Source organism: Venturia canescens, chromosome 8 (genome assembly GCF_019457755.1).
Source record: "Venturia canescens isolate UGA chromosome 8, ASM1945775v1, whole genome shotgun sequence".
Taxonomy (NCBI): Eukaryota; Metazoa; Arthropoda; class Insecta; order Hymenoptera; family Ichneumonidae; genus Venturia; species Venturia canescens.
Genome location: NC_057428.1, coordinates 5020503 through 5587870, shown reverse-complemented (window position 1 = coordinate 5587870; position 567368 = coordinate 5020503). Strand labels below are relative to the sequence as shown.

General features: G+C 38.5%; 5 protein-coding genes and 1 long non-coding RNA gene across 11 annotated transcripts; 3 read left to right on the top strand and 3 right to left on the bottom strand.

Moving 5' to 3' along the window:
• Positions 1-486: 486 nt before the first annotated feature.
• Positions 487-7395, top strand: Tsr1 (Tsr1 ribosome assembly factor). 2 transcript variants are annotated; one of them, XM_043426660.1, is made up of 9 exons: positions 487-778; positions 2674-2944; positions 3255-3501; positions 3652-3846; positions 4854-5253; positions 5384-5602; positions 5698-6308; positions 6401-6608; positions 6738-7395. In XM_043426660.1, exons 1-9 carry the CDS (start codon positions 667-669, stop codon positions 6893-6895), a joined length of 2421 nt encoding a protein of 806 aa, XP_043282595.1. In that variant the 5' UTR covers positions 487-666; the 3' UTR covers positions 6896-7395. The 2 variants fall into 2 exon arrangements, with proteins under 2 accessions (XP_043282595.1, XP_043282596.1); XM_043426661.1 differs by lacking the exon at positions 487-778 and adding an exon at positions 907-925.
• On the bottom strand, positions 7396-13429 carry Bre1 (E3 ubiquitin-protein ligase Bre1). 5 transcript variants are annotated; one of them, XR_006261838.1, is made up of 10 exons: positions 13159-13429; positions 12747-12940; positions 12445-12631; positions 12179-12367; positions 10308-11631; positions 9595-9748; positions 9381-9509; positions 8507-8909; positions 7768-8234; positions 7396-7489 (listed from the first exon to the last, which is right to left on the bottom strand). XR_006261838.1 is itself a non-coding variant. In XM_043426656.1 (9 exons), exons 2-9 carry the CDS (start codon positions 12897-12899, stop codon positions 7858-7860), a joined length of 2916 nt encoding a protein of 971 aa, XP_043282591.1. In that variant the 5' UTR covers positions 12900-12940; positions 13159-13429; the 3' UTR covers positions 7396-7857. The 5 variants fall into 5 exon arrangements, 4 of the variants coding, with proteins under 4 accessions (XP_043282591.1, XP_043282593.1, XP_043282592.1 ...); XM_043426656.1 differs by having other exon boundaries at positions 7396-8234; XM_043426658.1 differs by having other exon boundaries at positions 7396-8234; positions 8507-8891.
• Positions 13430-23174: 9745 nt separating this feature from the next.
• LOC122414714 (protein ALP1-like) lies at positions 23175-24335 on the top strand. The gene is made up of 3 exons (XM_043426264.1): positions 23175-23318; positions 23407-23620; positions 23704-24335. Exons 1-3 carry the CDS (start codon positions 23176-23178, stop codon positions 24283-24285), a joined length of 939 nt encoding a protein of 312 aa, XP_043282199.1. The 5' UTR covers position 23175; the 3' UTR covers positions 24286-24335.
• A 75347-nt stretch (positions 24336-99682) lies between these two features.
• Positions 99683-105255, bottom strand: LOC122414914 (uncharacterized). Its single transcript, XM_043426582.1, has 3 exons — positions 104270-105255; positions 104109-104178; positions 99683-99791 (listed from the first exon to the last, which is right to left on the bottom strand). Exons 1-3 carry the CDS (start codon positions 104868-104870, stop codon positions 99683-99685), a joined length of 780 nt encoding a protein of 259 aa, XP_043282517.1. The 5' UTR covers positions 104871-105255.
• A 60170-nt stretch (positions 105256-165425) lies between these two features.
• Positions 165426-509633, top strand: Tektin-C (Tektin C). Its single transcript, XM_043425772.1, has 7 exons — positions 165426-165487; positions 165563-165689; positions 184552-184842; positions 229023-229295; positions 330987-331209; positions 508938-509156; positions 509247-509633. The coding sequence occupies exons 2-7, from the start codon at positions 165604-165606 to the stop codon at positions 509382-509384; spliced, it is 1230 nt and encodes a 409-aa protein (XP_043281707.1). The 5' UTR covers positions 165426-165487; positions 165563-165603; the 3' UTR covers positions 509385-509633.
• LOC122414475 (uncharacterized) lies at positions 222548-223796 on the bottom strand. Its single transcript, XR_006261767.1, has 3 exons — positions 223504-223796; positions 222919-223331; positions 222548-222648 (listed from the first exon to the last, which is right to left on the bottom strand). It is a non-coding gene; the product is annotated as an uncharacterized lncRNA (long non-coding RNA).
• Positions 509634-567368: the final 57735 nt, after the last annotated feature.

Here is a 567368-nt window from a genome sequence, read left to right as displayed (position 1 = left end):
TGTTTGGGCAGTTGTACGATACGTCATCTTGACATTAGAGGTTATGATCCTCAAAGTGTTGATGCATGCGGAGTGTAATTTATGAATGAAAATAATTAGTTAAAAGTGGAAGGAGTCAATTATCAATGACGCGATTAATTCGTGTTTATTATTATTTTTAAACACGAATTAATAATGATGGTGATAATCACCTCATTGTTTACACTCCGCATGAAACAACACTTTGGAGACCATAACCTGACGTCAAAACGACGTGCAGCAGCTGCTACGATAACGAGTCTCGGGTGGCCCAGGTGTGCGTATTTCGATTCATTGAGAACACCCCTGCCACCGAGACTGTAATTTCTGAATTATCGACGAAAAAGCTTATTGCGACATCTGTGCCTTGTTTCTACAACTATCTTACCCCATTTTTTTCGGCTAGTGACTTTGGCCGACCGGAAATAGTGACGGCGGCCATTTTCGGCCAATCTAGTCCCTACCCCCTCTCTCGGCTTGTGTTGGTATCGTACTTGTGCCAAGTGCCAACACGTGTTTCTACGCAAAGGTGAAAGGAATGCGAAAAGTTTGTTGTGTGAATCGATACCTTTGAGACAGTTTTATCAGGGTCCATAATTACGTGTGGCTTATCAATTTCATTTAAAAAAACTTGTGAAACTGGTCAAAATGGGTACCACGGGACAAGAAGCTCATCGTCCGGGTGTTTTTAAACAGACGAATAAGACTCACAAAACCGGACGTCATCGTAGTAAGGGTTCCATTAACGATCTTGCAAAAGGTATATCACTGAACGTCATAAAATTGCACAGTTGTAATTTTGTAATGAAGGTGATCTAGCTGTCAGCAACGTTAAGCGTGAATGCGAGACATAACCAAAAAGAATATAAGTTATTCTCGACATATCAAACGTGCTTAAGAAAAATGTGTAAATATTTTTTTATCGACCGTGAGATCACCTTCATCTAGTGAAATTCAATTGGTTATTGTTTGAGATTGCATTCAACTAATCTGTTCTAAATCAATTATATGTTGCAAAACTAGAGATCCCCTGTGTTGGGATGATGGAATGGTTTCTCCTTTGTTTTGTTACTCTCAATCTTGAATAGCTTGATCAACCTGGCAAATTAATTTGTTGTATATGGCCCGCTGTTGTGGTATTTATTAGTTAAATGTTGGAGCCACAAAAAAAAATACAAAATTTGATTTAAATTGAAATTACGAGTTGTTGGGACCATTTTAATTTTGTCAAGAGTAATAATATTGAATTAATTTTATGTTATAACTTAATTTTAATTCATTTCTATTATATTATAACCAAATATAAATGCATTTTCCTTCAACTTGATAGTCAAAAGCATTGAAAGACCGAAATTAAATGAGCTACATAGAAATTCATGACATTAATACTGTGGTACGACATCACATGCAATGGCGATTAAAATATTTATTGACTTTAAATAAAGATTTGTTAAATAAAAATTTACCTCTTGCAGCATGAATATGGAAGCGACATTGAATTGCAACTCGCATTCTAATTCACCGAATTGAATAAAAATTTTAATTCTGTATAATTTCTTTTATGTCTAGAGAAAATTTTAATTCATAATTTTTATTTTGTGCATAATTTTACATAATTGTGAATAATTTAAATTTCTAATGGAAATTGCATAGAATTAAAATTCAAACGAATTAAAATTTAGAACATAAATTTATTTAATTAACCCAAATTTTTATTGAGGCATTAAATTGTGAACATACTTTGGATTCTAGAATAAAAATCTATCTTTCGAATTCATTTAAATATTAAGTTAACAAATTTTTTCTTGAGTACTCATCTTATTTAAAATTATTATTCATCATCAATATTTTGTTGATATATTATCTACATGATAATTTATATGATAAGTTAATATAATAGTTATTAAGTACCATGTGCCATAGATTTGAGAGTTTACCTAGAGGAATAGTAGATCTACAGGTAAATATTTAGAAAACGGCCCTCCTTACTTTTGATTTTAACCATATTGGAAAATGTTATACCAGACATTGTCCTGAGTAATTTGTTGTATAATTGTATAGGGCATTCTAGAGATATAAGCAGATATAATAGTTTTAGAGATATAAAGTTTTTGTTTAGAAATGCTAGGAAGTTCATTTGATTAGTGAAACATCTGATCTTTCCAGCACTGCACACTGGGAAGATGAAATTTTAGGTCATAAACCTAAGTGTACAGATTTGCAGGGTTGGGATGTTTGCAATTTTAATCTCAATAATTGTACATAATTTCAAGTAATTTACTTTTTGTTTTGAATTTTCAGAAAATTTGTCTACAGATACTTTGGTAACAGTGATTACAGTGACCAAAAGTCACTAAGTACATGATTTATGTGTATGCGTGTGCATTAGATACTTAATGTATGTCAATCCCCACACCATTTCCTGAATATTTACCTTAACTTGTAATATAAAAGTAGGATAAGACAGAGTAATGTTTCAGGGATCAAAATCTTTGGAATATTACTTATTATAACACTTGAATGTTAGCATTAGACACTCAACTCTTGCATTTTCAAACAATCTGGAATTTAAGGTGCAGAGTACATGAAATAGGCGTTCTTTATTTTTAAACAAATTGGTATTTCAAATGCTAACAAGCTTGATTTTTTTATCAGGAAAAGTGAGCATCAAAACTTTAACAAAAAAAGCACAAAAGGATCTTGGCAAAGATGCAAGACGTCTCCGGTCCATGCAGCTTAGGCAGAGAAAGCGAGAAAATTTACTCACCTACAAGCGAAAACTTACTGGTCCTCATTCCGCTCCAATACTTGTCACAATAATTCCTCTACAGGAGGATCTCGACACCCACTCAATCGTCTCTATCATAAAGCATGTTGATGACACAGCTGAAGCAGCTGTTAGTCCTTGTGGGATTACTCATATGTGGTATATATATATATATATATATATACATTATATATATAGATCTTCGGTAATCGTTTCGAATCGTGATTCCAACTTGAAATGGTGGCAATTTTTCTATAACGCATCTTATGGATCAATGCTACAAAATATTCTTTCCACTGTAATATTTGATATTATATTATTACTAATTGTCACGATGCAATGTAAAAAAAAAATTGGAACAATTTTGAGGTGGAGCCCTGATTGAAAACAATTATTATATTTTAAATTATTTTTTCATACATAATTACATAGAGAAATAATTCGAGATTACATTCAAATTTCTAATTAGTGTGCCAAAATTGAAGAAACGATTCTCCCTAATGGTACCAGCACCAGGAAATATTATGGCAATGTTGGATGCTATTAGAGTATCAACGACTGTCCTTTTTGTAATCTCGGCCACTGGAAGATCAAAATCATCTCTGCAAAGCTGTATTATAGATCATCAGGGCGAGGAAATTCTGAGGCAATGTCTTGCTCAAGGATTAACGAATTATATTGTAGCTCTTGTAAATCTAGACGATGTTCCAATCAAGGTTTGATAATCTTATAACCCTACTTCAGAATTAATATTGTGCTCATTCTTTGAAATTACAAATGGGATTCTTTTTGCCCTTGTATCAAATGTGATCATCTGATTTTTAAATGATTGAACCACTGTCAATGATCTGTTAACTAAATAACAGAATCGCCATGAGACCAATCTACGTGCTCAAGAGTCAATATCCAGTTGGTTGCCGAAGGAAAAAATAATGCTGTTGGACGATTCTGCAGATTCTGCATTAAATTTACTTCGCCGTGTGGCATTTCAGAAGCAGAAAATCGTCGATTACAAGAAAAATCGACCACATTTATTGGCCAACAGTATAAAATATAATAGTGTAAGTTTTTGTTTCAATGCAGTGCATGACTAAGATAGTTGTAAAGTTACAAGTGTTAATATTTCCATATTATTTGGCAGAGCAGACTAGAAAAAAATGAGCCCATTTTTTCTCCATGAGTTGAAGAGTTTTTTAAATATAATTGGACGAATAGTTGGGAACAATTCACCTACTGAAAGTTTCAGATGGTTTAGACGATTTATCAGTCATCTCGGTAATAGAAATCATGTTAAAAATCTTTTTGAGCAAATGGCTTCTTGAGATAAATAATATTCACGCGTTTTTTTAAAACAAAGAACAGACACATCAAGCATCTTCGAGAATAATATGTATGAGCTTTTCTGTGCACTCGCGTAACTGATAGAGTACCTCAACAGTGTACCATTATTAACTAGGGATTTATTTTTCGGTTTTTCAATCTCCCTCGCTCTATCTCAGAATTCATCTTGCCTCATAGTAATCGGATCAGTGCTAAGTATTGAACATATTTTTAAGCAAAAGTTAATGTATCAATTTTAAATTTATTGAAGGTAGTCCAACTCTGGCTTATCAACTTAAAGCTGATAAAACATCGATACTTTTAAAAAGCAATCTGTTCTTTTTCAACCAATTTCGATGCGCTACGTCTCATTTTGTTCTTTGAGTAATCTTCTACGAATTCATTTCGTCGTTTTTTTCCGAAACTTGTTGATGAGGATATTAATGGAATTTTTATTCATTAATAAAGAACTCGGGGAAGAAATGACTTGGTGAATTCGTAGAAGAATCTTTAAAGGAACGAAGCAAGACGTAGTAATGTATGAAAATAAAAGACAAATTTGACATTTCTGAGTTGAAGAATTTGCAAATTGGATGCTGTTGACACTTCTCAGGTTCGAGATATGCTGTATTCCAAATCAAGGGTCAATTTTCTATTTGTACATTCAACTATGCATCAATATATTTTGAAAATCTAATACTCATTTAATTAGTTTGCGCTCTAAGTAGTGTTTTTTTTTCTTTTTTAGAGTGAACACAATGCCGGGATTCTAGAAGTAACCGGTTATTTACGAGGCCGGCCGCTGTCCGTCAATAGTCTTATATACATTCCCGGTTTCGGTGAATATCAAATGTCACGAATTGATGAAATAACCGATCCATATCCTCTGCATCAAGGCTGCACCAGAAATTCTACGGAAGACATGACGATGAACGAAGATGTACGAATAATTGGGATAGCTGATCCGAGCAAGCAGGAAAGTTTGCAGAATCAGAATATACCAGACCCCATGGACGCTGAACAAACGTGGCCGACGGGGGAAGACATTGCAGAAGCAGAGTCTGAACGTAAAGCTAGCAAAATTGTAAAACTCGTACCAAAAGGAACATCGGAGTACCAAGCAGCTTGGATTCCCGATGAAGATGCCAGTTAGTACACGCAATTCATACGAGATTTATAACTATATAATTCATAGGAAACTTAATTTGCCAATATTGTTGCTAAGATTTCTAAAAATAAAAAAAAAATAACAATAAAAAACAAAGATTTTTCATACAGTTCCGAATGATAATTACCCATTAGAGGAGCACGAGGATTGTGATATGCTTGGGATTGAGGACATCGAATCCGGGGTTGACAGTACTGAAAGCAATGCAGGTAGCAACGATGATGAAGAATTCCAGAGTGTTACGGTATCGGAGGCAACGCAAAATATGCAAAGTTACGATGAGCAAATAGATCTTCATGAAGAAAGTCGAGCAATGGAAAATATAAAAAGTAGTATTTGAATTCTTTTTCTGAGTGGAGAACTTTCCACCACCACCATTTCCCCTCTTTTCTACATTGAAAATGAACAATTTTTTCTATCTCAGAGGCGAAGTTGGACGCTAAATTTCCCGATGAAGTTGATACACCACACGACATGTCAGCTAAAATCCGCTTTCAAAAGTATCGAGGATTGGAATCTTTCAGAACCAGCCCCTGGGATCCAAAAGAAAATCTACCGTTTGATTACGCGAAAATTTATCAATTTGAGAATTTCGATTGTACACGTCGTCGTATTTACCGTGAGATTGAACTTCAGGAAGAGTTGAACGTTACCGCTCCGCCCGGATGTTATGTCACAATTCATGTGAAAGGCGTTAATCAAGAGCTTTTCGATGCCTATCAAAAGACAGAAAATTTTCCACTTACAATTTTTGGACTCCTGCCGAACGAGCAAAAAATGTCTCTCGTAAATATTACATTGACACGGATTGGGAACGTTTCTAAGCCGATTAAATCTAAGGAAAGGCTCGTCTTTCAATGTGGTTTTCGAAGATTTACTGCATGTCCAATTTTCAGTCAACATACTAATGGCTCGAAACACAAATACGAAAGATATTTTCAGCCCAACTCCACGGTTGTTGCAAGCTTATACGCACCAATTACGTTTCCACCTTGTCCGGTGATATGTTATATCGAGAACACAAATGGTCTTTTGGTACTACGCTTAACTTTGAATTTACTCTTATTCTCTCTACCACATCGTTTAATGGTACATAATTACATTTTAATGGTTAATCAAATTTACAGGAATTGATTGCAACTGGTAATCTATTGTCCGTGAACCCTGACAGAATAATAGTCAAACGTGCTGTTCTCAGTGGACACCCCTTCAAAGTTCATAAACGTTCGGCTGTTGTACGTTTCATGTTTTACAATCGAGAGGATGTAATGTGGTTCAAACCGGTTCAATTGCGGACAAAATATGGCCGTCGGGGTCATATCAAGGAGCCCCTCGGTGAGTCTCAAACGTAATATTATCATTAATGAGGCGTTATTTATATTGAGCCTCCGTTTATGAGATCAACATGCCAGAACACTTCATAATTTATGTTAAGCATACAAAATGTTTTTTTTCTCAAACCAGGTACACATGGATATATGAAGTGCGTTTTCGATGGTCAGCTGAAGTCCCAGGATACAATACTGTTGAATCTTTTCAAAAGAGTTTTTCCCAAATGGACTTACGAACCTTTATTATTTACCAAAATGGCCACCGACGGTAATAAGTTTAATATCGAGTAAAATATTGAGAAAAAAAACTCATTATGTTTTACCACAATAAAAATTTAGTTTAAATAAAAATAAAAGTGCGTACAATCCAAAAAGTTTTTTCTTTTATTAACTGTTTATAGTTTCGGTTCGCTTATTTTTCATTATGCATTAACGGTCTCTAGTACCGTATTCAATATTGTCTGCGTAGATTTTTATTTGTTTCTATTTGTGTAAAAAGTAATATTGTTTATTCATTTGAAGTGAATCCAGTTATTCGTAACGTTCGTAACTGAATTTCACTCGGAGCATTTTTTTCTCCAAAAAAACGACTGATTTTTCTTGCGGAAAAGACAAAAAATATTTACCCCTTTTATACTTGATTATTCTGTATTTTTTCTTCATAATTTCTCTCAGTCTTCCTCATCACATACAACAGTCAGCAGATTTGTATATAGTATCTGCAAACGAAAAGAAATGCTCGTACCATCGAATAACTCATTCGGTGAAATAAACGGTATGATCAAGTTCAATTGACTTTGGAATTATTTATTCCTTCTGCCTCCTCTTGATAGACATTTATTTTTTGCTATTTATATTTAAGGTTTACGTTGAAGTCATGCGCGCCTGTAAATAAAGTTGCAAAAATTGTTAACATTTATATTGAAAGTTATTTGAATATACGGTCATTATAGATATTGTAATTGGGCCTTATTCTTTTGAAATTTCTAGAATACGCACTGACCAATATTCGCGATGTGTTATAAAATCTTTGTTTACGAAAAAATTGGGTACCAAAACTTGAAAACTGAGCATGAGAGGTTACATACATGGCTGTCATCTTCTTCACAATGTTTCTATTTCTTAAAGTATACAATTGTTTATCGACGAAAAAAAAAACGTACCGCCGGCTTGGGATTATGTCTACGAGGACGAAATGACATGATTATCAGGGGCCACGTAACATTATAATTATTGGTGATGGTTTTATTCTTTCATGTTGAGAGGTAGAGACGGTGATAGTCGTTCGCACCAAAAGCACAATTGCACTTTGGACATTTTCTTTGACGCGTCTCATAACGCGTACGCAAGCAATCCCAGCAGAAGACGTGAAAACACTTTGTTAGAACAGCATCTTTTCGTTTAACTTTACAAGATGCGCATGTTAACGTTTCTTTATATTCTCGTAACTCCTCAGCCATTACTTCGTCTAGAGTTTCTGCAAGCTCGATTTTTTTCATTCTCTCGACTTTGCGACGCAACTGTGCAATTTCTTCCTGAAGTCTTTTTGTTTTGTATGCTTCAGCTTCAAGCGAGCTTGTTTTTTCTGCCACAACTTGTTGAGCTTCCTTCATTTGCGAATGATACTTTTCTGTAATTATAGTCAGATTAATAAATTATTTGATATTTTATTTTCATCATGAAAATTTAAAGCATAATTCGAGACATCGTGCTCAAGATTAGTCATGTATAATTAAATTACCAAAATACAATTATATAAATTTTCATTTGCTACTTGAAATCATAAAAATAACTTAAAAATTCATACGATTTTTTGCTTCATGCTGGATTTGGGTCTCATTGAACTAAAGACACTTGACTTACTGATGAGAGAAGAAAAAAAAATGTAAAACCCATTAATACCTAAATGAAGTTTAAGATCAGCGGCTGATTGTGCGCTTTCGATGGCTTTTCGTTTGTGCATCTCCATTGCTTGTTGTCGAAGAGCAAGCTCTTTTTCCACTGTGGCTAATGAGTTTTGAAGCAGACGTTCTTTTTCCTCGAGTTTACGAACAACAACATTGGCCGCCTCGACTTGGGTAGTAAGCGTTGTAACCTGCTCCTTGAGAACGTCCTTTTCTTCTCTGGCTAGTTTGTGTAATTGGTTGCTTTTTATTCGCTCAGTCATGAGCTTGAAATTAGCATCGTCCTTTTCCCGCAATTGCTGTATAAGTCTAGAATTTTGTTCTTGCATATCCTCAAAGGCCTGACCAGTGACCTCCATTTCGTTTAGAAGAGCCTCCTCTTCCTGCAGCCAGACACAATTCTGTTTAGGGTTACACCACCGTTCGTTCACACATACAAGCGGTTATAAATAAATAATACTGGGTGCTCGCACTCCCACAAAATTGAACCCGTCAATCGAAATGAAAAAGATATCGAAACGCAACAGCATGGGTCTTCTCTTTTTTTTGGACATAAAAAATAGTTTCGTAGAGTCATAACCGAGCTGCAGGCGGCGGTGGGGGTTATTGGCCTGGATCCACCAATGCAAATGTATAAAATCAATTATTTTTTTGCTTTAATTATATCATCGTATTATTCGTCATGCATGCAGAAGACTCATTATTATCATTGACATAGATACAAATAAAGTATACCTATAATGAAATGAAAAAAATGAACAAATATTTTTTACATATTTTTGGCACCGCACTGTTCTTTCAGCATGAAAGATACATATAGTTTGAAGCGGAAGAAAGGTGGGCCAAGCGATAAATGAGATATTCGATGGTACCTGTTTCTGTGAAGCGACCTGCCGTTGCAGGGTGTAAGCTTGTTCCTCCAATTTTTTAATTTTTATCTGTGCATCTTCGTCCGCTAATTTTTTTCGCTCTTCGCGTTTACTCTCCTGGAAGTCGAACATCTTTTGACAATTGCAATATTTGTTACCATTAATTGTGGGCGATATTACTGGAATGGGTATTCTACGCTGACGGCCATAAACTTACCTGAATCTTTTTAATTTGCTGACGAAGCTCGTCGACTTCGGCGCGTGTCTTTCTTTCGGCTGCCATCAGTTGAACCTTGTCTCGCTGTTCTTTTCCAACACCTTTGTACATGTCAAGTAATAACTTCATCTCTTTCATCTCGTTTACGGCTTTTCTGGGAGAATCATCAAAACCACGAGGTAAGCAAATTATGTTATTATCTTTTCGAAGTGTCGATATTTGGCTCTGCTCTGAAAGAGTAGGGCCAATGAACAATACAGTGTTCCTCTTATATAAAGTTCATGAGCGACACATGAAAATGCAGTTTTATCATCACCAATTTCTACGATAAAGATTGGTTCTCTATGACACTGAATGTAACTCGCGTCTTGTCGTAGATTTCAAGTCAAACTCTGATTATAAAGTTGATTTGTTTGCTTTTTCACAACTAGTTTTTAACAAATTGCGAAAGGAAAGAAGATAGTAGAAAATGATAATTATCCTCAAGAGATCTCAAAAACGGTAGATTTTAATGAAACTTGCGTAAGCGCAGGATGAATCATAATGTTTGATGTATAATTCATTTTGCAAAATTCATTCCAACGATTTGGAAAAAATCTTGAGGTTCATGTCATTATACATTATAATGTATTTATTATGATGTAATTATAATTAAAAAACGGTAATTAAGAAATTAGCGTATGTTTCAGTAGCACAGTAGGTAGTAAACTTACTTTAATTGAGCTTTAAGATCACGCACTATTTCGGATTCAACAACTTTTGTTTCTTTGGTCCTGTGAACCGGATCTCTGTGTTCCGATTTGATAGGTTCCTTTTTTACATCCTTCTCTCTCTTAATATCCTTTTCTTTTTTAAGAAGTGGCGATGCCAATGTCAGAGAGTCTGGAGTTCCCTTACAGCCTTCAGCGGTATCACCAACTTCAATTGTTTCAACCTCCTCGTCAATTCCAGCTTCGCGCTTTATTGCGATCCCAGTCTCCTCCTTGATTTGCATTGAGCCTGGAAGTAAATTCAAAGCATCCTCTTCTTTTCCACTGCTGTCCGAGTTATTGCCTTCTTTGCTCTCTTGCGAATTTTGCTGGCCAAGCTTTGCGGTCAATTCTTCGATTTCTTTCTTTTGTTTTGGTATTTCAACCGAAGCTTCTTTATACTTTCGCTTGTAACGATGTACTTCTCCCTTTAACTGTTGGTTGTGATTTTGCAGAGACGTTATAAGGTGTCTCATTTCACGATTAATGGGACCAGTTTGCTCATTTGCCGCTAAATTTTGCTCGAATTCGATCCTAAGCATTTCATATTCCTTCCGCAATTGAGCCAGGACGTCCTCTAGTTGAATACATTCACTGCGAAGTTTTTTTTGAGCCATCAATTCTTCGCTTTCCATCATCTCGATATGACGTAAATGAGCATTTTTGCTTGATTGTAATTGTTGGCGCGCATCGTCCAGTTGAGTTTTTAATTGCATCGACTCGTTGTACAATACAGAAAATTGTGACTGTAAACACTTGTACTCCGTAGTCTCGACAATTACAGATTCTGGAAGTTGACGGATATCCATTTTCAGTTTCTCGACCTCCTTGAGAGCGTCACGATGCTGCTGATGCAGCTTATCCAATTCGTGTAATCGATTATTTGCCAATTCTCTTGATTCTTCCAGTTCCCTTTGCAAGTCATCGAGTTTCGTTTGCGATACGCTCGATGCTACAAGTGTACTCGGCTTATTCGAGCCTTTTTCATCAGTACCGTGAAACTGTTGAAATGCTTTTAATTTCTCAATAGCCTCTCCTAAATGATGTTCCAGTTTGTCATTTCTCGCCCGTACTTTATTCAATTCGTATTGTAAATCGTCAACTTGGTTCCTCAGTTCTGCAGCCAACGTATCCTTCCCGGTCATTGTATCTTGAAGCTCGGACATCTTCAATGATATTGTATGATACTTCTCGTGCAGCTGTATATTTATCGCTTGTAAGTTTCGATTTTCCATTTGTATCTCGGCATTCGCTTTCCTCACTACGTCGTCTACTTTCGGACCGTCGTCTGCAACATTTATTTACTAATAAGTTTTTTTCAAAAAAGCCTTTACACCAGTTCTCCGTTTGATTTAAGAAATTCCATTGGAACAGTGCATTTTTTGAATCATTTTTCCGTTGGATAAGAAATGTAAACTCATGCTGTTGCGAGTAGACCGTTGTTTTCACGTGACTACGTATTCTTTATATGAAATACAACCCATCTTGGAGGCCCAAACTTTCAAAATGGAGGATTTTTGAGCTCAGCGAGTAGAAAATTAGGCTCTTACGTTAACAAAACGTATCGACTGTCATTATTAGTTCATTTAACATATTTGAGAAAATGAACGCAAGTATTGAAACTATGGCCACATCATAGGTTATTTTGATTTGATGATCTATCATCTATTATGCAGAAAGTACTTCTCAATGGACTATTGAATAGTAACAAAGGTAGCCTGACTGAAAGCCCCATGTTCAAGGACATAACATTAATTGATGATGATTCTAGATTAATTGTTCTTCCATCAAGAATATAAGAATTTTTCAAGATAAAGATATTAATTCGAGATTACCTCCCTCAAACTCTCCTTTAAGTGCAAGGGTAATTTTTTCATTTCTCTGAGAAAGCCGATCAAATGCCTGTACAACTTTGGATACCGCTCTTTTGGAGACTTGTACACGGTTGGCTAGTTTGTCATCGAGTTCTTCCTTGTCCCAAGAGGACAGTTGCATGAGAAAGGAAGTAGTTGCTTCAGATTCGTCTGGAACAGTGGCAAAATACATGTTGTTATTAAGTTAGTCAGCATTACCTTCCAAGAGTATACTTTTCTCAGCATACTTTTGTTCTCAGATTCATCAGCTGTTTCAGCATCAAATCGCTGAAGCAAGACTCTAATGTCTTCGTTCAGTTGATTCCAATATCTATTAACAACATTTAGAACAGCATCATCTTGAGTCTGTCTTTTCTCCAATTGTTCAATACGCTGCCGTAATTCTGTTTCCATTCTCATACGTTGTTCAAGTCTCTGGAATTGTAGATACAACAGAAGTTTAAAAGTTCAACTAACCAAATGTCAAAAGCATTAATGAGTAAAAAAAAACAAGCTTAAATTATCAGGATGTTCTGGTAGTTATGTATACCTGTTGGAGTTTTTTGTTTTGAAATTGTAGAACCTTCATATCCATCTCTTCAAGCGTCGATATTGGTCCAATGAGAATAGGCTCGAATTGCACCTTCTTTATCGGCGGCTGAGAGGTTGAGTCTCCGCCATCCGCAGCTGCACGCTTCGACATTTTGGCCAATTAAGCACAATCCAAAGCTTCTTTTGTTTAATCTGAAAAATAAAAGAGGAGCATAAAAAGTCACATATACATACATTTGTATAAAATCGTTCATGATGAGGAAAAATCAATCGTGGCAAGCTCTGCTTCTTGTTAACAAGATATTCTATATTTTTGAATACTTTTATGTTGACTTTGATTTACACTGTTTTATATGAAATTTAATTTGAATCGTTTAGAGCTGATAAGGAATAATCGGAAAGTCTCGTACGTGTCGTGAACAAACTCTCCTTCCCTGTTGTTTCTCTTCTCCGTCGTTTCACGAAGACTCCAGTTTTTCACCTCATATTGTGAGATAACCCATTGAAAATCTATCGATTAAATTGATTAAAGTCGTTGGCCTGCAGGTTTCAACATTTTACCGTCAAATTAATTGATTTATTAAATAGATTGTTGATAACGAGATAAAAAATGATGATACTGGAACAAAGTGGACGCCATTGATACACCTCGGTGACGTCAGTGACGTGCGACATGCACATACCATATAGCATACACAACATAGACGATCCAGTGAAACCGAAGGCTTGTTAAGACGTTGTGGAGAAGGGAGATTACGATCGTTGCGCCCTCGCTCTTACCGCTAGCGACACTTTGCGGTATTATTCAAATTCTTATTTAAAATTTAGAGTAATTATATAGGTTTTTTTTTGGACAATGGGCCTTTTGGACAGGAATATCTCAGGGAAAAAAATATGGACAAATACATTGATGCATGATCGCTTGTTTCCACATGATACCACAAAAAATGTGAAAGAAAAATTCCGAACCGTACTAAAAGTTATTTTAAGCCGTAAAAAAAAAAAACATACGCCACTCGAATACATCACAATCAAATAGGACCTCGCTTGAAAACATTTCAAAAATCGATGCCTCATCCTCCCAATTCTATTCTAACAGAGGAACAACTGAATGAATTGAAAAAGTTTCCATTTAATTATAATTTACGTGCAGTATTAAAGTTTATTATATTCATCCAAAGCCAAGTGGCTTTGAATAGTGGCTTTGAAGATCATTTGGAATATTAATTCCTATGGAACGAATTAGAAATTCAAATAGGAAAATGGAGTATTTCCACAAGATTTAACTGGAGAAAAAAAAATATCAAAACCAACAGACTTGTTTATTTTTCAATACATATACATTGCATTCTAAAATCAGAAATTCAGATGCCATCAAAAAAATCAGTCACCAATGATTTGATGTAGCATTTTTTGAAATCCACATTAACATGATGATCAAACATAGGAAGTGATTATACTTAGTTAGTGCAGATGTCAATGTACAAAATTTATAAAAGTTTCAAGGTATCTACTGCGGTTTAATTATCTACATTTTGATACTAACAGATAAAGCACCACTGACTCTTCAAATCCATTATGACTAAATTAAGGAGGGTGGATAGTGACGATACAATGTTGCCATGCTAAACCATGTTAAATACATTAAAAATTTCAAAATGATAAGAATTTAATAAAATTTGGTGCACATATTCTTTAGTGATAATTTTGAAAATACAAATTTTTTAAGATTTTTTCTTGTGTACAGTTATCGAGTAATTGATCACTAAAGTTCACATGTATAAGCATAGTGTTTCCATATATATAGGTATACATTCCGGGCATAAGAAATCTGCTTTAATGCGTAATTGCTCAATAACTAAGCAGAAGAAAATTTTGAAAAAAATTGTGTCTTCGCACTTCATGTTGAAGAACATTATCACCAAATTTGATCAATTTCTTATCATTTTGACGAATGTAGCCACTCTCCTTAAAAAAGGAAAGCAAATAAGACAGCGCACTCAAAAGCCAATAGAATTCATTGTTTGATGTATCTGTGCAAGTGGTTTCGAACATATCAATTTTAGAATTATTCAGAAATGAAGACTTCAGTAATGAATTTCTTAGTTCATATATTACAGTCAGAACCAAAAAATGAACTGATCGGCACACATGCCGCTTCACAGGCGTAATAAGTTTACAAGGACTTGCTGCATACCAGTAATATGAAATTTGATACTTTTGTAAAAAAAGCATTCAAAAACTTCCTAAAACAAGTTTTCAAAAATTATTGTCATATTAGGGGGGAAACCGTTGAAGACTGAAGACACAACACATGTTGGGTCCTGCAAAATGCAGTAATTTTCTATGTTTTATTAATAAATCTTGGTATGGATTCACTGTAAACTGAATGTAAAAAACGGGACTAGAGGGTACAGTCAGACCAAAGAAGGAAAAAATGACAATCCGTATGAAAATGAATATATAGAATTAGAAATATTTTCATGATAAAAGATTTCAGGTATTTATTTTGATTCTTTATTTATATACAAACATTGGGCATGATTTGCTTGAATAATTATGAGACATAATTTTTGCTTAAAAAGAAAATTTGGGGTTATAGGTTAATAAACGGATTTTTTCCGCAACTGAGTAACATTTAAATCATTTTCATTCGCGTATAATTTTTACATATGAATCCAATGCTTATCACTTATTCCACTAATCTTCCAAATTACTTCAAAAACACTGTTTTATAACGTCTTTATGATCGCGCACTTTATCGTTGGAACGTCAAGGTATCTTGTCTTGAGGTATACATTCGATTTATATATGAATTGCACGATTTGAAAGATGTGATTTGAACTGAACATTTCCCATTCTCTAATGGCCGTTTTCTCCGACGTGGTTCAAACTCAGTTCAATTTTTTTCATATAGCTTCGAGATAGGTTGATCTGAGTTTAAACTCAGATTAATGTTGGAGAAAACGGGCATAAAGGTTAACGTGAAGCCTCAAGTTGTTGGGTCGCTACCATTAGTGAAGTGAGACGGGACGTTAGACCTCTTGGCTAGACCATTCGCCAAGAAGATTGCCCGCGGTTTTAGTTTTTGTTTGCGGCGATACCGCTTGTCGCTGCCCTCAAAGAGACTGTGGGCTCCCGAAGCTTCTCATCACCGCCACTACGCGGTAAATCCTTCGAGACAGTTTCTCGTATAGGCCAGGAAACGGAGCTCTAAATTCCTCAGACTGTGATTCTTTTCTTATCTGAAAGCCGTCAGTGCCATCACACGCGTAATGGTCCCCCAAACTTAACTGAATAATTGTGGACAAAAAATTTCATTCTTATTATTTGTTATCAACAAATTAGTGAAAGAAAACGCATTTTTTTGGTTTTTCGTTTATAAAACGAAAACCAATGGAGCTATGAGAAAGCAATCAATAGACGAAATGTAGAGAACAAAAATGCGAAGAGAATGAGCCCCGAAACGACCCGATCGATTAACAATTGACGGAGAAAATTTAAGAAAACATTAAAAAGTAGCGTTTTTTCAAAAATTTCTACGGTCGCTAATCTTAAAGATGGATCATTTTTTTTTGTACGATTGTAGGTTTCGATAGACACTTCCTTTGTGAAAAATCCAGGCCCTGTCGGATAATTAGTTTATTAGTTATAACACTCAGAAGTTGAGAGGGTCATTTTTTCGGCAAGGCTGATCGCCTGGAGGTCGTCCAATTTCAATTTATTAAACCGATTTTGAAAGAAGTGTTCAGCTACCTACGTATATCTTCGTTTTTCATCCAAATGGTGAAAAACGGGTGCGAAGAGGAGCGAAAACGGCCGAGCGCGTGAAAGTGGTCGAGTGGTGGGGGTTGAACAGTAGTCGCGGGGAGCGCGTATATATAGTAATAGAAGCGCGCTCGGCGCAAGCCATGCAAACTCACATTGGGTTATCTCAGCAACTATATGAGCTATTTCAACATATTTTTTTTCATTCCGGGGTAGCTGGACCTGCGGAAATTGATTCTGCACTCAGAATTCGTAGAAAATGACTGGAACAATGTTAATTTGGTAAATGAGGATAAAATGCTGTGGCATAAGTGTAATTTCAAAAGGCGAACAGCTCCTCTATTAAGAAACATATGAATAATTTTTATTTCACAAAGTTCATGGAAAAACACTTTAATTACCATAAATCAAAAGCAGTTTCTCAATAACGAAAGGAACAAATCGAGAATTATAGACATGATTTGTACATCGTTGCAAGCCGCTGGTTTTCGAACGATAATTGCTCCCGAAAACGCGGATAGGTTTATAGTTGTCACTGCAGTAGAAAATGCTCGTGTACATCCCGAAAAAACATTCATTATTGTAGGTGAAGATGTCGACTTGCTCGTTATCTTTTCGCAGCTGACAAAAAATCTTAAAAATATTTATTTTTGCAAAAAAAAACAAAGGTTTAAAACCTGATGATTTTTATAGTAGTGACAGTTTTAAGCATAAAAAATTGCAGTCAATAGTTGCTTTTTTACATGCATTCTGCGGATGCGATACTACATCTTGTTTTTTCAAAATGGGAAAAAATAAATTAATCGATTCGTTCGATCATGATAAATTAGTATCTTTAGCTTCAATTTTTTATGACAACAACGCCAACTGCGACATGATAGCTCGCAATGCATCTGAGCTAATCCGAGGAATGTATGCGAACGAAGCTGAAAGGAAATTGATATAAAACTCTAACTCCTTCACGTTAAACGCTTTGCGGTATTTGAATTTAAGCAAAGTCAGAGTGAAGAAACAATTCGCTCTTGAGACCTTACCGCCAACGGAAGGAGTGGCTAAACAGCACGCCTTTAGAGTTTTTTATCAACTTCAGCTGTGGTTAGGGAACGCAGATGTGATAGCAACAGACTGGGGGTGGAAAGTGAGGAACAACCGATTAATACCGATAGGGAGTACCGATCCTCCTATTCCCAAGCAGTTGCTCGATCACATTTCGTGTTCCTGCAGTAAAAAAGGGTGCATAGATGCTTCGTGTAGCTGTAGAAAATATGGTCTGCAATGCACAAATCTCTGTGCACACTGTATGACTGTCATATGTCACAATTTGGAGGCACAATATCAGCAAGAACAGTCAGACAATGAAAGCGAAATGGAGGATGATGATTTAATTGAAATTGAAAGTAGCATCCCCGGTGGAAGTACGAATGAATTTGTCAACGAATCGGAGGTTCCAAAATCCGCTAAAAGAATAAAACTCCAATAATTACTGTTTCCAATCTGCGTTTCGTAATATTAATAATGAGCATTTTGATTACTTTTATCTGCAGAAAAACTGTAAAATAAGTTTGTTAAATGTGTTCTTAATAAACGAGCTCGGACTTTGCAAAGTTCGATGACAAGATACTTCAATAAATACCATTTCCAGTCTGCCTTTTGTAATATTTATAATAAGTGTTATTACTATTATATATATACAAAAACTGAAAAATAAAAATTATTCATGTGTTTCTTAATAGAAAAGCTGTTCGCCTTTTAAAATTACACTTATCCCATAGCATTTTATCCTCATTTACTAAATTAACATTGTTCCAGTCATTTTCTACGAATTCTGAGTGCAGAATCAATTTCCACAGGTCCAGCTACCCCGGAATGAAAAAAAAATATGTTGAAATAGCTCATATAGTTGCTGAGATAACCCAATGTGAGTTTGCATGGCTTGCGCCGAGCGCGCTTCTATTACTATATATACGCGCTCCCCGCGACTACTGTTCAACCCCCACCACTCGACCACTTTCACGCGCTCGGCCGTTTTCGCTCCTCTTCGCACCCGTTTTTCACCATTTGGATGAAAAACGAAGATATACGTAGGTAGCTGAACACTTCTTTCAAAATCGGTTTAATAAATTGAAATTGGACGACCTCCAGGCGATCAGCCTTGCCGAAAAAATGACCCTCTCAACTTCTGAGTGTTATAACTAATAAATTAATTATCCGACAGGGCCTGGATTTTTCACAAAGGAAGTGTCTATCGAAACCTACAATCGTACAAAAAAAAATGATCCATCTTTAAAATTAGCGACCATAGAAATTTTTGAAAAAACGCTACTTTTTAATGTTTTCTTAAATTTTCTCCGTCAATTGTTAATCGATCGGGTCGTTTCGGGGCTCATTCTCTTCGCATTTTTGTTCTCTACATTTCGTCTATTGATTGCTTTCTCATAGCTCCATTGGTTTTCGTTTTATAAACGAAAAACCAAAAAAATGCGTTTTCTTTCACTAATTTGTTGATAACAAATAATAAGAACGAAATTTTTTGTCCACAATTATTCAGTTAAGTTTGGGGGACCATTACGCGTGTGATGGCTCTGACGGCTTTCAGATAAGAAAAGAATCACAGCCAAACCCCCCCTTTCCTGGCCTAGTAAGCGGATGGTTAGGCCTGCGTTTCAATGTATACTATTGGAAACAATTAAAGGAACAAGAAATTTCCGACAATGTTTTCCCAATATTTGAAAGGCTGTATCTCAGTCAAAAATAGTCATATCACGATAAATAAAGAAGCATTTTTAAGCTTTGTTCTTCGACTTTGAAAATATCCGGTCATTTTTTACTCACAAATTGCGGATACTGAGGAATTTCATGAAATATCTCGAGAGGAAAAATCTGCAAGTTTTTTATTTTTTTCCCGAGTGTGCACAGTCTTGAAAAAATTTTTGCAATCCAAATCAATATTAGCATCGGGTAGCTTGTTCATTGACCTTCAATTTCATTTTTTAGAAGTCTCCGTACGATTTTTTATTCCGGAGATATTGATGGATGAATAAAAAAAGACATTTTCGTATTGAATCATTGATATCTCAGCGAAAAATCATCGCACAGTAATTCCAAGGACGGTTTTGGAAACTTCAATGAGCGCACTATAAAATGCGTACCCTATTCACGAAGAAATTTCTATTGTTCTATTATCAATATTCATTTGAAAAAAAAGTAAAAAAATGGTTTTTACAGCAGTTCAGAAAATCGACTGCAAATTTACGAATATCAATGAAATCACTCATGTGAAGCATCATTTTTACAGCTCGAGTATTCACAATAACTCTACCAATTTGCAAGTTGATTGGGCGAACCGTTTTTCTGCCCCGAGAGATTAAAGTTTTGCAAAAAATTAAAGGAACACGATTACTGGGCCTCAAATGACACAAGCATTATTAAAATGAAAAAGACGACTTTTCGTTGACTTTTCCTAAAACTTGTGACGTGACATTTTGCCCCGCCACTCGTACGAATCGTGTCGACCAGTGGATCGGGTTTACGGCCCATTTTCCATGACTTTTCGACTCGTCGGGTGTTTGTCGGAGCCGGACTCATTTTGCGTAATTATTGTACTAAGCTAGAAAACCGCCTACATTACCGATTTGAGAGATTTTAGTTAATTTTAGCTACCTGTTACCTACGTGGCAGGAAGAGAGAAAATTTCGTTGTCTATTTTGAATTTAACCTGACGTTTATTTACAGAGAATTTCGTTGTCTATTTTGAGTTAATTTGACGTTTGTTTACAGTATAAATTTCATTGTCGTTCTGGGATATTTGGTGTCGCCTTCGCGGCTGGGCATCGCGAACCATCTTTTATTGAGACGAGGCTTTGCTGTTGCTCGACCCGATCTCGTTCGCGAGAAACACCCTCCCACACCGTCTTCGAGTTACGAGTATCATTCTCGACCAGCGGACGGCTGAGAGGACACGCTGGCATAGGCCATTCGTTGAACGCCGCCCGTGCCTCTCCCGCTGTAGTAACCGAGAGTTACACCGTCCGCTACACCGTAAATTCGGGTGCCACGGTCCGTGCGATACGGCGCCTCGTCAGGTGGGATTCGGGGGAGTTTTCTGGAGCCAAGGTGCTGTTTTGCCTGGTGGTTTTTGTCGTGGGCCCACCATGACTTCTAGACGTCCGAAGTCATGAGGGAGGCCTCCCCTCGGTCTTCCAGAGCTGCCCGCCGGATCCCCAAGAGGAAAGGCATTCGAATCACGGTAATCAAGTCGGGAGGAGTGTTTCGAATGGACGGGAGAGGTGAGAGCAACAGGGAGGCAAATTATCGACGTGTCGCGCTTCGTAATTTGAATTCCCACGAAAGCGTGAACTACGAGCCTGTGCTCTAGTTCACGCCTAGCGTGAGCGCTGCGGTTCGTGGGCCTAGTGGTGGGGATGGCGCCGAATATTGAGGACCACTCGTTAGCACAAGGAGTCTAGTTCCGATCACCTCACCGGCGAGTCAGAAGTCCGAGCCTGCAGTCATCTATAGGGCTCTTTTGTCTTTTCTTCGTGTGCGACGAGTGATCTCCTCGGTAAGTCCGCTACTCTTTCTCCCCGAATCCTTTGGTCGAATTGAGCGTATTGTTTCGGAATTTAGTTCCGGTTTTCTTTGAGTTTTGTTGCCTGGTGGCATTTTTCTTTGAGGGAGGCATGTGTGACGAAGTGGTGAGCGAGATTGCGGCCGCCACTTCCCATGCCCCACTTTTTTTTGTGTAGTTTAGTTAGACGCTCAACTCTATCAGAGAATTCGCTCTTAATTGGTTCAATGCATTATTATCTGATTTCGTAAATTATTTGAATGGTTAGTCTTTCGAGTTTTGATAAAGCGCTGAATATATCGCGCAGTAACGTTCGTTTTCTCTTTTGTCTCTCTCTCCCTGCACGTGCCGAGAACTCTAGCGAGCGCGCTAGCCGCGCGATGTTTTCGTTGTATCTCTCTCGGTCTCATTGTCGCGTTCGGAAGGTACGGCGGTTAACCCGGACCTTATTTTTCAGTATTTTTCTTTCGTTTCTTTTGTATTGCGCATTCTTTCGAGTATCCGATTGTATTATTTCCTGTCTCGCGATCGACGCATTTTCTGTTACCTCTCTTGCGATATTCTATTGTAAATTACGTTATTCTCCGTCGTCGATCGTAATTTCGCCTATCTTATGCCTTTCGCGTTGCGTCATGGATTGTTTCGAATCGCGGACTCTTACGTCTCGTGATTTCTGTCGCCGTGTGGTAGGTTAGCTCGCGGATGAATTATTGGGTAGGAAATTACCAGGTGTCGATTATCTTTTGCCTTTGCGCTACCTACGACACCCGCGTAATCTACCTGGAATTGTCTCACCGTGATCACTTTGTTGCCTACCCTGCCGTGGTGATCAAGGTGTTACAATTTCCATCATAGCAGTTACCTATTACCTATTGCCTGTAGTTACCTTTCAGACTCGGGTAGGTCGTTTGCGACGTTTAGTTACCTGCTTGTAAATAGGGCCAATGCGACGGCGAATTAAAATTATCATTCTTTCGAGTATTCTTCTGTTCCGTTTGAATGGCGAATCCGAATCATTGTCTCCCGAAATATTATTCTGTTTAACAATTAATTGGCGATCTCACATTTTTCTCTTGTATAATTTGTTTCTCCGTGCAAACTGTTAATAAATGGCGCATATTGTTTCGAATGTTGTATTTTGTTGTTGGCTAGTTCTTTTGTGTTTCGTGATTGCTACTTTGCCCCAAGGATCCCCCCCTCTACCTTTCTGTATCTCAGATGAGCTGAGTAGTCGGACCGTCCTCGGTCACTCGTTTCCCTCGCGCCTCCTACACTCTAATTTTGTATTGCGTTACCATCACGAGAATCGACAAAAATCAAGTCGAATAATTCGACGGTACTTCGTACCTGGCGCCCAGTCTATTCTCGTAGCCGGAGAGTGGCGCGAGACGAGGTGAGTGAGCCGAGAAGGGACTGGATCGTACCCTTGCGGGGAAATCTACGTTACAAACTTCACATCAAATATCGCCGAAATTTAAAAAACAAAGAAAGAAAAAAACCAAAATTTCCGAAAAACTTCTCCTTATTTAACCCGAAAAATCGGGATCTCCTTATTCTTAACTCGTCGAGTGCGTTCGAAAACTCCACACGGCCTCTCTGGCCGGTGGACACATGTGACATCTTTGGTGGGGTTCGTGGGGTTGGTATCAACAAAAGTTTTCGAACGCTACCGTAGAGTGCGTGGTTATAGGTAAATATTTTCGAACATCGTCGTGTGTGCTACGTGATTTCAAAGGACGTATCGTTTTTGAATCAGCCATCGGTCAGCTTTTATACGCGTTTAAACGAAATCGGTATCAGTGAAAATTCATTCAAACAAAAAAAGATTAAATAAAAACTTTGAGAAATGAGTGATTCAAGTGAGGTTTATCGTCAAAAATGTATGCTGGCAATGGCCCTAGTTGCCTCTGATCATTTATTGCAAGAGGTTATGTCAGACAGTAGTAGTGATAGTGATTCTGACTTTGATATGATATCATACGAAATGCGATTACGAGTACGAGGTCGTCGACGTAAGATACCACGTGTGGAAGGTTATGTATCGAATACGCTACCCTTGATGAACACCAACGAATTTCGTCAACATTTCCGGATGACTCCAATGACTTTTGAAAGTCTGGAAGTGCGTTTGAGTCCGGAAATATTTGTAACAAACGACACGGGTCGACCTATGGTGCCTGCAAGAATCCAATTATTGTCAGTTTTATGGCTGCTAGCTACGCCCGATTCATACCGGTAAGGAAGATATATTTGTTTTTAATTAATGCAGTCCACAAAAATTGAGCAACTAATAAACATATTATTGACCATTTTATTTCTGCAGCTCTGTTGCTGATCGATTTGGGATGGGTAAATCATCGTTAAGCAACTGTTTCGTACGTGTCATCAAGGCTCTAAACAACATTGCTGGTGACATTATTATTTGGCCAACAGGTGATACGCTTCAGACAATAAAAGAAAAGTTTCGAGAAACTGGTGGTTTACCTGATGTTATAGGTGCAATTGATGGCACTGATATTGAAGTTAAAGGTCCGAAAGTAAGTAAAATGATAAAGCAACAATGATAATAATAAAATGAAATATTTCTATTTACTAGCTAAATATTGTTGGATCTTCGCAGGAAAATAAACAGTACTACATCAATAGAAAAAAGAGGTTCAGCATTACTTCGCAAGCTGTTTCGGATTCCCAGCTGAGGTTCACAGATTGTTATGCCGGTTTTGCAGGCTCCGTCGGTGATCTACGAATTTTTAGAAATTCAGATCTATGGCATGCAGTTCGAGAAAATAGACGAGCTTTTTTTCCTGATCAAGAATACATCATTGCAGATAAAGCATATCATCCTGTTATGGCCTGGTGCATTCCACCTTATCGTAACATAGGAAATTTGACACTAGCTCAGCAACGATTCAATCAGACTATATCTAAAATGAGACAGGCAATTGAACGGTCTTTTGCTCTACTGAAGGGCCGATGGAGACGACTACAGTACTTGGATATGAACAGAGATGATCTAATTCCCTTCACTATAATAGCATGTTGTGTGCTGCACAATATATGTCTCGATGGTGTAGATGATGTCGACGACTTTATCAATGAAGGCCAAGAGAATGTGCCCAATGATCGCATTATTCAGGAAAACGTCCCTAACGATGCGGAGAGTGAAGCAAAACGCAATTATTTAGTTACGCTTGTGACATAACTTGTACTTGAAGTACTACTTTTTCCTTATTGACTTAAAACGAGCTTGATTTGCCAGACTACCTTCATATATATATTAGAGCCAAGTATTAGTTCTAGATATGAGATCACATGTGTATATTAGGGTGGCCCTTAATATGGGTAAAAAAAAAAATTGATCGCGCCGCCCCCCAAAACGGTTCCAAATGATAAAAAAAAAATCTACGCAAAGCCGTAGCTATGTCCGGTAAGAGGAAGACGTGCCTGTAAGCATGAACTTGGTTTTAAATATCAATTTTTCTGCATGATTTAGTAATTTTTAAAAATGTTGTATTTCAGTGAAAAATGGTCACATCGAGGTCTAAAAAAACGCATTTTGAAGCTTCAAGTTTCCAATTTCAAGATCTTATGACGAAAAAAATGCAGAGCTACATGTTGTGCGCAATTTTGAGAAAAAGTGCGAGAATAAAACAGCAAATTTTTATGCTTTTTTATCAATTCCATAAGCGTAGATTTATTTTTTTCAACTAAGCCATGGTATGGACCGGATAGCTGGTTTATTAGGCTTCAATTTTCTTTTTTTAAAACTTGGGTAGGACCATTTTTTGCTGAGATGTTGAACTTTGAATGAAAAACTCTTTTGTCTTTGATCGACGATATCTCAGCAACCAATGGTCGCACAGGAAATTCAAGGGCAGTTCTGAAAATTGGAATGATGTCCTACAAGGTTCCGTTGCAATCTTGAAGATCCATTTTTTATTCCATCCTTGTCGTGAATTTAAAAAAATAGGAAAAAAAAGGTAATTTATGGTTTTTCAGAAGCTCTCAATGTTGGAAGCCTTAACAATCAATTTTCATCAAAAACTTTCGGAATTTTTTTTTGTATATTTCAACCTTATTTATGGGAAAAATGTAGAAAAAACTTGGAAATTTTTCATTTTTCATTTTTGTCATGATCATGACTCGTTTAACGTAAAAAACGTGACCCTCAAATTTGATTAATGTTTGATCGGTTGCAACGAAGAAACGATTGGTTAGATCGAAATGTAACTTCGGCAGGGTTTTTGGGGGTATATTCAGCTGTAAATGGCATACTCAACATCAGTCATTTCATGATTATTTGAAATTTGGCTATTGACTTTCTGAAAAACCATAAATTACCTTTTTTTTCCTATTTTTTTAAATTCACGACAAGGATGGAATAAAAAATGGATCTTCAAGATTGCAACGGAACCTTGTAGGACATCATTCCAATTTTCAGAACTGCCCTTGAATTTCCTGTGCGACCATTGGTTGCTGAGATATCGTCGATCAAAGACAAAAGAGTTTTTCATTCAAAGTTCAACATCTCAGCAAAAAATGGTCCTACCTAAGTTTTAAAAAAAGAAAATTGAAGCCTAATAAACCAGCTATCCGGTCCATACCATGGCTTAGTTGAAAAAAATAAATCTACGCTTATGGAATTGATAAAAAAGCATAAAAATTTGCTGTTTTATTCTCGCACTTTTTCTCAAAATTGCGCACAACATGTAGCTCTGCATTTTTTTCGTCATAAGATCTTGAAATTGGAAACTTGAAGCTTCAAAATGCGTTTTTTTAGACCTCGATGTGACCATTTTTCACTGAAATACAACATTTTTAAAAATTACTAAATCATGCAGAAAAATTGATATTTAAAACCAAGTTCATGCTTACAGGCACGTCTTCCTCTTACCGGACATAGCTACGGCTTTGCGTAGATTTTTTTTTTATCATTTGGAACCGTTTTGGGGGGCGGCGCGATCAATTTTTTTTTTCACCCATATTAAGGACCACCCTAGTGTATATATATATATAAGGTATAATTATGTAATATTTAAATATTTCGATGATTCAATAAAACAACTTTTATATGAATGTCGCTTAGTTTTTATTAACATGGACAAATAACATGTTCATAGAAAATTCCCGTCATGAATCACTTTCACTAACGATGAGTTTAACAAGTATATTCAACCTTATTTTAAAAGTTGAATAAATAGTTCTTTTCAAGTTTTGTAACAAAAAACTAATAACACAAATAAAATCACACTTTCTTGTATCACAGATATCGTAGATATTGTAACAAAGGTAAAATTATTCACTCAGAACGTAGATTTCGAGATAAAAATATTTCTTAATTAACAACAATGAATACTGCTAGTACATGAAATCGAATTTGAAGAATGAAATGAAATGCACATTTTTGAGAAAAACATACCGATTATGCTATTCGGTTGAAACAGCCACTTACATAATAATGCAGTGAAACTGTGTTTAAATATAAATGAAATTATATTTCAATTTATAATTTATCTAGCAATTTTGACATGAACTTTTCGTAAATATCGATGGCCCTTTCTTTTTTTTCCATATTTTCTCGATGCCTCTTTTCTCGTGCTTCTTCTTTTTTCTGGGCTTCAGCCTGATTAGCCAATGCCCAAGCTTCGATTTCACGCGACATTCTCGTTTTTTTTCTGGCAGGTTCAACTTTAGAGTCGGTTTTGACTTCCTCATCTCCACTGTCACTGCTTCCATTTGCTTCCATGAAGTTTTTTCCTAATTGCGCAGTAGGATTCTGACTTTGAAGTACTGTTGATCGTGTTTTTAGGCTTGATGCGATAGCAACAGGTTTGACATTTGGTTTTGTGCTGAGCACTTCTTCCATTTCATCGAAAAACTTACAAGTTTTTGGTTGTACACCGGTTTGTGCATTGTGATCTTTTGTTGATGTGTAATTTCTTCTTAAATCTTTAAATTTGTTTTCACATTGTACAGAGCTGAATTCCCACGAAGGATTAATTTTTTGTAAACTCTCAGCGATCATTCGCCACAATTCAGAATTTTTTATTGCAGCACTTTTGAAGAGTGATTCGTGATCTTGCCGCATTTTAATTAAAGCTTTGACAGCATTTTCATCTTTCCACTTTATCGTGACCTGCTGTGACTTCACAGCTGACGTTGCTGGTAAAGTAGCGGAATTTCCCTTATTCGCTCGAAAATTAGGTGACGCCTCCATAGATACTGCTGCAAATAAAGTTCAAAGCAAAGTTATAATTAAATAAGCAAAGTATTTTTTGAGATTTCCATTTCAATATTTTTACAATACAAATTACAATTTATACATTCCGCATTACAAAATATATTCGTACCAGGACTATGATCTGGAATAGTTGCATCGGGTATACCAAAAAACTGGCGAACTTCCTCACTATCACTGGCAATGTAAAACGTATTATCTGTAAACATATTTATCAAATGAATTACAATAATCGACGAAGAATAATCGATCATTGAACGAAATCTAACCTAAATACTTACCTGTGGTGTCGACGATATGAAAATTTCCTTCCTCATCCCTTTGAGGCTCACCATCATCATTGATTAAAAGACGGTGGCGGTCGACGATTAGACCCGACATTTTCACTCAATATATTTTTTATTGAATAATTTTATTTTAAGAAACTTCTGCACAAACCGGTTAATTTACGCGCGTTTTGTGATTTCCCACCACTTTTCCACTAAACCACACGGCTGAAAAGGGAGTGGAGAAAAGTCACACAGGTGCACCACTGAGTGGAGTTTTCGAACGATCGTCTATTCTCACACAGTGTGCCACCTAGGTGTTTTCGAACGAACTGCATGTGGCACGATACACACGGGTGGTGTTTTCGAACGCACTCCAGGAAGCGTGCATCCCCTCTGAGCTACCAGTAGTTCGAGGAGAGTCGTCTAGTATCATTTTTGTCTCTTTTCGGGAGCGCCTTGTCAAACATGTTTCTCTCGTCGTTCAAATTCTCATGGAGTAGACTTAAGCTTTTTTTAACTCCTGACTGCCCGCAGGGCCAAAAAGACGGTATAGATACAATGCATGCACTTGTACGCGTAAACTGTTTTAAGTTTATAACCCGAGCTAGCATAAAAACAGATGATAATCTCTTAATAATTGCAGAATCATTCGAGAAACCTTTGTTGCTCTGTGACGTTTGCTGGAAAATTTTTCTGAATAAGTGAGGGATTAGGGCTAAAAGTGTACACGAATGAATTCCACAAGAACCTTAATTCATTCACTGTACTTGGCTACGTTAAAAAATGATCTAATTTTTTTTATTTCCAAAATTCAAAATTCCTACAGGAAACGTAATTCATACACTGTATATGTTACAATAGATCTCATATTTTTTCACAGTTAAACATTTTTTTAAATTTATTTATTGAAAATGCGAATATAGAAAATCATTTAAAACAACGGTCACGACCTTTTAATACTTGGCGTGCCTTTTTTACTTTTTGAAGTTTTAATATTTACTGATTTCACTTCTTTTTGCGAAGCGTGACAACTATATAGGAATCGTATTTCATTCACTGTATTTGTCAACTTCAGAAAACGATCTCATTTTTTTTTATATTTTGAAGTTTTTTATTGATAATGCAAATATAGAAAATTATTGGAAACTACGGTCGCGACCTTTTAATAATTGGCGTTCTTTTTTTACTTTGTCAATTATTTTTTTTTTCTGTATTCACTTATTTTTTAGAGGCGTGACAATATTTACTTAAGAAAAAAAATACATTCCTCGTCTTCGACGAAAATTTTTAAAACGATTTGTTTCAAGTTGAGTGCTTTTCTCTATGTGCCAAAAGCAATCGACACAGCCAATTTTTCTATGTAGACGGACGAAAACTGTGCGGTTATGTTCACGTGAGTTGAAACCTTTTACAAGCAATAATGGTGACGATTTTGATTATCCAGTCAGCAAATCGAATTTTCCAATGAAAGATTGGGAAATTCCTATGCCATGGGATGATATTTTCATTTTCTATTCCTTTTTTTGAAAAGCTCCACTTGTTTACTTGGAAAAATGATTTTTGAAACTATCTTCTTTTCATTCATGGATTCCATGTTGACATGGATACTGTCAATGGTTTGCAATGTCCAAGGAGATGTTTACATGGTATTCAATGTCTAAGACCACAGCTTTATGGTTATTGGTGTCCAGTGATATTTTTTCATGGTCTTCTGTAACGTCTGAACCTGCCTCGTCAATGCAAACTATTAAATCGCAGATCTAGATATCGATAACTATGAGGAAATATATCGTAAACCATTGCACCGTTTACCTAAATATCAGGAAATATAAAATTGTCGAATATATATTGAAAAATACGAAGGCATCCACCTAGACATCGAAAACCCTATAGTCGCCAAACTAGACATCGTAAACTATAGAGCCGACGACCTAGATATCGAAAAGCTTAGAAAAACTCACCACACTATCGGAAACTATGGAGCCATTGACTTTCATATCGGGAACCATTGACAAATTCACCTTAACATCGGAAACTATGGAGCTATCGACCGGGATAGTGAAAACTATGAAGTTGTCAATCTTGTCCACGAAAATAATGGGAAAACATACCTGGACATTGAAAACTACGGAGCCGTTGATCTAGACCTCGAAAAGCATGAAGAAACATACCAGGGCGACGAAAGCCATGGATAAATATACCTAGCCATCGAAAACCATGGAGCTGTCGACGTAGACATCGAAAACAATGGAACCGTCGACCTAGACCATGAAAACCATGGAGAACCATAACCAAACATCGAAAACTATGGAATTGTTGACCTAGCATCAAACGCCATGACGGAATATACCTGGACCACGAAAACCATGAAGGAACATACGTAGACATTTAAAACTATGAAGAAATATACCTGGACATCCAAAACCATGGAGGAATATACCTAGACATTGAAAAATATGTAGACACATACCTAGACATCGAAAAGTATGGAGTCATCGACCTAGATCACGGAAATGATGAAGAAATATACCTAGAGAACAAAAACCATGGAAACTCAGACCTAGCCATCGAAAACTGTGGAACCATCAACTTAGACCACGAAAACCATGGAGAAACATACCCAGACATCGAAAACCATGGAGGAATATACCTGAACCACGAAAACCATAATGAAACATGCCTAGACATTGAAAACCATGGAGGAATATACCTGGACGACGAAAAACATGGAGGAATATACCTGGACCACGAAAACCATGAAGGAACATGGTTTTCGTGGTCCTTCATACTTGGTCATTGAAAACTGTGGAGCCGTCGACCTCGACTGCGAAAACCATGAAGAAACATACCTAGACCACGAAAACCATGGAAGAATCTACGTAGACCACGAAAACTATAGAAAAACATATCCATACATCGAAAACCATGGAGGAATATACCTGGACCACGAAAACCATGTAGGAACATATCCAGACATCGAAAACCATGAAGGAATATACCTATACATCAAAACCCATGGAGGAATTATCCTAGACCACGAAAACCATGAAGAAACATGCCTAGACATTGAAAACCATGGAGGAATATACCTAGACATCGAAACCCATGGAGGAATTATCCTAGACCACGAAAACCCGAGAAAAACATACCTGGACATCGAAAACTGTGGAGCCGTCGACCTCGACTGCGAAAGCCATGAAGAAACATACCTAGACCACGAAAACCATGGAGGAGTCTACCTAGACCACGAAAACCATGGAGGAATCTACCTAGTCCACGAAAACCATGGAGAAACATATCCAGACATCGAAGACTCTGGAGGAATATACCTGAACCACGAAAACTATGGAAGAATCTACCTAGACCACGAAAACCATGGAGCAATGTACCTAGACCACGAAAACCATGGAGAAACATATCCATACATCGAAAACCATGGAGGAATATACCTGGACCACGAAAACCATGAAGGAACATGTCCAGACATTCAAAACCATGAAGGAATATACCTAGACATCAAAACCCATGGAGGAATTATCCTAGACCACGAAAACCATGGAGAAAGATACCTGGACATCGAAAACTGTGGAGCCGTCGACCTCGACTACGAACACCATGAAGAAACATACCTAGACCACGAAAACCATGGAGGAATCTACCTACACCGAGACAACCATGGAGGAATATACCTGAATGACGAAAACCATGAAGGAACATGCCTAGACAGTGAAAACCATGAAAAAACGTACCTAGACCACGAAAACCATGGAGGATTGTACCTAGACCACGAAAACCATGGAGAAACATATCCATACATCGAAAACCATGGAGGAATATACCTGGACCACGAAAATCATGAAGGAACACGTCTAGACATTGAAAACCATGAAGGAATATACCTAGACATCAAAACCCATGGAGAAATTATCCTAGACCACGGAAATCATGGAGAAACATATCTACACATCGAAAACTGTGGAACCGTCGACCTCGACCGCGAAAACCATGAAGAGACATACTTAGACCACGAAAACCATGGAGAAATATACCTTAGACATCAAGAACTATGGAGAAATACACCTGGACATTAAAAACTATGGAGAAATACACCTGCACATCAGAAACCATAGAGAAATATACCTAGACATCGAAACCCACAGAGGAATTATCTTAGACCACGAAAACCCGAGAGAAACTACCTGGACATCGAAAACTGTAGAGCCGTCGACCTCGACTGCGAAAACCATGAAGGAATCTACTTAGACCACGAAAACCATGGAAAAACATATCCATACATCGAAAACCACGGAGGAATATACCTGGACCACGAAAACCACGGAGGAATATACCTGGACCACGAAAACCATGAAGAAACATGACTAGACATTGAAAACCATGGAGGAATATACCTAGACAGCAAAACCTGTGGAGCCGTCAACCTCGATCGCGAAAACCATGGAGTAATATATCTGGACATAAAAAACTATGGGGTCGTCCACCTAGAAATCGAAATTCGCGATAGAATGTACCTAAACCTAGTCCTCCAAAACCCATGATCTATCGCCCTAGACATCCTCGAAAAATCCAGCGGCGTCGACCAGAATTTTATATTTTTTTATTTTTATTATTTATTATTTAATGTTATTCGTATTATTCAATTTTTTTGTTTTATTATATTATTATCATTTTATATTATATATTGTATAATATAATATATATATTATATTATATATTATACAATTATATACATATTTTATGCGCAAACCAGGAGCTGGTATTGCCCCCGCTGTGCGCCCATTCTCTGTCTCTCTCGCTCGGCGATGCAGAAGGAGAGGGGGTTGCCGCGTTCAGCGTAGTGCGTGACGTAGAGTGTGACAAAAGTAAGAAATCGTGCAAAGGACGTAAGTCCAAATGTAAACAAGCGTAACTTACGCCCCTCTGTCTCTAAGAAAATGAAAATCCCGAAATGATGGATTTTAAATCACTAACGTTACATATCTCAGGATCTACTGGACGGATTTACTTGCAACAAAGACCAATGGAAAGAGAAAAATCGAAAAAAAATCGTCACAAATTTTCAAGTTCTTTTATGAAATGGTTTATTTGTGAGAGCCATTTGAAAATTCTGTGACGTCATAAAACCGGCATATTCGCGTATATAAGAGTAGCGGCAGGGCTCGCGCTGGCTTTTCTTTTGCGCTGCAGTTTTTCCTTTTAATACTTGGCGTCGAGCCGCTACCGCGTCTCTTGATGAATTGAAAAAGTTACCACTTGAGTTACGTGCAGCACTAAAATTTATGATATCAATCGAAGGACAAGTAATTTATGAGTAACTCCAAATTTCAACATTATGGAATTGTTCTAAGAAGCTTTTAAATCCAAAAAAATCACATGCAAGCTAGTCATTTCTTACTCTATGGTGGCAAAGACTTATAAGAAAATCGATTCTTTTCAGTCTTTCAGGAGCTTCTGATATTATTCACAATATTCGACGTCGATTGGATCGATACAAATTATGTTTAAATATGAGTTAAAAGTACTTGTCCGGCCCGTCCGGTCCCTATTCATTCAAATAAAAATCAATCATAAAAAAACGAAATTGTACGGCAGAATCCGGTTAAAAATTTATTGACATGCGATTTACTATTAGTTTAATGTTCTTAATAATAGTATAGGATAGTTATACCGAATGAAATTCGTTCGCTGGAAAAAGTGAGAAGTAAAAATTGCCGTCATTCCAATACCAACTGGGGAGTTATTTTTGGAAGCTTGAACATATTTAATGTGCAAAATGTTTTTTATTTATCGATGCACAATAACATCCCTTGTATAGTACAGGACAATTCGTTTCCATTCTTATTCAATTAGTGCAATTAAGGGAATATTACTTGAAGATAACTCTCTAAATACGCTCTGCATGAATATTTGTGCTCGATCAGTTCTAGAGAAGCCCTGATTTTTATTTGAATAAACAATTTTAATGGAAAGTGATGAGCCGGACAAGTACGTTTAAGACGTATTTGAACATAATTTGTACCGATCCAATCGAAGTTGAATGTTGTGAATAATACCAGGGGATCCTGAAAATCGGAGGGGAATCGATTCTTTAAAGTGTGTAACTTGTTGAAGTAACGAATGACTTTCATGTGAATTTTTAATGATTTCATTTCCATTAATTTTTTAGTAATTTTAATAAAACGTTGTGAGCCCGACAAGGATTCTCAACGCTCATTTGTCGCCGGAGATTATATTTCGAATAACTGATAAATACTTGACCTCGAATTGATATAATACATTTTAGTACAGCACGTAACTTCCGTTATGACTTTTGTTTCATCAACTTTTTTCTTGAAAATAATTATCATGAGTTTCAATTAAAGTTTCCGATTTGTTCAATAAATATTCCAAATTATCAATAAAAACTTGGCCTCTAATTGATATCATACATTTTTATACTGCATGTAACTTGGATAGTACATTTTTCAATTTGTTCAATATTTATGAATTTTTTGAAAATTTTTATTTTTCTTTACAGAATTTTTTTTGATGGTTTTTTATTGTTGTATTTTTTTGAACTTTTCAATTTTTCGTTTATTATTTCTATAGAATTTTTTTCCTGGTTCTGAATCTTTTTTCTATGTCATCCAGAAACAAGAGACCATCAATGTACTTGTCCCAACCTTTTTTTCCCAAGGGGAAGTTTATGGTTTGATATCACGCCTTTTTTCTCAAAAGTTCCTCATTTATGTTATGACGGTTATAGGATTTTAGTTTAAATTTCTATGAATTATTTGCTTAGTACATTTTTATAGATTCCATTCTCATACGAACATTTTTTTATGGGATAATCTTTTTCATGAAATTATCAGCAAATAAGGGACCATCAATGTACTTTTCACAACCTTATTTTCCCTGGGTATGATGTTCGGCTTATAAAGTTGGTTTCCACCATAGAAAACCAATTTTTCGTAAAAATTGTAGTGAAAATATTTCGTCACAAGTCTGCCCTTGAACTATGACGATTTTTTCTCTTATACTGTAATATGTTATGCCTATTAGGAACTCAACAGCATGGAGGAATCCGGGATGAGGCCCGAGAAATTAATTTCGGTTTATAATGTTGGTTTCCACGTAAACGACCAATTTTTCTTCAAAATTGTACTGAAAATATTTAGACACTGGTTTGGTCTTGGATTTTGGTGATTTTTCTCCTTGTCTTCTAATATGTTTTGTCTACTGGGAACCCAAGAGCATGAAGAAATGCATGTTGTGGTCCGTAATATGATTTTCGGCCTATAACGTTGATTTCCACGAAATAAGATCTATTTTTCGTTAAAATTGTACTGGAAATATTTCGTCACAGGTCTGTCTTTGGACTTTGGCGATTTTTTTCCTTGTACTCTAATATGTTTCGTCTATTTGGAACCCAAGAGCATGGAGAAAAGTGTGTTGGGGTCCGAGATATGATTTTCGGCTTATAACGTTGGTTTCCACGAAAAACAACAAATTTCTCGTCAACAATGTACAGAAAATATTCCGTCACAGGTCTGTCCATGGAGTTCGGCTATTTTTTTCTTCTACTCTAATTTGCTATGCTTATTGGGAACCCAAGAGAATGGTAGAAAGCGGGTTGGGGGCCGAGATATGATTTTCGGCTTATAACGTTGGTTTCCACGAAAAAGGACCTATTTTTCGTCAAAATTGTACTGGAAATATTTCGGCACTGGTTTCTTCTTCCACGTTGGTGATTTTCCCCCTTATCTTCTATTATGTTATGTGTAATAGGAACCCAAGAGAGTGAAGAAATGCGTCTCGTGAGCTGTAATATGATTTTCGGCTTATAACGTTGGTTTCCGCGACAAAAGATCTATTTTTCGTCAAAATTGTACTGAAAATATTTCGTCACCTGTCTGTCCTTGGCCTTTGGCGATTTTTTCCAAGTCTTCATACCAAGAAAGAACTGATGTAAAGATTTCCTTAATAGAACAGATTTTATTTATCCCTTTTCTTCAAAATTCAAATGAAAGATAGATCAAATTCAAGACATGAAAAATCCAACAGATTTGCCCACTTTAAATGTCGTATTTGCATTCTGAATCTAGAGATTTCATTTCATCCAAAACGTGCCCTCAATGAAATATATTTCCAAAGTTTGCAAGTGGCCGCTGAGGTCCAATTATCCACAGTTTGATAGTTGCTGAAAAAACGTACCCGAAAACTTCTAACATTTATTATGCCAGAACTCAAAGCAGCAAAAAAAACTAAGCGAACTTTATTCAACAAAGCAACAGAATTCAAAGACGTTTAAGGTACCTGCATTGGTTTTGGAGGAAAACCATTTCAGGACAATTCAGAAATGAATTTAGAAATTCGGAAACTCACAATGGAGTAGAAAAAGGAAAATTGATGTAACTAGAAAAGCGGAAGACTTTTGTGATGAATTTTCTAGATTACCTGATACGGTTGGAGTAAATGATTTGAATGATTGGCACACATGCTGCAACACAGAAATATCAAAGTTTGGATGTATTCGCTGTATATCAGTCATACAAACTTCAATACTATTTGAAAAGGAACACTTAAAAACTTACCGAACCAAGTTCCATTACATATTACCATAATCAAAGATAACGGGTGATCCGTCGCATGTATATATATCCACAGAAATTTCAGAGTTCGCAGGTATCTGCTGCGGTTCAATGTATCTGCGCAATGAGCTTCGAAGACAGCAATTTCAATTCTATTCATAAATGAGCAACTGAAGACTTTTATAATCAATTTTTTACTTCATATAGATGTTACAGTTACAGTCAAAATGTAAAATGAATGGCACAGTATTTAAATTGTATAGTTTGCAGATTTTTGCAGTATTTCAATGATCCGAATCTACAGCATTATAATGAGAAGTTGTCAAAAGTCATGATGTTGCATTAAAATGACATAGCGCACATTGCGTTCAGCAATTCTGTAAGTTTCTGGGGATGTTGGTAGGCATCATATTTGATCGCATCCAAAACTGAGCAACAGTAGACTTATCGGAATGAATTTTTTTTATAATAATTCCATATTTGTAGTTTGCAAAGTGGAAATACTCAACATACATGTCATTCTATAAGTTTTGTTATCAAAATTTGTGTTTGCATACCGCATTCCTAAGATACGACTTTTCATATCATTAGCAAAAAAAGCATCCAAAGGCTTTCTGGAAAAGTTTCCAAATTTATCACTCGACAGACCTAATGGGAAAAGAATAACTACACATTATACCAAGACCAGATTTTTTTTTGAAAATCTGATTTACAAAATGTGCAATTCAAGATCATGATTAGAAACCTCTCGAATCATGTTACCACAATCATCATGAAGGAGTAGAAAATCATAGAACACATATTAGGGAACGAATTAATAATATGAATCGATCCGCTGCAAAACTGATGGCGTGAAAACAAGGATCGGAGAGAGCAGAGCCAAACTGAATATCAAGCAAAATATGGGGATGTTTAAAAATAATGATGACACAAGAAATAAATTAGAAAACATTTATTCAAGTAAAGTTTCTAATATCATTCTAACAATTCCGTGTGTTTTTGTTCTATTTATTCGTATGTATAACCTATTTACACATGATATATAAGCACGCCAGTGACGATATATTCGCACTGGAGAATATTTCTCGTAATCTGGTTTAATTGAAGGATTATTTCAGTCAACACTTATTTCCAATCGAACGAAATAATGAAATCTTGAAAAGTTTCGTTGACATATGCATCGCGCATTTTTTATATTCTTTTTCACACACACATCACAGACTACATTTACGCGGCCGATTTGATACCGGTTTAATATATCACAAATAACAAAATAAATAGTAATATGCACTTCTTTAGATGACGAAAATTATTTTTTTATTGATCCCGCACGCACTTCGTAATGTCGAAACTCTGTTCATACGATCAAAAACTGACACATGGTTTGTACATATATATATGTATATGGGTCGAATTTATGACTGCCGTTACCAGCTGTGCTGCGCCGTGTGCTACGTTCTGAAGTTAACGTCAGATTTCCAATCATCAACAACTAATTTCAACAACCAATCACAACGTCTAAAAATGGATGTCGTCAGATCCAACGAATCAGAAACTCGAGAGCATCAAAGTGCCTTTGATGGTGTTTATAAATACAGACGCATATATTCTTGAATGTGTTGGTAACTTCTGCATAATCTTGAGCCCGTGCAAAGTTTTTTCTCAGCAATCACAACACCGATTATGCTGATTTAGGGCAGAATCGAAAGAGAATTACTCAACTGGCTTAAACTTCAATTTTCAAGTTGCTAAATGGCCCCTAAGCTTCGTAATTCAATAAAATCACATGCCAATTTTACCCCACCACGGCGAATCGTTTTATTCAGAGAAAGTATAGTCTCGGCGAGAGTCTCGGGCCAGCAGACGACAGGGCTGTCAATGTACTTGTCCCGAGACTCTACCGAGTCTCTTGATATTTATCGAACAAATTGGAATTAATGAAATTCATGATAATTATTTTCAAGAAAAAAGTTAATGAAACAAAAGTCATAACGAAAGTTAAGTGCAGTACTAAAATGTATTATATCAATTCGAGGTCAAGTATTTATCAGTTATTCGAAATATAATCTCCGGTGACAAATGAGCGTTGAGAATCCTTGTCGGGCTCACAACGTTTTATCAAAATTACTAAAAAATTAATGGAAATAAAATCATTAAAAATTCACATGAAAGTCATTCGTTACTTCAACAAGGTACACACTTTAAAGAATCGATTCCCCTCCGACTTTCAGGATCCCCTGGTATTATTCACAACATTCAACTTCGATTGGATCGGTACAAATTATGTTCAAATACGTCTTAAACGTACTTGTCCGGCCTATCACTTTTTATTCAAATTGCTCATTCGAAAACAAACCAGGACTGTTCTATAATGACAAATATAATAAAATGGATAGAAATAAAAATAAGATCTCCAATTAATTTGAACTTGATTGTTCGCAAGTTCGTATAGCAATATCCACTTCTCATTTTCTTCAGTGAACCAATGAAAATGAGAAATAATCAGGCGCATTACTAGAAATTTTCGAACCTACTCAGCCATGCAATGTTTTTTTTCTATAATCACGTACACATTTTGATAAATATCACTCTAGTCGAGTACGACACGTGGATTCCTGGAATTTGGAGAAAAATGATTTTGTTGTGAATTATGACTCCATATAATATAAATCGATTAATCAACTTCATCTTTCATTTTCGTTTCATTTTGACAAGAGCGATTCGAAGGAAAATTATTTACTCGGAAATTACTGTTCCTTAATATTAACACATGCATTAACTTCGTTTTTGATTTGTTTTCGAATGAGCAATTTGAATAAAAAGTGATGGGCCGGACAAGTACGTTTAAGATGTATTTGAACATAATTTGTACCGATCCAATCGAAGTTGAATGTTGTGAATAATACCAGGGGATCCTGAAAGTCGGAGGGGAATCGATTCTTTAAAGTGTGTACCTTGTTGAAGTAACGAATGACTTTCATGTGAATTTTTAATGATTTTATTTCCATTCATTTTTTAGTAATTTTGATAAAACGTTGTGAGCCCGACAAGGATTCTCAACGCTCATTTGTCGCCGGAGATTATATTTCGAATAACTGATAAATACTTGACCTCGAATTGATATAATACATTTTAGTACTGCACGTAACTTCCGTTATGACTTTTGTTTCATTAACTTTTTTCTTGAAAATAATTATCATGAATTTCATTAAAGTTTCCAATTTGTTCGATAAATATTCCAAAATATCAATAAAAACTTGGCTTCCAATTGATATCATACATTTTTATACTACATGTAACTTGGATAGTACATTTTTCAATGTCTTCAATATTTATGAATTTTTTTGAAATTTTTTTATTTTTCTTTACAGAATTTTTTCGATTGTTTTTTATTTTTGTTGAATTTTTTTGAACTTTTCAATTTTTCGTTTATTATTTTTATAGAATTTTTTTCCTGGTTCTAAATCTTTCTTCTATGTCATCCAGAAACAAGAGACCATCAATGTACTTGTCCCAACCTTTTTTTCCCTAGGTCGTTTTATTCAGAGATAATATAGTCTCGGCGAGAGCCTCGGGCCAGCAGACGACAGGGCTGTCAATGTACTTGTCCCGAGACTCTGCCGAGTCTCTTGATTACGGATTTGTATTTTTTCTAAATATAATGTTTTTTCATGATTTGTGAAAGCTTTTCTCAATTGTTTTCTTGAAATTATTTACAGTTGGTTTCGTAATTTTTTTTACATATCATGATGTTTTTAATTTTTTTCATTCGTCATCCGATGTACTCGTCACTTTTGCATTTATTTGACAACGTATTTGACAACCTTTAGTAATGAATTGCTCATTTGAAGCAAGTTTCGAGAGAATAGATCGAACAACATTACAGACACACTCCAGTCATCATTCAGAATCTGTACACAAACTGGAACTTGTCAGACTATGACAAAATGGGTGGGGATCAAATGTTGGAATGACTAAAATTTCGAACAGCTAAAATCTCGAATTTATAAACTTCGAATGATAATATGGAGACGGATAGATTCGACTAGAGCTTTGAATGCCGAAAATAAATAAAGCAGAAACTGCAAGGTTCGAAGAACGTTTACATCGAAAATAGAATGTAACAATCGCCCATAGGACGATGATTAAAATATCGATTTTTCGAAAATTCGTCACATCACTCTTTCGATTCATAAATTACTACAGTCAGCGATACTGTGAAAATTCACAATTTTGAAAATATAATAACGAAATACGAAATATTACTGAGGTCGAAATACTGAAACACCAAAAAGTTGAACAGTCAAAATAGCGAAACGTTAGAAAGTCGATCGATCAAAATAAAGAAATGCAGCGGAGCTCCAAATACACGCGCCTCACTCACTCACTTACTCAGACCGGTGATCTCCCGTTTTAAACATCGCCATTTTGACTTTCGCATTTTCGAGCCATCGATATTCTGCATATCCAAGTTTTATAGGCTCGAAAAATTCACTTTCGACTTTTTGCTACTCTATATTCTGGTCTGTCTGTAAAACAATTACTGTCCATTTTGAATTCGAAAATATGAACTTTTGACATTCGGATGGTCTGTTAAAATTGCATTCGAAATGAAAACTATCGAAATATATATTTTCGGGTAAATATGAATTCAAAGAAGGAATTTTTGATTAAACGCGCAATCTGCTGAATAGTTGATCGGGAATAAGAATTTCGAATAACTTATTTTTCTCCAAACTGATATCACAACTTTTAAAATTTCGAAATATCGACCGTTCTATAATTCAGTTATTCGACATATTGAACCCCACCCGACAAAATCTTATGGTTAAAATGTTTCTTTGTGAACAACAATAATTTATTCATTTCCAAGAAATGCTGAAGGATAAATCTCTTTGAAAAATTATTCTGAAACGCTCCAGTCATTGCTCAGAATCATTGAATGAACTCGAACTCGTACGAGTACGACAGCATCTTATAGTTGATGTTTCTTTTTATTAACAATAGTAATGTTATTAGTTTCCTAGAACGCTGAAGGCTAGAACTCTTTGGAAAAATGTACAGAAACACTCTAGTCATCATTCAGAACTATTGACTAAACTGGAACTCGTACAAGTACAACAGCATCACATTGTTGAAGTTTCCTTTTATCAATAATGGAAATGTAGTAAATGTCACGAAATCCTAAAGGCTTCGAACTCTTCGAAAAGTTATACAGAAACGCTCCAGTCATCATTCAGAGTCTGTACACGAACTGGAACTCGTCAGACTACGACAGAATCTTATGCATGGTTAAAGTGTTTTTTCTTCAATAACAATAACATATTTATTTTCACGAAATGCTGAAGGCTAGAACTCTTCAAAAAAGTTAATCTGATACGCTCCAGTCATTGTTCAGAACCATTCAATGAACTGAACCTCGTTAGAGTACGACAGAATCTCAGGGACGAAGTTTCCTCTTTTCACAATAATATTTTATTCAATTTCACAAAATGCTAAATGCTAGAGCTCTCCGAAAAGTTATACAGAAACATTCAGTCATCATTTAAACCATTGAATAAACTGGAACTCATCAGAGTACGGCAGTATCGCATGGTTAACGTTTCATTCTATCACCGATGATAATTCTTAAAATTTCGTGAAGCGCTGGACGTTAGAACTCTTCGGAAAGTTATACAAGAATACTCCAGTCTCCATTAAAAACCATTCTATAAGCTGGATTTCATTAGAGGATTGGAGTTTCCTTTTATCTACAACTATAATTTATTTAATTTAACGAAATGCTAGAGGCAAAACATTTGAAAAGTTATACAGAAACACTTCAGTCATTATTCAGAATCATCGAATAAATTGAAACTCGTACGAGTACGACAGCGTATCATGGTTAATTTTTTTTTATCACCAATTATCTATCATTTTTTTTATTTTCCCCAAATTCTAAAAGCTATATTTTTTCAAAAAAGAACACAGAACCATTCCAGTTATTATTTAGGATCATTACGTAAATTGGAACTCCTCAGAGTACAACACCATCATATAGATGAAGTTTTTTTTTATCTACAATAAAATAAATTCAAAAGTTACACGATGGCCTGAAGACTAGAACTCTTCAAAAAACTATACATATTTGGTACAGGCGATACAATGTTGCCATGCTAAACCATGCTAAAAACATAAAAAATTTCAAAATGATCAGAATTTTATAAAATTTCACAATTTCACTAAAGTTCACGTGCATAAGAATAGCGTTTCCATATATACACTACTGGAAACAATTAAAGGAAGCAGAAGTTTCCGTCATTTTTTTCCCAATTTTTGAAAAGCTGAATCTCAGTCAGTCATAAATAATCATATGACGATAAATAAAAAAGCATTTTGAAGCTTTGTTCTTTGACTTTGAATATATCATTTTTTACTCACACATTACGGATACTGAGAAATTTCATGAAATATCTCGAGAGGAAAAATTTGCAAGTTTTTTATTTTTTTCATGAATGTGCACAGTCTTGAAAAAAATTTTGCAACCAAAATCAATACAAGCATCGGGTAGCTTGTACATTTACCTTCAATTTTGTTTTTTAGAATTCTCCGTACGATGTGTTAGTAAAAAATGATTAGATATATTCAAAGTCAAAGAACAAAGCTTCAAGATGCTTTTTTATTTATCGTCATATGACTATTTTTGACTGAGATACAGCTTTTCAAAAATTGGGAAGAAATGACGGAAATTTTTTGTTCCTTTAAGTGTTTTCAGTAGTGTATGTAGGTATTAGGATGGCCGCAAATCAGGCCACTTTTTTTTTGCAAATTCCTTCCCGGAAACATCAACATCAAAAACAAAATGAACACCAAATTTGAATGCGCTAGGAGAATTTGAACAGGTGCCACCGAAGAGTTGAAATTTTAAATGCAAAACAAGTCTATTTATCAAACTTGTTACTTAATTATTATCTGCCTCCCATAATAATGATGATAGAAATCTGAAATTTTGCACACTTTTTGTTCATATTAAAGGGTACGAAACGGAATTTTTTCAGATTTTTCCGAAGACTATGTCTGTGATTTTTACCGTTACAAAGATAACCATATTTTGATTTTTTTTAGCACTTTGATCACGGTTAATCGAAGCACTTTTAAACGTTACTTTGGAGCATTTAGACAAAGTTTGAGCCGTAATCAACAGTGTACACTTACCAATAACTCATAAAAATCTGAAATTGTGTGAGAATTCATCGATGAAGCGCTTCAAACAAAGTCCCTCTGCCAATATTTGGAAATATTTTTTAAAAATTTCCCACCACTTGCTTCATGATTAAATTTCGTTTCTCATCATTAGTGAGTCTTTTATTCCCACTTTCGAAAAACCTGTGAAGTTACATGGAAAATAATTTTTTTTTTTTCAAATCAATGGGTGAAATTATTTTTTTACTTTTTTAAAAATATTAAAGTAAGCTTAACGTAATATAAATGTAGTGGACATGAAGTATCATTTTATGGATCATGTTGTGTGATTATTATGATTTTTTTCTATAAATTGTGCATAGTGGTGGCACTTACTAGTGTTGAGCCGTGTTCATTTTTTAATGCAGGAATGGGTAAAATTTGTTCGCTTTCTTCGTTCGTTTGGAATTATAGTTATGACTTTAATTCTGTCATTCAAGAATAAGGGAACAAGGGTATGTAGTATACAAGAAGGAAGTAAATTTTGGTTTTTCTTTTGGGTAGCTTTCTACGAATTTGAAGATATTCTTCTTTTCAATCTGACGTTATGTCTTTGCTTGATAAGTACATTGATTTTTTTATAACCCCAGAATCAATGGTTTTCTTTGAACGGTTTCATATTGACACCAGCTTCCTCAATCGCGATGTCTCCCAATAGTGTTTGAGTACGAGCTATCAATTTGGTGCCCAAATCGTTAAAAATATTGCTGTTAGCGACGACGTTGTCGAAAGAGGAATCAAACTCATTACAGAGTACAACAGCAGACTCACTAACGACAAGGAACAAAAACAATTCCTTTTGTAAGCCGTCGGAGATTACCATAAAATTTATCCAGATGCCAACAAGTAGACTTTGCTTCGACCGCTTCGCCGACGAAATCTCCCGTAAATTCCAATTTGTATGAGTTATTGTTAAGTGTACACTGTTGATTACGGCTCAAACTTTGTCTAAATGCTAGTATAGGGGCTAGGCCGGTTCTAAGCCAGGGATCTCAGGGGGGTGCGGGAACGGGGGAGCGCGGGGTCTGCAGCGGGCGAGGGGTCTGTAGAGGGGGGGACCGTCAGGAGAGAGATGGAAGATGAATGTGAGAGAGATGGGAAAAATGATCCGCAGTGGTGGTGGCAGGGTCTGTAGTGGGGGAGTTTGTAGAGGGATCACCAAGCGGGGGTGAAGAAGAGAGATGAATGAATGGGTGTAAAAGAGAAGGAAAATGGGAGTTGGGGAAATATTGTTTTTAAATATCGCATACGCTTGACAAAATTTATCAAAAACTAGAATTTTATTACAATAAATTTCCATGGAGTGAACGTATACATTAGAAAATTGATTTAATATATAGATTGAAAATGCAATTTACTCTATTTGAACATTATAATACAATTTACAGATAAACATTTTTTTTTTTGACAAGTATATATAAACTAGTTGTTAAAATGGAAGTGGGTGTGTGTAAATTTTTAAAAAGACTTGGAAGGAAAAAATAAAAATCATTTCACAAGTTAATCTCAAGATGGATAGATGCGCGAGTATGTATGCAATCCATCCGTTGAAAGAACATTGGATGCTGACTAAGAACGAACTCGAATCGATTCCTAAGGTTCTGCTCATAAAATATTATAGTAAATTCATTCCGTCATTATGGGAGCGATTACCTGAACATTTGCAAAGTGATAGTGAGGTTCAGTCTTATCAATATTGTCACGATCATTTTAATCCACCATGGGAACGGACTCATATTGATAATCTAGGACCACTACGTCGAGAGTGCGAAAAATGTTTGATCATGGAGCAACTAGTGAATATTTATGCAATTTATCATTTAAGAAATCCTCGTGAAATTACGACAGAAGAACTTCTAATTATATCACCATCAACGTTCAAGAAATATTTCAGTGACTTTACGGATGTTCTGTGGGATCGTTTGCCAGAACATTATAAATCTGATAGTGAAATTGCATCGTTACGTTATTGCATTAAACATTGGAATGCATCATCAATGGATGACCATATTGACGGTCCAGCACCTCTCCGTCGAAATTGTAAGAAATGCTCTGAACGTGTTTGAACAAGTATGCAGGTGTTTACAACCTTGGTGAAGTCAAAAACGGATGAGCCGAGGGATAGTCGGGGGAGACTGCATCGATGCGAGCGTTGATCAAGTTTGAACCTGTTTTTTCAACGTGGAAAAAAATGTGTAGTAGCGGATGATTCAGTTTTGGGGTAGGGATAGATGGAAAAACTACAAATAGCAGAGTCCAGAAGAAAAAATCGTCATTCCACATCTTCGTAAAGTTGAGTCAAGACTTGCTCTTTGAAGAAAAATCTCAAAAAAACTACATCCATAATGGAGTTCGCCGCAATCAACAAAATCATCACCAAGTCAGAGTATCTTCCTTCCAAGAAGCTGAAAGAGCTGCAAGTCAACGAGGAATATCTCGTCTCGGACGTGAGGACAGCAAATACCAAATGGGGAAAACGATACGTTGCCGAAATCGCGAATCAATTCACCATATTCCTGCCGCCTCGAGTTGTCAAGGCATTCGACCAGAATCCAACGGTATTCGAGAAACTTCTGGAAACAGCTCATTGTGGACAACTCTACATGAAATACCTCGGTGGTGATTGGAACGCAATTGAGTTTTCTCAAAGAGATTGTTAATATTTCTCAACAAAAAAAAAATTGAATCGTCAATGAAATGTATATTATGTTGAAGGAGTAGGAGGAGGAATATTGTATAAATAAAATAACACGTATATGAAAAAAAAAAATGTTTTTTTTTTGTTTATTCAAAGATCCCTCTATTACATAATGCATGATATACGTATAACCAGCTTTGCAAAGATTTTACATTCTTCGTTGCACAATTGAATTTCAATTCGTTGGTGTGGCGGTGGTGATCGCATTTCGATGGACTTTTCGGCAGTTTTTTCAACGATGGGCAGTCCAAAGTCTCCAAATCGACAATCTCCGTTGACAGATCCAAAAAGTTCGTTAGCCATAAAGACTTTTCGCAGCCTTTTACGAAGATGGTATGAGCGCCGCTTAAGATAGTTTGAATTATTCCTCTTGCCGCATCGTATGGTATTACCCCAAAATCCCACGATAATCCATGAAAATTACGTTCCAGCCATTTGTTTGTCGTTTTATACTTTGTCGGCAGAGAATCCCATGCATACGGTGGTGCGAAGAAAAGTGTGAGAGGTTCAGCATTCTTTACGTCCGCACGAATGATTGAAATTTCTTTGAGTATAAACTCATTTATGGGTCCTTTGAAACCTTGTAGATCGATGACAAAATCCATGATGACTGTTGGCCGAAAAAGTTGATGGTGCGGTTTTATACCAATTTTCTCACCCCACCACTCACAGGATTGTATTCAACGATGCGATCGTGTAGAATGAGGCAGTATGCGCATGTTTGTGCTGGAATATTTGTGCTTGTTTCAAATTCGAGGCGCACATCAACAGGTCCAGACTTGAGAGAATCGTTCTGTTTCGAGCAGTCAATCACAATGAGAGGTGCAAATTTGAGAAAATCCGCTTTTGTAAGCCATGGTTCGGCCTCCTTATTGTAGTACATCGGTTGAAAGTTTGTATACATATCGTATAGTACTGCATACTGATTTTGTTCTATATTCAAATTCATATTACCATAAGGATAACATTGTGAATTCAAGTATAATTTTACATCAGTAACGTTGCAATGATCAAAATTACTCGCATTTTGCCTCCTATTATTCTTTCGTCCTGTTTGGAATGCCAGGATCACATATCGAGGTTTTTCCAGCTGCGTTGATGTCTTGACTGACCACACGTGTTTCGATGTCGCTGGTAACATTGGATATTCATACAATTCCCACGTACGAAAACTCATTGGAATTGGAGTATCTTTGGCGATGAATTTCAACAGTTGAATTTTCCGTTTATCCGCCACGGTGACGTATGGAACGAGCCATTCAATTTTTCGTAGTGTAATTTTATAATCTTCAGCGGCTGGTTGAACTATTGCATTATCATCGGAACGTGATCTAGTCAAAATCAATTCGTGCTTTGCATTCACCACCATTTTTCGATAATCTTCAGCAAATCCCAGCAGCATGCTCAGTGGTATGCATACGTCAAAGTTGCCTGCTGCGTCCACAATCGGTTTCGTCTCATCGACATCGACCCAACCGGTGTTCTCAAGCATTGTACTTCTCGCCGACGAATGAGATGTATATCCTTTCATAAGAGATGTGATTCCCACATTCTTATTACGATCGATTTCAACGGCGTTCAGTTCATATCGCACTTCCTCGAATAAATGACAAATGGCATTGTTAACGAAATTCGTTGCAACTAACGCTGCACCATCCGGCATTGTCAGTTTGCCGCAAATGTGAATTGAACTTTTACTCGGTAGAATTGATAAATCTTGATGCTGGATTGAAATACGTATTTCATCACTATTGTTGTATGTTGACGACGCGTATGGTTGATGTGCATGAACCTCATAATGTATGATGGATTCATCAAACATGATGGGTGTCTGGATGTTTACGATTTCTTCCTCCATTGCAGGCAGCAGATGCACAACGAGCAAAGCAGATAATTTCTCACACGCGAACTCCACGAATTTTGAGACCCAAACTCTTCAATAGTAGAAGGTTTTGAGGTGTTAGCTCTTTGAGCGTTGATCGACGACTGGTTTCGCGATCCCATGTTGGCTTATTAATATTGCCAATACGATGATTGTAAATTATGCCCATTGAGATTTTATATGAAGTCTTATGGTGATGACTTCACCGCGAAAATTGATCAAATCTCCGTCTTGATCGACAATACGAAGTTGTATATTGTCAATGCGACGAGTTGTGATTGGTAGATAAATGACGCTCGACGGTACTTCAATGATTTTATAGCCGGCCGGTACAGATGGGAAAAATTCGTGAATTGTATGAACTTTTCGCCCGTTGATGTATGCACCAGTTGTTATGTTACACTCGACTCGAATGGCGTTCACTTTGAGAATGGACACGGGTAGATCAGACACATGTCTTTTATTGAGCTCCAATCGACGCGACGTAAAACCCAGCAAAGGTCCAATCGAATTTTTGGATGTAAAATCAATCGATTGATTGCACTCAATTTCACTGCGTAGCGTATAATTATTCGGCTTAAGCTGAATTTGTATGTTTTTAGATGCCAACTCAGTTTTCAAATATTTTTCAATATCTTCAATTTCATAGCTACCCGTGGGAATGGTCACTACATGATTTCCAACATGAAATTCATTGCAACCAATGTCGATATTTGGAATCGAATTGAATGTGAGCAGCTCGACGAGTCCAAGAGTATAATTTTTGTCGGGCGATAGTTCGATGGGTGGAAAAAATTGTGCCTCGAGTATGGAGGATGATCCAGTAATGGTGATCGTCAAACTATCATCCATGATGCTCGCAGATTTAGAACTAAACACGCAGCTCCATAGTCCTCATTTATATAGTGCATAATTGCCTCGCCGATTTAGTTGCCCACACAAAAATTTCAAACATAAATGCCCACATATTATTGTATCATATTCCTGATACTTTTTATAATTGTATTTCACGCTACCAATATTGAAGTATCTCATGAGTTCGGGTGGAGGTGGGAGATTGCCAAAGCTGTCAAAGTATATGACTCGTTGACCAGTCTTTTTATATGCAACCCAGTGTGTCCCAGGGCCCACATTTTCATCCAAATTCACGATTGCTGATTCTTGCTTGAGTGGTCCATTTTCAGGTAAAGTGTCACGCATGAAAATGCCGCGAAAGTTACGAATTTTCATGGCTCTCGCATACTTTAACAGATCGATGTCGGTGAGCGGTTGATGTGGTAGCGTGATTATACGTTTTTTGACCCGAGGTAAAGACCCAAACCCTGTTTGTATGGTTTCAGATGTAAACCTTTACCCAAAGCGATGGCCTCGAGTGTTCTATTGTGACGTTTACTTTCCTCCAATTCCTTTTTAGCCGCTTGAGCAGCATTTACAGCTTTGACTATTGCAGCACTTCCACCAGACAGTGCACCAACTGCGCTAAGGCCGGCAAAGATGGGTACGAGGAAGGGCAATAAACCGCCGATTTTGCGAGGTACAGGTAGAACCCGAGGCGTGCGTACTTTAACACCTTTAACACTGGCACGCGCACCTTTCAATGCTGACATGACGATTTCACGGGGGTCACCACTACGAATCATGGCTTTCTTTGCAGCACTGATGATCTTTTTCAGACAAACACTTTTTTTGGTCTTTTTCATCACTCGTTTCATACCTAGACCAAATTTCTTTTTCGCCTTCATAATGTTTGTCACGGCCCAAGCACTTGCTCTTTCACCAAGACTTGCGTCTTTCGAGGTTACACGTTGCCAGGCTTGTTCAGCCAAAATTTTATCCGCCAGATGTCGTGCTTCCAAGTTTTCACGATTTTTCGAATATGCGATATCGTGTTCTTTACAAGCAGCGTCCAGCGGGTTTATACCAGGATCACCACGAGCAAGACGTTTGATCAATTTCGTACCAGGTCCACAATATTGATAGCCCGGTAGATGTAGTTCCACGGGGAGATTGTTAATTATACTGTTTACCAAACCTTTACCAGGTTTATCATGTACAATCATCACTCTGCAGTGGTCACAACTCGACTGACTATTCCAACATTATAAAGTTGCATTTATATGATTTTTTCAATCAGTCGCATGCGAGATGAAGTCGAAGAAACAAGTTTCGAGCGGTCAACTCCCCATAATAAATTTCGATGAATTTATTGTTGGAGCAGGTAGTGTGAAAAAGCGTCATGGAAACTTACTACCTAACAGCATTCGAGCCGTATTTTGTGGCCCCTCGAATTGTGGAAAAACGAATGCCTTACTCACGCTCCTAATACATCCAAATGGTTTGAGATTTGAGAATATATATCTATACTCGAAATCGTTGAAGCAGCCAAAATACCGATTGCTCGAGAAAATGCTTAAACCTGTGGAAGGAGTGGAATTTTTTCAATTTAACGAGCATGAACAAGTTGTGGCACCTAGTGAAGCTCGCCCAAACTCCATATTCATCTTTGACGATATAGCGTGTGAGAAACAGGACAATGTGAGAGCATTTTTTTCCATGGGAAGACATGAGATTGTGGATAGTTTTTATCTCTGTCAGACGTATACTCGTATTCCGAAACATCTCGTGAGAGACAATGCAAATTTTATAGTGCTATTCAAGCAAGATGATATGAACCTCAAACATGTATATAATGATCATGTCAATACGGATATGACTTATGCAAGTTTCAAAAAAATGTGTGTCAAGTGTTGGAAATCGGACAAGTATGGATTCATCACGATTGACAAGGACAGTGAATTGAATGCTGGAAGATATAGAAGGGGGTTTGATTCTTTCCTCACTGTCGATGATGATGATGATGATGATTATGATAAATAATTGTTCCCCTGGATTTTACAAGACAGTCTAAAGTCTGACTTACTCGTGTCAACATGAAGCGCAAAGAACTTTTAAAGGAGACGGCTGTATTGAGTGAACTTGCCAAGGCGAGTGATGCAATCAGACGAAAACATCGAATGTTGAAAAGTGGACGTGATAGTGCTCAGCAGAAAATGCAAGATGTGTTTAAACCGATTGTTGAACCGTTAGAAGAACTAGTTTCATATACGAAAAAACCTAAAATTAAGAATGAACGTGTAAATGTTAAAAGGGAGGAGGAGGAGGAAGAGGAGGCTCCAAATTTTGGAGAAAATAGCATGCAGCAAGATATTTCTTTCAAAGATGATATTTGGCATGATGCAATTACTGATGAGAATGTTGGTATACCCTTAACTAAAAATAGTGATAATGATATTCATGAAGATAATAATGATGATGATGATGATGATAATTTAGAATCATCTGGAGATGTTGATAATTTGATACGTGAATATCTGGGCTTACTGCGTAGTAATAACAAAACAAGATTGGATGGCGTGTATGGAGTACGAAATCTCGCTCAAAACAGATTAATGATTGGTGATTCACCAATTCATTTCGAACTCGAGCATATAGTGGTTGGAGATGAAAAGTATCCCAAAAGTATTGGCTTGGTGGAACTGTTGTTTAAAAAAGAGCCTGAACTCAAATATGTAACACCAAATGACTTGGAGAAATATCAGAAAATTGTCATCACAACGAATGCTCATAAAAAATTTTATAAACGCACGGGTGCAGTACGTCAGGATAAAAGTAGTAAATTTAAAAATTATATATCCCAAATGCTCGGTAGCAACGATAAGAAGGGTGGTGCTCTGCCTCAGTATAAGGTAGCACGAAAGCATACCGCTGTCGACTATGTTCATTGGGATGATCCGAATGAACTAGTGGATCGTCTTCGCTTATTGCTCGCATCGCAAGCTGCTGGAAATTCATCACATTCTAATGAAATTATATCGATTATCGAGGAGTTGCGTGAAGCTGAAATCATTTATTAACGCGTGACAGCTTGCTTTCATCGACATTCCCAACATGAGCGTCGATGTGTTTGGACGAAAGTTGAGTAGACGTGGTGCAGGGCCTCCGGGTAAACCAGGTGCTGGATTCAAAATTACATCAGACGGTCATTACGACTTGGACCGAAAACGACTGAGCAACGTTGGCGAGCCAGTAAATGCTCGAGATGTTGTAACACTCGAAGCATTCAGTAAACACATTCATTCTATAACTCATAGTGTGACTCATACAACGAATCAAAAGTGTGAATCGAATGTGGCGGCTGCAGAAAAGCGTGTGAGAACCGAGCTCGCCTATCTCCGTGAAAAAATTGATAATATAAAGAGAGAAATCTCAGAACTTCATGATGATATGAAGCTTTTACGAGATCATCTAATGATAAGTCAGTGAAAAGTCCTCCAGACTCTTATCTTCAGCAATTGATGAGGACCGTGGGGGAGAAGAAAAAAAAAATGAGTGAAAAGAAGCTTGCGGTGGTTGAAGAACTGCATAAGCCAGCTCGGCGGAATTATCCACGTCGACATGTGGATATACGTGGCCTGGATGAGACTTGGCAAGCTGATCTTGTAGATATGTCTGCATATGAACAACACAACTCCAAGTATAAATTTCTCCTCACCGTCATCGATATATTCTCCAAATTCGCCTGGGCTGCACCGTTGAAGAGTAAAAGTGGAAAAGATGTGAGTGCTGCAATGGAGACGATTCTCAGCAAAGGACGCATACCGAAAAATCTTCACGTCGATCGAGGAAAAGAATTTTATAATACGAACTTTAAGGCTCTGATGAAAAAGTATAATATACACTTGTATTCTACATTTAGCAACTTGAAAGCATCAATTTGTGAGCGCTTCAATCGTACACTTAAGAATAAAATGTGGATTCAATTTAGTTTTCGCGGAAACTGGAAATGGATCGATATTCTTGATATGTTAATTACAAAATATAATAATACTATACATCATACGATTAGAATGAAACCGAAAGATGTTGACGCAACGAATGAGAAACAACTATTGCGTAATGTTTTCAATCAAACTGCAGTGGGAAAGAAGCGAGCTAAATTAAAAATTGGAGATAAAGTGCGTATAAGTAAATTTAAGAATGTATTTGAGAAAGGTTATACTCCAAACTGGACAACGGAAATTTTCACAATATATCAAGTGAGAAAAACCAATCCAGTCACATATAATATAAAAGATTATCAAGAGGAGCCTATTGCAGGCAGTTTCTACGAACAAGAGCTACTTCCTGTTAAATATCCTGATATATAAACCATAAACTTCCCCTAGGGGAAAAAAGGTTGGGACAAGTACATTGATGGTCTCTTGTTTCTGGATGACATAGAAAAAAGATTTAGAACCAGGAAAAAAATTCTATAGAAATAATAAACGAAAAATTGAAAAGTTCAAAAAAATTCAACAAAAATAAAAAACAATCGAAAAAATTCTGTAAAGAAAAATAAAAAAATTTCAAAAAAATTCATAAATATTGAAGACATTGAAAAATGTACTATCCAAGTTACATGTAGTATAAAAATGTATGATATCAATTGGAGGCCAAGTTTTTATTGATAATTTGGCATATTTATCGAACAAATTGGAAACTTTAATGAAATTCAAGATAATTATTTTCAAGAAAAAAGTTAATGAAACAAAAGTCATAACGGAAGTTACGTGCAGTACTAAAATGTATTATATAAATTCGAGGTCAAGTATTTATCAGTTATTCGAAATATAATCTCCGGCGACAAATGAGCGTTGAAAATCCTTGTCGGGCTCACAACGTTTTATCAAAATTACTAAAAAATTAATGGAAATGAAATCATTAAAAATTCACATGAAAGTCATTCGTTACTTCAACAAGGTACACACTTTAAAGAATCGATTCCCCTCCGACTTTCAGGATCCCCTGGTATTATTCACAACATTCAACTTCGATTGGATCGGTACAAATTATGTTCAAATACGTCTTAAACGTACTTGTCCGGCCCATCACTTTTTATTCAAATTGCTCATTCGAAAACAAATCAAAAACGAAGTTAATGCATGTGTTAATATTAAGGAATCGTAATTCCCGAGAAAATAATTTCCCTTCGAATCGCTCTTGTCAAAATGAAACGAAAATGAAAGATGAAGTTGATTAATCTATTTATATTATATGGAGTCATAATTCACAACAAAATCATTTTTCTCCAAATTCCAGGAATCCACGTGTCGTACTCGATTAGTGATATTTATCAAAATGTGTACGTGACTATAGACAAAAAACATTGCATGGCTGAGTAGGTTCGAAAATTTCTAGTAATGCGCCTGATTATCTCTCATTTTCATTTGTTCACTGAAGAAAATGAGAATAAGTGGATATTGCTATACGAACTTGCGAACAATCAAGTTCAAATTAATTGGAGATCTTATTTTTATTTCTATCCATTTTATTATATTTGTCATTATAGAACAGCCCTGATTTGTTTTCGAATGAGCAATTTGAATAAAAAGTGATGGGCCGGACAAGTACGTTTAAGACGTATTTGAACATAATTTGTACCGATCCAATCGAAGTTGAATGTTGTGAATAATACCAGGGGATCCTGAAAGTCGGAGGGGAATCGATTCTTTAAAGTGTGTACCTTGTTGAAGTAACGAATGACTTTCATGTGAATTTTTAATGATTTCATTTCCATTAATTTTTTAGTAATTTTGATAAAACGTTGTGAGCCCGACAAGGATTTTCAACGCTCATTTGTCGCCGGAGATTATATTTCGAATAACTGATAAATACTTGACCTCGAATTTATATAATACATTTTAGTACTGCACGTAACTTCCGTTATGACTTTTGTTTCATTAACTTTTTTCTTGAAAATAATTATCTTGAATTTCATTAAAGTTTCCAATTTGTTCGATAAATATGCCAAATTATCAATAAAAACTTGGCCTCCAATTGATATCATACATTTTTATACTACATGTAACTTGGATAGTACATTTTTCAATGTCTTCAATATTTATGAATTTTTTTGAAATTTTTTTATTTTTCTTTACAGAATTTTTTCGATTGTTTTTTATTTTTGTTGAATTTTTTTGAACTTTTCAATTTTTCGTTTATTATTTCTATAGAATTTTTTTCCTGGTTCTAAATCTTTTTTCTATGTCATCCAGAAACAAGAGACCATCAATGTACTTGTCCCAACCTTTTTTCCCCTAGGGGAAGTTTATGGTTTGATATCTTGCCTTTTTTCTCAAAAGTTCCTCATTTATGTTATGACGGTTATAGGATTTTAGTATAAATTTCTATGAATTATTTGCTGAGTACATTTTTATAGATTCCATTCTCATACGAACATTTTTTATGGGATAACCTTTTTCATGAAATTATCAGCAAATAAGGGACCATCAATGTACTTTTCCCAATCTTATTTTCCCTAGGTATGATGTTCGGCTTATAAAGTTGGTTTCCACCATAAAAGACCAATTTTTCGTAAAAATTGTAGTGAAAATATTTCGTCACAAGTCTGCCCTTGAACTTTAGCGATTTTTTCCCTTATACTCTAATATGTTATGCCTATTAGGAACTCAACAGCATGAAGGAATCCGGGATGAGGCCCGTGAAATGAATTTCGGTTTATAATGTTGGTTTCCACGTAAAAGACCTTCAAAATTGTACTGAAAATATTTCGGCACTGGTTTGGTCTTGGACTTTGGTGATTCTTCTCCTTGTCTTCTAATATGTTTTGTCTATTGGGAATCCAAGAGCATGAAGAAATGCGTGTTGTGGGCCATAATATGATTTTCGGCTTATAACGTTGGTTTCCACGAAATAAGATCTATTTTTCGTTAAAATTGTACTGGAAATATTTCGTCACAGGTCTGTCTTTGGACTTTGGCGATTTTTTCCCTTGTAGTCTAATATGTTTCATCTATTTAGAACCCAAGAGCATGGAGAAAAGTGTGTTGCGGGCCGAGATATGATTTTCGGCCTATAACGTTGGTTTCCACGAATAACAACAAATTTCTCGTCAACATTGTACAGAAAATATTCCGTCACAGGTCTGTCCATGGAGTTGGGCTATTTTTTTTCTTCTACTCTAATTTGCTATGCTTATTGGGAACTCAAGAGAATGGTAGAAAGCGGGTTGGGGGCCGAGATATGATTTTCGGCTTATAATGTTGGCTTCCACGAAAAACAACAAATTTCTCGTCAACATTGTACTGGAAATATTTCGGCATTGGTTTGTTCTTTCACGTTGGTGATTTTCCCCCTTATCTTCTAATATGTTTTGTGTAAAAGGAACCCAAGAGAGTGAAGAAATGCGTCTCGTGGGCTGTAATATGATTTTCGGCTTATAACGTTGGTTTCCGCGACAAAGATCTATTTTTCGTCACAATTGTACTGAAAATATTTTGTCACCTGTCTGTCCTTGGCCTTTGGCGATTTTTTCCAAGTCTTCATACCAAGAAAGAACTGATGTAAAGATTTCCTTAATAGAACAGATTTTATTTATCCCTTTTCTTCAAAATTCAAATGAAAAATAGATCAAATTCAAGACACGAAAAATCCAACAGATTTGCCCACTTTAAATGTCGCTTTTGCATTCTGAATCTAGAGATTTCATTTCATCCAAAACGTGCCCTCAATGAAATATATTTCCAAAGTTTGCAAGTGGCCGCTGATGTCCAATTATCCACAGTTTGATAGTTGCTGAAAAAAAGAACCCGAAAACTTCTAACATTTATTATGCCAGAACTCAAAGCAGCAAAAAAAACTAAACGAACTTAATTCAACAAAGCAACAGAATTCAAAGACGTTTAAGGTACCTGCATTGGTTTTGGAAGAAAACCTATTCAGGACAATTCAGAAATTAATTTATAAATTCGAAAACTCACAATGGAGTAGAAAAAGGAAGATTGAAGTATCTAGAAAAGCGGAAGACTTTTGTGATGAATTTTCTAGATTACATGATACGGTTGGAGTAAATGATTTGAATGATTGGCACACACGCTGCAACACAGAAATATCAAAGTTTGGAAGTATTCGCTGTATATCAGTCATACAAACTTCAATACTATTTGAAAAGGAACACTTAAAAACTTGCCGAACCAAGTTTCATTACATATTACCATAATCAAAGATAAGGGATGATCCGTTGCATATATATTTATCCACAGAAATTTCAGAGTTCGCAGGTATCTGCTGCGGTTCAATGTATCTGCGCAATGAGCTTCAAAGACAGCAATTTCAAATCTATCCATAAATGAGCAACTGAAGACTTTTATAATCAATTTTTTACTTCATATAGATGTTACAGTTAGAGTCAAAATGTAAAATGAATGGCACAGTATTTAAATTGTATAGTTTACAGATTTTTGCAGTATTTTAATGATCCGAATCTACAGCATTATAATGAAAAGTTATCAAAAGTCATGATGTTACATTAAAATGACATAGCGCACATTGCATTCAGCAATTCTGTAAGTTTCTGGGGATGTTGGTAGGCATCATATTTGATCGCATCCAAAACTGAGCAACTGTAGACTTATCGGAATGAATTTTATTTATAATAATTCCATATTTGTAGTTTGCAAAGGGGAAATACTCAACATACATGTCATTCTATAAGTTTTGTTATCAAAATTTGTGTTTGCATACCGCATTCCTAAGATACGACTTTTCATATCATTAGCAAAAAAAGCAACCAAAGGCTTTCTGGAAAAGTTTCCAAATTTATCACTCGACAGACCTAATGGGAAAAGAATAACTACACACTATACCAAGACCAGATTTTTTTTTTTAAATCTGATTTACAAAATGAGCAATTCAAGATCATGGTTAGAAAGCTCTCGAATCATGTTACCACAATCATCATGAAGGAGTAGAAAATCATAGAACACATATTAGGGAACGAATTAATAATATGAATCGATCCGCTGCAAACTGAGCGGGTGAAAACAAGGATCGGAGAGGGCAGAGCCAAACTGAATATCAAGCAAAATATGGGGATGTTTAAAAATAATGACGACACAAGAAATAAATTACAAAACATTTATTCAATTAAAGTTTCTAATATCATTCTAACAGTTGCGTGTATTTTTGTTCTATTTATTCGTATATATAACCTATGTACACATGATATATAACCACGCCACTGACAATATATTCGCACTGGACAATATTTCTCGTACTCTGGTTTAATTGAAGCATTATTTCAGTCAACACTTATTTCCAATCGAACGAAATAATGAAATCTTGAAAAGTTTCGTTGACATACATGCATCGCGCATTTTTTATATTCTTTTTCACACACACATCACCGACTACATTTACGCGGCCGCTTAGATACCGGTTTAATATATCACAAATAACAAAATAAATAGTAATATGCACTTCTTTAGATGATGAAAATTATTTTTTTATTGATCCCGCACGCACTTCGTAATGTCGAAACTCTGTTCATACGATCAAAAACTGACACATGGTTTGTACATATATATATGTATATCGGTCGAATTTATGACTGCTGTTACCAGCTGTGTGCTACGTTCTGAAGTTGACGTCAGATTTCCAATCATCAACAACTAATTTCAACAACCAATCACAACGTCTAAAAATGGATGTCGTCAGATCCAACGAATCAGAAACTCGAGAGCATCAAAGTGCCTTTGATGGTGTTTATAAATACAGACGCATAAATTCTTGAATGTGTTGGTAACTTTTGCATAATCTTGAGCCCGTGCAAAGTTTTTTCTCAGCAATTACAACACCGATCATGCTGATTTAGGGCGGAATCGAAAGAGAATTACTCAATTGGCTTAAACTTCAATTTTCAAGTTGCTAAATGGCTCCTGAGCTTCGTAATTCAATAAAATCACATGCCAATTTTACCCCCACCACCGCGAATCGTTTTATTCAGAGAAAGTATAGACTCGGCGAGAGCCTCGGGCCAGCAGACGACAGGGCTGTCAATGTACTTGTCCCGAGACTCTACCGAGTCTCTTGATCTTGTAGAAAAAGTATTGAAAAAACGTGGTAGTCAGTTGCTTGTTAAATGGTTAGGTTTTGATGACGCTCACAATAGTTGGATAAATAAGGATGATGTGTAAAAATGAAAAAAATAAAAAAAAAAATGTGAAAAAAGGACTTGCTGATTTTTTTTTTCTTTCTATAGCATACCCCTCCAATTCTCGAGACTCGTATGGTCAAGCCTTATATTGTAGAGGTCTGAGTTTAGAAAAGCAGGTAGAATGAAAAAAAAGGGGCTTGTAGATCTGGTTCTTTTTATTCGACACACAAATGTACAATATTGAACAAAAATATTCTCTCTCTCACGCTTACATACATATTTACATTTCAACTATATCAAATTTTTGACAGATATTAAATCTGCATCTCTTCTTCGGAAATGTTTGAGTACATGGGGATCTTGTAGTGACCCCACGGCAATGTCTCCACCGTCCCCGGTATAATATAACGCTTGTCATCATGTGGGCTCAGGGCAATTTTTGTTTCTGAGATGGTATATACCTGATGTAATGTTGAACGAATTGCTGATTGGCAACGTGTCACTTCAGTCTCTTCGTTTAAACATTTTACAAAATCGTCAAAGTTTATTGTTTTCGCAACAACATTGCTCTTCACACCCTTGACCTTCTTTACATCTTTTTTACCCTCGACACGCGTGGCATACATTTTTGACCTGAGCCCCACAAACTCCGTCATAATAGATCCATTATTCTCGTCCTTCATGAGACCCGGAACCTTTTTATTGACAAGCGGAATATGGTAAGCATTGTCAATGGGATAGTCACTCGTATCAAATTTGGAGATATTTTCGCGCATATCTCGATAAACGTCATCACACTCAATTTCATATATCAAACTATCTGTATCTGTATACATTACTGAACATTTATCCCCATACTTTGGAGTCATAAACTCATGATGAAACGTATACAGCCATGTTTTCGATATATCGAGAATTGACATGCCTACGTATATTGGTTTGTCAAATTTCACCTCAAGCTTACGCAATTCAACGGCTATCAAGTCTTCAGCAAAGATACTGCGACTGTGGAAATTCGGTTTTGCAATCATCGCTTCCGCTCCATATCTACCATCCCACTCTGTTAACAATGAAACATTTTTACGTTCGCGCACATCTTCCATCGTTTTACCGAAAACTGCATTATTCATTAGTTTATACATATTTTTGTCAAAATCATTCGTTGCACGCGTTCGCAATTGTGTGTTCAGATCAATGTAGCCTGCCAGCCATGGAGCTTCAGCAAATTGCAATATCCTATGTATTTTTTTGAGTATGAGCCCATGACTTAGACAGTGTTGTAGAGTTCGGTAATGGATAACATAGCGCTCTTTATCGAAAACGGTTGCAAGTAACTTTTCTTGTTTCTTACCCGGTGGTTTTCCATGTTCAGGACAAAAAGGCAAGTCTTTGTGTTTGTCATGCAAGTGCGCCGGATACTCCAAATCAACTTCCAGTATATAACCTTTTGTCGGATCTGGAGAGTTTATATCAAAGTTCGAGATGTCTTCGAGAAACTCAAAATCTCGATATGGTAATGACGTTTTCATTGCACTTCCATACAGATTATTTACATCATAGTACATAAGGTATGTGGAAGCTTGTGATGGATCGAAAGATTCCATGTACTTGTTATTTGCACGTGCATATCTCCTCGAACATTGACTTAAACCCCCGCGTATACCTCTCTCAATAAACAATACCATATCAATGTCGGTGAGTAGTTCAAATTTTATTCCAGTAAATTTAAGCATAGCATCCCAGGTGTACCCCGGGAGAGTGAAATAATATGCTGGGTCAAGCCCATAACTTTGTTGAGAACTAACTCGGAAATTTTCAAAAATGTCTGCCAGTAAAAGGACATCCGTTTTCAAATAAAGATCGCTATATTCCCCCAGCGTTTGAATTGAAAATCGCTCCCAAACTGTTTGTGCATGTTGATATTCACTTTCAGAAATTGTTGTGTCTGCTAAAGAACTGTAAAAAGCATCCCGAGGTGGAAGCTCTGTATCATTTAATTTTTCAAAACAGTCTATGTATTCATACGGGAAGACTCCTTTTCTCGTCAAAAGAGTGAAATCATCGTGTGAAATATTTGAAAATTGTGATTTTAAAACTTTAAGTTGGTCAATCAATAGGAGCGATGCTAATTTATCAAGACTCGAACTCATAAATTTGAATGAATCAATGAAACGGAGTCTTATCTGTTTCCTATAGTCATGTGACGATGATTTAACTGTTTTTGAAAAAGAAATGTATTTTTCTTTTGTTAAAGGGAGTAAATCGATTTTCCCCTCAAACGCTGTGGCCACCTCCTTTATTATGAAATGCGCGTCATAGCCCGATAGATTGTGAAAAACAATTGGAATGAAAAATGAATTTTTGTAATTTAAATTGCAATTGCCATGAGCCGGACCTCGAAACTGCCCCGTTAGATGGCAATGATCGCGTACACTTTGTTCTTTCTCAACAAAGGGTTTTTCACAAATATGACAATTTACGTCCTCTCGAAATTTTTTCCATTCCGCTGGCGATAATTCCTTCATCGGGACATTCGTTAGTAAAATTTTTTCCACGAGGAGTGCCAATTCTTTCAACTGTTCAACGAACCACCCAATACAATCCTCACTACGACGTGAATAATATCCCGATAATGATGAGTCGTATGAACAGCTAACGTAAAAGCCTATACTAAAAACTTTATGATGGTGCTGCCTATTCATCTCTCTTTCTCTCTCACCAGTCTTCTCTAATACGCACTCCAGGTCAGCATAAACGATGAATGGTAGGCGCTCCTTCCGATTATGGTTTGTGAATTCCAACCATTTATCGTTTTCCGCCGGTAATCGTATAGCACAATCATTCATCTTGCCACAATCCACCTCATGAGCTCGTAGCTTGCTCTCCATTGAAAAATACTGCAAACACCTGTAAAATGATCATGAATATATTTTTGAGGGGGAAAAAAAAAAATGTTGCACATATGAGTATAGAAATTTACTTACCGATCACAAATATATTTTTTATGATTCTTGCTGCTCAGTTGGCTGCTCACTAAGCGGGATAGATCTTTAATCAGTGTAAAGTGGCCAATTCTGTCCCCTTCCTCGTTTTCAATGTACAACAAATTGACGTGTCTCCCTCTTTTCCACTTGGTAATGTAAAGAGGTGCAATACCACTTTTCGTTATACCATACACATTTATCGAGACATCGTTCAATTGTTCAAATTTTTTTATTTGATTCAGTGTCATCGGAAAGTCAATGTCCTGAAGATTCAGAATCGTCGAGTAGTGGGGATACGAACTTTGACGATCAGCATGCTGTTCAGCTGGGTGGAGAGCGGCAACCACAGCCCATGCAAAACATGCGTTGTCATTTGATTTAACGTTGACAACGGCTCTCTTCAACATTATTTTTCGCGGCAATCGAATGTGACATCCCGCACGCATTGGATTATATTTATTAATATTTACAGTGAGATTGGTGATTGAAACCAATGTCCATCCACTATCACATTCTTGAAACTCATCGAGTGATGCCAAAGTGGGCTCCATCACTCGCTCTTCATACCACTCTTTTACATTCGACGTTTGAAAAAGTTCCTCATTAGCCGTATTGATACTTTTATGAGCACGCTGATCACCCGTAGCAAACTCGGCATTGAACTCCGTATTAACTTTAATGCTATTAAATTTTACTATACAGTCTTTCACTCGCTTTTCAACCAATTCGTATGCATCCTTCAAGAACTGGCGTGGTACAATGTAATTTCGATTGATTACGGCGCCAGTCACTACGCGATTTGCGAACGCCGAATCAATTTCTTTCCAGACTAATCCTCGATCGTTTAGTCCTGCGCCGGTATGTTGAAACTGTGAACGTGTGACTTCCAGTAACCCTTGCAAGCGTATTATTCTCGCAGTTACAGAGTGCTGATGTCCCGTGCTCAATCGAGGGCGTTTATTCGGTGAAACTTGCTCTTCCAACGATTCAATAAATTCGAGACATTGTTTTTCCCAATAATTATATTCTTCCACCGACTTTATGGAAGCTACTTGTTCACGTAACAGTCTTTCAATATCGATACCGTTGGTTTGAGCCATGGTTGTTGAAAACGAAAAAGTATAAACTACGTTGTTGACTCGAAGACGATCCGTCGCAAAGTGTGAAAACTTTGAAAATGTTGCTAACAAAATCATGATCATCTCTCTTATATATTTACGATTAAAAAAAAAAAAATGTGAGAGTATTGATGTAAACTTATTTGAATATTTTCTTTCTATGTTAGCATGAAAAACATTGAAAATGTTGCTACTTTATTTTTTTTCCACAAAGCCATTTTTCTTAATAAGGTGAGAGTTTAAAATATGAATGGGAAGATGCAGACATAGCGATGTAAATCTATTAGTTTCAAATTTTTTTTTCTTCCTTTGTTATCACGAAGAAATGTTGCTGCTTTTTTTTTCCCCGTGAAGTCAACAATTTTTTCTTTTGTTTTGTTAACAAGGCGGAGGGGAGAAAAATGTGGTGCTAGAAATGCAAGTCTGTTGAATTTTTTTCTTTTATGTCACTGTGAAAAAAAATGTTTTGAAAAAAAAAATGTGACAGCTTTTTTTATTCATATAGTCAGCATTGTGGGAGTGTAAGATAGAAAATTTAATGGAAATGGAAATTAGCAGGTTTATACTTTCGTTACATCAGTCTACATGAACAATAAGTCAAAGGGGAAGGATGTGGGTGAGCACCCTCCCGTTGAGTAAAAATTTCTAGCTGGACTTTTTTCCAAACACTATGTTTCAAATTGTGTTCGAATACGATTTTACAATGTGAAAAGTCGCTCCACGTCTCCTAGAAGACATTGAGATTATCTGATTCAAATTTTTTTCTTTCATGTTACTGCGAAGAAATGTTGTGGCCGCTCTTTTCACGTAGTCACCTGTTCTCATATTATGGTAGCATAAGAATGAAAATTTCGTGAAAATGGAAATTAGTTTGCCTTTACTTTTGCCACATCAGTCTACGTGAATAATAGGTCAAGGGAAAGGATGTGGGTGAGCACCCTCTCATTGAGTAAAAATTTCTAGTTGGACATTTTTTTTTCAAATGCTTTTTCAATCGTAATCGAATACGATTTTACAATGGGAAAAGTCGCTCCACGTCTCCTAGAAGATGTAGCCTACGGAAGTGGCAAGGCTTGAAAATTTCACCCTATTGTGTCAATATTCCCCCCCACCTTTTTCTCCTGTAAACGTTTTAAAAGGGCATTTCCCTTATGGCAAAATAATCACTCCGCGAAAAACCTTCGAAGACTTCACCCGTCTCATTGCTACAAATTTTCATTTTTTTTCCACGAGAAAAAAAAAAATGTCTCAGAGCGCAAAATCATTTGAAAGTGCTGTGGAGATCGTTGATCTCATGGATAACGATAGTGCAGTGCGTGAAGTAGATGATGTGATGGTTATTGACATTTCGGAAGACAGTGTCGAAGTTTGTGAGGATCCTGTAAATTATCATGTGCGTGATGAAGGACACGATGTGATGGTTATTGACATCTCCAACGATGATGACGACGATGTCGGAATTGCCAATAACGACATAAACGATATGCCGGATGAGGATGACGATTTCGCATATCATGGTGGTGGTGGTGGTGATGATATTGAACTCGAGAACAATGTTGAGGACGATGAAGTCCTCGACATGCTCGATGAAATGGAGCGCGACTTTCAATATTACGGTCAGGACGTGGAGTTCCACGAGATCGAGCCGGCGGAGGGTAATCCACCTGACGACGGTTTCGAGTCAGATTCCTCCGTCGATGAAGGGGAATCGACTCAACGGCTGCTGTCACGACCGACGGCGTTGGCCATGGTACCGTCAGACCGGGTCTGCAGAATAAAATCTTATTATGCAGACCGTATGCAGAATCGCATTTGTGTCGATTGTTTCATACGGGACCCGGAAACCTATGGGCGTGCTGTGGCCCACTTTGAACACCACGTCGGGCCCTACGAGGTCTTGGGAGACCTCTGGTGTTACAACTGTGATCGGCCGCTCACACTCTTCATCGCGTATAATACATGCGGAGTGTGTAAAAAATAATGGTGAGTAGTTTTGATCATTACCCTTTTTGTCGCAATGAAAAAAAAAAACAGAAAATTAAGAATTTGGGTTTTTCTTTGTGTTCCAGGAAATGGAGCGACATAGAGTTAAAAAAACAATATATGTTTATCTGTAAATTGTATTATAATGTTAAAATAGAGTAAATAGTATTTTCAATCTATATATTTAATTAATTTACTAAAGCATACGTTCATTCCATGGAAATGTATTGTAATATAATTCTAATTTTTAATAAATTTTGTCAAGCGTATGCAATATTAAAAAACAATATTTTCCCCAACTCCCATTTTCCTTCTCTTTTACACCCATTCATTCATCTCTCTTCTTCACCCCCGCGATCCCTCTACAAACTCCCCCACTACAGACCCTGCCACCACCACTGCGGATCATTTTTCCCATCTCTCTCACATTCATCTTCCATCTCTCTCCTGACGGTCCCCCCTCTACAGACCCCTCGCCCGCTGCAGACCCCGCGCTCCCCCGTTCCCGCACCCCCCTGAGATCCCTGGCTTAGAACCGGCCTAGCCCCTATACTAATGCTTCAAAGTAACGTTCAAAAGTGCTTCGATTGACCGTGATCAAAGTACTAAAAAAATTCAAAATATGGTTATCTTTGTAACGGTAAAAATCACGGAAATAATCTTCGGTAAAATCTGAAAAAATTCCGTTTCGTACCCTTTAATACGAACAACAAGTGTACCAAATTTCACATTTCTATCTTCATTATTATGGGAGGCAGATAATATTTAAGTAACAAGTTTGATAAATACGCGTGTTTTGCATTTAAAACTTCAACTCTTCGGTGGCACTTTTTTAAATTCTCCTAGCGCATTCAAATTTGGTGCACATTTTTTTTTTTGATGTTGATGATGTTTCCGCGAAGGAATTTGCAAAAAAAAAAGTGACCCGAATTGCTGCCACTCTAATAGGTATACATTCCGGGCATAAGAAATCTGCTTTTTTGGTGCATGTGTGGTGAAAAATAGTAGTAACCGCGGGTAGACAATTCTACCCGCGGTTTGAAGTTGTCTACTTTCCCTCCCTAGGTGTGCAATATACTATAATGCGTAATTACTCGATAACTAAGCAGAAGAAAATTTTGAAAAAAATTGTGTCTTCGTACTTAATGTTGAAAAACATTATCACCAAATTTGATCAATTTCTAATTATTTAGACTTTTGTACCAAACATCCTTAAGTCGTTATTCAGAACCATTGAACAAATTGGAGCTTGTCAGAGTACGACAACAATTTACAATTATTTAAATTATTTTTCGTCAACAACTTTGAGAATGGAACATGGTAAAGTAAACTTATTGGAAATTTAACATCTCCCCATGGCTCAAAGCAATGAGGAAAAGAACAAGCTTTTCTCATAAATAATGAAAAGTTACGAAAAAAGAAAACATCGAGAGAAGTGACCGCTTTAATGACAGTTTGTACGCTAACCTCCAAGAAAGAAGTCGTTCAAGAAATCATTGTTATTCGTTTGAAATTGAATTCGAAGAATTTTTTTAGTCTCAACGACCGGCTGACCGGGCGATATTACCAGCCCCGGAATAGGTCGTTACGAATAAGCATTTTCAATCGATGCTATCAACTTTCTCCAATTGGTTTAAAAAAACTTCAATCCGTCCAAAGCTTACGGACAAATTTCATATTACATACCACTGCAGCAGGCTGGAAGGAAGAATAAAACTAGTTGTTAGCGCAATTCATTCTTAACTATAAATGTAATATCGAGACAAGAGTTCATTTTAAGGGAATGCATGAGTGAGTGTAGTACTTGAGCGAAGTCGTAAATTAAGCATTAGGATATTAGAAAAAATGGAACGGACGACCGAGGACTTTCCCGTCACGACTACTCAAGTCACTCGGCGACAGTAATATCATAAAATAAAGAAGGATGCACGGGCAGACGAATAACAGATGGCGCGTAGTTTGCAAAGAATGGAATGCTAAAAAATAAGTTAGAGTTAGTCAGAGTGCCGAACCGAGCGGACGTGTCCGCATCCTGTAGCCTTTCCTAAAGTTCTTTTCAATAAATATATTAACTCTTCTCGCTGATCTTACTTTTCACAACCTCCTCACTGCCATTTACTGGAATAAATCCAGATACTACAATTTTTGGGAGCTCAGCCGGGATTGAGGGGATTGATCGAAGGGAATAAGATCAAGTGAGCATCGTGCGAACAGTGAAAGATAGACGACAAGTGTTAAGTGAACAGTGAACTCGTGAGACGTGTGACAAGTCAAATATCATGGCTGATAACGACCAACCAGCGGCACTAACAGATGAGCAAGTAGCAGGAATGACGATCCCAGAAATAAAAACAGAACTCAGAAGACGACGGCTCAGGTTGGCAGGCAGAAAGCGAGAACTACTGGCGCGCTTAATGGCCGCACTGGCACTGGAAAGAGAACATGGGTCTCAGGACGACGAAGAAGAAGACGAAGGAAATGACGAAAACGACGAAGACGATGAAGACGACGAAGACGAAGAAGAAGAAACTCGTGTAACACCAGTGATTCGTAGACGAAAAATCGCAAAAATTTAGCGGCGATGGCCATTTAAGTGTGCTACGGTGGCTGGACGACTTCGAAGAAATGGCATCAATGTGCGATTGGAACGACATCCAAAAGGTAGTCTATGCGAAAAGACTCCTCGACGGTTCAGCAAAGCTGTTCGTGAACTACGAGCGATGTGCTAAAACATGGGTTAAACTGAAAAAAGCCCTGCGAGACGAATTTGAGGAAGTAGTGGACGGTCTCCAAGTCCGTCGGGAGCTGGGTAGAAGAAAAAAGAAAAATGACGAAACGCTTCAAGAATATTCGTACAAAATGCCCGAAATTGCTGCCCAAGCAAACGTGGAAATACGCGCAGTGATCCAGTATATTATTGAGGGGATACCTGACGACGCATCTCACAAGGCAATCCTTTACAGTGCTAGGAACATCAAAGAATTAAAGGAGCGTTTCGTGCAATACGAAAATATGAAACGAGAGATGACGAAAACGAAGACGAAACCGCCTGACCGAAAGGGGAGTACCGATAATAAGAATAACAAGAAGACAGCCGGAAACGGGACGGAGACCAAAGTGAAGCACTGCTTCAATTGCGGCGCGAAGGAGCATCTGAGTACAGACTGCCCAGAAAAAGATAAGGGCACCAAGTGTTTTAAGTGCAACGAGTTCGGACATATCGCGGCGAATTGCTCGTTGAAGCCGAAGGGAGTGTACGTCGTATCGCGCACAGAGAAGAGGAAATACCAGAAAAGTGTTTGCATAGAGAACTGTAAGGTTCTAGCTATAGTCGACACAGGCAGTGATCTCACGTTAATGCGACAAGGAGAATATGAAAAAATGGGATCACCGCCTTTAAAGGGCCATCATGTATGTTTTGAAGGTCTTGCCTCTGACGTCAATGTAACACTAGGAGAGTTTACCACTAGAATGGTTGTAGAAGACGACGAATTTACAGTCACCTTTCATGTCGTGAAAGACTCGCTTATGAAACAGGGTATAATTTTGGGTACAGATTTTCTTGACCGTGTAGAGCTCCGCGTGAAGCGTGGACTTGTAGAGTTTATTAGACTGGACGACGAGAACGGTGACGTGGACGACCCCGACAGACCGCAAATGTTCAGAATTAATGTAGTAGATCATACAGATGACGTCGATTTATCTCACATTAAAGAAGCTCATTATCGAGAAGAGATTGCAAAATTAATTATGGGGTATGTACCGGAAAAGACACGCGATGTAGGTATCAAGACAAAAATAGTATTGACGAGCGACGTCCCCGTAGTAAGCCGACCATGGAGATTGTCACAATCAGAAAAAACCGAAGTCGATGATCTGATGAAATTGTGGATTGAGGAAGGAATCATCCGTCCGTCGAATTCGGAATACGCGAGTCCTATAGTTTTAGTAAAGAAGAAAAACGGCTCAACGAGAGTGTGCGTGGACTATCGTAATTTAAATAAGTTGATTGTAAGACCACATTTTCCATTACCGTTAATCGAAGACCAGCTTGACTTGCTGCAAGGATCTGAGATGTATACGACGATAGATTTAAAGAACGGATTCTTTCACGTACCGGTAGACGAGAGCAGCCAGAAATATACGGCTTTTGTAACGCCGCATGGGCAATATGAGTTTATGAGGACACCATTTGGGTTGAGTATTTCACCGATCGTTTTTCAAAAGTTTATCATGACAGTTTTCAAAGACATGGTTAGCAAAAGATGGGTAGTAAACTACATGGACGATTTAATTATTCTTGCGAAAAGCATGGAAGAGGCGATGGAACGGTTGAAAGAAGTATTAGAGACCGCGAGGCTCCATGGATTAACTATTAATTGGGAAAAATGCCGATTCTTACAGACCGAGATAGAGTATTTAGGACACATTGTTTCCAAAGAATCCGTCAGACCGTCTCCAGAAAAAACTAAAGCAGTAGCGAATTTTCCCAAGCCAACAACAGTCAAGAGAGTACAAAGTTTTTTAGGGCTAACGGGTTACTTCCGAAAATTTATTCAAGGGTACGCGAAGATTGCTAGGCCGTTGACAGACCTTTTAAAGAAAGACGCGAAATTTTATTTTGGGGATCGAGAAGAAGAGGCGTTTCAGGCGTTGAAAACGGCTTTGGCAAGCGGACCGGTTCTTAGACTGTATCGAGTGGGGGCGACCACGGAATTGCACACAGACGCATCAGCGTTGGGGTACGGAGCTATTCTAATGCAACTAGATGCTAATGATGGAAAGTGGCATCCCGTATATTATGCGAGCGGGAAATGTACGCCAGCCGAAGAAAAGTATACTAGCTACGAGTTAGAGGTACTTGCCATCATAAAAGCCTTAAAAAAGTTTCGGGTCTACCTCTTGGGTATTCCTTTTTCGATTGTGACCGATTGCCAGGCGTTTACGATGACCATGAAAAAAAGGACCTTTGTGTGCGGGTGGCCAGATGGGCCTTACTGTTGGAAGAATTTAAGTACGAGGTATGCCATAGATCGGGAAAAAATATGCCGCATGTTGACGCGTTAAGTCGAAATCCGTTGCCGAACGTAATGTTAATTACTGAGAATAACGACGGCTTGATAATACGTCTGATGAGAGCTCAACGCGAGGACGAAGAGTTACAAAAAATGTTAAGTGAAGCAGAGCGCAGCCAAGCCGATGGTCATGTAGTACGAAACGATTTACTGTATACGGAAGTCGATAATGATATTGTAATTGTAGTACCTAAAAGTATGCAAATGCAAGTAGTTCGTCAAGCGCACGAACGAGGACACTTTGGCGTGAATAAGACTGAACTGATTGTGCGGAAAGATTTTTGGTTTAAAAATATGCGACAAAAGGTGGAAAAAGTAGTGAATAACTGTGTGAATTGTATCTTAGCCGAAAGAAAGCAAGGAAAGAGGGGAGGGTTCCTTAACGCCATTCTGAAGGGCGATGTTCCGCTCGATACATACCACATAGACCATGTGGGCCCAATGACTGTGACGAGGAAGAAATACCAGCACGTGTTTGTAGTTGTGGACGCTTTTACAAAGTTCGTGTGGTTGTATCCTACGAAATCCACGGATGCAGTTGAAGTCATTGACCGTCTAAGTAAACAATCTGCGATGTTTGGAAATCCACGAAGAATTATATCAGATCGTGGAGTTGCCTTTACTTCAAACGCTTTCAAGGAGTACTGTACGAGTGAAAAGATGGACCATACACTAATCACCACCGGAGTGCCACGGGGGAACGGGCAGGTAAAGAGGGTAAACAGGACCCTCATATCTTTACTCTCTAAACTGACCGCACCTGTACCTGAAAACTGGTATAAATACGTCGATGTAACGCAGCGATACTTGAATGCGACACCGAGTTGCAGCACAGGGAGAACGCCATTTCAATTACTTGCTGGTGTTCATATGCGGCTGAAAGAAGACCTCCGAATCAAGGAAATAATTGAAGAAGAATGGGTCAACAGATTCGAAGAGGATCGGGATGAATTGCGTCAGCTAGCAAAACAAACGCTGGAGAAGACTCAGGAGGCTAATCGACGGGGTTATGATAGAAACCGCAAAGCAGCGAGGCGATATAAGGTTGATGATCTGGTTGCAATCAAAAGAACGCAGTTTGGACCAGGTTTGAAAATTCGGGGAAAATTTTTAGGACCGTACAAGATAACGCGTGTCATGCGTAACGATCGTTACATGGTCGAAAGGGTGGGCGAGCAAGAGGGTCCGCGGCAAACGCCGACCGCAGCAGACCAGATGAAGCCATGGGGAGTGAATACTTACCCAGATGACACCGAAGATGATGATAGTGAATCCGAAGACATCTGAGGCCAGATGTCCATGCAGGATGGCCGAATGTAATACCATCCATGAAAAAAACTTTAAAAATATTTTCTTTTTAAATTGTCAAAAAAATGATTTTATAAAAAAAAATACAGAACAATTCGAAAAAATTTTCACAAATCTTGAAAAAACATTATCTGTAAAAAAAACTAATCTGTATCTATTTTTTAAAGTGTCAAAAGAATCAAATAACAAGTAAAAAATAAAAAACCGAAAAATCGCGCTTGAAATGATTTTGGAAACCGATGCCTCATTCTTCTTATTTGATTCGAACAGCTAAATCAATTGAAAAAAATTCCATCTAATTTACGTGCAGCATTAAAATTTATTATATCAATTCGAGGCCAAGTATTTTCTAATGAATTGAAAAAGTTACCACTTGAGTTACGTGCAGCACTAAAATTTATGATATCAATCGAAGGACAAGTAATTTATGAGTAACTCCAAATTTCAACATTATGGAATTGTTCTAAGAAGCTTTTAAATCCAAAAAAATCACATGCAAGCTAGTCATTTCTTACTCTATGGTGGCAAAGACTTATAAGAAAATCGATTCTTTTCAGACTTTCAGGAGCTTCTGATATTATTCACAATATTCGACGTCGATTGGATCGATACAAATTATGTTTAAATATGAGTTAAAAGTACTTGTCCGGCCCATCACCATTCAAATAAAAATCAATCATAAAAAAACGAAATTGTACGGCAGAGTCCGGTTGAAAATTTATTGACATGCGATTTATTATTAGTTTAATGTTCTTAATAATAGTATAGGTTAGTTATACCGAATGAAATACGTTCGCTGGAAAAAGTGAGAAGTAAAAATTGCCGTCATTCCAATACCAACTGGGGAGTTATTTTTGGAAGCTTGAACATATTTAATGTGCAAAATGTTTTTTATTTATCGATGCACAATAACATCCCTTGTATAGTACAGGACAGTTCGTTTCCATTCTTAATCAATTAGTGCAATTAAGGGAATATTACTTGAAGATAACTCTCTAAATACGCTCTGCATGAATATTTGTGCTCGATCAGATCTAGAGAAGCCCTGATTTTTATTTGAATAAACAATTTTGATGGAAAGTGATGGGCCGGACAAGTACTTTTAACTCATATTTAAACATAATTTGTATCGATCCAATCGACGTCGAATATTGTGAATAATATCAGAAGCTCCTGAAAGTCTGAAAAGAATCGATTTTCTTATAAGTCTTTGCCACCATAGAGTAAGAAATGACTAGCTTGCATGTGATTTTTTTGGATTTAAAAGCTTCTTAGAACAATTCCATAATGTTGAAATTTGGAGTTACTCATAAATTACTTGTCCTTCGATTGATATCATAAATTTTAGTGCTGCACGTAACTCAAGTGGTAACTTTTTCAATTCATTAGAAAATACTTGGCCTCGAATTGATATAATAAATTTTAATGCTGCACGTAAATTAGATGGAATTTTTTTCAATTGATTTAGCTGTTCGAATCAAATAAGAAGAATGAGGCATCGGTTTCCAAAATCATTTCAAGCGCGATTTTTCGGTTTTTTATTTTTTACTTGTTATTTGATTCTTTTGACACTTTAAAAAATAGATACAGATTAGTTTTTTTTACAGATAATGTTTTTTCAAGATTTGTGAAAATTTTTTCGAATTGTTCTGTATTTTTTTTTATAAAATCATTTTTTTGACAATTTAAAAAGAAAATATTTTTAAAGTTTTTTTCATGGATGGAATTATCAGCAAACGAGGGACCATCAATGTACTTGTCCCAACCTTTTTTTTCCTAGGGGAAGTTTATGGTTTGATATCACGTCTTTTTTCTCAAAAGTTCCTTATTTATGTTCAGTTGACTATAGGATTTTAGTTTAAATTTCTATGAATTATTTATGATTTTCGTCTTATAACGTTGGTTTTCACGAAAAAAGACCTATTTTTCGTAAAAATTGAACTGGAAATATTTCGTCACAGATCTGTTCTTGGACTTTGGCGATTTTTTTCCTTGTACTCTAATATGTTTTGTCAATCAGGAACACAAGAGCACGGTCGAAAGCGGGTTGGAGGCCGGGATATGATTTTCGGCTTATAACGTTGGGTTCCACTAAAAAAGACTTATTTTTCGTAAAAATTGAACTGGAAATATTTCGTCACAGGTTTGTTCTTGGACTTTGGCGATTTTTTTCCTTGTAACTTAATATGTTTTGTCAATTAGGAACCAAAGAGCACGATGGAAAGCGGGTTGGAGGCCGAAATATGATTTTCGGCTTATAACGTTGGTTTCTACGAAAAAAGACCTATTTTTCATCCAAATTGTACTGAAAATATTTCGTCACAGGTCTCTCCTTGGACTTTGGCGATTTTTTTCCTTGTACTCTAATATGTTTTGTCAATTAGGAACCAAAGAGCACGGTGAAAAGCAGGTTGTAGGTCGTGATATGATTTTCGGCTTATGACGTTGATTTCCACGAAAAAAGACCTAAATTTCGTCAAAATTGTACTGGAAATATTTCGATAGAGGTTTGTTCTTGGACTTCGGTGATTTTTCTCCTTGTCTTCTAATATGTTTTGTCCATTGGAAACTCAAGAGCTTGTAGCAATGCGTGTTGCGGGCTGAGATATGATTTCCGGCTTATAACGTTAGTGAAAAGAAAGGAAAAGAGAAAAGATAGATCAAATTCAAGACACAACGAATACAACAGAATTGGCCATTTTTAAATGTCGTTTTTGCATTCTGAATCTAGACATTTTCGTGTCATCCAAAACATGCCCCCGATGAAATATATTTCCAAAGTTTGCAAGTGGCCGCGGAGATCCAATTATCTACAGTTTGATAGTTGCAGAAAAAAGGCACCAGTAAACATTTATTATGTCAGAATTCAAAGAAGTAAAAAAAACTGAGCGTACTTGATTCAACAGAGCAACGGAATTCAAAGACGTTTAAGGTACCTGCATTGCTTGTGGAGGAAAACAATTTCATTTCAGGATAATTTAGAAATAAATTAGGAAATTCAAAAATTTAGCATAGAATTTAGAAAAAGGAAAATTAAGATAATTAGTAAAGCTGAAAACTTTTGTGATGAATTTTTGAAATTACATGTTACGGTTGGAGTAAAAAATTTAAATAATTGGCACACATGCTGCGACACAAAAATATCAAAGTTTGAAGGTATTCGCTCCATACCGCAGTAATACAAACTTTAATACTATTTGAAAAGAAATACTTTAAAACTTGCTGAACAAAGTTCCATTACATATTACCATAAAGATAGGGGGTGATACTTAGCACATATACTTATCCACAGAAATTTCCAAGTTCGCAGGTATCTGCTGCAATTCAATGTATCTGCGCAATGAGTTTGGAAGACAGCAATTTCAAATCCATCCATAAATGAGCAACTGAAGACTTTTGTAATGAATTTTTCACTTCATATTTATGTTACGGTGCGAGTCAAAAAATAAAATGAATGGCACAGTATATAAATTTTATAGTTTGCAGATTTTTGCTGTATTTCAATGATCCAAATCTATAGTATTAGAGTGAAAAGTTGGCAAAAATCATGATGTTACGTTGAAATGACATAGCGAACATTGTATTCAGAAATTCTGTAGGTTTCCATGATGTTGGCAGGTATTATACTTAATCGCATCGAAAACTGAGCAACTGTACACTTATCGTAATGAATGTTTTCACCAATAATTCCACATTTGCAGTTTGCAGAATAGGAATACTCAACATACACGTCATTTCATAAGTATTGTTGTCAAAATTTGTGTTTGCCTACCGCATTCCGAAGATTCAACTTTTTATATTATCAGCAAAAAAAGCATCCAAAGACTTTTTGGAACAAGTTTCATAATTTATTACTCGACAGACCAGGTGGAAAAAGAATAACTACACTTATATCAAGACCAGAAACTGTTTTGAGAATCTGTTGTACAAAATGTGCGATTGATGATCATAATTGGAAACCTCTTGAATCACGTTACCACAATCAGCATGAAGAAATAGTAGAAAATCATAGGACACATATTAGGCAACCAATTAATAATATGCATCGATCCGCTGCAAATCGATGGAGTCAAAACAAGGATCGGAAAGAGCAGAGCCATAGTTAAAAAGAAAAAAGACAGCGCAATTGAAAGAGAACAGAAATCAAAATTGTTTCATGTATCTGTGCATTAGTTTCTGAAGACAGTAATTTCAGATCTATTCAGAAATAAGTAGGTGAAGACTTTAGTAATGAATATCTTCGTTAATATATTCCAGTCGGATCCAAAAAGTTAAAAGATTGGCATACCTGCTATTTCACAGAAATATCAAAGTTCATAGGTACTTGCTACGTACCAGTTATACAGACTTTGGTGCTATAGGGAAAAACACTTCAAAATTACATGAACCACATTTTTGAAACTTATTATGACACATTCAAAAAAAAAGTGACAGATACGATGCATGTTGAAGCAAGCAAAATGCTGTAATTTTGTATGTCTCCATGGTTATCCGCAGACAAAATATTTGATCACATCCAAAAATGATCAGGTGTAGACTTACAGACATGAATTTTTCAACCCACAATGCCAATCGCAAACATGGTCTGGAAATATTCAATATACATGTCGCTTCATCACTTTGTCGAACTTTAGAGGTGTTCATTGCATTTCGAAGATACAAATTTTGATATCATGAAAATTAAGCACCCAATGACTTATTGAAATAAATTTCCAAATTTATCATGTAACAACTCAAGTGAATATATCTATGCATTTACATGGCCCAAAGATTTTTCAAAACTTGGGTGTATGAACAAGCAATCATGAAGGCTTTTTGTTATAAATATTTCAAATTATCTTGTTGAAATTAATATAAAAAAATAGAAATACGAATATCTCTCGTATTGTCTGGAGAACAAATAGAAATTGGTATGACAATACACTGTAAGCTAAGGAGGTGGAAAAAAGGGACCGGTGAACACAGCCAAACTAAATGAAAGAAATTATGACAACAATACATTGAATTACTTGACCAAAGTTTTTTAAAATTTATTTGAATTCGTTTACACACAACCATCCACCTCTTTTTTTAATGTAATTACACAACATAGAATTTTTGTTTGGAAAGAACGTTTTAGAGGTTATAATGAACGAACGTTTTTTTTCTCATTGTTATTATTATTATTATTCAACACTAATTAGTCACGTCATTAATAATATCGATTCCTTCCACTTTTCAATAACCACTTTTATTTTTCTACACTCTGCACGCAACAGCACTCCGGCGGTCATAACCTCAAACGTCAACATGACGCGAAATCTCGCAAATTTGCTATCTATGTACATATTACGATATCGAAGTAGAACAGATAATTCTTAATTTTCACGACACACATTATTCACGTTTTCACTTCTCAACATTTTACTCACTCTCAGTACACTGTATGAGATCAATTAATCCACTTTTGAGGTTTTATTTATTATAGATATTATTGTCGTGAATTGGGCTCGAAACTTATTGAAACTTTTTTTATGAAAAAAATAAAATTGATTATATCCACTGCTATTTCCAATAATGTTTTATTTATTTAAACGAAATTTGCAAATCTTGCACCGTTGATCCACGAGGCTACGATCGCAATCACTTTATAATAACATAACAGACGATAACAGACGGTATACAAGAAAACATTGAGGACTATCAGAAACTTTCTCATCGGCGATTGGTCGAGACGGATAGATTCTTACCGGTGATTGGTTATGATGGGCATCAAGAAGCCCTTGTATGTATCGGTCTGAACCCATATACGGATACGTCAGCTGCGTAAATGTGTTGGTACTTTTTGCATAATCTTGAGCCCGTGCAAAGTTTTTTCTCAGCAATTACGCCACCGATCATGCTGATTTTGGGCGCAATCGAAAGAGAATTTCTTCATTAGCTGAAAGTTCAATTTTCAAATTGCGACATAACTCCTGAGCTTCGCAATTCAAGAAAATGACATGTCGATTTTACCCCCACCACCGCGAATCGTTTTATTCAGAGATAATATAGTCTCGGCGAGAGCCTCAGGCCAGCAGACGACAGGGCTGTCAATGTACTTGTCCCGAGACTCTGCCGAGTCTCTTGATTGAGACAAGAGTTCATTTTAAGGGAATGCATGAGTGAGTGTAGTACTTGAGAGAAGTCGTAAATTAGGGATTAGGATATTAGAAAAAATGGAACGGACGACCGAGGACTTTCCCGTCACGACTACTCAAGTCACTCGGCGACAGTAAAATCATAAAATAAAGAAGGATGCACGGGCAGACGAATAACAGATGTCGCGTAGTTTGCAAAGACTGGAATGCTAAAAAATAAGTTAGAGTTAATCAGAGTGCCGAACCGAGCGGACGTGTCCGCATCCTGTAGCCTTTCCTAAAGTTCTTTTCAATAAATATATTAACTCTCCTCGCTGATCTTACTTTTCACAATCTCCTCACTACCATTTACTGGAATAAATCCCGATACTACATAAATAGTCCTTGGTCAGAGATTATGACGTTCTGATTTCAAAATAATTTCAATCAAAACAAAACTGGAAATTCAAATCTGAAATCGAAAGTGAGTCGAAAAAATCGAGAAAACTTTTTTGTTCATCCCCTTTATCTTTACGAATATGAACCGGATTTCAAAAAATTTTTTGCTTTTTTCAGTCGAAATCTACTGAACAAATTACAATAAATCTTCCACCAGATCAAACATTTCAATTCAATTTGTGATTCGACCAAAAAACTGATCAGTAACGGCTATCATTTAAACTGATCGCCTGATGGAAAGAAAAACTAATAAATCACGTAAGTATAAGTATGCTGAATTTTTCAGTTTTGAAATCGTGTTTTGTTCAATGTTGTTTCGATTTTTCACCAATCAATCGCTAGGAGTCTAATTTTTTTTTTATCGAGGCTGTAATGGTCAATAGAATGCATAAATATTTAGCGTTAATTGATTCAGGAATAAAACGTCATACAAAAGGCATTCGTTTTGAAGGTAGCTGATTGTTAGAGCAAGAGCGAATTTTCCCACGATAAACAGATTGACTTAGTTAATAGACGACAGAGCTGTCTGGCACTACTTCTGTTGTCGGTTACGGCTTTACATTTCTCATTCATTCGAAGAAATTAGTGAATTATCTATCAGTTCTCCAAAAGTTTGATCAACCGACCGCAGAAAATAATTTTTAAATAGCATCGATACCCAAAAACAATTAATAAAAATACATTCAAACCTCTGCACTAAAAATGGTGTTGCAGTATACAGCTGCAGTGAACGAATTTTTATTTTTTTTTTGCAATGAATAAATGAACAATCAATACTATTTAATAAAAACTATAATCGAATAGATTTATTTAAAATTTTTATCCTTTGACTCGTATGGAGAATGGAGACTTTGAAACAGATTTCTACCATTCAACCACCCTGCAGACAGCGAAGCGCTTTGCTGCACTGCATTAGATGATGGGCGGTAACAACACCGACTAGGCTCAGCGCTGCAGCTTTCGACGCCACCGAATGCATACACCGTGCTGGTACTGTGCATAGTATCAGCAACATCTATACTCGCACTATGTGACACCGTGGGGTTACTCGTTTTTGGACTGCACAAATTTCTTTCTGGGTGTGTGTAAAACGTAGACGTTATCGGAAATTGATTTTTTCGTAATTGCAGTCAAAAGTGACGAAATTTTATTAGAACCATGATTCCGTGGAACACTTGTACTTTCTATTGTGAAAGCAAAAAAAAAATTTTTACTTCGTGATTTTTCAGAAAAAAACAGGAAAATATCAAAAAATGCCTTGAGCATGATCTAAAAAATTTGTTGTAAATTGAAAATTTTGGGAAATTTTTTTTTATTATGCACCAACGATTCCTGTTGGAGCTCCGGGAAAAAAAATATTGGTATTTTTTGCATCACCCTAGTGTAAACCCTGTGTGTACAACCCAGACGTTATCGAACTTCTGATTTTTTCGTAATTGCAGTCATTATTATTTCATACCATACTGTTGTACGGTGTAGAAAGTAGAAGAAGAGTTCAGACATGAGCGAAAATGACCGAGCGCGCGGAAGTGGTCGGTGCGGGTGGAACAGCCGACGTGGGGAAGGCGCTCAGCACGCTTGTATTATAGGCCAGGAAACGGGGGGTTTGGCTGTGATTCATTTCTAATCTGAAAGCTGTCAGTGCCATCACACGCGTAATGGTCCCCTAAACTTAACTGAATAATTTTGGACAAAAAATTATTATTTTTTTATTTGTTATCAACAAATCAGTGAAAGAAAACGCATTTTTTTTTGGTTTTTCGCTTATAAAACGAAAACCAATGGAGCTATGAGAAAGCAATCAATAAACAAAATGTAGAGAACAAAAATGCGAAGAGAATGAGCCCCGAAACGACCCGATCGATTAACAATTAATGGAGAAAATTTAAAAAAACATTAAAAAGTAGCGTTTTTTAAAAATTTCTATCGTCGCTAATTTTAAAGATGGATCATTTTTTTTTTGTACGATTGTAGGTTTCGATAGATACTTCCTTTGTGAAAAATCCAGGCCCTGTCGGATAATTAGTTTATTAGTTATAACACTCAGAAGTTGAGAGGGTCATTTTTTCGGCAAGGCTGATCGCCTGGAGGTCATCCAATTTCAATTTATTAAACCGATTTTGAAAGAAGAAGTGTTCAGCTACCTACGTATATCTTCGTTTTTCATCCAAATGGTGAAGAAGTAGGTGAACAACGGGTGCGAAGAGGAGCGAAAACGGCCGAGCGCGTGAAAGTGGTCGAGTGGTGGGGGGTGAACAGCAGTCGCGGGGAGCGCGTATATATAGTAACACGCCAAGTATTAAAAGGTCGTGACCGTTGTTTTAAATGATTTTCTATATTCGCATTTTCAATAAATAAATTTAAAAAAATGTTTAACTGTGAAAAAATATGAGATCTATTGTAACATATACGGTGTATGAATTACGTTTCCTGTAGGAATTTTGAATTTTGGAAATAAAAAAAAATGAGATACTTGGCGTCGAGCCGCTACCGCGTCTCTTGATAGAAGCGCGCTCGGCGCAAGCCATGTAAACTCACATCTAGAGTCGCGGCAGCGACTCTGAGACAAGTACATTTATAAGATATGACGAGTTGCTGCCAGAGACTCTTTACCGGAGCGATAGCGTTTCCAATTGGTTTCGAAAATTTTCAAAATTTGTTTCTTCAATAATTAATTAACTATATCATTTCAGAGAATATTATACGTTGACATATTTTTTATTATTTTTTTTCTTTCGATTGCGACCTCTTCGAACTCTGTAGCTTGACGCGTTGAAGAGATATTAATTATTTATTTTTTAATTGCATCAAAAAATGGGTCGGATTTTCGCACACATTTTTGATGTTTATTTGTTTTATATCTAGTGACAAATCTGGTGCCATAATACATTTTATATACCGATATATTTTTTTTTTCTGGTGCCATAATACCAATATATACCTATATATTTTCGTGTCGTATGACGTATGGTGTGTTGTTTATGCGTGGTTTATGCTGATAGATGATGAGGTTATAAAGATCGCGAATTTGACAGTTCACCGATATCCCGGTCGGTAGTACAAGTATATACCTATATATTTCCGTTATGATATGACGTATGGTGTGTTATTTCAATGCTAACTAAATGAGGTTATAAAGATCGCGAATGTTACAATTCACCGAAACTGTTCCAATTTTTTCCGGTTGTGTAGAAAATAAATAAAAGCAGTACAATGTTTTAGTGAAAGTGGTGAGAAAAAAGTGAAGAAGAAAGAGATAAAGACCGAGGAATCCAAGAGTGTTGTGTAATGGAAAAAAAAAACGAAAATTGTCAACAACGTTCGGATTGATGGTAAAAATATTTAGAAAGGTTAGAGATTTTTTCTATATATATCTTGAGATGTAGTCCGGATTCTGAAACATTAGAAATAAAAATCCATGCCTCCGCTCTTTCTCATCAGCTCTCTCTGATTGTATCATCAAACTTGTAATCGTCTTGTAATAAAATAACCCAAAACAGGAATGACGGAAAAGAGCCAGGGACTACAAAAATATAGAAAGGCAGTATAATCGCATTGTCTGTAAACGTATAACAGACTATTCGAAAGTGCTTGATTACAAAATTTCTATTGGCAAATCGAAACTGAGGCAATCAGTATTTTTTTCATTTTGCATTGGTGGAAATTTTTTCATCAAAAAGACTAAATTGATAATCACGGAGAGTTTTCCCTTCAATTCCAACAAAGTAAAATTTAAGTTCGAAATAAAATATGTCCGCGTGTGTGTATATGTGTGTATTAGGGTGGTCGTTATTTGGGGTCTTTTAAAATAATGCTTAACCCTCGACCATGCGGGTTGAAGTTTTCCGTTTAAAATACATGGAATTTTTCTGCGTCTGTGGTCACGATTTTACTGTGGGCCTCAATACGTTTGGAAAATCTTGAAATTTTCAGAAATTATTTTACAAGCATGTTGCTACACGGAAAAAATTTTCAAAGCTCCTATCCTTAAAATGTTGTATAGCATCATCATACTAACCCATTAATGCGCAAAACGATATTTTTGGACACACAATTTCAAGTACGCAGTTTTGACTGAAAAAACAAAAGAAAAATTCTCCAAAATCTGATATAGGGGGTTTTTGAGGGTGCTCTTTCAGAACCTGGCGTTTAATTTTTAAAATTAAATCAAAATCTTCATTATTTTTGCGTTTTGAATTGGAAAGTCAAAAATTTTGAACGTTTTTTTCCCTCAAATCGATTTCCGTTACTGTTGCTGCACTCAAATAACCATATTAAGGCCAGCAAAAGTGTTTTCAATGTCTGACCTTTCCGGAACATTGGTTATAACCAGTATTTTTCTCGAAAGACTCAACAAAGAAATGTAACAGAACAAAAAATGTTGAGAATCATCTAAAGAATACGCCTGATTTTTTTCAAAAATTTTCTAGCTAGTTTTGTATTTTTCAATTTCGATTAATTTTGTAAAATTTTTGAAGTTCTGAAAAGATTCACACGCATTCTTCGGATGATTCTAAACAATTTTTGTTATATAATTTTTTTGTAAAGTTGAAACTTTTTGAAAAAAAAATTATTTTCCATCGAATAATAAATAGGTTCATAATTTTCTTCTTAAAAAGTTTCAACTTGAAAAAAAAAAATTATATAACAAAAATTGTTTAGAATCATCCAAAGAATGTGAATCTTTTCAAAGATTTTAAATATTTTAAAAATTTATCGAAATTGAGAAATACAAAAATAGCTAGAAAATTTTTGAAAAAAATCACACGTATTCTTTAGAAGATTCTCAATACTTTTTGTTCTGGAACATTTCTTTGTTATGTCAAGACTTTCGAGAAAAAAAATCATACAGATTTTCATCATGCTGTTTTGCAAAAGCCGCCATTATGCAAAAACTGAGTAAGAAAAAAGTGTTTATAACCAGTGTTCTGGACTCGTCAGACCTTAAGAACATCTTTGCTGGCGATAATATGGTTATTTGAGAGCAGCAACAGTAAGGGAAATCGCTTTGAAAAAAAAATGTTAGAAAATCTTGACTTTTCAATTAAAAACGAATAAATAATGAAGATTTTGATTTAATTTTACAAAATAAATGCAAGATTCTGAAAGAGCACTCTCAAAAACCCCCTATATCAGATTTTGTTCTTTAGTTAAAACTGCGTACTTGAAATTGTGTGTCCAAAATTGTCGTTTAGCGCATTAATGGGTTCTTATAGTGATGCTATACAACATTTTAAGGGTAGGAGTTTTGAAATTTTTTTTCGTGTAGCAACATGCTTGTAAAACAATTTATGGAAATTTCAAGATTTTCCAAATGTATTGAGGCCCACAGTATAATCGTGACCACAAACGCAGAAAAATTCCATGTATTATGAACAGAAAACTTCAACCCCCATGGTCGAGGGTTGAGTATTGTTCTACAAATCTGACAAAATTACAGCATTACTTTTTATGTATTTCGAACCAAGTTAGGGGGCGAAAAGGGTAAAATAAATTTGATCCCAAATAACTACCACCCTAGTGGGTATTAAAATACCTAAAACAACTTGCATGCATAATAAAACGATTTTTATTTTCAAAAAAACTGATTCGGCTTGAGGGGGTCACCCCCCATGGCAACCGCATTTTTTGGGGTTTCCTCTATTTTTTGCGACGAGAAAAAAACACAGACTTAAAATTTAAAGAGTTTATTAATTGGTATTTCAACTTTAGGATAGAATTTTTCAACTCTGATGTCTCGAGTTAATTCCGTGTAAAATTAATCCACAGGATCCCATATGCTTCTCCATGGTGTCCACGATTCCCGGGGGTCCCGTTTATCTGCGATCAAAAACCGAGGAGCGTTTTGATTTGTAAAGCAGTGGGCTATTGCCTGAACTAAAATCATACAGAAATATCGAAATTGAAGGATTATTGAGCTATGCAACATTTTGAAAAATTGAAATAAGGTTTTTCTAAACGGAAAAATCCTTCAATGTTTAATATTTCTGTATAATTTTAATTCAGGTGATAACCACTGCTTTACTAATCCAAACGCTCCTTGGTTTTTTGATTTCAGATAAACCGATCCCCTGGAATTGTGGAGACTATGAAGAAACATATACATTCTTGTGGAGTAGCTTTACACCAAATCTACCAGAGATATCAGAGTTAAAAAATTCTACCATCGAGTTGAAATACCATTGAATAAACCCTTTAAATTTCAAAAGTCTATGTTTTTTTTCTTTGCCGCAAGAAAATTGCGAAAAAACCCTACAAAATTCGGCCGCCATGCGGGGTGACCCCCTATGTTGGATTTAATTATTCCAATCGATCAATATCGCGTTATCTTGAAAAAAGATTCGAGTGCCTTAGTCATTGAAATCCTGTCGTTATTTAACGACATTGAAATTTATTATTCGTTTTAATTTTTTGAGTTTTTAAATAAATTAGCCGTAATTTGATTAAAAAATTTGTGTTTCCTTTTTTTTGATATCTCTTTTAATGACACAGGGAATAATTTTAATTAAAAAATTTTTCAATAAATGTCTTTTCGCAAGTACATTCTGATGGGTGATAATATGATCATTACATCTGAACGGTAGTCTCAGTGAATAAACCCTACATATATGTTACTCATACATGTAGTGTGCATTTCTTGGTAGGAACAAAAAATGAATTAACAATAACAGAATGTCATCTACATTGTGCCCTAACATGAAGAATTTGATTTTCCAATATCCCGTAAAATTTTTTCAAGTTCACAGTGCACAAAAAGTAGTCAAATCAAACCATAAGTAACAGCACGAATGCTGTTAAAAAATTGGAGACAAGTACATTTATGTTTGATGTCACCTGGACAGTAGTCTCAGTGAAACCCTATGTGACACTCATGTAGTTCAAAACACGAATGCACGATGATTTATAAAAAGTTGTTCGATCTGTTCTCTCGAAACTTGCTTCAAATGAGCAATTCATTACTAAAGGTTATAAAAAAAAACCATTTCAAACGCAATGAATAAAAAAATGAATCTGTTAAACCATGGTAATGCGTGAAAAACGTTTGGTTCAAAGGAACAAAACGTGGTCAAATAAATGCAAAAGTGACGAGTACATCGGATGACGAGTGAAAAGAATTCAAAACATACTGGTATGTAAAAAAAATTACGAAACCAACTGTAAATAATTTCAACAAAACAATTACGAAAAGCTTTCACAAATCATGAAAAAATATTATATTAAAAAAAATACAAATCTGTAATTATATTGTAAAGGAAAAAAAAAATTCAAATAGGACGTGAGAAATTCATTCTTACGGGAAGCACCCGGAACTTGAGAAAGTTCAAGTGAATCAAAAAAGTTACCATCTGAGTTATGTGCAGCACTACAATTTATGGCATCAATCAGAGGATAAGTATTTTATTAGTATATAATACATAATTTTTCACAATATGAAATTGTTCTGAGAAACGTTCAAATCCAAAAAAAAATCGCATCGAAGGTAAAAGTCATTTGTTACTCTATGGTGGCAGAGACTTACTTAGAAGAAAATCGATTCTTCTCAGACTTTCAGGATCCCCTGGTATTCACAATATTCGACGTCGATTTCGTATCGGTACAAATTATGTTTAAATATGTGCTAAAAGTACTTGTCCGGCCCATCACTTTTCATTCAAATAAAAATCAAACTAGACGTTAATTTCTGCGTTATTTTTATGGAACTAGCATTAACGCTGCTACACGCCCACTTGAATTTGGACATCAATCCACATATGCTCGGCGGCAACTATCTCTTCGCAACAATTCATGGCATCGAGTAAACAAAACCATTGCAACGGATAGAGGCTTTACATTCCGATATATCGAATTTTTTTTTTTAAGAAAGGGTATATAGTAATACACTAGGGAATCACTTTTCATCGAATTTCAAGAAATGCCCGTGTCGCACTCATTTTTTAATGTTGATTTCAACAAAGTGCAATTGTGTACGTGACCATAAAAAAACGAAATTGTACAGACGAATCTGCTCGAAAATTTATTGAATTGCGATTTATTATCAGCTGAATATCTTCAGTAATAGAATATATTAGTTGCTATAACGAATAAAATTCGATTGAAGAAGAAAACGTGTAGTAAAAATTGCCGTCATTTCAATATAAACTGGGGAGTTAATTTGGAAGCTGGACAATGCTTATAGTGCGAAGGATACTTTTTCATAAATACGCAATAATATCTCTTGGATATTACAGAAAAATTTGTTTGCATTTTTTTATAATGAATGCAATTAAGTTAAAATCTCTTGGAGGTAATTTTTTTAATTCCCTCTGTTTCCCTCTGTACGCATAGATGTGATCCATCAGATCTAGAAGAGCCCTGATTTTTATTTGAATGAGCAATTTGAATGAAAAGTGATGGGCCGGACAAGTACTTTTAGCACATATTTAAACATAATTTGTACCGATACGAAATCGACGTCGAATATTGTGAATACCAGGGGATCCTGAAAGTCTGAGAAGAATCGATTTTCTTCTAAGTAAGTCTCTGCCACCATAGAGTAACAAATGACTTTTACCTTCGATGCGATTTTTTTTTGGATTTGAACGTTTCTCAGAACAATTTCATATTGTGAAAAATTATGTATTATATACTAATAAAATACTTGTCCTCCGATTGATGCCATAAATTGTAGTGCTGCACATAACCCAGATGGTAACTTTTTTGATTCACTTGAACTTTCTCAAGTTTCGGGTGCTTCCCGTAAGAATGAATTTCTCACGTCCTATTTGAATTTTTTTTTTCCTTTACAATATAATTACAGATTTGTATTTTTTTTAATATAATATTTTTTCATGATTTGTGAAAGCTTTTCGTAATTGTTTTGTTGAAATTATTTACAGTTGGTTTCGTAATTTTTTTTACATACCAGTATGTTTTGAATTCTTTTCACTCGTCATCCGATGTACTCGTCACTTTTGCATTTATTTGACCACGTTTTGTTCCTTTGAACCAAACGTTTTTCACGCATTACCATGGTTTAACAGATTCATTTTTTTATTCATTGCGTTTGAAATGGTTTTTTTTTATAACCTTGGGTTATCTCAGCAACTATATGAGCTATTTCAACATATTTTTTTTTCATTCCGGGGTAGCTGGTCCTGCGGAAAGTGATTCTGCACTCAGAATTCGTAGAAAATGACTGGAACAATGTTAATTTGGTAAATGAGGATAAAATGTTGTGGGATAAGTGTAATTTCAAAAGCCGAACAGCTCCTCTATTAAGAAACACATGAATAATTTTTATTTCACAAAGTTCACGGAAAAGGTCGATCTTAACGCCAACGGAAGGAGCGGCTAAACAGCACGCCTTTAGAGTTTTTTTTATCAATTTCAGCTGTGGTTAGGGAACGCAGATGTGATAGCAACAGACGGGGGGTGGAAAGTGAGGGACAACCGATTAATACCGATGGGGAGTACCGATCCTCCTATTCCCAAGCAGTTGCTCGATCACATTTCGTGTTCCTGCAGTAAAAAAGAGTGCATAGATGCTTCGTGTAGCTGTAGAAAACATGGTCTGCAGTGCACACTGTATGGACTGACATACGTCACAATTTGGAGGCACAATATCAGCAAGAACAGTCAGACAATCAAAGCAAAATGGAGGATGATGATTTAATTGAAATTGAAACTAGCATCCCCGGTGGAAGTACGAATGAAATTGTCAACGAATCGGAGGTTCCAAAATCCGCTAAAAGAATAAAACTCCAATAATTACTGTTTCCGATCTGCGTTTCGTAGTATTAATAATGAGCGTTTTGATTACTTTTATCTGTAGAAAAACTGTAAAATAAGTTTGTTAAATGTGTTCTTAATAAACGAGCTCGGACTTTGCAAAGTTCGATGACAAGATACTTCAATAAATACTATTTCCAGTCTGCCTTTTGTAATATTTATAATAAGTGTTATTATTATTATATGTATTAGGGTGCTTTTTTTTTCAGCGACATTTTTTTTTTCACTCCCATCTCGCCTTTTTGTAGGGAATACCTTAAAAAAAAAATCCCTGAAAATTTGAGCCCTTAATATTAATTTTAAGTACTCGCCCAAGGCGTACAAAGATTTCCCCTTTAAAATACACGTAAAGTTCGATTTTTCTTCTTAAAAGTTCTACAGCTCAGAGGCATTTAATGGTACAACCTTGGTCGATGAGCGGATTTATTCAGAATTAAATGCTCTACAAAAGTGTCCATTGTGGCGTAATTGTAACTCGAACTGGCAAGGTCGTACGGGTCACTTAACCCAATTTTTTCATGAAATTCTCGTTTTTTTGCCTTTATCTCGTAAATGACGAGAGCTACAGAAAAAATAGGAATGACAAACTTGGTGAAAATTCAATTTCCTACAAAAAAGTATTGAAGCACCAAATCGCTACCATCGATATTTCTTAAGATATTGGGGTTTTAAGTTGAGGTAGTATGGAATTTTCATGAATTATTGAGCTGGATTGTATAAGTTGTTAATTTATTATTCTTAATTGTCACTTGAATCATTAAATATTTATTTGTTAAGTTGCAAATGATTGAAAAGTTGAATAACTGAACGTTTTGAAACTGAAATTCGGGAAAAAAAAACATTTTCAAAGTGCTTAAAAATTTTTTTTTCACTTTTCACGAATTTTTCAATTGATTTTCCCCTGATTCTTCTAATTTATTTACCAGTAATTGAATACCTATAAAGTTCTAGTTGAAAATATGTTGTATATACGCAAAATATTTCAATATTATTTTATATCTATATATCTTGTCTTGCTTATATATAACATATTTTCAACTAGAACTTTATCGGTATGCAATGACTGGTAAATAAATTCGAAGAATCAGGGGAAAATCAATTGAAAAATTCGTGAAATTAAAAAAAAAAAATCTAAGCACTTTGAAAATGTTTTTTTTTTCGAATTTCAGTTTCAAAACGTTCAGTTATTCAACTTTTCAATCATTTGCAACTTAACAAATAAATATTTGATGATTTAAGTGACAATAAAGAATAATAAATTAACAACTTATACAATTTAGCTCAATAATTCATGAAAATTCCATACTACCTCAACTTAAAAGCCCAATATCTCAAGAAATATCGATGTTAGCGATTTGGTGCTTGATTTTTTATTGAATGAACAGTGATGGGCCGGACAAGTACTTTTAACACATATTTAAACATAATTTGTATCGATCCAATCGACGTCGAATTTTGTGAATAATACCAGAGGATCCTGAAAGTCTGAGAAGAATCGATTTTCTTATAAGTCTCTGCCACCATAGAATAACAAATGACTAGCTTTCATGTCATTTTTTTCGATTTAAAAGCTTCTTAGTACAATTTAATAATGTCAAAATTTGGAGTTACTAATAAAATACTTGTCCACCGATTGATATCATAAATTTTAATGCTGCACGTAAATTAGACGGAATTTTTTCAATTGATTTAGTTGTTCGAATCAAATAAGAAGAATGAGGCATCGGTTTCCAAAATGATTTCAAGCATGATTTTTCGGTTTTTTATTTTTCACTTGTTATTTGATTCTTTTGACACTTTAAATAATAGATATAGATTAGTTATTTTCAAAGATAATGTTTTTTCAAGATTTGAAAATTTTTTTTCGAATTGTTCTGTATTTTTTTTTGTAAAATAATTTTTCTTACAATTAAAAAAAAAAAATTTTTTTCAAGTTTTTTTTATGGATGGAATTATCAGCAAACGAGGGACCTTCAATGTACTTGTCCCAACCTTTTTTTTCCTAGGGGAAGTTTATGGTTTGATATCACGTCTTTTTTCTCGAAAGTTCCTTATTTATGTTCAGATGACTATAGGATTTTGGTTTCAATTTCTATAAATTATTTATGATTTTCGGCTTATAACGTTGGTTTTCACGAAAAAAGACCTATTTTTCGTCAAAATTGTACTGGAAATATTTCGTCACAGGTCTATCCTGGGACTTTGGCGATTTCTTTCCTTATACTTTAATATGTTATGCTTATTGGCAACCCAAGAGCATGCCGAAATACGTGTTGCGGGCTGAGATATGATTTTCGGCTTATAACGTTAGAAAGTTAGAAAAAAGAAAGGAAAAGAGGAAAGATTGATCAAATTCAAGACACAACAAATCCACCAGAATTGTCCATTTTTAAATGTCGCTTTTGCATTCTGAATCTAGATATTTTCGTGTCATCCAAAACGTGCCCCCGATGAAATATATTTCCAAAGTATGCCAGTGGCCGAAAAAAGGCACCCGGAAACATTTATTATGTCAGAACTCAAAGAAGCAAAAAAAATTGAGCGTACTTAATTCAACAGAGCAACAGAATTCAAAAACGTTTAAGGTACCTTCATTGGTTTTGGAGAAAAACAATTTCAGAAGAATTTAGAAATGAATTCAGAAATGTAAAAATTCAGAATAGAATAGAAAAATGAAAATTAAGAAATTCAGAAAAATTGAAGACCTTTGTGATGAATTTTCCAGATTACATGCTACGATTGGAGTAAATAATTTGAATGTTTGGCACAAATGCTGCAACACAAAAATATGAAAGTTTGAAGGTATTCGCTCCATACCGCAGTAATACAAACTTCAATACTATTTGAAAAGAAACACTTTAAAACTTGCTCAACCAAGTTCCATTACATATTACCATAATCAAAGATAGGGAGTGATACTTAGCACATATTTATCTACAGAAATTTCAAAGTTCGCAGGTATCTGCTGCGATTCAATGTATCTGTGCAATGAGTTTGGAAGACAGCAATTTCAAATCCATCCATAAATGAGGAACTGAAGACTTTTGTAGTGAATTTTTCACTTTATGTTTATGTTACAGTGAAAGTCAAAAAGTAAAATGAATAGCACAGTATATAAATTTTATAGTTTGCAGATTTTTGCTGTATTTCAATGATCCAAATCTATAGTATTATAGTGAAAAGTTGTTAAAAGTCATGATGTTACATTAAAATGACATAGCGCACATAACATTCAGAAATTCTGTAGGTTTCCATGATGTTGGCAGGTATTATACTTAATCGCATCGAAAACTGAGCAACTGTAGACTTATCGTAATGAATCTTTTCACTAATAATTCCACATTTGCAGTTTGTAGAATAGGAATACTCAACATACACGTCATTTCATAAGTATTGTTGTCAAAATTTGTGTTTGCCTACCGCATTCCAAAGATTCGACTTTTCATATTATCAGCAAAAAAAAGCATCCAAAGACTTTTTGGAACAAGTTTCAAAATTATTACTGGACAGACCAGGTGGAAAAAGAATAACTACACTTATATCAAGACCAGAAACTGTTTTGAGAATCTGATGTACAAAATGTGCGTTTGATGATCATAACTGGAAACCTCTTGAATCACGTTATCACAATAAGCATGAAGAAATAGTAGAAAATCATAGGACACATATTAGGCAACCAATTAATATTATGTATCTATCTGCTGCAAACCGATGGAGTCAAAACAAGGATCGGAAAGAGCAGAGCCAAACTGAATAGGAAGCAAAATATGGGAATATTCAAAAATAATTATGACACAAGAAATAAATTAGAAAACATTTATTCAATTGAAGTTTCTAACATCATACTAACAGTTCCGTGTGTTTTTGTTTTATTAATTATTTATCAACCATGTCATTTCAGATCAAAAAGAAAATTTGAGGTTATAGGTTGACGCACGTTTTTCCTCACAACTTTGAACTTTTAGAACTCTTTTCGATTAACTGATTTGACTTATCAAGTTTATATTATTTACCAACTATACGAACGTTCGTTACATTTGTCGCGCCTTCTGCTTAACGTCAAACGCCGGCTGATTCGTTACCACACAACTATCAAAGTGAACTCGTATACATAATCTAATTACACACATGACATATAACCACGCTTTAACTGACGATATATTTACACTGGACAATATCCCTCGCACACTGGTTCAATTGAAGGAATTAATACTTATTTCCAATCGAACGAAATAATAAAATCTGCATCACCCAAAAACACACGGATCACAGACTACATTTACGCGGCCGCTTTTATACCGGTTTAATTCACTAAAAGACCGGTTTTCTTAATATTATGACACCACATCTCTATTTTTACTAAAATAATAAATATTATGCACTCTACTAAACAACAAACATTTTTTAAAATTAAATTTAGACCGCACTTTGTGATGTCGAAACTACGTTTGTTCATGATGCTATCACAAAAACTGACAGATGGTTGTACGTATGTACGTTGACGAAGTCTGAGCGTGGTTACGTTCATGGAGTGTGACCGTGGATACGTTTATGGAGTTTAAACGTGGTCTGTCAGATGGAGTGAGCCAATCAGAATGCGTTGAGATACAACTCTACTACCACTAACTCACGTCAAAACGCGTATACGTATACGTCGAACTCGTAATGTGTCAGTAACTTTTGCATAATCTTGAGCCCGTGCAAAGTTTTTTCTCAACAATTACGCCACCGATCATGCTCATTTTGGGCGGAATCGAAAGAGAATTTATTAATTAATCTCCAGTTCAATTTTCAAAGTCTCAGATGACTTATGAGTTTCGTATTTGAACAATATGACATGCCAATTTTACCCCCACCACGGCGAATCGTTTTATTCAGAGAAAGTATACTCGGCGAGAGCCTCAGGCCAGCAGACGAACTCGGCGAGAGCCTCAGGCCAGCAGACGACAGAGCTGTCAATGTACTTGTCCCAAGACTCTATCGAGTCTCTTGAACTCGGCGAGAGCCTCAGGCCAGCAGACGACAGAGCTGTCAATGTACTTGTCCCGAGACTACCGAGTCTCTTGATAAATCCGCTCATCGACCAAGGTTGTACCATTAAATGCCTCTGAGCTGTAGAACTTTTAAGAAGTAAAATCGAACTTTATGTGTATTTTAAAGGGGAAATCTTTGTACGCCTTGGGCGAGTACTTAAAATTAATATTAAGGGCTCAAATTTTCAGGGATTTTTTTTTAAGGTATTCCCTACAAAAAGGCGAGATGGGAGTGAAAAAAAAAAATGTTGCTGAAAAAAAAGCACCCTAATATGTATACAAAAACTGAAAAAAAAAATTATTCATGTGTTTCTTAATAGAATAAAGCTGTTCGCCTTTTAAAATTACACTTATCCCACAGCATTTTATCCTCATTTACCAAAGTAACATTGTTCCAGTCATTTTCTACGAATTCTGAGTGCAGAATCAATTTCCGCAGGTCCAGCTACGCCGGAATGAAAAAAAATATGTTGAAATAGCTCATATAGTTGCTGAGAGAACCCAATGTGAGTTTACATGGCTTGCGCCGAGCGCGCTTCTATTACTATATATACGCACTCCCCGCGACTGCTGTTCAACCCCCACCACTCGACCACTTTCACGCGCTCGGCCGTTTTCGCTCCTCTTTGCACCCGTTTTTCACCTACTTCTTCACCATTTGGATGAAAAACGAAGATATACGTAGGTAGCTGAACACTTCTTCTTTCAAAATCGGTTTAATAAATTGAAATTGGATGACCTCCAGGCGATCAGCCTTGCCGAAAAAATGACCCTCTCAACTTCTGAGTGTTATAACTAATAAACTAATTATCCGACAGGGCCTGGATTTTTCACAAAGGAAGTATCTATCGAAACCTACAATCGTACAAAAAAAATGATCCATCTTTAAAATTAGCGACGATAGAAATTTTTGAAAAAACGCTACTTTTTAATGTTTTTTTAAATTTTCTCCATTAATTGTTAATCGATCGGGTCGTTTCGGGGCTCATTCTCTCCGCATTTTTGTTCTCTATATTTCGTCTATTAATTGCTTTCTCATAGCTCCATTGGTTTTCGTTTTATAAGCGAAAAACCAAAAAAAATGCGTTATCTTTCACTAATTTGTTGATAACAAATAAAAAGATAATAATTTTTTGTCCAAAATTATTCAGTTAAGTTTGGGGGACCAGTACGCGTGTGATGGCACTGACGACTTTCAGATTAGAAATGAATCACAGTCTGAGGAATTTAGAGCTCCGTTTCCTGGCCTATTACTGAATCAACAAAAATTAAAAACAATCGAAAAAAATTTTATAAAGAAAAACTAAAAAATTTTCAAACAAAATCATAAATATTAAACAAATTGAAAAATGTACTATCCAAGTTACATGCAATATAAAAATGTATGATATTAATTGAAGGCCAAGTTTTTATTGATCATTTGGAATATTTACCCAAGAAATCGGAAACTCTGATTGAAAAAATGACGTTTTATGCATAGGAGTCACTAATCATTCATAATAATTATTTTCGAGGAAAAACAAGCTCATGAAGCAAAAGTTATAAAGAAAGTTACGTGCAGTACTAAAATTGATTATATCCATTCGAGGCCAAGTATTTATCAGTAATTCGAAATATAATCTCCAGCTACAAATAGGTGTTGAGAATCCTCATCGGGCTCAGAACGTTTCATTGAAATTACTAAAAAATTAATAGAAATAAAAAATTGCAGAATCTTCCTTTTGAATAATAAGAACATATGAATAAGATGGCAACCTTTTTTTTTAACCAGAACATATGAAAATCGGTAAAAACTCACATGAAAGTCATTCGTTACTTCAAGAAGGTACAGACTTTGAAAAATCTATTCCCCTCCAACTTTCAGGATCGCCTGGTGTTATTCACAACATTCAACTTCGATTGAATCGGTACAAATTATGTTCAAATACGTCTTAAACGTATTTGTCCAGCCCGTCACTTTTTATTCGAATTGCTCATTCGAAAAAAAAATCAGGGCTCTTCTATGATCACAAATATAATAAAATTTATAGAAATAAAAAGAACATCTCCAAGTAATTTGAACTTGACTGTTCTCAAGTTCGTATTGCAATAATAGCAATTTCCACTTCACATTCCCTTCAGTGAACACATACCATTCGGTAGGAACCAATGAAAATGATAAATAATAAGTCTCATTACAAGAAATTTTTGAATCTACTCAGCATTGTAATGTTTTTTTTTTTCGATAGTCACGCACACATTTTGATAAATATCACGAGTCAAGTATGACACGCGCGATTCCTGGAATTCCTGGAGAAAAATGTTTCTGTTGTGAATGATAAGTCCATATAATATAAATAGATTGATCAATTTCGTCTTTGATTTTAGTTTCATTTCAACAAGAGCGATTCCTGTAATTCGAAGGAAAATTATTTTTTCGGCAATTACTGTTCCTTAATATTAACATATGGATTAACTTCGTTTTTGATTTTTTTTTCGAATGAGCAATTCGAATAAAAAGTGACGGGCTGGACAAGTACGTTTAAGACGTATTTGAACATAATTTGTACCGATTCAATTGAAGTTGAATGTTGTGAATAACACCAGGCGATCCTGAAAGTTGGAGGGGAATCGATTTTTCAAAGTCTGTACCTTCTTGAAGTAACGAATGACTTTCATGTGAGTTTTTACCGATTTTCATATGTTCTGGTTAAAAAAAAAGGTTGCCATCATTCTTATTATTCATTATGGAAGATTCTGCAATTTTTTATTTCTATTAACTTTTTAGTAATTTCAATGAAACGTTCTGAGCCCGATGAGGATTCTCAACACTTATTTGTTGCTGGAGATTATATTTCGAATTACTGATAAATACTTGGCCTCGAATGGATATAATCAATTTTAGTACTGCACGTAACTATCTTTATAACTTTTGCTTCATGAGCTTGTTTTTCCTCGAAAATAATTATTATGAATGATTAGTGACTCCTATGCATAAAACGTCATTTTTTCAATCAAAGTTTCCGATTTGTTGGGTAAATATTCCAAATGAGCAATAAAAACTTGGCCTTCAATTGATATCATACATTTTTATATTGCATGTAACTTGGATAGTACATTTTTCAATTTGTTTAATATTTATGATTTTGTTTGAAAATTTTTTAGTTTTTGTTTATAGAATGTTTTTCGTTTGTTTTTAATTTTTGTTGAATTTTTTGAACTTTTCAATTTTTCGTTTTTTGTTTCCATAGAATTGTTTTCCTGGATTTGAATATTTTTTCTATGTCATCCAGAAACAAGGGACCATCAATGTACTTGTCCCAACCTTTTTTTTTCCCTAGGGGAATTTTGAGGTTTGATATCACGTTTTTTTTCTCGGCTTCCTCGATTTCGTTTTGACGGCTATAGAATTTAAGTTCCAATTTTCATGTGTTATCTTGTTAGTATGTTTTTTAAGATTATTATTTTGTTTGAGCATTTTCAAAGATTTTAAACACTCACGATAATGATACGATACTGTGAACTATTTCCCGCACCACTGCAGGGGTAGAGTTCCAGGCGCGTTCTTTTTACGTCACTTTATGTCCATTAAGAACCCAAGTACATGGGGAAATTCATGTTGGTGGTAGGAATACGATTTTCGGCTCTTAAGGAAGTTGAGGCATTAGAATGAAAATGATGTCGTTGCTTTCAAACCGATTGAATCTTACAAAGGGAAGTGTAAAAAAAAATCAGTTAAATTTTCAGACATGTTAGAAGCGTCGTTGCTGAGAAAAATCAATAACAATTTGGGCCAAATAAAATGTAATCTTATGGAAGTTAAGAAACATTCAGTAATATCTCCGTTAAAAATGATACTAAAAATATAAAATTTTTTGGGCAACATAAGCAAGACTTGCTGAATAATGTCAATTTTTTTCAGATTTATTAGGAGATTTTCTGAGATTATATTAATAATAATCTGTTTCCCGTGCAGTTTTTGGAGGCTAGGATCGTCACCGTTCGTGTTTTCGACTGAGCTTTCACCAGTTTTTCGTCTTTTTTCCCCCAACTTTTCTTTAAAGTAATATTGCCAAACTGTAAACTGGCCTAACTTTTGAAAGGTACAGATCATAACTTTTGGGTAAAAAGAAAAAAATTGGAGACAAGTACATTTATGTTTGATGTCACCTGGACAGTAGTCTCAGTGAAACCCTATGTGACACTCATGTAGTTCAAAACACGAATGCACGATGATTTATAAGAAGTTGTTCGATCTGTTCTCTCGAAACTTGCTTCAAATGAGCAATTCATTACTAAAGGTTATAAAAAAGAACCATTTCAAACGCAATGAATAAAAAAATGAATCTGTTAAACCATGGTAATGCGTGAAAAACGTTTGGTTCAAAGGAACAAAACGTGGTCAAATAAATGCAAAAGTGACGAGTACATCGGATGACGAGTGAAAAAAATTCAAAACATACTGGTATGTAAAAAAAATTACGAAACCAACTGTAAATAATTTCAACAAAACAATTACGAAAAGCTTTCACAAATCATGAAAAAATATTATATTAAAAAAAATACAAATCTGTAATTATATTGTAAAGGAAAAAAAAAAATTCAAATAGGACGTGAGAAATTCTTTCTTACGGGAAGCACCCGGAACTTGAGAAAGTTTAAGTGAATCAAAAAAGTTACCATCTGAGTTATGTGCAGCAATACAATTTATGGCATCAATCGGAGGATAAGTATTTTATTAGTATATAATACATAATTTTTCACAATATGAAATTGTTCTGAGAAACGTTCAAATCCAAAAAAAAATCGCATCGAAGGTAAAAGTCATTTGTTACTCTATGGTGGCAGAGACTTACTTAGAAGAAAATCGATTCTTCTCAGACTTTCAGGATCCCCTGGTATTCACAATATTCGACGTCGATTTCGTATCGGTACAAATTATGTTTAAATATGTGCTAAAAGTACTTGTCCGGCCCATCACTTTTCATTCAAATAAAAATCAAACTAGACGTTAATTTCTGCGTTATTTTTATGGAACTAGCATTAACGCTGCTACACGCCCACTTGAATTTGGACATCAATCCACATATGCTCGGCGGCAACTATCTCTTCGCAACAATTCATGGCATCGAGTAAACAAAACCATTGCAACGGATAGAGGCTTTACATTCCGATATATCGAAAATTTTTTTTTAAGAAAGGGTATATAGTAATACACTAAGGAATCACTTTTCATCGAATTTCAAGAAATGCCCGTGTCGCACTCATTTTTTAATGTTGATTTCAACAAAGTGCAATTGTGTACGTGACCATAAAAAAACGAAATTGTACAGACGAATCTGCTCGAAAATTTATTGAATTGCGATTTATTATCAGCTGAATATCTTCAGTAATAGAATAGATTAGTTGCTATAACGAATAAAATTCGTTTGAAGAAGAAAACGTGTAGTAAAAATTGCCGTCATTTCAATATAAACTGAGGAGTTAATTTGGAAGCTGGACAATGCTTATCGTGCGAAGGATACTTTTTCATAAATACGCAATAATATCTCTTGGATATTACAGAAAAATTTGTTTGCATTTTTTTATAATGAATGCAATTAAGTTAAAATCTCTTGGAGGTAATTTTTTAAATTCCCTCTGTTTCCCTCTGTACGCATAGATGTGATCCATCAGATCTAGAAGAGCCCTGATTTTTATTTGAATGAGCAATTTGAATGAAAAGTGATGGGCCGGACAAGTACTTTTAGCACATATTTAAACATAATTTGTACTGATACGAAATCGACGTCGAATATTGTGAATACCAGGGGATCCTGAAAGTCTGAGAAGAATCGATTTTCTTCTAACAAGGACAGCACGGCAGTCGGATTTTTGTAATTTTTCGTACTCATGGTACGCGAAGTTCAGAGCTCGAATATTAATATCCCAAAGCAGTTCGACGCCATATTCAGAAATTTTCGAGAAAATTGACTTTGAAGTTTTCGAGCGCACTCTTATCCCACAAAGATGCAATGATATTCGAACCGGGCTTGTGGCGTACCCGGTAGCGCTCGAGTCAAGTAATCGCGGGGTCGCTGGTTCGAGTCTCACTTCGAAATTTTTTTTTTTTTTTCATTTTTTTTAAATGAAAAAACGCAAGTCATTTTTCTAATTATCTCTTGATTATAAACATACATTTTCAAGTATCAATATTTATAACCAACAACATTTTTAGGATGCAAATGAAAAACGTCGGGTAAGGAATTGAATACTTTATTATTCGGTCTGTATTCGTTTGTTTTATACATCGGGTGTAATGTTACACGAGCCAGAGTGGTAACCATCGTAAAAACAAGGAAAACAGTAATTTTCACGGCATCTCGCACACCGTACAAACGCTGCATTGTTACATTCGCAATTTTTTTTCAATACATCGATCGGAAAACAAACTTCATTCACGTTCATGAAGATTTCTCTTTGATCGCAAAGTTTCGAAGCAAACCACGCATATCTGATCATGTTATTGAAGACCGGAGAAGACAACTGATGATGAACAATAGAATGAATTTTTATGCAATCTTCTCTATCATTAATTTCACGTCCTTGTTCAATCAGATAGGCACAGTTCTGCAGACGCTTTATGAAATTTTTTACTTGGCAGGAAAAATACACGTCACAAGGTTGCACTAATGGAGTGCATTTTGGTGGAATTACCTGCACCGTGCAAGTAGACAGATGCCTGTCATTTCGAAACACCTCATTGTACATCACAGTATCGGTTTGGCCTCCCCAGGAATCGATAATTAAGAAAAACTTTTCTTTTTTTACGTAGGGTTTTAAAACGTTGATTAAAAAATCTTTGTATAACTTTGTAGTCAATTTTCCCGATTTTGATGACGTGACTACGACGTTTCCGTATTTTTTTAGTTACTCGTCGATCGATTTTTGAACTCTGGGACCAAATGAACCTGTTGTTTCTTGTAGGCATACGAACACCAGGGGCAACAATTTTCCTGATAGGGTGACAGAGTACTGCGCAGTATAGGAATGGGTGACTTTATCAAGAGACTCGGTAGAGTCTCGGGACAAGTACATTGACAGCCCTGTCGTCTGCTGGCCTGAGGCTCTCGCCGAGACTATCTTTTCTCTGAATAAAACGATTCGCGGTGGTGGGGGTAAAACTGGCATGTAATTTTCTAGAATTGCGGAGCTCAAGAGATGTTTTGTTAGGCGAAAATTAGTTTGGAGACTAAATTTCAAAATCTCTTTCGAATGAGCCCGAAACCAACCCGATCAGTAGCGTAATTGCTGAGAAAAAACTTTGCACAGGCTCAAGATTATGCAAAAGTTACTAACACATTTAGAAATTTGACATGTCTGTATATAATACCATCAAAGGCCTCATGTCCCTCGGTCTAACTTCGTGGCGGTGTCGCGGACTGACGTCACATGCCGAGAGCTCGAAAGTCACCAGCCGAAGTTTCACGTCATGTTGACGTTTGGGGTTATGATGTTATCAAGTGCGTGCGGGATAACTAAAAATAATTTTCGTCATCTGCTAACGAAGTGCATATTACTATTTATTTCGTTAAATTTTGTGATATACTAAACCAGTATCAAAGCGGCCGCGTAAATGTAGTCTGTGATATGTGTGCGAAAAAGGATATAAAAAATGCGCGATGCATATGTCAACGAAAATTTTTCAAGATTTCATTATTTTGCTCGACTGGAAATAAGCGTTAACTAAAATAATCTTTCAATTTAATCACAGTGCGAGAAATATTGTCCAGTGTAAATATATCGTCAGTGGCTAGGTTATATATATGAAGGCGTCAGGTTATATATATGAATAAATACAACTGAAACCCACAGAACTGTTAGAATGATGTTGTAAACTTTAATTGAATAAATGTTTTCTAATTTATTTCTCATGTTTCCCATATTTTGTTTCATATTCAGTTTGGCTCTGCCCTCTCCGATCCTTGTTTTCACTCCATTGGTTTGCAGCGGATCGATACATATCATTAATTGATTGCCTAATATGTGTCCTATGATTTTCTACTATTTCTTCATGCTGATTGTGGTAACGTGATTCAAGAGGTTTCCAGCTATGATCATCAATCTCACAATTTGTACATCAGATTCTCAAAACAGTTTCTGGTCTTGATATAAGTGTAGTTATTCTTTTTCCACCTGGTCTGTCGAGTAACAAATTTTGAAACTTATTCCAAAAAGTCTTTGTATGCTTTGTTTGCTGATCATATGAAAAGTCGAATCTTTGGAATGCAGTAGGCAAACACAAATTTTGACAACAATACTTATGAAATGACATGTATGTTGAGTATTCCCACTTTGCAAATTACAAATGTGGAATTATTAGTGAAAAGATTCATTACGCTAAGTCTACAGTTGCTCAGTTTTGGATGCGATCAAATATAATGCCTGCTAACATCCATGGGAACATACAGAATTTCTGAATACAATGTTCGCTATGTCATTTCAACGTAACATCATGACTTTTGCCAACTTTTCTCTATAATACTATAGATTTGGATTATTGAAATACAGCAAAAATCTGCGAATTATAAAATTGATATACTGTGCCACTCATTTTACTTTATAACACTAACTGTAACATATATGTGAAGTAAAAAACTCATCACAGAAGTCTTCAGTTGCTCACTTATGGATAGATTTTAAATTGCTGTCTTCAAAATTTATTGCGCAGATACATTGAATCACAGCAGATACCTGCGAACTCTGAAATTTCTGCGCATAAATATGTGTGTTAAGTATCACCCCTTATATTTGATTATGAGAATGAGTAATAGAACTTGGTTTAGCAAATTTTAAAGTATTTCTTTTTAAATACTATTGAAGTTTGTATTACTGCGGTATGAAGCGAATACCTCCAAACTTTCATATTTTTGTGTCGCAGCATGTGTGCCAATCATTTAAATTTTTTACTCCAACCGTAACATGTAATCTCAAAAATTCATCACATACGTCTTCAGCTTTTCTAAATTCCTAAATTTTCCGTTTTCTATTTTATTCTGAGTTTTTAAACTTTTAAAGTCATTCCTGAATTCTCCTGAAATTGTTTTTCTCCAAAACCAATGCAGATACCTTAAACGTCTTTGAATTCCGTTGCTCTGTTGAATTAAGTACACTCAGTTTTTTTTGCTTCTTTGAGTTCTGACATAATAAATGTTTCCGGGTGCTTTTTTTCAGCAACTATCAAACTGTAGATAATTGGATCTCAGCGGCCACTTGCAAACTTTGGAAATATATTTCATCGGGGACACGTTTTGAATGACACGAAAATGTCTAGATTCAGAATGCAAAGCAACATTTAAAAAGGGCCAATTCTGTTGGATTTGTTGTGTCTTGAATTTGATCTATCTTTCCTCTTTTCCTTTCTTTTTCCTAACGTTATCAGCCGAAAATCATATCTCAGCCCGCAACACGCATTGCTCCATGCTCTTGAGTTCCCAATGGACGAAACATATTAGAAGAGAAGGAGAAAAATCACCAAAGTCCAAGAATAAACCTCTATCGAAATATTTTCAGTACAATTTCGACGAAAAATAGGTCTTTTTCGTGAAAACCAACGTTATACGCCGAAAATTATAAACAATTCATAGAAATTTAAACTAAAATCTTATAGTCATCTGAACATAAATAAGGATCTTTTGAGAAAAAAGACGTGATATCAAACCATAAACTTCCCCTAGGGAAAAAAAAGGTTGGGACAAGTACATTGATGGTCCCCCGTTTGCTGATAATTTCACCCATAAATAAAACTTTAAACAAAATTTTTTTTTAATTGTAAAAAAAATTATTTCATAAAAAAAACTACAGAACAATTCGAAAAAATCTTTACAAATCTTGACAAAACGTTATATTAAAAAAAAACTAATCTGCATCTATTTTTTAAAATGTCAAAAGAATCAAATAACAAGTAAAAAATAACAAACCGAAAAATCGCCCTTGAAATCATTTTGGAAACCGATGCCTCATTCTTCTTATTTGATTCGAACAGAAAAATCAATTGAAAAAAATTCCATCCAATTTACGTGCAGCACTAAAATTTATGATATCAATCGGTGGACAAGTATTTTATTAGTGACTTCAAATTTTGACATTATTGAATTGTTCTAAGAAGCTTTCAAAAATCCAAAAGAATCACATGCAAGCTAGTCATTTCTTACTCTATGGTGGCAGAGACTTATAAGAAAATCGATTCTTCTCAGACTTTCAGGATCCTCTGGTATTATTCACAAAATTCGACGTCGATTGGATCGATACAAATTATGTTTAAATATGTGTTAAAAGTACTTGTCCGGCCCATCACTTTCCAATTAAATTGTTTATCCAAATAAAAGTCAGGGCTTGTCTAGAACTGATGGATCACAAGTATTCATGCATGCAGATAGAATTGAGAGAATTATCTTCAAGTAATTTTTACTTAATTGCACTAATTTAATAAAGAACGGAAACAAATTATTCCGCAATATAGAAGGGATATTCTTGTGCATCGATAAATGAAAAAAATTGTACATAATGTATATGTTCAAGCTTCCAAAATAACTCTGCAGTTTACATTCGATGACGGCAATTTTTACTTCCCACTTATTCTTCCAGCGAACGAGTTCCATTCGGAATAAGAACTAATCTATACTATTATTAAGAACATTAAATTAATAATGAATCGCATTTCAACAAACTTTTAACAAGATTCTGCCGTGCCATTTCGTTTTTTTATGATTGATTCTTTATTGAATGAATAGTGATGGGCCGGACAAGTACTTTTAACACATATTTAAACATAATTTGTATCGATCCAATCGACGTCGAATTTTGTGAATAATACCAGAGGATCCTGAAAGTCTGAGAAGAATCGATTTTCTTATAAGTCTCTGCCACCATAGAGTAAGAAATGACTAGCTTGCATGTGATTCTTTTGGATTTTTGAAAGCTTCTTAGAACAATTCAATAATGTCAAAATTTGAAGTCACTAATAAAATACTTGTCCACCGATTGATATCATAAATTTTAGTGCTGCACGTAAATTGGATGGAATTTTTTTCAATTGATTTTTCTGTTCGAATCAAATAAGAAGAATGAGGCATCGGTTTCCAAAATGATTTCAAGGGCGATTTTTCGGTTTGTTATTTTTTACTTGTTATTTGATTCTTTTGACATTTTAAAAAATAGATGCAGATTAGTTTTTTTTTAATATAACGTTTTGTCAAGATTTGTAAAGATTTTTTCGAATTGTTCTGTAGTTTTTTTTATGAAATAATTTTTTTTACAATTAAAAAAAAATTTTGTTTATTCATATTCTGCCGCTTTACCAGCACTACTTTTGATCCTTTGGTCGCCAGAGTTCTGTCGAACGTCGACTGGTATTGGCATCCTGAAAAAAATAGAAAAGGAATAAATTGAAAATACTATATACGAAATTCTACATTAATTTATTATGGAAAATGAGAACAAATTTTGAATACCTGTTTGGTCTGTATTAATGACGAAATCGGGACCAAAGTTTGGTATAACATCACGAGCCTGGATACGAAAATCTTCTGCAGCTTCCAGGATTTCATCCAGCGTTGCGGTTTCTCTTTCCGTTACAAACTTCGTGATTTTTCTTTGGCGAATTCGATGTTTCCGTTTAAATTTCATAACCCACCTATCGGAAGCTTTGAAATCAAAATTTTCAAATTGACTCGCAGCCGATAAAGCCCACTGCTGCAAGTTCCGGGTTGTAACTTGTTGGTTGTTCTGTCGCGCTTCTTCAAAGCGATCGTAAGTCCACGAATCGATGGTCGCGTATTTGTCTGTCATGTTTCCTCCGCTTTTTACATGTTTTTCCCATTTTGGCAATTCCTCCATGCGCTTTAAGCGGCTGCACCCGTTTTTTTGCAGAACTTTTAGGCTCCATGTCGGATGTGCTCGAACTATATTGATAACTTTCCTTTTATAATCCAGCGGAATATTGTCCGTGTACAATTTCGCCCTTTTCTCCTCTGGCTCATAATTTTCAGAAGAATCTTCGTTGTCAGATGCAGGCTCGTCAAAAGCGTATTCTTCGTCCAATTCATCAAGCATAATTAGTTCTTCATCCGTTACAAACTAATTTTCTTATAAAGTTTGTACTGTATAATGGAACAAGTCTTCTGCTAGTAACATTCCCTCTTCAGTAATTACCTCCGATGGTGTTGGTGCCACAAGATTATTTTGTGTGAGAATTTGCTCGTAATATACGAGGGCATCCTTCAATCGTAATTTTGAAACTTCACTGCACAAAGAATATTCAATATCATCTTGTGCCGTCGAAGGCCCAGGCACTTCGTCGTCTCCCACGCCCGACATTTTGATCTTTTTTTATCGAATATTCTACAAAATCGTGCACGACGCCGAAAAACAGTACTTGCTGCTCCGAAAACCAACGGTCGAATGCTACTTCAAACAGGCATTCCTTGCGGAAGACGCCGTATCCCTTCCACCCGTTCTGGAATTCCCAGAAATCTTTTGTGCACAAGCAGCTGTGCCCGCTTCGCAGGTAGTTGATCAGGACAAAGGCAACGATGTACGAGATAATCAAAAATAAGACTTGCATTTATCATTGACAATTATAATTACATATATGTGAATTAGCATAGATTTTATGATTTTTATCCCGGGATTATTTATTTATTTTTTTATAAATAATCACCTATTGTTAAATATAAATAATATATGATCATATATGAGAAAATATATAATTATGTATAACTATAATGAATTTTGTACATAAATAACTATATATGGATTTTGTCCATATATAAACATATATAGATATATTATATTAATTATATATAATAATATGTGATTATATACAACAAAAATTTATCGGGATATTTAAATGACGGAGGTATACGAATTAAAAAAAAAAAATAAAAAAAAAAAAAAATTTCAAAGTGAGACTCGAACCAGCGACCCCGCGATTACTTGACTCGAGCGCTACCGGGTACGCCACGAGCCCGGTTCGAATATCATTGCATCTTTGTGGCATAAGAGTGCGCTCGAAAACTTCAAAGTCAATTTTCTCGAAAATTTCTGAATATGGCGTCGAACTGCTTTGGGATATTAATATTCGAGCTCTGAACTTCGCGTACCATGAGTACGAAAAATTACAAAAATCCGACTGCCGTGCTGTCCCCGTAAGTAAGTCTCTGCCACCATACAGTAACAAATGACTTTTACCTTCGATGCGATTTTTTTTTGGATTTGAACGTTTCTCAGAACAATTTCATATTGTGAAAAATTATGTATTATATACTAATAAAATACTTATCCTCCGATTGATGCCATAAATTGTAGTGCTACACATAACTCAGATGGTAACTTTTTTGATTCACTTGAACTTTCTCAAGTTTCGGGTGCTTCCCGTAAGAATGAATTTCTCATGTCCTATTTGAATTTTTTTTTTCCTTTACAATATAATTACAGATTTGTATTTTTTTTAATATAATATTTTTTCATGATTTGTGAAAGCTTTTCGTAATTGTTTTGTTGAAATTATTTACAGTTGGTTTCGTAATTTTTTTTACATACCAGTATGTTTTGAATTCTTTTCACTCGTCATCCGATGTACTCGTCACTTTTGCATTTATTTGACCACGTTTTGTTCCTTTGAACCAAACGTTTTTCACGCATTACCATGGTTTAACAGATTCATTTTTTTATTCATTGCGTTTGAAATGGTTTTTTTTTATAACCTTTAGTAATGAATTGGTCATTTGAAGCAAGTTTCGAGAGAACAGATCGAACAACTTCTTATAAATCATCGTGCATTCGTGTTTTGAACTACATGAGTGTCACATAGGGTTTCACTGAGACTACTGTCCAGGTGACATCAAACATAAATGTACTTGTCTCCAATTTTTTAACAGCATTCGTGCTGTTACTTATGGTTTGATTTGACTACTTTTTGTGCACTGTGAACTTGAACAAATTTTACAGGATATTGGAAAATCAAATTCTTCATGTTAGGGCACAATGTAGATGACGTTCTGTTATTGTTAATTCATTTTTTGTTCGTACCAAGAAATGCACACTACATGTATGAGTAACATATATGTAGGGTTTATTCACTGAGACTACCGTTCAGATGTAATGATCATATTATCACCCATCAGAATGTACTTGCGAAAAGACATTTATTGAAAAATTTTTTAATTAAAATTATTCCCTGTCTCATTGAAAGAGATATCAAAAAAAAAGGAAACACAAATTTTTTAATCAAATTACGGCTAATTTATTTAAAAACTCAAAAAATTAAAACGAATAATAAATTTCAATGTCGTTAAATAACGACAGGATTTCAATGACTAAGGCACTCGAATCTTTTTTCAAGATAACGCGATATTGATCGATTGGAATAATTAAATCCAACATAGGGGGTCACCCCGCATGGCGGCCGAATTTTGAAGGGTTTTTTCGCAATTTTCTTGCGGCAAAGAATTAAAAGTACTTGTCCGGCCCATCACTATTCATTCAATAAAAAGTCAATCATAAAAAAACGAAATTGTACAGCAGAATCTGGTAAAATATTCATTAAAATGCGATTAATTATTAATTTAATGTTCTTAATAATAGGATAGGTTAGTTCTTATTCCGAATGGAATTCGTTCGCTGGAGGATAAGTGGGAAGTAAAAATTGCCTTCATTGAATATAAACTGGTGAGTTATTTTAGAAGCTTGAACATATATAATATATACCAATTTTTTTCATTTATCGATGCACAATAATATCCCTTGTATATTGCGGAACAATTTGTTTCCGTTTTTTATTAAATTAGTATAATTAAGTAAAAATTAATTGAAGATAATTCTCTCAATTCCCTCTGCATGAATATTTGTGATCCATCAGTTTTAGACAAGCCCTGATTTTTATTTGGATAAACAATTTAAACGGAAAGTGCTGGGCCGGACAAGTACTTTTAACACATATTTAAACATAATTTGTATCGATCCAATCGACGTCGAATTTTGTGAATAATACCAGAGGATCCTGAAAGTCTGAGAAGAATCGATTTTCTTATGAGTCTCTGCCACCCTAGAGTAAGAAATGACTAGCTTGCATGTGATTTTTTTTTGGATTTAAAAGCTTCTTAGAACAATTCCATAATGTTGAAATTTGGAGTTACTCATAAAATACTTGTCCTTCGATTGATATCATAAATTTTAGTGCTGCACGTAACTCAAATGGTAAGTTTTTCAATTTATTAGAAAATACTTGGCCTCGAATTGATATAATAAATTTTAATGCTGCACGTAAATTAGATGGAATTTTTTGACAATGATTTAAGTGTTCTAATGAAATAAGAAGAATAAGGCATCGGTTCCAAAATGATCTCAAGCGCGATTTTTCGGTTTTTCATTTTTACTTGTTATTTGATTTTTCTGACACGTTGAAAAATAGATACTGTAACGAAACGCTCTTGCCGACCTGGCCTGAACGCCGCCACGCGTCGGTTCGAGCAACCTTAATAATAAGGAGCAGGTATGAAGAAAACGCGGACACTGTGAATTCTGGTAAAATATAAAAATAATCAATTTTATTCAATTATTAGACCGAATTTTGACAAAAATAAAAGAAATTTTGCGCCTTGGCTCGCTAATTCGAAAACAATTTTGTGTTTTTTGTTTTTAAACTGTCGTGCTTTGTTTAATCGGATCTGGCGGGAAAAAGACCCGAAAGACCCGAAAACGTTGCAAATTCTCTGTCTGAGATAATTTTTTAATTTCTCAATTTTCGGAATTTGATTGTACAAAAATAATAATTAGAAATAAAACAATTTTAAATTAAATGGTCGCGTTCGTTCTAATCTCTCGATAAAAAAAAGCTCTCGATTCGATGCTTCGTGCTATAATTCGTTTGACGCGGTTTTTCCGATGTCCTGTTACGCTCGCTTTTGAAATCAAATAAGAGTATTTCTTACTTTTACAATTTTGAATTTCTTTTTACTCGATATAAAATCAATCTTAAACTATCGTTTCTTGAATTATTATTTTCTAAATGGGTCTAGATTTCCCTGTCTGGACCACCTCGGACAATGTTGTTCAAATGTGAATTTAATTCTTAATAATAGGATAAATTTTAATCCTCCTCAACAAAGATGTAAATAAATGTAAAAGGGTAGGATGTAAACCACGGGCTATGGGATAGAAACGTCACCGAATCCCTCCGAGAGTCCGTGCATTTACCGGGTAAAGGTAACCCTCCGTCCACGTGTTATTGGATCGAGACGTCACCGAGTCGATCCGAGAACTCCGTGCAACGGAAAGCCGGAAATTTTTTAGAGGTTAGGTGTGGACCCTGGATTATGGGATCGAGACGTCGCCGAGTCGCTCCGAGAATCCAGGCATCCAAGGAAATAGGCAATTCACCGTCCACGGGCTATGGGATCGAGACGTCGCCGAGTCGATCCGAGAGTCCGCGCTACGGGAACCCCAAAAATTTTGAGGATAGGTGTAGTATTGCTGAGGCTGATGTAGAGATGTACTGAGAGAGGTCCGAGTTGATTCTTTAGCCAGGGAGAACTGTCTGCCGAATGAGTCGCGCAGCGCTTCTTATACCCGTGTCCCCACCATAAAATTCTCGAGCGCCGAGAATCTCCGTTTTCGCTCGGTTCTGCGCACCAACTTGTTACGCCCTCTCCGATTGGCCCGTTGCCATGATTCGCGATCGCCCGTTGGTCGAGCGGGCTAGCATACGATGTGCAGACTACCGCTTTTTATGATTTACAGCTTATTACGATGTTCAACAGTAAAAACTTCAATCTGATCAAATATTATTTAATTTCTTCTTTAATTTGGCATTGTTATTTCATTTAATATGATTTGAATAATTACAATCGCGAAAAGTCACGTACGCGTCCTATAGCCCATCGACGCTCTCCCCGCGCATGCGTCGTAGTCGCTTTTTACATTTTTCATTGTGATTGTTTTTTATACTATTGATTTGACTTGTGATCATTTTTCTTAAATTCGTGTTATTTTTCTGAAAATTTTTATCGTAATTACGTGCTCGGGCGACTTAAAATAATAAAAATCAAAAAGAATTAATTTCCGAAAATATAGCGCGGCGAAGTTCAGAGCGGTACCGGTTGCCCCGCTCGGGCTTATGCCTACCGGCCTAAGATGGCCGCCACCTGTCAATAACAACGAGCGTGGTCGCCGCGATGTTTTGTCCGCGATCTAAAGATCGCGGAGTTTCGTTAGTTTCGACGGGCTCGGGCCGTCGCGCGAGTGTTTCGTCACAATACAGATTAGTTTTTTTTTAAATATAATTTTTTTTCAAGATTTGCAAAATTTTTTCCGAATTGTTCTGTATTTTTTTTATAAAATAATTTCTTCCACAATTTTTTTTTATTTTTTTCAAAGTTTTTTTTATGGATGGAATTATCAGAAAACGAGGGACCATCAATGTACTTGTCCCAACCGTTTTTTTCCTAGGGGAATTTAATAATGTCAAAATTTGGAGTTACTAATAAAATACTTGTCCACCGATTGATATCATAAATTTTAATGCTGCACGTAATTCAAGTTGTAATTTTTTTCAATTGATTAGAAAATACTTGGCCTCGAATGAATATAATAAATTTTAATGCCGCACGTAAATTAAATGGAATTTTTTTCAGTTGATTTAGCTGTTCGACTTTAAAAAATAGATACAGATTAGTTTTTGTTTTAATATAATGTTTTTTCAAGATTTGTGAAATTTTTTTCGGATTGTTCTGTATTTTTTTTTATAAAATAATTTTTTTTACAATTTAAAAAAAATTTTTTTTTAAGTTTTTTTTATGGATGGAATTATCAGCAAACGAGGGACCATCAATGTACTTGTCCCAACCTTTTTTTTCCTAGGGGAAGTTTATGGTTTGATATCACGTCTTTGTTCTCAAAAGTTCCTTATTTATTTTCAGTTGACTATAGGATTTTAGTTTGAATTTCTATGGATTATTTATGATTTTCGTCTTATAACGTTGGTTTTCACGAAAAAAGACCTATTTTTCGTCAAAATAGTACTGAAAATATTTCGTCACAGGTCTGTTCTTGGACTTTGGCGCTTTTCTTCCTTGTACCCTAATATGTTTTGTCAATTAGAAACCCAAGTGCACGGTCGCAAGCGGGTTGGAGGCCGGGATATGATTTTCGGCTTATAACGCTGGTTTCCACGAAAAAAGACCTAAATTTAGTCAAAATTGTACTGGAAATATTTCGATAGAGGTTTGTTCTTGGACTTTGGTGATTTTTCTCCTTGTCTTCTAATATGTTTTGTCCATTGGGAACTCAAGAGCACGGTGGAAAGCAGGTTGGAGGCCGAGATATGTTTTTCGGCTTGTAACTTTGGTTTCCACGAAAATAGACCTATTTTTCGTCAAAATTGTATTGGAACTATTTCGATAGAGGTTTGTTCTTGGACTTTGGCGCTTTTTTTCCTTATACCCTAATATGTTTTGTTATTGGGAACTCAAGAGCATGTAGCAATGCGTGTTAAGGGCTGAGATGTGATTTCCGGCTTATAACGTTAGAAAAAAGAAAGGAGAAGAGGAAAGAGATCAAATTCAAGACACAACAAATCCAACAGAATTGGCCATTTTTAAATGTGGCTTTTGCATTCTGAATCTAGACGTTTTCGTGTCATCCAAAACATGCCCCCGATGAAATATATTTCCAAAGTTTGCAAGTGGCCGCTGAGATCCAATTATCTACAGTTTGATAGTTGCAGAAAAAAGGCACCTGAAAACATTTATTGTGTCAGAACTCAAAGAAGCAAAAAAAAATTGAGCGTACTTAATTCTACAGAGCAACGGAAATCAAAGACGATTAAGGTACCTGCATTGGTTGTGGAGGAAAATATTTCATTTCAGGATAATTTAGAAATAAATTTAGAAATTAAGAAATTTAGCATGGAATTTAGAAAAAGGAAAATTAAGTTAAATAGTAAAGCTGAAAACTATTGTGATGAATTTTTTAAATACATGTTACGGTTGGAGTAAAAAATTAAAATGATTGGTACACATGCTGTGACACAAAAATATCAAAGTTTGAAGGTATTCGCTCCATACCGCAGTAATACAAACTTCAATACTATTTGAAAAGAAACACTTTAAAACTTGCTGAACAAAGTTCCATTCCATATTACTATAATCAAAGATAGGGGGTGATACTTAGCACATATACTTATCCACAGAAATTTCCAAGTTCGCAGGTATCTGCTGCGATTCAATGTATCTGCGTAATGAGTTTGGAAGACAGCAATTTCAAATCCATCCTCAAAATGAGCAACTGAAGACTTTTGTAATGAATTTTTCACTTCATATATATGTTACGGTGCGAGGCAAAAAATAAAATGAATGGCACAGTATATAAATTTTATAGTTTGCAGATTTTTGCTGTATTTCAATGATCCAAATCTATAGTATTAGAGTGAAAAGTTGTTAGAAGTCATGATGTTACATTAAAATGACATAGCGCACATAACATTCAGAAAATCTGTAGGTTTCCATGATGTTGGCAGGCATTATACTCAGTTAGTTAGTACCCACGCTACATGTACCAGCTCGTAAGCGCCTTCTCGACTGCGCGCGTACTTTAAATGTTTAACGAGGAATTAATTGCGAGAAAAAAAACGTTCGTTCATTATAACCTGAAACGTTCTTTCCGAACTGTGTGGCTTCCTAAATTCTATGTCGTGCAATTATATTGAAGAAAAAACACGCGAAATTGGTTGTATATAAATGAATTCATATAAATTTAAAACAATGTTGATTAAATAAAAGTGTCTAATCCAATGTATTCTTATATTTTCTTTCATTGAGTTTGGCTGTGCTCTCCAGTCCCGTTTTTCTAGCTCAACCTCCTTAGCTTACAGAGTATCCCTACCAATTTCTATTCATTCTCTAGATAATATGTGTATTAGGGTGGCCCTTAATATGGGTGAAAAAAAAAATTGATCGCGCCGCCCCCCAAAACGGTTCCAAATGATAAAAAAAAAATCTACGCAAAGCCGTAGCTATGTCCGGTAAGAGGAAGACGTGCCTGTAAGCATGAACTTGGATTTAAATATCAATTTTTCTGCATGATTTAGTAATTTTTTAAAATGTTCTATTTCAGTGAAAAATGGTCGTATAGAGGTCTAAAAAAATGCATTTTGAAGCTTCAGGTTTCTATTTTCAAGATCTTATGACGAAAAAAATGCAGAGCTACATGTTGTGCGCAATTTTGAGAAAAAGTGCGAGAAAAAAACAGCAAATTTTTATACTTTTTTATCAATCCCACAAGCGTAGATTTATTTTTTTCAACTAAGCCATGGTATGGACCGGATAGCTGGTTTATTAGGCTTCAATTTGCTTTTTTTAAAACTTGAGTAGGACCATTTTTTGCTGAGATGTTGAACTTTGAATGAAAAACTCTTTTGTTTTTCATCGACGATATCTCAGCAACCAATGGTCGCACAGGAAATTCAAGGGCAGTTCTGAAAATTGGAATAATGTCCTACAAGGTTCCGTTGCAATCTTGAAGATCCATTTTTTATTCCATCCTTGTCGTGAATTTAAAAAAATAGGAAAAAAAAGGTAATTTATGGTTTTTCAGAAGCCCTCAATGTTGGAAGCCTTAAGAAAAACAATAAATTTTCATCAAAAACTTTCGGAATTTTTTTTTTGTATATTTCAACCTTATTTATGGGAAAAATGTAGAAAAAACTTGGAAATTTTTCATTTTTCATTTTTGTCATGATCATGACTCGTTTAACGTAAAAAACGTGACCCTCAAATTTGATTAATGTTTGATCGGTTGCCACGAAGAAACGATTGGTTAGATCGAAATGTAACTTCGGCAGGGTTTTGGGGGGTATATTCAGCTGTAAATGGCATACTCAACATCAGTCATTTCATGATTATTTGAAATTTGGCTATTGACTTTCTAAAAAACCATAAAATACATTTTTTCCTATTTTTTTAAATTCACGACAAGGATGAAAGGAAAATTTCACCTCCAAGATCGCAACGGAATCTTGTAGGACATTTATTTCAGAACTGCCCTTGAATTTCCTGTGCGACCATTGGTTGCTGAGATATCGTCGATCAAAGACAAAAGAGTTCTTCTTAATTCAAAGTTCAACATCTCAGCAAAAAATGGTCCTACCGAAGTTTTTAAAAAAGCAAATTGAAGCTTAATGAACTATCTATCCGGTCCATACCATGGCTTAGTTGAAAAAAATAAATCTACGCTTGTGGGATTGATAAAAAAGCATAAAAATTTGCTGTTTTATTCTCGCACTTTTTCTCAAAATTGCGCACAACATGTTACTCTGCATTTTTTTCGTCATAAGATCTTGAAAATAGAAACCTGAAGCTTCAAAATGCATTTTTTTAGACCTCTATACGACCATTTTTCACTGAAATACAACATTTTAAAAAATTACTAAATCATGCAGAAAAATTGATATTTAAATCCAAGTTCATGCTTACAGGCACGTCTTCCTCTTACCGGACATAGCTACGGCTTTGCGTAGATTTTTTTTTTATCATTTGGAACCGTTTTGGGAGGCGGCGCGATCAATTTTTTTTTTCACCCATATTAAGGGCCACCCTAATGTGTATTGTGTGTATTTCTGTTTCCTCGTAATGATTTCAACAACACAATATGAAACATTTATAACGAAGAGTCTAGTTTATACACCCGAGTGTCTAAAACATATTTGGGCCGAGTCAATGCATAGATATTCCCTTGAGTTGCATGATGAATCTGGGAATTTATATCAAAAAATTATTGGGTGCTTTATTTCTCATGATATAAGTAGTAGAGCTATGCCGCTTCCGCCTCATGTAGGAATCTACCTTACCGACCGTCGGTAAAGTAGATTCCCTGCTCAAACCCAAACAAACCCAAACGGTCGGTAATAAAGATGGCCGCCCAAACCCAAACAGCCGGTAATAAAGATGGCCGCCCAAACCCAAACAAACCCAAACATCGAACTGAGCTCTAACCCAAACAAACCCAAACGGTCGGTAATAAAAATGGCCGCCCAAACCCAAACGGTCGGTAATGAAGATGGCCGCCCAAACCCAAACGGCCGGTAATAAAGATGGCAGCCCAAACCCAAACATCGAACTGAGCTCTAACCCAAACAAAACCAAACATCGAACTGAGCTCTAACCCAAACAAACCCAAACATGTGATCGAACCCAAACAAACCCAAACATCGAACTGAGCTCTAACCCAAACAAACCCAAACGGTCGGTAATGAAGATGGCCGCCCAAACCCAAACGGTCGGTAATGAAGATGGCCGCCCAAACCCAAACGGCCGGTAATAAAGATGGCAGCCCAAACCCAAACGGTCGGTAATAAAGATGGCCGCCCAAACCCAAACGGCCGGTAATAAAGATGACCTCCCAAACCCAAACAAACCCAAACAAACCCAAACAAACCCAAACAAACCGAAACATGTGATCGAACTGAGCTCAAACCCAAACAAACCCAAACAGTCGTTAAGGCAGTTTCCCAAACCCAAACAGTCATTAAGGCAGTTTTCCCAAACAGTCATTAAGGTTCCCAAACAGTCATTAAGGCAGTTTTCCCAAGCAGTGGTTAAGGTAGTTGCCCAAACCCAAACAGTCATTAAGGCAGTTTTCCCAAACAGTCGTTAAGGCAGTTTCCCAAACCCAAACAGTCATTAAGGCAGTTTTCCCAAACAGTCATTAAGGTTCCCAAACAGTCGTTAAGGCAGTTTCCCAAACCCAAACAGTCATTAAGGCTCCCAAACAGTCATTAAGGTTCCCAAACACACTTGCGAGACCGCTTCGAAGTTTGCCTGGGGATAGCCGCTGGCCCAAACAAACCCAAACAGACCCAAACATGTGATCGAACTGAGCTCAAACCCAAACAAACGCAACCAGACCCAAACAGACCCAAACAAACCCAAACATGTGATCGTACTGAGCTCAAACCCAAACAAACCCAAACATTGAGCTCAAACATTCAAAGTCCGCGCCCCGTATAGTTCGCGTAAATGACGATAGATGGCGATTTGGCTAGTGGAGATCTCTCGTGTGCGAAGCCTCGGCTGGACGAGCATATAAGGCAATAAAGATGGCCGCCCAAACAGTCGGTAATAAAGATGGCCGTGTTATGCCCGAACGTGAAAACGAGAGGGCTGAGAGGGAAATAACGAATATTATAGTTACTAATCTCTCAGATAAACAAATAAATAATAGAGGAAAAGGGAGAAAAATAAAAGAGTAGATGTTCGGAATAGCTATTAAAGCGCTAGGCGCACCTATGACAGTTGCTAATATTCAGTATGGAATTTTAGGGAGATTGATATAGGTCAAGACACAAACAGAAAGTAAAAGTAACACGTTAGCTTGTTTATTGAAGAATCCGAATTGGGGATTTAGATTACAGACGAATAAGATCGCAGTCAACTTCCTCTTGTTTACAATCATAAGAATTATGTGAAATAAAAGGTGATACAGATTGGACTTACGGGTCGATGTTCTTCGCGTAATCTGAGACGTGCTGACGCAGGGCGTTGCGGGTCTCCTCGAAGACAGTGTAGTCGGCACACTCACGTACACAAATCGCGTAGTACAATCGATGAATTTGAGTATATGATATATTGAAATTATATTGCTGGAATTTTACTATTAGTACTTTGAAGGTTTGGATATATAAATGATCGATTAATGAGTTCTTATTTGCCTTCAAGAAGTAAAGAAACGCTGCACCTCAGTGCCTCACTAACCCTCGGGCAGTGATGCTTGATCGCGAAGATTCGAAGACGCGTAACTATTAACTATCTTGCAAAAACCTGGAACAAGACTCGGACTCAAGGTAGAGATACCTGAGGAGCTCCGCTTAGACCGAAGATTAGCGAAAGACTGATTAATTTTGGTTGCCGATTCTCTATCGATGCTTCCGATATTAGGAAATTGCAGAGTAAGAATTTAAATTGTTGAGCAATTGCGTATGCAAAAATATAAAAGTAGGTCTAAGTGAGCGGGTGTCTTTCCGGATTCTCGCAATGAATTGCGCATTTCGTTTACGTTACTTAAAGGTTAGGGAACTTGAAGTTTGTAGATTCCGTGAAATGAGTTTCGCAATTGACTAAAAGAGGTTAATTTCGTATACTAGAAAGAATTCGGTTTCACAAGAGGAAGCGATTCGTACTGAAGGTTTCGGAAATATATACGATTTAATCATAAAATACACTTATAATTTAAACTATCTAAAGAATAATTTATAAATAAATGGCTCGGCCATAACATCCCCCCCCTTGAATTGAAGTGCGGGAATGACGTTCGCGTGCTTCACGTGGCTCGTCCCCGAGTCACAGATAGTTTAAAGATGTGAAGCGTTTTAGGATACTAGAGTAATTTCGAATTTTTCGCGCTTTGGTAACGGTGGTGCTGCACGGGGTGGTTCTGCAGGTAGTCGCGGAGGATTCACGGCTATCGGTGGACTGATGATATCCTTAGGATTGAAACGTGGTGAGCGACGTTTTGGTGTGCAGCATGCCAGACCACAGTTGAGAAGTAGAGATAACAGGTTGTTCCGAAGTGCGTAAAGGAACAGTCCAGTTAACGCGGCTAACGACAATCCTAAGCCGCTGAAAGTCCATGTTTGTGGGTTATGATACCATCTTGCAGGCTTGCTTTTCGCTATTTCCTTCAGGTGGTTTTCGGCCATTTTAAGGCTAATATCTGCAAGATGTAGTTGGCCGTCTAACGATGTAGTTTTAGCGGAAAGAAAGATTGGAGTTAATTCGTCCGTTGCTTCTGATATAGTAGGCGACAGCTGTGTGATGTTGAGTGAAGCGGGCGGGTAATAAACCTTTTGAATGGATGAGGAGATTTGGTCCATCGGCGGCAAAGTCACTTTTGTAGAGAAGGCCGTACATCCAGCGTCCATTTGTAGTATGCCCGTTTTTTGGATGGCCAAATTTGTAGAGATTCCGTTTCGGCATTGAATATGCAACGTTTCAGGGTCTATAACTGAGTAGAGCCAGCCGTGCGTATTTTCCAGATATGTCCATTGAGGTTGAGAATTTATAGTCAACCTAATTTCGCATTTTTTGAGTGTTGCGGGTGTAGGCGAGAGGAGTAGTTCAGCTTCACAGGTGTCTGCCGTATGTATCTCTCGAAGAGCAACCTTTGTAGGGCATATATATGTGTCTGACTGATGGTAACATTGCTTCAGATATTCTTCATCAAAGGAGAAGAATTTGCTTCGTTCATTGCTCAAAGCGAGATATGGTTGGTTTGGTTGAACATAAGCTGTTCCTTGATTCATTTTAAGGCCAGATTGCTGCTTCAAACATGGATATAGTCGGTATAGTTGGAAGGGCGACTGTTCCAGAAGTGGTACTGTCAGGCTGATCAGGAGTAGGCCATTTCTATATTTCGTGCTTAAATGGCTGACGGTAGAAATATCCGTCGTATGGAGGTCCTTTAGAGAGATAGGGAACTCGAGACTCGTGTTGCTTTTTATATGTTTCGCAGCTTCAATCAATTGGTCCAGGGAGAGCAAACTTGGATGGATTAGTCCTCGTTGTGCTTCACGTATAATGTCGTGGAGCTCTTGTAGTTTCCTAACGTACAGGTCTGAGGTATCTAACATAGTATTGGACAGAAGGAGCAAGTGGAAAGCGTACTCCAGTTTATGTATCTCAGTTTTTTCTTGGATGAACGATCTTCGAAGCTCCGTGGTGGTGTTGATAATTTTGGCGATGTTGCGCTCGGCTATCTTCAAGTGCGTTCCCAAATTGTTAACTGCGCCTCGGGCGATATGCGTAGCGTTTTCCATCAGATGAGCAAGCTCGCTTTTATCCCGTTCCAGCTGGGCGATGCGGTCTTCGTAGAATTGGGCTTCATCCTCAGTAATCGTTCCGAATAATGCGTGGGAAATCGTTCCTATGAAGGCTAGGGGTGCTCCCCGGCGTCTAGGTTGTCGACTTAGCGGTGACGCGACCTGCGGTGATGTAACACCTGTAATTTGTTTTCTTAGGCAATTTATTTCCTCCAGTCGATTATTCAAGCGTGCTCGTGGGATCAGGCTCTCGCACTGATCTAGCGGAAGATGAGTGCGACAGTCATTCATAAGTTGGTATGCTTGCGATGGATTCCATGGTTGATATTTGAGGAGTACTTCAGTGTCAATGTATGAGACGATTTTCCACGTTGTCGAGGTGATTTTGACATCGGGAAGACGTTCATAAAAGAGTCCTGGGTGATCCAGAATTTCGCGCACGTGGTAACCTGGTCCTGCTTGAATAGATGACGAGCAGAGCAAGAGCGTAACAAAGATGAAATACTCCATGACTCGAATCTGTAACAAACACTTGTGTACAATTACTAATGAGCCAGCTTAAGTTTATTAGGATGTTTCATCTCAAGTTTGCCATGACTATTAAGGAAGATGATATTTCCTTTTTCAGTGATCTCGGTGACCTCATATGGTCCTCGATAGTAGGAATCTAATTTATTTACGCGAGGTTCTTTTAGAACGTAAATGTCATCGCCGACTTTGAAAGGGACTGTATTAACGTTTCTGTCGTATTGTTCCTTCGAGCGATGTTTTGCTACCTCGAGATTTTTCGTCGCAGTTCGTCGAATTTCATCGAGTCGAGTTACTAAGTCTGTCATGAATTCGGTATACGTATCAATTTTTTCGAGCGACGGGAACTCGGATATCGGTCGCGCCGGCTTTCCATACATAACTTCGAAAGGCGTGAAATTCGTTGCAGAGTGAACGGCAGTATTATAGGCGTGCATTGCGAATGGCAAAAGTTCGTCTCAGTCATCAAAACGATCGTGGAAGGCTCTCAAATAATCTGCCAAGACAGCATGACTACGTTCGAGCGATCCGTTTGACTGAGGGCGGTACGCAGTGGTTGTTACTCTCTGTACTTTAAATATTTCAGCTAATTGTTCGAAGATTTTGCTCGTGAATGCGGTACCACGGTCGGTTAAGATGGCCTTGGGCGGGCCATACTGGGCAATCCAGTTCTTGCTTAACGCTAAAGCTAAAGTCTCGGCTTTAATGTTTGGAACTGGTACGGCTGCACAGAACTTGGAAAGGTTATCCTGGATCGTCAGAATATGTCGGTTTCCACGAGGAGTGATTCGTAAAGGACCAACGGTATCGAGGACGATCTTCTCCAGAGTGTCCGAAGGCGTGTCCGTAATAAGCATGGGCACGCGCGTTTTTATTCTGAGGAGTTTTTCCTCTTGACAAATTTTACATTGTCGTATAAAATTCTCAGTGTCTTCTTTGAGCCCTTTCCATTGATACCTTTCCCGTAGTCGTTTGTAAGTTTTAGCGATTCCTTTGTGTCCTCCGACCATACTTTCATGTGCTTCACGGATCATAGCGGTCCGCTGTGCCAATGGTGGGTCCAGTTGAGTGAAACCATTACAAATTACGATTGTGATTGGTATTCCATGGAATGTGCATTCTAATAATTCCTTCAAGGTATCATATGGCATGTCCTCGAGGTCATCGCCGGGTTTCGAAATTCTCAGAGATTGAATTTTATAACGTTCTACGGCGAGGCGCAGATTTTCTAACCCTTTAGTGATGTCCTGGAAGCTGGCCTTGTCAAAATGATGTTTCTTAGAGACTATACTGAAGATCTTGAAGTGTCCCTTACTCGTTACGGCAACGTGCCCTTTTGCTAGATTGTTGTTCCGTAAATTTTCCTGGTCGATTTTATTCAGGTCAGACAGCAAATTTCCGATCGGGTTCAGCGATTGGCAGTCCGCGTTAATAAAATGAGCGAAGTTATCCTTGTGGTAGGTCAGAGCCTCTCTGCATTGTTTGACGACACAATTTTCTGTGGTTTCAGGTGAACTGACATTGTCGTCGGTATCACTCGAGTCCGCGTCAATGATTATCGTTTGTATATCGCTAGGTTTTCTAGTTTCATTTAATGCTGAACCATCCAATTTTGCTGGCTTCGGAGGAATTGGGGCCGGTTTTTTAGCGTCTTCCCGCATGTCGGAGATTACCGATCTAGAAATGGTATTCGATATTCCTGGCAAAGGACTCGATTTAGCCACAGGTTTGTAGGTGGGTAACGGAGTCGGAATCGTTGATCTTCTAGTACTAGGGATAATATTCGAGGTCTCGGCTGTTGGGGTTTCAGAAGGCGGGTTCAGAACTGATCCTGGTACTTCGACGCCATGTTCCTTAAGGGCGCTGCGAAGGTCTTCTATACAGCGTTGTCCCTTTCCCAACAGATATTGTAAATCTTCTGGAGATGAAGAGTGATCATCATCATCATCCGCAAATTCATCTAGCTCCTCTCGTATGCGTATAGATTCGTCGAAGCGTGAAATTGAGTTTTTCAACTCTTCTAAAAATCCTGGAGAGGGTTTATTAGGAGTCGACTTGGAAACTGGTTTTTCTGGGGTTAATGTCCTATCCGCAATTTCCGGTTCACTTTCACTTGAAGCTGGGTGAATTATCTCGACGATAGGGTTTTCCATTTCCTTTGGTATTTCGACTTCCGGTGTGAATACCTCATCAACGATATTTTCCGTTTCTGAGGGACCATCAGATGGTCCAAGATTGTCCTTTGACTTCTCCATGCTGGGCATCATGCTACGATGAGCACTAGAAATCGGTGGAACATTATCCGTTGATGATTCGTCACTGGGAACTTCAGAGTCTGGTTCCAATTGTTTCGAGGCCTTGGGTTGATTTAAAGGTCGAGGGTCTCATGGATCCGGTGTCAGTGAGTGCACGAGCTCTTGGTCGTTGCAGAATAGAAGTCGAGTGTTTTGGAGCCAGATTCGTGCGCGGTTTTGAACCGGCAGGTAACGTCGGGAATGCCATGATGACGTTGGTGGTGGTTACAGGGTTACGAGAAAGAGCGTCTGCATTCTGATTGAGTTTCCCTGGTTTATATTTCGTAGTGAAATGATAATCTCCCACTTTGGCTCTCCAACGTGCTCGTCGACTCGATTGGTCAGTCATATTATGCAGCCACGCGACGACTTGATTGTCGGTAACTAGGGTGAAGGTTCGGCCATAAAGGTACGGTCGAAAATACCCTATCGCCCAAGTTGCTGCAAGGCATTCTTTATCGTTACTGTGATAGTTATTTTCAGCAGGATTCAGTGTACGCGATGCATAGGCTATTGGGCGTTCGTTTCCGTCAATCGTTTGACTCAGGACGGCACCGAGTCCAGCATCTGAGGCATCCGTGGCAAGAATGAATGGTTTACTGAAATCCGGATATTGGAGAACTGGTTTAGTGCAGAGAGCTTCACGAATTGCGTCGAAACTATTCTGTTCTTTTTCGGTCCACTCAAATTTTTTATCTTTTCTTAGCAAGTCGCTGAGTGGTTTAGCTTTAATGGCAAAATCTTTAATGAATCGCCGATAGTAATTAGCGAAGCCATTAAATTGTTGTACTTCCTTCACGTTCGTAGGAGCAGGATATTTTCAGACCGCTTCGATTTTCATAGGATCCGGTCGAACTCCATCTCGAGAAATTATGTGACCCAAATACGTCACGTCCGTGCGAAGGAATTGGCATTTTTCCGTTTGTAAAGTAAGATTACACTGACGCAGACGAGTAAAAAGATTCCGCGCTCTTCGTCCGTGTTCTTCCAAGGACGGTGCATATATGATGACATCATCGAGATAAACGAATAATTCTATACCGTTGAGTCCCGTTAGAGCCACATTCATGTGTCTTTGGAAGACTGGAGGTCCATTGCGTAGTCCAAAGGGCATTACTGCGAATTCATAGTGACCTTCGGGAGTTGAGAATGCGGTTTTCGGGCGATCCTTAGGATCTATCTCGATTTGGTGAAATCCACTAGCTAGATCAAAGATGCTAAAATATCTCGCGCCTCCCAGCTGATCCAGTATATCGGTGATGTTGGGGAGTGGGTAAGCATCTGGTAAAGTCTTTTCATTGAGTGCACGATAATCTATTACAACGCGCCATTTACGTTTTCCGTCAGCACCTGCCTTTTTGGGGACAATCCATAACGGTGAATTATACGGTGAAGTACTCGGATGAATTTTTCCTTCGGTTAGAAGTTTATCCATCTGCCGCTTAATTTCTTCTTTATGGACCACGGGATATCGGTACTGACGTGTATTTACCGGTAGATCATCTGTAGTCGGTATCGTACATTTCATAAGATTCGAACGGCCAAGTTTATCACCAGGTAAATGAAAACGATCAGGATACGCCGCTATAAGAGAGCGTACGTGTTCTGATTCTTCGTCGTTGAGATGATCGAGACTTAATTGATCTTGGATTGCGGTAACTCGATCTTTCCCTATAATAGCATTTTCATCAAGTGAATCAGAATCGGAAATTTCTTCCGGCGGGCCCCGATATTCGAACGGTATAAGATGTTGAGGAGGGATTTCTATTTCAACATCTTGTTCTGTTGTATTTATTGCCATAATGTAGCACATGCCGTTCTCATTTTTCACAGCAGCTTCACCGAGAAATAGGCCATCGTCAGCTGTTATTCGAGGAATATATCCTTCCTGTAACGTAGTAGCCTTTAAGTTGATTTTGACCGGTTGTCGCGTGCGAGCACGGACAGTAATGTGGGTCAACTCGGGAATCGCGTTTTCTGACTCAGCAGTGTCATATGTCTCAGAAGGCTCTGAGTCGATAGTACTTGCCGTGAAATTATGTACAAGTCTTTTCTCATATTCCGAGACGAAAAATATCGGTTTTGTCGGACGACTAGCAATTATCAAAGCATTGTGATGGTAAGAAATTTCTGCTTTTTCTAGTATGAAATATTCTTCTCCCAAAAGGCCCACGCCTGGAGAAGGAAGTGTCGTCTTGAAAACATAGAATTTTACCGATTGCTCAAATATGCGTAACGTGGTCGTACCGATTGCGTTTAACGTTTCTCCCTCTGAAATACCCAATACTCCCACACGATCATCTGTATCGACCATAGTATTTCCGCAAAGAGCATCGACTTCGATCATATTAATAACCGCGCCGCTATCAGCCAAAAATTTCCCTTTTTTATTTTTGAGTTCTGGGACAACTATTTCTACGACAGATTTTGGTTGTCGTGAATTCTTTTTCAAATTTACCGTAACTATTGGAAATTCACACTTGGTGTTAGACGCGATTTTTGCTGAGCAGCCGTCGACGCGTCGTTCGGACGACTGGGTTTCTCGTTTAAAGAAATTTCGTTCGCATCGGCATTAATTTTACTAGGCGGAGGTGTGTTATCTCTACGAGGAGAAAAACCACGCGGCGATACCGATTCACGTAGCTCCGTGGAATCCCGGTCTCGTTTATAATCACGGGAAAATCTGTCTCTATTTTCGCGTTTGAGTATGCCTCTCGGCGGAGTATAGCTCCTGTCTCCGTCTCGACTCGTTGAATTTCGATTACTACGAGATCGTCCACGAGATCTACAGGGACAATGTTTACAATCGTTACACATTTCGTCGATGGAAATAGTATATGCGCGACGATACGGCGAAGAATCTCGATTATGACTATCGCGAGAAAGGGAACGACAATTATCATCTGAGGAACTATCCCTTTGATAATAGCTCCATCGTGCTTCTTTATGATCTTTGCGCGCTAACATCCGACTACGCGAACGTCGAATGCGCCCTTCATATTTTTGCGCGAGTTCTAGAGCGGATTGAAAGGTTGCAGGGTCGCGACTTAAAACATAACTCCTCATAGCGTCAGGCAAACCATCAATGTAAACATCGAGGGCACGAGCCTCGAGTCGACTTTTCGTTGACCTGGCGACGTTTTCGCTCTCGGTTTCCTCGATTTCGCTGATTGCTTTACGAATATAGCGTTGAAGGCGCGAATAGAAATCTGATACGTCTTCATCGCTTCTCATACGTGCATCGAGGAGTTGACTGCGATAATATTCATAATCTAATCCAGGAGAGAATTTTTCTTTAAGAGTTTTAAGAATTTGTTTTATAGAAGAAAAAGATTTTCCTTCGACATGTGTACGAGCTCTTCCTCTGAGCCTCGCTAAAATGCCATTTATTACTCTATTCTCGGCTCCTTCGGGAAGGCCCTGTTGTAATGATTTTATTTCAGTTTCATATTCCGAGAATTTCCAATTTCTTCCATCATATCTGGGGATTTTATCAATGGCATCTTTAACTGCAAGATAGTCCAAATAAGCTGAGTTATCAAGCATAGTTTGATTCTGAACTGAATTTTCAGTAGCAGGCATTTTCGGAAATGCTTCCGAAAATCTCCTTAAAAGATAAATCCTTGAAGTAACCGTGAATCTTTTTAACTATAAATTAATTTATCGAGTTATTACCGGAAGTACGGAAATCACGAAATTGGAAGAACCGAATTGAATGGGAATTTTGAAACTTTTGAAATCAAAATATATTGAAAAATCAACCGTATTAGTAGTAGCTATCCCACCGCTGCCACCAATTTGTTATGCCCGAACGTGAAAACGAGAGGGCTGAGAGGGAAATAACGAATATTATAGTTACTAATCTCTCAGATAAACAAATAAATAATAGAGGAAAAGGGAGAAAAATAAAAGAGTAGATGTTCGGAATAGCTATTAAAGCGCTAGGCGCACCTATGACAGTTGCTAATATTCAGTATGGAATTTTAGGGAGATTGATATAGGTCAAGACACAAACAGAAAGTAAAAGTAACACGTTAGCTTGTTTATTGAAGAATCCGAATTGGGGATTTAGATTACAGACGAATAAGATCGCAGTCAACTTCCTCTTGTTTACAATCATAAGAATTATGTGAAATAAAAGGTGATACAGATTGGACTTACGGGTCGATGTTCTTCGCGTAATCTGAGACGTGCTGACGCAGGGCGTTGCGGGTCTCCTCGAAGACAGTGTAGTCGGCACACTCACGTACACAAATCGCGTAGTACAATCGATAAATTTGAGTATATGATATATTGAAATTATATTGCTGGAATTTTACTATTAGTACCTTGAAGGTTTGGATATATAAATGATCGATTAATGAGTTCTTATTTGCCTTCAAGAAGTAAAGAAACGCTGCACCTCAGTGCCTCACTAACCCTCGGGCAGTGATGCTTGATCGCGAAGATTCGAAGACGCGTAACTATTAACTATCTTGCAAAAACCTGGAACAAGACTCGGACTCAAGGTAGAGATACCTGAGGAGCTCCGCTTAGACCGAAGATTAGCGAAAGACTGATTAATTTTGGTTGCCGATTCTCTATCGATGCTTCCGATATTAGGAAATTGCAGAGTAAGAATTTAAATTGTTGAGCAATTGCGTATGCAAAAATATAAAAGTAGGTCTAAGTGAGCGGGTGTCTTTCCGGATTCTCGCAATGAATTGCGCATTTCGTTTACGTTACTTAAAGGTTAGGGAACTTGAAGTTTGTAGATTCCGTGAAATGAGTTTCGCAATTGACTAAAAGAGGTTAATTTCGTATACTAGAAAGAATTCGGTTTCACAAGAGGAAGCGATTCGTACTGAAGGTTTCGGAAATATATACGATTTAATCATAAAATACACTTATAATTTAAACTATCTAAAGAATAATTTATAAATAAATGGCTCGGCCATAACAGCCGCCCAAACGGTTGGTAATAAAGATGGCCGCCCAAACCCAAACGGTCGGTAATAAAGATGGCCACCCAAACCCAAACGATCGGTAAAAATGATGACCTCTCTAACCCAAACAAACCCAAACAGTCGGTAATAAAGATAGCCACTCTAACCCAAACGGTCGGTAATAAAGATGGCCGCCCAAACCCAAACGGTCGGTAATAAAGATGTCCTCTCTAACCCAAACAAACCCAAACGGTCGGTAATAAAGATGGCCGCCCAAACCCAAACGGTCGGTAATAAAGACAGCCGCCCAAACGGTCGGTAATAAAGATGGCCTCCCAAACCCAAACAATCGGTAATAAAGATGGCCGCCCAAACCCAAACGGTCGGTAATAAAGATGACCTCCCAAACCCAAACAAACCCAAACGGCCGGTAATAGAGATGACCTCCCAAACCCAAACAAACCTAAACAAGTAATCGAACGGAGCTCAAACAATCCAAACATGCGATCGAACTGAGCTCAAACAAACCCAAACAAACCCAGACAGTCGTTAAGGCAGTTTCCCAAACCCAAACAGTCATTAAGGTTCCTAAACAGTCATTAAGGTTCCCAAACAGTCATTAAGACAGTTTTCCCAAACACACTCGCGAGACCGCTTCGAAGTGTGCCTGGGGATAGCCGCTGGAAGCTATCAGGATGGCCAACTGTCGGGAGTTCCTACTTGCCGTGAGACCTCTTCGACGGGCGTCAGGATAGCCGCTGGCAACTATCAGGATAGCCAACTGTCGGGAGTTGCAGCCGCTATGGCGATTCAAACCGAGTGCTCAAACCTAAACAGTCGGTAATGCAGATTTTCAAAGAGCTGCAGATTCTCGAACGGTCGGCGGCTCTGCATTACCGGCAACCCGATGGAATTCGGTAAACTATTGAAATACTTCGAGTCGACTATCGGAATCGTTAACTAGCGAAAAAGTTAGGATAGTTAAAAAATCGGAATAGTCAACGCGGTTGACTGGTTCATTGTTTACAACCCAAACGTGGGTAAAAAAGGACGTCTACTCAAACCCAAACATCGAACTGAGCTCAAACATTCAAAGTCCCGCGCGCCGATAGATGGCGATCTGGCTAGTGGAGATCTCGTGTGCGAAGTCACGGCTGACCGAGCATATAAGGCAGCGAGTAGCGCTTGGATTTCGTGGAGCGACTATGGTAAGTATATCCCATAATAATGCTCTCATGTACCTTTTTGTTCTTTTACAGGTGTGGTGGCCACGAGTGAGCCCCTCGCTTGGCCGCGGTCAGTAATAAAGATGGCCGCTCTACGAATCGGTGGTCCGGTCGACTGGATGGTCTGCTCCACCCGTCGGTAAAACAGATTCCTCGGTGGGAGATTCGAACGCTGTATTTTTGGCTGGACATTTGAACTTTGTAGTTTTGGCGGGAGATTCGAACGCTGTATTTTTGGCTGGACATTTGAACTCTGTTATTTTGGTGGGGAGATTCGAACGCTACGTTTTTGGCGGGGCATTTGACCTCTATAGTTTTGGCGAGAGATTTGAACTGTGTAGTTTTGGCGGGAAATTTGAACGTTTTGGCGGGGGAGATCCGAACGCTGTATTTTTGGCGGGACTTTTGAACTCTGTTATTTTGGTGGGGGAGATTCGTTCGATATGTTTTTGGCAGGGCATTTGACCTCTATAGTTTTGGCGGGAGATTCGAACGCTATAGTTTTGGCGGGAGATTCGAACGCTATAGTTTTGGCGGGAAATTTGAACGTTTTGGCGGGAGATTCGAACGTTTTGGCGGGAGATTCAAATGTTTTGACGGGAACTCGAACTGTCAGTCACTAAAATTTTTTACTCCGTTGTTTCGGCGGGAGATTCAAATGTTCTGACGGGGGTCCGAACTATCAGTAACTAAAACCCCAGACTGTTGGAGGATGAGCGGATAAGTCGAGACTAAAAGTGCTCGAACGATCTTAGCGGACTTAACTATCGGAATATGCAGACCCGTGCGCGTCTCCAGCCAGCGTCCTGCATTACCGACTGCCTCTAGGGGAAACCCCGAATCCGTACGGGGTATCCCGGAGACGCTAGGGGCGGACGCTGGGGCACTGTTCTGAACTAGCCTCTCTCTCTATCCGAGATCCTAATTACGCGCCTCAGGATAGACAACTATCAGGATAGTTGAGGTTAGTCAGCTGTCACTGAGGATAGTCAGCTGTCACTGAGGTTAGGATAGTTGAGGTTAGTCATCGGTCATAATAGTTGAGGTTAGGATAGTTGAGCTTAGGATAGTCACGATAGTTGAGGTTAGCCAACTGTCAGGTTAGAATAGGCACGAGCGGGAAATTCAAAGTGCAGGCTATTTGTCGTCAATGGCCCACCAAAGGGCAGAATCCCATTGGCGGAGACACGAACAGAATCCCATTGGTGGAGACACGAACCCGCCGTCGGAATGGTCTAACGTGTGGTGGGGATTCGGCTATCGGGAATGCAGATTCCACACCCCCCTCCCGATAGAGCTGTGGCGAACACTGCAGCGGGAGATTCGAAGTATTGGCGATCAGGTCAAAATAACCAGTTGGGTGAGGATAGTCAACCATTTGGATAGTCAGCGATCAGAATAGACAGCTATCAAGATGGCCGACTAACGATCAGGCCAACCCACTGTCGCCTACCGAACGAATCCCATTGGTGGACGGCGAATCCCATTGGTGGACCGTCGGAATAGCTGCAGTCACGTGGTGGGGACAGTCGGAATACTCAGGTGGACTTCCCCCACCCGATAGAGCCAACTGTGGAGACGCTCCTGCGGCGCGATCAGCCAATTATGACAGTAGCTGGAATACTCAATCGGCAACCATCTGGATAGTCAGCGATGTCTAAACACAGATGTTCGAACGGTGGGAATATCAGGGATGAGGATAGCCAACTGTCGCCTACCGAACGAAACCCATTGGTGGACAGCGTCTCCAGAGCAGAATGGACAGCCAACCATCGCGACAATCAAGGTTAGGATCGGAGTCGCGGGCAGTTCCACTAATCTGCTGCGCAAGCATACGAGAGATAGCTGGGAGAAGAAATTCGAGCATAGCCCCATGCTGTCCGGATAGTTGATTCGAGATCACCCGCTGCGTGGTGACTCTTTTCCGGTGCTGCCAGGATAGCCGAGTGTCAGGACAGCCAACTATCGAGATGGTCTACTATCAGCCTAGTCAGCGATCAGGGCAGCCGAGTGTTGGCTGACCCTAACCGGAAGTTAAATCCCGTTGAAGGAAATCCCTGTGGTGAAAAACCCAGCGACCTAACGTTAAAGTGAACTCTCGGAATAGTTGAAGTTGACTATCAGAATAGTTGGAGTTAACTATTGGAATAGTTGAACGCATTAAGTTTCAGCGGATTGTACAACCGACAAAATTTATTGAAAAATCGAGATACATGTTAGGCTCGTAGAACATACTGGGCCGCTTTGTGTTTGGTAATTCATATTGTTGCTATGTGACCGGACTCGCGCAACTCCTCGATGATCGAGGCGATCTCGTCGACGTCGGCCGATCCCTTGGCTAGCAGCAGACGCAGTCGATCGACCAACTCGTTCGGATCGTCCCAGTACACGTAATCCATTCGCGTGTCCCTTTGCGCGACCTTGTATCGTGGCAAGGCACCACCAGTCTTCTGCTCTACGAAGGGTGCCACGTAGTCCTTGTACTTGCTGCTGTTTTGCTTGCGTATATCCTCGTCCGGACTGTAGTGTTTCTTGTAGGCGCTCGTGCTTTGCAGGATCGTTCCGTAGGTGTTCCGATCCTCCGCGCTAACGAGACGAGAGTCAGGCTCCTTTCGGAAGAGCAGTTCGAACAAGCCGATGCTCGATTGATACTTCTTGTCACCCACGATGACGCTGCCCTTCTCGAAACGAATCGATGAGTCTCCGATCATTGATCCACCGTCCGGCAGTTTTCGAACTCCGTAAGTCGTGTCGAGATACTTCTTCCTGTTCGTGTTGAGCATGTGAAGATATTTGCTGACCGCCGGTACTTCTTCCTCCGGCACGTCGTCTCCTGAATCAGCTGCTGCAGAACTCTGCCCGCATGGATCAGCGGAACTGTGTGGGCTGAGTTTAGGCGAATATTGGCTGCGAGCCTCGTGTCGTTGACGCCATTCACCGACTGCGGGACTCTGTTTGGTTGCGGGGCTCTCGCCGACTGCGGGGCTGCGAACCTCGCGTCGTTGAAGCCATTCACCGACTGCGGGACTCTGTTTGGTTGCGGGCCATTCAGCCGGCTCCGACCACTCTTCCGCATCGTAGTAGGCAGTTTTGAAGGAATTTTCCATCTCATTAGGCTCCTTACTTGCATTAACAAGACGTTCGAGCGGCTCGACAATTGGTTTGAATGTTTCGGTGAGAGTTCTCTCCCTCGATTGTTTATCCGCCATCTGGATCATGTACTTGCGTTTAACAGCATCTCTTATCTTTTCCAGCTGGCTGAGCGTTCGCTTTATACGACGGAACTCGTCGCTTCGACCAACCATGATGAACTGCGCAAAGTCACGCAGTGCCCGGTATATTTATACCAAAACCGGTCGGGTGCGCTTTCACGGTCCGTTTCTTAACTATTCCGATAGGTCACTTCAACTATTCTAATAGTCAACTATTCCAATAGTCAACTATTCCGATAGTCAACTATTCCGATAGTCAACTATTCCAATAGTCAACTATTCCGATAGTCAACTATTCCGATAGTCAACTATTCCGATAGTCAACTATTCCGATAGTCAACTATTCCAATAGTCAACTATTCCGATAGTCAACTATTCCGATAGTTAACTTCAACGTTAGTTCGCAAACTATCCTGACACTCGGCTATCCTGGCAGCACCGGAAAAGAGTCACCACGCAGCGGGTGATCTCGAATCAACTATCCGGACAGCATGGGGCTATGCTCGAATTTCTTCTCCCAGCTATCTCTCGTATGCTTGCGCAGCAGATTAGTGGAACTGCCCGCGACTCCGATCCTAACCTTGATTGTCGCGATGGTTGGCTGTCCATTCTGCTCTGGAGACGCTGTCCACCAATGGGTTTCGTTCGGTAGGCGACAGTTGGCTATCCTCATCCCTGATATTCCCACCGTTCGAACATCTGTGTTTAGACATCGCTGACTATCCAGATGGTTGCCGATTGAGTATTCCAGCTACTGTCATAATTGGCTGATCGCGCCGCAGGAGCGTCTCCACAGTTGGCTCTATCGGGTGGGGGAAGTCCACCTGAGTATTCCGACTGTCCCCACCACGTGACTGCAGCTATTCCGACGGTCCACCAATGGGATTCGCCGTCCACCAATGGGATTCGTTCGGTAGGCGACAGTGGGTTGGCCTGATCGTTAGTCGGCCATCTTGATAGCTGTCTATTCTGATCGCTGACTATCCAAATGGTTGACTATCCTCACCCAACTGGTTATTTTGACCTGATCGCCAATACTTCGAATCTCCCGCTGCAGTGTTCGCCACAGCTCTATCGGGAGGGGGGTGTGGAATCTGCATTCCCGATAGCCGAATCCCCACCACACGTTAGACCATTCCGACGGCGGGTTCGTGTCTCCACCAATGGGATTCTGTTCGTGTCTCCGCCAATGGGATTCTGCCCTTTGGTGGGCCATTGACGACAAATAGCCTGCACTTTGAATTTCCCGCTCGTGCCTATTCTAACCTGACAGTTGGCTAACCTCAACTATCGTGACTATCCTAAGCTCAACTATCCTAACCTCAACTATTATGACCGATGACTAACCTCAACTATCCTAACCTCAGTGACAGCTGACTATCCTCAGTGACAGCTGACTAACCTCAACTATCCTGATAGTTGTCTATCCTGAGGCGCGTAATTAGGATCTCGGATAGAGAGAGAGGCTAGTTCAGAACAGTGCCCCAGCGTCCGCCCCTAGCGTCTCCGGGATACCCCGTACGGATTCGGGGTTTCCCCTAGAGGCAGTCGGTAATGCAGGACGCTGGCTGGAGACGCGCACGGGTCTGCATATTCCGATAGTTAAGTCCGCTAAGATCGTTCGAGCACTTTTAGTCTCGACTTATCCGCTCATCCTCCAACAGTCTGGGGTTTTAGTTACTGATAGTTCGGACCCCCGTCAGAACATTTGAATCTCCCGCCGAAACAACGGAGTAAAAAATTTTAGTGACTGACAGTTCGAGTTCCCGTCAAAACATTTGAATCTCCCGCCAAAACGTTCGAATCTCCCGCCAAAACGTTCGAATCTCCCGCCAAAACGTTCAAATTTCCCGCCAAAACTATAGCGTTCGAATCTCCCGCCAAAACTATAGAGGTCAAATGCCCTGCCAAAAACATATCGAACGAATCTCCCCCACCAAAATAACAGAGTTCAAAAGTCCCGCCAAAAATACAGCGTTCGGATCTCCCCCGCGAAAACGTTCAAATTTCCCGCCAAAACTACACAGTTCAAATCTCTCGCCAAAACTATAGAGGTCAAATGCCCCGCCAAAAACGTAGCGTTCGAATCTCCCCACCAAAATAACAGAGTTCAAATGTCCAGCCAAAAATACAGCGTTCGAATCTCCCGTCAAAACTACAAAGTTCAAATGTCCAGCCAAAAATACAGCGTTCGAATCTCCCACCGAGGAATCTGTTTTACCGACGGGTGGAGCAGACCATCCAGTCGACCGGACCACCGATTCGTAGAGCGGCCATCTTTATTACTGACCGCGGCCAAGCGAGGGGCTCACTCGTGGCCACCACACCTGTAAAAGAACAAAAAGGTACATGAGAGCATTATTATGGGATATACTTACCATAGTCGCTCCACGAAATCCAAGCGCTACTCGCTGCCTTATATGCTCGGTCAGCCGTGACTCCGCACACGAGATCTCCACTAGCCAGATCGCCATCTATCGGCGCGCGGGACTTTGAATGTTTGAGCTCAGTTCGATGTTTGGGTTTGAGTAGACGTCCTTTTTTACCCACGTTTGGGTTGTAAACAATGAACCAGTCAACCGCGTTGACTATTCCGATTTTTTAACTATCCTAACTTTTTCGCTAGTTAACGATTCCGATAGTCGACTCGAAGTATTTCAATAGTTTACCGAATTCCATCGGGTTGCCGGTAATGCAGAGCCGCCGACCGTTCGAGAATCTGCAGCTCTTTGAAAATCTGCATTACCGACTGTTTAGGTTTGAGCACTCGGTTTGAATCGCCATAGCGGCTGCAACTCCCGACAGTTGGCTATCCTGATAGTTGCCAGCGGCTATCCTGACGCCCGTCGAAGAGGTCTCACGGCAAGTAGGAACTCCCGACAGTTGGCCATCCTGATAGCTTCCAGCGGCTATCCCCAGGCACACTTCGAAGCGGTCTCGCGAGTGTGTTTGGGAAAACTGTCTTAATGACTGTTTGGGAACCTTAATGACTGTTTAGGAACCTTAATGACTGTTTGGGTTTGGGAAACTGCCTTAACGACTGTCTGGGTTTGTTTGGGTTTGTTTGAGCTCAGTTCGATCGCATGTTTGGGTTGTTTGAGCTCCGTTCGATTACTTGTTTAGGTTTGTTTGGGTTTGGGAGGTCATCTCTATTACCGGCCGTTTGGGTTTGTTTGGGTTTGGGAGGTCATCTTTATTACCGACCGTTTGGGTTTGGGCGGCCATCTTTATTACCGATTGTTTGGGTTTGGGAGGCCATCTTTATTACCGACCGTTTGGGCGGCTGTCTTTATTACCGACCGTTTGGGTTTGGGCGGCCATCTTTATTACCGGCCGTTTGGGTTTGTTTGGGTTAGAGAGGACATCTTTATTACCGACCGTTTGGGTTTGGGCGGCCATCTTTATTACCGACCGTTTGGGTTAGAGTGGCTATCTTTATTACCGACTGTTTGGGTTTGTTTGGGTTAGAGAGGTCATCATTTTTACCGATCGTTTGGGTTTGGGTGGCCATCTTTATTACCGACCGTTTGGGTTTGGGCGGCCATCTTTATTACCAACCGTTTGGGCGGCCATCTTTATTACCGACTGTTTGGGCGGCCATCTTTATTGCCTTATATGCTCGTCCAGCCGAGGCTTCGCACACGAGAGATCTCCACTAGCCAAATCGCCATCTATCGTCATTTACGCGAACTATACGGGGCGCGGACTTTGAATGTTTGAGCTCAATGTTTGGGTTTGTTTGGGTTTGAGCTCAGTTCGATCACATGTTTGGGTTTGTTTGGGTCTGTTTGGGTCTGGTTGCGTTTGTTTGGGTTTGAGCTCAGTTCGATCACATGTTTGGGTCTGTTTGGGTTTGTTTGGGCCAGCGGCTATCCCCAGGCAAACTTCGAAGCGGTCTCGCAAGTGTGTTTGGGAACCTTAATGACTGTTTGGGAGCCTTAATGACTGTTTGGGTTTGGGAAACTGCCTTAACGACTGTTTGGGAACCTTAATGACTGTTTGGGAAAACTGCCTTAATGACTGTTTGGGTTTGGGAAACTGCCTTAACGACTGTTTGGGAAAACTGCCTTAATGACTGTTTGGGTTTGGGCAACTACCTTAACCACTGTTTGGGAAAACTGCCTTAATGACTGTTTGGGAACCTTAATGACTGTTTGGGAAAACTGCCTTAATGACTGTTTGGGTTTGGGAAACTGCCTTAACGACTGTTTGGGTTTGTTTGGGTTTGAGCTCAGTTCGATCACATGTTTCGGTTTGTTTGGGTTTGTTTGGGTTTGTTTGGGTTTGGGAGGTCATCTTTATTACCGGCCGTTTGGGTTTGGGCGGCCATCTTCATTACCGACCGTTTGGGTTTGGGCGGCCATCTTCATTACCGACCGTTTGGGTTTGTTTGGGTTAGAGCTCAGTTCGATGTTTGGGTTTGTTTGGGTTTGTTTGGGTTCGATCACATGTTTGGGTTTGTTTGGGTTAGAGCTCAGTTCGATGTTTGGTTTTGTTTGGGTTAGAGCTCAGTTCGATGTTTGGGTTTGTTTGGGTTTGGGCGGCCATCTTTATTACCGGCTGTTTGGGTTTGGGCGGCCATCTTTATTACCGACCGTTTTGGTTTGTTTGGGTTCGAGCAGGGAATCTACTTTACCGACGGTCGGTAAGGTAGATTCCTACATGAGGCGGAAGCGGCATAGCTCTACTACTGATATATCAAAATTTGTATTTTTGAAATGCGATGGAGACAGGTCCATCGTATTTTTGAAATGCGATGGAGACAGGTCCATCGTATTTTTGAAATACGATGGACACCTCTGAAGTCTTCATGTTTGCAATTGGCATTATGGGTTGAAAAATTTATGTGTGTAAGTCTACGCCAGATCATTTTTCGATGTGGTTAAATATTTGGTCTGCGTAAATAGAACCATGGAGACATACAAAATTACTCCATTTTGCTTACCTCAAAATGCATAATGTCTCATTTTTTTTCACGAATGCGACATAATATCCTTCGAGATGTGGTTCAGGAAATTCTGAAATGTTTTTCCCCATGGTATCAAAATTTTTATTGCTGGTATGCAGCGAGTACCTGTAAACTTTGATATTTCTGTAAAGGGCACGATTATGATATCTTTGGCGCCTTTATTTGACCCTAGTTTATTGATATTTGGCCCAAAATGAGACTTTTTTCAAGAGTGTCAAAAATTGAAATCGGCGTATAAAGGGGTGAAACAGGGGGTTAAATGTCGAAGCATTATTATATTTGTCGTTCCCAATTTTGACTATACAGCGTCCATATTCGATTGAAAATGCGACTTTTTCGCAAGATAATGAAAATTGAAAATGCGGCTTTAAAGGATGGAAGAGGAGGGTATTAAAATTTGGCTGTAAATATATTTGAACATCATTTTTTGTTGTATATTTTATTTTGTCTATGAAAAAATTCTTTTAAAAATTAGGATAAACTTCCGAAAAACTGTCACTTCCGATTATTCAAATTTGGCACAGACCTTCTTATTGACGATGTAAGAGACCCTATGAAAAGGAATTTTGGGGTACCGCAATATTTTTTGAGATATTGAATTTTGAAAATCGTTAATTTGCTCAATCATGTATATGGGTCATTCCATACCAAACCGACCGATCCGTGATTTTGCTGAAAATTTTCTATTATTTTGTACCTACTAAAAGAAGTCGTTCCTAATTTTTTTAGATTTTTTTTTTCAACCCATCTGATCACAATAAATTTTCTAAAACTTCGTACAATTTTTTTTGTAAACGGCAATAACTTCTTCAATAATAGAAATATCAAAATAAAATAGTAGGTCATTTTTTTCGTCTTGAGTTGTAGTTTTATAAGAAAAATACATAAAATATAACAAAATGAATTTTCATACTTCTTTTTTCAGTTTTTAACCAAAAATATATTTTTTTTTCAAACTTGGACCTTTTTGATTTTTTTTATAAAATTCACCACGTTTTACTAGACTTTTTTACACATGCAGAAAAATGTTTAAGTTGTGATATTCATAACTTGTTACGTTTTTTCTATTTTTTACAAGCACGTGTCGAACGAAAAAGCGTTTTTTGTCTTTGAATGGACAGCGCAAGTATTACAGAAGATACATTCCGCTTCATTTTGGTTTTTTTTTATTTTTCTACGTCTACGACCTTTTTTGCGGTGGTTATTACGTCATTTCAAAAACGTCCGTTTTTTTGGTTTTTTTTAAATTTTCTTTCTAGATGGGTCATTCCATATCAAACCGACCAATCCGTAACCCCGATCATTTTTTATTCAGCTGAAAATTTCCTATTATTTTGTATTTATTGAAAACAGTCATTTGGAATTTTTTCAGATTATTTTCTCAATGGGTCATTTTCTCAGCAGGTCATTTTTTTTGTCTTGAATATGATTCTTCGTTTCACACATCGTAAAAAATAGGAAAAAAAGATAAAAGTTGTGAATATCACAAGTTAAAAATTTGTCAGCACGTGTGAAAATGTCCATTAAAAAGTGTCAAATTATAAAAAAAAATCAAAATGGTTCGAATTTGAAAAATAAATTATTTTTTGGTTAAAAAGTGAAAAAAATGATAGAAATTTATTTTGATATTTTTTTTGTATTTTTTTTCTAAAACTACAATTCAAGATAAAAAAAATGACCTGCTATTTTATTTTGATATAGTTATTGAATGAGCTATGAGCGTTTACAAAAAAATTGTACGAAATTTTCAAAAAACTATGAGCTCGAATAGGTTGAGAAAATAATCTGAAAAAATTCCAAATGACTGTTTTCAATAAATACAAAATAATAGGAAATTTTCAGCTGAATAAAAAATGGTCGGGGTCACGGATTGGTCGGTTTGATATGGAATGACCCATCTAGAAAGCAAATAAAAAAAGCCAAAAAAACGGACGTTTTTGAAATGACGTAATAACCGCAAAAAAGGTCGTAGACGTAGAAAAATTAAAAAAAAATAAACCAAAATGAAGCGGAATGTATCTTCTGTAATACTTGCGTTGTCCATTCAAAGACAAAAAACGCTTTTTCGTTCGACACGTGCTTGTAAAAAATAGAAAAAACGTAACAAGTTATGAATATCCCAACCTTCAAATTTTTCTGCATGTGTAAAAAAGTCTAGTAAAACGTGGTAAATTTTATAAAAAAAATCAAAAGGTCCAAGGTTGAAAAAAAAAAATTTTCTTGGTTAAAAACTGAAAAAAAAGTATGAAAATTCATTTTGTTATTTTTTGTGTATTTTTCTTATAAAACTACAATTCAAGACGAAAAAAATGACCTACATTTTATTTTGATATCTCTATTATTGAAGAATTTATGGCCGTTTACAAAAAAATTGTACGAAATTTTGGAAAATTTATTGTGATCAGGTGGGTTGAAGAAAAAATTTAAAAAAAATTAGAAACGTACCTTTTAGTAGGTACAAAATAATAGAAAATTTTCAGCAAAATCAAAAATGGTCGGGGTCACGGATTGGTCGGTTTGGTATGGAATGACCCAAACCATAAACTTCCCCTAGGAAAAAAAAGGTTGGGACAAGTACATTGATGGTCCCTCGTTTGCTGATAATTCCATCCATGAAAAAAACTATAAAAATATTTTCTTTTTAAATTGTCAAAAAAATGATTTTATAAAAAAAAATACAGAACAATTCGAAAAAATTTTCACAAATCTTGAAAAAACATTATCTGTAAAAAAAACTAATCTGTATCTATTTTTTAAAGTGTCAAAAGAATCAAATAACAAGTAAAAAATAAAAAACCGAAAAATCGCGCTTGAAATCATTTTGGAAACCGATGCCTCATTCTGCTTATGTGATTCGAACAGCTAAATCAATTGAAAAAAATTCCATCTAATTTACGTGCAGCATTAAAATTTAACAGCCCTGTCGTCTGCTGGCCCGAGGCTCCGCGATCTCGCCGAGACTATACTTTCTCTGAATAAAACGATTCGCGGTGATGGGGGTAAAATTGGCATGTGATTTTCTTTAATTGCGAAGCCTATGAGTTATGTACGACTTTGAAAATTGAACTTTCAGCTAATTGAGAAATTCTCTATCGAATGAGCCCAAAATCAGCATTATTGGTGGCGTAATTGCTAAGAAAAAACTTTGCATGGGCTCAAGATTATGCAAAAGTTACCAACACATTCAAAAATTTATGTGTCTGTATATCAAGAGACTCGGTAGAGTCTCGGGACAAGTACATTGACAGCCCTGTCGTCTGCTGGCCCGAGGCTCTCGCCGAGACTATACTTTCTCTGAATAAAACGATTCGCGGTGGTGGGGGTAAAATTGGCATGTGATTTTCTTTAATTGCGAAGCCTATGAGTTATGTACGACTTTGAAAATTGAACTTTCAGCTAATTGAGAAATTCTCTATCGAATGAGCCCAAAATCAGCATTATTGGTGGCGTAATTGCTAAGAAAAAACTTTGCATGGGCTCAAGATTATGCAAAAGTTACCAACACATTCAAAAATTTATGTGTCTGCATATCAAGAGACTCGGTAGAGTCTCGGGACAAGTACATTGACAGCCCTGTCGTCTGCTGGCCCGAGGCTCTCGCCGAGACTATACTTTCTCTGAATAAAACGATTCGCGGTGGTGGGGGTAAAATTGGCATGTGATTTTCTTTAATTGCGAAGCCTATGAGTTATGTACGACTTTGTAAATTGAACTTTCAGCTAATTGAGAAATTCTCTATCGAATGAGCCCAAAATCAGCATTATTGGTGGCGTAATTGCTGAGAAAAAACTTTGCACGGGCTCAAGATTATGCAAAAGTTACCAACACATTCAAAAATTTATGTGTCTGTATATTATAGTTTAACACCATCAAAGGCACTTTGATGCTATCGAGTTTCTGATTGGTTGGATCTGACGACATCCTTTTTAGACGTTGTGATTGGTTGTTGAAATTAGTTGTTGATGATTGGAAATCTGACGTCAACTTCATAACGTAGCACACGACGCAGCACAGCTGGTAACAGCAGTCATAAATTCGATCGATATACATATATATATACAAACCAATACAAACCGTGTGTCAGTTTTTGATCGCATGAACAGAGTTTCGACATTACGAAGTGCGTGCGGGATAAATAAAAAAATAATTTTCGTCATCTAAAGAAGTGCATATAACTATTTATTTTGTTAAAATTTATGATATATTAAATCGGTATCAAAGCGGCCGCGTAAATGTAGTCTGTGATGTGTGTGTGAAAAAGAATATAAAAAATGCGCGATGCATATGTCAATGAAACTTTTCAAGATTTCATTATTTCGTTCGATATCAAGCCATAAACTTCCCCTAGGAAAAAAAAGGTTGGGACAAGTGCATTGATGGTCCCTCGTTTGCTAATAAATCCATCCATAAAAAAACTTTAAAAAAAATTTTCTTTAAAAATTGTCAAAAAAATTATTTTATAAAAAAAAAATACAGTACAATTCGAAAAAAAATTCACAAATCTAGAAAAAACATTATGTTTAAAAAAAAAATATTCTGTATCTATTTTTTAAAGTTCAAAAAAATCAAATAACAAGTAAAAAATAAAAAACCGAAAAATCGCGTTTGAAATCATTATGCAAACCGATGCCTCATCCTTCTTATTTGATTCGAACAGCTAAATCAATTGAAAAAAATTCCATCTAATTTACGTGCAGCATTAAAATTTATTATATCAATTCGAGGCCAAGTATTTTCTAATGAATTGAAAAAAGTTACCACTTGAGTTACGTACAGCACTAAAATTTATGATATCAATCAGTGGACAAGTATTTTATTAGTAACTCAAAATTTTGACATTATTAAAATGTTCTAAGAAGCTTTTAAATCCAAAAAAAATCACATGAAAGCTAGTCATTCGTTACTCTATGGTGGCAAAGACTTATAAGAAAATCGATTTTTCTCAGACTTTCAGGATCCTTTGGTATTATTCACAAAATTCAACGTCGATTGGATCGATACAAATTATGTTTAAATATGTGTTAAAAGTACTTGTCCGGCCCATCACTATTCATTCAATAAAAAATCAATCATAAAAAAATGAAATTGTACGGCAGAATCTGGTTAAAAATTTGTTGAAATGCGATTCATTATTAGTTTAATGCTTTTAATAATAGTAGAGGTTAGTTCTTAGTCCGTATGGAATTCGTTCGCTGGAAGAATAAGTAGGAAGTAAGAATTGACATCATTGAATATAAACTGGAGAGTTATTTTGGAAGCATGAACATATGTATTATGTACAATTTGTTTCATTTATCGATGCAGAATAAAATCCCTTGTATATTGCGGAATAATTTGTTTCCGTTTTTTATTAAATTAGTGCAACTAAGTAAAAATTACGTAAAGATAATTCTCTCAATTCCCTCTGCATGAATACTTGTGACTTGTGAACCATCAGTTCTAGACAAGCCCTGATTTTTATTTGGATAAACAATTTAAACGGAAAGTGATGGGCCGGACAAGTACTTTTAACACATATTTAAACATAATTTGTATCGATCCAATCGACGTTGAATTTTGTGAATAATACCAAAGGATCCTGAAAGTCTGAGAAAAATCGATTTTCTTATAAGTCTTTGCCACCATAGAGTAACGAATGACTAGCTTTCATGTGATTTTTTTTGGATTTAAAAGCTTCTTAGAACATTTTAATAATGTCAAAATTTTGAGTTACTAATAAAATACTTGTCCACTGATTGATATCATAAATTTTAGTGCTGTACGTAACTCAAGTGGTAACTTTTTTCAATTCATTAGAAAATACTTGGCCTCGAATTGATATAATAAATTTTAATGCTGCACGTAAATTAGATGGAATTTTTTTCAATTGATTTAGCTGTTCGAATCAAATAAGAAGAATGAGGCATCGGTTTCCAAAATGATTTCAAGCGCAATTTTTCGGTTTTTTATTTTTTACTTGTTATTTGATTCTTTTGACACTTTAAAAAATAGATACAGATTAGTTTTTTTTACAGATAATGTTTTTTCAAGATTTGTGAAAATTTTTTCGAATTGTTCTGTATTTTTTTTTATAAAATCATTTTTTTGACAATTTAAAAAGAAAATATTTTTAAAGTTTTTTTTATGGATGGAATTATCAGCAAACGAGGGACCATCAATGTACTTGTCCCAACCTTTTTTTTCCTAGGGGAAGTTTATGGTTTGATATCACGTCTTTTTTCTCAAAAGTTCCTTATTTATGTTCAGTTGACTATAGGATTTTAGTTTGAATTTCTATGAATTATTTATGATTTTCGTCTGATAACGTTGGTTTTCACGAAAAAAAGACCTATTTTTCGTCAAAATAGTACTGAAAATATTTCGTCAAGGGTCTGTCCTTGGACTTTGGCAATTTTTTTCTTTGTACTCTGATATGTTTTATCAATTAGAAACCCAAGCGCACGGTCGCAAGCGGGTTGGAGGCCGGGATATGATTTTCGGCTTATAACGCTGGTTTCCACGAAAAAGGACCTATTTTGCGTCAAAATTTTACTGGAAATATTTCGTCACAGGTCTGTTCTTGGACTTTGGCGCTTTTTTTCCTTGTACCCTAATATGTTTTGTCAATTAGGAACCAAAGAGCACGGTGAAAAGCAGGTTGTAGGTCGTGATATGATTTTCGGCTTATAACGTTGGTTTCCACGAAAAAAGACCTAAATTTAGTCAAAATTGTACTGGAAATATTTCGATAGAGGTTTGTTCTTGGACTTTGGTGATTTTTCTCCTTGTCTTCTAATATGTTTTGTCCATTGGGAACTCAAGAGCATGTAGCAATGCGTGTTGCGGGCTGAGATGTGATTTACGGCTTATAACGTTAGAAAAAAGAAAGGAAAAGAGGAAAGACAGATCAAATTCAAGACACAACGAATCCAACTGAATTGGCCATTTTTAAATGTCGTTTTTTCATTCTGAATCTAGACATTTTCGTGTCATCCAAAACATGCCCCCGATGAAATATATTTCCAAAGTTTGCAAGTGACCGCGGAGATCCAATTATCTAAAGTTTGATATTTGCTGAAAAAAGCCACCGGAAACATTTATTATGTCAGAACTCAAAGAAGCAAAAAAAAACTGAGCGTACTTAATTCAACAGAGCAACGGAATTCAAAGACGTTTGAGGTATCTGCATTGGTTTTGGAGAAAAACAATTTCATTTCAGGATAATTTAGAAATAAATTAGGAAATTCAGAAATTTAGCATAGAATTTAGAAAAAGGAAAATTAAGATAATTAGTAAAGCTGAAAACTTTTGTGATGAATTTTTGAAATTACATGTTACGGTTGGAGTAAAAAATTTAAATAATTGGCACACATGCTGCGACACAAAAATATCAAAGTTTGAAGGTATTCGCTCCATACCGCAGTAATACAAACTTTAATACTATTTGAAAAGAAATACTTTACAACTTGCTGAACAAAGTTCCATTACATATTACCATAATCAAAGATAGGGGGTGATACTTAGCACATATACTTATCCACAGAAATTTCCAAGTTCGCAGGTATCTGCTGCGATTCAATGTATCTGCGTAATGAGTTTGGAAGACAGCAATTTCAAATCCATCCATAAAATGAGCAACTGAAGACTTTTGTAATGAATTTTTCACTTCATATATATGTTACGGTGCGAGGCAAAAAATAAAATGAATGGCACAGTATATAAATTTTATAGTTTGCAGATTTTTGCTGTATTTCAATGATCCAAATCTATAGTATTAGAGTGAAAAGTTGTTAGAAGTCATGATGTTACATTAAAATGACATAGCGCACATAACATTCAGAAATTCTGTAGGTTTCCATGATGTTGGCAGGTATTATACTTAATCGCATCGAAAACTGAGCAACTGTACACTTATCGTAATGAATGTTTTCACCAATAATTCCACATTTGCAGTTTGCAGAATAGGAATACTCAACATACACGTCATTTCATAAGTATTGTTTTCAATGTTTGTGTTTGCCTACCGCATAACGAAGATTCAACTTTTCATATTATCAGCAAAAAAAGCATCCAAAGACTTTTTGGAACAAGTTTCAAAATTTATTACTCGACAGACCAGGTGGAAAAAGAATAACTACACTTATATCAAGACCAGAAACTGTTTTGAGAATCTGTTGTACAAAATGTGCGATTGATGATCATAATTGGAAACCTCTTGAATCACGTTACCACAATCAGCATGAAGAAATAGTAGAAAATCATAGGACACATATTAGGCAACCAATTAATAATATGTATCGATCCGCTGCAAACCGATGGAGTCAAAACAAGGATCGGAAAGAGCAGAGCCAAACTCAATAGGAAACAAAATATGGGAATATTCAAAAATAATGTTGACACAAGAAATAAATTAGAAAACATTTATTCGATTGGAATTTCTCACATTATACACTAACAGTTCTGTGTGTTCTTGATTTATTAATTATCAACCATAATATTTCATATGGCAAAAAGAAAATTTGACGTTTTAGGTTGACGAACATTTTTCCTTACAACTTCCAGACCTATTTTTGATAATCTGATTTGCTTTATTTATATTATTCACTAACTATGCGAACGTTTGTTACATTTGTCCCGCACTTCGTAACATCAAACCCCGGCCGGTTCGTTATTACCGCACAGCTATCAAAGGGCACTCGTATATATAACCTACATTATTACACATGATATATAATCACGCAACTGATGATATATTTACGCTGCACAATATTCCGCGCGCTCTGGTTTAATTGAAAGATTATCTCAGTTGACACTTATTTCCAATCGAACGAAATAATGAAATCTTGAAAAGTTTCGTTGACATATGCATCGCGCATTTTTTTATATTTTTTATTTTCACACACAGATCACAGTCTACATTTACGCGGCCGCTTTTATACCGGTTTAGTATTCCACAAGTTTTAACAAAATAAATATCAATATGCACTTCGTTAGATGACGTGAAAATTATTTTTATTTTCCCGCACGCACTTCATAACATCATAACCCCAAATGTCAACATGACGTGAAACTTCAGCTGGTGACTTTCGAGTACTTTCGAGCTCTCGAGCTCCTTAGCTTTCCGCCAAACTTCCTTGCTCTTTTTCTTGAATGTCATTGGCCCAAAAATTCTCTCACTCTTCATTGGTTGCAACAAAATTTCTCTCACCAGGGATTGGTGATCATGGGGGCCAAGAGGCCTATGTTTGTAGCGGTTGGAGTACGCGTATACAGATCCGTAAAATCCTGAATGCGTTAGTAACTTTTGCATAATCTTAAGCCCGTGCAAAGTTTTTTCTCAGAAATTACGACACCGAGCATGCTGATTTTGGACTCATTCGACAGAGAACTTCTTAATTAGCTAAAAGTTCAATTTTCAAAGCCGTACATAACTCATGAGCTTTGCAATTAAAGAAAGTCACATGCCAATTTTACCATCACCACCGCGAATCGTTTTATTCAGAGAAAATATAGTCTCGGCGAGAGCCTCAGGCCAGCAGACGACAGGGCTGTCAATGTACTTGTCCCGAGACTCTACAGAGTCTCTTGATATACAATAGGGTGTGTCGAAAAAAATCGATATTTTTTTTTTCGGACTCAACAAGCATTTTTCTTCTTATTATGCCAAACGATGAAGCTAGCCGAAAGGACAGCTCGAAATAAAATTATTTCGGCCGGCCCACCGCATACTTCAATTTTCCATAAGGATAACACGTGAAAAAAAAACTTTGCTGAACATTGTTCCATATCATCTGTAAAAAAAATTGCACAGATATTCTACTTACGTATTTTTGTAGAGAATTCAATTCCCTACAAATAAAGTCCTTAGAGTGAGTGGCCTTGAACTAACCGTTCAGCGGTTACAGCAGTTTGAAATTTCTAACGTCACCCAGCCAGATTTCGCATGTATCATTTTCTTTTTTCGAGGTCGCTCCTTAGTACTGTTTAAATTGGACTGAAATAGTATATTACACACCTAGGGCAGGAAAATAAGGAAAGTCTCAGATCACATGTAATTGTCAGCCGAGGCGAAGCCGAAGCTGACAAACATGTGGTCTGAGGCTTTACTTTTTCCTGTCCGAGGTGTGTATACGATTTTTCTGTCCGACGCAGGCGGAATGCGGCAACTTCGGCCCGGAGTACAGAAAACTATTTTCATGTATAGTTTTTTTAAAATGTCTTCTAGGATCGTTATCTAGGCAAAAATATCGGGTACATACTGTTCTCATTTGTTTGAACGAACGACATAAATTGTTTGTCTTTTCACTATTTGTTTGAATAAATTATAAAATTAAATTAACCAAACCAAATGCACAAATACAAATATACATAGGAAGAGAGAGAGAGAGAGAGAGAGAGAGAGAGAGAGAGAGAGAGAGAAAACAGTTCAATTCATTTCTCGTGCTTACAATTGAATTGATTAACTTATTATAATTACATGTTGGCGTAATACCGAACCGTTTGAGCGCTGTAAGCGCACACGCTGGCGTAATGCTGAACCGTTTCAGTCTAAAACTGCTACTTTGTTCCTTAATTTTCAAAAAATATAAGAAAACATAGACTTTAGCCCAATTTAAACAGCACCATTAAGGAAGTTGAAGCGATATATATAGGACATCATGCGAAAAATACATTAGATTTTATTATTCCAAATTAATGAATTGAAAATTTACGTGAATCTTTTTAAACAGCGCTTAATTATGTGTGAAAAATTTGGAGAGGCTTCACCGCCTGGTAATCGAGATTAAAACGAGTGTTTTAATCGTGGTAGAAATGTTACGAGACTTGTTTTTTGGATAGACGTCGATTGGATCGATAGAAATTATGTTTAAATATGAGTTAAAAGTACTTGTCCGGCCCATCACTTTCCATTAAACTTATTATATTTAAATAAAAATCAGGACTTTTTTAGAACTGTTGGAGCACAAATATTCATGCAGAGGGAATTTAGAGAGTTATCTTCAAGTAATTTTCTCTTAATTGCACTAATTTAATAAGAATGGAAACAAATTGTCCTGTAATATACAAAAGATGTTATTGTGCATCGATAAATAAAAAACATTTTGCACATTAAATATGTTGAAGCTTCCAAAATAACTCCCCAGTTTGTATTGCTATGACGGCAGTTTTTACTTCTCACTTCTTCCAGCGAACGAATTTCATTCGGCATAACTAACCTAAATCGCATTTCAATAAATTTTTAACCGGATTCTCCCGTACAGTTTCGTTTTTTTATGATTGATTTTTATTTGATTTAAATGAAAAGTGATGGGCCGGACAAGTACTTTTAACTCATATTTAAACATAATTTCTATCGATCCAATCGACGTCGAATATTGTGAATAATATCAGTAGCTCCTGAAAGTCTAAAAAAAATCGATTGTCTCTGCCACCATAGAGTAAGAAATGACTAGCTTGCATGTGATTTTTTTGGATTTAAAAGCTTCTTAAAAAAGTTCCATAATGTTGAAATTTGGAGTTACTCATAAATTACTTGTCCTTCGATTGATATCATAAATTTTAGTGCTGCACGTAACTCAAATGGTAACTTTTTTCAATTTATTAGAAAATACTTGGCCTCGAATTGATATAATAGATTTTAATGCTGCACGTAAATTAGATGGAATTTTTTTTAATTGATTTAGCCCTTCGAATCAAATAAGAAGAATGAGGCATCGGTTTCCAAAATGATTTCAAGCGCGATTTTTCGGTTTTTATTTTTTACTGCTTATTTTCCACTTTTCAATAACCACTTTTATTTTTCTACACTCTGCACGCAACAGCACTCCGGCGGTCATAACCTCAAACGTCAACATGACGCGAAATCTCGCAAATTTGCTATCTATGTATATATTACGATATCGAAGTAGAACAGATAATTCTTAATTTTCACGACACATTATTCACGTTTTCACTTCTCAACATTTTACTCACTCTCAGTACACTGTATGAGATCAATTAATCCACTTTTGAGGTTTTATTTATTATAGATATTATTGTCGTGAATTGGGCTCGAAACTTAATGAAACTTCTTTTATGAAAAAAATAAAATTGATTATATCCACTGCTATTTCCAATAATGTTTTATTTATTTAAACGAAATTTGCAAATCTTGCACCGTTGATCCACGGGGCTACGATCGCAATCACTTTATAATAACATAACAGACGATAACAGACGGTATACAAGAAAACATTGAGGACTATCAGAAACTTTCTCATCGGCGATTGGTCGAGACGGATAGATTCTCACCGGTGATTGGTTATGATGGGCATCAAGAAGCCCTTGTATGTATCGGTCTGAACCCATATACGGATACGTCAGCTGCGTAAATGTGTTGGTACTTTTTGCATAATCTTGAGCCCGTGCAAAGTTTTTTCTCAGCAATTACGCCACCGATCATGCTGATTTTGGGCGCAATCGAAAGAGAATTTCTTAATTAGCTGAAAGTTCAATTTTCAAATTGCGACATAACTTCTGAGCTTCGAAATTCAAGAAAATGACATGTCGATTTTACCCCCACCACCGCGAATCGTTTTATTCAGAGATAATATAAGTCTCGGCGAGAGCCTCGGGCCAGCAGACGACAGGGCTGTCAATGTACTTGTCCCGAGACTCTACCGAGTCTCTTGATGCTTCAACTTTTCACCCCCTGTTTCACCCTCTTAAAGGCCGAATTTCGATTTTTGTCACTCTTGAAAAAAGTCTTATTTTGGGTCAAATATAAAGACTACATACATAGTCAAAACTTGGGGCCACAGATATCGTAATACTGCCAAAGTCTCGATGCAGCACAACGTTTCTTACAAGGAAAAGTTCTCTGCTGACGTCCTTCGATTTTGATGAAATTTAAATATGTTATTCTACATCAAAATCTAAAAGACACGTATTTTTTTATCGGCGGAAAAACGTTTCTAGGGGTTGAAATCACCCTTTAAAGTTGAGACCTCCGAGGGGTACTTTTCAGGTTTCACCTATTTTCACCTGAGATAATAGAATGCACTCAAATGGATAATTATCTTAATGATAAACGATAAAAAATGCAACTGGTTTCATATCGGAGGGTTGCATAGGAAAAAAGTTATAGGGGTTGAAATTCACAAAATCGTTATAACAAAAAAAGTATTGCACCTATCTCGATGAACTTAATTGCATTTCGAAGAGGGAAAAAAAATAGTTGATACGTGTTTTTGCATTTTTCTCGCAAATCAAGTTAAGGGGGTGAACTACCCCTATATATGTTTACATCAAATCTCAATAAAACGGCAGTAATTTTTTGTTTTCCTTATTTTTTCTGGTCGTGATACGTTTTTCCTTATTGATAATTCTGACTGATTTATATTTGGCAATGAGATAATAACATAGGCATACGATAAGCGCTTACACATGTACTCATATTCGTTCCGGTTGATAAGACCAAGTTTTGGGATGCCGCATAGAAAAATTGCGTAGTCAAGTAAAAAAAAAGAGAGCGTACAATATGCTTATATCTTTTATTGATAATATGTCAACAGCAATAAATAGAAGCGAATATATAATCGTATGCTCTATTAGCCGTTGTAAGTACTGCAGTAATGATGGTCATCGAAAAAGTGTTTAAAACATAGCGACTTTTTACACCAGGAACAGCGAACAATAGCAACATTTTCACATCCTGGAACTTCACAATGTGAGTTGCAAGAATCTCCAAATGCAAAGTCTACAGGATTTTCAAAATTGGCTGGTTTTTCTTCAATATAACCACTTTTGTACCAAGAATATTTGAAAAGATCGATATAACGTGGTGACGACAGTTGGTTATGAACGAGTGACTGCAGCTTTATGATATTATTTCTCAAATGCAAATCAATATTATAATTCATCAATAGACAAGTATCAGAAAAATGTCTAACAAAATTTTTCCATACTCGGAATCCAAAAACATCGAAGGGTTGGATTTTTCCGGTAGTTCCTTTAGATATAATCATTACTTTGACATCTCTATTTGAAGGTTTCACATCAAGTACAGCTTGGGGACAGTGTCCAGTCCAAGAATCAATCAGTAATAAAGATTTTGAACCAATTTTCGGGAAAAACACATGCTGCAACCAAATTTAGAAATGATCTGAAATTAGAAAAACGTATTTTTTTTTCATTCGAAAAAATATCTATACACAAACAGTGGGTGTAATTTATACCTGAAGTAAGCTTCCCAGACTTGGATACTTCTATGTACACATTATCTGGTCTGAAAAGCGTTTTCTCCACTATTGGACCAATCTTGCCGGTTGGTTCTTTTAAAACCAATAATAGAGGAGATAGCAGTTTGCCGTCAGCTGATATAGTCGGCTGAATCGTATAACTGTGGGTCGTAGATGAGACTGATTGTACAACACATTGTACTTGCTTTTCTCCTTCGAATGATAAAGTTCTTCCGGAATGCATTTCTAGCTGGAAGCCACTCTGATCTGCGTTGAATGTATTTGACAATTTGTATGTTGCAATATTTTGCTTTACGTCAAAGACAAATTTTTAAATCTGTTGTTCCAAGATTTCTCCATCTTCAATTGTTTTGGATGTAATGAACTTATTAATTTTTCTCGATACGATACGCTGGCCGCTTTAAATGATTTTATCCACTTAGGAGATGCTTTGAAACGAAAATCAGAATGCCCTATTTCTTTTTGAGCATGCAAGGCCCATTTTTTCAAATCGGAATCGTGCACTATTAAACCAGCATCCACAGCAGCGTTGAAATTTTCCAAAGTGTAACTACAAATTCGTCCTAATTTTTCTTTGTACGTCCCACCCTTGTTCATTGTGTGCCCACCGCTGCAACTGTCGTATAGATTGCACTCTCTTGAACTTTTGTTTAACACTGCCCAGACTTAAATTTCCTTTCTTCCCGCTGCGCCAATACTGAACGGCCCTTAATTTGTACTCGTAAGATAAATCTTCGTCATCACGAGTGCATGTATCAGGCGGAAGTTCTGGTTCATGCAAGGCGTTTGCCCACTCCTTATCTTCAACAATTTCCATTTCCCAATCCTCGAACGGTTCTTCAAAATTCAAAGAATTTTCTTCTACCATTTCAAAACCACTGTATTCGTTCATTGCAGTCAACAAAATATTTTCAAAGTTTTCCTTCAACTGTACTTGATCGTTATTCACTGGCGAATCCGGTAAACGCATAACTTCAAAAGTTGCGAGAAGCATTCTAATAACGTTCAAAGGATTTATTTTCATTTTGATTAATACTTGCAACTTCGTTTTAAATAGTCTCGAATTGTAAGACACTTCTTTCGTGTAGAATAAAAATAACCGACTGTGGTGAATATATTCCGCGATCGCAGTTTTATCACTGCTTCTGCGTCGTATTTCAAATCTAATTTTGGGAGCGAGCCACAGACTGAACAGAGATGACTTCCAAATAACACCGTGAAGTAAAGGGTCGGGGGGGGGGGGGGGGGGGGGGAGTTGATGATAACTTGAATTGATGATAACTATGGAAATGTGTCAATATTTACCGAATTTTTGTGAAAAACATAAGGAATAGATATTTTTGGAATTTGTCTTGGGGGTTATTCAATATTAACTAATAAAAAAAATTGTTATCTGTAGAAGTTATCCCATCAGTAATTTTTGGCGGGAAAAAGTGAATTCTTTCAAACTATGGATGTGATTCATATGAATACCATGGAAAGTTACAAAAAACGAAATGATGAAGTGGTAGAATTTTCAACCGAAAAATTTGATGTTCTCGCATTTTTCTTGCTCAATTAGGTAAAATCCATTGTTTAAATAAATTTTGAATAGAATCTTCTAAGTATAACTAGAAGAGTCAGATTGCCTTCAAATGAAAAATAAACCATAAGGATTGGACGCATACTGTGACGTAACACTCGAACCCCAACCTAACCTCCAAAAACATCGCGACGCGGCGCGATGTTTTAACCGAGCGCGTACAACGACCGGGGAGCCGCGTCACTGCTGGCCGGCGGCGGCCGTACTGGAGGGCAATACAAAGGCCCGATACAAGCGGCGGAGCGCGACACTAGCGGCGCCGCGTATTAAAAACTTGAACTATTATATTTTTTTGTTTTGTTAATTAAAATTCAACGCGATTTCATAAAATATTGTAACTAGACTCAAATGAAGCGGAAAATTATAACGGATCGAAGGAAAATAATAAAAAGATAATTTCTTTTAAAAAATTGGTATCAATTCAAATAAAACAAGACGCGTGTTTATGACGCATGCGCGGGTGGAGCGTTGATGGGCTATAGGACGCGTACGTGACTTTTAGCAATTGTAATTATTCGAATCATATTAAAACAACTAACAATGTTAAAAAATGAAGAAAATTAAATAATAACGGATCAAATTGAAGTTTTTGTTGTTGAAAATCGCAATAAGCTGAAATTCATAAAAAGCGGTAGTCCGCGCATCGTATGTTAGCCCGCTCGACCAACGGGCGAGCGTGAATCATGGCAACGGGCCAATCAGAGAAGGCGTTAGAAATGGATGCGCAGAACCGATCCGAAAACCGAAAATTCGGCGTTTGATAATTTTATGGTGGGGACACGGGTATAAGAAGCGCTGCGCGACTCATTCGGGAGGCAGTCCTTCCTCAAAATTCTGACTCGGAACAAAAAGGCTGACCTCAAACATTCTGATTTTGGCAAGCAACCTAACCTATTATCCTAAATTTTTCCTGGATGCCTGGAATCTCGGAGCGATTCGGCGACGTTTCAATCCCAGAGTCCAGGGTCCGCACCTAACCTCTAAACTTTCCAAATTTCCGTTGCACGGGATCTCGGAGCGATTCGGTGACGTTTCAATCCCAGAGCCCGTGGACGGTAAATAACCTAACCTTGCAGATGCTCAGGATCTCGGAGCGATTCGGTGACGTTTCAATCCCAGAGCCTGGGGTTCGTTCCTTAACTTAACCAATTTTTATTTCTTTTTGCTTGCTATAATCAGGGATGATTTTTCTTGTAAATTTGTAAATTCTGTAAAATTCTCTTTTTAAATTCAGGGTTGAAATAAATCGAGTCCGAGTCAAACAAACCCGAAATTTCTGTAAAGTTTGTAAATCTTGTAAATTTTAAATAATTAAAAAGGCCGCGGTACGAATTAGAGGTTATATCGCGTCAAACCTATAATAATTTCTTTTATTGTATAAAATCAAAACACTTTTGAATTTTCGAAACTTTCTTCTTTTTTATAAGCGAAAAATGCGTAAATTAAAAATTGTTCAAATTCGAAACGGCGAGTGAAACAAAATTTCTCCCAATCAGCGAGCGCGATCGCGAATATTTCACGACAACAAATCAAAAACGAATTTATCCTGTGAAATCAATCAAAATTGAATAAATCGGAATTGTTAAATTTTTCAAAATCAAAATTCCGCGTTCTCACGTTTCTTTCATACCTGCTCCTTTTAAAATTAAGGTAGCTCGAACCGACGCGTGGCGGCGTTCAGGCCAGGTCGGCAGGAGCGTTACGTTACAATACTTTAGGTTCTATAACTTTCACTAGTTATGAAAATGTAATTTCGAGAAAAATCTATCCATCATTTAAGATGTAAATATTGAAAATGTGAAGGAAAAACGTATCACGACCAGAAGAAATAAGGAAAACAAAAAATTACTGCCGTTTTATTGAGATTTGATGTAAACATATATAGAGGTAGTTCACCCCCTTAACTTGATTTGCGAGAAAAACGCAAAAACACGTATCTATTATTTTTTTACCCTTTTCGAAATGCAATTAAGTTCATCGAGATAGGTGCAATACTTTTTTTGTTATAACGATTTTGTGAATTTCAACCCCTATAACTTTTTTCCTATGCAACCCTCCGATATGAAACCAGTTTATCTCAGGTGAAAATAGGTGAAACCTGAAAAGTACCCCTCGGAGGTCTCAACTTTAAAGGGTGATTTCAACCCCTAGAAACGTTTTTCCGACGATAAAAAAAAAATACGTAACTTTTAGATTTTGATGTAGAATAACATATTTAAATTTCATCAAAATCGAAGGACGTCAGCAGAGAACCTTTCCTTGTTAGAAGAGGTGTATTGCATTTCATCGAGGACTAGCCAACCTCCGAAATGCTGCGATCTGCCAATGCCAGTAGAGGAAATGAAAATTACAAAGCTTGGATCGTTTAGAACTACCACAGAAAAAAGATTGGATACCAAACTATAAAAATTCCCTCTCAGGAAAAAATTCGAACAAGTAAATTGGTGATCGCCTGTTTTCACATTAAACTTCAAAAAATGTAAACAAAAATTCTCAAACCTCGCAATGAAAATGATTTCAAACCGTGACAAAATATCAAATATATTACAATCCCACAGCATTAGTGAATAATATTATCTACTAATATACCCTGTGACGCGACATTTTTCCCCGCCACTCGTACGGATTGTGTCGACCAGCGGACCGGGTTTACGGCCCATTCTGAGGACCTTTCGATTCGTCGGGTGTTGGTCGGAACCGAACTCATCATTGCGTAATTTATAGATTTAATTTCGAGAAACCGCCTACATTACCGATCTGAGAGATTTTAGTTATCTTTAGCTACCTTTTACCTACGTGGCAGGAAGAGAGAGAATTCTGTTGTCTATTTTAAGTTTAATTTGACGTTTATTTACAGTAAAAGTTTCGATGTCGTTTTGGGATGTTTGGTGTCGCCCTCGCTGCTGGCGTTGTGAACCACCTTTTATTGTGATGATGCCTTGCTGTCGCTCAACCCGATCTCGTTCGCGAGAAACACCCTCCCACACCGTCTTCGAGTAACAAGTATCATTCTCGACCAGCGGACGGCTGAGAGGACACGCTGGCATAGGCCATTTGTTGAACGCCGCCCGTGCCTCTCCCGCTGTAGCAACCGAGAGTTGCACCGTCCGCTACACCGTAAATTCGGGTGCCACGGTCCGTGCAATACGGCGCCTCGTCAGGTGGAATTCGGGGGAGTTTTCTGGAGCTAAGGTGCTGTATTGCCTGATGATTTTTGTCGTGGGTCCACCACGACTTCTAGACATCCGAAGTCGTGAGGGAGACCTCCCCTCGGTCTTTCAGAGCTGCCCGCCGGATCCCCAAGAGGAAAGGCACCCGAATCACGGTAATCTAGTCGGGAGGAATGTTTCGAGTGGACGGGAGAGGCAAGAGTAACAGGAAGGTAAATTATCGACGTGTCGTGCTTCGAAATTTGAATTCCCGCGAAAGCGTATCAAGTATTCTGAGCCCGTGCTCTAGTTCACGCCTAGCGAGTAAGCGCTGCGGTTCGTGGGCCTAGTGGTGGGGATGGCGTCGAATATTGAGGACCACTCGTTCGCACAATTAGTCTTGTTCCGATCACCTCACCGGCGAGTCTGAAGTCGAAGCCTACTACCATCGAGGCCCTCTTTTCTTTTCCGAATGTGCGACGAGTGATCTTCTCGGTAAGCCCACTACTCTTTCTCCACGAGTTCTTTGTTAGGGTTGAGCCTACCTTTTTTGGAATTTAGTTCCGGTTTTTCGAGTTTTGTTGCCTGGTGGCCTTTTCTTTTGAGGGAGACATGTGTGAAGAAGTATCGTACGAGATTGCGGCCGATTCTTCCCGTGTCTTCAGTTTCGTATAGTTTATGCAGAAGCTCAGCTGTATCAAAGAATTCATCTTTAATTTGGTTCAATCCCGTATTGCATTATTTCGAGAAAGTTATAGGGATGATTATTCGTTCGATTTTGAGTAAGCGCTGCGTATTACGCGCAGCAAATTTCGAGTTATCTTTTGTCTCTCTCTCCCTGCACGTGTCGATGGCTCTAGCGAGCGCTCTTTCTGATATTCTGCTGTATTATTTCTTGCCGCACGATCGACGACTTTTCTGTTATCTTTTTCAAGTATTCTATTGTGAAATTCTGTTAATTTTCCTCGTCGATCATAATTTAGCCTATCTTTTGCCTTTCGCGTTGCGCCTGAGTATTGTTCCAAATCGCGGAGCGCTATCGTTCGCGATCTTTGTCGCCGTGGTATAGGTTAGCTCGCGAATGAATTATTGGGTAAAGAATTACCGGGTGTCGATTACCTTTTACCTTTGCGCTACCTACGACACTCGCGTAAGTTACCTGGGATTGTTTCACAATGGTCACTTTGTTGCCTCCCCTGCCGTAGTGGCCGTCGTGTTACAATTTCTGTCATAGGCAGTTACCTATTACCTATAATCTATTACCTGTAGTTACCTTGCGAACTCGGGTAGATCGTTTGCGGCATTTCGTTACCTGTGTGTAATTAGGGCTAACGCGAAGACAAATCAAAAATATTGTTTCCTCGAGTTATTATTTTGTTAAATGGCGAATCGAACTATTGTTTTCTGAATTATTATTCTGTTTCAAATTAACTGGCGTGATTTCCCATTTCAAGAGACTCGGTAGAGTCTCGGGACAAGTACATTGACAGCCCTGTCGTCTGCTGGCCCGAGGCTCTCGCCGAGTATACTTTCTCTGAATAAAACGATTCGCCGTGGTGGGGGTAAAATTGGCAAGTGATTTTTTTGAATTACCGAAGTTATGAGTCATCTGAGGCTTTGAAAATCGAACTTTCGGCTAATTAAGAAATTCTCTTTAGATTGCGCCCAAAATCAACACGATCGGTGGCGTAATTGCTGAGAAAAAACTTTGCACGGGCTCAAGATTATGCAAAAGTTACTGACACATCACGAGTTCGACGTATACGTATACGCGTGTTGACGTAGTTAGTGGTAGTAGAGTTGTTGCCTCTACGCATTCTGATTGGCTCAACGATGTCGGCTCCTCCAGCTGCTAGGCCGACCGCGGGTGAGGCTCAAGTGTTAGAAGGCCTAAAATAGCGAACAGGCATTCTGTATATCTATATATGCGTTATACAGAATGCCTGTTCGCCATTTTAGGCCTTCTAACTTTTGAGCCTTACCCCGACCGCGCTCAGACTCCGTGAATATTATATTATATATATATATAAAAACCATGTGTCAGTTTTCGATCATCGTATAAACAAACGGAGTTTTGACATTATGGAATGCGTGTGGGATAAATAAAAAAAAACTTTCGTCATCTAACGAAGTGCATAGTACTAAAACCTGTGGAATGCTAAAGTAAACCGGTATAAAAGAAGTCGCGTAAATGTAGTCTGTGATCTGTCGTGTGTAAAAAAGAATAAAATAAAAAAATACGCGGTGCATGTCGACGAAACTTTTTAAGATTTCATTAATTCGTTTGACTGAAAATAAGTTTATCATTTATATCATTTGTAAATAGGTTATATGATATCAATACATCGATACGCACATCCGAAACCACCTGAAACTTGTTTTCATACTGAACGTCATTTTGACAGGTGAGGTTATAATCCCCAAAGTGCTGTTGTGTGCAGACTCTAATTAATAAATGAAAATGGTTAGTGAAAAGTGGTTAATATTTATTTTGTTAAAACTTGTGGTATACTAAACCGGTATAAAAGCGGCCGCGTAAATGTAGACTCTGTGTGTGCAAATAAAAAATATAAAAAAATGCGCGATGTATATGTCAACGAAACTTTTCAAGATTTCATTATTTCGTTCGATTGGAAATAAGTGTCAACTGAGATAATCTTTCAATTAAACCAGAGTGCGCGGAATATTGTTCAGTGTAAATATATCATCAGTTGCGTGATAACATATCATATGTAATAATGTAGGTCTTATATACGAGTTCCCTTTGATAGCTGTGTGGTAACGAACCGGCCGGGGTTTGACGTTACGAAGTGCGGGACATATGTAACAAACGTTCGCATAGTTAGTGAATAATATAAATAAGGCAAATCAGTTTATCAAAAATAGGTCTGGAAGTTGTAAGAAAAAATGTTCGTCAACTTATAACGTCAAATTTTGTTTTTGCGATCTGAAATATCATGGTTGATAATTAATAAATCAACAACACACGGAATTGTTAGTGTATAATGTGAGAAACTCGAATCGAATAAATGTTTTCTAATTTATTTCTTGTGTCATCATTATTTTTGAATATTCCCATATTTTGCTTCCTATTGAGTCTGGCTCTGCTCTTTCCGATCCTTGTTTTGAGTCCATCGGTTTGCAGCGGATCGATACATATTATATTAATTGGTTGCCTAATATGTGTCCTTTAATTTTCTACTATTTCTTCATGCTGATTGTGGTAACCTGATTCAAGTGATTTCCGACTATGATCATTATTCGCACATTTTGTATATCAGATTCTCAAAACAGTTTCTGGTGTTGATATAAGTGTAGTTATACTTTTTCCACCTGGCCTGTCGAGTAATAAATTTCGAAACTTGTTCCAAAAAGTCTTTGGATGTTTTTTTTGCTGATAGTATGAAAAGTTGAATCTTCGGAATGCGGTAGGCAAACACAAATTTTGACAACAATACTTATGAAATAACGTGTATGTTGAGTATTCCTATTCCGCAAACTGCGAACATGGAATTATTGGTGAAAACATTCATTACGATATGTCTACAGTTGCTCAGTTTTGGATGCGATTGAGTATAATGCCTGCCAACATCATGGAAACCTACAGAATTTCTGAATGTTATGTGCGCTATGTCATTTTAATGTAACATCATGACTTTGAACAACTTTTCACTATAATACTATATAGATTTGGATCATTGAAATACAGCAAAAATCTGCAAACTATAAAATTTATATACTTTGCCATTCATTTTACTTTTTGACTCTCACTGCAACATAAATATGAAGTGAAAAATTCATTAGAAAAGTCTTCAGTTGCTCATTAATGCTTTGAAATTTGATTTGAAATTGAATGAAAATGATTTGAAATTGCTGTTTTGGGTTTGTTTGGGTTTGTTTGGCTGTTTTCGAAACTCATTGCGCAGATACATTGAATTGCAGCAGATAGCTGCGAACTTTAAAATTTCTGTGGATAAATATATATGCTAAGTATCACTTCCTATCTTTAATTATGGTAACATGTAATGGAACTTGATTCAGCAAGTTTTAAAGTGTTTCTTTTCAAATAGTATTGAAGTTTTTATTACTGCGGTATGGAGCGAATACCTTCAAATTTTGATATTTTTGTGTCGCAGCATGTGTGCCAATCATTTTAATTTTTTACTCCAACCGTAACATGTAATTTCAAAAATTCATCACAAAAGTTTTCATCTTTACTATTTAACTTAATTTTCCTTTTTCTAAATTCCATGCTAAATTTCTGAATTTCTAAATTTATTTCTAAATTATCCTGAAATGAAATTGGTTTCCTCCACAACCAATGCAGGTACCTTAAACGTCTTTGATTTCCGTTGTTCTGTTGAATTAAGTACGCTCAGTTTTTTTGCTTCTTTGAGTTCTGACATAATAAATGTTTCCGGGTGCCTTTTATCTGCAACTATCAAACTGTAGATAATTGGATCTCAGCGGCCACTTGCAAACTTTGGAAATATATTTCATCAGGGGCATGTTTTGGATGACACGAAAACGTCTAGATTCAGAATGCAAAAGCGACATTTAAAATTGGCCAATTCTGTTGGATTTGTTGTGTCTTGAATTTGATCTGTCTTTCCTCTTTTCCTTTCTTTTTTCTAACGTTATAAGCCGGAAATCATATCTCAGCCCGAACACGCATTGCTACATGCTCTTGAGTTCCCAATGGACAAAACATATTAGAAGACAAGGGGAAAAATCGCCAAAGTCCAAGAATAGATCTGTAACGAAATATTTCCAGTACAATTTTGACGAAAAATAGATCTTTTTTCACGGAAACCAACGTTATAAGCCGAAAATCATATTACAGCCCACGAAACGCATTTCTTCACACTCTTGGATTCCTAATACACAAAACATATTAGAAAATAAGGGGGAATATTACAGACGTGCAAGAACAAACCAGTGCCGAAATATTTCCAGTATAATTTTGACGAAAAATCGGTCTTTTTTCGGGGAAACCAACGTTATAAGCCGAAAATCATATCTCGGCCTCCAACCCACTTTCCACCGTGCTCTTGGGTTCCTAATAGACAAAACATATTAGGAGACACGGGGAAAAATCACCGAAGTCCAAGAACAAACCCGTGCCGAAATATTTTCAGTAAAATTTTGACGAAAAATAGGTCCTTTTTCGTGGAAACCAACGTTATAAGCCGAAAATCGTATCTCGGCCCTCAACCCGCTTTCTACCGTTCTCTTGGGTTCCCAATAAGCATAGCATATTAGAGTAGAAGAAAAAAAATCGCCCAAACCCATGGACAGATCTGTGACGGAATATTTTCTGTACAATGTTGACGAGAAATTTGTTGTTTTTCGTGGAAACCAACGTTATTAACCGAAAATCATATCTCGACCCGCAACACGCTTTTCTTCATGCTCTTGGGTTCCAAATAGACGGAACATAGTAGAGTACAAGGGAAAAAATTGCCAAAGTCCAAGGACAGACCTGTGACAAAATATTTCCAGTACAATTTTGACGAAAAATAGATCTTATTTCGTGGAAACCAACGTTATAAGCCGAAAATCATATTATGGCCCACAACACGCATTTCTTCATGCTCTTAGGTTCCTAATAGACAAAACATATTAGAAGACAAGGAGAAAAATCACCAAAGTCCAAGAACAATCCAGTGCCGAAATATTTTCAGTACAATTTTGAAGAAAAATTGGTCTTTTACGTGGAAACCAACATTATAAACCGAAATTCATTTCTCGGGCCTCATCCCGGATTCCTCCATGCTGTTGAGTTCTTAATAGGCATAACATATTAGAGTATAAGGAAAAAAATCGCCAAAGTTCAAGGGCAGACTTGTGACGGAATATTTTCACGACAATTTTTACGAAAAATTGGTCTTTTATGGTGGAAACCAACTTTATAAGCCGAACATCATACCTAGGGAAAATAAGATTGGGAAAAGTACATTGATGGTCCCTTATTTGCTGATAATTTCATGAAAAAGATTATCCCATAAAAAATGTTCGTATGAGAATGGAATCTATAAAAATGTACTAAGCAAATAATTCATAGAAATTTAAACTAAATTCCTATAGCCATCATAACATAAATGATAAATGAGGAACTTTTGAGAAAAAAGGCGTGATATCAAACCATAAACTTCCCCTAGGGAAAAAAAGGTAGGGACAAGTCCATTGATGGTCCCTTGTTTGATGATATAGAAAAAAGATTCAGAACCAGGAAAAAAATTCTATAGAAATAATAAACGAAAAATTGTTAAGTTCAAAAAAATTCAACAAAAATAAAAAACAATCGAAAAAAATTCTGTAAATAAAAATAAAAAATTTTTTTAAAAATTCATAAATATTGAACAAATTGAAAAATGTACTATCCAAGTTACATGCAGTATAAAAATGTATGATATTAATTGGAGGACAAGTTTTTATTGATAATTTGGAATATTTATCGAACAAATCGGAAACTTTCATTGAAAAATTGACGTTTTACGCATAGGAGCCACTAATCATTCATGATAATTATTTTCAAGAAAAAAGTTCTTGAAAAAAAAGTCATAACGGAAGTTACGTGCAGTACTAAAATGTATTATATCAATTCGAGGCCAAGTATTTATCATTTATTCGAAATATTATCTCCGGCGACAAATGAGCGTTGAGAATCCTCGTCGGCTCAGAACGTTTTATCAAAATTACTAAAAAATTAATGGAAATAAAAAATCGCAGAATCTTTCTTTCGAATAATAAGAACGATGTCAAACCATTTCTTTTTAACCAGACCATATAAAAATCGTTAAAAATTCACATGAAAGTCATTCGTTACTTCAACAAGGTACAGACTTTAAAGAATCGATTCCCCTCCGACTTTCAGGATCCTCTGGTATTATTCACAACATTCAACTTCGATTGGATCGGTACAAATTATGTTCAAATACGTCTTAAACGTACTTGTCCGGCCCATCACTTTTTATTCAAATTGCTCATTCGAAAAAAAATGAGGGCTGTTCTATAATCCCAAATATAATAAAATGGATAAAAATAAAAATAATATATCCAAGTTATTTGAACTTGATTGTTTTCAGGTTCGTATAGCAATATCCACTTCTCATTTTCTTCAGGGAACACATACCATTCGGTAAGAACCAATGGAAATGAGAAATAATCAGGTACATTACAAGAAATTTTCGTACCTATTCAGCCGTGCAATGTTTTTTTTTCGATAGTCACGTACACATTTTGATAAATATCACTAGTCAAGTACGACACGTGGATTCCTGGAATTTGGAGAAAAATGATTTTGTTGTGAATTATGACTTCATACAATATAAATAGATTAATCAACTTCATCTTCCATTTTCGTTTCATTTTGACAAGAGCGATTTCAAGGAAAATTATTTTCTCGGGATTTACTGTTCCTTAATATTAACACATGGATTAACTTCGTTTTTGATTTTTTTTCGAATGAGCAATTTGAATAAAAAGTGATGGGCCGGACAAGTACGTTTAAGACGTATTTGAACATAATTTGTACCGATCCAATCGAAGTTGAATGTTGTGAATAATACCAGAGGATCCTGAAAGTCGGAGGGGAATCGATTCTTTAAAGTCTGTACCTTGTTGAAGTAACGAATGACTTTCATGTGAATTTTTAACGATTTTTATATGGTCTGGTTAAAAAGAAATGGTTTGACATCGTTCTTATTATTCGAAAGAAAGATTCTGCGATTTTTTATTTCCATTAATTTTTTAGTAATTTTGATAAAACGTTCTGAGCCGACGAGGATTCTCAACGCTCATTTGTCGCCGGAGATAATATTTCGAATAAATGATAAATACTTGGCCTCGAATTGATATAATACATTTTAGTACTGCACGTAACTTCCGTTATGACTTTTTTTTCAAGAACTTTTTTCTTGAAAATAATTATCATGAATGATTAGTGGCTCCTATGCGTAAAACGTCAATTTTTCAATGAAAGTTTCCGATTTGTTCGATAAATATTCCAAATTATCAATAAAAACTTGTCCTCCAATTAATATCATACATTTTTATACTGCATGTAACTTGGATAGTACATTTTTCAATTTGTTCAATATTTATGAATTTTTAAAAAAATTTTTTATTTTTATTTACAGAATTTTTTTCGATTGTTTTTTATTTTTGTTGAATTTTTTTGAACTTAACAATTTTTCGTTTATTATTTCTATAGAATTTTTTTCCTGGTTCTGAATCTTTTTTCTATATCATCAAACAAGGGACCATCAATGGACTTGTCCCTACCTTTTTTTCCCTAGTCTCTCTTTGTATAATTTGTTTCCTCATCTAAAGTGTTAATAAATGGCGAATACTGTTCTGAATTTTGTATTTAGTTGTTGACTATTTCTTTTGTGTTTCGTAATTGTTACTTTGCCCCAAGGATCCCCCCCTCTACCTTGTGTATCTCAGATGAGCTGAGTAGTCGAACCGTCCTCGGTCATTCGTTCCCCTCGTGTACTCTAAGCCCTAGTTTTGCGCTGTGTTACTATCGCGAGAATCGACGAAAATAAAGTCGACTAAATCGACGGTACTTTGTACCTGGTATCCAGTTCATTCTCGCAGCCGGAGAGTCATACGGGAAGGAGCGGGTGAGCCGAGAAGGGCCTTGATCGTACCTCCCCGGGAAAATCTTGTTACAACCCATTATGCGGTATTTTTATCGCTAATAAGAGTATTAAATGCGGTATTTTTAAGAAATGAAAAATTTAAGTGAAAAGTGATGGGCCGGACATATATTTAAAAATAATTTGTTCCGATCCAAAATCGACGTCGAATATTGTCAATAATACCAGGAAATCCTGAAAGTCTGAAGGGAATCGATTATCTTCTAAATCTCTGCCACCATAGAGTAACCTTTGATGTGATTTAAAAAATTTTTTTTATTTAAACGCTCCATAGAACAATTTCATTCAAACTCGGAATTGCTAATAAAACGCTTGTCTTCCGATTGATATCATAAATTTTAGGGCTGTACGTATCCCAAATAGTAACTTTTTTGATTCATTAGAACTCTCTCAAGTTCCTGATGGTTCCCCCATGAAAATGAATATTCCAAATTACCCTTAAATACTTGGCCTCGAATCGATATCATAAATTTTAATGCTACACGTAACTTTAGATGGAATTTTTTGTCAATTGATTTAGCTTTTAGAATAAGATAAAAAGAATGATGAGGCATCGGTGTGAAATTTTTTTCGAATTGTTCTGTTGAAATTATTTACACTTGGTTTTATAATTTTTTTATGGAATTGTTTTTACACTTTTCGTCATATAATCAGGAAACAAGGGACCATCAATGTACTTGTCCCAACCTTTTTTTCCCTAGAGGAACTTTTGGGATTTTACTGCTATTCATGACAAAATCTTCTGGGATGATGACAAAAACTTTCGATGGAATGAGAAATGATAAACACTAGAAAATAGTCGTGTCTGAAGGAAATAAAAATTTTGACGAAAATAAAATGAAAGTATTATGCAGAAAATTTTGTCTCGTTTTTATTCCAATTTACATTGTCTCAATGATCATAACTTACGAGGGCTAAATTCCTAGTTTTAATCACTGAATATAAAAATCACTTATCATTAATAATCATTGGTAATCGTCAAAATCAACGTTATTTGGAATTGTTCATTGAATCGAATACTAAAGTCTGGCAATTTCATGAATTCTTTACAATAGCTACGATATCACTGCATTCCAAATAAATGCAATCGGTCAATTTTTTAATGATTTTATTTTTTTACCCCTCTAATTATCTGTATTGCTCGTGTATATTTTGAACAATTGAATTGCTTTATGAATTCCTCTAGAGCTCTACTAATAGAGCGTTTTACATTATTGGTGGAAACTTTCAACTTATGGTATTCCTTTCACGAACCCGAATATTCTACAAATAACTGATTTTTAATTACACTAAAGTAAAAGTGCATGCAAATAAATTGGCGAAATTTCAGGTCAGGTTATCGAACATTTAACGATGTATGGTACAAAAGTCTAAATAATTAGAAATTGATCAAATTTGGTGATAATATTCTTCAACATCAAGTGCGAAAACAAAATTTTTGTCAAAATTTTCTTCTGCTTAGTTATCGAGTAATTACGCATTAAAGCAGATTTCTCATGTCCGGAATGTATACCTACATATATGGAAACGCTATGCTTATACACGTGAACTTTAGTGATCAATTACTCGATAACTGTACAGAAGAAAAAACTTAAAAAATTTGTATTGTCAAATTTGGCACTAAAGAATATGTTCACCAAATTTTATAAAATTCTGATCATTTTGAAATTTTTTATCTTTTTAACATGGCAACATTGTAAGCCTGTACCAAATATCCCTAATGAAGAATTAGAATTTTAAAAATCGTAAAATTTATACGGGAGCTTATGGACATTTCATCATCACTATATTTCTATTCAATCATTCATATACTAAATAATTCTAAATTCCTGATACAAACTGTCTCACAGCTAGCAAAAGATGTAAGGAACCCATAGTGATAATACAAATAACGGGTTACCGAATGCTTAAAAGAAATATTAATGATAGAAGTTGGAAAAATGGGAGAAGAAGAAGCTTTTCCTATATAATCGTGACTTCTCTGAGGTTAGAAATCTCTAAATTTCAAGTGCCCTAGTTTGCGCCACCAAAAAATACGCTGATGCGAAAGGAATACCTTAGTAATAGCCATATCGATCAAACAATATTCAGGTACAATTGAATGAGAGTGCAATCCATATTGAAATTTTTGATCGTAATTAATATAATTGGTTTTGAATAAAATAGATTTTGGCTACGAAAGAAGAAACGCATTTTGAAGATTAACGATGGAAAAGGATCATCCTGCAATAGTACTGCCACCTCCTCCAGAAAGATTCACTCTCGATGAATGGTATCTCAGCAACCGCTTCAGGTATGTTTATCAGGACTTACGTCTTGAGAAAAAATATTAAGTGATCCCCGCTGAATAATCTGATTTTGTTAAACAAGGAATTGCAAAAATATTTTTTTGTGGGGAAAAACCCCGGACAAGTGCATTGGTGGTCTCTCATGTCCCTATGACATCAAGATAAGATGTGAATGTTGTTCAACAAAAATTTAGAAAATGTTTACCTATTGAATCAAGAGACTCGGTAGAATCTCGGGACAAGTACATTAGGAGTCATTACTGACGAGATGCTGTCACCAAGATTACATTGGAAAATAAAAGAAGAAATATATGTAAAACAATGGATAAATCTTACTGAAAATGACTAAAAACGTAAAAAAAAAATCAAATACACCACTCAAAAACGTTACAATCGTATAGAACCGAAAATATTGTTTGAGAAAATTTTAAAAATCGATGCCCGATTAAAATTTTTTTTATACTCGGAATGAAAAATTTTAATGAAAAGTAATGGGCCGGACAAGTACTTTTAACACATATTTAAACATAATTTGGTACAGATCCAAAGTTGACGTCGAATATTGTCAATAATACCAGGAGATCCTGAAAGTCTGAGGGGAATCGATTTTCTTCTAAATCTCTGCCACCATAGAATAACAAATTACAATACCTGTGATGTGTTTTATTTTGCATTCAAATGCTCCATTGAACACTTTCATCATATTAAAACTTGGAATTACTAATAAAACGCTTGTCCTTCGGTTGATATCATAAAATTTAGTGCTGCACGTACCTCAAATGGTAACTTTTTTGATTCATTAGAACTCTCTCAAGTTCCTGATGGTTCCCCCATAAGAATGAATATTCCGAATTACCCTTAAATACTTGGTCTCGAATCGATATGATAAATTTTAATGCTGCACGTAACTTAGATGGAATTTTTTGTCAATTGATTTAGCTTTAAGAATAAGATAAAAAGAATGGGGCATCGGTATGAAACTTTTTTCGAAATGTTCTATTGAAATTATTTACACTTGGTTTTATAATTTATTTATGGAATGTTTTTTACACTTTTCGTGATATAATCAGGAAACTAGGGACCATCAATGTACTTGTCACAACCTTTTTTTCCCTAGGGGAACTTTTGGGATTTTATATCACGTCTTTTTCTCAAAAATTTAGCAATCTTGTTTTTCGGGTTAAATTAAGCTGAGCTAACTACAATCACGCTGAGTTCAAAGAATAAAAATGAAAACTCTATACTCTGCGATCAGAAAATTGAAAATTCGATTGAAGCAGTCTTTGAAAAAATGTTTACATACGAGATAAAAGTGCTCGTCACATCGATATAATCTTGTACCTTCTTACCTATTTTTTTTTTGCAAAATTAAGGAAAAATATTAGCTATTAGTGGACAAGAATTTCAACATTTTCAATAAAGTCGTAATAGTAAAAAAAAGTCCTTTTTATCTCGTGTAAATTGCTATTGATGAGCTCAATAACCAAAATCAACGGAGTGTGGAATGCAGAATTTGGTTGATTTATCAAGGAATGCCCTGTCATGCATGCTAGAATAAATGGAGTTTTCGTAAATAATGTTTTTCTCATTTCTTATTAAATATTGAATGAGAAGCCGCATGGAGACAAATAATTATAGTCAACAATTTAAACCATGGATGTTTGTTTTGTGTGTCGAATATTTGAAGTTCTTCTCAATACTCTTATTAACGTTCCAAATAACGCATAATGGGTATATTAGTGAATAATATTATCCACTAATACTCTGGGATTGTAATATAAACCATAAGTAACAGCACGAATGCTGTTAAAAAATTGGAGACAAGTACATTTATGTTTGATGTCACCTGGACAGTAGTCTCAGTGAAACCCTATGTGACACTCATGTAGTTCAAAACACGAATGCACGATGATTTATAAGAAGTTGTTCGATCTGTTCTCTCGAAACTTGCTTCAAATGAGCAATTCATTACTAAAGGTTATAAAAAAGAACCATTTCAAACGCAATGAATAAAAAAATGAATCTGTTAAACCATGGTAATGCGTGAAAAACGTTTGGTTCAAAGGAACAAAACGTGGTCAAATAAATGCAAAAGTGACGAGTACATCGGATGACGAGTGAAAAAAATTCAAAACATACTGGTATGTAAAAAAAATTACGAAACCAACTGTAAATAATTTCAACAAAACAATTACGAAAAGCTTTCACAAATCATGAAAAAATATTATATTAAAAAAAATACAAATCTGTAATTATATTGTAAAGGAAAAAAAAATTCAAATAGGACGTGAGAAATTCATTCTTACGGGAAGCACCCGGAACTTGAGAAAGTTCAAGTGAATCAAACAAGTTACCATCTGAGTTATGTGCAGCACTACAATTTATGGCATCAATCGGAGGATAAGTATTTTATTAGTATATAATACATAATTTTTCACAATATGAAATTGTTCTGAGAAACGTTCAAATCCAAAAAAAAATCGCATCGAAGGTAAAAGTCATTTGTTACTCTATGGTGGCAGAGACTTACTTAGAAGAAAATCGATTCTTCCCAGACTTTCAGGATCCCCTGGTATTCACAATATTCGACGTCGATTTCGTATCGGTACAAATTATGTTTAAATATGTGCTAAAAGTACTTGTCCGGCCCATCACTTTTCATTCAAATTGCTCATTCAAATAAAAATCAAACTAGGCGTTAATTTCTGCGTTATTTTTATGGAACTAGCATTAACGCTGCTACACGCCCACTTGAATTTGGACATCATTCCACATATGCTCGGCGGCAACTATCTCTTCGCAACAATTCATGGCATCGAGTAAACAAAACCATTGCAACGGATAGAGGCTTTACATTCCGATATATGGAAAATTTTTTTTTAAGAAAGGGTATATAGTAATACACTAGGGAATCACTTTTCATCGAATTTCAAGAAATGCCCGTGTCGCACTCATTTTTTAATGTTGATTTCAACAAAGTGCAATTGTGTACGTGACCATAAAAAAACGAAATTGTACAGACGAATCTGCTCGAAAATTTATTGAATTGCCATTTATTATCAGCTGAATATCTTCAGTAATAGAATAGATTAGTTGCTATAACGAATAAAATTCGTTTGAAGAAGAAAACGTGTAGTAAAAATTGCCGTCATTTCAATATAAACTGGGGAGTTGGAAGCTGGACAATGCTTATCGTGCGAAGGATACTTTTTCATAAATACGCAATAATATCTCTTGGATATTACAGAAAAATTTGTTTGCATTTTTTTATAATGAATGCAATTAAGTTAAAATCTCTTGGAGGTAATTTTTTAAATACCCTCTGTTTCCCTCTGTACGCATAGATGTGATCCATCAGATCTAGAAGAGCCCTGATTTTTATTTGAATGAGCAATTTGAATGAAAAGTGATGGGCCGGACAAGTACTTTTAGCACATATTTAAACATAATTTGTACCGATACGAAATCGACGTCGAATATTGTGAATACCAGGGGATCCTGAAAGTCTGAGAAGAATCGATTTTCTTCTAAGTAAGTCTCTGCCACCATAGAGTAACAAATGACTTTTACCTTCGATGCGATTTTTTTTTGGATTTGAACGTTTCTCAGAACAATTTCATATTGTGAAAAATTATGTATTATATACTAATAAAATACTTATCCTCCGATTGATGCCATAAATTGTAGTGCTGCACATAACTCAGATGGTAACTTTTTTGATTCACTTGAACTTTCTCAAGTTCCGGGTGCTTCCCGTAAGAATGAATTTCTCACGTCCTATTTGAATTTTTTTTTTCCTTTACAATATAATTACAGATTTGTATTTTTTTTAATATAATATTTTTTCATGATTTGTGAAAGCTTTTCTTAATTGTTTTGTTGAAATGATTTACAGTTGGTTTCGTAATTTTTTTTACATGCCATTATGTTTTGAATTTTTTTCACTCGTCATCCGATGTACTCGTCACTTTTGCATTTATTTGACCACGTTTTGTTCCTTTGAACCAAACGTGTTTCACGCATTACCATGATTTAACAGATTCATTTTTTTATTCATTGCGTTTGAAATGGTTTTTTTTTATAATTATCAATACCCCTAGGAAAAAAAGGTTGGGACAAGTACATTGATGGCCCCTCGTTTGCTGATAATTCCATCTATAAAAAAAACTTTAAAAAAAATACAGAACAATTCGAAAAACATTTCACAAATCTTTAAAAAACATTATCTTTAAAAAAAAACTGATTTGTATCTATTTTTTAAAGTGTCAAAAGTATCAAATAACAAGTAAAAAATAAAAAACCGAAAAATCGTGCTTGAAATCATTTTGGAAACTGATGCCTCATTCTTCTTATTTGATTCGAACAGTTAAATCAATTGAAAAAAATTCCATCTAATATACGTGCAGCATTAAAATTTATTATATCAATTTGAGGCCAAGTATTTTTTAATAAATTGAAAAAAGTTCCCATTTGAGTTACGTGCAGCACTAAAATTTGTGATATCAATCGGTGGAGAAGTATTTTATTAGTAACTCCAAATTTTTACATTATTAAATTGGTCTAAGAAGCTTTTAAATTCAAAAAAATCACATGCAAGCTAGTCATTTCTTACTCTATGGTGGCAGAGACTCATAAGAAAATCGATTACTTTCAGACTTTCAGGAGCTGCTGATATTATTCACAATATTCGACGTCGATTGGATCGATACAAATTATGTTTAAATATGAGTTAAAAGTACTTGTCCGGCCCATCACTTTCCATTTAAATTGTTTATTCAAATAAAAATCAGGGCTTTTTTAGAACTGATGGAGCACAAATATTCATGCAGAGGGAATTTAGAGAGTTATCTTCAAGTAATTTTCCCTTAATTGCACTAATTTAATAAGAATGGAAACGAATTGTCCCGTAATATACGAGGGATGTTATTGTGCACCGATAATTAAAAAACATTTTGCATATTAAATATGTTCAAACTTCCAAAATAAGTCCCCAGTTTGTATTGGAATGACGGCAATTTTTACTTCTCACTTCTTCCAGCGAACGAATTTCATTCGGCATAACTAACCTATACTATTATTAAGAACATTAAACTAATAATAAATCGCCTTTTAATAAATTTTTAACCGGATTCTGCCGTTCAATTTCGTTTTTTTATGATTGATTTTTATTTGAATGAATAGTGATGAGCCGGACACGTACTTTCAACTCATATTTAAACATAATTTGTATCGATCCAATCGACGTCGAATATTGAAATGGCACTCCCTTTTATTCGAACGAAATATCACATTTGAATCCCGCGCCACGCGAGCTCGTACTCAGCTGCTCGACGCGACTCTCCGTGGCTCGGCGTAAAAGCTATTACTTTATTAAGAAAAACTTTTTTCTCTCATAATTACTCACATTTTGCGTTCCGAGACTACAATTCATTTAATTTTTATACGAGGCAAGATTTAATTAAACAAAACAAATTAAAAATTCAGTTTAGAAGGCAATTGAGAGTGTCCAGAGAAAACTTGTCCAGAAAAGCCCTATTGCGCACTGGATCCAACGGAAATGAACAGTCGCGAACGAGCTTTTGGTTCCAGGAGAAATAATGATTGAAACGATCAGAAATTATTAATTTAACAATAATAAAAAGAAAGTTTGATTTATTTAATTTAGAAAAAGTAAAATATGATTTTTGGTCGTTAAAAACATTTATTTTTACACAGAGATCATTAAGTTCTCAAAAGCGAGGGAAAACAGCCTCACGTTTGTCCAATCACGGCGCGAGCGGGAATTAGCGACCCAATCCGAGAATTTAGAGATCAAATTCGGGTCTGAGATTAATTTTCGAGGCGAATCAAAATTCGAGTTATTTTTAGAATGAATTATTATCATGATCTCTTTGTTCAAACTGGACAAATTTCTTGACATAAGAGAGCGATACCACACGTAAATTGGACAAGTTTATTGAAATTAGGGAAATATTTTCATGTACACCCCGAAACACCAACGATTTGCATTACATTTAATTTTGTACATAAAAAAACGGTGAATAAACACGATTGTTTTAATTTCAAACACCAATTCACACGCTCTCGTTCTTTTCATGCCTGCTCCTAAAAATTTAATAGCTCGAAAACACGCGTAGCGGGTCACGTTTAAAAGCGTACCGTTAGAATATTGTGAATAATATCAGAAGCTCCTGAAAGTTTGAAAAGAATCGATTTTCTTATAAGTCTCTGCCACCATAGAGTAAGAAATGGCTAGCTTGCATGTGATTTTTTTTTATTTAAAAGCTTCTAACAATAAGAACAATTGCATAATGTTGAAATTAGGAGTTACTCATAAATTACTTGTCCTTCGATTGATATCATAAATTTTAGTGCTGCACGTAATTCAAGTGGTAACTTTTTTCAATTCATTAGAAAATACTGGGCCTCAAATTGATATAATAAATTTTAATGCTGCACGTAAATTAGATGGAAGTTTTTTAAATTGATTTAGCTGTTCGAATAAAATCAGAAGAATGAGGCATCAGTTTCCAAAATTATTTCAAGCGCGATTTTTTGGTTTTTTTATGTTTTATTTGTTATTTGATGCTTTTCACAATTTAAAAAATAGATACAGATTAGTATTTTATTTTTTTTAAATACCGGGCGCTCTGGTCTAGTGGTTAGCGTGCTTGCCTCCTAACCAGAGCATCAGGAGGCCCTCGGTTCGATTCCCGGTCTCGTAGACTTTTCGCGAGAATTAAATATGGATGTGACGTAGCTCCAGACGTATGTATGGGTCACACACAGGTACCTGTACCGGTGTGACACATGCATATGACTGTAGTTCATATTGACATTCCCGCGATACCGTGAAATGAGCTCAGGGCCGAGCTGTAGTGGCACAGATTTTCCGCAATTTCCCTGTGCCCATGGAATCGAGTGCCATGGCAAATGCGCTACAGAGGGGGAAAGTCGGGTGCGGCCGCATGGGGGCCTGGTCACTGATCCGGACCAGACCCCCAGGGGGGGATAGGCTACTGACTCGGGCCGACCCTGTAATAGGCGAATAGCCTCGACGCTGGGGGACAATAAATAAAATAGTATTTTTTAAATATAATGTTTTTTCAAGATTTTTGAAATTTTTTCAAATTGTTCTGTATTTTTTTTTATAAAGTAATTTTTTTTACAATTAAAAAAAAAAATTCATATTTTTTTTATGGATGGAATTATCAGCAAACAAGGGATCATCAATATACTGTAACGAGATTTTTCCCCGCAAACGGTCCAACCTGTCCCTTCTCGACTCACCTGACCCGCTAAGGGGTGGCGGCGTACCGGCGAGGTCGGGCTGGGCGCTAGGTACCGTAGTACCGTCGGAATACCGACTTGTTTTTCGCCCTCCCTCGCCAAATACGACCCTCCGAGCCACCCGACACAGGTGACCGAGGACGGTTCGGCTACTCAGCTCCAACTGAGGAACTAAGTGGTAGGGGGGCTGGCCCACGATGAGAGTAACAACACGGGAAAACATAAAGGGGTCAAAAGAGGTACTCAACGCGTGATTATGTCAGCTCAAAATGCGATTTATTAGTCGAAGGTAGTCGTGACTTGCAAACAATAATACAAGAAAATAATAACACAAATTAGATCCGATCGAATTAATAAACAAAACCATAAAGGAAATGAAATGAGCTATCGAATCAATCGCACGCGAGGAAAGGAATCCCGCTAAAGAAAATCTGGACTCACCGCTGCGAGGTAGTCCAAAATGGATAGGTAAGCAGCGGTGCGTCGCGGCTTGTAGGCAACTTGACGGCTCCATTTACACAAGAAAATATAATGTAATGACGTAGCAATCGCACACGAAAGAAATAACTCCCGATAGAGAAAGTATGGAATCACCGCTGCGAGGTAGTCCGAAACGGATAGGTAAGCAGCGGTGCGTCGTGGCTTATAGGCAACTTGACGGCTCCATTTACAAAAGAAAATATAACATCGTCTTAATCATACGCGACAGAAAGAAATTCCGATAATGAAACACAGGGAATCACCGCTGCGAGGTAGTCCAAAAATGGATAGGTAAGCAGCGGTGTGTCGTGGCTTGTAGGCAACTTGACGGATCCCCGTTACACAAGAAAATATAATGTCGAGTTAATCGTACGCAAAAGAATAAATCCCGACGAGGGAGTAATGTTTTGCCAGGGATTCTCGACTACGAAATATACAAGAAATAGTACGCCAGAACATAATGTAACGAAATCGGCTTAGAGATAGCACGCGCGGCGAGCGCGAAGCGCAAGAAAAAAAGGTAAACACGCGAGGACGACGCTGGCCTTGAGCGCGTGCTGAGAGAGAGACTGAGGCGAACCCGGTGGTTCGCAAACGCGATATTACAAAATCGAGGAAAAGTACGACGCAATATTCATCGTACTATACCCGCAAAATTCTCACAGAAAATACTCTAATATTAATGAAATAATTACAAATAAAGAGGGGCCGATTCGGATCGTGATTGTCCTTCCCCGTGATTCCCCAAACTCATAATTATTACCACGCGGAGATGAACGCGAGACTATCGCAAAAGATCACGATCGCATGGTTCGCCAAAGAAAATATAATAAACGCCAAAGTAATTCGAAAGGAAACGACAAATAATTAGAGAATCACGGGGTTGAATACGACAATAGAGGAAAAGAGGAACGAGCTCACCGAGAGTTCCTTCGAATCAGCCAATACCAGCAAGGTAATCAAAAGGGCACTTACATTTGACTCACGGCACCGGTTATCGATCGTAGACTGGTGATCCCTCGCCTCGTTCGTAGGCAAGAGCTCCCGAATTCGCGCTATCCCCACCACTCATTACCCCCCACGAAGGGCCACGCGCCCGTGTCCCAGCACTGGATTATTCTCCGTCTCTCCTATCCTCACGCCTCACGTGGTACTTCGGAGTTCTTCGCGTATTACGTTGGAATGTTATCCCCACTTCGATCTAGTGAACGAGGATCGATGTGGCTGATACGGTTCTCAAATCCCGCGCTCGAGTACAGGTCCTTCCAAATAATCGTTCCTTGGTCGCCTTCCTCTAGGGCCATTCGGCGTTCGTCTCCGGAAAGAGGGGAGGCCTCCCTCATGAATCCAAGCGTCCCTGAATCCACGGTGGGCCCACTCTTAAACCACTAGGAAATTCAGCACCTCCAACTCGGAAACGAACCCGAACCCCATTAGACGAGGCGCCGATTTGACTCGGTCCGCGGTTCCCAAGGATACGATGGTGGGGTTGCAACTCTTGATTGCTACAGTAGGAGGACTAGCGGGCGGCCACTGACACTGGGCCTTTTTCCGGCGCTAGTCCTTGATACCCACTCACAGATTTCGATGAATAAATCCGGAGTACGGATCCGCACTCGAGCACGCGATTTAACCGAAAGAAAGATATTTTTACTAATCGTGCTGAGACACTAGCGCGTTTTCCCGCGCGAGAGGCAACGACGTGGGGCGAAATGGGCCAAAGTGCAATAAAAGAAAATGATACTGAATAATACGGCTCAATTACCGGGCTTTATCTCTCTCAGTCTCCTCTCACGCCACACTCTCGACCGCGTTCACAGGTATTCGCGGGTTACGCGATGAAATTAGATGCGTTTCGCCGCCAAGACAGAATCATACTTAATAAAATAAAACCAACTAAAATATTTCGTCTCCACGCCAGTTGAGTCTCCGCTCGGTCCAGCCCCGTGAGTCGCCGTGCGTCGGTCAAGTAGGACCGTAAATCCGGTCCACTGGTCAACACGGAACCGTACGAGTGGCATGGCTCAAAATGTCACGTCACAGTACTTGTCCCGACCTTTTTTTTCCTAGGGGAAGTTTATGGTTTGATATCAAGTCTTTTTTCTCAAAAGTTCCTTATTTATGTTCAGATGACTATATCATTTTAGTTTAAATTTCTATGAATTATTTATGATTTTCGGCTTACAACGTTGGTTTTCACGAAAAAAGACCTATTTTTCGTCATAATTGTTCTGGAAATATTTCGTCACACGTCCGTTCTTGGACTTTGGGGATTTTTTTCCTAGTACTCTAATATGTTATGCTTATTGGGAACGCAAGAGCACGGTGGAAAACGGGTTGTAGGCCGTGATATGCTTTTCGGCTTTTAACTTTGGTTTCCACGAAAAAAGACCTATTTTTTGTCAAAACTGTACCGAAAATATTTCGTCACAGGTCTGTTCTCGGACTTTGGCGATTTTTTTCCTTGTACTCTAATATGTTTTGTCAATTAGGAACCGAAGAGCACGGTGGAAGGCGGGTTGGAGGCTGAGATGTGATTTTCGGCTTATAACGTTAGAAAAAAGAAAGGAAAAGAGGAAAGACAGATCAAATTGAAGACACAACAAATCCAACAGAATTGGCCATTTTGAAATGTCGTTTTTGCATTCTGAATCTAGACATTTTCGTGTCATCCAAAACGTGCCCCCGATGAAATATATTTCCAATATTTGCAAGTGGCCTCTGACAAGGAAAGTCTTTCCACTGTCCCTCTTTGATTTTAATGAAACTTGAATATGTAATTCTACATCAAAATCTAAGAGACACTTATTTTTTTTTATCGGCGGAAAAACGTTTCTAGGGGGTGAAATCATCCCTTGAAGTTAAGACCACTGAGAGGTACTTTTCAGGTTTCACTTATTTCCACTTGAGATAATCGAATGCACCCAAATGGATAATTACCTTATTGATAAACGATGAAAAATGCAACTGGTTTCACATCGGAGGGTTGCATAAGAAAAAAGTTATAGTGGTTGAAATTTACAAAATCGTTATAACAAAAAAACTATTGCACCTATCTCAATGAATTCAATTGCATTTTGAAGAGGGTAAAAAAATAGTAGATACGGGTTTTTGCGCTTTCCTCGAAAATCAAGTTAAGGGGGTGAACTACCCCTATGTATGTTTACGTTTAATCTCAATCAAACGGCAGTAATTCTTTTTTTTTCTTATTTCTTCTCCTCGTAATACGTTTATTCTTCAAATTCTCAACTTCCACATATCAACCGATGGATGGATTTTTCCCGAAATTACATTTTCTTAACTGGTGAAAGTGATAGAACCAAAAGTATACGTCCAATCTTAATGATTTTTTTTTATTTGAAGGCATTTTGATACTCTTCTAGTTATACTTAAAAGATTCCATTTTCAAAATTTATTTAAACAATGGATTTGATCTACTTGAACAAGGAAAATCGGAAAAAATCGAATTTTTCCGTTGAAAATTCAACCCCTTTACCAATTTTTTATTTTTTGTAACTTTTTACGGTATTCATACGAATCATATCCATAGTTTAAAAGAACTGACTTATTTTTTTTTTCCGCGAAAAATTACAGATTGGATAACTTTTTCGAATAACAATTTTTTTTATTAGTTAATAATGAATAAACTACAAGATAAATTTAAAAATATGTATTTTTCAAACTTTTCACAACAATCTCGTAAATACTGACGTATTTTCATTGTTATCATATCTCCTCCCTTCACTTGACGGTGTTATTTGAGAATCATCTCTGTTCAGTCTGTGAGTGAAAATATTGCTAGTGTTCGCTGTTCCTGGTGTAAAAAGTCGCTATGTTTTAAATACTTTTTCGATGATTATCATTACTGCAGTACTTACAACGGTTAATAGAGCACACCATTATATGTTCGCTTCTATTTATCGTTATAGTGATTATTTTGTTGACATATTATCAATAAAAGATACAAGCATATTTTACTAGTTTTTCTATAAGTCATCACAAAACCTGGTCCTTTCAACCAGAACGAATATGTGTATAGGCGCTTATCGTATGCCTATGTTTTTATCTCATTGCCAAATATAAATCAGTCAGAATTATCGATAAGTCAGATACAAATACTTTTCCATCTAAAGATTCACCTATAAATAAGTTGGAATTTAGATAAAATCGTTCATTAAATGTTATATCCGCAACATTGTTGTTGTACCTTTGAAGAAAAAACGTATTACGAAGAGAAGAAATAAGAGAAAAAAAAGAATTTCTGCCGTTTGATTGAGACTAAACGTAACCATACATAGGGGTAGTTCACCCTCTTAACTTGACTTTCGAGGATCACCCCTCAAAGTACCCTTCAAGGGATGATTTCGCCCCCTAAAAACGTTTTTCCGCCGATAAAAAAAAACGTATCTCTTAGATTTTGATGTAGAATAACATATTCAAGTTTCATTAAAATCGAAGAGGGACAGCGGAAAGACTTTTCCTTGTGAGATCCAATTATCTACAGTTTGATAGTTGCAGAAAAAAGGCACTCGGAAACATTTATTATGTCAGAACTCAAAGAAGCAAAAAAAAACTGAGCGTACTTAATTCAACGGAGTAACGGAATTCAAAGACGTTTAAGGTACCTGCATTGGTTTTGGAGGAAAACAATTTCAGGAGAATTTAGAAATGAATTTAGAAATTTAAAAACTCAGAATAGAATAGAAAGAGGAAAATTTAGGAATTTAGAAAAGCTGAAGATGTTTGTGATGAATTTTTGAGATTTTGACGGGGTTCTTTTAGATGAGTTTGAATTTAGAGGAGGAGAGTTGTCCGACATTAGTCTCTTGGAGGTTCGCTGCCAACTGGCTTACAACTAGAGTTTTTTTTAACTTGGTTGGAGTTAGAAGATGAGATGCATTTTCAGGGATTGGATGCTGTAAAGGGGAGTTATTCTATGAGGTTTTTCAGTTTGGATTGGTTAATAGGACGTAAAGTTGGTGGTGTGACTTGGTGATTGGATTTAAATATGATTGGAGGAAAAGTCGCACGAGGTTTTCTCAGAATTAGGGAAAGTGCGTTGAGCGGAGTTTCTAAGATCTGCACGTGTTCCACTTCAAATTGGAGAGTGCGTTTTCGAGACTCGTGGGAAACATAACTTTCGAAACGCAACTTTGAAGTTTCATGTGAGTCTAGAAAATGTTACTTGGATAATAAATTTAAGAACAAGGAGTATTTATGATTTCCTGGGCTCGACATGTACTTTAGGTAATGGCTGAAAGTCGCTGGATGTCTGGGGTGCACATGCGTTTGCAAGTACTTTGAAAAATGGAAAGTTGAAGAAAAAAAAAGGTATGTGAGAGTGTCGAGTATGTCGCAGGATGTACTGATTTACAATCTACGTGCTGCTCAGAGATCGGCATCAATAGTTTTTTGCCACTAATTTTGATAATTATTGTCAATTGATTAAAAATCAGTAATTATTTCAAGTTACATTATCAATTGAACAAATAATTAGAAATTGATAGAAACTTTATTGCCAAATGACGATTCATTTTTTAATTGATGGAGGAGATATTACCAATTGACGAAAAATTTCCAATTGAAGAAGGGGATATTGCCAATTGGCCAACCAATTTTCAATTGATGGAGGAGATATTGCCAGTTGACGAAAATTTTTCAATTGATCCTGAATGTTCTATCAATTGACCATATAAAATCTAATACTAGAAAAATTTTTGGCCAATTGGTGGATCGTCCATTGGCGATCCGGGCGATACCAGCGCCTGATTTAAGCATACATAAAATGCGATACTTCTGTGATCATCATCTACGACGCTTAGTTCGACGGCTCGATGGTTTCCGATATCTAGGTCGACGGATCCATAGATTTCGATGTCTAGATATATTTCTCCATGGTTTTCGATGTCCAGGCATATTTCTCCATGGTTTTCGATGTCCAGGTCTGTTTATCCATGGTTTTTGATGTCTAGGTGTGTTTATCCATGGTTTTTGATGTCTAGGTGTGTTTATCCATGGTTTTCGATGTCTAGGTATACTTCTCCATGGTTTTCGATGTCCAGGTATATTGCTCCATGGTTTTCGATGTCCAAGCATATTGCTCCATGGTTTTCCATGTCCAAGCATATTGCTCCATGGTTTTCGATGTCCAGGAATATTGCTCCCTGGTTTTCCATGTCTAAGTATATTCCTCCATGGTTTTCGATGTCCAGGCATATTGCTCCATGGTTTTCGATGTCCAAGTATATTCCTTCATGGTTTTCGATGTCCAGGCATATTGCTCCATGGTTTTCGATGTCTAAGTATATTTCTCTATGTTTGTCGATGCCCAAGCATATTGCTCCATGGTTTTCGATGTCCAGGTATATTGCTCCCTGGTTTCCCATGTCTAAGATATTCCTCCATGGTTTTTGATGTCCAGGTATATTGCTCCATGGTTTTCGATGTCCAAGCATATTGCTCCATGGATTTCGATGTCCAAGTATATTCCTTCATGGTTTTCGATGTCCAGGCATATTGCTCCATGGTTTACGATGTCTAGGTATACTTCTCCATGGTTTTCGATGTCCAGACATATTGCTCCGTGGTTTTCGAAGTATAGGTCGACGGGTCCATGGTTTCCGATGTCTAGGTCGAAGGATCCATGGTTTTCGATGTCTAGGTATATTTCATCATGGTTTTCGATGTCTAGGTATATTTCTTCATGGTTTTCGATGTCTCGGTATACTTCTCCATGGTTTTCCCAGGAATATTGCTTTATGGTTTTCGATGTCTAGGTATAGTTTTCCATGGTTTTTAATGTCTCGGTATATATCTCCCTGGTTCTCGACGTCTAGGTATATTTATTCATGGTTTTACATGTCTCGGTGGACGGCTTCATGGTTTTCAATGTCTAGGTATACTTTTTTATCGAAAACCATGAAAAACTATGCCAAGACATCGAAAACCATGGAGGAATATACCTAGACATCGAAAACCATCGAGAAATATACTTAGACACCGAAAACCATGGATCCGTTGACCTAGACATCGAAAACCATGGAGCCGTCGACCTAAGACATCGAAAACTATGGAGCCGGCGAACTAGACATCGAAAACCATGGCGCCGTCGACCTAGAGATCGAAAATCATGGAATCTTCGACCTAGACATTGAAAACCATGGCGTCGTCGACCTAGACATCATAAACCATGGCACCGTCGACCTAGACATCGAAAATCATGGCGCCGTCGACCTAGAGATCGAAAATCATGGAATCTTCGACCTAGACATTGAAAACCATGGAGTCATCGACCTAGACATTGAAAACTTTGGCGTCGTCGACCTAGACATCATAAACCATGGCACCGTCGACCTAGACATCGAAAACCATCTCGCCGCCGACCTAGAGATCGAAAATCATGGAGTCTTCGACCTAGACATTGAAAACCATGGCGTCGTCGACCTAGACATCATAAACCATGGCACCGTCGACCTAGACATCATAAACCATGGCACCGTCGACCTAGACATCGAAAACCATGGCGCCGCCGACCTAGAGATCGAAAATCATGGAGTCTTCGACCTAGACATTGAAAACCATGGCGTCGTCGACCTAGACATCATAAACCATGGCACCGTCGACCTAGACATCGAAAACCATGGCGCCGCCGACCTAGAGATCGAAAGTCATGGAGTCATCGACCTAGACATCAAAAACCATGGCGTCGTCGACCTAGACATTATAAACCATGGCGCCGTAAACCTGGACATCGAAAACCATGGAGTCGTCGACCTAGAGATCGAAAACTATGGCGCCGTAAACCTGGACATCGAAAACCATGGACTCGTCGAGCTAGATATGGAAAACCATCGAGCCGTCAACCTGAGCGTCGAAGAAGATGCTCACGGACGTATCGCATTCTATGTATGCGTAAATCAGGCCCTGGTATCGCCCGGATCGCCAATGGATGATCCACCAATTGGCCAAACATTTTTCTAGAATTTAATTTTATATGGTTAATTGACAGAACGCTTTGGATCAATTGAAAAATTTTCAATTGGCAATATCTCCTCCATTCAATGGATATTGGTTGGTCAATTGGCAATATCTCCTCCACCAATTGGAAATTTTTCGTCAATTGGTAATATCTCCTCCATCTATTGGAAATTGGTCTGTCAATTGACAATATCTTCTCAATCAATTGGAAATTTTTCCCCAATTGGTAATATCTTCTCCATTAATTAGAAATTGGTTAATCAATTGACAATGTAATTTATAATAATTAATGATTTTTAATCAATTGATAATAATAATTTTTGCAATGTGCGTTTTTGATCAATTTAAACATGAAAAATGAAAAATTTTTTTTTGCCGATCTCTGGTGCTGCTTTAGGGTAACTTGGATACTGTGAAGTATGTACTATGTTTAAATATATTATTGAATATGAGCTATTTATCGACGAATGATGATAGAGATCTAGAAATATGCTCGTGACAGTGGCAGTGTTTGAAAAGAAAAAGTGAGAAGTGTTCAGCTCGAGACTGGGACATAACAACTGTGACGTGACATTTTGCCCCGCCACCCGCCACTCGTACGAATCGTGTCGACCAGTGGACCGGGTTTACGGCCCATTTTGACGCCGTTCGACTCGTCAGGTGTTGGTCGGAACGAGGCTCATCGTCACATAATTATAAGATTTATTTTAAGAATTGCGTATAGTACCTTTGGAGCGACAATTTACTAAGTCTAATAACCGTTACCTTTTACCTCCGTGTGCAACGAGAAGAAAGAATTTTGGATTGTCTAATTTTGAGTTTTGATGAAGTTTCCTTTTGACTATTTCGTTTGTTTTTGAGAGATTTGGTGTTACCGTCACTACATTTGGCCCCGCAAGCATAATTCATTTGGCGTTACTTTTCTGCTGTTCGAGCCGATCTCGCTTGCGAGAATCATTCTTCTCAGGCCGTCTTCGAGTACCGAAGAACATTCTCGACCTGCGGGCGATTGAAACAGCACGCTGGCATAAGCCATTTATTGAACGCCGCCCGTGTCTTTCCCGCCGTAGTAACCCAGAGTTGCACCGCCTGCAATACCATGAATTCGGGTGTCACAGTCCGTGTGAAGCGGCGCTTCGTCAGGTGGGGTGTGGGGGGCTTATCGTTGTGGGCCCACCGTGACATCCAGAGTCGTGAAGGAGGCCTCCCCTCGGCCTTCCAGAGCTGCCCGCCGGATCCCCAAGAGGAAAGACACCCAGATCACGGTCACCTTGTCGAGAAGTGTGTTTCGAGTGAGCGAGAAAGATAACAGCAGCAGAAGGGTAATTATTGCGATATTGTGTAAAAAAGCGTAACGGGAATTACCCTCCGTACACGCTCCATTGTTTTGAGTTTCTCGCGAAAGCACGAGCAAAGAGTCCGTACTCTAGTTCGCGCCTAGCGCGTGAGCGCTGTTGTTCATGGGCCTAGTGGTGGGGAGAATACAGAATCTGGAGGACCGCTCGTACGCACGAGGAGTCTTCTTTCGATCACCTCACCGGCGAGTCACCAATACCTCCCGATCATCGAGGCCCCTTTTGTCCTTCGGCGTGCGACGAGCTGGTTCCTCGGTAAGCCCTTTCTCTTTCTCCCCGAATGATTAATGGAGTTGAGCATTTCGAGTTTTCGGAATTTAGTTCCGGTTTATTTGGCGTTTCGGGGAACATGTGTGTCGAAGTTTCGAGCGAGATTGCGGCCGATACTTCCCATGTTCCCAAATTTTGTAGTTTTTGCGGTTCAGCTCCACTAATCGATTCGATATTAATTTGGGTCCATTCAGTATAGTTTATTTGACGTAATTCAATAGCGCATTAATTAATTGAGTGGAGTTTAATGTCGAATTTTGATGTCGTATTTTGTGTAGTACGCGCTGGAATATTCCATGCAGCCACGTTTCTCCCTCTCCCTGCACGCGTTGAGGCTCTAGCGAGCACGGTCGTTCGCGCGATGTTTTCGCTCCGTCTCTCTCGCACTTATTGTCACGCGTCGTCTATACGGCGATTTATTCTGTCTTTTGTATTGCGTATTTTTCAGCCGTTCCTTTTGCGTTCGTATTTATTTCTTTTGCTCTATTTCGTGACGATCGTATCATTTTTGCGTTTCTTTATGGTGAATTGTCTTGCGGCGCTCTCCCGTTACCTATGTTACCCTTTTCAAAAATTATCTTGCTATTAGTTCTATGATTTATTTTATCGTCTAACGCCGCTACTGTACGGTACTGATCGTTCGGGAATTTCGGTGTTACCTCGCGCTTAGCCGAAATTCGCTTCACTATTATCTTCGATTACCTTTCGTCGCGTATCTTCGAGTTTTCTCGCGATCGAGAACTCAGGTAGGGAATTACTTGGTGTCGATTACCTTTTACCTGAATTTACCTAGGACACCGGTTGTTCTGGCGTTGGTTACCTTTTACCTGTTACCTAAGGCATCTGCTCGTCAGATTGCTGATTATCTTTTACCTACAATGCCAGAGCATCGGTCGTCGATTACCTACGACATCCGCGAAATTGCGAAGCGATTACCTATTACCTGAATTACCTGATGAATTCGAGTAAGCCGGGCACGGAAACCGCGTTGCCGTCCGATACGTATTAGCCATGCGATTCTAGCGAGCCGTAAATTGAATTTCCTTTCCAATTTTTATTTTATATAGAATCCAATCTCGCTATTATTCATCTTGTCCTGTACTTTTGTTTGTTTGACGAACTTGTGAATAAATGGTTAATCTTTTCCGAATCTTCTGTCTGTGTCGCTTATTTGCTTTGCGTTGTGAATTGCTACTTTTCTCCAAGGATCTCCCCCTCTACCTTTTGTATCTCAGATGAGCTGAGTAGTCGGACCGTGCTCGGTCATTCGTTCCCCTCGTGTACTCTAAATTCTAGTTTTGCGTTGCGTTACGATCGCGAGAATCGACGAAAATAAAGTCGATTAATTCGACGGTACTTTGTACCTAGCGCCCAGTTCATTCTCGCCGCCAGAGAGTCATACGAGAAGGAGCGAGTGAGCCGAGAAGGGACTTCATCGTACCTACCCTGGAAAATCTTGTTACACAACATATGAAGAACATTTATATAATTTTAGATGTCGTTGCTCGGAAGCTCAGCAAGAATTGGCAGAACGACTTGTAAGTGAATCTACCAACATTTGCAACTCCAGTATAGAAGCTATTAAAGCAAACAAAAAAGAAACCGATCATCGGATTGAGGAAAAGCTGGGGGACATACAGATTATCAAGGAAGAATTGTTGCAAACTCGTAAAGATGTTTTACTTGAGATTGATGCACTTTCGACTGCAAAGGACCGTGTCAACGATGCTATATCTTCTATCAAAAAAAATGCATTCATCATTTGTCAGAAGTGCCTTATTACCAGGTAATACAAAATTGAATCTCATTGTGTATAAGATTGGAGTGGTATTATTGTTCTTCTGGGCGTTTTGCTTGAATTTTTACGAATTATATGGTTGTCACTATTTCAAACATTGAACGCGTTTATTGTGGTACTGCAAACACCTACCAGCCGTGAAATGAGTGCTCTCACTGCTACTCCCATTGGAATTGGATCCCTACAAACGCTTTCAATGGGATGAGCCTTCAAGTTAAACGTATTTTGGTATACTTTATCCACCCTCCGACTGCTTTTAGGGTGAAAATAAGGGCGATGTGTGTGAATGTCTGCGATTAACTGCTGAAAAAGGTTTTTCGTTATCACCACACAATCTCTGTATCAGTGGCACCTGTTTTTTTAGTATTTTGATATCTTGATGCCATTTTGGGACTCATTTATAGTGTATCAGAGAGAGTGATATCAGGGAAAAAAGTTAAGGGAAGTACATTGATGATCTTGTGTTGTCGCATGTCATCACAAAAAGTGTACAAAGAAATTCCATGGAAAAAAACCATGAACCCTACTGAAAATTATTTCAACACTATAATTAAAAAAAAAAATTACAAATCAGGAAAAACCATATGGAAAATAAAAATTTATAAATCTGTAATTATTTTATAAAGTGAAAAGAAATTCAAATAAAACGCGAGGAAAATTTAAATACATAACTCAAAAATATTGCAAACGTAAAAAATTAAAAAATCTCGCGTAAAAACATTTAAAAAACCGATGTCATATTCTTCTCATCTTATTCTAAAGGAGGATCAACTAAATGAACTGAAAAAGTTTCCATCTAATTAGTTACATCATATTATGTTATGTTATATTCAATGTTTGCAATGCTTATCTTATCATCATTTCTATAATTTCGTATTTTTTCATTTTATATTCCATTCATTACATATTTTATTTTATTCTATTTTATTTTATTCTGTTATTATTTGCTCTATATTTTACTTCATTGTATGTTAATTTTAAGATTCTTATGTCTCTGCGAATTATTGTAAGCCTCACCGGCACTCAATTGTATGTAACAATTTGCCCAAAGGATTTAATATCCGCGGCATAAATAAACTTCATCATCATCATCATCATCATCATCATCATCATCATCATCATCATCATCATCATCATCTTTGAGTCAGAGAAAGTACTGTCAAGTTTCGTCTGTGTGTTTAAAGTTTTTTTTACAAAGTACTTACTCAGTGATTATTTGTACAAACTGTTCTATCGCTTAATGTTTAAAATGATAAATTTTCTGTGATTATTTATTTGTGGTGGAAGCGATTTATGTACCTAATATTTATTAAGACAGTGACCGAGTCTGTGTGAGCGTGCTCCCGCCTTTTCTGTGCCGTTACGCGTTACGGAAAATTGGGTGATTTCCAATATTTATTTTTTTCAATGAAATTTTCCTGTCCGGTCTTTATGGGCTGATGAATTGTTTTTAGTTATTTTGGTAAATTTGTGCCATTCGCTCTCTAGTTTAATTCATAAACTCAGTGCTAAATATCCGTGTCGTGAATGTGATTGCAAGGTTATGACATCTCTATGCTTAACCTAAATCTGTCATCGTGGGATTGTATCATCATTATCGATCGCTATCATCGATTCACATTGCTCTAGGCGACCTCAGCTACTCGCCTTGACACTCCGTTAAGTCTGCCGCTACCCTGGACAGGTTTCTGGTGCTCTATCTTATCGACCATCGACTATACTGCATATATGATCATCGCTTTCTTCGCATCCTACTTATCGATCTACTGAATTCGATTAAATTTCTTTCTAATTTGGCTTCTAAAAATGGCTCAAAAAAGGTGTGCAATCTGCAATCGATTGGCAAAAAATGATATAGTCATATGCACAGGCACCTGCAATGGCGTGTTCCATATAAATTGTGCCTCTACCAAATACGAGATTGACCTCCACGATGAAGTTGCGTTTAGCCACTTCAAATGTGGACCATGCCGCCTAAACTCGCAGGCATATCAGGATGCACCAATGCAAGATCCTCAACTGCCTACATCTGCTCTGGATCAGATTTTAAGACAAATGCAGGCGAATTTTGATCAAATAAACTCAAATTTGGTCTCTCTTCAAAACAATATGTCCTCTAGATTTGAAGCGCTTTCATCTACCTTAAATGGCGCATTGCAAGATATTGTGGAACTTCGTACTGAAATGTCCAACTTGACCGCTTCACATGAAGTAGTAATGGCTAATGTAACAACGTTTCAGACCTACGTTGCTACTCTTGATAGCCGTACAGACAATATAGTCGCGGAAAATACTCTTCTTAAGTCTGCAGTCGACAGGATGAGTTCAACAATAGCGAGTCTGAATTCTCCAGGGATTGTTATGCGTAATCTGCCTGTTACGATTGAAGATTCACCCAGAGTCATGGTGGAAAAAGTTCTAGATGCTCTTGGAATTCCTGACCTGGCTTCGGATATTCTTGTTGTTCGCAGCTTAGACAAAAAAGGCTTCAATGTAATTGGTGAACGTCCAATCAATCAAGGCACTCATTCCCAGTCTCAGGCTTCAAGATCGCTATCTCTTCTGTTTTTTTTTTAATCTATTTCTGTTCGCGATTGTGTAGTGTCAGCAAAACGCGAAAATAAAATTGTATCGGTCCGAGAGGTCTTCTCTCTTAACTCAGACAACAACATCATAATTAAGGACTTCTTACCACCACACATCCGCAATTTGTTGAGTAAAGTTCGTCCTATTGCCAAGCAGCACGGTTGGAAACATGCATGGGGAACTTCACGTGGTGTATTCGCACGAAAAACCGACGGTTCGGAAATACTCACGATAAATTCTGAAGACGATCTTGACAAGATTTTCTGACGCGCTCCAAACTCAGCACCGATTTTTTCAATCTCCGATCACGTCCCTTCAGCTAAACATGACGCCGAAATTCATCCAGAGGATTCACTGAAAGTAACTCTACTAAATGCGAACTCCATACTCGGCCACATAGATTTGATCAGAGCTTATTTTTCCTTAAAATTTTCTCACATTATATCCATCTCTGAAACTTGGCTACATTCTCATATTACTGACGATCTAGTTAAATTGGAAAATTACACTCTTATTAGAAATGATCGGGAAGGAAAACAAGGTGGAGTAGCTTGTTATGTCCATGAGTCGTTAACGGTAAAAATTCTTGCACGGTCACCGGAACAATTTTCGAACTCTCCGGAATATGTAATTTTGGACATACGTTCTGCTCAAAATCCACCTCTTCTCTTCATCTCGATGTATAGAAGACCGAAAGGACTTCTATTTCATGTCTTCCTAGATGATTATCTTCGGTTTGCTCAATTCTATAAAAATATTATCATATGTGGCGATTTATACTGTAATCTACTGAGTAACTCCTTTGAAGCAAAATATTCAAAAGAACTAGCTTATTGCCAAGCTTTACATATTGTAAACTCGGATGCCACTCACCATACTAATATCTCTGATTCATGGCTAGATGTGTTTATTGTTGATGACTGTTGTTGAGTTTTTTAAGAAGATTACCTGGTGTGTAAGCAGGGAATCGTGGATGATTGTATGGCCGGGTAAAAGAAGAAAAGAAATATCTCGAAAACGAAGAATGTTTGTGTAAAAACTGTCAAAAAGATCACAGGTTTTATTGTTCGTAGAAGAGTTCACAGTTTTGAAATATCGAAGCGTACACAGGTGGCCAAAATGGCGGCGAAGTGTTCGAGGGGAGCCGTGAATGATTCGTTTCCGACAATGAAAGAAAATTTTGGAAGAGACCGATGAATCAATTGAAGTGGACGCTATAATTTCACGGGCGTAAATCGCGAGACTAAAACGCGCACTCAACAGAATCAGGATAGAATTATCAGAAGATTGCGAAGGAGAACAGGCGAGAAACACGTGGTGTAGTATAGCACAACGTTCCGAACGGAAGAGAGCAAGGCAGGCGCCGGTCACAACAGGCACGAAGCGCACGAGGGAGGGGAGCCCGCGCAGAGGTGCACAGCACCGCCGAGCTCAAGCGAGAGACCGACCGTCGACTGAAATATCGTCGACTAACATCTCAGCAAAAAATGGTCCTACCCAAGTTTTAAAAAAAGCAAATTGAAGCCTAATAAACCAGCTATCCGGTCCATACCATGGCGTAGTTGAAAAAAATAAATCTACGCTTATGGAATTGATGAAAAAGCATAAAATTTTGCTGTTTTTTTCTCGTACTTTTTCTCAAAATTGCGCACAACATGTAGCTCTGCATTTTTTTCGTCATAAGATCTTGAAATTAAAAACTTGAAGCTTCAATATGCGTTTTTTTAGACCTCGATACGACCATTTTTCACTGAAATACAACAATGTTAAAAATTACTAAAACATGCAGAAAAATTGATATTTAAAACCAAGTTCATGTTTACAGGCACGTCTTCCTCTTACCGGACATAGCTACGGCTTTGCGTAAATCTTTTTTTTATCATCTGGAACCGTTTTGGGGGGCGGCGCGATCAATTTTTTTTTTACCCATATTAAGGGCCACCATAATATATATATATATATTTTTTTTATTTTATATTTGTAAAAAATATAAAATAAAAAAATCTCTCTCTCTATATATATAAATGTTATTTTAAATGAATAAAAAAATCAAAAAAATAAAAATTAAAAAGAAAAAATAAAAAATAAAAATAAAAAATAAAAAATATATATTGAAAAACTCACCAGGGTGACGCGTCTCTCTCCTCGATCCAGTCGCCACGACGTTGTCTCGCGCACCATCGTTTTTCACACGCGCGCGCGCACACACGCACGCACGCGCACACACACACACACACACACACACACACACACACACACACACACACACCTATTCTTCGGCACCGGCCGGGGTATCGACAACGTCGACGAACCCGTCGTCGTCGCCCCCCTCGTCGTACCCGTGATAGCCGTCGGGTACCAGCAGCTCGTTCACGAGTACACCCCCGAGATCCCGGCCGTCCTCAGCAAACAGCAGGACGCTCAGGTGGTGCCGTGTAGGAGGGCTCGTGATGATGGCCGTAAGAGGCCCCTCGCACAGCGCTTCCACCTCGTGGATCGCGTAATAATATTCATCTAAGTAGACGAGGCCGTGGAGGGATCACTCTATCGCGAGCGCTGGTATCGCCTCTAATATCGGTGAGGGGTGGTACAGACAGTCTAAGCTGTAAAATGCACTGTCGCAATGGTCCACCAGATATACCTCGACGTAATCGTAACTATCACGGTGCACGATCTCCCCACGGTACACAATCTGCGAGTCCCGCAGCACCACCACACAACTCACGCCCGGCTCTGCCTCCTCTCTCTGGATAGGCCGGCCCAGCCTCCTGTCTATGAACTCACTGTTCATTAGGTCCACCACGTGTAAGAACAATTGCTCTAGAGCGTCGGTACGCGCGTACAGCGACGCAACGCTCAGCAGCCGTATGACGCGACACGTAAACGCCACACCAAGAAACTTGTAGTTCCGGTAACCGCGGATACATTTTTAAGACGAGATGCTCGCGCGCGTTTCGATTGAAGACTGATGGGAGAAGAGTCTAAGACGTTTATGCAAATACGTGCTTATGATGAGCATATCATTGCAGGGGCAAAAGAAGGACAGGAGGGGGTGTAAAAACAGCTGACACCTCGGCTCGATGCAGTCATCCTCGTATACGGGGCAAAGGATTCACACATGCCCTCTCGCTCGCTCTCACGCTTAGATAAGACAGTTCGCGAGGCGCGATGCCTCGCGAGAGCTTGAGGTATTCGCAGCTTCATCAAAACTGCACGTGGTTGCAATCTCGACGACGTACACCCTCTTAATCGCTCTCGTGCTAGCATATGCGTCAACGTATACGCTCTCGCTCGCTCTCTCTTGAGACGCGATACCTTGCGCTCGCCGTGCACGACCACTGTCTCTAAGCAGGCAGGGGAGTACGCTATCGGGCCATTCACCTTGAGTCATAGCATAGCCAAGGTATTCGCAGCGGCATCAAAATTGCGCGTGGCTGCAGCACCAATGATGTATGCCCTCTCGCTTGCTCTCGCGCTAACGTATACCCTCTCGCGAGATGCGTTGCTTCGCGAGGGCGTGAAGTTACCATCTCGCTCGCTCTCATTCTTAAGACGCAGCATCTCGCTCGCTCTTTTGCGCGCTGCGATGCCACAGTGTTTGAGAGCTACAGCAGCAGCGATATTCTATGTCGTCTCGCTCGCTCTCACGGTATTATGTACCCCTCACTCACTCTTTCTCGTTAGATACAGAGATCTCGTAATACAGGGTTGCAGCAGAGATGTCATACACACGCTCGCTCGCTCTCGCTCATGTGGAATAGCACACCTCTCTCTCACAGAGAATCGTTCTGCTTCGAGCAGTCAATCACTATGAGAGGTGCAGATTTGAGAAAATCTGTTTTGTAAGCCATGGTTCGGCCTCCTTATTATAACCGGACAGGTTCATGCAAGTTTTCCGCCCTCTCGACATTTTCTACAATCGTAAAGAAATTTTCATGAACCTCATATTGAAATTCAACAAAATTATGGTCAATGGAAAGAGGGTTTTCAAAACTTTCCAACTACCCAACAAATTGGCCAAAACTTCCAACGTTTTCAAAAAAGAGATTTTTATAAACCTCATGTTCAAATTTTGAAAAAAAGTCCATCGCTGCGAAACGAATGATTTCAGAATTTTCCGTCAACACAAAAATTTAATCATGACTTTCACTTCTACGAGAACGAAATTTTCATAAACCTCATATTGAAATTCAACAAAATTATGATCAATGGCAGGAGAGTATTTCAAAACTTTCCAACTACACAAAAAAATTGGCCAAAACTTCCAATGCTTCAAAAAAGAGATTTTTATAAACCTCATGTTTAAATTTTGAAAAAATTTTAATCGCTGCGAAGAGAATGATTTAAAAACTTTCCGATTACTCAAATAATTGGGCTATAACTTCCATCGCTGCAAGAAAGGAACTTTTATAAACCTCATGGAAATTTTGAAAAATTGTAATCGCTACGTACAGAATGATTACTAAACTTTCCGGTTATTCAAATAATTTGGCCATCACTTCCTTCCCTGCATAGAGAATAATTTCAAAAATGTTCAGCTACTTAAAGAATTTAATCATACCCTTCACCGAACATTCCGACTACACAAAAAATTGAATTATAACATTCACCACTGCAGAAAGAAATTTTCTGCTTCAGAGCTGTAGCAGTGATACCGTATACCGTCTCGCTCGCTCTCGTCATACCGATCCTTTAGCGAACAATCCTCTCTCTCTCTCACTCTCCCGTGAGACGTGATGCTTTATACAGAGCTGTCAAAATTACGCACATGGTTGCAGCCTCTTGATGTCTCTAAACAAACCCCATCGATATATATTCTTTATTATATGTGTTTTTGCAAGGAGTCTGGTGTAGGTGGTAAACGAATAATAAGTACGCCGGTGGTGCGAGAAAAATAGTGAGGAATTTATTGTTCCGCTGTTCTATGTTAAAGTACAGTATTTGCCCGACAATTAGTGCGATTAAGCCCGATGATGAAAATGGCGAGTGGACCCGGTGTTCGTCGAGCACGTGCGAGACGAACAAGATGGACGACCGAAGCGTGCTCGTGAGAAAGAACCCGATGACTTTTAGAGATATACCGTTAAAATGAGTCCGAGAGAATGTTCCGTTAAATGCGCAGAGTCCGTGTAATGATTTGAACCGAAAATGAATAAGAGAACCCGAATTTGATACCGAAAACTGGTGAGAAGGTGAGATGCAGTGATTAGCCGTATTGCACGCTTCAGCGACCGGATCAAGACTGAGGCATCAATCATGGAGATCGATGATGAAGCCCCGCGCACATGCGCGGTGTGCTTCCCCGGTCCCGTGCTAATTACTGCCCAGGAGGTGGCGACGCCCCCCGTGAGCGCGTGAAACGAGCACCCGGCTGCTCTAATTGCACGCGCCCAAAATGTCCGAACCCGCGAACTGGCGACGCCAGCGGCGGAGCGCGAGAGCCCGGCCCGAATTCTCTCGCGCTACCGTCGAGGCCTCGCTCAATCCTGAACAATATGCTATTTTTGCGGATTCAGCCGATTCACTTATGAAGAGTGTATCTCCGCGGGCTAAAGACACAGCCCGGAACAAGAATGTAAAAAAAAAAAATGAAAAACTCAAGTGATAAATTTTTTACACTGAACAGTTTTTCAAAACTTCATTTTCAAAGTTGATCTCAAGATGGATAGACACGCGAGTATGTATGCAATTCATCCATCGAAAGAACCTTGGACATTGACTAAAAATGAACTCGAATCGATTTCTAAGGTTTTGCTCATAAAATATTATAGCAAATACATTCCTTCATTATGGGAGCGATTACCTGAACATTTGCAAAGTGATAGTGAAGTTCAGTCATATCAATATTGTCACGACCATTTTAATCCACCATGGGTGCGCTCTATCGATAATCTAGGACCGCTACGTCGAAACTGTGAAACATGTTTGATCATGGAGCAACTAGTGAATATTTATGCAATTTATTGTATAAGAAACCCTCGTGAAATGACGGCAGAAGAACTCCTCATTATATCTCCATCGACGTTCAAGAAATATTTCAGTGACTATACGGATATTCTGTGGGAGCGTTTACCATATTATTACAAATCTGATGATGAAATTCAATCGTTCCGCCGATGTCATGATCACTGGAATACATCTACGATGGAAGATCACATTGATGCTCCTGCGCCTCTGCGAAAAAATTGTAGAAAATGCCGAGAGAGTGGAAAACTTGCATGAACCTATCACTATGCATGCATACATGAGCGCTGTAAAGGATGGGGGCAGTGACAGCATCACGTTTGCACCTGATCCTAGGATGCATAGTGAAGGACATGAGGGAGATTTTCGTCGTGTTCGAACTTGTTCAGAATTGCAGCTGAATGCTCCGATAAGAAAAAAGTAGAGGGGGGAATAGTCATCAAGTTCTAGAAGAAGAATCGACAGCAACATCGTCATTCAGACACCACATTAGTCAGAAAACAGACGAGTTTCTTTCCTTGATTGCCTATTGTGTACTCGGAAAGTTTTGAGAGCATTTTCTTTACAGCGATCAAAATTTCGATTGAATTCGAATCTGATGTTCATAAAAATTTCTTGCAGCAATGAACGTTTTAGCAAAATTTTTTAAGTAGTTGGAAATTTTTGAAAACACTCTCTTCCCAACAATCAAAATTTTGTTGAATTTCAATATGAGGTTCATAGAAAATTTTTTACTACAATAGTGAAAGTTATAATTCAATTTTATGTGAAGTCGAAATGTTCGGTGAAAGTTATGATTAAATTCTTTAAGTAGCTGAACATTTTTGAAATTATTCTCTATGCAGGGAAGAAAGCGATGGCCAAATTATTTGAATAATCGGAAGGTTTTGTAATCATTCTCTACGCAGCGATTACAATTTTTTCAAAATTTCCATGAGGTTTATAGAAGTTTCTTTCTTGCAGCGATGGAAGTTATGGCCCAATTATTTGAGTAATCGGAAAGTTTTTAAATCATTCTCTTCGCAGCGATTACAATTTTTTCAAAATTTCAATATGAGGTTTATGAAAGTTTCTTTCTTGCAGCGATGGAAGTTATTGCCAAATTATTTGAGTAATCGGAAGGTTTTGAAATCATTCTCTTCGCAGCGATTTAAGTTTTTTCAAAATTTAAACATGAGATTTATAAAAATCTCTTTTTTGAAGCGCTGGAAGTTTTGACCAGTTTTTTTGTGTAGTTGGAAAGTTTTGAAATACTCTCCTGCCCTTGATCATAATTTTGTTGGATGGAAGTTATTGCCAAATTATTTGAGTAATCGGAAAGTTTTGAAATCATTCTCTTCGCAGCGATTTAAGTTTTTTCAAAATTTAAACATGAGATTTATAAAAATCTCTTTTTTTGAAGCGTTGGAAGTTTTGGCCAATTTTTTTGTGTAGTTGGAACGTTTTGAAATACTCTCCTACCATTGATCATAATTTTGTTGAATTTCAATATGAGGTTCATGAAAATTTCTTTACGATTGTAGAAAATGTCGAGAGGGCGGAAAACTTGCATGAACCTGTCCGGTTATAATAAGGAGGCCGAACCATGGCTTACAAAACAGATTTTCTCAAATCTGCACCTCTCATAGTGATTGACTGCTCGAAGCAGAACGATTCTCTCAAGTCTGGGCCTGTTGATGTGCGCCTCGAATTTGAAACAAGGACAAATATTCCAGAACAAACATGCGCATACTGCCTCATTCTACACGATCGCATTGTTGAGTACAATCCTGAGTACTTGTTGAGTGGTGGGGTGAGAAAATTGGTATAAAACCGTGAACTTCTTCAGCCAACAGTCAACATGGATTTTGTCATCGATCTACAAGGCTTCAAAGGACCTATCAATGAATTCATTCTCAAAGAAATTTCAATCATTCGCGGAGACGTGAAGAAAGCTGAACCTCTGACGCTGTTTTTCGAGTCACCATATAATTGGAACGCTCTACCCGGTCAATACAAAATGACAAACAAATGGTTGGAACGAAATTTCCATGGGATGTCATGGGACTATGGAAGTATACCATACGATACGGCGGAAGAGATAATTCAAAGCACCTTACAACGAGCTCGCGTCATATACGTGAAAGGAAGCGAAAAGTATTTGCGGCTGAGAAGTTTCTTGGATCTATCAATGGAAATTATCGATATGGAGACTCTGGACTGTCCATCGTTGCAGAAGCTGCCGGGAAATCACCTCGACTGTCCCCACCACCAACACAACAACCCGAATTCGAGATATAATTGTGCGAAAGCGAATGTGAAATCACTTCGAAGTTGGTTATATGTATATCTAGCTTTGCGTGAACGAGGGATTTTTGAATAAACATAATATTTTATAATATATATCTTTTTTCATATTTTTATTTCACATCTCATCTCCTTTTCCTCCAATCACCATACAATATTTCATATTATTATTAGTATGATTTTCAAAAAATGATCACAATTATAGATATTTATAGATTTTTTCTTTTTCACAAAGATTTTGGAATATGTTTTGTAACGAATTTTTCCCGGGGAGGTACGATTCGTCCCTTCCCGGCTCACTCACCTCGCCTCGCGCTACTCTCCGGCTGCGAGAACGGACTGGGCGCCAGGTACAAAGTACCGCCGAATGAATCGACTTGAATTTCGTCGGATCTCGCGATGGTAACGTCATGCAAAATTAGAATGTAGAGAGCACGAGGGAAACAAGTGACCGAGGACGGTCCGGCTACTCAGCTCAGCTGAGGTACAAAAGGTAGAGGGGGGGATCCTTGGGAAAGAGCAACCATTCATAACGCAACAAAAAAAATGTAGCCGACACAGAACAAATGATTCAGAAAAAGTTTCACAATTTATTCGAAAGCTCGATGAATAGACCAGAATACAGCGAGAGATATATTAGAAATAGAGTGGATGCGATATAAAACAAAACCGGGGGGGAAGTAAGTCGCTAACGAGTCCGAGCGTACAACGGTTAGGTCTTGCGCCGCGACGATGGAAATTCGCGTGCGGCGGGCGCGAATCCGCCGGGTGAAAACGATTAGCGATTCGCCCCGCGATCTCACAGGTGCCGTAGATAGACGACAACCGAGGCTCTGACATGGCAGGTAACAGGTAGCCAGCGATCCGACAAGCGGGGCTGGAGGTAATAGGCAAAAGATAACCCACGTCAGAACGAACGGTGTCGCAGGTAATTCAAGGCAAAAGGTAGCGGCACCCGCTCGACCGGGGGTCAGAGAATAAAATAATAGCAAAATTAACATCGGGATCATATGAGAACGGATTGAAATTTAGGGCGTAACGCCGCCCGTAAAAATGTATCGGAAAGTGACTAAAGTACGACACGCAGTAGACATTGCAGCGTGAAGGCTCAGGCAAAAGAAAGAATCTAGAAATATTCAACGCAAAAGACAACAGGTACCGCCGTATAAACGACGCGCGACCACGTGAGCAAGAGAGATGGAACGAAAACAAAGGCGCTAATGAACAGGCCGGCGAGAGCCTCAGCGCGTGCAGGGAGAGAGAGAGAGAGGACAACGTTACTGCGTGGAAGGTTCCAGCGCTTAACACTACATTACATTAGACTCGAACTCGATATTTTCGAAATATTTGAACGGAAAAGACTTTAATTAATTAACGCGAAGACCAAATGGACTGTGAGTTCGATAGTCAAGTCAGGCCACGCAAAACTGCCGTACTAAAGAATGAACACGGGAAGTATCGGCCACAATCTCGCTCGATACTTCGGCCCCGTGCCCGACTACAACGGCTAAAACGAAAAACTCTACAAAAACCGGAACTATATTCCGAAACTCAAAAAAAAAGGACTCGACTTAACCAGCGAACTCGATGGAGAAAGAGAAGTGGACTTACCGAGGAACACGCTCGCCGCACCAGGACCAAGAAAAACTCGACTTCGGGAAGGCTCGGCTGTTGCCTCGTCGTAACGGTGCTCGGAGAAAGACTAATTGGTGCGTGCGAGCGGTCCTCGCGATTCGGCGTTGTCCCCACCACGAGGCCCAGGTACTGCAGCACTCACGCGTTAGGCGCGAACCCGAACGCGAACTCGGGGCTCGCGCTGTCGCGCGGGGTTTTCAAACGGGGAGTGCGTCAGAGCCATAATTGCTGCTACGCTCAAATACTTACTCCTCCACTGCTCTCACCTTTCCCGCTCACTCGAAACACTCCTCCCTACATGATGACCGTGATCCGGGTGTCTTTACTCTTGGGGATCCGGCGGGCAGCTCCGGAAGGCTGAGGGGAGGCCTCCCTCACGATTCCTGACGTCTAGGATGCGTGGTGGGCCCACAAAATAACCACCAGGCAAAACAGCACCTCACCTCCGGAAAACTCCCCCAGATCCCACCTAACGAGGCGCCGGTTCACGCGGACTTTGACACCCGAATCTACGGTAGTGCGGGCGGTGCAACTCGGGGTTGCTACGGCGGGAAATACACGGGCGGCGTTCATAAAATGGCCAATGCCAGCGTGTTCTTTCAACCGCCCGCAGGTCGAGATTGTTTTTCGGTGCTCGTAGACGGTGTGGGAGGAAGGGTTCTCGCGAGCGAGGCCGGCTCGAACAGCCGGAGAGCAAGCCGACTAGTATTCATTGCTAGGCCCCGGTGGCAGCGACAACACCAACTCGTTCCAATATCGAACTCCACTGTCAAAACGCAACGTCATGATTACTCAAAAATAGGCAAACTAAAATCCTCTCTCCGCCCTGCACTCGGAGTGACAAGAGGTAAGTATCGCTCGGTCGGTAATATAGGCGCATTCTAAGCTAGACTTAAGAGCTACGTGGTGCTGAGTCTCACTCCGAACATCGCCCGACGAGTCGAGGGGCGTCAAAAGGGGCCGTAAACCCGGTCCACTGGTCGACAACGTCCGTACGAGTGGCGGGGCAGAAATGTCACGTCACAGTTTGAACACAATTTTACTCCACTTGTCGGCAAACGTTTCCATGAAGAGTTCCCTCGCTTAAGCCGCCTCCATAACAGCTTTTCGAATTCGGCCTCATTTTAGTCGAAAACCTCGTAAAGTCTCCCCGGTAAAAAGACCGTAAATTGGTCTCCGATGTTAACGATGTAACGTTTTCCAAATTTGGTTTTCACCGATCGAATATGATGAATTGGATGATCAATCCCAGACTCAAGTTCAATCAGCTTATTCGCTGGAATATTGTTTTCCAGGGTAGCAACTTTGTTCAATGACGTGAACTCCATTTTGAAGAGTGATTTTTGTCTTTTTTTCTTTGGGGCAATCAAGGAAAGAAACTCGTCTGTTTTCTGACTAATGTGGTGTCTGAATGACGATGTTGCTGTCGATTCTTCTTCTAGAACTTGATGACTATTCCCCCCTCTACTTTTTTCTTATCGGAGCATTCAGCTGCAATTCTGAACAAGTTCAAACACGACGAAAATCTCCCTCATGTCCTTCACTATGCATCCTACGATCAGGTTCAAACGTGATGCTGTCACTGCCCCCATCCTTTACAGCGCTCATGTATGCATGCATAGTGATAGGTTCATGCAAGTTTTCCACTCTCTCGGCATTTTCTACAATTTTTTCGCAGAGGCGCAGGAGCATCAATGTGATCTTCCATCGTAGATGTATTCCAGTGATCATGACATCGGCGGAACGATTGAATTTCATCATCAGATTTGTAATAATATGGTAAACGCTCCCACAGAATATCCGTATAGTCACTGAAATATTTCTTGAACGTCGATGGAGATATAATGAGGAGTTCTTCTGCCGTCATTTCACGAGGGTTTCTTATACAATAAATTGCATAAATATTCACTAGTTGCTCCATGATCAAACATGTTTCACAGTTTCGACGTAGCGGTCCTAGATTATCGATATGAGAGCGCACCCATGGTGGATTAAAATGGTCGTGACAATATTGATATGACTGAACTTCACTATCACTTTGCAAATGTTCAGGTAATCGCTCCCATAATGAAGGAATGTATCTGCTATAAAACTTCAAAAAGTAAAAAAGGCACGCCAAGTATTAAAAGGTCGTGACCGTTGTTTTAAATGATTTTCTATATTCGCATTTTCAATAAATAAATTTAAAAAAATGTTTAACTGTGAAAAAATATGAGATCTATTGTAACATATACAGTGTATGAATTACGTTTCCTGTAGGAATTTTGAATTTTGGAAATAAAAAAAAATGAGATCATTTTCTAACGTAGCCAAGTACAGTGAATGAATTAAGGTTCTTGTGGAATTCATTCGTGTACACCTTTAGCCCTAATCCCTCACTTATTCAGAAAAATTTTCCAGCAAACGTCACAGAGCAACAAAGGTTTCTCGAATGATTCTGCAATTATTAAGAGATTATCATCTGTTTTTATGCTAGCTCGGGTTATAAACTTAAAACAGTTTACGCGTACAAGTGCATGCATTGTATCTATACGATGTACTGCACAAATTCATTTTCAACATTACACACAAGCTTGGCGTGCATGGTTTTCAATCGGAAGCTCGGGAAGAGACAATTGTTCAAATTTACTATGAAAACAATAATTAATTAGTATTGTATGAACGATTGTGAAAAAAACCGATCCCCCAATAAAATATGAGAGGCCCTGTTATATAATGATTTGGTAAACAATACAGATGGGTGAAATTTGTGGATAAAATTGAACAATTAAACGAACGGATAAAGAAATGAAATCAATCAATCCCTTTATATGCCTTTATCTTGTACGGATACATACGGCCATTCTTTCATGCCCATACGCATTCTAATTTATCCACGCGTCACTTTCACTCGTTTGTCCGTAAACTCATTTTTTTACCAAATGGGCAGATGATTGGATGAATTACACAAGTACTGAAATGGATGAACAAAGAAGTAAGTTGTGTAAACATTGATTTGAGAAAAGAAAACGCGTTGAATACGAAACATTTGGAGTAATGAATTTATCAGTCAAACTAGTCAAGAATGGATATTTTTATTTGTGTACACAACGCGGGATCTCACGTCGAACTACTCAATAAAATAGTTGGATGGAAAAGGGATGGCAAATTAAAATACAATTACATGAGAGGATCATCAAGATTTCTTCAAATATATGGATGGATGAGGCATTCCTTCGCCGAGCTTCCGATTGAAAACCATGCACGCCAAGCTTGTGTGTAATGTTGAAAATGAATTTGTGCAGTACATCGTATAGATACAATGCATGCACTTGTACACGTAAACTGTTTTAAGTTTATAACCCGAGCTAGCATAAAAACAGATGATAATCTCTTAATAATTGCAGAATCATTCGAGAAACCTTTGTTGCTCTGTGACGTTTGCTGGAAAATTTTTCTGAATAAGTGAGGGATTAGGGCTAAAGGTGTACACGAATGAATTCCACAAGAACCTTAATTCATTCACTGTACTTGGCTACGTTAGAAAATGATCTCATTTTTTTTTATTTCCAAAATTCAAAATTCCTACAGGAAACGTAATTCATACACTGTATATGTTACAATAGATCTCATATTTTTTCACAGTTAAACATTTTTTTAAATTTATTTATTGAAAATGCGAATATAAAAAATCATTTAAAACAACGGTCACGACCTTTTAATACTTGGCGTGCCTTTTTTACTTTTTGAAGTTTTAATATTTACTGATTTCACTTCTTTTTGCGAAGCGTGACAACTATATAGGAATCGTATTTCATTCACTGTATTTGTCAACTTCAGAAAACGATCTCATTTTTTTTTATATTTTGAAGTCTTTTATTGATAATGCAAATATAGAAAATTATTGGAAACTACGGTCGCGACCTTTTAATAATTGGCGTTCTTTTTTTACTATGTGAATTATTTTTTTTTCTGTTTTCACTTATTTTTTAGAGGCGTGACAATATTTACTTAAGAAAAAAAATACATTCCTCGTCATCGACGAAAATTTTTAAAACGATTTGTTTCAAATTGAGTACTTTTCTCTATGTGGCAAAAGCAATCGACACAGCCAATTTTTCTATGTAGATGGACGAAAACTGTGCGGTTATGTTCATGTGAGTTGAAACCTTTTACAAGCAATAATGGTGACGATTTTGATTATCCATTCAGCATATCAAATTTTCTAATGAAAGATTGGGAAATTCCTATGCAATGGGATGATATTTTCATTTTCTATTCCTTTTTTTGGAAAGCTCCATTTGTTTATTTGGAAAATTGATTTATGAAACTATCTTCTTCTTCTTCTTCTCTTTCAATGGATTCCATGTTGACATGGATACTGTCAATGGTTTGCAATGTCCAAAGAAACGTTTCCATGCTATTTAATATCTAAGACGACAGCTTTATAGTTATTTGTGTCCAGTGATATTTTTTCATGGTCTTCTATAACGTCAGAACATGCTTTCTCAATGCAGACTGTTAAATCGCCGATCTATATATCGATAACTATGAGGAAATATATTGCAAACCATTGCACCGTCTACCTAAATATCGGAAAATATAAAATTGTCGAATATATATTGAAAAATATGAAGGCATCCACCTAAACGTCGAAAACCCTATAGTTGCCAACCTAGACATCGAAAACAATAGAGCCATCGACCAAGATATCGAAAACCAGTCGTCAATCTAGACATCGAAAACCATGCGGTCGTCAACGTAGTCATCTTTAGAAAAACTGACTGCACCATCGGAAACTATGGAGCCGTTGACCTTCATACCGGAAACCATAGACAAATTCACCTCAACATCGGAAACTATAAAGTTATCGACCGGGATAGTGAAAACTATGAAGTCGTCGATCTAGTCCACGAAAACAATGGGAAAACATACCTGGACATTGAAAACTGCCGAGCCGTTGATCTAGACCTCGAAAAGCATGGAAAAACATACCGAGACGGCGAAAGTCATGAAGAAATATTCCTAGCCATCGAAAACCATAAAGCTGTCGACGTAGCCATCGAAAACAATGGAGCCGACGACCTAGACCATGAAAACCATGGAGAAACATATACAGACATCAAAAAGTATGGAATTGTTGACTTAGCATCAAAAACCATGGCGGAATATACCTGGACCACGAAAATCATGAAGGAACATACCTAGACATTGAAAACTATGGAGAAATATACCTGGACATCCGAAACCATGGAGGAATATACCTAGACATTGAAAACTATGTAAACACTGTGACGTGACATTTTGCCCCGCCACTCGTGCGAACCGTGTCGACCAGTGGACCGGGTTTGCGGCCCATTTTGACGCCACTGCGACTCGTCGGGCGCTGTCCGGAACGAGACTCACCGCTACGTAATGTTAAGATTTATTTTAAGAATTCGCGCCTATTCCCTGTTGCGCGACAATTACCTTTTGTTTTACCTATTCCCGGCCCGTGTCGGGAAGAGAGAGAAAGAGTTCAGTTTTCGTGTGTTACCTTGATTCCAATATTCCAGAAATCTACTGTAGTTTTCGAGGTTTGGCGCTGCCTCCGCCACGATGGACCGAGCGCATCGCTAATTTATACCACCCGCACTACCTCGCTGTTCAAACCGATCTCGCCCGCGGGGAGCACTCTTTTCACATCGTCTTCGAGCTTTGAACATCACTCTCGACCTGCGGACGGCTGAGAGGACACGCTGGCATAGGCCATCCGTTGAACGCCGCCCGTGCCTCTCCCGCCGTAGCAACCGAGAGTTGCACCGTCCGCATAGCTGTGAATTCGGGTGCCACGGTCCGTGCAATACGGCGCCTCGGTCGGTGGGGTTCGGGGGAGTTTCCTGGAGGAGAGGTGCTGCAATTGCCTGGTGGCTTATCGTCGTGGGCCTACCGTGACTTCATGACGTCTGGAGTCATAAGGGAGGCCTCCCCTCTGCCTTTTCAGAGATGCCCGCCGGATCCCCAAGAGGAAAGGCACTCGGATCGCAGCCATTTAGTCGGGAGGAGCGTTTCACGTGGGCGGAAGAGGCGAGAGCAGCGAAGAACATCATGCAATTAAGCATAGAGTAAAAGCGGTACGGGGACTGCTTTTACTCTGTGGACTCTTTTAAACTGTGGACTCGTCGACCTCGATAGCGAAAACCATGAAGAAACATACCTAGACCACGAAAACCATGAAGGAATCTACCTAGACCACGAAAACCATGTAGAAACATACCTGGACATGGAAAACTGTAGAGCCGTCGACCTCAACTGCGAAAACCATGAAGAAACATACCTAGACCACGAAACCATAGAGGAATCTACCTCGACCACGAAAACCATGGAGGAATCCACCTAGACAACGAAAACCATGGAGAAACATATCCATACATCAAAAACCACGGAGGACTATACCTGGACCACGAAAACCATGAAGAAACATGTCTAGACATTGAAAACCATGGAGGAATATACCTAGACATCGAAACCTATAGAGGAATTATCCTAGACCACGAAAACCCGAGAGAAACATACCTGGACATCAAAAACTGTGGAGTCATCGTCCTCGACTGCGAAAACCATGAAGAAACATACCTAGACCACGAAAACCATGAAGGAATCTACCTAGATCACGAAAACCATGGAGGAATAAACCTGGACCACGAAAACCATGGAGGAACATACCTAGACATCGAAACCCATGGAGGAATTATCCTAGACCACGAAAACCTGAGAGAAACATACCTGGACATCGAAAACTGTAGAGCCGTCGACCTCGACTGCGAAAACCATGAAGGAATCTACTTAGACCACGAAAACCATGGAGAAGCATACTTGGACATCGAAAACTATGGAGCCGTCGACCTCGACCGCGAAAACCATGAAGAAACATGCCTAGACATTGAAAACTATGGAGGAACATACCTAGACATCGAAATCCATGGAGGAATTATCCTAGACCACGAAAACCCGAGAGAAACATACCTGGACATCAAAAACTGTGTAGCCGTTGACCTCGACTGCGAAAACTATGAAAAACCATACCTAGACCACGAAAACCTTGGAGGAATCTATCTAGACCACGAAAACCATGGAGAAACATATCCATACATCGAAAACTATGAAGGAACATGTCTAGACATTGAAAACCATGGAGGAACATACCTGGACATCGAAACCCATGGAGGAATTATCTTAGACCACGAAAACCCGAGAGAAACTACCTGGACATAGAAAACTGTAGAGCCGTCGACCTCGACTGCGAAAACCATGAAGGAATCTACTTAGACCACGAAAACCATGGAAAAACATATCCATACATCGAAAACCACGGAGGAATATACCTGGACCACGAAAACCACGGAGGAATATACCTGGACCACGAAAACCATGAAGAAACATGACTAGACATTGAAAACCCATGGAGGAATTATCCTAGACCACGAAAACTATGGAGAAACATACTCGGACATCGATTCATTTTTATATTCATTAACAGATTCATTTTTTTATTCATTGCGTTTGAAATGGTTTTTTTTTATAACCTTTAGTAATGAAATGCTCATTTGAAGCAAGTTTCGAGAGAACAGATTGGGATGATCCGAATGAACTAGTGGATCGTCTTCGTTTGTTGCTCGCATCGCAAGCTGCTGGAAATTTATCACATTCGAATGAAATTATATCGATCATTGAGGAGTTGCGTGAAGCCGAAATCATTTATTAACGTGTGAGAGCTTGCTTTCATCCACATTCCCAACATAAGCGTCGATGTGTTTGGACGAAAGTTGAGTAGACGTGGTACAGGTCCTCCTGCTAAACCAGGTGTTGGATTCAAAATTACATCAAACGGTCATTACGACTTGGACCGAAAATGACTGAGCAACGTTGGCGAGCCAGTAAATGCTCGAGATGTTGTAACACTCGGTGCATTCATTAAACACATTTATTCTATAACTCATAGTGTGACTCATACAACGAATCAAAAGTGCGAATCGAATGTGGGTGCTGCAGAAAAGCGTGTAAGAACCGAGCTCGCCTATCTCCGTGAAAAAATTGATAAAATAAAGAGCGAAATCTCAGAACTCCGTGATGATATGAAGCTTTTACGAGATCATATGCCTAATGATAAGTCAGTGAAAATTCCTCCAGACTCTTATCTTCAATTGATGAGGACCGTGGAGGAGAAGAAAAAATGAGTGAAAAGAAGCTTGCGGTGGTTGAAGAACTGCATAAGCCAGCTCGGCGGAATTATCCACGTCGACATGTGGATATACGTGGCCTGGATGAGACTTGGCAAGCTGATCTTGTAGATATGTCTGCATTTGCACAACACAATTCCAACCATAAATTCCTTCTCACCGTCATCGATATTTTCTCCAAATTCGCCTGGGCCGCACCGTTGAAGAGTAAAAGTGGAAAAGATGTGAGTGCTGCAATGGAGTCGATTCTCAGCAAAGGACGCATACCGAAAAATCTTCACGTCGATCGAGGAAAAGAATTTTATAATACTGACTTTAAGGCTTTGATGAAAAAGTATAACAAACACTTGTATTCTACATTTAGTAATTTGAAAGCATCCATTTGTGAGCGCTTCAATCGTACACTTAAGAATAAAATGTGGATTCAATTTAGTTTTCGCGGAAACTGGAAATGGATCGATATTCTCGATATATTAATTATAAAATATAATGATACATTACATCGTACGATAAAAATGAAACCGGAAGATGTGAACACTGCGAATGAAAAACGCCTGTTGCGTAATGTATACAATAGACCAGAAGTTGGAAACCAAGCAAAATTTAAAATCGGCGATAAAGTGCGCATAAGTAAATTTAAGAATGTATTCGGAAAAGGTTATACACCAAACTGGACAACGGAAATATTTACAATATATCGAGTTAGAAAAACTAATCCAGTTACTTATAATATAAAAGATCATCAAGATGAGCCCATCGCCGGTGGTTTCTACGAACAAGAGCTGCTTCGAGCCAAATATCCCGATATATATCTCATTGAAAAAGTATTGAAGAAGCGTGGCAGTCAGTTGTTTGTAAAATAGCTAGGTTTCGACAATACACACAATAGTTGGATAAGTAAAAATGATTTGTAAGCAATAAAGATAAAAAAAATTTCAAATTCTGATTTATTTTTACGACCTTTCCCCAACTAAGTTCTCCGCACGAAAAGCAGATTGAAGGAAAAAGAATGACAGAGTTTCACAAAAAAAAAAAATTATTTTACATCAGTTACAAAATATGATTACAAATGTACAAGTTTTTGAGGAAAAGTCCTCTCTTACAGAATTTTTATTACAGATCAATGTTGAGAACAAGTTCTCACTCTCACAATTTTTTTCACTTTCAATGTACAAATATACTCTCAATCTCTAACACTCGTAAGTACACATTCGCATTTACAATGATCTATGCCTCCATAGCTTCTGAAAATTCGGGAATACTGTAATGGCCCCATGGCAACGTGTCTACCGTTCCAGGTATAACATACCGCTTGTCATCGTGTGGACTTAGAGCAATTTTTGTCTCCGTGATGGTATAGACATTGTGTAATGTAGAGCGAATTGAAGATTGAGAACGCTTCATTTCAATCTGTTCATTGAGACATTTCACATAATCTTCGAATGTTATGGTTCTCGCCACAACATTACTTTTTACTCCCTTTGCTTTTTTAACATCTTTCTTACCCTCAACTCGCGTCGCATACATCTTCGATCTAAGTCCAACGAATTCGGTCATTATGGCCCCATTGTTCTCATCTTTCATGAGACCCGGGACCTTTTTGTTGACTAGCGGTATACCATAAACGTTGTCATGGGGATAGTCGCTGGTGTCATATTTGTCGAGATTACATTTCATGTCCTCGTACACGTCTTCACATTCAATATGGTAAATTAAACTATCAGTATCCGTATACATGACTTTACATTTATCCCAGTACATCGGCATCATGAACTCGTGGGGAAATTCATATAAACAAGTTTTTGAAATATTTAAAATAGACATGCCAACATATATCGGTTTGTTAAATTTCACTTGGAGATTTCGCAACTCTACAGCGATTAAATTTTCCGCAAAAATACTTCGACTGTGAAAGTTAGGTTTAGCAATCATATCCTCTGCTCCGTATCGACGTGCCCATTCCGTTAACAGTTTAACTTGGACGTGACTACGAACATCCTCCATGGTTTTTTCAAACACAGCATTATTCATTAATTTGAATAGATTTTTTTCAAAATCATTTTTCGCTCGTGTACGAAACTGTGTATTCAAATCAATGTATGTTTTGAGCCAGGAAGATTGCTTAAACTTCAAGACTCTATGAATTTTAGTGATTGTCAAACCATCTTTCAAACACTGTTGCAATGCACGATAGTGGATGACATATCGTTTTTTCGCATTCACCGTGGCAAGAAGCTTCTCTTGCTTGGTGCCCGGAGATTTGTCATGCGTTGGACAAAATGGCAAATCACTATGTGCATCGTGCAAGTGTTTCGGATATTCCAGATCAACCTCAAGAATATAGCCAATTTCAGATTCAAATGGATGAGATTCGATGTTGAAGTTTGCAATGTCTTCAATCCATCCGAAATCTGCATAAGGTAGTGGTTGACTCATTGCCCATCCATACAAATTGTTCACATCAAAATACATCAAGTATGACGATGGTATAGATGGGTCATACGAGTTCATGTACTTGTTATTGGCACGGGCATGTCTTTTGGAGCATTGACTAAGACCACTTCGGATACCTCTCTCCACGAACAATACCATGTCGATGTCTGTGAGCAATTCAAATTTTACTTTTGTATATTTCATCATGGCATCCCAGGTATATCCGGGGAGAGTGTAGTAAAACGCAGGGTCAAGACCATAACTTTTCAGGCAAGTATCGCGGAAATTCTCAAAAATATCGGCTAATAGTAATACGTCAGTCTTCAAGTATAAATCGCTGTATTCGCCGAGCGTTCGCGTTGAAAATCGTTCCCACACATTTTTCGCATGTGCATACTCCTTTTCGGAAACTGTTGAATCAGTTAAAGAGCTGTAAAATGCTTCTCGCGGTGGAAGCTCCGTTTCATCCAACTTTTCCAAACTATCAATGTACTCGTATGGAAAGACACCTTTTCGTGTTAATAAATGAAAATCGTTCACATCTTGGAATTGTGATTTTAACGTCGCGAGTTTGTCTGCAGTTAGGAATGATGCTAATTTATCGAGACTTGTATTAATTGAGAAATCTGAAAGACTCGATGAAACGTAATTTTATATTTTTCCGCGTGTCTTTAGATGTTTGAACAGTTTTCGAGAAGGAGATGTACTTTTCTTTTGTTATCGGGAGAAAATCGATTTTCCCCGCGAACGCAGTCGCAACTTCTTTTATAATGAAATGCGCGTCATAACCGGATAAATTATGAAAAATTATTGGCATGAAAAACGAATTCTGATAGTTTAAATTACAATTTGAATGAGCCGGACCCCTGAATTGCCCTGTCAGGTGGCAATGATCGCGAACACGCTCATCACCCTCGACAAAAGTTTTCTCGCAAATATGACACTCTTTTTCCTCCACTCTTGCGGAGACAATTCTTTCATCGGAACGTTCGTTAGAAGAATCTGTTCAACGCGAGTAGATATACAAGGCCGGTTCTGGATATTCTGCTGAGTCATTGTCACGATGACGTCATCATTTCGAACGTTCTAGAACGATGACGTCATCATTTCGAATGTTCTAGAACGATGACGTCATCATTTCGAACGTTCTAGAACGATGACGTCATCATTTCGAATGTTCTGGAACGATGACGTCATCATTTCGAACGTTCTAGAACGATGACGTCATCATTTCGAATGTTCTAGAACGATGACGTCATCATTTCGAACGTTCTAGAACGATGACGTCATCATTTCGAACGTTCTGGAACGATGACGTCATCATTTCGAACGTTCTAGAACGATGACGTCATCATTTCGAACGTTCTAGAACGATGACGTCATCATTTCGAATGTTCTGGAACGATGACGTCATCATTTCGAACGTTCTAGAACGATGACGTCATCATTTCGAATGTTCTAGAACGATGACGTCATCATTTCGAACGTTCTAGAACGATGACGTCATCATTTCGAACGTTCTAGAACGATGACGTCATCATTTCGAATGTTCTGGAACGATGACGTCATCATTTCGAACGTTCTAGAACGATGACGTCATCATTTCGAACGCTGTGGAACGATGACTTTCGAACCTTCTAGAACGATGACGTCATTTCGAAAGTTCTAGAACGTCATTTCAAAATATTCTATGAGACACCATTTGTTCTGGATACTTTTTTGCTGAGTCATTGTCACGATGACGTCATCATTTCGAACGTTCTAGAACGATGACGTCATCCTGTGGAACGATGACTTTCGAACCTTCTAGAACGATGACGTCATTTCGAAAGTTCTAGAACGTCATTTCAAAATATTCTATGAGACACCATTTCCTGTTTTACCGACTGAAAATTTCGGAAAAAGGTTGGATCTGTAGATGGCGCAATTTGAATCCAACCGAAATGACCAATCAGATGACGTCATTTCGAATGTTCCAGAATGTTTTTGAGAGTAGGGGTAATGGTACAAAGAGGTTGCAAGTTCTAAGCGCAGTTAATAGAGTCATCATGATGAACGCTTCAACACCAGACGAGATAAAGCTTCTGTGTCGTCTTCCACCATACTTCTGTAGCTATGATGATGTTATATCAAAGCATTTCGGAAGTGATTCGCCTGACGGAATATATGATTTTATCCACGACATACTGGAGTTTCAACGAAATTTGGAAAAAGTGAAACAAGAAAAAGTACTTTGTGCACGATGTGATGACATACGTGGATCAATTGAGATTATATACAAACATGTTCGCAGCTTACGCCGTGATATGGAGAATTTGAAAGAATTTGTAGAGATAATTGCTAATGAAGTAGTAATGTAACAAGAATAAAAAAAACACATGAAAACTCATTGTTTTTTATTTATCCTTAAACATTTTCGAACGTTTCTAATTAAATTTTATAATTTGATCATGTAAATGCGGGTGTTTGGGACGGAAAATAATCAATTCCAAGAATTCCTTGATTTTTTTTCATAAAAAAATTTTACATTTTATTAGATTCGATAATACACAAATTATACCAGTTTCTTAACATTGCCACTTATTGGATTATATTCAATAATTCGATCATGTAGAATCAAGCAATATGCTGCGGTTTGAGCTGGAAAAGCACCTGCTGATTCAAATTCCAAACGTATATCCACTGGTCCTGATTTCAGAAACTCGTTTTGTTTCGAACAATCAATCACAATGAGTGGAGCGTATTTAATAAAATCAGCTTTGTTCAACATCGGTTCAGGCTCTTTACCATAATAGGAGACCTGAAAGCTCGTATACATATCGTACAATAGAGCGAATTGATTATGAGCAATGTCAAGATTCAAATTTCCGTAAGGATAACATTGAGAATTTAGAAATAGTTTAACGTCTCGAAGGTTACAATGATCAAAATGACTCGCGTTTGCATTAGCAGTGCTTTTTCTCGCTGTTTGAAATCCTACTATGACATATCGAGGTTTTTCAAGCTGGGTCGATGTTTTAACGACCCACACGTTTTTTGACGTCATGGGTAGTAGTGGATACTCATACAATTCCCATGTTCGAAAACTCAGTGCTATTGGTGGATCCTTTGCAATGAAGTTGAGTAATGAAATTTTTCGTTGGTCTGAAATTTTTATGTACGGTACCACCCATTCGATTTTCAGCAATGAGATTTTGAATTGCTCAGCTGGAGGAGTCTGCACAACGGCATTGGTATCGTTATTTGATCTCGTGAGAATCAGTTCATGTTTAGCATTAATGATGATTTGATTATAATCCTCAGCAAATCCCAGTATCAATGACAATGGAATACATAGGTCAAAGTAACCATCATTATCGATTAATGTACTCTCATCGTTACTCAACCAGCCAGCATTTTCCATCACAGACATTTGTTCAGGACTCTGAGACACGTAATTCTTCATAAGTGTTGTGAGACCGACATTTTTGTTACGATCAATTTCAATAGCATTGAGTTCATAACGTATTTCTTCGAACATATGGCAGATGGCGTTGTTAACTAATTTTGTATTTTGAACAGCATTTCCATCAACTTTCGTTAGTCTACCATAAACATGTAGAAAGCTTCTACTTGGTAGGAGACACAAGTCCTGATGTTGAACGGCGATTCGAATTTCATCGTTGTTATTAAAAGTTGCCGATGCGAATGGTTGATGTGAGTGAAGTTCATAGTGCGCGATAGATTCATCAAAGATAATAGGTTTCTGTATTTCTAGAATTTTCTCCATGGTACAAAGCAAACTACAATAACACCGCAGATATGAATTTTTACTTTTTTCTTCTTCCAACTGCTCGAATTGTCAGACCCAATTTTTTCAGAAACTGAATGTTTGGACGTGTTAGATTTTTGAGAGATCTTGGGATTGGTTCTCTCGGATGTGTAACCGTCTTGAGAGATGTTCGATGACTGATTGGTTCTCGACATCTTGATTCACTCTTATAGTTTCGTACAACTCTTGTATCAAAAACTATTCCCATTATGCTGATTTTACATGTAATCGTATTGTTATAATTTCTCCTCGAAAATTTACCAATTGACCGTCTTGATCCACAAGTTTAAGTTGTAGATGATCTATTGACTGTACGGCTATTGGAAGATAAATGACGTGTGACGGTACTTCAACGATCTTATATCCCGGTGGAACGACTGGGAAAAATTCATGGATCGTATGTACTCGTTGTGCATTGATATATGCACCCGTGCTAATGTTGCACTCGACTCGTAGCGAATTAATTTTGAGAATCGTTACCGGTAACTCTGATTTGTGTATTTTATTGGCTTCTAGTCTGCGTGGGGTGAAGCCTAGCAGACGTCCAATCGAATCATTGGGTATAAAATTGATTTGTTGATTGCACTTGATCTCGCTGCACAGAGTATTGTTGTTCGGTCTTAGACTAATGGAGATATTCTTATCTGAAAGTGTACTTTGTAAGTAACGCTCGATGTCCTCAATTTCATAGCTCCCAGTGGGTATTGTGATGACTTCCTGCCCTACATAAAATTTGTTATTCCCCACATCGATATTGGGAATTGAGTTAAATGTGAGCAGTTCTACGAGCCCGAGAGTGTAGTTCTTGAATGGTGATAGTTCAATAGGTGGGAAATAGTGAGCCTCTAGAATAGAGCTCGTTCCCGAGAGAGTCAATGTGAAAGAATCACTCATGATAGTTGACGTTTAACTGGTACTTCACGTATTGTGAGATACTTTTTATAGTTCATTATTAAGAAATTTAAGACACAGGTGACCACACACCACTGTATCATAATCTTGATAATTTTTATAATTGTATTTGACAATGCTACCAACACCGAGATATTTCATGAGATCTTGCGGTGGTTGAAGATTTCCAAAGCTATCAAAGTAAACGACGTTATGATTGATTTTTTTGTATGCAACCCAGTGTGTGCCAGGACCATACTTATCATCCAAATTGACAACGGCAGATTCGTACTTTCGTGGTCCATTCCGTGGTAACGCGTTTCTCATATAAACTCCACGGAAATGTGGAATTTTCATAGCTTTGGCATATTTTGTGATATCTGTATCGGTGAGTGCTCGGTGTGGTAGCCTTATAGGTTTTTTGTTGGGTAGGGTTTCAGATGCAATCCCAGACCTTTTTTGTAGGGTTTCAGGTAGAGTCCTTTACCCAAAGCAATAGATTCCATAGTCTCATTGTGTCGTCTGCTTTCTTCCAATTGACGTTTCGCAGCTCGCGCATCATTTATGGCTTTTGTTATACCCGCTGCACCCCCCGCAAGAGCCCCTGTTGCACTTAGCCCAGCAAACAGTGGTATGAGAAATGGTAGCAAACCCCCAATTTTCTCGGGTACTCGTAGGATCCGAGGTGATTGAAATTTGTTCTTTCCACCCGCTTTTTTCACAACATCACGAGCACTTTTTAATGCCGTTCTGATAGGATCAACCGTTCCAGGACGTATTGACATTTTAGCTGCATCAACGATCCGTTTGAACGCTATCTTTTTCTTATTAGGTTTCACTTGCATCCTCTTTGCACCTGAACTGAATGTCCGCCCCTTCACACCCAGACCGAGTTTGGTTTTAGCCTTCATGATATTCGCAACGCCCAAAGCTGCAGCTTTTTCACCGAAATTTGCGTCTTTTGCAAAAACACGCTGCCAAGCTTTGTCGTGGAGTACTCTGTCCGCTGCGTGTCGAGCGTCGATGTTTTCTCGATTTTTCGAATACGCAATGTCGTGCTCTTTGCAAGCCGCGTCGAGCGCATTAATTCCCGGATCACCTCGTTCAAGTCTCTGTTTCAGTTTAGTACCAGGACCACAATATTGATAGCCAGGTAAATGTAGTTCAACCGGAAGTTTATTGATGAGATCGTTGATAAGTCCTTTTCCACGTTTCTTCCGACGCTCGATCATTACTGAGGAGATACCGTTTTTAGACATCCTATTTATACTTTTTTTTCTCATCACCTACTGCACCATATTTTCCAGGCTGAACGCTTCCTGAAAATGGCTCACTGCCTGTTATTGTTTTAGCTTCCCAGTCAGATTTCTTAGTTCCACGATAAAATTGATCTTTCAAGTATTCCTTCATGCTCTGAGTTATGGGATTTTTATCTCGATTATCCATTTTCGTGTGTATGTATCGAAAGTTCGATGACAACTGAGAAATGTCTTTATAAGCGACGTACTTATACCTATTTCTCTCAGTCATGATCATGATGAGGTTTAATAATCAACCAATCAAATTATCTATAAAGAATTTTGATGAGTTCGTGCAACATGATGCTAAGAATAAACGTCATGGGGAGCTGTTACCAAGTAGTATACGTGCAGTATTTTGTGGTCCATCGAATTGTGGCAAGACCAACGCGCTTCTCACCCTCATTACACATCCCAACGGTTTGAGATTTGAGAATGTGTATGTGTATTCAAAGTCTTTGAATCAGCCAAAGTACATATTTCTCAAACGCTTACTCGAATCTGTGCAAGGAGTGAAATATTTTCCCTTCACCGATCATGAGCTAGTAATCAAACCGGAAGAAGCTCAACCAAATTCCCTCATGATTTTCGATGATATCGCTTGTGAAAAACAGGACAATGTGAGAGCATTTTTCTGCATGGGACGACACAAAGACGTAGACTGCTTTTACCTCTGCCAAACGTATGCACGTATCCCAAAACATCTCGTTCGTGATAATATCAATTTACTGGTTATTTTTAAGCAAGATGAAATGAATTTGAAACATATATACGATGATCACGTAAATACCGACATGTCTTACAAACAATTTAAAAGTTTATGTTCAAAGTGCTGGAATGATAATAAATATGGGTTCGTGGTAATAGACAAGGATAGTGAATTGAACAAGGGTCGTTACAGGAGAGGATTCGATTGCTTTATATATTTATAATTTCAAACTTTATCGCACAGTTGAAATGCAACCTTAAAAGTGTGAATATGCACAGAGCCGAGCTGAATAAGGAAAAAAACATTTTACGCCGAATTGCCAGCGCGAGCGATGCGATTCGACGAAAACACAAAATGTTGAAATTGGGGAAAATGACGGCTGAGAAAGCCATGAGTGAAATTTTCAAACCCGTAATGAATCCTTTGGAGAAGTTGGTTGATCAGTCAGTAAAACAGGAATCAGCTATCAAGAAAGAACCGAATGAGGAGTCTTCCGTGAAAAAAGAAGATGAATTTATCGATAACGAAGATGATGAATTCGAACGTTCGTTTCAAACGGCTCACGGGGATATCTCGGAAGAGGATATTAGTTTTGAGGATGATGATGATAGTATTAAACGTGATGATTTGTCTCAAAATTACTTAAATATGTTTGACACGGTGGAAAAGAAAGAGCTGGATACATCGTATGGAGTACGAAAATTACAGGGAAATCGTTTAATGATCGGAAATTCACCAATTACGTTTGAGCGAAATATTATTCGTATCGGTGATAAGACTTTTGATCAAAGTGAGGGTTTATTGGAATTGCTGTTTAAAAAATCCCCCGATGAATCTCGAATAACGACAAACGATAGAGAAAATTATCGCAAAATTCTCAATTCGACAAACGCTTATAGAAAACATTATATTCATGATCACGCAATTCGCAATGATAATAGTAAAAAATTCAAAAATATAATTGCTCAAATGATTGATTCACCGATGAGAAAATCCTCACCAACGCGACACTCGGAACGATTGGGTAAAAGCTTACCGCGGTATAAAATTTTCAAAAGAAATAGTACCCTGGATTACGTTTATTGGGATGACCCTAATGAGCTAGTTGATAGACTGCGTCTTCTTTATGCTTCACAAGTTGCAGGCAATGCAAGTCACGTCAATGAAATAATTTCCATCATCGAGGAATTGCGTGAAGCTCAAATTATTTATTAGGTAGTACACACACTACTCGAGTTCAGTTAAATCATGAGTGTCGACGTGTTTGGACGACAATTGTCGAATAAGAGTGTTTCTCCGGGGAGCCGTGGTCCTCCTGGTAATGGATTTAAAATTACGCTCGATGGTCAATATGATATAGATAATAAGAGATTGTGTAATCTTGCTGAGCCTAAACTCGAGAATGATGCTGTTACTGTACGATTAATGCAAAATTTTGTTAAACAAGAAGTACGTCTCGTGTATACAATTACATCTTCCATGCGAAACCAGCTGGATGATCATGAAACCATGATTCGAGCTCTCGAAAACAATTTTAATGACAACTTAAACACCCAACGTATTAATCAGGATACACTAGCAGAATTGACGATGCGTAATTCTGAAATCATTGCACAATTGGAAGACAGACTGATAGCATTGGAAAAAATCCATAATATAAGCCAAAAACATCGAGTTGATGATAGCGAACTTTCAGACAAAAATAAACGAGAAACGAATCGTGAATCCGAGCATTTCGCAATTTTCAAGTAATTTTGGATCAACGCACTAGAATGAGTGAGAAGAAAAGAGTGGTGGTGGAAGAGCTTCACAGACCTGCCAGAAAAAACTATCCTCGTCGTCGTGTGGATATTCGAGGATTAGATGAAACTTGGCAGGCAGATCTCGTGGATATGACTGCGTATGCGCGATACAACAACGGTTACAAATATTTACTTACGATCATTGATATATTTTCAAAGTATGCTTGGGCGATGCCGATCAAGAGTAAGAATGGCAGAGATGTATCGAATGCTCTAGCAACTATACTTGCCGAGGGTCGCGTACCAAAAAAATTACATGTCGATCGTGGTAAAGAATTTTATAATAATGAATTCAAAGCCCTCCTACAACGTTATAATATTAAATTATACTCTACATTTAGCAATATGAAAGCATCAATATGCGAACGTTTCAATCGCACCGTGAAAAGTAAAATGTGGAAACAATTTAGTTTGCGAGGTACGTACAAATGGATAGACATTTTGGATGATCTGATTTCAAGTTACAATGACAGCAAACATCGAACAATAAAGATGAAACCTAAAGATGTAAACGTTCAAAATGAGAAAAAAATTCTACGCAATATTTATGGAGTTTATCGCGTGAGTGGTACGCAAAAAGTAAAGTTTAAAGTTGGTGATAGAGTCCGAATCAGCAAGTACAAGCATGTTTTCGAAAAAGGTTATACACCCAACTGGACAACCGAAATATTTACCATAAGTATGATACAAAATACCGATCCTGTTACATATAAACTTGTGGACTACCAGAATCAACCAATTGAAGGTGGTTTCTATCAAGAAGAGCTCACAAAAGTCAAATATCCGGATATTTACCTTGTGGAAAAAATAGTGCGAAAACGTGGAAATAAACTGCTCGTCAAATGGCTAGGTTTCGACAATTCACACAATACATGGATAAATGAATCAGATTTGTAAAGGTTTTTTGAATAAATACACACACACACACACACATACAAAAATGAGTTTTTTTTATTTTTTCTTATAACCATATGGTACAGTATCCGTTGTGTGAGGTAACAGAATTCTTTTATCATCTTGCCAGCTCAAAGCTAATTTTTTCTGTTTTATCGTATAAACCTCATGTTTCTGACTCTGAATTAAATATTGATGTTTTATCGAATCGTGGTGATCAAATAAACATTTTTTATAATCTTCAAATGTTATTGTTTTCAATGTTGATCCTTTAATTCCTTTAGCCTTCTTTCTATCCCCATTCTCACTGAAAACCTTAAATGCGTATAATTTCGCTCGTAATCCAATAAATTCCTCGATTATTTTGCCATTCATTTCATCTTTCATCAAACCAAGAACTTTTTTATTCACTAGAGGAATTCCATAAACGTTATTGCTGGGGTAATCGGAAGTGTCAAATTTTTGCAAATCTCGTTTGATATAATCATAAATGTTAGGAACAGTGAAATGATATAGAAGACTATCTGTATCGGTATACATGAGCTTTGCTTGATTTCCGAATGTTTTCTTGATATAATTGTAGTGGAAATCGTAAATGTATGTTTTCGATAGATCGAGAACCGAAAATCCAACGTAAATGGGTTTATTGAAAAGTACTTTGGTGCGATCCATCTCAATTATAACCATATCATTGTCAAATACTGTACAACTATGGAAATTTGGTTTTGCAATGAGAGCTTTTGCTCCATACCTTCCCTCCCACTTTGTCACGATTCTTACATCTTTATGTTTTCTCACATTTTCCATTGTTTTTCCAAAAACTGCGTTGTTCATTAATTTATAAAAGTTTTTTTCAAATTCATTATTGGATTTTTTTCGCAATTCTGTATTTAAATCTATGTATTTTTTCAGCCATGGAGCTTGGTTAAATTTTAGAATTCTGTGAATTTTGGTTAGTTTCATTCCCAGGTTTAAATATTGTTTTAAATTTCGATAATGTAGTATATATCTATGTTTGGAATGAAGTGTCGTTATCAATTTTGATTGTTTACTATTGGGTGGTGTGTAATGTTCCGGACAAAGTGGGAGATCTTTATGTAGCTCGAAAAGTTCTTCAGGGTATTCCAAGTCTACTTCGAGTATGTAACCAATAGGCGAATCATCTGGAACGTTGAATATATCTATATGTGATATCCATTCGAAACCATCATAGGGTAAAAACAGACTCATAGCTCCACCGTAGAGATTATTCACATCAAAGTACATGAGATATGTTTCCTCTTTGCTTGGATCGAATTTTTCATTCATGTATCTATTGTTTGCTTGAGCATATCGGTTTGAGCACTGTGCTACTCCACCACGAAGACCACTCTCGATAAACAAAATTTTCTCAACATCAGTGAGAAGCTCAAGCTCCACCCCGGTACACTTGAGCATCGCATCAAAAGCAAGTCCCGGAGCCGTGAAATAATGCAGAGGGTCCAATTTGTAAGTAGAAAAGCAGTTGCGTCGAAAATTTTCAAATATGTCAGCCAAAAGCAGTACATCAGTTTTCAAATATAAATCCGAATATTCAGCTAATGAGGTGATTTTGAACGCATTCCAAACTTTCATTGCATGATCGTAGTCTTGGTCGGAGATTTCCTCGTTGTTGAGTTTTGAATAAAAATGCTCTTTTGATGGCAACTGCTTTTCATCGAGTTTTTCCCAAGAATCAATGTATTCATAAGGAAATACTCCCTTTCTTGAGAGCATTTTGAACTCCTCCACACTATTACAGTGTTTTCGGGTAATCGATTTATCATGGTCATTCAGGTAAGATGACAATTTGTCAAGACTGCTTGGCATGAACCTGAATGAATCGATGAAGCGTAAATTTACATTTGTGCCTGAGACGTATTTTGTGAAAGAAATATATCTATCTTTATTAATTGGAAGAAGTTTAACCGTACCATCGAATCGTGTAGCCAGAGATTTAATGAGAAAATGTGAGTCGTAGCCGGAGAGATTGTGAAAAACTATTGGAATGGTGTGAGACTTAGTATAGTTCAAATTACACCCTTGATGCGCAGCACCGCGATACTTACCAGTAAAATGACAATGATCACGGTGCTTCACATCAGTGTGAGTGAATGGCTGCTCACAGATATGACACATTTCAGCATTTTTGTACGCTATTTTTTCGTTGGTTGTGAGCGGTTTCATAGGCAAGATATTATTCACACGAGAATCAACCATTTGCGCTATTAACAATAATTGATCGATGAACCACTCGATACAATCAGATCCACGTTTTATTGCAAAATTTGAGAGCGTCTCGTCAAAGGCACATTGTAAATAATACGCTACACTGTGTGGGACATGCTTTTGACACTGTATATCATTTCCAGTTGGTTCGAGAATACTCTCGAGATCGGCATACACAACGAATGGTACTGATTCTTTGTACCGATAATTTTTGAATTTCAATATTTTGTTTTCTTCGTCCGGTAACACCATTTTCGCCTTATTTAGACTCAAGCAATCGCGTTTATGATTTTCAAAAGACTGTTGAAGATAAAAATGGTTTAAACAGTTATCACAGAACCATGTGCGTTTATCATAATTTGTTACCTGTGAACTCAGTAGACGCGACAAATTACGAATCCAAGCAAAGTGATAAATTGGTTGGAAATTGTTCTCATCATCTACTTCCATACCAATATTACTCGCCACCATGAGAAGGTGAATCGTTGGTTTTTCCGATTTATTTTTGCTCAAGTATAACGGTACAATTTCACTTTTTTGTTTGCATTTTTCAATACCATATACGTTGATTGTCAAATTATTCATTTTTTCAAATTTAGGAATACTGTTTAAAGTAATTGGAAAGTTTATACCGTCATGCTTGAGCTCTGATAAATATTGGGAGTATGAACTAAGTTTATCTACATTCTTATGCATTGGATGAAGGGCTGCTGTCACAGCCCACAGAAAACAAAATTCATCATCGTTTTTTATATTTACGACAGCCTTCTTCTTCTGTATGTCGTGAGGCAACGTAACAAATGTTGACAAAGCTCCACGCAACGGTGAGTACTGATTGATATTGACTACGAGGTTTATGATTTCACGCAACGACCAACCGGAATCACGTTCTTGAAATTCCTCAATTTTCGTCAACAGCCGATCCGTTACATTTTCATCGAACCATCTTTTAATGTCTGTAGCGGCAAGGATTGCTTCGTTTCTAGTATTGAAAAATTTCTTCTCTTCGATTATTTCACCATTTTTCATTGTAGAAAATTCACACGCCAATACAACGTTCACTTTCAGATTTCCAACTTTTTGTATTAAATTTGCTAATCTTTTGACTGTGGATACTTTTGCATCGTACAGGAATGATCTCAGATCCTTGTGAAGGAGATTCACCACTGCACCGGTTCGGATACGACTGTTAAAAGCTGTTTCGAGATCTACCCAGCGAATACGATCAGTCGTTTTTTCACGCGCGCCAATATTTCCACCACGTCTCTGATCATTCTTGAATTTTTCACGCAATGATATGAGCAATGATATAGTTGTTTGAATTTTCGTTTTTTCACCACTCGATAGATCACAATTTTTCAATATTTTATTTAATAATTTGATATTACGAGTTCCATATTTCATCCATTTATCTACTTGATCACCGGATGCATTTTTTAATAATTTATAGGCTTTTTTCATCAAGCTTATTAGTTGCAAACACTTTTTTGATTCCATTGTGTATAGATCGTAATTGTGCACAGGGTAGGAAATCAATGAAGAATCACACGAGTACCGCTCTATTTATACTCGAGCATGAGCAGAGATTTCAATGGAAAAATGATTAACCGAAAAAAAATCTAGGAATAATCCTTATCTGATTAGTATATTCCAGAATGTGTGAGTAGATGGCAGCATTCACGATGGAAAATATAACTCATGATAAATAATATCAATAGAATATTCTGGATCATTCGGGATAGATGATGTCATTCAGAAAAAATTCAGGAAGAAGGGGTAGATGAGTATAAAAGGCTGAATTTTTCATGATGTCCATCAGTCAAATGCGAGATCGAAATAAGGATCGTCGAGAGTTAAAAACGAGAATCGAATTATTTTTGAAAAATATTCAAGAACTTCGAAAGCTCATTCAATTGAAAAGTGATACAAACAATCTCACAAGAAAGTTGTCACAATTATATTTATATCAAGAACAGTGATCTCAGTAATATGGATTTGTCGGTAATCAACAAAGTCAGTCGCATGGATAATTTCCTGCCAACGAAGAAGTTCGTAGATTTGGAGCCTGGAAAAATCTACAAAATCACCGGGTTGAAACAAATAAATACAACATTCGGAGGACAAGTCACAATGGAACTTGAGAACGAATTTCAAGTATTTCTACCAGCCAGAATCACCAAAGCATTCCAAGAACATCCAGAGGAATTTCAAAAAATGACTCAAGCATCTATCGAAAATCATCTTCATGTGCGCCCTTTGGGTGGAAAATATAATCAGTGTGAATTTATTTATATGTAAAAACATTTATTTTCATGTAAACATTTTTATTTCCATGCAAAATTGTTGAAAAATGTATAACAACAATCAACGAATAAAAATGTAAAAAACATATTTTCGTATCATCTTTTCTTAAGAATATAAAAAATATACTAAAAGTTACGGAACAGCTGTGTGAATTTGAGTATTCGGACTGGTGATAGGTTGAATAAGGATGGGTATAGAAAACAACCTCGGGAGTGCATCGTTGCTCTGTTTACATACGGAGCGTGACGGATTCTGTTTTCATCATCTGTTGAGATAAGGATGTATATAGAATCGTATGTATGTATATCGAATGTATATAGGATGTATATAGATCGAGAATTAAATTCTTTTATTGAATGATAGACTACTACTTGAATGATAGACGCTGCGTGCGTGCGTATGTGTCCAAAGATGAAATTATTGTGAAATAAAGGAAGGTTATAATTTTGGAATAATATACCCAGTACACACGATAAACATTTAATTTTACCATATTTATTGAAAAACAATTTTTTATAATTATAAAGGATGGTAAAAACCTTTTTATTGTAGTAATGATTTAAGTATCATATACATGATGAAATATTTTTTTTTTTTTTGTAAAAAGTAGTTTTTTTGAGTCAAAATAACTTTATAAAAAAATTCTGATACTCGTTCCCGATGATACTATGATGGGATGATGATGATGATAATTCTGATCACGATCGTGGTATTGGAACCGCAGTTGATGACGATACTGAAAAAAAACACAGAAACATATATATTAATTTCTAGTTAATTTGATTGAAATTATAATTCTTAACCTTTCGTCTGTAAACCTAGATCGTTCGTTAGCAAGAACAACTTTAACTCTTTAACCTATGACTTTATATTGAATATAAAATTTATGAGAAAAATTAAATTTTCAGGAAATAATTAATAGAAACGTGAACGATCCACGTTTACAGATGGAACGTGTAGAAAAAATGTTACAGACAAGATAATAGAAAAAAATGTGGTTACTTACCATGTTTAATTTAGAACGGTTACATCGTCATCATCGTCGTTGTCCTTCTCGTTTCCCTTGTCTTTGTTATCGTTGCTGTCATCTAGGACAATTACGTCGTCGTCGTCGTCGTCGTTGTCATTCTCATTCTCCTTGTCTGTGTTATCGTTGTTGTCGTTGTTGTCGTTGTTGTCATCGTCATTGTCGTCGAAGAGATTTTTTGGCACGAACCAGTATTCACCGAAATGGAATTCAACCAGTTGCGCCTCTATCCCCGCGATTCTTACTGATACATCGTTTTCAGCCACGATGTATGATCGGAGTGCTCGCCGTAAGATGCTCTCCAATACATCCCTTGAACACGCTGACAACCATTGTCGCGGTACGCTGACCGCAACGACTGTTGTACGAGTTGATGATGATACTTCCATAATCTTTAACATTTAAATGAAAACTTATAGAAATAGAATTTTTAAATCCTCTTAAAATCAATTGTTTATTACAATTAATTCAGAATCACGTTGAAAATTATTTTTGGATTAACAATCACTCCACACAATTGATGTTTGAAGACTTTAAAAAGGTTACACACGAAATATTACTCACTGATTATAATGTTGGCTGTTCGGTGACTCTCAGCGATTGATGGGTCCGTCTTGGCGATGTGTCGCTTTATATAGTCTCAAATGTTTATGTTTATGTTTAATGCTTCGAGAAAGATTCAACTACGACTTACACAAATTCTCATTAAATTCTTTCAAAAATTAATTATAACATTGAATTAGTTTTTAATATAAATATTCAGACTTCTTTACAAAATGTTCTCTTTGAATCAAGTAAAATGGTAGGTTACTTTAGATACTTTTCACAAAATTGTTCGACTAATTCTAGAAATTTCTTCATATACTTCTATAAGAATATCGAGAACATTCGAATAAATAAATTTCAAAATAATATGCAAAATAAAAAATTACTTTAACAAACAATATATATTATGCTTTTAATGATAAAAGTGATCCAATACTCGCAATCAAAAATTGTTTTTAAATGGAAGAAATGATATTTTATTAAAATAGAACATTTTCTTAGCGATAGATGGTTCTGGAAGTTTCTACAAAACTATGTATCAGTAAGAATATTCAATAAATAATAATTTCAAATTCAGATGCATTTCCAAAGATTTTTTTTTAATATTATTTCTATTTACAAATTATAATTGCAAAACATTTTTTATAAAAGGTATTTCACATAAAACATTATTTTAAACAATTAGTATACTAATAATTGCGTAATGCATATTTCATGAGTCTCGTGACACTGGACCACGCAAAAGAAGATCGGGTTACAGGAGATAAGACGCTCCACTGCTGAAAAACATGTGTTATAAACGTATTTGAATAAGCAGGTAATAATTCGAAATTTTTTCTTGAATCATAGAGCAAACTTGATTATACATACTTACGTCACTCGGTGACCCCCAGAAAAATATAAATAATTACTTTTTCTCCACGTGGTAGGGGCATCCGCAGAGCATCATGTTACAAGCATGCTCAAACTATCACGGATTTGTTGTTCTATAGTGCGACTCATAACTGAGGTCATATTTAAAAGATGAGTTATTTCTTTCTTAATCAGTAATTGATATTTCTCTCTTTTTATAAGCAGTATTGTTAGATTTCAAAAACTTGAAAACATTTATGTATATTCATCATACAGATTTTCAGAAAAAAATTGACATTTGAGACAATTTATGATTAATGGTATAGGTCCATCGAATTCGTCGGTATCCGTTTTTTGATAGTGTTTTCGACATCGGCGATAACTCATGAAATCCTCATCGATGCGCCATTCTTTAGGAAGTCTGTCCCATACGTCGTCAATGTCCTTCCATGCATAAGTTAGAATAAATTCTTGAGGAAGACAAGCGATATCCTCCGTCTTCATTGCTCTCAGACTTCCCAATGTAGCGAAGATTCTTAAGGATCGTGGAAATGATGAATTTTCAACACCATGCTTCAAATACCATTCCTTCAAACGTTGAACATTTTCAAAGGCACAATTGTATTCGCGTACCCCATTGTGATACTTGTAATGCTGATATATTGGCGTGGGTAATTTTCGCAATGCGGGGCAACCCAAATCCTCCATATTAATGATCAACTTTGAATCTCCTATAATATCTGTGATCCATTGCTGTTTTTCCAACCCTTTCACATAAACTAAATTCACATTTTTTAAAATAATGTCAAATACGTTCTTTAATTCATCATAAGGAATATCACCAGTATTCCATGGGATACCATGATGGTTGCGTTCACACCACTTATTCTGACTCTTATACTTGGCTGGTAAACTATCCCATTCACATGGAGGCTTAACTAGAAGGCATCCAAACTCCTCATAAGCTTCGGCACTGGGATAAATTTTAATGACTGCCAGCTCTTTTAATACGAATTTATTGATAGGCATCTTAAAACCTTGCAAATCCAAAATGGCTTCCATTGTTCGGCTTGTTGTTAACGGTATCGCTCAAGTGTTCAGCATAAAGTGACGATAAAGGAAAAATCCCTTTTATAGGATACATCCCCACTCTGACACATAATTTTCCAGAATTTAAAAATCAGGATGACGTCATCAATCAGATTTGGAAATTCTTGGAATGTATTATTATCAGGCTTCCTATTAATTGCGACATCTACGGTTCCAACATTTTTCCAAAATTTTCAGTCGTTAAAACAGGAAAGAGCGTCTCATTTCGAGATGACGTCATCATTCTGGAACATTCGAAATGACGTCATCGTTCCAGAACTTTCGAAATGATCTTGAAATGAAATCATCAATAACGTCATAATTCTGGAATATTCGAAATCATCTGATTGGTCATTTCCGTTGGATCCAGTTCGAATCGTTCCAGAACGTTCGAAATGATGTCGTATCAATCAGTCGGTAAAACAGGAAAAAGAACAGAACGTCTCATAGAATATTTCGTTCAGTCGGTAAAACAGGAAAGAACGTCTCATTTCGAAATGACGTCATCATTCTGGAACATTCGAAATGACGTCATTTTAAAAAATTTTTATTATTTTTTTTTATTTTTTTTTATTTTTTTTTTAAATGACGTCATCGATGACGTCATCATTCTGGAACATTCGAAATGACGTCATCGTTCTAGAACATTCGAAGTGATGACGTCATCGAAGGTTCTAGAAGGTTCTAGATGATGACGTCATCGTGACAATGACTCAGCAGAATATCCAGAACCGGCCTTGTATATCTACTAACGCGCACAGCTAATTGTTTGAGTTCTTCTACGAATCATTCCACGCAGTCCTCACCTCGGCGCTCGTAATATCCCGATAGTGAATCATCGTAAGAGCACTTTACATAATATCCAACACTGAAGACACGATGATGTTGGCTCTTATTTATCTCCCTTTCTTCAGCGCTGGTCTTCTCCAGGATACATTCGAGGTCGGTGTATACCACGAACGGGAGACGCTCCTTCCGATTGGCATTGGTAAACTCCAACCATTTGTCGTTCTCAGCTGGTAGTCGAACGGCACAATCGTTGATAACGCCACAATCCACCTCGTGGAACTGCAGCTTATCAATGATTGGGAAGTAATGAAGGCATCTATAACAATAAAAAATTTCAAATAGTTGTATATTAAAAATACTTACCGAACACAGATGTATTTCTTGTGCCCATCAGAATTAAGCTGTGAGTTGACAAGCCGGGATAAATTCTTGATCCACGCGAAGTGTCCAATTCCACATCCCGACACGTCTTCGATGTAAAGCAAGTTGAAGTGTCGCTCTTTCTTCTCCTTGCTCACGCGGACTGGTAGAATGACTACCTCCTTCTCGCTATAGACATTGATTGAGAGATTATTCATCTTCTCAAATTTCCCAATCTGATCCAACGTCATAGGGAAGTTGATGCCTTGGAAGTTGAATATCGTTGAATAATGCGGGTAAGAGAATATGCGATCGCTGTGTCGGTCTACCGGATGAAGAGCAGCAGTCTTTGCCCATCCAAAACACGCATTATCCGCCGATTTAACATTTACCACCGCTCTTTTCAACTGTATACGTTTCGCCAACGAAACGTGACATCCCGCCCGCAAAGCGTTGTACTTGTTAATGTTCACAGTTAAATTTGTTATTGATGTTAATGTCCAGCCACTGTCACTCTCCTGGAACTCCTCGAGCGATTTCAGAGTCGGCTCCACTACTCGCTTCCGATACCACTCACTCAAGTCCGATGTTGTGAAAAGTTCAACATTACCCGTGTTGATACTTTTATTCGCCCGCTTATCGCCCACAGTGAACTCTCCGTTAAACAAAGTGTTCACTTTTATACTATTATGTTTACAAATATGAGCCTGCACTTGTTCTTCAACAAGCTCGTACGCATCCAATAGAAACTTTTGTGGGTCGATATGATCACGATTAATCACAGCACCGGTTGACAAGCGATTCTCAAATGCGCTGTCAATTTCATGCCATGTTAATCCATGATCATTCAATCCTCCGCCCCAATGTATGAAGCTTTGGCGTGTTGCCTGCTTCAAACATTCGAGACGCAAGATTTGCGAAGTGACCGAGTGGTGATATCCCAGTCGTGGTCGTTTCGATCGAACTTACTCCTCCAACGATTCGATGTGGGTATCACACTGGTGTTCCCACACCAAAAATAGCTCCAACGTCCGCAGGAGAGTTGCTTGCATACGCAGCAATTGCTCGGTAGCAATGTCGACGGTGAGAGACATGATGCGCTGAACGGAATTTGACTCGAAATGTAACTGTTACGTCGTCTCAACAGAGTCTGGACCTTCCTCAAAATTGTTTTCTTTTATATACGCGTTTTTTCGTTTCTGAGGTGGGGATGAGTAGGAGGGAGGAAAAATCTTGACTTTTTCTGGAAACTCGAATGTGGTACCCAGGATCTAATCGAGAAAGTGGAGGAAATGCGGTTGACTTCAAAAATCCCTTCTTGCGCCTTTTGAGAAATGCCTCTGCAGGTTAAAAAATGTGCAACACCGGACACATAAATCTGTCATTGAGCGAGTGCATCTCTGTAAAGATTTCTAGTCCAATGTGAACATTTTTTTTCTCGGAAAACATTCTTCTAAACATCTCTCAAGTCAAAAGTTGGAGGGAAGGACAGGTGCATTTTTAAAGAAATCTCATCACCATCTCACGAATGTAAAAATATGTAATACGGGACACATAAATTTCTCATTAGGGGTCTCCTTCGTCACGGATTCCAATAATTGAGAGCACTTTTCTTCTCAACTGACTTTTCTTAAAACTCCGCAGGAAACATAAATCAGTCATTCGAGGGGGGCATCCGCGAGTTCTTTTTATTCCTGAAAATATACTTTGTCTATGCAATGCCGCAAACAGGACCGCTGCATCCCCTCTCCCCCTCTTTGTTACCCTGACAACCTCCACACACCATGCAGCCCCCGCAATGCGTTTCCCCGTTTTCGCCCCCCCCCCCCCCCCCTCCTGAGAGCCCGTCGGTTAAAACTGGTTTTGAAAACAAAAATCTTGTCGGAACTTGCACCACCTCAGGAATACAAAAAATGTAACACAAAACACAGAAATTTGTCATTAGTGTGACATGCAAACATCGTAGGTCACGGAGTCCGATAATTGAGACCATCTTTGGAAAGAGCACAAAATTTCGTCCAATACAATCTGATACCGGAAACATAAATCAGTCATTCGAGGGTTCGGTGAAAAAAATCCTTTGTCCCAAATTTTTTGTCTCTTCAAAGTGCCGCCGCACCCCCGCTGTCCGAGAACCTTCCCCCTCCACATACCATGCAGCCCCGCAACGGTCCCCGCGCTCCCCCGTCCCCGCTCCCCCCTGAGATCCCGGGGTTAGAACTGGTATAGCCTTACTACTTGTGCGTTTTGTCATTCACTTCTATCATGTTTCCCTTATTTTCACTAGAATTGACAGGAATTTTCGAAACATTTTTTCTCGGAAACCGGGACAAAGAAAGACTACTCGAAACCGACATCTTTCATATATCGTCGATCAACTAAACTCTGAAAAAACGATTTAAATATACCTGCATGAATTCATTCTACTTGCTCTTCCCATTTCACAGAGAACAACGACTCGGAGTTGACCTGGTATACGATGACGTAGAGGTGGAGTTGCTCAAAGAATGTCAAGTCATCGCGAGATCGGAAAATTTGCTCGTCAAAGTATTAGAACAAATTAAAGAACAAATTCGACGCATCAAAGCAATTCTTTATTCTATGGATCACGATATTGAGGCGAAGGATAACAACTTGAAAATAGATAAGCAGAATCTTCTTCTCAGAGAAACGAGTTTGAATTTGAGTTTGTATTACGGCAACGAGCCTCTGGAACTCTCGTAAGTTTTCTTCCATTACATCATACGGTAGAATATGTTATACCCGAACGTGAGAACGAGCGGACTGGGAAAAAAATAATGAATAACCTATATCGAAGTTACTAATCTCTCAGATGAACAAATAAATAATTAAGTAAAAAAGATAATAGATAAAAATAGCAGATGTTCAGATTAGCTATTGAAGCGCTAGCTGCAGTTGATAATATACAATATAACATTTCGGGAAGATTAATATACAGGGTGGCCCATTTTAGTTTTATCATTTTAATATCTCGAAAACCAAGCGCTTCCGATGAAAATTTGTAGGACAAATTTGACAGAGTTTGGTGGGGGACGTCTAACGACGTAAACTGTTTTGACCTTCGGTAGATGACTCAAGGTCATTTGAAAGTCAACTTTGTTTTTTTGATAGAAACTACACTACTGAAAACAATTAAAGGAACAAGAAATTTCTGTCGATTTTTTCTCAATTTTTGAAATACTGTATCTCAGTCAAAAATAGTCATATGACGATAAATAAAAAAGCATTTTGAAGCTTTGTTCTTTGACTTTGAAGATATCTGGCCATTTTTTACTCACAAATTGCGGATACTGAGAAATATCTCGAGAGGAAAAATCTGCAACTTTTTTATTTTTTTCCCGAGTGTGTACAGTCTTGAAAAAATTTTTGCAACCCAAATCAATATAAGCATCAGGTAGCTTGTTCATTGACCTTCAATTTCGTTTTTTAGAATTCTCCGTATGATTGTTTTTCCCCGAGATATTGATGGTTGAATAAAAAAAGACATTGTCGTATTGAATCATCGATATGTCATCGAAAAATCATCGCACAGTAATTCCAAGGACGGTTTTGGAAACTTGAATAAACGCACTATAAAATGCTCACTCTATTTATGGGGAAATTTCTATTGTTGCACTCTCAATATTTGTTTGAAAAAAGAGTGAAAAATGTCTTTTTACAGCTGTTCAGAAAATCGACTGCAAATTTATGAATATCAATGGAATCACTCATGTGAAGCATAACTTTTAGAGCTCGATGTATCCACGATAACTCTACCAATTTGTAAGTTGATTGGGTGAACCGTTTTTCTGTCCCGAGAGATCAAAGTTTTGCAAAAAATTAAAGGCACACGATTACTGGGCCTGAAAATGACACAAGCATTATTAAAATGAAAAGGACGACTTTTCGTCCACTTTTCCTACAACTTCACATCAAATATCGCCCAAATTTAAAATACGAAGAAAGGAAAAAAACAAAATTTTCAAAAAATTTCGATTTTTTTCAAGTTTTACTCGTAAAAAACAATTGGACCCAATCAATACATGATTTTTATGTAAATTTGGTAGGTTGGGCGTTGGTGTATCGGTTGTATCTTTTGCTTATGCTCAGCACTGGGAAACCAAAACATGCCATCGACAGCCAGGAAAAGATAAACATCCTTAAAAATCTCGTCAGAGTGATCGAGCAATTGTTTGATATGTTTCTCCCACCGGTATGCTTCGGGTAACGCAAATGCTGGCGGTATGGACAACAAGACCTAATATCGTATGAAAAACGGGCCAAACGTACATCAAGAGACTCAGTAGAGTCTCGGGACAAGTAGATTGACAGCTCTGTCGTCTGCTGGCCTGAGGCTCTCGCCGAGACTATACTTTCTCTGAATAAAACGATTCGCGATGGTGGGGGTAAAATTGGCATGTGATTTTCTTTAATTGCGAAGCTCATAAGTTATGTATGGCTTTGAAAATTGAACTTTAAGCTAATTAAGAAGTTCTCTGTCGAATGAGCCCAAAATCAGCATGATGGGTGTCGTAATTTCTGAGAAAAAACTTTGCACGGGCTTAAGATTATGCAAAAGTTACTAACACATTCAGGATTTGACGTATCTGTATATGCGTACTCCAACCGCTACAAACATAGGCCTCTTGGCCCCCATGATCACCAATCCCTGGTGAGAGAAATTTTGTTGCAACCAATGAAGGGTGAGAGAATTTTTGGGCCAATGACATTCAATAAAAAGAGCAAGGAAGTTTGGCGGAAAGCTAAGGAGCTCGAGAGCTCGGAAGCACTCGAAAGTCACCTGTGATCTGTGTGTAAAAATAAAAAATATAAACTTTAAAAAAAATTTATTCAAAACATTGTAAAAAAATTTATTTAAAAATAAAATACAAAACAATCCGAAAAAAATTTCACAAATCTTGAAAAAAACATTATCTTTTAAAAAAAGTAATCTGTATCTATTTTTTAAAGTGTCCAAAGAATCAAATAACAAGTAAAAAATATAAAACCGAAAAATCGCGCTTGAAATCATTTTAGAAACCGATGCCTCATTCTTCTTATTTGATTCGAACAGCTAAATCAATTTTAAAAAATTCCATCTAATTTAGGTGCAGCATTAAAATTTATTATTTCAATTCGAGGCCAAGTAATTTTTGATAAATTGAAAAAAGTTACCACTTGAGTTACGTGCAGCACTAAAGTGTATGATATCAATAGAAGGACAAGTAATTTATGAGTAACTCCAAATTTCAACTTTATGGAATTGTTCTAAGAAGCTTTTGAATTCAAAGAAATCACATGCAAGCTAGTCATTTCTTACTCTATGGTGGCAGAAACTTATTAGAAAATCGATTCTTTTCAGACTCTCAGGAGCTTCTGGTATTATTCACAATATTCGACGTCGATTGGATCGATACAAATTATGTTTGAATATAAGTTAAAAGTACTTGTCCGGCCCATCACTTTCCATTAAAATTGTTTATTCAAATAAAAATCAGGGCTTCTCTAGAACTGATCGAGCACAAATATTCATGCAGAGCGAATTTAGAGAGTTATCTTCAAGTAATATTCCCTTAATTGCACTAATTGAATAAGAATGGAAACGAATTGTCCTGTACTATACAAGGGATGTTATTGTGCATCGATAAATAAAAAACATTTTGCACATTAAATATGTTCAAGCTTCCAAAAATAACTCCCCAGTTGGTATTGGAATGACGGCAATATTTACTTCTCACTTTTTCCAGCGAACGAATTTCATTCGGTATAACTAACCTATACTATTATTAAGAACATTAAACTAATAATAAATCGCATATCAATAAATTTTTAACCTGATTCTGCCGTACAATTTCGTTTTTTTATGATTGATTTTTATTTGAATGCTGCGTCCAGCGGATTTATATCTGCATCACCACGAGCAAGACGTTTGACCAATTTTGTGCCAGGTCCACAATATTGATAGCCTGGTAGATGCAATTCCACCGGGAGATTGTTAATTAGACTGTTGACAAGACCTTTGCCATACACAATCATTACCACGCGGTGGTCGCAACACGACTGATCAGTATTATATTATAAAGTCGCATTTATATGATTTTCTCAATCAGTAGCATGCGAGATGAAGATGAAGAAACAAGGTGGTCAACTTCCCGTAATAAATTTCGATGAACTCGTAGGTGATGCAAAGAAAGTGAAGCGTCATGGGAACATACTACCTAGTAGCATTCGTGCCGTGTTTTGTGGTCCATCGAATTGTGGAAAAACGAATGCTCTACTTACGCTCCTGATACATCCAAACGGTTTGAGATTCGAGAACATTTATCTCTACTCGAAATCGTTGAAACAGCCGAAATATCGACTTCTCGAGCAAATGCTCAAACCCGTGAAAGGAGTGGAATTCTTCCCATTTAACGAGCATGAACAAGTTGTGGCCCCCAGTGAAGCTCGTCCAAACTCAATATTTATCTTTGATGATATAGCATGCGAAAAGCAGTGAGAGCATTTTTTTCCATGGGGAGACATGAGATTGTGGACAGTTTTTATCTATGTCAAACGTATACCCGTATCCCGAAACATCTTGTGAGAGATAATGCAAATTTTGTTGTACTATTCAAGCAAGACGATATGAATCTAAAACATGTGTATAATGACTATGTGAATACTGATATGACTTATGTGTGCTTCAAAAACATGTGTATAAAGTGTTGGAAGTCGGACAAGTATGGATTCATCACGATTGACAAGGACAGTGAATTGAATACTGGAAGATATAGAAGAGGATTTGATTCCTTCCTCACCGTCGATGATAAATGATTGTTCTTGCAGTTTTAAAGACAGTCTAGAGTCTGTCTTGCATACGTCAACATGAAGAGCAAAGAACTTTTAAGGGAGAAGGCTGTATTGAGTAAACTTGCCAAGGCAAGTGATGCACTCAGACGGAAACATCGAATGTTGAAAAGTGGACGTGATAGTGCTCAGCAGAGAATGCAAGATGTGTTTAAACCGATTGTCGAACCATTAGAGGAGCTAGTTTCGTATACGAAAAACCCGAAAATTAAGAGTGAACGTGTGAATGTTAAGAAGGAGGAGGAGGAGAAGGAGGAGTCTCCAAATTTCGGAGAAAATAGCATGCAACAAGATATTTCTTTCAAAGACGATATTTGGCATGATGCAATTACTGATGAGAATGTCGATGTACCCGTAACTAAAAATAATGATAATCATGATGATGATGACGATAATTTGGAATCATCTGAAGATGTTGATAATTTGATACGTGAATATTTGGGTACGGGTGCAGTACGTCAGGATAAAAATAGTAAATTTAAAAATTATATATCCCAAATGCTCGGTAGCAACGATAAGAAGGGTGGTGCTCTGCCCCAGTACAAGCTAGCACAAAAGCATACTTCTATCGACTATGTTTATTGGGATGATCCGAATGAACTAGTGGATCGTCTTCGTTTGTTGCTCGCATCGCAAGCTGCTGGAAATTTATCACATTCGAATGAAATTATATCGATCATCGAGGAGTTGCGTGAAGCCGAAATCATTTATTAACGTGTGAGAGCTTGCTTTCATCCACATTCCCAACATAAGCGTCGATGTGTTTGGACGAAAGTTGAGTAGACGTGGTGCAGGTCCTTCGGGTAAACCAGGTGCTGGGTTCAATAAAACCCCAGACGGTCATTTTAATTTGGAACGAAAACGATGGGTAAACGTTGGCGACCCAATAAATGCCAGAGATGTTGTAACACTCGGTGCATTAAGTAAACACATTCATTCTATAACTCATAGTGTGACTCATATAACGAATTAAAGGTGCGAATCGAATGTGGCTGCTCTAGAGAAGCGTGTAAAAGATGATCTCGCCACTCTACGCAAGGAGATGAAAATTTTGAAAAGTACAATCGCGGAGCAAATAAAAGATGATCTCACCATCCTATTGAAGGAGATGAAAGATTTGGAAAATGCAATCGCGGAGCTTAAAAAGTGAAAAGTTGCGAGAGAATGAGCGTGCCGCGGTGGTAGAGGCGCTACACAAGCCAGCTCGACGAAATTACCCACGTGAACGAGTGGATATACGCGGTCTGGATGAGACTTGGCAAGCTCATCTTGTCGATATGTGTGCATATGCACAACACAACTCCAAGTATAAATTTCTCCTCACCGTCATCGATATTTTCTCCAAATTCGCCTGGGCCGCACCATTGAAGAGTAAGAGTGGAAAAGATGTCACCGCTGCAATGGAATCAATTCTCAGCAAAGGACGCATACCCAAAAATCTTCACGTCGATCGAGGAAAAGAATTTTACAATACGGACTTTAAGGCCCTGATGAAAAAATATAATATACACTTGTATTCAACATTTAGCAACTTGAAAGCATCAATTTGTGAGCGCTTCAATCGTACACTCAAGAATAAAATGTGGATTCAATTTAGTTTTCGCGGAAGCTGGAAATGGATTGATATTCTCGAAACCTTAATTGAGAAATATAATGCTACACAGCATCATACGATAAAGATGAAACCGAAAGATGTGAACGCTGCGAATGAGGCGCAACTATTGCATAACGTATTGTGACGAAACACTCGCGCGACGGCCTAACTAACGAAACTAACCGTCGAAACTAACGAAACTCCGCGATCTTTAGATCGCGGACAAAACATCGCGGCGACCACGCTCGTCGTTATTGACAGGTGGCGGCCATCTTAGGCCGGTAGGCATGAGCCCGAGCGGGGCAACCGGCACCGCTCTGAACTTCGCCGCGCTATATTTTACTGAAATTAATTCTTTTTGATTTTTATTATTTCAAGTCGCCGAAGTGAGTAATTACGATCAAAATCACCAGAAAAATAACACGAATGTAAGAAAAATGATTACGAGTCAAATTAATAACATAAAATCTAATCACAATGAAAAATGTAAAAAGCGACTACGACGCATGCGCGGGAAGAGCGTCGATGGGCTATAGGACGCGTACGTGACTTTTAGCGATTATAATTTTACGAATCATATTAAAACAGCTAACAATGTTAAAAAATGAAGGAAAAATAATAACGGATCAAATCGAAGCTTTTGTTGTTGAACATCGTAATAAGCTGTAAATCAAGAAAAGCGGTAGTCCGCGCATCGTATGTTAGCCCGCTCGACCAACGGGCGAGCGTGAATCATGGCAACGGGCCAATCAGAGTAGGCGTTACAGAAAGGTGCGCAGAACCGAGCGAAAGCGGAGATTCTCGGCGCTCGAGAATTTTATGGTGGGGACACGGGTATAAGAAGCGCTGCGCGACTCATTCGGCAGACAGTTCTCCCTGGCTAAAGAATCGACTCGGACCTCTCTTAGTACACTTCGACATCAGCCTCAGCAATACTAAACCTATTCTCAAAATTTTTGGGGTTCCCGTAGCACGGACTCTCGGATCGGTGACGTCTCGATCCCATAGCCCGTGGACGGTGAATTGCCTATTTCCTTGGATGCCTGGATTCTCGGAGCGACTCGGCGACGTCTCGATCCCATAATCCAGGGTCCGTACCTAACTTTTAAAAAATTTCCGGCTTTCCGTTGCACGGAGTTCTCGGATCGATTCGGTGACGTCTCGATCCCATAACACGTGGACGGGAAGTTACCTTTACCCGGTAAATGCACGGACTCTCGGAGGGATTCAGTGACGTTTCTATCCCATAGCCCGTGGTTTACATCCTACCTTTTCACATTTTATTTCTTTCTTATTGTTGAGGAGGATTAAAAATTCATCTTATTATCAAAAATTAAATTCTCATTTGAATAACATTGTCCGAGGTGGTCCAGACAGGGAAATCTAGATCCATTTTAGAAAATAATAACCCAAGAGACGATAGTTTAAAATTGATTTTATATCAAGTAAAAAGAAATTCAAAATTGTAAAAGCGAGCAATATTCTTGGATTCTCTTATTCTTAGAGCTAACGTAACAGGAGATCGGGAAAATTGAACTTTGCAATAATAGCGAGTTTTTCGGTTTAAGGCGTGTCGTAAATACAAGACAAAGGCGATAATTAGAATAAAAACAAGTTTTTTTTTGTTTGTTAATTTTGTACAATTAAATTCCGAAAATTGAGAAATTAAAAATTATCTCAGACAGAGAATTTGCAACGTTTTCGGGTCTTTTTCTCGCCAGATCCGATTAAACAAAGCAAGACAGTTTAAAAACAAAAAACACAAAATTGTTTTAGAATTAGCGAGCCAAGGCGCAAGATTTCTTTTATTTTTGTCAAAATTCGGTCAAATAATTGAATAAAATTGATTATTTTTATATTTTACCAAAATTAACAGTGTCCGCGTTTCCTTCATACCTGCTCCTTATTATTAAGGTTGCTCAAACCGACGCGTGGCGGCGTTCAGGCCAGGTCGGCGAGAGCGTTTCGTTACAACTGGCGCCCAACGCGGGGCACGTATCGCAAGGAGACGTGGAAATATTCTTTACTTTTGCATAACTGAAAATTATTGGTTGTACAAAAATGGCGAAAAAGACCGAAAGAAACGAAACAGCGAGAGATTCCGGGTTTCAGAATCCCGAGGACGATAGTGCAGGTGTTCAAAATGTCGATTTAACTACCTCGATTCCTCCTTCAGGAGCGGGAGATATTTTTAACGAATCTCGGGGTAATTTTGGGTTACAGTTAGAAAAAATTGACGAGAATCCCGGGGATATTAAATTAGAGGAATTTGGCACTCCCAGATCAAATAGGGGAAAAATAGAGTTTAGTGAATTAAATCACGAATTATTAATGAGTTTGATAGATGCAATGAAAGAGATGAAGACTCAAGTGCAGAGCATGGCAAATGAGATCGCCCGAAATAATCAGGCAAACATTGACTTGAGGTCTGAATTCACAGAAAAATTCAAGACAATGCAAGCCACAATCGCTAGTGAGGTTCACCAAATATACGAACCGATTAAACGACATGTAACGGGCTTGACAAAAATCGTACAGGACAACGAGTCAAAAAGTGCTGTAACCGAAGTAAGTGTGGCACAAATGCAACTGGATGTGAACACAATTAGAAAAAGGGTCGAAAACCTTGAACAGAAGGACAAAATTGAAAGTCCAAACACGGAAAGTACGCGGATTGTCCAGAAACCGAACAAAGAAGTTTCTGACGACGAATCGGAAGAGGAACCGGAAGAAGAAAGAAGAGAACGGATTCGGACGATGCTACCACTATACATGCACCCGAATAAAATTAAAATTAAACCTCCCACGTACGATGGATCGGAGAAAAAGAGACCGATGAAATTCATCAAGGAATTTCGGAGGTATTGTGAGGTCACCAAGCCCACCATAACTGAGATGAAATATTTGCTGGGGCAATGCCTCGAGAAGGCAGCCAAGGAATGGTGGGTGCTCATCGAGGACCGCGTTGAGGATTTTGATGAAGTGGAGAAGAAATTCGTGGAGCGATTCTGGAGTATGGATGTGCAGAGAAAAGTGAGAAAGGACCTCGAGTTTGGACGCTACTCGGATAAGGACAATAAAATATCCAAAGTGGAGTACACAATCCACATCTTCGGAGCTGCAAAGGATCTCATCCCTCCTCCCAGTGATGAGGATATAATCGTATCACTTTCGCAACACTACACGGATGAAATCCAAGCGACAAATATCAGCCGAGGATTCAAAACTCTCGAACAATTGATTGAATTCCTGGGGAAAATGGATCGTCATGGACCGATTAATTCGAAAAAAGAGAAGTAAGCTGCTCAATCCTCTCCAAATCCGAATCACAATAAAAACGAACAGAGACCGTTCCGTATGCCACAGCAAAATAATTAGAATAACCAAGGAGGCTATCAAAATAATTTCAACCGTGGCAACCCGAATTGGAATCAAAATAATCGACCAAATGGGGGATACAACAACAACGGCTGGAACAATCAACAGAATCGAAATTACCAGCAGAATTATAATCGGCCCAATAACGGCAACTATCAACAGAATTACAACCAGCGGCAAAACAATTGATATCCTCAACAAAATCGCTATAACGGAAATTACAATCAACAAAACGGCTATAATCGCCAGAATCAAAATCCCAGACCAAATCAGAACAATGGAGGATACCGGCCACCCAATAACTCGAACGATCATCGACAAAACAACGAGCAACAACAGCCAGAGATTCAAGCAATAGAAGTTCATCAAGAACCACAACCCTCAACTTCAGCGGCGGGAAACGAATAAACGTTGTACCCGTGCAAAATCAACAACGTTGTACCCGTGCAAGATGTTGATCAAATAAAAGAAAAAGGAAACGAACGAGGTACAACGGCAGAAAAAGACAAGAAAGATAATTTGCAGGACGGTTTATCGGAGGACCTCCAACAAACAAACGAAACAGAGGAAATTAAAGTGGCCATCAATACGATTTTTACGGACACAAGAGAGTTTTTAATGGAAGAAGAAATAAATGGAGAAGCCGTGCCTATAATAGAGTGTCCAGAAATGTATGCTAAGATTGAGGGTATTACAGTGACTGCATTAGTAGATTCAGGTTCGAGAGTAACTACGATTTCGGAAGAGTTTTATTTAGAAAATAGAGAGATTTTGAAAAATTGTCCACTTTTACCTGTCACGGGAGTGACGGTAAAGGGAGCGATAAAAGGAAAAATGACAAAAGTCAAAAATCAAATAATGGCGAGAACTGAGATTGGAAAAGTAAAAACGTACGTTAAATTTTTAATAATTCCTGGTTTGATTAGAGACGTTTTGCTCGGTATTGATTCCTTGCAACCGCTCAAAAGTTTGATTAATTTGGAGGAGATGTCTTTACGAGTTAAGTATAACGAAGTTGTTGATGTTGTGCCCACAAAACGGTCAATTGAAAAAGAAAAAGTTGTTGGAGTTTTTGAAGAAGAAGTTGAAATAATTTTTGAAAATGAAGAATTTGAGGGAAATGAAAAGAGTGAAGATATTGAAGATAAAGTTAATGGGGAATTTTTGAAGAATTCGAATAAAATTGAAGATGTAGAGGATAATGAATTCATGGAGGCATTTTACCAAATTGAAGAAAACATTTCTGAGCCAGAGCAAGAGATGAATTTTAAAATAGAAAATATTGAAGAGAAATTTGAGCCAATACAAAATTTGATTTTTGACAATACAAACAGTGAGGAGATAACTTTTGAGGAAATAGATGAAATTGTAGGACAGACTGAACTCTCTAAAAGGGAAAAAGAAATTCACAAACGAGTAATATGGAATAGGAAGGAAGTTTTTCGTAAGACCACAGGAAGAATTTCGGTTTACGAACTTCGATTAGACATTACGACGGATACGCCGATCGTTGCACACGCTTATGAGGTACCTTTAATGCATAGGGAAAAACTAGACAGGAAGATAGAGAAATTGTTAAATTACGGAATAATACAAAGATCGAATAGTCCCTGGATAAATCCAATAATTCCTGTTATAAAAAAAGATGGCTCGGTTAAACTTTGTTTAGACGCGCGAAAATTAAATCAGGTAATGGCAAATGACCACGAATCAGTTCCAAACATGGAAGAAATTTTTCAGAAATGCCATTCGGCGAAAGTAATGACCACTCTAGATTTAACAAATAGATTTTGGCAGATTCCTCTTCATCCAGATTCGATGAAGTACACGGCATTCAGATACAAGGGAAAAGTCTACGAATTCAAAGTAACGCCATTTGGGCTCAAAACAAGTACCGCCGCATTATTGCGAGCTCTTGATATAATACTTCATGGTCTAAGGGATCACGTAATAAATTTTGTCGATGACTTTTTGTGTATTTCCTCGAATTTCGATGAACACATGGCACATTTAGATGAGCTTTTAGAGAGATTACAGCAACACGGAATGACAATAAAATTGGAAAAGGCAAAATTTTTCAGGCAAGGGGTAGAATTTCTAGGGCACATTTTGACAACTAAGGGCATAAAGCCACAACCAGAAAAAATTCAAGCGATTCATGACTTTCCGCCGCCCAGAAATCTAAAACAGTTAAGGGGTTTCTTGGGGTTAATTAATTACTATACTAAATTCACGAAAAAACACGCCGAAGAAACTATTCCACTTTTAAAATTGCTAAAAAAAGAGACAAAATGGCGATGGGGGGAAGAAGAAAAAATCGCTTTTCAAAAAATTAAAGATTTATTTGTTGATAACGTGCTTCTAACGCATCCTGATCCAAAAAGAGAATTTATTTTGCAAACTGATGCGAGTAGCTATGCTTTGGGGGGCACCCTGGCTCAAAAAAACGAAAATAACGATTTAAGGGTAATAATGTTTGCGAGCCATACGCTCAAGGGTCCCGAATTAGCCTACACCACAACAGAAAAAGAATTGCTCGCGATTATCTGGTCTTTGAAAAAATTCAGAACTTATTTGCTCGGAGCAAAAATTAACGTCCTTACTGACCATCGAGCTATTACCTTCTTAAAAAATTGTCAATTGTTAAATGAAAGATTAACTAGATGGATTCTCGCTATCCAAGATTACGATATTGAATTTGAATTTTGTCCTGGAAGCAGAAATGTGGTTGCAGATGTTTTGAGTCGATTAAACCCACCAGATGCGGGGGGGCGGAAAGGAAAAGAATTGGTGATTAGCACAATGTTGGCAATCAAACCGTCGCAGGAATTAGAACAGATGATTCGGCAGGTAGGACTTTGGCAAGAAAGAGAAGATAAGATCAGGGAAATTAGGGAGAGGATACAAAATGAACAAGACGATAATTATCAAATTCAAAATAACATTTTGTTGAAAAAAGTAAATTTCGAGTCCTGGAAAATCGTTTTGTCACGAGAGATCCTCCATCTTCTCGTATCTGAAACACACAAAATGTATGGTCATGTAGGCGCGAAAAAAGTTTGGAAAATAATAAAAGAAGATTTCACTTACCCGAGATTATACCGCGTAATCAGACAAATTCTTGGTTCGTGCGATTCTTGTCAAAGAAATAAAGTTCCTAACCAGCATTCTTATGCGGCACAGCAAAATATCATTCCGGAGGGACCGGGAGATATTGTGTCGATCGATTTTTTCGGTCCCTTACCAGTTACGAAAGGTGGAATGAAACACATCCTCGTAACAATAGATGCTTTTTCGAAATTTGTAGTTTTATATCCTCTCAAAGCAGCGACAGCGCCAGCCACAATAAATAAAATTTTCAATCATTACATTCCGGAATTCGGTAAACCGAAAAAATTGCAATTTGACCATGGCACGCAATTCACTTCACGATTATGGATGGAAAAATTAGCCAGTGAAGGAATTCAGCCAGTTTTCTCGTCCATCCGCCATCCTCAAGGAAATATAGTAGAAAGGGTAAATCGAGAGATAGGGAGATTTTTTAGAACGTTTTTAACCGATAAGCACACCGATTGGCTAAAGTGGGTTCGAGTAATAGAGGACTGTATGAATGAGACTCATCACGAGATAACAGAAATGACGCCGGTCGAGATTCAGAGAAACATAAAACCACAGAGAATTTGGAAAAACTGGATACAGATAGAAAAAGACGAACAATTTGGTGAGGAAGAAGGGATTGAAGCTAAATTAATGCTTGCCAGGGATAGAATAGTGAAAAAGGGCAGGAAAAGAGCTCGAAAATTTGATCAGAAACACAAATTAATTAACTTCAATGAGGGCGACCTAGTATTAGCTAAGGCGTGCAACATAAGCGATCCAGTTAATAAAAAAATGGCGAAATTCTTTTCAATTTACGAGGAACCATACAGAATTAAAAAGCAAATAGCTGCTGCAACATTTATCCTCGAAAATCCGGAGACCGAAGTAGAAAGAGGGATGTACCATGCCGCGAATCTTAAGAAATACAAAAATTGATGAAATTTACTGATTCCGAGTAAAATTACCAGGATGTATTTAAATTAACTATGTAACAAATCTTTTCATACTATTTCCAGACGATTCCAATGCAAAAAATTGCCAAATTACAATAAAAATTTCAAAATTTCACGTCAAGCGTCATACAAAACCGTTACGCACTCTCCATCCGTATTTCTTCTACGGGACTATTTAAAAATCAGAAAAACGCACAAAAACTCGTGAAAATTTAATAATAATGAAAAAAAAGAAAGACAAACAATACTAAAGCATTCAGTTAGCAATAATAGCAATAAACAAGGATAAAACTCATTTTTATTAGAAATTTCAAAGATATTACGAAAAAGGGTAGAAGTTGCATTAGAGAGCCATAATTACTCGACTGTTCAAGTTAATTAACAATAGAATTCATGTTGGATTATTCAGGATGAGCAGGAATGGTTTAACGGATCAATTAGTACACGGTACACGTTGATAATACACGATGAAGAAAAACTTTATTAATACAAAAGAAATCGACTTTAATACGCTCGTCACTTTTACCGGAAGACTGACCTCCCCCTCCCCCTCTCATCCGTCCACACATACGCTCCTCTCGTCGACAGCTCAAAACTGTTTTTTTCTCTCTCCCCAGGAGACAGCACATGCAGGCGCGGGAGATACGAGTTCGTTAAACTCACTTTCCCAACACACTCACTGTTTGAGAACTCGTTATTGCTAGTAGACCGGACAACAACTGAAATTGCTTTCTCGGCAATGCTTTAGTGAATATATCTGCTCTTTGGCCCTCGGTAGGAACATATTTCACTTCGATATCTCGACTAGCTACTTTCTCACGTACATAGTGAAACTTAATATCTATGTGTTTTGTGCGCTTGTGATATTCTGGATTTTTTGCGAGCTTTATTGCGCTTTGATTATCGATCCAGATTGTCGTCGGTTTATCAATGCACACACTGAGCTCCTCGAATAATTTTCTTAGCCAAACAGCCTCACGTGCAGCTGCTGTCGCGGCCACGTACTCCGACTCCGTGGTGCTCAGCGTCACAATTTTCTGCCGTTGACTTGACCACGAAACCAGCCCGTTCGCAAACATAAACGCATACCCGGTCGTCTATCGACGCGTTTCTATGTCGCCCGCGAAATCAGCATCACAATAACCGACTAGCTCTGATTCATTTCCGCCACTCTTGTAGAGTATACCTCGACCCCGTGTCCCGACTACATAAGAAAAAATTCTCTTTACAGCCATCCAGTGTGCGCGACTATGTTTATTCAGGTACTTCGAGACTGAGTTCACCGCGAACGCAATATCGGGACGGGATACAACTGCCAGAAACATAAGCGACCCGACTGCTTCTCGATACGGCACATCCTCGCACTCGTTTTCATGTTCTACCGGATACAACGTGACATTCGGATCAGCAGGCACACACAAACTTTTCGCATCCCGCATACCAAATTTTTCTAACATTTTTTTAGCATAGTCGGACTGGTGCACGAACATTGATTTCTCGACACGATTTCGTTCGATCTGCAAGCCTACGAATCGCGACGCGTCACCGATCGTTATCTTAAACGCACTCTTTAAGTGGTCTAACACGACACTGAGCACTCGATTTGTCTTCGCAGCTACAAGGCCATTGTCGACAAACAAAGCCAAGAAAACATTCTCCTCGTCGATGCACCCTTTAAATATGCACTGATCCGCATTACCCTGAGAGAAACTGAATTTCTTAAAAAATTCAGTGAAATTCCAGCACCTGGGTGCCTGTTTCAAACCGTAGAGCGACTTGTTCAATTTGCACACATAGTCGCCACGCCCTTCCGCACTTCCTTCGACGATAAGACCCTCGGGAATTTTCATAAAAATGTCCTTTTCCAGTTCGCCGTAGAGGAAAGCTGTGCAGACGTCGAACTGGGCCAGCTCGTAATCCTCTTGCGTCATCTTTGCCAGAAATGCCCCAAGAGAGTCATACCGAATGACAGGCGCGAACGTCTCATTGTAATCCACACCCTCTCGCTGCAGAAAACCTCGAGCGCACAGACGCGCCTTGTAGCGACACTCACCCGTTGCTGACTCCTGAACGATCTTGAACACCCACTTTGAGTCTATCAGTTTGTTGCTCGACTTCTTATCGACCACAGTCCAAGTTCCGTTTTCATCATGAGCGAGCAGCTCTTGTTTAATGGCCTCCGACCACTTTTCCCAATCAGGTCCACTTACAGCCTCTCTGAGCGTTTCAGGTGCCTTACACTCTGTGAAATCAATTTCATACAGATACCTGTCGGGCGGTCGAATCAGTCTCCGATTCCTGAGTTGACGTCCGACAAGTTTTTCACGATCCTCAGCCTCCTCCTCCTCGTTCGGCTGCTCGTTCCGTTGACCCTCTCTCTCCTCGTCCTGCTCTGCTTCCACGCCCGATTCGTCGGACACCTTTTGGCTTTTACTGAACTTCAGCGACTCTTCCTCGGACTCGCCCATGCTCGTACTTTCGTCATCTCGAGTTTCGTTGAACACAACATCGCGAGACACAACTATCGATTTCTTCTTCAGATCGTACAATCAATAGTTTGAGGATTCGTCCTGGTATCCCACCAGTATCAACTTTTTCGCCTTGTCGTCGAGCTTCTTGCGAGATTGTTTCGGAATATGGGCATATGCAGTCGACCCGAAAACTCGTACGTGTCCTAGCGCTGACTTCCTTCCGGTCCACTCTTCGAACGCTGTTTTAATGTTTTCTCTGTTCGAATGTGTCGTCCTGTTGAGAATATAGACCGCAGTAGTCACGGCTTCAGCCCACAGCGCCTTGGGAAAGTTCTTCGCCCGGAGCATCGTCCTCGCAGTCTCAAAGATAATACGATTTGCCCTCTCAGCCTTCCCGTTCTGTTCTGGCGTGTGAGGTGCCGAATTTTCCATGACTAAACCTCGTTCTTTCAGGTACGCAGCAAACCTTTTGTTCTTATATTCACCGCCATTGTCCGACCTCACGATCTTCAGCTTCGCACCGAACTTGTTTTCGACCATTTTATCATAAGCCTTGAATTTCTCAAGCACTTCATCCTTGTGTCGAAGAAAGTTCACATGAGTAAAATTTGAAGCTTCGTCAATGAACGTAACGAAATAGCTAGCGCCACCCTGTGAATTTACCTGAATCGGTCCACACACGTCGGTATGCACGCACTCGCCCGGCTTCAGTTCTCGTGACCTCGAACTCTCTTTAAACGGTTTTCGGTGTGCTTTTCCAAGCTGACAGGGCTCGCAGAAAAATTTTCCAATGTTCTTCAGCTTCACGCCGGTCACACGATCATTTTTTACCATGTCCACAAGAGCACGCGTACCGACATGTCCTAAACGCTCGTGCCACATTTTCAGATCAGTCGTCGATACGTTCACTTCCATCGACTCTGTCGGTAACACCACGCGAACGAGCATTTGATAAATCGATTTGCCGAGACCCACACCGGTCATCACTAAATTGTCCTCCAACGTCACTGATACACTGTCCTCGTCGATCCCGATGAAACAACCTTTCTTGGCACAGGCTCCCAACGCTAGCAGATTTTTCTTCATCTCTGGCACTTTCTCGATCTTCACAGAATTCCATCGACCGTCCACAAGCGCTTCGAGTTCGATATCGCCCTCTCCCTCGATGTTACACTCGTAGCCGTTACCAAGTACGACCGAGCCACCGACACCCGTGCGGAGATTTTTCAAACCACTCGCGCCGATAGGTAAGATGACGAGAAGCCCCGCTGTCGCCAATCCAGGTCTCTGCCTTATCGACCTCGAGTAAGCGTCGTACCTGTTCATCCGAGATACCGACGCGCCCCTTTTGCGTCGTCGATCCACTATTTTTCACGTTCGCCACAAGCACAAACTTCTTTGTTCCATCTCCATCCTTGGCTTTTCCTCCACCACTGATCTTCTGGGGGCAGTCACGTGCAAAATGGCCTTTTTCGTGACACCTAAAGCACTTGAGGTCCCCCTTTTTTGGTTTCGAGCTCTGCGTTTTTTTCTTCGTACCGCCGCTCTTGATCACAGCTAATACCTCGACTGCATCTTCACTCTTCCCGTGCCTCGACTCCTCGCGCACGAGTCGCTCTGTCAAACTTTGAATCGTCTGATGCGCACTGTCGATATTATCCCACGCCGTCTGAAACCCGTTGTAGCTCGGTAGCAAGCCCGAAAGAATTTTCGCCATCACGGTGTCATCTTGCACTACTGCACCGGCATTCTTTAGCTGCAACGCCATGTTTTTTATTTTTGCAACATGTTGCACCACCGAGTCATCCGGTTCCATTCGATACGCGTGGAACTTGTTTAGTAAATGCAACTTGCTCGACGACGACGTTTGTTCGTACTGTCCGGACAGCGCATCCCACATTTCTTTCGCGGTCTCGCAAGTTATAAGAGAAATCAACTGTGACCTCTCGATCGACGTCGAGATCAGCACCTTCGCTTTCGCATCTTTCTCTTCCCACGCATTCCTTACCGCCACTGTGGCTTCCGCCCCCAACGCGTCCGAGCCGTCCACAACACTATGCACTTTCGCTGCTCGAAACACTGCCTTCATCTCAAATTTCCACGTCAGGAAGTTCGAGCCATCGAGTTTCTCGACGTGTCTTACCGAAAAATTGTCCGACATCTTTGCCTCGCCTAGACCCGCACACGTTTTTTTTCGATACAGTCGCTCGACACGACACTCTCACGGACCGGCACACACAATGGCTGCCACGTGCCTCGCGGTACGACTAACCTGTTGCCTAGCAACTCGACGAAAAATAACTAATTAATACACTATTCTTCTCGAAACGTCCTGGGCCCATAACCTGTTGGATTATTCAGGATGAGCAGGAATGGTTTAACGGATCAATTAGTACACGGTACACGTTGATAATACACGATGAAGAAAAACTTTATTAATACAAAAGAAATCGACTTTACTACGCTCGTCACTTTTACCGGAAGACTGACCTCCCCTCCCCCTCTCATCCGTCCACACATACGCTCCTCTCGTCGACAGCTCAAAACTGTTTTTTTCTCTCTCCCCAGGAGACAGCACATGCAGGCGCGAGAGATACGAGTTCGTTAACCTCACTTTCCCAACAATTCATTTAAACAACCGAAAACACAATTTGAGAAGTTTGTGATTGCGCCATGCTTTCGGCACGACCGGAAGTTCATGAAAACGAAGTATTAGGCATTAGTTCCCGAAGTACCCACGATCGGCGAGTGGCGCTGTTAGCAGCCGAACTCACGAGCGTTAACGAGGTCCGGCCGCCATGTTAAGTTGTCATTCTACGAGCGACACTTGACCGAGACGGACCTTGCGGATCAGAGTACAGGAGTTCAAAGGACTTAGGAGTATTTCAGGCGATCTTGAGTGAGAGAACAGGTAAAAATTACAGATTTAGGCATGAACAGCATGAGGAATAACGAAATGACGAAAAAGTAAGTAGAGGATAGAAAAAAAAGATAGAAATGAGCGGGAGAAAATTTCTGGACGGATATAGGCATGAAGATGGACGCAAGCACGCAGACGGTTGAAGTTGTGCGCAAACATTTCACCCAGCAGACCGACGGAGAAAAGGGGAAGTGGGTGAAAGAGGATAAGGAGATGGAGATAGTGAAGGAGATGAAGGGAAGGAAGGATGAGGAGGACTTCACGAACATCGCGGTGTTTCATCCGATATCGTCGATGAAAAAGAGGACGAGAGATGTGAGGACGCAAACCGCATCGTCGACAAAGGAGAAAGGAACACAGACGGTGTGGATACTTCACGAGGTCGAGATCGAGGAGTCACAGAGATCAAATCGGGATCTACTCCTTCGTTTCATTAGGCGCCAGTGGGATTTGATCGAAGTGAAAGAGGCATTTAAGGTGCCGGTCATCCTTTCCCCTATAAGGGAGTTTGAAGAAGAGGGGGAGGTGTGGAAAACATGGAAAGCGGGGGAATTCGTGTGGAGCGAGGACAAAGAGAACACACAAAACAACAACAACAATAACATTGACATTAATGAAAACAAAAGGAAGAGGTTCGACGAGGAGGAGAGGAAACAAACAAAGAGGATAAAGGAGGAGACAGAAAGAAAAGACAAGGAGAACACAGAAAACAAAAATGACAACAATGAAAACAAGAGGAAAAGGACAAGCAATGACGGGGAAAAGCAAGTAAAGAAAATAAAAAAGGGAGACGAAGAAGACAATGACAACGAAATCAACAACGAAAAGAAGGGAAAGAAAAACGATAACAATGGACAACAAAGCACAAGAAAAGTAAAAGAGGAAGATCTCGCAACATTAAGCGAAACAAATTGGCTAAACGACGAGATAATCAACAACTATCTCGAGTTGGTCAGCGACAGGCATACGTATGCCATGAATTCATTTTTCTTTCCAAGGCTCCACATTAACGGGTACGAGGCCGTCAAAAGGTGGACGAAGAAGACCGATATTTTCAAATATCGAAAAATGATTGTACCTATTCATTTGGGCAATCACTGGTGCCTCGCAGTGATAAACATCGCCTCTAAACAAATTCATTATTATGATAGCTTTGGGGAAAGTAACCCCACCTATCTAAAAACTCTCTTGGAGTATTTGATTAAGGAGGCGGAGCATAAAAATGAAAAAGCAATCATAAGAGACGAATGGATCTTGGGCGATAAAATGGACATTCCCCGTCAACGAAATGGGTATAATTGCGGGGTTTTTGCCTACATGTTTGCCCGTTATGAAGCCGCAAATAAAGAAATCAGCTTCACTCAGAACGACATGCCCCAGATCAGGGCAAGAATGGCTCGCGAATTGCAGGCGGGATGTCTTGAGGAGTGAATTCAAGATAATTTTTTTTTTCTTTCCAAAGTATAAATTTAATACTGTTATTTTTTTTTATTAAGAAAACGGATCTCAAATATCCTTATTTTTGTTACATTTTCTCGATTTTATTATGTTAAAACGTCACGATCAGTCAAACGCAAATAAAGACGTTATTATATTTTTGACCACAAATCTCCTGTTTTTTCATTTTCTTAAACCTGAAAATAAGCATCCTATCGTTGTCCTCTGGATTCTCTCCACCTGAAAAACATAAAAATACTTACCTTGCTCGAGAATCGATGACCGGGAATCTCTGCACCTGAAAAGAAAAATAAAATTAGAATAATATCGAAAAAAATAGAGATACGAAAAATACCCACCGTTGAGAGTCAATGTCCTGGGAATGCTGAAGCTGAAAACGAGAAAATAAAATTAAGAAAATTTAATCGAAAAATGAAATGAAACAAAATGGAACAACTTGCTTACCTGATGAGAAATCGATGTCCTGGAACGCGCTAGCCTGTAAAGTAAAGGAATTTAAATTTAGCCCTAAGTGCGAATACTTACTCGTCTAGATCCGATGTCCTGGAAAGAAAAGAAAAAGATTAGAAATAATTGTAAAAATCAGAAATGTTAGAGATTAAGTACTTACCTGAAACACTGAAAAATGTAAATTAAGGATCGGAAAGGGTAATAAGGGAAGAGAAATGGAAGTGGGGATGAAAAATGATGGACATAAGGGTGAAAGTGGACAAGAAGTGAAGTGGGGGTAATATGGACGAATAAAGGACTGTAAGGAGTGAAGTGGGGGTAACATGGACGAATAAAGACTGTAAAAGTGAAGTGGGGGTAAAATGGACTGAAAAACTGAGAGAGTGGGGAGTGTGAAAGGAGTGGGGATTAAAGTTGGGTATAAAGGTCGGAGCAGCGGGCTCCGGAGCGTCATTCCAGCTCCAGTCCAGCTACTAGCAACATCGGCAAGTCTACCTGATCGTCAACAACGACATCGGCAACTGGAAGGAGAATTCAACATCGAAAAATTGGCTACTTTCATCCTGAGCAACAATCGAAAATCTTTTCTAACACCAAAATGAGGATCCACAACATTCCTGGAGTACCAACGCCCTCTCCGTGGCCTGGCACGTGGGAAGGGACCATGGAATGCATCATCTTGGATTTTAAAAACCCAACAAACTTCACATTTACATCAAAAACGAAAAATTGGGAGCTGTGCGACTTCGAGTACGAGCTTGGGGCGTACGTCAACCGAGTTGGGCATCACTACGCTTTAGAAATCGGCAGTGTAGCCCACCGCGTGGAATTGATGGGATACGAGGACAGCGAAGCCACTTTGAGATTCATCGATCGAGGGACAACGCTTATGCCTCCAGTTTTTGAATTGTGTGCTCTTCCGCATGCGTTCCTTGTGGCTCCACCTTTTTCGACAAAAGGCTACCTGTCGGGAATTAAACCATTTTTGGGAGAACGATGGGAGGAAACTGTGTGCCTCTACTACCAACGGGCCTTGGAAGAGAAAGGATTCAAGATCTAGAGTCGCGGCAGCGACTCTGAGACAAGTACATTTATAAGATATGATGAGTTGCTGCCAGAGACTCTTTACCGGAGCGATAGCGTTTCCAATTGTTTTCGAAAATTTTCAAAATTTGTTTCTTCAATAATTAATTAACTATATCATTTCGGAGAATATTATACGTTGACATATTTTTTATTATTTTTTTTCTTTCGATTGCGACCTCATCGAACTCTGTAGGTTGACGCGTTGAAGAGATATTAATTATTTATTTTTTAATTGCGTCAAAAAATGGGTCGGATTTTCGCACACATTTTTGATGTTTATTTGTTTTATATCTAGTGACAAATCTGGTGCCATAATACATTTTATATACCGATATATTTTTTTTCTGGTGCCATAATACCAATATATACCTATATATTTTCGTGTCGTATGACGTATGGTGTGTTGTTTATGCTGATAGATGATGAGGTTATAAAGATCGCGATTTGACAGTTCACCGATATCCCGGTCGGTAGTACAAGTATATACCTATATATTTCCGTTATGATATGACGTATGGTGTGTTATTTCAATGCTAACTAAATGAGGTTATAAAGATCGCGAATGTTACAATTCACCGAAACTGTTCCAATTTTTTCCGGTTCTGTAGAAAATAAATAAAAGCAGTACAATGTTTTAGTGAAAGTGGTGAGAAAAAAGTGAAGAAGAAAGAGATAAAGACCGAGGAATCCAAGAGTGTTGTGTAACGGAAAAAAAACCGAAAATTGTCAACAACGTTTGGATTGATGGTAAAAATATTTAGAAAGGTTAGATTTTTTCTATATATATCTTGAGATGTAGTCCGGATTCTGAAACATTAGAAATAAAAATCCATGCCTTCGCTCTTTCTCATCAGCTCTCTCTCTGATTGTATCATCAGACTTGTCGATGTTTGTTATTGCAGAATATCTAAAGACGCGGCATCGTCTTGTAATAAAATAACCCAAAACAGGAATGACGAAAAAGAGCCAGGGACTACAAAAATATAGAAAGGCAGTATAATCGCATTGTCTGTAAACGTATAACAGACTATTCGAAAGTGCTTGATTACAAAATTTCTATTGGCAAATCGAAACTGAGGCAATCAGTATTTTTTTGCATTCGTGGAAATTTTTTCATCAAAAGGACTAAATTGATAATCACGGAGAGTTTTCACTTCAATTCCAACAAAGTAAAATTTAAGTTCGAAATAAAATATGTCCGCGTGTGTGTATATGTGTGTATTAGGGTGGTAAAATAGCTAGAAAATTTTTGAAAAAAATCACACGTATTCTTTAGAAGATTCTCAATACTTTTTGTTCTGGAACATTTCTTTGTTATGTCAAGACTTTCGAGAAAAAAAATCATACAGATTTTCATCATGCTGTTTTGCAAAAGCCGCCATTATGCAAAAACTGAGTAAGAAAAAAGTGTTTATAACCAGTGTTCTGGACTCGTCAGACCTTAAGAACATCTTTGCTGGCGATAATATGGTTATTTGAGAGCAGCAACAGTAAGGGAAATCGCTTTGAAAAAAAAAATGTTAGAAAATCTTGACTTTTCAATTAAAAACGAATAAATAATGAAGATTTTGATTTAATTTTACAAAATAAATGCAAGATTCTGAAAGAGCACTCTCAAAAACCCCCTATATCAGATTTTGTTCTTTAGTTAAAACTGCGTACTTGAAATTGTGTGTCCAAAATTGTCGTTTTGCGCATTAATGGGTTCTTATAGTGATGCTATACAACATTTTAAGGGTAGGAGTTTTGAAAATTTTTTTCGTGTAGCAACATGCTTGTAAAACAATTTATGGAAATTTCAAGATTTTCCAAATGTATTGAGGCCCACAGTATAATCGTGACCACAAACGCAGAAAAATTCCATGTATTATGAACAGAAAACTTCAACCCCCATGGTCGAAAGTTGAGCATTGTTCTACAAATCTGACAAAATTACAGCATTACTTTTTATGTATTTCGAACCAATTTAGGGGGCGAAAAGGGTAAAATAAATTTGATCCCAAATAACTACCACCCTAGTGGGTATTAAAATACCTAAAACAACTTGCATGCATAATAAAACGATTTTTATTTTCAAAAAAACTGATTCGGCTTGAGGAGGTCACCCCCCATGGCAGCCGCATTTTTTGGGGTTTCCTCGATTTTTTGCGACGACAAAAAAAACACAGACTTAAAATATAAAGAGTTTATTCATTGGTATTTCAACTTTATGATAGAATTTTTTAACTCTGATGTCTCGAGTTAATTCCGTGTAAAATTAATCCACAGGATCCCATATGCTTCTCCATGGTGTCCACGATTCCCGGGGGTTCCGTTTATCTGCGGTCAAAAAACCGAGGAGCGTTTTGATTTGTAAAGCAGTGGGCTATTGCCTGAACTAAAATCATACAGAAATATCGAAATTGAAGGATTATTGAGCTATGCAACATTTTGAAAAATTGAAATAAGGTTTTTCTAAACGGAAAAATCCTTCAATGTTTAATATTTCTGTATAATTTTAATTCAGGTGATAACCACTGCTTTACTAATCCAAACGCTCCTTGGTTTTTTGATCTCAGATAAACCGATCCCCTAGAATCGTGGAGACTATGAAGAAACATATGGGTTCCTGTGGAGTAGCTTTACACCGAATCTACCAGAGATATCAGAGTTAAAAAATTCTACCATCGAGTTGAAATACCATTGAATAAACCCTTTAAATTTCAAAAGTCTATGTTTTTTTTCTTTGCCGCAAGAAAATTGCGAAAAAACCCTACAAAATTCGGCCGCCATGCGGGGTGACCCCCTATGTTGGATTTAATTATTCCAATCGATCAATATCGCGTTATCTTGAAAAAAGATTCGAGTGCCTTAGTCATTGAAATCCTGTCGTTATTTAACGACATCGAAATTTATTATTCCTTGTAATTTTTTGAGTTTTTAAATAAATTAGCCGTAATTTGATTAAAAAATTTTTTTTTCCTTTTTTTTGATATCTCTTTCAATGAGACAGGGAATAATTTTAATTAAAAAATTTTTCAATAAATGTCTTTTCGCAAGTACACTCTGATGGGTGATAATATGATCATTACATCTGAACGGTAGTCTCAGTGAATAAACCCTACATATGTTACTCATACATGTAGTGTGCATTTCTTGGTACGAACAAAAAATGAATTAATAATAACAGAATGTCATCTATATTGTGCCCTAATATGAAGAATTTGATTTTCCAATATCCTGTAAAATTTTTTCAAGTTCACAGTGCACAAAAAGTAGTCAAATCAAACCATAAGTAACAGCACGAGTGCTGTTAAAAAATTGGAGACAAGTACATTTATGTTTGATGTCACCTGGACAGTAGTCTCAGTGAAACCCTATGAGACACTCATAGTTAATGCTGGTTCCATAAAAATAACGCAGAAATTAACGTCTAGTTTGATTTTTATTTGAATGAGCAATTTGAATGAAAAGTGATGGGCCGGACAAGTACTTTTAGCACATATTTAAACATAATTTGTACCGATACGAAATCGACGTCGAATATTGTGAATACCAGGGGATCCTGAAAGTCTGAGAAGAATCGATTTTCTTCTAAGTAAGTCTCTGCCACCATAGAGTAACAAAATAAATGACTTTTACCTTCGATGCGATTTTTTTTTGGATTTGAACGTTTCTCAGAATAATTTCATATTGTGAAAAATTATGTATTATATACTAATAAAATACTTATCCTCCGATTGATTTCATAAATTGTAGTGCTGCACATAACTCAGATGGTAACTTTTTTGATTCACTTGAACTTTCTCAAGTTCCGGGTGCTTCCCGTAAGATTAAATTTCTCACGTCCTATTTAAATTTTTTTTTCCCTTTACAATATAATTACAGATTTGTATTTTTTTTTAATATAATATTTTTTCATGATTTGTAAAAGCTTTTCTTAATTGTTTTGTTGAAATTATTTACAATTGGTTTCGTAATTTTTTTTACATACTATTATGTTTTGAATTTTTTTCACTCGTCATCCGATGTACTCGTCACTTTTGCATTTATTTGACCACGTTTTGTTCCTTTGAACCAAACGTTTTTCACGCATTACCATGATTTAACAGATTCATTTTTTTATTCATTGCGTTTGAAATGGTTTTTTTTTATATCCTTTAGTAATGAATTGCTCATTTAAAGCAAGTTTCGAGAGAACAGATCGAACAACTTCTTCTTATAAATCATCGTGCATTTGTGTTTTGAACTACATGAGTGTCTCATAGGGTTTAAAGATTGTTGCTGAACATCCTACCAAGGAAGCACATGAGGTTCGATTGTTCACACTGCCGAACAACGACAACTTGGGAGATCAGACTCGTTCTTGAAGAGTTTGCGAGAGAAGGGACATACGAGTGTTGTTTAAACGAATACATCGGGATGATTTCTCCCGAGGAGATGCAGGGCCTGATAGAAGAAGAAAAAGCAGCTGGTAATTGGTATGCCTATCGACGAGAACGTATCCTTGACGATCCGCCAAATCAGTGAGAAACATCGAGAACATCAAGAACATCAAGATCATCAAATCCATCAATCCCCAGGGTCAACGCGTCATCTTTTCCTTTCAAAAACTCCATTTCCGATTTCCGAATATTCAAATTTTTAAGCATTTTAAATTGTTATCTTACTAAACTAAGATTGGAGAACAAAAATCTCTAATTCTTAGATTTTTTTGTTCTGGGGGGCATTTGTGACGAAACACTCGCGCGACGGCCCGAGCCCGTCGAAACTAACGAAACTCTGCGATCTTTAGATCGCGGACAAAACATCGCGGCGACCACGCTCGTCTTTATTGACAGGTGGCGGCCATCTTAGGCCGGTAGGCATGAGCCCGAGAGGGGCAACCGGCACCGCTCTGAACTTCGCCGCGCTATATTTTACTGAAATTAATTCTTTTTGATTTTTATTATTTCAAGTCGCCGAAGTGAGTAATTACGATCAAAATCACCAGAAAAATAACACGAATGTAAGAAAAATGATTACGAGTCAAATTAATAACATAAAATCTAATCACAATGAAAAATGTAAAAAGCGACTACGACGCATGCGCGGGAAGAGCGTCGATGGGCTATAGGACGCGTACGTGACTTTTAGCGATTATAATTTTACGAATCATATTAAAACAACTAACAATGTTAAAAAATGAAGGAAATTAAATAATAACGGATCAAATCGAAGCTTTTGTTGTTGAACATCGTAATAAGCTGTAAATCAAGAAAAGCGGTAGTCCGCGCATCGTATGTTAGCCCGCTCGACCAACGGGCGAGCGTGAATCATGGCAACGGGCCAATCAGAGTAGGCGTTACAGAAAGGTGCGCAGAACCGAGCGAAAGCGGAGATTCTCGGCGCTCGAGAATTTTATGGTGGGGACACGGGTATAAGAAGCGCTGCGCGACTCATTCGGCAGACAGTTCTCCCTGGCTAAAGAATCAACTCGGATCTCTCTTAGTACACCTCTACATCAGCCTCAATAATAATCACTTCGACATCAGCCTCAGCAATACTAAACCTATCCTCAAAATTTTTGGGGTTCCCGTAGCGCGGACTCTCGGATCGACTCGGTGACGTCTCGATCCCATAATCCAGGGTCCGCACCTAACTTTTAAAAAATTTCCGGCTTTCCGTTGCACGGAGTTCTCGGATCGATTCGGTGACGTCTCAATCCCATAACACGTGGACGGGAAGTTACCTTTACCCGGTAAATGCACGGACTCTCGGAGGGATTCGGTGACGTTTCTATCCCATAGCCCGTGGTTTACATCCTACCTTTTCACATTTTATTTCTTTCTTATTGTTGAGGAGGATTAAAAATTCATCTTATTATCAAAAATTAAATTCTCATTTGAATAACATTGTCCGAGGTGGTCCAGACAGGGAAATCTAGATCCATTTTAGAAAATAATAATCCAAGAGACGATAGTTTAAAATTGATTTTATATCACGTAAAAAGAAGCTCAAAATTGTAAAAGCGAGCAATATTCTTGGATTCTCTTATTCTTAGAGCTAACGTAAGAGAAGATCGGGAAAATTGAACTTTGCAATAATAGCGAGTTTTTCGGTTTAAGGCGTGTCGTAAATACAAGACAAAGGCGATAATTAGAATAAAAACAAGTTTTTTTTGTTTGTTAATTTTGTACAATTAAATTCCGAAAATTGAGAAATTAAAAATTATCTCAGACAGAGAATTTGCAACGTTTTCGGGTCTTTCGGGTCTTTTTCTCGCCAGATCCGATTAAACAAAGCAAGACAGTTTAAAAACAAAAAACACAAAATTGTTTTAGAATTAGCGAGCCAAGGCGCAAGATTTCTTTTATTTTTGTCAAAATTCGGTCAAATAATTGAATAAAATTGATTATTTTTATATTTTACCAAAATTAACAGTGTCCGCGTTTCCTTCATACCTGCTCCTTATTATTAAGGTTGCTCGAACCGACGCGTGGCAGCGTTCAGGCCAAGTCGGCGAGAGCGTTTCGTTACAGTATATAATAGAACTGGATGGGGAGAAACCAGCAAAATTCAAAATTGGCGATAAAGTGCGCATAAGTAAATTTAAGAATGTATTTGAGAAAGGTTATACGCCAAACTGGACAACTGAAATTTTTACAATATATCGAGTAACAAAAACTAATCCAGTTACTTATAATATAAAAGATTATCAAGAGGAGCCCATCGCAGGTGGTTTTTACGAGCAAGAGCTGCTTCGAGCGAAAAATCCCAACACGTATTTCATTGAAAAAGTGTTGAAGAAGCGTGGCAGTCAGTTGTTTGTGAAATGGTTAGGTTTCGACAATACACACAATAGTTGGATAAGTAAGGATGATTTGTAAACAATAAAGATGAAAAATTCAAAGTCTGGTTTATTTTAACGACCTTTCCCCCATGAACAGCAGATTCGAAGGAAAAAGAATGACAGAGATTCACAAAAAATTTTATTTTACATCAATTACAAATGTACAAGATTTTGAGGAAAATTCCTCTCTTACAGAATTTTCTTATTTCGTATAAATGTCCTCACTCTCACAATTTTGTTTCACCTTCAATATACTCTCAATCTCCTACACTCGTAAGCACACATTCACAATGCCTCCGTAGCTTCTGAAAATTCGGGAATACTATAATGGCCCCATGTCAACGTGTCTACCGTTCCAGGTATAATGTATCGCTTGTCATCGTGTGGACTTAGAGCGATTTTTGTCTCCGTAATGGTATAGACATTATGTAATGTTGCACGAATTAAAGATTGACAACGCTTCATTTCAATCTGTTCACCGAGGCATTTCACATAATCGTCGAATGTTATGGTTCTCGCAACAACATTACTCTTGTCTCCTTTAGCTTTTTTAACATCGTTCTTGCCCTCAACTCGCGTCGCATACATCTTCGATCTCAGTCGAACGAATTCAGTCATTATGGCCCCATTGTTCTCATCTTTCATGAGACCCGGGACCTTTTTGCTCACAAGCGGTATGCCATAGACGTTGTCTGGGGGATAGTCACTGGTATCATATTTGTCGAGATTACCTTTCATGTCCCCATATGCATCTTCGCACTCAATATGGTAAATTAAACTATCAGTATCTGTATACACGACTTTACATTTATTCTGATACGTCGGCATCATGAACTCGTGATGGAATTCATATAAACAAGTTTTTGAAATATCTAGAATGGACATGCCAACATATATCGGTTTGTTAAACATGACTTGGAGATTTCGCAACTCTACCGCGATTAAATTTTCCGCAAAAATACTTCGACTGTGAAAGTTAGGTTTAGCAATCATAGCTTCTGCTCCGTATCGACCTGTCCATTTCGTCAAAAGTTTAACTTGAACGTGACTACGAACATCCTCCATGGTTTTTCCAAACACAGCATTATTCATTAATTTGAACAGATTTTTTTCAAACTCATTTTTCGCACGTGTACGAAACTGTGTATTCAAATCAATGTATGTTTTGAGCCAGGAAGGTTGCTTAAACTTCAAGACTCTGTGTATTTTTGTGATTTTCAAACCATGTTTCAAACACTGCTGCAATGCACGATAGTGTATGACATATCGTTTTTTCGCATTCACCGTTGCAAGAAGCTTCTCTTGCTTCATGCCCGGAGGTTTATCATGCGTTGAACAAAATGGCAAATCACTATGTGCATCGTGCAAGTGTTTTGGATATTCCAAATCAACCTCCAGTATATAACCAATTTCAGAGTCAAGTGGATGAGACTCGATGTTGAAGTTTGCAATGTCTTCAATCCATTCGAAATCTGCATAAGATAGTGGTTGACTCATTGCCCATCCATACAAATTGTTCACATCAAAATACATCAAGTATGACGATGGAATAGATGGGTCATACGAGTTCATCTACTTGTTATTGGCACGGGCATGTCTTTTGGAGCATTGACTAAGACCACCTCGAATACCTCTCTCCACGAACAATACCATATCAATGTCCGTGAGCAATTCAAACTTTACTTTGGTATATTTCATCATGGCATCCCAGGTATATCCGGGGAGAGTGTAGTAAAACGCACGGTCAAGACCATAACTTTTTAGACAAGTATCGCGGAAATTCTCAAAGATATCGGCTAATAGTAATACGTCAGTCTTCAAGTATAAATCGCTGTATTCACCGAGCGTTCGCGTTGAAAATCGTTCCCATACGTTTTTCGCATGTGCATACTCCTTTTCGGAGACTGTCGAATCAGTTAACGAGCTGTGAAATGCTTCCCGCGGTGGAAGCTCCGTTTCATTCAACTTTTCAAAGCTATCAATATACTCGTATGGGAAGACACCTTTCCGCGTTAATAAATGAAAATGGTCCACATCTTGAAATTGTGATTTTAACGTTGCGAGTTTGTCGGCAGTTAAAAATGATGCTAATTTATCGAGACTCGTATTGAGAAATCTGAAAGAGTCGATGAAACGTAATTTTATATTTTTCCGCGTGTCTTTGCCTGTTTAAACCGTTTTCGAGAAGGAGATGTACTTTTCTTTTGTTATCGGAAGCAAATCGATTTTTCCCGCGAACGCAGTTGCAACTTCTTTTATGATGAAATGCGCGTCATAACCGGATAAATTATGAAAAATTATTGGCATGAAAAACGAATCTTGTCTCAGACTTCTTCTCAGACTCTGAAAGTCTGAGAAGAATCGATTTTCTTATAAGTCTCTGCCACCATAAAGTAAGAAATGGCTAGCTTGCATGTGATTCTTTTGGATTTGAAAGCAGTGTTGCCATAAATATTTTTACGTCCCCACCAGTTTCTAAAAGGCAAACCACCAGAAAACAACTAAAACGTTTGAGATACAATACATGCACATAAGTAGTGTAGTAAGTGGTATGATGTTGCAGTTTCCGGTCACTAGGAGCGCTGCAGTCGCTTCTCTACACGTGCCGTCACTGCCGTCCTAGTCTTTTATCCCCCGCTAAATTCAAATGTTTTATTTTTTATTTCATTTTACTATTTTATTTTCTCTGTTCTTCTACTTTATCACAATCTGATTGAATGGATAATAATCAAACATTGATCAGAGATATACAAATAGATATATTTTTAATGATCTTATAATTATTATAATTATTCTTTTTTTCTATTTCTACTTTCTATTACTCTCCTTGAGAAGAGTCCAAGTTCAATTCCAAAGCAGCAACGCTGATATCGTGCTCAGACTGCTCGGAATCATAAGCTTGCCTTGTCCCAATTTTTTTTAATACATCAACCGGAATTTCATAATTGTTGCAGCATTTTCCTGCGCGCGTCAAACCTGCTCTTACTCGCAAAATCGAAGTCAATAATTGACTTTTCATTCGATTTCTCTGCTTAGATTTCACGATGTTCATACTGCTAAACAATCTCTCTACATCAGCGTTGGAGTGAGGTAAAATTAACAAAGATATAGCAAAAGTTGCCAATTCGACAAATCTCGGTTGTCCTAACGCGTCCTTGTGCTCTAAAACTTCATACCAAAAATGCTTCGTACTTTTAGTTTCTTTCCATTTCAAAAGGTGGATTTGATTCCACTGCTCATCAACTTTTGCTATATATTCGTCGGTTTTACGAAAGTGGCGCAGCAACTCTACGATTGACCCTTTGTTATGATTTAGTGCTTGTGATACGCTGATCTTATCGATGTTTGTCATGATGTTCAAATTTTCCGGCAATCGATTTTTTAGCTCTGAAATTAAACATACGATGAACTTAATGCAGCGATTACGCAAATTCTCTTCGTCTGTTTTTTGGAGACCGTTTTTTTCTTTCATTTGTGTTATGTGTGTCTCGAACCTGAAACCGAGATAACACGTAGGGTCAACAAAGTCTTGAATCTTTTGTGAAAAGATGTCGATTTTTGTCGATGGTAAGGTGATTTTACTGACAAGCATATTTATTAATCCCGTTAATTCATTGCAGAGTTTTGTGTGATCAGCATCTTTGGCCTCAAACATTTTGTTGACCCTATTGATCTCGGTTAATATCGGATACAAAAACGAAATGTATGCGTAATTCGTGTCATCTTCGTACATTGTGTGTAACATATCTGCTGAATAGCATCTGTCACTTATTTTCGCTATAGAAAAATGAGTTTTTAATTCGAGCCATTGTGTATATATTCGTGAAACAGCAGATTCGATGGAGAGCCATCTCGTTTGACACGATTGAACGATCTTTAGAGGATTTTGCCCGTCGTTAATAGTTTTGTAAAGATCTTTATAAAAAGCCTGTCTTGATGAGGAGCGACTGAACCAATCATAAGTTTCTCGTATAATGAACTCTAAATTTCTGGGCAGAAATTGCTTTGCAGCAGCTGAAACAGCTAATTGCAATGAATGACAAAGGCATCGCACTAAAATGAGATGAGGAACTTCTGCTTTTAATTTGGCAAACACTCCATTGTTGATGCCAGTCATTACAGATGCGTTGTCTGTACCAATTCCCATTAAGTTCGAAAGAGACAAGTCAAAACCTTTGAGCGTTCCTTTGATTGCCGTAATGAGACCATCTGCATTACATTCAGACAATTCAGGCAGATCTAAGAAAGTAGATTCGATTTTTTTCGATTCTTTACTATAGTAAATGACAACAATACCGAGATATTTTTGTACCGCGATGTCTGTCGACTCGTCGATTGGCAAACTGAACGGTTGGTTTCTTAGATCTGCCTTTAACAATTCGTGAAAATGTGGGGCGTGTACATTGTTTATAATGTTTGCACATTTGGTTCGATGCAATCTTATAGAATCTTCCGGTGTGTGAGTATGGTTCAAAACTTCACCAATATGATCAACCACTCGAATACTGCTATGTGCCGCGATAAATAATGACACTCGAGCTTCTCGTTGCTGTATCGATGTTGTTTGAGTTGGTTTAAACGGCAATTTCGGCTGCTCAGTCGTTACAACCTGTGAATCAAAATTAGATGCATAAGCAATACATTTTTACAATTTAAGGCTTTGATCCCTCCATTGAATTATTGCTGAATCTTTTCAAAATATATAAAACACATCGTATTAGCCCTATCATTGGTTTATTGAAAATGTTGTTTTTTTTTAATTACTTCATGGTGAATGTAAGTTCGCGCTTTTTCGTTTATGTTTGTGTTCCAATATTTCCCTACAAATCCCTACCGACCGTCATTCCGCTGTCCAAAAAACGTGAAACGTCGTTGCCCTTTTCCCGCCCTTGATTCGCCACTATGTATTTTATGTTATTTTTTATTCGTCGCATTTATTTGCGACTTTCTTCATACTTTCGAACCCAAAGCCTTAACATGACTTCGAGGTTCGACCGCCATTTCAGTTATTTCACTTTCCGAAAAACGTAAAACATCGTTGTCCTTGCGCCGCCCTTAGTTCGCTACTGTATTGTGTACTTCAACTGTTTTGTTATTTTTTATTCGTCGTCTATATTTGCGACTTTCTTCGTTCCCAAATCCATACCATATATACCACAATATGACTTACCTTTGTATTTTGTTGATGTTTTTTTGTTTATACATGACTTTTTAAGTCGCCGTAGTGATTTCTTAGTATAACACCACAATATTTGCACTTAGCTACTACACCAGCCGTGCTTTCAACGGCTTGTATCCAATTTTTCAGAACTGGATCGTTGAGCCATTTATCCCGGAATTTTTGTGTGTATTGTGGTTTCGGCATATTTTTCTGAAGAAAAGACCGTAACGCACGTCATGCACTCGTCAATAAAACAAAAATACACGTTCGCATGAACAAATTTATTGAAGAATCTACAATATAAGTAGAGATTTCGGGAAATACCGAACGAACAAGTCCGAACAACATACAGCACTACAAACACCAAACACCGCTTACTGTTGTCGCGGACGTCACGTGAAGCGTAAAGGTGAATTGTGAAGGTGAAGCGTGAACGTTCGGCGCCCAGAAAGTTGAGTCGATAATGTCGATATCGATCATATCTAGAGATTTTTGTCCCCAAAAGTATTATTCAATTACAAAATATTTTGCTAAAACGCTCCGCTCGATGCTTCTGGCGTAATGTTCCTCAAAAATCGAATGGCTGCAGTTTGTTTAATGATTTAAATTTCATTTCGCAAAAAAAAAAGTCATGTAGGCGGCACGAACACTCAACCATTAGCTCATGAGAGATGAGAGTCGTTCTTAACTCACTCGGCTACAAGAGCACATAAAAATAATATATTAAACAATCGTATGTGTTTATTAGAACAGCTTGTCATAATGGAGATTTATAAACAGATAATGTTTTCAAATCATACATAATTTCTATAAGCTCATAAGTAATTTGTTTCATTTGCTGAAAATATTCGAAAAATTAAAAAAAAAAAATCAAGGTTTCATTATACATGACATACCACTGAAAAAACCACTGACCACTAGAAGCATTATTTCCCCACTAACAGCCAGGTACAAACCACCAGTTCTGGTGGTAAAACCACTAAGATGGTAACACTGTTTGAAAGCTTCTTAGAACAATTCAATAATGTCAAAATTTGGAGTTACTAATAAAATACTTGTCCACCGATTGATATCATAAATTTTAGTGCTGCACGTAATTCAAATGGTAACTTTTTTCAATTCATTAGAAAATACTTGGCCTCGAATTGATATAATAAATTTTAATGTTGCACGTAAATTAGATGGAATTTTTTTCAATTCATTTAGCTGTTCGAATCAAATAAGAAGAATGAGGTATCGGTTTCCAAAATGATTTCAAACGCGATTTTTCGGTTTTTTTTTTACTTGTTATTTAATTCTTTTGACACTTTAAAAAATAGATACAGATTAGTTTTTTGTTTTAATATAACGTTTTTTCAAGATTTGTGAAATTTTTTTCGAATTGTTCTTTATTTTTTTTATGAAATAATTTTTTTTATAATTAAAAAAAAATTTTGTTTGAATTTTTTTTCTATGGGTGGAATTATCAGCAAACGAGGGATCATCAATGTACTTGTCCCAACCTTTTTTTTCCTAGGGGAAGTTTATGGTTTGATATCACGTCTTTTTTCTCAAAAGTTCCTTACTAGGGAAAAAAAGGTTGGGACAAGTACATTGATGGTCTCTTGTTTGTGGATGGCATAGAAAAAACATTTAGAACCAGGAAAAAAATTCTATAAAAATAATAAACGAAAAATTGAAAAGTTCAAAAAGTTCAACAAAAATAAAAAACAATCGAAAAAATTCTGTAAAGAAAAATAATAAAATTTCAAAAAAATTCATAAATATTGAAGACATTGAAAAATGTACTATCCAAGTTACATGTAGTATAAAAATGTATGATATCAATTGGAGGCCAAGTTTTTATTGATAATTTGGAATATTTATCCAACAAATTGGAAACTTTAATGAAATTCATGATAATTATTTTCACGAAAAAAGTTAATGAAAAAAAAGTCATAACGGAAGTTACGTGCAGTACTAAACTGTATTATATCAATTCCATGTCAAGTATTTATCAGTTATTCGAAATATAATCTCCGGCGACAAATGAGCGTTGAGAATCCTTGTCGGGCTCACAACGTTTTATCAAAATTACTAAAAAATTAATGGAAATAAAATCATTAAAAATTCACATGAAAGTCATTCGTTACTTCAACAAGGTAAACACTTTACAGAATCGATTCCCCTCCGACTTTCAGGATCCCCTGGTATTATTCACAACATTCAACTTCGATTGGATCGGTACAAATTATGTTCAAATACGTCTTAAACGTACTTGTCCGGCCCATCACTTTTTATTCAAATTGCTCATTCGAAAACAAAACAAAAACGAAGTTAATGCATGTGTTAATATTAAGGAACAGTAATGCCCGAGAAAATAATTTTCCTTCGAATCGCTCTTGTCAAAATGAAACGAAAATAAAAGATGAAGTTGATTAATCTATTTATATTATATGGAGTCATAATTCACAACAAAATCATTTTTCTCTAAATTCCAGGAATCCACGTGTCGTGCTCGACTAGTGATATTTTTCAAAATGTGTACGTGACTATAGAAAAAAAACATTGCATGGCTGAGTAGGTTCGAAAATTTCTAGTAATGGGCCTGATTATTTCTGATTTTCATTGGTTCTTACCGAATAGTATGTGTTCACTGAAGAAAATGAGAAGTGGATATTGCTATACGAACTTGCGAACAATCAAGTTCAAATTACTTGGAGATATTATTTTTATTTCTGTCCATTTTATTATATTTGTCATTAAAGAACAGCCCTGATTTGTTTTCGAATGAGCAATTTGAATAAAAAGTGATGGGCCGGACAAGTACGTTTAAGACGTATTTGAACATAATTTGTACCGATCCAATCGAAGTTGAATGTTGTGAATAATACCAGGGGATCCTGAAAGTCGGAGGGGAATCGATTCTGTAAAGTGTTTACCTTGTTGAAGTAACGAATGACTTTCATGTGAATTTTTAATGATTTTATTTCCATTAATTTTTTAGTAATTTTGATAAAACGTTGTGAGCCCGACAAGGATTCTCAACGCTCATTTGTCGCCGGAGATTATATTTCGAATAACTGATAAATACTTGACATGGAATTGATATAATACAGTTTAGTACTGCACGTAACTTCCGTTATGACTTTTTTTTCATTAACTTTTTTCGTGAAAATAATTATCATGAATTTCATTAAAGTTTCCAATTTGTTGGATAAATATTCCAAATTATCAATAAAAACTTGGCCTCCAATTGATATCATACATTTTTATACTACATGTAACTTGGATAGTACATTTTTCAATGTCTTCAATATTTATGAATTTTTTTGAAATTTTATTATTTTTCTTTACAGAATTTTTTCGATTGTTTTTTATTTTTGTTGAACTTTTTGAACTTTTCAATTTTTCGTTTATTATTTTTATAGAATTTTTTTCCTGGTTCTAAATGTTTTTTCTATGCCATCCACAAACAAGAGACCATCAATGTACTTGTCCCAACCTTTTTTTCCCTAGGGGAAGTTTATGGTTTGATATCACGCCTTTTTTCTCAAAAGTTCCTCCTTTATGTTATGATGGTTATAGGATTTTAGTATAAATTTCTATGAATTATTTGTTTAGTACATTTTTATAGATTCCATTCTCATACGAACATTTTTTATGGGATAATCTTTTTCATGAAATTATAAGCAAACAAGGGACCATCAATGTACTTTTCCCAATCTTATTTTCCCTAGGTATGATGTTCGGCTTATAAAGTTGGTTTCCACCATAAAAGACCAATTTTTCGTAAAAATTGTAGTGAAAATATTCCGTCACAAGTCTGCCCTTGAACTTTGGCGATTTTTTTCCTTATACTCTAATATGTTATGCCTATTAGGAACTCAACAGCATGGAGGAATCCGGGATGAGGCCCGAGAAATTAATTTCGGTTTATAATGTTGGTTTCCACGTAAAAGACCAATTGTTCTTCAAAATTGTATTGAAAATATTTCGGCACTGGTTTGGTCTTGGACTTTGGTGATTTTTCTCCTTGTCTTCTAATATGTTTTGTCTATTGGAAATCCAAGAGCATGAAGAAATGCGTGTTGTGGGCCATAATATGGTTTTCGGCTTATAACGTTGGTTACCACGAAATAAGATCTATTTTTCGTTAAAATTGTACTGGAAATATTTCGTCACAGGTCTGTCTTTGGACTTTGGCGATTTTTTTCCTTGTACTCTAATATGTTTCGTCTTTTCGGAACCCAAGAGCATGGGGAAAAGTGTGTTGCGGGCCGAGATATGATTTTCGGCCTATAACGTTGGTTTCCACGAAAAACAACGAATTTCTCGTCAACATTGTACAGAAAATATTCCGTCACAGGTCTGTCCATGGAGTTGGGCTATTTTTTTTCTTCTACTCTAATTTGCTATGCTTATTGGGAACCCATGAGAATGGTAGAAAGCGGGTTGGGGGCCGAGATATGATTTTCGGCTTATAACGTTGGTTTCCACGAAAAAGGACCTATTTTTCGTGAAAATTGTACTGGAAATATTTCGGCACTGGTTTGTTCTTCCGCGTTGGTGATTTTGCCCCTTATCTTCAAATATGTTTTGTGTAATAGGAACCCAAGAGAGTGAAGAAATGCGTCTCGTGGGCTGTAATATGATTTTCGGCTTATAACGTTGGTTTCCGCGACAAAAGATCTATTTTTCGTCAAAATTGTACTGAAAATATTTCGTCACCTGTCTGTCCTCGGCCTTTGGCGATTTTTTCCAAGTCTTCATACCAAGAAAGAACTGATGTAAAGATTTCCTTAATAGAACAGATTTTATTTATCTCTTTTCTTCAAAATTCAAATGAAAGATAGATCAAATTCAAGACACGAAAAATCCAACAGATTTGCCCACTTTAAATGTCGCTTTTGTATTTTGAATCTAGAGATTTCATTTCATCCAAATCGTGCCCTCAATGAAATATATTTCCAAAGTTTGCAAGTGGCCGCTGAGGTCCAATTATCCACAGTTTGATAGTTGCTGAAAAAAAGTACCCGAAAACTTCTAACATTTATTATGCCATAACTCAAAGCAGCAAAAAAAACTAAGCGAACTTAATTCAACAAAGCAACAGAATTCAAAGATGTTTAAGGTACCTGCATTGGTTTTGGAGGAAAACCATTTCAGGACAATTCAAAAATGAATTTAGAAATTCGAAAACTCACAATGGGGTAGAAAAAGGAAAATTGAAGTATCTAGAAAAGCGGAAGACTTTTGTGATGAATTTTATAGATTACATGATACGGTTGGAGTAAATGATTTGAATGATTGGCACACATGCTGCAACACAGAAATATCAAAGTTTGGAAGTATTCGCTGTATATCAGTCATACAAACTTCAATACTATTTGAAAAGGAACACTTAAAAACTTGCCGAACCAAGTTCCCTTACATATTACCATAATCAAAGATAAGGGGTGATCCGTCGCATATATATTTATCCACAGAAATTTCAGAGTTCGCAGGTATCTGCTGCGGTTCAATGTATCTGCGCAATGAGCTTCGAAGACAGCAATTTCAAATGTATCCATAAATGAGCAACTGAAGACTTTTATAATCAATTTTTTACTTCATATAGATGTTCCAGTTAGAGTCAAAATGTAAAATGAATGGCACAGTATTTAAATTGTATAGTTTGCAGATTTTTGCAGTATTTTAATGATCCGAATCTACAGCATTATAATGAAAAGTTGTCAAAAGTCATGATGTTATATTAAAATGACATAGCGCACATTGCATTCAGCAATTCTGTAAGTTTCTGGGGATGTTGGTAGGCATCATATTTGATCGCATCCAAAACTGAGCAACAGTAGACTTATCGGAATGAATTTTTTTTATAATAATTCCATATTTGTAGTTTGCAAAGTGGAAATACTCAACATACATGTCATTCTATAAGTTTTGTTATCAAAATTTGTGTTTGCATACCACATTCCTAAGATACGACTTTTCATATCATTAGCAAAAAAAGCATCCAAAGGCTTTCTGGAAAAGTTTCCAAATTTATCACTCGACAGACCTAATGCGAAAAGAATAACTACACACTATACCAAGACCAGATTTTTTTTATGCAATTCAAGATCATGGTTAGAAACCTCTCGAATCATGTTACCACAATCATCATGAAGGAGTAGAAAATCATAGAACACATATTAGGGAACAAATTAATAATATGAATCGATCCGCTGCAAACTGAGCGGGTGAAAACAAGGATCGGAGAGGGCAGAGCCAAACTGAATATCAAGCAAAATAGGGGATGTTTAAAAATAATGACGACACAAGAAATAAATTAGAAAACATTTATTCAAGTAATGTTTCTAATATCATTCTAACAGTTGCGTGTATTTTTGTTCTATTTATTCGTATATATAACCTATGTACACATGATATATAACCACGACACTGACAATATATTCGCACTGGACAATATTTTTCGTACTCTGGTTTAATTGAAGAATTATTTCAGTCAACACTTATTTCCAATCGAACGAAATAATGAAATCTTGAAAAGTTTCGTTGACATATATGCATCACGCATTTTTTATATTCTTTTTCACACACACATCACAGACTACATTTACGCGGCCGCTTTGATACCGGTTTAATATATCACAAATAAAAAAATAAATAGTAATATGCACTTCTTTAGATGACGAAAATTATTTTTTGATTGATCCCGCACGCACTTCGTAATATCGAAACTCTGTTCATACGATCAAAAACTGACACATGGTTTGTACATATATATATGTATATCGGTCGAATTTATGACTGCTGTTACCAGCTGTGCTGCGCCGTGTGCTACGTTCTGAAGTTGACGTCAGATTTCCAATCATCAACAACTAATTTCAACAACCAATCACAACGTCTAAAAATGGATGTCGTCAGATCCAACGAATCAGAAACTCGAGAGCATCAAAGTGCCTTTGATGGTGTTTATAAATACAGACGCATAAATTTTTGAATGTGTTGGTAACTTTTGCATAATCTTGATCCCGTGCAAAGTTTTTTCTCAGCAAATACGCCACCGATCATGCTGATTTAGGGCGGAATCGAAAGAGAATTACTCAATTGGCTTAAACTTCAATTTTCAAGTTGTTAAATGGCTCCTGAGCTTCGTAATTCAATAAAATCACATGCCAATTTTACCCCCACCACGGCGAATCGTTTTATTCAGAGAAAGTATAGTCTCGGCGAGAGTCTCGGGCCAGCAGACGACAGGGCTGTCAATGTACTTGTCCCGAGACTCTACCGAGTCTCTTGATTTATGTTCAGTTGACTATAGGATATTAGTTTAAATTTCTATGAATTATTTATGATTTTCGTCTTATAACGTTGGTTTTCACGAAAAAAGACCTATTTTTCGTCGAAATTGTACTGAAAATATTTCGATAGAGGTTTGTTCTTGGACTTTGGTGATTTTTCGCCTTGTCTTCTAATGTGTTTTGTCCATTGGGAACTCAAGAGCATGGAGCAATGCGTGTTGCGGGCCGAGATATGATTTTCGGCTGATAACGTTAGAAAAAAGAAAGGAAAAGAGGAAAGATAGATCAAATTCAAGACACAACAAATCCAACAGAATTGGCCCTTTTTAAATGTTGCTTTTGCATTCTGAATCTAGAGATTTCGTCTCATGCAAATGTGCCCCCAATGAAATATATTTCCAAAGTTTGCAAGCGGCCACTAAGGTTCAATTATCCACAGTTTGATAGTTGCTGAAAAAAGTACCCGTAAACCTCTAACATTTATTATGCCAGAACTCAAAGCAGCAAAAAAAACTAAGCGAACTTTATTCAACAGAGCAACAGAATTCAAAGACGTTTAACGTACCTGCATTGGTTTTGAAGGAAAACCATTTCCGGACAATTTAGAAATGAATTTAGAAATTCGAAAACTCAGAAAGGAATAGAAAAAGGAACATTAAAGTATTTAGAAAAGCTGAAGACTTTTGTAATGAATTTTCTAGATTACATGATACGGTTGGAGTAAATGATTTGAATGATTGGCACACATGCTGCAACACAGAAATATCAAAGTTTAGAAGTATTCGCTGTATATCAGTCATACAAACTTCAATACTATTTGAAAAGAAACATTTAAAAACTTGCTGAACCAATTTCCATTACATATTACCATAATCAAAGATAAGGGGTGATCCGTAGCATATATATTTATCCACAGAAATTTCAGAGTTCGCAGGTATCTGCTGCGGTTCAATGTATCTGCGCAATGAGCTTCGAAGACAGCAATTTCAAATCTATCCATAAATGAGTAACTGAAGACTTTTATAATCAATTTTTTTACTTCATATATATGTTACGGTTAGAGTCAAAATGTAAAATGAATGGCACAGTATATGAATTGTATAGTTTGCAGATTTTCGCTGTATTTCAATGATCCGAATCTACAGCATTATAATGAAAAGTTGTCAAAAGTCATGATGTTGCATGAAAATGACATACCGCACATTGCATTCAGAAATTCTGTAAGTTTCTGGAGATGTTGGTAGGCATTATATTTGATCACATCCAAAACTGAGCAACTGTAGACTTATCGGAATGAATTTTTTTTATAATAATTCCATATCTGTAGTTTGCAAAGTGGAAATACTCAACATACATGTCATTCCATAAGTTTTGTTATCAAAATTTGTGTTTGCACACCGCATTCTGAAGATACGACTTTTCATATCATCAGCAAAAAAAGCATCCAAAGGCTTTCTGGAACAAGTTTCCAAATTTATCACTCGACAGACCTAATGGGAAAAGAATAACTACACATTATACCAAGACCAGAAATTTTTTTGAAAATCTGATTTACAAAATGTGCAATTCAAGATTATGGTTAGAAACCTCTCGAATCATGTTACCACAATCATCATGAAGAAGGAGTAGAAAATCATAGGACACATATTAGGGAACGAATTAATAATATGTATCGATCCGCTGCAAAACTGATGGGGTGAAAACAAGGATCGGAGAGGGCAGAGCCAAACTGAATATCAAGCAAAATATGGGGATGTTTAAAAATAATGATGACACAAGAAATAAATTAGAAAACATTTATTCAAGTAAAGTTTCTAATATCATTCTAACAATTCCGTGTGTTTTTGTTCTATTTATTCGTATGTATAACCTATTTACACATGATATATAACCACGCCAGTGACGATATATTCGCACTGGACAATATTTCTCGTAATCTGGTTTAATTGAAGGATTATTTCAGTCAACCCTTATTTCCAATCGAACGAAATAATGAAATCTTGAAAAGTTTCGTTGACATATGCATCGCGCATTTTTTATATTCTTTTTCACACACACATCACAGACTACATTTACGCGGCCGCTTTGATACCGGTTTAATATATCACAAATTTTAACAAAATAAATAGTAATATGCACTTCTTTAGATGACGAAAATTATTTTTTTATTTATCCCGCACGCACTTCGTAATGTCGAAACTCTATTCATGCGATCAAAAACTGACACATGGTATGTACATATATATATTGTAACGGTACGTTTGTGCTTGTGCACACCGTCACGCCAAGATTCGAGCAATTCGATAATAAAGAAGAGCGGGCATGAAGGAAAAACAAAAGTAAAATGAAATTAGCTTGAAATGACAAATGTTTTATTCAATTTTTAAATGTTTTAAACCAAATTACAAAAATAAAGGCTTTTTATTTGAAATCGAGTTTTTCCGCTTTATTTTAATTGCATGAAAAATTTTATTTCCGGTATTTTTCTTTGTAAAAAGAATAATTTTCGCAGAATTAATTATCATAAACTTCGCATGAATTTACGCTCGCTTTTATTAGAATAATAACAATTAATAGTTTCGCTCGCAATGATAATTTTTCAATGTAACAATCATTCTCTCGCCAACGCTTGCTTGATAAATTTTCAATTAACTTATTTGATAATTTGATAATTGAGCTCTAATTCTCACTTTTTGACTCTATACAATACAAATTAATTGTTCGAGTGGATTTTTGTGGTTGATCTCACTCTTTTGATTCGATATAATTCAAATTATGATTTTTTTTTTTAGTGAGATATTTCGCTTTTGGAATGATTTAATTAGCTCAGAATAATAAATGACTCGAAATTGTTTCGTTTTGAATAATTTTGTTAGTTCAATTTGAAAAATAATAGCTGATTTGGAACTGTCCCGCTTGAGAATAAAGAAACTTGCTTGGTTTTAATAATTTTTAATGAATTTAATCGCCACTCAGAAAGCAATGGTTTGTAGATGGAAAAGAATCCACCCAGAGATCTTGAAACAGAACGAACCCGAACTGTCCCGGCCCCTCTGGCGTGGAAAGGTAGGAGTCCTACCCAAGAATCTTGTGACCGAACGAAATCGAACGGCCACGGCCCTCTTGGATAGAAAAAGGATTGGAAATCTACCAGGATTCTTGAGACAGAACGGAATCGAACTGTCCCGGCCCTCCTGGATAGATCGGAAACTCACCTAGGAATCTTGAATTCAAACGAAATCGAATGAACCCGGCCCTCCTAGCGTGAGAGAGGAAAGGTGTTATTCTATTTGAATTCTGAGTGGGATAATAGCGATGTTATTTTGCTCTTTGTTTTTATGAGCGATTTTGAAAATAAGCGAGAATTTTATGTTTCTTTATTCTTTAAATGTGGGCGAGTTCACGCGGCGAGATCCGGAGGCAAGACTGGCTTTTGGTTATGGCATGCGAGTCGAGCTCTCAGGGATTCGAGACGTGACTGGCTCCTAGCGTGGCGAGATTCGAGACGAGACTAGCTCCTAGCGTGGCGAGATTCGATATGAGACAAGCTCCCGGAGCTTCTGCGCTCGGGTTTTTATACCTTCTCAAACAAAGGAAATAATAATAATAATGCGCTTGGACTTTGTCCCTCACTCCAATTCGCTGCGCGACTTAATCTCGAACCAGGGACTCCCACTCTAAATTCTCTGATTGGGGCGCTAACTCCCCCGCGTGGGTCCCAATTGGCCGAGTCGAGCTGCAGTCACACTGCGCATGTGCGAGAATTTAATGAAATTTCATAAACTCAATTTTTATTGTTTTTATGCACAATTCGTATCTTTTTCAATTATTTTGCTATGATTTCTAACAAATTTCTAAACAATAACATTTTTATTTCATTTTAATTAATTATTTGCTCGTGACTGCACCTATTGCAAGTGCCTGTGAAAGTAGGTCATCGCGCATGCGCATTGTGCACGCTCGATCTTTCAAAGAAAAGTTTTCTTAAGTTTTTAAATAATTTTATCCTGAAATTTTCACCCATTTGTTAAAAAGACGTTTCTTTAATGATCCGCATTAATTTTCTGAACAAGAAAAGGTTTATTTAATTAAAATTGAATAAAATAAAGAATTTCACGAATCTAGGGAATTTTGTGGAATCGAAATTGAGTTGGCAGCGCTGAGCGCCTCGCTTCCCGAGCGCCGCTTCGCGAAGTGACAGTTTTTCAACATGGCCGCCGGTGTAAACACTCGTGCGTGCCATGTCGTCGAAATAAGTGTTTAAGAGTGTGTTTCGCTTCAATATGTATATCGATCGAATTTATGACTGCTGTTACCAGCTGTGCTGCGCCGTGTGCTACGTTATGAAGTTGACGTCAGATTTCCAATCATCAACAACTAATTTCAACAACCAATCACAACGTCTGAAAATGGATGTCGTCAGATCCAACCAATCAGAAACTCGATAGCATCAAAGTGCCTTTGATGGTGTTATAATTTAATATACAGACACATAAATTTTTGAATGTGTTGGTAACTTTTGCATAATCTTGAGCCCGTGCAAAGTTTTTTCTCATCAATACGCAACAAATAATGCTGATTTTGGGCTCATTCGATAGAGAATTTCTCAATTAGCTGAAAGTTCAATTTTCAAAGTCGTACATAACTCATAGGCTTCGCAATTAAAGAAAATCACATGCCAATTTTACCCCCACCACCGCGAATCGTTTTATTCAGAGAAAGTATAGTCTCGGCGAGAGCCTCGGGCCAGCAGACGACAGGGCTGTCAATGTACTTGTCCCGAGACTCTACCGAGTCTCTTGATGTGCTAAGTATAACCCCCTATCTTTGATTATAGTAATATGTAATGGAACTTTGTTCAGCAAGTTTTAAAGTATTTATTTTCTAATAGTATTAAAGTTTGTATCACTGTGGTATGGAGAGAATACCTTCAAACTTTGATATTTTTGTGTCGCAGCATGTGTGCTAATCATTTCAATTTTTTACTCCAACCGTAACATGTAATTTCAAAAATCCATCACAAAAGTTTTCAGCTTTACTAATTATCTTAATTTTCCTTTTTCTAAATTCTATGCTAAATTTCTGAATTTCCTAATTTATTTTTAAATTATCCTGAAATGAAATTGTTTTCCTCCACAACCAATGCAGGTACCTTAAACGTTCTTGAATTCCGTTGCTCTGTTGAATCAAGTACGCTCAGTTTTTTTTACTTCTTTGAATTCTGACATAATAAATGTTTCCGGGTGCCCTTTTTCTGCAACTATCAAACTGTAGATAATTGGATCTCCGCGGCCACTTGCAAACTTTGGAAATATATTTCATCGGGGGCATGTTTTGGATGACACGAAAATGTCTAGATTCAGAATGCAAAAACGACATTTAAAAATGGCCAATTGTGTTGGATTCGTTGTGTCTTGAATTTGATCTATCTTTCCTCTTTTCCTTTCTTTTCTCTAACGTTATAAGCCGGAAATCATATCTCAGCCCGCAACAAGCATTGCTACATGCTCTTGAGTTTCCAATGGACAAAACATATTAGAAGACAAGGAGAAAAATCACCAAAGTCCAAGAACAAACCTCTATCGAAATATTTCCAGTGCAATTTTGACGAAATTTAGGTCTTTTTCGTGGAAACCTACGCTATAAGCCGAAAATCATATCCCGGCCTCCAACCTGCTTGCGGCCGTGCTCTTGGGTTCCCAATTGACAAAACATATTAGAGTACAAGGGAAAAAATCGCCAAAGTCCGAGGACAGACCTGTGACGAAATATGTCCAGTACAATTTCGACGAAAAATAGGTCTTTTTTCGTGAAAACCAACGTTATAAGACGAAAATCATAAATAATTCATAGAAATTTAAACTAAAATCCTATAGTCAACTGAACATAAATAAGGAACTTTTGAGAAAAAAGACGTGATATCGAACCATAAACTTCCCCTAGGAAAAAAAAGGTTGGGACAAGTACATTGATGGTCCCTCGTTTGCTGATAATTCCATCCATAAAAAAAACTTTAAAAAAGTTTTCTTTTTAAATTGTAAAAAAAATTATTTTATAAAAAAAAATGCAGAACAATTAGAAAAAATTTTCACAAATCTTGAAAAAACATTATCTGTAAAAAAAACTAATCTGTATCTATTTTTTAAAGTGTCAAAAGAATCAAATAACAAGGAAAAAATAAAAAACCGAAAAATCGCGCTTGAAATCATTTTGGAAACCTATGCCTCATTCTTCTTATTTGATTCGAACAGCTAAATCAATTGAAAAAAATTCCATCTAATTTACGTGCAGCATTAAAATTTATTATATCAATTCGAGGCCAAGTATTTTCTAATGAATTGGAAAAAGTTACCACTTGAATTACGTGCAGCACTAAAATTTATGATATCAATCGAAGGACAAGTAATTTATGAGTAACTCCAAATTTCAACATTATGGAATTGTTCTAAGAAGCTTTTAAATGCAAAAAAATCACATGCAAGCTAGTCATTTCTTACTCTATGGTGGCAAAGACTTATAAGAAAATCGATTCTTTTCAGACTTTCAGGAGCTTCTGATATTATTCACAATATTCGACGTCGATTGGATCGATACAAATTATGTTTAAATATGAGTTAAAAGTACTTGTCCGGCCCATCACTTTCCATTAAAATTGTTTATTCAAATAAAAATCAGGGCTTCTCTAGAACTGATCGAGCACAAATATTCATGCAGAGCGAATTTAGAGAGTTATCTTCAAGTAATATTCCCTTAATTGCACATTAAATATGTTCAAGCTTCCAAAAATAACTCCCCAGTTGGTATTGGAATGACGGCAATTTTTACTTCTCACTTTTTCCAGCGAACGAATTTCATTCGGTATAACTAACCTATACTATTATTAAGAACATTAAACTAATAATAAATCGCATGTCAATAAATTTTTAACCGGATTCTGCCGTACAATTTCGTTTTTTTTATGATTGATTTTTATTTGAATGAATAGCGATGGGCCGGACAAGTACTTTTAACTCATATTTAAACATAATTTGTATCGATCCAATCGACGTCGAATATTGTGAATAATATCAGAAGCTCCTGAAAGTCTGAAAAGAATCGATTTTCTTATAAGTCTTTGCCACCATAGAGTAAGAAATGATTAGCTTGCATGTGGTTTTTTTGGATTTAAAAGCTTCTTAGAACAATTCCATAATGTTGAAATTTGGAGTTACTCATAAATTACTTGTCCTTCGATTGATATCATAAATTTTAGTGCTGCACGTAACTCAAGTGGTAACTTTTTCCAATTCATTAGAAAATACTTGGCCTCGAATTGATATAATAAATTTTAATGCTGCACGTAAATTAGATGGAATTTTTTTCAATTGATTGAGCTGTTCGAATCAAATAAGAAGAATGAGGCATCGGTTTCCAAAATGATTTCAAGGGCGATTTTTCGGTTTATTATTTTTTACTTGTTATTTGATTCTTTTGACACTTTAAAAAATAGATGCAGATTAGTTTTTTTTTAATATAACGTTTTTTCAAGATTTGTAAAATTTTTTTCGAATTGTTCTGTATTTTTTTTTATGAAATAATTTTTTTTACAATTAAAAAAAAATTTTGTTTAAAGTTTTTTTTATGGGTGGAATTATCAGCAAACGAGGGACCATCAATGTACTTGTCCCAACCTTTTTTTCCCCTAGGGGTAATAGTCGTTAGCCATTCCCCAGGAACCGATTGAATTAATTACGAATATTGTTTTGGGTTTCACAACCTGTGCATTCGAGCCGGTAGCTCGCTTAGCCTCCACACAGCTGACGTGCGCATTTTTTCGCTCAGCCGTTCGCGCGAAGAGACTGAGGTTCAGTGACCCAATTATTTTCTTTTCTTCCGCGTTACCTGACTGATTTTGAGACTGATTTTGATTTTAATTATTATTTTGACCGTTATTTGGTCACCTCTGTTTTTTTTGATAACCTCTGTTTTTACTTCTGTTGCCTTGATTTCCACGATTTTCTTGATTTCCATTATTACTATTATTTCCTTGGTTACCATTTCTATTTTTTCTATTCCAACAATCGTCATATACGTGACCTGGTTTTTTGCAATAATTACAAACGGCAGAATTTATGCTTCGACTCGGTGTCGGTAAACTATTGCTTCCGTTACCATGGTTTAAAGATTGGGCGGTACTTCGTCGCCTTCTACTTTGCGAAGTGGTTTCGTTTTTTCTTTCGCGATTGTAATCGAGTTTATTGTCGAAAAATGAATTGAGCGATCGCGAAACAGTGCTAACGCCCGGTAATCTGAGACGTTCAGCGTACTCGTCGTCTGACATATAAATTTTTATATACGATCTGGCTTTAGCGGAATACAATGTTATTTAATAATGTTCCGTCACTTACAGTAAGATGATCGCTAACATGATGTTCAGATTTGTTGTCGTGTTGAATTTCTTCCGCTCTTGTTCCAGTCGTATTTTGGGTTGAATCTTGACGTAGATCGGTTTGCCTTGGATGCGATGATCGGTAATCGAACGTCCGTTCGATTTGTCGACTTTTCTAGAATTATCGGTCCTCCTTAGCAATTTGAATTCCTTCCATTTGACTATCGTAGACGTGTCGGGTTTCTCGAGTAGTGGCTATCCTACCGCTGCCACCAATGTTGTGTCCGCGAAGACCGTCGCGAAGGGACGAGTTATCAAGGACGAGTATTTAAGGGATTTAGACCAAAAGAGCTGAACTCCAACTCGATACTTTTACAACAAGTTAACAATAAATTTATTTAAGAAGTTACAAATTCGAGGTTTTATTGCCTCGAGACCAATCGTTACAATTCTCGTCAAAGACTGTGTAATTTTGGGTTAGTCAATAATTTTATAGATTTGGGGGTTTTCCCCTTCTCGTGTGAATATAACCTAGATTTCCTTCTGGAAGTTTCGATGTTGACATCGAAGGTCGATGCGCTCGTTCGGGAGCATCGATATTTCACCATTGCTGCGTTTGTACTGAGAGTGCTTAATTTGTTTTAATGAGTGCGATGTACGGGCACAACAGTAGTATGCATGATAAGGATCATTTTATAGAAAAATAAATGAATGAAGCGTTGAGCGAGATTCGAAGAGCATTGAAATTACGCTGCCAAGCAACGGTAAAACAGAACGCTTGAGTGCAATCAAAGACGTTCGAGAACGAATAGAACAGCCGTCGAGATCACTACGCTTCTTAAATGAATAAAATGTTTAATTGAATTTATTTATCAAATTATAAAACAATAAATTTCATTATAATATGTTGAAAAAGTGATTGATTTAAAATATTACAATAAATAAGTGAATAAATTATGTGATTGTGATATTTATTTCTGTGCCATTCTCCGACATATACATGTCGCTTCATCATGTTGTCAAACTTGAGGTGTCCATTGCCTTTCCAAGATACAAATTTTGATATCACGAAGAACAAAGCACCCAATGGCTTATTGAAATAAACTTCAAAATTCATCATGTAACAACTCAAGTAAATATCTATGCATTTACTTGGCACAAAGATTTTTTTCAAACTCGGGTGTATAAACAAGCGATCAGATCAAACAAGAATTATTGTCATAAATCTTCAAACTATGTTGATGAACTCAATGAGAGGAAATAGAAATGCACAACATACATATAGTCCAGAGAATGAACAGAAATTGGTATGGATACCCTGTAAGCTAAATAGGTGGAAAAAAGGGACTGGAGGACACGGCCAAACTAAATGTAAGAGAATATGACAAAAATTCATCAGATTAGATATTTTTATTTGATAAAATTTTTAAAGAAGTTATTGGAATTCATTTACATTCAACCAATTATTCATTCAAATAAGCATATGTTTAAAAACAATTCACAATAGGAAAGGGTGATACAATTAACCGATCACCACGAATTTATCTAGCACACGATACACACATCCTGAACTTCGCATTGTCAAAACAACAAAACCCTTTTTCATAATATCTCGGTTATTTATATAGCAACGAGGTGGAGGTGCTGGCATGTGACGTCAGTTTACGACACCGCCGCGAAGTTAGCCCCGGGGACATGAGGCCTTTGATGGTATTATATATCGACCCGTCAAATTTCTAAATGTTTTAGTAACTTTTGCATAATCTTGAGCCTGTGCAAAGTTTTTTCTCAGCAATTACGCTACTGATCGTGTTGGTTTCGGGCTCATTCGAAAGAGATTTTGAAATTTAGTCTCCAAACTAATTTTCGCTTAACAAAACATCTCTTGAGCTCCGCAATTCTAGAAAATGACATGCCAGTTTTACCCCCACCACCGCGAATCGTTTTATTCAGAGAAAAGATAGTCTCGGCGAGAGCCTCAGGCCAGCAGACGACAGGGCTGTCAATGTACTTGTCCCGAGACTCTACCGAGTCTCTTGATTCACGAAACGTCTTTTCTCTATTCCGATATACTGTAACTTTAGTGCCATTGGCTAACAGATTTTTTTTGCTTAGCGAAGAAGCTAGATATTCTGCGCCATCCTTCGGCAACCCAAGATCTCTGATTAAATCGTTCAATTCCTGCTGCGAGCAAGATTCAGGGATTTTTCGTTTTTATGCCCAGTAACCACTCAGAGAGAGAAAGAGTCGTATGGTGCATTTTCAAGGAAGTCGTTGAGAGCTTCTTAGGTGTTCACGTCAATAGCAAAGCGCAGTGAGCGTCACTGAGTTGAGATTGAGAACGGTCCGGAGTTGGATGAACGGTGAAGAAGGATAGTACAATCCACTCTTATGTTTGTCTTAAACTTTCAAGGGGGGTTGGCCCCTTATTTATTCAAAAGGTTATTATTGTGATCAACATGCTCATGTACAAAATGATTTTCTCGTCACAAAAGTGGAGGGAATGTCTTTGTTACTCTCCACCTCGATCCTTCGAGTGAGATTGCCGGGATTGGGCAAGGTGGAGTGCCCTCCTCGATGTCGTCCTCGATTGGCTGGAGTGGTTTAGGACCTGGTAGGCACGGTGCTCAGGGTGGAGCTCGAGCCCGAGTGACAGATGATTCCCAATCGCTGTCAGAGCTAACGTCGACTTGTAGCCCTCGGTGAACTCGACTAGCTGGCCTCGTTTGAGTGCCGATACTGTGGACCTCCTTTGGAGAATCCGGCAGTGGAGACAGGCAGGGAAGCGCTCCTCCGAACGATGGCGAGGTCCAGCGACGAAGGCGACGTCGTAAGGCTTGAGAGTAGCCCTCGGTGGACGAGTCAGCCGATACGATAGACCAGAGATTGGGATGAGCTTCCACTCTGGCGGCTTCGGGTCGGCTGATACTGACGTCGTGGTGCTGTGTCTCGAGCAAGCGAGAAAACGGTCGTCTGAGGGAGTTCTACTGAAGGTATTACTGTCCAGAGAGGGTTCGATTTGATCCGATCCTGTCGTCGAGGTGTCTCGGTTATATCCACTCCGGGGTGATCTAGGGTTGACGAGAAATTTGTCTTGAAAAGGCCGCCTAGCGGTGATTGCTCGAACGAGTGGTGTGCGCGAGCGCGATAGATCGAGAGCGGGCTCGGGAGGTGCTGCCACGCCGCGATGTTACGCACGTCTAGTGAACGCGAGCGTTAAGGGCTTCTCTCTTTCTCTAACGCATTCGGTGCTTCGCTCTTTCATAGTAGCGAGAGGCTTTATGAGTTCTTATCATGTCAATAACAAAAGCCCGAATTACGAAGAAATTGTCAGAAAAATGTTCATCAACTACGGTAAACAAGGTTGTTTGATAAATCTCAAATTGCACTTCTTACATTCCCACGTGGATGCATTTCCTGAAAACTTTGACGTCTACACTGAAGAACAGAGAGAGCGTTTCCATCAAGATCTCAAAAAAATGGAACGTCGATATCAGGAAAATTGGGATACTAACCCTCTCGGACCGTGTATTGTTTCTACGCAACACGCGCTTCCAGGCCCAATAAAACTGCATCGGTCAGTAAGGTCGGGGTTCGAACTGCCTATATCCATCAAGCAAGGTTAGATTGCACCATAGATACTCCTAAACCAAGAGATAAACTGCTTTAACCCATCGAAATATCAATATGAAGTTGGCGTTTCATGTTGAGTTGGCGTTGTGTGAAAAGGTGCTTTAGTTATCGCAAGAGAAAAGGGAGTACTCTTTTTTCCGTACTGCAAACGTTATTTCTTTTTAAAGGGAAGCTAATATGATGTATTTAAGGTATTCGGTGCTAGATTCATTCGTAAATTTATCTGATTTTGCTCCCGTAGCTGTGCGTAGCGAATATTCAAAAATTCATATTTCCCAGCAAAAAAACTGAAATGTCACAATGGATTCAGAAACATGAAAGTATTTTGAGATAAAATTATGAAGGGAATCATTTTCTGTTAACGCGAAATAGGTCTCGGTCTGAGAGGGTTAATATGATGACAGATTTCTGCTGCATGTTAAAGAGGAAACGCCCAGGAAAGGCATAAAAAGCAAGAGAAATCCATTACATTGGTCGTTTGAAGAAAAAAAGGTGCGTTATAGCCAAAAGTCATATACATTTTTAAACGATTCCAGATATTTTGGAATGTTATTGGTGGAGTAATATCGGGCTTTGAAAGTATTCTATAGGACGGTGGAAAAATTTATAGATACATAAGTCTTAGAGGTATTTTTAACGTGTAAACGTTGAAAAATGCGTTTTTTTCGTAGTTTTCGTCCAATAATCGGTTTCTGCAGGTCCTGGATCAGTGCTCTTTGGTTCCTTCAGCATTGGTACTTATGGCCTGATATGAATATGTGAGTATATTAAGCCTACTGACCGTCCCAAAGTGACCTAGTTGATGCTAAACGAGAATAATGGCCTATTTACATCATCTTTTGGAGTTATCCAAAAAATGGTACACAGGATCTGAATTCCAACCTCGAATATCGATTCAACAGTTCAAAATACGTAGGAAAAGCATAGCCGCATCCCCCGTACAGTCAACTTTTTTTTGTGTGTCTGTGTTATTAGGACGTCTCTTGAGACTTGTTTGTTGTTTGTTTTCAGAAATCTCTTCAACGGTGTTTCTGGGATTATATCTTGGTGTAATTGGATTGGAATATATCCTGTTATTTCATGATACGATTGATTTGTACAATCTTCTATTACTTCTAACCAGTTTGTCCATTTTTGTCGCATTTGCGTTATTCTTAATAATGCCTAATTCAGTAGTTTCTTTTGGTTCAAAAGGAAAAGCTGTACTGTTTAGCACTATATCTGAAATTAATTGTTTTTCTTTGCCGTAACTCATGCTTTGTGAACGTTTTGAAATCTCGTTTTTGATAAGATTTTGAGTAAGAAATCCAGAAATGAACTTTCTAAATTCAATTAACTAATCGGATAGTTAAAATATCTATTGACGGTTGAGATTAATTCCCTTTGTTAATCCTTTTAAATGCCAGTCTCTGTTCGGGCGCCAATGAAACAAAATAATTGTCTGCCATAAACGTTATTTACAAGATCAGAGTGAAGTAGCGGAATTTTATTTCTATTTGTTGTGCAGCCCTTCTGAATCGGGTTCGCTGACCGGCACAAAAATTCAACCATGCACGCCAAGTTTTTGTATTGTTCTTGCAGCTCAACAACGGTCCAGGAACCATCAGAACTCTGATTAATCGCAACAAATAACGATGCACGTTCGGTAATATCAACTACTAAAGGTATTAATCGAAAGCTTCTGATTCTTGGCACCAAGCAATGGTTACGATTTAGATTATTTTTCGGCGAATTCGATTCATTGTTATGCCCGAACGTGAGAACGCGCGGGCTGAGAGGAAAATAACGAATAACAAATATTAAAGTTACTAATTTCTCAGAGGAACAAATAAACAATTTAGTAAAAAGGAGAAGAGATAAAAATAGTAGATATTCGGAATAGCTATTAAAGCGCTAGGCGCACCTATTACGGTTGCTAATATACAATATGGAATTTCAAGGAGATTGATGTAGGTCAAGACACAGAAATATCGGGTAAAAGTAACGAGTTAGCTTGTTTATTAAGGAGTCGGCCTTAGGGATTTAAATTACAGTTGAGTAAGATCGCAGTCTACTTCCTCTTGTTTACAATCACATAACATAAATGAAATAAAAGGTGATACAGTTTTGGACTTACGGTCGATGTTCTACGCGTAATTTGAGACGTGCTGACGCTGAGCGTTGCGGGTCTCCTCGAAGACAGTGTAGTCGGCACACCCACGTACACAGATCGCGTAAGTAGTATGTGGGCCACTATGGCGACCCCCACTCCCATCCCCACTCCTACCCCCACTCCTCGGCCTCCCCTGCCAGCTCGATTTTTTCGAGTGGTGGGGGGAGGTGATGGAGGTGGGGGTGGGTGTGGAGGTGGGGTGTGTGGAGCCGTCATAGCAGCCCGCATGATTTTTTTTATCATTTTATTGCTTTTACATACAATTTGAAGATACATGAAATGTTTATAAATTATAAGTATGATTATGAATATGTATTAAGAATATTGGTAACAATATGATTAAAATGGTTGGTCATGAGATCGTCAATTAAAGACGCTTTAGATGTAGCAGACAGACCGCAATTAGCATCTGACATTGCTAATTTCTGGCTGATTTTTTCCCGTATTGTTAAACGCCTTCTCTTAATTTTCCGTCGTAAACGCTGCTTAGAGATTTTTGGGATTTCCATCGCAATAGTTTTAATCAATGTGTCCCGACATGTTTTAACATCATTTCCGATGCCCATAAGCCATGATCTGTGCGTGTTAATACTATGACTTACTGCTCGTAAACTAGAGAACTCGACCTCCGTAAGCTGGACTTGAAACAGGTTGTTACGCCATACAGTTTCTACGTCATGATTTGTTTCGTTTTGAATAATAATTACGGGTTGGTTAGCATGTTCCTCAAACTTCAATAAATAACGAACACCTTTCATGACGGTGTGCTGTGACGGTGTAGATGATCTTTTTTCTAATTGAAAACCTGCATGGTCCTCTTCGTCCTCAGACCATTCTTCTTTTTTTCCGTTATGTAGCGACGATAGAACGCAGCTACTGTAGGCCGGTAATACTGTTTTTCTATTTTTTCTAAAAAACCGAGAAATAATCATAAAGTGCTCTTCAAAATCAACCCACGCAGCAGGACCCAGCACAATCCAGCCACTGTTGTCACAAGTAATATGTATTACTATTTTCGGATCACTATTGTTATGAGCGTCCAAGCCTACCCATACACATTTCGACGCCTCCGTATTTAAGGGGTATAATGCTGATAATAATGACAGCCTCGGTTTCAAACCTAATGACCGTAATCTCTTCTTCTTCTTTTCATTTATCTTCTCGTTCAGATCCATGATATTTCTCGTAATAACAACGGTCAAAGTCAATTCTGGGCCGGCTTGAACTCGATACTATTTTTTGTTTGAAAAACTCTTCGTCTTCATCAAATGCTTTTGTAAAACGAGCTGGTAAATAACATGTGAATTCGTTTTTCACATCGATCATATAATTTACACCATGCGCTGTATTAACTCGTCGAATATCCGAAAGGCGGTAGTCTTGATCGGTAGACAGTGCAGATAATTTTTTCACGTCCAAGGAGGCACGAATGAGACTGATTTTGTTGATGCGTGAAAAGTCCATCGCTGATTTTTAAGCTTGTTAGTTCACGTGATAAAAAATTTAATTCCGCTCTGTGCCGTATGATATTTTTGATATGGGCGATATCTTTTATGAGGCGATTCACACGTAATTTCAGCTCGCGTCGTTTTTTATGCATACGATCTGAATAGACTATTTTTCCGGTTTTTTGGTCCGGTGTCTTCGTATCGTACTACGGTACAAGATAGATGCGCTCCTTGCTGCGAATCATTTATATACGGACAGCCCCCCCCCCCCTCTTAAGAGCGAATATTCCTCCACCAACCCACCACAGATAGATCATATTTTTTACAAAGCATGCAAAATTATGAAATACGAGACACCCACAAAAAGCGCGAGCGTGAACAACAGTTTTGAATGCAGTATACCTTTTTTTCTTCAAACTGATCACGGTTATTAAAACTTCTAATCTTATTAGAAACAGAATCAACCATCGCGCTTTTATCACAGCGGCCAATAAAGTCTTTGTAATAATTATCCACTATTCGGTCATTGCGCGACAAGTCGCTTGAAAATATGCTTCTGAACTTATCAATACCAAACCCAGAACACATATAATGAAGAAACATAATGCAATACTGTCCGCAACATTGTGAATCCGCACTCTGAAGTTGAGAAGTGTTGCATCTGAAGATTCTACAGTTCCTTCGGAGGCTGCTGAGATGCTGCGGGATGATCGGGGGCAATCCGTAGCTATCGAAGAACCAACCGACTCCATCTCGATTGACGTAGAAACCGACCCAGTGGGTACCTGGTTGTTTGTGTCCATCAGTATTAGCCACAAAGGCTGTTGGTTTACCCCACACCTTAGGGATACGGTCAGCCGGGTATACGCCTACTGTATGATCCTTGATGCCTTGAAGAGCGTGTAGAATTTGAAGACTGTTCATAATAATCGACCGTTAATCAAGACCGCTATTTCTCTTCACAGATCACCGCGATGGGCCGCATCGTTCTTTGGTAGTTCTATATTTCCGTAAAGAACCAATACGATCGTTGTGAGATAGCCATGCTTTAATTCTTAAAGCATTGTCGAGAGAGCATGCGTACACGGTATTTTTTTTTTCACGTAGCATCCCATGATGAATACACGTTGTTATAGATTCAGAAAGATTGTGAAATGACGGCTCCTCAAAGTCATTTTCCAGATTTATAATGAAGCACCCTGTGAGCTGTTCTAGATATTTTGATTTGGTTGAGCCTCTAGTGAAGACTCGATCAGCACTCAGCACAGCCTCTTTCAAAATATTGTTTATGTCTTGTAGGCTTGTAGAGCCTTCAGACCACTTAACCCCGTGGTAATACCGTTGTAACCACGAATTTTCTCTTTTCAAATTATTCGGTAGTTCATTATAGTTATGAGGAAGTTTTATTAGCCAGTGGCCCGTGTACGAGCACTGCACAGACGCTATTGCAACTTCTTTTGGTACGAAAGAGCGCTCTTTATCTTTTAAGCCCTGTATATCTACAATGATGTTCATGGTAGCTCTCTTCAGCAGCAACTAACCATTTCACTGTTTAGAGAAGCTCTTTTTTATTCAACCGCTGAAGTCCACAATTACTTGCCGTGACGCATCAATCTCCAACACATTATCATACTCAGCATACACAACGCAGTTAACAGTTGTACTTAACGCTTCCTCAAAACGGACCTCAATTCTGACACTACCATGGCGTACCAGATTCCAGTGGGTGTTACTATTTGCCGAAAAATCGGGTGTAAGATCAAAAGCAAAGAGACAATATCCTAGAGGGTAATTACTACGCGAGACCGTGTTCCCTTGATTTAAAAAATGAATACCTGTACCTGAAAATAAAGTATGATAAGCATCTACGTATAGCCCCGAGGTACCAAAGCGCGGCTGTAGAGGTTTTGACGGTATTTGATTACCGTCCAGATACAGAGAAAGATAATTAATTTTATAATTATCGAAATTGAAGGGGTTCAGCGCTCTATTACCGTTGAAAGCCTTATTATCGACAAATCCTATAATGATTCGCTTAGGTAACTGCCCTAATATGACGTTGTCTAAGGTATCACCATGTACCCCTGCATGCATTGATATAGCTTTAACCTCTACGCGTGTCAGCGGGTACTTTGCGGTTGTTTTGGTCAGAGCCTGGGCGTGAGCTAAAAGAACACCTGGAGCTATTTTTGCCCTTCTTACAAGAAGAGACGCCTCACTAACATGAATATTATAATCAGGTGAGTTTGTCATAAGACAAAAAGCCTCATTTGTGCGTACAAGGCGTAAGCGCATTTCGACGACGTTTATCAAGTACCTTTCTTGATTGAAGATATCGCAGTGCAGATGGCCAAGAAGGTCAATCTCACCACTACCTGTTAGGATATCTCTACGAGCAGCAAAACCTGTATTAGAAGACCCTAAAGTATCCATTTTACCAGCTGTATCACTATACCATAGAACAGTCGTAAGGTGTGACGATTTTGCACCAACACCATAATTCAATAATGTTTTAATGTATGCTCTGTACGCGTACGCGTTATTTGGAGGCGATACGAGTTTTTGGTTCAAGAAAATATCGACTTGATTAAACAACGAATGCAGTAAATTATTAACAGGGGCTACTTCCGATATTAATTCGGGCTTCGCATTTGTTGAAGTAATTTTAACCTTTAAGCTCAACATAGTATGCGCTAGATCAATGTACTCATCCCCCTGCCCTGGCACTACGAATTCAATAGGTGCATCATCAGTGAGAGATGATATAGGCTTATAGTACACCCACTGTGTTCCTTCTATAGTTGTTTGCGTTGGTGGTAACGTAAATAATTCAAGCTCTGATTTCATACACTCGCATGAATGTGTGTGTAAAAAAGCCATTTTTTCAATGAATAGATCTAAGAGAAAATATCAGACACTGTTCTTGATTTAGTTTTTACCTTCCTCTTTTTTCTTCTTATTGTTTTAAGACTGCCAGAAGATCTTGTCCTTCTAGCCGCTTTTTTTTTCTTTATACAACCGCTTCGCTTTCGTTGGGTAGAACGTGTGTTTCGCTTCTTCTTCTTTTTGCGAGCGATACGTCGCTGTGTACTGTCGTTGAAGGAATGCATCAGTTTACGAATTTTCGAGTCTTTATAACCTGAGCCACGCATCAGTTTATTAATTTTTTCTTCAGCTTTATGTTTTAAATTTTCACCCGATTCACGCAGCCTCGTTTTGAAGGCCTCTCGCGGCCGTACGCCAGTCTCTATATCGTTTATGACGTTGATACCGGACCTTAAAGCTTCTTTACCTACCGTTTGTGCTCCTTGTCTTAAGAGAGGTATGATACGTCGAAAAAGACCCCCTAAGAAACTACCGATCCCATGGCCCCGTTGGTTCGGGGAGCCAATGTATACATGGCTAATCCCGCCATAACCTGTTCTGGAACCGGCACCCGTCTGTGTATCAAAATATAAATCGTAATGATTCATTTTATTAGGTGTTAACCTACACGTTTGAACTGTAGCGTCACCGTCAGCGTTCCTCCCTCGAATGGTATAGGTTCCCCAAACTCGTCTCTTATATCAATATCTATTGTTTGAAAATTCGTACGTAACAAGGGTATGTAACGAGGTGGTGAGAAACTACGGATTTTCATAGAACCGTAGCTATAATTGTTAGAGGCGTCAGATGAAACGACACGTAATAAGGGTGTGTGTACATCTCCTGTAATATATGGTTCACAAATATCTGTATACACAAAGAACATATCAGGAATTCTGTTAGTCAAACTTGCAAGCCTTGGTGCTGTGTATGGTGATTTATGTTGTACCACAAGACCTATTGAATGCGTAAAACCTAAAATTTTGTTTAATATAGGAGAGAAGCGGAAAGAATGCTCTATATTTGTACAATTACGGCAGATGCGTGTTACAGTAATATAACCATTGCGCTCATATCGAAATTGAAGATGACCGGATACACAAGCCATTTCGTTAATCGTATCTAGTAGCGCATCTATGCTACGGTACACACCTGGTGGTACGCATACGTAATCGTCTATGAAATCAACATCAGCTTTCGTACCAGGAGTCACAACGTTTGTTACGATATTGATAAAATTTTCTTCGCCATCTTTCGGTATATGTAAAATAGTCATGGGTATATGTATTTCTGCTAAAGACACAGCCCATTTACCGTGCAAAGACATGCTTTGTGGTAAATTTGTAGTGTAGCGTGTTGTTGTATTTTCAGGGTAGTATTTCATACTGCTATTGCTAGGTAAAACGATATGGAATTCATCCTTCATTATGCCACCTTTTATTATACTTTCGACCTGATTGATGCAGTTACGCGAACTCTTGATAATTCCGGTTCATAAAAAATACCATCAATCTCTTCACCATGAAGATCGTGTAAAATATATACGAAAGGCTGCCGCGTTGTTGATACACGGTGTACTTTGAACAGCTCTTCACTCCAATTACCCTTGTAGCCTTTTGCAAAGGCTGCCTTCGCGCTACTGATACGTACAGTATCACCTACGCTGTATTTAGGAGCCCCTTGACTGCAGTGCTTTTTATACCGATGCATGAGATTCGCACGAGCTCTAGCAGCTGTGTGAAACGTTACAGAAACTGGTGCCATTTTTATACCACTATGTAACGCATGATTATACGCGTGGATAATATTTTGTAAAACATCAATGTATCGTTTTTCCCTGCTAAAAGTAAAATAGCGCCACATTCTTTCTTTAAGTGTGCGGTTGAAGCGCTCAACGATCGAGGCTTTAATATCAGGGTTCCTCACCGTACGAAACCGAATGTTTTTATGCTTCAAAAGAGTTTGAAATGCATTACCCATAAATTCTTTACCTCTATCCGATTGTAAACAAATTGGTGATCTGCATGTATTACGCTTGTGAAGTACACGGGCAAAAGCTTTTGCTACAGATTCGGTTTTCTTATCGAATAGCGGTTCTACCCAGACGTATTTACTTAAAACATCTATAACCACAAGAAGATACACATAGCCATCGTTGTAATTTTTAATTGAGCGAAGATCTACGAGATCCACCTCCCACACATCGTCTACGTTTCGCACATTATAACACCTACGCGGGAAACGATGCCTCACCACTTTATGCTTCGTGTAAGCATCCTGGGCTTCAAGCCAGTGCAACACTTTTTCACGAGGAATTTTTTTCTTCTTTCCTTCCTGTAATAATCTTCTTGCACCTGAAAAGGATGCTTCATGGCTAGTGTTATAGTAAACGCGTTTCAGCATCTTTCAGCTTATAATTTAATTTTTACCCAGTTTATGCGTTTTCTTTTACACTGATAACCAGAACCGTTTTGCGTACTTTGAACTGACCTATTGCTCTCGTTACCGCTGTAAAATTCAGAATGATCTTCTTCCTCTTCAACATCTTCTCTACTACTATCGCGACTCGGTCCTGCTTGTAATGTAGGGCTTCTGAGTGTTGAATTAGCTGTTGACGCTGCCCACAGCTCCTCATTACCAATGAACTCACGCGGCGTTTTTACAGATCTTAAAAACTGCGCAAATGTTTTACGGCCGACAGGTTTAGAGGTTTTTCGTGCTCGCATTGCGTCTTTGATCAGATCAACTATGTTTGAATCCTTCAGAGGTTTACCACGTATAGAAACAACACCCTCAGTATCCCAGGAAAAAAGGGACAAAGGTGTATTGTGCAAGCGACGTAATAAAAGTTTTGCTTTGTTACGAAATTTTCGTGGGACACTTTCGATTATAAGGATATAAGGGATCAAGCTTTCCCGGTTCATTTTTTTCTCCATGTTCTCCATGTTCTTGTCATTCTTCTTATCGTTCTGACCCATTTTTTCTTTCTCTTTTAAATCTGTGATACCCTGCAGAGCTCTCTCACTAGTTGCAAAATGCAGGTAACGTTGTAGCACAGCCAGATAAGCACGCCATTTCTCCCGTGGGTCTTCGTACGATTCGTCTTGTAAAATTTTACTCATCTCAGCATCTAATCTAGCTAATGTTGCTTCAATAGTTTTGCCGATTAGCGAACCATGATGACACTCCTTAGAATCATTTTCATTATTATTAGGAATGAAACGATGCTTGTTATCTTTTTGTAGGGCTAAATGCGATAAGCTCTCTTCGGGAACGAGAATCATTTTTCGAGCATGTTCCATTATCAGCGGTTACCTATGATATTAGACAAAAAACTACCCAATATCGGGGCTAATAAAAGGGGTAAAAAGCCGCCACTTTGAACGACAATTTTTTTTTTACTTTTCCAACAACCTTTCCGTACAGCTAATTTACGTATTAAAGGTGCGTATCTTCTGAGTTTTTTTCTCTGACTGTTTTTGAGCGGTACATTACCTTTTAGTATATTCAAAGCACACTCACATATACAACGTGTTATACGTGTGTCGGCCTTACGCAAAAGAGCCCGGCGTTGCTCTGTGTTCAAATGCGGCAAAGCATGCAAAATAGTAAAATACTTTTTGCAAAAAGGTGATCCGCGACCCTCCATCACAATCGTATAACTGGTAGCTCGCCTGTTGTGTTACAGGTTTTAATCTTTTTCCGTGGTACGTAAACGTAATGGTATTGATCATCAGGAAAAATATTTGTACGGAACCTGCAGTTTTCAGGTGTTGATTGCTTCAAGTCCAGCAACAGATAACCGTGCGGCTTAGCTGTAGCATCGTAATATACCTCTTGCAAAAAGCGAGGATTTTCAGGACAAACCTGACGAGCCAAATGTTGTATTTGGGCACGATCACGAGGGTTTTTAAATATAACTATGTAATTAGCGTTAAGAGATATATCACGCTGCTCGCGACCCTGATGGAATAAGTTTTGTGTTAAAAAAACAACACTTAAATTTTTATGGTGGCTGCCCTTTGTGAATAGATCAACTACACTGTTATTCGACGCCTCGCGCATTAAATCGTCAATAATTATGAGCTTCGCACGCACATCATTAGCGTAATCTGAAGACTGCGGTAACCCCTCACGAAATTCAATCGTATCATATTCTGTATAAGCCATCTGCCACTCAGAATAATAGAAAATAATTCTTTCGAATGGCACGCTACTCATACGCGTTATAAATTTAAGAAATTTTTTAACGAAATATGTTTTACCGCAACCTGTAGGTCCAGAGATTACCGATGTCCAGGGGTGTGACCACCGTGTGTCCAACATTATGAATGAGTAAAATGCTGTACGCTTACTTATAAATAAGCGAGGGGGGTTTTTTTATCAGGTGGTAATGCAGACGCCTCACAAAGGAATGAATCAAAAACAGAAAAGTAATTATTTTATTTTCTCATTCAGTTTTATTATTTCATAGGCCCCTACGTATAAAAATTACCTACAAACAATAGCCATAAGGAAGCGACCCGTATTCACCATCACGCCGGCGTTTCACGCTCGCTGGTTTACATTTTTTAGTTTCCGTACGCGTTATCACGTGGTGAAAAGCTGTGCGTCTTATAGCATCATATTGTAATAAAACAGGCTCTTCTCCTTCCCCCACAATAAAAGAACGTATTGATTTATAGTTAATTAGTGCGCTATTACTAAAATTAAGTGTTATACCTTTGACCTTACAAACTTCTGTTTCTGACCCGTTAGGATTGTGAACAACGAAAGCATAAAATTTAGGACCGCCAGAAACGAAACTCTTTATGTAACACCCCTTGCCATAGCAAGTCAACTCATCGGTCAAATCCCCTAACATTTGACCCGTTGGTGGTTCGAATTCGTCAGGACAGTTTTTCGTCACATATATAACCGAATCAGTATCACAGTACAGTGCTCTTTTATCAAGCAACTCAAGATAGCTGTAGAGCTTCAAGCGAGCTTGAGCGGTAGTATAAGCAGCTATCACGCTGCTCGCTATACCCGATGGTTCGATCGTATCATTAGTTTTAACGTGATTAACGTATAATATATCATTATTTACAGGCAGAATACCTGTAATTATGGTTTCAGGGCTTGTCAACATTTCCATTAATTTTTTTCTCGTTGAAACAATGGTCGTTTGGGGTAGATTTTCACGCTGACCGAACTTACCCCAAAATGAATTTAAACACAGCTTAGCAACGGATCTTAAACCAGGGTTTTTTTCAATTGAATCATGATTCATTTTAATTCCTTCCGATTTTTCAAATTCTTCAATATAAGCTTTACGTGCAGCATCACTCGTTAAGCAGTTTTCAGGCCAACCGCTCGCCTCCTGTTTGATTTTCAAAAAGGTATTAATATAGTCCGTAAAATGGCCGCCTTCCTGTGTATCACGGTTCAATTGCGTTACCTCATACTGCCATATCTCGCTCACGCTCATTATGATGTAGCCTACGGAGATAGCTTTCTGTAATTCATCAACTACCCAGGTACCTTCAAACACCCTATCATCTGTATCATCATGCATACAATCGTTTTGGTTCATAATTTCACAGCAAGTGCGACACAATGCGAATAGTAGACGGTTATGCATGCGTACTGGTAAAACAGGGTGATAAAGATTCCTCGGTGGTAGTACAGTGCATTTCACGATACCCTCAACTCTAGAGAGATCTGTATTATGCGGTCCCGTCAGAACCTTACACTCATCGCCGACATATACTTTTGGATGCCCTACAGGGTACTTTCCAAATTTACAAATATACGGGTAAAGGGAGCAGACGTCAACATAACGTATTTGCTCCATATCGTTTGCGTCATATAGTGTTACCATATTCTCTGTACGGCCACCAAAAAAAGCATCGCGGGGGTCTAGGGGGTCTGTTCTAACCAAAGGGTGGTTACATAGAAAAGAGCTCATTCGCGTGTTTTCTTTTATCATTTGATCATACTCGCATTCCCAAATTTCTTTCAAGTTATGATTACCCGAAAGGATTCGATTACGTATGATGACTGTTTTCTCAAAGCGTTCATGCATAGACAAACCATCGCTTTGTTTCAGATCTCTGTTTGTGGGGTAACAGCGCAAACAACCGTGCCAATAACATCCATGAAACTGTAACACATGTGATATACCGTTAGTTTCGTAGTACCCATCAACTAATAAGTTTTGAGGTAGTTTAAATTCACGACCTCTACACGCGTGTACTATAGGGTGTCCGAGAACATGCTCCATCCAAACTAGCCATGCAATTGCTTTTTTTGACTGATTATGAGCCCATCTATAACCGCCTGTTGGTATAATACCTATCGTGTTATCTTTCAAAAAGTTTTTACGATAAATACGAAAACAAGCTGATGCTATCGTTGTACTTTCATTAAAAGGGCACACACGGCCGCTCGTCATAAACATATCACGAAAAACCATACAAGCGCGTCTCAGTATCGTTACATCGTCCCGACAATAGTTAACTATTTCCTTTGCAAAGTCAAAAATATAGCCGTTTTCTTTTGATTGCCGATACCACGTCATAAGCTTTTCGCGGTCGTTCTTACTCATCGTTTCAGGCGAATAGTAATCTATAGTTGGTAATTCACCAACATAATTCTGATTTTCGGGTTTGTTAAATAAATGAGGGAATATACCTTTTGCTATTGGTCCTGTAAGGCCGAAAGCTTTCGGTAAAGCACTCAGCGGCATGTGAAAGTAGTTTAAGCTGTCGAGAAATACAAGTTTTTCAAGGCGCATAGAAATTATTTTGGTGCCATTCATTATTAAAGAGGGCAGTTGTGTTTTTTTTCTTCAATTAGATATCGCAAAATAAACTGTGCGTCAAAACCACCGGCGTTGTGTGCTATACAAATAGTGCGCGAAAAACCTTTGACTTTTTGCATTGCTAGGTTGACTAACGAGCCTACAGGGTTATACCGAAAGATAAATTCGCGTTGCCCGCAATATACACAGGGCTCCGAAATATTGTTGTTACTACTGCAAAATGCACAGACACGCTGTGCTACACATAAATTAGGAACATGCAAACGTGTAGATTCAGCACCACGTACAGGCGTGCATTGCTGTGTTTCGAAATCGTAAAAAATGAAAAGTACTTTTCCTTGTTTTTCAAATAAGTGTACAGGTCTCATGAAACAAAGATGATTGTCTACCTGCACGCTTCTACATGTCTTGCAAAAAGCTGTTCCACATAAATGCTTCTTTTTTTCCGCCGGTCTTACAGTTTTGAAGCACACGGTACAACGCTTGACCGTAGCGCAAACACTGGTTTTAGCTTTTTTTTTCCCGGGCAAGATAACTGAAACGTGATTATTAAAGCAGGCTATACCATAAAATTCTCGTTCACAATCATTGCATTCTATAATGTTATTTGAAGCAGTATCACACGGAGGCGTAGTGAAGCAACGAGGGCATTTTTTTTTTTTACATCGGTGATCAAGACGTCTGCACTGAGCGTTACAAGATGAGCAGAAATCTCTGCACCCCACAGCCCCTCTAAGATTCAGGATCGGTTGAAAATGATTCGATCTTTCATAATACAAAATATTCAATGTGTGCCGAATGGTACCCCGCAACTCTAAAACCTGATGTGTACCATCGAATAAAGGTTCTGCGCGCCGACCCAGGGTCAAAAATTCGTAAACAATGATTGCAACACTGTCTTGAGCCAGATAATTTTGATAACGAGTGATTTCATATACGCCGGCGCCACGTAACGGAATAGTAATACCTGCTGCGTTAGTCAGTTCCGTTGCCTCTAACAGCTGCATAGAGCCATTAAGCTGTCTTATTTTTTGCCATTTAGTGTGTAAAGCACCGGTGCGTATTTCACCCCGTTCAGCATACGCAAGAGCCGTTACTAATGAACGTGGTAAACACAGGTTATCATTATTTCTAATTGTCAGAATGGATTTTTTAGCAACATCCTCATGAGTTAGCCCTTTTCTACCCGACCCTTCAACACCTTTGACAATACATGTTTTAATTTCAAATTTTTCAATAATATCGAGTGATGCCGCGCTTTGAGCTATACTAGTTATCAGGTCCCATATATCAGCGAACGTACAATCCCGCACAGGTCTGAAGGATAACCACGCAGATCCCTGCGGTAAACTATCTGATGAAAACGACATCCCCACGAAATCTTCACCGTTGCAGGAGCCTGTTATGAACGTTAAAAGATCGCGAAACGCTCCTTCTAACCAGTGTAATACGTTACACCCTGGTGGTGGCGGTACAATCCGTGCTATTATTTCCTTGCCTCGTACTTTGAATCGCTTAAAATAACGTCTTGAATCAGCCAGAAGTTCAATACGTATACCGGGTGGGCGTACATCACCAAAAGCATCGTCTTGATGCGCACCACCGCCTGTTTGTATTTCTGAAAAAAGAACATATATTAAAAACTGTAACAGGCCAATACTCTTAACGGTTTCTCTTGTCAGTCTTTGTTATTATATTACAAATACCTACGGTCAATAGCATGATTAGTAATATTAGATCCAGAAGGCATCAAATTAAAGTCTCGCTTGTGTCACAACCTGTTATGTAAAAAAGGCAACCTTATTTCTCTGTTGAATCTGTTCATAAAAATTAATATTTACCAGTATTGTTAGAAGAGGACGCATTGCTGTGCAAATTATTATCAACTGCAAGCTGTTCAAGCAACGCTTCAGCACACAAACGGGTTTCTCGTTCTTCTTCTTCGGTTTGTTGTGTGAGATCAACTTCTATAGGATACACCCATGCCTGATTTTCACGGTGATCAAAATACACATCTCTTATATTGTTTTCGAACTGCGTTGTTTGGGCCTGTTCGTCATCAGCAGCGTTAAGAGTGTGCAAACCCTCACCTCCGCAGTCAGCTGTTATTTTGATCATGTATTAGTTATTATTAAAGCAGTGATTAAAATATTGGTGTTATCGGTACTTACAAGCAATATCATCGTTGGCTGTTCTAGGAAGCGCAGCTGAAAAGTCCGATAAGTAATCAATAATACGATTCACAATTGCCGTCTTTTCCTCAATATGTCCGCTAGGCATACGTATTACAGAGTTATTGCTCTCATCAGAAATCTCCGAATAATCAAGGTCAATGATAGGCCGTCTTGTTTCTTTTTCTATGTTGCTCGATGTACTGGTGCTCGGTTCTACTACTTCCGGTTGTGCCCGTAAAACCTCTTCTTCCGCAATCAGGGCGCTTTGAATAAGAGCCTCTTCTTCGTCACGTGAGGCGTTGAAGAAACACCTATAATCTTTAACGATTCAAATTACTCATTGAGCTTCACCGTGATACACAACACAGTGTGCTTTAAGCACTTACTTCTGTACTCCTGAACGAGGTCTTTGACGGCCGGTAAACTTTCGTGATTTCGGCGCACAAGCTCATTGTACACGCACTCTAGTACACAATACCCCTTAAAAAAACCTCTGTTGTAAGCCGTTATTATACCGCGTAGAGGCATCCACCATATAACATATTTTAAGCGTGTAATTAAGCACTTTTTCCGAAGATGATATAAATCGTTACGCCATCTTTCATCAACACGGCGCCTAAGTTGACTACTACAGCATATAGCCAAACGCAAGAGCTTCAAAATGCATGTACGAATAAGGACTGCATCTGTCATCGTGGTTTAGCAGTGAAATTATTTATCGCGACACGGTTGAACGAAGACTGGCTCTCCGCCCGTTTTTACCGCTCGCTCATTTTTTACCTATCTCTCTGCTTATGTGTGTATGTGCTCTTATATGCTTATTCAAGGGTACATACTTAATAGCAAAAATGTTTTCTTTTCCGTGAGAGGATTCATTTCTGCAGACACAACGAATACATCTCTTTTTCATTAAACTAAGGTTGCGTTTACATTTTGCGCGGATCTCTTTTTCAGTAAGCTAGGCCTGCCTTATATTATCAGCAGCTAATCGCGCAAAGCGGTCCTCTATTGAATTAATTGCAGAGCAAAAACGCTGCCTCTTTTACACTTTCTTTTCTAAAATACATAGAGGTGGGCTTGCAGAATCTGCAGAATCTACTATATGAAAGAGAGGCGCTGCATGCACCGTACCGATAGTTCTTCTGTATTTCTTTCTCCCTCCCGCTTATCGGTATGTAAGGGTGCAGCCTTTGTTATAACTCTGCCTTTATCACCATCGCTGGCTCCGCTGTATTTCTTGCTCGCTCCCTCTCACAGGTATATGCGTATGCAGAATTTACTATAGGAAAGAGAGACTCTGTATGTATCGCACCGATGACTCTTCTGTATTTCTTTCTCCCTCCCACTCATCGGTATATAAGAGCACAACCTCTCTGTCTTTATCATATGCACCAACGTGTAAGAGTGGAAAAGAGATACGACGGCATCGTTGGCGTGATAGAGACAGGGTTATTTTCCTCTCAAACAACAAAACGTCATGCTGGGGGCGTATATCTCGCGAGACGCTGGCGGCTGTAACTTGAGCATTAAGAGCTGAGCGCAGGAAAGAGACGGTGGGAGAAAGAAAGAGAAAGGAGTATTGATAATCGTATAGATGTGCTTCCTTTTTATTCCTGTTTTTTCAAATATCTCGAGAACGGTGCGAGATACGCGAAAACCGAGAAAATTTTGGGGGTTTTCTAAAGGGGGAGCCAAAGAGGCCCAGTGGTTCGAATGGCGTAACAGTTTTTCAAAATTCTCTTTTTTTTTAAAAATATCTCGAAAACGGTGCGGGGTATGGAAAATACAGACGGGCCTTCTGAAACGCAGCGTTTTGAAAAATCATTTGAGCCGACAATTTATTCCAGCAGAGTCTTTAAGATGTTCGACATTTTTGTTGTTTTATACATATATTGAGCCAATCTCAAAACACCCGAAAAGAGAGAATTTTGAAAAAGTTGTTAGGCTATTCGAACCACCGGGCCTCTTTGGTTCCTCTTTAGAAAGCACCACAAAATTTTCTCAATTTTCGCGTATCTTGCACTGTTCTCGAGATATTTGAAAAGCAGGAATAAGAAGGAAGCACATCTATATGGTTATCAATACTCCTTTCTCTTTCTTTCTCTCACTGTCTCTTTCCACGTGAGTTCTTCTTCCAATGCCCCGTGCCGGTGCTAGGGTTACACGAGCCAGCATCTCGCGAGATATACTTCTCCAGGCGCCTTATTGCCGGCGCATAACCAAAACACTGAGTTTTCGCTACCGCGTGGTATATATTACTCGAAGCTCGTGGCTTGGATCAGCTGCTTTTGTAATGAAGCTCTTTTGATCAGAGCTCCTCGACAAAAATGTCGAACGCCCTAAAGAGAGCGTTTTGAAAAATTTTTATACCATTCTCTTAAATTTTCTCAATTTTCACGTATCTTGCACCGTTCTCGAGATATTTGAAAAACAAGAATAAGAAGGAAGTACATCTATACGGTTATCAATACTCCTTTCTCTTTCTTTCTCTCACTGTCTCTTTCCGCGTGCGTTCTTCCTATGGTCCGTGCTGGTGCTAGGGTTACACTCGCGAGATATACTTCTCCTGACGCCTTATTGCCGGCGCATAACCAAAACATTGAGTTTGCTACTGCAGGGTATATATTACTCGAAGCTCGCGGCTTGGATCAGCTGTTTTTGTAATGAAGCTCTTTTGTCCAGGGCTCCTCATCGAGGAGCGAGAGCCTACTATAAAGAGTATATTACATACCGCTCGTGATAGATCTTCTACATACAATACACTCTCAATGTGAAGAAAGGTGTGAAATTATCACCCTCCACTTAACCTCTGAGCTCATCATCAAGGAAGACCTCCGTATTCCCCTCCCCCTCGCTTTGCCCGTGGCTTATTCGAGACAATCTTTTAATCACTCATCAAGTCAGTCTCAAAAGAACGCTCGTACTAATTACACCTCCCCGAGTTTTTCGCTATTATTATTATTATTTACAAATCTCTGTGCCATGTACCCGCGTTATTCAGATTTTTTGTTCATCGAGAATTTTTTCCGCTGCCGTGTCGTGTTAGTGAATAACACCCGAAGTGTATTTATCCGCACACGAGCTTTGGAGAAAACGCTGAAGCATTACACGCTCCTCATGCAGCAGTACTATGGGGACCTCAAAGCTGGGACGCATCTGAGTGCTCGCGAAATCAAAGCGGGTGTGAACTGTGTTGTGTCGACGCCCTGGAGCCCTGCAGTATACCGTGGCGAAGTCATAAATATTGACAGCTACGGATGCGTCGAGGTCTATCTCGTGGATTTCGCCGAGAGCGCCTTTTACGATATGAACAGTTTGTATGAACCCGTAACGCTTTTGACCGTCATACCGGCGCTTCTTATAGAGTGCGCTATTGAAGGTCTGTTCAATTATTGTGAGCATGAATACGTGACGCGCGCTCTTTCCGCGATGTGCGAGGGACATTTTTTTAGAACCCAGGTGGTCACGCATACAGATGGTGAACATCTTAGTGTTTTGCTCTCCGACACCGTCGAAGAACGCGATATAACAACCGAGATTATTCAGAATGTCGTGCACCCCGATGACGTTTTGTTTGGCGATGAGGGATACGACGACACCGAAGAGTGAGCGCGCGCGCGCGCGTGTGTGTGTGTGTGTACGTGCGTGTAAAAATAAAACGGACTCTGGCTAAATCATGAACAAGGCGCAGAAAAAAGCGGTTGCATCGAAATGGTGAGTTTTTGATTTTTTCGGTTTGAAAATTAATAAAATGACAAAACATATGGGTTACTATGACGGCTCCACGCACCCCACCTCCACACCCACCCCCACCTCCATCACCTCCCCCCACCACTCGAAAAAATCGAGCTGGCAGGGGAGGCCGAGGAGTGGGGGTAGGAGTGGGAATGGGAGTGGGGGTCGCCATAGTGGCCCACATACTACTCGCGTAGTACACTCGATAATTTGAGAATATAATATATCGAAATAATGTTTGATTTCTGGATTTTTCTTATTAGTACTTGGAAGGTTTGGGTATGCGAGTAATTGATTAATGAGTTCTTATTTGCCTCCAAGAAGTAAAGAAACGCTGCACCTCAGTGCCTCACTAGCCCTCGAGCAGTGATGCTTGATCGCGAAGATTCGAAGACGCGTAACTATTAACTATCTTGTAAGAACCTGGAACAAGACTCGGACTCGAGGTAATAATACCTGAGGAGCTCCGCTTAGACCGAAGATTAGCGAAAGACTAACGAATTTTTGTTGTCAATTCTCTATCGATGCTTCCGATATTAGGAAATTGTAACGTAAGGATTTAGATGGTTGAGCAAATGCGTATGCAAAAATATAAAAGTGTGTCTAAGCGAGTGAGTGTTGTTCTGGGTTCTCGCAATGAATTGTGCATTTCGCTTACATTTCTGAGAGGTGAAGGAACTCGAAAATCTGAGAATCTGTGAAATACGTTTCGCAAATTGACTAAAAGAGGTTTCGTATAGTACGAGGAATTCGGTTTCACAAGAGGAAGCGGCTCGTACCGAGCGTTTCGAAATTATACGATTAATCGATGAAATACATTTATGATAATTAATTAATATACTTTAAACTATCTAACCAGTAATTTATAAATAAATGGCTCGGCCATAACATCCTCCCCCTTGAATTGAAGTGCGGGAATGACGTTCGCGTGCTTCACGTGACTCGTCCCCGAGTCACAGATAGTTTAAAGGATGTAAATGGTTTTAGGATACCAAAGTTATTTCGAATTTTTCACGCTTTGGTAACGGTGGTGCTGCACGAGGGAGTTCCGCAGGTAGTCTCGGAGGGTTCAAGGCTATCGGTGGACCAATGATATCCTTCAGATGAAAACGCGGTGAGCGGCGTTTTGGCGTGCAGCATGCTAGGCCACAGTTCCAAAGTAGAGATAGAAGGTTGTTCCGAAGTGCGTAAAGGAACAGTCCAGTTAACGCGGCTAACGACAATCCTAAGCCGCTGAAAGTCCATGTTTGTGGGTTATGATACCATCTTGCAGGCTTGCTTTTCGCTATTTCCTTCAGGTGGTTTTCGGCCATTTTAAGGCTAATATCTGCAAGATGTATTTGGCCGTCTAACGATGTAGTTTTAGCGGAAAGAAAGATTGGTGTTAATTCGTCCGTTGCTTCTGATATAGTAGGCGACAGCTGTGTGATGTTGAGTGAAGCGGGCGGGTAATAAACCTTTTGAATGGATGAGGAGATTTGGTCCATCGGCGGCAAAGTCACTTTTGTAGAAAAGGCCGTACATCCAGCGTCCATTTGTAGTATGCCCGTTTTTTGAATGGCCAAATTTGTAGAGATTCCGTTTCGGCATTGAATATGCAACGTTTCAGGGTCTATAACTGAGTAGAGCCAGCCGTGCGTATTTTCCAGATATGTCCATTGAGGTTGAGAATTTATAGTCAACCTAATTTCGCATTTTTTGAGCGTTGCGGATATAGGCGAGAGGAGTAGTTCAGCTTCACAGGTGTCTGCCGTATGTATCTCTCAAAGAGCAACCTTTATAGGGCATATATATGTGTCTGACTGATGGTAACATTGCTTCAGATATTCTTCATCAAAGGAGAAGAATTTGCTTCGTTCATTGCTCAAAGCGAGATATGGCTGGTTTGGTTGAACATAAGCTGTTCCTTGATTCATTTTAAGGCCAGATTGATGCTTCAAACATGGATATAGTCGGTATAGTTGGAAGGGCGACTGTTCCAGAAGTGGCACTGTCAGGCTGATCAGGAGTAGGCCATTTCTATATTTCGTGCTCAAATGGCTGACGGTAGAAATATCCGTCGTATGGAGATCCTTTAGAGAGACAGGGAACTCGAGACTCGTGTTGCTTTTTATATGTTTGGCAGCTTCAATCAATTGGTCCAGGGAGAGCAAACTTGGATGGATTAGTCCTCGTTGTGCTTCACGTATGATGTCGTGGAGCTCTTGTAGTTTCCTAATGTACAGGTCTGAGGTATCTAACATAGTATTGGACAGAAGGAGCAGGTGGAAAGCGTACTCCAGTTTATGTATCTCAGTTTTTTCTTGGATGAACGATCTTCGAAGCTCCGTGGTGGCGTTGATAATTTTGGCGATGTTGCACTCGGCTACCTTCAAGTGCGTTCCCAAATTGTCAACTGCGCCTCGGGCGATATGCGTAGCGTTTTCCATCAGATGAGCAAGCTCGCCTTTATCCCGTTCCAGCTGGGCAATGCGGTCTTCGTAGAATTGGGCTTCATCCTCAGTAATCGTTCCGAATAATGCGTGGGAAATCGTTCCTATGAAGGCTAGGGGTGCTCCCCGGCGTCTAGGTTGTCGACTTAGTGATGACGCGACCTGTGGTGATGTAACACCTGTAATTTGTTTCCTTAGGCAATTTATTTTCTCTAGTCGATTATTCAAGCGTGCTCGTGGGATCAGGCCCTCGCACTGATCTAGCGGAAGATGAGTGCGACAGTCATTCATAAGTTGATATGCTTGTGACGGGTTCCATGGTTGGTATTTGAGGAGTACTTCAGCATCGATGTACGAAACGATTTTCCACGTTGTAGAGGTGATTTTGACATCGGGGAGACGTTCATAAAAGAGTCCTGGGTGATCCAGAATTTCGCGCACGTGGTAACCTGGTCCTGCTTGAATAGATGACGAGCAGAGCAAGAGCGTAACAAAGGTGAAATACTCCATGACCCGAATCTGTAACAAACACTTGTGTACAATTACTAATGAGCCAGCTTAAGTTTATTAGGATGTTTCATTTCAAGTTTGCCGTGACTATTAAGGAAGATTATATTTCCTTTTTCTGTGATCTCAACAACCTCATACGGTCCTCGGTAATAGGAGTCTAATTTATTTACGCAAGGTTCTTTTAGAACGTAAATGTCATCGCCGATTTTGAAAGGGACTGTATTTATATTTCTGTCGTATTGTTCTTTCGAGCGATGTTTTGCTGCATCGAGATTCTTCGTCGCAGTTCGTCGAATTTCATCGAGTCGAGTTACTAAGTCCGACATGAACTCGGTATACGTATCAATTTTTTCGAGCGATGGAAACTCGGATATCGGTCGCGCAGGTTTTCCATACATGACTTCGAAAGGCGTGAAATTTGTTGCGGAGTGAACAGCAGTATTATAGGCGTGCATTGCGAATGGCAAAAGTTCGTCCCAGTCATCAAAACGATCGTGGAACGCTCTCAAATAATTTGCCAAGACCGCATGACTACGTTTGAGCGATCCGTTTGACTGAGGGCGGTAAGCAGTGGTTGTTACTCTCTGCACTTTAAATATTTCAGCTAGTTGTTCGAAGAGCTTGCTCGTAAATGCGGCACCACGATCGGTCAGTATGGTCTTGGGTGGGCCGTATTGAGCAATCCAGGTTTTGCTTAACGCCAAAGCTAAAGTCTCGGCTTTAATATATATTCGAGGTCTCAGCTGATTGGGTTTCCGAAGGTGGGTTCGAAGCTAATCCTGGTACTTCAACGCCATGTTCTTTAAGAGCGCTGCAAAGGTCTTCTATACAGCGTTGTCCTTTTCCTAACAGATATTGCAGATCTTCTGGGGATGAAGGGTGGTCTTCCTCATCGTCCGTAGCTTCATCCAGCTCCTCTCGCATGCGTATAGATTCGTCGAAGCGCGAAAATGAATTTTTCAACTCTTCTAAAAATCCTGAAGAGGGTTTACTAGGAGTTGACTTGGAAACTGGTTTTTCTGGCGTTAATGTCCTGTCTGCAATTTCTGGTTCACTCTCACTTGAAGCTGGAGGAATTATCTCTCGATTTTCTACTGGTACTTCAACCTCCGGTGTGGATACATCGTCATCGATATCCGAGAGGTCGACAGATGATTCAGGATTGTCCTTGGATTTCTCTATGCTAGGCATCATGCTATGGTGAGGACTGGAAATCGGTGGAACATTATCCGTCGACGATTCGTCACTAGGGGCCTCAGAGTCTGGCTCCTTATAGGTGGCACGCCTTGCGCTTGGTCTGATTTCCTCTCGACGTTTGACTCGAGTTCCGATTGATTCGGGGCCTCGGATTGACTTGGAAGTCGAAGGTCTCGTAGATCCGGTGTCGGTGAGTGCACGAGCTCTAGGACGTTGTAGAACCGACGTCAAGGGTTTTGGAGCCAGATTTGTGCGCGGTTTTGAACCAGTCGGTAAAGTCGGGAATGCCATGATGACGTCGGTAGTGGTTACCGGGTTACGAGAGAGAGCATCTGCATTCTGATTAAGTTTCCCTGGTTTATATTTCGTAGTGAAATGATAATCTCCCACTTTGGCTCTCCAACGTGCACGTCGACTTGATTGTCAGTCATATTATGCAGCCATGCGACGACTTGATTGTCAGTAACTAGGGTGAAGGTTCGGCCATAAAGGTACGGTCGAAAATACCCTACTATCGCCCAGGTTGCTGCAAGGCATTCTTTATCGTTACTGTGATAATTCTTTTCAGCAGGATTCAGTGTACGTGAGGCGTACGCTATTGGACGTTCGTTTCCGTCAATCATTTGGCTCAGGACGGCGCCGAGTCCAGCATCCGAAGCATCCGTTGCAAGAATGAATGGTTTGCTGAAATCCGGATATTGAAGGACTGGTTTAGTACAGAGAGCTTCACGAATTGCGTCGAAACTATTCTGTTCTTTTTCAGTCCACTCAAACTTCTTATCTTTTCTTAACAAATCGCTGAGTGGTTTAGCTTTAATGGCAAAATCTTTGATGAATCGCCAATAGTAATTAGCGAAGCCATTAAATTGCTGTACTTCCTTCACATTCGTGGGAGCAGGATATTTTTGGACCGCTTCGATTTTCATAGGATCCGGCCGAACTCCGTCTCGAGAAATTATATGACCCAAAAACGTCACGTCCGTGCGAAGGAATTGGCATTTTTCCGTTTGTAGAGTAAGATTACATTGACGTAGGCGAGTAAAAAGATTCCGCGCTCTTCGTCCGTGTTCTTCCAAGGACGGTGCATATATGATGACATCATCGAGATAAACGAATAATTTTATGCCGTTGAGCCCCGTTAAAGCCACATTCATGTGTCTTTGGAAGACTGGAGGGCCATTGCGCAATCCAAAGGGCATTACTGCAAATTCATAGTGCCCTTCAGGGGTTGAGAATGCGGTTTTCGGGCGGTCCTTAGGGTCTATCTCGATTTGGTGAAATCCGCTAGCGAGATCAAAAATGCTTAAGTATCTCGCGCCCCCCAATTGATCCAGTATGTCGGTTATGTTGGGAAGTGGGTAAGCATCAGGTAAAGTCTTTTCATTAAGTGCGCGATAATCTATTACAACGCGCCATTTACGTTTTCCGTCGGCACCTGCTTTTTTGGGAACAATCCATAACGGTGAATTATACGGCGAAGTACTCGGATGTTTCTGCCGTTTAATTTCTTCTTTATGGACTACGGGATATCGGTACTGACGTGTATTTACTGGTAGGTCATCTGTAGTTGGTATCGTACACTTCATCAGATTCGAACGACCAAGTTTATCACCAGGTAAATGGAAACGGTCAGGATACGCTGCTATAAGAGAGTGTACATGCTCCGATTCTTCGTCGTTGAGGTGATCGAGACTTAATTGATCTTGGATGGCGGTCACTCGATCTTTTCCTACAATAACGTTTTCATCAAGTGAGTCGGAGTCAGAAATTTCTTCCGGCGGGCCTCGATATTCAAATGCTATAAGATGTTGAGGAGTGATTTCTATTTCAACATCTTGTTCTGTTGTATTTATCGCCATAATGTAACAAGGGCCATTTGAGTTTTTCGCAGCAGCTTCACCGAGAAATAGGCCATCGTCAGCTGTTATTCGAGGGATATATCCTTCTTGTAACGTTGTAGCTTTTAAGTTGATTTTGACCGGTTGTCGCGTGCGGGTACGGACAGTAATGTGGGTCAACTCGGGAGCCGTGTTTTCTGACTCAGCAGTGTCAGGTGTCTCAGAAGACTCTAACTCTACAGTACTCGCCGTAAAATTATGTACACGTCTTTTTTCGTATTCCGAGACGAAAAATATCGGTGTTGTCGGACGACTAGTGATTATTAAAGCATTGTGATGATACGAGATTTCTGCTTTTTCTAGTACGAAGTATTCTTCTCCCAAAAGACCCACGCCTGGAGATGGAAGTGTTGTCTTGAAAACATAGAATTTTACCGATTGTTCGAATATGTGTAACGTAGTCGTACCAATTGCGTTTAACGTTTCTCCATCCGAAATACCCAATACTCCCACCCGAACATCTGTATCGATCATAGTGTTTCCGCAAAGAGCATTGACTTCGATCATATTAATAACCGCGCCGCTATCAGCCAAAAATTTTCCTTTCTTATTTTTTAATTCCGGGGTGTCTATTTCTACAACAGATTTTGGCTGTCGAGAATTCTTTTTTAAATTTACCGTAACTATTGGAAATTCACACTCGGTGTTAGACGCGATTTTTGCTGAGCAGCCGGCGACGCATCGTTCGGACGACTGGGTTTCTCGTTTAAAGAAATTTCGTTCACATCGGCATTAATTTTACGGGGTGGAGGTGTGCTCTCTCTACGAGGGGAAAAACCTCGCGGCGATACTGATTCCCGTCGCTCCGAGGAGTCGCGGTCCCGCTTATGATCGCGAGAATATTTATCTCTATTTTCGCGTTTGAGTATGCCTCTCGGTGGAGTATAGCTCCTGTCACCGTTCCGACTCGTTGAATTTCGACTACTACGTTCACGAGATATACAGGGACAATGTCTACAATCGTTACACATTTCGTCGATGGAAATAGCATATGTACGACGATACGGCGAAGAATCCCGATTATGACTATCGCGAGAAAGAGACCGACAATTATCGTCTGAGGAACTATCCCTTTGATAATAGCTCCGTCGCGCTTCTTTATAATCTCTGCGCGCTGACATTCGACTACGCGAACGTCGGGTGCGCCCTTCATATTTTTGAGCGAGTTCTAGAGCGGATTGAAATGTTGCAGGGTCGCGACTTAAAACATAATTCCTCATAGCGTCAGGCAAACCATCAATGTAAACATCGAGGGCACGAGCCTCGAGTCGACTTTTTGTTGAACTAGCGACGTTTTCACTCTCGGTCTCCTCGATTTCGCTGACTGCTTTACGAATATAACGTTGAAGGCGTGAATAGAAATCTGATACGTCTTCATCGCTTCTCATACGTGCATCGAGGATTTGACTGCAATAATATTCATAATCTAAACCAGGAGAGAATTTTTCTTTAAGGGTTTTAAGAATTTGCTTTATAGAAGAAAATGATTTTCCTTCGACATGTGTACGAGCTCTTCCTCTGAGCCTGGACAGGATGCCATTTATTACCCTATTTTCGGCTCCTTCCGGAAGACCCTGTTGTAATGATTTTATTTCAGTTTCGTATTCCGGAAATTTTCAATTTCTTCCATCATATCTGGGAATTTTGTCAATATCATCCTTAACTGCGAGATAATCCAAATAAGCGGAATTATCAAGCATAGTTTGATTTTGAACTGAAACTTCAGTAGCAGGCATTTTCGGAAATACTTCCGAAACCTTTCTAAAAAGATGAATCTTAGAGATAACTGCAAATCTAATTTATCAAATTATTGCCGAAAGTACGGAAATCACACGATTAACAGAACTTAGTTGAATGGAAATTCCGAAATTTTTGACATTAAATTATATTGAAAAGTCAACCGTATTAGTAGTAGCTATCCCACTGCTGCCACCAATTTGTTATGCCCGAACGTGAGAACGCGCGGGCTGTGAGGAAAATAACGAATAACAAATATTAAAGTTACTAATTTCTCAGAGGAACAAATAAACAATTTAATAAAAAGGAGAAGAGATAAAAATAGTAGATGTTCGGAATAGCTATTAAAGCGCTAGGCGCACCTATTACGGTTGCTAATATACAATATGGAATTTCAAGGAGATTGATGTAGGTCAAGACACAGAAATATCGGGTAAAAGTAACGAGTTAGCTTGTTTATTAAGGAGTCGGCCTTAGAGATTTAGATTACAGTTGAATAAGATCGCAGTCTACTTCCTCTTGTTTACAATCACATAACATAAATGAAATAAAAGGTGATACAGTTTTGGACTTACGGTCGATGTTCTACGCGTAATTTGAGACGTGCTGACGCTGAGCGTTGCGGGTCTCCTCGAAGACAGTGTAGTCGGCACACCCTCGTACACAAATCGCGTAGTACACTCGATAATTTGAGAATATAATATATCGAAATAATGTTTGATTTCTGGATTTTTCTTATTAGTACTTGGAAGGTTTGGGTATGCGAGTAATTGATTAATGAGTTCTTTTTTGCCTCCAAGAAGTAAAGAAACGCTGCATCTCAGTGCCTCACTAGCCCTCGAGCAGTGATGCTTGATCGCCAAGATTCGAAGACGCGTAACTATTAACTATCTTGTAAGAACCTGGAACAAGACTCGGACTCGAGGTAATAATACCTGAGGAGCTCCGCTTAGACCGAAGATTAGCGAAAGACTAACGAATTTTTGTTGTCAATTCTCTATCGATGCTTCCGATATTAGGAAATTGTAACGTAAGGATTTAGATGGTTGAGCAAATGCGTATGCAAAAATATAAAAGTGTGTCTAAGCGAGTGAGTGTTGTTCTGGGTTCTCGCAATGAATTGTGCATTTCGATTACATTTCTTAGAGGTGAAGGAACTCGAAAATCTGAGAATCTGTGAAATACGTTTCGCAATTGACTAAAAGAGGTTTCGTATAGTATGAGGAATTCGGTTTCACAAGAGGAAGCGGCTCGTACCGAGCGTTTCGAAATTATCAAGAGACTCGGTAGAGTCTCGGGACAAGTACATTGATAGCCCTGTCGTCTGCTGGCCCGAGGCTCTCGCCGAGACTATATTATCTCTGAATAAAGTAAATTTCGGTGGTGGGGGTAAAATTGACATGTCATTTTCTTGAATTCCGAAGCTCAGGAGTTATGTCGCAATTTGAAAATTGAACTTTCAGCTAATTAAGAAATTCTCTTTCGATTGCGCCCAAAATCAATACGATCGGTGGTATAATTGCTGAGAAAAAACTTTGCACGGGCTCAACATTATGCAAAAGTTACTAACACATCTATGGTTTTACTGTGTCTGTACAGAACACCATCAAAGGCCTCTTGATGCCAGCTATAACCCATTTCTATGGAAACTCGGGTCCCGGGATCCCGGCTACAGAAATAATGAGTTGTGATTGGTCAGGACACTTGCTGTACCGTTCCAGCGGAATACAGTTTATGAATATATATACAAGGCCATCAGTCAGCCGTCAGTTATTGATGTTATAACAAACGGATTTTCGACATTACGAAGTGCAGGGTGACAAAAAAATATTTTTCATCTAATAAAGTGTTAAATATGTATTTATTTTATTAAAAATAGTGGTATGTGGTGTCATACAGTATTACGAAAACCAGACATATAGTGACTTTGACGTGATATATAATACATCCATCTGTCATTTTTTGATGGCATGAGCAAATTAATAGCAACAGCGATCTGAATGATAAAATTTCGGAGAAATAGTACGAGCTGTATGAATTCGATTCAAAATTCTTATATGACTATAAAAAAAAAATGTTATGTAAGTTTTGTGAAAACCATGTGGGTTAGTTTACGCTCATCGCAATCGGTTCGCGAGTGTTTGTTATATAGAACATATATTAGTATTGGGAAATTTCTCCTTGTACAAATTCTTTGATTTTACGTTTATTTATGACATAATTTTGTTGCAATCCTGGTTCTGGGTTCTTCAAAAATTTTCAACGGGAGTTATGTGAGAAAAAAAAACTTTCGCTCATTATAACCTATCAAACGTTCTTTCCAAACAGAAATTTTATGTTGTGTAATTACATTATAGAAAAAATATGCGTGATTGTATGTAAATGAATGCAAATAAATGTTGAAAAACTTCGGTCAAGTAAAAGTGTCTAATTCAATGTATTGTTGTCATATTTTCTTTCATTACATTTGGCTGTGTTCACCGGGCCCTTTTTCCCACCTCCTTAGCTCACAGTGTATCCATACCAATTTCTATTCATTCTCTAGACAATTCGAGTGACATTCGTATTTCTATTTCCTCATATTGATGTCAATAAATTGGAAAATTCATATCAAAAAGTTTTCATGATTGCTTGTTTACAAACACGAGTTTTAAAAAATCTTTGGGCCATGTAAATACATAGATATTCACTTGAATTGTTGCATGATGAATTTGGAAATTCATTTCAATAAGTCATTGGTTGCTTATTTTTCGTGATATCAAAATTTGTATCTTCCAAATGCAATGAACACATCTTAAGTTTGACAACATGATGAAGCGACACGTATATTGAGTATTTCCAGACCAAGTTTACGATTGGCATTATGGATTAAAAAATTCATGTGTGTGAGTCTACGCCTGATCATTTCTGGATGTGATCAAATATTTTGTCTGTATATAACCATGGAGACATTCTAAATTACACTATTTGATTTACTTCAACATGCAGCGTATCTGTCACTTTATTTATTGAATATGCCATAATGAGTTTCAAAAATGTGGTTCGGGTAATTTTAAAGTTTTTTGCCCCATAGCACCAAAGTCTGTATTACTGGTACGCAGCGAGTACCTATGAACTATATTCCTGCGAAGCGGTAGGTGTGCCAATCTTTTCACTTTTTGGTTCCAACTGTAATATATGAATGAGATACATGAAACAATTATGCGTTCTGTTCACTTTCAAGTGCGCTGTCTTTTTTCCTTTTAGTTTTGGCATAATAAATTTTATGAATCGGTGGTAATTTTTTCTGTCTGTACCAAAATTTAGATGAATAAATCGCAGCGAATACTTGCAAATTTGGAAAATTCTGTGTATTGACATGCATGCCAGGTATTAGTACTTCCTTTTTTTGATTATGGAATATGGATATTGTAACGGTACGCTTTTATGACGTCACCCGTTACGCGTGTTTTCGAGCTACTAAAAATTTAGGAGCAGGCATGAAATGAACGAGAGATTAAGGATTTGTGTGTAAAATTATAATAATAGTGTTTATTCAAAGTAACTTTATTAAACAAATGAGAATGCGATGCGAATCGTTGGTGTTTCGTGGTACGAATAAAAATATCTCTCTAATATCAATAACTTGTCCAATTTTAGGTTTTCTTTCTCTAATTTCAATAAACTTGTCCAAGAAACTTGTCCAATTTATGATTTCTCTCTCGAATATCAAGAAACGTGTCCAATTGTAATTATTTCTGTTCTCTTTGATAAATTCTTATAAGTTCTGATCTGTGAGATCAGAAATTAATTCCTATTTCTCTCAATTCTCAAATTTAATCAATCCGTCTAATTCTCTGCTTCTATACAATTTTAAAGGCTATTGTTGGACTGGCTCAATATAAATCAACTGAGATTGATTAAATTTTTCTTGACAATTAAATTAATTTTTATTTTAATCAGCCCTCGCTTCTAAGAGAATAGTGGAGGCTTATGCTCTCAAAATAAATGATTAATGCTTCCAACAAATTAAAAAGGACAATTTTGAAAATGGTCCTATACCAAGAATCTTCAGACCCCACGAAATCGCAGGGTCCCCTCCCTCTTTAGCATAGGAAAGATGGATCAAGTTTGAGAATCTTCAGACCCCACGGAATCGCAAGGTCCCCTCCCTCTCAAACTGAATGGATAGAAAATCACCCTCGAATCTTTGGCCTGAACGGAATCGCTCAGTCCCCTCCCTCTTGGCGTGATCGGAAAGGAATTTCACCCTCGAATCTTTGGCCTGCACGGAATCGCACAGTCCCCTCCCTCTCGGCGTGAAATTTGGAATTCTTAAGGTCTAGGGTTTGCTGGAGCTTGTTTCCAGAGTCACTACCTCTGTACTAGAGCGAGAGCTGATTCAAGAATGAGCTGCCGTGGTTGCTCCGCACGGCCTTTTATACTCGTTTGAACAAAGGAATAATGATGATAATTCACTCTAAAAATAACTTGGACTTTGATTCGCTTAGAAAATAATCTCGAACCAGAGTTTCGATTGCTAAATTCTGGGATTGGTTCTCCAATTCCCGCTCGAGCTGTAATTGGACAAACTAGAGGCTGTTTTCCCTCGCTTTTGTAAAATAAATGATTTTCGTATAAAATCAACTGCTTTTAGCGAACAAAAATTGTATTTTGTATTTTAAAGCTTAAATAAAGCAAGTTTTTCTTTAATCAACGTTAAATTAATAAATTATGATCACTTTCGATCATTATTTCCCCTGGAACCAAATGCTCGCTCGTGACTGGTCATTTCTGTTGGAGCCAGCACGCTATTGGAGTTTTCTGGACAAGTTTTCTCTGGACGCTCTCAATTGCTTTTGACACCGACTTTTTAACTTGTTTTGTTTAATTGAATCTTGCCTCGTATCAAAATGAAATTAATTGTGTCATTTAAAACATAAAATGAAAGTAATTACGAGAGAAAAGAGTTTTTCTTATTAAAGCAATAGCCTTTACGCCGCGCCACGGAGAGTCGCGTCGAGCGGCTGAGTACAAGCTCGCGTGGCGCGTGATTCAAATATCATTTTGTGTGTAGTAAAAAAGGGAGTGCCGTTTCAACGCCCCCCAGGACAAAAAGAATTGAGAATACGAAATGATTTTTGTTCTAAATGGGAGGACGGGGCAAGGGCGCGACGTCTTGATGTTTAGATGGCTTTTATCCCTCAGGCTCGTCTTCCATCATTTGTCGGAATTCTTCTTCGGCGTCAAGATGTTCCAAGTGTTCGAGCAGCCTTTGGTGGGCTCGTTCATCATCGAATCCTTGATCCACTTCGCCATTTTGTTGATACAAAAGTTGTTGTACTTGTCGAATAGATGCCCATGGAATGTCGTCCCGTAAACTGAGCCTGTAGGTGCCCCGTTTCGCGAAAAGGTTTCTCACGAGACTTTCACTCAGCTTGACTCTATAAGAACTGATGTATAGCTCGATTTCAAATCCACCAATGGTTCGATGCTCTCCGATGATCGACACGTATGCCGTTTTTTCGACCAGCTTGTTTTGATAATGCAAGCACAGGGTCTCTTCCCATTGTTCTCCGATGTATGGTTTGACGTCAGAAATGAAAGCTTTTGTTGAAAAGCAAGGCGCACACGCAAATTCGTGTGGGATACGCCTTAAATCGTCGACAGGAGTCATTAACTTTACTCCTCTGTCGATTAATCTGACTGTGGCCTCGTCCTCGTCGATTTCGAGGACTTTAGCTCGATATGCGATGTTTATGTTGATCAAGGCGTATAATTTGCCTTTTTCTATGTTTACGGGTGGAATAGGTCGTTGGTGGGCGATGAAATCGGCTAGTTCTTCTTCAAAAACTTTTAATTCCTCGTTTTTCGCCGGAATGGTGAAGGTTAAATTCGTCGGGCTCATAAAGTCTAGAATCATGACCTCGAGGTTGCCTTCCCATGTTGATGGCCACGAAGTTGGATTGGGAACTCCAGGGATCACGTGATGACTCATTTTGAGATTGAGGATTGCGATGGTGCTTGGATTGATGTTGACAGTAGCTCGTCTTGGTGTCGAATGGTGATTTTCGGCCCGAGGGAGCTCGATTTATACGACTCGAGGTTCCCCCACTTCCTTGTCCCGTGGCGCCCTCTCTAATGATGTTCTTGATGACTTTTGAGGAGGGGATGACTCTAATTTTGTTAATCCCTACCATTTTCTCTTTTCTTTTATTTTACAGGTCTCTCTGGTAAGTACGACACTCAAAACTTCTTTCTCTTTTTCTCCTATTTTTCAGGTTTTAACAATCATCTCATTTCTTTTCTCTTTTCTTTATTTTTAGGTTAGTATTCGACTTTCTTTTAATAATTTGTTCTTTCTTTTTCAGGTTTCAGGTAAGTGATGTCTCTTTTCTCTTTATTCTAAATCTTTTTGTTTTTTCATTTTTCAGATTCTAGGTTCTACGAGGCAAGCTTCATCGGTAAGTGAGAATTTTTTAAGCATTTTATTCGATTTTCTGTCCATTAATTTTCTTTTTATTTTTCTTTCAGGTCTGCAGAGGCGAGAGTTCCAGTTAAGTACTATTCTTATTTCTAATATTTCAGGTAAGTATGATTTTTCGGGTTTTTCTAATCAATTTCTTTTTCTTTTTCAGATTTCTTGGTTCCAGGTAAAAAAAAATCTTAGGTAAGTAAATGATTCTATTTTCGTATATAAAAAAAATATTCTTTTCGATGTTCTTAATTGTTATTTTTCTGCTTTTCAGGTTCTACGGACATTGGACATCTCGCAGGTAAGTAAATTTTCATTTTTATATCTATTCTTATATCTAAGAGCTCATTGTTAGTGATTATTTCCTTAAATGTACGCTTTTTGTTTTGAGGGCATAAATTAATCAAAAACACCAAGGATTTCGTCGTAAGAAAACATTTTTATTTGGGGTTTTGGTTGTATAACATGAGTTTTTGGTTTTTCAAAAGTAACTGGATTGCGATTTTGGTTTGATACCAGGATTGTTGCCTTTATGCGCTTCAATTGCTAGGCAAAAGAAAATATTTTTTGTCGTAAAAAAAAATATGGCTCTTTAATACAAAAAAAAGTGACAGACGAATAAATCATCCCTTTTATCTTAATCCTCTCGCCATTTGTTTGCCGTTATTTCCTCTGCGATTCGTATTCTTTCTTTTCTTATATCCTCCTGGATGAAATTCATTTTGCGATTCGTCGCTTCATATTTTGCGAAGAGACAAACGAAAACCCCGCAGTCGAAACCGTTCCTTTGTCGGGGAATTTCTTTCCTCAAAACCAACTGCCATTCACTCGGATTGAAACTTGGGTTGTTTTTATCTTTTGCCTCCTGAATCAAGTAATTCAATAGTACTTTTAGGCTGTTCCTGTCCTTCCCGTCGAGGCTGTCAAAGAAGTTAATTCTTTTTTTTGAAAGATCTATCGATGCTAAGCACCAGTGGTCGCCGAAGTGTAAGGGCACGAGGATTTTGTCGAAGGAAAAGAGGTCGATTTTCCTAGTCCACCGCCGAACTGCCGGGTATCCTCCTGTTTATAAACGATGATAGAAAAACGAACTCATACAGTGGATCTTTTCTTTCGTTTTTGTGTATGTTTGTGATTGACTTGAGATCAACGTCATATAAGCGTTAATTACTTCGCCGTTCACCCAGTTGTCCCCTTGGAGAGTGGACAGGCTCTGTATCGATATTGAGGGTCGTTGATTTTCCCTCTTGTCCCGGCAACTTGTCTCTTCACCCCAAACAAATTCGCCCGCTTTCCATCTCCTCCACTCATCCTCATTTTCCTTTCTCTCTGCCCTTTCCATCTCCTTTTTCTGTTCTCCGATCCTCACTGTCTTCCCTTCGATCTGCTTTTCTCCTGTGATTTCTGCTATAACTTCAATTTCTTCTTGTTCTTGCTTTTTTCTTTTTCTTTCTTCCTCTCTTTGCTGATTCCTCCTTTCCTCCTCGGTTGTCGGCGTTGCTGGTGTTTCATCCCGTGTCTCGGTCGCAAGGTTGACAACTCGCCGATACCGGCGTATGAAGTCCAGCGTCCTCTCCCTGCTCGCCCTTCTCGTCTCGTCCATGTCAATTTTTACAGACCTCCACACGAAGACTTGAGCGGATTTATTTTTCATTCGCTCAGTCTGCGTGTCTGAGTTTTGTATTTTTATTTTGTTTTTCTTTTCTCTTTCTTCATATCCTGTCCTCTCTTCTTTTTTCACAGCGCTTATTCTTTCGATTTCCTTTGTTTTCTCCTCTACTTGCGTGCCGTCCCAACCTCCTTTCTCTCCAGTTTGTTGGAAGAAATGTTTCCTCAACACCTGGCATTTTGTCTGTGTTCCCACATCCATTTTTCCTGCACCATTTTTCCTTTATTTTATTTGTTCTAGATTTGTCTATTTAATTTTCCGCTTACCTTTATTAATTGATTCTTTTCTTGAGTTTTGGGCTCAGTTGTTCAGCAGCGTGCTCTCCTATTATTAACGTTCGGGGATTTAATTTTTGTTCATTGTCACCGGGTTCTTGTTCGGTGATTCAATTTTTGTTCAAGATCACCGGATTCCCCGTTCTTTGTCTGCTGCACCGTCCTTTTCTACATGGGTGAAGTCAGCCGGCGTGGCCCTTTTTTTTCGAGTGCCACGACGTTTGCTGCTCTTTCTTGTCCAATTTTTTTTTCATTTCCTTTTCATTGTTGCTTTCCCGTTTGTGTTTGCTCGAGTTATGGTGATTATAGGTAGTTATTTAAATTTTTATTTCATTTTCGATTTTATTGATTTTTTTTTTGTGTTTTTCAGATTTTCCATAAAATTGTAAGGTAAGTGGTGAATTTTTTAGTTTATTTTCGATTTTATTAATTTTTTTTCTTATTTTCAGGTTTTTCATAAAATTGATGGTCCTCGTCGTGTGTGGAGTAACCATTTTGGTAAGTAAACATAATTCTTTATCTCTTAGTTGTTTAAATCATAATAATAATTTTTTCTTTTTCTCTTTTCCGGTTTTCGTCAGGGATTCGTTCCCCAACGGTAAGTATTAATTCAAATTGATAGTCTCATTTATTATTTGTTTAATTTTTATGTTTTATTTTTCAGGTTCACCGGGCGAGACATTCTTCTAGGTAAGTACGCATGATTCTTATTTCCAATTTAGAGGATAACTAAAAGTATAATTTCTTTGTTTTTCTTTTTTCAGGTTCCCTCAGGAGTTCGTCCCGTCGGTGAGTATTAAATGAAAATCATGAATTTATTCTTTGTTTATTTAACGTTTGTATTTTTTCAGGTTGGCAGCATGGTACATTCCCCTCTCCACATCGGTGTGGGCGTTTTCTAGAATGTAAGTAGCAGCTGCTATTCGTTTTTTGATTCTGTACGGTCCTTCGTAGATAGAAAAGAACTTTGCCATCTTTTTGTTTATTGGGTCACTCACGTTGCATGCTTTTGCTAACACAAGATCTCCCACTTGAAATTCAATCAATTTGTGTTTTTGATCGAACTTTTCAGCTCTTTTTCTTCCTTTTCTTGTAATCCTTTCTCGCGCCAGCATTAATTTTTCTTCAATCTCATCTCCTTGTTCATTTTCTTCTTTATCGATTTGAATCCAATTTTTCCAGATTCTTTGAGGTTTTATATTTTTTTGTATCTCAATTGGCGTCATTTCCGTAGTATCGTGATGAGTTTCATTAATACAATCTTCAATTACCTTGACCCATTTTAGCCAATCAGTGTGCTTGTCAGTTAGGAACGTTCTAAAAAATCTCCCTATCTCTCTGTTTACCCTTTCTACTACGTTTCCTTGGGGATGTCTGATAGACGAGAAAACCGGTTGTATTCCTTCACTAGCTAACTTTTGTAACCATAATCGCGACGTAAACTGCGTTCCGTAATCGAATTGTAGTTTTCTCGGTTTCCCATTCTCCGGAATGTAATAATTAAAGATTTTATTGATTGTAGCTGGCGCTGTTGCAGCTTTCAATGGATATAGAGCGACAAATTTTGAAAAGACATCGATCGTAACGAGGATGTGTTTCATTCCGCCTTGTGAGGCTGGCAAAGGACCGAAAAAATCGATTGAAACGATATCTCCGGGTCCTTCCGGAATGATGTTTTGCTGTGCCGCATATGAATGCTGATTCGGAACCTTGTTTCTTTGGCACGAATCACATGATGCGAGAATCTGCCTTATGACACGATACATTCTCGGGTAAGTAAAATCCTCGTCTATAATTTTCCAAACTTTCTTTGCCCCTATGTGACCGTACATTTCGTGTGTTTCAGATACTAGACGCTGGAAGATTTCGCGCGGCAGCACCACTTTACTTGAATTCGTTTTTAATAAAATATTATTTCTCAACTGAAATTTATCGTTTTGTTGATTTTCAATCCTCTCTCTGATTTCCTGAATTTTTTCGTCCCTCATTTGCCAATCTCCTATGTTTTTCAGCATGTTTTCTAATTCTCTAGATGGTTTTGTTGCTAGCATCGTATTTATGACGAGTTCTCTTCCTTTTCTGCCCCCCGTATCCGGAGGATTTAAACGACTTAGGACGTCGGCTACAACATTTCTCGTACCGGGACAGTATTCAAGTTGGATATCGTAATCCTGAATTGCTAGTATCCATCTAGTCAAACGTTCGCTTAACAGCTGACTATTTTTCAAAAAAGTAATGGCTTGGTGATCTGTTACGACTCTGATTTTAGATCCTAACAAATAAGTTCGCAATTTCTTTAGTGACCATACAATTGCCAGTAATTCTTTTTCAGTAGTCGTGTATGCTAATTCTGGCCCTTTTAGCGTCCTACTTGCAAACATTACGACTCCTAGATTGCCATTGTCATCGCGTTGAGCTAAAGTGCCCCCCAATGCATAATTGCTTGCATCTGTTTGCAAAATGTACTCTTTAGTCGGATCGGGATGTTTAAGCAAAACGTTATTCACGAATAAATCTTTTATTTTCTGAAATGCTACTTGTTTTTCTTTATCCCATTCCCATTTTGTTTCTTTGCGTAATAACTTCAAAAGAGGAATCGTTTCTTTTGCATGTTCTTTTGTGAACTTCGTGTAATAATTGATCAGTCCAAGGAAACCCCTTAACTGTTTCAGATTTCTGGGTGCAGGAAAATCGTGTATTGCTTGTATCTTTTCGGGCTGAGGTTTAATACCTTCAGTCGTTAGAATATGGCCTAAGAATTCTACTTCTTTCCTAAAAAATCTGGCCTTTTTTAGTTTGATTGTCATACCGTGTTGTTCTAATCGGTCTAAAAGTTCATCTAGTTGTTGCATATGCTCTTCGAAGCTTGTTGAGATGCACAATAGATCGTCTACAAAATTAATCACATGGTCGCCGAGACCGTGTAAAATAATATCTAAGGCTCTTAATAATGATGCAGTACTCGTTTTTAATCCGAATGGAGTGACAGTAAATTCGTACACTTTTCCACGATATCTAAAGGCTGTATATTTCATTGCATTTGGATGCAGAGGAATTTGCCAAAAACTATTCGTTAGATCAAGCGTTGTCATGACTTTAGCTGCGTGACATTTTTGAAAAACCTCTTCTATGTTTGGAACCGACTCGTGGTCATCTTCCATCACCTGATTTAATTTCCTCGCATCTAGACATAATCTAACAGATCCATCCTTCTTTATGACTGGAATGATTGGATTTATCCACGGACTACTAGATCTTTGAATAATCCCATAATCTAACAATTTCTCAATTTCTTTATCCACTTTTTCCCGATGCATCAATGGAACCTCGTAAGCGTGAGCAACGATCGGTTTATCCGTCGTAATATTTAGCTCGTGTTCGTAAACCGAGATTCTACCTGTACTTTTTCGAAAAACATTCCTTCTATTCCATAAAACCTGCCTATGGATTTCTTTTTCTTTTTCGGAAAGTTCTGTGTGACTTTTTATTTCTTCTATTGTGACTTCATTATTATTCTCTTGTTTGTACATCAGATTATGTACTGGCTGGACTATAATTTTCTCTAAACTTTGCACTGGCTTAATAACTTTCTTTTTTAACATCTCCCTAAACTCATTATTCTCTTCAACTCCTAATTTTTCTTCAATTTTTTCAATTTCCCTCTCTTGAATCATTTTATTTACTTCTGATTTAATTTCTCTCTTCTCAACAAAACTCTCTTTTTCTTTTTTGATTTCTTTTTCAATTGTTTCCTCTTTAACAATTACTTCATCGCCATTAACTTCCCCATTTACTTCTTCTCCATTTTTAATTTCTCCCTTAACTTCTTCTGTAATTTCTTCATTTTTAATTTCTCCCACAACTTCTTCGTCTTTAATTTCTTTTTTTGATTCTCCCTCCATTACTTCATTGTCTTCTTTTTTAACAACATTCTCCTCAACTTCATCTTCATCAGTAACTTCTTCATTTTCTTCTTTTATAATTTCCCCTTCTACTATAACATTACTCTCTTTTTCTCCGATTTCTAATTCTTTAATTTTTTCTTTTTCAATTTTCCCCACCGCGGGAATTATTTCAATTTCTTCATTGTACTTGACCTGGAGAGACATCTCTCCTAGGTCTATTAAACTTTTTAAAGGTTGAAGGGCATCTACCCCTAACAACACATCCCTAATTAAGCCAGGCACAATTAAATATTTCACATAAGTTTTGATTTTTCCAATTTCTGTAACAGCCATAATCTGATGCTTGATTTTAGTCATTTTTCCTTTTATTGCCCCTTTTACCGTAACTCCTGTCACTGGCAAAAGAGGACAATTTTTTAAAACTTCTTTATTTTCCAAATAGAACTCCTCCGAAATCGTAGTCACTTTAGAACCAGAATCTATAAGTGCAGTTACCGGAATCCCCTCGATTTTCGCGTAAATTTCTGGGCATTCTATAATCGGGACTGCTTCCCCATTTATTTCCTCTCCTAACAAGAATTCACGGGTATCCGTGAAGATTGTATTAATGGGGAGCTCATTATCACGATTTAAACGTTTCTCGCCATTGAGGTACCATTTCATTTCATCGGGTATCGTGTATTTTTCATTACTTTCTTTTTTCGTTGTACCTCGCACATTTTTGTTATTTTTCTTTTGACGATTTCTTTTGAGTACGGGTACAACGCTTATGCGTTTCCCGCCTTGGAAGTGGTTGGCTGAGGTTCAACCTTCGTCTCGATGATTTGAATTGCTTGTTGTTTAGCGTTGTTGTCGTTTGGCGGCCCGTTGTTTCGATTTTGGTTAGGTGGGCTTGAATTTGGGTTTCGATTCTGGTAGCTGGAATTATAAGGAGGTCGATTGTTATAATTGTTTCCCCAGTTCTGTTGGTTGTTGCGGAAGTTTCCGTCGTTCGGCCGTTGGTTGTAGTAACCATTGGTCGATCGTTGGTTATTGTTTTGTTGGTAACCCCGTTGGTCGAAATTTCTACCTTGTTGGTGGTTCCAATTGTTGTTATTGTATCCATTATTGTTGGGATGTCCTCCCCGGTTGTTCTGCTGCCAATTGTTGTTTTGTTGACCATTTTGTTTCCAGTTTTGGTTCTGGTAACCCCCGTTTTGCGGCATTTTAAATGGCCTAGGTTCATTTTTGTCACTATTATTTTTGTGACTCTGAACTTTTGGAGGTGTTTCCTCCTCAATTCCCGTGTTTACTGGACCACTCTGGTCCAATTTTTCGAGGAATTCGATCAATTGCTCGAGATTTAAGAAACCTCGGCTTATGATTGTGGCCCTTATTTCCTCCGTGAAATGTTGTGACAAAGAAGCCACAATATCTTTGTCAGATGGCGGTGGAATCAAATCCCTAGCCGTTCCAAACGTTCGAGTGGCATACTCGACCTTGGTCATTTTGCTTTTCTCGGGATATTTCCCGAATTCGAGTTCCTTGCGGACCTTCCTTTGCACCTCATAGCTCCAGAATCGATTTATGAATTTGGTTTCTACGTCCTCGAAGTCATCTATTTCCTCTTCTACGAGGACCCACCATTCTTGGGCTGTTTTTTCAAAGCACTGACCGAGCAGATACTTCATTTCTGTGAAAGTGGGGTTTATTACCTCACAATATTTTCGAAACTCCCTGATGAATTTCATCGGTCGTTTGTCCTTTGACCCCTCGTATGTTGGTGCCTTTATTTTGATTTTGTTGTTTAGAGGCATAGTATCGTGGTGCGGAAATTTTGTTTCCCGATTATCATCACCATCATCCGATTCTCCTTCCTCCTCCTCGGGTTTCGGAAGGATTCGTGTACTCTCGGTGGTTGGACTCTGGAGTTTGTCCTTTGTCTCCAGGTTTTCAACCCTTTTCCGGATTGCGTTGACATCCAGTTGCATCTGGGCTACGCTTACTTCGACAACCGCGCTTTTTGACTCATTCTCTTGAACAATCTTTGTGAGACCGGTCACGTGACGCTTGATCGGCTCGTAAATTTGATGTACGTCAGTTGCAATTTTGGCTTGCATGACGGTTAATTTTTCCGAAAATTCGGCCCTTAAATCGATGTAGGCTTGGTTATTCTTGGCGATCTCGTTCGCCATACTTTGAACTTGCGATTTCATCTCGTGCATCGCCTCCATCAGACTGACCAATAATTGGTTGTTAACCTCCCCAAACTCAATTTTGCCACGGTCCGATTTCGGCGTGCCGAATTCGTCCATTCGATTTTCTTCTTTGTCGATGTTCCCGTCAAAATTGTCAGCAAAATTGCCCCTCGACTCATTGAAAATGTTCCCCGCTCCGGGAGATGGAAGCGTGGTTGTGAAATCATGTGATTGAATATCAGTTTCTGGGTTCTGGAATCCAGAATCTGTGATAACTTCCTCTATTTTGTTTGTGTCAGCCATTTCAAGAACTTAAGCAAAGAAAAAAAATTTTTTAAATTCTCACGTCCCTTTGCAATGCCTGCCCCACGTTGGGCGCCAAGTTGTAACGGTACGCTTTTATGACGTCACCCGTTACGCGTGTTTTCGAGCTACTAAAAATTTAGGAGCAGGCATGAAATGAACGAGAGATTAAGGATTTGTGTGTAAAATTATAATAATAGTGTTTATTCAAAGTAACTTTATTAAACAAATGAGAATGCGATGAGAATCGTTGGTGTTTCGTGGTACGAATGAAAATATCTCTCTAATATCAATAACTTGTCCAATTTTAGGTTTTCTTTCTCTAATTTCAATAAACTTGTCCAAGAAACTTGTCCAATTTATGATTTCTCTCTCGAATATCAAGAAACGTGTCCAATTGTAATTATTTCTGTTCTCTTTGATAAATTCTTATAAGTTCTGATCTGTGAGATCAGAAATTAATTCCTATTTCTCTCAATTCTCAAATTTAATCAATCCGTCTAATTCTCTGCTTCTATACAATTTTAAAGGCTATTGTTGGACTGGCTCAATATAAATCAACTGAGATTGATTAAATTTTTCTTGACAATTAAATTAATTTTTATTTTAATCAGCCCTCGCTTCTAAGAGAATAGTGGAGGCTTATGCTCTCAAAATAAATGATTAATGCTTCCAACAAATTAAAAAGGACAATTTTGAAAATGGTCCTATACCAAGAATCTTCAGACCCCACGAAATCGCAGGGTCCCCTCCCTCTTTAGCATAGGAAAGATGGATCAAGTTTGAGAATCTTCAGACCCCACGGAATCGCAAGGTCCCCTCCCTCTCAAACTGAATGGATAGAAAATCACCCTCGAATCTTTGGCCTGAACGGAATCGCTCAGTCCCCTCCCTCTTGGCGTGATCGGAAAGGAATTTCACCCTCGAATCTTTGGCCTGCACGGAATCGCACAGTCCCCTCCCTCTCGGCGTGAAATTTGGAATTCTTAAGGTCTAGGGTTTGCTGGAGCTTGTTTCCAGAGTCACTACCTCTGTACTAGAGCGAGAGCTGATTCAAGAATGAGCTGCCGTGGTTGCTCCGCACGGCCTTTTATACTCGTTTGAACAAAGGAATAATGATGATAATTCACTCTAAAAATAACTTGGACTTTGATTCGCTTAGAAAATAATCTCGAACCAGAGTTTCGATTGCTAAATTCTGGGATTGGTTCTCCAATTCCCGCTCGAGCTGTAATTGGACAAACTAGAGGCTGTTTTCCCTCGCTTTTGTAAAATAAATGATTTTCGTATAAAATCAACTGCTTTTAGCGAACAAAAATTGTATTTTGTATTTTAAAGCTTAAATAAAGCAAGTTTTTCTTTAATCAACGTTAAATTAATAAATTATGATCACTTTCGATCATCATTTCCCCTGGAACCAAATGCTCGCTCGTGACTGGTCATTTCTGTTGGAGCCAGCACGCTATTGGAGTTTTCTGGACAAGTTTTCTCTGGACGCTCTCAATTGCTTTTGACACCGACTTTTTAACTTGTTTTGTTTAATTGAATCTTGCCTCGTATCAAAATGAAATTAATTGTGTCATTTAAAACATAAAATGAAAGTAATTACGAGAGAAAAGAGTTTTTCTTAATAAAGCAATAGCCTTTACGCCGCGCCACGGAGAGTCGCGTCGAGCGGCTGAGTACAAGCTCGCGTGGCGCGTGATTCAAATATCATTTTGTGTGTAGTAAAAAAGGGAGTGCCGTTTCAATATCTACAAATAATAAAAATTATACATGAATTATAGGATTTGGAAATGGATTATAAATAATAATCAATAATAAAAAATAATGATGAATGATACAAAAAGTCAGCGATGGCTTGTTTATGAATGGCATAAGAAGTTATGTTTTCAAAATGCATTGCTCATATTAAAAAGTAAGCAATTCTGTTGGTCTCGACGCACTTCATATTTTTTCTTTTGTCCGGTTGAACCTTGGTGGCTACATGCAGAGTTTGAAAATTTTATGCATCGACGTGGGTGCGTCAACTTTCTATCTCTGGGAATGATAATACGAATGGAAAAGATTGCTTCAAAAAGTCCTTGGAAGCACGTTTTTTAATGAAATAAAAATAACTAGCATTAGAATTCAATAAACATATGTGAAAATTGCGAATTCTGGTGGACTTGGTGAACATTAGATATATATTTTTCTTTCTCCTTTTGTCAAATTTTAAGGAAAATCAATCCAAAAATTCGTTTCATTGAAAAATCTTCATGTTTTCTTTATTCACAATGATTTCATCAAAACAGATGAAAACAAAATTTATAAATGAAGAGGCAAAATTCCACAATGATACAAAATATTGAAAAACCTTACGGAATATGATTTTAATCCCACAAAATTATAGACATGTTCGAAATGGTTGAAAAATTGAGGATATCACTTCAAACATTCGAAGAATATCAAACTGTTATAAATTGTACAAAACTTAAAGAAAATCATTGGAGAAAGGAGAATTATTTTTAAATATCACATTAGAAACATTGGAGAACTTGAGAAAATCTTATTTAAGAATATTTTTTGTGGTTTAGAACTACCACAGAAAAAAGATTTGATATCAAGCCGTAAAAATCCTCTCTCGGAGAAAAAAAATTTGGACAATTACATTGATGATCGCCCGTTTTCGCATTATACCACAAAAAATGTAAACAAAACTTCTTAAATCACACAACAAAAATGATTTCGAACCGTAAGAAAATATCAAATATATTACAATCCTACAGCATTAGTGTATAATGTTCTTCACTAGTATACTGATTGTGCGGTATCAGTCTTTTTTCGACGAATCAGATGTTACAAGCCAAAATCATATCTCGGCCTCCAACCCGCTTTCCACCGTGCTCTTGGGTTCCTAATTTCCAAAACATATTAGAGTACAAGGAAAAAAATCGCTGAAGTCCAACAACAGACCTGTGACGAAATATTTCCAGTACAATTTGACAAAAAATAGGTCTTTTTTCGTGAAAACCAACGTTATAAGCCGAAAATTATATCTCGGCCTCCAACCCGCTTTCCACCATACTCTTTGGTTCTTAATTGACAAAACATATTAGAATACAAGGAAAAAAATCGCCAAAGTCCAAGGACAGACTTGTGACGAAATATTTCTAGCACAATTTTGACGAAAAATAGGTCGTTTTTCGTGGAAACCAACGTTATAAGCAGTAAATCGTAAATAATTCATAGCAATTTAAATTAAAATTATATATTCATCAAAACATAAATAAGGAATTTTCGAGAAAAAAGACGTGATATCAAACCATAAACTTCCCCTAGGGAAAAAAAGGTTGGGACAAGTACATTGATGGTATCGTGTTTGCTGATAATTCCATCCATAAAAAAAAAAAACTTGGAAATCGATGCCTCATTCTTCTTATTTGATTCGAACAGCTAAATCAATTGAAAAAAATTCCATCTAATTTATGTGCAGCATTAAAATTTATTATATCAATTCGAGGCCAAGTATTTTCTAATGAATTGGAAAAAGTTACCACTTGAGTTACGTGCAGCACTAAAATGTATGATATCAATCAGTGGACAAGTATTTTATTAGTAACTCCAAATTTTGACGTTATTAAATTGTTCTAAAAAGCTTTTAAATCCAAAAAAAATCACATGAAAGCTAGTCATTCGTTACTCTATGGTGGCAAAGACTTATAAGAAAATCGATTTTTCTCAGACTTTCAGGATCCTTTGGTATTATTCACACAATTCAACGTCGATTGGATCGATACAAATTATGTTTAAATATGTGTTAAAAGTACTTGTCCGGCCCATCACTTTCCGTTTAAATTGTTTATCGAAATAAAAATCAGGGCTTGTCTAGAACTGATGGTTCACAAGTCACAAGTATTCATGCAGAGGGAATTGAGACAATTATCTTCAAGTAATTTTTACTTAGTTGCACTAATTTAATAAAAAACGGAAACAAATTATTCCGCAATATACAAGGGATTTTATTCTGCATCGATAAATGAAACAAATTGTACATAATATATATGTTCAAGCTTCCAAAATAACTGTCCAGTTTATATTTAATGATGTCAATTTTTACTTCCTACTTATTCTTCCAGCGAACGAATTCCATGCGGAATAAGAACTAACCTATACTATTATTAAAAGCATTAAACTAATAATGAATCGCATTTCAACAAATTTTTAACCAGATTCTGCCGTACAATTTCGTTTTTTTATGATTGATTTTTTATTAAATGAATAGTGATGGGCCGGACAAGTACTTTTAACACTTATTTAAACATAATTTGTATCGATCCAATCGACGTTGAATTGTTGTGAATAATACCAAAGGATCCTGAAAGTCTGAGAAAAATCGATTTTCTTATAAGTCTTTGCCACCATAGAGTAACGAATGACTAGCTTTCATGTGATTTTTTTTGGATTTAAAAGCTTTTTAGAACAATTTAATAACGTCAAAATTTGGAGTTACTAATAAAATACTTGTCCACTGATTGATATCATACATTTTAGTGCTGCACGTAACTCAAGTGGTAACTTTTTCCAATTCATTAGAAAATACTTGACCTCGAATTGATATAATAAATTTTAATGCTGCACATAAATTAGATGGAATTTTTTTCAATTGATTTAGCTGTTCGAATCAAATAAGAAGAATGAGGCATCGATTTCCAAGTTTTTTTTTTTATGGATGGAATTATCAGCAAACACGATACCATCAATGTACTTGTCCCAACCTTTTTTTCCCTATACGATTAATCGATGAAATACATTTATGACAATTAATTAATATACTTTAAACTATCTAACCAGTAATTTATAAATAAATGGCTCGGCCATAACATCATCAATTTGAAAACTAAAGACTTCTCATACAACAAAAATTTTATTTTATTCACAAGCAATAGCAACGATTTTGATTATTCATTCAGCAAGTTCAATTCTCCAATGCAAGAGTGGAAATTTCGAATGCGAAAAGATACTGTTTAAATTGTCTATTCCTTTTTTTTAAAAGCTCTTTTTGTTCCCTTTGAAAATTGATTTTTGAAAATATTTTTCAACTTAAGATACGGACTTTGGATATTTGGCGTTACTTTTACTTTTTAAAAGTTTTTCCACAGTCCTGCATACAAGGCATTGTACTTGTGGATATTCACAGCTAAATTGCTTATCGATGTTCGGGTCCTGTCACTGTCGCTTTCCTGGAACTCCTCGAGCAATTTTAGAGTTGGCCCGACGACTGACTTTTGAAATCACTCGCTCTGTTTCAATGTTGTGAAAAATTCGACATTTCCCGTGATGACACGTTTATTCGCCCACCCTGAACTTTCCGTTAAATAAAATGTTCTTTATTATGGTATTATGTTTGCGAATATGAGATTTCCGTTGTTCTTCAACAAGGTCACGCGCAATAGAAACTTTCGTCGGTTGATATGATTACGACTAATCATAGCGGTGGTTGGCAAGTGATTTTCAAATACGCTGTCAATTTCGTGCTCTGTTAATCCATGATCATTTAATCTTCCGTCACGATGTATGAGGCGTTGATGTGTTACCTGCTTGAAACATTTGAGACGCAAGATTTGCAAAGTGACCGAGTGGTGATATCCCGTTGCCAGTTATGATTGTTTCGATAGAACTTACTCCTTCAACATTTGATGGGGGTATCACTCTGGTATTCCCACATCAGAAATTGCTTTAACGTCCGTAGAAGAGTTCACAGCAATTGCTCGGTAGCAACGGCGTCGGTGGGAGACATGATGCATTGAACTTTACGAGGGCATGATTAACTCGAAATGTAACTGTTACGTCGTCTCGACAGAATCTGGTTCTTCCTTAACATTGTTATTTATGTACGCGTTTTTTGTTTCTGAGGTAGGATCAGTAGACGTAGGCGAGAGGAAAATTCTCAAATTTTGACTTTGGGGGTACTCTAGATTCCTATGTGGTCCCCAAGATCCAATGATTAGACAAGAAAGTGCAGAAAATACGGGTGATTTGAAAAATCTCCGTCCCTTCTTTCTCCTTCCAAGAAATGTCTCTGCAAATAAAAAAATGTGCAACACCGGACACACAAATTTGTCATTGAGCAAGTGCATCTTTGTAAAGATTTTTAGTCCGATATAAAATTTCTTATGCTTTTTCTCATAAAAACGAAGAATTCTCATAATCACACAACTCTCAAGTCAAAAATTAAGGGAAGGGTAGGTGCATTTAAAAAAAAATCTCAGCCTAACTTGCGTCATATAAGGAATGCAAAAAAGTGCTACACAGAACATAAATTTTTCATTAGAGGAGTGTCACGTTCACATACCCTTTGTCACGGATGCCGATAATTGAGATCACTTGTTTTTCTCGGAAAAAGCAAGTGACTTTTTCAAAAGAAAATTCCGTTCAATGTAATCTGATGATCGCAGCTTATGAATAACGAGAAACAAATCTGGCATTCGAAAGGTGTGGCACTCGAATATTATTTATCACAAATTCTATTTTTTATCTTTTTCCCCAAAATATATTTTGCCTATGCAATGCCTCAAAAGATGGAACAGGATTGCTGCATCCTTGTGTCCCCATTTCTCTCTCCACTTCCTCGCCAACCTGAGAACTTTTCCCCTCCACACACCACTCAGCCGCCAGAACGGTCCCCATGCTCCCCCATTCCCGCAACCCCCTGAGCTCCTTAAGTTAGCACTGACATAGCCTTACTACTAACAGCAATTCAAAATATCAAATGTTTGAAAAAATCGAAATATGCACCCACTTTTAAAAACACCATTCAAAATTTGAAACTCTAAAATTCCAATCGAAAATGCTTCAAATACTTTTTTGTATTCTCTTCTTTCAAGGCCATTGAAAATCAAAGATTATGAAAAGAAAGGTTCAATTTGGACCATTTTTGAGGACGCTATGAACAAAAAATCGAAAAAAGAGCGATTTTTTTTTAAATCCCGCTATTTGTTAAACAAATAAATAATTAGAAGAATCTCAAAATAGGTCACGAAGGCTCTTCTGAAGGGTACTAATGTATATAAATATATTTAGAAAATCCAAAATCGAAATTTTTCAAACTGTCCGTTTGGCGTAAAATGCCCCATATACAAAAAATATCAATTACGTTGTCACGAATTTTATCTACAGGACTATAACACTGGATGAATGGGAAATGCAAAGCCAAAAAAATATTGAATTTGCCACCAGAGAAATGAATGGAGCAAGACCTTTGCGTTGTTACATCGATCAAATTCTTGAGCAAATAATTAAAGATTTGAATGCCCAAAAGGATGCAACTGATAACGCGTTCCAGAGCAGAGTCGACGAAACCAAGGAAGCAAAAACTAAGCTAGAGTTACAGCATTCTGAGGTATGTGTTAGGTGACATTGTACAAAAATTATTCTTCTCGCCCTGTGTCATGAAGGAATCTACCACACCACTTACTCATTCTATAGAATAGAAAGGTTTGGAGTTCCTTATAAACATTCTACCCTGGCCTCACATTTTTGACATAGTGTAACCTAGGGAAAAAAAAGGTAGGGACAAGTACATTGATGGTCCCTTGTTTCTGGATGACATAGAAAAAATATTCAAATCCAGGAAAACAATTCTATGGAAACAAAAAACGAAAAATTGAAAAGTTCAAAAAATTCAACAAAAATTAAAAACAATCGAAAAAAATTCTATAAAGAAAAACTAAAAAATTTTCAAACAAAATCATAAATATTAAACAAATTGAAAAATGTACTATCCAAGTTACATGCAATATAAAAATGTATGATATCAATTGAAGGCCAAGTTTTTATTGATCATTTGGAATATTTACCCAACAAATCAGAAACTTTGATTGAAAAAATGACGTTTTATGCATAGGAGTCACTAATCATTCATAATAATTATTTTCGAGGAAAAACAAGCTCATGAAGCAAAATTTATAAATAAAGTTACGTGCAGTACTAAAATTGATTATTCGATTTTCGATTGATTCGAGGCCAAGTATTTATCAGTAATTCGAAATATAATCTCCAGCAACAAATAAGTGTTGAGAATCCTCATCGGGCTCAGAACGTTTCATTGAAATTACTAAAAAATTAATAGAAATAAAAAATTGCAGAATCTTCCTTTTGAATAATAAGAACGATGGCAACCTTTTTTTTAACCAGAACATATGAATATCGGTAAAAACTCACATGAAAGTCATTCGTTACTTCAAGAAGGTACAGACTTTGAAAAATCGATTCCCCTCCAACTTTCAGGATCGCCTGGTGTTATTCACAACATTCAACTTCGATTGGATCGGTACAAATTATGTTCAAATAAGTCTTAAACGTACTTGTCCAGCCCATCACTTTTTATTCGAATTGCTCATTCGAAAAAAAAATCAGGGCTCTTCTATGATCACAAATATAATAAAATTTATAGAAATAAAAAGAACATCTCCAAGTAATTTGAACTTGACTGTTCTCAAGTTCGTATTGCAATAATAGCAATTTCCACTTCACATTCCCTTCAGTGAACACATACCATTCGGTAGGAACCAATGAAAATGATAAATAATAAGTCTCATTACAAGAAATTTTTGAATCTACTCAGCATTGTGATGTTTTTTTTCGATAGTCACGCACACATTTTGATAAATATCACGAGTCAAGTATGACACGTGCGATTCCTGGAATTCCTGGAGAAAAATGATTCTGTTGTGAATGATAAGACCATATAATATAAATAGATTGATCAATTTCGTCTTTGATTTTAATTTCATTTCAACAAGAGCGATTCCTGTAATTCGAAGGAAAATTATTTTTTCGGCAATTACTGTTCCTTAATATTAACATATGGATTAACTTCGTTTTTGATTTTTTTTTTGGAATGAGCAATTCGAATAAAAAGTGATGGGCTGGACAAGTACGTTTAAGACTTATTTGAACATAATTTGTACCGATCCAATCGAAGTTGAATGTTGTGAATAACACCAGGCGATCCTGAAAGTTGGAGGGGAATCGATTTTTCAAAGTCTGTACCTTCTTGAAGTAACGAATGACTTTCATGTGAGTTTTTACCGATTTTCATATGTTCTGGTTAAAAAAAAAGGTTGCCATCGTTCTTATTATTCAAAAGGAAGATTCTGCAATTTTTTATTTCTATTAATTTTTTAGTAATTTCAATGAAACGTTCTGGGCCCGATGAGGATTCTCAACACTTATTTGTTGCTGGAGATTATATTTCGAATTACTGATAAATACTTGGCCTCGAATCAATCGAAAATCGAATAATCAATTTTAGTACTGCACGTAACTTTATTTATAAATTTTGCTTCATGAGCTTGTTTTTCCTCGAAAATAATTATTATGAATGATTAGTGACTCCTATGCATAAAACGTCATTTTTTCAATCAAAGTTTCTGATTTGTTGGGTAAATATTCCAAATGATCTATAAAAACTTGGCCTTCAATTGATATCATACATTTTTATATTGCATGTAACTTGGTTAGTACATTTTTCAATTTGTTTAATATTTATGATTTTGTTTGAAAATTTTTTAGTTTTTCTTTATAGATTTTTTTCGATTGTTTTTAATTTTTGTTGAATTTTTTGAACTTTTCAATTTTTCGTTTTTTGTTTCCATAGAATTGTTTTCCTGGATTTGAATATTTTTTCTATGTCATCCAGAAACAAGGGACCATCAATGTACTTGTCCCTACCTTTTTTTTCCCTAGGGGAATTTTGGGGTTTGATATCACGTTTTTTTTTCTCGACTTCCTCGATTTCGTTTTGACGGCTATAGAATTTAAGTTCCAATTTTCATGTGTTATTTTGTTAGTATGTTTTTTAAGATTATTATTTTGTTTGAGCATTTTCAACGATTTTAAACACTCACGATAATGATATGATACTGTGAACTATTTCCCGCACCACCGCAGGGGTAGAGTTCCAGGCGCGTTCTTTTTACGTCACTTTATGTCCATTAGGAACCCAAGAACATGGGAAAATTCATGTTGGTGGTAGGAATATGATTTTCGGCTCTTAAGGAAGTTGAGGCATTAGAATGAAAATGATGTCGTTGCTTTCGAACCGATTGAATCTTATAAAGGGAAGTGTAAAAAAAAATCAGTTAAATTTTCAGACATGTTAGAAGCGTCGTTGCTGAGAAAAATCAATAACAATTTGGGCCAAATAAAATATAATCTTATGGAAGTTAAGAAACATTCAGTAATATCTCCGTTAAAAATGATACTAAAAATATAAAATTTTTTGGGCAACATAAGCAAGACTTGCTGAATAATGTCAATTTTTTTCAGATTTATTAGGAGATTTTCTGAAATTATATTAATAATAATCTATTTCCCGTGCAGTTTTTGGAGGCTAGGATCGTCACCGTTCGTGTTTTCGACTGAGCTTTCACCAGTTTTTCGTCTTTTTTCCCTCAACTTTTCTTTAAAGTAATATTGCCGAACTGTAAACTGGCCTAACTTTTGAAAGGTACAGATCATAACTTTTGGGTAAAAAGAATGACTGTACAGCCTCAACTTCCTTAACGTCGGATTCCGAGAAAATACCCTATTTTTCGTCAAAATTGTACTGAAAATATTTCGTCACAAGTCTGTACTTGGACTTGAGCGATTTTTTCCCTTGTACTCTAATATGTTATGCTCGTTGAGGATCCAAGAGCACGGAGGAATGCGCGTTGGAGGCCGAGATATGATTTTCGGTTTATCACTGTGGTTTCGACGAAAAAAGACTTATTTTTCATAAAATTTGATGTAAAAAATTATCGGCACAGATCTATCCCTAGATTTAAGCGATTTTTGACGAAAAATCAATAAAATTCAAAACAAATCCAACAGAATTGGCAATCTTAAGGTATTATATCGTAGGAATGAATATGCTGAAATATCCTTAAATACCTGGCCTCGAATTGATATCATAAGTTTAAATGCTGGATATAACTTAGATGGAAATTTCTTTCAATTGATTTGAAAAAAACTTTTTTTTATTTGTCGTTTTTTTATTGCTTATGTTTTATTTGATTTTTTTGACACTTTAAAAAATAATTACAGATTTGAATTTTTTTGATGTAATGTTTTTTCAGGATTTGTGAATTTTTTTTTATACGTTTTGTTGAAATTGTTTGCAGTTGGTTTAATAATTTTTTTATGGAATTGTTTTTCCACATTTTTCGTGATATGATCAGGAAACAAGGGACCATCAATGTACTTGTCCCAACCTTTTTTCCCTAGGGGAATTTTTGATATTCTGTATCAGATCTTTTTTCTCAAAAGTTCAGTAATCTTGTTTTTCAGATTACATTAAGCTGAGCTAACCATGCACAATCACGCTGGGTTAAAAAAAAAATAAAAACTATATACTCTACGTTCAGAAAATTGAAAATTTCTCTAGAACCAATCTTTTAATTATTCACTTTGCTTTTAAATACTCACATACGATACAAAAGTACTCGTCACATCCATATATTCTTGTATGTCCTTACTTATTTGTTTTGCAAAATTAAGAAAAACAATTGACTATTAGTAGGCAAGAAAAAGTTGTAATAGTAAAAAATTCTCTTTTATCTCATATAACTTGCTGTTTATGAACTCAGGAACAAATATCAACAGAGTGGAATGCGAAATTGAAACATTGGTCGATTTATCGAGGAATACTATGTCATGTATGCTAGAATAAATTGAATTTTTGCAAATAATCTCTTTCTTATTGTTTTCAAATAATAAATCGAAAGCCGTATTTTGACAAATAATTATAGTCAACAATTTGGGTAGGGGTCGAAACAGCGAACGATCAAAATAGCGAACAGGCATTCTGTATATCTATATGTGCATATATAGATATACAGAATGCCTGTTCGCTATTTTGATCGTTCGCTGTTTCGACCCCCACCCAAATTGTTGACTATAATTATATGTGCATATATAGATATACAGAATGCCTGTTCGCTATTTTGATCGTTCGCTGTTTCGACCTCCACCCAACAATTTAAACCCTAGATATTTGTTTCGTGTGTCCAATGCTTGAAATTCAATTGAAAACTCTTATTAACGTTGAAAATACCGCGATAATCAGTATATTAGTGGATAAATCATTCACTAATACTGCCGGGTTTTAATGTATTTGAATATTTTTCACGGTTTAAAATAATTTTCATTGCGAAATTTGATAATTTTTGTTTACATTTTTCGTGGTATAATGCGAAAACGGGCGATCATCAATGTACTCCCTAACGGATGTAACGATTGGTCAAAAAAAGTACAATCCGCTAGGGCTTGTCCAAATTTTTTTTCTCCGAGGGAGGATTTTTGCGGCTTGATATCCAATCTTTTTTCTTTTCAAATAAGGTTTTCGAAAGTTTTCCACTGTTTCTATTATGATAATCGAAAATAATTTATCCAATGATTTTCGTTAAGTTTTCTGCAACTTATAACAGTTTGATATTCTTCGAATGTTTGATGTTTCCTCATGTTTCCATCATGATGATGGTGATGATGATGATGAAACGCGATGATCCCCTCATGTTTCATCGATTCCGAATGTGTCCACAATTTTGTGGGATTAAAACTATTTTCCGTAACGTTTATGAATATTTTGTATTATTGAGGAATTTCCCCCCCTCATTTATGAATTTTATTTTCAATTTTTTTAATCAAATCGTTGTGAATAAAAAAGATATGAAAGCCTTTCAATGAAACGAATTTTTTGATTGATTTTCCGTAAAATTTGACAGAAAGAGAGAGAGAAAAAATATATATAATGCTCACCAAGTCCACCAGGAAACTTCCAATGACTTTTTGAAGCATTCTTTTCTATTCACAGTATCATACCCAGAGATATCAAGTTGATGTACACATATCGATGTATAACATTTTTAAACTCTGCATGTAGCGACTGAGTTCCAATCAGAGAAATGAAAAGTATTGAGTGTGTCAGGACCAACAGATTTGCTTATTTTTTAATATATATCTATTTTGAAAACATAAATTCTTATGCCAATCATAAATGGGCCACCGCTGACTTTTTGTACCATTTTGAATTATTTATTATTTATGTATTACCATATTCTATAATTTTTTAATAATTTTCATAATTTATATATACCCATATTCCATAATCAAAAATAGGAAGTGCTAATACTTGGCGCACAAGTGTAAACACAGAATTTTCAAAGTTTGCCAGTATCTGCTGCAATTTCTTCATCTACGTTATGATACAGACAGACAAAAGTACCACAGATTCATGAAATTAATTATGCCATAGTTAAAAAGAAAAAAGACAGCGCAATTGAAAGAGAACAGAAATCAAAATTGTTTCATGTATCTGTGCATTAGTTTCTGAAGACAGTAATTTCAGACCTATTCAGAAATAAGTAGGTGAAGACTTTAGTAATGAATATCTTCGTTAATATATTCCAGTCGGAACCAAAAAGTTAAAAGATTGGCAAACCTGCTACTTCACAGAAATATCAAAGTTCATAGGTACTTGCTACGTACTCGTTATACAGACTTTGGTGCTATAGGGAAAAACACTTCAAAATTACCTGAACCACATTTTTGAAACTTATTATGACACATTCAAGAAAAAAGTGACAGATTCGATGCATGTTGAAGCAAGCAAAATGTTGTAATTTTGTATGTCTCCATGGTTATCCGCAGACAAAATATTTGATCACATCCAAAAATGATCAGGTGTAGACTTACAGACATGAATTATTCAACCCACAATGCCAATCGCAAACATGGTCTGGAAATATTCAATATACATGTCGCTTCATCACTTTGTCGAACTTTAGAGGTGTTCATTGCATTTCGAAGATACAAATTTTGATATCATGAAAATTAAGCACCCAATGACTTATTGAAATAAATTTCCAAATTTATCATGTAACAACTCAAGTGAATATATCTATGCATTTACATGGCCCAAAGATTTTTCAAAACTTGGGTGTATGAACAAGCAATCATGTTATAAATATTTCAAATTATCTTGTTGAAATTAATATAAAGAAATATAGAAATACGAATATCTCTCGTATTGTCTGGAGAACGAATAGAAATTGGTATGACAATACACTGTAAGCTAAGGAGGTGGAAAAAAGGGACCGGTGAACACAGCCAAACTAAATGAAAGAAATTATGACAACAATACATTGAATTACTTGACCAAAGTTTTTTAAAATTTATTTGAATTCGTTTACACACAACCATCCACCTCTTTCTTTAATGTAATTACACAACATAGAATTTCTGTTTGGAAAGAACGTTTTAGAGGTTATAATGAACGAACTTTTTTTTTCTCATTGTTATTATTATTATTATTCAACACTAATTAGTCACGTCATTAATAATATCGATTCCTTCCACTTTTCAATAACCACTTTTATTTTTCTATACTCTGCACGCAACAGCACTCCGGCGGTCATAACCTCAAACGTCAACATGATGCGAAATCTCGCAAATTTGCTATCTATGTATATATTACGATATCGAAGTAGAACAGATAATTCTTAATTTTCACGACACATTATTCACGTTTTTACTTCTCAACATTTTACTCACTCTCAGTACACTGTATGAGATCAATTAATCCACTTTTGAGGTTTTATTTATTATAGATATTATTGTCGTGAATTGGGCTCGAAACTTATTGAAACTTCTTTTATGAAAAAAATAAAATTGATTATATCCACTGCTATTTCCAATAATGTTTTATTTATTTACACGAAATTTGCAAATCTTGCACCGTTGATCCACGGGGCTACGATCGCAATCACTTTATAATAACATAACAGACGATAACAGACGGTATACAAGAAAACATTGAGGACTATCAGAAACTTTCTCATCGGCGATTGGTCGAGACGGATAGATTCTCACCGCTGATTGGTTATGATGGGCATCAAGAAGCCCTTGTATGTATCGGTCTGAACCCATATACGGATACGTCAGCTGCGTAAATGTGTTGGTACTTTTTGCATAATCTTGAGCCCGTGCAAAGTTTTTTCTCAGCAATTACGCCACAGATCATGCTGATTTTGGGCGCAATCGAAAGAGAATTTCTTAATTAGCTGAAAGTTCAATTTTCAAATTGCGACATAACTCCTGAGCTTTGCAATTCAAGAAAATGACATGTCGATTTTACCCCCACCACCGCGAATCGTTTTATTCAGAGATAATATAGTCTCGGCGAGAGCCTCGGGCCAGCAGACGACAGGGCTGTCAATGTACTTGTCCCGAGACTCTACCGAGTCTCTTGATTCTTTTGCTCTCTTTTTTTGACATAGCGTAGATCCGGATTAATATTTTTGAGTCTTTGAATTTTTGAGTGTTTGATGGAAGAAAAAATGTTATTTCAGAGTTCGATGGAGCAAAGCATACTTTAGTTGAATCCATTCCGACTGTTTCTATCGCGCTTACAGCATGGCCAACTCAAATTCCGAGCGTATCACTAGCTGAGTTTGAAAAGATCATAAAATCAGAACGAAAGTCACTATATTCGATGAGAATATTTATAATGGAATAAATCCCATAATGCGTATTTTACATGATATTAATGATATTAATAAAAAATCTTCCTACATATTTTATTGAGGAAGGTTAATACATAATACAATTAGGGTTATTTTAAAAAATTATCCGCCATTTCAAATTTTTAAAATTTGATATCGGATTCGTCATCAGCGACCCGAAAAAGCCTGAAGTAACAAGTTTCAAGGCTAAAAGAGCTAAGTCACAACTTATGTTATGCGTTTTTGAATTCACATCTAACAATGTCGTGGTAGTCTAGTGGGTAGCGTGCGTACTTAGAAAGATGTAGGTAGGTAGGTAGAACGGTTTCAAATCCCCCATGTAGGTAGTAATTTTTATTCAATTAAAATGATTTCAGAGGTATACTAAATTGTAATGACTATCACGGCAGTGAATAACAATTTTGCAATCGATAACATAATATTTTTTCCATCCTTTTTTTAGTATACTCAGCCAATAATAAGGAAGACCCGATTCAATATGTTCACCCATTATCGGCATTGACTAGGTCCCTAATCGGCCAATACTCTGCCAGCATAAAGCCAGAGTTCCGACCAATACTGGCTGAATAGTCGATGGAAATATTGGACCGGGTCTACCACTCCAGTCTTAGAGCAGGTATTGCCCAGTACCAATGCTAACTGTCGGCTGACATCGAGCAGCGTTAGCGCAATATTGTCCTGACGTTGGGCCTGTTAGTCATTTTTTCACGGGCATTAGTTTTTGGTTTCTTATTAATTCAAAAATGTAATCGCCCAATGTTTTGCGCCTACTCATTTTACTGAAAATATCATTTTTCCATTGTGTCATTCGAACTTAGTTACATAGTCTTCGCTCGAACAACGCCCGATCACGATTTACGGGCAACCGCACCTCACTCTCGCCTGACAGCTCTGTCAAGGCTTACAGCCGCGGTCCGATGCTCGTTTAACTGTTCGATCCATTACATCGCCTTTTTGGTCCAACTTCAAATTGGTTGATTTTTCGCGAATTTAATCGTTTTTTACTACCGAATAGCAAAACGAAACTGAACTTAACAGGAGTGTTTTGTATTCAGAAAAATACAGGCTTTATCATGATGTATTCGAATTAAATTAAAATTTTTTTTCAATACTATTTTTGTCCGCACCGCAAAAACTATTTACATCACAATTACGACGTATTTTTTTTTCGAAGAGAGCAAAAAATCCCGTTCAAAAATCACGTTTGATAAAATTCTGTCCAAATTAGTCCAGGCAAAGAGATCTAACCCAATTAATAATTTAGAAAATTAACAAAAATCTAAGAGCCAAATTGGAGTTTATATCGAATCAAAAAACGAAAATAAAAATTTGTCAAAGCGGAAATACTCCTAGATTCTTTTATTTGGATATCAAGCGTGACAGGACATCGGAATTTTTCGATATTACAGAATTTAGCGTGGGAGACATCGATTTTCGTTTTTCAAAAATATTGCGATACGTCAAAAAATTTAATCTAAATCGAAATTTAATTTTGTTTTACTGTTGAATGGAAATTCGAAAATTGAGAAAAATTAAATTTTTCTCCGACATAGTCTTTCTCTCGCTAGATCCGATAAAACACAGCAAGACAGATATAAACAAAAATAAAAGTAAAAAGCGAAAATTATTTAATCAGCAACAGAGATCGCGAAACTTTTTATTTGTCAAAATTCGATCTATTATTTGAATAAATTTGATCATTTTAATTTTCCACAAAAATTCATAGTTTCCACGTTTTCTTTCGTACCTACTTCGTTTCTTTAAGGTAGCTCGAACTGACGCATGGCGGCGTTCAGGCTGGGTCGGCAAGAGCGTCACGTTACACATTGAAACGGCACTCCTTTTTATTTTACGCAAAATATCACATTCGAACTTCGCGCCAAGAAAGCTCACACTCAGCAGCTTGACGCGACTCTCCACGGCTAGGCGTGGAGGCTACTCGTCCGACAGGGAAGAATTTCTCTCTTTCTTAAGATTTACACATTTTATGTTTCGAGACTTTAATTAACGCAATTTTTATATGAGGCAAGATACGAAGCAAGATATGAGGCAAGGTTTTATATGAGGTAAGACTAGTCAAAACTGATTAAAAACTTAGTTTAAAAACAAATTTGAGAGAGACCAGGTAGAGATTTTTCATAAAAGTCCAATTGCGTGCTAGATCCGATAGAAACGGCCAGTCACGAGCAAGCATTTGTTTCTAGGAAAAATAATGTTATGAAATGCACATAATTTATCAATTTAATAACTACAAAAGAAAAATTTGGTTTATTTGAACTTAAAAATGTAGAAAAGAACATTCGTTGACTAAAATCATTTAATTTTATTTCAAAAATTATTATTCCTCACAAAAGCGAGGGAAATTAGCTTTAAGCACGACCAACCACGCCGTGGGGACAGGTCAACCGTGGAATCGAACCGTGGAACTCTGGTTCGAGATTATTTTCCCAAGCAAATTGTAATTTGAGTTTTTTTTAGAACGCATTATGATTATTATTTCTTTGTCTGAACCAGTATAAAAGGCCGTGCGGAGCAGCATCGGCAGCTCATTCCTGAATCAGCTCTCGCTTCAGTACAGAGGTAGTGACTCTGGAAAACATGCTCCAACATTAACCCGAAACCTAAAATAATGCAAATTTTCACGCCGAGGGGATTGTGCGATTCCGTACAGTTTGCAGACTCGAGAGTGAAAATTCTATCCGATTACGTCATGAAGAGAGGGACCGGTGCGATTCGGTGCAGGTCAAAGATTTCTAGCGTAAGAAACTTTCCTTCCAGTCTTGAGAGGGAGGGGACCCTGCGATTCCGTAGGATCTGATCAGATTCTCAATTCTGATCTTGCCATTGCTATGCTAAAGAGGGAGGGGACTGTGCGATTCCGTACGGTCTGCAGATTCGTGGCATGGGGCCCTTTTTTTGACCCTCTTTTCATTTTTTGTTGGAAGTAAAAGATTAATTTATTTTGAAAGCACATGCTCTCACTTTCCACTTTGAGGCGAGAACTGTTTCAATCCTCCAAATTATTCTGATTATCCGAAAAATAAAAAAGAAAATCAATCCTTGTTAAATTGTATCGAGTCAAACCACCTAATAGATCGGATTGATATAAAATTGGACAAATTGAATGCTAAATTAAATGAGTTATAAAAGAGGAAATTCAGGAAATTGACAAACTTACTGAAATTTTGAGAATCTATTATTAAACTGGACAATTTATGAAACTGAACAAATTTAATGACAATAAGAAGAGTAATATACTTGATGTCAAGCCGCTACCGCGTCTCTTGATAAAATTGGACAAAATTCTGGACATAAGAGAAAGAAATTGAATCACACACAATAACACCAACGATTTGCGTTACACCTTCTATTATATGCTAAAAATACTGTGAATAAAGACAATTACTTATTTTTGAACACAATTTCTCGCACTCTCGTTTATTTTCATGCCTGCTCCTAAATTCTTCCAAGGAAAGGTTCTCTGCTGACGTCCTTCGATTTTGATGAAATTTAAATATATTATTCTACTGTTACGTCCCGCGTTTAGTTATCATTAAACGCGAGACTTGACGACGATTCCTCTCGACTTTAAAATATATCTTTTATTAAAACTGCTAGAACGTTCTTGATTCGGTCAGTACGCGATGCCTCGTGCCTTAGCAAATCGAACAAGCCGCTTGAAATCCGCTGATTCGGCATCGCCTGATCGCAACCTCCAAGGTGGCTCATGGATACCCTTGGTAACGACTAAAGTCATAACGTAGAGACTAAATTGCTAAGATGCACTGAAAATCCCGTCACGACGATCGCTTTCGAGCTCTCGTCGCCGTGGCGAAGATTTTTGTACATTAGTTCCGTTTGATTCTTAATCGACACTCAGTGGTCCCTCAGGATAACTCCGTAATCCAGCTAACTCGCGGCGGGGTAGTGAATCCTGGTATAATGACACAGATGAACCGCACAGAGGACCATAAGTCTGAGTTCCGTCAACAAACGCGTAGTGAGCAACACATTACCCCTTGCCTCACGGACGTTCTGTTATCGAGTCTCGCGACTCACTTTTCGCTATTCTTTTTTAAAACCAAGTTAATTCTGTGCGTGTGTGTGAACCACGTGTCGATTGAAGGTGCCGTTATGGTATGCGGAGCGGAATGGAAGAATTGTTCCCGTTCGTGTGAGAGAGTAAGTTGGCGTGAACGCTAATTCACTGTTGGTTTCATCTTCAAAATTGTACCTTGACTCATGCGAATTGTAAACCTTTTTGTATCTTTTCTTTTCGCATATATTTCTGTTCTCGTCGAACTCCTCTATTTTTCATATCGTATCAATAAATCTGATTTCCCGGTTAATAATTATTTGAGCAACCCAATCTCCTGCTTCGGGGCCCGTACGGGACCATATAGGCACTCCTTCATTATTTCTTAAATTATTTCAGTAGTAAAGCTACGCCGAGTCTAACCCATGGGGCTCTCAGGGTGGAGCGGTGTGCGGGGGGGGGGGGGGCGAAGGGTCAGGAGAGGGAAAGAGAGGTGAGTATGAGAGAGAGAGAGATTTTTCATAAAATTGTGTGTCCAACGCCTTCTCGCGCTGAGGAATACGTAGAGTCGTATGTAGATAAGGAAGAGGGGCACAACGAAGGGTCTGCAACTCGAGAGAGAGGTGAGAGAGACGGAATGAACAGCAATTGACAAGTATGAGAGAGGTGGAATTACTTCTGTAAAAAATTATTGTGTGTGTCTAATGCCTCCACGCAGCCCTTTGAAAAAAGAAGGAGAGATAGAGCCGATGGTGAGTATGAGAGAGATGGAATGAACGTAAGAAAAATTGTGTGTATGGGTGACATTCAGTTAATTTGGAATACCATTGATTTCTCATCGCCGAAGGAGAGAGCGAGGGAGATATCAGATAGTTGCTGAGTGTGAAAGATGGGTGGTTTAAGATGAAATAGACTTTACTCATTTAGATTGAATTTATCGTATATTTTACAAAAAAACGAATTCTATAAAAAGTGCATTTATGTATGCGTTTTATCCATAATGCCTGCTTTCCGATTGATGCTGGTTCTGTAACACATCAAAATAAAAGCTTGAATAAGAATTTAAAATCTATGTAAAGTCTTTTGTCACGTCCCGCGTGTGATTTCAATATACGCGGTTCGTGACGACGGCCTCCTCCGACAACTGCGCGACTTGACAACGGAGCGTCCTTGAGTGCGACCTATGTGCGTTGCCTCGTGTCGCCGCTGGCCGGAAGCCCTTGGAATCCGCCCGATCAGCATCGCCTGATCGCGAGTTCGAGGGACCTATCCATGGGAACGACTAAAGTGCTGAGATGCTGAAAACCCCGTCACGACGATCGCTTTCGAGCTCTCGTCGCCGTGGCGAGGATTTTTGTACATTAGTTCCGTTTGCTCTTAAGTGACTCTCGGTCGTCCACGTGGATAACTCCGTAATTCAGCAAGCTCGCGGCGGGGTAGTAAATCCTGAAAGATTGGTGAACCGCACAGAGAATCATAAGTCTGTTTTCCGTTAATAAACGCGAAGTGAGCAACACACTGCCCCTTGCCTCACGGACGTTCTTTTGCCGAGGCTTGCAGACTTTTGCATGCACCCTTTTGTTAAGTTTATTTCTCAATTTGTTATTCTTCATAAAACCAAGTTAATTCTGTACGTGTGTGTGAACCGCGCGTCAAACGAAGGCGCGGTTATTGTGTGCGGAGCGGAATGGGAGAATTGTTCCCGTTCGTGTGATGTAAACCTTTTTGTATCTTTCCTTTTCGCATACTTTTCACATCTATTTCTGTTCTCGTCAAACCTTCTATTTCCATGTCAATAAATCTGATTTCCCGGTTAATAATTATTTGAGCGACCCAATCTCCGGCTTCGGGGCCCGTACGGGACCATATAGGCACCCTTTCGTTATCTCTTAAATTATTTCGATTACTTAATCACTTCAATATTGCAATATTTCGGTTATTCCCATAATTATCCAATTATTTTAATTTCGTTTAGACCAAACAAAATATCTACTAAATATTTCACATTTCAAAAAATCCTGCACTTTGTGTAGGTTGGTGGCAGCGAAAACTAAGTAAATTTCCCAATTACGTTCGTCCCTTCTGGACGTAACACTTTCTCATTGATGAGGTACTTACCCGGAATTCAATCAGATGCAGTATTCCAACACTCTGTTCTATGCTTTTGCACCGCTGTTAACTTCTCGAACATTTCACTTCCTGCCCCGAGAACACAAACACCACACAATTTTTCGCCACGTTCGGTGCGGTAATATACTGAAACAATGTACACTCTGGAGTTTTCACTCAAATTCTGTTTTTCTTCTTCAGTGAATGTACACCACACTTTTTTGTACACGTCATGTGTTGAATCACATTCACTCACTGTAACCACGGATTCGTTTTGCGGCATTGTTTTCTTTTTCTTCAAACAAGAAATAGTAATCGAAGGGAACGGACTCTCGAGCAGAAATGAAAATGACTTGGCTCGGAAAAAAACTATCGTTCCAAATTTGATGCTGCATTTTCACACTCATCTCCTCTCTCCAAGTTTTTCTCAAAAACGCACTTTTCTCAGCATATCGAAAGATGTCCGGATCAACAAAAAATTATCTCTATAAGCCATGTGCAACATTAAAATCTACTCTCACGCTTTCTTGCGGACTATCGGAAAGAAGGCCCCGAGTTTATGACCTAGGATGCTGGATTGAACTCGAAAACTCTGAGAAATCCTTTTTCCTTCCATCTAGGAAAAAAGTCTCTCCCTTCCATATTTAAATCTATATAACAAAAAACGACTTCCGTCGATGCTCCCGACAAGGGCTGAATCTTCGGCTTGACTAGCTGATAGTTAGTTAGCATCGAACCTCGAAAGAGTCAACACTGGATATCTTGAGAATGACTCTGTCGTAAAACTCGATATCAGCGCATCATGTTTCTCGTTACTGACGTTGCTACGGAGCAGCGGTTACGTATGCAAGCAACGCTTCTTCGGACGTTGGAACAATATTTAGTGTGGGAACACCAGTGTGATACACTCATCGAATCGTTGGAGGCGCAAGTTCGATTGAAGCAATCACGACCGATAGGGTGGGACTCAAAAGTTCGAAGGCCTAAAATAGCGAATAGGCATTCTGTATATCTATATATGGGGTATTCCATGCGTAACGAGAGCGGTTCTGGCCGAGGCTTTCAAAATTTTTTGTCCGTTAATATATCGTTTTCTTGTATCATATAAAAATATTTCTATATAGTTATGAACCCCAATTAAAACTTGGTTTTTGTGAAGTCCTAATAGAAAATTAAAAAAAATATTTTTTACATACCTTTAATTGTGTGTCCCGTAAGTGTTAATACAGCAAAAATTAAATCTGACCAGTGCATTTTGACCTAAAAAGCGCTCTTTTTCATAAAGCTGATGGAATATTAATCCGATTTGTAAAGAAAAATGTATAGCCAAAAAATGGAGATAAAACCAGTTTTCATTTTTTTTTCGGCCCTTAGGGTCTATTGAATTTGATCAAAAATTTTACAGGATAAAGTTCAACATGTGAGACACGTTCGGTAAACTTTTTAGCTTGCCTTTATTTCTTGTTCACAAGCAATAAAATTAATTATTTGTCTTAAACAATTGAATAGCATTAATATTGTGTTGCGAGAACTCCAATGGAGTGAAAATGAGACACAATGTGAGTACTAATACTGTACCACTTTAGCATTAGTGAATATATGAAATCTATTATTGTGACATGAGATATTCTCTTCGTTAGTATATGGTGGCCCTGAAAAGGGCCGTTTTTTGCAGTGGTTTTAACGCTTCATGATAACTTTCATGACAGGTGATGTAGAAGAGGAATACGTTTTGAAATTAATTTTTTTATCTTCAGTCCCAGGTACGGGCCGAGTGCACCATTATATGTTTGCCCGTCGTGTTCCTCTCCAGGCATATTTTGATGCACTCAAAGATGGCCAGCACTTCGGCCTGAAACACCGTGGCCAACTCACCCAAGGGAAAGCTGAGTCTGGTGTCGGTCGCTGGGTTGAAGATTCCTGTCCCGAACCTGTTCCCAGCCCCCGATCCATCGGTGAACCAGGCATCCACCCCCGGAGAGGTAGGGGGCTGGGATAGCCTCCAGTCCTCCCGTGAGCCGACAACCGTTCTGAAAAACTTCTCTACCTGGAATTTTCTAGGTATTTTGTCCTGTTGGAGTGAAAACGGGCTCCTCTGGGTGAGCCCCAGGTCGGTGTGGCAGGACCCAGTGCTTCTCCAGGTGCCCATACAGATCAGTCTGTACGCTGTTAATTTTTCCTGTCCGGTGATATCGATGTTAAGGGGGAGGAGGCCAAAGGCCACCTCCAGCGCCACCGTGGGGGTCGTCCTCATGACTCCGGCCCCTGCCCTTAGGTAGTTACCCTGTAGGCTGGTCAACCGTTTTTCATAGGCGACTCTCCCAACGGCGGGCCACCAGACGACGGCTGCATACTTTAGTCTGGGGAGCAGGATTGCCCTGTATAGCCATCCTGTTCCCCATGCCCCATGTTTTGCCCATGGCCCTTCTACAGGCCCAGAAGCTCGTATGGAACTTATTTATTTTTTCCTCTAAATGCCGATTCCAATTTAGTTTGGGGTCAAGGTAGACTCCCAAGTACTTAAGGGTCGGCGAATAGGGTATGTATTCCTCTCCCAACTTTAATGGGTCTATGACGGTGGGTTTATAGTTCTTTGTGAAGATCATGGCTTAGGTCTTTTGCGGATTTACCACTAGTCCCCTCGCCCGGCTCCACTCTGTGGCGACCTGAAGTGCTCTTTCCATTAGCTCCTTCAGCTCATGTAGGAAGTTGCCCCTCACCAGTAGGGCTACGTCATCCGCGTAGCCGAAGGTGTGAATTCCCATCCTATTCAGCTTAACCGGCAGTTCGTCTACGACAAGACACCACAGTAGGGGTGATGGTACCCCCGCCCGCCCGTGGGCAGCCTTTTGCCGGTGTCTCACTGATTGTCTGGTCATTGTGTCTGGCGGTCAGACTTCTACCTGCTAACATGTTGTGTGTCCAGTCTATGAGTGGTCTGGGCACTTGATGTCTAGTCATTGCTTCCTTGATGACGTCGTACGAGGTGCTATCAAAGGCTTCCTCTATGTCAAGGAAGGCCCCTAGAGCATAGCCTTTCGCTGAGAGTTGGCTCTCAATTTTGTCCACGAGGTGGTGGAGGGCAGAGTCTGTCGATTTGCCCTCTCTGCAGGCATACTGGGAGCCACACAGGGGGTGGCTGTCCAGGGGCCCGTCCTTTAGGACTCTATCTATCAGTCGCTCCAGCGTCTTCAATACGAAGAAGAACCCCTCTTGGAGGAGTGCTGGGAATATCCCATCCGGCCCTGCCGAGTTGGAAGGTCTTAACAGCCCATTCCACCCCTTTTGGGGAGACGACCTTGGCCGCCAACTCCCACTCCCGGGGTGCATGATTGTCCCTCGGGCTTGTGCGTCGCGCAGGGTCTTCTCCTAGACAGAAACCAGGGAAGTGTGTGTTCATGAGGTGGCATAGAGTTTCCCCCGGGTTTTCCGTGAAAGTACCGTCTGGTTTAGTGAGGCAGCCCAGTTGTGGTTTATTATCTTGACTAAGGATTCTGCTAAGTCTGGATGCCTCGGGGGCGCTCTCGACTTTATTGCAGAACTCGTGCCAGCTTTTTCGTTTGGCGGCTACAATATTTTTTCTGTAGCTCCTCTGCAGCTCTCGGTAGGCTGCCCAGTGTTCTGGCCTGCAGGTTCTTTTAGCCTTGTTCCAGGCCGTTCTTACCCTGCGCCTGGTCTCCTCAAGCCCTTTGCTCCACCAGTGCACTCTTGAATAATTGTTCACGAGGGTTTGCGGGCAGTTGGCTTCGTAGGTATCAACGACTGCGTTACGCAGTGAGGTTCCTGCCTGTTCCAGCCCACTTCTGTTCCTAAAGGTTGTGGGTACATTAGGGTGGCCCTTAATATGAGTAAAAAAAAAATTGATCTCGCCGCCCCCCAAAACGGTTCCAAATAGTTCAAAAAAAATCTACGCGAAGCCGCAGCTATGTCCGTTAAGAGGAAGACGTGCCTGTAAGCATGAAATTTCCGTAATTTTAATAAAAATCCTTATTTTTTCATAATCGTTGTCGTTATTTCTTTTTTTTAAATTATGTTGATGTGAAACTTTTTTTGCATCATCGTAACAACGATTCATACTGTAAAATTTGATTCACTTTGTTGATTTCCTTCAATTGATGCATAAAAAAATAAAGGCATCAACATTTTAATTGATGAAAATTTAAAAAAATATATTTTTATTAAGAATATACTACATACTTCCCAAGTTTTTTTCATTTGTAATTTTCAATTTGGCGGTCAATTATAAAAAGCGAACGATAGCTCCGTCATAGTGCAACATGCTACCAAGAGGTGGCAACACAGAAGAAGTAAAAAGATATCCACGCCATGTGTCGTCAGCTGGGTTATTGAGACGCTATAACCTTCAAAGTTATACGGAGACGGGAGAACAGTGTACGTGTAATGCTTCGTGACAAATCTTATCGATTACCATATTTAATTTTTGTGCGAAGTTAAAGACAATTAAATCATGGCATCAACAGATACTCTCTGTCAGGATATTTTTTTGATCGGCAACGTCGATACGCAAATTTACGGCAATAAGCTACCGTCTCGATTACAGATTCTTAAAGTTTTGTTTTTCAACCTGCGAGTATTAAAATTAACTCTACGTGAAAGTTCAGTATTGACTATAAACGAAACGATGATTTTTTGGGAAAAAGCTCGTTTGCCGACACTAAAGTTAGATCGGTGTGTAACAAAATTGGAAAAGTTATATGAAGACTGGCGAAATATACAAAAAAATCATGGACAGAGTTTTAACGAAGAACGAGAAATAGGCTTTATCTCACAGTTGAATAACCTATTCGATATTGCCCACGGAAATGTGCTCGAAATGATTGATGAGAGAGGGAAAGATTTTTTAATAAATCAGAGAAAAGATGGACGAATCGGATTCATTGCAGACGTCGAGACCAGCTATGATACAGAAGAAAAAGCTAAATTGCAGAGAGAGATAATTAGAGCGAAGAGATTTAAAAGGAGCATCGCTGAAAAAGAATTCTTAAGTAAGTTTTCTCAAAATTATTAGTGACAGTTTAATATCTCGTTCGATTAATAATAGTGTAGAGAATTACCATCCGCTCATTTTTCATTTTATTTTCAAGATCAATTTGTGGAATTAGAGACAAGCTCGGAAAGCGTTTCTCTTAAAAGTCTCAGCCAAAGAAGCGTTGGAACTCATTCAAACATTTCCATAGAGGATGTAGATGACTCTTCTTCTATCGAGGCTGAGGAGGATGCTGGGCCATCCATCCCGAAAAAACCACGTGGAATTATTAGTTTCATAGACGAAAAATTAGTTGCGGCATTAGACAAATGTAAATTGAGCGACAGAGATTCTGTAAATCTGATTGCTGCTATAGCTCAATCATTAGGTCATGATTTGGATTCTTTAATAATCAATAGAACATCGATTCAGCGTAATAGACAAAAATTGCGGGAAACGAAAGTAAAAAATATTAAGACAATATTTAAAAATATCGACGTAAATTCCGTCGTTTTACATTGGGATGGAAAAATGCTTTCTAATTTGTTGAAGCGTAAAGTATTGGATAGGCTACCGGTTATCATCACCAATAACGATATTGACCAATTGTTAGGAATACCCGAGCTAATTAATGGAACAGGGGTAGCTCAAGCAAAAGCCATTTATGAAGTTCTTGAGGATTGGGGGCTTTGTGCTGTGATACGACGGCTGCTAATCTTGGTGGGGTAAAGGGTGCAGCAGTTCTTTTAGAGCAAATGTTGGAACGAGATATTTTATGGCTCCCTTGCCGACACCACATATTTGAAATAATTCTTCGAAGTGTCTTCGAGGAAAAAATGCCTGGAACTTCTGGTCCGAGTGTTCCCATATTCAAGAGGTTCCAAGAAATCTGGCCTCAACTAGATAAAAGTAAATATAAGAGCGGAATAGAGAGTGAAAATTTACAGAAAGTATTGATTGCCAATGTTGAAAGTATTAATTCTTTCGTTGAAGATGCTTTGAAAAATGTGCAACCAAGAGACGATTATAAAGAACTTCTAGAATTGACACAAATATTCCTAGGTGTTATTCCATCTCGCGGTATTCGATTTAGATTTCCAGGCGCATATCATCATGCCCGATGGATGTCCAAAGCGATATATTCTATAAAAATCTATTTATTTCGCGAGGTATTCAAATTGACAAAAAAAGAAGAGAAGGCACTTGAGGATGTATGTATTTTCATCGTAATGATCTACGTGCAGGCTTGGTTCACGGCTCCACTTGCACCTCAGGCTCCTAATCATGATTTGCAATTTTTAAAAAAGCTTTATAATTATAAATCAGTTGACGCTGATGTATCTCGGGTATCTCTCCTCAAGTTCAAAAACCATTTATGGTACCTTAGTCCAGAATCAGCGGCGATTGCATTTTTCGATGAAAAATTATCGTCGGATGTGAAGCGCAAAATGTTGTTCGAAATAAATTCAAGCGAAGAAACATCATATGAGAACAGCTCGAAACGATTTCAAATTAATTCGAAAAACATCGATCACTTAGTAGACAAAGAGATAGACTACTTTGTAACTTCGGAATCCCTGAAATTTTTCGATAGATTCAACATAAATAGGGGATTTTTAACAATAGATCCATCCTTGTGGTTTCAGGATAGAAATTTTGCAGAGGGTTTAAAAATAGTAAAAAATTTAAAAGTTGTCAACGATGTAGCAGAAAGGGCAGTTTGTTTAATCGAAAGCTATAATAATATTCTGACAAAAAACGAAAATCAAAAGCAATACATACTTCAGATTGTAAACGAGTACCGGAAAAAATTCCCCGATGCAAAAAAAGAAACGGTTGTGCGAAACTTTTAGTATCATCGATGTAAATAAAATTATTGTAATATGCAATCTTTTACGATATTTCTGTGGATTAAATAAACAAATTTGTACTAAACGAACTAGTATCGATATCTTATGTGTACATTTTTTTAAATCAAGAGACTCGGTAGAGTCTCGGGACAAGTACATTGACAGCCCTGTCGTCTGCTGGCCCGAGGCTCTCGCCAAGTCTATACTTTCTCTGAATAAAACGATTCGCGGTGGTGGGGGTAAAATTGGCATGTGATTTTATTGAATTACGAAGCTCAGGAGCCATTTAGCAACTTGAAAATTGAAGTTTAAGCCAATTGAGTAATTCTCTTTCGATTCCGCCCTAAATCAGCATGATCGGTGTTGTAATTGCTGAGAAAAAACTTTGCACGGGCTCAAGATTATGCAAAAGTTACCAACACATTCAAGAATTTATGCGTCTGTATTTATAAACACCATCAAAGGCACTTTGATGCTCTCGAGTTTCTGATTCGTTTGATCTGACGACATCCATTTTTAGACGTTGTGATTGGTTGTTGAAATTAGTTGTTGATGATTGGAAATCTGACGTCAACTTCAGAACGTAGCACACGGCGCAGCACAGCTGGTAACAGCAGTCATAAATTCGACCGATATACATATATATATGTACAAACCATGTGTCAGTTTTTGATCGTATGAACAGAGTTTCGACATTAGGAAGTGCGTGCGGGATCAATAAAAAAATAATTTTCATCATCTAAAGAAGTGCATATTACTATTTATTTTGTTATTTGTGATATATTAAACCGGTATCAAAGCGGCCGCGTAAATGTAGTCTGTGATGTGTGTGTGAAAAAGAATATAAAAAATGCGCGATGCATGTATGTCAACGAAACTTTTCAAGATTTCATTATTTCGTTCGATTGGAAATAAATGTTAACTGAAATAATCTTTCAATTAAACCAGAGTACGAGAAATATTGTCCAGTGCGAATATATTGTCAGTGGCGTGGTTATATATCATGTGTACATAGGTTATATATACGAATAAATAGAACAAAAATACACGCAACTGTTAGAATGATATTAGAAACTTTAATTGAATAAATGTTTTCTAATTTATTTCTTGTGTCGTCATTATTTTTAAACATCCCCATATTTTGCTTGATATTCAGTTTGGCTCTGCCCTCTCCGATCTTTGTTTTCACCCGCTCAGTTTGCAGCGGATCGATTCATATTATTAATTCGTTCCCTAATATGTGTTCTATGATTTTCTACTCCTTCATGATGATTGTGGTAACATGATTCGAGAGGTTTCTAACCATGATCTTGAATTGCACATTTTGTAAATCAGATTTAAAAAAAAAAATCTGGTCTTGGTATAGTGAGTAGTTATTCTTTTCCCATTAGGTCTGTCGAGTGATAAATTTGGAAACTTTTCCAGAAAGCCTTTGGATGCTTTTTTTGCTAATGATATGAAAAGTCGTATCTTAAGAATGCGGTATGCAAACACAAATTTTGATAACAAAACTTATAGAATGACATGTATGTTGAGTATTTCCACTTTGCAAACTACAAATATGGAATTATTATAAAAAAAATTCATTCCGATAAGTCTACTGTTGCTCAGTTTTGGATGCGATCAAATATGATGCCTACCAACATCCCCAGAAACTTACAGAATTGCTGAATGCGATGTGCGCTATGTCATTTTAATGCAACATCATGACTTTTGACAACTTTTCATTATAATGCTGTAGATTCGGATCATTAAAATACTGCAAAAATCTGTAAACTATACAATTTAAATACTGTGCCATTCATTTTACATTTTGACTCTAACTGTAACATCTATATGAAGTAAAAAATTGATTATAAAAGTCTTCAGTTGCTCATTTATGGATAGATTTGAAATTGCTGTCTTCGAAGCTCATTGCGCAGATACATTGAACCGCAGCAGATGCCTGCGAACTCTGAAATTTCTGTGGATAAATATATTTGCAACGGATCACCCCTTATCTTTGATTATGGTAATATGTAATGGAACTTGGTTCGGCAAGTTTTTAAGTGTTCCTTTTCAAATAGTATTGAAGGTTGTATGACTGATATACAGCGAATACTTCCAAACTTTGATATTTCTGTGTTGCAGCATGTGTGCCAATCATTCAAATCATTTACTCCAACCGTATCATGTAATCTAGAAAATTTATCACAAAAGTCTTCCGCTTTTCTAAATACTTCAATTTTCCTTTTTCTACTCCATTGTGAGTTTTCGAATTTCTAAATTCATTTCTGAATTGTCCTGAAATGGTTTTCCTCCAAAACCAATGCAGGTACCTTAAACGTCTTTGAATTCTGTTGCTTTGTTGAATTAAGTTCGCTTAGTTTTTTTTGCTGCTTCGAGTTCTGGCATAATAAATGTTAGATGTTTTCGGGTACTTTTTTTCAGCAACTATCAAACTGTGGATCATTGGACCTCAGCGGCCACTTGCAAACTTTGGAAATATATTTCATTGAGGGCACGTTTTGGATGAAATGTAATCTCTAGATTCAGAATGCAAAAGCGACATTTAAAGTGGGCAAATCTGTTGGATTTTTCGTGTCTTGAATTTGATCTATTTTTCATTTGAATTTTGAAGAAAAGGGATAAATAAAATCTGTTCTATTAAGGAAATCTTTACATCAGTTCTTTCTTGGTATGAAGACTTGGAAAAAAACGCCAAAGGCCAAGGACAGACAGGTGACGAAATATTTTCAGTACAATTTTGACGAAAAATAGATCTTTTGTCGCGGAAACCAACGTTATAAGCCGAAAATCATATTACAGCCCACGAGACGCATTTCTTCACTCTCTTGGGTTCCTTTTACACAAAACATATTAGAAGATAAGGGGGAAAATCACCAACGTGGAAGAACAAACCAATGCCGAAATATTTCCGGTACAATTTTGACGAAAAATAGGTCCTTTTTCGTGGAAACCAACGTTATAAGCCGAAAATCATATCTCGGCCCCCAACCCGCTTTCTACCATTCTCTTGGGTTCCAAATAAGCATAGCAAATTAGAGTAGAAGAAAAAAAATAGCCCAACTCTATGGACAGACCTGTGACGGAATATTTTCTGTACAATGTTGACGAGAAATTTGTTGTTATTCGTGGAAACCAACATTATAGGCCGAAAATCATATCTCGGCCCGCAACACACTTTTCTCCATGCTCTTGGGTTCTAAATAGATGAAACATATTAGAGTACAAGGAAAAAAATCGCCAAAGTTCAAAGACAGACCTGTGACGAAATATTTCCAGTACAATTTTAACGAAAAATAGATCTTATTTCGTGGAAACCAACGTTATAAGCCGAAAATCATATTATGGCCCACAACACGCATTTCTTCTTGCTCTTGGATTCCCAATAGACAAAACATATTAGAAGACCAAGACCAAACCAGTGCCGAAATATTTTCAGTACAATTTTGAAGACAAATGGGTCTTTTACGTGGAAACCAACATTATAAACCGAAATTCATTTCACGGGCCTCATCCCGGATTCCTCCATGCTGTTGGGTTCCTAATAGGCATAACATATTAGAGTATAAGGAAAAAAATCGCCAAAGTTCAAGGGCAGACTTGTGACGAAATATTTTCACTACAATTTTTACGAAAAATTGGTCTTTTATGGTGGAAACCAACTTTATAAGCCGAACATCATACCTAGGGAAAATAAGATTGGGAAAAGTACATTGATGGTCCCTTATTTGCTGATAATTTCATGAAAAAGATTATCCCATAAAAAATGTTCGTATGAGAATGGAATCTATAAAAATGTACTAAGCAAATAATTCATAGAAATTTATACTAAAATCCTATAACCGTCATAACATAAATGAGGAACTTTTGAGAAAAAAGGCAAGATATCAAACCATAAACTTCCCTTAGGGAAAAAAAGGTTGGGACAAGTACATTGATGGTCTCTTGTTTCTGGATGACATAGAAAAAAGATTTAGAACCAGGAAAAAAATTCTATAAAAATATAATAAACGAAACATTGAAAAGTTCAAAAAAATTCAACAAAAATAAAAAACAATCGAAAAAATTCTGTAATGAAGAATAAAAAAATTTCAAACAAATTCATAAATATTGAAGACATTGAAAAATGTACTATCCAAGTTACATGTAGTATAAAAATGTATGATATCAATTGGAGGCCAAGTTTTTATTGATAATTTGGAATATTTATCGAACACATTGGAAACTTTAATGAAATTCATGATAATTATTTTCAAGAAAAAAGTTAATGAAACAAAAGTCATAACGGAAGTTACGTGCAGTACTAAAATGTATTATATTAATTCGAGGTCAAGTATTTATCAGTTATTCGAAATATAATCTCCGGCGACAAATGAGCGTTGAGAATCCTTGTCGGGCTCACAACGTTTTATCAAAATTACTAAAAAATTAATGGAAATAAAATCATTAAAAATTCACATGAAAGTCATTCGTTACTTCAACAAGGTACACACTTTAAAGAATCGATTCCCCTCCGACTTTCAGGATCCCCTGGTATTATTCACAACATTCAACTTCGATTGTATCGGTACAAATTATGTTCAAATACGTCTTAAACGTACTTGTCCGGCCCATCACTTTTTATTCAAATTGCTCATTCGACAACAAATCAAAAACGAAGTTAATGCATGTGTTAATATTAAGGAACAGTAATTCCCGAGAAAATAATTTTCCTTCGAATCGCTCTTGTCAAAATGAAATGAAAATGAAAGATGAAGTTGATTAATCTATTTATATTATATGGAGTCATAATTCACAACAAAATCATTTTTCTACAAATTCCAGGAATCCACGTGTCGTACTCGACTAGTGATATTTATCAAAATGTGTACGTGACTATAGAAAAAAAAACATTGCATGGCTGAGTAGGTTCGAAAATTTCTAGTAATGCGCCTGATTATTTCTCATTTTCATTGGTTCTTACCGAATGGTATGTGTTCACTGAAGAAAATGAGAAGTGGATATTGCTATACGAACTTGCGAACAATCAAGTTCAAATTACTTGGAGCTATTATTTTTATTTTTATCCATTTTATTATATTTGTCATTATAGAACAGCCCTGATTTGTTTTCGAATGAGCAATTTGAATTGTTCAGAAAAGGGCATAGTTCGCCGTTCTCTCGTGGGAGGCCCTCAGTCGACGGTCGGTCTCTCGCTTGAGCTCGGCGGTGCTGTGCACCTCTGCGCGCGCTCCCCTCCCTCGTGCGTCGCGTGCCGGTAGTTGCCGGCGCTTTCTTCTCTCTCTTCTGTTCGGAGCGTCGTACAAGACGACACGTGCTTCTTCATTCAATCCATTTTTTCGCAACCTTTAAACTTTCTTTTGTCAACTCAGTTGAGTGCGCGCTTTAGTCTTGCGATTTACGCCCGTAAAATTGAAACGTGTACTTTAATTGTGTTCCGGCGGTATTTCACTTCTTTTTCATATCGGAATAAAATTGTTAACGGCTCGCTTCTAGAACACTTTTCCGCCATATTGGCCACCCACGGACTCTTCGAGACGCTTCGATTGTGTACTCTTCGATTCGAATAAACTGTGATATTTTTTGCCGACTTTTTACACGGAACCTTACGGCTTCGCCTTCATTCCTTTTCTTCACCCGGCCATACAATTATCCACGAGTCCATCCTCACCTACCAGGAAATATTCCTTCAGAAAACTACATGGTCCTTCGAGCCGGATCGTGAGTTGGATTTCGTGGAGGTTTTTTGTATTTTTTCCGGCATAATTTTCACGGTGAGTCGGACTTCAGTGCATAAAAAATTCGGTGCCTTCAAGGGATTCAGTGCAGTGAAAAATCTCGTGGCTGCGGGACACGTGGTCGCGCGCGCGCGAGCTCGGTATCGACCTCCGCTTTGTGCGGATCTTCGTAGCGCTGTCTCCGTCTTTCATACAAAGCCTCCAGAACGTGCTTCGCTCTCTTCTGTCACTTGGCAACAAGTCTCTCGTCGGAACACTTCAATCCTTCACCGGGTAAGGCATAGGAGCTCCGTGACGTCACCACTCTGGTTTCTCACTTCGCGAGAGAGCATCAAGTAGTAAGTACTGACCACTCTCGCACAATTTCAGTGCTTCATCTATCGGTTCTTTTCGATCGAGCCCACTGATTCACCGGAGCGATCAATGATTGACTCTCTCTAAAGACTTTTGTTGAACATTTTTGGAAATTTTGCGCGAGTGTTTCGCCGCGGCATTTCGGACACTTCCGCGAGTGATTCCGCGCGATTTTCAAAAAATTTTCTCGGTTCAATTTTCAGACTTTTGTTTTCTCGATTGTTTCGCCTCGCTATTTTTCGAACTTTTTTCGCGAGTGCTTTCGCCGCGATATTTTCGGACGCCCTCAAGCGATTTCGCCGCGATATTTTCAGACGCTTTCGCGAGTGATTTCGCCTCGATTTCTCAAATTTTTCTCGGTACGATTTCGAATTTTCCTTCGAGTTTTCAACCATTTTCGCAAGTGATTTCACCGCGATATTTGGACGCTTCGCGAGTGATTTCGCCGCGCTTTTTTTGGACGCGTCGCGAGTGATTTCGCCGCGCTTTCTTGGACGCTTCGCGAGTGATTTCGCCGCGCTTTTTTGGACGCTTTGCGAGTGATTTCGCCGCGCTTTTTTGGACGCTTCGCGAGTGATTTCGCCGCGCTTTTTTGGACGCTTCGCGAGTGATTTTGCCGCGCTTTTTTGGACGCTTCGCGAGTGATTTCGCCGCGCTTTTTGGACGCTTTGCGAGTGATTTCGCCGCGCTTTTTTGGACGCTTTGCGAGTGATTTCGCCACGCTTTTTTGGACGCTTCGCGAGTGATTTCGCCGCGCTTTTTTGGACGCTTCGCGAGTGATTTCGCCGCGCTTTTTTGGACGCTTCGCGAGTGATTTCGCCGCGCTTTTTGGACGCTTTGCGAGTAATTTCGCCGCGCTTTTTTGGACGCTTTGCGAGTGATTTCGCCGCGCTTTTTGGACGCTTCGCGATTGATTTCGCCGCGCATTTTTGGACGCTTCGCGAGTGATTTCGCCGCGCTTTTTTGGACGCTTCGCGAGTGATTTCGCCGCGCTTTCTGGACGCTTCGCGAGTGATTTCGCCGCGCTTTTTGGACGCTTTGCGAGTGATTTCGCCGCGCTTTTTTGGACGCTTCGCGAGTGATTTCGCCGCGCTTTCTGGACGCTTCGCGAGTGATTTCGCCGCGCTTTTTTGGACGCTTTGCGAGTGATTTCGCCGCGCTTTTTTGGACGCTTCGCGAGTGATTTCGCCGCGCTTTTTTGAACGCTTCGCGAGTGATTTCACCGCGCTTTTTTGGACGCTTCGCGAGTGATTTCGCCGCGCTTTTTGGACGCTTTGCGAGTGATTTCGCCGCGCTTTTTTGGACGCTTTGCGAGTGATTTCGCCACGCTTGTTTGGACGCTTCGCGAGTGATTTCGCCGCGCTTTTTTGGACGCTTCGCGAGTGATTTCGCCGCGCTTTTTGGACGCTTTGCGAGTGATTTCGCCGCGCTTTTTTGGACGCTTTGCGAGTGATTTCGCCGCGCTTTTTGGACACTTCGCGATTGATTTCGCCGCGCTTTTTGGACGCTTCGCGATTGATTTCGCCGCGCTTTTTTGGACGCTTCGCGAGTGATTTCGCCGCGCTTTTTTGGATGCTTCGCGAGTGATTTTGCCGCGCTTTTTGGACGCCTTGCGAGCGATTTCGCCGCGCTAGTTTGGACGCTGTTGCGAGTGATTCCGCAGCGATTCTCAAAATCCGTCTCGGCATTTCTTCGAACATTTTCTCGACTCTTTCGCCATGACGACGGTTCAAGCCAAAGTTGATCGCCGTATCGCCGGTCTCTACAGCACATTCCAGTGCATAATCGGTCTTGCTGAGAATGCCCAAGAGGCATCCACCAGTAACACTTCGCGAGTTCTCGCAATAACCCGCCTAGAGCTTTTAGAAGCCGAATGGACGCGCTTCAAGTCGGAACATGCTCTCCTCCTCGACATGAATTGCGAAAATCTTCAGGAGCAGGCGTACTTCAGGGAGTCCGTCGAGGCTCAATGTCTTCAAGCATACGAAACGGCTAAAGTAGCCTATCTTACAATAAAGGAACATTACGACCGCACCGAGCCTACCGGCGCAATTCTGGCTGATGTTTCAGCCGTCGAATGTCAAGCTGCTCTTCGTCGGTCTCTTCCGGAAATCAAATTAAAAACCTTCTCCGGAGAATTTTCTAAGTGGCGGGAATTTCATGACATGTTCGTTTCCATGGTCGGTGAGAACACGTATATCACCTCCGTGGAAAAGATGCATTATCTTCGAACTTCGCTGAAGGGAGAAGCAGCACAACTTGTGTCCAATCTTCCAATCTCGTCCTCTTCCTTCGCTGCAGCTTGGGATATTCTCGTCGAGCGCTATGAAAATAAGCGTCTCCTCATTACGGCTCAACTCGACTGCTTGCTTGGCATCCCGAATATTACTACTCGGTCCGGTAAAGCCCTCAACAACCTTCTCAACACATTGTCTGAGGTCTTTCACGCCTTACAAGCGCTGGAGGTCCCCATTCAATCGTGGGACTGCATCTTGGTGCACATCGTTGCGTCCAAATTGGACCAACACCTTCGTGAGCAGTGGGAGGTCAAGCTCGGCGCTGCAAAAGAACCGGCAACTCTTCAACAACTTCGAGATTTTCTCAACACTCGGGCTCGCGCTCTGGAGAGCATCGAGATTCGTGTGCCTCAGTACTCTTCTCGGCAGCCTTCAACCGCAACGCCTCCACCGAAACCGGCCACTTCACGGATTTCTTCGTCATCGGGCGCCGTCAAGACATATACAGCGCAAGTCCCTTCAAAGGGTCTCATCCCTACAACCGTGGATCATAAAGCCGCCATGGCGTCTACGAAGCCTCTGAATCCGGGTGGGTCGGCAACTCAATGTTGTCATTATTGTTTAGGGCAGCACTTCGTTGCAAGGTGCCCTAATTTCAAGCAACGGACTCCTCAAGAGCGTCGGACGATAGCCGAACAGCGACGGCTATGTTTCAACTGCCTCGGCCCCCATTCTGCAGTCAACTGCAAAGTTACCGGACGATGCGCCGAATGCAGCGGCAAACATCACACACTGATTCACACCGGATCAATATCGGCTACCCCTTCACCACCTTCCGGAGCTCCTCATCCGAAACCGTCGGCATCTTCATCGCCGACTGAGCCTCAGGCTTGACTCCGCCAGAGTCACCAGTCGGATACTTCACACGGAGCTGTAATCACGGACACTTCGCACTTAAACGGTTCATTTTCAGCGGGCACTTCTATTTCTTCCTGCCTTCCACCGGACTCTTCAAACATATTGTTAGCCAACGCCACCGTTGCCTCATACACTCGGCCATCAGTGCTTCTAGCAACTTGCCTAGCAATCATTTCTTCGTCAGCCGGCTTCACGTCTAACGTACGGATCCTCATCGACCCCGGTTCGGAGTTATCATTCATTTCAGAGCGCGTAGTGCAATCTTTGCATTTAAAGCGTCAAGCGGCTTCTCTAAATGTATTGAGTCTCGGCAACCAACGAACTGGACGCACGCGGGGAGTGATTATCGCTCACCTGTCATCTATTTACGATTCATCGGCTTCCTTCTCGGTCACTGCGTTCATTCTCAGGGTGTTAACTACGCCTCTTCCTTCTTTCACCTCATCGAGAGTGAAATCCTGGCATCACCTCAACGGCTTACAACTAGCCGATCCGGATTTTCTTCAGCCTCGGCCGATCGATCTCATCATTGGTGCCGATTTCTACGGCAAACTCATCGAATCGGAAGTAATCAAAGGCCTGCCTAATGAACCAATCGCCCAACGAACGTTGTTCGGCTGGATATTACTTGGGCCAATTTCGGAAACTTGCGCCACTCCGGCGTCCCTGCATCACACTTCCGTCGAGGATGACGTGTCCCTTCAACTTCGCAAATTTTGGGAATTGGAAGAACTCCCGTCCGACGCTGCTCCCTCTGCAGATGAGGACGCAAACTTCTGTGAGCAACACTTCAGGGAAACGCATACACGCGACGCTTCAGGTCGGTACACCGTTCGGCTCCCCTTCAAGTTACCTTCGACGGCTCTAGGAGATTCTTACTCGGCCGCTTCAAGATCCCTACAGCGACTTCGATCTCGGTTGGCAGAAAACGAGCACCTCAGCCAAATGTACACGGATTTTCTTCAAGAATACGAAGCTCTTCATCATATGACTCCGGTTTCTGATGTTAAACCAACGAAACCGTGCTTCATACTGCCGCATCGCGGCGTTGTACGTGAGCACAGCATCACAACAAAACTTCGGGTCGTCTTCAACGGGTCGTGCAAGACCAACACCGGCTTTTCATTAAACGACATACTCCATACTGGGCCAAAACTTCAACAGGACATTTCGGACGTACTTCTATGGATTCGGCAACATCGGTTCATCTTCGCTACTGACATTACAAAAATGTATCGGCAAATACTTCTACACCCGGATGATCAAGACTTCCAACGGATTCTATGGTACAATTCTAACAACGAACAGATCAGCTATAAACTCACAACTGTAACTTACGGCCTCAGTTGCGCCCCCTATCTGGCTATTCGGGTCATGCTTCAACTTGTCGAAGACGAAGGCCAAGAGTTTCCTCTAGCCGTTCCGTCGCTAACCAAGGGACGATATGTCGACGATATCTTCGGCGGAGCTGATTCTGTATCAGAGCTTCGGGACATTGCTCTTCAACTAGAACAAATTTGTACTCGCGGATGCCTTCCACTTCAAAAATGGACCTCAAATTCACTAGCGGTTCTTCAACATCTTGACTCTTCAGCCTTACAACCTGAAGCAGTCTCGATTAATTCGGAGGATTCGACGACAAAGCTTTTGGGGCTAGTCTGGGATCCAATCAAGGATGTGTTCCGGTTCAATCTTCAGGCAAACTTCTCCTCAGCAATCACTAAACGGATCGCACTCTCGGAAACTGCTTCATTATTCGATCCCCTTGGGTTTATTTCTCCAGTGATTATTACTGCCAAGATCTTCATGCAGGAGCTCTGGCTCGCAAAACTGCAGTGGGACGACCTTCTTCCGGAACGACTTCAATTTCGGTGGTGGCAATTTCGCGAAAGTCTAAGCGATTTGCCCCTCATTTTGATTCCTCGGTGGCTACATTCTTCTCCAACGGACTCAGTCGAGCTTCATGGGTTTTCTGACGCATCGCAGCTCGCCATGGCGGCTGTGGTCTATCTTCGATCATCTTCTCCGGACGGCACGACGTCAGTCAGGCTCATCTCTTCGAAGACAAGAGTAGCTCCTCTGAGACGGCTGAGTATTCCTCGCCTCGAGCTTTCGGCTGCTCTTCTTCTGTCTCGGCTTATTTCTTACGTCCAGAAAATGCTCCCCCTAAACGGCGCGCCTGTCTATCTCTGGACGGACTCATCGGTTACTCTCACCTGGGTCTCTTCGCAACCAGCTCGCTGGAAAGACTTCGTCCGGAATCGAGTTTCACTCATCCAGGAGCTAACTTCAACGGCAAAATGGCGCTTCATTTCAGGAAAGGAGAATCCAGCGGACTGTGCTTCGCGAGGACTAACTCCTCTTCAGTTATCCAGCATTCGCTCTGGTGGTCCGGTCCCACTTGGCTAATGAGCACTTCAGACAACTGGCCGGCACAACCAATAAATCTTCCTACGGACGCTCCACTTGAGCATCGGCCCGGCTTCATCTTCACATCCAACCTCGAACCAATAGGCGAGATTTGGGATCTTGTACATCGGTATTCTTCATTGACACGACTTCTTCGCATCACGGCAATGTGTCAACGGGCTCTTCATCGATTCGAGCGCTCCTCACCGGTTCGGACGAACATACAACTCACTCCAGACGATCTTGAGCAATCCAGACTCTTCTGGGTGCTACATACGCAATCGGCTCACTTCTCTGCGGAACTTCGATCAATTTCGAACGGAAATTTTCTGACACGGGGTCATTTCCTGTCGGCCTTGACTCCCTTCATCGATTCGCTTGGAACTCTTCGCGTCGGGGGACGCCTGCAGCATTCAACTCTTAATTCGGAAGCAAAACATCCGGCTATCCTTCCTCGTCATTCGACGTTCACGACGCTCGTCATCGCTGACGCGCACCTCAAGACTCTTCACGGCGGAACTCAATCAACCTTGACCTTCCTTCGTTCCAATTACTGGATTGTCGGGGGTCGAGCACCTATTCGATCATTCATTCTTCGCTGCGTTAAATGCGTTCGGTTTCGAGGACTTCGAGCTCAACAGCTCATGGGACAACTTCCGATCAGCCGTGCTACGCCTTCTCGAGCATTCCTTCACACTGGACTTGATTACGCCGGACCCTTCACGGTAAAAACATGGCGAGGTCGGAATACGAAAACGTACAAAGGGTATCTGGCCGTCTTCGTTTGTTTCTCAACGTCAGCTGTTCACTTGGAACTGGTGACAGACTACACTTCGGATGCCTTCATCGCTGCCTTTCGGCGGTTCACGAGTCGTCGAGGCATTTGTCATACGCTCTATAGCGATTGCGGGACAAATTTCATCGGAGCCGATACCCAACTTCAAGGACTCTTCAAAGAAAGTGCGGCAGAAATGCCACACATAGTTTCTTCACTGACAAACATCGGAACTCGGTGGTCCTTCAACCCCCCCTCGGCTCCTCACATGGGAGGAAAGTGGGAGGCCGCCGTCAAATCGGCAAAACATCACCTTCAACGGGTTATCGGGGACTCAGCACTTACGTATGAAGAATTTACAACTCTTCTTACGCAAGTCGAGTCAGTGCTAAACTCACGTCCGCTGGGCGCCATGTCAGACGATCCGGATGACTTCTCTGCCCTGACTCCTGGCCACTTCCTCATCGGCGAGGCCCTAAATTCAGTTCCGGAGCCTTCGCTCACTTCGACTCCGGAGCTAAAACTTCCGCGCTGGGCCCAAATTCAACGGAGATTCCAGCAAATTTGGCAGCGCTGGTCATCGGACTATCTTCAACACGGTTTAGCCACTTCCAAGTGGCGACATCCTCGGAACGAGATCCAGGTTGGCTCCCTGGTCCTCATCACGGATGAACGACTTCCGCCTTCAAAGTGGCCGCTCGCCAGAGTGGTCTCACTTCATCCCGGGGAAGACGAACTCACCCGAGTCGTCACACTTCGCACGGAGTCATCCACCTTCAAGCGGCCAATTTCAAAGCTCTGCATTCTTCCGGTTACTTCTTCGACAACATCGGTTGCCGAAGGCGGGGAGTGTGTTCAGAAAAGGGCATAGTTCGCCGTTCTCTCGTGGGAGGCCCTCAGTCGACGGTCGGTCTCTCGCTTGAGCTCGGCGGTGCTGTGCACCTCTGCGCGCGCTCCCCTCCCTCGTGCGTCGCGTGCCGGTAGTTGCCGGCGCTTTCTTCTCTCTCTTCTGTTCGGAGCGTCGTACAAGACGACACGTGCTTCTTCATTCAATCCATTTTTTCGCAACCTTTAAACTTTCTTTTGTCAACTCAGTTGAGTGCGCGCTTTAGTCTTGCGATTTACGCCCGTAAAATTGAAACGTGTACTTTAATTGTGTTCCGGCGGTATTTCACTTCTTTTTCATATCGGAATAAAATTGTTAACGGCTCGCTTCTAGAACACTTTTCCGCCATATTGGCCACCCACGGACTCTTCGAGACGCTTCGATTGTGTACTCTTCGATTCGAATAAACTGTGATATTTTTTGCCGACTTTTTACACGGAACCTTACGGCTTCGCCTTCATTCCTTTTCTTCACCCGGCCATACAATTATCCACGAGTCCATCCTCACCTACCAGGAAATATTCCTTCAGAAAACTACATGAATAAAAAGTGATGGGCCGGACAAGTACGTTTAAGACGTATTTGAACATAATTTGTACCGATCCAATCGAAGTTGAATGTTGTGAATAATACCAGGGGATCCTGAAAGTCGGAGGGGAATCGATTCTTTAAAGTGTGTACCTTGTTGAAGTAACGAATGACTTTCATGTGAATTTTTAATGATTTTATTTCCATTAATTTTTTAGTAATTTTGATAAAACGTTGTGAGCCCGACAAGGATTCTCAACGCTCATTTGTCGCCGGAGATTATATTTCGAATAACTGATAAATACTTGACCTCGAATTAATATAATACATTTTAGTACTGCACGTAACTTCCGTTATGACTTTTGTTTCATTAACTTTTTTCTTGAAAATAATTATCATGAATTTCATTAAAGTTTCCAATGTGTTCGATAAATATTCCAAATTATCAATAAAAACTTGGCCTCCAATTGATATCATACATTTTTATACTACATGTAACTTGGATAGTACATTTTTCAATGTCTTCAATATTTATGAATTTGTTTGAAATTTTTTTATTCTTCATTACAGAATTTTTTCGATTGTTTTTTATTTTTGTTGAATTTTTTTGAACTTTTCAATGTTTCGTTTATTATATTTTTATAGAATTTTTTTCCTGGTTCTAAATCTTTTTTCTATGTCATCCAGAAACAAGAGACCATCAATGTACTTGTCCCAACCTTTTTTTCCCTAAGTATTATGTTTTTTCCGACCAATTGGATGACTTGTGCGAATAAATAATTTTTTTGTTCTCAATAAAACGAACAAGCTCGCCAAAGTTAAAATCCTGCCAAATTTAAAATGTCCCTATGCATTTTTGCGAAAGTAACTTTCAAATACATTTTTTATCCATATCACTGGAAGTTTGATCTCAGTGAAATATTAATATATTTTTATCTCAGTACACACAAAATATTTCTAACAAAAATGAAGAAAAAAAAACAATTCTAGCCAATCCGGAAGTTCGATATCAATGATCTATCGTGAATTTATATCCTTCATACTTGATTGATTTTTTTAACAAGATGCAAATTTAACGTTTGATTTTAATGTGATTAAAAACGTTCAACAGCAGCTAAATCGAACTATTGTTCCAAAATAATAGGATGGTAGAACTGAACGCTCATCATATCTAGTATGAGGACCTTATTATTTGATCTGTATATTGAATTCTAGTATACAATAGCTTCGGAAAGTAGGAAAAAAAATTGACATCTAAACCAAATATAAAAAATACAAATTTCTCCATTTATCCAGAAAAATTGATATTTTAATCTGAGTTCATGCTTACAGGCACGTCTTCCTCTTAACGGACATAGCTGCGGTTTCGCGTAGATTTTTTTTTTTATTATTTGGGACCGTTTTGGGGGGCGGCGCGATCAATTTTTTTTTTACCCATATTAAGGGCCACCCTAGGGTACATTGATTACTAGGTGCTTCAAGGCAGCCTGATAACCTTCCCAGTCCGTTCTTCTGCAGCACCGGCGCCATTCGGCCGCCCGCGTGTGTAGCAGAGTCATAAGTATATGTCTGTGATCAGACCCGGAGGGCTCTTTCGAGACCCTCCAATTGATAATTTTGTCGATCAGGCCGTCCGTGCAGAGGGTGACGTCGATGACCTCCTGTCTTCTAGAGTCCATGAAGGTCGGTTCGCACCCCCTGTTAAGGACGACCAGGCCTGCTCCTACTATAAATTCGTGGAGGTTTTCCCCCCTGGCATTGGTGTCAGAGCTCCCCCAACCGTAATGGTGGGAGTTTGCATCGCATCCAACCAGGAGTTCCATCCCGCGATTAATAGCATATTCCCTAAGGTAATTTATTTCTCTGGGGGGAGGGAGGTCCGCGGAATCATAGGGCATGTATGCTGACCCGACCAGTATTTCCGCGGGCCACTCTACCCCGAGATTTGTCTTCAATATTATTACTGTTAAATCTTATGTACTCACCTGGGGTAGAAGTGAGGCCTCCAGCCCCTTTGTGATGACACATGTTCTCGTTCTCCCTTCGGAAGGGGCGTAGTGTATCGTCCCACATCCTCCAAAACCCTTGATGGCACCGTTTAGCAGCCAAGGCTCCTAAACTAGCGCCAGTTCCATTTTCCATTTCGCCATCGTTTTGGCTAGAATAGCCGAGGCGCTCTTGGCATGGTGGAGGTTGATTTGTATAATGGGGAGGCCAGGGACTGCCATCCCTAGATTTCTCCCCCCTCCGTCATCGTCGTCGTCTTTGTCGTCGACGTCGAGGCTGGTGCGGGCATGTCTGTGGTGTTGGGCTTCGAAAGAGCCCGACCCTTATCCTTGCCCACAACCCTTACGGAAGCGCGTCCTAGACCACAGAATGGTCTGAAGCCGCATTTCCTTAGCGCCTCGAGGGACTTGTCGCCAATTAGGCAGGCAAAGTGGGCGCTCGAAGCGTCCCTGCTCTCGCTGCCCTTGGCGACAACCCAGTCATCGGCACCTACCCCAGCGTTTTGACGATCCAGGAGTTTAATGGCCTCCTCGGTCGAAATGTCGGCCTCCTCCACGTGGACCACCACACGGTGTCGCTTCGGGAGCTCCTCCGGTGGTAGCACGCGAATCGATTTGCCATTCACTTGTAGCTCCGAGGAGAGGCTTTTAAGCCAGTCCCCGGTCTGCTCATCCGCACATATGATGATGAGGGCCCCATCTCTCTCCCAGAAACCGGTGAAAGTGGGGGCTTTTGTACCCTGGGGTAACTCCAGGATACGCCCTCTGATTAGTTTCCTAACCGTTTCCACCTCCCCCGGTCCTAGTCGAGCTTCCGGAAAATCCTCCATCACCATGGCGAGTTTTATATTTCCTCTCGCCACCTGGGCATATGTTCCGTGATCATTTGCCCTCGGTTTCTTGCCCTGGTGCTATTGGGATGGGCTTGGGGTGTCGTGCTCGGGTCTGGGGCATTTAACCGTCCCGACTCTTGCTTTTCCCCCAGGTGCCCCTTCTCTCGTCCCTTCCGGGGCGTCTTTGCCGGGGGGGGGATGTAGATGCCCCTTCCTTCTCCGCCTGGCGTTGCTTATTATAGCGTCGTCTCGCCGCTCCGCTATATTTGACGCGGGGTTTTGCCTTGATGGGCCCCTCCCCCGTCGTGGTTGTTATCTCCTCCGGTTGTTCGCTACAAAGAGCAGCTGTCCCCTGGAGGAGTTGTTCGAGGTCCGATTCGATGTCCATGGTTGGTTGCTTGTTCGTCTGTTCGTTTGTTTCAGTGTTTGGTTGTGTATTGTCTAGTTTGTCGTTGTTGTTGTTGTTGTTGGTGTAGGTTTAAATAATTGAATCTCTATTTAAACCCGTAATAAATTGAAGTTTTATTGAAAAAAAAAAGTCACATATGGTCGTACAATCGGTTGCGACGTTCTTGTTTCGGCGTTTCGCCCTTCAACTAACTCCTCAAGCGCACGCACACGCACGCTATCCCCTCTCTGCAGCGAGCTCACGCCCCCGACCGTGCTGCCGCTTTCTCGGAAGCTTCGGCCTGTTAACCGTCGCATCGTTCGTAGAATAATACAAAAATACAATCGAAAAAATTTATATGCCTACATTGGTTTGTTTGTTGTTTTGGTTTTGTTTTGTCTTGTTCATCTCTAGTCCCACGAGTACCACGGTGATGCGATATCACCCGGTCAGAGCCGTGATTGACCGGGGCTTGGCTAGATACTTTCGGAGGTCGGCCGGTATCCGAGAGGCACCGTTTGTGACGCAACTCCCTGGCGCCATGCAGCCCTCGGCACGGTTGCTGACACACCTTGGCTTAGGGGGGGTTCTCTTAGTTCAGCCACTCCCTGCCACGCCCTAGTTGCAAACCCCATGGAGTGGCGTTTGCCCCCGGGGCACCGCCGAGAGCCGCCTTAAGCCCCGCCACCGCCACAATAAGGTGGACCCGTCAAGGTGAAACCCCATTCGGCGGGGTCCGAATTCAATAGGCCCTAAGGGCCGAAAAAAAAATAAAAACTGGTTTTATCTCCGTTTTTTGGCTATACATTTTTCGTTGCGAATCGGATTAATATTCCATCAGTTTTATGGAAAAGAGCGCTTTTTTCGGTCAAAATGCACTGGTTAGATTTAATTTTTCTTGTATTAACACTTATGGGACACACCATTAAAGGTATGTAAAATATATTTTTTTTTTGAAGTAAAACTTCTATAGGCGCGCTGGGCTTGGGGGGTAAACTGGTGAAAATCTTATTACGGAAGTGTGTAACGGAAGTGCTACGAAAAGTGTGAATACGCATGCGCATGTACATTTTCATTCTCTCTCACGCTCATTGCCATAGGCTCGTGTCATTCTCTTTTTCTCACTGCCAGTTCATGAAATATATACATCTCAGTAAAGCGTGTGTAAGTTTTGAGTTCATTAGCTTTAAACGAACAATATGAAAACCAAGCACGAAACAATAAAAATAAGTGATTTTATGAAAAATTTTAAATTACAATAATTGTAACACTTTTTTACTAGAAAAAGTAATCCTCTACGGAAAACCACAAGGATGTCATGTTTTTTATATACATATTCAAGTACACAGCTACTGAAGATAATGTTATATGTCGAAATCTTTGAATTTCAACCCATAAATGACGTGACGGCCGTTTCTGCAGTACGGCACACACTGATCAAGAGACGCGGTAGCGGCTCGACGCCAAGTATTAAAAGGAAAATCAGCAGCGCGTAAAGAAAAAGCCAGCGCGAGCCCTGCCGCACTCTTATATACGCGAATATGCCGATTTTTGACGTCACAGAGTTTTCAAACGGCGCTTGCGGACAAACCATATTATTAAAAAATCTAAAAATTGGTGAGAATTTTTTTTCGATTTTTCCCTTTCCATTGGTCTTTGTTGGAAGTAAATCCATTCAGCCATTCCCGAGATATGTCTCTTTAAAGAATTGAGACCGAACGCTTTACGATAAATTTCATTTCTTAGAGACAGAGAGGCGTAAGTTGAGCATGTTTACGTTCGGACTTACGGCCTTTGCAGGCCTGGTATACATTTCTCGGCTCTCCTGTCACACAGTACGCTGAACGCGGCTACCCCCTCTCTTGCGCGTCGCCGAGCGAGAGAGACAGAGAATGTGCGGACAGCGGGGGCAATACCAGCTCCTGGCTTACGCATAACTCGTATTATTATATAATATATATTTTATTTATTAATAAATAATAAAATAAATTATAATAAATATTTTATTATAATTAATGTATAATACAATATATATATTATATTATACAATATATATTATAATATAATAATAATATAATAAAATGCATGAAAAAATATAATAATAAAAATAAAATTAAATAATAAATAATAAAAATAAAAAAATATAAAATCCTGGTCGACGCCGCTGGATTTTTCGAGTATGTCTAGGTCGACGACCCTATAGTATTTTATGTCCGGATATATTCCTCCATGGCTTTCGTCGTCTAGGTATGTTTTTTCATGGTTTTCGAGGTCTGGGTCGACGGCTCCTTAGTTTTCGATGTCCAGGTATGTTTCTCCATGGTTTTCGTGGTCTCGGATAATTTCTCCATGGATTTCGATGTCTAGGTATATTCCTCCATGGTTTCTGATGTGAGAGTGTATTTCTCCATAGTTTTTAATGTCCAAGTGTATTTCTCTATTATTCTTGATGTTTAGGTATATTCCTCCATGGCTTTCGCGTTCGAGGTCGACGGCTCCACAGTTTTCGATATCCAGGTATATTTCTCCATAGTCCACTAACGCCTAGGTATATTCCTGCATGGTTTTGAATGTCCACGTGAATTTCTCCATATTTCTTGATATCTAGATATATTCCTCCATGGTTTTCGTGGACTAGGCATGTTTGTTCATGGTTTTCGCGGTCGAGGGCGACGGCTCCACAGTTTTCGATGTCCGAGTATGTTTCTCCATGGTTTTCGTGGTCTAGGATAATTCCTCCATGGGTTTTGCTGTCTAGGTATATTCCTCCATGGTTTTCAATGTCTAGTCATGTTTCTTCATGGTTTTCGTGGTCCAGGTATATTCCTCCGTGGTTTTCGATGTATGGATATGTTTTTCCATGGTTTTCGTTCTAAGTAGATTCCTTCATGGTTTTCGCAGTCGAGGTCGACGGCTCTACAGTTTTCGATGTCCAGGTAGTTTCTCTCGGGTTTTCGTGGTCTAAGATAATTCCTCCATGGGTTTCGATGTCCAGGTATGTTCCTCCATGGTTTTCAATGTCTAGACACGTTCCTTCATGGTTTTCGATGTATGGATATGTTTCTCCATGGTTTTCGTGGTCTAGATAGATTCCTCCAAGGTTTTCGTGGTCTAGGTATGTTTCTTCATAGTTTTCGCAGTCGAGGTCATCGGCTCCACAGTTTTTGATGTCCAGGTATGTTTCTCTCGGGTTTTCGTGGTCTAGGATAATTCCTCCATGGATTTCGATGTCTAGGTATGTTCCTCCATGGTTTTCTATGTCTAGACATGTTTCTCCATGGTTTTCGTGGTCCAGGTATATTCCTCCATGATTTTCGATGTAAAGATATATTTCTCCATGGTTTTCGTGGTCCAGGTATATTCCTCCATGGTTTTCGTGATCTAGGTAGATTCCTTCATGGTTTTCGTGGTCTAGGTATGTTTCTTCATGGTTTTCGCAGTCGAGGACGACGACTCCACAGTTTTTGATGTCCAGGTATGTTTCTCTCGGGTTTTCGTGGTCTAGGATAATTCCTCTGTAGGTTTCGATGTCTAGGTATATTCCTCCATGGTTTTCAATATCTAGGCATGTTCCATCATGGTTTCCGTGGTTCAGGTATATTTCTCCATGGTTTTCGATGTTTGGATATGTTTCTCTATGGTTTTCGTGGTCTAGGTAGATTCCTCCGTGGTTTTCGATGTCTACGTGGACAGCTCCATACTGTTCGTTTGCGGGGTATGCTTCTCCTTGGCTTTCGTCGGCTAAGTATGTTTCTACATAGTTTTCGATGTCCAGGTGTATTATTCCATCATTTTTTTTATGTCTAGGTATGTCCCTCCATGGTTTTCGTTTTTTTTTCATGGTTTTAGTGCGCGAGGTCGCCGGCTTCATAGTTATCGATGTCTAGGTATGTTTCTCGATATTTTTCGTGGTCTAGGTTGACCGCTCAACAGTTTTCGATGGCTAGGTCTGTATTTACATAGTTTTTGTTCTCTAGGTATATTTTTCCATCATTTCCGTGATCTAGGTCGATGGCTCTATAACTTTCGATGTCTAGGTATGTGTTTACATAGTTTTCAATGTCTAGGTATATTCCTCCATGGTTTCGGATGTCCAGGTATATTTCTCCATAATTTTCAATGTCTAGGTATGTTCCTTCATGATTTTCGTGGTCCAGGTATATTCCGTCATGGTCTAGGTCGTCGGCTCCATTGTTTTCGATGGCTACGTCGACAGCTTTATGGTTTTCGATGGCTAGGAATATTTCTTCATGGCTTTCGCCGTCTCGGTATGTTTTTCCACCATGCTTTTCGAGGTCTAGATCAACGGCTCGGCAGTTTTCAATGTCCAGGTATGTTTTCCCATTGTTTTCGTGGACTAGATCGACGACTTCATAGTTTTCACTATCCCGGTTGATAACTTCATAGTTTCCGATGTTGAGGTGAATTTGTCTGTGGTTTCCGGTATGAAGGTCAACGGCTCCATAGTTTCCGATGGTGCAGTCAGTTTTTCTAAGGATGACTACGTTGACGACCGCATGGTTTTCGATGTCTAGATTGACGACTGCATGGTTTTCGATATCTTGGTCGATGGCTCTATTGTTTTCGATGTCTAGGTTGGCGACTATAGGGTTTTCGACGTCTAGGTGGATGCCTTCATATTTTTCAATATATATTCGACAATTTTATATTTTTCGATATTTAGGTAAACGGTGCAATGGTTTGCAATATATTTCCTCATAGTTATCGATATCTAGATCGGCGATTTAACAGTCTGCATTGAGAAAGCATGTTCTGACGTTATAGAAGACCATGAAAAAATATCACTGGACACAAATAACTATAAAGCTGTCGTCTTAGATATTAAATAGCATGGAAACGTTTCTTTGGACATTGCAAACCATTGACAGTATCCATGTCAACATGAAATCCATTGAAAGAGAAGAAGAAGAAGATAGTTTCATAAATCAATTTTCCAAATAAACAAATGGAGCTTTCCAAAAAAAGGAATAGAAAATGAAAATATCATCCCATTGCTTAGGAATTTCCCAATCTTTCATTAGAAAATTCGATATGCTGAATGGATAATCAAAATTGTCACCATTATTGCTTGTAAAAGGTTTCAACTCACATGAACATAACCGCACAGTTTTCGTCCATCTACATAGAAAAATTGGCTGTGTCGATTGCTTTTGCCACATAGAGAAAAGTACTCAACTTGAAACAAATCGTTTTAAAAATTTTCGTCGAAGACGAGGAATGTATTTTTTTTCTTAAGTAAATATTGTCACGCCTCTAAAAAATAAGTGAAATCAGAAAAAAAAAATAATTGACAAAGTAAAAAAAGAACGCCAATTATTAAAAGGTCGCGACCGTAGTTTCCAATAATTTTCTATATTCGCATTATCAATAAAAAACTTCAAAATATAAAAGAAAATGAGATCGTTTTCTGAAGTTAACAAATACAGTGAATGAAATACGATTCCTATATAGTTGTCACGCTTCGCAAAAAGAAGTGAAATCAGTAAATATTAAAACTTCAAAAAGTAAAAAAGGCACGCCAAGTATTAAAAGGTCGTGACCGTTGTTTTAAATGATTTTCTATATTCGCATTTTCAATAAATAAATTTTAAAAAATGTTTAACTGTGAAAAAATATGAGATCTATTGTAACATATACAGTGTATGAATTACGTTTCCTGTAGGAATTTTGAATTTTGGAAATAAAAAAAAATGAGATCATTTTCTAACGTAGCCAAGTACAGTGAATGAATTAAGGTTCTTGTGGAATTCATTCGTGTACACTTTTAGCCCTAATCCCTCACTTATTCAGAAAAATTTTCCAGCAAACGTCACAGAGCAACAAAGGTTTCTCGAATGATTCTGCAATTATTAAGAGATTATCATCTGTTTTTATGCTAGCTCGGGTTATAAACTTAAAACAGTTTACGCGTACAAGTGCATGCATTGTATCTATACGATGTACTGCACAAATTCATTTTCAACATTACACACAAGCTTGGCGTGCATGGTTTTCAATCGGAAGCTCGGCGAAGGAATGCCTCATCCATCCATATATTTGAAGAAATCTTGATGATCCTCTCATGTAATTGTATTTTAATTTGCCATCCCTTTTCCATCCAACTATTTTATTGAGTAGTTCGACGTGAGATCCCGCGTTGTGTACACAAAGAAAAATATCCATTCTTGACTAGTTTGACTGATAAATTCATTACTCCAAATGTTTCGTATTCAACGCGTTTTCTTTTCTCAAATCAATGTTTACACAACTTACTTCTTTGTTCATCCATTTCAGTACTTGTGTAATTCATCCAATCATCTGCCCATTTGGTAAAAAAATGAGTTTACGGACAAACGAGTGAAAGTGACGCGTGGATAAATTAGAATGCGTATGGGCATGAAAGAATGGCCGTATGTATCCGTACAAGATAAAGGCATATAAAGGGATTGATTGATTTCATTTCTTTATCCGTTCGTTTAATTGTTCAATTTTATCCACAAATTTCACCCATCTGTATTGTTTATCAAATCATTATATAACAGGGCCTCTCATATTTTATTGGGGGATCGGTTTTTTTCACAATCGTTCATACAATACTAATTAATTATTGTTTTCATAGTAAATTTGAACAATTGTCTCTTCCCGAGCTTCCGATTGAAAACCATGCACGCCAAGCTTGTGTGTAATGTTGAAAATGAATTTGTGCAGTACATCGTATAGATACAATGCATGCACTTGTACGCGTAAACTGTTTTAAGTTTATAACCCGAGCTAGCATAAAAACAGATGATAATCTCTTAATAATTGCAGAATCATTCGAGAAACCTTTGTTGCTCTGTGACGTTTGCTGGAAAATTTTTCTGAATAAGTGAGGGATTAGGGCTAAAAGTGTACACGAATGAATTCCACAAGAACCTTAATTCATTCACTGTACTTGGCTACGTTAGAAAATGATCTCATTTTTTTTTATTTCCAAAATTCAAAATTCCTACAGGAAACGTAATTCATACACTGTATATGTTACAATAGATCTCATATTTTTTCACAGTTAAACATATAATTTATGACGTATCATTCAACTTATACTTGATTTTTTTAGAATATATTGATATAATTTTTGTTTTATACTTGATTTTTTAAGAATCTCAAAATAAAATAGCACTGTTTCTTTGTAAAAAAAATCTGATTTTTACGAAAAAAATATTCTAAAATATTTAAAAAAATGGTACATTAGGAGAAAAAGCAATTTTAAAGTTATAATTGCTTTTTCAGGATTTATCTGATCCCTGAGAAAATTGAAAATATTTTTATCAAAAAGCTGATTTTTTTTCAGATAAAAATGACTACGTTTAGTGTTCCGAAAAATAATTCATGGGTTGGATATTTTCAACACGAGAAGTTAACAATTGCAAATTTTTTAATTTTTAAACCTCTGTAACTTGGAAACGGCTAGACAAAAAAAATTGAAAGAAATCATGAAAGCTCACAGTGACACGTACTTTTGAAAAGCAATGACCTTTATGCATAATTCAGACCTTCCAGCACAAATTAATTCCATAATTGGTGAAATGACCCATACATCTGTACGTTGCGAAAAAAGTTTTTTTTAATTTTCTATTAGGACTTCACAAAAACCAAGTCTTAATTGGGGTTCATAACTATATAGAAAAGTTTTTATATGATACAAGAAAACGATATATTAACGGAAAAAAAATTTTGAAACCCTCGGCCAAAACCTATCTCTTTACACATGGAATACCCCATATGCGTATATTGAAACGTAACACTCGCGTAGCGGCCCGAGCCCGCTCGAACTCTCGAATACTACGCGTTCAAGAAACATCGCGGAGCGATGACGGGCGTGCGTCCCGACCGGCGGCCATCTTGGCTACTGGCACAAAGGCCCGAGCGAACCGGCGGGCAACGCTCTGAACAGCGCCATTTGACGATAATTCAAACTAAATTATATTTTTCTTTTTCTAATTGTTTTCTAACATTTTATCAAGAGACTCGGTAGAGTCTCGGGACAAGTACATTGACAGCCCTGTCGTCTGCTGGCCCGAGGCTCTCGCCGAGACTATATTTTCTCTGAATAAAACGATTCGCGCTGGTGGGGGTAAAATCGACATGTCATTTTCTTGAATTGCGAAGCTCAGGAGTTATGTCGCAATTTGAAAATTGAACTTTCAGCTAATTAAGAAATTCTCTTTCGATTGCGCCCAAAATCAGCATGATCGGTGGCGTAATTGCTGAGAAAAAACTTTGCACGGGCTCAAGATTATGCAAAAAGTACCAACACATTTACGTAGCTGACGTATCCGTATATGGGTTCAGACCGATACATACAAGGGCTTCTTGATGCCCATCATAACCAATCAGCGGTGAGAATCTATCCGTCTCGACCAATCGCAGATGAGAAAGTTTCTGATAGTCCTCAATGTTTTCTTGTATACCGTCTGTTATCGTCTGTTATGTTATTATAAAGTGATTGCGATCGTAGCCCCGTGGATCAACGGTGCAAGATTTGCAAATTTCGTTGAAATAAATAAAACATTATTGGAAATAGCAGTGGATATAATCAATTTTATTTTTTTCATAAAAAAAGTTTCAATAAGTTTCGAGCCCAATTCACGACAATAATATCTATAATAAATAAAACCTCAAAAGTGGATTAATTGATCTCATACAGTGTACTGAGAGTGAGTAAAATGTTGAGAAGTGAAAACGTGAATAATGTGTCGTGAAAATTACGAATTATCTGTTCTACTTCGATATCGTAATATATACATAGATAGCAAATTTGCGAGATTTCGCGTCATGTTGACGTTTGAGGTTATGACCGCCGGAGTGCTGTTGCGTGCAGAGTGTAGAAAAATAAAAGTGGTTATTGAACAGTGGAAGAAATCGATATTATTAATGACGTGACTAATTAGTGTTGAATAATAATAATAATAACAATGAGAAAAAAAACGTTCGTTCATTATAACCTCTAAAACGTTCTTTTCAAACAGAAATTCTATGTTGTGTAATTACATTAAAGAAAGAGGTGGATGGTTGTGTGTAAACGAAATCAAATAGATTTTAAAAAACTTTGGTCAAGTAATTCAATGTATTGTTGTCATAATTTCTTTCATTTAGTTTGGCTGTGTTCACCGGTCCCTTTTTTCCACCTCCTTAGCTTACAGTGTATTGTCATACCAATTTCTATTTGTTCTCCAGACAACGAGAGATATTCGTATTTCTATTTTTTTATATTAATTTCAACAAGATAATTTGAAATATTTATAACAAAAAGCCTTCATAATTGCTTGTTCATACACCCAAGTTTTGAAAAATCTTTGGGCCATGTAAATGCATAGATATATTCACTTGAGTTGTTACATGATAAATTTGGAAATTTATTTCAATAAGTCATTGGGTGTTTAATTTTAATGATATAAAAATTTGTATCTTCGAAATGCAATGAACACCTCTAAAGTTCGACAAAGTGATGAAGCGACATGTATATATTGAATATCTCCAGACCATGTTTGCGATTGGCATTGTGGGTTGAAAAATTCATGTCTGTAAGTCTACACCTGATCATTTTTGGATATGATCAAATATTTTGTCTGCGGATAACCATGGAGACATACAAAATTACAGCATTTTGCTTGCTTCAACATGCATCGTATCTGTCACTTTTTTCTTGAATGTGTCATAATAAGTTTCAAAAATGTGGTTCATGTAATTTTGAAGTGTTTTTCCCTATAGCACCAAAGTCTGTATAACTGGTACGTAGCAAGTACCTATGAACTTTGATATTTCTGTGAAGTAGCAGGTATGCCAATCTTTTAACTTTTTGGTTCCGACTGGAATATATTAACGAAGATATTCATTACTAAAGTCTTCACCTACTTATTTCTGAATAGGTCTGAAATTACTGTCTTCAGAAACTAATGCACAGATACATGAAACAATTTTGATTTCTGTTCTCTTTCAATTGCGCTGTCTTTTTTCTTTTCAACTATGGCATATTTAATTTCATGAATCTGTGGTACTTTTGTCTGTCTGTATCATAACGTAGATGAAGAAATTGCAGCAGATACTGGCAAACTTTGAAAATTCTGTGTTTACACTTGTGCGCCAAGTATTAGCACTTCCTATTTTTGATTATGGAATATGAGTATATATAAATTATGAAAATTATTAAAAAATTATAGAATATGGTAATACATAAATAATAAATAATTCAAAATGGTACAAAAAGTCAGCGGTGGCCCATTTATGATTGGCATAAGAATTTATGTTTTCAAAATAGATATTGTAACGAAACGCTCTTGCCGACCTGGCCTGAACGCCGCCACGCGTCGGTTCGAGCAACCTTAATAATAAGGAGCAGGTATGAAGAAAACGCGGACACTGTGAATTTTGGTAAAATATAAAAATAATCAATTTTATTCAATTATTAGACCGAATTTTGACAAAAATAAAAGAAATTTTGCGCCTTGGCTCGCTAATTCGAAAACAATTTTGTGTTTTTTGTTTTTAAACTGTCTTGCTTTGTTTAATCGGATCTGGCGAGAAAAAGACCCGAAAGACCCGAAAACGTTGGAAATTCTCTGTCTGAGATAGTTTTTTAATTTCTCAATTTTCGGAATTTGATTGTACAAAAATAATAATTAGAAATAAAACAATTTTAAATTAAATGGTCGCGTTCGTTCTTATCTCTCGATAAAAAAAAAAGCTCTCGATTCGATGCTTCGTGCTATAATTCGTTTGACGCGGTTTTTCCGATGTCCTGTTATGCTCGCTTTTGAAATCAAATAAGAGTATTTCTTACTTTTACAATTTTGAATTTCTTTTTACTCGACATAAAATCAATCTTAAACTATCGTTTCTTGGATTATTATTTTCTAAATGGGTCTAGATTTTCCTGTCTGGACCACCTCGGACAATGTTGTTCAAATGCGAATTTAATTCTTAATAATACGATAAATTTTAATCCTCCTCAACAAAGATGTAAAAAAATGTAAAAGGGTAGGATGTAAACCACGGGCTATGGGATAGAAACGTCACCGAATCCCTCCGAGAGTCCGTGCATTTACCGGGTAAAGGTAACCCTCCGTCCACGTGTTATGGGATCGAGACGTCACCGAGTCGATCCGAGAACTCCGTGCAACGGAAAGCCGGAAATTTTTTAGAGGTTGGGTGCGGACCCTGGATTATGGGATCGAGACGTCGCCGAGTCGCTCCGAGAATCCAGGCATCCAAGGAAATAGGCAATTCACCGCCCACGGGCTATGGGATCGAGACGTCGCCGAGTCGATCCGAGAGTCCGCGCTACGGGAACCCCAAAAATTTTGAGGATAGGTGTAGTATTGCTGAGGCTGATGTAGAGATGTACTGAGAGAGGTCCGAGTTGATTCTTTAGCCAGGGAGAACTGTCTGCCGAATGAGTCGCGCAGCGCTTCTTATACCCCGTTCCCCACCATGAAATTCTCGAGCGCCGAGAATCTCAGCTTTCGATCGGTTCTGCGCATCTTTCTGTAACGCCTACTCTGATTGACCCGTTGCCATGATTCACGATCGCCCGTTGGTCGAGCAGGCTAGCATACGATGCGCGGACTACCGCTTTTTATGATTTTCAGCTTTGTATGGTTTTTAATAACAAAAACTTCAATTGGATCAATTATTACTGAATTTCTTCTTCAATTTGGCATTTTTAATTCGTTTAATACGATTTGATTAATTACAATCGCGAAAAGTCACGTACGCGTTCCTATAGCCCATCGACGCTCTCCCCGCGCATGCGTCGTAGTCGCTTTTGACATTTTTCATTGTGATCAGTTTTTATGTTATTAATTTGACTCGTGATCATTTTTCTTAACTCGGTACTATTTTTCTGATGATTTTGATCATATTTACGTGCTCAGGCGACTTAAAATAACCAAATGCAAAAAGAAATAATCTCTGAAAATATAGCGCGGCGAAGTTCAGAGCGGCACCGGTAGCCCCGCTCGGGCTCATGCCTACCGGCCTAAGATGGCCGCCACCTGTCAACAGCGACGAGCGTGGTTGCCGCGATGTTTTGTCCGCGATCTAAAGATCGCGGAGTTTCGTTAGTTTCGACGGGCTCGGGCCGTCGCGCGAGTGTTTCGTCACAATATATATTAAAAAATAAGCAAATCTGTTGGTCCTGACACACTCAATACTTTTCATTTCTCTGATTGGAACTCAGTCGCTACATGCAGAGTTTAAAAATTTTATACATCGACATGTGTACATCAACTTGATATCTCTGGGTATGATACTGTGAATAGAAAAGAATGCTTCAAAAAGTCATTGGAAGTTTCCTGGTGGACTTGGTGAGCATTATATATATTTTTTCTCCCTCTCTTTCTGTCAAATTTTACGGAAAATCAATCAAAAAATTCGTTTCATTGAAAAATTTTCATATCTTTTTTATTCACAACGATTTGATTAAAAAAATTGAAAATAAAATTCATAAATGAGGGGGGGAAATTCCTCAATAATACAAAATATTCATAAACGTTACGGAAAATAGTTTTAATCCCACAAAATTGTGGACACATTCGGAATCGATGAAACATGAGGGGATCATAGCGTTTCATCATCATCAGTAGTAAGGCTACGCCGGTTCTGGCTCAAATGGTGGCGAGGGGGGAGCGGTGTGCGGGGAAGCGCCAGGGCCAGAGGGGGGCAGCGAAGGGGGAAGCCGCGCGCCGTAGGGCCGTGTGTGTGTGTGTCGCACACATTCTCGCGGCCCTTGAAAAAGACGGAGAGATAGAGCCGATGGTAAGTGTGAGAGAGATGGAATGAGAAAAATCGTGTTAATTTATGACCAGTGCGTTACGGATTTGTCTTCGCCTCGGATGCAGATAAGGGAGGGAAGGGGGGGGGGGCATAACGAAGGGTCTGCCGTTGGAGAGAGAGGTGTGAGAGAGATAGAATGACCGTAGAGAGCAAAAGCATGAGAGAGACGGAGTGAACGAGAAAAAATATTCTCTAAGAGTTTTGAACTCTGGGTGTATGTCGAGATGAAAACATTCAGTTTGAAATGCCATTGATTCGTCATCGCTCATGTGCGGGCCGGATAGGGAAGGGTCTGCAGCAAAATTATTCTACAATAATTCTATAAGAGGTCTCAAGATTTTTTCGACATTTTGTTGTTTTTTTTTTTTCAAGACTTCAGTATGAAAAGTATTCTCAAGATGGATAGATGTGCGAGTATGTATGCGATCCATCCGTTGAAAGAACATTGGATGCTGACTAAAAATGAACTCGAATCAATTCCTACGATTCTGCTCATAAAATATTATGGTAAATTCATTCCATCGCTATGGGATCGATTACCTGAACATTTGAAGAGTGATAGTGAAGTTCAGTCTTATCAATATTGTCACGATCATTTTAATCCACCGTGGATGTCGACTCATATTGATGCTCTAGGACCAATACGTCGAGAGTGTGAAAAATGTTGGATCATGGAACAACTAGTGAATATTTATGCAATTTATTGTATACGGAGCCCTCGTGAAATGACGGCGGAAGAACTCCTCATTATATCACCATCAACGTTCAAGAAATATTTCAGTGACTTTACGAATGTTTTGTGGGAGCGTTTTCCATATTACTACAAATCCGACGTTGAAATTCAATCGTTGCGTCGATGCCATCATCATTGGAATACGTCTTCGATGGAAGATCACATTGATGCTCCGGCCCCTCTACGGAAAAATTGTAGAAAATGTCGGGAGAGGGAGGACATGCATGAGGTAGAGGGGGAATAACCTTAAAAATTCAAGAGAAATCGAGAGCAACGTCGTCGTCAGTCAGCTGCTGCATTAGTTCGAGAGCAGACGAGAAAAAAAATCACTCTTCAAAAATGGAGTTTACATCTTTGAACAAAGTTGCCACGCTGGAAAACAACATACCAACGAAGAAGCTGATTGAACTTGAGGTCGGGACTGATCATCCAATTCATCATATTCGATCGGTGAAAACGAAATTTGGAAAACGATACATCGCCAACATCGGAGCTCAATTCATGGTTTTTCTACCGGGGAGACTTTCCGAGGCTTTCGACCAAGACGAGGATGAATTCAAAAAGCTGTTGGACGCGGCTCAAGCGAGAGAACTCTACATGGAAACGTTTGCCGACAAGTGGAGTAAAATTTTGTTCAAACATATTCCAAAATCTTCGTGAAGAGAAAAAAATGTATAATTGTGATCATTATTGCAAAATCATACTAATAATAGTAATAATAATATGAAATATTGTAGACTAATTGGAGGAGGAGGAGGAGGAGGAGGAGGAGGAGGAGGAGGAGGAGGAGGAGGAGGAGGAGGAGGGCTTGCAATAAAAATATGGAAAAAGTCTCATCGTAGAAATGTTTTGTTTATTTGAAAATCCCTCGTTCACACAATGCTAGATATGCATATAACCAACTTCTGAGCGATTTCACATTCGCATTAGCACAATTGTATTTCGGATTGTTATGGTGATGGTGAGGACAATCGAGGCGACTTTTCGGCAACTTCTGCAACGATGGGCAGTCCAGAGTCTCCATATCGATAATTTCTGATGACACATCCAAGAAATTCTTCAGCCACAAAGACTTTTCGCTCCCTTTCACGTATACAGCACGAGCTCGTTGTAAGATTGTTTGAATGATTATTTTCGCTGTTTTGTATGGTAGACCCTCATAGTCCCATGAAATCCCGTGAACATTTCGTTCCAACCATTTGTTTGTTATTTTATATCGACCGGGTAGCGCGTCCCAAGTATATGGTGATTTGAAGAACAGCGTTAGAGGTTTATAAATTTTGTCGTTGGCTCGAATAATTGATATTTCTTTCGGGATAAATTCATTGCGTGAGCCCTTAAAACCCTGGAGATCAACGATAAAGTCCATCTCGACTGACGATTAATAAAATCATCACCATGACTTTATACCAATTTTTTCACCCCACCACTCACAGGATTGTATTCAACGATGCGATCGTGTAGAATGAGACAGTATGCGCATGTTTGAGCAGGAATATTTGTGCTTGTTTCAAATTCAAGGCGTACATCAACAGGCCCAGACTTGAGAGAATCGTTCTGCTTCGAGCAGTCAACCACAATGAGAGGAGCATATTTGAGAAAATCCGTTTTTGTAAGTCACGGTTCGGCCTCCTTATTGTAGTACATCGGTTGAAAGTTTGTATACATATCGTATAGTACTGCATACTGATTTTGCGGTATATTCAAATTCATGTTACCATAGGGATAACATTGTGAATTTAAGTATAATTTTACATCGGTAACATTGCAATGATCAAAATTGCTCGCATTTTGCCTTTTAACGCTCTTTCGTCCTGTTTGGAACGCCAGGATCACATATCGAGGTTTTTCCAGCTGTGTGGATGTCTTGACAGACCACACGTGTTTCGATGTCGCTGGTAACATTGGATATTCATACAATTCCCACGTACGAAAACTCATTGGAATTGGAGTATCTTTGGCGATGAATTTCAACAGTTGAATTTTCCGTTTATCTGCCACGGTGACGTATGGAACGAGCCATTCAATTTTTCGTAGTGTAATTTTATAATCTTCAGCGGCTGCTTGAACTATTGCATTATCATCGGAACGTGATCTAGTCAAGATCAATTCGTGTTTTGCATTCACCACCACTTTTCGATAATCTTCAGCAAATCCCAGTAGCATGCTCAGTGGTATGCATACGTCAAAGTTGCCTGCTACGTCTACAATTTGTTGAGTCTCCTCAACATCGAGCCAACCGGTGTTCTCAAGCATTGCACTTCTCGCCGACGAATGAGATGTATATCCTTTGATGAGAGATGTGATTCCCACATTTTTATTACGATCGATTTCAACTGCGTTAAGTTCATAACGCACCTCCTCGAATAAATGACAAATGGCATTGTTGACGAGGCTCGTTGCAGCTAACGCTGTACCATCCGCCTTTGTCAGTTTACCGCAAATGTGAATTGAACTTTTGCTCGGTAAAATTGATAAATCTTGATGTTGGATTGAAATACGTATTTCATCACTATTGTTGTATGTTGACGATGCGTATGGTTGATGAGCATGAACCTCATAATGTATGATGGATTCGTCAAACATGACGGGTGTCTGGATGTTTATGATTTCTTCCTCCATCGCAAACAGCAAATGCACAACATATAATTTCTCACACGGCAACTCCACGAATTTTGAGACCCAAACTCTTTAATAGTAGAAGGTTTTGAGGTGTTAACGCTTTCAGCGTCGTTCGACGACTGGTGGTTTCGTAATCCCATGTTGGCTTATTAATATTGCCAATACGGTGATTGTAAATTATCCCCATCGAGATTTTATATGAAGTCGTATGGTAATTACTTCGCCGCGAAAATTTATTAAATCTCCGTCCTGATCAACAATACGAAGTTGTATATTGTCAATTCGCCGATTTGTGATTGGTAGATAAATGACACTCGATGGTACTTCGATGATTTTATAGCCAGCCGGTACAGATGGAAAAAATTCATGAATTGTGTGAACTTTTCGTCCGTTGATGTATGCACCAGTTGTTATGTTACACTCGACTCTGATGACGTTCACTTTGATAATGGATACCGGCAAATCAGACACGTGTCTTTTATTGGGTTCCAATCGACGCGATGTAAAACCCAAAAGAGGTCCAATAGAATTGTTCGATGTAAAATCAATCGATTGATTACACTCAATTTCACTACGTAGCGTATAATTATTCGGCTTAAGCTGAATTTGTATGTTTGTCAACTGAGCTTTCAAATATTTTTCAATATATTCAATTTCATAGCTGCCCGTTGGAATGGTCAACACTTGCGTTCCAACATGAAATTCATTGCAACCAATGTCAATATTTGGAATTGAATTGAACGTGAGCAGCTCGACGAGTCCAAGAGTATAATTTTTGTCGGGCGATAGTTCGATGGGTGGAAAAAATTGTGCTTCGAGTATGGAGGATGTGCCAGTGATGGTAATAGTTAAACTGTCATCCATGATGCTCGCAACTTTAGAACTAAACACATAGCTCCATAATCTTTATTTATATAGTTTATAATTGTCTCGCCGATTCAGTTGATTATACAAAAATTTTAAACATAAATGTCCACATATTATTGTGTCATATTCTTGATATTTTTTATAATTATATTTCACGCTACCAACATTAAAGTATTTCATGAGTTCGGGTGGAGGTGGAAGATTGCCAAAGCTGTCAAAGTATGTGATTCCTCGGCCAGATTTTTTATAAGCAACCCAGTGTGTACCAGGTCCCACATTATCATCCAAATTAACGATTGCTGATTCTTGCTCGAGTGGTCCGTCCGCAGATAAAGTGTCACGCATGAAAACACCGCGAAAGTTACGAATTTTCATGGCTCCCGCATACTTTAGCAGATCGATGTCGGTGAGTGGTTGATGTGGTAGCGTGATTATACGTTTTTTGACCCGAGGTAAAGACCCAAACCCTGTTTGTATGGTTTCAGGTGTAAACCTTTACCCAAAGCGATGGCCTCGAGTGTTCGATTGTGACGCTTACGTTCGTCCAATTCCTTTTTAGCCGCTTGAGCAGCATTTACAGCTTTGACTATTGCAGCACTGCCACCCGACAATGCTCCAACAGCGCTAAGACCGGCAAAGATGGGTACGAGGAAGGGTAATAAACCGCCGGTTTTTTGAGGAACAGGTAGAATCCTAGGCGTGCGTACTTTAACGCCCTTTACACCAGCTCGCGCACCTTTCAGTGCAGACATTACGACTTTACGAGAATCATCACTACGTGTAATTTTTTGAAGGAATATCTCCTGGTGTGTGAGTTGGGATCGTGGATGGAATTGTATTGCCGGGTGAAGAAAAATAAATAACTTGAAGCCGAAAGAATTTGGTGTAAAAAATGGGAAAAAATATCACAGTTTTATTAGTCGAAGAGTTCACAATGGTTTCTCGAAGATTCCACAGGTTGCCAAGATGGCGGCGAAATGATCGAAGAGAGCCGTTAGAGAAATAATTCCGATGTTATAGAACCGAAAACCACGTTAGGAAAACCGACAATTGCTCAAAGTGAACGCTTCAATTACGCGGGCGTAAATCGCGAAATCAAACCGGGCACTTCAAGAAATTTAAGAAAGAACACTAGTAGAACGGTTGAAAAATTAGAAGATTTGGAAGAGAATCCGTTAAAAGCCCGAAGCACGAGGATCACAATCGATCCGTCGCGTACCGAAATCCGTGGAAGAAGGGCGTAGAAGGCGCCGGTGAGCTACCGGCAAGTATAGCACGAGGGAGGGGAGCGCGCGCAGAGAGCACGGCACCGCCGAGCTCAAGCGAGAGACCAACCGTGCACTGAGGGCCCCACGCGAGAGAACGGCGAACCATGCCCTTTTCTGAACATACTGCCCGCCTTCGGCAACCGATGTTGACGAAGAAGTAACCGGAAGGATGCATAGTTTCGAAATGGGCCGCTTGAATGTTGAGGCCGTGCGAAGTGTGACGACTCGGGTGAGTTCGTCTTTTCCAGGGTGAAATACGACCGGCTGGCCGGAAGTTGACCCATGAACTGTTGAGCTTGAAGTGCTCGAAACCGTAAACCTTTCTTGCAACGAAGAATGAAGGATCGAATTGGTGCTCGACCTCCAACGATCCAGTAGTTGGGACGAAGGAGTGTCAGAGTCGATTAAGTTTCGCCGTGAAGAGTCTTGAAGTGCGCGTCAGTGATGACGAGCGTCGTAAACGTCGAATGACGAGGAAGAATCACCGGATGTTTTACTTCCGAATTTAGAATTGAATGCTGTAGGCGTCTCCCGACGCGAAGAGTTCCAAGCGAATTGATGAAGGGAGTTAAGGCCGACAGGAAATGACCCCGAGCCAGAAAGTTCCCGTTTGAAATTAATCGAAGTTCCGCAGAGAAGTAAGCCGATTGCGTATGTAACACCCAGAAGAGTCTTGCTGGTTCAAGATCGTCTGGAGTGAGCTGTATGTCCGTCCGAACCGATGAGGAGCGCTCGAATCGATGAAGAGCCCGTTGACACATTGCCGTGATGCGAAGAAGTCGTGTCAATGAAGAATACCGATGTACAAGATCCCAAATCTCGCCTATTGGTTCGAGGTTGGATGTGAAGATGAAGCCGGGCCGATGCTCAAGTGGAGCGTCCGTAGGAAGATTTATTGGTTGTGCCGGCCAGTTGTCTGAAGTGCTCATTAGCCAAGTGGGACCGGACCACCAGAGCGAATGCTGGATAACTGAAGAGGAGTTAGTCCTCGCGAAGCACAGTCCGCTGGATTCTCCTTTCCTGAAATGAAGCGCCATTTTGCCGTTGAAGTCAATTCTTGAATGAGTGAAACTCGATTCCGGACGAAGTCTTTCCAGCGAGCTGGTTGTGAAGAGACCCAGGTGAGAGTAACCGACGAGTCCGTCCAGAGATAGACAGGCGCGCCGTTTAGCGGAAGCATTTTCTGGACGTATGAAATGAGCCGAGACAGAAGAAGAGCAGCCGAAAGCTCGAGGCGAGGAATACTCAGCCGTTTCAGAGGGGCTACTCTTGTTTTCGAAGAGATGAGCTTGACAGACGTCGAGCCGTCCGGAGAAGATGATCGAAGATAAACCACAGCAGCCATGGCGAGCTGCGAAGCGTCAGAAAATCCGTGAAGGTCGACCGAGTCCGTTGGAGAAGAATGTAGCCACCGAGGACGCGAAATAAGGGTTCAATCGCTTAGACTTTCGCGAAATTGCCACCACCGAGGTTGAAGTCGTTCCGGAAGAAGATCATCCCACTGCAGTTTTGCGAGCCAGAGCTCCTGCATGAAGATTTTGGCCGTAATAATTACTGGAGAAATGAAATCAAGCGGATCGAATAAGAAAGCAGTTTCCGAGAGTGCGATCCGCTTAGTTATTGTTGAAGAGAAGTTTGCCTGAAGATTGAACCGGAACACGTCCTTGATTGGATCCCAGACTAGGCCCAAAAGCTTCGTCGTCGAATCCTCCGATTCAATCGAAACTGCTTCAGGTTGTAAGGCTGAAGAGTCAAGATGTTGAAGAGCCGCTGGTGAATTTGAAGTCCATTTCTGAAGGGGAAGGCAACCGCGAGTGCAGATCCTTTGAAGTTGAAGGGAAATTTCTAGAAGCTCTGAGACAGAATGTGACGAAGGTAAGCCGGAATAGCGCCTGTCTCCGAGATTATCCTAACCTAAGTACTGTCCATCCAAGCAAGGTTCGTTGAGCGATAAGATCGACAGGCTGGCCTTTTATGACCTCCGACTCGATTTAATTTGCCGTAGGAGTCGGCTCCGATGATGAGATTGATGTGCCGAGGTTGAAGAAACTCTGGATCGGCTAGCTGTAAGCCGTTGAAGTGATGCCAGGATTTTCGTCCCGTTAAAGTGAAAGAAGGAAGCGAAGCGGGTAGAATCCGGAGAGTGAAGGCCGTGACCGAGAGAGAAACCGAAGAGACGTGAAGAGACGAGAGATAAACGGTGATTGCTCCCCGCGTGCGTCGTCGGCGGAACCGCTGATGCACTGGAAGGTGCTGTAGAGACCAGGAATGCGACGTTCGAGTTTGCTTGGACCGTAGTCATGATTGGTTAACCCGCGCGAAAATGTCCAGAACCAATGATACATGACTAGCGCGTGGCAAAAGAAGACAAACGAAGGACACCGCGAAAAATCGTAGAAAACGAACGAAGGCTGGATCATTCCGTAGAGCACCGTCGAAGCGATGAGGGATCACTGTACGTGATGAAGCGCACGTAGAGACCGGAAGATAACCAATAAACTTGTTTGAATTGTTCGAAAGAGAACCGCGAATATTTCAATTGCGAAGCAGCAGCGGGCTGCTCTCACATAGCCGAGAATTTCTTTAACCGAAAGGCGAAAGTCGAAGTATTGCCGAACTTATTCGAAGGAATACACTGTATTAATCCTACAATTTGCCCGGAAGTGCCACGGTTGTAAGTCGTGAACACTCCCGATTGCAAACCAGAATGAAGACGAATCGTTCGAAGGAAACCCAAATAGTTAGCGGTACAATAATCATAATTGTTCCGTCGCAACACTAAAGGAATAGCCCGAACAAATATAATGAAGTATCCCCCATGTATTTCCGCAGTGCTGCGATTGTAAGTCGCAATGCTCCCGATACACTTGAAAAGTCGTAGAAACGAAAAAAAAGGATGTCTGGAAAAACCCGTAGGGGACCGTAGAAGCGCAGCAAAATCACTTTCCGCGATGATGTGCACGGGGAGACCGGAAGAGAGCCAGTGAATACTTTTGCAATGTCCGAAAAAGCAACGAAGTCGGTAGAAAAATATCGCGACGAATCACTCGCGAGAATGTTTGAAGAGGCGACGCAGTCGACCGAAGAATATCGCAGCGTATCACTCGCGAAAACGTTCAAAAATGTTGCGGCGAAATCACTTGAAAAAGCGTCCAAATTGGCGCGGCGAGGCACTCGCGAACAAATTCGAAGAAGGGCCGACAAAAGTTTTGAAAAACGCGGTGAAAACACTCGAGAAGATGTCCGAGGAAGAGTCAAAAAAAAGTTTCAAAAATCGCGGCGAATCACTCGCGGAATAGTCAAAAAAAATCGCGGCGAGACACTCGCGAAAATGCCTGAAGAAGATCACGAAGAATGTTGAAGATCGACGAAGTCGACCGTAGGTACCGCGGATAAGCACTCACGAAAATGTCTGAAAATCGACAACGTCGACTGAAAATATCGCGGTGAAAACTCGCGAAAGAATGTTTGAAAATCGACGAAGTCGACCGAAGGTACCGCGGAGAAGCACTCCCGAAAAATGACTGAAGAAAGGCGAAGACAATGTCTGAATTATCGCGGCGAAAACACTCGCGAAAATGTACTAAAGAATACGAAGAAACTGCCTGAGATATTCGCGGCGAGTCACTCGCGAGAATGTTCGAAAGAATACGAAGAAAATGCTGGGTTATTCGCGGCGAAAGCACACGCGAAAATCTCCAAGGAAGAGTCACAGAATGTTTTGAAAAATCGCGGCGAATCACTCGCGGAAGAGTCTGAAATATCGCGGCGAAAACACTCGCGAAAATCTCCGAAGAAATGCGTTGAATATCGCGGCGAATCACTCGCGAAAGAGTCCGAAAGATCACGGCGAAACACTCGCGAAAATGTCTGAAAGAATACGAAGAAAACGCCTGGGTTATTCGCGGCGAAAGCACACGCGAAAATCTCCAAGGAGGAGTCAAAGAATGTTTTGAAAAATCGCGGCGAATCACTCGCGGAAGAGTCTGAAATATCGCGGCGAAAACACTCGCGAAAATCTCCGAAGATGAATCACAAAAAGTTTTGTAAATTCGCGGCGAATCACTCGCGGAAGAGTCTGAAATCGCGGCGAAAACACACGCGAAAATGTTCGAAGGAATGCGTTGAATATCGCGGCGAATCACTCGCAAAAGAGTCCGAGAGATCGCGGCGAAACACTCGCGAAAATGTCTGAAAAGCGCGAAGAAAATTGTTCAAGAATATCGCGGTGAACCACTCGCAAAAGATTGTTCGAAGAAGTACGAAAGAAGCAAAAATCGCGGAATGCAGCGGCGGTTCAGTCGCGAATATTATCAAAAATGATCTGCAGGAGGAATTTAATGAGAACTCCTGAGAACATTGAACTTGTGCGAAGGAGGCCGTTGAAGTTGGCACGCTTCTATGTTAAGAATTGTGCGGTACTTACTCCTTGAAGCGATCTCGCGAAGTGAGAAACCGGAGCGATGACGTCACTGAGCCTCGTCGCCTTACCCGGTGAAGGATTGAAGTGATCCGGCGAGAGACTCGTTGCCAAGTGACAAGAGAGAGCGAAGCACGTTCTGGAGGCTTTGTGTGAGAGACGGAGACAGCACTACGAAGATCCGCACAAAGAGGAGATCGATACCGAGCTCGCGCGCGCGCGACCACGTGTCCCGCAGCCACGAGATTTTTCACTGCACTGAATCCCTTGAAGGCACCGAATTTTTTATGCACTGAAGTCCGACTCACCGTGAAAATTATGCCGGAAAAAATACAAAAACCTCCACGAAATCCAACTCACTATCCGGCTCGAAGGACCATGTAATTTTTTGAAGGAATATCTCCTGGTGTGTGAGTTGGGATCGTGGATGGAATTGTATTGCCGGGTGAAGAAAAATAAATAACTTGAAGCCGAAAGAATTTGGTGTAAAAAATGGGAAAAAATATCACAGTTTTATTAGTCGAAGAGTTCACAATGGTTTCTCGAAGATTCCACAGGTTGCCAAGATGGCGGCGAAATGATCGAAGAGAGCCGTTAGAGAAATAATTCCGATGTTATAGAACCGAAAACCACGTTAGGAAAACCGACAATTGCTCAAAGTGAACGCTTCAATTACGCGGGCGTAAATCGCGAAATCAAACCGGGCACTTCAAGAAATTTAAGAAAGAACACTAGTAGAACGGTTGAAAAATTAGAAGATTTGGAAGAGAATCCGTTAAAAGCCCGAAGCACGAGGATCACAATCGATCCGTCGCGTACCGAAATCCGTGGAAGAAGGGCGTAGAAGGCGCCGGTGAGCTACCGGCAAGTATAGCACGAGGGAGGGGAGCGCGCGCAGAGAGCACGGCACCGCCGAGCTCAAGCGAGAGACCAACCGTGCACTGAGGGCCCCACGCGAGAGAACGGCGAACCATGCCCTTTTCTGAACACTACGTATCATTGCTGTCTTCGCCGCACCGATAATCTTTTTCAGGCAAACACTTTTCGGGCGTTTCATACCCAATCCAAATTTCCTCTTAGTCTTCATAATGTTCGTCACAGCCCAAACACTTGCTCTTTCACCGAGACTCGCGTCTTTCGAGGTTACACGCTTCCAAGCTTGTTCAGCCAAAACTTTATCCGCCAAATGTCTTGCTTCCAAATTGTCGCGATTTTTCGAATATGCGATATCGTCCTGTTTGCAAGCTGCGGATTTATACCTGAATCACCACGAGCAAGACGTTTGGCCAATTTTGTGGCAGGTCCACAATATTGATAGCCTGGTAGATGCAATTCCACCGGGAGATTGTTAATTAGACTATTGACAAGACCTTTGCCATGCACAATCATTACCACGCGGTGGTCGCAACACGACTGATCAGTATTATATTATAAAGTCGCATTTATATGATTTTTTCCATCAGTAGCATGCGCGATGAAGATGAAGAAACAAGGTGGTCAACTTCCCGTTACAAATTTCGATGAACTCGTAGGTGATGCAAAGAAAGTGAAGTGTCATGGGAACATACTACCTAGTAGCATTCGTGCCGTGTTTTGTGGACCATCGAATTGTGGAAAAACGAATGCTCTACTTACGCTCCTGATACATCCAAACGGTTTGAGATTCGAGAACATTTATCTCTACTCGAAATCGTTGAAACAGCCGAAATATCGACTTCTCGAGCAAATGCTCAAACCCGTGAAAGGAGTGGAATTCTTCCCATTTAACGAGCATGAACAAGTTGTGGCCCCCAGTGAAGCTCGACCAAACTCAATATTTATCTTTGATGATATAGCATGCGAAAAGCAGGATAATGTGAGAGCATTTTTTTCCATGGGGAGACATGAGATTGTGGACAGTTTTTATCTATGTCAAACGTATACCCGTATCCCGAAACATCTTGTGAGAGATAATGCAAATTTTGTTGTACTATTCAAGCAAGACGATATGAATCTAAAACATGTGTATAATGACCATGTGAATACTGATATGACTTATGCGTGCTTCAAAAACATGTGTATAAAGTGTTGGAAGTCGGACAAGTATGGATTCATCACGATTGACAAGGAGAGTGAATTGAATGCTGGAAGATATAGAAGAGGATTTGATTCCTTCCTCACCGTCGATGATAAATGATTGTTCTTTCAGTTTTAAAGACAGTCTAGAGTCTGACTTGCATACGTCAACATGAAGAGCAAAGAACTTTTAAGGGAGAAGGCTGTATTGAGTGAACTTGCCAAGGCAAGTGATGCAATCAGACGGAAACATCGAATGTTGAAAAGTGGACGTGATAGTGCTCAGCAGAGAATGCAAGATGTGTTTAAACCGATTGTCGAACCATTAGAGGAGCTAGTTTCGTATACGAAAAAACCGAAAATTAAGAGTGAACGTATGAATGTTAAGAAGGAGGAGGAGGAGGAGGAGAAGGAGGAGTCTCGAAATTTCGGAGAAAATAGCATGCAGCAAGATATTTATTTCAAAGACGATATTTGGCATGATGCAATTACTGATGAGAATGTCGATGTACCCGTAACTAAAAATAATGATAATCATGATGATGATGACGATAATTTGGAATCATCTGGAGATGTTGATAATTTGATACGTGAATATTTGGGTCTACTGCGTAGTAATAACAAAACAAGATTAGATGGCTTGTATGGAGTACGAAATCTCGCTCAAAACAGATTAATGATTGGTGATTCACCGATTCATTTCGAACTCGATCATATAGTGGTTGGAGATGAAAAGTATCCCAAAAGTATTGGCTTGGTGGAACTGTTGTTTAAAAAAGAGCCTGAACTCAAATATATAACTCCAAATCACTTGGAGAAATATCAGAAAATTGTCATTACAACGAATGCTCATAAAAAATTTTATAAACGCACGGGTGCAGTACGTCAGGATAAAAATAGTAAATTCAAAAATTATATATCCCACATGCTGCGTAGCAACGATAAGAAGGGTGGTGCTCTGCCCCAGTACAAGGTAGCACAAAAGTATACTTCTATCGACTATGTTTATTGGGATGATCCGAATGAACTAGTGGATCGTCTTCGTTTATTGCTCGCATCGCAAGCTGCTGGAAACTCATCACATTCGAATGAAATCATATCGATTATCGAGGAATTGCGTGAAGCTGAAATCATTTATTAACATGTGAGGGCTTGCTTTCATCCACATTCCCAACATGAGCGTCGATGTGTTTGGACGAAAGTTGAGTAGACGTGGTACAGGTCGTCCGGGTAAACCAGGTGCTGGATTCAAAATTACATCAGACGGTCATTACGATTTGGAACGAAAACGATTGGAAAACGTTGGCGACCCAATAAATGCCAGAGATGTTGTAACACGCGGTGCATTAAGTAAACACATTCATTCTATAACTCATAGTGTGACTCATATAACGAATCAAAGGTGCGAATCGAATGTGGCTGCTCTAGAGAAGCGTGTAAAAGATGATCTCGCCACTCTACACAAGGAGATGAAAAATTTGGAAAGTACAATCGCGGAGCAAATAAAAGATGATCTTACCATCCTGTTGAAGGAGATGAAAGATTTGGAAAATGCAATCGCGGAGCTTAAAAAGTGAAAAGTTGCGAGAGAATGAGCGTGCCGCGGTGGTAGAGGAGCTACACAAGCAAGCTCGACGAAATTACCCACGTCGACGAGTGGATATACGCGGTCTGGATGAGACTTGGCAAGCTGATCTTGTCGATATGTCTGCATATGCACAACATAACTCCAAGTATAAATTTCTCCTCACCGTCATCGATATATTCTCCAAATTCGCCTGGGCCGCACCATTGAAGAGTAAGAGTGGAAAAGATGTCACCGCTGCAATGGAATCAATTCTCAGCAAAGGACGCATACCCAAAAATCTTCACGTCGATCGAGGAAAAGAATTTTACAATACGGACTTTAAGGCCCTGATGGAAAAGTATAATATACATTTGTATTCAACATTTAGCAACTTGAAAGCATCAATTTGTGAGGGCTTCAATCGTACACTCAAGAATAAAACATCCATAAAAAAAACTTAAAAAAATTTTTTTTTAAATTGTAAAAAAAATTATTTTATAAAAGAAATACTAAACAATTCGAAAAAAATTTCATAAATCTTGAAAAAACATTATATTAAAACAAAAACTATCTGTATCTATTTTTCAAAGTGTCAAAAGAATCAAATAACAAGTAAAAAATAAAAAACCGAAAAATCGCGCTTGAAATCATTTTGGAAACCGATGCCTCATTCTTCTTATTAGATTCGGACAGCTAAATCAACTGAAAAAAATGTCATCTAATTTACGTGTGGCATTAAAATTTAGTATATTAATTCGAGGCCAAGTATTTTCTAATGAATTGAAAAAAGTTACCACTTGAATTACGTGCAGCATTAAAATTTATGATATCAATCGAAGGACAAGTAATTTATGAGTAACTCCAAATTTCAACATTATGGAACTGTTTTAAGAAGCTTTTAAATCCAAAAAACTCACATGAAAGCTAGTCATATGTTACTCTATGGTGGCAGAGACTTATAAGAAAATCAATTCTTCTCAGACTTTCAGGATCCTCTGGTATTATTCACAAAATTCGATGTCGATTGGATCGATACAAATTATGTTTACATATGTGTTAAAAGTACTTGTCCGGCCCATCACTATTCATTTAAATAAAAATCAATCATGAAAAAATGGAATTGTATGGCAGAATCCGGTTAAACATTTATTGAAATGCGATTCATTATTAGTTTAATGTTCTTAATAATAGTATAGGTTAGTTCTTATTCCGAATGGAATTCGTTCGCTGGAAGAATAAGTGAGAAGCAAAAATTGCCGTCATTGAATACCAACTGGAGATTTATTTTTTAAACTTGAACATATATATTATGTACAATTATTTTCATTTATCAATGCACAATAATATCTCTTGTATATTTCGTAACAATTTCTTTGCTTTTTTTATTAAATTAGTGCAATTACGTAAAAATTACTTGAAGATAATTCTCTCAATTCCCTCTGCATGGATACTTGTGATCCATCAGTTCTAGACAAGCACTGATTATTATTGGGATGAACAATTTAAACGGAAAGTGATGGGCCGGACAAGTACTTTTAACATATATTTAAACATAATTTGTATCGATCCAATCGACGTTGAATTTTGTGAATAATACCAAAGGATCCTGAACGTCTGAGAAAAATCGATTTTCTTATAAGTCTTTGCCACCATAGAGTAACGAATGACTAGCTTTCATGTGATTTTTTTTTGGATTTAAAAGCGTCTTAGAGCAATTTAATAATGTCAAAATTTGGAGTTACTAATAAAATACTTGTCCACTGATTGATATCATAAATTTTAGTGCTGCACGTAACTCAAGTGGTAACTTTTTTCAATTCATTAGAAAATACTTGGCCTCGAATTGATATAATAAATTTTAATGCTGCACGTAAATTAGATGGAATTTTTTTAAATTGATTTAGCTGTTCGAATCAAATAAGAAGAATGAGTCATCGGTTTGCAAAATGATTTCAAGCGCGATTTTTCGGTTTTTTATTTTTTACTTGTTATTTGATTTTTTTGATACTTTAAAAAATAGATACAGAATATATTTTTTTAAACATAATATTTTTTCTAGATTTGTGAAATTTTGTTCGAATTGTACTGTATTTTTTTTTATAAAATAATTTTTTTTACAATTTTTGAAGAAAATTTTTTTTAATGTTTTTTTATGGATGGATTTATTAGCAAACGAGGGACCATCAATGTACTTGTCCCAACCTTTTTTTTCCTAGGGGAAGTTTATGGTTTGATATCACGTATTTTTTCTCAAAAGTTCCTTATTTATGTTCAGTTGACTATAGGATTTTAGTTTAAATTTCTACGAATTATTTATGATTTTCGGCTTATAACGTTGGTTTTCACGAAAAAAGACCTATTTTTCGTCAAAATAGTACTGGTACTCATAGGTAGTTGCTACGTACCAGTTATACAGACTTTGGTGCTATAGGGAAAAACACTTCAAAATTACATGAACCACATTTTTGAAACTTATTATGACACATTCAAAAAAAAAGTGACAGATACGATGCATGTTGAAGCAAGCAAAATGCTGTAATTTTGTATGTCTCCATGGTTATCCGCAGACAAAATATTTGATCACATCCAAAAATGATCAGGTGTAGACTTACAGACGTGAATTTCTCAACCCACAATGCCAATCGCAAACATGGTCTGGAAATATTCAATATACATGTCGCTTCATCACTTTGTCGAACTTTAGAGGTGTTCATTGCATTTCGAAGATACAAATTTTGATATCATGAAAATTAAGCACCCAATGACTTATTGAAATAAATTTCTAAATTTATCATGTAACAACTCAAGTGAATATATCTATGCATTTAGATGGCTCAAAGATTTTTCAAAACTTGGGTGTATGAACAAGCAATTATGAAGGCTTTTTGTTATAAATATTTCAAATTATCTTGTTGAAATCAATATAAAAAAAATAGAAATAGGAATATCTCTCGTATTGTCTGGAGAACAAACAGAAATTAGTATGACAATACACTGTAAGCTAAGGAGGTGGAAAAAAGGGACCGGTGAACGCAGCCAAACTAAAAGAAAGAAATTATGACAACAATTCATTGAATTACTTGACCAAAGTTTTTTAAAATTTATTTGAATTCGTTTACACACAACCATCCACCTCTTTCTTTAATGTAATTACACAACATAGAATTTCTGTTTGGAAAGAACGCTTTAGAGGTTATAATGAACGAACGTTTTTTTTCTCATTGTTATTATTATTATTATTCAACACTAATTAGTCACGTCATTAATAATATCGATTCCTTCCACTTTTCAATAACCACTTTTATTTTTCTACACTCTGCACGCAACAGCACTTCGGCGGTCATAACCTCAAACGTCAACATGACGCGAAATCTCGCAAATTTGCTATCTATGTATATATGTGGCGACCGCCACATACGCGTAACGGGTAGTACACTGAACGTTATCCCCACTACCAAATAGTCTAGAAGAGCTGGCGATTAGCCGGGCCGAGAGATAGTAGTACCTCGGACGACGCTCTCGTGGCTACCGGCATCTAATTGAAATAAAGGCTCAAGTTTACACCTCGTGTCGTCGAACGTTTTATTCTCCCAAAACCGTCCAAAATCCTACATATATTACGATATCGAAGTAGAACAGATAATTCTTAATTTTCACGACACACATTATTCACGTTTTCACTTCTCAATATTTTACTCACTCTCAGTACACTGTATGAGATCAATTAATCCACTTTTGAGGTTTTATTTATTATAGATATTATTGTCGTGAATTGGGCTCGAAACTTATTGAAACTTCTTTTATGAAAAAAATAAAATTGATTATATCCACTGCTATTTCCAATAATGTTTTATTTATCTAAACGAAATTTGCAAATCTTGCACCGTTGATCCACGGGGCTACGATCGCAATCACTTTATCAAGAGACTCGGTAGAGTCTCGGGACAAGTACATTGACAGCCCTGTCGTCTGCTGGCCCGAGACTCTCGCCGAGACTATACTTTCTCTGAATAAAACGATTCGCGGTGGTGGGGGTAAAATTGGCATGTGATTTTCTTTAATTGCGAAGCCTATGAGTTATGTACGACTTTGAAAATTGAACTTTCAGCTAATTGAGAAATTCTCTATCGAATGAGCCCAAAATCAGCATCATTGTTGGCGTAATTGCTGAGAAAAAACTTTGCACGGGCTCAAGATTATGCAAAAGTTACCAACACATTCAAAAATTTATGTGTCTGTATATTAAATTATAACACCATCAAAGGCACTTTGATGCTATCGAGTTTCTGATTGGTTGGATCTGACGACATCCATTTTTAGACGTTGTGATTGGTTGTTGAAATTAGTTGTTGATGATTGGAAATCTGACATCAACTTCATAACGTAGCACACGGCGCAGCACAGCTGGTAACAGCAGTCATAAATTCGATCGATATACATTGTGACGATTTTTTATTTCATGGTTACTTAAAAGAAAGAGTAAATGGAGGAACAGTCACAAATGCTCTCCTGTCCGTTTCGATCGATGCTCCAGCCACGCAACGATCCCGCAAAGATTTCCGTAGGGCCTTGTTGAGAAAGATAGAGAAGATTTAATCGATTCGTAATCTTATCATTTCATGTAATTTGGGAGCGTCTAATTCGAATTAGAGGGAACACCAACCGTCGTTGTCGAGATATTCGAATTGAGGTTCACATATTGGATCGTTTTTCCCGAGTGGAATGAGAGGGGAACATTCGAAACGTCGGTGTACTTCGAGCAGGGCTCGTACACAACACATGGACACTCACACATACATCACACGCACACCAACTCGCACAAAAACCGTCGTCGAATGTTCTCGAAGGCTCGAGAATATTCGAAACTTGGAATTTTGGAAAATCAGCGACGTCGTACATCGAAAAACTCAGGGGAGTCCCGTCAAGAGGGGCGTCTGATCCTTAGAAAATATAAAAATCATCAGCAGTATCGTAATTCGTAATATGAAAAATCTCTTCTCCTCCCGTCATAAAAATATCCATCGTCGTAATAATCGGGCCAGGGGTTAATTCACATCATAAAGAAACAACTAATTGTTCCCACGAAAATTCGGGGCCCCGTCTAACGCCCCGCGAGCATAATTCATGTCACGCACCTGTCATAGGGCGAACATAGATCGAGAAAAGGGGAGAGAGAAGAGCGGTAACGTACTGCGTGACGGTGATCGATTTCGAGAGACTTTCGTGGAGTATCGAGCGGATCGGACGTGTGATCTTGGGAAAATAGTTCATCCATCGTAAGTTCAATCTTTCGTTGTTCATCTCGGTTGGTGGGCTCTAGTTCGTTTCCGTGAATTATCGTGTAATAATTTATCACCCGAAAAAGGGGTAATTTCGCTCGTTCCCGTTATACTTTTTTGTATTCTAACGAAACATCGAGAAACGTGTCACGGCGGCGGCTCTGCCCCGCAGAAAGCCGGCTTTCAATCTCATTGTTCCCCGCGTTCCAACGACTCGGGGTAGAAGAAGTAAAGTCAGAGAAATCTTTCGTTGCGTGGCCGTACACGAAGTCTAAGCGTTGTTAATAATTGTTCGTAGAGACCGGAGAGGAAGAGTCGGGAATAAGTGTGAGTGAGTGAGAGAGAACGAGGACGTGGATCGGGAGTTCAAACGCGATTCTGGGAGATAGCTCGGCTGAATAACCGATTAACGGGGGTTCAGTATTATATTTTTCTCCCTAATTTTTCACCATCGAATTTTATTTCCGGAATAATTTCTAATCATGAGTAGATCCATGATAGAAAATACGAGCTCGGAATAGATTGTACTGAATGTAGGATCCCGATCGAGTGAGTGTGATAGTGTGCGTCGATTCGTGACTCTTTCTCTTCGTTGTCGTTTCGCGTCGCGATTTCCCGGAACATATTCTTTTAAAGAGATTCTGAAATATAGTTCTTTTTATTTTTTTTCTTCTTGAATAACAATAATAGGCGGGTAGACCGCTTCAGTACAAATGATGATATATCTCTAAGTATATAAATATAGCGCAGTAATTCCAGTTCGTTCTATAGCGATATCCGATATCACGTTGCGACGCGAGAGCACGGTAGGAACGGTCGGAGAATACCCTACGCGCGGGTTGAACACTCACATACCCCCCGTGGCACGTTACGTCGCGGTCGTTAAAAAAGAGAACGCTACGCGCGCGCCAACTTCCTCGCGTACGACCGTGTTCGCCTCCGGTATCACGCTTTTTAATGGAATCGCGACAAAGCGGCACGTCCCCTCGACCGAGTCTCGTCGCACGTACGCTCACTTCAGTACCCGCTTTTCTACTGCTCGCTTATCACCATCATGGCCGCTCTCACTCTCTACCACGGCTCTCCTCGCGATGGTCACGCCATCTCTACGCTTATCTCTAACACTCGGCCACGCTCTGTTCCCGTTCGTTCTCGAACGTGCTGAATTGTTGGCCTTAATCACTCGCCATTGATCAACACATATTCGTGAAATACATCTTACGGGGCAACACTATATATGGTTACTCGTAACACTCATATCATTACCACTAAGTAAAAATGTTTTTTTTTTTTTTTTTTATTCGCTCACGTAGTCGTCGAGATACGCGGGTTTACGCGCTTTGCGTCTCCCTACCCGTCGTTGTACGCTTAACTCGTCTCGCGGTTGACTATCACCACGCGCTTCACTCGATGTTCCCGTTTCGTCGTGTTCTGCCGTCGACTCATTATCGTCGTCGTCGGGGACCGCGCCATCAGGGTCCTCAGCGCTGTCGTCTTCGTCAAAATGTGGCTCCCATACCTTCAACTGGCTAGCATGCGCCGTGGTGGCATACCGCCGGCCATCCCCATCCTCTCTCACATCGGCGACGCGAAAAGTATCGCCGGGCAGTTTCTCGGTCACCAATAATGGCCCTCGGTACTTTGGATGCAGTTTGGTAGACTCGCCGGTGGAAGGGGGTACCACGCGCATATACACGATACTTCCTTGGTCGACGTATAAATTGCGAGCCCGGCCGGTGTCATAGCGAGTTTTCATCCGGTGTTGTGCTCTCACGATACTATCACGCACTTCTTGATGACGTTGTTCCGGCATCGTATATTCCTCGCGCTCAGGAGTGGTGATTCGTCATAGTACTCCTTCACCTCTCCGTGGCACATAGCCGTACACTACTTCAAACGGACTTTTGCCTGTACTCGCGTTCCGCATCTCGTTAAGATCATTTTGAATTTTTCGTAGACTCCTGTCCCAGGTACGACCCTCGTCTTCATCGATGTTAGTCCGGATAGCTGCTAGTAAGGTAGCATGGACTCGCTCTACCTGCCCGTTAGCTTGCGGGCGTCGCGGAGAATTCAGCGTGTGCGCGATACCATGTTGTTGACAAAACCGCTCGAATTGGTGCGAAGTAAAGCACGCACCCCGATCAGACACCAATCGATTCGGTGGCCCATAATTGTCTACAAATTCGTCTAGTACCCGCAGTGCACTCGTGGTTCTTGTATCGCGTACGGCTCGGATAATTACGAATTTTGACAAATTATCTACGATCACCAGGATGTACTTGTTACTCTTTGCACTCGTGATAAATGGTCCCAAGTGGTCAATGTGAATAACTCCGAAGGGTCGAAATCCCGGCGGAATCGGGTGTAACTCCCCCAGTTGGCGTCCCGGTTTTGTTTTCGCCGTTATGCACTTTAAACACGCGCGCACATGCCGCTTAACATAATTGCGTACGCCCGGGAAGTAGTAGTGCTCTAATATTCTCGCGGCCATCCGCTCCGCACCGGGATGACTCTTTAGGTCGTGAAATTGCAACACTATACTTTTACGCAACTTGAGCGGAACTACGAAGAGTGATCGCCCGCCGCGTTCTTTATACACAATCCCGTTTCGTAATACGTAGCCCTCGACGCTACTCTTCTCGTGACTCGTACGCGCATTCACGGGTTTAGTGAAAATATCCTGTTTTTGTTTAATCTGTTCGTCCCCGCGTTGATACACCGCCACAATTTCCTCTTCCGTGTTAATTGCAAATACTCCGAGGGGTTCAATTTCTTCTGGCTTGCCTGCCGGTGCCCGACTCAAGGCATCCACGTGCGCGAGTTTTGCGCCCGGTCTGTGCGTGATCGTGTGGTTATACTCGCTCAGCAAGTCATGCCAACGTATAACCTGGGGGTTGAGCGTCTTTTGTGTGTCAAGGAAGCATAACGCCTGACAATCCGTAACGATCGTAAACTTCACATTCGCCAACAAGTGCGCAATCGGGATACCGCCCATACGATCGCTAGGAGTTCCAGTTTTCCGCTGTGATAACGACTCTCAGGCTCACTCGTGCGCCTACTGATCGCGTAAACTAACCTCATGCGCCCATTCTTATCACGTTGGAATAACATGCCAGCCAATCCCACCGCGCTCGCATCTGTATGAAGCTCGGTTTCTGCCGTCGGATCGTAAGTCTGGAGTACAGGCAAAGTGGTCAATTTTTCCTTGAGAGTTTCAAACGCGTGTAGTTGTTCCGCCCCCCAAACGAACGCAGTGTTTTTCTTTAACAACCCAGAGAGCGCTCCTGCGATGCTCGCAAAACGTGACACGAATTTACGAAAATAGCTAGTGAGCCCAAGGAACCGCCGGACCTCGTGCTCGTTTCGCGGCGTTGGAAAATCTCGTATCGCACTCGTCTTTTCGGTGCCCGGTTCGATTCCGTTGGCTGAAATCTCGTGGCCCAAGTATGAAACCTTGGGGTGAAGGAAACGACACTTGGCCAATTTCATGGTGAATCCCGCCGTTCGCAGACGTTCTAACACCGCGCGTAACTTTGGTTTCAAGTCTTCCCAATCCCGTCCAGGGATGAGGATGTCATCGAGGTAGAATAAAGCCACTCGATCTCGCAACGGTCCGAGAGCTCGATGCATCGCCTTGGAGAAATATGCGGGACCGTTCATTAGGCCGAAAACCATCCGTGTAAACTCGACCGTTTCCTCAGGTGTTATGATAGCTGTCTTTTCACGTGCTTCCGGGGAAAGCGGGATTTGGAGATACCCGTGCGCTAAATCTAGCACGATGAAAAGCGCACTGTCTCGGATTTGAGCGAGATGGTCGTCAATATTCGGTAGTGGGAAGTGCACTCGTTCGGTCACTGCGTTGAGCTTCCGAAAATCCACGCACAATCGTGACTCACCCGTTTTCTTTTTCACCAATAACACCGGTGAAGCATACGACGATTCTGTGTCTGTCACAATTCCCGCTTCACGCCATTCGTTCACGATCTCCCGAATGGTTTCGCGTTCCGGTGGTGACACCCGATAAGGTTTGCTGCACACAGGCCCCGCCCCATCTTTCAGCTTGATATCCATCGTGAGTTCCTTCGCGCACCCTAAATCATACAGGTTCACCGAAATACAGTCACGAAATTCGGACAAGAGGCCCAGTAATTCACTTCGTACTTCTTCGGGTTGACCCTCGCCAATATTCACATCACGTGGATCTAACGCGACGTGCCGCGCCTCGACCCGCTCTATCATCGCAAGCGTTGACACTTCACCACGTATCGTCGCCGCGCCGCGCGTCAGTATTTGTTCGTTGGTTGACCAATTTACGAACGGAAGTGCTCGAGTTCCATCACACGTCTCGATCCCGACAAGGGCGATCGAATTTGCGGGTACTGTCACACTCTCACTCATGTGTGCTCCCGACACCGGTTCGATGCATTCTATCGGTAATTCTCGCGGGCGATGGAACGAAAACTTCTCCCCAACTTTCTCGTAGTCGACACTCTCATGGTCCGTAAAGGTCCTCCCAATCAAGACGTCCGTGCCTTGATATTCGTCCGGTACGACTTGTAACGTCACATTTCCCACGCACACATCATCGATCGACACTTCCGCGGATACCGTGCCAAGACTGTACAGTAGGGTGTCTGACGGACCCCACGGTTTAAGCGGAGTCGCCTCGGGGTGCATTTGTAGACCCAGTGCGGCCACTACCGATGCACAAATAGTGCATTCTGCACTGCCGATGTCCACGTGTGCCGTCACGGTTTTCCCGTTTAGCTTTGCATCCTTGATATATTTCCACACTGTCGGATCGCGCGCGCTGCCGACTAACTGTACCGCCCGAGCTTCAGTCGATTTACCCGCCGTGCAATTTTTGCTAATATGACCCGGCTGCTTACATTTGAAGCAGGTCATCTCTCGTTTCGGCTCCGAACAATCGCGCGCCAGGTGTCCTGTCTTATTGCAGTTGCAGCAAGTTCGAGTTTCCACCCATTTACGTCCGCTCGACGATGGTTGGGTACCACCCGACGCACTACCGCTCGTGTTAGTGCTATTGCTCGTGTGTGACTTTTGTTTCTTACTCGCGTTATCACGTGTTCCTTTACTTTGCTGCACGGGAGGGGGGGATTGTTCCGCGAGACAACTGTTCAGGTAGATCATAGAATGAAGTAAATTATCGTGGTTATAATGCGCACCCGGCATCACCAAGTTAAATAGCTCGCGCGAGCACAGCCCCGGAAAGAAAAAAATCAGGATTTTAGCCGGACAAGTACGTTTAAGACGTATTTGAACATAATTTGTACCGATCCAATCGAAGTTGAATGTTGTGAATAATACCAGAGGATCCTGAAAGTCGGAGGGGAATCGATTCTCTAAAGTCTGTACCTTGTTGAAGTAACGAATGACTTTCATGTGAATTTTTAACGATTTTTATAAGGTCTGGTTAAAAAGAAATGGTTTGACATCGTTCTTATAATTCGAAAGAAAGATTCTGCGATTTTTTATTTCCATTAATTTTTTAGTAATTTTGATAAAATGTTCTGAGCCCGACGAGGATTCTCAACGCTCATTTGTCGCCGGAGATAATATTTCGAATAACTGATAAATACTTGGCCTCGAATTAATATAATACATTTTAGTACTGCACTTAACTTCCGTTATGACTTTTTTTTCAAGAACTTTTTTCTTGAAAATAATTATCATGAATGATTAGTGGCTCCTATGCATAAAACGTCAATTTTTCAATTAAAGTTTCCGATTTGTTCGATAAATATTCCAAATTATCAATAAAAACTTGTCCTCCAATTGATATCATACATTTTTATACTGCATGTAACTTGGATAGTACATTTTTCAATTTGTTCAATATTTATGAATTTTTTTGAAAATTTTTATTTTTCTTTACAGAATTTTTTTCGATTTTTTTTTATTGTTGAATTTTTTTGAACTTTAATAACATAACAGACGATAACAGACGGTATACAAGAAAACATTGAGGACTATCAGAAACTTTCTCATCGGCGATTGGTCGAGACGGATAGATTCTCACCGGTGATTGGTTATGATGGGCATCAAGAAGCCCTTGTATGTATCGGTCTGAACCCATATACGGATACGTCAGCTGCGTAAATGTGTTGGTACTTTTTGCATAATCTTGAGCCCGTGCAAAGTTTTTTCTCAGCAATTACGCCACCGATCATGCTGATTTTGGGCGCAATCGAAAGAGAATTTCTTAATTAGCTGAAAGTTCAATTTTCAAATTGCGACATAACTCCTGAGCTTCGCAATTCAAGAAAATGACATGTCGATTTTACCCCCACCACCGCGAATCGTTTTATTCAGAGATAATATAGTCTCGGCGAGAGCTTCGGGCCAGCAGACGACAGGGCTGTCAATGTACTTGTCCCGAGACTCTACCGAGTCTCTTGATAATACGTCAGTCTTCAAGTATAAATCGCTGTATTCACCGAGCGTTCGCGTTGAAAATCGTTCCCATACATTTTTCGCATGTGCATACTCCTTTTCGGAGACTGTTGAATCAGTTAAACAGCTGTGAAATGCTTCCCGCGGTGGAAGCTCCGTTTCATTCAACTTTTCAAAGCTATCAATATACTCGTACGGGAAAACACCTTTCCGCGTTAATAAATGAAAATGGTCTACATCTTGAAATTGTGATTTTAACGTTACGAGTTTGTCGGCAGTTAAAAAAGATGCTAATTTATCGAGACTCGTATTGAGAAATCTGAAAGAGTCGATGAAACGTAATTTTATATTTTTCCGCGTGTCTTTGCCTGTTTGAACCGTTTTCGAGAAGGAGATGTACTTTTCTTTTGTTATCGGAAGCAAATCGATTTTCCCCGCGAACGCAGTTGCAACTTCTTTTATGATGAAATGCGCGTCATAACCGGATAAATTATGAAAAATTATTGGCATGAAAAACGAATTTTGATAGTTTAAATAACAATTTGAATGAGCCGGACCTCTGAATTGGCCTGTTAGATGGCAATGATCGCGAACACGCTCATCACCCTCGACAAAAGGTTTCTCGCAAATATGACACTCTTTGTCTTCCCGAAATTTTTTCTACTCTTGCGGAGTCAATTGTTTCATTGGAATGTTCGTTAGGAGAATTTTATCAACGCGCAAAGCTAATTGTTTTAGTTCTTCGACGAACCATTCCACACAGTCCTCACCTCGGCGCTCGTGATATCCCGATAATGAATCATCGTAAGAGCACTTTACGTAATATCCAATGCTGAAGACGCGATGATGTTGGATCTTGTTTTTCTCTCTCTCTTCAGCGGTGGTCTTCTCCAAGATACACTCGAGATCGGCGTATACCACAAACGGGAGACGCTCCTTCCGATTGGCGTTCGTGAATTCTAGCCATTTGTCGTTTTCACCCGGTAGTCGAACAGCACAATCGTTTATTACGCTGCAATCCACCTCATGTTACTGCAGCTTTTCGATGGTTGCGAAGTAATGGAGGCATCTGTAAAATTTCAAATTCTTTTTAATATTTTGTCACAATTATAAAGGGGAAAAGAAGTACACTCGTATAACAATTTACTTACCGATCGCAAACGTATTTCCGGTGCTCATTAGTATTGAGTTGTGAGCTGACGAGCCGAGATAAATTCTTGATGTAAGCAAAGTGTCCAATTCCACATTCTGACACGTCTTCGACGTAAAGCAAGTTGATATGTCGCTCTTTCTTCTCCTTGCTCACCCGCACTGGCAGAATCACATCCTTCTTCTCGCTATACACATTGATTGAGATATTATTTAATTTTTCAAATCTCCCAATTTGATCCAACGTCATAGGAAAGTTGATGCCTTGGAGATTAAATATCGTCGAATAATGTGGATATGAAGATATGCGATCACTGTTTTGTTCTGCTGGATGAAGTGCAGCAGTCATTGCCCATCCGAAACACGCATTATCTCGTGATTTCACATTCACGACTGCTTTCTTCAAGAGTATGCGTTTCGCCAATGGAATGTGACATCCCGCACGCAAAGCATTGTACTTGTTGATGTTCACTGTTAGATTGGTTATTGATGTTAGGGTCCAGCCACTGTCACTCTCCTGGAACTCCTCGAGCGATTTCAGAGTTGGCTCCACGACTCGCTTCTGATACCACTCTCTCAGATCCGATGTTGTAAAAAGTTCAACATTTCCCGTGTTGATACTTTTATTCGCCCGCTTATCACCCACGCTGAACTCTCCATTGAACGAAGTGTTCACTTTAATGCTGCTATACTTGCGTATATGAGCACTCACTTGTTTTTCAACAAGTTCAAATGCATCCAGTAAGAACTTCCGTGGGTCGATGTGATCACGATTAATTACAGCCCCGGTTGACAAGCGATTTCCGAATGCGCTCTCGATTTCTCGCCATATTAATCCACAATCATTCGATACTCCGCCGCCCCAATGTATGAAGCGTTGACGTGTTACCTGCTTCAAACATTCGAGACGTAAGATTTGCGAAGTGATTGCGTGGTGCCATCCCAGTCGTGATTGCTTCAATCGAACTTGCGCCTCTAACGATTCGATAAGTGTATCACACTGGTGTTCACAACAAATATTGCTCCAACGTCCGAAGAAGCGTTGCTTGCATACGCAGCAATTGCTCTGTAGCAACGTCGGTGACCAGAGACATGATGCGTTGATGTCGAGTTTTACGATAGAGTCATTCTCAAGTTATCTCGTCGTGTTGACTCTTTCGGGGTTCGATACTTACTAACTAGTCAAGCCAAAGATTCAGCCCTTTTCGGAAGCATCGACGGAAGTCGTTTTTGGTCATTTAGATTTAAATATGGAAGGGAGGGAGAGATATGATGGACAGAAAAAGAGTTTTCGAGTTCACTACAGCATCTCAGATCATAAATTGTTTCGACTCGCGGCCATCTTTTTTCGTGACACCAAATATCGCTCCAACGTCCGAAGAAGAGTCGCTTGCATACGCAGCCATTGCTCCGCGTAGCAACGTCGGTGACGAGAGACATGACCAAATATTGCTCCAACGTCCGAAGAAGCGTTGCTTGCATACGCAGCAATTGCTCTGTAGCAACGTCGGTGACCAGAGACATGATGCGTTGATGTCGAGTTTTACGATAGAGTCATTCTCAAGTTATCTCGTCGTGTTGACTCTTTCGGGGTTCGATACTTACTAACTAGTCAAGCCAAAGATTCAGCCCTTTTCGGAAGCATCGACGGAAGTCGTTTTTGGTCATTTAGATTTAAATATGGAAGGGAGGGAGAGATATGATGGACAGAAAAAGAGTTTTCGAGTTCACTACAGCATCTCAGATCATAAATTATTTCGACTCGCGGCCATCTTTTTTCGTGACACCAAATATCGCTCCAACGTCCGAAGAAGAGTCGCTTGCATACGCAGCCATTGCTCCGCGTAGCAACGTCGGTGACGAGAGACATGACCAAATATTGCTCCAACGTCCGAAGAAGAGTCGCTTGCATACGCAGCCATTGCTCCGCGTAGCAACGTCGGTGACGAGAGACATGATGCGGTCGAGTTTTACGACACAGTCCCTCTCGCGTTTACTCTTTCGGGCTTAATAGTCAAACTGAAGATTGAGCCCTATTCGGGAGCATCGCTGGGAGTCGTCGTTTTTTGCTCATCTAGATTTAAATATGAAAGAGAGAGAGAGAGAGAGAGAGAGAGAGAGAGACTTTTTCCTCGAGATATGATGGAAGGAAAAAGGATTTCTCAGAATTTTCGAGTTCACTACAGCATCTCAGATCATAAATTGTACTCGCGGCCATCTTTTTTTTTCGTCTGCAAGAAAGCGTGAGAGTAGATTTTAACGTTGCTTGTAGAGATAATTTTTTTACTATTTCTGCTCGGGGGTCATCTCTGAGAAAAGTGCGTTTTTGGGGAAAAACTTGAAGAGAGGGGATGCAACACCAAATTTGGAACGAGAGGTTTTTCAAATCATTTTCATTTCTGTTCGAGACTCCGCTCCCTTTGGTTATTTGAAGAAAACAATGTCGCAAAACGAATCGGTGGTTACTACAGTCAGTGAATGTGATTCAACACATGATGTATATGAAAAAGTGTGGTGTACATTCACTGAAGAAGAAAAACTGAATTTGAGTGAAAAATCGAGAGTGTGCATTGTCTCGGTATATTACCGCACCGAACGTGGCGAAAAATTGTGTGGTGTCTGTGTTCTCGGGGCTGGAGGTGAAATGTTCGAGAAGCTCACAGCGGTGCGAAAGCATAGAATAGAGTATTGGAATATTGCCTCTGCATCGAGTTGTCAGGACTGTAGGACTCGTTTCTACCAGGTGGTGACGCAGAATATCTATCCAGACTGTGATCTAGATTGAATAAGGGGTAAGTACCTCATTGATGAGCAAAATTTTTGCATAGATTTGAAAATTCTTATTCAAACGTTTACCTTGATCTGTTTCAGTGCCAGCATCGATCGGAAAGCAGACATTATGAATAAAACGCATAAACTATTTTATAGAATTTGTTTTTCTGTAAAATATACAATAAATTCAATCTAAATGAGTAAAGTCTATTTCAGCCTATTAAAACCACCCATCTCTCTCCTACACTCGGTAACTATCGGATATCAAAAAATAACTAAATTTTGAAAATCTTGAGCGGACAGACCTCTCATAGAAAAATGTCGAAAAAATCTTCAGACCTCTTATAGAATTATTGTAGAATAATTTTGCTCTTGAGCTGCAGACCCTTCTGAATGTTTTCATCTCGACATACACCCAGAGTTCAAAACTCTTAGAGAATATTTTTTCTCGTTCACTCCGTCTCTCTCATGCTTTTGCTCTCTACGGTCATTCTATCTCTCTCACACCTCTCTCTCCAACTGCAGACCCTTCGTTATGCCCCCCCCTCCCCTCCCTTATCTGCATCCGAGGCGAAGACAAATCCGTAATGCACTGGTCATAAATTAATTAAATGTCACACACGATTTTTCTCATTCCATCTCTCTCACACTCACCATCGGCTCTATCTCTCCTTCTTTTTCAAGGGCCGCGAGAATGTGTGCGACACACACACACGGCCCTACGGCGCGCGGCTTCCCCCTTCGCTGCCCCCCTCTGGCCCTGGCGCTTCCCCGCACACCGCTCCCCCCTCGCCACCATTTGAGCCAGAACCGGCGTAGCCTTACTACTATCATCATCACCATCATCATGAGGAAAACATGAGGAAACATCAAACATTCGAAGAATATCAAACTGTTATAAGTTGCAGAAAACTTAACGAAAATCATTGGATAAATTATTTTCGATTATCATAATAGAAACAGTGGAAAACTTTCGAAAATCTTATTTGAAAAGAAAAAAGATTGGATATCAAGCCGCAAAAATCCTCCCTCGGAGAAAAAAAATTTGGACAAGCCCTAGCAGATTGTACTTTTTTTGACCAATCGTTACATCCGTTAGGGAGTACATTGATGATCGCCCGTTTTCGCATTATACCACGAAAATTGTAAACAAAAATTATCAAATTTCGCAAAGGAAATTATTTTAAACCGTGAAAAATATTCAAATACATTAAAACCCGGCAGTATTAGTGACTGATTTATCCACTAATATACTGATTATCGCGGTATTTTCAACGTTAATAAGAGTTTTCAATTGAATTTCAAGCATTGGACACACGAAACAAATATCTAGGGTTTAAATTGTTGACTATAATTATTTGTCAAAATACGGCTTTCGATTTATTATTTGAAAACAATAAGAAAGAGATTATTTGCAAAAATTCAATTTATTCTAGCATACATGACATAGTATTCCTCGATAAATCGACCAATGTTTCAATTTCGCATTCCACACTCTGTTGATATTTGTTCTTGAGTTCATAAACAGCAAGTTACATGAGATAAAAGAGGATTTTTTACTATGACAACTTTTTCTTGCCTACTAATAGTCAATTGTTTTTCTTATATAATATATAATATAGCCTTTATTTTTCCCTTTCGGGTTACAGCTCGACTTCCTTAACATTCCATTTTTACACCTTTTTACATTTCTCGATATACATAATTTACACATAATTTACACATTTCCTTATTCTACACCCTTCTTCTCTTTAGCCTATTTGCCTTCTCGCCCTTAACCTATACACGCTCCAATTCTAGAGAGAGAGAGAGATCATTCACACCCACACACATTCCTCACTCCTCTTACACCATTGCACGCCGCGCGCGACCTCCGTTTCCGCTGCACCTTTTTACTCCCTCCCTTCTACCCTCTCCACTCCTCAATCTTCTTCATCCACTCCTCCCCTTGACCCTCCCCTCCCAACACCTCTTCCCTCATACTTTGCCAACCCTCCTCCGCCCCCCATCCCGTACATTCCTCCATCACGTGCTCCCACGTCTCCCTGCTACTCGTGCACATCCTACACTCCCTCCCTTCCCTCTGCTCCCAGTACCTCCCCCCTCTCATCTCGTCCCCTAGCCTGAACCTGGCTACCCTCCCCCATCTCTCCTCCTTCCACCCCTTTTTCAAATATCCCGGGATCCCTCTCTCCTTCACAAACTTGTAATCCCTGTTACTCCTTGACTTAATTATCCTCTCCCATCTCCCCTCCTCCTGCCTTACTCTCTGCTCCCTCACTAAATTCTCCCCCTTCATATCCCCACTTTCCCATCTCCTCTCCACCTCCTCCAGATCCCATCCCATCCTTAAGTAAAACTCCTTCCTTTCACTCTCCCATCCTCCTGCTTCCTGCCTTCTTCCTGCCCTTCTCTTCATCTCACCCCTACATCTTCTCGCCAATTCTCCCCCCTTCCCCGTCTCCAATCTCTTCTCGTATCCCCATGCTCTCATCCCCGCTCGCACCTCCAGCTTATCCCTTTGCAGATCCTCCCTCACCATATACCTCGCCACCCCTCTCGACACCCCCAGCACCCATCTTAAATACCTTTCCTGCAGCCTCTCTACTATCTCCCTTTCCTTCCACCCCCAAATCTCCACTCCATAACCCACTACTGGCCACACCAACTTATCGAAAAGCCACACTCTCCTTCCCCAATCGCTACCAAACTTATTTTTCCCTATCCCCCATACCTTCCCCATTATCTTCGCCGCCTTCATCACCCTCTCCTCCACCTGCTCCTCCTGACTTCCATTCGCTCTCACCACATAACCCAAGTACGTATACCTATTCACCTCTTCTATCCCTACTCCTCCCCATTGCCATACCACCTTTCTTTTTCTTCCCCCTCCCACCCTACACCTCATCACCTTCGTCTTTCCCGTATTCACCTCCAGCCCTTTCCCCTCTATGTACCTCTCCAACGTCCTCATCATCCCCTTCATCTCGTCCTCATCCTTCGCTAACAACACCACATCATCCGCATACGCCAGCGAATATACCTTCCCCCCACCCCCCAGCTTCACCCCTCCCCACCGCCCTTTTTCCAGCTCTTCATCCATGTCCGCCAGCAACAGCGTGAATAGCTGCGGGCTCAGCGGACACCCCTGCCTAACCCCTTTCTCTGTCCAAAACTTCTCCCCTTTTTCCCCACCCACCTTCACCCTCGCATACGTCTCCTTCATCACCTCCTCGCCCCTCCCTTACCCCTCTCTTCCTCATACTCTCCACCAGCTTCGTCCTATCCACCGAGTCGAAGGCCGCCTTCAAATCAACAAACAGCAGCACCACCTTTCCCCTCCTTTCCGTTATTTCCTTATTTATCAAATAGTTCAGTACGTATACGTTATCCATTGTTCCCATACCTTCCCTGAATCCCGCCTGACTCCTTGGCATCATCCCCTTCCCCTTCACCTCCATCCTCAATCTTTCCGCCAGTATCCCTACGTACACCTTATACGCCGTTTGCGTTAGAGTCACCCCCCTATATTCCTCTACCCTTTTCCCCTCGCCCTTCTTCACTGCTGGCACCACTATCCCTTCCTTCCAACCTTCCGGCCACCCTTCCCCCTTCCACACCTTCTCGCACATCCTCTTCAGGCTATTCACTACCCTCTCCCCTCCGTACTTCCACACTTCGTTCGGAATTCCATCCTCCCCCATCGCTTTTCTGTCCTTTAACTTCCTTATAGCCTTCTTCACCTCTTCCGTTGTTATCACCGTTTCTTCTTCGTCCTCCCCTTCCCTCCTCCTTTCCCCCAGTCTCACCCTTCTTTCTGTTACCCCTCCCAACCCCTCTCTAAAGTACCTATCCCATTCTTCTCTTCTTATCTTTTTATTCACCCCCTTTCTCCTCCTCCTCGCCCTATTGACTACCTCCCATACCTGACCCTCCGTCCTTAACTCCTCTCTATCTCTTTCCCACCTTTCCCTCTCCTTCATTTTCTTTTCTTCACATATTCTCCTGTACTTCCTCTTCTCTCTCCTGTACCTTTCCTCTTCTTTTCCCTCTCTCTTCCACCTCTCCAGCTCCCTTCTCGCCTCTTCCTTTGCCCTTCTACATTCCTCATCCCACCATCCCCCACTCTGCCCCTCCGCCCGCACTTCCTCAGTCTTTCTCATCGCCCTCTTTATTCTCCCCCTCATTTCCTCCCATCCTTCTTCTACCCCCTCTGTATCCCATTCCCATCTCCCAAATTCCTCTCGAAACTTCTCCACTCCCTTCTCTGTCCACACTCCTCTTCCCTCCTTCCTCTTCCCCACTCCCTTCTTACTCGCCCCTCTTCTTCCCCCCCTCCCCTTGAGCCACACTACCACCGGCATGTGGTCGGAGTCCACCCTACTCACCACTTCCAATTTCCTCACTCTTTCCCACACTTTCTCCCCCACTACTACGTAATCAATTACCGACTTACCCCTTCCCCCCACAAACGTCAACTCCCCCTCTCTATCCCCCTCCATACTTCCATTCACTATCCTCCATCCTCTCTCAGTCACGAACTTGCACCATTCTTTTCCTTCCTTCGTCACTATCTCGTCCCTTGAACTCCTCACCGCTTCCCTTTCCCCTACCCGCCATCCGTCCCAACCTCCGCCTTCCCTTCCAATTCTCACGTTCATATCTCCCCCAATCACCACCTTCCCCCCCCCTGCTCTTTCCATCCACCGGCTCATCAGCTCCTTTTTCCTCTCCATGTCCCCGTTTACATACACCCCCACTATCATCCACCATTCCGTCCCCAACTTCACCCTTCTTTCCATCCATCCTTCCTCCCCCGGCTCTGTCCCCCCTTCTTCTTCCTCGATCTCTTCCTTCACCCCGAACGCCATACCACCCTTCGCCCTTCCCCTTCCCTTCCCTCTCTTCGCTCCCTGTATCACCCACCTGAATCCCTTCTTCCATCCTTCCCTTATCGCCCCCCCACCCCTCCTCCGTTGCCCACGTTTCCGACATAACCACCACATCCCATCGCTTTATACCCTCCCAGAACTCCTCGTCCTTATTCATCACCCCCGCCACATTCCAAAATCCCACTTTATATACCTCTTCTATTTTGCTTTCTCTCACCACGTTCCCCCTTCTTTTGACTGCTCCCCTGGCCACCCCCCCGTCCCTTTCCCTCATTCGTTTCCCATCAATTGTTCTTCTTATTTTTGCAAAACAAATAAGTAAGGACATACAAGAATATATGGATGTGACGAGTACTTTTGTATCGAATATTTAAAAGCAAAGTGAATAATTAAAAGATTGGTTCTATAAAATCAAGAGACTCGGTAGAGTCTCGGGACAAGTACATTGACAGCCCTGTCGTCTGCTGGCCTGAGGCTCTCGCCGAGACTATATTTTCTCTGAATAAAACGATTCGTGGTGGTGGGGGTAAAATTGGCATGTGACTTTCTTTAATTGCAAAGCTCATGAGTTATGTACGGCTTTGAAAATTGAACTTTTAGCTAATTAAGAAGTTCTCTGTCGAATGAGTCCAAAATCAGCATGCTCGGTGTCGTAATTTCTGACAAGGAAAGTCTTTCCGCTGTCCCCCTCCGATTTTAATGAAACTTGAATATGTTATTCTACATCAAAATCTAAGAGACACGTATTTTTTTTTATCGGCGGAAAAACGTTTCTAGGGGGTGAAATCATCCCTTGAAGTTGAGACCTCCGAGGGGTACTTTTCAGGTTTCACCTATTTCCACTTGAGATAATCGAATGCACCCAAATGGATAATTACCTTAATGATAAACGATGAAAAATGCAACTGGTTTCACATCGGGGGGTTGCATAAGAAAAAAGTTATAGGGGTTGAAATTCACAAAATCGTTATAACAAAAAAACTATTGCACCTATCTCGATGAATTCAATTGCATTTTGAAGGGGGTAAAAAAATAGTAGATACGGGTTTTTGCGTTTTCATCGCAAATCAAGTTAAGGGGGTGAACTACCCCTATGTATGTTTACGCTTAATCTCAATCAAACGGCAGTAATTCTTTTTTTTCTTGTTTCCTCTCCTCGTAATACGTTTTTTCTTCAAATTTACAACATCCACATATCAACAGATGGATGGATTTTTCCTGCAATTACATTTTCCTAACTGGTGAAAGTGATAGAACCCAAAGTATGCGTCCAATCTTAATGGTTTGTTTTTTTATTTGAAGGCATTTTGAGACTCTTCTAGTTATACTTAAAAGATTCTATTCAAAATTTATTTAAACAATGGATTTGATCTACTTGAGCAAGGAAAATTGGAAAAAATCGAATTTTTCCGTTGAAAATTCTACCATTTTATGAATTCTTTTTTTTTGTAACTTTTTACGGTATTCATACGAATTACATCCATAGTTTAAAAGAATTCGCCTATTTATTTTTTCCGCGAAAAATTATAGATTGGATAACTTTTACGAATAACAATTTTTTTTATTAGTTAATAATGAATAAACCACAAGATAAATTTAAAAATATGTATTTCTTATACTTTTCACAAAAATTTCGTAAATACTGACGTATTTTCATAGTTATCATATCTCCCCCCTCTACTTGACGGTGTTATTTCGGAGTTACCTCTGTCCGGTCTGTGACTCGCTCCCAAAATTAGATTTGAAATACGACGCAGTAGCAGTGATAAAACTGCGATCGCGGAATGTATTCACCACAGTCGGTTATTTTTATTTTACACAAAAGAAGTGCCTTACAATTCGAGACTATTTAAAACAAAGTTGCAAGTATTAATCAAAATGAAGATAAATCCTTTGAACGTTATTAGAATGCTTCTCGCAACTTTTGAAGTTATGCGTTTACCGGATTCGCCAGTGAATAACGATGAAATACAGTTGAAAGAAAACATTGAAAATATTTTGTTGACTGCAATGAACGAATACAGTGGTTTCGACATGGTAGAAGAAAATTCTTTGCATTTTGAAGAACCATTTAAGGATCGGGAAATGGAAATTGTTGAAGATCAAGAATGGGCAGACGCCCTGCATGAACCAGAACTTCCGCCTGATACATGCACTCGTGATGACGAAGACTTATCTTACGAGTACAAATTAAGGGCCGTTGAGTATTGGCGCAGCGGGAAGACAGGAAATTTAGGTTTGGGAAGTGTTAAACAAAAGTTCAAGAAAGTGCAATCTATACGACAGTTGCGGCGGTGGGCCCACAATTTGAACAAGGGGGGGACATACAAAGAAAAATTAGCACGAATTTGTGGATACACTTTGAAAAATTTTAAAGCTGCTGTGGATGCTGGTTTAATAGTGCACGATTCCGATTTCAAAAAATGGGCCTTGTATGCTCAAAAAGAAGTAGGGCATACTGATTTTCGTTTCAAAGCATCTCGTACGTGGATAAACTCATTCAAAGCAGCTCATCGTATCGTATCGAGAAAAATTAATAAATTCATTACATCCAAAACAATTGAAGATGGAAAAGTCTTGGAACAACAAAGTCAAAAATTTGTCTATGACGTAAAGCAAAATATTAGAACGTACGAATTGTCAAATATATTTAACGCAGATCAGAGTGGCTTCCAACTAGAAATGCATTCAGGAAGAACTTTAGCGATCGAAGGAGAAAAGCAAGTACAATGTCTTGTGCAATCAGTCTCTTCTACGACTCACAGTTACACTATTCAGCCGACTATATCAGCTGACGGCAAGCTGCTATCTCCTCTATTTTTAGTTTTAAAAGAACCAACTGGCAAGATTGGTCCATTAGTGGAGAAAACGCTTTTCAGACCCGATAATGTGTACATAGAAGTATCCAAGTCTGGGAAGCTTACTGCAGGTATAAATTACATCCACTGTTTTTGTGTAAACATTTTTTCGATTGAAAAAATAATACGTTTTTCTATTTTCAGATCATTTTAAAATTTGGTTGGAGCATGTATTTTTCCCGAAAGTTGGCCCAAAATCATTATTACTGATTGATTCTTGGACTGGACACTGTCCCCAAGCTGTACTTGATGTAAAACCTTCAAATAGAGATGTGAAAGTAATGATTATAATCCAACCCCTCGATGTTTTTGGATTCCGAATATGGAAAAATTTTGTTAGACATTTTTCTGATAATTGTCTTTTGATGAATTATGATATTAATTTGCATTTGAGAAACAATATCATAAAGCTGCAATCACTCGTTCATAACCAACTGTCGTCACCACGTTATATCGATCTTTTCAAATATTCTTGGTACAAAAGTGGTTACATAGAAGAAAAACCTGCGAATTTTGAGAATCCTGTAGATTTTGCATTTGGAGATTCCTGCAACTCACATTGTGAAGTTCCAGGATGCGAAAATGTTGCTATTGTTCGCTGTTCCTGGTGCAAAAAGTCGCTATGTTTTAAACACTTTTTCGATGATTATCATTACTGCAGTACTTACAACGGTTAATAGAGCACACCATTATATGTTCGCTTCTATTTATCGCTATGGTGATTATTTTGTTAGACTGTTGACATATTATTAATAAAAGATATAAGCATATTGTACATTTTTTTTTTACTCGACTATGTAGTTTTTCTATACGTCATCCCAAAACTTGGTCTTATCAACCGGAACGAATATGAGTATATGTGTAAGCGCTTATCGTATGCCTATGTTATTATCTCATTGCCAAATATAAATCGGTCAGAATTATCGATAAGTCAGATATAAATACTTTTCCATCTGAAGATTCACCTATAAATAAGTTGGCATTTAGATAAAATCGTTCATTGAATGTTATATCCGCAACATTGTTGTTGTAAATTTGAAGAAAAAACGTATTACGAGGAGAGGAAACAAGAAAAAAACGAATTACTGCCGTTTGATTGAGATTAAACGTAAACATACATAGGGGTAGTTCACCCCCTTAACTTGATTTGCGAGGAAAACGCAAAAACCCGTATCTACTATTTTTTTACCCCCTTCAAAATGCAATTGAATTCATCGAGATAGGTGCAATAGTTTTTTTGTTATAACGATTTTGTGAATTTCAACCCCTATAACTTTTTTCTTATGCAACCCCCCGATGTGAAACCAGTTGCATTTTTCATCGTTTATCATTAAGGTAATTATCCATTTGGGTGCATTCGATTATCTCAAGTGGAAATGGGTGAAACCTGAAAAGTACCCCTCGGAGGTCTCAACTTCAAGCGATGATTTCACCCCCTAGAAACATTTTTCCGCCGATAAAAAAAAATACGTGTCTCTTAGATTTTGATGTAGAATAACATATTCAAGTTTCATTAAAATCGGAGGGGGACAGCGGAAAGACTTTCCTTGTGAGAATAAACTTTGCACGGGCTTAAGATTATGCAAAAGTTACTAACGCATTCAGGATTTTACGTATCTGTTTACGCGTACTCCAACCGCTACAAACATAGGCCTCTTGGCCCCCATGATCACCAATCCCTGGTGAGAGAAATTTTGTTGCAACCAATGAAGAGTGAGAGAATTTTTAGGCCAATGACATTCAAGAAAAAGAGCAAGGAAGTTTGGCGAAAAGCTAAGGAGCTCGAGAGCTCGAAAGTACTCGAAAGTCACCAGCTGAAGTTTCACGTCATGTTGACATTTGGGGTTATGATGTTATGAAGTGCGTGCGGGAAAATAAAAATAATTTTCACGTCATCTAACGAAGTGCATATTGATATTTATTTTGTTAAAACTTGTGGAATACTAAACCGGTATAAAAGCGGCCGCGTAAATGTAGACTGTGATCTGTGTGTGCAAATAAAACATATAAAAAAATGCGCGATTCATATATGTCAACGAAACTTTTCAAGATTTCATTATTTCGTTCGATTGGAAATAAGTATCAACTGAGATAATCTTTCAATTAAACCAGAGTTCGCGGAATATTGTCCAGTGTAAATATATCATCAGTTGCGTCATTACATATCATGTGTAATAATGTAGGTCATATATACGAGTTCCCTTTGATAGCTGTGTGGTAACGAACCGGCCGGGGTTTGACGTTACGAAGTGTGGGACAAATGTAGCAAACGTTCGCATAGTTAGTGAATAATATAAATAAGGCAAATCAGTTTATCAAAAATAGGTCTGGAAGTTGTAAGAAAAAATGTTCGTCAACCTATAACGTCAAATTTTCTTTTTGCGATCTGAAATATTATGGTTGATAATTAATAAAACAAGAACACACGGAACTGTTAGTATATATAATGTGAGAAACTCCAATCGAATAAATGTTTTCTAATTTATTTCTTGTGTCATCGGTATTTTTGAATATTCCCATATTTTGCTTCCTATTGAGTTTGGCTCTGCTCTTTCCGATCCTTGTTTTGACTCCATCGGTTTGCAGCGGATCGATACATAGTATTAATTGGTTGCCTAATATGTGTCCTATAATTTTCTACTATTTCTTCATGCTGATTGTGGTAACATGATTCAAGTGGTTTCCGACTATGATCATCAATCGCACATTTTGTATATCAGATTCTTAAAACAGTTTCTGGTGTTGATATAAGTGTTTGTTATACTTTTTCCACCTGGTCTGTCGAGTAATAAATTTTGAAACTTCTTCTAAAAAGTCTTTGGATGCTTATTTTGCTGATGATATGAAAAGTCGTATCTTGGGAATGCTGTATGCAAACACAAATTTTGATAACAAAACTTATGGAATGACATGTATGTTGAGTATTTCCACTTTGCAAACTACAAATATGGAATTATTATAAAAAAAATTCATACGAATAAGTCTACTGTTGCTCAGTTTTGGATGCGATCAAATATAATGCCTACCAACATCCCCAGAAACTTACAGAATTGCTGAATGCAATGTGCGCTATGTCATTTTAATGTAACATCATGACTTTTGACAACTTTTCATTATAATGCTGTAAATTCGGATCATTGAAATACTGCAAAAATCTGCAAACTATACAATTTAAATACTGTGCCATTCATTTTACATTTTGACTCTAACAGTAACATATATATGAAGTAAAAAATTGATTATAAAAGTCTTCAGTTGCTCATTTATCGATAAATTTGAAATTGCTGTCTTCGAAGCTCATTGCGCAGATACATTGAACCGCAGCAGATACCTGTGAACTCTGAAATTTCTGTGGATAAATATATATGCGACGGATCACCCCTTATCTTTGATTATGGTAATATGTAATGGAACTTGGTTCGGCAAGGTTTTAAGTGTTCCTTTTCAAATAGTATTGAAGTTTGTATGACTGATATACAGCGAATACTTCTAAACTTTGATATTTCTGTGTTGCAGCATGTGTGCCAATCATTCAAATCATTTACTCCAACCGTATCATGTAATCTAGAAAATTTATCACAAAAGTCTTCCGCTTTTCTAAATACTTCAATTTTCCTTTTTCTACTCCATTGTGAGTTTTCGAATTTCTAAATTCATTTCTGAATTGTCCTGAAATGGTTTTCCTCCAAAACCAATGCAGGTACCTTAAACGTCTTTGAATTCTGTTGCTCTGTTGAATTAAGTTCGCTTAGTTTTTTTTGCTGCTTTGAGTTCTGGCATAATAAATGTTAGAAGTTTTTGGGTACTTTTTTTCAGCAACTATCAAACTGTGGATAATTGGATCTCAGCGGCCACTTGCAAACTTTGCGGCCCAAAATATTACGGCCCACAACACGCATTTCTTCATGCTCTTGGGTTCCCAATAGACAAAACATATTAGAAGACAATTATTTTCAGTACAATATTGAAGAAAAATTGGTTTTTTACGTGGAAACCAACATTATAAACCGAAATTCATTTCTCGGGCCTATCATCCCGGATTCCTCCATGCTGTTGTGTTCCTAATAGGTATAACATATTAGAGTATAAGGAAAAAAATCGCCAAAGTTCAAGGGCAGTCTTGTGACGAAATATTTTCACTACAATTTTTACGAAAAATTGGTCTTTTATGGTGGAAACCAACTTTATAAGCCAAACATCATACCGAGGGAAAATAAGATTGGGAAAAGTACATTGATGGTCCCTTATTTGCTGATAATTTCATGAAAAAGATTATCCCATAAAAATTGTTCGTATGAGAATGGAATCTATAAAAATATACTAAGCAAATAATTCATAGAAATTTATACTAATATCCTATAACCGTCATAACATAAATGAGGAACTTTTGAGAAAAAAGGCGTGATATCAAACCATAAACTTCCCCTAGGGAAAAAAAGGTTGGGACAAGTACATTGATGGTCTCTTGTTTCTGGATGACATAGAAAAAAGACTCAGAACCAGGAAAAAAATTCTATAGAAATAATAAACGAAAAATTGAAAAGTTCAAAAAAATTCAACAAAAATAAAAAATAATCGAAAAAAATTCTGTAAAGAAAAATAAAAAATTTTCAAAAAAATTCATAAATATTGGACAAATTGAAAATTGTACTATCCAAGTGACATGCAGTAGAAAAATGTATGATATCAATTGGAGGCCAAGTTTTTATTGACAATTTGGAATATTTATCGAACAAATCGGAAACTTTAATAAAATTCATGATAATTATTTTCACGAAAAAAGTTAATGAAAAAAAAGTCATAACGGAAGTTACGTGCAGTACTAAAATGTATTATATCAATTCGAGGTCAAGTATTTATCAGTTATTCGAAATATAATCTCCGGCGACAAATGAGCGTTGAGAATCCTTGTCGGGCTCACAACGTTTTATCAAAATTACTAAAAAATTGATGGAAATAAAATCATTAAAAATTCACATGAAAGTCATTCGTTACTTCAACAAGGTACACACTTTAAAGAATCGATTCCCCTCCGACTTTCACGATCTCCTGCTATTATTCACAACATTCAACTTCGATTGGATCGGTACAAATTATGTTCAAATACGTCTATTTTATATTCATTTGAAAAAAAAGTATTGAAAAAAAAGTATTTTCTACAATTATGATGTTAAAAACCTGAAAAAAAGTATTGAAAAAAAAGTATTTTCCAAAATTATGAAGTTAAAAACCTGAAAAAATTCACATAGAGTAGTTTTTTAGTAGTATTTTGATATAATCGGTTATGGGGTAGATCTGAATCTCTCATAAATTGCATTCAGAAGCTAGATATTTGTATTTTATTGAATAATGGGCTTTCAATGACTTTTTGGAGCATTCTTTTTACTATATCCAGAGATAGAAAGTTGATGCACACATGTCGATGTACAAAATTTTTGAACTCTGCATGTATCCACCGCAAGGTCCAACCGGAGAAAAGAAAAGTATGAAGTGCGTCTAGACCAACAGATTTGCTCATTTTTAAAAATATGCATTGCATTTTGAAAACATAAATTCTTATGCCATTCACAAATGGGCCACCGCTGATTTTTTTGTAGAATTTTTCATTATTTATCATTTATAATCCATATCCATATTCTATAATTCTTCTATAACTTTATTATTTATATAGACCCATATTCTGTAATCAAAAACAGGAAGTGATAATACTTGACGCACATGTGAATACACAGGAGTTTCAAAGTTTGCAAGTATCCGCTGCGGTTTATTCATCTACATTTTGATACAGACAGAAAAAAGTACCACAGATTCATTAAATTAATTATGTCAATGCTAAAAGTAATAAAGACAGCGTACTATTAAAAGCAAACAGAACTCAAAATTGTCTGATGTATCTGTGCATTGGTTGTCGAAGACAGTAATTCCAGACTGATTCAGAAATAAGCAGCTGAAGACTCTAGTAATAAATTTCTTCATCAAGAGACTCGGTAGAGTCTCGGGACAAGTACATTGACAGCCCTGTCGTCTGCTGGCCCGAGGCTCTCGCCGAGACTATACTTTCTCTGAATAAAACGATTCGCGGTGGTGGGGGTAAAATTGGCATGTGATTTTCTTTAATTGCGAAGCCTATGAGTTATGTACGACTTTGAAAATTGAACTTTCAGCTAATTGAGAAATTCTCTATCGAATGAGCCCAAAAACAGCATTATTGGTGGCGTAATTGCTGAGAAAAAACTTTGCACGGGCTCAAGATTATGCAAAAGTTACCAACACATTCAAGAATTTATGCGTCTGTATTTATAAACACCATCAAAGGCACTTTGATGCTCTCGAGTTTCTGATTCGTTTGATCTGACGACATCCATTTTTAGACGTTGTGATTGGTTGTTGAAATTAGTTGTTGATGATTGGAAATCTGACGTCAACTTCATAACGTAGCACACGGCGCAGCACAGCTGGTAACAGGAGTCATAAATTCGATCGATATACATATATAAATGTACAAACCATGTGTCAGTTTTTGATCGCATGAACAGAGTTTCGACATTACGAAGTGCGTGCGGGATAAATAGAAAAATAATTTTCGTCATCTAAAGAAGTCCATATTACTATTTATTTTGTTAAAATTTGTGATATATTAAACCGGTATCAAAGCGGCCGCGTAAATGTAGTCTGTGATGTGTGTGTGAAAAAGAATATAAAAAATGCGCGATGCATATGTCAACGAAACTTTTCAAGATTTCATTATTTCGTTCGATTGGAAATAAGTGTTGACTGAAATAATCCTTCAATTAAACCAAATTACAAAATATTGCCCAGTGCGAATATATCGTCACTGGCGTGGTTATATATCATGTGTAAATAGGTTATACATACGAATAAATAGAACAAAAACACACGGAACTGTTAGAATGATATTAGAAACTTTACTTGAATAAATGTTTTCTAATTTATTTCCTGTGTCAACATTATATATAAACATTCCCATATTTTGCTTGATATTCAGTTTGGCTCTGCCCTCTCCGATCCTTGTTTTCACCCCATCAGTTTGCAGAGGATCGATACATATTATTAATTCGTTCCCTGATATGTGTCCTATGATTTTCTACTCCTTCTTCATGATGATTGTGGTAACATAATTCGAGAGGTTTCTAACCATAATCTTGAATTGCACATTTTGTAAATCAGATTTTCAAAAAAATTTCTGGTCTTGGTATAAGTATAGTTATTCTTTTTCTACTTGGTCTGTCGAGTGATAAATTTGGAAACTTGTTCCAGAAAGCCTTTGGAGACTTTTTTTCTGATGATATGAAAAGTCGTATCTTCGGAATGTAGTGGGTAAACACAAATTTTGACAATAGAACTTATGAAATGACATGTGTGTTGAGTATTCCCACTTTGCAAACTGCAAATGTGGAATTAATAGTGAAAAGATTCATTATGATAAGTCTGCAGTTGCTCAGTTTTGGATACGATCAAATATCATGCCTGCCAACATCTATGGAAATATACAGAATTTCTGAATGCAATGTGCGCTATGTCATTTTAATGCAACATCATGACTTTTGACAACTTTTCATTATAATGCTGTAGATTCGGATCATTGAAATACAGCGAAAATCTGCAAACTATACAATTTATATACTGTGCCATTCATTTTACATTTTGACTCTAACCGTAACATATATATGAAGTAAAAAATTGATTATAAAAGTCTTCAGTTGCTCATTTATCGATAGATTTGAAATTGCTGTCTTCGAAGCTCATTGCGCAGATACATTGAACCGCAGCAGATATCTGCGAACTCTGAAATTTCTGTGGATCAATATATATGCTACGGATCAGCCCTTATCTTTGATTATGGTAATATGTAATGGAACTTTGTTCAGCAAGTTTTAAGGTGTTTCTTTTCAAATAGTATTGAAAATGTATTACTGTGGTATGGAGCGAAAACCTTCAAACTTTCATATTTTTGTGGCGCAGCATGTGTGCCAATACTGCGGTATGGAGCGAATACCTGCAAACTTTCATATGTTTGTGTCGCAGCATGTGTGCCCATCATTTAAATTTTTTACTCCAACCGTAACATATAATCTCAAAAATTCATCCCAAAAGTCTTCAGCTTTACTAATTAACTTAATTTTCCTTTTTCTAAATTCTATGCTGAATTTCTGAATTTCTAAATTTATTTCTAAATTATCCTGAAATTAAATTGTTTACCTCCACAACCAATGCAGGTACCTTAAACGTCTTTGAATTCCGTTGCTCTGTTGAATTAAGTACGCTCAGTTTTTTTTGCTTCTTTGAGTTCTAACATAATAAATGTTTTCAGGTGCCTTTTTTCGGCAACTATCAAACTGTAGATAATTGGATCGCAGCGGCCACTTGCAAACTTTGGAAATATATTTCGTCGGGGGTACGTTTTGGAATACACGAAAATGTCTAGATTCAGAATGCAAAAGCGACATTTAAAAATGGCCAATTCTGTTGGATTTGTTGAGTCTTGAATTTGATCTATCTTTCCTCTTTTCCTTTCTTTTTTCTAACGTTATAAGCTGAAAATCACATCTCGGGCCGCAACACGCATTGCTCCATGCTCTTGAGTTCCCAATGGACGAAACATATTAAAAGACAAGGAGAAAAATCACCAAAGTCCAAGAACAAACCTCTATCGAAATAGTTCCAATACAATTTTTACGAAAAATCGGTCTATTTTCGTGGAAACCAAAGTTACAAGCCGAAAAACATATCTCGACCTCCAACCTGCTTTCCACCGTGCTCTTGGGTTCCTAATTGACAAAACATATTAGAGTTAAAGGAAAAAAATTGCCAAAGTCCAAGAACAGACCTGTGACGAAATATTTGCAGTACATTTTTGACGAAAAATAGGTCTTTTTTCGTGAAAACCAACGTTATAAGCCGAAAATCATAAATAATTCGTAGAAATTTAAACTAAAATCCTATAGTCAACTGAACATAAATAAGGAACTTTAGAGAAAAAATACGTGATATCAAACCATAAACTTCCCCTAGGAAAAAAAAGGTTGGGACAAGTACATTGATGGTCCCTCGTTTGCTAATAAATCCATCCATAAAAAAACTTTAAAAAAAATTTTCTTTAAAAATACAGTACAATTCGAAAAAAATTTCACAAATCTAGAAAAAACAGTATGTTTAAAAAAAAAATATTCTGTATCTATTTTTTAAAGTTCAAAAAAATCAAATAACAAGTAAAAAATAAAAAACCGAAAAATCGCGTTTGAAATCATTATGCAAACCGATGTCTCATCCTTCTTATTTGATTCGAACAGCTAAATCAATTGAAAAAAATTCCATCTAATTTACGTGCAGCATTAAAATTTATTATATCAATTCGAGGCCAAGTATTTTCTAATGAATTGAAAAAAGTTACCACTTGAATTACGTGCAGCATTAAAATTTATAATATCAATCGGTGGACAAGTATTTTATTAGTAACTCCAAATTTTGACATTATTAAATTCTTCTAAGAAGCTTTTAAATCCAAATAACTCACATGAAAGCTAGTCATATGTTACTCTATGGTGGCAGAGACTTATAAGAAAATCAATTCTTCTCAGACTTTCAGGATCCTCTGGTATTATTCACAAAATTTGACGTCGATTGGATCGATACAAATTATGTTTACATATGTGTTAAAAGTACTTGTCCGGCCCATCACTATTCATTTAAATAAAAATCATTCATGAAAAAATGGAATTGTATGGCAGAATCCGGTTAAACATTTATTGAAATGCGATTCATTATTAGTTTAATGTTCGTAATAATAGTATAGGTTAGTTCTTATTCCGAATGGAATTCGTTCGCTGGATGAATAAGTGAGAAGCAAAAATTGCCGTCATTGAATACAAACTGGAGAGTTATTTTTTAAACTTGTACATATATATTATGTACAATTATTTTCATTTATCAATGCACAATAATATCCCTTGTATATTTCGGAACAATTTCTTTGCTTTTTTTATTAAATTAGTGCAATTACGTAAAAATTACTTGAAGATAATTCTCTCAATTCCCTCTGCATGGATACTTGCGATCCATCAGTTCTAGAGAAGCACTGATTATTATTGGGATGAACAATTTAAACGGAAAGTGATGGGCCGGACAAGTACTTTTAACACATATGTAAACATAATTTGTATCGATCCAATCGACGTCAAATTTTGTGAATAATACCAGAGGATCCTGAAAGTCTGAGAAGAATTGATTTTCTTATAAGTCTCTGCCACCATAGAGTAACATATGACTAGCTTTCATGTGATTTTTTTGGATTTAAAAGCTTCTTAGAAGAATTTAATAATGTCAAAATTTGGAGTTACTAATAAAATACTTGTCCACCGATTGATATCATAAATTTTAATGCTGCACGTAATTCAAGTGGTAACTTTTTTCAATTCATTAGAAAATACTTGGCCTCGAATTGATATAATAAATTTTAATGCTGCACGTAAATTAGATGGAATTTTTTTCAATTGATTTAGCTGTTCGAATCAAATAAGAAGGATGAGGCATCGGTTTGCATAATGATTTCAAACGCGATTTTTCGGTTTTTTATTTTTTACTTGTTATTTGATTTTTTTGAACTTTAAAAAATAGATACAGAATATTTTTTTTTTAAACATACTGTTTTTTCTAGATTTGTGAAATTTTTTTCGAATTGTACTGTATTTTTAAAGAAAATTTTTTTTAAAGTTTTTTTATGGATGGTTGATATATTATAGTCGAAACCAAAAAGTGAAAAGATTGGCACATCTGCAGCTTCACAGAAATATCAAAGTTTATAGGTACTCGCTGCATACCATTAATACAAACATTGATACTACGGGGAAAAAACACTTCAAAAATGCCTGAACCACATTTTCGAAACTTATTATGTTACATTCAAGAAAAAAGTAAGAGATATGCTGTATGTTGAAGCAAGCAAAATGGTGTAATTTCGTATGTCTCCATGGTTATACGCAGCCAAACATTTGATCGCATTCAAAAATGATCAGGCGTAGACTTACAGACACGAATTTTTCAACCCATAATGACAATCACAAACATGCCATGGAAATACTCAATATTCATGTCGCTTCATTATATTGTCAAACTTTAGAGGTGTCCATTGCATTTTGAAGGTACAAATTTTGATATCACAAATATTAGGCACCCAATGACTTATTGAAATAAATTCCCAAATTCTCCATGTAACAATTCAAGTAAATATCTACGCATTTACTTGGTCCAAATATGTTTTTAAAACTCGTGTGGTTAAACGAGCAATCACATGACGACTTTTCGTTATAAATTTATAAATAATTTTGATGAAATCAATGTAAGAAAATAAAAATACATAACCTACACACAATTCCTATTCTCTAGAGAAATGAACAGGAATTGGTATGGATGCACTGTAATCTAAGGCGAGGTGGAAAAAAGAAACCAAAGGGCACAGCCAAACTAAATGAAAAAACGTATGACAACAATACGTTGTATTAGACACCTTTACTTAAGGAAAAATTTAAAAAATTTATTTGAATTCATTTACAGATCAAGAGACGCGGTAGCGGCTCGACGCCAAGTATTAAAAGGAAAAACTGCAGCGCAAAAGAAAAGCCAGCGCGAGCGGCCGCTACTCTTATATACGCGAATATGCCGGTTTTATGACGTCACAGAATTTTCAAACGGCTCTCACAAACAAACTATTTTCTGAAAAAACCTGAAAATTGGTGATGATTTTTTTTCGATTTTTCCCTCTCTATTGGTCTTTGTTGCAAGTAAATCCGTCCAGTCGATCCTGAGATATATAACGTTAGTGATTTAAAATCCATCATTTCGGGAACTTTAATTTCTTAGAGACAGACGGGCGTAAGTTGAGCATGTTTACATTTGGACTTACGTCCTTTGCACGATTGGTTACACCTTGTCACGCGCTACGTCACGCACTACGCTGAACGCGACTATCCCCTCTCCTTGTGCATCGCCGAGCGAGAGAGACAGAGGATAAGCGCACAGCGGGGGCAATACCAGCTCCTGGTTTACGCATAACATATTGTAACGAAACGCTCTTGCCGACCTGGCCTGAACGCCGCCACGCGTCGGTTCGAGCTACTTTATGATTAAGGAGCAGGTATGAAGGAAAACGCGGAAACCAAGAATTCTTGTGGAAAATTGAAATAATCAAATTTATTCAAATAACTGATCGAATTTTGACAAAAATAAAAAGCTTCGCGATTCCTTTTGATGATTTAAACAGTTTGGTGTTTTTGTTTTTATATTGTCTTGCGTTGTTTTACCGGATCAGGCGAGAGAAAGACCCGAAAGACCCGAAAACGTTGCAAATTCTCGTCTGAGAAATTTTAAGTTTCTCAATTTTCGAATTTTAAAGTGTACAAAGAAAAATCTGTTTTTTATTAAAATCGCAAAAACCCGAAAATCAATGTCTACCGCACGCTGTAATTCGCGAAACTCAATATTCCCGATGTCCTGTCACGCTTGTTTTTTTTTTTTTAAATAAATGAATCCAAGAGGATCTCTTTGCTTTTACAATTTTTCAATTTTGTTTTGACTCGATATAATTTTAACTCGACCTATCGCCTCTTGGATTTCTGCTAATTTTCTAATTGGGTTAGGTCTCCATACCAGACCAATTCGGACAAGATTTTTATTATCAAATTTGAACTTGAAATATTAATTTACAAAATTGTTACAGCTCTGCTCTTAACGATCATAAAAAGACAAAATCAAGAGACGCGGTAGCGGCTCGACGCCAAGTATTAAAAAAAAAAAACGAAAGTGTAAAAGAAAAGTCAGCGCGAGCCCTGCCGCACTCTTATATACGCGAATATGTCGATTTATGACGTCATAACGTTTTTCAAACCGTTCTCACGGATAAACCATTGTAGTTAAAATTCTGAATATTGGTGATATTTTTTTTTCGTTTTTTCTCTTTCAATTGATCCTTATTGCAAGTAAATCCGTTTACTCAATCCCGAGATATGATGATTTAAGCAATTAAAATCGAATGTTTCGGTACGCTCTAGTCGCTTGGAGTCAGAAAGACTTAAGTAGCGTTTGTTTACCTTTGGACATACGTCCTTTGCACGAAACGTTACTTTTGTCCCATTTCATTTCGCCCAGTCCACTAAACGCGATATCCCCTCTACTCGCGATCGATTGAGCGCGAGAGACAGCGCGCGAAGACTCGTTCCCTCTCTCTCCCACTCGTCGTAGCGTGGCGAGAGATCTATACGCATATCCAAAAATGTTCTCACGTTCTTTTTAATGCTACTGCACCGCTGGTTTAGATATTTGGATGCAACAAGGCGCATTTTGAAGAGAAGACATTTAGCTTTACTTTGGTGTATTCGAAAAGTCTCTACGACTTTCATTACGGGTACTACATCGTTTCAACAAACATTGATATTTTCGTTCGTTTGATTTCTTTTTCAACTGGGCCGCAAGTTCAGATAAAACAATTTGTCTCCTCAATTTTCGATATATATTTTTTTTTTTTATTTTTCAGCGGAACCTCGAGTACATTAATTGTAGTAACTGTAGTAAAACAATGGGGTTTTTTGGAAAATTCGGAGAGAAAAAATTTTACTTCTTCAATTCCAACACATTCAAATTTTATCAGATTTTTTTGCTAATTTTTGTCAACCAAAAATTTCTACATGGTACGTTAATAAATTGATCTGGAATTTTCGAGAACTATGGAGCCGTATTAGAATATACAGAGTGGAAAAAATTTCATTTTTACTTTTGATTTTTTATTATTAACCGGTTGACTAGTAAGCTTTTTTTTCTGGTTTTCGTGCCAAAACTGGCACGAGTCAATAAATTACCGAAATACATGAAAATTTGTTTCTTGGGATTTTCGAGGTTGCTGATTTCATTCCTAGTCTTAATTTTCATGTAGCTACCTTCGAAAAGGATGAAAATAAGGGTTGAAAGAGAATATTTCTGATTTGCTAGCGGCATGTTTTTATGTTATATTACATGGAAAATCCAAATTTTTTAGGATGAAAATGAATAAAATTCACTATCCCCGAGGGGGTGAAAAATGAGGGTTAGAGGTAAAATTTTCAGATTTTTCAATGGGAAATTTTTGCGTTATATTACATAAAAAATGTTTGTTTTTGAGGGTACCAGATTCTTTCATCGAAGTAAAATAAAATTCGCTACCTGCGAAAGGGTGAAAAATAAGGTTTGAGGATGAAATTTTTAGATTTCTTAATAGGGAGTTTTTGTGCTATATTACATGAAAATTCTGAGTTTTTTAGAACACTAGACTCTTCTATTGAAATGCACCCCCAACCCTCATTTTTCACCCCTTGGCAGATCGGGAGTTTTGGTTTATTTCGATAAAGGACGTTCATGCTCTACAAAAAACATACAGTTTCTATGTGGAAAAGCATGAAATTTCTCGTTGAAAAATCTGGAAATTTCACCCTCAAACCTTATTTTTCACCCCTTAGGGAATAGTGATTTTTTTTCATTTCAATAAAAGAGTTTCGTGTCCTAAAAAACTTGCAATTTTCATGTAATGTAAAAAACTTTCACATTGAAAAATCTGAAAATTTCACCCCCAACTCTTTTTTTTCATCCTTTCGCGGGTGGTGAATTTTATTTTATTTCGATAAAAGAATCTGGTATCCTCAAAAACGAATACTTTTTATGTAATATAGCATAAAAACTTCCCATTGAAAAATCTGAAAATTTCAACCCAACCCTTATTTTTAATTTCTTCGGGGATAGTGAATTTAGTTCTATTTCGACAAAAGAGTCTAGTGTGGAACTTGGAATTTTCGGGTAATATCGCATAATAACTTTCCATTGAAAAATCTAACAATGTTAGCCTTAACGCTCGATTTTCACCTCTTTCAAGGTGAAAATTAAGCCCGGAAGTCGATTCGGCAACACAAAAAATCCTTGTAAACCCTTTTTCATCCCAATCGGTTGAAAATTTAAAACAAGATTTCAATATGTACGCATATCATACATTATTACCAAAACTGACCCGACTTTTTTGTATATACCAGTCAACAGGTTATTCGCTCCGTGCGCGTAAAGTAGTGCGCTCGCACTACTTGGAAAGTGAGCGTGTGTCGTGTATACGTGTTCCCCCAAAAACGCCGGAGTTCCATTTACGGTGGTGCTGGCAGTATGCATGAATACACTAATACTATTAGTGCAGTAGTATTAGATTTTTGGCTCCGCCCACGTACACAGAGCGAATACGTGGTATGAGATGCCAATGCTCGTTTTTTAAAAACTTGTGAATTGTGAAAAAAAGTGCTGTACACCAAAGGTAGTTTCTTTGATATGAGACAAACATTTTATGGGTACTTTTTACACAATTCACAGTATTTTTTCTATGAGTTTCTCAAGAATGCATTTCAGTGTTTCGTGCCATGTCTTATTATAAAGAAATCGATCAATAAAAAATTCAAAAGCAAAAATGACACTTTTTCTACGTTGAATATTCTAATACGACTTCATGATTCTCGAAAAACCTAGATCAATTCATAACTGTTTGAAGTAAAAAGTAGTAAGGCTACGCCGGTTCTGGCTCAAATGGGGGCGAGGGGGGAGCGGTGTGCGGGGAAGCGCCAGGGCCAGAGGGGGGCAGCGAAGGGGGAAGCCGCGCGCCGTAGGGCCGTGTGTGTGTGTCGCACACATTCTCGCGGCCCTTGAAAAAGAAGGAGAGATAGAGCCGATGGTGAGTGTGAGAGAGATGGAATGAGAAAAATCGTGTTAATTTATGACCAGTGCGTTACGGATTTGTCTTCGCCTCGGATGCAGATAAGGGAGGGGAGGGGGGGTATAACGAAGGGTCTGCCGTTGGAGAGAGAGGTGTGAGAGAGATAGAATGACCGTAGAGAGCAAAAGCATGAGAGAGACGGAGTGAACGAGAAAAAATATTCTCTAAGAGTTTTGAACTCTGGGTGTATGTCGAGATGTAAACATTCAGTTTGAAATGCCACTAATTCGTCATCGCTCATGTGCGGGCCGGATAGGGAAGGGTCTGCAGCAAAATTATTCTACAATAATTCTATAAGAGGTCTCAAGATTTTTTTTCGACATTTTGTTGTTTTTTTTTTTTTTTTCAAGACTTCAGTATGAAAAGTATTCTCAAGATGGATAGATGTGCGAGTATGTATGCGATCCATCCGTTGAAAGAACATTGGATGCTGACTAAAAATGAACTCGAATCAATTCCTAAGATTCTGCTCATAAAATATTATGGTAAATTCATTCCATCGCTATGGGATCGATTACCTGAACATTTGAAGAGTGATAGTGAAGTTCAGTCTTATCAATATTGTCACGATCATTTTAATCCACCGTGGATGTCGACTCATATTGATGCTCTAGGACCAATACGTCGAGAGTGTGAAAAATGTTGGATCATGGAACAACTAGTGAATATTTATGCAATTTATTGTATACGGAGCCCTCGTGAAATGACGGCGGAAGAACTCCTCATTATATCACCATCAACGTTCAAGAAATATTTCAGTGACTTTACGGATGTTTTGTGGGAGCGTTTTCCATATTACTACAAATCCGACGTTGAAATTCAATCGTTGCGTCGATGCCATGATCATTGGAATACGTCTTCGATGGAAGATCACATTGATGCTCCGGCCCCTCTACGGAAAAATTGTAGAAAATGTCGGGAGAGGCTCATATTTAAATCTAGATGAGCAAAAAACGACGACTCCCAGCGATGCTCCCGAATAGGGCTCAATCTTCAGTTTGACTATTAAGCCCGAAAGAGTAAACACGAGAGGGACTGTGTCGTAAAACTCGACCGCATCATGTCTCTCGTCACCGACGTTATTGCTACGCGGAGCAATGGCTGCGTATGCAAGCGACTCTTCTTCGGACGTTGGAGCAATATTTGGTCATGTCTCTCGTCACCGACGTTGCTACGCGAAGCAATGGCTGCGTATGCAAGCGACTCTTCTTCGGACGTTGGAGCGATATTTGGTGTCACGAAAAAAGATGGCCGCGAGTCGAAACAATTTATGATCTGAGATGCTGTAGTGAACTCGAAAACTCTGAGAAATCCTTTTTCTGTCCATCATATCTCTCCCTCCCTTCCATATTTAAATCTAAATGACCAAAAGCGACTTCCGTCGATGCTTCCGAAAAGGGCTGAATCTTTGGCTTGACTAGTTAGTAAGTATCGAACCCCGAAAGAGTCAACACGACGAGATAACTTGAGAATGACTCTATCGTAAAACTCGACATCAACGCATCATGTCTCTGGTCACCGACGTTGCTACAGAGCAATTGCTGCGTATGCAAGCAACGCTTCTTCGGACGTTGGAGCAATATTTGGTGTGGGAACACCAGTGTGATACACTTATCGAATCGTTAGAGGCGCAAGTTCGATTGAAGCAATCACGACTGGGATGGCACCACGCAATCACTTCGCAAATCTTACGTCTCGAATGTTTGAAGCAGGTAACACGTCAACGCTTCATACATTGGGGCGGCGGAGTATCGAATGATTGTGGATTAATATGGCGAGAAATCGAGAGCGCATTCGGAAATCGCTTGTCAACCGGGGCTGTAATTAATCGTGATCACATCGACCCACGGAAGTTCTTACTGGATGCATTTGAACTTGTTGAAAAACAAGTGAGTGCTCATATACGCAAGTATAGCAGCATTAAAGTGAACACTTCGTTCAATGGAGAGTTCAGCGTGGGTGATAAGCGGGCGAATAAAAGTATCAACACGGGAAATGTTGAACTTTTTACAACATCGGATCTGAGAGAGTGGTATCAGAAGCGAGTCGTGGAGCCAACTCTGAAATCGCTCGAGGAGTTCCAGGAGAGTGACAGTGGCTGGACCCTAACATCAATAACCAATCTAACAGTGAACATCAACAAGTACAATGCTTTGCGTGTGGGATATCACATTCCATTGGCGAAACGCATACTCTTGAAGAAAGCAGTCGTTAATGTGAAATCACGAGATAATGCGTGTTTCGGATGGGCAATGACTGCTGCACTTCATCCAGCAGAACAAAACAGTGATCGCATATCTTCATATCCACATTATTCGACGATATTTAATCTCCAAGGCATCAAATTTCCTATGACGTTGGATCAAATTGGGAGATTTGAAAAATTAAATAATCTCTCAATCAATGTGTATAGCGAGAAGAAGGATGTGATTCTGCCAGTGCGGGTGAGCAAGGAGAAGAAAGAGCGACATGTCAACTTGCTTTACGTCGAAGACGTGTCAGAATGTGGAATTGGACACTTTGCTTACATCAAGAATTTATCTCGGCTCGTCAGCTCACAACTCAATACTAATGAGCACCGGAAATACGTTTGCGATCGGTAAGTAAATTGTTATACGAGTGTACTTCTTTTCCCCTTTATAATTGTGACAAAATATTAAAAAGAATTTGAAATTTTACAGATGCCTCCATTACTTCGCAACCATCGAAAAGCTGCAGTCACATGAGGTGGATTGCGACGTACTCAACGATTGTGCTGTTCGACTACCGGGTGAAAACGACAAATGGCTAGAATTCACGAACGCCAATCGGAAGGAGCGTCTCCCGTTCGTGGTATACGCCGATCTCGAGTGTATCTTGGAGAAGACCAGCGCTGAAGAGAGAGAGAAAAACAAGATCCAACATCATCGCGTCTTCAGCGTTGGATATTACGTAAAGTGCTCTTACGATGATTCATTATCGGGATATCACGAGCGCCGAGGTGAGGACTGTGTGGAATGGTTCGTCGAAGAACTAAAACAATTAGCTTTGCGCGTTGAAAAAATTCTCCTAACGAACATTCCAATGAAACAATTGACTCCGCAAGAGTGGAAAAAATTTCGGGAAGACAAAGAGTGTCATATTTGCGAGAAACCTTTTGTCGAGGGTGATGAGCGTGTTCGCGATCATTGCCACCTGACAGGCCAATTCAGAGGTCCGGCTCATTCAAATTGTAATTTAAACTATCAAAATTCGTTTTTCATGCCAATAATTTTTCATAATTTATCCGGTTATGACGCGCATTTCATCATAAAAGAAGTTGCAACTGCGTTCGCGGGGAAAATCGATTTGCTTCCGATAACAAAAGAAAAGTACATCTCCTTCTCGAAAACGGTTCAAACAGGCAAAGACACGCGGAAAAATATAAAATTACGTTTCATCGATTCTTTCAGATTTCTCAATACGAGTCTCGATAAATTAGCATCTTTTTTAACTGCCGACAAACTCGTAACGTTAAAATCACAATTTCAAGATGTAGACCATTTTCATTTATTAACGCGGAAAGGTGTCTTCCCGTACGAGTATATTGATAGCTTTGAAAAGTTGAATGAAACGGAGCTTCCACCGCGGGAAGCATTTCACAGCTCTTTAACTGATTCAACAGTCTCCGAAAAGGAGTATGCACATGCGAAAAATGTATGGGAACGATTTTCAACGCGAACGCTCGGTGAATACAGCGATTTATACTTAAAGACTGACGTATTACTATTAGCCGATATCTTTGAGAATTTCCGCGATACTTGTCTAAAAAGTTATGGTCTTGACCCTGCGTTTTACTACACTCTCCCCGGATATACCTGGGATGCCATGATGAAATATACCAAAGTAAAGTTTGAATTGCTCACAGACATTGATATGGTATTGTTCGTGGAGAGAGGTATTCGAGGTGGTCTTAGTCAATGCTCCAAAAGACATGCCCGTGCCAATAACAAGTACATGAACTCGTATGGTCCATCTATTCCATCGTCATACTTGATGTATTTTGATGTGAACAATTTGTATGGATGGGCAATGAGTCAACCACTGCCTTATGCAGATTTCGAATGGATTGAAGACATTGCAAACTTCAACATCGAGTCTCATCCACTTGACTCTGAAATTGGTTATATACTGGAGGTTGATTTGGAATATCCAAAACACTTGCACGATGCACATAGTGATTTGCCATTTTGTCCAACGCATGATAAACCTCCGGGCACGAAGCAAGAGAAGCTTCTTGCAACGGTGAATGCGAAAAAACGATATGTCATACACTATCGTGCATTGCAGCAGTGTTTGAAACATGGTTTGAAAATCACAAAAATACACAGAGTCTTGAAGTTTAAGCAATCTTCCTGGCTCAAAACATACATTGATTTGAATACACAGTTTCGTACACGTGCGAAAAATGATTTTGAAAAAAATCTGTTCAAATTAATGAATAATGCTGTGTTTGGAAAAACCATGGAGGATGTTCGTAGTCACGTTCAAGTTAAACTTTTAACGAAATGGGCAGGTCGATACGGAGCAGAAGCTATGATTGCTAAACCTAACTTTCACAGTCGAAGTATTTTTGCGGAAAATTTAATCGCTGTAGAGTTGCGAAATCTCCAAGTCATGTTTAACAAACCGATATATGTTGGCATGTCCATTTTAGATATTTCAAAAACTTGTTTATATGAATTCCATCACGAGTTCATGATGCCGACGTATCAGAATAAATGTAAAGTCATGTATACAGATACTGATAGTTTAATTTACCATATTGAGTGTGAAGATGCATATGAGGACATGAAATGTAATCTCGACAAATATGATACCAGTGACTATCCCCCAGACAACGTCTATGGCATACCGCTTGTGAACAAAAAGGTCCCGGGTCTCATGAAGGATGAGAACAATGGGGCCATAATGACTGAATTCGTTGGATTGAGATCGAAAATGTATGCGACGCGAGTTGAGGGCAAGAACGATGTTAAAAAAGCTAAAGGAGTCAAGAGTAATGTTGTTGCGAGAACCATAACATTCGACGATTATGTGAAATGCCTCGGTGAGCAGATTGAAATGAAGCGTTGTCAATCTTCAATTCGCTCAACATTACATAATGTCTATACGATCACGGAGACGAAAATCGCTCTAAGTCCACACGATGACAAGCGATACATTATACCTGAAACGGTAGACACGTTGCCATGGGGCCATTACAGTATTCCCGAATTTTCAGAAGCTATGGAGGCATTGTGAATGTGTGCTTACGAGTGCTGGAGATTAAGAGTATATTGAAGGCGAAAAAAAAAAAAATTGTGAGAGTGAGGACATTTATACGAAATAAGAAAATTCTGTAAGAGAGGAATTTTCCTCAAAAACTTGTACATTTGTAATTGATGTAAAATAAAATTTTTTGTGAATCTCTGTCATTCTTTTTCCTTCGAATCTGCTGTTCGTGGGGGAAAGGTCGTTAAAATAAACCAGACTTTGAATTTTTCATCTTTATTGTTCACAAATCATCCTTACTTATCCAACTATTGTGTGTATTGTCGAAACCTAGCCATTTCACAAACAACTGACTGCCACGCTTCTTCAACACTTTTTCAATTAGATACGTGTCGGGATTTTTTGTTCGAAGCAGCTCATGCTCGTAGAAACCACCTGCGATGGGCTCCTCTTGATAATCTTTTATATAATAAGTAACTGGATTAGTTTTTCTCACTCGATATATTGTAAAAATTTCCGTTGTCCAATTTGGCGTATAACCTTTCTCAAATACATTCTTAAATTTACTTATGCGTACTTTATCGCCAATTTTGAATTTTGCTGGTTTCTCTCCATCCACAGTTCTATTATATACGTTATGCAATAGTTACGCCTCATTCGCAGCGTTTACATCTTTCGGTTTCATCTTTATCGTATGATGCTGTGTAGCATTATATTTCTCAATTAAGGTTTCGAGAATATCAATCCATTTCCAGCTTCCGCGAAAACTAAATTGCATCCACATTTTATTCTTGAGTGTACGATTGAAGCGCTCGCAAATTGATGCTTTCAAGTTGCTAAATGTTGAATACAAATGTATATTACACTTTTTCATCAGGGCCTTAAAGTCCGTATTATAAAATTCTTTTCCTCGATCGACGTGAAGATTTTTGGGTATGCGTCCTTTGCTGAGAATTGATTCCATTGCAGCGGTGACATCTTTTCCACTCTTACTCTTCAATGGTGCGGCCCAGGCGAATTTGGAGAATATATCGATGACGGTGAGGAGAAATTTATACTTGGAGTTGTGTTGTGCATATGCAGACATATCGACAAGATCAGCTTGCCAAGTCTCATCCAGACCGCGTATATCCACTCGTCGACGTGGGTAATTTCGTCGAGCTTGCTTATGTAGCTCCTCTACCACCGCGGCACGCTCATTCTCTCGCAACTTTTCACTTTTTAAGCTCCGCGATTGCATTTTCCAAATCTTTCATCTCCTTCAACAGGATGGTAAGATCATCTTTTATTTGCTCCGCGATTGTACTTTCCAAATTTTTCATCTCCTTGCGTAGAGTGGCGAGATCATCTTTTACACGCTTCTCTAGAGCAGCCACATTCGATTCGCACCTTTGATTCGTTATATGAGTCACACTATGAGTTATAGAATGAATGTGTTTACTTAATGCACCGAGTGTTACAACATCTCTGGCATTTATTGGGTCGCCAACGTTTTCCAATCGTTTTCGTTCCAAATCGTAATGACCGTCTGATGTAATTTTGAATCCAGCACCTGGTTTACCCGGAGGACCTGTACCACCACGTCTACTCAACTTTCGTCCAAACACATCGACGCTCATGTTGGGAATGTGGATGAAAGCAAGCCCTCACATGTTAATAAATGATTTCAGCTTCACGCAATTCCTCGATAATCGATATGATTTCATTCGAATGTGATGAGTTTCCAGCAGCTTGCGATCCGAGCAATAAACGAAGACGATCCACTAGTTCATTCGGATCATCCCAATAAACATAGTCGATAGAAGTATGCTTTTGTGCTACCTTGTACTGGGGCAGAGCACCACCCTTCTTATCGTTGCTACGCAGCATGTGGGATATATAATTTTTGAATTTACTATTTTTATCCTGACGTACTGCACCCGTGCGTTTATAAAATTTTTTATGAGCATTCGTTGTAATGACAATTTTCTGATATTTCTCCAAGTCATTTGGAGTTATATATTTGAGTTCAGGCTCTTTTTTAAACAACAGTTCCACCAAGCCAATACTTTTGGGATACTTTTCATCTCCAACCACTATACGATCGAGTTCGAAATGAATCGGTGAATCACCAATCATTAATCTGTTTTGAGCGAGATTTCGTACTCCATACAAGCCATCTAATCTTGTTTTGTTATTACTACGCAGTAGACCCAAATATTCACGTATCAAATTATCAACATCTTCAGATGATTCCAAATTATCGTCATCATCATCATGATTATCATTATTTTTAGTTACGGATACATCGACATTCTCATCAGTAATTGCATCATGCCAAATATCGTCTTTGAAAGAAATATCTTGCTGCATGCTATTTTCTCCGAAATTTGGAGACTCCTCCTTCTCCTCCTCCGCCTCCTCCTCCTCCTCCTCCTCCTTCTTAACATTCATACGTTCACTCTTAATTTTCGGTTTTTTCGTATACGAAACTAGCTCCTCTAATGGTTCGACAATCGGTTTAAATACATCTTGCATTCTCTGCTGAGCACTATCACGTCCACTTTTCAACATTCGATGTTTCCGTCTGATTGCATCACTTGCCTTGGCAAGTTCACTCAATACAGCCTTCTCCCTTAAAAGTTCTTTGCTCTTCATGTTGACGTATGCAAGTCAGACTCTAGACTGTCTTTAAAACTGAAAGAACAATCATTTATCATCGACGGTGAGGAAGGAATCAAATCCTCTTCTATATCTTCCAGCATTCAATTCACTCTCCTTGTCAATCGTGATGAATCCATACTTGTCCGACTTCCAACACTTTATACACATGTTTTTGAAGCACGCATAAGTCATATCAGTATTCACATGGTCATTATACACATGTTTTAGATTCATATCGTCTTGCTTGAATAGTACAACAAAATTTGCATTATCTCTCACAAGATGTTTCGGGATACGGGTATACGTTTGACATAGATAAAAACTGTCCACAATCTCATGTCTCCCCATGGAAAAAAATGCTCTCACATTATCCTGCTTTTCGCATGCTATATCATCAAAGATAAATATTGAGTTTGGTCGAGCTTCACTGGGGGCCACAACTTGTTCATGCTCGTTAAATGGGAAGAATTCTACTCCTTTCACGGGTTTGAGCATTTGCTCGAGAAGTCGATATTTCGGCTGTTTCAACGATTTCGAGTAGAGATAAATGTTCTCGAATCTCAAACCGTTTGGATGTATCAGGAGCGTAAGTAGAGCATTCGTTTTTCCACAATTCGATGGTCCACAAAACACGGCACGAATGCTACTAGGTAGTATGTTCCCATGACGCTTCACTTTCTTTGCATCACCTACGAGTTCATCGAAATTTATTACGGGAAGTTGACCACCTTGTTTCTTCATCTTCATCGCGCATGCTACTGATTGAAAAAATCATATAAATGCGACTTTATAATATAATACTGATCAGTCGTGTTGCGACCACCGCGTGGTAATGATTGTGCATGGCAAAGGTCTTGTCAACAGTCTAATTAACAATCTCCCGGTGGAATTGCATCTACCAGGCTATCAATATTGTGGACCTGGCACAAAATTGGCCAAACGTCTTGCTCGTGGTGATCCAGGTATAAATCCGCTGGACGCAGCTTGCAAACAGCACGATATCGCATATTCGAAAAATCGCGACAATTTGGAAGCAAGACATTTGGCGGATAAAGTTTTGGCTGAACAAGCTTGGAAGCGTGTAACCTCGAAAGACGCGAGTCTCGGTAAAAGAGCAAGTGCTTGGGCTGTGACGAACATTATGAAGACTAAGAGGAAATTTGGATTGGGTATGAAACGCCCGAAAAGTGTTTGCCTGAAAAAGATTATCGGTGCTGCGAAGAAAGCAATGATACGTAGTGATGATTCTCGTAAAGTCGTAATGTCTGCACTGAAAGGTGCGCGAGCTGGTGTAAAGGGCGTTAAAGTACGCACGCCTAGGATTCTACCTGTTCCTCAAAAAACCGGCGGTTTATTACCCTTCCTCGTACCCATCTTTGCCGGTCTTAGCGCTGTTAGAGCATTGTCGGGTGGCAGTGCTGCAATAGTCAAAGCTGTAAATGCTGCTCAAGCGGCTAAAAAGGAATTGGACGAACGTAAGCGTCACAATCGAACACTCGAGGCCATCGCTTTGGGTAAAGGTTTACACTTGAAACCATACCAACAGGGTTTGGGTCTTTACCTCGGGTCAAAAAACGTATAATCACGCTACCACATCAACCACTCACCGACATTGATCTGCTAAAGTATGCGGGAGCCATGAAAATTCGTAACTTTCGCGGTGTTTTCATGCGTGACATATAATTATAAAAAATATCAAGAATATGACACAATAATATGTGGACATTTATGTTTAAAATTTTTGTGTAATCAACTGAATCGGCGAGACAATTATAAACTATATAAATAAAGATTATGGAGCTATGTGTTTAGTTCTAAAGTTGCGAGCATCATGGATGATAGTTTAACTATTACCATCACTGGCACATCCTCCATACTCGAAGCACAATTTTTTCCACCCATCGAACTATCGCCCGACAAAAATTATACTCTTGGACTCGTCGAGCTGCTCACGTTCAATTCAATTCCAAATATTGACATTGGTTGCAATGAATTTCATGTTGGAACGCAAGTGTTGACCATTCCAACGGGCAGCTATGAAATTGAAGATATTGAAAAATATTTGAAAGCTCAGTTGACAAACATACAAATTCAGCTTAAGCCGAATAATTATACGCTACGTAGTGAAATTGAGTGTAATCAATCGATTGATTTTACATCGAACAATTCTATTGGACCTCTTTTGGGTTTTACATCGCGTCGATTGGAACCCAATAAAAGACACGTGTCTGATTTGCCGGTATCCATTATCAAAGTGAACGCCATCCGAGTCGAGTGTAACATAACAACTGGTGTATACATCAACGGACGAAAAGTTCACACAATTCATGAATTTTTTCCATCTGTACCGGCTGGCTATAAAATCATCGAAGTACCATCGAGTGTCATTTATCTACCAATCACAAATCGGCGAATTGACAATATACAACTTCGTATTGTTGATCAGGACGGAGATTTGATAAATTTTCGCGGCGAAGTAATCACCATAAGACTTCATATAAAATCTCGATGGGGATAATTTACAATCACCGTATTGGCAATATTAATAAGCCAACATGGGATTACGAAACCACCAGTCGTCGAACGACGCTGAAAGCGTTAACACCTCAAAACCTTCTACTATTAAAGAGTTTGGGTCTCAAAATTCGTGGAGTTGCCGTGTGAGAAATTATAAAACCATAAACTTCCCCTAGGAAAAAAAAGGTTGGGACAAGTACATTGATGGTCCCTCGTTTCCTGATAATTCCATCCATAAAAAAAACTTTAAAAATATTTTCTTTTTAAATCGCAAAAAAATGATTTTATAAAAAAAAATACAGAACAATTCGAAAAATTTTCACAAATCTTGAAAAAACATTATCTGTAAAAAATACTAATCTGTATCTATTTTTTAAAGTGTCAAAAGAATCAAATAACAAGTAAAAAATAAAAAACCGAAAAATCGCGCTTGAAATCATTTTGGAAACCGATGCCTCATTCTTCTTATTTGATTCGAACAGCTAAGTCAATTGAAAAAAATTCCATCTAATTTACGTGCAGCATTAAAATTTATTATATCAATTCGAGGCCAAGTATTTTCTAATGAATTGAAAAAAGTTACCACTTGAGTTACGTGCAGCACTAAAATTTATGATATCAATCGAAGGACAAGTAATTTATGAGGAACTCCAAATTTCAACATTATGGAATTGTTCTAAGAAGCTTTTAATTGCAAAAAAATCACATGCAAGCTAGTCATTTCTTACTCTATGGTGGCAAAGAATTATAAGAAAATCGATTCTTTTCAGACTTTCAGGAGCTTCTGATATTATTCACAATATTCGACGTCGATTGGATCGATACAAATTATGTTTAAATATGAGTTAAAAGTACTTGTCCGGCCCAACACTATTCATTCAAATAAAAATCAATCATAAAAAAACGAAATTGTACGGCAGAATCCGATTAAAAATTTATTGACATGCGATTTATTATTAGTTTAATGTTCTTAATAATAGTATAGGTTAGTTATACCGCATGAAATTCGTTCGCTGGAAAAAGTGAGAAGTAAAAATTGCCGTCATTCCAATACCAACTGGGGACTTATTTTTGGAAGCTTGAACATATTTAATGTGCAAAATGTTTTTTATTTATCGATGCACAATAACATCCCTTGTATAGTACAGGACAATTCGTTTCCATTCTTATTCAATTAGTGCAGTTAAGGGAATATTACTTGAAGATAACTCTCTAAATTCGCTCTGCATGAATATTTGTGCTCGATCAGTTCTAGAGAAGCCCTGATTTTTATTTGAATAAACAATTTTAATAGAAAGTGATGGGCCGGACAAGTACTTTTAACTCATATTTAAACATAATTTGTATCGATCCAATCGACGTCGAATATTGTGAATAATATCAGAAGCTCCTGAAAGTCTGAAAAGAATCGATTTTCTTATAATTCTTTGCCACCATAGAGTAAGAAATGACTAGCTTGCATGTGATTTTTTTGCAATTAAAAGCTTCTTAGAACAATTCCATAATGTTGAAATTTGGAGTTCCTCATAAATTACTTGTCCTTCGATTGATATCATAAATTTTAGTGCTGCACGTAACTCAAGTGGTAACTTTTTTCAATTCATTAGAAAATACTTGGCCTCGAATTGATATAATAAATTTTAATGCTGCACGTAAATTAGATGGAATTTTTTTCAATTGACTTAGCTGTTCGAATCAAATAAGAAGAATGAGGCATCGGTTTCCAAAATGATTTCAAGCGCGATTTTTCGGTTTTTTATTTTTTACTTGTTATTTGATTCTTTTGACACTTTAAAAAATAGATACAGATTAGTATTTTTTACAGATAATGTTTTTTCAAGATTTGTGAAAATTTTTCGAATTGTTCTGTATTTTTTTTTATAAAATCATTTTTTTGCGATTTAAAAAGAAAATATTTTTAAAGTTTTTTTTATGGATGGAATTATCAGGAAACGAGGGACCATCAATGTACTTGTCCCAACCTTTTTTTTCCTAGGGGAAGTTTATGGTTTGATATCACGTCTTTTTTCTCAAAAGTTCTTTATTCATGTTCAGTTGACTATAGGATTTTAGTTTAAATTTCTATGAATTATTTATGATTTTCGTCTTATAACGTTGGTTTTCACGAAAAAAGACCTATTTTTCGTCAAAATTGTACTGGACATATTTCGTCACAGGTCTGTCCTCGGACTTTGACGATTTTTCCCCGTGTACTCTAATATGTTTTGTCAATTAGGAACCCAAGAGCACGGCCGCAAGCGGGTTGGAGGGCGGGATATGATTTTCGGCTTATAGCGTAGGTTTCCACGAAAAAAGACCTATTTTTCGTAAAAATTGAACTGGAAATATTTCGTCACAGGTCTGTTCTTGGACTTTGGCGATTTTTTTCCTTGTACTCTAATAATATGTTTTGTCAATTAGGAATCAAAGAGCACGATGGAAAGCGGGTTGGGGGCCGAGATATGATTTTCGGCTTATAACGTTGGTTTCTACGAAAAAAGACCTATTTTTCATCCAAATTGTACTGAAAATATTTCGTCACAGGTCTCTCCTTGGACTTTGGCGATTTTTTTCCTTGTACTCTAATATGTTTTGTCAATTAGGAACCAAAGAGCACGGTGAAAAGCGGGTTGGGGGCCGAGATATGATTTTCGGCTTGTAACGTTGGTTTCTACGAAAAAAGACCTAAATTTCGTTAAAATTGTACTGGAAATATTTCGTCACAGGTCTGTTCTTGGACTTTGGCGATTTTTCCCCTTGTCTTCTAATATATTTTGTCCATTGGGAACTCAAGAGCATGTAGCAATGCGTGTTGCGGGCTGTGATATGATTTCCGGCTTATAACGTTAGAAAAAAGAAAGGAAAAGAGGAAAGACAGATCAAATTCAAGACACAACAAATCCAACAGAATTGGCCATATTTAAATGTCGCTTTTACATTCTGAATCTAGACGTTTTCGTGTCATCCAAAACATGGCCCCGATGAAATATATTTCCAAAGTTTGCAAGTGGCCGCTGAGATCCAATTATCTACAGTTTGATAGTTGCCGAAAAAAGGCACCCGAAAACATCTATTGTGTCAGAACTCAAAGAAGCAAAAAAAACTGAGCGTACTTAATTCTACAGAGCAACGGAAATCAAAGACGTTTAAGGTACCTGCATTGGTTGCGGAGGAATACAATTTCATTTCAGGATAATTTAGAAAGAAATTTAGAAATTAAGAAATTTAGCATGGAATTTAGAAAAAGGAAAATTAAGTTAAATAGTACAGCTGAAAACTTTTGTGATGAATTTTTGAAATTACATGTTACGGTTGGAATAAAAAATTAAAATGATTGGCACACATGCTGCGATACAAAAATATCAAAGTTTGAAGGTATTCGCTCCATACCGCAGTAATACAAACTTCAATACTATTTGAAAAGAAACACTTTAAAACTTGCTGAACAAAGTTCCATTCCATATTACTATAATCAAAGATAGGGGGTGATAGTAGCACATATACTTATCCACAGAAATTTCAAAGTTCGCAGGTATCTGCTGCGATTCAATGTATCTGCGCAATGAGTTTGGAAGACAGCAATTTCAAATCCATCCATAAATGAGCAACTAAAGACTTTTGTAATGAATTTTTCACTTGATATTTATGTTACGGTGCGAGTCAAAAAATAAAATGAATGGCACAGTATATAAATTTTATAGTTTGCAGATTTTTGCTGTATTTCAATGATCCAAATCTATAGTATTAGAGTGGAAAGTTGTTAGAAGTCATGATGTTACATTAAAATGACATAGCGCACATAACATTCAGAAATTCTGTAGGTTTCCATGATATTGGCAGGTATTATACTTAATCGCATCGAAAACTGAGCAACTGTACACTTATCGTAATGAATGTTTTCACCAATAATTCCACATTTGCAGTTTGCAGAATAGGAATACTCAACATACACGTCATTTCATAAGTATTGTTGTCAATATCTGTGTTTGCCTGCCGTATTCCGAAGATTCAACTTTTCATATTATCAGCAAAAAAAGCATCCAAAGACTTTTTGGAACAAGTTTCAAAATTTATTACCCGACAGAACAGGTGGAAAAAGAATAACTACACTTATATCAAGACCAGAAACTGTTTTCAGAATCTGATGTACAAAATGTGCGATTGATGATCATAATTGGAACCCTCTTGAATCAAGTTACCACAATCAGCATGAAGAAATAGTAGAAAATCATAGGACACATATTAGCCAACCAATTAATAATATGCATCAATCCGCTGCAAACCGATGGAGTCAAAACAAGGATCGGAAAGAGCAGAGCCAAACTCAATAGGAAAAAAAATATGGGAATATTCAAAAATAATGTTGACACAAGAAATAAATTAGAAAACATTTATTCGATTGGAGTTTCTCACATTATACACTAACAGTTCCGTGTGTTCTTGATTTATTAATTATCAACCATAATATTTCATATCGCAAAAAGAAAATTTGACGTTTTAGGTTGACGAACATTTTTCCTTACAACTTCCAGACCTATTTTTATAAACTGATTTGCCTTATTTATATTATTCACTAACTATGCGAACGTTTGTTACATTTGTCCCGCACTTCGTAACATCAAACCCCGGCCTGTTCGTTATTACCACACAGCTATCAAAGGGCACTCGTATATATAACCTACATTATTACACATGATATATAATCACGCAACTGATGATATATTTACACTGCACAATATTCCGCGCACTCTGGTTTAATTGAAAGATTATCTCAATTGACACTTATTTCCAATCGAACGAAATAATGAAATCTTGAAAAGTTTCGTTGACATATGCATCGCGCATTTTTTTATATTTTTTATTTTCACACACAGATCACAGTCTACATTTACGCGGACGCTTTTATACCGGTTTAGTATTCCACAAGTTTTAACAAAATAAATATCAATATGCACTTCATTATAGATGACGTGAAAATTATTTTAATTTTCCCGCACGCACTTCATAACATCATAACCACAAATGTCAACATGACGTGAAACTTCAGCTAGTGACTTTCGAGTACTTTCGAGCTCTTGAGCTCCTTAGCTTTCCGCCAAACTTTCTTGCTCTTTTTCTTGAATGTCATTGGCCCAAAAATTCTCTCACTCTTCATTGGTTGCAACAAAATTTCTCTCACCAGGGATTGGTGATCATGGGGGCCAAGAGGCCTATGTTTGTAGCGGTTGGAGTACGCGTATACAGATACGTAAAATCCTAAATGTGTTAGTAACTTTTGCATAATCTTAAGCCCGTGCAAAGTTTTTTCTCAGAAATTACGACACCGAGCATGCTGATTTTGGACTCATTCGACAGAGAACTTCTTAATTAGCTAAAAGTTCAATTTTCAAAGCCGTACATAACTCATGAGCTTTGCAATTAAAGAAAGTCACATGCCAATTTTACCCCCACCACCGCGAATCGTTTTATTCAGAGAAAATATAGTCTCGGCGAGAGCCTCAGGCCAGCAGACGACAGGGCTGTCAATGTACTTGTCCCGAGACTCTACCGAGTCTCTTGATGTTGTGCATTTGCTGCTTGCGATGGAGGAAGAAATCATAAACATCCAGACACCCGTCATGTTTGACGAATCCATCATACATTATGAGGTTCATGCTCATCAACCATACGCATCGTCAACATACAACAATAGTGATGAAATACGTATTTCAATCCAACATCAAGATTTATCAATTTTACCGAGCAAAAGTTCAATTCACATTTGCCGTAAACTGACAAAGGCGGATGGTACAGCGTTAGCTGCAACGAGCCTCGTCAACAATGCCATTTGTCATTTATTCGAGGAGGTGCGTTATGAACTTAACGCAGTTGAAATCGATCGTAATAAAAATGTGGGAATCACATCTCTTATCAAAGGATATACATCTCATTCGTCGGCGAGAAGTGCAATGCTTGAGAACACCGGTTGGCTCGATGTTGAGGAGACTCAACAAATTGTAGACGTAGCAGGCAACTTTGACGTATGCATACCACTGAGCATGCTGCTGGGATTTGCTGAAGATTATCGAAAAGTGGTGGTGAATGCAAAACACGAATTGATCTTGACTAGATCACGTTCCGATGATAATGCAATAGTTCAAGCAGCCGCTGAAGATTATAAAATTACACTACGAAAAATTGAATGGCTCGTTCCATACGTCACCGTGGCAGATAAACGGAAAATTCAACTGTTGAAATTCATCGCCAAAGATACTCCAATTCCAATGAGTTTTCGTACGTGGGAATTGTATGAATATCCAATGTTACCAGCGACATCGAAACACGTGTGGTCTGTCAAGACATCCACACAGCTGGAAAAACCTCGATATGTGATCCTGGCGTTCCAAACAGGACGAAAGAGCGTTAAAAGGCAAAATGCGAGCAATTTTGATCATTGCAATGTTACCGATGTAAAATTATACTTAAATTCACAATGTTATCCCTATGGTAACATGAATTTGAATATACCGCAAAATCAGTATGCAGTACTATACGATATATATACAAACTTTCAACCGATGTACTACAATAAGGAGGCCGAACCGTGGCTTACAAAAACGGATTTTCTCAAATATGCTCCTCTCATTGTGGTTGACTGCTCGAAGCAGAACGATTCTCTCAAGTCTGGGCCTGTTGATGTACGCATTGAATTTGAAACAAGCACAAATATTCCTGCTCAAACATGCCCATACTGTCTCATTCTACACGATCGCATCGTTGAATACAATCCTGTGAGTGGTGGGGTGAAAAAATTGGTATAAAGTCATGGTGATGATTTTACTAATCGTCAGTCGAGATGGACTTTATCGTTGATCTCCAGGGTTTCAAGGGCTCACGCAATGAATTTATCCCGAAAGAAATATCAATTATTCGAGCCAACGACAAAATTTATAAACCTCTAACGCTGTTCTTCAAATCATCATATACTTGGGACGCGCTACCCGGTCGATATAAAATAACAAACAAATGGTTGGAACGGAATGTTCACGGGATTTCATGGGACTATGAGGGTCTACCATACACAACAGCGAAAATAATCATTCAAACAATCTTACAACGAGCTCGTGCTATATACGTGAAAGGATGTGAAAAGTCTTTGTGGCTGAAGAATTTCTTGGATCTGTCATCGGAAATTATCGATATCGAGACTCTGGACTGCCCATCGTTGCAGAAGTTGCCGAAAAGTCGCCTCGATTGTCCTCACCATCATCACAACAATCCGAAATACAATTGTGCGAATGCGAATGTGAAATCGCTCAAAAGTTGGTTATATGTATATCTAGCATTGTGTGAACGAGGAATTTTCAAATAAACAAAACATTTTTGTTACGATGATACTTTTTTCCATATTTTTATTATAAACTCTCTTTCTTCTCCTCCTCCTCCTCCAATCAGTCTACAATATTTTATATTATTATTACTATTATTAGTATGATTTTTCAATAATGATCACAATTATACATTTTTTTCTCTTCACGAAGATTTTGGAATATGTTTGAACAAAATTTTACTCCACTTGTCGGCAAACGTTTCCATGTCGAGTTCTCTCGCTTGAGCCGCCTCCAACAGCTTTTTGAATTCATCCTCGTCTTGGTCGAAAGCCTCGGAAAGTCTCCCCGGTAAAAAAACCATGAATTGACCTCCGATGTTGGCGATGTATCGTTTTCCAAATTTCGTTTTCACCGATCGAATATGATGAATTGGATGATCAGTCCCGACCTCAAGTTCAATCAGCTTCTTCGTTGGTATGTTGTTTTCCAGCGTGGCAACTTTGTTCAAAGATGTAAACTCCATTTTTGAAGAGTGATTTTTTTTTTTCTCGTCTGCTCTCGAACTAATGCAGCAGCTGACTGACGACGACGACGTTGCTCTCGATTTCTCTTGAATTTTTAGGGTTATTCCCCCTCTACCTCATGCATGTCCTCCCTCTCCCGACATTTTCTACAATTTTTCCGTAGAGGGGCCGGAGCATCAATGTGATCTTCCATCGAAGACGTATTCCAATGATCATGGCATCGACGCAACGATTGAATTTCAACGTCGGATTTGTAGTAATATGGAAAACGCTCCCACAAAACATCCGTAAAGTAAATATAATGAGGAGTTCTTCCGCCGTCATTTCACGAGGGCTACGTATACAATAAATTGCATAAATATTCACTAGCTGTTCCATGATCCAACATTTTTCACACTCTCGACGTATTGGTCCTAGAGCATCAATATGAGTCGACATCCACGGTGGATTAAAATGATCGTGACAATATTGATAAGACTGAACTTCACTATCACTCTTCAAATGTTCAGGTAATCGATCCCATAGCGATGGAATGAATTTACCATAATATTTTATGAGCAGAATCTTAGGAATTGATTCGAGTTCATTTTTAGTCAGCATCCAATGTTCTTTCAACGGATGGATCGCATACATACTCGCACATCTATCCATCTTGAGAATACTTTTCATACTGAAGTCTTGAAAAAAAAAAAAAAAACAACAAAATGTCGAAAAAAAATCTTGAGACCTCTTATAGAATTATTGTAGAATAATTTTGCTGCAGACCCTTCCCTATCCGGCCCGCACATGAGCGATGACGAATCAGTGGCATTTCAAACTGAATGTTTACATCTCGACATACACCCAGAGTTCAAAACTCTTAGAGAATATTTTTTCTCGTTCACTCCGTCTCTCTCATGCTTTTGCTCTCTACGGTCATTCTATCTCTCTCACACCTCTCTCTCCAACGGCAGACCCTTCGTTATACCCCCCCTCCCCTCCCTTATCTGCATCCGAGGCGAAGACAAATCCGTAACGCACTGGTCATAAATTAACACGATTTTTCTCATTCCATTTCTCTCACACTCACCATCGGCTCTATCTCTCCTTCTTTTTCAAGGGCCGCGAGAATGTGTGCGACACACACACACGGCCCTACGGCGCGCGGCTTCCCCCTTCGCTGCCCCCCTCTGGCCCTGGCGCTTCCCCGCACACCGCTCCCCCCTCGCCCCCATTTGAGCCAGAACCGGCGTAGCCTTACTACTGTAAAAAATTTAAAAAATCTGATATTATTCCCATGAGCTGAAATTGAATAAAAGGTAAAACTTTTCCTTCAAATTTCATTAAAAAACCTCATTGTTTCAGAGTTACGACAATCGAGGTACTTGAAGTTTCACTGAAAATTGCATGGCGGAAAATGTTAAAAAAAATTTAGTGAATAAACAATCGCTGACGCGACTCTTTTTATGCTTGAAATATCGTGTGAAATTTAATATTTCTCGCGATACGCGGGAATTTTCAAAATTTTTCTTTTGCTAAAAACGCGATGATTGAGCGAAAAAATCGTTTCCAATAAAAAAATGGAATCTAAAACCTCAACTTTTGAGGATTCGCTCGTAGAATTGAGGAGAAAAAATTTCATGTGAAAACGCGGTCCAATTGAAAGGGGGATCCAACAAACCAAAAATCAACGTCTTTCGAAATGACGTAGCACCCGTAAAAAGGGTCGTAATGACTTTTCGAATAAACCAAAGTAAACCAAAATAAACCAAAGTAAGCTCTTCCCTTTAAAATGCTCCTTCTTGCATCCGAGATCTAAACCAGTGGCCTAGTAGAAGAAAAAAGAGCGCGGAACATTTTTGGTCTTTTATTCGGAAATTTTTCCTCGGTAGTGAAAACACTTGAAAAAAAGTAAAAAAAAAGCGCGACAAATATTGAAAGACCGCAACCTTAGTTTTGAATGATCTTCACATATTATCATTGTTAATTTGAAATTTTCTTCCTCATTATTTGTTTCATGATAGGGAAAAAAATATAAGACCATTCTAATATAGACAAGATTTACATCATTTGAAATTGACTAAACAGTTTTTGTCCGTCAACATAGAAAAAATAAATATTTAGTAGCGTTGATTGCTTTCGCCATCTGGAGGTAGTTACTCAACTTTAAACAAATCATTTGTAAAAAATTTTTTGGAGATAAGAAAAAATGTATAATTTTCCAAAATATTTACTAATTGTCACTCTTCTAAAAAAAAAAGCGAAATCACTATAAAAATACTTCAAAAAAGTAAAAAAAGAACGCCAAGTATTAAAAAACCGCCCCTCTAGTTTCGAATGATCTTTACTATATTTTCAGTAAATGAAAAATTTCCTTACCCATTATTTATTGCTAAAATGACATAGTAGGATAATCAAGATAAGAAAAAAAATATGAGATCATTTTAGCATAGCCAAGGATTTTGAATAAATTTCGATTTCTGCAAAGAATCATGTTACACCTCCAACTGTACTGGCTAAAGAGTTTTGTGACTTCAAGCGTTCTCAGAATGATTTTGCGATTAAGATATTGTTATTCTAATTTAATGCACAAATTTACTGTCAAAATTACACAAACTTGGCGTGGATTGAAACGTCACCGAATCGCTCCGAGATCCTGTGCATCTACTAGGTTAGGTAATTCACCGTCCACGGGCTCTGGGATTGAAACGTCGCCGAATCGCTCCGAGATCCCGCGCAACGGAAATTTGGAAAAGCTAAGAATGGACCCTGGACTCTGGGATTGAAACGTCACCGAATCGCTCCGAGATTCCAGGCATCCAGGAAAATTTGGAAATTTTTAGAGGTAGGTGCGGACCCTGGACTCTGGGATTGAAACGTCACCGAATCGCTCCGAAATTCCAGGCATCCAGGAAAATTTGGAAAGGAATTTATGAATGTTAGAGCAGAGTGCTTGGTCAGTGTTGTCAGAGAGAGAGGTCCGAGTTGATCCTTGAGGCAGGGAGAACTGACTGCCGAATGAGTCGCGCAGCGCTTCTTATACCCCGTTCCCCACCATGAAATTCTCGAGCGCCGAGAATCTCAGTTTTCAACCGGTTCTGCGCATCAACTTGTAACGCCTTCTCCGATTGGCCCGTTGCCATGATTCGAGCTCGCCCGTTGACCGAGCAGGCTAACATATGATCCGCGGACTACCGCTTTTTACGATTTTCAGCCATTTGTGAATTTCAACAATAAAAAACTTCAATTTGATGGATTCTTACTTAATTTCTTCTTTGATTTGGCATTGTTATTTTATTTAATATGATTCGAATAATTACAATCGCTAAAAGTCACGTACGCGTCCTATAGCCCATCAACGCTCTGCCCGCGCATGCGTTGCAGTCGATTTTTACATTTTTCATTGTGATTGGATTTTACATTATTAATTTGACTTGTGATCATTTTTCTTAAACTCGTGTTATTTTTCTGAAAATTTTGATCGTAATTACGTGCTCGGGCGACTTGAAATAACAAAATGCAAAAGGAATTAATTTTCAAAAAAATATAGCGCGGCGAAGTTCAGAGCAGTGCCGGTTGCCCCGCTCGGGCTCATGCCTACCGGCCTAAGATGGCCGCCACCTGTCAATAACGACGAGCGTGGTCGCCGCGATGTTTTGTCCGCGATCTTTAGATCGCGGAGTTTCGTTAGTTTCGACGGGCTCGGGCCGTCGCGCGAGTGTTTCGTCACAAATGCCCCCCAGAACAAAAAAATCTAAGAATTAGAGATTTTTGTTCTCAAATCTCATTTTACTGAGAATAACAAAAAAATGCTTAAAAATTTGAATATTCGGAAATCGGAAATGGAGTTTTTGAAAGGAAAAGATGACTCGTTGACCCTGGGGATGGATGGATTTGATGATCTTGGTATTCTCGATGTTCTCGATGTTTTTCACTGATTTGGGGGATCGCCGAGGATACGTTCTCGTCGATAGGCATACCAATTACCAGCTGCTTTTTCTTCTTCTATCAGGTCCTGCATCTCCTCGGGAGAAATCATCCCGATGTCTTCGTTTAAACAACACTCGTATGTCCCTTCACTCGCAAACTCTTCAAGAACGAGTCGATCTCCCAAGTTGTCGTTGTTCGGCAGTGTGAACAATCGAACCTCATGTGCTTCCTTGGTAGGATGTTCAGCAATAATCTTTATCTTGACTCTTTTCTTTTCCAAGGCCCGTTGGTAGTAGAGGCACACAGTTTCCTCCCATCGTTCTCCCAAAAATGGTTTAATTCCCGACAGGTAGCCTTTTTTCGAAAAAGGTGGAGCCACAAGGAACGCATGCGGAAGAGCACACAATTCAAAAACTGGATGCATAAGTGTTGTTCCTCGATCGATGAATCTCAAAGTGGCTTCGCTGTCCTCGTATCCCATCAATTCCACGCGGTGGGCTGCACTACCGATTTCTAAAGCGTAATGATCTCTAATCCGATAACCTGTCCTTTGCATATGCCCAACTCGGTTGACGTGCGCCCCAAGCTCGTATTCGAAGTTGCACAGCTCCCAATATTTCGTTTTAGTCGTAAATGTGAAGTTTGTTGGGTTTTTAAAATCCAAGATGATGCATTCCATGGTCCCTTCCCACGTGCCAGGCCACGGAGAAGGCGTTGGTACGCCAGGAATGTTGTGGATCCTCATTTTGGTGTTAGAAAAGATTTTCGATGTTGCTCAGGATGAAAATAGCCGATTTTTCGATGTTGAATTCTCCTTCCAGTTGCCGATGTGTTTTCAGGTTTAAGAAAATGAAAAACACAGGAGATTTGTGGTCAAAAATATAATAACGTCTTTATTTGCGTTTGACTGATTGTGACGTTGTAACATAATAAAATCGAGAAAATGTAACAAAAATAAGGATATTTGAGATCCGTTTTCTTAATAAAAAAAAAAACAGTATTAAATTTATACTTTGGAAAGAAAGAAAAGAAAAAAAAATTCTCCCTTAATCTTCGAGGCGTCCCACTTGCAACTCGCGGGCCATTTTTGCCCTTATCAGCGGCATATCGCTTTGGGTAAAATCCATTTTTTTATTCCTCGCTTCGTAAAGGGCAAACATGCAGGTGAAAACCCCGCAATCATACCCATTCGTTTGTCGAGGGATATTTGTTTTGTCCCCCAAAATCCATTCATCCTTGATGATAGGATTTTCGTTTTTTTGTTTCGCCTCCTCAATCAAATACTCTAAGAGAGTTTTTAAATAAGTGGGTTGACTCTTCCCGAAGCTATCATAGTAGCTGATTTTTTTTCCATTAGGTTTACCACTGCGAGGCACCAGTGATTGCCTAAGTGAATGGGGATAATCACTTTGTGATACCTAAAAATATTGACTTTTTTAGTCCAACGTGTAACGGCGCTGTGTCCGTTAATTTGGAGTCGTGGAAAAAAAAACGAACTCATGGCGTAGGTATTTTTATCGCTGACCAACTCGAGGTAATCATTTATTACCTCGTCGTTCAGCCAATTTGTCCCACTCAGGGTTTCGAGGTCCTGTTTCTTTGTCACTCTCTTCGTCCTCTTTGTTTCTTGTTGTCCGTCGTTTTCGTTTCTTTTTCTTTTTTTTTATCATTGACGTTGTTATTGTTCCCTTCATTTTCTTTTTCGTTAATGTTGTTACTGTCATTGTTTCTCTCATCATCTTTTTTTATCGCCTCCTTAATCTTCTTTATCTGTTTTTTTTCGTTATTGTTCGTCCTTTTCCTTTTATTCTTGTTATTCTCAGTGTAGTCGTCGTTGTTGCGTTTCTCTTCGTCTTCCTTCGTTATCCTCTCCTTGTCGTCGTCCCACCTAAACTCTCCTGCTCCCCATGTTTTCCACTCCTCCGCCTTTTCCTCAAACTCCCTTATAGGGGAAAGCATGACCGGCACCTTAACTGCCTCGCTTACCTCGATGAGGTTCCATTGGCGTCGGATGTATCGGAGAAGTATATCTCGATTGGATTTTCGAGAATCCTCCACCTCTATCACGTGCAGCACCCACTCTGTCTGCATCCCCTTCTCCTTTGTTGAAGATGCGGTTTGCGTCTTCACATCTCTCGTCCTCTATTTCATCGACGATATCGGGTGAAACACCGCGATGTTTGTGATGTCCTCCTCATCCTTCCTTCCCTTCATCTGCTTCATTATCTGCACCTCCTTATCCTCATTCACCCATTCTCCTTTTCCTCCGTCAGTTTGTTGTGCGAAGTTCTTTCGCCCAACTTCAGTCTGTGTGCTTGCGTCCATCTTCATGCCTATGTTACGTCCCAGGAGGGAGGATTAGTTGGGGGCGCACAGTCGCCGATTGAGAGAAACAGAGTGTACGTTAAGTACATCTGCCAGTGAGTCTTCTTTGGGACTTGTGCGAGGCCCGAGAACATATACTATATTTTCAGGTATACGTGACCTTTTTATTGAGGTTGTGCCCGCGAATTGGAAGGATTTTCCAATTGTTGAGCGGTGTCGAAGGCTTCACGAAATAAGTGTATGCGATGATATTTTGTTCACTACAAAATATATTGATGAATTTATTGATTGACTATTACACTTATTTACACTTTGAAATTGAAATGTTTTTACTATGTACTTTTGAGTTAGCGATTATGACAGAGTTCTCCTGGTGACAAGTCAAAAGACCCTGAGACAAAATATCCCGTGCCAAAATGTCCTAAGGAAAAATATCCTCGGACAAAATATCCTCGGGTCAAAATAAATTGGTATAAAATATACTGGGACAAAATATCCAGGAGTCAAAATATCCTAATGACGTAATATTCTCGATTTTGAAATATCCTACACTTGTAATACCGAATGTCTTGGATATTGAACCCTCCGTGCGTGCGTGCGTGCCTGCGTGCATGCGTGCGCGCGCGCGCGCGCGTGTGTGTGTGTGTGTGTGTGTGTGTGTTCTACTTCCCTGCGTGCCCGCAAATTATGGAGGGTATTGTGTCTCATGATACAATACCTTGATGTTCCGGGGATATTTTGACTCCCGAATATTGTGCCTCGAGATATTTCGTCCCGGGGATATTGTGTCTTGGGATATTTCGTCCCGGGGATATTGTGTCTCAGGATATTTTGACCGGGATATTTTGACCCGGATATTTTGTCCTGGGACCTTTTGTCACGTAACCAGTTCTCCTAAGTGATTTGGATTAGAGAGGGAGAGTTCTCCGATCTTAATTGTTTCGAGGTTCGCTGCTAACTGACTAACAACTAAGATTCTTAGCCTAGTTAGAGTTCGAGATGAGGATGTGTTTTTTGGGGGTAGGATGCTGTAGAGGGGGTTTGTTCTCTGTGGTTTTTTTTTAGTTTGGATTGGGTAAAGAGTATCGTCTGATTTGATGATTGGATTTAAATATGGGGGAGACTTTTCCGGAGATACGATTGGAGGAAAAGTCGCGCGAGGTTTTCTCGGAATTAGGGAAAGTGTGTTAAGCGGAGTTCTGAGATGTGCACGTGTTGCACTTGAGATAAGAGCATCTGTTTTCGGGACTCGTGGGAAACGCGAGTTTTGGAACGCGTCTCTGGAATCTCGTGTGGATTTAGGAAATGTTGCATTGATAATAAATTCAAGAATAGGAAATCGATCTTGGAGTGTTTATTTCTGGTTTTCCGTGCTCGTCTTGTAGGATTATTTATGGCGCCGGAACGTCGGGGAGAGTTTAGGGCGCGCGTTGTGAGTGTTTAAAGAATGGACAGTTGAGGAAAAAAATATGTGCGAGCGCCGAGTGTCTCGCAGGATGTATTTGTTATGGATGGTCTGGATACGCTCTGTGTTTAAATATATTCTTAGATAAGAACTATGTATCGACAAATGATGATAAAGGTTGGAAATATACTTGTGATAGCGATTGAGTTGAAGAGAAAAAGTGAGGGGCGTTTAGCGTAATGCTAGGACGTAACACCTATATCCGTCCAGAAATTTTCTCCCGCTCATTTCTATCTTTGTTTGTTCCCTCTATTTTCTACTTACTTTTTCATCATTTTGTCATTCCTCATGCTTAGTGTGCCTAAATCTGTAATTTTTACCTGTTCTCTCGTTCAATATCGCCTAATATGTCCCTAAGTCCTCCGAACTCCTCTACTTCGTTCTGCACACTACGTCCGTCTCGGCCAAGCGTCGCTCGTAGAATGACAACTTAACATGGCGGCCGGACTTCTAACACTTAAGGCTAAACTAACACTTAAGGCTTCGTTTTCATGAACTTCCGGTTGTGCCGAAAGCATTACGCAATCGCCAACTTCTCAAATTGTGTTTTCGGTTGTTTAAATGAATTCTATTGTTAATTAACTTGAACAGTCGAGTAATTATGGCTCTCTAATGCAACATTTACCGTTTTTTGTAATATCTTTGAAATTTCTAATAAAATGAGTTTTATCATTGTTTATTGCTATTATTGCTAACTGAATGCTTTAGTATTGTTTGTCTTTCTTTTCTTATCATTATTATCAAATTTTTTTGAGTTTTTGTGCGTTTCTCTTATGTTTAGAAAGTCCCGAAGAAGAAATACGGATGGAGAGTGCGTAACGGTTTTGTATGACGCTTGACGTGAAATTTTGAAATTTTTATTGTAATTTGGCAATTTTTTGCATTGGAATCGTTTGGAAATAATATGAAAAAATTTGTTACATAGTTAATTTAAATACATCTTGGTAATTTTACTTGAAATCAGCAATTTTGATCAATTTCGGTATTTCTTTAAATTTGCGGCGTGGTACATCCCTCTTTCTACTTCTGTTTCAGGATTTTCGAGGATAAATGTTGCCGCTGCTATCTGTTTTTTAATCCTATACGGTCCTTCGTAAATTGAAAAGAATTTCGCCATTTTTTTGTTAACCGGATCGCTTACGTTGCACGCCTTTGCTAGTACTAGGTCTCCCTCATTGAAATGAATTAATTTGTGTTTCTGATCAAATTTTTGCGCTCTCACCCTGCCTTTTCTCACTATTCTATCCCTAGCAAGCATTAATTTGGGTTCGATCCCTTCCTCCTCATCAAATCGGTCATCTTTTCCTATCTGTATCCAGTTTTTCCAAATTCTCTGTGGTTTTATGTTTCTCTGAATCTCGACCGGCGTCATTTCTGTTATCTCGTGATGAGTTTCATTCATACAATCCTCTATTACTCGAACCCACTTTAGCCAATCAGTGTGCTTATCGGTCAAAAACGTTCTGAAAAATCTCCCTATCTCTCGATTTACCCTTTCTACTATATTTCCTTGAGGATGGCGGATGGAAGAAAAAACTGGCTGAATCCCTTCACTGGTTAATTTCCCTAACCATAATCGTGAAGTAAATTGGGTGCCGTGGTCAAATTGCAATTTTTTAGGCTTGCCAAACTCTGGAATGTAATGATTAAATATTTTATTGATTGTGGCTGGCGCTGTTGCCGCTTTGAGAGGGTACAAAACTACGAATTTTGAAAAAGCATCTATCGTTACGAGAATGTGTCTCATTCCACCCTTCGTGACTGGTAAGGGACCGAAAAAATCGATCGACACAATATCTCCCGGTCCCTCCGGAATGATATTTTGCTGTGCCGCATAAGAATGTTGGTTAGGAACTTTATTTCTTTGACAAGAATCGCACGAACCAAGAATTTGTCTGATTATGCGGTATAATCTCGGGTAAGTGAAGTCTTCTTTTATTATTTTCCATACTTTTTTCGCGCCTACATGACCATACATTTCGTGTGTTTCAGTTACAAGATGGCGAAGGATTTCTCGCGGCAAAACTACTTTCCAGGAATCGGGATTTACTTTTTTCAATAAAATGTTGTTCTTAATTCGATATTTATCGTCTTGTTCATTTTGTATCCTCTCCCTAATTTCCCTGATCTTATCTTCTCTTTCTTGCCAAATTCCTACTTGTCTGATCATTTGTTCTAACTCCCGGGATGGTTGAATTGCCAACATTGTACTAATCACCAATTCTTTTCCTTTCCGCCCCCCCCGCATCTGGTGGGTTTAATTGACTCAAAACATCCGCAACCACATTTCTACTTCCCGGGCAAAATTCAAATTCAATATCGTAATCTTGGATAGCGAGAATCCATCTAGTTAATCTTTCATTTAACAATTGACAATTTTTTAAGAGGGTAATAGCTCGATGGTCAGTAATGACGTTAATTTTTGCTCCGAGCAAATAAGTTCTGAATTTTTTCAAAGACCAGATAATCGCGAGCAATTCTTTTCCTGTTGTGGTGTAGGCTAATTCGGGACCCTTGAGCGTACGGCTCGCAAACATTATTACCCTTAAATCATTATTTTCGTCTTTTTGAGCCAGGGTGCCCCCCAAAGCATAGCTACTCGCATCAGTTCGCAAAATAAATTCTTTTTTTGGATCAGGATGCGTTAGAAGCACGTTATCAACAAAAAAATCTTTAATTTTTTGAAAAGCGATTTTTTCTTCTTCCCCCCATCGCCATTTTGTCTCTTTTTTCAGCAATTTTAAAAGTGGAATAATTTCTTCACCATGTTTTTTCGTGAATTTAGTATAGTAATTAATTAACCCCAAGAAACCCCTTAACTGTTTTAGATTTCTGGGCGGCGGAAACTCATGAATTGCTTGTATTTTCTCTGGCTGCGGCATTATGCCTTTAGTTGTCAAAATGTGTCCTAAAAATTCTACCTCTTGCCTGAAAAATTTTGCTTTTTTCAATTTTATTGTCATTCCGTGTTGCTGTAATCTCTCTAAAAGCTCATCTAAATGTGCCATGTGTTCATCGAAATTCGAGGAAATACACAAAAGGTCATCGTCAAAATTTATTACGTGATCCCCTAAACCATGAAGTATTATATCAAGAGCTCGCAATAATGCGACTGTACTAGTTTTTAGCCCAAATGGCGTTACTTTGAATTCGTAGACTTTTCCCCTGTATCTGAATGCCGTGTATTTCATCGAATCTAAATGGAGTGGGATCTGCCAAAAACTATTTGTTAAATCGAGAGTTGTCATTACTTTCGCCGAATGGCATTTCTGAAAAATTTCTTCCATGTTTGGAACTGATTCGTGGTCATTTGCCATCGCCTGATTTAATTTTCGCGCGTCTAAACAAAGTCTAACCGAGCCATCTTTCTTTATAACCGGAATTATTGGGTTTATCCAGGGACTATTTGATCTCTGAATTATTCCGTAATCTAACAATTTCTCTATCTCCCTGTCTACTTTTTCCCTATGCATTAACGGTACCTCATAAGCATGTGCAACGATCGGCGTATCCGTCGTAATGTCTAATCGATGTTCATAAACCGAAATTCTTCCTGTGGTCTTACGAAAAACTTCCTTCCTATTCCATATTACTTGTTTGTGAATTTCTTTTTCTGTTTCAGAGAGTTCAGTCTGTCCTACAATTTCATCTATTTCCTCAAAAGTTATTTCCTCACCGTTTGTTTTGTCAAAAATCAAATTTTGTATTGGCTCAAAAATTTCTTCAATATTCTCTTTTTTAAAACTCATCTCTCGCTCTGGCTCAGAAATGTTTTCTTTAACTTGGTAAAATGCCTCCATGAATTCATTATTCTCTATATCTTCAATTTTATTCAAATTCTTCAAAGATTCCCCATTAACTCTATTTTCAATGTCTTCACTATTCTCATCTCCCTCAATTTCTTCTTTTTCAAAAATTATTTCAACTTCTTCTTCAAAAACTCCAACAACTTTTTCTTTTTCAAATGACCCTTTTGTGGGCACAACATCAACAACTTCGTTATATTTGACTCGTAAAGACATCTCCTCCAAATCAATCAAACTCTTAAGCGGTTGCAAAGAATCAATACCGAGCAAAACGTCTCTAATCAAACCAGGGATTATTAAAAATTTAACGTACGTTTTTACTTTTCCAATCTCAGTTCTTGCCATTATTTGATTTTTGACTTTTGTCATTTTCCCTTTTATTGCACCTTTTACCGTCACTCCCGTGACAGGCAAAAGTGGGCAATTTTTCAAAATTTCTCTATTCTCCAAATAAAATTCCTCTGAAATTGTAGTAACTCTCGACCCTGACGCAGTCACTGTAATACCCTCAATCTTAGCATAAATTTCTGGACACTCTATTATAGGCACCGCTTCTCCATTTATTTCTTCTTCCATTAAAAATTCTCTTGTATCCGTGAAAATCGTGTTGATGGCCACTATAATTTCCTCTGTTTTGTTTGTTTCACTTCTTTGTTGGAAGTCCTCCGATAAACCGTCCGGCGAATTGTCTTTCTTTTCTTCTTCTACCGTTGTACCTCGTTCGTTTTTCGTTTTTCGTTGATTAATATTTTCGGGCACGGGTACAACGTTTATTCGTTTCCCGCTTGAGAAGTCGATGGCTGAGGTTCCGGATGCACTTCAATTGCATGAATTTGTTGTTCCGGAGCGTTATTCTGCAGATGATCATTTGAGTTATTTGGCGGGCGATATCCTGCATTGTTCTGATTTGGTCTCCAATTTGGATTCTGATTCGGGCGATTATAGCCGTTTTGTTGATTGTAGTTTCCGTTGTTTGCCCTTTGATTGAAATTTTGCTGGTTGGAACTGCCATTGTTTTGACGTTGGTAATTCTGCTGATAACCTCGATTTTGTTGATTGAAGTTACCGTTGTTTGGTCGTTGGTTGTAATTCTGATTAAAATTTCGGTTTTGTTGATTATTCCAGTTATTGTTCCAACCGTTATTAAATCCTCCGTTGTTTGGTCGGTTGTTTTGATTCCAATTCTGATTTCCACGATTTTGATAACCTCCTTGGTTATTCCAATTGTTTTGTTGCGGCATGCGGAACGGTCGCTGTTCGTTTTTATTATGGTTCAGATTTGGAGAGGATTGAACAGCTTCTTTGTCTTTTTTGGAATTTACAGGCCCATGCCGGTCGATTTTCTCAAGAAATTCGATAAGTTGTTCGAAAGTCTCAAATCCACGGCTGATAATGGTGGCTTGTATATCCTCCGTAAAATGTTGAGAAAGTGACGCTATAATGTCCTCATCCTTAGGAGGTGGAGATAAGTCCTTTGCAGCTCCAAATATCCGGATTGCATACTCGACTTTTGATATCTTATTGTCTTTTTCCGGATATTGTCCGAATTCCAGATCTTTTCGAATTTTACGTTGCACGTCTGTGCTCCAAAATCGCTCCGTGAATTTCTTCTTCACATCCTCGAAATCGTGGACCCGGTCCTCGATGAGCACCCACCATTCCTTAGCTGTTTTCTCGAGGCATTGCCCCAACAAATATTTCATTTCTGTCACCGTCGGATTGGTGACTTCACAGTACCTCTGAAATTCCTTGATGAATTTCATCGGTCTCTTCTTCTCCGATCCATCATATGTGGGAGGTTTAATTTTAATTTTATTCGGGTGCATGTCCATTAATGGCATCGTTCGTATCCTTTCGTTTCTCTCTTCTTCCGGTTCCTCTTCAGATTCGTCATCGGAAACTTCTTTATTTGGTTTTGGAACGATCAGAGTACTTTCCGTGTTTGGACTGTGAATTTTGTCTTTTTGTTCTAGGTTTTCGACCCTTTTTCTAATTGTGTTAACGTCGAGTTGGATTTGCGCCACATTCACCTCGGTTACAGCACTTTTTGATTCATTATCCTCGACTATTTTGGTTAAACCCGTCACGTGACGTTTAATCGGATCATAAATTTTATGGACGTCACAAGCAATTGTGGCTTGCAAAGTCTTGAATTTTTCTGTGAATTCAGACCTCACATCAATGTTTGCCTGATTGTTTCGGGCGATCTCGTTTGCCATGCTCTGTACTTGAGCCTTCATCTCTTTCATCGCATCTATTAAACTCATTAATAATTCGTGATTTAATTCACCAAACTCTATTTTTCCCCTATTTGATCTGGGAGTGCCAAATTCCTCTAATTTAATATCCCTGGGATTCTCGTCAATATTTTCTAACTGTAACCCAAAATTACCCCGAAATTCGTTGAAAATATCCCCCGCTCCTGGAGGAGGAATCGAGGTAGTTAAATCGACATTTTGAACACCTGCACTATTGTCCTCGGGATTCTGAAACCCTGAATCTCTAGCTGTTTCGTCTCTTTCGGTCTTTTCCGCCATTTTTGTACAACCGATAAGTTTCATTCAAATTTAAAAAAAAAAACAGTTTAAAAGTGAAATATCCACGTCCCCCTGCGATACCTGCCCCGCGTTGGGCGCCAGTTATAACGAAACGCTCTTGCCGACCTGGCCTGAACGCCGCCACGCGTCGGTTCGAGCAACCTTAATAATAAGGAGCAGGTATGAAGGAAACGCGGACACCGTGAATTTTGTGAAAATAAAAAAATAATCGATTTTATTCAATTTAGATCGATATTCAACAAAAATAAAGATTTAGCGCTTTGGCTCGCGGAAAATAAAATTTGTATTTTTTTTTTTTATATTGTCTTGCTTTGTTTAATCGGATCTGGCGAGAAAAATACCCGAAAGACCCGAAAACGTTGCAAATTCTCTGTCTGAGATAATTTTTAATTTCTCAATTTTCGGAATTTAATTGTACAAAAATAATAATTAGAAATAAAACAATTTTAAATTAAATGGTCGCGTTCGTTCTAATCTTTCGATACGCCTCGAGCTTAAAAACCTCTCGATTCAATGCTTCGTGTGTCACGTCCCGCGTGCATTAAGGCACACCCGCGGGGCGTGACGACGCTCGCGAGACTTGGCAACAAAGCGACCTTGGCTCGACCTCTGTGCGTCGCCTCGTGCCGTCGCGAGTTGGGGCCCTCGGAATCCGCTGGGTCAGCATCGCCTGATCCCGGGTTTCCGAGGAGGAATGTCCTTGGGTGCGACCGGGGTGCTGACGGCGCGGGAATGTCATGCCGCGACGATCGCTTTCGAGCAATCGTCGCCGTGGCTGATATTCTCGGGCCTTAGTTCCGTTTGCTCGTGCTAGACACTCGGTCGTCCCCTCGGATAACTCCGTAAGTTAGCCACTCGCGGCGGTTAAGTAAATCCTGAAATAAAGGTGAAATCGCACAGAGGTCGTCAGCCTAACTTCCGATAATAACGCGAAGTGAGCAACACATTGCCCCTTGCCTCACGGACGTTCTATTGCCGAGTCTTGCAGACACTTGTGTGCACCCACTATCAATTTCTTCTTGCCCCTTCGTACTATTTTCGCTATTCTTCTTCGGTGTGTGTGTGTATGTGTGTGTAACCACCGCGCGTCTGTTGTAACGCGGTGCTGCGGTGTGTCAGAGTGGAATCGGAGGGGAGAATTGTCCCCTCGAAACCAGCAACTGTAAGTTTCTATTTTCCGTTATGTTCATTGGCTCTTCTCTATATTACTACTCTTGAATAAACTCGAATTACGAATGATAAATTATCCGTCTTGCGTTACTACCTTGAGCGATCCCGTCAACTCGTTTCGGGGCCCGTACGGGACCACATAGGCAATCCTAACCATCAATCCTCTTTACTCCATTGGGTACCTAACATTTCAGAAAACCCTACGCTTCACGTAGGTTGGTGGCAGCATTAAATCTCTATCATTTGTCGTTTGGAATAACAATTACGTGCGTCCCTTCAGGACGTAACAATTGGTGGCAGCGGTGGGATATCGTTGCCTATACCACGCTTTCCGTGGTTGATTGGTTCGCTCAAAGTAATCCAAATTTCCTATTCTAAATTTTATTTCATAAACAACTTATTCCTGTGTATTTCCGATTCGTTCCGTTTCCACTGCCTCTTCGTTATAAACCAGTTCACGATGCCGGACGGTCGTGAAGATCGTACGCTCAATAATAGCGCGTTGAACATTTCCGCCGCGGAGATGTCGATCGTCCTCAGTGGATTGCACTTGACCAACAAGTTAGCTTCTGTGCCGGAATTTGACGGTGTAACTCCGCCTCTCGGAGATTTTCTCCAAAATGTTCAGAATGCCGCCACGTTCGTCGGAGAGTCCCAGCTCCCAGAGTTTATTACGGGGGTATTGAGTCGTTTACATGGGCAGGCACGAGCGTGTGTACAGGGCATGACGTTCCGGACGATCGAGGAACTAGTCGTCGCGTTGCGCGAGGGCTTAGCTCCGTATAGAAGTTTAAACTCGTGTTTAGACGGATTTTACGAAGTCCGGCTTCGTCAAGGGGAAACTCCGCGGGAGCTCTACCTTCGAATTCAAGTGTTAATGAGTATAGCTCGCGCTGCGTGGAAAGAAGAGCGGCGCCCAGAGTTGGGTGCCGACGGCAATGATACCATAGCCGTTTGGGGTTTCGCTGCGTTCCGTCGGGCGCTGCCTGACAAGCTAAGCGAAATGATTTTCGTCAAGGGCGCGACTACCTTGAAGGAAGAGCTCTCCGTCGTAGAAAAATATATGGCGGAGGTACCCAGTGCAAGTCCGAATCCGCTAGCTGATTTGAAACCAACAGCTTCCATCGACGAGGTCCTGGCCCTTATGGCCAAGGGGGCCGCGAAGTCCGATCCGCGTTCCAATTCTCCCGTCCCGAAGGATGATAGATATCGCGAGAATGATCGCTCGTCGCGTCGAACGGAGAGGTCGGAGCGACCGGAACGATCGGAACGATCGGAGCGATTGGAGCGGTCAGAGAGATCGGAGCGTACCGGGAGATCCGAGCGGCCGGAGAGACCCGCGCGCTCGGAGAGATCGGAGCGTTCGCGCCGCCCTGAGCGCTCGGATCGCTCGGAGAGTTCGAGATCGTCGGGCATCCTCAAACGCCAGTACAAGGGCCCGCGCCCTCGCTCCCAGTCGCCTCGAAGAGGGTGTTCGAACAGATATTGTTGCATGCGCGGGTCGGGTTGTGGTTACTGTCCCTGGTCAAGAACACCGGATTATTACCGTAAGGGCGGGGGGTGTAACTTGCGTTACTGCTACGTGTACGCGTACGGTTGTATGTGTTGCCCGTGGTCGACCCCCGTGATACAGTATAGTCGTGAATCCTCGCGCGCGTCGTCCCCCGATGCTCGCACCACTAACCGTTCGTCCTCATCGGCACCCGAGTCTTTAAACTCTCAGGGAGCTCGTTGGCGGGAGCTGGCGAGCCCACCCCCGTCGCCGGCGATAAACGACCGACGGTCCGTGAAGTTTCAGGACGAAAGGCGGTAGAGGGGAAACCCCCTCCCAAATTGATTTCCGAGCTTAAAATCGCTCTATCGGAAGTCGAGGAGGAAGTCGAAAAAGTCGACTCCGGTGGTAAAATTAAAGGCTCCGGAGCTTGTCAACGGATCAGACGAATTTTTCTGCGATTCCGGTTCGGGTCTAAATTTCATCAAAGTCAAGGCGCTTCACGCCGACGTCCCGTTCGACGCGTCTCGATCGTGCGAATTTACCGGCCCGTCGGGTGAGAAATCGAAATCCTTGGGAACTGTCACTCTAACGATCAATGACCGCCCCCATACTTTCCATGTGGTAAAGGAATTTGTCACAAAAAGTAATGGGCTGCTCGGTAGACCGTTTTTGTGGAAGGAAAGGGCAGAACTGTCCTTCCATCATCGTTCCCCCGCGCTGGAGAGTGATCCAGTGCGTCCTCGCCCCTTTTTAACGGGTGATACTCAGCCGTGGCTTTCGCGATCAAACAAAAATGTCTGTTTGATCAGAGCTCGTACGCGTCGTCCGATAGCTTTTGCGGTTACGAACCCCGAGATGAAAGAGGGCTACTTGCCGCGAATCGCAACCGAACCCGGATTGTACATCGGCGATGCATTAGTGTCGCAGGATAACGGAATAAGTCATGTGTTCGCGATTAACACTCTAGATCGCGATGTAGAAATCGAAGTCTCGCCTCAGGAACTATTGCCGTTTGAACTGTACCGGGGGGATGTAATCTCGGGTAGTGAGTCGTCTGACGACGATGCCCCTCCCCCGGTTGATCGCGTCCCTGCGATTATGAAAGCCTTGCGTCTGGATGCTCTGAACGAAGTAGAGCAGAAGTGCGTTCAGCGTATCGTCGAGGAAAACCCGATGCGATTCAAACTCCCCGGCTATAAGCTGCCCTGCACGAGCCTCGTGTCTCACAGGATCCCGACGGAAAACGACCTGCCGGTTAACACTCGTCAATACCGGTTTCCCTCCATTCATCGAGATGAAGTACAGTCACAGGTTGACAAGAAACTCGATAATGGAATAATTGTGCCGTCCCAGTCCCCGTACAATTCTCCGGTATGGATCGTACCGAAGAAACCCGACTCACAGGGTAGACCGAGGATGCGGATGGTCATAGATTTCAGGAAACTGAATGAGAAGACCATCTCGGACGCCTACCTCCTGCCCAATATCCTAGATATATTGGACCAGTTGGGAGAGACGCAATACTTCTCGACCTTTGGCCTGGCGAGTGGATTTCAGCAGATCCCGATGGATCCAAGTGACAGCGCGAAGACCGCTTTCTCCACGATAAATGGCCATTACGAATACGTTCGTATGCCGGAGGGTTTAAAAAATGCCCCGGCCACTTTTCAACGATTGATGGATACAGTGCTGCGAGGCCTTCAAGGTGTCGAACTGTTCGTATACCTTGACGACATCGTTGTATTTGCGAAATCGTTGGAAGAACACGAAACGAAGGTTCGACGGTTAATGAATCGTTTGGAGATGGCGAATCTCGTGCTGGAGCCGGATAAATGCGAATTCCTGAGGAAGGAAGTGTGTTATCTCGGCCATATTATCGGCCGAGAGGGGTTGCGCCCCGATCCCCGAAAAATCGAAGCGGTTCGACATTTTCCGCAACCCACTACCGCCAAAAATATCAGGCAGTTCTTAGGGCTCGCGGGGTATTATCGGAGGTTCATCAGAAACTTCTCCGGTGTTGCTGACCTCCTAAAAAAGGGGGCAAAATTCGATTGGGGATTGGCGCAGCGGCGGAGCTTTAGAAAATTGCGGAAAGCTCTATACTGCGAACCCATTCTCCTGACTTTGATCGTGCTTTCGCATTCACCACGGATGCGTCGGATTACGCGGTTGGGGCCGTGTTAAGTCAAGACCATGATGGTTTCGACCTACCAGTAGCCTACTTCTCCCGCATACTCCTCCCGGCCGAGGTGAACTATGGCACGACCGAGAAGGAGTGTCTCGCGGTCATTAAAACTTTGGACCATTTTCAACCGTACTTGTATGGACGGAAATTCAGGCTCGTGTCGGATCATGAGCCTTTTAAATGGATCGGTTCTATGAACGACCCAGGTAAGAGACTCGTCCAGTGGAGACTGGCTCTCCAAAATTACGATTACACGTTTGAATATAAACCTGGGAAGCTGAATGTGAACGCAGACGCCCTTTCCCGTAACCCCGTAAGCCTGATATCATCATCGACTGACTCGGACTCGAACGAGTCGGAGGAGGGGAGCAAGCCGATAATGGTACGCCCTATAGATAGCGGGAAACGTCGACCGCTCCCTGCTCCTCCGTCGGCTCGCTCCACGCCTCGAAACTCTAGGCGCCCCGACCCGGTGGTCAGGAGCCCGATAGCCTCTCGTACCCGACGCCAAACCGCCGGTGGTGGGGCGACGGCCGCTCCGAACTACGCCGAGTCGTCCAAGGCTAGCTCGGGAGAGGAGAAACGGCCCATACAACGATTGAGTCGTAGTATGCTTCCGACCCCTCTCCTTCCCCCGAAACGCATCCTAAAGAGGCCAACGGAGCCATCAGCTGTGCAGGCAGCGGTCGGTTCGGCTAATAATAATAATAATGATGCCTCGGGGGCATCGAATACCCCGAGCCCCGGACGCCCCGCTCCTGAGGCCCTGGTGTTGCTGGATGCGCCGCCGAGCGATTCCGAGGATAGCACAGTTGTTGAGGAATTACTCCCGAATGAGAAATTACGTGAGCCCCTTCGAGTAACGTTCGAACGATTCGATGAATCCCTGCGGGCTCTCGAAGAAAAGTTCAACGGTTCTGGAACGGGACAAGACTGTGTCGAGATCGACCTACCCGATCATGTATCGGCTGGAGCTGAAGTTGACGAGGAGACCCGCGAGGCTCTCTCGGAAATGGATCCTATCCAAGGTAGGGACGATCGAGTATTAACGCAACGATTGCAGAAATTAACGCAGCGCTTTCGGGAAATCCCGGAAAGCGAGCTGCTACGTAGGGTCAGCCTGACGGGGCCTAATGTGTCCCGTACGAGCGAGCGAGACAGCGAGGCGGACGACGAGGGCGATGCCTTGGAAAACCCTGTGGCGGCCTCAACGCTTTTGCATGAGTCCGTTATAGAGAGAGATAGTCGGCGCTCCGACTCTTTCCCGCGTCCCTCGCTCGGCCCACAGGCCTCTCGTGACACGGTGGCTCCCGAGGTTCGTCCCTCGCCCCCACGCGCTCCAGTCACTGAGTCTCCTCAGCTGGCCTCTCCCCCTCCCTGAGCCTCTCCGCTGGCACACTGACGGTCAACGAGACTGTCGCCTGTTGCGGAGAAGGAGGAGGTAACAAACCAAAATGCTTCTCAAGCGTCGGGTTCTCCACGTGGTCGGACGTTCCTAGGCAACGTTGGCCTCACGAATAATATGGAGACTCCCGCGGTGACGTATGAACCGTACCTTGATGTATGGGACGTTCCAACTCCAAGAGCCGCCGCTCCTCCCGCAGTAGAGACTCGCTCCAATATAGTGGGAGATCGCGAGAGTCTCACGTATAAAATGGATAATTACGTACATTTTATCTCCTTCGACGGCGAGGTGGTCACCCCGATCGGCAGGCTTCTGCTCGACTTGGGATTAATTGACCCAGTCGCTTTGAAGGATAAAAATCTGGCGATCGGCCAGATTGCTCTAACGCGATCCGGTCGGCGCAGGATTTTCAGCGTCGTAATTAAATCCAAATATTACGATCGTACCGATCCTGAAAAAATATGGTGCGGGCTCAGGAGTTTGGAGCGAGAATTCGATCGTTTAAAACTGTCGTCCTTCCGAAATTCTAGGCACGGCGATTTTACAGACGAATTGGCCCCCGAAAAATTGGTCTCGATGATTCAGTCCTTATTTGGAAATAAGGGAATGAACATCGCGATTTGCTACGGGAAGGCCCAAATACCTGCTCCGGAGTTAAGGGAGGGAATAATAAGAGAAGCTTATACGAGCCTTATAGGCGGACACAAGGGTGTGACCAAGACCTATAGGCGCATCCGAGAACGCTTTTACTGGCTCACCCTTAAAAACGAGGTGCAGAATTTCATTCATAGCTGTAAAGGGTGCCAAGAGCAAAAACTCGTGCGGGTGAAATCTCGTGAACCGATGCTGATTACCGACACTCCCGTAGATACCTTCGACAAAGTCTCCCTCGACACCGTAAGCCCACTGCCTGTCACTCCTCACGGAAATAGACATATTTTAACAATGCAGTGCGGCCTGTCGAAGTATATAATGGTAGAAGCAATCCCCGACTTAAAAGCGACAACTATCGCCGAAGCGCTAGTCCATCGGATATACAATGTCCACGGGGCCCCTCTCGCCATTCTCACGGATCGAGGTGCATCGTTCATGAGCGGTTTATTGCACGAGGTTTCTCGGTTGTACAAGATAGCCCATGTAACTACTTCGGGCTATCGTCCTCAAACCAATGGGTCGCTAGAACGTAGTCACATCGTCTTGACGGAATACATTAAGCACTACGCCAACAGCTGCGACGATTGGGACCGATTCCTGGGGTACGCTGAATTTTCCTACAACACCAGCGTACACGAGGCGACGAATTTTACGCCGTACGAAGTGGTGCACGGGAAGGTTGCCAGGCAACCGAGTGAATTTCCGTCCGGGGAAAAATTAGCAACGTACAGCGCGTTCGTGTCCAGCCTAATAAAACGATTAAGCGAAATCCGCGAAATTGTGGGGAAAAACCTGAACCAGGCGAAAGAACGCGCTAAGGGCTACTACGATCGTAAAAGCCATCCGTTCACAGGCAGAATCGGTGACCAAGTATACGTTCTAAAAGAACCGAAAAGGGGAAAGTTCGATAGACAATACCACGGCCCATACACCATTAAATCCATTACGGACAAACATAATGTTATCCTCGAGACATCCACTGCCGAGCGGTTCGCAAAACATGTGGACAAAATTGAAATCGCATATGTTTAACTGCTGGTCGATGTGCCGGGGAACCAATGTAGGAACTAGTGTAGTACGTTAATGCATGAATGTCTTTTCTAAAAGAAAAACAGCATAAAAATGCTAGAACTCGTGTGCATGCTGCTTCTCCCCGCCGGTGTACTCCTTCTCAACCCGGCATCTGAGAGTTTATACCGCGTCAACAAGTTCGACGGCTATGCGGGCCTGTACTACGAACATGAAGGCCCCGTACAACTACAGCGTGCAGACTGGAGGATAACCCTTCACATCGACTACTACAAATTCATATCATCTGTTCCGAATGAGTTCGCGAACATCGAGAATGTCGAAGAGGAGTGCCGGCGCTACAATAGTCGCTTTGGGTGTGAACAACTGCTTCGGAAAGCCTATATACTGGCCCGGCAGAACCGCGCACACGACGTGGTTTCCGAGCTCTGGGCGATTACCGGGCGGCAGGACATCCGCATCGGAACACAGCCGCTCAAAACTATCAAGAAACGCGCGGCGCCGTTCGGGTTTGTCGGGAACATTAGCAGGTCTCTTTTTGGTACCGCTACTGAGGAAGATGCCGCGTATTTGTCCAGTCAAATCGATCGGCTGTTTGCGGACCAGAAACGAACCATCCACCTCCGCGATAAACAGATGCACATCGTGGATGCTAAACTTCAGGACTTGCATAACGAGCACGTCGTTGAAGTCCAGCGCATGAAAGACGTTTATCGCTTCGTAGCGGAAATGCACTCAGAACTACGCGAGCTTGCAAACAAGACCGCTATCGTGCATTATAATCTGACGATCATCGATTACGGAAACAGTGTCATTAATCAGATCGAAAATTTCATCCGCGTGGGGGAGAAATACATCTCGATAATCGGTTCCGCGATAAACGGTCGATTCGATCCCAGCGCGATTTCCCGATCTCAGCTCCTCGATATCGCTCACGAAGCTCAGGCACATGGGGGCGGATTAGAATTTCCGTATCCGGTTTCCTATCTACGACCGGAAAATCTAGTGCTTCTCGCGCGCACTGACATCCTGTCACAGGAGTCATGGGTCATCATTATCGTCCATATACCACTTTTGGACCACTCGGTATATGATCTCTACCGAATCATGCCGTGGCCGGTGCCCCAACGCTTTCTCAATTGTAGTGGGTCCGCCAGCGTTGCCCCTTCTTCTCCTTACATCGCTCTTTCTAGAGACCGCCGGACTTTCTTCCTCGCGGAAGGAGAGTATGTGACGCAATGTAAGATAAGCGGGGAATGCCGGCTTTGTTCTGGTGGAATCTCGGTGCTTGACGTCACCATGGACGTGTGTGAACTCCGAATGCTCTTAAACCCATCTCGGGAAGCATTGCGTGTGTGTGACATACGCCTACATAGTAGCCCCCTTGAGTATTGGAGCTACTTACCCACTCACGGCGGATGGTTATTCTCCATCACCAACACCATCAAGCTCCGCATCGCATGCTTACACGGCCCGACGCAAGAGATCCCGATGAGCGGGATGGGAGTGCTGCAACTGGAAACGAATTGTGTGGGAACGACACCAACGACTACACTCTCGGGCTTACGTACATACACCAGCAAGAATATATATTATTACGAGCCGGGTATTACGTTGAATATTTCATCGGTCGCTCCCACACTAGATCAGCACGGGTTCGTTCCCGAGCTCGGGCCTTCGTTCGCGCTGAGCGATAAGGAGCGCGCTGCGAGCGGTAACCCGATCCTGGGAGATAAGGCCGGGGAGTCGTTGCTCGCCGTGGAGAAAGAACTGAGGACCATCGGCAAGCATAAGAGAGAGAAAGAAGAACAGCACTTTCTCACTCTGACCAGCTTCTTTGGCCAGGCAGGTTTGCTAGGCTTATTCATCGTCTACGCTTCGAGAGGTTGGCTGTCCTTCTTGCTCTTAGGAGCATGGAAGCGGCTATGCTGTCGCCCAAGGAAAACATCGTCAAGGGTGGAGCGGGCCTTCCACTCCACTCCAGATATTGAGCTTAGCCTTTCCGCACGTGTCGACGGACACGACGGGGAGGGGGGCAGCTCGACGCCGGCCACTCGAGCCGAGCTACACAATAGCCTGCCTTGTATCCTCTACACCCCTCCACGTCACGTCCCTCGCCAGGAGATGTGCGTGTGACTAAGTAGCTCGGACGAATTCATTTACGCCCGAGTCCTCACGCTGAAACATCGTCTTCGCACGCGCTCTCTCGGTCCAAGTGTACTAACATTCTAAAAGTGCCACCAAAATCTTAACCGTGCTTCTAAAAGAATAAGTGAAAGTAAAAATTCGGTGCGAACCGGACTTAAACTTCTCAAAACTAAAAAAATAAACTGTGCAAACGTAAAAATGCAGTCTATCGTGGAGCGATATATTCGTCGTCGCGTGTGTCCGGTGTGCGCGCTCTCAGTGGTAGATTGTCGCGATCTATTGATATGCGTGTGCGCGTTCCGTCGCCAACGTCGGCAATCCGATCTACCGGATTGGTGTCCCCTCTGCGACGCGCCCGGAGACGACGAACACACGTCGCGTTGTTTCAGAAAGTTTCGGCTATTAGCGTTCGTGGAGGCCCAACGCGTGCCGGAGATATTAAAACACGCGGGCTGTTCGCAGGACACGGAATTCGCGGACGCTGCCGCGAAGGCGGATTCCATCCCCGCGGCTCGACAATTCGTTATAACGAGCCACCCCGCCTCCTCATCGGAATCAGCGACCACGCATCGTTCCCGTCCCGGTCACTCTCGAAGATTATCTCCCGGCGTGGAGGTGCGCCTGGACGGAGTGAGGGTCACCCCGAGTGGCCCCACCAGCCTCCCCGCGCGTCACGCCGCTGCATGCCCTGTCTGTGGGAAGGCTCGCGGATGCCCGGGTGTCGCCGCGTGCTTGGAGGGACGGGTTGCGCGGATGTCGCGTCGGAGGGGAAGGGTTTCGTGCCCCCTGTGTGCAGTTTTCGTACAGGGGGAGGACTTCGCCAGACACGCCGGCGGGTGTCTCACCCGCTGGGAGAATCGGGGTAAAGCCACGCAGTCGGTGCCCCAGATGAGCTCACGGACTCCCACGAGCGGGACCGCTGCTCCGCCGGTACTCACCGCTGCGCCGCCAGCAATGCCGCGCGCGGCTATAGCATCGGTCGGTGCTACGCGACCCGCTGCACCGACCATGCGCGACACCACGTTAGCTCTCCGGGCCAGGGTGGCGGCACAGCCAGCCGCAAGCCGCCCCGCCCCCGCGCCTACGACCAGCACGGAGGCTCCGACTGCATCGGCGCGCATGGAGCAGCTGGGCGAGCTGCTCCTCAATGCCATGAACAACGACGGAGGACCGAGCACCGCTGAACTTGGACAGCTGACGGCCGTGCTGCTGCGGAAGATGCGGGAGAAGTAGCGTCGCGGCAGCGTTTAAGTGTTTATTATTATTTTTCCTATTACGCATTCACTACTTACTCACTTCTTCACATTGGTCTATATTATGCGAGTTTATTCTATTTCCTTTTTCTTCTCTTTATTTCCTCTATTCTTTTTACAATACTCTTTGGTTTATGCCATTTCCACGTTCGTCGAGGACGACGAAAGACCCCTGGGAGGGGGGGGGGGTGACGTCCCGCGTGCATTAAGGCACACCCGCGGGGCGTGACGACGCTCGCGAGACTTGGCAACAGAGCGACCTTGGCTCGACCTCTGTGCGTCGCCTCGTGCCGTCGCGAGTTGGGGCCCTCGGAATCCGCTGGGTCAACATCGCCTGATCCCGGGTTTCCGAGGAGGAATGTCCTTGGGTGCGACCGGGGTGCTGACGGCGCGGGAATGTCATGCCGCGACGATTGCTTTCGAGCAATCGTCGCCGTGGCTGATATTTTCGGGCCTTAGTTCCGTTTGCTCGTGCTAGACACTCGGTCGTCCCCTCGGATAACTCCGTAAGTTAGCCACTCGCGGCGGTTAAGTAAATCCTGAAATAAAGGTGAAATCGCACAGAGGTCGTCAGCCTAACTTCCGATAATCACGCGAAGTGAGCAACACATTGCCCCTTGCCTCACGGACGTTCTATTGCCGAGTCTTGCAGACACTTGTGTGCACCCACTATCAATTTCTTCTTGCCCCTTCGTACTATTTTCGCTATTCTTCTTCGGTGTGTGTGTGTATGTGTGTGTAACCACCGCGCGTCTGTTGTAACGCGGTGCTGCGGTGTGTCAGAGTGGAATCGGAGGGGAGAATTGTCCCCTCGAAACCAGCAACTGTAAGTTTCTATTTTCCGTTATGTTCATTGGCTCTTCTCTATATTACTACTCTTGAATAAACTCGAATTACGAATGATAAATTATCCGTCTTGCGTTACTACCTTGAGCGATCCCGTCAACTCGTTTCGGGGCCCGTACGGGACCACATAGGCAATCCTAACCATCAATCCTCTTTACTCCATCGGGTACCTAACATTTCAGAAAACCCTACGCTTCACGTAGGTTGGTGGCAGCATTAAATCTCTATCATTTGTCTTTTGGAATAACAATTACGTGCGTCCCTTCAGGACGCAAGTAATTCAGGACAACGTGTTGCGTCCCTTCAGGACGTAACACGTGCTATTAGACGCGATTTTTCCGATGTCCTGTTACGCGCGCTTTTAAAATCAAATTCGAGTATTTCTCACTTTTACAATTCTTATTTCCTTTTTTTGATTCGATATAAATTCTAGTATTATCTATCGCCTCTTGGATGATTATTTTCTAAAATGGATCTAGATCTCCCTACCTGGACCACCTCGGACAATGTTTTTCAAACGAGAATTTATTTTTTGATAATAGGATAAATTTTAATCCTCCTCAACAATAAGAAAAATATAAAAATGTGAAAAGGTAGGATGTAAACCACGGGCTATGGGATAGAAACGTCACCGAATCCCTCCGAGAGTCCGTGCATTTACCGGGTAAAGGTAACTTCCCGTCCACGTGTTATGGGATCGAGACGTCACCGAATCGATCCGAGAACTCCGTGCAACGGAAAGCCGGAAAATTTTTTAGAGGTTGAGTGCGGACCCTGGATTATGGGATCGAGACGTCGCCGAGTCGCTCCGAGAATCCAGGCATCCAAGGAAAATAGGCAATTCACCGTCCACGGGCTATGGGATCGAGACTCCGCCGAGTCGATCCGAGAGTCCGCGCTACGGGAACCCCAGAAATTTTGAGGATAGGTTGATTATTATTGAGGCTGATGTAGAGGTGTACTAAGAGAGGTCCGAGTTGATTCTTTAGCCAGGGAGAACTGTCTGTCGAATGAGTCGCGTAGCGCTTCTTATACCCGTGTCCCCACCATAAAATTCTCGAGCGCCGAGAATCTCCGTTTTCGCTCGGTTCTGCGCCCCTTTCTGTAACGCCTACTCTGATTGGCCCAATGCCATGATTCACGCTCGCCCGTTGGTCGAGCGGGCTAACATACGATGCGCGGACTACCGCTTTTTATGTTTTTCAGCTCATTTCGATTTTTAACAACAAAAACCTGAATTTGATCAATTATTATTTAATTTTTTCTTTGATTTGGCGTTATTACTTTGTTTAATCTGATTCTAATAATTACAATCGCTAAAAGTCACGTATTCGTCCTATAGCCCATCAACGCTCTGCCCGCACATGCGTCGCAGTCGATTTTTACATTTTTCATTATGATTGGATTTTACATTATTAATTTGACTTGTGATAATTTTTCTTAAACTCGTGTTATTTTTCTGAAAATTTTGATCGTAATTACGTGCTCGGGCGACTTGAAATAACAAAATGCAAAAGGAATTAATTTTCAAAAAAATATAGCGCGGCGAAGTTCAAAGCAGTGCCGGTTGCCCCGCTCGGGCTCATGCCTACCGGCCTAAGATGGCCGCCACCTGTCAATAACGACGAGCGTGGTCGCCGCGATGTTTTGTCCGCGATCTAAAGATCGCGGAGTTTCGTTAGTTTCGACGGGCTCGGGCCGTCGCGCGAGTGTTTCGTCACAATACATATATGGACATACATTTAGATTGTTAATAATAATATTAGTAATAATAGAAATTTATTTATGAAATAAGGTGGAAAAAGGGGGGGGGGAGATTTCCTTTGTCGAGTCATCTAGTCCGAACGGCAAAAGAGAACGATATATATATGTATACAGGCATGACGCTCACATACACATACATTCCTCCGAGAAACAGTTGCTACCCCGGAAATATAGACTACCGCTAGACAAGCGTATACCTTTCCCAAATATACATTAAAAGAAAGAACTCGTAGCACATTTTCTAAATGCTAAACCCAAGATCCGTGGATCCCGGGTTCGAACCCCACGTCCACCGGTTCGTAAAGACTTCAAAAATTTTTTTTTCTTTTCTCTCAGATGAGACGATCCAGGCGGGTCGATAAAATAGTTATCGGACGTACCGACAAAGTAGAGCGCGGTGCGACAATCAATCAATCGAGGCGCCAGCGCCTGGGCTCGCGTATCGACCCACCTCGCATCGATCACACACGTTAACTATCTCGTTAAAATTTACTTAAATAAATTCAATCGTCTGACATGAAAATAACTGAAACTTAAGAAAGAATTAAGGAAAAATTAGGAAGGTGGAAATCTCACAGTAAAAGCACTTACAAATTGAAGAAATTTTACAATATCAAACAACTCGGGTAAATTCAAATTTAAATGTACTTCGCGCGCTTCAGGCAACAAGCGCACCTTCGCCAATCAAGAGATCCGACCAATGCGAAACTGTCAAGAACAACGAATTAAGAAATCATTCACTGATAATTGGCGCAACGAAGTGTCGCGTTTGCGCGTCGCTGAAACTCCGAAAAAAGGCATTGGTCCGAGCCAATCAACCAATAGCAAAGAACATACGACACAAAATTTAACCAATCGGGAAATTTAAGAAGGTTTGAGATGAACTTGATTGGTGAATGGGCGTAATTGTCGCAATGCGACAAAATTATTATGATAGTTGGTCGTTGTTTCGCGTGAGTATAAAGAGCCCATGGAAACTGGTCTCAGTAGCCAGTCTAGTCCTCATCACGCTAGACCCGCTTTCACTAGCCGATCTCGAGACTCGCAACTCGGATCCGCATTACGCAAACTCGCCGACTCTGGCCTAGGAAACCAGAGCCCGCTTTACGCAAAAAAGAGAAATATCGCTCAGGAAGCACCCTTAATCATATACCACCGACTCATGCTGACAGGGTGGGCCCCATTCGATTTCGTTTGGGTTCAGGATTGTCAGTGTGGGGCACCGATCTAGTCAGGAGGGCGGGGATGGTTCGATTTCGTTCCGTCTGAAGATTTCTGGCTAGATTACCTATTCCTTGTCTACCAAGAGGGAGGTGATCGTTCGGCTTCGTTCGATCAAAAGATTCTTGGTGGATTCCTCTCACTCATGCCAGGAGGGCGGGGACAGTTCGATTTCGTTCTGTCTGAAGATTCCTGGGTGGGTTCTAATCCTAAAAATATCTTTTTGGCTTCCTGAGTGCAAATAGAGTCCATTTAAAAATTATTGAACAAACATTTTTTTTTACGAATTTAAATTAAATTGCGAAAAACTAAATTTCATTAGCGAAACACCTAATCATTTGCGAAAACACTAAATTTCATTTGCGAAACACTTAATCATTTGCGAAAATACTAAATTTCATTTGTGAAACACTTAATCATTTGCGAAACACTTAATCATTTGCGAAAACACTAAAATTCGTTTGCGAAAACACTAAAATTCATTTTGCAAAACATCACATTTTATTTGCGAACAATAAGTCATTGTGCGAAACACTGAATTATCTTGCGAAATATCAATTAGTGTGCGAAATATAAAAATTGTAAAAAAAATTATTTCATAAAAAAAACTACAGAACAATTCAAAAAAATCTTTACAAATCTTGACAAAACGTTATATTAAAAAAAAACTAATCTGCATCTATTTTTTAAAATGTCAAAAGAATCAAATAACAAGTAAAAAATAACAAACCGAAAAATCGCCCTTGAAATCATTTTGGAAACCGATGCCTCATTCTTCTTATTTGATTCGAACAGAAAAATCAATTGAAAAAAATTCCATCCAATTTACGTGCAGCACTAAAATTTATGATATCAATCGGAGGACAAGTATTTTATTAGTGACTTCAAATTTTGACATTATTGAATTGTTCTAAGAAGCTTTCAAATCCAAAAGAATCACATGCAAGCTAGTCATTTCTTACTCTATGGTGGCAGAGACTTATAAGAAAATCGATTCTTCTCAGACTTTCAGGATCCTCTGGTATTATTCACAAAATTCGACGTCGATTGGATCGATACAAATTATGTTTAAATATGTGTTAAAAGTACTTGTCCGGCCCATCACTATTCATTCAATAAAGAATCAATCATAAAAAAACGAAATGGCACGGCAGAATCTTGTTAAAAGTTTGTTGAAATGCGATTCATTATTAATTTAATGTTCTTAATAATAGTATAGATTAGTTCTTATTCCGAATGGAACTCGTTCGCTGGAAGAATAAGTGGGAAGTAAAAATTGCCGTCATCGAATGTAAACTGCAGAGTTATTTTGGAAGCTTGAACATATACATTATGTACAATTTTTTTCATTTATCGATGCACAAGAATATCCCTTCTATATTGCGGAATAATTTGTTTCCGTTCTTTATTAAATTAGTGCAATTAAGTAAAAATTACTTGAAGATAATTCTCTCAATTCTATCTGCATGCATGAATACTTGTGATCCATCAGTTCTAGACAAGCCCTGACTTTTATTTGGATAAACAATTTAATTGGAAAGTGATGGGCCGGACAAGTACTTTTAACACATATTTAAACATAATTTGTATCGATCCAATCGACGTCGAATTTTGTGAATAATACCAGAGGATCCTGAAAGTCTGAGAAGAATCGATTTTCTTATAAGTCTCTGCCACCATAGAGTAAGAAATGACTAGCTTGCATGTGATTCTTTTGGATTTTTGAAAGCTTCTTAGAACAATTCAATAATGTCAAAATTTGAAGTCACTAATAAAATACTTGTCCACCGATTGATATCATAAATTTTAGTGCTGCACGTAAATTGGATGGAATTTTTTTCAATTGATTTTTCTGTTCGAATCAAATAAGAAGAATGAGGCATCGGTTTCCAAAATGATTTCAAGGGCGATTTTTCGGTTTGTTATTTTTTACTTGTTATTTGATTCTTTTGACATTTTAAAAAATAGATGCAGATTAGTTTTTTTTTAATATAACGTTTTGTCAAGATTTGTAAAGATTTTTTCGAATTGTTCTGTAGTTTTTTTTATGAAATAATTTTTTTTACAATTAAAAAAAAATTTTGTTTAAAGTTTTATTTATGGGTGAAATTATCAGCAAACGGGGGACCATCAATGTACTTGTCCCAACCTTTTTTTTCCCTAGGGGAAGTTTATGGTTTGATATCACGTCTTTTTTCTCAAAAGATCCTTATTTATGTTCAGATGACTATAAGATTTTAGTTTAAATTTCTATGAATTGTTTATAATTTTCGGCGTATAACGTTGGTTTTCACGAAAAAGACCTATTTTTCGTCGAAATTGTACTGAAAATATTTCGATAGAGGTTTATTCTTGGACTTTGGTGATTTTTCTCCTTCTCTTCTAATATGTTTCGTCCATTGGGAACTCAAGAGCATGGAGCAATGCGTGTTGCGGGCTGAGATATGATTTTCGGCTGATAACGTTAGGAAAAAGAAAGGAAAAGAGGAAAGATAGATCAAATTCAAGACACAACAAATCCAACAGAATTGGCCCTTTTTAAATGTTGCTTTGCATTCTGAATCTAGACATTTTCGTGTCATTCAAAACGTGTCCCCGATGAAATATATTTCCAAAGTTTGCAAGTGGCCGCTGAGATCCAATTATCTACAGTTTGATAGTTGCTGAAAAAAAGCACCCGGAAACATTTATTATGTCAGAACTCAAAGAAGCAAAAAAAACTGAGTGTACTTAATTCAACAGAGCAACGGAATTCAAAGACGTTTAAGGTATCTGCATTGGTTTTGGAGAAAAACAATTTCAGGAGAATTCAGGAATGACTTTAAAAGTTTAAAAACTCAGAATAAAATAGAAAACGGAAAATTTAGGAATTTAGAAAAGCTGAAGACGTATGTGATGAATTTTTGAGATTACATGTTACGGTTGGAGTAAAAAATTTAAATGATTGGCACACATGCTGCGACACAAAAATATGAAAGTTTGGAGGTATTCGCTTCATACCGCAGTAATACAAACTTCAATAGTATTTAAAAAGAAATACTTTAAAATTTGCTAAACCAAGTTCTATTACTCATTCTCATAATCAAATATAAGGGGTGATACTTAACACACATATTTATGCGCAGAAATTTCAGAGTTCGCAGGTATCTGCTGTGATTCAATGTATCTGCGCAATAAATTTTGAAGACAGCAATTTAAAATCTATCCATAAGTGAGCAACTGAAGACTTCTGTGATGAGTTTTTTACTTCACATATATGTTACAGTTAGTGTTATAAAGTAAAATGAGTGGCACAGTATATCAATTTTATAATTCGCAGATTTTTGCTGTATTTCAATAATCCAAATCTATAGTATTATAGAGAAAAGTTGGCAAAAGTCATGATGTTACGTTGAAATGACATAGCGAACATTGTATTCAGAAATTCTGTATGTTCCCATGGATGTTAGCAGGCATTATATTTGATCGCATCCAAAACTGAGCAACTGTAGACTTAGCGTAATGAATCTTTTCACTAATAATTCCACATTTGTAATTTGCAAAGTGGGAATACTCAACATACATGTCATTTCATAAGTATTGTTGTCAAAATTTGTGTTTGCCTACTGCATTCCAAAGATTCGACTTTTCATATGATCAGCAAACAAAGCATACAAAGACTTTTTGGAATAAGTTTCAAAATTTGTTACTCGACAGACCAGGTGGAAAAAGAATAACTACACTTATATCAAGACCAGAAACTGTTTTGAGAATCTGATGTACAAATTGTGAGATTGATGATCATAGCTGGAAACCTCTTGAATCACGTTACCACAATCAGCATGAAGAAATAGTAGAAAATCATAGGACACATATTAGGCAATCAATTAATGATATGTATCGATCCGCTGCAAACCAATGGAGTGAAAACAAGGATCGGAGAGGGCAGAGCCAAACTGAATATGAAACAAAATATGGGAAACATGAGAAATAAATTAGAAAACATTTATTCAATTAAAGTTTACAACATCATTCTAACAGTTCTGTGGGTTTCAGTTGTATTTATTCATATATATAACCTGACGCCTTCATATATATAACCTAGCCACTGACGATATATTTACACTGGACAATATTTCTCGCACTGTGATTAAATTGAAAGATTATTTTAGTTAACGCTTATTTCCAGTCGAGCAAAATAATGAAATCTTGAAAAATTTTCGTTGACATATGCATCGCGCATTTTTTATATCCTTTTTCGCACACATATCACAGACTACATTTACGCGGCCGCTTTGATACTGGTTTAGTATATCACAAAATTTAACGAAATAAATAGTAATATGCACTTCGTTAGCAGATGACGAAAATTATTTTTAGTTATCCCGCACGCACTTGATAACATCATAACCCCAAACGTCAACATGACGTGAAACTTCGGCTGGTGACTTTCGAGCTCTCGGCATGTGACGTCAGTCCGCGACACCGCCACGAAGTTAGACCGAGGGACATGAGGCCTTTGATGGTATTATATACAGACATGTCAAATTTCTAAATGTGTTAGTAACTTTTGCATAATCTTGAGCCTGTGCAAAGTTTTTTCTCAGCAATTACGCTACTGATCGGGTTGGTTTCGGGCTCATTCGAAAGAGATTTTGAAATTTAGTCTCCAAACTAATTTTCGCCTAACAAAACATCTCTTGAGCTCCGCAATTCTAGAAAATTACATGCCAGTTTTACCCCCACCACCGCGAATCGTTTTATTCAGAGAAAAGATAGTCTCGGCGAGAGCCTCAGGCCAGCAGACGACAGGGCTGTCAATGTACTTGTCCCGAGACTCTACCGAGTCTCTTGATTATTGTTCAAGTCACGATGCGGAAGACTGAAAAATTCTGATATTCATTTGCGAAGCCCTATTGCGACACATCTGATAATGAGCAGACTTAGAATCATTTGCGGTCAAAGAAATTAATAGAAAATTATTTTGCGAATCTAAGAATTATTTTAGAGATCATTTAGAATCTGTTGGCGAGACGTTAATTGTCTAGAGCACCGAATTGAGTCTATGACGAACCTTGTGCGAATTAAATTGTTTTGCGACATTTGAACCAAAAGTAGTTGCGATCTAGAGATCAGTTCTTTCTTTTTGTTGAAATTATCATACGAGACGAACTAGAAGTCAGTTCTTTCTTTTTTTGTCAAATTATTATGCGAGTCAGAAACTAATCACGAACCGTCCATTTGGAAAGTTGCTGAGATTTTGTACTTAAACAATCACCAAACACAACAAAAATTGAATAAAAGCTTTATTTTGTTTATTTCCACATTACTTTGATTTAACTCTTGTTTTTCTTTCATACCTGCTCCTTTTATTCATAAGAAGCTCGAATTCACGCGTAACGGGGTGTTCTGTCACCATCGTACCGTTACAATTAATATAGAATTTTTTTTTATTTTCTCAAGTCTCCACAGTAATAACATACGGAATCAAGAAAGGAGACACACAAAAAAATAATAAAAAAAAATATATATAATAATTAAATAATAAAAAAAATAATAACAATATAACTAAAGATAAAGTAATAATGATAAGAAAATATAACTAACACAACACAGAAACCGAAAACCAACGTTGAAAACGAAAGGAGACACCCACGAAGAAACGACAGAAAGAATACGAAAACGAGACGAACGACGACCCAACAGAAAGAAACACATCGTACTAATAAAAGGGACGCTCGCACACAGGAAATAACGATAATAAAACAACAACGAACAGAATTAAATTTTATACATTTATTCGACTTTCCCACTGGGAAAGCCCACCCAAAACTCCATCTTACAAATAAAAATATATTTTTTTTTCTCTCCTTTCCTCTTCTCTCAATCCGACACGACCGACTAATCGCGGTGACTCCAAGCAGGATGATCCCAATCGTTGTCGGGATGCTCCTGCCCCCACCGTCCTTCTAGCATCCATCGGATGCCGAACGCATCGAAATCGTACCCATGATCCTTCCACTCGTCATTATGCCGACGTAAATCGCTCCGTTCGCCCCGCCTCCTCTTCATGAAGGAGATGTAGATTACATCCCAGATTTCCTACAAAATTCAAACAAAAGGGAAACCATTAAACTACAAACTACTATAAACCACCCCAAAAATCCAAGAAAACCGAATCAAAATACTTACAGCAAACGCGTTTGCAAACCGACGTCGAGCCATGACTATACTTCAATATAGAGAAAATAGCAGCGATCTCGAGAAGACTCGGAAGCGTAATGAAGAACCTTCTAGCTCCTCGAATAACCGAACTCGGAAACTCTAAGCGCCCTTCCCCTACCCTATTCAAATTAGCCAAATTTTCACATACTAGACTTTCTAGACTCAGAACAGAGAACAAGAAAAGGGAAATAGAAAAGGAAATAGAAAGGAAAGAAAGAAAGAAAAAAAAAAAAAAGAGGAAGACAGTGGTATCCACAGACACAATCACACACCCACACATCTCAAGGGAAACGGGAACACGTAATAACCCACTAACCATAATTCTCGTATAAACACCAAAACCAGTCTTGCTCGAATTTCACATAAAATATATTCTTTTTTTAGACAAAATGATTTTCCTCGGACCCACCCTTTTATTAATCACACTCGGACTGAAAGATGCATGGACCTTTAAGACACATAATATCTAACAAATCACTAATCGTGCAGGAATCTATTACGAACCAATGCACGAGGTCCACTTTACACGCACCGAATGGCGACTCACGACATTTATAGATCTGAAACCATTCGAGGACCACCAACCAACGTTCGCCGAGGTACAAGTAATGGAACACCTATGCCGGTACCACCTAGAAAATCGTTGCAAAACGCTTATCAACAAAGACGATATCACACTGAAGAGCACCATCATCAACAAATACTTCGCCTACATCCGAAAACAAAAAGGCATCGAACCAATTACCAGCAGACGAAGCATCCCATTTGGATTCATCGGGACAATCAGCAAGAGCCTATTCGGGACCCTCACCACGGACGACGCCTCCTATTTTAACACCGAAATAGACAAGCTATACGAGGACCAAAAGAAAATAGCTGTCCTCGCCAAAAATCTAACTCACGTCGTAAAATCCGAAATACACGAATTGTCCGACCGACTGAACGAACTGGAAAAAACTCACAATCTAAAATGGCAAAACTTAGCAGAATCACTCCACAACGCTACAACCACAATAGACGCCCGAGAAACAATAATGGAATGGCAAAACAGCATAGGAAACGTAGCCGAAATATATGTCGAGAGCCTCCGCGCCATCGTAAACGCGATACACTTTATTAAGCTTGGACTTCTTCACCCGGAACTGCTCAACCCCAGCACACTGGATCTCATAGTCAAAAGTTTTACGGAAACCCACCATCGATACCTTTTTCCAATTCCCCTCGACGAAATACACTCCGGAACCCTATCTGAAATCTCCTGTCTAGCGGTCTCCTACCACGATAAAAAAATAATCATCGTAATTAACATCCCTTTGTTAGAACCTACCAAATTCCTTCTCTACAAACTTCATCCCTGTCCTATACCCCAAGAAATCGGAAACAATAGTCAAGGAGCAGCATACGTGCAACCAAGAGCCTCGCATATTATTATCTCAAAGGAACTGGATCAGTACGCATTCGTACCTGAAAATGACCCGCCCAGATGCCAACACCTGCGCAACTTTCAAATCTGTTCACCCAGCTATCCGATTTTCGAAGTCTCGCGACATCAAAATTGCGAACTCATGTTATTGACAGATGGGGGACACTACGCATACCAGGACTGCGACATCAAAGTCGTGAAGAAACAGGCTCCATATTGGAAACAATTAGACACAATGTCCGGATGGTTATTTTCACTACCACGACCCGAGAGGATCCAAATCCTATGTGATCATGAGGTGGCAATAGTCATCGAAATAAAAGACACCGGGATCCTAAAGCTAAAACCGGGTTGCATCGCCAAAACTAATTATGTAATCATCTCGGGAAGCCAAACACTCGAGGGAACCATCAAAGAAACATATGTACCAGCATCGAGCCTAGACCTGAACGTTCTCGTTCCGAATATTTCACTTTACAAGCCTCTTCAGAACATCGAAACAATAGACCCGACGCCTGCAGTCGTAAGTCAAACGTCGGCCAACGGCCCAATTTTTTACGTCAGTCTGAGAGAGATAGAGCTAGAACTTATGGAGATCGCCTCACACAAACGAGAGCGACAAGGGCAGACCCAATATACCACCTTGGCCATTTATGGAGAAATCATCCTAGCCACAAGCTTCTTGATCTATTTGCTGCGATCACACGTTCTATGGTACACTAAAAAAATCTGCAACCGGCGTCGAAAAATCGCACGACCCGTCGAAGATGATGATGACGATCAACCTGAGCAAGGGGAGCCACTGCAGTTAACATACAAAACGGAAGACAACTACGATGTTCCACCCACACCCCATCCGGTCTTTTTCCACGAGATGTCAACACAAACCACCGTCTGAAACAAACCACAATCCACGTATTTCGTATTACACATATATACTTACCTCAACGTCCTAGTTAATAAGTCTTTTACCTGATGTTTAAACAATATTTTTAGTGTAAAATCTTCCATTCTTAATTTTAGGTATAAAATTTATGCATATCGAATTCTCAGATACTTCCAAATTCAATAATAGTTCAGGCGAAGCATCTCTACCTACCTCCGCACCATTCATCCCAACTCCGGCCGTAATACACGTCGTAGACTCACCTCGAATCTCCACTACGACATAGGCATCCTTAAAATGCGAGATCATTTGCATCACCGAAAATTAAAAGACGCGACTAAAAGATCGTTCAGCGTCGTCAAAAGAAAACGAGTCTGTCGTCCGTAAAAGGAACACGCAGAGACCACTGAACGTGGAAGTATATCTATACCAGGGTATATATATATATATATTTTTTCCACTAGTATCCTCTCGTAACCTCGACCATTCAGCCGTCTAAAGCCTGAGAGAGAGAGATATAATATCACTAATTACGTGTCACAAAATCCACAAATAACTATACCCCTCGCTCAATTCAAACTCCTGACCTATATAGGATGCGAGCCTTCTGAACCAACAAAAATTTAACCCTTTACCATTACCATTCAAACATATTTTCACATGTTTTTAAAAAGGAAAAAAATATTCAATATGCATGAATTTACAGACACCGAGGACGGTGCCTAATCTAAGTGGGGAGGTGTCACAACCGACGTTAAATTTTTATTATTTTATTTTTCTTTTGCAACTTAACTAAAACGAACTCGAACTAAGTGCGCATATCACCTAATCAAGACACCGAATATAACGCGTAAACATATCATTACCAAAGACACGTGCCTGACACAAGTGTTCAAGGTTCTACGAAACTCCCATCCGAGCACTACTGCCCTAAATTTCGGGGATTCATCAATTGATTAAACAGATGTTTTCTCCTTATAAGGACCGAAAAATAGAACTCTGAACACTTGTGCTCGAGATAACGATAACAAATCCCACCTATTTGACCCAAATCTAGCCCTATAAAAAGGCCAAGATTTACGGTACAAACGCATTCCGTTCCGTACCTAGAGTCGCGTTTATACTGTTCGCAGTAGTTCGGTTGTCATTCGGTTAGCCGTCTTATACTTAACCCCTGGACGAACTCCAGGTCTTCCGCAGAAGAGAGTGAGTCAACTCCAACGACGAAGGTGTTAAGGTATTTTACTCCGATACGAGACTTTAATATTTTCCAATCATCTTGACTTTTGACTTCGAATATTTACGATCGATCGCGAAATCTAATAACGACCGCGCATCGACGAGTTGAAGACACCTCTCCGGTAACGTACCACGTATCGTACCAAATCGTATCGCTTATTGTAACTTACGCAATACTCAGAATATATAGAGAATCCTAGATCCCTCTATCACATTCTACAATTGTACTTTACTAACACCTTACGTTGTATCACGAACATATAGAGAATCCTAGATCCCTCTATCATGTTCTACTACTGTATTTAACTAAAAATCTATTTTAATTAAAGAGTGTATAAAGAATCCTAGATCTCTTTGTCCACGACTTTTAATACCCTTCCTCAATCGCAACTAGACAAAAGCAAGACTTCTCGAGGTTTCTCAGCGTGCGCCCACGATACTCAAACGAGTTTATCTATATAATAACGCTCTGCGTATACATGCTGAATGGAAAAGTCTATGGGACATAGCGTTTGCCGCTCGACGCTCAAACACCCGAACCTTTCCTTCACGCCCCTCCGGACGTGACAGGGTGAAAATATCGGTGCGCGAGACAAAACATCCGATCGCGTTCGTTGGGTGCATTTGGAGTCCGCTTTTCAAAACCGTATACGAACCGGTGCAGTAATAAATCTCATACACAAGGACCTTCGATCTTTTTTATACGACGCCAAAGTCGTTACAGTTAAAAAATTAAAAAATGTGCTAAAGAAAGATGGAAATATCAAAGCCAATGTTGTATTGGCGTGTAAAATTTCAACTATAAAAAACGGTGCTATGATTGAAGAAACAAAGTACTTTAACACGCGAATCATGGCGATTCTCGCAGCCACGGACATTCAGACATGGTTCGACGAAAATGTGACAGATCGCCTCCTGGTTGACGTGGAAGAATTCCAAGAACGTGATTCCAGCTGGTCGATGCGAGAAATCATCAATTTGACAGTGAACATCAATCTCTACGAGCCACTGCGTGGTGGTATCTCAACATATGCTGATATCCCACGAGATATAAAAATGAAAAAAGCTGTCGTCAATATAAAAAATAACGATGAGTTTTCTTTCTTGTGGGCTGTGACAGCAGCACTTCATCCAGCAGAAAATCATGCCGACCGTACGAGTTCGTACCCCGACTTCGAGACAGTATTGAAATACGACGGCATAGATTTTTCAATTACCTTGAAAGACATTTGCAAATTTGAAAAAATGAACAATTTGACGATTAACGTATACGGTGTGGACAAATGTGGTAAAAAAAGTGAAATAGTGCCGTTCTACTTGAGTAAAATCAAATCAGATAAATCCACTATCCATCTTCTCATGATTAACCCTCTTAGACCGAGACCTATTTCGCGTTGACGGAAAATGATTCCCTTCATAATTTTATCTCAAAATACTTTCTAGTTTCCGAATCCATTGTGACAGTTCAGTTTTTTTGTTGGGAAATATGAATTTTTGAATGTTCGCTACGGGCAGCACCAGGTCCTTGGGGAGCAAAATCAGGAAAATTTACGAATGATCTAGCACCAAATACCTTAAATACATCATATTAGCTTCCCTTTGAAAGGAAATAATGTTTGGAGTACGAAAAAAAAAATGTGTACTCACTTTTCTTTTGCGATAACTAAAGCATCTTTTCACACAACGCCAACTCAACATGAAACGCCGACTTCATATTGATATTTCGATGGGTTAAAGCAGTTTATCTCTTGGTTTAGGAGTTTCTATGATGCAATCTAACCTTGCTTGATGGAAATAATCAGTTAGAACCTCGACCTTACTGACCGATGCAGTTTTATTGGGCCTGGAAGCGCGTGTTGCGTAGAAACAACATACGGTCCGAGAGGGTTAATGGAAATATCGGTGTTAGGGCGATTCAAAAAAAATTTTTTTTCTTGTTTTCCATTGCAAACAGGCTTAAAAGTTTCTTTTTGGTGTAAAAAGATTCCAGTTAAAATTTGAGCCCTTAATATTAATATTTAGATAGTCCCCATCGCACTTTTCTATTTTCCATAAGAATAACATTGGAAATGTCTTTTTTGCACATTCTGATACTTACTGCAAGCCCATCGTGCGTCATATAAAAAATGTCTTCACTTATTCTTGTAGAAAATCGCACGCTCTACAAAAAAGGTCTCTTATGATTTTTTGTTAAACTTAATAGTTTCAAATTTATTAGAGGTCAAAGTTCAATCTATCGCAAATTTGACCATTTTCAGTACATTATAGCGGATTTAAGGACGTTCACGAGTAAATCGATTTTCTATAGATTTTCTTAAAATTTAGATGACACACTATTTATAGTTTCTTTAATGTACTTGCAAAATTTTGAAGACCATGCCCGTACCAAAGTGGAGACATTCGTTGTTGAAGTTGAGAAATTTAACATGCAAGGTATAAGCAAATCATGAGTTTGAGAGACATTCTAATTAATAGCAGTCACAATTTTCTATAGTATTTGATAAAAAAATGCATCATGATAGATATTGATATTAGGAATAAAATATAAAAAAATAGAGATGCTCAGCCGTGTCGTTCATACGTAATAACGATTCAAAGCTATAAATTTGACGATTTTGCGAGCGTGATTTTGCCACGGCATGAAAGGGATGACGCCGTTGTGTAGCGGCAACACTGCCGGGCAACGATACGTAAGGGCAAGGGGGAGGGACTTCACGTGCATGCACACTGGCAGGAATTTATTTTCATCATATTCAACGGTTTATCTCATAAAGAATTGTCAATTTAAGCATTTATGGCTACACATTTTAGCTCTCATTTTTGCAGACCTTTTGGGAATGACACTTTTTTATAAAAATAAGTTGTTCATACATATGAATGTTCAATTTAGCATTCGAGATTATAAATATTAAAATGAGACATGAAAAATTATCAACAATAACAAATAAATTAATTTATACAAATTGGAACCCCTTGGGAAAAAAAGGTTGGGACAAGTACATTGATGGTCCCTTGTTTCTGAATGACATAGAAAAAAGATTCAGAACCAGGAAAAAAATTCTATAGAAATAATAAACGAAAAATTGAAAAGTTCAAAAAAATTCAACAATAAAAAACAATCGAAAAAAATTCTGTAAAGAAAAATAAAAATTTTCAAAAAAATTCATAAATATTGAAGAAATTGAAAAATGTACTTTCCAAGTTACATGCAGTATAAAAATGTATGATATTAATTAGAGGCCAAGTTTTTATTGATAATTTGGAATATTTATTGAACAAATCGGAAACTTTAATTGAAACTCATGATAATTATTTTCAAGAAAAAAGTTAATGAAAAAAAAAATCATAACGGAAGTTACGTGCAGTACTAAAATGTATTATATCAATTCGAGGTCAAGTATTTATCAGTTGTTCGAAATATAATCTCCGGCGACAAATGAGCGTTGAGAATCCTTGTCGGGCTCACAAAATTTTATCAAAATTACTAAAAAATTAATGGAAATGAAATCATTAAAAATTCACATGAAAGTCATTCGTTACTTCAACAAGGTACACACTTTAAAGAATCGATTCCCCTCCGATTTTCAGGATCCCCTGGTATTATTCACAACATTCAACTTCGATTGGATCGGTACAAATTATGTTCAAATACGTCTTAAACGTACTTGTCCGGCCCATCACTTTTTATTCAAATTGCTCATTCGAAAACAAATCACAAACAAAGTTAATGCATGTGTTAATATTAAGGAACAGTAATTCCCGAGAAAATAATTTTCCTTCGAATGCTCTTGTCAAAATGAAACGAAAATGAAAGATAAAGTTGATTAATCTATTTATATCATATGAAGTCAGAATTCACAACAAAATAATTTTTCTCCAAATTCCAGGAATCCACGTGTCGTAGTCGACTAGTGGTATTTATCAAAATGTGTACGTGACTATAGAAAAAAAAACATTGCTTGGCTGAGTAGGTTCGAAAATTTCTTGTAATGTGCCTGATTATTTCTCATTTTCATTGGTTCTTATCGAATGGTATGTGTTCACTGAAGAAAATGAGAAGTGGATATTGCTATACGAACTTGCGAACAATCAAGTTCAAATTACTTGGAGATATTATTTTTATTTCTATCGATTTTATTATATTGGTCATTTTAGAGCAGCCCTGATTTGTTTTCGAATGAGCAATTTGAATAAAAAGTGATGGGCCGGACAAGTACGTTTAAGACGTATTTGAACATAATTTGTACCGATCCAATCGAAGTTGAATGTTGTGAATAATACCAGGGGATCCTGAAAATCGGAGGGGAATCGATTCTTTAAAGTGTGTACCTTGTTGAAATAACGAATGACTTTCATGTGAATTTTTAATGATTTCATTTCCATTAATTTTTTAGTAATTTTGATAAAACGTTGTGAGCCCGACAAGAATTCTCAACGCTCATTTGTCGCCGGAGATTATATTTCGAACAACTGATAAATACTTGACCTCGAATTGATATAATACATTTTAGTACTGCACATAACTTCCGTTATGACTTTTTTTTCATTAACTTTTTTCTTGAAAATAATTATCATGAGTTTCAATTAAAGTTTCCGATTTGTTCAATAAATATTACAAATTATCAATAAAAACTTGGCCTCTAATTGATATCATACATTTTTATACTGCATGTAACTTGGATAGTACATTTTTCAATTTGTTCAATATTTATGAATTTTTTTGAAAATTTTTATTTCTCTTTACAGAATTTTTTTCGATTGTTTTTTATTGTTGAATTTTTTTGAACTTTTCAATTTTTCGTTTATTATTTCTATAGAATTTTTTTCTTGGTTCTGAATCTTTTTTCTATGTCATCCAGAAACAAGGGACCATGAATGTACTTGTCCCAACCTTTTTTTCCCAAGGGGAAGTTTATGGTTTTATATATGTTACGGTTAGAGTCAAAATGTAAAATGAATGGCACAGTATATAAATTGTATAGTTTGCAGATTTTCGCTGTATTTCAATGATCCGAATCTACAGCATTATAATGAAAAGTTGTCAAAAGTCATGATGTTGCATGAAAATGACATACCGCACATTGCATTCAGAAATTCTGTAAGTTTCTGGAGATGTTGGTAGGCATTATATTTGATCACATCCAAAACTGAGCAACTGTAGACTTATCGGAATGAATTTTTTTTATAATAATTCCATATCTGTAGTTTGCAAAGTGGAAATACTCAACATACATGTCATTCCATAAGTTTTGTTATCAAAATTTGTGTTTGCACACCGCATTCCGAAGATACGACTTTTCATATCATCAGCCAAAAAAAGCTTCCAAAGGCATTCTGGAACAAGTTTCCAAATTTATCACTCGACAGACCTAATGGGAAAAAAATAACTACCCAGTATACCAAGACCAGAAATTTTTTTGAAAATCTGATTTACAAAATGTGCAATTCAAGATTATGGTTACAAACCTCTCGAATCATGTTACCACAATCATCATGAAGAAGGAGTAGAAAATCATAGGACACATATTAGGGAACGAATTAATAATATGTATCGATCCGCTGCAAACCGATGGAGTCAAAACAAGGATCGGAAAGAGCAGAGCCATAGTTAAAAAGAAAAAAGACAGCGCAATTGAAAGAGAACAGAAATTAAAATTGTTTCATGTATCTGTGCATTAGTTTCTGAAGACAGTAATTTCAGATCTATTCAGAAATAAGTAGGTGAAGACTTTAGTAATGAATATCTTCGTTAATATATTCCAGTCGGAACCAAAAAGTTAAAAGATTGGCATACCTGCTATTTCACAGAAATATCAAAGTTCATAGGTACTTGCTACGTACCAGTTATACAGACTTTGGTGCTATAGGGAAAAACACTTCAAAATTACATGAACCACATTTTTGAAACTTATTATGTCACATTCAAAAAAAAAGTGACAGACACGATGCATGTTGAAGCAAGCAAAATGCTGTAATTTTGTATGTCTCCATGGTTATTCGCAGACAAAATATTTGATCACATCCAAAAATGATCAGGTGTAGACTTACAGACATGAATTTCTCAACCCACAATGCCAATCGCAAACATGGTCTGGAAATATTCAATATACATGTCGCTTCATCACTTTGTCGAACTTTAGAGGTGTTCATTGCATTTCGAAGATACAAATTTTGATATCATGAAAATTAAGCACCCAATGACTTATTGAAATAAATTTCCAAATTTATCATGTAACAACTCAAGTGAATATATCTATGCATTTACATGGCTCAAAGATTTTTCAAAACTTGGGTGTATGAACAAGCAATCATGAAGGCTTTTCGTTATAAATATTTCAAATTATCTTGTTGAAATTAATATAAAAAAATAGAAATACGAATATCTCTCGTATTGTCTGGAGAATAAATAGAAATTGGTATGACAATACACTGTAAGCTAAGGAGGTGGAAAAAAGGGACCGGTGAACACAGCCAAACTAAATGAAAGAAATTATGACAACAATACATTGAATTACTTGACCAAAGTTTTTTAAAATTTATTTGAATTCGTTTACACACAACCATCCACCTCTTTCTTTAATGTAATTACACAACATAGAATTTCTGTTTGGAAAGAACGTTTTAGAGGTTATAATGAACGAACGTTTTTTTTCTCATTGTTATTATTATTATTATTCAACACTAATTAGTCACGTCATTAATAATATCGATTCCTTCCACTGATAAGTGGAAATAAAAGTGGTTATTGATAAATAACCACTTTTATTTTTCTACACTCTGCACGCAACAGCACTCCGGCGGTCATAACCTCAAACGTCAACATGACGCGAAATCTCGCAAATTTGCTATCTATGTATATATTACGATATCGAAGTAGAACAGATAATTCTTAATTTTCACGACACACATTATTCACGTTTTCACTTCTCAACATTTTACTCACTCTCAGTACACTGTATGAGATCAATTAATCTACTTTTGAGGTTTTATTTATTATAGATATTATTGTCGTGAATTGGGCTCGAAACTTATTGAAACTTCTTTTATGAAAAAAATAAAATTGATTATATCCACTGCTATTTCCAATAATGTTTTATATATTTAAACGAAATTTGCAAATCTTGCACCGTTGATCCACAGGGCTACGATCGCAATCACTTTATAATAACATAACAGACGATAACAGACGGTATACAAGAAAACATTGAGGACTATCAGAAACTTTCTCATCGGCGATTGGTCGAGACGGATAGATTCTCACCGGTGATTGGTTATGATGGGCATCAAGAAGCCCTTGTATGTATCGGTCTGAACCCATATACGGATACGTCAGCTGCGTGAATGTGTTGGTACTTTTTGCATAATCTTGAGCCCGTGCAAAGTTTTTTCTCAGCAATTACGCCACCGATCATGCTGATTTTGGGCGCAATCGAAAGAGAATTTCTTAATTAGCTGAAAGTTCAATTTTCAAATTGCGACATAACTCCTGAGCTTCGCAATTCAAGAAAATGACATGTCGATTTTACCCCCACCACCGCGAATCGTTTTATTCAGAGATAATATAGTCTCGGCGAGAGCCTCGGGCCAGCAGACGACAGGGCTGTCAATGTACTTGTCCCGAGACTCTGCCGAGTCTCTTGATATCGATCGAATTTATGACTGCTGTTACCAGCTGTGCTGCGCCGTGTGCTACGTTATGAAGTTGACGTCAGATTTCCAATCATCAACAACTAATTTCAACAACCAATCACAACGTCTAAAAATGGATGTCGTCAGATCCAACCAATCAGAAACTCGATAGCATCAAAGTGCCTTTGATGGCGTTATAATATAAAATATACAGACACATAAATTTTCGAATGTGTTGGTAACTTTTGCATAATCTTGAGCCCGTTCAAAGTTTTTTCTCAGCAATTACGCCACAAATAATGCTGATTTTGGGCTCATTCGATAGAGAATTTCTCAATTAGCTGAAAGTTCAATTTTCAAAGTCGTACATAACTCATAGGCTTCGCAATTAAAGAAAATCACATGCCAATTTTACCCCCACCACCGCGAATCGTTTTATTCAGAGAAAGTATAGTCTCGGCGAGAGCCTCGGGCCAGCAGACGACAGGGCTGTCAATGTACTTGTCCCGAGACTCTACCGAGTCTCTTGATACTACTGAAAGTACGTAGCAGGCAAGCAAGGTTGCCAGATTTCCGCATCGCTCTAAGGATATTTGTATTAGTGTATATTTATAGGGTGCGCCAGAGCCTTATTCGTATTAGTGCATAGAGTCCGTGCTAAAAGTTTGGGAGTAGGGAGAGGGGCGCGCGCTACACAGTGACAGTTGAACTAACAAGGAAAGTCTTTCCGCTGTCCCCCTCCGATTTTAATGAAACTTGAATATGTTATTCTACATCAAAATCTAAGAGACACGTATTTTTTTTTATCGGCGGAAAAACGTTTCTAGGGGGTGAAATCATCCCTTGAAGTTGAGATCTCCGAGGGGTACTTTTCAGGTTTCACCTATTTCCACTTGAGATAATCGAATGCACCCAAATGGATAATTACCTTAATGATAAACGATGAAAAATGCAACTGGTTTCACATCGGAGGGTTGCATAAGAAAAAAGTTATAGGGGTTGAAATTCACAAAATCGTTATAACAAAAAAACTATTGCACCTATCTCGATGAATTCAATTGCATTTTGAAGAGGGTAAAAAAATAGTAGATACGGGTTTTTGCGTTTTCCTTGCAAATCAAGTTAAGGGGGTGAACTACCCCTATGTATGTTTACGCTTAATCTCAATCAAACGGCAGTAATTCTTTTTTTTCTTGTTTCCTCTCCTCGTAATACGTTTTTTCTTCAAATTTACAACATCCACATATCAACAGATGGATGGATTTTTCCTGCAATTACATTTTCCTAACTGGTGAAAGTGATAGAACCCAAAGTATGCGTCCAATCTTAATGGTTTGTTTTTTATTTGAAGGCATTTTGAGACTCTTCTAGTTATACTTAAAAGATTCTATTCAAAATTTATTTAAACAATGGATTTGATCTACTTGAGTAAGGAAAATTGGAAAAAATCGAATTTTTCCGTTGAAAATTCTACCATTTTATGAATTCTTTATTTTTTGTAACTTTTTACGGTATTCATACGAATTACATCCATAGTTTAAAAGAATTCACTTATTTATTTTTTCCGCGAAAAATTATAGATTGGATAACTTTTACGAATAACAATTTTTTTTATTAGTTAATAATGAATAAACCACAAGATAAATTTAAAAATATGTATTTCTTATACTTTTCACAAAAATTTCGTAAATACTGACGTATTTTCATAGTTATCATATCTCCCCCCTCTACTTGACGGTGTTATTTCGGAGTCACCTCTGTCCGGTCTGTGACTCGCTCCCAAAATTAGATTTGAAATACGACGCAGAAGCAGTGATAAAACTGCGATCGGGGAATGTATTCACCACAGTCGGTTATTTTTATTTTACACAAAAGAAGTGCCTTACAATCCGAGACTATTTAAAACAAAGTTGCAAGTATTAATCAAAATGAAGATAAATCCTTTGAACGTTATTAGAATGCTTCTCGCAACTTTTGAAGTTATGCGTTTACCGGATAACATTAAAAATATTTTGTTGACTGCAATGAACGAATACAGTGGTTTCGACATGGTAGAAGAAAATTCTTTGCATTTTGAAGAACCATTTAAGGATCGGGAAATGGAAATTGTTGAAGATCAAGAATGGGCAGACGCCCTGCATGAACCAGAACTTCCGCCTGATACATGCACTCGTGATGACGAAGACTTATCTTACGAGTACAAATTAAGGGCCGTTGAGTATTGGCGCAGCGGGAAGACAGGAAATTTAGGTTTGGGAAGTGTTAAACAAAAGTTCAAGAAAGTGCAATCTATACGACAGTTGCGGCGGTGGGCCCACAATTTGAACAAGGGGGGGACATACAAAGAAAAATTAGCACGAATTTGTGGATACACTTTGGAAAATTTCAAAGCTGCTGTGGATGCTGGTTTAATAGTGCACGATTCCGATTTAAAAAAATGGGCCTTGCATGCTCAAAAAGAAGTAGGGCATACTGATTTTCGTTTCAAAGCATCTCGTACGTGGATAAACTCATTCAAAGCAGCTCATCGTATCGTATCGAGAAAAATTAATAAATTCATTACATCCAAAACAATTGAAGATGGAAAAGTCTTGGAACAACAAAGTCAAAAATTTGTCGATGACGTAAAGCAAAATATTAGAACGTACGAATTGTCAAATACATTTAACGCAGATCAGAGTGGCTTCCAACTAGAAATGCATTCAGGAAGAACTTAAGCGATCGAAGGAGAAAAGCAAGTACAATGTCTTGTACAATCAGTCTCTTCTACGACTCACAGTTACACTATTCAGCCGACTATATCAGCTGACGGCAAGCTGCTATCTCCTCTATTTTTAGTTTTAAAAGAACCAACTGGCAAGATTGGTCCATTAGTGGAGAAAACGCTTTTCAGACCCGATAATGTGTACATAGAAGTATCCAAGTCTGGGAAGCTTACTTCAGGTATAAATTACATCCACTGTTTTTGTGTAAACATTTTTTCGATTGAAAAAATAATCCGTTTTTCTATTTTCAGATCATTTTAAAATTTGGTTGGAGCATGTATTTTTCCCGAAAGTTGGCCCAAAATCATTATTACTGATTGATTCTTGGACTGGACACTGTCCCCAAGCTGTACTTGATGTGAAACCTTCAAATAGAGATGTGAAAGTAATGATTATACCTAAAGGAACTACCGGAAAAATCCAACCCCTCGATGTTTTTGGATTCCGAATATGGAAAAATTTTGTTAGACATTTTTCTGATAATTGTCTTTTGATGAATTATGATATTAATTTGCATTTGAGAAACAATATCATAAAGCTGCAATCACTCATTCATAACCAACTGTCGTCACCACGTTATATCGATCTTTTCAAATATTCTTGGTACAAAAGTGGTTACATAGAAGAAAAACCTGCGAATTTTGAGAATCCTGTAGATTTTGCATTTGGAGATTCCTGCAACTCACATTGTGAAGTTCCAGGATGCGAAAATGTTGCTATTGTTCGCTGTTCCTGGTGCAAAAAGTCGCTATGTTTTAAACACTTTTTCGATGATTATCATTACTGCAGTACTTACAACGGTTAATAGAGCACACCATTATATGTTCGCTTCTATTTATCGCTATGGTGATTATTTTGTTAGACTGTTGACATATTATTAATAAAAGATATAAGCATATTGTACACTTTTTTTTACTCGACTATGTAGTTTTTCTATACGTCATCCCAAAACTTGGTCTTATCAACCGGAACGAATATGAGTATATGTGTAAGCGCTTATCGTGTTGCCAAATATAAATCGGTCAGAATTATCGATAAATCAGATATAAATACTTTTCCATCTGAAGATTCACCTATAAATAAGTTGGCATTTAGATAAAATCGTTCATTGAATGTTATATCCGCAACATTGTTGTTGTAAATTTGAAGAAAAAACGTATTACGAGGAGAGGAAACAAGAAAAAAAAGAATTACTGCCGGTTGATTGAGATTAAGCGTAAACATACATAGGGGTAGTTCACCCCCTTAACTTGATTTGCGAGGAAAACGCAAAAACCCGTATCTACTATTTTTTTACCCCCTTCAAAATGCAATTGAATTCATCGAGATAGGTGCAATAGTTTTTTTGTTATAACGATTTTGTGAATTTCAACCCCTATAACTTTTTTCTTATGCAACCCCCCCATGTGAAACCAGTTGCATTTTTCATCGTTTATCATTAAGGTAATTATCTATTTGGGTGCATTCGATTATCTCAAGTGGAAATGGGTGAAACCTGAAAAGTACCCCTCGGAGGTCTCAACTTCAAGCGATGATTTCACCCCCTAGAAACATTTTTCCGCCGATAAAAAAAAATACGTGTCTCTTAGATTTTGATGTAGAATAACATATTCAAGTTTCATTAAAATCGGAGGGGGACAGCGGAAAGACTTTCCTTGTAAGCCGAGAGAATACGGAAATTTTGTCTTCGATTATCACTCGTGAACGTCCTTAATGGTTTTATTGGCAAAGATTGGCGAAAAATTTGTGTTAATTTTAAATTTAGTCTATTAGAGAATATTTGTTCATATTTTTTTGTAATAATATGGCCAGCGAAACTCTAAAAAATTAAAAATAACTTTCAGTATTTGATGAAAATTATATTTCAAAAAAATAATACACACTGAGGAACACCAATATCTATTTTTACGAGAATCAACAAACTAAACTACTTCATCAACAACTCCACCGAGTAGAAAAGTAGTTATATTACCGATATTGAAACGTAATACCCGCGGAGCGGCCCGAACCCGCTCGAACTCTCGAATACTACGCGTACACAAAACATCGCGGAGCGTAGGACAGGCGTGTGCCTCAACCGGCGGCCATCTTGGTTACTGGCACAAAGGCCCGAGCGAGCCGGTGGGCAACGCTCTGAACAGCGCCACTTGAAGAGAAATCAAACTAAATTATATTTTTCATATTCTAATTGTTTTCAAACTTTTTATTTATCAATATGAGCGTAATTAGGCTCAAAATGTCGGGAAAAATAGCCGTTATCGAAGAAAATTAAAGAAAAGGTTAAATCTTCTAGAATATTTGTACAATTTCAAATAGAGCGAGATGCTTGATTACAGCGCATGCGCGGGGCTAAGCATTCATGGGCTATAGGAATCCGAACGTGACTTTTCCCGATTTTCCGAATAAAATTAAAATTAACGATATTAAATAAGACAATGAAGCCAAATCATATAAAGAATTAAATAATGGCAATTGGCATTAAAATTTTATTATTTTAAAGTCACGCTGAGCTGAAAATCATTAGAAGCGGAATTCGGCGCATCGGGCAAAATAGCGATCAGCCAATAGCAAGGCGCGAATCATGGCAAAGAGCCAATAGAGAAGCCCGTTACAAGAGAATGCGCAAAACACGACCGAAACAGGGAAATTCGGCGTTTGAGAGATTTTAGAGTGGGGAACGGGGTATAAGAGTCGGTGCACGGCTCATTCGGCAGGCAGTTCACCCTACCACTAGAACCAACTCGGATCTCCTAGAAGAACCAGACCAGACTCAAATAGAAAAATACACTCTATTCTAATACAACCTAAAAATCCTTTTTCCTACTATTCCTTTGGATGCCTGAGGTATTGGTGAGACCCGGCGACGTATCGATCCCGTAGTCCAGGGTCCACTCCACTTAACCTGAAATTTCCGAATTTTCGTTGCACGGGGCATTGGTGAGACTCGGTGACGTATCGATCCCGTGGTCCGTGGACGAAAATTACCTAACCTAGTGAATGCTCAGGATATTGACGAGACTCGGCGACGTATCGAGCCCGTGGTCTGGGGTTCACATCCTAACCTGTTTTGTGTCTTTGAACATTGGCGCCATTCGGCGACGTTTGAGGCCCGTGGTCAAGCACAAACTTTCCACCTAGCATTTTTTGAGTTTATTCAGAATAGAGGCGATAAAATAAATGATTTTATGATTGATTATTATTAAATTCAAAATTGTTTTATAATTTATCCGATTTGGTTGGGTCGAACGAATTAATTAACATTAGAATCCATTATTAATTGACGAATTTAACAATCCATTGTCCATTTGGACCATTGTACGACACTGAAGTCGAAATAAATCATTTGAACAAATTATAATAAATTATAACAAATACCAAGCGAATAAAAGCATTAATTCAAGAGGCTGCGGTAAGACTAGAGTTTGTATAGCATCCAAGCAATCATAAATTGAAAAATTATAAAAAGAAAAGCGTACAACACTCTTGAATTATTAGGAAGCGTAAAAATTCAGGCTCAAGCGGTTAGGAATCCAGGACATTGGTTGTTAATCATTAATGTTGCGAATTTCATTTTTTGTTTGAAAAATCTCATGCAAAGCGGAAAGGAAGGGAAATAGAATAAGCAGGGGGCACGATAAATCATAAGGCGTTCTTTATTGTACAAACAAAAACGAAAACAAATTTGAAGATTCAATCGAAATTTTCATACAGAAAAACGTTCCGTTTTTCCGGGTCTTTCGAGTCTTCTCTCGCCTGATTCGGTTAAACAACGCGGACAAATAAAAATTAAAATTAAAGACGCGTATCATTTTTGTAAAGACACCAAAATTATTGTTTAATAAATTCATTTTGATATCTTATCCAACAATCCTCGTCTCTCGTCTCGTTCATACCTACTCCTTTTAAAAATAAGGTAGCTCGAACCGACGCGTGGCGGCGTTCAAGCCGGGTCGGCAAGAGCGTCACGTTACAATATAGGGTCTAAAAGTTTTTTTTTATCGGTACATTGATATGTATGAGACAACTCGATTGCTCAACTATAATTTTGAAAATTGATTTTAACCATAAAAGTTTTTAAAACATGTACGGAGACTATAATAAAACAAGAATAATTAAATACAGTACTTTACTTAACAAGATTATTTTTACATAAAAAATTTTATAAATTTCTACTAATAAATTTTTTTAAACTATTTGATTTTTTTTGGATTACTGTGAAAAATTCTTCATGAACGTTTTCTAAGAGACCGAGTTCAAGGACCATAAAGTTTTTGCTGTAATGTACTGAAAACGGTTAAATTCGCGATAAATTGAACTTTGAACTCTAAAAACTTTTCAACTATTAGGTTTAACGAACAATCATAAGAGACCTTTTTTGTAGAGCGTGTGATTTTCTATAAGAACAAGTAGAGACATTTTTTATATGACATACGATGGGTTTGCAGTAAAGATCAGAATGTGCAAAACAGAAATTTCCAATGTTATTCTTATGGGAAATAGATAAGTGCGATGAGGACTATCTAAATATTAATATTAAGGGCTCAAATTTTAACTGGAATCTTTTTACACCAACAAGAAACTTTTAAGCCTGTTTGCAATCGAAAACAAAAAAATAAAATTTTTTTGAATCGCCCTAATCGGTATGGATGTAGATGAAGAAGACAATTTTCAACCAATCTACCACTTTGCTTGGATCTGTAATCTATCACGTTTGCTGAGTTCTCAAGTTACAAATTATGATAAACGCACATGGTTCTGTGACAACTGCTTGAATCACTTCAAACTGCAAAGTTCTTTCAAAAATCACAAACGCGATTGCATGAGCATAAACAAAACGAAATTGGTTTTGCCGACCGAGGAAAATAACATTTTTAATTTCAAAAATTATCGGTTCATAGAAGATGTACCGTTCGTCGTGTACGCGGATCTCGAATGCCTTATCGAATCAACGGGTGAGTCTCAAAAGCATATCCCGCACAATGCTGCGTATTATTTGAAATGTTCTTTCAACGATTCACTCTCAAAATTCGATATGAAACGTGGAACCGATTGTATCAAGTGGTTCATCGATCAATTGCACGAAATCGCAGAAACAGTTAATTCTTATTTGACAAATATTGTGCCGATGAAACCACTCACATCGAATGAAACAATACAGTTTAGAAATGCCACAAAATGCCATATTTGTGAAAAGCCGTTCGACTCCGCGGATGTAAAGCACCGCGATCATTGCCATTTCACAGGAAATTATCAGGGTTCTGCGCATCTTGGATGCAATTTGAATAAACGGTACATCGATTTGTTGACGGTTTTTCCGACGACTTATCCCGCTCATCGTTCGGATCCTTTTTGTTAGGCTGCCACGACATGACTGATTGCAGCTACGTTGAGAACACTTGGATTTTTAAAAATTTTTTACAAAATCGTTTTTTATGACAAAGAATGATCCTTTCCGTATGACTGCCAAGACACGACTGATTATAGGAACGTTGTAGTTGAACCTTTTACAAATCTTTCTTATTTATCCAACTGTTGTGTGTACTATCGAAACCTAGCCACTTTACTAACAGCTGATTACCACGTTTTCGCACTATTTTTTCCACAAGGAGAATATCCGGATTTCTGACTAGAGTGAGTTCTTTCTCATAGAAACCGCCTTCGATCGGTTGATTCTGATAATCCGTGAGCTTGAATGTGATAGGATCGGTATTTCGTATCTCGCTTATGGTAAAAATCTCAGTTGTCCAATTCGGTGTGTAGCCTTTCTCGAAAACGTGTTTGTGCTTGCTGACTCGAACTTTGTCTCCAATTTTAAACTTTATATTACGCGTATGATTGACACGATAATTTCCATAAATATTTCGTAGAATATTTTTTTAATTCTCAGCAGTGACATCTTTTGGTTTCATTTTTATCGTACGATGCCTTCAAAGTACGATTAAAACGTTCACATATCGATGCTTTCATGTTACTGAATGTGGAATATAATTCAACATTATGATGTTTCAAGAGAGCTTTCAAGTCGCTGTTATAAAATTCTTTGCCACGATCAACGTGTAATTTTTGTGGTACACGACCTTTTGCGAGAACAGATTTCATGGCGTCCGCCACTCTTTGCCATTTTTACTTTTAATCGGAACAGCCCAGGCGAATTTGGAAAATGTATCGATAATATAATCGGCGCCAAGCCTCTACCGCGTCTCTTGATTGGATTATTATAACACCTATTTTTTATCGCATGCGGAAAATACTCATCCAATCGTGTTATTGTACAAGTAAATTGTTCTCATCTTAAGTAAATTTACCATTTATGATAATCGTTTTTTTCTCAATTTGTTTTTCATTGAGTGAGAACACAAGACTTTTCAAATGTTCAATTCTGTGAAATTTCTTGTAGGTGGTGAGGCAAGTTGACGAATTAAAGTTGAATATTATTAAAATTGAAAAAACAATCGCCGAAAAGGAATCGTTCTTGGCACTAGCTCACACACGCTTGGGAAATCGCTGTCAACGTCCTGGGTTAGAACTCACACATGATCTTGTTGAGATAAACCTCATGCGAGAAGTCCAGACATTGCGAGAAATGGTGGTGAGACTCCAACGCAGTTTTCTGGAGGTAATGGAATAAAATTTCACATTAATCGTAAGAATAAAACAAATATCACTGATTTTTGAATTATTTTCATGAGCTATATTTTTATTTTAGGCTCAAGCATCACTCCGCTATTTACTGAAAACTCAAATTGATTTGGAAGAGGATATAAATATTAAAATCAATAGTTTGAAAATCGACCAGGTTGATTGCATGACATTGCGTCAGAGCATGAATTACCATGCGTATTGACACACGACTATGGAGAATTCCGTAAGGAATAATCAACTACATAGTTATTGTTTAATTTTCACGTATATACTGTATGACTTGAATTTAATTAAAGAACCTCTGTAATAAAAATGAATGTACCGTCCTGAAATAATTGAAATGTTTATAGAAAGACCACCTGCAAGCAAAATTTAATAGACGACATTCGTTCGACATATATGTTCACCCGTTGACAATGAGTGCAACCGTTTTTTTGCGTTTCCGTCTGGTACACCCTAGGTATACAACAACATGAAATTTCTTTTGCTTATAACATACGTTTTCAAAAAAAAAATGGGAACTCATAAGTAGTGGAATTGTATCATTATTATTTCAGGAATAAGAATATGCCAGATTCTAGCTAATATTCTTATTAATAAAAGTCCCTTCTCGGGGAAAAAAAATTCAAACGAGTTCAAACTCGGAATTATTAATAAAACACTCGTCCTCTGATTATTATCATAAATTTTAGTACTGCACATAACTCAAATGATAATTCATTTGATTCATTAGAATTTTCTCAAGTTTCTGATCTGTTCCCTTGTCTGGTTCCCGTAGGAATAAATATTCCGAATTATAATTAAATACTTGGCCTCGAATTGATATCATACATTTTAATGCTGCGCGTAACTTCGATTGGCTTTTTTCAATTCATTCAACTGTTAGAATAAGATAAGAAGAATGGGGCATCGGTTTCCAAAATATTTTCAAGCGCAATTTTCCGGTTTTTTACTTAACGTGTTATTTGATTTTTTTGACATTTAAAAAATAATTAAAGATTCATATTTTTTTAAATATAGTGTTTTTTCATGATATGTGAATTTTTTTTCGAATTGTTGTAATGAAATTATTTACAGTTAGTTTCATAATTTTTTTATGGATATTTTGTTTGAATTTTTCGTGATATAATCAGGAAACAAGAGACCATCAATGTGCTTGTCGCAAACTTTTTTTCCTAGAGGAATTTTAAAGATTTTATATCACGTCTTTTTTCTCAAAAGTTCAGCAATCTTGTTTTTCTGGTTAAATTAAGCTGAGTTAACCACAATCACGCTAAGTTCAAAAAAAAAAAGTAAAAACTACATACCCTGCGATCAGAAAATTGAAAATTCGATTGAAGCATTCTTTTAAAAAATGTTCACTGTAACGCGAATTTTCCCGACAAGAGTAGTAAGGCTATACCAGTTCGAACCCATGGGGCTCTCAGGGGGGAGCGGGGTGCGGGGAAGCCACGCGGGCTCTCAGAGGGGAGCGGCGTGCGGGGAGCCGCTTGCTATGTTTTAGGGCCGCGGTGAGGGGGGAGCGGGGAAGGGCCGGGTGTGCGGGAGGGGGGGGGGGGGCAGCGAAGGGTCAGGAGAGGGAGAGAGAGCAATTGATGAGAGTGATGGAATTATTGTGTCCTTTGAAAAAAGAAGGAGAGATAGAGCCGATGGTGAGAGAGATGGAATGAGTTCATGAGTATGAGAGAATTACTTCTTTCAAAATTTTGTGTGTCCCACGCACTGAGGAATGTCGTATGTAGATAAGGAAGAGGCGCACAACGAAGGGTCGAGAGAGAGGTGAGAAAGACGGAATGAACAGGAATTGACGAGTATGAGAGAGATGGAATTACTTCTGTAAAAAATCATTGTGTGTGTCTAACGCCTTCGGGCAGCCCTTTGAAAAAAGAAGGAGAGATAGAGCCGATGGTGAGTATGAGAGAGATGGAATGAACGTAAGAAAATGTGTGTGACATTTAGTTTATTTGGAATACCAGTGATTCTCGGATTTGTCGTCGTGCACGGCCGGATGTCGATAGAGAAGGGGGAAGGGTATGCAGCTCGAGAGAGAGGTGAGAGAGATGGAATGAACGTAAGAAAAAATCATAAGTCTAGGAGAGAGCATGAGAAAGACGGGATGAACTTTACCATATATTCTACAAGAAAAAATATAAGTGGTCTGACCGCTCTAGATTTTGAACTCTGGGTGTGTGTCGATATGAAAACATTGGTTCATCATCGCCTGAAGAATGCACGGCCGGATGTAGATAAGGAAGGGGGAAGAGTCTGCAGTTGGAGGGCAAATTGAACTTTACCAAATATTCTACAATAATTCTATAAGAAGACTATCCGCTTTTTCAACATTGGTGAAATTGTTTTTCCTGACTTCAGTTTGAAAAGTAATCTCAAGATAGATAGATGTGCGAGTATGTATGCGATCCATCCGTTGAAAGAACATTGGATGCTGACTAAAAATGAACTCGAATCAATTCCTAAGGTTCTGCTCATAAAATATTATGGCAAATTCATTCCATCGCTATGGGATCGATTACCTGAACATTTGAAGAGTGATAGTGAAGTTCAGTCTTATCAATATTGTCATCAAAAATCAATCATAAAAAAACGAAACTGTACGGGAGAATCCGGTTAAAAATTTATTGAAATGCGATTTAGGTTAGTTATGCCGAATGAAATTCGTTCGCTGGAAGAAGTGAGAAGTAAAAACTGCCGTCATAGCAATACAAACTGGGGAGTTATTTTGGAAGCTTCAACATATTTAATGTGCAAAATGTTTTTTATTTATCGATGCACAATAACATTTTTTATATATTACAGGACAATTTGTTTCCATTCTTATTAAATTAGTTCAATTAAGAGAAAATTACTTGAAGATAACTCTCTAAATTCCCTTTGCATGAATATTTGTGCTCTATCAGTTCTAGAAAAGCCCTGATTTTTATTTGAATAAAAAATTTTAATGGAAAGTGATGAGCCGGACAAGTAATTTTAACTCATATTTAAACATAATTTCTATCGATCCAATCGACGTCGAATATTGTGAATAATATCAGTAGCTCCTGAAAGTCTGAAAAAAATCGATTGTCTCTGCAACCATAGAGTAAGAAATGACTAGCTTGCATGTGATTTTTTTGGATTTAAAAGCTTCTTAAAACAGTTCCATAATGTTGAAATTTGGAGTTACTCATAAATTACTTGTCCTTCGATTGGTATCATAAATTTTAGTGCTGCACGTAACTCAAATGGTAACTTTTTTCAATTTATTAGAAAATACTTGGCCTCGAATTGATATAATAAATTTTAATGCTGCACGTAAATTAGATGGAATTTTTTTTAATTGATTTAGCCCTTCGAATCAAATAAGAAGAATGAGGCATCGGTTTCCAAAATGATTTCAAGCGCGATTTTTCGGTTTTTATTTTTTACTTGTTATTTGATTCTTTTAACACTTTAAAAAATAGATACAGTTTAGTTTTTTTTATAGATAATGCTTTTTCAAGATTTGTGAAATTTTTTTCGAATCAATATTGTCACGATCATTTTAATCCACCGTGGATGTCGACTCATATTGATGCTCTAGGACCAATACGTCGAGAGTGTGAAAAATGTTGGATCATGGAACAACTAGCAAAAAACGACGACTTCCGTCGATGCTCCCGAATAGGGCTCAATCTTCGGTTTGACTATTAACCCCGAAAGAGTAAACACGAGAGGGACTGTGTCGTAAAACTCGACCGCATCATGTCTCTCGTCACCGACGTTGCTACGCGGAGCAATGGCTGCGTATGCAAGCGACTCTTCTTCGGACGTTAGAGCAATATTTGGTATCACGAAAAAAGATGGCCGCGAGTCAAAACAATTTATGATCTGAGATGCTGGATTGAACTCGAAAACTCTTTTTCTTTCCATCGTATCTCTCCCTCCCTTCCATATTTAAATCTAAATGACCAAAAACGACTTCCGTCGATGCTTCCGAAAAGGGCTGAATCTTCGGCTTGACTAGTTAGTAAGCATCGAACCCCGAAAGAGTCAACACGACGAGATAACTTGAGAGAGACTCTATCGTAAAACTCGACATCAACGCATCATGTCTCTGGTCACCGACGTTGCTACGGAGCAATTGCTGCGTATGCAAGCAACGCTTCTTCGGACGTTGGAGCAATATTTGGTGTGGGAACACCAGTGTGATACACTTATCGAATCGTTGGAGGCGCAAGTTCGATTGAAGCAATCACGACTGGGATGGCACCACGCAGTCACTTCGCAAATCTTACGTCTCGAATGTTTGAAGCAGGTAACACGTCAACGCTTCATACATTGGGCGGCGGAGTATCGAATGATTGTGGATTAATATGGCGAGAAATCGAGAGCGCATTCGGAAATCGCTTGTCAACCGGGGCTGTAATTAATCGTGATCACATCGACCCACGGAAGTTCTTAATGGATGCATTTGAACTTGTTGAAAAACAAGTGAGTGCTCATATACGCAAGTATAACAGCATCAAAGTGAACACTTCGTTCAATGGAGAGTTCAGCGTGGGTGATAAGCGGGCGAATAAAAGTATCAACACGGGAAATGTTGAACTTTTTACAACATCAGACCTGAATGAGTGGTATCAGAAGCGAGTCGTGGAGCTAACTCTGAAATCGCTTGAGGAGTTCCAGGAGAGTGACAGTGGCTGGACTCTAACATCAATAACCAATCTAACAGTGAACATTAACAAGTACAATGCTTTGCGTGCGGGATGTTACGTTTCATTGGCGAAGTGTATTCAATTGAAAAGAGCAGTGGTAAATGTGAAATCGGCGGATAATGCGTGTTTCGGATGGGCAATGACTGCTGCACTTCATCCAGTAGCTCGATACAGTGATCGCACATCCTCTTACCCGCATTATTCAACGATATTTAATCTTCAAGGCATCAGCTTCCCTATGACGTTGAACCAAATTGGGAGATTTGAAAAATTGAATAATCTCTCAATCAATGTGTACAGTGAGAAGAAGGATGTAATTCTGCCAGTGCGGGTGAGCAAGGAGAAAAAAGAACGACATGTCAACTTGCTTTACGTCGAAGACGTGTCGGGATGTGGAATTGGACACTTTGCTTGCATCAAAAATTTATCCCGGCTTATCAACTCACAACTCAATGCTGATGGACACAAGAAATTCATCTGTGATCGGTAAGTAAATTAATACGACTGTAGTCATTTCTTCTTCACCATTATGATGTAATATTAAAAATTATTTGAAATTTTACAGATGCCTCCATTACTTTGCAACCATCGAAAAGCTGCAGTCACATGAGATGGATTGCGGCGTTATCAACGATTGTGCTGTTCGACTACCGGGTGAAAACGACAAATGGCTGGAATTCACGAACGCCAATCGGAAGGAGCGTCTCCCGTTCGTGGTATACGCCGATCTCAAATGTATCTTGGAGAAGACCAGCGCTAAAGAGAGAGAGAGAAAAACAAGATCCAACATCATTGCGTCTTTAGCGTTGGATATTACGTAAAGTGCTCTTACGATGATTCACTATCGGGATATCACGAGCGCCGAGGTGAGGACTGTGTGGAATGGTTCGTCGAAGAACTAAAACAATTAGCTTTGCGCGTTGATAAAATTCTCCTAACGAACGTTCCAATGAAACAATTGACTCCGCAAGAGTGGAAGAAATTTCGGGAAGACAAAGAGTGCGAGAAACCTTTTGTCGAGGGTGATGAGCGTGTTCGCGATCATTGCCATCTGACAGGTCAATTCAGAGGTCCGGCTCATTCAAATTGTAATTTAAACTATCAAAATTCGTTTTTCATGCCAATAATTTTTCATAATTTATCCGGTTATGACGCGCATTTCATCATAAAAGAAGTTGCAACTGCGTTCACGGGAAAAATCGATTTGCTTCCGATAACAAAAAAAAAGTACATCTCCTTCTCGAAAACGGTTCAAACAGGCAAAGACACGCGGAAAAATATAAAATTACGTTTCATCGACTCTTTCAGATTTCTCAATACGAGTCTCGATAAATTAGCATCATTTTTAACTGCCGACAAACTCGCAACGTTAAAATCACAATTTCAAGATGTAGAGCATTTTCATTTATTAACGCGGAAAGGTGTCTTCCCATACGAGTATATTGATAGCTTTGAAAAGTTGAATGAAACGGAGCTTCCACCGCGGGAAGCATTTCACAGCTCGTTAACTGATTCGACAGTCTCCGAAAAGGAGTATGCACATGCGAAAAATGTATGGGAACGATTTTCAACGCGAACGCTCGGTGAATACAGCGATTTATACTTGAAGACTGACGTATTACTATTAGCCGATATCTTTGAGAATTTCCGCGATACTTGTCTAAAAAGTTATGGTCTTGACCCTGCGTTTTACTACACTCTCCCCGGATATACCTGGGATGCCATGATGAAATATACCAAAGTAAAGTTTGAATTGCTCACAGACATTGATATGGTATTGTTCGTGGAGAGAGGTGTTCGAGGTGGTCTTAGTCAATGCTCCAAAAGACATGCCCGTGCCAATAACAAGTACATGAACTCGTATGACCCATCTATTCCATCGTCATACTTGATGTATTTTGATGTGAACAATTTGTATGGATGGGCAATGAGCCTTATGCAGATTTCGAATGGATTGAAGACATTGCAAACTTCAACATCGAGTTTCATCCACTTGACTCTGAAATTGGACCGTGGAGTTCGCATAATTTACGGGACCTCGCGAGAATGATGCGATGATCGCCGTTCGATGATTGTCGACGGGAGAATCCGGCGGGTACGACGGTCCTGGCGTAACGATGGAAAACAACCAAGTTCTCGATGCCAAACGAATATTTTCCAACTCGAATATTCTCGAGCCTTCCGTGAGATTTTCGTTGCCTCGTCCTTGTATCAACAACAGAATGCGAAGTCCTTTCTCTCTCTCTCTATCTTTCCCGGGATCACTCACATGAAAAAATATATTCCAAGACGCAAATTAATAAAATATTAACAAAACTATCGCCCTAAGCAAGCCCTGTGAGATAATCGTATGGCCGAAGTATCGAGCAGGAGCTATGGGAGCGCTCTCCTTCCGATACTCTATGCTTTAGTGACGGTCAAAAATAAAAAACCGTCACAGTCTATACGATCACGGAGACGGAAATCGCTCTAAGTCCACACGATGACTAGCGCTATGTTATACCTGGAACGGTAGACACGTTGCCATGGGGCCATTACAGTATTCCCGAATTTTCAGAAGCTATGGAGGCATTGTGAATGTGTGCTTACGAGTGTTGGAGATTGAGAGTATATTGAAGGCGAAAAAAAAATTGTGAGAGTGACGACATTTATACGAAATAAGAAAATTCTGTAAGAGAGGAATTTTCCTCAAGAACTTGTACATTTGTAATTGATGTAAAATAAAATTTTTTGTGAAGATCTGTCATTCTTTTTCCTTCGAATCTGCTGCTCGTGGGGGAAAGGTCGTTAAAATAAACCAGACTTTGAATTTTTCATCTTTATTGTTTACAAATCAAGAGACGCGGTAGCGGCTCGACGCCAAGTATTAAAAAAAAAACCAAAGTGTAAAAGAAAAGTCAGCGCGAGCCCTGCCGCACTCTTATATACGCGAATATGTCGATTTATGACGTCATAACGTTTTTCAAACCGTTCTCACGGATAAACCATTGTAGTTAAAAATCTGAAAATTAGTGATAATTTTTTTTTCGATTTTTCTCTTTCAATTGATCCTTATTGCAAGTAAATCCGTTTACTCAATCCCGAGATATGATGATTTAAGCAATTAAAATCGAATGTTTCGGTACGCTCTAGTCGCTTGGAGTCAGAAAGACTTAAGTAGCGTTTGTTTACTTTTGGACATACGTCCTTTGCATGAAACGTTACTTTTGTCCCGTTTCGTTTCGCCCAGTCCACTGAACGCGATATCCCCTCTACTCGCGCCCGATCGAGCGCGAGAGACAGCGCGCGAAGACTCGTTCCCTCTCTCTCCCACTCGTCGTAGCGTAGCGAGAGATCTATACGCATATCCAAAAATGTTCTCACGTTCTTTTTAATGCTACTGCACCGCTGGTTTAGATATTTGGATGCAACAAGGCGCATTTTGAAGAGAAGACATTTAGCTTTACTTTGGTGTATTCGAAAAGTCTCTACGACTTTCATTACGGGTACTACATCGTTTCAACAAACATTGATATTTTCGTTCGTTTGATTTCTTTTTCAACTGGGCCGCAAGTTCAGATAAAACAATTTGTCTCCTCAATTTTCGATATATATTTTTTTTTTTTATTTTTCAGTGGAACCTCGAGTACATTGATTGTGGTAGCTGTAGTAAAACAATGGGGTTTTTTGGAAAATTCGGAGAGAAAAAATTTTACTTCTTCAATTCCAACACATTCAAATTTTATCAGATTTTTTTGCTAATTTTTGTCAACCAAAAATTTCTACATGGTACGTTAATAAATTGATCTGGAATTTTCGAGAACTATGGAGCCGTATTAGAATATACAGAGTGGAAAAAATTTCATTTTTACTTTTGATTTTTTATTATTAACCGGTTGACTAGTAAGCTTTTTTTTCTGGTTTTCGTGCCAAAACTGGCACGAGTCAATAAATTACCGAAATACATGAAAATTTGTTTCTTGGGATTTTCGAGGTTGCTGATTTCATTCCTAGTCTTAATTTTCATGTAGCTACCTTCGAAAAGGATGAAAATAAGGGTTGAAAGAGAATATTTCTGATTTGCTAGCGGCATGTTTTTATGTTATATTACATGGAAAATGCAAATTTTTTAGGATGAAAATGAATAAAATTCACTATCCCCGAGGGGGTGAAAAATGAGGGTTAGAGGTAAAATTTTCAGATTTTTCAATGGGAAATTTTTGCGTTATATTACATAAAAAATGTTTGTTTTTGAGGGTACCAGATTCTTTCATCGAAGTAAAATAAAATTCGCTACCTGCGAAAGGGTGAAAAATAAGGTTTGAGGATGAAATTTTTAGATTTCTTAATAGGGAGTTTTTGTGCTATATTACATGAAAATTCTGAGTTTTTTAGAACACTAGACTCTTCTATTGAAATGCACCCCCAACCCTCATTTTTCACCCCTTGGCAGATCGGGAGTTTTGGTTTATTTCGATAAAGGACGTTCATGCTCTACAAAAAACATACAGTTTCTATGTGGAAAAGCATAAAATTTCTCGTGGAAAAATCTGGAAATTTCACCCTCAAACCTTATTTTTCACCCCTTAGGGAATAGTGATTTTTTTTTCATTTCAATAAAAGAGTTTCGTGTCCTAAAAAACTTGCAATTTTCATGTAATGTAAAAAACTTTCACATTGAAAAATCTGAAAATTTCACCCCCAACTCTTTTTTTTCATCCTTTCGCGGGTGGTGAATTTTATTTTATTTCGATAAAAGAATCTGGTATCCTTAAAAACGAATACTTTTTATGTAATATAGCATAAAAACTTCCCATTGAAAAATCTGAAAATTTCACCCCAACCCTTATTTTTAATTTCTTCGGGGATAGTGAATTTAGTTCTATTTCTAAAGAGTCTAGTGTGGAACTTGGAATTTTCGGGTAATATCGCATAATAACTTTCCATTGAAAAATCTAACAATGTTAGCCTTAACGCTCGATTTTCACCTCTTTCAAGGTGAAAATTAAGCCCGGAAGTCGATTCGGCAACACAAAAAATCCTTGTAAACCCTTTTTCATACCAATCGGTTGAAAATTTAAAACAAGATTTCAATATGTACGCATATCATACATTATTACCAGAACTGACCCGACTTTTTTTGTATATACCAGTCAACAGGTTATTCGCTCCGTGCGCGTAAAGTAGTGCGCTCGCACTACTTTGAAAGTGAGCGTGTGTCGTGTATACGTGTTCCCCCAAAAACGCCGGAGTTCCATTTACGGTGATGCTGGCAGTATGCATGAATACACTAATACTATTAGTGCAGTAGTATTAGATTTTTGGCTCCGCCCACGTACACAGAGCGAATACGTGGTATGAGATGCCAATGCTCGTTTTTTAAAAACTTGTGAATTTCGTGAATTGTGAAAAAAAGTGCTGTACACCAAAGGTAGTTTCTTTGATATGAGACAAACATTTTATGAGTACTTTTTACACAATTCACAGTATTTTTTCTATGAGTTTCTCAAGAATGCATTTCAGTGTTTCGAGCCATGTCTTATTATAAAGAAATCGATCAATAAAAAATTCAAAAGCAAAAATGACACTTTTTCTACGTTGAATATTCTAATACAACTTCATGATTCTCGAAAAACCTAGATCAATCCATAACTGTTTGAAGTAAAAAATTAAAAAAATCTGATATCATTCCCATGAGCTGAAATTGAATAAAAGGTAAAACTTTTCCTTCAAATTTCATTAAAAAACCTCATTGTTTCAGAGTTACGACAATCGAGGTACTTGAAGTTTCACTGAAAATTGCATGGCGGAAAATGTTAAAAAAAATTTAGTGAATAAACAATCGCTGACGCGACTCTTTTTACGCTTGAAATATCGTGTGAAATTTAATATTTCTCGCGATACGCGGGAATTTTCAAAATTTTTCTTTTGCTAAAAACGCGATGATTGAGCGAAAAAATCGTTTCCAATAAAAAAATTGAATCTAAAACCTCAACTTTTGAGGATTCGCTCGTAGAATTGAGGAGAAAAAATTTCATGTGAAAACGCGGTCCAATTGAAAGGGGAATCCAACAAACCAAAAATCAACGTCTTTCGAAATGACGTAGCACTCGTAAAAAGGGTCCTAATGACTTTTCGAATAAACCAAAGTAAACCAAAATAAAACAAAGTAAGCTCTTCCCTTTAAAATGCTCCTTCTTGCATCCGAGATCTAAACCAGTGGCCTATTAGAAGAAAAAAGAGCGCGGAACATTTTTGGTCTTTTATTCGGAAATTTCTCATCGGTAGTGAAAACACTTGAAAAAAAGTAAAAAAAAAGCGCGACAAATATTGAAAGACCGCAACCTTAGTTTTGGATGATCTTCACATATTATCATTGTTAATTTGAAATTCTCTTCCTCATTATTTGTTTCATGATAGGGAAAAAAATATTAGACCATTCTAATATAGACAAGATTTACATCATTGGAAATTGACTAAACAGTTTTTGTCCGTCAACATAGAAAAAATAAATATTTAGTAACGTTGATTGCTTTCGCCATCTGAAGGTAGTTACTCAACTTTAAACAAATCATTTGTAAAAAATTTTTTGGAGATAAGAAAAAATGTATAATTTTCCAAAATATTTATTAATTGTCACTCTTCTAAAAAAAAAAGCGAAATCACTCTAAAAATACTTCAAAAAAATAAAAAAAGAACGCCAAGTATTAAAAAACCGCCCCTCTAGTTTCGAATGATCTTTACTATATTTTCATTAAATGAAAAATTTCTTTACCCATTATTTATTGCTAAAATGACATAGTAGGATGATCAAGATAAGAAAAAAAATATGAGATCATTTTAGCATAGCCAAGGATTTTGAATAAATTTCGATTTCTGCAAAGAATCATGTTACACCTCCAACTGTACTGGCTAAAGAGTTCTGTGACTTGAAGCGTTCCCAGAATGATTTTGCGATTAAGATATTGTTATTCTAATTTAATGCACAAATTCACTATCAAAATTACACACAAACTTGGCGTGGATGGTTTTCAAATGGAAGCTCGGCGAAGGAATGCTAATGCTCCATCCGTCTGCATCTAGAGCGAATTTCAATGCCCAATAATTCATTTGTTTCTTATTTCGTTATCCTTCATCCAGCCACGTATGAATTTTTTACTTGTCTACCTATCCATATACTGGTTCATCACAAGTATTCTGTATCCCATTCTCTGATTCATTCACCAGATTGTCTATTTCTTTTATTCCTAAAACCATACTTTCTCCACATTCTATTCGTTTGTTGATTCAATAATTTAAACCATTCGCCTGGATATTTATTGTGTAATAATTCATTAAATCATTCATATTTGCTAATTATTTTATTTTCTTCATTAATGTCTTTCATCTATACACTATCTCAGGAATCTATTTTATTCATTAAACCATTAATTTTGAATAGTATATTTGATCAATCGTGTCTTCCCGAGCTTCCATTTGAAAACCATCCACGCCAAGTTTGTGTGTAATTTTGATAGTGAATTTGTGCATTAAATTAGAATAACAATATCTTAATCGCAAAATCATTCTGGGAACGCTTGAAGTCACAGAACTCTTTAGCCAGTACAGTTGGAGGTGTAACATGATTCTTTGCAGAAATCGAAATTTATTCAAAATCCTTGGCTATGCTAAAATGATCTCATATTTTTTTTCTTATCTTGATCATCCTACTATGTCATTTTAGCAATAAATAATGGGTAAGGAAATTTTTCATTTAATGAAAATATAGTAAAGATCATTCGAAACTAGAGGGGCGGTTTTTTAATACTTGGCGTTCTTTTTTTACTTTTTTGAAGTATCATCCTTACTTATCCAACTATTGTGTGTATTGTCGAAATCTAGCCATTTCACAAACAACTGACTGCCACGCTTCTTCAACACTTTTTCAATGAGATACGTGTCGGGATTTTTTGTTCGAAGCAGCTCATGCTCGTAGAAACCACCTGCGATGGGCTCCTCTTGATAATCTTTTATATTATAAGTAACTGGATTAGTTTTTCTCACTCGATATATTGTAAAAATTTCCGTTGTCCAGTTTGGCGTATAACCTTTCTCAAATATATTCTTAAATTTACTTATGCGCACTTTATCGCCAATTTTGAATTTTGCTGGTTTCTCCCCATCCACAGTTCTATTATATACTGTGACGTGACATTTCTACCCCGCCACTCGTACGATTTGTGTCGACCAGTGGACCGGATTTACGGTCCATTTTTGGATGCCCCTCGACTCACTGGGAGATGTTCGGAACGAGCCTCAGCGTCACGTATCTTTAAGTATTAGTTTAGTAACCCGTGTATTACCTTGCTAGCGATATTTACCTGTTTACCTTCTGTTACCTCCGCGTGCAAAGAAGAGAGAGAGAATTTTAGTTTGCCTGTTTCAAGTCCTAATGACGTTTATTTGGACAGCTTCGTTTGATATTGGAGAGATTTGGTGTTGTCGCCCCCCGAAGACCCCTCCACCAGCATTATTTTGGTTAAGGCTCTCCGATTGTTTGAACCGATTTCGCTCACAAAGATCATTCCTCTCACACCGTCAACGAACATCGAATAACACTCTCGAACTTGCGGGCGGCTAAAGGAGCACGCTGGCATAGGCCATAGTTTGAACGCCGCCCGTGTCCTTCCCGCTGGAGCAACCCAGAGTTGCACCGCCCGCACTACCGTGGATTCGGGTGTCACAGTCCGTGTGAACCGGCGCCTCGTCAGGTGGGATCTGGGGGAGTTTTTCTGGAGGCGAGGTGCTGTTGTACCTGGTGGTTTATTTTGTGGGCCCACCACGTCCCCGTGACGTCCGGAGTCGTGAGGGAGGCCTCCCCTCGACCGTCCAGAGCTGCCCGCCGGATCCCCAAGAGGAAAGACACCCGGATCGCGGCTATCAAGTCGAGAGGAGTGTTCCGAGTGAGCGAGGGAAGTGAGAACAAAAGGCGAGTCGTAATTAACCCGTTCGGGCAAAAGGCATAATCAAAATTACGTTCCTTACGCGCTCCTCATTTGAAAACCCCGCGCGAAAGCGCGAGCCAAGAGTCCACGCTCGGGCTCGCGCCTAGCGCGAGAGCGCTGCGGTGCCTGGGCCCGGTGGTGGGGACAACGCCGAATCGCGAGGACCGCTCGCACGCACAATGAGTCTAATTTCGAACATCGTACCGGTGAGTCAGCGGCCAGGCCAAGTCTAACGAGCCATCCCTCTGTGCAGCGAGCGTGTTCCTCGGTAAGTCCATCTCTTTGTCTCCACCGAATTCACTGATCTAGTCGAGCCCTTTTCTTTTCTCGTATTGTTTCGGAATATAGTTCCGGTTTCTTATAGATTATGTGGCGTTTTAGTGGGAGACGAGGGCGAAGTATCGAGCGAGATTGCGGCCGATACTTCCCGTGCTTCCAGTCTTTTGATAATGTCGTTATGAGGGGCTCAGTTTGATCAGTGTTTCGTTATTAATTTGGTCTCAGTTAATTCGTTAAAGTTTCGCGTTAAAGTAGAGTAATTATAGAGTTCGAGTCTTTGTAAAATTGCGTAGTACGCGCTGGAATATTCCACGCGACGACGCCTCTCTCTCTCTCTCTCCCTGCACGCGCCGAGACTCTAGCGAGCACGTTACCTCGCGTTTGTTTGCGCTCTGTCTCTCTCGCTCGCGCTGGCGAGCATCGTTTATACGGCGTTATATTTTGTCTTTCGTATCAAATCTTTTTCAACCGTTATTTTTACCTCCGTCTACATTGTTCTTTCTTTATTTCGTGTGATGCTTACCGTCTTTTCTGTTACGTTTTTGCGAGCATTATTACCTCGTATTATGGCATTATCTTTGTTATCTTCGCCAATATTAATCCGACGCTCATGTTCCCTATTTTATCGCATTCTTTATTCGCGTCAGCTCGTATTACCTCCACTCAACGCGCGGGAACTTCGGCGTTACCTCGCGCTTGGCCGAAGTTCGTTCCGCTGTTATCTTCGGTTACCTTTCGTCGCGTATTGCCGGACTCTTCGCGATCGAACGGGTGTCGATTACCTTTTACCTTGGATTACCTAAGGCGCCGGCTGTTCTGGCGTTGCTTACCTTTTACCTTTTACCTAAAGCATCCGCCCGGCGGATGGCTGATTACCTTTTACCTGCACGCCAGAGCATCGGTTGTCGATTACCTACGGCACCCGGGCGACCACGAGGCGAATCGTTAACCGCGCTATTACCCGACGAATTCGGGCGCGCCCCGCGCGAAGTCCCTCGTTACTGCGCGAGAGGTCAAAGTTATGCGACCTGACGTCTCCCCGAATTAATTTCGCTCAAACTTTATTTTGTATCGAGTCCAACCCTGTTATAATTTATCTTTTCTTGCTGTATTCGAACTTATTCGGCCACTTCGAATAAAGTCTGAAATATGTCCTGAATTCTGCTTTGTCTTGGCTTATTGTTTTTGCGTTGAGAATTGCTACCTTTTCCACAAGGATCCCCCCCTCTACCTTTCAGTATCTCAGATGAGTTGAGTAGCCGGACCGTCCTCGGTCACTCGTGTCTCTCGTGCCCTCTGTGTCGTATATTACGTTATTTGACGTTACCATCGTTGATAGCGGATAAACTAAAAGTCGAGTAATTGGCGGTACTTCGTACCTGGCGCCCAATTCACTCTCATGGACGGAGAGTGGTGCGAGAGGACGAGACGGGTGAGCCGAGAAGGGACGTGATCGTACCCATCGCGGGAAAATATTACGTTACAATACGTTATGCAATAGTTGCGCCTCATTCGCAGCGTTCACATCTTTCGGTTTCATCTTTATCGTATGATGCTGTGTAGCATTATATTTCTCAATTAAGGTTTCGAGAATATCAATCCATTTCCAGCTTCCGCGAAAACTAAATTGAATCCACATTTTATTCTTGAGTGTACGATTGAAGCGCTCACAAATTGATGCTTTCAAGTTGCTAAATGTTGAATACAAATGTATATTATACTGTTTCATCAAGGCCTTAAAGTCCGTATTGTAAAAGTCTTTTCCTCGATCGACGTGAAGATTTTTGGGTATGCGTCCTTTGCTGAGAATTGATTCCATTGCAGCGGTGACATCTTTTCCACTCTTACTCTTCAATGGTGCGGCCCAGGCGAATTTGGAGAATATATCGATGACGGTGAGGAGAAATTTATACTTGGAGTTGTGGTGTGCATATGCAGACATATCGACAAGATCAGCTTGCCAAGTCTCATCCAGGCCGTGTATATCCACTCGTCGACGTGGGTAATTTCGTCGAGCTGGCTTGTGTAGCTCCTCTACCACCGCGGCACGCTCATTCTCTCGCAACTTTTCACTTTTTAAGCTCCGCGATTGCATTTTCCAAATCTTTCATCTCCTTCAACAGGACGGTGAGATCATCTTTTATTTGCTCCGCGATTGTACTTTCCAAATTTTTGATCTCCTTGCGTAGAGTAGCGAGATCATCTTTTACACGCTTCTCTAGAGCAGCCACATTCGATTCGCACCTTTGATTCGTTATATGAGTCACACTATGAGTTATAGAATGAATGTGTTTACTTAATTCACCGAGTGTTACAACATCTCTGGCATTTGTTGGGTCGCCAACGTTTTCGAATCGTTTTCGTTCCAAATTAAAATGACCGTCTGGGGTTTTATTGAACCCAGCACCTGGTTTACCCGGAGGACCTGCACCACGTCTACTCAATTTTCGTCCAAACACATCGACGCTCATGTTGGGAATGTGGATGAAAGCAAGCCCTCACATGTTAATAAATGATTTCAGCTTCACGCAATTCCTCGATAATCGATATGATTTCATTCGAATGTGATGAGTTTCCAGCAGCTTGCGATGCGAGCAATAAACGAAGACGATCCACTAGTTCATTCGGGTCATCCCAATAAACATAGTCGATAGAAGTATGCTTTCGTGCTACCTTGTACTGGGGCAGAGCACCACCCTTCTTATCGTTGCTACGCAGCATGTGGGATATATAATTTTTGAATTTACTATTTTTATCCTGACGTACTGCACCCGTGCGTTTATAAAATTTTTTATGAGCATTCGTTGTAATGACAATTTTCTGATATTTCTCCAAGTCATTTGGAGTTATATATTTGATTTCGGGCTTTTTTTTAAACAACAGTTCCACCAAGCCAATACTTTTGGGATACTTTTCATCTCCAACCACTATATGATCGAGTTCGAAATGAATTGGTGAATCACCAATCATTAATCTGTTTTGAGCGAGATTTCGTACTCCATACAAGCCAACTAATCTTGTTTTGTTATTACTACGCAGTAGACCCAAATATTCACGTATCAAATTATCAACATCTTCAGATGATTCCAAATTATCGTCATCATCATCATGATTATCATTATTTTTAGTTACGGGTACATCGACATTCTCATCAGTAATTGCATCATGCCAAATATCGTCTTTGAAAGAAATATCTTGCTGCATGCTATTTACTCCGAAATTTGGAGACTCCTCCTTCTCCTCCTCCTCCTTCTTAACATTCACACGTTCACTCTTAATTTTCGGTTTTTTCGTATACGAAACTAGCTCCTCTAATGGTTCGACAATCGGTTTAAACACATCTTGCATTCTCTGCTGAGCACTATCACGTCCACTTTTCAACATTCGATGTTTCCGTCTGATTGCATCACTTGCCTTGGCAAGTTCACTCAATACAGCCTTCTCCCTTAAAAGTTCTTTGCTCTTCATGTTGACGTATGCAAGTCAGACTCTAGATTGTCTTTAAAACTGAAAGAACAATCATTTATCATCGACGGTGAGGAAGGAATCAAATCCTCTTCTATATCTTCCAGCATTCAATTCACTCTCCTTGTCAATCGTGATGAATCCACACTTGTCCGACTTCCAACACTTTATACACATGTTTTTGAAGCACGCATAAGTCATACCTGGATTCACATGGTCATTATACACATGTTTTAGATTCATATCGTCTTGCTTGAATAGTACAACAAAATTTGCATTATCTCTCACAAGATATTTCGGGATACGGGTATACGTTTGACATAGATAAAAACTGTCCACAATCTCATGTCTCCTCATGGAAAAAAATGCTCTCACATTATCCTGCTTTTCGCATGCTATATCATCGAAGATAAATATTGAGTTTGGTCGAGCTTCACTGGGGGCCACAACTTATTCATGCTCGTTAAATGGGAAGAATTCCACTCCTTTCACGGGTTTGAGCATTTGCTCGAGAAGTCGATATTTCGGCTGTTTCAACGATTTCGAGTAGAGATAAATGTTCTCGAATCTCAAACCGTTTGGATGTATCAGGAGCGTAAGTAGAGCATTCGTTTTTCCACAATTCGATGGACCACAAAACACGGCACGAATGCTACTAGGTAGTATGTTCCCATGACGCTTCACTTTCTTTGCATCACCTACGAGTTCATCGAAATTTATTACGGGAAGTTGACCACCTTGTTTCTTCATCTTCATCTCGCATGCTACTGATTGAGAAAATCATATAAATGCGACTTTATAATATAATACTGATCAGTCGTGTTGCGACCACCACGTGGTAATGATTGTGTATGGCAAAGGTCTTGTCAACAGTCTAATTAACAATCTCCCGGTGGAATTGCATCTACCAGGCTATCAATATTGTGGACCTGGCACAAAATTGGCCAAACGTCTTACTCGTGGTGATCCAGGTATAAATCCGCTGGACGCAGCTTGCAAACAGCACGATATCGCATATTCGAAAAATCGCGACAATTTGGAAGCAAGACATTTGGCGGATAAAGTTTTGGCTGAACAAGCTTGGAAGCGTGTAACCTCGAAAGACGCGAGTCTCGGTGAAAGAGCAAGTGCCTGGGCCGTGACGAACATTATGAAGACTAAGAGGAAATTTGGATTGGGTATGAAACGCCCGAAAAGTGCTGGCCTGAAAAAGATTATCGGTGCTGCGAAGAAAGCAATGATACGTAGTGATGATTCTCATAAAGTCGTAATGTCTGCACTGAAAGGTGCGCGAGCTGGTGTAAAGGGCGTTAAAGTACGCACGCCTAGGATTCTACCTGTTCCTCAAAAAACCGGCGGTTTATTACCCTTCTTCGTACCCATCTTTGCCGGTCTTAGCGCTGTTGGAGCATTGTCGGGTGGCAGTGCTGCAATAGTCAAAGCTGTAAATGCTGCTCAAGCGGCTAAAAAGGAATTGGACGAACATAAGCGTCACAATCGAACACTCGAGACCATCGCTTTGGATAAAGGTTTACACTTGGAACCATACAAACAGGGTTTGGGTCTTTACCTCGGGTCAAAAAAGGTATAATCACGCTACCACATCAACCACTCACTGACATCGATCTGCTAAAGTATGCGGGAACTATGAAAATTCGTAACTTTCGCGGTGTTTTCATGCGTGACACTTTACCTGAGGACGGACCACTCGAGCAAGAATCAGCAATCGTTAATTTGGATGATAATGTGGGACCTGGTACACACTGGGTTGCTTATAAAAAATCTGGCCGAGGAGTCACATACTTTCACAGCTTTGGCAATCTTCCACCTCCACCCGAACTTATGAAATACTTTAATGTTGGTAGCGTGAAATATAATTATAAAAAATATCAAGAATATGACACAATAATATGTGGACATTTATGTTTAAAATTTTTGTGTAATCAGCTGAATCGGCGAGACAATTATAAACTATATAAATGAAGACTATGGAGCTATGTGTTTAGTTCTAAAGTTGCGAGCATCATGGATGATAGTTTAACCATTACCATCACTGGCACATCCTCCATACTCGAAGCACAATTTTTTCCTCCCATCGAACTATAGCCCGACAAAAATTATACTCTTGGACTCGTCGAGCTGCTCACGTTCAATTCAATTCCAAATATTGACATTGGTTGCAATGAATTTCATGTTGGAACGCAAGTGTTGACCATTCCAACGGGCAGCTATGAAATTGAAGATATTGAAAAATATTTGAAAGCTGAGTTGACAAACATACAAATTCAGCTTAAGCCGAATAATTATACCCTACGTAATGAAATTGAGTGTAATCAATAAATTGATTTTACATCGAACAATTCTATTGGACCTCTTCTGGGTTTTACATCGCGTCGATTGGAACCCAATAAAAGACACGTGTCTGATTTGCCGGTATCCATTATCAAAGTGAACACCATCCGAGTCGAGTGTAACATAACAACTGGTGCATAAATCAACGGACGAAAAGTTCACACAATTCATGAATTTTTTTCATCTGTACCGGCTGGCTATAAAATCATCGAAGTACCATCGAGTGTCATTTATCTTCCAATCACAAATCGTCGAATTGAGAATATACAACTTCGTATTGTTGATCAGGACGGAGATTTGATAAATTTTCGCGGCGAAGTAATCACTATAAGACTTCATATAAAATCTCGATGGGGATAATTTACAATCACCGTATTGGCAATATTAATAAGCCAACATGGGATTACGAAACCACCAGTCTTCGAACGACGCTGAAAGCGTTAACACCTCAAAACCTTCTACTATTAAAGAGTTTGGGTCTCAAAATTCATGGAGTTGCCGTGTGAGAAATTATATGTTGTGCATTTGCTGCTTGCGATGGAGGAAGAAATCATAAACATCCAGACACCCGTCATGTTTGACGAATCCATCATACATTATGAGGTTCATGCTCATCAACCATACGCATCGTCAACATACAACAATAGTGATGAAATACGTATTTCAATCCAACATCAAGATTTATCAATTTTACCGAGCAAAAGTTCAATTCACATTTGCGGTAAACTGACAAAGGCGGATGGTACAGCGTTAGCTGCAACGAGCCTCGTCAACAATGCCATTTGTCATTTATTCGAGGAGGTGCGTTATGAACTGAACGCAGTTGAAATCGATCGTAATAAAAATGTGGGAATCACATCTCTCATCAAAGGATATACATCTCATTCATCGGCGAGAAGTGCAATGCTTGAGAACACCGGTTGGCTCGATGTTGAGGAGACTAAACAAATTGTAGACGTAGCAGACAACTTTGACGTATGCATACCACTGAGCATGCTGTTGGGATTTGCTGAAGATTATCGAAAAGTGGTGGTGAATGCAAAACACGAATCGATCTTGACTAGATCACGTCCCGATGATAATGCAATAGTTCAAGCAGCCGCTGAAGATTATAAAATTACACTACGAAAAATTGAATGGCTCGTTCCATACGTCACCGTGGCAGATAAACGGAAAATTCAACTGTTGAAATTCATCGCCAAAGATACTCCAATTCCAATGAGTTTTCGTACGTGGGAATTGTATGAATATCCAATGTTACCAGCGACATCGAAACACGTGTGGTCTGTCAAGACATCAACGAAGCTGGAAAAACCTTGATATGTGATCCTGGCATTCCAAACAGGACGAAAGAGTGTTAAAAGGCAAAACGCGAGCAATTTTGATCATTCCAATGTTACTGATGTAAAATTACACAGCCACACAAAAAAAAATAAGTTGATTGTGCGGCGGATGTGGCTATGCTTTTCCTACGTATTTTGAGCTGCTGAATCCATATTCGAGGTGAGAATTCAGATCCTGTGTACCATTTTTTTGATAACTCGAAATGATGATGTAAATAGGCCATTATTCTCGTTTAGCATTAACTAGATCGCTTTGGGAGGGTCCGTAGGCTTAATAGACTCACATATTCACATCAGGCCATAAGTATCAATGCTGTAGGAACCAAAGAGCACGGATCCAGGACCTGCAGAAACTGATTATTGGGCTAAATCTACGGAAAAAACGCATTTTTCAACGCCAATGGGTTAAAAATATCTTTAAGACTCATATATCTATAAATTTTTCCATCTTCCTATAATATACTTTCAAAGTCCGATATTACTCCACCAATAACATTCTAAAGTATCTGGAATTGCTTAAATGTCTATGATTTTTTGCTATAACGCACTTTTGTTTTCTTCAAACGACATATGTAATAGATTTCTTTTACATCCTTAGAAAAAATGGATATGGATTCGCATCATCTAAATATAGATTTAGATGCACAAGATATGAAAGAGGAGAATGAAAGTGAGGACATCGAATCTGAAGAAGACGATGAAGAGTATATGTCATGCCTGGGGACAAAAAACAAAAAATCCCTGAACCTTACTCGCAGCAGGAATTGAACGATTTAATCAGAGATCTTGGGTTGCCGAAAGATGGCGCAGATCTAGCTTCTTCGCTGAGAAAAAAAAATCTGTTAGCCAAAGGCACTAATGTTACAGTATACCGGAATAGAGAAAAGAAGTTTCGAGAATATTACTCTTAGGAGGAAGAACTGATATACTGCAACGATGTAGAAGGATTGATGAATGAACTGAAACCTCAATGTTATAAGGCAGACGAATGGTGGAGACTGTTCCTTGATTCATCGAAGCGGAGTCTCAAAGGAGTATTGCTTCATATAGGCAACTTTTATGCCCCGATACCGCTAGCCCATTCAGTGGTGCTAAAAGAAAATTACGAAAACATTCAGAAGGTTCTAGAGAAAATTAATTACGTCGAACATAAGTGGCAGATTGTGGCGATTTGAAAATACTGTCGATGATACTGAGATACACATATTGGATACATATTGGATACACGGACAAAGTGTGGCCCAATAGAACATATCTGAGTCCTGGAGCATTCAACATCATCCGAAAATCTTTGGTAGAACCCACTAAAATCTTGCTACCCCCTTTGCATATTAAGCTTGGGTTGATGAAACAGTTCGTGAAATCTTTGAACAAAGAGGGAGATTGTTTCATTTATTTACAACATCAGTTCCCGAATATTTCGGATGCCAAGTTGAAAGAGGGGATTTTCGATATCAGAGAAATTGGGATATTAATATGATGGCAGATTTCTGTTCGATGTTAAAGAGAGAAACGCCAAAGAAAGGCATAAAACGCAAAAGAAATCCATTACATAGGTCGTTTGGAGAAAAAAAGGTGCGTTATAGCAAAAAGTCATAGACTTTTTTAAGCACTTCCAGATACTTTAGAATGTTATTGGTGAAGTAATATCGGACTTTGAAAGTATATTATAGGACGGTGGAAAAATTTATAGATATATGAGTCTGAGAGGTATTTTTAACCCGTTGGCGTTGAAAAATGCGTTTTTTCCGTAGATTTAGCCCAATAATCAGTTTCTGCAGGTCCTGGATCCGTGCTCTTTGTTTCCTACAGCATTGATACTTATGGCCTGATGTGAATATGTGAGTCTATTAAGCCTACGGACCCTCCCAAAGCGATCTATTTAACGCTAAACGAGAATAATGGCCTATTTACATCATCTTTTGGAGTTATCAAAAAAATGGTACACAGGATCTGAATTCTAACCTCGAATATGGATTCAGCAGCTCAAAATACGTAGGAAAAGCATGGCCACATCCGCCGCACAATCAACTTATTTTTTTTTGTGTGGCTGTGTTATACTTAAATTCACAATGTTATCCCTATGGTAACATGAATTTGAATATACAGCAAAATCAGTATGCAGTACTATACGATATGTATACAAACTTTCAACTGATGTACTACAATAAGGAGGCCGAAACATGGCTTACAAAAACGGATTTTCTCAAATATGCTCCTCTCATTGTGGTTGACTGCTCGAAGCAGAACGATTCTCTCAAGTCTGGGCCTGTTGATGTACGCCTTGAATTTGAAACAAGCACAAATATTCCTGCTCAAACATGCGCATACTGTCTCATTCTACACGATCGCATCGTTGAATACAATCCTGTGAGTGGTGGGGTGAAAAAATTGGTATAAAGTCATGGTGATGATTTTACTAATCGTCAATCGAGATGGACTTTATCGTTGATCTCCAGGGTTTTAAGGGCTCACGCAATGAATTTATCCCGAAAGAAATATCAATTATTCGAGCCAACGATAAAATTTATAAACCTCTAACGCTGTTCTTCAAATCACCATATACTTGGGACGCGCTACCCGGTCGATATAAAATAACAAACAAATGGTTGGAACGAAATGTTCACGGGATTTCATGGGACTATGAGGGTCTACCATACACAACAGCGAAAATAATCATTCAAACAATCTTACAACGAGCTCGTGCTATATACGTGAAAGGATGTGAAAAGTCTTTGTGGCTGAAGAATTTCTTGGAACTGTCATCGGAAATTATCGATATGGAGACTCTGGACTGCCCATCGTTGCAGAAGTTGCCGAAAAGTCGCCTCGATTATCCTCACCATCATCACAACAATCAGAATTCGAAATACAATTGTGCGAATGCGAATGTGAAATCGCTCAGAAGTTGGTTATATGTATATCTAGCATTGTGTGAACGAGGGATTTTCAAATAAACAAAACATTTTTTTACGATGATACTTTTTTCCATATTTTTATTATAAACTCTCCTCCTTCTCCTCCACTCTGATATTTCACATCGATGCTTTTTTTTTACAAAGATTTTTGAATATGTTTGAACAAAATTTTACTCCACTTGTCGGCAAACGTTTCCATGTAGAGTTCTCTCGCCTTAGCCGCCTCCAACAGCTTTTCGAATTCGCCCTCGTCTTGGTCGAAAGCTTCGGCAAGTCTCCCCGGTAGAAACACCATGAATTGGTCTCCGATGTTGGCGATGTATCGTTTTCTAAATTTCGTTTTCACCGATCGAATATGATGTATTGGATGATCAGTCCCGACCTCAAGTTCAATCAGCTTCTTCGTCGGTATGTAGTTTTCCAGCGTGGCAACTTTGTTCAGAGATGTAAACTCCATTTTTGAAGAGTGCTTTTTTTTCGTCTGCTCTCGAACTAATGCAGCAGCTGACTGACGACGTTGCTCTCGATTTCTCTAGAACTTTGACGAATATTCCCCCTCCACCTCATGCGTGTCACTCTCCCGACATTTTCTACAATTTTTTCGTAGAGGGGCCGGAGCATCAATGTGATCTTCCATCGAAGCCGTATTCCAATGATCATAGCATCGACGCAACGATTGAATTTCAACATCAGATTTGTAGTAATATGGAAAACGCTCCCACAAAACATCCGTAAAGTCACTGAAATATTTCTTGAACGTTGATGGTGATATAATGAGAAGTTCTTCCGCCGTCATTTCACGCGGATTCCGTATACAATAAATTGCATAAATATTCACTAGTTGTTCCATGATCCAACATTTTTCACACTCTCGACGTATTGGTCCTAGAGCATCAATATGAGTCGACATCCACGGTGGATTAAAATGATCGCGACAATATTGATAAGACTGAACTTCACTATCACTCTTCAAATATTCAGGTAATCGATCCCATAGCGATGGAATGAATTTACCATAATATTTTATGAGCAGAATCTTAGGAATTGATTCGAGTTCATTTTTAGTCAGCATCCAATGTTCTTTCAACGGATGGATCGCATACATACTCGCACATCTATCCATCTTGAGAATACTTTTCATACTAAAGTCTTGAAAAAAACAACAAAATGTCGAAAAAATCTTGAGACCTCTTATAGAATTATTGTAGAATAATTTTGCTCTTGAGCTGCAGACCCTTCCCCCTTCCCTATCCGGCCCGCGCATGAGCGATGACGAACCAATAGCATTCCAAAATGAATGTTTTCATCTTCAACATCCAGAGTTCAAATATTTTTTTCTTGTTCACTCCATCTCTCTCATGCTCACCGCATTTGCTTTCATAGAATGATTTTTCCTTACGGTCATTCTATCTCTCTCACACCTCTTTTTTCTCGTTCACTCCGTCTCTCTCATGCTCTCTCCTAGACTTTCATAGAATGATTTTTCCTTACGGTCATTCTATCTCTCTCACACCTCTCCAACTGCAGTCCCTTCGTTATGCCCCCCCCGCTCCCTTCCTTATCTGCATCCGAGGCGAAGACAAATCCGTAACGCACTGGTCATAAATTAACACGATTTTTCTCATTCCATCTCTCTCACACTCACCATCGGCTCTATCTTTCCTTCTTTTTCAAGGGCCGCGAGAATGTGTGCGACACACACACACGGCCCTACGGCGCGCGGCTTCCCCCTTGCCCCTTCGCTGCCCCCCTCTGGCCCTGGCGCTTCCCCGCACACCGCTCCCCCCTCGCCTCCATTTGAGCCAGAACCGGCGTAGTCTTACTACTCGAATGGAATTTTTTTTACACTTTGTAATTTTATGCGCTGAATCTGAATCAAAGGTTGGATTTTGAGTGAATTCCAAGAAACCACAAAAACGTTGGAAAATTGCTGTTTCAAGCATGATAAAAGTTGTCCTCAACATTAATCGGGGATGCATTTTATGTAATTTAATGCGTTGAATCTGAATCTAAGCTTGGATTGTCTGATACACCTCAAAAATTTCGAGTAAATTCTAAACAACAGCAAAAACTGCGAAAAATCTCTGTTGACAGCATAATAAAAGTTGTCTTTGACCTAACACAGCGGTATTTTTTATGTAATTTGACGCACTGAATTTGTATTTAGGTTCGGTTGGCCGATGCACCCCAAAATAGTAAGTAAAATGCAAAAATCGCTAAAAATGGGTCAAAACCGCTAATATGGGTATGGAAAGAGTTTTAGTGATGTAGATCGAGTACGCTCCATTTGTATTTTGATGCGCTGAAACCGAAACCGGTCGTCCATTTAACCCGTACTTCTCCAAAATTTTGCTTCCTAGGAAAAAACTGACTAAAATTGTTCTTTCCGAATTTCGAGCAACTCAATCCGAATGCGGTTGCTAGTAGTTCCGAGAATGCATACTTCCGCCGAAGATTGTGAAAAATAACAAAAGATAGCAAAAAAACGTCAAAAAAAAGTTTTTTAAATGTTCTAAACATTAATGATTTATCTTAAATCACACACAAAAAAAAGATCCATATGTCCTGTATTCAATAAACTAGAAACTGGGGAAAATAGTATAAAAAAGTTGAATATAAAACTACCGCAGGCATGATTGTTCTTTAGTTTGAATTCTGCGTAATTGATTTTTTTTTCATTTTCTGTAAGTAATATGAGAAGATAAAAATTATCACCGATCTTAAACCGCGTTCTTCTCTGTTAACGGATTCTTTCCTCTTCTATCGACATATGCAGCGGGTTTCTCTGCTTCTTTCTCTCTTTAGCGTCCAGCGAAAATATACCATTATATTGATATTCCACTTTCCCTGATACCGATTCTCCATTTCACTGATATGTCTTGATAAAATCTTTCTCCTTGTTCTTCACTTAGATCTCCAAGGTTTTCAGGAAAATAATCGAGATGGGAGTGTAGAAAATGTAGAATGATATTCATCAACCAACCCACTTTTCTAAAATTTTCCAACAACTCTTCAACTAAATTTTGATAATTGTCACTTTTCTTATTTTCCAGCAAATTTTGAGAAACGTTTTTGAAACTTTGCCAAGCTCTTTTCTCAGTATCGTTTATTTTTTTTATAAAATTTTCGTCTTCAAATAAACTACGAATTTTTGGTCCATCAGATATACCCCCCTAATTCCGCATCCCTCATCGCGGGTAACTTTTCAAATCTAAAATCACATACCACTGCAGCAAGCTTGAAGGGAAGGAAGAACAAAACCAATTTTCAGCACTACTCATTCTGAATTCAAAACAGTCCTCACTCATCAGACATTTTCACGTTCTAGTTTCAAAATAATTTCTATCAAAACAAAACTGGGAATTCAAATCAGAAATCGAAAGTAAGTAAAAAAAACGAGAAAATTTCTATGTTCATTTCCTCTATCTTTACGAATATGAACCGGCTCTCAAAAAAATGTTTGTTTTTTTTAGTCGAAATCTACTGTACAAATCACGATAAATTTTTCATGAGATCAAAGATCTCAATCCAATCTGTGGTTCGACCAAAAAAATGATCAGTAACGGCTACCGTTTAAACTGATCGCTCGATGGGGAAAAAAACTAATAAATCACGTAAGTATAAGTATGCTGAATTTGTCAGTTTTGAAATCGTGTTTTGTTCAATGTTGTTACGATTTTTCACTAATTAATTTCTAGACGTTTAATTTTTTTTTTTATCAAAACTGTAATGGAAAGATTCTCTGTCAAATCGGCTACTTTTTTCGATCATCTCAGATTTACCTCATAACGGGTTATATCAAAGTACTATTAAAAGGCCCTCTATGTGAATTTTTTCAGACTTATAAATTCATTCGTTTAAAAAATACCATTTTTTTCAAATGAATATATCTCGGAAACTTGAAGTAATTGAAAAAAAATGTTTTCACATAAAAGGTGTAGTTTCGTGTTAGCTTTCGAACGGACGACTCGAAATAATTTTTACGTTCTGGTAACGATAACTTTTTACTGAAAGAGGGGGAATTATTATATTTATTCAGAATCAGCCATTTTTTTCTGACTGAAAAAATTGCAGAGGCTTCCAGTATTTTTGACGAACTCGCGAAAAAATCGCCAGAGTGGTGCGGATCAAAGTACCGGTATGAAAAAATTAATTTGTGTGATTTCATTTCTTACCCTAGAGCCACTGTCCGTGCCACTCTGGCGATTATTTTGCAATATCGTCAAACAAATTGGAAAACTCTGTAATTTTTTCAGCCAAAAAAATGACTGTTTCTGAATAAAAAAAATTTTCCAAAAAAGTGTTTTTACAAAAATGATACGCGTCTTTAATTTTAATTTTTATTTGTCCGCGTTGTTTGACCGAATCAGGCAAGAGAAGACTCGAAAGACCCCGAAAAACGGAGCGTTTTTCTATATGAAAATTTCGATTGAATTTTCAAATTTGTTTTCTTTTCTTATTTGTACAATAAAGAACGCTTTATGATTTATCGTGCCCCTGCTTATTCTATTTCCCTTCCTTTCCGCTTTGCATGAGATTTTTCAGACAAAAAATGAAATTCGCAACATTAATGATTGACAACCGATGTCCTGGAATCCTAACGCGATATACGCTGAAACGTAACACTCGCGTAGCGGCCCGAGCCCGCTCGAACTATCAAATACTACACGTACGGAAAACATCGCGGAGCGATGACGGGCGTGCGTCCCGACCGGCGGCCATCTTGGCTACTGGTACAAAGGCCCAAGCGAGCCGGCGGGCAACGCTCTGAGCAGCGCCACTTGACGAGAAATCAAACTAAATCATATTTTCTTTATTCTAATTGTTTTCAAACTTTTTATTTATCAATATGAGCGTAATTAGGCTCAAAATGTCGGAAAAAATAGCCGCTATCAAAGAAAATTAAGGAAAAGGTTAAATCTTCGGGAAAATTTGTACAGTTTCAAATAGAGCGAGATGCTTGATTACAGCGCATGCGCGGGGCTAAGCGTTCATGGGCTACAGGACCCGAACGTAAATTTTTCCGATTTTACAGATAAAATTAAATTTAACGGTATTAAATCAAACAAAAAGGCCAAATCACTCAAATAATTAAACAACAACAATTGATATTGTAATTTCATCATTTTAAAATCATGGTGAGCTGAAAATTAATCAAAGCGGAATTCGGCGCATCGGGCAAAATAGCGATCGGCCAATAACAAGGCGCGAATTAGGGCAGCAAGCCAATGGTGAAGCCCGTTACAGGGGAATGCGCAGAACGCGTCCGAAATAGAGAAATTCGGCGTTTGAGAGAATTTAGAGTGGGGAACGGGGTATAAGAGTCGGTGCACGGCTCATTCGGCAGGCGGTTCACCCTACCTCTAGAACCAACTCGGATCTCCTAGAAGAGCTCTCCTAACATCAAATAGCAAAATACACTCTATTCTGGTAAAACCTAAAAATCCTTTTCCTACTATTCCTTTGGATGCCTGGGGTATTGGTGAGACTCGGCGACGTATCGATCCCGTAGTCCAGGGTCCATTCCACTTAACCTATAATTTCCGAATTTTCGCTGCACGGGACATTGGTGAGACTCGGTGACGTATCGATCCCGTGGTCCGTGGGCAAAATTACCTAACCTAGTGAATGCTCAGAGCATTGGCGAGACTCGGCGACGTATCGAGCCCGTGGTCTGGGGTTCACATCCTAACCTGTCTTGTGTTTTGAACATTGGCGCCATTCGGCGACGTTTGAGGCCCGTGGTCAAGCACGAACTTTCCACCTAGCATTTTTTTGGGTTTATTCAGAATTGAGGCGATAAATAAATGATTTTATGATTAATTATTATTAACTTCAAGATTGTTTTACAGTTTATCCGATTTGGTTGGGTCGAACGAATTAATTAGCATTAGAATTGAATAATTCAATAATCCGCAGTCCATTTGAACCATTGCACGACTTCAAAGTCAAAATAAATCATCAGAACCAATTATAATCAATTATAACAAATAACAAGCGAATAAGAGCATTAATTCAAGAGGCAGCGGTAAGACTAGAGTTTGTATAGCGTCAAAAGCGATAAAAAAAAACATAAAAATTGTAAAAACAAAAGCGTACAACACTCTTGAATTATCAAAAAGCGTAAGAACTCAGGCTTAAGCGGTTAGGATTACAGGACATCGGTTGTCAATGACTAGTGTTGCGAATTTCATTTTTTGTCTGAAAAATCACATGCAAAGCGGGAAGGAAAGGAAATAGTATAAGCAGAGGGCACGATAAATCATAAAGCGTTCTTTATTGTACAAACGAAAACGAAAACAAATTTGAAAATTCAATCGAAATTTCATACAGAAAAACGCTCCGTTTTTCCGGGTCTTTCGAGTCTTCTCTCGCCTGATTCGGTCAAACAACGCGGACAAACAAAAATTAAAATTAAAGACGCGTATCATTTTGTAAAAACAAAGAATTATTGTTGAATAAACTCATTTTGTTATTTATCCATCAAATCCTCGTCTCTCGTCTCGTTCATACCTGCTCCTTTTAAAATTAAGGTAGCTCGAACCGACGCGTGGCGGCGTTCAAGCCAGGTCGGCAAGAGCGTTACGTTACAACGCTTTTGTTTTTACAATTTCTCAATTTATGATCGCTTTGATGCTATACAAACTCTAGTCTTACCTCTGCCTCTTGAATTAATGCTTTTATTCGCTTGGTATTTGTTATAATTTATTATAATTTGTTCAAATGATTTATTTCGACTCCGTTGTCGTACAATGGCCCAAATGGACAATGGATTGTTAAATTCGTCAATTAATAATGGATTCTAATGTTAATTAATTCGTTCGACCCAACCAAGTCGGATAAACTGTAAAACAATCTTGAAGTTAATAATAATTAATCATAAAATCATTTATTTATCGCCTCTATTTTCAATAAACCCAAAAAATGCTAGGTTGAAAGTTTGTGCTTGACCACGGGCCTCAAACGTCGCCGAATGGCGCCAATGTTCAAAGACACAAGACAGGTTAGGATGTGAACCCCAGACCACGAGCTCGATACGTCGCCGAGTCTCGCCAATGTCCTGAGCATTCACTAGGTTAGGTAATTTTCGTCCACGGACCACGGGATCGATACGTCACCGAGTCTCACCAATGCCCCGTGCAACGAAAATTCGGAAATTATAGGTTAAGTGGAGTGGACCCTGGACTACGGGATCGATACGTCGCCGAGTCTCACCAATACCCCAGGCATCCAAAGGAATAGTAGGAAAAAGGATTTTTAGGTTGTATTAGAATAGAGTGTATTTTTCTATTTGAGTCTGGTCTAGTTCTTCTAGGAGATCCGAATTGATTCTAGAGCACCGAATGAGCAGTGCACCGACTGTTATACCCCGTTCCCCACTCTAAAATCTCTCAAACGCCGAATTTCTCTGTTTCGGGCGTGTTCTGCGCATTCTTCTGTAACGGGCTTCTCTATTGGCTCGATGCCATATTTCGCGCCTTGTTATTGGCTGATCGCTATTTTGCCCGATGAGCTGAATTCCGCTTCTAATGATTTTTAGCTCTGCGTGACTTATAAATAATAAAATTTTCATGAAGATTGCCGTTATTTAATTATTTGCATGATTTGGCTTCATTGTTTTATTTAATATCGTTAATTTTTATTTTATTCGGAAAATCGGGAAAAGTCACGTTCGGGTTCCTATAGCCTATGAACGCTTACCCCGCGCATGCGCTGTAAGCACGCGTCTCGCTTTAATTGAAATATTACAAATTTTCTACAAGTTTTAATCTTTTCATTAATTTTCCTTGACAGCGGCTATTTTTTCCGACATTTTGAGCCTAATTACGCTCATACTAATTAGTAAAAGTTTGAAAACAATTAGAATAAGTATTTGTGCAAGGAGTCTGGTGTAGGTGGCAAATAATAAATGCGGCGGAGAATAGAGAAAAATTAAAAGTAGATTTATTTGTGAGACAACTCCCGATGATACCGTACAATGAGTCCCGATAATTGTTGAGAAAGAGCCCGGCGAGTAGCCCGATGATAAGAATGCGAGTCGACCCGGTGTTCGTCGAGCACGTGCGCGACGAACAAGATGAACGACCGAAGCGTGCGCGTGAGAAGGAACCCGATGATTTTGAGTGTTATACCGTTAAAATGAGTCCGAGAGGATGTTCCGTTGAATGAGCAGAGTCCGTGTAGTGAGTTGAACCAAAAATGGAGAGAAAACCCGAATTTGATACCGAAATAGTGAGAAGGTGAGATGCAGTGATTATACGTGATGGCACGCTTCAGCGACCGGATCGAGACTAAGGAATCAATCATGGAGATAGATGATGAAGCCCCGCGCGTACGCGCGGTGTGCTTTCCCGGTCCCGTGCTAATTACTGCCCAGGAGGTGGCGACGCCCCCGTGAGCGCGTGAAACAAGCACCCGGCTGCTCTAATTGCACGCGCCCAAAATGACCGAACCCGAGAACTGACGACGCCAGCGGCGGGGCGCGAGAGCCCGGCCCGAATTCTTTCGCGCTACCGTCGAGGCCTCGCTCAATCCTGAACAATAATAAAAATATAATTTAGTTTGATTTCTCGTCAAGTGGCGCTGTTCAGAGCGTTGCTCGCCGGCTCGCTCGGGCCTTCTTGCCAGTAGCCAAGATGGCCGCCGGTTGGGACGCACGCCTGTCCATCGCTCCGCGATGTTTTCAGTTCGCGTAATATTCGAGAGTTCGAGCGGGTTCGGGCCGCTCCGAGGGCGTTGCGTTTCAATATTTAGCGATAATTGATTCGAGAGAGAATACTCATAAAAAACGCATTCATTTTGAAGGTAGCTGATTGTTAGAGCAAGAGCAAATTTCGCCACGATACATATAGAGTAAGACTTATGTATTAAGCGACAGAGCTGTCTGGCACTATTTCTGTCATTGGTTACGGCATTCCGATGCCTTATTCATTTGAAGAAATTATTGAATTATCTATCAGTTCTCGAAAAGTTTGATTAACCAACCGCAAAAAAAAATTGTTTATATAGGATTGAAATAAAAAAAAATTTTTTTTTGCAATCAATAAACGAAAAATTTATACTATGTAATGAAATTATAATTGAATAGATCAATTTAGAACTTTTATCATTTGACTCGTATGGAGAATGGAGACTTGAAAAGTAATTTCAACCGTTCAACGACCTGCAGACAGCGAAGCGCTGCATTGCATTAGATGATGGGCGGTACCAGCACCCATTAGGCTCAACGCTGCAGCGTTCGACACCACAGAGCGTACACACCGTGCCGGCACGGTGCAGTCTCGGCAACATCTATGCTTGCATCATGTGACGCTTGTGTGCTGTTGCCGTGCCGCTTCTGAAGTGTATGCGAATGCAGCACGTAACGGCACGGTAGAAGCACGTCGTGCCGTTACGCCGTGGTGTTAGAAATCAGTCATATTCGGACAGACATAGCGCGTATGTAAGGGCACGCGTACCGTGCCGCGCAGTCACCGTGCCGTCACCGTGCTGGAAACTGTCTATCTGGATTTCTAATAAGTTAAAAAAAGTTACCATTTGATTTACGTGCAGCACTAAAATTTATGATATCAATCGAAGGACAAGTAATTTATGAGTAACTCCAAATTTCAACATTATGGAATTGTTTTAAGAAGCTTTTAAATCCACAAAAAATCACATGCAAGCTAGTCATTTCTTACTCTATGGTGGCAGAGACCTATAAGAAAATCGATTCTTTTCAGACTTTCAAGAGCTTCTGATATTATTCACAATATTCGACGTCGATTGGACCGTTCACATTATGTTTAAATATGAGTTAAAATTACTTGTCCGGCTCATCACTTTCCATTAAAATTTTTTATTCAAATAAAAATCAGAGCTTTTCTAGAACTGATAGAGCACAAATATTCATGCAAAGGGAATTTAGAGAGTTATATTCAAGTAATATTCCCTTAATTGCACTAATTTAATAAGAATGGAAACGAATTGTCCTGTAATATACAAAGGATGTTATTGTGCATCGACAAATAAAAAACATTTTGTACATTAAATATGCTCAAGCTTCCAAAAATAACTCCCCAGTTTGTATTGGAATGACGGCAATTTTTACTTCTCACTTTTTCCAGCGAACGAATTTCATTCGGTATAACTAACCTATACTATTATTATGAACATTAAACTAATAATAAATCGCATTTCAATAATTTTTTAACCGGATTCTGCCGTACAATTTCGTTATTTTATGATTGATTTTTATTTGAATGAATAGTGATCGGCCGGATAAGTATACTTTTAACTCATATTTAAACATAATGTGTATCGATCCAATCGACGTCGAATATTGTGAATAATATCAGAAGCTCCTGAAAGCCTGAAGAGAATCGATTTTCTTATAAGTCTCTGCCACCATAGAGTAAGAAATGGCTAGCTTGCATGTGATTTTTTTGGATTTAAAAGCTTCTTAGAACAATTCCATAATGTTGAAATTTGGAGTTACTCATAAATTACTTGTCCTTCGATTGATATCATAAATTTTAGTGCTGCACGTAAATCAAATGGTAACTTTTTTCAACTTATTAGAAAATACTTGGTCTCGAATTGATGTAATAAATTTTAATGCTGCACGTAAATTAGATGGAATTTTTTTAAATTAATTTAGCTGTTCAAATCAAATAAGAAGAATGAGGCATCGGTCTCCAAAATCATTTCAAGCGCGATTTTCCGGTTTTTTATTTTTACTTGTTTGTTGATTCTTCTGACACTTTAAAAAATAGATACAGATTAGTTTTCTTTTAAAGATAATGTTTTTTCAAGATTTGTGAAATTTTTTTCGAATTGTTCTGTATTTTTTTAAAAGTTTTTGGATGGAATTATTAGCAACCGAGGGACCATCAATGTACTTGTCCTAACCTTTTTTTTTCTAAAGGAAGTTTATAGTTTGATATCACGTCTTTTTTCTCAAACGTTCCTTATTTATGTTCAGATGACCATAGGATTTTAATTTAACTTTCTTTGAATTATTTATGATTTTCGACTTATAACGTTGGTTTCTACGAAAAAAAGACCTATTTTTCGTCAAAACTGTACTGGAAATATTTCGTCACAGGCAGAGAACATAGATTTACATGGAACAACAGGCCATATGGGCGCACTTGTCTGGGGTCCGCTTAGTACCGACCCCGGCCACCATGGCGCTGTGTAATATACATGAGCACGTACACACTGACGCTGGGGTCCTTGCGCGCGCATTCTCGCACCCATGCGTTCAGCCATGCTTACTTGGGGTACTTGGGGTCCCGATGCAAGGCAACCTGACCCCAGACCCCAAGCATGCACACGTTTTTATTAATGAATAGAATTTCCGCTATAGTAAAAATGTATTTTTTTATAATAAACGATGAATATGCTTTTTTTCTAGACAGTTCAGCAAATAAACCATTCAAGATATTAAGCCTTTCTGATGAATGGGATCGATTAATGTTACGTAACTTTCCAAGTTCGAAATAGGTATCCGACTAGCGTGCACGTTTCACAACGCGAAGGTTCATCGTTCGATTCCTAGACATGAAATTTGGTTTTTTTTTTTCTAAAAAAATGATTAATTATGAATGAGAAATTGGTTTATGACCATTGAACTATTATTTTGAATGGGGTTAAAAAGTAAAATCTTGACTCCTTACAGAAAAAAGTTTTAGGCAAATGTTTTTTTCGAAAAACAGTTTGGAAAAACTTTCTTGTTGATAAAAATTGTTACTGGTATTACAGTGATTATTAATAAACTGTCTCGGCTTCTAAGCCACTACGATTTAAAAACGAATTTTCTTCACATAAACACGAAGTCGGTATCGGTCAGTATCTCAGACGATGTTTGCACGAAACGTTGAGAGCGACCGATCGTGACTTCTGGCTGAAAAACGCTGACTGCCAAGATCATCGCGATTTTATCGTGGACTTGTTCGTTCGAACACATCTTTACAATTATTTAATGTTGATATCCCGCGATATGAGGGATGCGGCAAATAAAAAACGGCAAAACAGCAGCATCCTCGCGAAACCGAACCGCAAAATTTTGGAAGTTTCTCACAGCTGAAGTAGTTTTTTTCGAAAAATTTTCCACCTATTATTTAATTAAAGCTTGGTCATGAAGGTTTACGTTCTCAACTCTTTCATTAGAATGTTTTTGATTTTTCGATAAAAAATTTTAATTTCAATTTCAATCAGAATTAAATTTCACTGTAAACATCATGCTTTATTACTTTTTCAAGTTAACTTCATTATTTCCTTTTTTCCCACCCTACCTTATTTCTTATGGTCGATTTTTGAAACAAACTCGTTTTCGAGTTGTAAAAAAACTAGCCCATTATTGCTTCCCATCCTGACGAAAAAGACTCGCCACCTTCACGTGGTTTTCGTCGAGTAATATCAATCACCATTATCACTTGCTTGCTTTTCTCATTTTATGGGTTTGTTAATTTTTATTGACAATTTTAACCATTGTAATCGTTTTCATTAACAATAATTTTGTTAATAATAATGCACTACAAATGCTTTACATGTATGCATGCTGATTGATATTAGCTGAGAGCGAGTCTAATTGAAAAACTAAAGGTAAAATTTTTTATTTGTTCGTGTTTTTAAAAAACATTTGCAAGGAAAAAAATCCACAGAATGTAATGCCATTTCTTTTTATAATAAAAGATTGTCATATCGGCAAAATTGGACTATGGTGCAGTATGCTAATGGAAAAATAAAAGGTAGATCAATTGATTCGGTCAGAATATTTTTTTCTCTTTCAATAGGAATAAATAATCATTTATTTCAATCGTCCAAAAGTTCAACAGTTTAAAAAGTCATTAAACTTGCATGAAAAAAATAATTATCGAATAAAAAAAATCTCCATGACTAGGATTCGATCCATGCACCGCTAGCATGTCAACTCCCCTCGGCATGAGAGTGGGGGTCAGCTGATGCGTCAAGTGTGTGAGGCACACCGATACATCACTGCGCGCCCTACAGCTCATAAGTGGAACTACATTTTCCGTGCCAAAAGCTAACACGGGCCCTGTTGTTCCATGTAAATCTATGTTCTCTGCTGCTGTTACCAGCTGTGCTGCGCCGTGTGCTACGTTCTGAAGTTGACGTCAGATTTCCAATCATCAACAACTAATTTCAACAACCAATGACAACGTTTAAAAATGGATGTCGTCAGATCCAACCAATCAGAAACTCGAGAGCATCAAAGTGCCTTTGATTGTGTTGTAAATATAGACGCATAAATTCTAGAATGTGTTGGTAACTTTTGCATAATCTTGAGCCTGTGCAAAGTTTTTTCTCAGCAATTACGCCACCGATCATGCTGATTGTGGGTGGAATCGAAAGAGAATTTATTAATTAATCTCCAGTTCAATTTTCAAAGCCTCAGATGACTCAGGAGTTTCGTAATTGAACAAAATGACATGCCAATTTTACCCCCACCACCGCGAATCGTTTTATTCAGAGAAAAGATAGTCTCGGCGAGCTCGGGCCAGCAGACGACAGGGCTGTCAATGTACTTGTCCCGAGACTCTACCGAGTCTCTTGATGCTCTGAATATAATAGACTAGTGCTGATATCGTTTATAAATAGCGAAAAAAGGAGAGGACCCAAGACCGAGCCTTGTGGTACTCCGGTGGAGGTAGAAAGCCAATTCGAGCCATTTCCTGAGCTATCAATCACAGATTGAGATCTATTCGTAAGATACGAGTAAAACCATTTGAGAGCCCTGTCACAGAAACCAAACCGTTTTAATTTAGAAAGGAGTAACGAGTGAGACACCAAGTCGAAGGCTTTACTAAAATCGAAGAGTAAGAGAATCGTTATTTTCCTTTCATCGACTGCTTGACGGATGTCTTGGCATACACGAGTAAGTGCCGTTTGAGTACTATAGCCTCGTCGAAACCCAGATTGACGCGGGTCAAGTAGAGCATGAGTTTTCAAATAAACAGTGATTTGTCTGTGGACAATGCGCTCAAGTAATTTTCCTAATTCACAAAGATTTGATACCGGACGGCAATCAGATGGCGAGACAGGGGGATTAGTTTTAAGTAGAGGTCGTACAAAGGCTTTTTTCCAGATGTTAGGAAAGTATGCGTAGTCCAATGAGGAATTGAAGAGCATGGTAAGATAGGGTAAAAGATCAGATAAAGCTGATAAAATATCAAAAGAGGAGATTCCATCAGGTCCTACAGAATGAGAGGAGGATAACGATTCATTTGCAAGCGAGCATATAGTCTCTGATGTCACCTGAAAAAAATCAAAACATGGACGATTTAGCACGAGAGGTTCACACTCTATTAAGTCCCTGGTAAACTCGTCAAACTGATAGGAAGGGGCCGAAGAAACAATTGAGGCAAAATATATATTTAGATTATCCGCAGTAAAAAAGTTTAAGCATAAAGTCGACTCGGATTTAACAAGACCCAAAACCTTCATCTCATTCCATAATCTAGAGCTGTCACGAATATTAGCAAGCCTGCAATAGTGATAATCACTTTTGGCACGTCTTAGTTCTTGTGTGAGTTTATCTCTAAAATCACGATAGATCATCAAATCAGCAGCCCGTGCGCATTGCCTTTTTATAGAGAGCATTTTTCTTTTTTATTTTAACTTTGAGTGAAACTGAGAGCCATGGAGCACTGATTTTGGAAATAGAAGGTTCCTGAATGGGGCAAAAAAATTTAATGACTTTGACACAGCTTCCGACAAGTTGCTTACAAGATCATCAATACTGGATGGTGAATTGCAGGTAAAATCAGAGGCTATAAGATTTTGGGCAACGAGACAGCGAAAAGAATTTACATTGAAGTGTTTGAAACTTCGTCTGTATAAGATTCGATTTGGAGTGACTTTACAGTCAAAAGCATAAACAAGCTCTATTAAATCGTGACCAGCTATAAAGGGAGAAGTACTTTTATTGAAAGTAATGATTTTCTCCGCATTATCAATAACAAAAAGATCAAGCCAAGAGTTAGAAGAAATAGTATGATAGGTTGGTCCCGAGTCGACTATGTACAATGAGTATGCTGAAACAAATTCCCTCAGAGACTCGGCTTCAAAGTTATTAGTGATGAGGTTACAATTCAGATCGCCAGTCAGAATGAAGTTATTAGTAAGATAATTCGCAAGAAGATTTGAGAAATTTGCAAATAAGAAGCCTTTCGGTCGCCTGTACATTACCGTTACCAAAATAGAATCGCCTGAAGGGTATTGTATCTGGATAATAATGAATTCAGGCGCATTTAATGTATCATTTGGAAACAAGTCCAATACTTTGACTCTCAGGGACTCATGAATATAAATGGCGACTCCACCTCCGCGAGCACATTTCCTGTCATTTCGTATGAGAATATAATTACTTAACCCTCTCAGACCGAGACCTATTTCGCGTTGACGGAAAATTATTCCCTTCATAATTTTATCTCAAAATACTTTCTAGTTTCCGAATCCATTGTGACATTTCGGTTTTTTTGTTGGGAAATATGAATTTTGGAATGTTCGCTGCGCGCAGCACCAGGTTCTTAGGGAGCAAAATCAGGAAAATTTACGAATGAATCTAGCACCGAATACTTTAAATACATCATATTAGCTTCCCTTTGAAAGGAAATAACGTTTGGAGTACGAAAAAAAATGTATACCCACTTTTCTTTTGCGATAACTAAAGCACTTTTTCACACAACGCCAGCTCAACATGAAACGCCGATTTCATATTGATATTTCGATGAGTTAAAGCAGTTTATCTCTTGGTTTAGGAGTATCTAAAGTACAATCTAACCTTGCTTCATGGAAATAGGCAGTTAGAACCCCGACCTTACTGACCGATGCAGTTTTATTGGGCCTGGAAGCGCGTGTTGCGTAGAAGCAACATACGGTCCGAGAGGGTTAAGCTAACCAGCTCATCTGGAATACCAGAATGCAACCAAGTCTCAGTAATCGCAATAATGTGACAGAAATTCTCGTTATTAGAAAAGTGAGCCACGATCGTTTCAAAATGCCCCAATAAGGAATTCGCATTAAATTGCGCTATTTTAATAAACTTAGAATGAGTAGTATGATAAAGAGGAGTTTCAGAAGGCCAGGTGATTTCTTGGTTGACTCGTTTTTTAACTGAAGATAGTCAGACGATCATTGACAAATCTTCCTCTGAGCTAATTAGTAGTGGAGGAGTTCCATTGGCTTTACGGACAAAAATTTTACCAGACTCAGTGTAGCAAGATTTCCAGCCCATTTCTCGCACTTTAGCTTTAGCTTGTTTGCACAAATGGTATATAGAAGACGTGAGATTGTCATTTATATAAATTTGGCCATTCAGAGGAGAGTCAAATACTTCATTGACTAGTAATTGCCTCTTAGCTTTTTTCTTGCGTAAAATATGATCGCGAATCCAGGGTCCTTTGAGAACAACCAACAAAGTTTTGAAGGTGTTAGCAGATTGATTATTGGTAGAAGAAACAGATACATTAGGCTTGACTGGTAAGGTTCTGACATCAAGGACGTCAGAAATGAGATCAAGTATACTAAGAGCATCAAAAACTTTGCCAACCAAATTTATAGGAGTATCATTTATCTCATAGGGAATTCCAGCAATCGTAACCTCCGCAAGAGTCGGTTGAGATTCGATATTAGCGACACGAGCAGACAGATGGTTTAATTTTGCATCATAAGACGCATTCTCTTGAGATACTTTTTCACTTACAAGGAAAGGTACTTTAGTGTCCGCCTCCGATTTTGATAATTTTTTTCTATGTTATAGTCCATCCAAAAATAAGAGACACGTATTTTTTTTTATCGGCCGAAAGTTATTTTTAAGGGGTGAAATCAACCCTCAAAGTTCGGCATGTTTTGCGTCTGGTAGAGTGTTTCATATAGAAGCACTCAACCGATCGAAACGAAACCAATTGCAAAATGTTTGGCATGTCAAATAACCCATATGACATGTCCATCTTCTTATGCACCCTTACGGCAAAGGGATGAACCACCCCCGAATGTTCAGAATTTTTTCGTATAACAAAAACTTACAATCCAATTTTAATAAAACAAACGCCATTTTGCAGAGCAAAAAAAAATAAAATCGACGTGTTTTCGGGTTTTCCTCAGATCAAAAAAATTAAGGGGGTAAAACACCCTTAAAATATCAAATTTTGTTTTGAGCACTGGCCCCTTCCAGTTTTAGTATTCTTTTCATAGAATGTAGCTTATCAAAAAATAAGAAACACGTATTTTTTTTTATCGGCCGAAAGTTATTTTTAAGGGGTGAAATCAACCCCCAAAGTTGGGCATGTTTTGCATCTGGTAGAGTGTTTCATATGGAAGCACCCAACCGATCGAAACAAAACCCATTGCAAAATGTTCTGCATGTCAAATAACCTATATGACATGTCCATCTTCTTATGCACCCTTACGGCAAAGGGATGAACCACCCCCGAATGTTCAGAATTTTTTCGTATAACAAAAACTTACAATCCAATTTTAATAAAACAAACGCCATTTTGCAGAGCAAAAAAAAAATAAAATCGACGTGTTTTCGGGTTTTCCTCAGATCAAAAAAATTAAGGGGGTAAAACACCCTTAAAATATCAAATTTTGTTTTGAGCACTGGCCCCTTCCAGTTTTAGTATTCTTTTCATAGAATGTAGCTTATCAAAAAATAAGAAACACGTATTTTTTTTTATCGGCCGAAAGTTATTTTTAAGGGGTGAAATCAACCCCCAAAGTTGGGCATGTTTTGCATCTGGTAGAGTGTTTCATATGGAAGCACCCAACCGATCGAAACAAAACCCATTGCAAAATGTTCTGCATGTCAAATAACCTATATGACATGTCCATCTTCTTATGCACCCTTACGGCAAAGGGATGAACCACCCCCGAATGTTCAGAATTTTTTCGTATAACAAAAACGTACAATCCAATTTTAATAAAACAAACGCCATTTTGCAGAGCAAAAAAAAATAAAATCGACGTGTTTTCGGGTTTTCCTCAGATCAAAAAAATTAAGGGGGTAAAACACCCTTAAAATATCAAATTTTGTTTTGAGCACTGGCCCCTTCCAGTTTTAGTATTCTTTTCATAGAATGTAGCTTATCAAAAAATAAGAAACACGTATTTTTTTTTATCGGCCGAAAGTTATTTTTAAGGGGTGAAATCAACCCCCAAAGTTGGGCATGTTTTGCATCTGGTAGAGTGTTTCATATGGAAGCACCCAACCGATCGAAACAAAACCCATTGCAAAATGTTCTGCATGTCAAATAACCTATATGACATGTCCAACTTCTTATGCACCCTTACTGCAAAGGGGTGAACCACCCCCGAATATTCAGAATTTTTTCGTGTAATAAAAACTTACAATCCAATTTTAATAAAACAAACGCCATTTTGCAGAGCAAAAAAAAATAAAATCGACGTGTTTTCGGGTTTTCCTCAGATCAAAAAAATTAAGGGGGTAAAACACCCTTAAAATATCAAATTTTGTTTTGAGCACTGGCCTCTTCCAGTTTTAGTATTCTTTTCATAGAATGTAGCTTATCAAAAAATAAGAAACACGTATTTTTTTTTATCGGCCGAAAGTTATTTTTAAGGGGTGAAATCAACCCCCAAAGTTGGGCATGTTTTGCATCTGGTAGAGTGTTTCATATGGAAGCACCCAACCGATCGAAACAAAACCCATTGCAAAATGTTCTGCATGTCAAATAACCTATATGACATGTCCAACTTCTTATGCACCCTTACTGCAAAGGGGTAAACCACTTCCGAATATTCAGAATTTTTTCGTATAATAAAAACTTACAATCCGATTTTAATAAAAGAAATGCCATTTTGCAGAACAAAAAAAATGGACGTTTTTTTTGGTTTTCCTCGGATCAAAAAAATTAAGGGGGTAATCTTGAATTTCACTTTGCGAATCGAAATGTTTACAATCCAATTCATATGGTTCCTTTATCATTGCGTATTGACCTATATGTTGAATAATATTTATTTCACATATTCATTGGCTGACATCATAATCGTATAGGGAATCGAATACTTTGACATGCTTTACGTGAGAAGTGTTAGTTTTCGTTCTATTTATATAAGTTTCTATTTTGAATGATTTACGAAAACAAAATAAAACTCAAATATCGAGAGCCGCATTGACAATTCCCCGCCCAGAAGGCAAACAAAGCTGACTCAAGCCTTGCCATATTCTTATCCATATCAAGAATCGCTATAGCGGCTCGTAGCCATGTATTCTTAAAAAAGCCAGCTCGCTCAGCCTAATGCTTGAGAGATATCCGAAAAAATAAAAAAATCTGTTTTTGTGATGATGTCAGATTAAGCCACCCACTCAAGATGAAGAAGCTAAAACTGACTTTATATTACTCCAGAAGTTTAGTTGCTGTTTGATTATTTATCTATCACTATCGTGTCCGCTATTGTGAATAACGTATTGTCATGAACATTTCTATCAACCCAATGAACGTAATAAGACTGTTGCTTCTTACATTTGAAGTAATGAACATTCCTGACAGTCCTGTTAACAATAATGAAGTGGAATTGAAAGAAAGTTTCGAGAGAATTCTGAAGGCTTCTATGGCAGAGTTTAATCGGTTAGAAATCGTGGAAGATACGACATTAGATTTTCAAGAACCGTTTAAAGATGTCATAGTAGAACCTGTAGAACGAAAACTAACACTTCTCACGTAAAGCATGTCAAAGTATTCGATTCTCTTTACGATTATGATGTCAGCCAATGAATATGTGAAATAAATATTATTCAACATATAAGTCGATACGCAATGATAAAGGAACCATATGAATTGAATGTCAACATTTCGATGCGCAAAGTGAAATTCAAGATTTTAGGACTGGTTTACCCCCTTAATTTTTTTGATCCGAGGAAAACCAAAAAACACGTCCATTTTTTTTTTGCTCTGCAAAATGGCATTTCTTTTATTAAAATCGGATTGTAAGTTTTTATTATACGAAAAAATTCTGAATATTCGGGGGTGGTTCACCCCTTTGCAGTAAAGGTGCATAAGAAGTTGGACATGTCATATAGGTTATTTGACATGCAGAACATTTTGCAATGGGTTTTGTTTCGATCGGTTGAGTGCTTCCATATGAAACGCTCAACCAGATGCCAAACATGCCCAACTTTGGGAGTTGATTTCACCCCTTAAAAATAACTTTCGGCCGATAAAAAAGAATACGTGTTTCTTATTTTTTGATAAGCTACATTCTATGAAAAGAATACTAAAACTGGAAGGGGCCAGTGCTCAAAACAAAATTTGATATTTTCAGGGTGTTTTACCCCCTCAATTTTTTTGATCTGAGGAAAACCCGAAAACACGTCGATTTTATTTTTTTTTGCTCTGCAAAATGGCGTTTGTTTTATTAAAATCGGATTGTAAGTTTTTGTTATACGAAAAAATTCTGAACATTCGGGGGTGGTTCACCCCTTTGCCGTAAGGGTGCATAAGAAGATGGACATGTCATATGGGTTATTTGACATGCCAAACATTTTGCAATTGGTTTCGTTTCGATCGGTTGAGTGCTTCTATATGAAACACTCTACCAGACGCAAAACATGCCGAACTTTGAGGGTTGATTTCACCCCTTAAAAATAACTTTCGGCCGATAAAAAAAAATACGTGTCTCTTATTTTTGGATGGACTATAACATAGAAAAAAATTATCAAAATCAGAGGCGGACACTAAAGTACCTTTCCTTGTCAGAATTAATTCAACTCAAAATGTGGTTTAATAGACGAAGATAGCCGTAATTGACAAAAGAAAGAAATTACAAATTGACGACTTCCGGTTACGCAAATTATCACATGAAATTAGTCGCACGCAAAAGATCCACAAACTTGACCGAAAAGAGATTATGGGATACTCGCTGCGAGGTAGTTCAGAATAAATAGGTAAGCAGCGAGGCGTCGTGGCATGGTAGGCTCCATTTACAAAAGAAAACATAATGTCGACTTAATCGCACGCGAAAGAAACAGAACCTCGATAAAGAAAACATGAAATCATCGCTGCGAGGTAGTCCAGAACGGATAGATACGCAGCGATGCGTCGTGGCTTGTAGGCAACTTGACGACTTCCATTTACACCGAAAACATAATACTAAATTATTCGCACGCAAGTTAAACGAATCTCGACAAAAGCAATTATGGAATACCCGTTGCGAGGTAGTCCGTTAGGATAGATAAGCAACGGGGCGTCTTGGCTTCTAGGCAACTTGACGGCTTCCATTCATACAGAAAAGTATAATGCCGACCTGAACACACGTCAAAAAGATGGGCACTCCCGACCATCGAAGTAATATTTCGTCAGGAAGCCTCAGCTTCGAAATATGTAAGGAAGAATACACGAAAAAGAAATAATGCATGAAATAGGTCTAACGGGAACACGAGCAGCGAATGCGAAGCGCAAAAAAAGGTAAACACCAGCATACGACGCTGACCTTGACGAAGCACCCTCGGTACGTAGTGAGTCAGAGAGTTTTAGTCTTCAATATGAGTAACGTAGTATATATTTCGGCAACACCGTAGCCCCTGGGTTAGTGTACGTGCTCACGTACAATCATTGAATCTACGTATAGTGAAGCGAAATACACCAACTACAACACTTTATTTCTTTTTTACTTGACGACATGGCGCGCGCGAGTGTTCACATCGGCGGCCATATTGAAAACATGTCACTTCGCGAAGCGGCGCTCGGGAAACGAGGCGCTCACTGCTGCCAACTCAATTTCGCTTCTCCAAAATTCCCTAGATTCGTGAAATTCTTCATTTTATTAAATATTAATTAAACCAACCTTTTCTTGTTCAGAAAATTAATGCGGATTATTACAGAAACGTATTTTGAACAATTGGGTGAAAATTTCAGATCAAAATCATTTGAATTTTTAAGAAAACTTTTCTTTGTGAGATCGAGCGTGCACAGTGCGCATGCGCGATGACCAACATTCAACAGGCACGTGCAAGAATGTGACTTTCGGCAAATTAGTGAATAAAATCAAATAAAAATAATCTTATGGACAAAATCAATAGAAAACACAATCAAATAATTGAAGAAAACACAAATTATGCATAAAAGCAATAAAAATTGGTTTTATTAAATTTCATTAAATTCTTGCACATGCGCAATGTGACTGTAGCTCAACTCGGCCAATTGGGACCCATGCGGGAAAGTTAGCGCACCAATCAGAGAATTTAGAGTGGGAGCCCCTGGTTCAAGATTAAGTCCCGCAGCGAATCACGCAGAGAGAAAAAGTTCAAGTGAATTATTGCACAGCACGAATGCTGTAAAAAAAACTAGAGACAAGTACATTTATGCCCTCTGGGAAGTCATCTGTAAAATCATGGAAATCAATGGTCGTAAGACTTTAAATCCAAGAAACATAACGTTGTGAAATAAATGCACAAGTTGCCGAGCACATCGCACTACGAACAAAAGAATTACAAAAGAAGAAAAATAGGACACAACAAATTACAATCACAATGAATACAAAGACAAAACATTACAAAAACAATTTGCGACTAAAAAAAATTGAGATCATAAAAATTTTAAAAAAATTACCCACGGAAAAAAATTATATACCAAAAAATTGAAACAAAAAAAATTTGGCCGTTGTACTTGTCGTTTTTTTTTCTAGCTAATATTATCTAATTTACCTGTATCTTATACTCACAAATTCGAAAGTCGAATAAAACGCCAAGTACAACGGCCAAATTTTTTTGTTTCAATTTTTTGGTATATAATTTTTTTCCGTGGGTAATTTTTTAAAAATTTTTATGATCTTAATTTTTTTTAGTCGCAATTTGTTTTTGTAATGTTTTGTCTTTGTATTCTTTGTAGTTGTAATTTGTTGTGTCCTATTTTTCTTCTTTTGTAATTCTTTTGTTCGTAGTGCGATGTGTTCGGCAACTTCTGCATTTATTTAACAACATTTTGTTTCTTGGATTTAAAGTCTTACGACCATTGATTTCCATGATTTTACAGATGACTTCCCAGAGGGCATAAATATACTTGTCTCTAGTTTTTTTACAGGATTCGTGCTGTGTTTCAGGTTTATTTGACGACTTTTTGTGTACTCGAAATCTGAAATTTTATGGGATATATTGAAAAAATGAAATAATGATCATAAAATTGAAACATCTGATCACCCAATAAAGCAGTTTATATATTCACCTACACCCATCTCTCTCTATATATTTATTTTGGCATGCTGAAGCCGAATTCCAAAATACCATGAAAATAGGTGAAAATTGCGAAAAATGGTCGTTGAGCAAAATTTTGTTGACCTAAATCTAGAATGTTTCTCGTGTTTTTCGAAAGTTCTGATAAACAAGGTTTCAGACAATATTCCGGATTTTTCGATTCTCACAAGTGACCCATGAATCTCATTGTCAGTATCCACTTATATATTTGAAGCCTCTGGCTCAAGGAATGTCTCGGTATGAATCAGTTGAGATTTCACACAATCTGGAAAAACGATGAGAATTTTTATTATGAGGTCCAAAAGCTTGGAATATTTCCATGAGGCGCCCGAGACTTTGTAAAACCGTGTTGACCAATTGATTTTGTTCTTCCGAACAGATGTACCAATATTGCGATCGTAGAAAATCACTCCGTATCGGTTTGAAGTTAAAAGTATTATTAGGAAATTGTGCACCCTTTCCACTGCAAATTCTATCGACGTCGAAAAATCGAATTGAAACTTGAATATTACTTCAGAAATCAATTGACTGTAGAATTTTAATTAAAATTGAACATGACGCTAAACGAGTTTATCAGTTGTGCAGTATACATTCTGTTTTAGGATGTTTTATCAAAAGGTAATGATTAAAAATGATGAATACAACGTTTTTATCACTCCTTTTGGATCAACAAAATCTTTGCCGGTTCGTTTGCCTGTTTTGCTTTTGAACCAGGCAAATTTCCGGGTCCCTTCCTATTATTGTACCGCAAAACAAGACTCTGCAAGACCGGAAACGAAAAAAAAACACGCATTAGTTTTGCTATGGCTGAATTTTCAAAAACCCAAGATTTCGCGGTGTCGAGGACGAAATGAACGGTGGTGTGAAAATAATATGTTAACTCGAGGAAAAAACAAGAAATAATTCCCTGTCCGACGAGTAAAGCTCGAATGACCGAGGAATGACCTTCCACAAGAAAAGCGAGTATAAAGTGTACGTAACAAGTTCTAATACTTTGGGAATCCATGAGCTTGGTTCGTTACGACAAAGTCTCCAAAACTTCTGTGTGAAATGAAAAATACCACCAAGCGGAACCATCTGACATTGCTCTGACTCGATAGCATACCATGAATAAATGACGAATGAGAAATAGTGAAGCTGCGACAAGCCTCTTCCACATTTATCAGCACTGGGGATCAAGGGACGCGGTAGCGGCTCGTATTGTTACAAGATTCTGCAATCGAAAACATGCAATTACTGTTTTACTTTGGAAAAACGTTTATCAGAAAATCTTTTAATCATAAATGACATTTCAAATGATTTGATTCCAACCAATAGTCGTAAGACTTTTAAAAGTTCTCTTTAAATTCAAGTCAATAATGAACATTTTTCTGCTTACTTGACAACTATAAACTACATGGCAGAACACACAGCACAGGCATTATTAACATTTTTTTTATAGAAGTATCCAAAAGTCTGAGAATTTCAAAACCATTGTCACCAGCCTGTACGTATGCAATTACAATCGCAAGATCTCTATCATCATTTTCTTTTCTGACCACCAGAAATTTTCTCAATGCGTCGAGCCCTTGACTAGAATTAAACTTTCTTCTTAGTGTTTTTCCATACAATGCGTTTGCTTCTTCGGTAGATATTTTTGTAGTCCTTGATCTTATTCGTCACTCCTATCTTGGGTTATTTTATTTATATTTTTCAATGGAATCTATCCAATTTTTGATAAAATAGCATAATGACAATGATAATGATCATCTAAAAATCTGATAATATTCAATTTTGGAGAGCTGATGAAAATTGTCGCTATGACAAAGATGCAGAGGCATGGATTTATTTATTTATTTAAATCTACTTTAAAATGTAAAAGGATATTTAAAAACCAATTTCTCGTGAATTATTGAATAAAATGTTTTCCATATGATATAACAAATGAAACGAAAATGGAATGTGTCGGGAATTGAAATCTGAGAATATAATCAAATAAATATCATAGACGAATATAAATTCTTCATTTGTTATTAAATAAAATGTTTTCCATGAGAATTGAATAAAGAATCAAAAATGTAATGTGTTAAATTGAATTATTGTAAAAATAGATATATTCAACAAATATACCCATCTATAATATTCAATTCAATTCTACACATTTCCGTTTGGATTCAATATTTATATCATAAACAATACATTTTATTTGAAAATGTATCCCGAACTAGGGTGCATTCCATGCGATTAAGCGTGTGAATAGTTTTCTTGTAGCGCTGCAGCGCTACTTTTATTGCAACAGCGTCTTCAAGCCTACCAATCTTGAAGCAGTTCAATAAGAATAAACAGGAGTACAGGGGGATGGCTCCATAGTTTTCGATGTCCAGGTATAGTATATAAGAGTAGCGGCAGGGCTCGCGCTGGCTTTTCTTTTGCGCTGCAGTTTTTCCTTTTAATACTTGGCGTCGAGCCGCTACCGTGTCTCTTGATTTCTCAAGAGTTTGTGATGTCTAGGTATATTTCTCTACGGCTTTCGATGGCGAGGTCAACGGCTCCATAGTTTTCGATATTTAGGTCGCCATAGTTTATGGGGTCGAGAACAATCTCTCAATGATTACCATGTTAACACTGTTATTGTCATTGTTTTTCGATGTTTGAGAGGACGTTTCCATGTTTCATTATCTTTTTCATCTCGTATCATGTTTCATTAGGTTCCAGTATCTAGATTGACAGTTTCATGTTTATCAGTGTCCGGTGATATTTATTCACGATATTCTGGGTTCTTGAAATCTCCCCTGTTATTAAAGACCATGGAGTCTTCGATCAGGATATCGATAACCATGATGAAACATATCCAGACATCGAAAACCATTGAGTCATCCACCTCGACATCGAAAGCTACGGGGAAAATACCTAGACATCAAAAACTGTGGAGCCGTCGATCTGGACATCGAAAACTATAGAGCTATCGACCCTAACTTTAAAAACCATGGATCCGTCAACCTAGACATGGCAAACCGTAGAGAAACATAGCTAGACATGGAAAATTATGGAACCGCCGACCGGGATAGCGAAAACTATGGAAAACTATACCTGGACATGAAAAACCATGGAGAAATATGCCTAGACATCGAAAAACATGGAGAAGTATACCTAGACATTAAAAACTATAGCGCCGACGACCTGGATAACGGAAACAGTGGAAAAAAATATACCTAGACATTGAAAACCATGAAGAAATATATCTGGACATCGAAAACTATGGAGGCGCCGACTTAAATGTCGAAAACCTTGCAGTCGTCGACCTAGACATTGAAAACTATGGAGCCGTCGATCTGGACATCAAAAACCATGGAACCGTCGGCCTAGACATAAAAAACCATGGAGCCTTCGACCTAGACATCGAAAACCATAGAGCCGTCGACCTAGACATCAAAAGCCGTTAAGAAATATACCTAGGGTCGAAATCTATGAAGCCGTCGATGTGAATGGCAACGACTATCATGAATCATACCTAGACATCGAAAACCATGAAGAAATATACCTAGACATCGAAAACTATGGAGAAATATACGTAGACATCGAAGACTATGGACAAATATATCTGGACATCGAAAACCATGAGGAAATATACCTAGACATCGGAAACTACGGACCCATCGACCTAGACATCGAAATTCTTGGAGCCGTCGACCTAGACATTGAGAATCGTGGAGAAATATACTTAGACATCGAAAACCATGGAGAAATATACCTAGACTTCGAAAACCTGGGAGAAATCTATCTAGACATTGAAAACCATGGAGCCGTCGACCTAGAAATCGAAAACTATCAAGCCACCTACGAGAGATGGATTTTGCTTGTGCCCTTGGTGAAAAGGGGTAGAGATCGTTTCTCTACTGCGTATGCACCGACACATCATTCTAACCTCGTACGATGACGCGCGTAATTATTTTTTTCCTGCAAGCTTTGCTCATACAAAAAATAAAGAATGTACGAATGTACTGTGACGGTTTTTTATTTTTGACCGTCACTAAAGCATAGAGTATCGGAAGGAGAGCGCTCCCATAGCTCCTGCTCGATACTTCGGCCACACGATTATCTCACAGGGCTTGCTTAGGGCGATAGTTTTGTTAATATTTTATTAATTTGCGTCTTAGAATACATTTTTTCATGTGAGTGATCCCGGGAAAGAGAGAGAGAGAGAAAGGACTTCGCATTCTGTTGTTGATACAAGGACGAGGCAACGGAAATCTCACGGAAGGCTCGAGAATATTCGAGTTGGAAAATATTCGTTTGGCATCGAGGACTTGGTTGTTTTTCCATCGTTACGCCAGGGCCGTCGTACCCGCCGGATTCTCCCGTCGACAATCATCGAACGGCGATCATCGCATCATTCTCGCGAGGTCCCGTAAATTATGCGAACTCCACGGTCCGTTTTCTTGCGTAAAAATATAATGGTCGAGCCAGGGGTAAAATGCATTGACATCGTGTGTAGCATTTCCCGATTTTCAAACTCATTCTGGGGCCCTGTCTAACGCTCGGACCAATTTTGTAATTGCGCCGGACCTGTCAATAATTTTCGGGAGTATTCGAAATTAGGAGAGGGGCGGGAGACAAAATCCTCGTTACGCGTAACGTTCTGGTTCTCGAGGAGATTCTCGTGAAGTATCGAGCAGAGAGGACGTGTCGCGAAAATGGGAAGAAACACCGTGAGTTCCTTCCTTGTCACTTTCTGGTTTGGTTGGTGGGCCCTCGAACATCTTTCCCGGGTCATATTTTTCGTGATCGTGCATAATTAAAAGAATTACCGTCCTTCTCTTGTGTTGAGAGAAATTTGGTCACGATGACGACTCTGTCACGCGTTCCTTTGTCGGCTCTTTCGATTTTTGTTCCCGCGATCACCCGTTTAGTGTTTCGCGTTATTTAAAGTTAAATTTTGTGTCAAAGAGTAATCGTGGCCGTATTCGAGATCTCCAATTTTCGTGTTTCGTGTTTCCAAGTTTCGCGTTTGGTAAATAATTGTTCCCGATTGACGAAAGTTGTTTCCCGGGCTGAAGGGTCGCGAAATTGTGTAATTGCGTGCGTGTGTGAGTGACTGGGTCGGGATGATTTGACGCGAACAACGTTCGATAGCTCGACCGAGTAACCGAATATCGGGGGCTCGGTATTGCGAATAAAACATCAATAATTTCGTTTTCATCTTAAAAATTTATTTTCTCGACCGTGAGTAGATCCACGGAGAGAATAAATTCGAGCTCGGTTTAGATTGTAGAGGATGTAGGATCCCGACCAATTTTGTGTGTGAGCGTGCGAGAATTTTGAGTGTGTGAGTTCGCGATTCTTCCCCCGTGGTTCAGTAGAGTCGCGTGATCGTTATATTTTCGTTCTCCCGTGTTAAATCTTTCGATAAATTAAATTTGGATAAACTCTTTTCTTGAGCGAAATAATGTAAATTTGTTTGCGACTGGAACTTATCCCGAGCGTGCGTATTTCTGTTGTTATTTTTCTTATAATTTCCGACTTTAAGATTAAATTTGTTATTATTATTTCCAAACGTAATTTTTGTGTTTTAATTATTCTCGAGGTCACCTCGCCCATCCCGCTGATCGCAAGCTGGTCAACTTTACGTCTCTCTCTCTTTGCCGTCGAGTCGCTTTGCGACTGGCGCCCAACTTAAAAATTTCCATCTTAGATTTTGTTTAAAATCGACGGGAAAGAGAGCCAGACTTTTGTGGCATTTTTCGGGGCTTGGAAAAATCCGTCACAGTACATTTGGCGCATTCTTCACTTAAATTCACTTCAATGCTTATTATCAACGATAAGCACGAGTAAAAAAAGCCCAATCCAACGATTCACTCGATAGCATCATACCTACTAAAAGAACATTAAACGATAGCATCACGCCTACTAAAAGAACATTAAAAAAAAAGATTCGGCCACAATACGTAACTCAGATTTCTGGGTAAAACGAACATGTGGTATCCTATAATCCCTGAATGATTCGATAACATTTCGTGAAATTGACAGCTTAAATTTTGAATACAACGGGGAATTGTCACTTTCCAAATTTTTGAAGCATGAACAGATTCATGGAAATATATAGGTATACAATTTGTATTATGGCACCAGAAAAAATATATAGATATATAAAATGTATTGTGGCACCAGATTTGTCACTAAAGAAAAAACAAATAAACATCAAAAATGTGTACGAAAAAATGCAACATTTTTTGATGAAATTAAAAAATAAATAATTAATATCTTTTCAATGCGTTAAGCTACAGAGTTCGTAGAGGTCGCGATCGAAAGATAAAAAAAAAAAAATAAAAAATACGTTATCTTGCAGGATTCTTTGGAATACTGTAATTATTCAGTTATTAAAGAAATAAATTTTGAGTGTTATCGAAAACAGCTGAAAAACACTCTCGCTCCGGTAAAGACTCTCTGGAAGCGACTCGTCATACATAAATGTACTTGTCTCAGAGTCGCTACCGCGACTCTAGATGCTACTAGGAGAAATTCAAAATCAGTTTCAGATGGAGCAATGGAACTGTAGAAGCCTACTACACAAATTGAACGAAACTCAAAGCTTCAGTAAAAATTTAGATATTTTATGCCTTTAGGTGACTTGGCTCCAAGAGAAAAACTCCCTTGATTATGAAAAACTTTAGTATCCTGAGAAAAGATAGAGACTATTCGACTGGAGGAGGTCTGGTGTTTTTGCTGAAGAGCAGTATCCCTTTTCAACGTATGAAAGTTCTTTTGAGAAAAAATAGAACATATTTTCATAAACTTTTTTGTCGGCAACATGAAATTCCATTTAATTAATTTTCACAATCCTCCTAATAACCCGGTATCGGTTGGATGTTGGACCAAGTTATCTAATCAATTCTCTGATTCATACTCTAACTTAATGATTTGTGGTGATTTTAATGCTCAGCACTCAGTATATGGGGCAGTGATTTGTTTAATTATTCTGGTCATACTTTAGCGGAAGCTCTCGTACATACCAGGTTAAACATACTAAACAGCCGTTCGTATACTAGGATTCACTTAGACGTCACAGTTAAAAGTTGCCCGGATATATCTCTGGTTACAGCAGATTTAATTACTTCCGTAGAATGGGAAATCTCCCCAGATGCTAATCTTTAATTCCAGTAGGCGACTTCTTTCTGGTGGACAATATTTCCGTATAGTACGGGGGAATTTTTGTTATATAAAGTATTTCCACGTCTCAATTAAAGTGCAAACTCCTATGTTCAGGGACAGATAAGAATAGGAAAAAGAAAAATGTTGTATACACGTAATAACCTTACAAAAAGTCAATATACTTGCATAAAATCTAGTGAGTAGTAAAACTGCTAATTCCACGGTAGTAAGGGATTCTCAATAGAAGAAAAGAAAAAAAAGGAAATATTGATTAAGATGAAAAGATATTATGAAAATTTCAAACCTACTAAACGATGTAGATACAAACAATAGAACAGAGAAGGAAGATGGAAGAAAAAAAATTATAAAATGAAAGATAAAAAAGAAAAAGAAAATTACTATCAAGGTTGTTCAATACCTAAACCCGATTTCTGACGAAAATTTTGAAAAAAATATATTTCACGCAGAAAAATCTAACGAATCGATAAAAAAAAAGTAGTTCTACCGTTTAGTTCTTCAGATATTGCAAGTTAAAGTTTTGTGGTCTCTCTATCTGAACACATGATAATCGTGAAACAAAAAATGTGAAGCGAAATAACTCGAGAACGCTTCTTACGATTTTGATTTTAAAAAACACAGTGTTAGAGTACCTTCTAAAGAAAAAATAAAAAAAAGTGAGCGTGCTTTAGACCACACAACTGAAGTAAAACTTTTTTCGCAACATACAGATGTATGGGTCATTCCACCAATTATGGAATTAATTTGTGCTAGAGGGTCTGAATTATGCATAATGGTCATTGCTTTTCAAAAATACGTGCCGCTGTGAGCTTTCACGATTTTTTTCAATTTTTTTGTTGTTTTGCCGTTTCTAAGTTATATAGGTTTGAAAATTTGAAAATTTGCAATTGTTAACTTCTCGTGTTGAAAATATCAAACCCCTGAATTATTTTTCGGAACACTAAACATAGTCATTTTTATGTGAAAAAACCTCAGCTTTTCGATAAAAATATTTTAAATATTCTCAGGGATCAGATAAATTCTGAAAAAGCAATTATAACTTTAAAATTGCTTTTTCTCTTAATGTACTATTTTTTTTAATATTTTAGAATATTTTTTTCGTAAAGTTCAGACTTTTTTTTACAAAGAAACAGTGCTATTTTATTTTGAGATTCTTAAAAAATCAAGTATAAAACAATCAAGTTGAATGATACGTCAGAAATTATATCAGTGTGTGCCGTACTGCAGCAACGGCCGTCATGTCATTTATGGGTTAAAATTCAAAGATCTCGACATATAACATTATATTCAGTAGCTGTGTACTTGAATATGTACATAAAAAACAAGAAATTCTTGTGGTTTTTGTAGAGAATTACTTTCTCTAATAAAAAAGTGTTACAATTATTGTAATTAAAAATTTTTATAAAATCATTTATTTTCATTGTTTCGTGCTTGGTTTTCGTATCGTTTGTTTAAAGTTATTGAACTCAAAACTCACACATGCTTTACTGAGATGTATATATTTCATGAACTGGCAATGAGAGAAAGAGAGAAAGAAAATGTGCGTGCGCCTCACTCTCTCTCTCTCTCTCTCTCTGGTGAGTAGTGACAGCTGCACGCTTTGTCTCGCTGGTAAATTTGCACTCTTTTCTGCTGGAAAACTGCCTTCGGGCGTTTTTGTTACAGATTCTAAGCTCGCTACAGTTGCTTGGCACCCTTTCGCATTATCATATTGGTTTTTTTACTGGTGCTTAGCAATTGAATCTGGATTTTTCATCACGGTGTAGCTCCTAACCTACAAATCATCTTGCATGTATTGAAGCTCATACATACGCCTCACACCATATCATCGATCAATTTACTCAAGATCTACCACGCTGCGTGATTTTCGCTGAGGACGACTGCGCATGTCTAGCCGTCCGTAGACGGGTCCACACGAGTATATACACGAATTACTCCGATTGTACTGCCAACCCACAATCTCTGCTTTGCCGTTATCACGCAGTACACCTGTAACTGACAAGGAAAGGTACTTTAGTGTCCGCCTCTGATTTTGATAATTTTTTTCTATGTTATAGTCCATCCAAAAATAAGAGACACGTATTTTTTTTTATCGGCCGAAAGTTATTTTTAAGGGGTGAAATCAACCCTCAAAGTTCGGCATGTTTTGCGTCTGGTAGAGTGTTTCATATAGAAGCACTCAACCGATCGAAACGAAACCAATTGCAAAATGTTTGGCATGTCAAATAATCCATATGACATGTCCATCTTCTTATGCACCCTTACGGCAAAGGGGTGAACCACCCCCGAATGTTCAGAATTTTTTCGTATAACAAAAACTTACAATCCGATTTTAATAAAACAAACGCCATTTTGCAGAGCAAAAAAAAATAAAATCGACGTGTTTTCGGGTTTTCCTCAGATCAAAAAAATTGAGGGGGTAAAACACCCTTAAAATATCAAATTTTGTTTTGAGCACTGGCCCCTTCCAGTTTTAGTATTCTTTTCATAGAATGTAGCTTATCAAAAAATAAGAAAAACGTATTCTTTTTTATCGGCCGAAAGTTATTTTTAAGGGGTGAAATCAACTCCCAAAGTTGGGCATGTTTGGCATCTGGTTGAGCGTTTCATATGGAAGCACTCAACCGATCGAAACAAAACCCATTGCAAAATGTTCTGCATGTCAAATAACCTATATGACATGTCCAACTTCTTATGCACCCTTACTGCAAAGGGGTGAACCACCCCCGAATATTCAGAATTTTTTCGTATAATAAAAACTTACAATCCGATTTTAATAAAAGAAATGCCATTTTGCAGAGCAAAAAAAAAATGGACGTGTTTTTTGGTTTTCCTCGGATCAAAAAAATTAAGGGGGTAAACCAGTCCTAAAATCTTGAATTTCACTTTGCGCATCGAAATGTTGACATTCAATTCATATGGTTCCTTTATCATTGCGTATCGACTTATATGTTGAATAATATTTATTTCACATATTCATTGGCTGACATCATAATCGTATAGAGAATCGAATACTTTGACATGCTTTACGTGAGAAGTGTTAGTTTTCGTTCTACAGGTTCTACTATGACATCTTTAAACGGTTCTTGAAAATCTAATGTCGTATCTTCCACGATTTCTAACCGATTAAACTCTGCCATAGAAGCCTTCAGAATTCTCTCGAAACTTTCTTTCAATTCCACTTCATTATTGTTAACAGGACTGTCAGGAATGTTCATTACTTCAAATGTAAGAAGCAACAGTCTTATTACGTTCATTGGGTTGATAGAAATGTTCATGACAATACGTTATTCACAATAGCGGACACGATAGTGATAGATAAATAATCAAACAGCAACTAAACTTCTGGAGTAATATAAAGTCAGTTTTAGCTTCTTCATCTTGAGTGGGTGGCTTAATCTGACATCATCACAAAAACAGATTTTTTTATTTTTTCGGATATCTCTCAAGCATTAGGCTGAGCGAGCTGGCTTTTTTAAGAATACATGGCTACGAGCCGCTATAGCGATTCTTGATATGGATAAGAATATGGCAAGGCTTGAGTCAGCTTTGTTTGCCTTCTGGGCAGGGAATTGTCAATGCAGCTCTCGATATTTGAGTTTTATTTTGTTTTCGTAAATCATTCAAAATAGAAACTTATATAAATAGAACGAAAACTAACACTTCTCACGTAAAGCATGTCAAAGTATTCGATTCCCTATACGATTATGATGTCAGCCAATGAATATGTGAAATAAATATTATTCAACATATAGGTCAATACGCAATGATAAAGGAACCATATGAATTGGATTGTAAACATTTCGATTCG

Excerpts from the sequence above, each read along its gene's own strand:
- Tsr1 (XM_043426660.1), top strand. The coding sequence starts at position 667 with ATGGGTACCACGGGACAAGAAGCTCATCGTCCGGGTGTTTTTAAACAG. Across the intron at positions 3,502-3,651 it reads TAGACGATGTTCCAATCAAG|AATCGCCATGAGACCAATCT; the intron begins GTTTGATAATCT and ends ACTAAATAACAG. Across the intron at positions 6,309-6,400 it reads AGAACACAAATGGTCTTTTG|GAATTGATTGCAACTGGTAA; the intron begins GTACTACGCTTA and ends TCAAATTTACAG.
- Bre1 (XM_043426656.1), bottom strand. The coding sequence starts at position 12,899 with ATGTCGAAGCGTGCAGCTGCGGATGGCGGAGACTCAACCTCTCAGCCG. Across the intron at positions 11,632-12,178 it reads TAAAGGAGAGTTTGAGGGAG|ACGACGGTCCGAAAGTAGAC; the intron begins GTAATCTCGAAT and ends TAAATGTTGCAG. Across the intron at positions 8,235-8,506 it reads TGATCTTAAACTTCATTTAG|AAAAGTATCATTCGCAAATG; the intron begins GTATTAATGGGT and ends CTATAATTACAG.
- LOC122414714 (XM_043426264.1), top strand. The coding sequence starts at position 23,176 with ATGACTCCAATGACTTTTGAAAGTCTGGAAGTGCGTTTGAGTCCGGAA. Across the intron at positions 23,319-23,406 it reads GCTACGCCCGATTCATACCG|CTCTGTTGCTGATCGATTTG; the intron begins GTAAGGAAGATA and ends TTATTTCTGCAG. Across the intron at positions 23,621-23,703 it reads TTGAAGTTAAAGGTCCGAAA|GAAAATAAACAGTACTACAT; the intron begins GTAAGTAAAATG and ends GGATCTTCGCAG.
- LOC122414914 (XM_043426582.1), bottom strand. The coding sequence starts at position 104,870 with ATGCTTGATGAATTGGACGAAGAATACGCTTTTGACGAGCCTGCATCT. Across the intron at positions 104,179-104,269 it reads CATTAATACAGACCAAACAG|GATGCCAATACCAGTCGACG; the intron begins GTATTCAAAATT and ends TATTTTTTTCAG. Across the intron at positions 99,792-104,108 it reads AAAGTAGTGCTGGTAAAGCG|TACTCTGTCACCCTATCAGG; the intron begins GCAGAATATGAA and ends TATACTGCGCAG.
- Tektin-C (XM_043425772.1), top strand. The coding sequence starts at position 165,604 with ATGGAAAAGGATCATCCTGCAATAGTACTGCCACCTCCTCCAGAAAGA. Across the intron at positions 165,690-184,551 it reads TATCTCAGCAACCGCTTCAG|ATGTCGTTGCTCGGAAGCTC; the intron begins GTATGTTTATCA and ends ATATAATTTTAG. Across the intron at positions 184,843-229,022 it reads CAGAAGTGCCTTATTACCAG|AGAACAACGACTCGGAGTTG; the intron begins GTAATACAAAAT and ends CCCATTTCACAG.